The sequence below is a fragment of the Apteryx mantelli genome, chromosome 5 (assembly GCF_036417845.1).
Source record: "Apteryx mantelli isolate bAptMan1 chromosome 5, bAptMan1.hap1, whole genome shotgun sequence".
Classification (NCBI taxonomy): Eukaryota; Metazoa; Chordata; class Aves; order Apterygiformes; family Apterygidae; genus Apteryx; species Apteryx mantelli.
In genome coordinates, this window is record NC_089982.1 from 25,797,080 (window position 1) to 26,373,795 (window position 576,716).

The 576,716-nt window shown below is 40.2% G+C and overlaps 7 protein-coding genes across 9 annotated transcripts; 4 read left to right on the forward strand and 3 right to left on the reverse strand.

Moving 5' to 3' along the window:
* Nucleotides 1-50,430: 50,430 nt before the first annotated feature.
* On the reverse strand, nt 50,431-56,301 carry IL21 (interleukin 21). Its single transcript, XM_013951615.1, has 5 exons — nt 56,167-56,301; nt 56,002-56,037; nt 52,006-52,143; nt 50,586-50,673; nt 50,431-50,471 (listed from the first exon to the last, which is right to left on the reverse strand). Exons 1-5 carry the CDS (start codon nt 56,299-56,301, stop codon nt 50,431-50,433), a joined length of 438 nt encoding a protein of 145 aa, XP_013807069.1.
* A 49,364-nt stretch (nt 56,302-105,665) lies between these two features.
* On the reverse strand, nt 105,666-112,534 carry LOC106492135 (uncharacterized). Its single transcript, XM_067297689.1, has 5 exons — nt 111,836-112,534; nt 109,827-109,982; nt 107,971-108,099; nt 107,734-107,871; nt 105,666-107,495 (listed from the first exon to the last, which is right to left on the reverse strand). The coding sequence occupies exons 1-5, from the start codon at nt 112,514-112,516 to the stop codon at nt 107,406-107,408; spliced, it is 1,194 nt and encodes a 397-aa protein (XP_067153790.1). The 5' UTR covers nt 112,517-112,534; the 3' UTR covers nt 105,666-107,405.
* A 30-nt stretch (nt 112,535-112,564) lies between these two features.
* On the forward strand, nt 112,565-118,279 carry BBS12 (Bardet-Biedl syndrome 12). Its single transcript, XM_013951902.2, has 2 exons — nt 112,565-112,651; nt 115,486-118,279. The coding sequence occupies exon 2, from the start codon at nt 115,502-115,504 to the stop codon at nt 117,644-117,646; it is 2,145 nt and encodes a 714-aa protein (XP_013807356.2). The 5' UTR covers nt 112,565-112,651; nt 115,486-115,501; the 3' UTR covers nt 117,647-118,279.
* A 31,307-nt stretch (nt 118,280-149,586) lies between these two features.
* Nucleotides 149,587-182,504, forward strand: FGF2 (fibroblast growth factor 2). The gene is made up of 3 exons (XM_067297690.1): nt 149,587-149,780; nt 174,977-175,080; nt 182,205-182,504. Exons 1-3 carry the CDS (start codon nt 149,594-149,596, stop codon nt 182,388-182,390), a joined length of 477 nt encoding a protein of 158 aa, XP_067153791.1. The 5' UTR covers nt 149,587-149,593; the 3' UTR covers nt 182,391-182,504.
* Nucleotides 182,505-182,629: 125 nt separating this feature from the next.
* On the reverse strand, nt 182,630-198,986 carry NUDT6 (nudix hydrolase 6; the record flags this gene model as incomplete). Its single annotated transcript, XM_067297024.1, has 5 exons — nt 182,630-183,275; nt 186,962-187,016; nt 192,833-192,888; nt 198,065-198,268; nt 198,854-198,986. Coding segments are annotated over 5 exons (840 nt in total), but the record flags the coding sequence as incomplete, so codon positions are not given.
* Nucleotides 198,987-199,150: 164 nt separating this feature from the next.
* On the forward strand, nt 199,151-404,932 carry AFG2A (AFG2 AAA ATPase homolog A). Its single transcript, XM_067297025.1, has 16 exons — nt 199,151-199,274; nt 200,239-200,363; nt 201,022-201,179; nt 204,409-204,467; nt 205,578-206,213; nt 208,459-208,588; nt 209,272-209,328; nt 210,188-210,311; nt 211,886-212,141; nt 228,330-228,484; nt 235,898-236,107; nt 247,834-247,887; nt 248,298-248,377; nt 262,066-262,192; nt 365,009-365,173; nt 404,581-404,932. The coding sequence occupies exons 1-16, from the start codon at nt 199,151-199,153 to the stop codon at nt 404,755-404,757; spliced, it is 2,637 nt and encodes an 878-aa protein (XP_067153126.1). The 3' UTR covers nt 404,758-404,932.
* Nucleotides 404,933-428,280: 23,348 nt separating this feature from the next.
* Nucleotides 428,281-435,195, forward strand: SPRY1 (sprouty RTK signaling antagonist 1). 3 transcript variants are annotated; one of them, XM_067297101.1, is made up of 3 exons: nt 428,281-428,321; nt 429,062-429,771; nt 432,655-435,195. In XM_067297101.1, the coding sequence occupies exon 3, from the start codon at nt 432,710-432,712 to the stop codon at nt 433,670-433,672; it is 963 nt and encodes a 320-aa protein (XP_067153202.1). In that variant the 5' UTR covers nt 428,281-428,321; nt 429,062-429,771; nt 432,655-432,709; the 3' UTR covers nt 433,673-435,195. The 3 variants fall into 3 exon arrangements, with proteins under 3 accessions (XP_067153202.1, XP_067153201.1, XP_013807375.1); XM_067297100.1 differs by lacking the exon at nt 428,281-428,321 and having other exon boundaries at nt 428,532-429,771; XM_013951921.2 differs by lacking the exons at nt 428,281-428,321; nt 429,062-429,771 and adding an exon at nt 430,882-431,079.
* Nucleotides 435,196-576,716: the final 141,521 nt, after the last annotated feature.

Genomic DNA, 576,716 nt, shown 5'->3' on the forward strand with positions numbered 1-576,716 from the left:
CTGCTGTAACAGAAGCCCACACTCACTTTGGGCTGTGTCTCTTTGTGCTTTCTGCATGAAACACTTTTTCCCTCATGCACTCTCCCACTCCCCCATAGAATATGTCGTATTACTGGCACACAAAATGTTGATTTAAAGATGTATAATTTAACCATTTTGTTTATCTATATATATTTGTCCTTCCACAAATCCTGTGGTATCGTTTATGTGAAGAAGAAAGAACCACTCTCATTTTAGTAATTGTTGATTAAACAACAGGAAGAAAGTTGGCTTCCTGTCTGAAGGTGGTTTTACCTGTCATCTTTTGCAAAGATGGGTAATGTATGTTTAGCTGCATAGGTCAATCTTTACACGATCAACTTTAAAATTATTATGAAAAAACTCCAGCAGAATTCTTGGTTTTGGGGATGTTAAACCAGGTTTTCTATTAGTATACACATATATATATATATATATATATATATATATACACACACACACACATACACACACACATACACACATGCTGTTTTTTTCCCTTGTGTGCGTCTTTCCCTTCTCTCCAGATTATAATGAAAATGCACTGCTTTTTAAAAATACTTGCAGATTTTCTTACTGATACCCAACCGATTGCATTTTGTGATGCATATCATTGCACTGAGGTTGAGAGCCAGTAGTCATTTGAAATTCGACTCTCATGTAAGTTTGCTAAATCGTTGTTTTTCTCTGTTGGTTGCTACCTTGGGAATACTACTTGCTGTGTTTAAAACTCATTATTTTCTTCACTTCAAAAGTAGTTCTGAGCCAAATGCTCCCCCTGCTGCCCAGAAGTCTTATATACTACATGAAATAGATGGTTGTCTTGCTCAGTGGAATTTAGCCCCTGCAAAATAATCTAGCCATGCAGAATAAATTCTGGTTTTGTATGCTGCTGTGAGTTAGAGTTTTGTAGCATTCAGGAGGAGCAGAACTGGACAGGTGACCACTTCATCCTCTGCTGCATATAAAACTACATAGAAACCTACGTTACAGGTCCTGACTATATAATCTATGGGTTTTTTTGTTGTTGTGCAAAATCAGAGTTAGAATATGCTTTTCCTTGTATTAGTGCCCATTACTATATATATATATCTATAAATAGATATAAACTTTGTCTATTGGCGCCTGTGTAACTGTTCTTCCACTAACAATTAAACTGGTGTTAATCGGCAGCGTGATTCCAGCTCCTAGAGAGCTGAGTCTTCACTTTGTGGTTTTGAAATAAGTACAAATATTTAATGTGTACAGTCATGCAGAAGTCTTAGTGGCTCTGTAGCTTGCAATATGTAGTAGTGGTGGCACTTTGCAACCTTTTCTGGCACTGTCTTTTGTTTCTAATATTGATTCTTGATAATGATTGATTTCAAATAGGAGTGAAAACTGCAGAGATGAGCTTCTGAGCACTAGATTGCCAGCTTTTTTCCAAAGTTCTTATAAATTTAGGTCATTTGAGCTTTTTAGTTGTTTGGTTTAATTTAATTTGTTTTGACTATACGAAGTGTTAAGAATTAACACAATAGCACAAAACAAATTTTTGTTCTAATTGAAACGGGAATTATTGCTCACTGTCTTCAACACTATTCAGTATTGTCTATGTCAGTTCTATAAAATTATAGCTTTTTCTCTCTTTATATCAGTCTTTATAAAGTATTCCATGGGAAAAAAAAAACTGGGAAATACTGAATTTGAGAGTCTGAATCTGAGGCCTTTCTGGAATAGTTTTTAGTTTGGATTAGAGGTTGCCTCATGCAGTTCCTTTGTGCTGGAATATTTGTTTGTGTGTCAGCAGCAGGTTTAGAGCCAGATCTGCCAAGGAACTAGCACAATTTGGTAACTAACTCCTATTCATCTTTTGCCAGAGGTCTTTTAAGAAAATTTTACACTTTATTTCTGTATGGGCTGTAGTGTACAAAACTATGATTTCAGTTTTAGTCTGTATGAAGTTGGTTTTGGATCTCTATCTGTTATATTTTTTAATGTTTTCAAAGAATAAAATAAGTTTGCATTTTGAGGAAAAAAAACAGAAGAATTATATATAAATATAATTGCCAGTAATAGTGTTTAATAAATCATGCACAGGGGGTGTTATTTATTTAATTATTTATTTTGAGTGATACAGTTTTTCCTTAACATTTTACTGCAGGCTTTGTGCAGACTTTTCCAACAGGGGAAAGCAACAGATCTTGTTTTGACCATTCTTATTGAGTGTACTATGTGAGAGGGAATAGGTAGGAATACACTGATAAACTCCAAAACCAGCATAAACCCAATTAACATTAACACACAACATGATGTTTGCATTATACCTTTACGTTTTGGGAGTGTCCTGCTTACAAGTTTGTTTGTTGATCTTCAGTGTGTTAACTAACCAAAGTAGTTAGATTGCTCTTGCAGCCTGTTCTGACTTCAGTGTGCAGATGTAAGAGAGCCCAACCTGATCATGGGTAGCAGGGACAAAATTAGGATGTTTATGTTTCTTAGGGTAGCAAGGCGTAGTAAGCGGCCTTCTGCATCACTGGCATGCTGACAGGATGGTTTAAAGCCCCCAGCAGTTCCTGGTGGCACTGTTGCTTTTGAATAGCTGTGTCTAGAACTTCCTAAGGGTGTGTGTGTGTGGGGGGGGGGGGGTTGTTTTTTTTGTTTTTTGTTTTTTGTTTTTTACTTGCGTATTTTTCATTTAAGTGCTGTCTTTCAGATCATAAAAAATCTGTAGTTTAATGTGTGTTTTGGGGCTTGTATACTGTCAGAAATGAATAGCTTTTTCAGATGAGAATATGCTTGTCTACTGAAACTTTTAAATACAGTAATATTCTTCTCCATAAGCATTGAAGTATAGGGTGTTGGACTTTGTGCACTGGTCCAGTTCCAGTATTTATGCTTAATCTGAACTTCTTGTATATTTTACTGGGCAAGGAATTATTTGGGATTTTCTTCAGAGGTATATTGAATTAGATTGCTCTCCCCACTTCACTACAGGGTTGGTGGCATTTTAACAGGAAATGAAATTAATCCTTTAAAATACTTTGGAATCTGACAGGATATAATAGCATTGCCAATGGTGGACCCCCAAAATCCTACCTTAAAGTTAGGAGCAGATACTAGTGACCATGTCATATCCTGGTGCTTTGGGTTTTTTTGTTTTTTTTTTTTTCCCCTCACAATTATGAAAAGTTAGTTGCTACTATATTATTTTCTTTTTATATAAAATATTCTTACATTAGAACTAAACTTTAATAGCTGTCATTTATAAAAACATGGTAAAATGCTGCATACAGGAGAAGCTTCAAGGAACATTTTAAAATGGATTAGCAGTAATGCAAGTATGTTAAAAGAGAGCAGTATTTGTGGATCCAGGGTGCTGGGAAGGGAGAAGAATGTGTCCAACTTGCTGTTGTTTTAGGAGATTGTTTATACCTTTTGTAATACTTGTGCCTAACAGAAAGAACAAGGGCTGTTGTTCTCTTTTTAGCAATTCAAGTAAATGAAATAAAGATCTCACTAACTAGACTCCAGATCTGCACAACTTCAAAGTCTGGAAAAGTTTTTACATAGGATCTGACCCTTTCAATTTAAGCTCTTACTTATTTTTCTTTTATGTGTCTTTCTGAACTGAAAGCTTGCATCTTTTTTTTTTTCCCTACAAACCTGATGACTGGTGAATTTTGGAGAGAAGTTTTGGTTTCATTGAGGTATTAGGCATCTTGTTCATCAAGGTGCTTGCCTCCTTTCTCCATCACCAGTACAAAGTGGTGTTCAGCTAGAGTCACTGTGACTGTCTTGTTTGGTATATTTTATTCATGTGCAGGAGTTTTTCAGACTCCTACTACAGTAACACATTTTTACAAGATTACTGTCAGTAGAGTCATAGGAACCACAGCGGAGTTTGTATGTCTAATGAACATGATAACCATCAATTTGTGATTGCAGTCTGTTGATTTAACTCATTCTCTAGATGTGTTCTACATTCTTCTTAAAGCGTTTTTAATAATAAAGGTCATACTCTGTTTGCAGAGATCATAGTACTAAGCAATAACTTCCAAAAGTATACCTCTAGTAGGGAGTAATATGTGGAAGAAGTAAAGATTTGAATAAAAGGTAGAGTGGCAGTTGTCTTTAGATTGATTTTAAGCCATCAAAAAGAGATCTCCACCTCAGAAGTTTATCCTTCCTGCATATAAGAAATATAGCATTAATCCTCTCGAAGGAGTTGGATCAATAGTAAAAGAACAAAAGTTCAAAAAAATTAGCACTAAAGTGTGCAAGTGTAATATACCCTGTAAAATGGAGCACTTGCTTCCAAGGTCCCCGTAGTCATAAAACCCAATCTCTAAACTATTAAATAGATGGCTGCTCTATTCCCTGTTGATCAAGAACAGCCATGGTAATACTAAAGTCAGTAACTTGTATCTCTGTGTTAGAGCGCATTTTTAGTAGATGTTGTGTGTCTAACAGTTTTCAAATAGAGGCAGTGAACTGCATAATTTAGTATTTAAATATGAGTGGATTGATGGATGTGTTTATAAAGAAAGATATGTAAAAGCAGAAGAATGCCTTAATTGATTTTTTTTTTCTTTTTGTCACATCCCTCTGATAAGATTAGAGGATGAATTTTGCTGATTCACTGATGCGTGTGGTGTTTTCTTCACTAAGATACAATGGCTGGATGAAAGTATCCTTTAGATGGCTTATATAACCGTTTGGGACAAATGCACCAAGGGGTAAAATAGGGGGGAGTTTCCATATTGGTTTAGAACAGTGATTTTATCTAACTGAATATTATCTCTGATTAGGGCAAGTGCTCCCTGTTTCAGGAGAAAGTTTAAAAAAAAAAAAAAAAGCCAACACCCAATGTGAGTAATTCTCAGCATGAAAGGGGAAATTATTTTTCCTGCAAAGATATCAGTTTTAACAAAACCTTTTGGTTTTAGTAGGTTAATTAAAGGACCTGAAAATTCTTGACATTTGGGAATCCTCACAAAACCTGTTTTTTGAAAAGTCATTTTCCACTGAAAGGAGGAACGTTAAGGTGCAACACTTTTACTAATGTAGTTACTATTCTAGTAGTTACAGACTAGGCTGTTCCCTGGGGAGAATAACCTTTTATTAGATTATACAATTACAGACAAGACTTTTAGGACATTAAAAACTCATGTGTCTGTTTCTAACAGCTTGATTTGCAGAAGAAACAAGGGTGATTGCTTTGAAAAGGATAATTACATTCTGTATTGTATATATCAGCAAGAATTAGCAAAACTGTTTTTGTTTGCTTCACCAGGTATGGATTTAGTTCAGACACGGGGTAAAGGACTGAAGAGAGCCTTAGTGCTCCCCTTTCACCATTGTTAGCATTGGCTGGTTGAACAAATGCTTCCTAATAGCGTAGTGAGGTCTCATAGCATAGGTCTCTCCCCATGCTCATGTAGGCAGTCATGAATCTGCCATGCACCTGGCTGCGACGGCCTAATTTTCATTTCAGAGAAGAGAAGTGGTATCTTACAATGCATTTCTGCTCAATTCTTACCTGACCATTTTTTCAGCACCACTCATTGCACTATATGCCTCTTAAATCCCTGTGGTGCTGATTTTTCCTGGGGAGATTAAAAATGGAAATTGAATTTGAATTCACTAATTGAATTTTTCTGAAACAACAGTTTCATCCAATGTATATCATTTGACATACTTGCCATTACCAGATTCATTGTTGACAGCTGTGTGTCCTGATTATTCATTTCTAATGGTATGTGAAATGCATGCAGCCAGAGGTTTAGGTGATTGTAGGAGGTCTCCAGTGACTAGTAAAAAGCAACAACAGGAACCAAAAAAAAAGGATGAGAAGGATTTGAAAAACTAGCAGCTGCTCAGCCTTGCCTCAGTCCCTAGGGAAATTACAGAGCAAGTCCTCAGGGACATGAAGGACAAGAAGGTGACTGCATGTGGATCAGTACAGATTTACCAAAGGGCACATCTTGCTCTACCAACCTGATTGCCTTCTGTGATGAAGTGGTTGGTTCTGTGGATGAAGGGAGAACAGTGGATATTGCTTACTTCAACTTCAGCAAGCACAGTTGCTCATAGTAACCTTGAGGGATATCGGTGATATGGACTGGATAGCTGGGCTATGCAGAGTGGGTGAAAAACTAGCTGGACTGTCGGGTTCAAAGAGTAGTGGTTGATGGTTTGCAGCCTAACTGGCAGCCAGTTACAAGTGGCATTCCATGGGGCTTGACCTTGGAGCTGATGCTCTTTAACGTCTGTGTCAGTGACCTCCACAAGGGTTGGAGTGCACCCTCATCACATTTGCAGGTGACATCAAATTGGGGGGGAGTGGTCATTGCGACGGAGGGTAGGGCTGCCATATAGAGGGACCATAGTAACATGCTGCAGAAGTAGGCTGGCAGGAAATTCACGTAATTAAACAGAAATGAAGAGTCTTACACCTGGAACAGAACAACTGCATGCATCAGGACAGGCTGGCTAGAGAGTAGTTTTGCCAGAAGCAAGCTGGGAGTTCTTGGGAACAAGCTGAACAAGAGTCAGCACTGGTCTGTGGTGGTGAAGGCTGACAGCTCACTGGGTTGCATTAAAAAGAGATTTGCAAGCAGGTCAAGGAAAGTGACTATCCCCTGCTCTATGCAGAGCTCCTGAGGCCATGTCTGGAGTAGTGTGTCTAGGTCTGGGCTCCCCAGTGCAGCAGAGAGACCAGCAACCCAGGCAGAGTCCAGTGGCTCTGAGATGCCGCTAAGATGGTTGGGGGGCTGGACCGCATGATGTATGGGGAGAGATTGGGGCAACTGAGGATCCTCAGCTTGTTCAAGAGCAGGTCAAGGGGTGATCTGCAGCCTCCTGCTAGCTAAAAGAAGATTATAGAGAAGAAGGAGGGAGGCTTCAGGGACGCACAGCAAAAGGGCAAGAGGAAACAGTCACAAGTCACAGCCAGAGAAATTGTGATTGGATACATAATGGGGGGGGGGAACAAATGAGAGTGTATAAGTACTGGAATAGGTTACCCAGAGAAGTTGCGAAATCTCCCATTCCTGCAGACTTTCAGAAATGAACTGGACAAGGCAAGGAACATAGCACTGTTAACCATATTGTGAGTAGCAGCTTGGTCTAGAAGACCTCAAGGGTCCCCTCCAACCTAACCTTTTCTATGATTCTGGGATAAATCTTGACCCGGTCAGGTTCTGCTTAATGATTTTATGTGTTTAATAAGATGAGGAAATTCAGAAATTCTTTTGTTTCCGACATGCCTTGGAAGCAACTCCTGCATTTAACTTTGTGTCGCTAGTGGAATTAGGCAGGTAGATTCTCCTGGGATTTTATCTTCAAGCATACTCTGTTGACTTTTCTTGTATCTAAGTCTTTATAGTTGCTTTTTGTTCATTTAACTTATACAAAAATTTCAGGGGTTAGGAAGAGTCCTTTTATAGAACTGCATGAAAGAGTATATTACTGTGCCACAAATTCCTAACCTTCTGAGAGGTACCCTGACATGTGGTAACATCTGTCAGGCCTGCGGAGGTCTTGGGGGGTTTGTTGTAGACCTCTGTGTTGCGGTGTAGGTATTGCAGAGGTAAATAGGCTGTTTGCTTTGCCTTTTTACATTAGCAGTTAATGGTACTCACTAATGATCCTGCTAATTGGTTTTATGTGTGTATAGAATGGTTAACAGATCTTTATGGACCTATTATAAATTAGTATTTTGCGGTCACATAAGCATGGTGACATTCAGGCTGATATGTGCAAAAACATGTATATGGCAGAGATGGATCATTTGATGTTTATCTCAATTCTATTTGAATGGTAGAATAGTAGTCTTTAAGAAGTTACTTTTTAAAGAGTCATAGTATGTTGGTGTAGGAGTTACTACAGAATTTTATTAGAATAAGAATGTAGAATGACTAAAAAGTCAGATAACAGTATGTGGTAAATGTTGCCCATTCCTAACTTTTTTCATACAGTGTGAAGAAGATAGAGAAGAAAAAATTTTCTTCTTTTCAGAAAAGAGACTTAGTAAGGATATGAACTTCAAAGTCAATGTTCCATTTTTATGGTACAACTCAGAGTGATTACAAGTCCAACTGAGAAAAAGAATAACTGTGATAGTTACAGCTTGATGTAAAGTAGGGTGGGTTAATAAAGAGCAAAGACTGGATGTAACACAAATTAAGATGTGCTGTGTTTACAGAGTAAATACTGTTTAATTTTTGCTGAATTTCTGGATGAACTTGAATAGTTTCTTTTTATGTAGGTAGAATCCATCTTCATTAGGTCCAACATGCATTTGCAAGGATTATTAATACTGTTTCTTATTTGTTTTTTTTTCCTTTTGGATCCACATGTATTCCTAAGTGCTGTCTCCAAGTATTGCCAATACTTGAACTCTTTTCAGTTGCCATTTTCATCTTGGTTGAATGTACACTGAACCTGCTGAAAGTGTTTCTGATACACCCACAAAATAATCTAAGTGTTAACCTCTACTGGTTTTGTTTCACACTTCTTTTTAGGTGAAGAAGCGTAGAAACTGGTACAAGCTCGCTACTGATAAGACGGTTCTGTGAGTTTGGCCCACTGATTTTGTTGGCGTGTGTAAGTATTTTTCCTCCAGTGTCCTGGAAATACAGTTAAATGACTGAGGACTTCACACCTTTCCCAACTAAGACCAGTCTTTGACACATTACTTTGTGTGAAAGGAAGTCCTGCACACAGTTAAAATCTTGTCAGCAGTTTAAGATTTTGGTACTGTGGTAAATAGATTTAGGTCCCAAATGCTTTTTTAGAGTTTACCTGAGCTGCAAACTGTCTTTGCAGAGATTGCTATTTTGCTGGATTGGTGATGACCTTGGAGCATGGCAGGTGGAAGGATGGACTTGAGCCTGGTTTTGTAGCAATAGCGGAAGGCAGATTGGATATTAGCAAGATGGATGAGGACTGAAATGTGAAGCTTCAACTCTTTTAAACTCCCAAATCCCAAACACCAATGAAATATGATTGCCTGATACTGTTGCTATTGCTAGTACTGCTCTCTCTTTGGCTTCTCGGCCTTTCTATTTGCATAAATTAAAACCTGGTGAGTTCTCAGAAATTCATCTAGGAGTATGTGTGTGTGGGGGGGGGGGGTTGGTTTGTTTTTTGTTTGGTTTGGGGGGTTTTTTGTTTGTTTTTAAGGCTTGTGTTTTTCACTGCATCTATTAACTGGTGGTATGGTCCCTCTAGAAGGTCTAGATGGTATTTCTAGGCCCTCCTGTGTGCATGTCTCTGGCAGACTGGGTGCCTGCCCTGTTGTGATGCAGTGTCATTTAATGAGTAGCGCTAGGCAGCAAAACCAAGTAGCTACTCATAAGGAGGCATCAATTATGTTTCAACCTCCTGGCACTAATGATGGATTATTTGTTGTACTCCTGTAGTTGGCATCTATACTGAAGGGGATATGCAGACTGAATTCTTGTTCTCAGTTCTTTGTCATGAGGTATAGTTACTTGAGTGTATTTATTTATGGTATAAACACTAACCAACACCCCCCTTCCCCCCCCCCTTTTACTCAACACACTTTGTATTGAATAAATGATGTAGGCTTTTAAGGTAGTGCCGTCTTGTCTCATAGCACAATCTTGTTAACTTCAGAGTGCATGTTTATGTACCAAAGAACTCAAAAATCTTGCATGTTCTCCCCCCCCCGCCCAAGTCTTATGCTGTGTTATAATATGAAGTTTTCCATGTCAGTTCTTTGTCAATTTGAAAATCAGTCACAGTGGGTATCCTCTCTGCATTTCTGTTGCTCAAGTTTTGTAATCAAACTTTAACATGAGCAGGTTACATGTTTCAGTTCTGCAGTTCTCCATTCAGGAAGACTGATGTTATCAGGTATTCATTTCTTTCTCATTCTGGCTAGTAGAGAAACACTGAAGGCAGAAGGTTTGTTTTTCAATATTATTGCTTTATACTGGGAAAGAAGCTAGTATATACTGGTAAAACACAAAACTCTTCCAAGTGGATGCCTAATTGGGTTGTAGCCAAACTGTTCTCAGTTTCTTGATTTAAAAAATTTATAGTAAAATGAAAGCTAAAATTTCTCTACTGGGTCAAAAGGCCAGTGTCAGAGTATAACAGAGCAGGATGTTAACAAACCACAAACCAATAACATTATTTTACCTTACTGAATGCTGTGACAATGCACATGCTGAGCAGGTGGCCTAGATTCATCTCTAGATATGGACAGAAGCTACTGAGGTACAACTTCACGGCTGAATGGCAGTTGTGGAGTCTCAAAACTGTGTATACATATTTTTATGACAACTTAATTATCTGTTCTCCTTAAGTTCAATTTTTTGATTGTTTTCTTTTTGCCCACTTTTCCCATTTGGTTCAGATTGACTGCGTGGGTAGGGAGGGGCAGGGGCAGAGGCTTTCCCACACTTCTTTTGTCTGTCTGCTACCATATCCACCATCAGTATTGTATCCCTCTACTTCCCATTGATCCTGCATTCTGGTTGAGCGATACAAGTATTAATGCAGTATGAATGCTTGATCTGATCCTCCTGTTTCATCCGTATCAGCCAACCCTTCTGTCTGTATAGACCCTGTTGAACTTAAGGGGGGGTCTATTGAACGCACAAGGGATTTGATTTGAAATAGTCTAAATGGTAATTTTGGGAGAAGAATAAGTGTTATTAGATTCTGTTTTGTAAAGGACAGCATGGTCCATCAGATCAAGAGTCCATTTAATTTGGCATTCTTTCTCCAGGGGTGGCCACAAGCAGAAACTTAAGGTCATACATGATACTCCTGAGTACTTTCTCAAGTGTTGGCTGTTTTCAGCTCAGAGGAATTCTTGAGCCAGAAGTGGTTAATTTTTATTTATTAACTATCAATGCATTTCTCTTTGGTGTACTTATCCGGGCCCTGCCTTGAACCATGCAAACTCCTAGCACTCCCAACATACATAGTTATTAAGTTCCACCCATCTACCCACTGAGGCTTTCTCTTTGTTGTTGTTACCTTTTTGTGTTGTTTTTTTTGTTTGTTTGTTTTGTGTTGGTTTTCCTGCTATCTTTATTTGATGCCATTTCCCTTCAGTTCTTGTACTGGAATAAGCAGAGCATCTCCTTGTCTACCTGCTTCAAGACGCTCATAACTTTGTACACCTTTTTCTACAAAAATTGCTTCTTTTCTGGGCTGTCTCTCCTGTCCTACTTGTTTGTTTCACAGAATAACTTAAATTTGATCATTCTTTGAGCCCTTTGAGGGCCCTTCTTTGAGCCCTCTTAAGTTCTGCTATACCCTTTTGGGGATGAGGGGACTGGACCTGCACTTTTTTAAGATGTGGTTGAATCACAGATTTATACAGTGATGTGATAATATTTCCTGTTTTGTTCTGTATTCTGTTCCGTAATTATTATTATTGTTTATAGTTCCTGAAATCAGATTTGCTTTTCTGACATCAGCTGCATGCTGAACTGACATTTGCGTGGTGCTGTCTATCATAAGGCCAAGATCTTGTTTCTAATTGGGAATTGTCAGATTGGAGGTCATTTTTACCTTTTCTTTTTTTTTTGGGGGGGGGGGGTGGCAGGAGGGGGAGGGTTGTTGGTTTGTTTCTTTCTCTCCCTTCCCTGCGCTCCCCTGCCCCCTGAACCCCCAATCTTGCTTTGTTTGGTGAAACTTCACCTCTTAACAGCACGCTGGTATTCTTAAAGAAAAGGATTTTAACAATTGGAAATGATCTATATCACTTCAAAATCCAACTATAAGCTGTCACTGTCCAATAGGTGGCTTATACTAAATGTTTATTGCTCACATCTTTGATTTTTCAAGAAAAACAAATATTCTTTAAGTTTCTGTAATGTTAAGGTTTGTTTTCAATATAATGCTAATATCAACTTGAGTGTTGCCCTTACTTTAGCTCTAATCAACATATTCCTGAAAAAATAGTGTGGGCATATGGTAGTGCTTTCTTCTTTCAGTCATCTTGGAATATAAGCCAAAGCCTGAAAACAGTTTCATTTTAGAATGAAGGCTTTATCTAGGTGCACATGAAAGACACATCCATGTCTTCACTTGTCAGTAGTTTTTCCAAGTCTCTTGTTCCCCTTATTTGGTGCTGCCAGATTCCCTTCCTTTTTAAGTAATAAATGATGCTTGTTATAGCCACTGTCCATGCGATTTACAGTGCAAGTAAGCTGAGGCCGATAGCATTTCTTAACGTGTATGCTGTATTTGTCAAAGTTACTTGCCATTGCTTGCCATTCTGCTCCATGAAGAGTTAGGTGGCCTCTAGAATTAGTTGGGTATTTTCTGAGCAAAAATACGTGACAACTGCTATTTAGAGAGAATAATAGTGTAGCTTTCATTTATCATCTAACTTATCTGCCATTCTATGTAAGCAAGTGTGACAGTGGATCTGGTTTCTTAATGTCTAATTTTAGGAATTTCGGTAATGAGATAACAACTGAAAAAGTGATGTCATCTGAATTTTTTCCAAGTTCAGAGGTAAAAGGAATTCCATTTTTACTGCTTTTGTTAGATGATGTATGTAATATTCATAAAGAGGTTTGTTTGTTTGTTTATTTTCCTTTAAATGTGTGAACCTGTTATTTGTGGTCTCTGAGGACTCAATATTTTCTTGGTGGCTGGAAGACATGTTTTTGTTCATTTTTCTGGTCTCTACAAGACAACTAAATACATGTTTGTGACACTGTAAATACCGTTAGGCATAGTTTGAACTGTGCACAAATGAGATTGTTGTCAAGATACCTGATTTGGCATTAAGGTGCCTTTCCTTTGGAGCTTCTGATAGCATTAATAGTAACATCAGGGTTATCTATGTGAATGTGGGGAGCAATAGTCTCTTTGCCTGTGGTAATGAATAGGTTGACCTTACTCCCTGCTTAGTTTCAAGGAAAAGAAGCAGATGCTAGTTAAATTTACCTTTAGTGGATAGATGATGGTAGGAAAGAAAGCTTTCATCCTTAAAATGAAGGTGTTTAGTGAGAGGCAAGTGGTGTATGAGCCTGGTCTTTTGAAGTACTAAGAATTGGGTATGCACAACTGCATGCAGGAGGTGTTTGGAAACTCAAAACCGGTTAGCTACTTGTTTCTACAGTGCTTTCAAAATGTAAAATGCAGAAAGCTATGCAACTCTAGAGCATTCCATGCATGCCACTATTTTTCTTTTTAGGTTTATTCTTGAATGAAACACAGTAGTGACTGAATATGGTATTTGGAGAAAAAATGTATCTCTACATCCTTGTTATGCAGTGTCTCAAAGAAATGCTGGATGGTGTTGTCTTTTTCTGCCTCTGCATTAAAAATTAATTCCTAGAGGAATAAAGTGATGAAAGTAGTAAATACCAAATGCATCTTGACCTTCTAGCAGAGTTTGAGGCTTCTAAGAAAAGAAACATATCTTTATTTCAAGTGTCATCAAGATGATGATGAATCCATGCACTAACTCTACCAGGATAATCCCAGGCTGAAAATAATGTTTCTTCCATGCTTTACTCATTTGCCTTGCCTGTTAACGTGTTCAACAAATTACTTCTCTTACAAGTTCTAGAGTGGAAGAAAGGGATCTACTGACTATCATCTTTGCACCTGAGGTACTGTATGATGTGGGAGGAAGGGGCAGGTGACTAGATAGGAGCTGGCTATTGGAGTGGGATTTCTTTTCATGGAACAGTTGAAATTGGAAGTGACTTCTGAAGATGGTCTAGTCCAACCCTTTTGCTGAGAGCAGGGTCAGATAGAGCAGATTGTTCAGGGCTGTGTCGGATGGGTTTTGAATATATGCAAGGATGGAGACTCCACAATCTCTGTGGGCAACCTGTTCCAGTGTTTGGCTGCCCTCACCATTTAAAAAAACAAACAAACAAACCTGTGTTTAAATGGAATTTTTTGTATTTCAGTTTGTGCCCTTTGCCTCTTGTCATCTTACTGGATACCACTAAGAGTCTGGCTCCATCTTCTTTACTCCCCCCATCAGATATTTATACATCTTGGTAAGATCCCCCTTAGGCTTCTCTTCCCTAGGCTTAAACAGTGCCAGCTCTCTCAGCCACTCCTTGTGTGTTGGATGCTCCAGGCCCTTAATCATCTTTGTGGCCCTTCACTGGTCTCGCTCCAGTTTGTCCATGTCTTTCTTTTACTGGGGAGTCCAGAAGTGGACCCAGCACTTCAGGTGTGGCTTCACGAGGACTGAGTCGAGGGGAAGGATCACCTGCTGGCAATGCTCTGCCTAATGCAGCCCTGGTGGCTGTTGGCCTTCTTTGCTACAAGGACATATGGTGCCTCATGTTCACCCTGTTGTCCACCAGGACCCCCAGGTCCTTCTCTGCAGAGTTGCTTTCCAGCCGGTCTTCCCCCAGCCTGTACTGGTGCCGGGGGATATTCCTCCCCAGGTGCAGGACTTGGCATTTCTCTTTGCTGGACTTCATGAGGTCCCTGTTGGCCCATTTCTCCAGCCTGTTGAGGTCTCTCTGAACAACAGTACTTACACCTGTCTGATGTATCCACCACTCCTCCCAGTTTTGTGCTGTCCACAAACTTGGTGCTGTTATGAAGATGTTAAACACTGCTGGCTGCAGTGTTGACCCCTTTGAGGATTAATGGTGCCATCGTTGATGAAGGAACTTTGGTGAGCCTTTCACCTACACCCTGTAGATCGAAGCAGGCTACCATCAGCCCAGTGCATCATAGCTAAGCTGATTATGTGAATTTACAGGATAGTTCAGATGTCAAGTGGGGATGTCAAATTACATTAAGCATGAGCTAAAGTCTTAAATCCCCTATTAAGAGCAACTTTGTTTGAATTAGATATTAGAGTGCAAAAAAAAAGACATGCTAAAAATGCAGGTATTTGATAAGAGATGAAAAGTATGTTTTTGGTTGAAGTTTGTTGCCTTCCTCCTAATAAACATTTAGTTGACAATCTAGACCTACCATATTCAACAGATGAATTAATTTTATGTTTGTGAGAAGTGAGGTGTATTATGCAAAAAATGCCTAGCAGTGGCTGGGGAACAAGGAGAGAGAGGCTGATGTGCCATCTTATACCTCTTTTCTCCCAATGTACCAATGTGCCATGAGTACCTTTGCTTATCTTACACTGCCATTAAAGGAAAAAGCCCGTTATTTATCTCTGAAAACATACACAGGAGGCTCAAAGCCAGTGGAGCTGTAGAAGAGCATCATACTATTGAACAACTAGTTAATAAAATAGGAGATGAAGTTGAATATAGATGAATGTAAAATAATGAACTCTAGAAAAGATGTCCTAATTTTGCATGGGTACTACATAGCCAGCGCCACTGAGGAAAGAGATCTTGGCATTAGAGTAATTTGGTTCAGATTTCACCCCAATGCTGAGTATTAATCAAAAAGCAAATCGAATGCTAGTCTGTTGGAAAAGGAGAACAAAACTTGTGATTATGCTGCTGTGTAAATCTGTGGTGCACCCACATCCTGAATAGTGTGTGTAGTTCTGGTCCCACATCTTAAAAAGGATATGGTGGAAGAGGTACAGATACAGGCAAAGCAGATGACCAATGGAATGGAAATGTAAGAAACAGTTCAGTAGATTCTTACTCTTCAAGCTAGAAGAAATATGAATGAGGAGAGATTTACAGAAGCCTATAAATTTGACAAGCTTATAGAGGGTAAACAGGGATTGTTAGTTCACTGTCTTTTGAAGAATATATGGTGAAACAAGCTGAGAGGTCAGATGCCAAATGAAACAAAGGTTTAGCTCTTCCAATACAGTGTAGTTAAGCTGAGGAACTCTTCACTACAGGATTTTTAGCGGCCGGAAGCGTATATGACTTCAAAAAGCCATTAGACAAACTTATAACCCCAGGATTGCTTTTATTCTGTTAAAAACAAAGATACTACCTCTTATTCAGGAAGCCACAAATCATAAGTGACTGAGAGACTACCAGAGAAACATTGCTGTATTTTTTTTTTCTTTTTTTTCTTTCCTTTTTCCATGGCATTCCAACATTTCCATTTCCATGGCATTCCTCTGTCAGAGGAAGCATGAGACTTAGCAGACCTTTTTGAAACTGGATTGGAATGGATTATTTACAGCTGTTTTTTATAACAGAATTCTTTCTTAAGATGGTTATATCTTCACTGCTCTTAATGATGCAGGTCAGGGAAACAAGGAGGCTGATCTAATAAGGAGACTGTGGTTTCTTTCTCTCTTAGGACAAATGGTTCTTGAGACTCTGCCTCTGCCTTTTATATCCATTTTGTCCCAAAGACAACATGCAAGCTTTCTGATGGTGCCTTGGTCTACTCACAATAGATTAATTTATAGTTTATCAACTTAAAACAACAAGTAAAACTTGCATTTTCTTTCAGAGAGGGAATTTTAAGGGATGCACTGCAAAAATAATGATTACAAAGGCAAACTTCCATGCTAGTGACCTGGCATGATTTGAATTTGAACATCTTAATACTGAAATCTTTATGATTTTTAAGATGCTAAAAATATGATTGAATTGGTAGGCTGGGATACTTTCAGATGACACTGTGAGGAAGCAAAGATACTTTTGACATGCAGAGGGCAACTTCCATACCATCAAAAATTAAGGCCACATGAATACCTGAACCCTTTCTTATTATCTGATCGCTCACATACACTGTATCTTTTGCAAATGTGGCAAGAAGATGTACCTAATCTGTTTGTTTCTGGGCAGATAGACCTCAGTTTTATAATCTGTTGTTTACTGAGTCTGATCTTGCTCTGTGGTCACTTCTTGCTGTAGACGTGCTTCTACACCTATGACCATTTCTTTTGATCCTTCTTCCCTTGATGTCTTTTTGACCTAATTTAGGGGTAAAAGCTTTACTATATCATAAGACCATTGAAACATCTTCTAAAGTCCTTTACCATTACCACATATGCTCTAGCTTTCTTAATATGATTTCCTACTTCCCCTTTAGGATAGGAGTAGTCATTATGCTCTGTAAAGCCCCTGGGATAACAGGAACTTGGGCTTATAGGTACTGCCTAAAATAGGCCTGTATGATGGGTTTGATTTTTTTAAATATCTGAGCAATTGTTTCTGAAGAATGCAGCTGTTAGGAGGTAAGGCTATTTGCTGCTGGTTCATTAGAGATAGAAATTGTTTGATTCGCACAGATAATTTCCACAGGCATATTAGGCTCATTCCATCCTCTTCTCTGCAATGAAATACAGAGTGTGTTTTCCTTTGATTTTTGTGGGTGTTGACAGTTTTCCTCTTCTGCAGCTACTCTGAGATCCAGTTCACCCTGTTTCCTTTGTTGAGGAAGCCTTTTAGTAGCCACAGGGGTAGTAAGAGGAATCTGTGTCACTATTATCTGAGTACTAGTATGGTGTAAAGAGCAGCAGTGGAACATGCATTTGTGAGATTGAAATTAAGCTTACGTCTAATGTCTAGAGCAGAGACTGATGAGAAGTAGCTAAGTTAGCTGCTAACTACACTTTTTTTTAAATGCATGTATAATCTCTGTGCAAGCAAAGGGAAGAGCTTTGGGGCTGAGCTGGAGCAGAAGGTTGGGAGATGCACCCATAATTATGAAAGGTTAAAAGAAAGCTTCTACCAGATTATTCAGCTACTCAGGTTAACAGTATCTAGGATATGCTGTGCACCTAATTCTGGGGAAAGATAGAAAATATGTGAAAAATTTACTGTGGAATAGGTACCCCAACAGAAAATAGGGATTATATATCATAGTCTGTGGTAATTTTAAAAGTGTGCATGCCCCTAGGTCTGCTTGTGTGCCTCAGCTGCGTCATGACCCCATACCAAGGCAAGAGCCATATGTGCGTCACCTTCCCTCCCGTACCTTGGTTTTCTTAGAAAGGAAATGCAGTTGTGTGGGCTGGAAGGGAGATGCTGTGCGCTCTAGCTAGGTAGTGATCTGGACGATTAGTATAGCAGCCACATCAGCTCACTCCCATCACTCAATCTAAATGCAGAAACCCAAAACTATGCTATAATTTTTAATGCCTAAAGAGCATTATAAAATGCCCTGAAAAATTGGTGGATCTTGATAGAAGCACATTTTTCCAAGATTTGTGTTGGGATTGGGGGGGGGGGGGGAGTTTCTATGGTATTATGCAAGTTTGGGGACTGGGAGCATTAAATACCAAACCAATGGAGAGCATTCTGTCTGGCAAAATGGCAGAGGTATATGAAATGTTTCTGACCCAGAACATACTTTCTGTTTAAATGCATGCACTGTTATTTTGTTATTCAGGTTATGGTAGTGCTCGGGCACAACAAGTGAAATCCAGATTCATTGTGTTAACTTCATAAACACCTAATGAGAGAAAATACTGTTTTAATCATATTAACCATACTCCTAAATAATTATGGTTAGAACTTCTTAGACATCTTGTGTTTTAACATGAACATACGTTGTCTTGCACCTCTGAGTTTCCTGGAGTTTGTGAAAGATGATTTTATATTTCTGCAGCTCTGGAAGCAATTTGCAGAGAGGCAGGACTATGGCAAGCATATGGCAAGAAAAATTGCACTCTTCTGAAGTGAAAGATACTATCTGAGGAAAGCTGGCTGCCTTGTCCAAATACCCTAAAATCACTTGGTCCGTAACTTCATTATATCTGTGTATTACCATTTACTTTCACTCATCAGTAATAAGTTCAGGAAATTGAAACTTGTGATCATATAGTTAGAGGTTTCTGAAAGGACCACAGTGATCTGATTAGAGCTTATTTTCTTGATTTATTTTTGCTATCTTGATAGAATGTAAGAAGTCTATTAAACCACAAAGTCAGAGTTTAAATTGCATGCAAGTTCTGCACAAAGTGTATACTTATTTTGGGTAATTTCCCTCCTCAGTAGCTAGAGGTGAAGGTCAATAGACTGTACTGTGGAAAGTGAAGCTGAAATTTTAAGTGCTGAGTTCTTACCTGCTGTCTGGAGTTTCTTATTGACAAATTTGGCAGTGGAAGCAAAAGTGATGGAGAAATTTGCTTGTGTATTGGTCTTCCCACCATTATTCAAATTACTGTACTTTTTACTTTCCATATGTTACTGAAGGAAAGATTGACAGTGATTTATTGGTGGCAAATGCATCACAGCAACTGAAGTCATATATTCCATAACTGAATGCGTGAGAGAGCAAGCGTTTTGTCCCCCCCATTCAGATCCAAGCTTAAAAGTTTTAGTAATACAAAGGTTTTGATACAAGTGAATAGGAGCACAGAAGCCCTTAAACGTGTCATTTCTTGCCTATTGGAATTTAAAGCTTTTAAGGAAAAAAACATCTTTTAGATTCTCTCCTTAGTGGCAGTACATCAGCAGCACCACTCCTGTGAGAGCCTGGCTTCCGTGAGGTAAAGTGGGGAACAATGAATGCGTGATCAGTGAAAAGTTCCCGTTTTAACCACAGAGAATGCCATTCACTGCAACAAGTATAAAAATGACTCAAGCTTACTAGACTGTAATCACTTAATCATGATTTTGTCTATGGGATGAGCTGTCAGTGGAATGGCCCTGACATTTACATCCAAATGTTAAGGTGTTACAACACTGCAGCAGAAGTGAAACCTTGGGAAAAAAAGAACAAAAAGTACTGTGTATACAGATAACAAGGCACCTTGTACCTCTGGAAGAAGGGAAAGCAAAGACGTTTAATCTGGTATGGAATATGGCCCGTTAATACTGCAAACATAAATAGGACATAAATTTGTTGGGACACTTAACTTCAGGATTTTGAACAGGGATAGTTACACTTCAGATGCTCAATGCTTGAAACTGCTACCACACGTTATCACAACAATGATGAAGGAGTTAATCTCTCCGGTGTATTTATTTCAGAATGAGGCTAGAGAGAGAGAAGCAAACGTAATATGGTCATTACTGTATTCTGACTCTTGGAAACTGCTATTATTTTTATGTTGAATTTATATAATCTCTTTATTACATCATCGTTCTTTGGTGATTTTTTTTTTTCCAGTCTTTAATGAACATAAGGCAAGGCATTTATTCCTAAATTGAGGTGTAAAAATTTGAGCCAGAGATTAAAATAAAGTAGCAGACTTTTGCTACTGGCTTATAATCTAATCTCTACTTTGCCGAAGCCTTTTCTACTAATAAGCTTTCTGTGGAAAATGGAAGGCTTTGATCAGTTTTTGAGTTCCCAGGGAAAACTCATGATATTTCCAAAAAGAAATTACATCTGTGAAACATCAAAAGATTTTGTGACTGTGTGTGGTGTAGTATGACTTTTTTTTTTTCTTTTTTTGAAAATGCATATTTTGGTATGAAATTAGCATCAAATTTTGATTCCTGTTGTTTTAAAAAGATGTAATGTTGATGGTTCTTCTTGATCCCATCATGATACTGTAATTGGTTATGGAGTGTAAGACTTCTGTGTTTTTCATATGAGCCTCTGAAAATTGAAGCTTTTAAAATTCTGCTTACTTGTTCTGTAGATATTTGTAGATGTTTTGAGTTTTGGAGTTTCAAATCAGCTGTAAAGACTTCCCTGGATGGCAGGGGGAACTCATTCTAACCCTTAAAAAGGCAGTTGATATCACGTGATAATATTAGATAGATCAAAAACTCTTAAAAAAAAATATATATAAATGATATATAAGGAAAATATGAAACTGATGAATGGGGCTGACCAACTAACTTCTGAGGCAAAGGAGTAGAGTCAAGAAGCATAAGCAGTGGGGTGCATAAGGGAGTTCTTGGCAGGGTGTAGTTTGTTAGGCTACAACAGCTAGAGGAAGTTGAGAGGATTTTCTGCCTTTTGTAAGAGTCCAATTCTTTGGTTATAGGAGGTACAAAAATGGGCTAATGAATTTTATGATTTGTCCTAATCCTCCACCTCTTCCATTTGTGTAGGAATTGTGGCAAAATTTCACTGCAGTCACTGCCAAGAGCATCAAGAGTGACCAACATGTTAAAATAATTGTGATTCTGCTTCATGAGGAAGACTGCTTAACAAAAGTGATCCAGATGCTGTAGAAAACACTGAGTAGTAAGATATTTGATCTTCAGTATGCTTTTTTTTTTAAACACTTGCTATGTGACAGCCATGGAAGTTACAAAAGCTCATAGTAGAATTTTTTTGCATACATGCCCAAATAAAAATTGTTTGCTCCTCTGAAAATAAGTTTAGGCGTCAAAATTTAAGAAGAGCTTCAGATTTTAAGAAAAGTTAAGAAGTCTCTCTGCTTTTTAAATATGTCACCAGCCAGTCAGCTATGTCACCAGATTCATCGAGGAACCCTGTTGAGAAATTCAAGTTGATATCATGCAGGATAATAGAAATGCAGAACTTTGGTATGTAGTTGAAATTTGGATCAAATTTCAGGTGGAGATTCTCAACTGGAATCTTTCTGTGCTTAAAACAGTACATTTGTCCATGAAATAAAACGTTGTTGCCTATCTCATGCTGTTAATAATTGTAATTTCAGTAAGCCCATTTAGAAAGCAGATATGCATATAGGTAGTGTGGGGATGGAGTGCAACACAAAGGTGAGATGTTTTAACAAGATAATGGAGACAAATTCTTTCATCTCATAGGCTACATTTTCCAAAGATAAAATCACCCATCTTGAATCATAGCCTGTACCATGGCAGGTAGAGGCTAGCCTGACAGTGTGTGTGATGAACAGGATTGCAGATTTCCTCTCCAGCTGTATTTGTGAACATTCTTAAAATAGTGGTATGTAGGAACCCCAGTCAAGGCCCCGTGTCCCAAGACCTTCACAGAGAGTGGCAGTTCCTGTGACTTCATAACCAAATGTGAGACAAGAGGTGAATGAGAGGAGGATCAGGGACTTCTGATTCAGGTAATGTAGGTAGTTCTAGTACAATGAAAGTTTTATTGTTTTTTCCCTATGTATTTTAAGTCACACATCTTTCCTTGACTTAAGCATCAAGGAAGCAGTTGAAGATTTTGGTTAGTTTGGAAGACTTTGATCTTTGCGTATTAAGACTTACCTGCAGGTATCTCCCAAACCTAACGTACGGTGTCTCTGAGTTTGAGACAGATTTCTTGTAGAGTGCAAGAAGCAATAACCATTTTGACCCCATTTCTTACCTTTTTAATAAAAATGTTTGTCAGAATGAACACAGAATACCCTTTGTGGTTTTGGTTATAATTTCATTATTAACAAATATGATTCATGTGTAGAATGTAGGGGTTTTCCCCCTATGGTGTATAGTATATCCCTGCTTGTGGTAATTCAGGGTTTTTCCTCTCATGCCTGTGTAATTGGGCATATAGTCTAATTCTTCCTGTTCTCCTAGATGACTTTAGATTAATTTCTTCCTTTCTGTCCAATCCTGACAGATTTCTGTAGGATTACCTTGCGGGGGGAGGTGTGATCTGCAGCAGAGATGTGGTTTAGAGACTATGATGTTGTCATTCTTGTTATGACATTGCCTCCCCCCATTACCTGAGCAAGTTGCTGACTTCTCCTTTAATCTTCCTCATGAGTAAATGAGAATGAAATTTCACCACTATATTTTGCAGGAACTTTGTGCCTACTTCTGAATAATCCAGTCCTAATCCTGATCTCACTGAAACCAAGAGGTGCTTTGCATTGATGATTTGTTTCATTTTGATGTTCAGCTTTGGAAAGCTTATCTTACTGGTATCTCCTAATCTTGGCTCTAGTTTTTTCCCCGGGATTCAGTGGTAAAATCCACTTTGACTTTAATGACAGTAGTAAGGGTGACACATACTTCTGAAAAAATATACTCTTCATCTCTGAAGAAAATCTGCCTTCATTCCCCGTGTAATTTTATTACTTTATTACATTTAATTCCTGGATTGCCACAGTAAAAATGTATTTTAGACACCAGCATCTAAGATCATCCTGCTTGCACCTTACTGTTCTAGCAACCAGGCAGTAATCTGATTCCATGGCAATGTGTAGAAGTTTGCATAATCCTGTAAATGGTTCTTTAAAGTAGAAATCTCTGGAGGGTGTGTGAAGATCCAAGGCTAAAATTCTGTTGATAGCTCAAGAGGAGGAGAGAGTATGTGATATTTCAATGAAGGCTGTTGCGGTGTGTAAGGGTTGAAAAAGTGAGCGTTGTGTAGAACAGTCTTTAAAGTGTCATTTCTCGTGTTTGAAATTACTTCACTGCTTTTAGCTTAAAGATTGGAGGTTTGGGGGTCTGTTTTTCTCTTGGTCTCTGTCTCTCTCGCCATGACTTTCCTTTATACTCAGTATGGTTCTGTTTTGAAAGCTGCTGGTATGATGTCTGCAATTTTTCAAAGAAATGCCATGAGATTGTGGTGAAGGTGGAAGAAGGTGGGTTTTCTAGCCTAGCCACTGAATCTCTTTGCAGCATTTTCTTGAGAGTGAGAAAACTTTTGACCACTAGGAGTACTTATGCAATTTTACATCTATGTGGAACAACTCTGTGCTGTGTGCCACAAGTTTCTCTTATGTGGTGAGACCACTCATACTGTACCTGTTCAGCTAATTGTATATATCCATCTTCAGACTATCAGTGGGCTCTTTTAAAGTGAGAACTTAATACCTCATTCAGGGGCTGTTGGCTAGAGATGGCACAACTGTTGCCTTCCCAATCTAGGTCTTGTGCTGATGACATTGCTTTCAGACAATATTGTATTATATGGCTGAACGATTTTTCCTGAACGTTTTTCATTATCCATGTGAAATCTTATGAGTAGTTACTGTGTTGCCGATGTGATAATAAATAGTTTGCCAGTGGGTACTAACTTCCTACTCAGTTTTTCATTGACTGTTATGTGGGGGAATCTCTGTAGTCATGATGTAAAAAGAAAAAAGATGCCAAAAGTTGGATCATGGTCCTTGCAACCAGTCCTGTGAGCCTTCCTTGCAAGGTACTAAGTTTCTACAAATCTTGTTGTTTCAATAAGACTTGACATTATACAGCACAGGGACTGTGTCCTTAGTTGCATTTGTCTATTGTATGTGTGGTTACTGCTTAGGAAAAGAAAGAAGAAGTCTCTTTGTTAAATGTTTCTGCAAGACTTAATTCTCCAGTTACTGCCTGAAGCATAATAAAGCCTTGTGTCTATGAAAATCTATGTATTCAGATCCTCTTTGCAGAGAAGCTGGAATAATATATTTTATAAGACGTTGTGTATTTATGACATATCTCAGAGAGCAGTTTTATTACTGTGCCTTCAAAAATCTTAACTATACATGTCTAAACAAAAATGTCAAAAGGTTCCATTTAAATGCCTAAGAAAAAGACCAAGATTGAAACTGAGATCTGGGGGAGACAAATTTCCGATGTTAAACAGGAAGTATTTATATTCAGCACAAATGTTAGTGAAAGCATCATTAATAACTCTATAGATGTGCACATGTCAAGTTTATCCCCCTTTTTTTTCCTCCTAGGATTGTTCATTTATTTATGGGGAGCCTAAGGATGATAATGACAGCTATCTAATTTAATATTAAAACTTGAAACTACAGAGGTGAAAATAAATGATTTTTCTGTATGGTTACCAAATGGATAATGATGGGGCAAAAATTACTCACTGGCCAGTGCTACAGCTATTTAGTTTAGTCAGTTTAGCCACTGCTAAGAAAGAGAGGTCTGTTTCTTCTTGGCCTAGTTCAACACTAATAATATCTGATGTTTGCATTGTACGAATAGCTTCTCGTAGCATCTTTTTCTTCTTACTCTATTCTGTGTAATAATGCAATGGTACCCAATTCTTGAATAACAGTTTTGACTGGTAAATCTCAAAGCATTTTACAAAGGAGATTTGTAGCAGTTTTCTTCTTTTCCATACGTAGAAATTTGAGAGGTGAAATGACTTTCTGAAGTACCAGCAGCAAAATCAGGAATATGGCAGCAGTCTCTGAGGTAGAGTATGTTACTATACCTATGATGTGCTATTGTGTCACTTACACAGAAGCAGATGAGTTTGTACAGATTGTAGAAATGTAAGCTGTTGGTAAATTCTTATACTTGAGAATATTCACTCTTAAGCTGACGACTTCTATGGAGGGGAATGTCAATGAATTTTAATCATGAATGAGATTGGAACAGCGTGGCAGTAGACGCACGGGAATTTGGAATAGGAAGATGTAATACAGTTAAAACAGAAAGGTCGGGGCATCAGGATTTGTTGCCCATTTTGCCACTGAATTGCTGTTTAACCCAGTGAGACTAACCTAAAGTGCCTCTGTCTTAATTGAATTGTACATGAAATGGAGATGGTAATTCTTTTCACTGTGTAGGTAAGGTGAGGCAAATTTAAAGTAATTCAAGTTAACAATGTTTCTACTTACTGGAGCTGAAGTTACCCATTATTTCTGTTATAAGCCCCTGGTCTTGTTAGTTTATAACTTTGCTACCTGTAAATTGCTTGGCCTGGAAAACTAAACAAAGTTCATCTATTATAAAAACTTAATTGCCACATGAAGAGACATTGTGTGATTCCTTGGTCCTACTGGCTGAATGAGCAATATGGTTTGGGAAATCTGTGCAAAATTTGAAAGGGCAAGCAAGAATAGGACTGCCATTTCCAAAAATAAGGCCAGGACCTTATTGCATTTTCTCATGATTATGCGAATAGATGAGCTTTTACTTTATAAAGCCATGGCTATAAGCCATAAGGCAGAAATTTGGGGGGAAGAGGGGGAAGCCAGCTGACATTCATTGCTGTGAGATTTTTTAACAAAGTTTCAGTTTTTGAATACTTTATTTTTTAATTTGCTTTTTTAAGTAGAGAATAAACAAAAACTTTTTCTAGGTCTCTCTAATCTTTGCAGTTCCTAAATTCTTTTTTATTTCCCTATTTCTTTTAAGCTTTCTTTCCAGTCCTGCTCTCTCCAAAAATGGTTTAGCACCAACAAGAAGTTGTTTTCAACTTTTTTTGAGACCAATGAATTGAAAAATAAGCTATTGTTATATGCTACTTGTGGTGTCCCCTGAGCTCGACTGAGATGCAGAAGGGCATGAGAGCTGGCCCTGCTGGCAGAGGAGAACAGACTGGGACAGGTAATGGGGTGTGGTGGTGAAGGGCTCAGAGAGAGCAAGTGCGACTGGAAGAGGAAATGGTGCTAGAGCAGAAGGTGGAAAACAAGGTGGAGGGCTGCCGTGAGGGCACTGGGGGACAGAATGAGGCAGGAGGCAGCTGGCTCCAGGGAAGGTAAAGGGTTGTGGCTGGGGCCACCTTAGCGGGGCAGGGGGCGATGGGCCTAGAGCTGGGCAGGAAGACGACACGGGGACTGGGAAGGGCTCTGTGCCCTGCAATGAGGGGACTGGGTGCGAACACTTATACAGTGATTGGCTCTGAACACCTTTAGGAGATGGAGAGGAGGTGAAGCGGATTGTTACTATTTAGTGAATATGGCCATTTCTTAGGAAATTCAGAATTAAAGCTGTTACAGCAGGCCTGCACAAGAAAGGAGCTCAGGCAATCAGTAATATTTGAGTTCTCTCTTTTTTAAAAAAAAAAATCATTTTAATACTCCTTTAATATTCCTTTTTCTATGCACTTCATTATTTGTAAAATACCATGGAATCCCACAAAATATTGAGGAAGTGGAAAGTATTAATATTTAGTACTTTAAAATATATTAAAATATACTTCAGATAACTGTCATTGTATCTCTTGTTTGGAACTCACAGACCAGTCCCTTTGCATGCACAAGCAGTGACTGACAGTAAAAATAGTTTGCTTTTTTCTTGCCAGTGCATACACACAGAGAACCAAACATGCATTTTAAACTTGCGTGTGCCTGGATGTTCTCTGTAAATCAGCAGAAGTAGAGAGAAAAACAAACGCGGCAAGATCAAGCTCACTGGATTTGGGAGACCTCCAGATGTACCATACAGTACATGGAGAAGCATTTCTCCTGCAGCTATAGATGGTGAGATGTGTGGGGCCTCTCACACTGCAGTGCGTGTGGGAATCCCAAATTCTAAGTAGAAGTGAAAGGGCTCGCTTTTACTTGTGTAAGAAACTAATCTCATGTTTTTTTCCATCCAGAAAATGATTGAAAGTTTGTAAAGAGAAAACAACAAAAAAGAAAAAATCGGAGTAAGAAAATGAGTAGGACTTGACTCAATGTTTTATAATATTTAAAAAGTACAGGTACATTAGTCATATTCTCTGAAGGATTTCTTGTAAAGCAGCTTTACTGTTTGTAAGCTTTTCCTGTAATTAATTTTTTTAATAAAAATACTTTCTCAAATTAAGCGATTTGGTGCTTTGGAAATTGATAACCGTGGAAACTAAAATGATCTGCTTCTGACTTTCAAGGACACTAACCGGTAAGAGCACCTTGCAGAGAGCGGTGCAGAGGAAGCCATTTTTGCTGGGGTAGAGCCAGCATGGTGCCCAGCAAACTCTGGAGATGATACAGCACCTGTTCTGGGGCACCATCTGCTGGTGCCTCGTTGTGTGGCTGCTGCATGTGGGTATACAACATGCACAAAATACAGTCTATATGTTATCTGTATGGCATGGAGCACCTACAATTCTAGTTAGGGTCAGATCCCTCTACTTTCAGGGAAGGTGGTTGATGTCACCTCAGCAAGTGGTCTTGTGTAATCCTGTCCCATATCAGCTACTTGGCAAAGAGATAATGGCCAATATGTCTGTATTTCAATTGTCTAATATATTGTGCCAATAATGTTTAATTTTTGTAAGTGAATTGACTTAAGGAAGTCAATTAAGAAAGGAACAGAAGAATTGACTCCAGTATTCACAGATTTTTATGAGAGGAAAAATTTGATGTCAGAGGCAGAAGACTTCTTCATGCTACTGTGTATAGCAGGTTTTGATGTACTGGCACCTCCACCAGGCAAGGGGAGGTATGCAGAAGACTGCAGCGTGCTACAAGACAGTAGTAGTATGTATGCTGTAGTGCACCTACTAACTCATGAATCTGCTGCTCTTTTGAGCTAAAGAGCTGGAGGCTGTGGGAGGCTGGAAGGACAGAAACAGTAGTCTGGAAATAGTTTTGAGAGCTACACAGGAGAGGTAAGGAAATTGCCTGCTGCTGAGAAGCAAAGATGTAAATAGATACAGGGAGCAACCATGAGGCATGTGTGAGCAAGGTGGTTTAAAGGAGCAGTATAAAGAGTTTTTGCTGGACTGCTTTAGCTGAATTGGAAAGTTAGCAATGAGACCCTCCAAAGCCAAGTGTGCAGCATGCTTGTAGCACTTCAGTCTGAGATCTTAGGATACGGCACATTTCAGTAATCACTGGGCAAGGTTGAACTACCTATGTGCTTGCCATGACACACACAGACACACACACCCCTGTGGAGGGGCTACTTGCTAAGCTTTGTCCCACAGGGTCACTTTTCCTTAGCAGCTCATTGCCAGGTAAGACTTTTAACCATAGTGATACAGATACAGACAGAAGGAAAAAGATGTTGCTGCTTGAGGACAGAATTATAATGAGCTCATAGTACCAGGCAGTGGAGTTTGAAATTGTGGACTTGGAATCCCAGTCATAAAACTGTTGTATTTTTGCTTCATGTCAGCTTACAGGAGTCGAGAAACATACACTGCATTTATGTCAGGACACCAGTCTATCAAGCCCATTTACTGAAATCTAAGAAAACCCTGAACCTGAGAACTTGCACATTCTTAACACTGCAACCATGGCTGTAGACAGAAACAAGCTACCTCAGGCATTAAGACGTTTTACCTTCTTTCACTGAAAGGTAAGCTACCTCAGTCTTCGGGATAGAGGCATGTGTAGGAGCAGTTACCATCAAGTAGCCCTCCCTTTACCTAGCTGTGGGGTTACAAAGGTGCAGTTGGGTAGAATAATTTGTTCTGTTGCCTGCGGTGAATGAGAGGTCTTTGGATATGTGCCTCTCCTGGTAAAAGCATCCAAGACCCATGTCTTGGATACTCCCAAGATAATGTATTTGGTTATTTTGGAATATCCTTCCAGAGGTATTAGTTAACAATACTAGGTGAAGCAGTCTTACCAGCACACAACTAGCAATTTACAGAAATGACTAAATCATATTGCTAATTTTTGAGAATCTCTGACTTGAGCTTGCTATGGCAATGGCGTATGGCATATGTGAAAAAGGGAGATGCATGACAAGACAGCAGTCCCTCTCCCTTTGCCACCTCCAAAGGAATGAAATGTCACATCAGTTGCTCACAATGCCCTGTTCCCTGAACAGGGGATACACAACGAGCACAGCTCATGCTGCTCAGCCTCCCCTTGCAGGTCTGTCTTTGCTGAGACCAAAGCGGTATGTGTATGTATATGTGTATTTCTATTGAGGCTGTCCCTACAGGAATGCAATTATGGCAGCAGCAAGGGCAATCCCGCTGGTTTATTTGCTAAGCCTTCTCATTGAGTCCCTGACACACTGGTGGTAAGGAGGTGACAAGAGCAATGTCCCCATCCGGTGCCTCCTTTGGCATGCCTGGTGCCGCCTCCTGTGTTCATTTAATATCTAGGGCAGAAAGGAATGTCGTTGTAGTAGGTAAGCCTGAGTGGTCTTTGCTGGCCAGGTAAGATTAGCCCGGTTTGCTCTACTTCTAACACTGGTTGCTATGACAAGTTTCTTGCTTTTCTGAGAGGTGCTGGCATGGTGCGTCTGGTTTTCCATTGAAGACTGATTCCTGTCTCCCTTTAAATCTTGCATGGTGTAAGGTAGAAATTAAAAGCCTTATGGTGCAAAGGAAGGGATAAGTGTAGAGTAGTTATTAGGAAAGTTTGTATAGGATAGATGATAACATTAAATTTTCCTGCCTGGTAGTATTCGCGCAATAGCGAAATTGATTGAAAGGTGGTTTAAAATATCCTTCACTGAAGGTACAAGGAGACAATTGCAAATGTGATCTAAACAGACTTAGCAAACTATCACACTGTAAGCTTAAAAGAGATATGATGTGTATGTAGTGATAAAAAGTGAATTGGATATTCTGTCCAACTCTCAACACTCAGCATTCTGAAAAAAACTGCTGACAGATAGGGTACCCTCACTGAGATGCCAAGGTATAGAGGGGATGCTGGATCCACAAAACATCCACTGTTTCTCTGTGTCCTAGCTGTTGTGCCAAGACTATCTACATCTGTATCTTATCCCGTCTCAGTCTCCCTTGCTCTTCTGTATTTAGTCTAGATGGGAGGAAATCTGTGCTGATGAGAATGCGAGTATAGCACAGGGCTGTGATAAATGGCTAAAAGCATAAAACTTCCTCCCTCACACTAAACTGCTGTTATGCAGAGACCTGTGCTTTTGATAAAGGAAAAATAAAATTACTGAAAATCACTTAAAACTTTTCTGGAAATAATGTATACGTTTTTCATCAGCTGACAAGCTTCTCTGCTACATGTGAATGTTCCTTTATCTGCTTGACCTGTCATGATAGCAGCAATGTAATCTTTTAATATACATATTGCTAGATGACGCAAAGGAGTAAGACAACTTTGGTCTCCCAGTGGATTCCTGCTGCTTTTCAATTTTGTTCTTTCAGGAGGTATGTTAGAAAGCATGCTAATTTAGCCTTCTTGTCTGCATTGCCTCCTTAGCGTCTTCGTGCAGCTACAGTGATGTGCACTTTATTATTTTTGTGTTGTGGTGACTTGGGCAGTCTCTTTGGAGAAATATCAGTATTGCAAAACTATTTGATACTGTTTAGGGTTTTTGTGAATTAAGAAACACTTAAGTGAATTTCATTTGGTAATTATCTTTGTATGCCATCTCTGAATTCTGCTTTTTAATTATTTGGATTACACTTGGATAGCTGAGATTAGACCTCTGGGATGGGGCTAGAAGTGGTATTCAATGTTAGGTATTAGTTAAAATGAGTAGCTATATGAATTAACATCAAACTTGGATTTACACTCAAGGTAATTTAATGCATAGACTTGCAAAACTGTCTTCCAATCTACAATTGCAAGCATAGTAGCGAAACCAGTATTCCATGTTTGCTAAGTATCAAAGCAGTTAAAATTGGTAAAATCTCTAAGTAATTTTAAAAAAAGGTGAGGGGGGTATGTTTGGTGTGTTTTCAGATATTAGAGATCTGAGATCTAATCAGTATCAGTCTGCTTTTATGTGTCATGGGCAAGAGCCCGTCAACATCGCTGATATTCAGCTACTTTTTGTTTGTGTCCATTAACTTAGATGTGAAAGGGGAATTTGGAACAAGCTCTGCAAAAACAATTTACTCAATAGTGTTAAAGGAATTCAAAACATGAAGTTTGTAAGTAGTGCTGAATTGTTGTTTCTGCAACTATTGTTGCAATAGGATTCAAGAGAGAGAGTAGGATTTAAGCTGGGTCAACATTGTACTGTTTTAAAGTGAATACTGTTACAGGGGAATTATCATCCCTGTGAAAGCTCACATCCCCAGGCAGTGAGCTTAGAGAGAGAAATCATGAAAGCATCTGTCTGAAGTAATTATAAAAATATGAAAGTAATTTTTTTGCACTAAGTTTTAAACTAAAAGAGCAGGTTACTATATAACACTGTTTGCAGACTATGTGTGGGCCTGATGACAGTGTTTAAAGGAAAAATGCTGGTTTTGAAATGACTGTGGGTACATGATGGGTAAAATACTGTCAAATTCAGTAATTTAGTGTTAAACATACAGTTTATTTTTCACCACATAATGCTGACTTTTTTGTTTCAATTTATTTAGCATTGTAATCTTGTCACTTTGAGACTCTCTTGCAGTGCTGAAATCCAGCACTTCAATTTTGGCACTAATCTACTGTTGCCTATTGGATAGGTAATGAAAGAGTGTTCACCTCACTAGTGAAAGATGGCATGTTTTCTGAAATTATTTACTCATCCTGCTCTAGGGCTGATGGGATTGTGGTAGGTATGTGTTGCCTGAGCATGAACAGCTTAAGTGTGTGGGGAGGGAGGGGGGGTGTTGGACCAGCTGATCTTCAGACGTCCCTTCCAACCCCAAATATTCTCTGATTCTGTAACTGTGAGATATTAACTGGTCACACATCTCTAGATAATTTTCGATACATGGGCAACATTCAGATTGAAAGAACCATATAATTATCATTAAAAATGTAAAATACTTTGTTGAATATGTATGGAATTAAAGATTTGTCTGAAACGTATGTTACTTGAAATATGCATATTTAAAGCATAAATCATTGTTCATTTGACTTGAAAACTGAGCATGAATTATCCAAAGTCACGTGACTGCTGATATCTGGCTGTTGGTGTAGAGTAATCTCACTGAAGTGAATTAATTGTGTTGGTGCTTCATCTTGGTGGAAAGTAAGGAGATCTGTGGAGGCTGGGAAAACACCTTGGGGGCTTTTGATTGTGCAATGGGTTATTGATGGATCAATACTCATACAGAAACTTTCATAGAGGGAGAAGGTTTAAATGAGATTATTATCCATTTTTGTTCTCCCATTGACTTTTCAACCTACAGTTTCTTTTATTCCATAAAGGTATTTACTGTTTGCTGTATACCTCTGCTGCTCTCTGCCTGACATTCGTCACTGCACCACCCACTGAATTTTGTTTAAAGGGTAAATAAGGTTCAAGCATCAGACTGGGAAATTTGCCAAAGAATTGTCTCAAGCACTGAGATAGAAATTATGAGAACTAGGGAGAGCTAGCCAGAAATTATTTTCCCATCTCACAGAAATGTCCACTTTTCAGTTTTTGATCCTTTTTTTTTTTCCCTGTGCCACAATCAAATGGAACTGGACACTTTCAACTCTTTTCATGAGAAGCAATCAAGAAAGAGACAGACTGATCCATGGCCATCGGTAGCCTGCTGAGCAGGAGGCTCCTCTGGGATGTTGGGAGGCATGTCCAAGCGCAAAAGCCAAACCAAGCAGAGCAGGGATGGAACTGCAATCCTAGCAGGCACTTCCCTGGTGAGTGCCCGCACCAGTAACCTGTTGGCTGCTCTGCGCTCACTCTCATGCTCTTGCTTTTAACAGAAATTCCATCCTGGACCTGAGAAACCACTTTTGTTGAAAGTTTTGTCAAACAGTTTCAGTGAAAGTTGCAAAGAAAAGTTTCGGTTTCAATAAATTGTTATTTTCCAGTGGAAAAACATTTCACTGAAAAATTCCCAGCCCAGTCTACTTCTGAGCTTGCCCTGTATGACATCTGTTTTTAGGAAGATCTTATTAAGATGCAGAACATGCATGCTTGAGAAAGACAAGTATTAATGCCAGCTATTGGTTAAACATTAGTAAATCCAGGTGAGGTACTTGTCTGTGTCTGTGCTGAGTGCTGTGGCCTGCAGCCTGACCTGGCGTAGGTGCCGTGGGCACCAAGCTGTGGCAGCAGTCTCACAGTTGGTGATAGCACTGCTCGAGCTGGCTGGGCTCATCTTACTTTCCCATGACGCTGTGTGCTTGTTCCCATCCTTTTGCTGCTTCTGCTGTTGTGCTGGTCCACGTGGTCATGCAGTGAGTTCAGGTCAGAGAGCTGACCCAGCTCAGATATAACTCACCTCCTTCCCTCCCCCCCCCCCCCCCCCGGCAAATGCAGCTGGGGTGAGGGGGCACAACTGAGGTGAGGGGGCACAACTGGGAACAGTTTAAGCTGGCTGTGCCCCTAGTGAAACGCAGGTGAAACAGGAGCTCGAGACAACAGGTACCCAGCACGTGCTTTTTCAGTGCCATAAAAAGTTCTTGCTGCCAGACCTGGTTGTTACTTACTCAACCATTTGTAGGGCTGTGATTTAAACCAGATATTTGAAAGAATCAGTCAAAATGACAAACAAAAAACCCCCCTTCTTTGCAAGATGGCACCATGGTTGTGTTTAACCTGAATTATTTCAGAGATGTAGTTTGAAGAGCGGTTCCTCAGTTATAGTTGCCCAGCTAAGACAACAATGAAGGTGTAGGACTGAGTGAATAGAAAGGATGGAGGAGGATGGGGAAAGGAACAAGAATTTCTGAAGCTAGTTTCACCAGGCAAAACTTTATCATGTATGTTTGTCTAAAAATATTCCTGTAAAGGTAGGGGCTGAAAAATAATACTAGGGGTTCCCGTTAGGGGGTGGAGTGCAGCAGCTATCTAACAGGACATAGGACACCTGAAGAGACCGGAAATTCAAGCAAAAACGATATATCTGTCAAGAGGGAGGCAGTAAGCTGGTAAGGAATAACAGGAAGTAATTTTTATCCGCAGGTGATAGGTTAGTATTTCAGAAAGGGGCCAAATGCTCCAGGGCCAGGAGAGCAGCATGAGGTGCCGTGTGAAGGGGGGCCCCTGCAGCCCCGAGCACCTCGGGGGGCAGGTTCAGTGCTGCCTGGAGGGAGGAGCGCCAGCTACTGAGCTCTCCCACATCTTCCTGCCCCACACGCTCTCTGTGTGACTCTTCTGGCTACGGTGTGGGTTGTGGGCCAGCTCCGCTTCCTTGCAAAGCGTCGCCCTGGATTTGTTCTGCCGCTCGTAACTGCTGTGGGAGAGAAACTCTATTAGAAACTGTTGGAAGGGAAGTGCAGTTCTTCCAGAGACAGCAAAGAGCCTCTAAAGCTTTCTGCTTGTTACTCTGTGATTTTTATGCATATTTGTTTCAAGTGAAACTTCTCCTAATCATACAGTGTGGCATTGATGTTCTTGAACTTTCACCAGTAGATTTCAAAATATACGTGACTTTTGCCTTTTTATGATTGCTGGGCTGTATTTAGCTGAGAATCTAGCAATTGTACTGATTTTCTTCTAACTGTTCAGTATCCCAAGACCAAACGTTTTTATGTACTGGTGAAGTGTCATTTTCAATTTATAAAAAGCAGAGTGTAGTGGTGATTCCAGGAATAATTCTAGTGCTTTTCTGAATATTAAAGGGCCTGTGACATGAAGTAGGGCACTATTCAGCAGTGCTTTGTCCTGTCTAGTGTTACTGCAAGAGTTGTGCATGTCATGCACCGTTAGTTTGTCTGGTCTTATTTAAAGGAGAGAAGGAGGGTAGAAGAGAGAGAGGGTGAAAGAACGAATGAGGAGAGGGTAGCTTAGGGTTGGGGAAGAGATGGATGTAGGAAGAGGAAAAAAAAAATTACCAGATGGGTGGTATTTGAACTGGAGAACTATGTCTGTAAAGTGAAAATGACATGAGACTAACAGCAAACTCTCTTAAAACTTTGCAGTGGTATTTCTAAGTAGGTTTATGTCCAGATATTTGTGTTTAAAAAAAAAATATATATATATATATATCCACTAAATGGACTCTTGAAAAAAAATCACTCTACAAAAATGTTCAGTCCCATCACAGAATATGTTTGAGTGGCCTCATCATTACCAAGTGCATGTTACTTGAACAGGGTGTCTCATTCCTTTGCTAAAAAACATTAGTAAGATATTAGGTGAGCTATTAGGAGGCATGTAAATGCTTTGTGTCATGCCAAAGGCTTCATACATGTCTGGCAAATGTATTGGACTGGATTTGAGATGCCTCTGATACAGAGTTCATATACAGCTTTGGGAAAGCTGTTTAATTACTTTGTACTTGGCTTATTTACCTGTTTGCAAAATAGGGGATTATAATACTGATAAGATAAATTACTTATGAGACCCTCAAACATGTTAATAGTAGGATTTATAAATATCTGTTACACAAAATAGTGTTTTCTGTTCTTTTCTAATATTCTTCCTTGTCCCCATTTTTAATGTATCCCAGTTAGTATTCTCTGTGCACACATTATCCTCTTAATCAAAGAGAATTATCTTCAGGACTGATCAGATGCGTTTCACTACTTTTGGGCCATTGTCAGCTAAATGTTGGACTTCCCTCCTAAGAAAGAGGTTGCTGAACCCTAAAGTATCTTTCTTTTCAATTGAAAAAGTCAAAATATAATCAGCAACTTTAACTTTTGATTGTTAATTCTTTCTCAGAAATGGGAGTATTGTAGCCCTTTTCAGTAAAGTCACCTTTTAGAGCATTATTTCCTTGCAGTTTGAGTTTGGTGAGTTTAAATTTTTTTTTTTTTCTTTCCCCTCTTTAAAGCCTTGGAGGGGTGGAGTGAGTATTTTCCTTTCTCAGTTGCCTGTTGCCCTCTTGTGCTGCAATCTGGTCTTTACATCGGTGTGTTAACTTGCCATCTGTAAAAGCAGTCTAAGAGTTGCTTCTCAATTTGTTGTGCCAACCTGACACACTTTTCCATATTTGCCTGCTGTGCAGACACAGTTCTGTTTGCCCCTCTCTTAATGTAATCCAGCTCTGTCCTTCCCCACTTTTTCATTAATTGTCTCTGCGTTCGTCTCAGGGTTTGGGGAAGGCTGAAGAGGGCTGCTCCCTCACAACACAGTGTTTATGGTGTTTGCCTGATTTGTTGTGGTAAGCTTGATATCAAATACCCTGTGTCTTGTGCTACATCTGGTTGGCAAGTGGTCCTCTCGCTTCTGTAGCTTAAAAATTAAAACGCTTCTGACTTTATAAGGAGGTTCTCCTGGGTATGATCCCATGCCATTCAGCCTAGACAGAGACTGCCTTAAATTCATGGCCATACTTTTTCTTGTGCAGTTTTGTACCAGTTGATAAGCAGCAATTGAGATGAATGAGGAATTTAATGTTAACCTCTACTGACCCTTTTAAAGTTATATTCAACTGTTTCTCTGTTATAATGAAATTGTACAACTGATGTTTGTGTACCATATACATGTTTGAAAATCCTTGAAAAGGAAAAGGAAAGTGGACAACAAATGTGGGAAACATGAAGAATGAGAAGCAAAAAAGTGGAGAATCAGGGACAGGAATAGAGAAAGGGCAGGAAGCAATATAGAGAGAGGTTTAAGAGTAAGTTTATCTTAAAAAGGTAGAATAATATAAAAATGAGAAAGCTCATTATAAAGAAGCTAAAAGAGGCAGAAAAAATCCTGGCAGGTTGTTGGACAATTAGTGCAGAAGGACACCATACTGAGAACATAGCACCAATACATACTGCCTCTTACAAGGCTTGGGAAAGGAGAATTGGCAGCTAATGTGGCTAACTGACATGGTAAAGGAGGTTATTGACACTCTTCAGAAAACTGATGATGTAGTCAAATGAAAACAACAGAAAGGATGAAAACCTGACAGACAATGTAAAATAACAGATGGGACAAAAAAATGTTTGCAATAACAGCTAGTAAAAATTAATACTAAATCTTTCTTTAAATGTGTCAGGAGCAAGAAATGTACCAGAGTGTAAGATCAACTCATGATCAAATATAAAAGGATTGCTAGCAGAAGATAAGACCATCGAAGACAAGCTGATTTAAGTATTTGTGTAGAAGAAACCAAAAAGTTCACTCTGGAACAAAGTGAGACTGCTGGCAACTTTCTCTGTGAGGTATTCATCAGCTAATCTGTCTGAGATTGAAGTGACTAAAAAAAAAAAATTCATGGAACAATGTGATAAAATGAACAGTAACAGACCACCATGATCAGGCAGTGTCTGCCCAAGAGTTCCAAAAGAGCCAAAATATGAAATAGCTGAAACTACAGGCCAGTCAGCCTTACCTCCATCCCTTGTAAGGTGATGGAGCAGCTCATCCTGGAGGCCATGTGGAGGAAATGAAGGTGATCAAGAGTAGCCAGCATGGATTCACCAAGGGGAAATCATGCTTAACCAATCTGATAGCATTCTATGATGGAATGACTGGCTGGGTAGATGAGGGGAGAGCAGTGGATGTTGTCTACCTAGACTTCAGCAAGGCTTTTGACACTGTCTCCCATAACATCCTCATAGGGAAGCTCAGGAAGTGTGGTTTAGATGAGTGGACAGTGAGGTGGATTGAGAACTGGCTGAATGGCAGAGCTCAGAGTTGTGATCAGCGGTGCAGAGTCTAGCTGGAGGCCTGGAGCTAGCGGTGTCCCCCAGGGGTCAGTACTGGGTCCAGTCTTGTTCAACTTCTTCATCAGTGACCTGGATGAAGGGACAGAGTGCACCCTCAGCAAGTTTGCTGACGATACAAAACTGGGAGGAGTGGCTGATACACCAGAGGGCTGTGCTGCCATTCAGAGAGACTTGGACAGGCTGGAGAGGTGGGCAGAGAGGAACCTCATGAAGTTCAACAAAGGCAAGTGCAGGGGCCTGCACCTGGGGAGGAATAACCCCATGCACCAGTACAGGTTGGGGGTTGACCTGCTGGAAAGCAGCTCTGCGGAGAAGGACCTGGGAGTGCTGGTGGACACCAAGTTAAGCATGAGGCAGCAATGTGCCCTTGTGGCCAAGAAGGCCAATGGTATCCTGGGCTGCATCAGGAAGAGTGTTGCCAGCAGGTCGAGGGAGGTGATTCTCCCCCTCTACTCAGCCCTGGTGAGGCCGCATCTGGAGTACTGCGTCCAGTTCTGGGCTTCCCAGTACAAGAGGGATGTGGCACTACTGGAGCAAGTCCAGCGAAGGGCTACAAAGATGATTAGGGGACTGGAGCATCTCTCTTATGAGGAAAGGCTGAGAGAGCTGGGCCTGTTTAGCCTGGAGAAGAGAAGGCTGAGAGGAGATCTTATCAATGTGTACAAGTATCTGAAGGGAGGGTGTCGAGAGGATGGGACCAGACTCTTTTCAGTGGTGCCCAGCAACAGAACGCAAGTCAACGGGCACAAACTGAAACACAGGAAGGTCCATCTGAACATGAGGAAAAACTTCTTCACTGTGAGGGTGACAGAGCACTGGACCAGGTTGCCCAGAGAGGTTGTGGAGTCTCCTTCTCTGGAGATATTCAAAACCCACCTGGACACGATCCTGTGCAACGTGCTCTAGGTGACCCTGCTTGAGCAGAGGGGTTGGACTAGATGATCTCCAGAGGTCCCTTCCAACCTCAACCATTCTGTGATTCTGTGAATTGCTACCAGAGGTATGTAACACCTCACTCTAAACTGTCTTGATATCTGGGAACTGAACAGAGACAATTGTGATACCAGTGTTCTAGAGAGGTTCCATGGGACATCTGGAAAACTATGGACCTCCTAGCCCAGTGTCTGTACTGGGAAAATTGGTAGACATTATGAGGAAAAAAATAGGATTAGTGGTACCTGAGTAAATATAAGCTGCTTAGGAAGAGTCAGCCTGGCTTTTGAAAAGAAAAGCTCTGTCTTGCAAAATATGTTGAAAAACTTGGAAGGGACTAACAATCAAATGGATAAAGGTGATCTGGCTGGCAGAGTCGCTTGGATTTCTAAAACTAACAAAGCCCATCTCTGAAGCCTAATAACTCTAAGCATCTGTAGGCTTAAAAGGAAGGTCGTTGCATGGATAACTAAATGTTTAAAAAACAGACAAAAGTAAATGTACTGCAGTTCTAGTAATAGAAGCTACCTTGGGAATCTGACAGGGTGAGCACTGGGCTGTTTAGCCTGTTGGTCAAGAAGATAGATAACAGCTTGAGGTCAGAGTTGAGAAAGTTTGCTGATGGTAGGGTAGTGAGGACAAGGGAAGGTCATAAGAAATTCTGGAAAGACCTTGCAAGACTGGGCAAAAGAACGATGAAATTCAATATAGATAGGTGTGAAGTCGTGCATATCTGTGGGGGGAAATCCTAACCGTATGTGTAAAATGATGAACTCTAAGCTGGACATTACCACACATGAATGAAACTTTGGGATAACTTGTTACTTCAAAGTGTCAGCTCAGGGCTTGGTAGCAGTCAGAAAAGCAAGTCAAATGTTTAAGAAAAGAATAGAGAACAAACTGGAAAATATCACTCTTCTACTGTATTTATCTGTGATTTGCCCAGGCCTTAATATAAAAGGGGTATATGATGATAGAAGATCAACAATTATGATCAAAATTATAGAATAGCTTTCATAAAAAGAGCAGTCAAGTAAGCTGGGACTTTCAGCCTGAGAAGAGACGCCTTAGGGGAGTATCACAGAGGCCTACAAAATCATGAATGGATAGTAGTTGCCGATGCATTGTTCTTCCAGTATGAGAAATGGGAGAGTCTGAAATAAGGCTAGCAGCAGCCAGTTTGAAAGCAAAGACTCATGTGTGCCGTGGGTCGTAGGCCTGTGGAACTTGCTGCCAAGCTGTACTGTGAATTCAGTAAATTTTATATGCTTCAAAGGAAGCCTGGTAAAATAAGGGAAATCTATTGAACATTACTAAATAGAAAGAAACAGTATCTGGATCAAGAAGTCCCCTGAGCTGAAAATAGAGCCTGCATAAGCACTGTGGAGCATCATATATGTTAGTTCTGTTTTCTGTTTCCCTTAGCTTTAGTTTGCAGCCTCTGTTGTGCTTTTTTTTAAAAAAAAAAAAAAAGTGCCTTCCCAGGAGGAGGTGTAAGAAAATAGACCTGTTCAAAACCAAGTGATCACAGACAACAAATAGAAAGAGTGAAGGGGATGGGAATATAACTCAAAAGTACAGAAATGCAAAATGTAAAAAAGTAAGAAATATAAAAATAAGGAGGGTGGCAGTGGGCACGGAGCAGACCACCCTGATAATGCTGACCTCTCTTCAAAAGTATCTAAGACATCTCTCAAATCTACTCAAATGTGAACTGTTGGTGATATGGCTGATAGGGGAATAGAAATAGTTTCCTCAGTCATCAGGATGCTCCTGGTGCCATGATGGCCAGCTTGGCCAAGGCCAGGAGGAGACCCTGCAACTTGGTGTGACCTTGGCTGGGGGACCATAAATAAAAAGCTGAGGGGAAAGTGTGTTCAGTACTCAGTGTCTGGAGGAGCTAGAAGGAGGTTGCAACCTGGGGTGCTCAATGTACATGTGCGTAAAAGTTGCCCTTGGTCCCCTGGCAAATTAAAGGAACCTTGTGCACCTGCATGTGGAAGGGTGGTTGGTATAGCAGAGCCTTGACTAGCAAAGCTACCCCAGCAGCCACTAAGGATCTGCTCACTCCGTCAGAAAGCACTTTCACGTGCGGAGGGGTTGTGTGAAAAGACCAGTAAATCAGAGAGACCTCAAGGAGTATCTTCTGGATCAATGATAAAGAACTGCCACTCAGAGACGATCCTTCTGAGGCAGTAGAAATGAACTGCTGTCAGCACACAGAACATGCAGAACGGTGTGTGCTGTGTAGAAGTCTCTGTAGGGCTTGGAACTGGAAGGGAGAGACCTGGCTTTTGGTGTAGATTGTGCCCGGCATGCCTCCTCTCCAGGGGGAAGTTTGAGATCTTGGCAGAGTCCCAGCGCAGTCCTGGCCAAAAGAAGTCCAGAAACTTTTTTCTGGAAGCTGGCCAGGGTTGTGAGGTGCCAAAGCAGTGCCAGAGCACAGACCAGACTACTTGATTAATGATCCATGTCCTCCCTCCAAAGGGAAATGTAATACCAAAGTCCTGCCCACCTCCACAGCTACTCAGCAACCCTGGCATCCAGTTCATCAGGTCTAGCAGCTGGAGAGGGGTCAGTAACATGATTGCAGGGCTGTCCAGTGCTGGAAGGTGGGGGGGCCAGGAAGAGAGGTCCCCTATCCCCCCTCCATCTCCAGCTGCCAGGCCACAGCTCTCAGCTTTGTTGGCTTGAATAGAGGTGTTGCTGAGCAGGTGACTTGAGAGACTGCCACAGACAGCAGATGTCCGGAGTCCTGTGTCAGGAGAAGCATGGTCAGTTTGTTGCAAGAGCATTGCTCACAAGTCCTGCACTCAGTACGAGCTCCTTCATCTCCCAGCAGAGGAGGCAGAGGAAGGACTTGATAGTGATTGAAGAGAGGTGGCCAGATGAGGCAGCCCTGATGCCTTTCTCTACTGAAGCTCATGTGTTAAGTGGAGAGGAAGGGCCCCTGACTGGATGCAAGCTGTCAGAGATGCTCCAGCCCAGGACCATGTAGGTTTAGATTGGGAAGATCGTGTATCATAACATGGACCCAAGTCACAGCAAGGTGAGTTTTCTACAGTCTTGTAACTTAGGCTGGGGACACATAAGTGTTAAAATAAGTGCAAATTTTATTTTTTCATTGTTCATAATGTAAAATCTCCATGTTATTTCTCTTCTGATTTGAAATCCATACTTGCAATTGATGTCTTCAGGTGTTCTGTCCTTCACTGGTGTGGATATTGTGTGATCAGAGTACAGCTTTTGGTGTCTAGGAATAATGCGATGCAACTGAAGATACCTTGAGTAGTGGTTTACCACAAGTTTCCCATTGTCTGCCAGAGTACTCAATTGAGGGAGCTGATAGCAGAGCAGAAGAGGTTGTTGTCAATATCTGGAAGCTGTCTGCCCTACACTGCTATGGGCCTTGTGGTTAACCTGTTTGTGTTGGCAAGTTACCTGTTGTACTGGAAATAGTGGAGGTTTGCAATGTGACACTTCAGCTGCATCCTGTAGGGGGTGAGCATGGGTGATATGATTGAGGTGATCACTGTCTTTCAGGAAATGGTATTCCCAAACCGGCTGTTGGTGAAACAAGTGTTCATAGGTTGTGCCAATGACTTCTCTCTGATGCTGCTATGATTGAAGAATTACAGGGAAGGTTTCTGGACACAAACATGGCAAAGTACCTAAAGGCAGGGTATGAAAAATATCTGGCATTTACGTTCCTGTAGAAGCAGGAATCTTATTTCCTTCTAATGACAGTGATAAGAACAGTGAAGGTATTCACTGTTCATCTTAAGCCCCTAATTCAGGAGAATAGCCATCTTAAGTTCAATATACTGACAGTGTAGAGAGACAGATGTTCTGGATGATCTCAGTTGACTATGTAGGGACAAATTATTATCTGTTGGCATGGTGGTACCAGCAGTGAGTTCTGAGGATCCCATGTGTATTCTCTAGCCACAGCATATAGATCTTTAGCATGATCACAGTTGCTCCGAAAAGCTTTGGAGGTTTTTGTTAAAGATTGTTGTCTCAGGTGTTCTCTCTCACCTGGGAATGTTCCTGTCCAAGGAACATGCTGCAGGTAACGGCTGTCCTTGTCAGCTTCAGTTCTAACTTCTTTACTTCTTGGGGTACAAGCCAAGGTCAGGATAAACTCCATGTGACATAACCTGTGAGGTAGCTTTAATCTAATTTTGTTTCAAAGAAGGAATCCTCTGGAAAAATAAAGCTAGCTAATGATGTGAAATCAGTGTATGTAAGCTAAAGGGTATTAAACCCAGTGAAGATGTGCTTGTCCAAAAGAAAAGAGAGAAGTCTTAATTTAGCTTCAGACCATCTATATGTAGATAATATGCTTTGATCTGAGCATGTTGTTCATGCTTTCAGGTGATTTGTCTTAAACTGAACTTTAAACATTTGGACTGACTCCATTTTGCCACACTTCCAGTTTTCACTCTCATTCCTTCAGAAGTTTTAGCTACCATGTAAACCCTTCATCCTATACAAGTTATCCCTGTACTTTCACTTTGATATTGGCAGAATAGGTAAGGAAGAAAGATGCTGAAGTGATGGAATGTTGTTATACATAGATAGGTAGAAATGTGAGGTAGAGTATCATTTCAGATCAGAGGAAGAAAGATTCTATGAGAAATAAACAAATTCTCCTGTAGGAGTCATGGCCCTGTCTTTTGGGTTTTCGGCATCTCTGAAGCATAGAAAATAGGAACTTTTTTCCGGTAATTTTTCAGTTGCTCTTGCTCTGAGTGTTTTAAACGTGTACATTATGATCTTAGAACAGTAACACAGTTGGACAAGAAAAGGATATTGGGAATGTCTACAGCAGTGTAACTAGAAAAAGTGGAAACTAAATGGGAAGTAAAGGATTTGGTTATTAACTTTACAGTGTGTCTCAAAGAATCCTGTCATGAAAATGATTCTTTCAGCTCATTTGTTTTTCTTTTGTTTCTTTTTTTTTTCTTAATCTAGAACCGTTTTGAATTTCTATATAATTATCAATAGGTGGCAGTACAGCAATTCGGATCATCAGCTTGGGCAAGGAAGATGTTTGAGTAGGAAATGCTGGCTTTCAACTTTCCTCCTTTTACAGCCCGAATTCATCTGCACTAGTGAAAAGCAGGAACGCAGTAGGACAGTCTTTTCTGCTGCAGGTGTTGGGACAATGTGCAGGGAGTGTAAAACAACCCTTACAGGGAGAAGGAGCATAGCATACCTATACAATACAAAGCAATGTATTTTAGATGTCCCAACTCTAAAACAGAGTTCTAGTATATCTGTACAGCAGTGTCAGTGCACAGATATCTAGGTCAATTTGGGCATAAGCATGCTGAGACTTCTCAGCAGGGCTAAATAGTTGAGTTATTCTGGTGTTAGCACAGTTGTCTTTGGTTTGGGAAGCTCTGTATTGTGCTCTATTGCACCCACAGATATCCATGCAATGCGTAACATAATATATCTTCTATGCTCCAGCAAATGCATCTGAATGTACCAGAAGCCTAAAGCCTCATGTTGAAGGTTCTGAGAGATCTGTTTCAGCTTTTATGAGATCTGTAGCATTATTATTGGAGTTATGAGAGTGTGTCTGCACAATGCTTCATATATATATATATATATATATAAAAGAAGAAAAGTAGCCTGACCACAGCACTTCTAGGTCTGTTGCTTTGCTTCCTGCAGTGTGGTATCAAGGTACTTATTCACGCACTATTAGTTGCACACAGCAGAGAAACTATAGCATCATCCACTGGTAATATTTCTAAAATCGTAAATATTCTGTATTTATTTTTCGGTTTCCTTAGACTTTAACAGCACAGAACTGTCAGCTCCAAATATTTTATTATATTTTCTAATGCGACTGTAACTGTAGGTGGAAATGCTGGTGAGAGATGAAAATATGACATAAAAGCAATGTATATGTTCAGAATAAATGTTGGCTAGTTAGATTGAGATTCATTTTACATAATTATAGACATTAAATATTTATTTTTCTGAGTGTGAACTATTCCCTAGGCTTTTTTCCCACTCATCTATATTACAAACTTAGTTGGGGTGGGATGGCTCTCTTCCTGCGTATGTTTGCTTCTCTTCACTGACTGGACAGATGGCTCAGACTTGGCTAGTAGTTAATTTTGCGTGGACCCCAGGATACCCACCTCCCGCTGGTTTCTTATGTGCAAAGATAGGCGAGAGGAGCAAAAGGATGGAGTCTAATCCAAGCATTAGCTGAGGCAATCATAAGCCTTCATTTTATGCGCTTATCCATGTGGGTGGGAGAGAAGGGAAAATCATCATCAAATGCTACTAAAATGAGAGTTTAAATTCCCCATGAGGGCCATGGAGGGAGGCAGGAGCCTCTGAGGACCTTTGCAGGATGATCTGGGCCCCAGAATTTGGTGTCTGCCACCAATAAATGATTTGGGACCCAACAGGAGGCAACCGGCACGTCCACCTCAGTCTGCCTGGCCCTTCTGAGGGAGGGAGGGAGATAGCCAGTGGGCAGAGCAGGGCTGCCTGTCTTCTAGGCAAAAGATCATAGCCGTAATGTCCTGCATGCTACCTCTACCCTAGATGTAGGATCAGCTTATACATGAAGTCTCAAGGGCTTATGATGTTTTCCTTTTTTTTAATTTATTTTTGAAGAGTTATTTTTTTCATACACTTTTTAAGAAAATCAGACCCCAACAAATGCAGGAGACATTTGATGACAGGAAAAATATCGGAAGCAGATACTGTTTGAGTCAGTATTATCTAAACAGGTGAAAGAAAGGAATAGCTGTTTGACTGTTTAGTCTTTTGTTGGTTTTGTTTGGGTCTTTTTGCTTGTTTGTTGGATCAAAATCCATTTCTATTATATTTTAGGGAAAAGATGTTTTTATAAAGGATAAGACACAGCTATCCTTATTAGGTATAATAAGTAAAATATGCATTTTCTGAGGACTTCAATGTATCCTATAAAATCAGGATGGGGAAAAAAGGAGTGACATTGATATTTCAAAGCTAGAGAAAAGTAAGAGGAGGAAAAAGGCTGCAAGACCAGTGAAAAACAGAATTAGATAACTGTTACATCCAAGATTGTATTTTAAGATGCTTGATTTCGATTGTTTGGCTTTTTATTCAGGCAAATGAGTTATTTTAACTCTGTGTGGACTCAGAACATGAAGTGATCAGATTTCTGCTCATGTCAGTCTAAAGAAATCTCAATGAAATGACTGAAACAGCTAAAAGCATGCTGGGACCTTCAACTGCTGTGAGTTTGCAAAAAAAAAAAAAAAAAAAAAGTAATATATTAAGCCAGGAAAGGCAATTTTTTAAAAAAGATTCTCAAATGAGATGGGTGCAATAAAAATTGTCTTAACTTTTTTAAGAACAGTTAAACATTAGTTTTAAGTCAGTAAAATAATGCTTACTTGATGTACTGAAAGCATGGCTGCTTTGACAGTGATAAACACGCCATCTAAACTGGTGGTAGTCAATAAATTTGAGCTCTATGGCCTTATATAAACCCACTGTGTGTTGAACAGCATGCTCCCCTGGAAGATACCCTGTAGCAGCAGAGACTTCATTCTGTGTGTAATACACAATAAGAATATATTTTGTCTTTCTCTTCAAGTACCATGTACTCATTACTTGCAGAGGGAAGATATGCTTTGTATACCATGCCCTGATCTAATCTGATATGGCAAAAATCTATGACGGGGTAGGTTACTGAAGAATAATGTTCACTGAGAGTTTCTATGGGCCATTGTCAGAGAATATCAATGGTCAGAAGGTTTTTTGTTTGTTTGTTTTAAAGAACAAGAAAAAAAGTATTATCTGTAAAGTATTTAATATCACAAGCTTATAAATAAATTATACCATGTAGTCCTTTGTATGAACATTCCCTTCACAGAAATGCAATAAATAATTAAATTAAAACAGATAATTGATATAAAAATAAAGAATCTTCTCAGGAAATGTAAATATTTTACAGAATTATATATATCATGCTAAAACACATATTGAAGTGCCTGCAAAGGACACTTATGACCAAAATCATAAATATATTGTTAAACCTCCCTGGGAGGTAATGAGCTTTTATGGCTTACTCTATGTACGCATCAGATAGCTAAAGAAACATACATTTGTTTCTGCAGAGAGCGCAGTCAGTACAAAGTTGATTTTACAAGAAAAGATACATCAAGATTGTGTGCACATTTGGAAACATGGTAATTGGTCCTTCCTAGGTCATAGCTTCCTCCTGGGATATCTTCATTTTTCTCCAGAGAACAGACAGTGTTGAAGAACAAGATGATGTCTTCTTGAAGACTGATCCGTTCTTCACTGATTTTCTGTTCCTCATTTGGGATTCAAATAATACACTGTCGAAAACGCACTCAGTCTTTCATTACTCTGATGATAAGTTTGCACATAATAAAAACTCATTCTGCACCTTCATTGACCCTGTCTGTCACCAGAAATCTCAGCTTTGATATTTGAGGAGCTGATCTATTGTATGTTCAGCAGCTTTTGAGCTGAGAGTTTTCCAATTAAAAGTAAGCACTGATGAATAAACCACAGCAAAATAAATAAAATATGCTAAAAGAAATGAGTAAAGCTACATAATCTGACAAAAACTTAAATTCATAAATTAAATTTGCAATTAGCCCTTAAAAGGAATCTAGTAGGCCAGTAGCCTGAAAGAAGAAATTTGAGAACAACAATTCACCCTGTGAAAAAAGGTAACATGAGGCCTCAGGGTCATGTTAACTGAACGTGTATTTTAGGGGGATTACAAAGTTGTCTACAGTGAGTGTGCTGACGCAGCCCAGAAGTGCACTGTCAACTAAAATCAACTGTGATAATTTAGTAATTAATTTTTCCCTTACACTTCTGTGCTAGATTATCCAATAAATGTATTTTTCTCCAAGATCTCAGAACAGTTAAACTTCTAAGTTATATTTGTTGTAGTTTCCCCAATAGTTTTTTGAATTGTAACTATAGATTGTATGAATTAAGTTGTTCTCCAGGTATTAGAAATTAGTTAGTATAACAACCTCAATTTACAAATGAGTAATATTAAGTTAAAAAAGCCCCAACCCTTTAGCATTATGCTTGGGATAAGACCCTTAGTTTAATAACAGTGGAGCAAATCACTCTAAGCAGAGCTACATTGCTTATTGCATTACATGATGTCTCATGTAACAAAAACAAATTGTTTCAGCGTACACAGGAGTTGCTAGTTAGCTTATGACATTCCAGTAGGAAACTGCTTTTCTGTCATAAAATTTCCATCCTAGGCACAAAACTTGCTTCTCAATTGTTTATAATGATTACTTATAAATACTGAATGTACCAATGTTCTCTTTGACAGGGCATGCTAATCACATTTCACCTGGGAAAAAGAATTGTATCAGGCTTTTTTTAGAATATTGATTTGAATGAACAGAGTGAATTACTGGAAAAGACACTTACAAATTAAGATACTGTATGCTTTGTTCAAAAATAGAGCTGTTTTCCCCCAAACTCTGCACAAGCAAAGGTTCCATGGAAGTGAATGAAAACTGCTATTTTATTTGTTGGTCTTCTAGGACTCTGCAAAAGCAGCACTTCATGATAAATATATTTAATATATTCTTGCATTCTGTTAAATTCTGTCATAAAAATTGTCTAAAACCCTGGAAACATCAGCAGGTACTTTAATATTTTCCCTCCCCTCCCCTTTTTTTAAATCCAAATCTGAAATTAAATTTTGTCCTGACTTTCTCTATTTCCTGAACTTTAAAATCCATAGCAGTAGCAGCTGCAGCTTTGCATATTGGTTACCAATAGATCATTTAAGGACTTCATGCATAATAAAATCAGAGAAACAGGTAAAAGGTTGCAGAAGACCATTTAAACTTACTAGCCTAATTACTTACATATGAATGGCAGTTCATTTTTAGAACGTTAATTCTCATGCAGTAACATGGAAACACTGAGATACAGGATAGAACAATACTCAGAGGAACAAGAGTTTCAAAGAAAACAACAAAACAAAAAAACCCAAAATCTAAATCAAGATTGTCATCCGCCAGAAACAGGGATAATACAAGGGAAAAAGAGAATTCACTGTGGAAAATTTGTTCCATGTTGCCCTGAGGATCTTCCTTCCTGCTCTGACGTATATGATTGAGGAGATTCACATTGCAGGACAGTGAAAATGTTCGGGCAAAACATCTTTTTTTATTAGTTTTCCTTTAGGCTAATGCTGTTACGAATGGAAATATTTTTAATGGCTCCCTCTTTCTTTATGGAGGTAACTAAACTTATTGCCATTTTCCATCATAATACTAGATGTAGTTTTCCTGTTTTCTCTCTCTACCACATTTCTACTAAGTAAAGAGATGGTTATATGGAAGATTAATTTTTACTGGAAGGCTTTATACTCTTTTCCGAGCTTGAGCTCCATCATGCTACTGGTGAAGTTACAAAACTTCATATATCTCAATTTGCTCACATGGGGCTAATAGCTGTTGCGCAGAGTTTTGGAAGTTAAACTAACAGCTACTCCTCAGCTGGAAGAGTCTGGAGAGGTACACTATCATTGCAAGCAGAATATGGTGATACATAATTAAGCTGCTAAAAACTAGTTTTAAATGCTATGATACAGGTTTTTATTTAAAAAAAAAAAGTCTCAATGCTATCTCTGGCCAAAGTTCCACAGAAATTTTCAAGATTCAGAAGCTGTACAGTGAAGTTTCCACATAACAAAAATTTGACAGTTTTTTTTAAAGGAAATACTGCAATTAAAACTTAGACCATAAAAATTACTCAAGAGTAAGAAGAATAAATAGTGTTATGGTATATGAATATAAAATACTGTCTTCTGACAAACAGCACTATGGTTTTGAGCTGCTTCGCTCTGCATAATCAACTACTGTGTTTGTTGGACCTTTTGCAGTGGCCAGTCATACCAAGTGCCTCTGCTGCATTTATGATGTTAAATTGGAGGAATCTAAATGAAATTCCATCTCCTGAAGTACTTTTCTTCCCTAAAGAAGAATTTTAGATGTCCACTTATAGCATTTGGGTTATAATCTCCTCCCTATTGAAACCCATGGCGAGACCTGTTAACTTCAACATGGAAACAGATCAGACCCATACCATACAATATAATTTGTAAATGTTTTTCCAGTAGTTTTGTTTTTAGAAGGAAGATAATACGGTCTTTATACAATATAAATATTTGAAGTTGCACTTCTAAGAAAGTTAAATGCAGGATATTTTTCCATAGACGACTAAGATACAGTCTAAGAGATTATAAATAAAAAAGTGTGTGTGGTAATATTGTAGATAAAGAAATTGATACAAACAGATAGTTTTTCAGGCTTCAAAACCTCTGATAATTTATATTTTTGTGGGTTTTTTTTAATTTCAAATGTCTGTTTCTCAGTTTCATCTGAGATCAGAGCAGAAATACTACTACAACAGTAGCCATTCTCATGTACTTCTAATCAGCAGAACATGATAGCTAAGTCTCATAAGAGAATCTATTTTTGTGAAATTGCATTTTAATTTTCATTCTAAGGTGAAGCTCAGATCTTTTTTGAAACATCATCTGTCTTATAAATAGCTATCCATATGAGTCTCCTTAACATTTTGGGGAGAAGCTTTCATTTACCACACACACAGCACAGCACAGTTGTGTGAAAATGTGAGTATTTTCAATTGCTTTCTTAAATAACATAGTGTCTGCTTTAAATAGTGGATTTTCCATAGCCTTCAGCTCCAGCGTGTCCTAAATTAATCCTTGAATAACTGTGAAAACAACACAGTGTTAGAAATAATGGAAAACAAGGATATCTGTAATTTTTTGCAAAATGTCAAAAAAACAGCCATGAGGAATCAACTCTAATTACCTTTTTCATCAGTTTTGCAAAGCCCTTCAAAAAGTCTTTGGGAGCTTTTTTCTCGTAAGATTCACATGAAGACTCACACTGCTGAAAGACAAAGAAAGTTGCGTCACTTCTAAAAAGCACATCATAATCATATATAAAACTTTGAGATTTCCTACTGAAAAATAAGAGGGCTTCAGTCAAAGCCTTTTACAAATGGAAAACATGAGGCTCAGAAAGGCTGTTCAGTCAGAAAAGGAAAGAAAATAGTAACTACACCTTTGATTCACATTTTTTCACAGAATCACACGATGGGTGAGGTTGAAAGGGACTGCTGCAGTTCATTTACTCCAACCCCCCTGCTCAAGCAGGGTCGCCTAGAGCACGTTGCACTGGACCCTATCCAGACAGCTTTTGAATATCTCCAAGGATGGAGACTCCACAAACCCTGTGGGCAACCTGTGCCAGTGCTCTGTCACCCTCACAGAAAAGAATTTTTTCCTCATATTCAGATGGACCTTCCTGTGTTTCAGTTTGTGCCTGTTGCCTCTCCTTCTGGCATGGGACACCACTGAGAAGAGTCTGGCTCCATCCTCTTGACACCCTCCCTTTAGATACTTGTACACGTTGATAAGATCCCCCCTGTCTTCTCTTCTCCAGGCTGAACAGGCCCAGCTCTCTCAGCCTTTCCTCATGTAACAGATGCTCCAGTCTCCTAATCATTTCAGTGACCCTTTGCTGGTCTCACTCTGGTAGCTCCATATCACTCTTGTACTGGGGAGCCCAGAACTGGACGCAGTACTCCAGATGTGGCCTCACCAGGGCTGAGGAGAGGGGGAGAATCACCTCCCTCGACCTGCTGGCAACACTCTTCCTGATGCAGCCCAGGATACCATTGGCCTTCTTGGCCACAAGGGCACATTGCTGCCTCATGCTTAACTTGGTGTCTACCAGCACTCCCAGGTCCTTCTCGGCAGAGCTGCTTTCCAGCAGGTCAACCCCCAACCTGTACTGGTGCATGGGGTTATTCCTCCCTAGGTGCAGGCCCCTGCACTTGCCTTTGTTGAACTTCAGGGGGTTCCTCTCCACCCACCTCTCCAGCCTGCCCAGGTCCCTCTGAATGGCAGCGCAGCCCTCTGGTGTATCGGCCACTCCTCCCAGTTTTGTATCATTAGCATTTTTGCAGTAATCCTTAGCCTCTTGCCTTGCACATCAAATGTTTGCTGTTATTAAAATACATTCATACGGTTGACTAATAGGGTCAGATTGAATGTCTTATTCCAAAGTGCAGAAAAATGGTTATTTTTACTTCCCTAAGGTAAAAAACTCTGTTTTTGTTAGAAATTTGGGTTTTAGGACTCTACCATTGTAGGTGATGTTTGTTACAGAAAATAAAGAATAATGCTCAAGATTGTAAGCATTGTCAGCAAGTCCTACCTTGCCAGAGTCTCTCAGGATGGTTCTTCTCAAGATCTTAACTGTTTTGATAAATGTAGAATTTACTTGGCTGTTCTTTGGCTGTAATTTCAAAGTTCCATTCTGGAAGCAGGTCACAGCTGTGAACAGGCATCCATCCTAGGGCAGGAACAGAAGGAAGTCACTAAGCTATGGCTAAGCAGTTTTAAAATTAATATTGCAGCACTTTTTTGTATGCGTTTTGGGTAACGATCCATGCACAAAATTCAATATCCAAGGTATTCATTGAGAAGAACTAACTCTATTTTTAGTTAAAGTTAGTTTTGGATATGAAAGAGGTTTTTAACCTTTACTCGGATTTCTCTTTGATAATTGCTTAAGTATTTCCTCACAAAATAAATGCCTAAAATTTCCCTTTAGATATTAATCATTACAGCGATTAGAAGAAAACGTTGTTTAAGAATAGGTCATGTTACATTTAGTAGGTTTTGACAAGCACAGGCGTGAGTATTTTCTTTTTTAAAAAATGAGGAACATCTTTCTGGACTTTTCCTCAATGCTGCATGTGGGAATATACCTTTTTTTTAAATTCTTTGTGCTATTTCTAGTGTCACCTACTTAATAATTATACTTGGAATTCACACAGAACTGCATGTTTACAAATGCTATTTAAACATCCTTATTCAATAGGAGGGAAACGGAGGTGGTGAAGTTAGTAGGTTGCCATACTAAAGGGAGAAGAGGGAGTTGGGGTGAGAGGTAAGATAAGAAGCCAGGCTTCTAGCTTAAATTTTCCTATTATGTTGCTTTAAATTCAGATGCACCTTAAACCTGAGTCAAGGCCAGCAAGCACCATCTATATCTAAGTTGAAAAAGAAGCTATCTCATGTTATGCTGTATTCTAATGATACAAATTTTCTGTTTCTGTTGCTGCTGCTTATCTGGAATAAAAGCAGCCTGCTTTTTTTCCCCTTCATGCTGCAGTTGCATATTAATTTTACTGATGCTAACAGAAAATCTACAAGCAGTCCAGAATCTCTTTTCCTGTGCAGTGGCCATTTTCCTTGCTGGGCATACAACTGCGGAAAATACCACCAAAACTAGCCTATAGTCAACAGAGAAAGAAGAGCACTGTTTACTGAAGCCAATTTCTAACCTGTTTTCCGTTTTCCAAAGAAACGTTTAGAAATGCTGATTATGCACATTAGAGAGGCTCTAAAGCCATCATCTTTGTTTTGCATACCAACTGCTACCAAAGCTGAATCTCTTCCGGTTTATTAGATGTCACTGCAGTTTGCTGCTTTTGCAAGGAGAAGGCAAAATGCTTTATGTTGCTTATAGCAAATTTTAATAGCAACCTTTTTTATTGGTCAGATATAACATTTTATTTTCCTTGAAAACCACACATTTATGTTTATTTCAAGCTTCTTACCGTAACCAGTCTTGCTTACTGGAAAAAAAACCATTCTTTTTTAAAGAGATCAATTTTCCAGCTGAAACTGAAAACATTTTCTGCCTCATTCGTGTTGAGCTGAGAAACCAGCATTTCTCATATATGCTGCCTTTTTTTTTTTTTTTTTTTTGACTGAGTTAACTGTTAGCCTGAGGGCAGGCCAACAGTCAGAGGACCACAAGGACTGTGCTTTTTTGCTAAGCCTTGACAGACTAAGCACTCTGATGAACAGACATTAAAAAACATGGACCACTAGTGATGTCTGAGGGTGACCAGGCAAGCATCTAAAATTGCCGTGTCAAAAATACTCTGCCTCTGATTTGAACTAACTTTGCAGATTACCCTGAAAAGCCTTCACTTCCTGAACCAGCAAACACCAGGGCTAGATGCTGATCTGACGTAAATCAGCATTGTGCCATTGGCTTCCACTGCGATGCCTATTGTCAGCTGCAATGGATCGAACTTAGTCTCGTTTCAGTCTTGAACCAGTTTCAGCATCAGCATGTTTTCTCTGAGTTGATGTGCTCTAATCTCTTAAACTTCTTCTCACTGCCTTCTTTTTTTTTAATATTTCACAGTTGAGTGCACAAAGAAATTGTGTAGGATTGAATGGGGGCTAACACTCAGTCCACTCACAGGGAGCTCCAAGGAAGTCAAAACCAATAGTGATAAACCACTGAATTTTGGACCTTATAAAAGGCAGTCTTCCTCCTGAATATTCAAGGCCAAATTCAAATCTGGCACAAGCAGATTATCATGTAAATAATATTCTGATGTTTAAAAACAGATACAAGAAAGACTTCTTATTAAATCCAGTTTTGTATATTATAGTGTAGCTGCACTTAATCATGATGCATGCAACTTTGCCACATTATAATTCATATGGAAATATTTGGACAATTCAGTAAATATAAGGATGAAATGCTTGTTATGCTATAGCCAGGTAATGTAATTGCTGATGACAATTACTGGTAGCACACTGTAATTTTAAAAAAAATTTTCAAAGGCTGAACCTGTATCAAACTTAGAACCTTCCAATATATGAATTCCTTAACTCCTGTAGTTGTCGAGGGAGGTGTTCAGCACCTCCCAGAATCAGACTCTAGAGCCCTAAGCTGCAAGCGAACTGCTGTCTTCCTTCCTGAGGTGACCATGTTTTTTTTTTTTAAAGGCTCTGATTAAGCGATTACTCACTAGTTGTATTTGCTTCGTTTCAGAGGTAGTGGCAGACTTTGCAGTAAAATGACAGCTAATCATCTGATTCTTTTCACTTTGACATAAGAAGTTAGAAAAAGTGTTAATGACAAAAACCCAGCAATTAGCTAGGGTGCATTAGGTTCTTGCATTGCACGTTTCTAGCAATGAGGTGGAATAGATCTCTTTTGGTCATGCTTATATGTTTTCGGCAAGTGAAAAAATACACCTAACCGTAAAGCCTAGGAAGGGGCTAATGAAAGCTGTGCCAAACATGGTGAGTTTTTTCCTTTCTTTTTGTTGTTGTTTTGCATGATAGTTTACGGTTCTGAGTAGATAGCTTTACGCTTTGTGTATTTGTCAAAAAGCTATGCATAATGATCGTTTTTATATGTAAGTCAAAACTGTGGTTTCTGAAATAGTTGTCAGGACTCAAAACTCGTTATTACATTTAATGTAAGACAGCTGATAACAGGAAAAGTATCACATTATATGAGCCATGGCTAGCTCTAGATCATTGTTCTGTATTGGGGAATATCGAAAGAAAGCAGAAAATGTTCATTATCTAAGCTTTTAAGACATGTTTTTTTGTTATTAGCACTTAGTTTCACTGTAAGTCCTGCATCTGGCTTCCTTCTAGCATGCACAAGCTTTCTGTGACTCTAACATAATTTATTACATACAATAAGTTCTAGACTTCGGATAACACAAAATATCACCATCAAATAATATTTAAAATAAATATCTATATAAAAAGGGATTTACAAAGGTTGTGTTATTTTAGCTAGCTATAATGCAAAGAGAAATACAACCTGCTTGCAGAATGCAGTTTTATCTTCCTAGTTTACCTAATAGTGCAGCGCTTGCACACGAGCAGTCTTACAGAAACCACTGTGACTACGAATGAGAGGAAGCACTATATAATATGGCCTTGCTGTCCTGCTCCTGGCATTTAGGCGCAGGGGGAGGAAAGGGGATCCCTTCAGGCTATTGCAGGAATACTCCTGGTCCTGTTCCCAAAACTACAATCCCTGAAAGCTTTGCTACTCTTTCAGATATCATGTGAAACTCCATTATTAGCACTATTTCTCAAATAAAGGGAATACATAAAAATGCTGGATCTGTGTGTGTGTTAGGCTACACACACCACAGTAAAGTAGTAGTTAAGATAATGTAATATAAACACTATTCTGACGTTGAAAATCCAGAAAAAAGAAGGAACTTCTATTAAAGTATTTTCTTTTTCAGTCTAGCTTGCATTGAGAGTACTAGGTCACAGATAGGAAAAAGAAGACATCTGTTTGTCAGTGGAATAAACCAATATAAAATAAGTTTGATATGATTAGAAGGAAATGTTAAAGCAGTCTCACCACAGGGTTTTCTGGTGTATGCAGCAGTTCAGCATCCTACAATGAAACAAATGTAAGTTAGAATGTTTAGCATTTGAAGATGATGATGTCCCTCACAAGATTTATTCTAAGCAATATATAATGCTTGAAAATAATTTTAAATATTATGACAAATACTTTGCTTACCTCATCTTTCACTACGGTTTCTAAGTGTTCAATTGTCTTTACAAGCTGTTTGTATTTTACTGCTTTTTGTGGAGCTGCAGTCAGCACCATACTGGAACAGAAGAAGAGCATACAGAAAATGATCATCCTCTCCATACTGATGAGTTCTGTTTTAAAATGTGTCAGGAGCAAAGTTATGCTATCCAAGATGAACACTTCAGTTTGAACTGTTCTCAGGTATGCTACGTACCTACCTATTTATTGCTCCTTGCTGGAGATGTAAAACCCACCCATTTCAGTTTGGAAAGCTTTGTAGAATGGATTAATGAGTAACCCTTTTTTCTTTTCCACTGGCTAGGTGTATGTATGTGAGTTTGTGCGTAGGGGGCAGGGATTGATGGAGTGAATGAAAATATGCCCCATCTGCACATTGGACAGGAAAAAAAGAGAAAAGGGTGAATTCCCATTTTCACTTTGAGTCAAGAAATGAACGTAGTAAAAAGTAGGTACTTAGAAACTACAGACCTAGGTAAACAAAGATTCTGCTTTTTTTTTTTCCTGTTTCTTACAGCATCTTATTTCTCCAATCCACTTGAAGCCCTTTTATATCAGTGCTGGAGAAATATGACAGGACTTCTTTTCAGAATTTAAAAATGTATTATTCTACTTACTTTATAGCTTCAAAGGACCGTAGCTAGTTCCCCGATGTCTGTGGACTGCCACTTTTACATTCATGGCTTGGTTTCTGTGACAGTTGTGAGTCAAAACTCATTTTAGCACTTAAGCCAGATGAAGTTTGTTTTATAAACTTCAAACTGACGCCAGGTATTTTAACAGCATCTTAGAGAATATGTCCACTGGGTGGTGAAAGTGCAGTTGCAGGGATCTGAGCTCAGGGAGGTGCAATGCGGTGGGAGAGGTGGATCCCCCTGCCCTGCCCCTGCACACGCAACATCTGCTCCCCTGGCCACTGAGGGGGGGCAACGCTGGAGGATCAGGGACTAATCCCTGTGAGTCCCAAGGGATGTTATCACTTGGGTCCAGAGTTTATGACAGCTGAACACGGTTACATACTGCAGCAGTTAGGCTTGCGATTTGCAACTTGTCGCAACCCATTGGATGGAGATGTTTGGTTGGTATAATAACGATACATTGTTTGGTGTAAAATAGATTAAAAAACACTTACTTTAAAAAATTTAAAGCCAGAATAAGAACAGCGGAATGATCTGGAGTAAGAAATAAAGCAGACTCTCCTAATTTCCTTAATATCTGTTGTAATTAAGCATATATGCTACTTTTGAGAAAATACATTTAAGATTATTATTTGGGAGAAGGGCACTACTGAAAGGAATTTTCTCCAACAGATGCTGGTAAGGAATGATATCTTACAAGGTCTTCCATTATTGCCTTCTTTCTAAATTACTACCACTAAATTTAAAGGTATTTAAAGGTATCCTTCTCAAACATACTCCTTTTTTAGATTAGTTGCATCCAGCCCAAGCCCAGTTTCTGTCACTTGCAATGAGATGCACCATTCTCAGCAGGGCTCTGTGGAGGCTCTTGATACTTAGTGGTCTGCCTCTGATGAGGATCAGTTGACTTCAAGATCACTGTTCCTAAAATTTTGTCACAAGAAGGAAAAAAAGGACTTTGATCTTGTCTAGGCTTTATCATGAAATTACTCTTATGTATTATCATCAATGAACAGTTATCAACACTGTGGTAACATCATTAAATGCTTGCTGTAAAGAGCAATTAAGGTCACTTGGATACCTTCACTGTGCCAAATAAAAAGGTGCTCAAGTGCCTTTCAAATTAAATCCTTGCCTCTGGAGGTCTAAAGATTTCAGGTCTAAAGATTTCATACTGTGTAGATTTTGTAAAAATGGACTTCAGTTTGGTGTCATCTTTATCTAGAACAATAGTCCATGTAATAAGCTAATGTATAAAATGTACCTGCATATGTGTGGTGAGTGAATCTGGGCAGATGTGCTTTCAGTTGTTCTGGGTGGTTCATTTCAAAATAAGCATCTAAGCTGGTGTGACAGCTCTATCTGGCATCCTTAAGTGTGTTTCTTTTCTGTATATGATTACTCAGTGTACACTGTTTCTGTGCCTAAGCCATTTTTAACCTTTTTGAAACTGTATAGCTTAAAAAAAGAAATTTTATGTATGTATGTATGTCTACACAAACACACTCACAGTCCTATATGCGCACACACAATATTTCTCCTAGTAAAAGGGATAGCCAATCACACCTGGTAGAACAGAAATCCTGAAAAATGAGAACTGAAGTAAGAGAGACAGAAGAATATTTTCTTCTACCATACAGTCTTAAACTTAATTTCTTGAAGAAAAGACAGCATGGTCATTTTTTTCTTTTCTTTTGATGGACGTGTTTTGAAATTATTTTAGATAAGCACTACACTGGGGAGTAGCGAGGAGGCTGCTAGAGGAGGTTTTGGGGTTCAATCTCAGTAGGTTTTATTCAGAATTGATGTTAATTTATAGCTAAGATTCATTAATGGATATTAGCAGTGGTAGAGAATATTTTGTTTCAGAAACTGTGTGGTGACCAAGGCCTATTTTTGTCTCCTTTCCCCACCCATTCCTTTCATGTGAAGATTTGCAGAAGTTGGTTTGTCATCTGTTGTTCAACACCTCTGTGAGGCTGCTGGGGGATGGAGAGATTATTTATGATAGTAGTATTCTTTACATGAAGATGATACTTAGCTCTGCTTCTCTTTATTGTAACCGGACCTTTGTTTTCTCAGCAGTTTGTTGAGTAGTAGTTTGGTTTAACATGCATTGGCTTCTCAATCCAGTTTTTGATTACACCATTGGAAGCGGCAATGGTTCAAGTGCAGGCTGCTGCTAACATCTGCTTCTGCCTTGTATTGTCATTATTTCAACTTTGAGCTCCTTTTGTGGAGCTCCTTCGTGCTCAGCTTCTGTGGGTGATCGTACTAGTCCTGGCAGCTTTTATTTGATGCATCTTTATCTGGTTAATAGGTTAGAAGCTTTTCCGCTTGGATGTGCAGTATACCTCTGTTAGCTGTGTCCTAGTTAGGTGGTTGGCAATTATTCTTGCAAAGATATCACTGCAAATAGATTACTACACCGTAATCGTTTAACAGTTGCTCATGTGTTTGCCTCCGTTGCTGGTCCAGAATGTCTGTGTGTGTAGCCATTAGGAACATTCTTGTTTCCGGCCTAAATGCATTCACAGCTAGTTTATCCCTTTTGTTCTTGTGGTGATGTTGTCCTTCAGCTTAGGTCATTTTTTCCCTCAACCTGATGCTTTCTTATTTGATGAGCTTATAGACAGCAGTCATACCCTCTTTGGCACTGAACTGAACAAACAAGGTCTTTTAGTATATCTGTCCCCCTAACCATCCGATCAGTTCTGCTCTGCACAGTTCCAGCTTTTCTTTCTTGGTTAGAGTAGTGCATAATATTCTGGATGAGGTCCCGATAGCTCCTTGTGCAGTGACATTAATATTTTATTACATCAGCTAGAAACACCTTGCCTATTACAGCCTAAGATTGCCTTTGTCTTTGTCCTTAGTGCTTTGCTGGACAAGAGTATACACATCTGCATTCTGGATATTGATGTGTCTCGGGCATTTCCAGATATTGGTCCTGGCCTGTACAACCACACATAAGGCTATCCTAAAGCACCATAGCAGAATCATACCTGCGAAGCTAACAACCATGGCAATTTTCATTTTGCGTTTTTTCATAAGTTTTTAATAGTTACAGGTCTAATTTGGGTCCTAAAACTGTGCTATCTCTGGAGGTACAATCCAAATAATAAAACAGAGAGATAATCGCAGGCTCAGCGTGTTACTAACCTGGGGGATCCTGAGATCCTGTTACTTTAGGAAAGAAAGAAATTATCATGGCAAACAAAGGCAACATTAAATTCACTGAACCAAGCTCAAGCCTGATGTGCACAGTTTAAAACAAGCTCTTTATTTGAAGAGCTTGAGTCCTTGCAAGCTTCGTATTTAAGCGAAGCTGTTACATTAGGCTGTGCTTATCCCTTCACATTTAGGTTTACTTAATGATTTTGTAAACCAAGTTCAAGTCGGAAAACACTGGTGATGGCTAACAGGTTGTGTGTACTGTTTGTAGTCCTAACAAACTTTTTTGTACGGCACTGCACTACAAGATGCAGTTTAGGATACAAGAAAAAGATAAAAGATTGTTTACATGAAAGGTTAATTGCAGTGAAAACCACGGCATACTTTTGTGGCGAAACCCATTATGTGAAAGAATGGCTGTACTACAAACCCAGGGACAGTTTGGACAATAAGTAGTAAGCAAAGCATTTCCCCTTTCTACCCAGAAGCATCACAGAAATATGGCAGACTTTATTCATTTACTGGTTCAATTCAATTCAATTTCTTTATTCATTTATGGGATACTGCACAGTTTTGGTGGATATATGCTGGAAAGACGTGTCAGTCTGAGATATTTCTAAATTAGATCTATGATATCTTAAATTAGTTATGATGTTGGCTGAGTAATTAGAATGGGAAACTAAACAAGTAGTAAGCAATGTGGTAGCTGGTGGTTGCATATCATTTCTCTAAAATAGTATATAATCTTCTGTTTTGTATTATAGGCTATATGGGCACAATAATTGAAGAAATGCACACTGACAGAGAAAGTGAAAAATAAGGACAAAGAAGAACTTCCTTTATGTCTAGGCAGTGGAGAAAACTCCTTGATATCCCTCTCATCAGATAAGCGTGAGCAACATACTTTTTATATACGTCACTTCTCTTTTGTGGCTTAGGAACATGCTGAGTCAAATAATGACACTCTCTCTCGCACCATCTCCCGCCTGGCCGTGGGGGGATGGCTGCAGAATGGAAATCTGAAAAACCTCCCATCCCTGGCCCGTGAGGCCAAGTCTTCCTCTTTCCTCCTTGCAGTAGTGCCACTCAACACCCAAATGCTGAATGACTTTGACCCCGAAAGCCCAGTTCCCCCACCCACATTTTCCTTTACAGTATAGCTGAATGGAGGCTTTTCCCATAGCTTAGTCATTGCTATGGCTCAGCCAAAAAAGCCTGTAATGTACAGGGCTGCTTTCAAAGAATTTTTGTAACCTTATGTATATGGAGTTTCATGCATATACTATGACTCAGGGAGGTTGTAGGAAAAGCAAGGGGAGAAAAATATGCTGCAAAATGGGAGATTGGGAAGGGGGCACCTGTGTAACAGAAATTTAGGAAAACTAGTCTTTAAAATATTTTTGACAGCTGTGTAAGTTCATTCCACCCTGTCTAAATCTTGTTTTTCTTGCTGTAAGCTTTTACATAATTTTTGTTTTCTAACTTTGCTTAGAAAAGAGAAAATCAAACCATCAAAAACAGAGAAAAAGCTATTCCTAATTTGAAACTGTTTACTCTCGAAATCAGAATAAATATATCCATGAATGTAATAATATAGATACTGAAAAATTAACAGACTGCATACAGTACTGTAAAATTATCCAGAGTCTCCATAGTGTTCTTCCAGAGTTATGTCATAGGCAGTTTCTAATCCATATTAAAGTGTATTTAACATTTACTAATAAAAAAGGTCCCCCACAGTAGATGAAGGAATTGGAGGAATAAATGGAACATCTCTTACAGGAGACTGTGCATTTTTGTCCTGAAAATATTAAAGATCAGAGGGATGCAAAGCAAGGGCTTATATTATAGAAGATTCTTCTTATATCATGTAAGGACAGTTGCATTGAGCAGAGGCATTAAGACAATTTTCAGTTGCTGGAAATGAAGGAAAAGAGTCTAGCAAGTACTCACCTGCCTGGGTTATAGAGTAAAATCTTACGAGTCTGTTCACTATTGGCAAGTCAAATTAAAATACCTCCGTATTGTAGCCTGTCTCTTCCTTGCTTCTGGAGAAGAACAGAACAGAGGAGGAACTCATCCTCCTGTTCAAAAGAATAGGTCAGGCAATCCCACGATGAAGAGAAATACAAGGTGACTTCCATTACCATATTTGCCCCACCAGACTAAGCTCATAAGTGAAAAATTCCCCAAATGTCTAGAAAAATGTCTTCCATATGTGAGACATAAATACATGACACTGCTTGCCCAGTAAATGGCTTTAAATTAATACAGAAAGACAGAAAATTGGAACAGAACTATCTCACAGTCCTGAAGCTGAAAAAAGATCAAATTTGTGTCTACTCATTTTTGAAAGCTGAAGGGCATGGAAAAGAACAAAATAAGACCTGGTACCTGGTACAGAGAAATCACTGAACAGGTTTCTCCTGGCTTCAAAGAACTTCTGTAAGTGCCAAAAGAAACCCCTACCAGGAGTTTATAATATGGGCTGGACTGGTACCTAGATACTGTGGGCATGCCTGCATTTGGGCTCTACTACCAGATTTAAAAATCATCATCTTGTGCTTCTATTAGTGAACATCGCTGGTGTTAACATCTGTGGTTCTCAATTGCAATTAAGGGTGAGATGCAATGCCATGTAACAGAAAAAAAAGGAAGGTTAGAAGACAGAGGCTCGATGGATGGAAAATAGAATCTGCTTTCCAGAACAGACAAAATCTTTCTGAATCTAATACAACTCTACTCATTTATTTTATCTGAACTTTGGAAACTACTTCAGCTAGTGGAGATGCCTGAGGAATGTAAAGCCATTTGCAAATGTTCCTGTATTGCCTCATTTACTTTGTACTAAACATTATATTATCTTAATTCTCCCCTGTTTGGCAGAAGTGCACAATTGACTATGATTATAAACCAGAACAATTTAACATTAATAGCAAATGTACGTACATTAAATACTAGGTGCGTCCTGCTCCCAGGTCTTATTTAGTCCCAAAGATGTTTGTACATACTTAGTTTGATTGCTGTATTTGGATCCTTATCAACTAATAATAATAAAATGTATTGACATTTTGTGTCTTTTCAAAGCCCAGTGTCTGAGACAAGTCTGGGCCTGCTATGCAAAGATGCAGATATTCAGAAGAATAGTCCTCTTCTGGCCTCCTCCTTTCACATCTTTCCTTTAATGCTGGAGCTACCTCCCACCTCCTGGGTCACACCTTTCTGTGCACATAGGGTGGAAGAAGCCTTGCTGGGTCACTGAGTCTAGTCTCCTGCCATTGCAGGCATCCACGTCATATAGTCCTTTTCACATCTCAGCTAAAAACCCCTGCACTGGGCCTTATCTTCTCAATCTCTGTAACGATAACAGCTTTGAGCTTTTTCTGTGCCTGAGCTGCGTTCCAGCTTTTATAGGGGAACTTCATTCTTATTTATAGTACTACTAATAATCTTTCCCAGCTACTAAAGGACAGCCACCTTCCGAAGGCAAGACAGCAGTTGACAGGAAGTCAAGATACCACAGGTCTCTTTAACAACTCAAGGGCAGAAAGTAATTGTTCAGCTGAAAGATGCGGGTAGAGAGAGGTGGGGTCAGTAAAAAAGAAAAGACAGTGCTCCCCTCCTGTACTGCAGTGATGACTTCTCCCCCAGCCCTAGTGCTTGATAGCATTGCACTGGGGATCTTCAGGTCTTATGATGCGTGTGAAAGCAGTATGCCATCTTTCTACCGCCTAAGCGTTCTCAAAAAGCGGTGCACGTTTCCTGATGATGCCACTAAGAGACGGTATGGCCTGTGGTATAAAAGACAGTGATGTGGTAGTATTGGAAACCAACAGTAATTGTCACGTCCATTCAAAACATTCAAAAAGAAAAGTCAAGAGAGACATACGCAGATGTTGGTTAGTGAATGGAGGGAGCAGGATGGCACAGAATACAAAATGCTGCCTTTGTGTCACTCACTAGCATTAACGAGCAGAAGTAACAAAAGTTAGAAGAGAATTTCTTCTATGTTTCAATGTCAACAGTGTGAAACAAATAAAAAACAAGCCATTACAGGCTCCAGATGGACAAGTCTAGTGCAAAGCCTACTGCAGTCTATGGAAGTGCTTTCGCTGACTCTAGTGGTTTCTGTAGTAAGACCAGCACTACATACATAACTATTCCACCAACTAGTGGGCCTCCCTGTATCCTGCCCTGCACTGCGTGGTGATCAGCATGGCATCACAGCCTGCATTTCAGTTCTTGGGTACTACAGACAAAATTCAAGGTTTGATATTATGGATTCTTTTGGAAGTCACTTGCAGAGTTTGGTGCAGCTGCTGTGGGAGTGTGGGATCTCCGCAGCAGTACAGCTGTTGCACCATCACATAGTCTACAGCAATGTATGGAGTAAAGCTAATGAGTGGCTACAGCCCCCTTTCCCTCCTCTCCAGCAAACCTGCCCTGATTTTACCTTCCTTACAGATGTACTCTACATTAAATTATCTTTAAAATCAAATACACTTTTTCACTTTTTATTATTCCTTACCTTTTTGCATGTCTTGGTAGAAGCAGGTGACTGAATATCGCTTTTATTCCTGACTAGTTTCACTTTCTGGTTCTCATGTATTACCAAAGTATTGCAGACTTTAGATTGTACCACTCCTCATATATATGTATATGTTTGTGTGCATATACCATTTCTTTGGAATTATTTTTGCAATGACAGCATATGTATTGGTTTCAAGTTCTGTAAACTCTCCCCAGTCACATTTTCCTTCTGCCAAATTTTTTGTCCCCCAGGCCCAGGAACAGTGTCACTGGGGTGCTTCTGTGGCACAGCAAGAAGCAGTGGGGACAGAGGAGCAGCATGAGATTGCAGTGGGGTAGTTGGTTGGCCTCCCCTTGGGACTACCGCAAGTCCCCAGTTGCAGAGCAGTGCCCAGGTTCTGCCATGAGCCACTGCTGTGTCTGCTGCGAACTGCTGGATCAACCATCAGACGCTGCTTGTTCTTGGAGCTCCTGCGACAGAGAAGATGCTCTGGTGTCAGGCTGCATAACCAAAGGGAAGACTGAGGCAGGAGCCACCTCTGCGAACCTCGGGAGACAGTAACGCAAGTGCTTTCTTCTGCAGCAAAGCCATTTAAGAAGTTTCTACTCCAGGTCGCAGCCACTCTGTTGTGTCTCTGCATCACAGTTTATAATTATTCCATGTTAAAAAATTCCTCCTGCAGAGAGTGTGGGGGTTTTGTTTGCTTGTTTTGCTTTTTTTTAATTGGAATCATTTCAATATAGACTCTACTTTCTTCTAGCACAACTGACAGATCTGTAAATAGAAATGAGTTGCTAGAAGTCAGAACCATTTGTGCTGGCTTTACTATTGATCAAAATTGCGCGTTGCCTACACAACAAGTCCTTCCCTAGTGCACAAAGCAGAGGGGGCTGGTGGGTATCACTCAGCAGCATCGTTCGAGGAACAGGAATTTGGTGCAAGTGCAAACATGATTAGGCCCTTTAGCTATGGCCAAAGCACAGCTCCTTACAGAATCATTTTAAGGAAGTCCTCTGTAAGACTTCAGGGAAGTCCTACTCTGCTGCCTGGTCTACAGTTTAAAGATCTTGCAGGTATAATTGTATCACTTAGGCAGGGTTTGTTAAGGTTTTTCAGGCAATTATATCAATAAAATTTCTGGTGTGGATGTAACTATGCCAGTCTTAAGAAGGAATACTAATTATTCTGTTTCCCATATATGAATTGCTCTGCAAGCATAAAGCACTTTGTTATGACTTCATACTTAAACAAATCTTCTATTTCATTGTTTGCAGCAGGTTAGGAAATATTATGAGGTGACTATCTCATGCTTTCCTTAAAAAGGTAAAACTTAAATGTGGCATCTATGAAAAACAAGCTTTTTTCACTAAATTTTTTTCGCATTTCTCTTTCTCTGTCTTTTTCTATAGCCATATATATATAATAGACATGAATATATGCATGCATGCCTACAGACATATCTATTATATGTGCACATGCATAGATTTAAAAAGGTATACGGCACAGTTGCTTTGCATAATGAGTTTCATTTCTTTTCACAGGTCAGCATGTTAAGCGAACCTTGGAAAAACTATTGTGTGATCAGACACCGCACTGAAGCAGCAGCACCCATTCGGTAAAGGTACTCTTAGATAAAAAGCTGAATGCTGTGGTTTCTATGACTTATCGTTGAAACCTTGTGGTTGCTGTGTAGGAGGTTGTACAAGCTGGACACGTTTGACATCCTTGTTTCTGAGCTGTGAAATCTGTACATCTAATTTATGAAAATTATCTCTGGTTTAATTTTATTCTTTTTTTTAATGAAGTCAACATGATATTTCCCTTGCATTCAGTGGAAACAATAATGGAAATGTTTTAAGATGTTCTGTGAACCTGTTTTGACCTCAAAAGGGAAAAGAATCAAGATATTCTTGATTATGATTAAGGTTTAAGAAGGAAATTAAAATTAAATACAGGGACTTATAGATGGAGGGGAGAAGATGGAGTGGAGAAGAAAGCGTCTCTCCAGTGTGGAGAAAATTGAGAAATTAACTGTGGGAAGTGACATAGACATCATAAAATCAGAATCTTGCAAGTGAGCATTTGATATAAAAAACCCTATCTACTTAAGTAAGGAAATTTAGAGTGAACGATGGTACTGGTGCCATTTAGGAGACCCTGCAATATCTATAGTCTTTCGCATGATCTAAGTAAACTGGTAGGACTACACATGGGGTAAATACAAGACCAATGGAACTACTTTAAAGGTTGAGCAAAGAGGGAGCTGCAGCAGAAGCAATTCAATCCCAAAGAATCATTATTGAGCACCAGGTCAGTAATGTGCCTTTTCTTTTCCTCGTTTAGTTTTATGATAGTTCAGTGAATTGATTCAGTCCCGCAAGGGGGTAAAGTGTGCTAATGTTGCTGCAAACAACATAGCAGGCATGCACAGCTGGGGTTGGAAGGAGAGGAAAGCAAATTTCTTGTCTTCTCTGCTGTGTAGTTGTAGCGGAGACACATTCATGTCTGCGTCGCTGGACTGGACCTGTGAGGGCCATGGACCCACCCGCCTTACCCTGCTTTCTCTCACCTTGCTCTTCCTCTCCCTTCTGCTCTGATGAGCGCTTCCCATCCAAGAAGTCCCCAGAGAGCTAAGCTGCTGGCAGCACAGGAGACCTGATCTTCTGGTATTGGTAGATCGTATTCCCTTTGCTGGCATGAGCAGCAGAACCACACTGACTGCCCAAACACAGGGGTTTTCAGCCACAGCAAGTTTTGCCTCTGGAAGGTAAGTTCCCAGAAGCATGTACACCATTCCCTGTGGTCAAACTTCATAAATGAATGTATGAAAATGTATTAGAAATGAGCAGAGACTTCTGAATACCAAACAAAGGAAAAGAAAAAGAATATTCAAGGTTCACAACAGACCTGCAAAGTTTCTTGCTAAAATATAAGTGAAGTTAGTACTCATGTGAAAAATAACTACTCAATGCATCTGTGGGAGTAGAAAAATCCATCTGAAAGCATTAGCCAAAGACTGTGTAATACTTCTGTGTGAGTCAAGATTGAAAATGTGATCACCCACTATCAATTCATTTCAGAGGAATGACTGCAAGATTCATGTTAATAATTTTCAATAATTTCTATGTCAAAATATTGACATAAGACCATGGATTTTTTTTTTCTTGCTACTAACTGTCTCATTGTTCCTGATCAGGAAGTTGTTTCTTTTGAAGAAAAAAATGTGTTACTCTAATGTTGTGCCTTTGACTGGAAAATGAAGATATCTTGTACTGCTTGTGTTTCCTTTCCAGAAACCTGAGCCAATAAACATCGTAACTGCAGCTGTAGGTGAATATGCTAGGCAAACAGTAAAATTGCTGCGTTAGGGTACTCTTCTGGACAATGATATTTTTCTTGCCTGTTAATCATGTGCTTGTTGCAGACTTAACACTTGACACCCCATTCCTTGAGCAATGTTTTTTGATCTCTGAGATAACTTGTGGGAAACTGTGAGAGAAAAATAAGGATGCACAGAAGATGCCAGTCCAAATCAATGGAGACTTTTGAAAATCATATTTTTCCTATAATCATTGCAAACATGTGGGAAATGTGGATAACCAAGGAACAATTTGTATTTTTGGGGATCCAAAATTTAGCTAGAATCAATATCATAAGGTTAACATTCCTCTCCATATAGTTGAATTTCCATCCCAGATCCTCCTTCTCTGATATCACTAGGATTACACAACTATTTCTGTATTGAGCATGAGAGAAACTGGTATCTATGCCTCTGTTTTCTCTTTCTGTGTAACTCAGCCTACAGTTCTTCAGATCCCTGGCTGGCGATGTGTCTAGGTGGTTCTCGTGGCCATGACATTTATGTTTTCTTATTTTTATTTTTTTAAGCAAAAGCATAAGCCATTTAAATGTAAGCCAGCAGGCACAAGAAGGAGAGGGTGGATATGAGAGCCTCTTACCCAGCCTTCATCTTCAAACCTGCTACTGCTGCCAACTGTGCCACAGCTGGCAACCACATATGTGCTCGTAGACCAACCACAATCAAAGTAAAATGGTAAGAGCGTAAATCGCTAAGAAGATTGCATTTTATGTGCCCTTTGGACTGGTCGAAAGGTGCACATTTATCAGTACTTCTGGCCACACGACTTTCATCTTCTGCACTGCAGTTGTATTGTCCATATCATGCACCATACATAAGGAGTTGCTGATTGGACTCCAGAGGTTTTAAAATAATTATATGTGATGTTGCTGTACGAAGGATGAGTGCATGAAGGGAAGTGGAAACACTAAAGCTCAAGAGCAGGAAAACTCTTTGCTTGTGTTCAAACGAGAATATCAGAAACAGCCTGAAGGAAAAAAAGGAGACGAAGAAGTAATTTCCAAAACATAACCAGAGATCAAAGGAGGCTAATGTGTTCTTTCAGCTTGCTGTGTGTAGCGGATCTGCAGAAGGTTAAAAAAGAACATTGTTCTATTTTGAAAAGTGCCATGAAAAATACTGCGTATTGCAGAGAAGCAATAGATCCTGTAGCTTACCTCCTTCCTCTCTTCTTGCCATCACTCTCTGCATTTCTCTGCTAGCCGTGCTCAGTTTTTTCTGAAATTCCACCATTTACTTCTCTTAAAATTGTCTTTAAATTGAGCAGAGATTAAACAATTTTAGCCTCTGATATAATCACGTGCCATGATTGCTCTCCTTGTTCATCCTCTGACCTGTCTTGTTTTCTCCTCTATTGCTAGATCTAGTTCAGTGTTTTTAAGGACTGAACTGCACATATTTTCCCTTTTAACTCTATTTTTCGTCAGTCCGTATTGGATTTTAAGTTATATTTTTGTGTAAGTCTCTTATTCCTCTAACCCCATTCCTCAGACATGTTGGTTCTCCTTTGTACTCTTTTTCAGCTTCCCTTTGCATCCATATTTCTGTCATTTGACTCTCATGCAAAGATTTAAAATGTCCCTTGACTGTGCTTTTTCTCCCTTTGTGGTCTTACTTTGCTGCTATGCCCCTCATATTCATCTCTGGTGTCAGCATTTGTTGGGTTCACTCTGGCTTCGGACCCCTCTGTTCCTGAGAAACCTCCTGTATCAACACCATGATGTTTCAAGTCCAACATCATTGCTGCTTTAGTTCAGGTTTTCTATAGACTTTTATCTGTTTCCATTTTCTCTACATCGAAAAGATCTGAGGAGACATTTATCCTACCTATAAGAGAAGTGATAAAGAAAGCTTAACTGAAAGCATTGCAATTAGAGTGGGGGGCTTTAGCTGAAAGCTTTTTTTCTTTAAAAATTTCTGACTAGAACTACGGCATTTATAAAATTAGCATTGCTTTTATCCAATTTTTGTCAAAACTAATAAATAACTAGAAATATCAAAATCTTTTGTGCCGACATTTTCACATTTCAATTTTGAGTTTATAACATTTCATTCTGAAATTTTGTTTTATTTAAAATAGTTTTTAAGAGCTGGGAAAAAAAACTTTTATAGTTCAATGCAGAACATTCAACCCCAAGTGAGCTTTTTTTGCCTGACCATCTCAAAAATTGCAATGTATTTTGGGCCACTTCAGCTACCTTCCGGAGAATGGAAAAATCAGTTGTTCGCTCTGCTTGAGGAGAACAGATTAACATTGAACACTCGTTCTCTGCATATTCTTTGATCTTTGTGATTCAATACACGTCCTGATAACCCTGAAACACTTCTATATTTGCTCTCTTTTTTTACAGGTGGGAAACAACACCACAGTGGTATAGAATGAGTAATCAGTATTCCAGAAAATGAAGGCCAATGAAGTATCTATTAAAACACACATGAAAAAAACTGGCCTTCAGCACATATAAACTCTGAGATGAATCCTTGTCCTCTCTCCTTTAGGCACGAGGGTTAAATGGGTCAATATAAAAGCAAGGGAGGTCAGCAAGCCTATGTGCCCATAACAGAATTACACAAGCTCTTTAAGGCAGCCTGTAAGGGCCTGGGGTAACGCAGGCTGAAGAAAATGCTGGGGCTTGAAGGACCCCGGGAAGCGGGGCCCTTTCCCCCGCCAGCACGCTCCCAGGCGCTCGCCACGGCTGAGCCTGGCACCACTCCCGGGCCCCTGCCCCGCTTCCCCGGCGCTGTCCTCCCGCGCATTGCCCCCGCCGTTAGTCCTCGCTGCAACGGGCTGACTGATGGACTTGTGTGATCCGCCCCAAGGAGCTGCAGGAACTCTGTAAGAGGCTTCCCTGTTAGCTCCGGGGAGAGCTGACGAATGCCGATCTGCTTAGCTGTGGGGACCTGGAGAAAAGGTGATGGCCTGCTACTGTGATAATGCTCGTCTGCTTCCAGCAGGGCCAAAGCAATTTCTTTGCCTTAGCAAACCAGACTAGATAATTTAGATTTAGCGGATATTATGACAGGTAGTAGTTTCCTTTACTGTTTTCCCTGACAGGAAGGTAAATCATGAGGCTTTTGGAGTTTAAACTCTGTCTTTATATTTAATCTGACCCTTGAAGTTTAAAAAAAGACAAACTTAATCTTTTTATTTTCAAACATTAAGATAAGAGCATGGTCAGGAGGAGCCAGTATTTAATGCAATAAAAAGTTGTCTTCTCATTTACATAAAATATTCTTGAGTGTTACTTAACATCTTCCATAACTTTATGTCCTGATATGGGTTGATGTGGACTGCTTTGTCTTACTAGTTCTTTAGACCTACACAGCACTTCTTTGCCCAGAGCAGAAATGGGGTAAAAGAGCCTTATGTAGCCATTTTTCAATTCCCATTTTAACCACTGATTGGAAAGACCAGGTTAGGCACGGGAAGCACAGTGAGCCCTATGGCTACATCTCGCTCTAGACATCTTCTGAAAACTCTCTACTGCTTGGTTTCCTGAAGGAGTGAAAGTGCGGACACGATATAGGGTACTCAGGGCTTGTTTAAGGAAAAGCCTCGAATTCAGCTTTGCATTTCTTGAGTTTAAATGCAGTCCAGTATTCCAAACTAAAATATGAATCAAGATTTCTGTGAGAATAATGTTGGGCATTGATATGAACAGGGACAGATCAGTGCAAAAAGGGATATAGTATATTGCTATGAATCAGAGTGCACTGAACCCGCCCCTCCATCATTTCTCAGTCCGGTACTGAGAAAGCTTTTCAGGCCTGATTAGTCATTTGAGATAAGTGTAATAAATGTCAGAGAAACTAATACAAAAATAAACCACAGTAAATATGAGGCATAGCTGCTCTCTAGTGGACTTGTGAATAGTGTCAACAATGTAAGTAAAATTAACATTCCCCAGAGGGTAATCGTGTAGATGCTTTGCTGAGAGAAAAAGATGAAGATTTCCTACATATTTGAGCTCAGCTGCTGCTTTGTTTTCTTGCTCTCTCTCACCTCTTTACGTAGCTGTCTTATACTGGGATTACAGAGAAGTGGCAGAATGCAACAATGACTCCTGCCCGATGCTGTGGTGAGCAGTGCTTCATTACGCTTGTGTCATAGTTTTATTTGCAGGGGCAAGTGTTTCTATTTAGCAACATGCGAGAAAAGCAATGTGTCTCAGAGATAAGGAAAACTCTGTTTTATCAAAAAGGCTAAAGGTTGTTCAAAGTACAAGTACTTATTTCCTTATGTTAATGCTGTACAGAAAGGAAGCAGAGAAACAAACTCCTACTGTATGTAGGACCTTCACTGTGCGTATGGGAGGGTAAGATCCCCTAAGGCTTACTCAGGAGAAAAACTACTGTTTTCAGTGGGATCAAGGCTGAATGAAGTCAGCGTACCCAGGCATAAGCGCATGCACACAGAGGACCTGGGGCAACCCGGCTGCCTGGCAGGGTCCAGGTCTGGGTACGGTACAGAGCAGTGTTCAGCTTACGGACATGCCCAGGGACGGGGAATGAAAAGTGGCATTTCTGCTCCTGCCCTCTCCATCAGCTTTACTGGCTCAGTGCTTAGCTAATTTTCTAGTATGTGTCAAGGAATGCTTCCACATCCACCCAAATGCCCCCCAAAATTAATGTATTGCCTGTATTAATTTTGTGGTGCCTGATCCCTAGAAGAGTTTCAGAACAAATCTATCAGTTATATTCCTTTACTACAGTAACTTAAGCAAAATTCACTGTTAGATTTCCTAAGCAGCCCTGCATTGTCTTAGGGACCAAATAACTTAGGATTCAAATGGCTAATGGTTTATGTGAGTGACTGAAAAAGTTAATCTTTAATTTTATGAAAAAAATATGTGCAACAAAATAAACTGTACTTAACCCAGAGTAATTTTTATATATTTTCAAGAAGGTTTGCTTAAGTTGTGGTGTGTATTTCAAAAGTAGCTTTAGAAATAATCTGGACATCCCATTTCTTAGATTTCTAGTTAAATTATTGAGAAAAGTATAAAGAACTCTGGCAAAATATTGAAGAAATGAAAAGAGTACCCTTTATTATAAAGTCTTACATAACCTTAATCATTAATATGACTGCCAGCTTTACATATAATAACAGGCTATTGTGGAGCAGTGGTAAAGATACTGTATTTGGAATATTTTTTTCTCCAATTACCCAGAAAAATAAGTGATAAAGAACAGAGCTGGCAAATGGCTCCTTTTGGTGACTGCCTGGTCCCCTCCAAGGAGGATGTTTCATGCTGCCTGGATCAAGTCCCTTAGGAAAATCCTTGCTCTGAGCTGATTTCTAGAATACGTCATAGTAGTTGTAGTGGTATGTACCTGCTATAAATGGAAAATGAATGTTACAGTAAATATATAGGCTGTATTGTAATCGCAAAGAAAACTACCAGAACCCAAGCAAGGAAGACAGAAGGAAGGGTTGAGGCTGCTCTGCACAGATTTATTACCAGGGTTTTGTTACTCAGGAGAGGAAAGAGAAATCACTGTTAGTAGACACAGCACCCTGTGCTGATGCAATTACATCAACAAAAAATGTCCCTCATCAATGTAGCTCATTCTAGCTATGAAAGGGGTTTAATACTTGCTGGTGAACGAATTTGACTACAGATCATCAGTCTGCTGTTGGAACAACATAGCTATACCAGCAAATCCTTTAAGTATAAACGTGCCCACATTCTTCTACTGTTACCCAAGAATGAGCTGCCTGAATTACAACTGGGGAGACTAGATGAAATTTCACTATGACCAGTGCTATCAAAATCTCCGTCTAGTTTTTTTATTACTGGCCTTAACAGAAAACACAAGGGAAAAATGCCAGTATGCTCCTTTCTTACACCTGCAGTGCAGAAGCACATAAAGCATGGTTATGCGGGGTCACTGAACACCCAGAATATATGCATGACTAACTCCAATGTTTTTGAAAGCACCAAGCTCTTTCCCACAATGATTATTGATTTTTCTGATCATATAAACCATATTATTCCCCTTCTGACAGGGAGAGAGTCTGGAATTTCTGATTGCTAATCCATTGTTCACTAAGAATTAGTTGCATCTCTCACTGGAAAAGAATTTACCAAGTCCTTGTCCCATCATGTACCTAGAAAAAGGTTAGTATTTAGCTCTGTACCTGAATAGAGAAACTAAGTTACGAATCTGGAAGGATTTTCACCACTGCATCTGAGTAGAGGAATTAAGTACCCTCCTTTTAATCAGACTGAGAAGAGATCTCCTTGCCATATTAGAAGTACAAAATTCGGATGTAACAGTCTGTATCCCCAAATATGTATTATTCATTTCACTTAATTGTAACACTCTTTTATGCCCAGTTGCCAGAATTTTTATTGCATCTGTTCTGTGCCCAGATTATTAGTCTATTGCAACTACCCCTTGAGGTTGTGAAAACTTGGGATTTGTTTTTCTGCTCATACAGTGGCCATTGACTCTTCCATTACGGGCATGTTTGAAGATGAGATGTGTGTTTGAGGCATGAAGGACAGGTCTTCAGTGCCACACAAACACCTCTTTCATAATGTTACAGTATATGTCCCGTTTCCAGCAGCTACACAGTCTTCCCTCTTGTCTAGTGGACAAGTTGTCATCTCTGCGACACGGGGAGTGTTGCAGCTCCCTGTACCAGCAGGGCAACGCGCACAATTGCCCGCTCTGCCTGAGCTGCTGGCTTTCCCTGAGGGCTGATGCCCTGAGGAGCCACTGAGGATTTTCCTTCTGCCAGCCTTCAAGCTGCGGCTGTCCCTCGTCGCAGAGACTGTGCCAGCTGAGGCATGCCAACAGCCTGCTAATTAGGAAACTACCAGGCAAAAGCTGCCATTAGAGATCAAAGGTGACAGCATCCCAAATCTTAAAGGCACAAAAGAAAGGAGTTAGGATTAAAGACCTCTGCCTTCCCATTCACCTCGCTGTCACCAGTAGCATATTCCAGTCCTCCTGTGCTGACACCACACTCTCCCCACTGATAACAAAAGGCAGTTCATGTTCCGTTGATTTCAGCCTTGTAAGCTGATGCAATGCCTTTGCAATCATCTCAGCAATGTTAAAGCAAGTAACTTCCCACATGCCTGCGAAAAAATGACATGCTGAATAGGAAAACATAAGAGACTATTGCAAAACTAAAGAAAGATGCTTGGAAAAACGTATGCTCGTGTTAGTATGGCCTGAATGATTTTGGATAGCTTATTATGGAAGAACGGAAAGTAAGTCTGACTTTTGTTACCACCAGATTAACCACCAGATTTGTCTATTAGTTAGCAGGATTGAGGTAACAAAAAGTGGTTTATATGAAAAGGGCTCATACTTGAAAAATAAAAATAAGAAATGTTATTTGTGTCCTTAGTGAACATAATAGCCTCTTCTTCTGAAGAAAAACCTTGGTCTGTGAAAATATGTCAGTCTGAACTGTGCAGAGGTCAAAATATATATTTGAAAAATAATATTTTCTATTTCCTTTTTATTCAACTTCCTGTATGCTGAGCCCAGGTTGTTTATTCTTCTGAATGATGCAATGGGTTAACGGATAGTATGTGGGTTATCGGTAAGGAAATCTGAAGGTACAAGGACCATAACAGTACCTTATGTTTCACTTTGATTAAACTGGTGGAATTCCGTGTAAATGGAAAATTATGAAGGCGTATAGCCTTCATTTAATCGAAAGGATACAGTGGGAAGTAACTTAAAACATAAAGCACCCTGTTCTTTCTTACTTTGAAATAATCAAATGCCTTGAAGTCTTTCAATTCAAAATCTGTGCAGTCTTTGTACAAAAAATAAAATATATGTTTAGTCCTTCCTGGCAAAGGCTGAAATTGGTGAGATGTAAGGGCTCAGGGGAAGGATTTGATGGATTTATTTAGGAATTGAGAAAAAACACCAGGAGGTGACCATTCTCTAGTTTAGCGGTTGTGGCTGAGTTTCCTTCTGGAGACAACTTTCTACAACAAGCAAGCATTTGCATGAGAAGGCACTTTACTTGCTTTAGAAATCCAAGTAAATTAAGGATGTTTTAAATCAAATAGTTTTTTTGAAGTAGCTCTTTTTTTTTTTTTTTTCTCCATTACAGAAAGTATGCAGCAATGCAGGGCAAGCTCAGTTGCTCTTCAGAAGTAAAAGAGTTGGTGCTCAGGGAAGCTGCCCTCTACCCCCTGAGCCCGGCAGCTTCAACGCATGTGCTACCTGCACACAAGACCCTCCAGGTGAGCTGCAACCTGCCCTGAGAGCAGCTTGCCTACCCGTCCTAAGGACAGGCAGGCAGGCGTACCTGCAATAGGCTCACTCCGCTAGTTACATTCACCATCCTACAACTTCATGATTCTGAATTATGTACTGATATTAGGAACACACCCTTCATATCTTACGCAAAAATAGTTATTACTGCATATGGACAGCAAGTAGGACATTTTCTCTGAGGTGGGTCTGATATTCGTTGTGGTTTGTTTAACTGCTGTTGCTTGAGTAAAGATCAATAGTAAAATTTCTAAAAAAAGGCAGGGAGGGTATGTACTTGGTTTACCCTACCTTAGTACTGTGTGTTGGTGTTTTGAAACTAGGGTGGGGCAGTTTATATTTTGATAGACCATTATCTAGGAGGGAAGCAAATAACCTGAAACTTCTACCTTTCAAGTGCCAGTGATCTGCACAGTGTTTTGTTTGTCACCAACGATATTGTTGCTTATATGCTGCACCATTGTGTGTGAGGGCAGCTGGGAGCCAAGGAGGGTCATTTACGCTGCAGACTTCTGATGGTCATTTGGTGTGACTCAGGATGGAGTCACCAGGTATGGAGCAGCACCAAGTGTCATCCTTCGTCTGAGTTATTTTCTCCATATACTCTGTATCCCTGAGCAGGTCAGTAAGCAATCCTAATAAATCCCACACAGAGCAGTAAATGAGCAGCAGGAGATTTAAAAAATAGGTAGCAGGTAAATCTTGCACAGGCTGCTTATAATCATTGCTGCTTTATGCCCTAGGACTTCATAAGGCCCCTCAGTTATGTAGAGCAAGCCTTTTTTGTCAATCCTCTGTGCTGCCGGAGAGGGAGATGACCTCTCTTCCTCTGTGAAGAGCTTTGAGTGAAAAATTTTACAAAAGAGCCCCAGTTTTACTATTCACGTAGGCAGTCTTTTACAAGACTGCAAAGCAGACCTAAATGAACTGCACTTAGTCTAGGACGTAGAAACAGAGAAGGGTAGCCCTCAGCCTCCTTTCCAGAAGCTCTGGCTCTGGTACTGACACAGGGCTTAGCCTAGCTTTTGGTGTACTGTACAGCAGAATAAGCAGGGCTCTGAATTACATTAGCTACAGCAATCCTCTAGGCAGTACTGTAGTGCAAAGGAAGAGTGGAGCCAAGCCTGCTCTGACTCCCCTTTTCAAGTAGCTCACACACTTCACTGTGCTGATTGCACATAGTCCACAAATTTGTCTCCAAGCTCTTTGAATGGCCAGAATTAAATCAGTCTTGGACCAGGCTTCCAACAGTTGGCGTGGAGTAGTGTAGGTACCACATTAGTGCAAGAAAAGCAGCCCAGATGCTCCACTGGTTAAATAATCTTCAGCTATCTGACTGGAGATCTGAACATCCACTGTATGAATTTTCACTAAATGCAATACACATTAACTATTTACTGGACATTTTTGTCAGAAGTTTGTAGACTGAGAGGTTTGAAGAAGAGCACAAACAGCTCTGAGTGACACTGAAGCCACTCTCCAAACTCCTTCTATTGTTAATTTGGCTGCTCACATGTGGGGTAAAAATGGAAACATTAAATCCCCCACACTTTCTTTTGATACTGCTGTGCCTGTTTAGGATAAAGATACATCACTGGAAGTATTTGGGCTGTAGGATAGGGCTGGAGAGGATCTTGAGAGGTGACTTCCTCTTCCCCAGATCCATATTTGGTATACCTTTCCTCTGTTTATTTTTAATAAATGGCAAGAACAGACAATCTAAAGTGAGAAGCAGGGCTCACAGCTATCTGGGAGATGGAGGAACATACTATATGCTAACTCCTCAGTGCTAACAGAGGAAACAAGGACTGCCCTATGCCTTTCCCCTGCACCCTGCTCCCAAAGCCTGCAAGGTGCACTGGTATGAAGGTGATCACATTATAAATGGCTGAAGGGAAAGAAAGGGGCTATAGGTTAAGATGTAAGGGGACTTTTCTGACAGGAAGAAGAAATATCTTGATCCCTTTTTGTCTTGATCTCTTTTTGGAGAGTGCCTCTTCTCTTCTCTCTCCACAGTTTTCTTACCCCCTCCCCCATCTTTCCTCCATCTCTTTCTGCTCTCCCTTGTGTGAAGAGGACATTTTTCTTTCTTGCTTTTGCTTTCTTGTTCTTGCATGGGCAGCACCCTGGGCACCTTCCCCCTGCAAACCAAGCAGGTGAATGTCCTTCTTTGTTATGTGAGGGGGCAGTTCCTTGCTGGGGAGCCCTGTGGCTGAGATGGCATCTTCCATGATCACAAACATGATCTTCTCCGTGCTGGATCTCACCAGCCAAGATAAGAACAACAGCTGAGGGTCTGAGGTTGATAAAGCACATCTGATGTGCTTTATCACCTCAACGTGTGGTTGAGGGGGGTGAAGATGTGGTTATGATGGGTGTCTTAGAGAAGACAAGGGGACACCAGAGAGGCAAAGCAGTGTCCCACATCCTTTGTGCCTGGAAAGCAGCATTGTGACTTGGGAGACGATTGCCAATGGGAGCTGATGACTGGGCTTGATGACCAAAGAGGTTCTTCAAAATTTGGGCTCCTCAGTAAGATTTGCAAGCCAGCAGGTGAAGACTGGCCCAGAGCTCGGGCAACCATAGAGCAGGGGACAGGGACTGAGGGCCCAGCAGCCGTGGGGCTTAACTGCCGTGTCTAGCCGGCCCCTGCCCTCCCCACAGGCAGCTCCTGGCTGGCATCACCTGCTTGTCCCCAGCTGGGCACGCTGGCTGCCTGTGTCCAGCCAAATCCCTGCCCACCCATCTTGCCCTGTCCAGGAGGCATCATCCCTTGCTCCCTCTGTCCATCCCTCCCCTCTGCACCCCCGCAAGGAAGTGTGGGCAGGGATGCCAGTACCCAGCACCTTCAGGAACGGCCACTGCACTGGAGGTGCCAACCTCCCCTCTTCTCCTTCACATCCTTCCTGGCAAACTTAATTCTCCTGGGATGACTTCACCAAATAAGTCAGTTTACCCAAGGTTTACCCAAGGCTCTGAGAAATAAACATACAGGCAGTATTTTTCTCCTGAATTCATAGATGGGAGGCATGTAAGTAAGTGACTTCAGTGCCTAGCGCGTACCTCCTGTTGCAAGAAGCAGGACCCGCAGGTACTCGGCACTGGCAGAAATCTCTGTGGCATTAGTCACAGCTAGTGAGTGCCCACACTGACTGCTCCAGCTGTCTGAGCAAGAAAATTTGTGGTTTTATTTCAATTTCCTTGCTAAGAATCTCAAAGCCAAGCTTCCCCATTTGGGGCAAGGCGTATGCTCCCAAACCTAACTTATTCCTTTTATTAGCTGTTATTTGAGCACCTTTGTTTCAGCCTTGGCTTTGTGTTTATGTGCCCATTGGCCTTGGCCCGATGACAGTGTCAGCCCTGGGCGCTCCCACAGCGTTACGCACTGCCTCCACGGCCTCGCCGCATCCTCATCCGCCGCTTCCTCCCCTCTCGCCCCAGCTGCTGCCGCCTGGTACGTCTGTCACGTCACCAGCCGGCTGCTGCAGCAGAAGCAGCGTGCCCGTCCCGCAAGCCCTGCGCGGCTCTGCCGGCTCCCCCCGGCTACCAAGCGACTGCCAAGTGCCTCGCTCTTCCTTAAAGCCCATGTCTTCCAGTTTCTCCTTTTCAACTAACGCCGACCACTTCCCTCTCTGCCTTCAAAATCTTTGCTTCTGTTTTAAAAGGTTGGGTTTTCTTTATCTTGAGAAAGGCTTTTTCATACAACTGTGCCTCGCTGGTTCTGCACCTCTTCCTAAATCTCAGATGGGAAATGTTTCTTCCTTTCCCCAGTCTTGTTTTTTTCTTCTGCTGGGACTGATTTAACTTGTTATTATTCTGCACTTCCAACATTGCTCAAAAGATGTTACAGAAAACAAAGTTGTATTGTATTGAAACAGAAAACAATTTCGGCATAGGATGAATCACCCTTTCTTCAACCCCCAGCTAAAAATAAAAAAAAGATGATTCACTGTAGAAAGTCTATACGGGGTTTCTCAAATTCATATCCTGGTTTATTATCTGTGAGGCAATTCTGTGGTTGTCATTCTGGCAATGTGGTATCATTTTACTTTAAAATGGCCTAGCAGTTTTATTGATTCATTCTGGGAGATGGCTTTATTTCGTTGATAAATTTGAAGGCTATTTTGGCTTATTTCATCAAGAAGTCAGAGCATATCTTAGATTTCAGACTACAGAGTATATTAGAAAATGTAAGTAAATATGTAATAAAATATAACAAATAACACAATAAAAATACAGCAATTTGAAAACCAGTGAAAGAAAATCCTTCTTTACAAAATACACAATCAGCCTGTGGAAGATTTGCCTCAGTATCACCAAGGGCAAGACCCTTGTGAGGTTCAAAATATTTAGGCACATTGATAAGGTCACCTATGGTTAAATTAGATAAACTAGATGAAAAGAAACCATTCAAACCTGGGGGGCAGTGATGGGGCTGCTCATGCTCCCTCTGCTGGGCTCTGGGCTGATTTTCAGTTCCATCAGTCCAGATCCAAGCTTGCATTTCCTTTGGCCTGGGCAAATGCTATGTATATGTATGTATGTATGTACGTACGTATATTTTATTTTAAAATATTTTATATCACAGTAACAGGGTTTGTCACACAGCTATCTGGTGGACCAGGAATAAGGCATATCAACAGGGCAATAAGCTCACAACAAAATGTGCCTAATTTAAATAAAAGCTGTAAGTACAGTATTTAAATACTCTTTATCTTGCATTTCTCTACCAGCTTTTTTTTCAAAATTATTCCCAAAAGACTGCAAAGTGACTAAGTATTGCTACAACGCGTGAGCAAAGGAACTGCAAAGTGGCATATGCCTCCTCCCTAGCCCTGCGGCAGCCGGCAGCCACGGCGGCGCGTTTCCTGCAAAGCGAGGACTGCAGTGAAGACCTATCACTTACGCGGTGCGATAGGTACATGCATGCCATGGATTGCAGGAAAGAGGGCCCATGAGGTCAAATGGCCTATCTCGTCGATGGGCTCTGTCAGGTAGAAATTCAACTGCTTTGTGGTGAAGCCTTTTTATGAATGACTTTTGATTAATACTTGTGAAGTTGGTGGGAGGGGGAAATAGGAGGAGGCAGTGCTGAGTGTGGCCAGGAGCACTGCTGCTGCAAGGCTGCTGCTTGCTTCCCTCTTGGCAGAGGCACAACAGCAGCAACGGCGTACAAAGAGATCTGCAAGTGCACATGAAACGTATGCGTTGGCGGTTTCCCCAGATAGTCTTTGTTAGGACTGTCAGGCAATAAAACTGCCTTTTAACCTAATTTTCACAATCTGTACACTTTATTTGAGTTACTTGTGATGTACCTATCAACCAAATTCCAGGTATAGACTTTTCAAAGACATTCTTCTTAGTGTACTATGAGTAGCCTTATTTGTATGGAAAAAAACAGAATCCTTCAACTGTGGCTGAATTTCAAGCTGAATATATCACAGAGAGAAAACCAGCTATGCATTTTTTAATGTCTTTGGAGTTTTCTAATTCTGTGAGATCTCACACCAGTGAACTACTAACTCTTACGGGGAGAAAGAGGAGCCTCAATCCCATTTTAGAACGTGATGCTAAATCAGAAGTTTTTGCCAGGCTTATGCATAAGAAAGTGAATATTAATTGTGAGCATAGTTTAGACTATGGTCAGCTTGAGAAGGATGTCAGCTACTTCCAGAGCAAGTGGGGACTGTTGGGAAATGAAACACTGAATGTTGCTTGGTATTTCATGGATGTCCTACTTTTGCCATGAAGAGATACAGCACGGTCAAACGAGTGTTTGCCATTACAGCCCTTCACTGAGCTATAGTAACCTGGTGTGTGAATGCTCCTGATTTGTTTCGATGCAAAATGCATCAGATAACTTCAGCTGCACACCCAGGTGCTGGGTCTCAGCTGATGAGTGCTTGCTGTGATTGTCATCTTCCTCTCTGCTATTTGACCACTATTAAAGATAGGGAACTGGATTTTTGGTTAGACTTGCTGTGACCATTCTTATATATAGGTTATGCTGAAGGTTATGCTCAAGTGAGGCACGGTAATGTGCTAAACATCTCGAATTATACCGCATGTGCTCCTCCAGTGCCACCTTGATGCGCGATGATGATATCTCATGGTGATGGCTGAGGGTTGGTGAGTCGGGTGGGAAGTCTGTTCTGCCGAGAAAGGCTGTGTCAGAACTGAGATTTCTGTCCTGGAACTGGCACCCGAGGCTTCCCATAAAGGCACCATTTCTGTTTAGATAGCTACTGATACTGCATCTTGTCATCAACTACAATTATTTGCCAGATACTGCAGCCAAATTTTCAAACTTTAATTTCCCAAGTAATTTTGTGTATATCTGTCTGTTGCACTCTGATTTAGTGTGTAAACTAAATGCATTTGTGCTACTCCTGAAATGAGTATTTCAAAGTACTCTTAAGAGGTGGCATGCATATTCAGTGGAGGGCAACAGAGCCTAGGAAAAAACATGGTAAAATGGCCCTAGACGGCAAGCTCCAGATCTATTTACCATACTGCAAGACAGAAAAAGTGGTAGATCTGATTTGTTACACAGAAGAGTGAACTAGTATGTTTTGTTCTGGGGCATTTGCTGTCAGATTGGAGATGGATATGCTGCAGAGAGTTCAAAACCAGCAATAACAGCAATAATTATTCATCCTGGAAAGAAATAGGGTGATGTCTCATAGAGGCTTCTGCCCAGCTTCAGTCAGACTGACAAGGTACAGCTTCACTTAACAAACCGTGATTCACTTGCATCCATAGGTCGTCCCAGCTACTGCAACAGAGAACTGCAATTTCTGCCTGGGTGACAGCAGTTTTTCACATGCACATCTGTGCCCCCTTCTAAGTGACGGGAGACATGGGAGTATTCAGAAGCTGATAGTAAACGCCTCTCTATTTACAAGTATCAAAACCTGCATCTTCAGAAACCTCGCTGGGGTTTGTGGTCACACATGCTGGCGCCTGGGCACATGCTGGCATCAATTTGTTCACTGTCAGTGTTTTCAAAACGCAAAGGTCAGTTAGCGAACTTGTGCCGCTTTGTGGAAGCGGGAGCGTGGAAATGTTCACACATCATTTTTATAGGTGCCCAGGCAGTATCTTTTGCTTAGAGATTTACCCCTTTAGCAACAAATGATGGATATGCTATGACTAAGCCTGAACACAATACCTACCATCAAGAATATTAAGCATGAGAACAGCAATGAAGCAGTGATTTAAAAAGAACATTTATGACCAAGGCAATATAATGAGGAATTTAATTTTAAATTAAAATTTTAATGAAATGAAAAATAAAAACCTAAGCTGTTTGGCCTCACATTTTGCAATCCCATATGCAAATAGCAGCATCTTTTTATTCTAACTCCAATTTGCTCACAGATTTGAATTTCTGAGGATAAAATTTGCTTACCAATATGTAGTTGGGCATTTTGCAAATTTAGCCTTAACTATGGGCAAAGATAAACTTGCCCACCAAAGCAGCGTTCAGCCACCAGAGAGTTTTCCAGAAGCAGGTAAATCCCATATACCAAAGAAATCAAAAGACACCAAAGATTCTCGTTAAGGATTGCCTTAAAAATTATATTATCTACTGCAAGTGTTTTCTTCCAGAAAACCTTGTTGACAATGATTGCTTGGTTATTATTTCCACAACTGGAAATGGAATAAGAGAGATTTTTACTTGGTTAGTATAGTAGAAGGTCAAGTTTCACTAAGCAGACTAAGATTCAGAGACAATTGGATAGATTTGTAAATATCGCAGAAAAGCGTTGAAGAAAAATATCTTTATCCGCATATTGTGGAGTAACATTAAAACATGGCCAATCTTACCAAGTTTCACAATGAATAGTAAGTGGGAACTGAAAAAAACAAACTGTTGCCCAAACATCGTTACCGTAAATGTAAAGGAAAAGAAACACTGTAGGTGGGGATAGTAGTTCTGAGCCATTCCTTTGGTGTCTCATATGTAACTGTCCCAAAAAACCCCAATAGGACTTCACCGTCAGAAATCTCCCGTTCTGCAAGACTGCCTGTCTGCTCTTGCCTCGTTGGCCACAACCCCTAAGCACCTCTGATGACAAAATAAGAATATCATTTGACGTATTTCACATTTCCATTTCTGTTTAGTGATCTTTTTTCCTCCTGTCTGCGGTTGCTTAACCTTGATCCAGTCATTCAGGTGAGATCAGAGAAAAGCGGAAACAAGTCTATGTTTTTCCCCGCTGCGTGTTGAGACACAACAAGGCCTACTGTCTTAGCCTGGTCAAAGATGGACTCAGAGGCCTTGAAGCTAAAATGTTAAAAAACAAAATGATATTCTGAATTTGTCTCAGTGATAATGAAGCCTTCAGCCAAAGGCAGTTTGTTTACTGACTGGCCACTGAGAATAGTGACTGTTGGGTTTTCCTCTAGATATGGCTTTTGAGCAATGGAGGAAATCATAGGGAAGCACCATGTTGATGCCAAAGTCCAGAAGCTGCGATGCAATCGATGCTCAGCCTTACGTTTTACACGATCTTCCTTTGCATGTTGTACGTCGGACACATCTAGGCCTTTTTATTTGCAAGCTGTTCAGCTGCAGCAAAAGGTCAGTCCTAGCAGCGCAGGGAGCAAAGAGGGCTGCTTTAGTCTAAAAGCCCAGCTGATGTTTCCAGCCCGCGGGCTGGCTTTGTAGCACTGACAGCTACGAATTAGGTGACTCAGTCCTGTGTGGTTACAGTTAGTCAGAAAACAGAAATGATGGTGGGATACAAGGTGGTGCAGCCTCCCCCGTCCTATTCAGCAAGTCAGTGCTTAAACTGACCGCTGTACTTTTCCTTTCACTGTCCTGACACCCAGACCAGCCTGATTTAGCTTTTGAATGTCCGAGTGTAATGATGATCTCTGGGGCAGTGCTTTCAAAAGTGAGTCTTGGAAAATGCACGTGAAAATCGTCTGCTTCCTTTAGACACCCAGATAAAGTGCCTATCTTGAGAAACACTGCTCTGAAAACCCGGGACTTCAGTGACTTTTTGCTAAGACCTGTGGTTTATGTGGTTCTATAGGTGACCTACAGTAAGAAGAGCTGAATTCTTATTTTTAAAAATGGGAAAAATTTGCCCTTTAGGGAGTATGCCACCACGCAGAAATATTCAGGCACATATGGGGAGGCCGTTTGTCTTTGCTTTGACAGCCATTTCCTCAGAGCTGCCCAGTGGCAATGGCCAGGCTGCAAAAGCAGCTGGAGATGGTCCAGGTGTTTTTACACGTGGTGTTACTGGCCTGAGGCGAGCAGCTTGGGGAGGCTAAATAGGCTGTGCAGCCCAGGTCTGCAGCAGGGCAGTAACACCCGAGTGCACCCAGCACCGCAAGTGACTGCTGCAGGCTGCGGCTGGGGAGCGCAAATTCAAATTGTTCACAGATTTTTGTATTGTTTCTTTTAGTGTCTGTTCAGCCAAAGAATCAGCTCTCTGGTTTTATTTTAGCTTTACTTCATGAGAGCCAAAGCAGATTTCCCTGTGTCAGCAGATTTCCCCAGCAGTGTGCAGAGGCTTGGGACAGGGGTCACGCTTAACGTCTGGGAGGGACATGACAGGTCCCGGGCGCTTAGCACGGTCAGGGGACTGGTGTGGGCGGCTAAGGACGTCAGATGGGTTTTGGCTGCACATTTCTACTGTTTCATGTTGCGCAGAGTCTGTCTGCATATTTAGATTGGTCAGAAATGTGATTCATTGAGCATGAAAATACCATATAACTATTTATGATTATCATTGTTTTTATAAATACACTGCTCCAAAGATTCTAATTCTGTGTGCTAGTTTATAAGAAAAACGGACCCTGTCTAGGATTTCACTCTGAGTTAGTCAACTCCAATTAAGAATACTTCTTTTTTCACAGATAAGGCAGCGCCTGAGTGCTGAAGCTATAGCTCTTACTAGAAGGGATAGTATCTTTGAAATTACTGGTTATGGAGGGTTGCTATAGGATTAAGTCTTTGTATTGATGGTTGGTCAAAGTTGATGAATGAAGGGATTCTTAATTCAGATTTGTGTCTGTAAGTGTGACCTTGTAGTTTCCCAAGTATAGCCCTTTTTTAACTGAATAATGAAGGGGAAAATGCTTTGTTTATGAGGCATGTGGGAGGCAGGGGTCTAGCACTGTGTAATATTAAACCTGGGACAAAGTTATATTATGAAAAGAAAGATATAGGAGACTATGAACTATTTTTCTTATCAGAAATATGCAGAAAGAATTTCCATACTGGGAAAAATCTGCCTGTAAAGCCTAGAAATTAAATATTTGGAAAAAGTGACTATCATCAGCACAACGTCTTCTTCCTCTCTTTTGGCAACCTGCACAAGAAGAACAAAAATGGATAAGCTATATGGGGACTCAGCACTCTTAATCCAGAATATGCATGTCTGTGCATGGAGTTATTCACAAAGATCTGCTCTTCAATGGATTCAGATTCTACCCTTAGAAATACGTAGAAGGAACATCCACTTAAACACGGGCTAGAGCCTTCCCAAAACTAAACAGACACTATTCTGTAGTCTTACCTTTTTAGTGTGCACTCTCCCTCCAAATTACTCGTCCATGAAAATGCAAATGTCAGTGCAGAAATGAACGCTTTGCAAAGGAAAAAAGTAATGATTAAACCGTTCACCTGTATCAATGATTTGAAGAGAAAAGCCCATGTCTGCAGTGCTGCATTTCTTTGGTATAGGAAGCACATGGGTCTGCAAAGAGGCTTCTTAAAATAAAATATTTTCAGCCTACCCACTGGTTCCGCCTGTATATTAATACATCTGTTGGCTTGTGGGGGCTTCTCTTACTCAGAATTGAACTGAGACTGACATTAACATTTGTTTACTACGTATCTGATCAACTATATGTAACCTTTGCCAGAGTAGCTAAATGATTAGGAAAAAAAAGAGCAATGCATTCATCGGGTAAGAACATGATTTTTAAGGATGATATAAGGTGAAAAACGTACACAGGTCATGAACATGCATGCTTACTGCAATGAAGTTCTTTAGGAATCAGAAAATGCTTACTTTTTCAACACAAAAGTTGATAAAAGTAATACATTATATGGCACCAAAAAAAAAAAAAAACAATATAAAAAGAAAATAAAGAGTATCGGTACAACAAGATATGAACTCAGAAGTCTCCAGCTACGGACCAGACACTTTGCTTAAACAGACTGTGCTTGATTCCTTTAAGTTCAAATTTGCAATGTTGGTCTTCAAAATTCCTGAAATTCTCATAAAATGGAAGAGGTACTGCAGAGGGCTCACAACATATCATCTCAAATGAAGAGGAGTTAATCATTAAAGACCTACTGAGAAAACCTAGCATCACCCTCAAGGAATGTTTTTCTTGAAAGCCCTATGCCTGTTCCAGAGTGATTTTTAAACAAAAAAGTAGGGCTTTTGCCATTGCTTTCTGTGGGGGAGGCGCCTTGGTCTGAAGTGGGGAGTGCAGCCAGTGCCGGCTGAAATGCCCATGGTCACTTCTGCCCAGCGCTTTCTGTTTGCGCCTCTCACAGGCAGAAGGCTTTCATGCCAGGCAGCAGAGTGATTATCGCTATTATTAAACGTCAGTTACAATAATTGACCCATTTCTGAGAAGAAGAATATATGTATACTTCTGATCCTTACAGCTCTTTCACGGAGAGCCTCCAACGCTTCCAGCCGCTGCAGCAAGGTTGTCGTGTTTGCCTGAGGGAGAGGGAAGGAGGCACCTGTGCTTGTGTCACGCAAACGTCCTCAAGCGTGGCCGGGTTGCAACTGAGAGAGCGCCGCCTTCCCCGGGGGAGCCGGCTGGGCCTTCAGGGTTGAAACCAAGACTCTCTCCTAATATCCCCTTGATAATCTTTCCCTTGATATCCTTAGCAGAGAAAGTGGCAGTGTTAGCGGAGGAGAGGTCCTGAGAGAGAGAGGGCCGGAGGGCAGAGACTTCGCGTTGGACAAGGGGGGAGCTGGACGGTAAAGGGAGCTGGCAGGGCTCTGGGTGGTGGGACCAGAAAGGGAGAGAAATGAGCCAAAATACAGGCGGTGGTGGAAAAGAGAAGGGAGCAGAGGAGGGCAGGAGGCACCGTGCCCCAGAGGGTGGTGGCAGGGCAAGGCAGAGCAGGGCGTCTGCCCCTCCAAGCGGCAGGTCCACGCGGAGGGCGTGCGCCTTCGGTGCTCCCAGTTTACATGCTGGCTTGAAGCCAGCGGTCAACATGGGAGCAGTCCGTGTCCCACTTGTCCTGATCACACTGAGGGGAGTCCACATCGTTTCTGGGGTGAGGGTGAAGGCGTCCCTTTTTGTTTCAAATGTAGGAAAATAAATCAACAAATCAACTTCTTCTGCCTTACCCTGAAATAAATCCTGGTAAAAGCTTGTTCAGAGTTCAAGGTCCTGAAAGTTCAGAAATGCTCTGGCAGCATTACAGCGCCTTTCTGTGAGACGCTGGGCTGTTTGCATCCATCTCCCACCCTGTCGCCCGCCTCAGGACGAGGCGGTGGCTATGGCTTGTACTGTGAGCAAGGCCTTTACAAGTCCCCAGAAGCTTGCAAATCCTGAGTCAGACTCCCTCAAAAGAGTGGATGCTTGGGGAGGGGGATTGTATTTTCTTTTTTGGCTGTGTAACCCTCACTTGCGAGCTTATGTTCATTTGCATGCGTGCGTGTGTAAGACACTGCAGTGTTAACTTGTTGTCCTGCCGGCCAGGAGTGTGGGGCTTTCAGATTCTCCCTAGATGACCAAATCCGAAGTCAGCCTGTGTTCTCTCACCCCTTCCACCTGTTCCTCATCCCACAATTAATTCTGCCCCTAATTTGCTTATCTGCCCTCACCCATCTCTGTCTGCCCACCCCCCAGGTGCTCCATGGGTCCTTCATTCTCTACTTCTTCCCCTGGTGGGTCCTTACTCACCTGCTCTGTCAGGACACTTACAACAGCCCTTTTGCCTGCACAGGCCCCTGCCTCCAGCTCATGGGCTGTATGTGATGCTTAGCAAGCCATAAGGACCAAGATTTATTGGCTGGCAGTTGGATGTAGTGTGTCTTCTGGATGTTCAACTTAGAAGGCCTGGGACCTTGATGAAGAGGTGAGTGCTAGCAATGGCAGAAAGCTGTGTCCTGTGCCAAGTATTGGTAAAAAATACTTGATACTCAGAAAGAGCATATAAAATTCACCAATACTTTTGATTATCTTGCCTGTATTCTCTCTGTGCTTCATGTCATGAGTGAAATAGGGAAACAATGCGGTACCGCTTTCTGGCTGCTTGAAGGTAAACATGTGAATGTTTGTGGGGAGCAAGGAGTTTTGAGTGCTCCATTTTAAAAAAAAAAAAAAAAAAAAAAAAGGAGGACTTCTTTTTCGAGAACATGTGCAGGATTTACATGGTACAACAAATAATCAAAAGAATGAGGAAAGGTCAATAAATTGAGCATTTTTTTTCTGTCAGTAACAGAAATCCCATGGAAAAATGTATAAGGTCATGTAACTAAAAATTAATAACTGAACTCAGCAAGGGACTGAATTAAGACAGGCAAAAATATTTTTTGCTTTTCTTAACTATGAAAACTTGACTTTGCAAGCTTACTCTTCCTTCCTGGCAATGCTCTTGTGGCTCCAGAGAGCTGTTGACTCCATTGAAGTCAGGAGATTAGTTATCCATCCTGTTCTCAAATTTGGGTTTTGGGTTTTTTTTTTTTTTTGAGATGCCCATTTTATTCTAAAAATAAAATTTTACTCTCTTACATAAAACCTATGTTAAGCTGTAGCATGATGACATCTGTCAAAATCTGAAGTATATTATTAAAATCCTATATTCTTTCACTCATGATCTTTATAAGGCCTGTTTCAAAATCATAAAAATGGGGGAGAGCTGGGAGAAATTAATTATACTGTTCAACTTCTGCAATTCCTGTCAAAGAGTTTTCAGTTTTCATTAACAGCTCCTTTGAACTGACTAAAGTGAGACTCAAAGCATCATGCTGACCTCTGAGTCCTCCTGGGTCTGGGAGCTCTGAAACAAAAGTTGTCCTGTTCAAAGGCAGAAAAAAATCTTGCATTCATGGCTTCCATTCATTGCAAAAACAAAACATCCAGATGCATTGCTACAGAAAGGCCTTTTTAATGAACCAAACAGATTCTGCTCATATTGAAGCTGTTCTGTTGCGTATCTGGATTTTGTTTCACAGGCTGTCTAATGTGGAAAGACTAATCTCACTGATGGCAAAGCCATAGGCAGACTTGTGATGTACACATGCACAGTCCTTTTCTCTACAAATTCTATTCCTTTGGATTAGTCTTTCACTATTAGCCTCTGTTTTCCTCCCATCTTCTCTTGTTTTATACCTGAGCAAATGTTGGTTTTAAGATAGGGATGAACAGGAGGTCCTGAAACAATTTCTGAGGGCTTCTTTGTACAAAAGCGTTTCTGAGCCGCATATATAATCTGTTGGTTGAAGCAGATTTGATCTCTGCTGAAATAATCCCTCAGATGTACTTCTACAGCCACAATTTCTGACTAAAATAAGTAGCCAACTGTGACTGAGCTGTGCCAGCTCCAGGATAGTACCTACAAGATCATATTTCTCCTCATTCTATTGCATTTGCCATTATGCCACAGAAGTTGCATTTGCCCCCAAGTGCTATGGTATGATATATTTATCAGGCATTCATAAACAGTTGAACAAACCATTGTATTTCAGCCAATAAATAGCAAATTTTCATTGAAAAAGCATTGTGAACAATACAAACATCAATAAAGGAAGAACATACAGTCATAAGCTGACATGGTATGCCTCATCTTAGCTCCATGATTTACATATTGTAATTAATTAACGTACCTCCTCTGGTCTGCTGATGAAGAAATTATCAAGGGCTTCCATCTTTTGCTTATTAATAAAGAGACTTAAATTAAAAAGGAAGTAAAGAGCATTAATGGAAAATTTACACCAAAACCCACATTGTCCTGTATGCCTGCGAACATCACTAGATATCCAATGAGATTCTGAGTCACTAATGCAATAGATGTCAGCTGTCAGGCTGAAAAAGGACTGAGGCTGCATGTCTGTGTTTAAAAGGTCAAATGGAAAGCTTAACAACTGAAATGAATTTACCGCACAAGTGTGTGTTGCTGGCCTGAGCCAATAGATCAGATGATTGTGCATAGTAGCTTTGTGCTTAGTCGTTAAAAATGCTTTGAGCAAAAACCCACTCCCTGTCCCTTTCCTTTAATACACTGAGCTGAACTTCTTGTTGCACTTGAGAGGAGATAGCTGCCAGTTTGTTGTAGATGAATAAAGCAGAAAGAGTGCATGCCACTGAAGATGCTCAAGAAATAATGAGTTGAATAGTACCAAAAAGTTGCCCCACTTGCTGACAGATCAAAAGCTGGTCCCTGAAGCCATATTACTACTGTTAGTTTCAGGAAAACACACTATTTGCTTCTTATTTTGCTTGTGCATCTCTGAGTTTTAACATAAACTACAATATTCCTGAGAAGCCATGGAGGGTGCATTATTTGTTAGTTCCTATTTGGTGTTTCATTCTGATTTGAAAACTTGTCCCTCAGCTGAGGGGTAAGTCATGCTAGCATGGCGCATAGCTGATCAATACTACTTATGGTGAACACAGAAGAGCAGCTGGTTTAAGTAAACCATTCATAAACAAATCCTGGGCAAGCTTTCTTTGGAGGGAAAAAGAAAAGAAGTAATAATGAATATATCTGCCAAAACCAGTCTTGTTTTGTGAATGATTCAATGCAGATGCCTGGGTTAAGGTGAGCAGATGATGTATTTGCTGTTAGTAATTCAGCAGATCAGATAGATCAGCTCTCTGATCTTACCCTGAAGATATCCTAAATGAGTTATACCCAAGTGAGCCGGGCTGAGCCTGTTTTCACCAGACTCATACAGTGGGAGAGCTCAACATCTTGCCTTGCTAGCAAGAAAGCAGCTTTCCTCCTTCGGGCTGGCAGGGCTGAAGGAAGCCTCTGCTGGGGAGCACTCGGCTCCCAAACAGGGGATAAGCCCTTTGCGGGTTTGTAAAATCTTTCGGGAGAAGCAGAGAGGAGCTGGGGCCAACTAGAAGAATGGGAAAGTGATGTAAAATCTCATGTAAAGCCACAACCAGGAGCTTGATCCCCGTGCTTCCCCTGAGAGAGAGGGTTGGGAGCTTGCCCCGGGGCAGACACGCAGGGCTGGGGAGGCCTTGCTGGAGAAGCCTGCCTCAGAGGGTTGCACAAAGCAGGGGAGATGCACCTGAACTTGCAGACAGTATTTCTGTTGTTTGAAGATGGTTTATACCTTCATGTTTTAGTTGTGGATGTTGGTAGGGATTAGGATTCAGGATGTGCCCAAGCGACCATGGCAGTTCCCCTCCTCTCTTCTCCAGCACTTCCCCTATATTCCAGTTTTCACTCTGAACCTTGCAGCCTTCCCCCATCGCTCTCTTGTGTGTTTCTCTTGTGATTTGAAATGATCCTCTGTAGTGTTATTCTTCAGCTAAAGGTAAAAATTCATTCAAGTCTCTGTTACAAGACTATTAGACTTCAGTTTTTAACCTTTGAAAAGGAAATTCTCAAAAGTGTCCTGCTGACTCTCGGTATGACTTCTGATGGTAAATCTCTTTGACTAGTGCTTCTGAATCTTGTAAACACTTTTTAAATACTCCTCCTTCCCCAGTGACTGTGACTTTGTGCCTTTTGGGGGAAACAGCCTTGAATGCAGGGGCTATGTGGAAGTACATCTTGGGGTAAATATTGAGTTGTAAGAGTGTGGACTCTGAAGAACAAACATATCCACTTTTATTAAAAACAGCTGGTGGAAAAGGGGGAGTATGGGCAGAAACTGGTAATCAGGAGCCTGGTGTGCTTGTAGTGATAAAAAGTGATATCCTACTGCTACACAGATGTACAGGGGACCTGGTGCTTTAAGTCCTGCATCTGACAACTGATGACTGTTTTGATCGTAGTTCAAGCAAATGTAAAGATGAAGGTTAGAATCTTGTTACAGAGTAAATGCATATAAAAAGGGGAAAACTCAAATACAGCTGATCTTGGTATAAATTCAGATTAACACCACTGCCTGCATTAGACCATAGTCCCCCAGGATCAAGCAAACATCCTTGTGTCACGTGAAATCACTGCACCACTATGGATTCTGCCCTTGCTTGGCTCAGGGCCGTCTTGGACAGCCTGCCTTTGCTTGGCTGCCCAGCCCATCAGAGGAAGGGCTTCAGTTCAGCCACCTCTTGCCTAAGGCTGGGTGTTACATGAGGCTGCTTTACATGTGTCTATGCAGAGTGTCTTCCTGAGTGCTTATTTAGCTATGCATCACACACGACTGCCGAATCCTTTGCCTTAATAATCTGGTCGGTGGGACACACGTGCAGGTTGCTCTGATCACACCGGAACCAAATTAAACCAGGTACTTGCACTGCAGCACCCTGAGGGGTCCATGTTATGGTTCAGTTGTCATTATGTCTGGTCAGCTTGCCCCTATAAAGGACATGGGTGGAAGCCTCCAGTGTTACTCTGAGAGTTTGTATTACCTTAAGCTCACCTGCTTGGAATAACATGATTCTTAAAATTGGTGCAAATCTGTGTGTAGCAGAGATGTGGAGCAGCGTACAGTGTAGGAGGAGGTGCAGAATGAGGTGGGGGAAGAGCTGGCCTCACTGAGCTGCAGCTGGTGAGCTGAGCACAGAGGTGCAAGCAGGCAGAGGAGCTGCTGGCTGTAGGGCTGGGATTTGGCCAGGAGGACCAGCAGAGTGAGAGGGAGCCCTGAGTGTGCAGGATGCTCTGTGAGGCCTCTGAAATGCAGTGCTGTTGGGAGCAGGAATGATTTTTAAACATCATTATGGCAATGTCAGTGAGAAAGGTGCATGGCAGTGGGCTAACTGAGAAGCGATAATAGGCTGTTTTGGGGGAGAAGACTTACAAAGCAACAGCAAAGGTGACTCTATGTTAACGTGGCCTCATCTGAGGATACTCATGCACAGTTGCTATTTAGCAGTCGGGTGAGCAAAGGGACTGTGACTAAGCAAGCAGGAGGAATTGGCAACCCTGCCTTATACCCCCTCTGCCTTGCCAAGAACACAGTAACTCCCTGATGTGATACTTCTCTGCAGTTTGCTGATAAGTTCTTCTCTAGGCACACTAATACACAGCATATGAATTGCTGTAGCTGCTGTCTGCACCTCTTTCCAGCTCCCAGCTGGCTGCAGCACAGCCTTCCCAAGGCAGAGAGGAAAAGCAGTGCCCTTCCTGTCCTGCCTGCTGGGTTGTCATTCTTAGAAAAGGATCTTAAAGTTCTCATGAGTGCAGTGTGCTGGGTCAAGTTAGTTACAGTGCTGTGGTTACCGACAGCTCCCCACCACTAACCCCAGGAAGGTGCGGGAAGTGTGGTGGAGTACATGACCCGGCATGAAACAATAAGAGGGCACTTGCATTGTGGCCATACCAAACACTTACTAGGTCAGTGCTCATCATGTAAGCCTCAAAAAACAGGCTTAATGTTTGTCTGTGACTCTTTTAGTCCAAGGATGATTAATACGGTATCTTGTAAGCTCAGGCTCAGCACAACTAACACATCTTAGTATTTACCCCTAGTCTTTTTGCACTGCAGTTCACAGGTAAGGAAGGGAGTGAGAGACTTATGCTATGACAAAGCTAAATAGCAGAGGGTGCACCAGAGTGCAGAACGCCTGGGCTGTTCTGCAGAGAGGTGGAGCAAGCCTGGCTCAGCTTCACCCTGTCTGTTGGGTTGGCTCCACAGCAGCCACCTGGGTGCTTCTGTACCATTGCTCCAGTTCCCATCAAGGCTTTACACCACCAGGCCCATGCTGGCTCCTCATGGTTGCAAAACCTTTGCTCACTTTTCGGAGTGCTCCTGGAACCCAAAACTCTGAGCAGCCCCAGGCAAAAACACTCAGGTGGCTTCACATGGCAACAACTAACCTGCAAGAGCCAATTTAGGAGCAGCTCTGCCCCAAAACATAGGATCTGAGTTTGGAGCTCTGCAGGCCTGGAGAGCCCTACAGCTTTGCTTGCATGGCCCATGCCTGAACGTGCGGGCTCTGCACAGGGACTTCTCCAGTATCTCCACATCTGTGGCATGGCTAATCTGCAACCTGGATTAGACACCCACAGACATCTGAGAGTTGACTGTACTTGCCCTTTGATTTATTTTTTTTTTTTTATTTTTTTTTTTAATGAAAACAATACCCCCTGCCCCAAACCCCAGCATCTTGCTTCTTGCTCTGCTTGCAACTCAGGTGTCATCTTTGACTGGGACTGTTGTCTATATACATAATGTTTAAATCTGGATATGTTTTTCAGTAACACAAATATCTTATTCATAGAGTTAAACTTTCTTCTTCCATCACTGTTATTGCAGAATTCTTCTCCTTGACTTTCACATAGTCATCCAGCTTTCTGCTGCAAAGCTAATTTTCCAAGCCTACCTCTCTGCTTAAATTGCTTCTGTGGTATCTCTCTGCTTTGCTGCATCAAATACAAGTAAAATGTGTGTCCATTCAAGGCCAGCTGTTAGGTGCTCTCAGCCTAACTATCACGTCTCACTCAGTGTCAGTATGTTTCCTTCTGTCTCCTACTGACCAGCGCCCTGAGACTATACTACCTTCCTGTTAGGTATTTAAGAGTGCACATTTTTTCTGGTCTTTCCAAATCTACGGCTCATGCACCTTGATTTCATTCTTCGTATCCCCGTGGAAAACATTCCTTTTCTAAGAAGTAACTGTCAGGATGTTGTTAATGTTACTTAGATTTCTGGCTACTGCTACCGTATGTATTCCTCTATCTATTGTACTATCCATTACGGCTTCTCTTACACTTAGGTTGTAAGCTTTCTAGGGCTATTATTGTTCTACTTGGATAGTCCCTAAAATCCCATATGCAAATAACAAACAATGGTAATTGCTAGGAACTTGTAAGCTTTATCAAGTAAAATCTACTGAGGTGTTGAGACAGTGCCTTGAAGAAGCCAATTTCTCAGTGGAAACTGCTGAAATAAGTGTCAAACAATTTCATTCTTGTCAAAGACTTATGCCACCTTTCTGAACAACAGAAGTTTCGGGCTGGCAACAATGCCACAAAAAATACTGTCCCAGACTTTATTTTCCATTAAACACACAGATTCAGTTTCAATCAGTGCTTCACTCTTCTCAAAAACAGATTAATTCATAGGTTAAAGGGAATTCATCTGCCATTTGTATTTTCAGGTGGTATTCGAAAACCATCTTAAACTTTTGAACTCCAGGAAAATGAGCCAGCAACTCACATCCTATTCATTTATATAAGTTTATTCTAATGTCAATCTGTAAAAGGAAATTCATGCCAAGAATGCAGCTATATAGCCACCATCTGGGATGCTTCTGAATATCTAAAGTAAAACTACTCAGTCATCACTGTAGAATAATTTGCCTAATAGGGAGTATGACACCTTTGGCAAATCCAAGGAAAGGGGAACCTGTGGTGTGACCAGGTCTTCCCTGAGTGGTGACTTTCTCCTTAGACAGGCTGATGGCCGATCCAACCCCTATGACACCTCCTCAGAAGAAAATGTCAGTGTTGAATGACAATGTTAAAGCATCCAAGTGGTGACCCCAGCCATGGTAAAGTACTTCTTGGGCCTTGTTTCTCCCACGTTGGCATAAATTACAAAGGCAGGCTATCTTGTCTGCCCAGCAGGCTAGGTGAAAGGCACTTGGTCTATTAAATAAATGCATGCTGAGACTGGACTAGGAAAGGTTGGCTTGGTTTTTTCCCCTTGAGATGTAGCTATTTTCCCATGTCTGTATTTTCCTGTTTTGTGCAGTATGAACATGGAGCAAATGTGACAGGGAATGGATGGCAGGAAAGATTGTCTCTCCTTTAGATACAGCATGGTGCTCACTTCTTATCCTTCCTAGGAAAAGGGCAAATGGTTAAACAGAGCAAGAAGATGTTGCTGGAGGCACAGGGGCAGCAGCTTTGCCAATAAGGTGTGAGGAGAGGAGAGGAAACCTCCAAGAAAGCATGGTGGTAGCTAAGGAGGCTGTATTGCAGGGTTGGCTGGGGAGCTGATGCCAGTTCAGAGCTAATTGGCTTTATAAACTACTGGAGACTTTGAGGGAAGGCTCATAGTATGGAGAACCAACAAAGGGCATTTGATTGCTCACTTTCCTAAGGCAATCTGTCCTGGTGCCAGCTCCAGCTTCCACCTTCTTGTGTGAGCCAGCATTCAGGGGTGATAGCTCTCCTCTTGTCAACTTAACAAGAGCAGCTTCTCAAAGGAGCTCTTGTCTGCAGCAATTTCCCAGACACTTGGGCCAACCTGTGTCTGTCCTGCCCTGTCTGTCTTCTTTCCGAAGAGCAATCCATGTCACTAGACATGAGAGTCGGGCTCTGACTGCTTCACCCAGGATGCTTGCAATCTCCTCAGAGTAATGACAGCTTCAACAGGAGGTTGGGAAGCACCATAGGGAACTTATGGAGAGCATTTCCCCATGAGCGGGGAAGCAGGGCTGCACTAGCACTGCCATCAGTCTGGTCTTGGGACGCTACCCTGGCTGGCTCCGAGCACCCTGATGCTGCCTGCACTGCAATCTCCTCTTTGGCAATGCATCCAGAGGCTGTAGCTGTTTTCTACACCCACTGGGAGGATGTGGGATTTTCCTGGCTGCGAGCAGAGGAAGGCTGAAAAATGCACCAGTGAGAAGCTCTGCCAGCTGGGCCAGTGACTCAGCTGCTGGCGATGGTGATGTGACATTACAAGTGAGCTCTGCCCTCCTTGTATGTGCAGAGCCCAAGCCCTGGCGCCTGTGGAAATCTGAATCCTTTTGTCTTCCATCGTGTTTGTAATTTTGCCACAGAGAGGTGAATAAATAGATCTCGCCAGCAGGAGATACTCTTGTTGGTTTGGAGAAACAAACATGATTTTTATTTTAAAAATCTTTCATTCCTTTCATCATAGTCATTTCTGCAGAAACACAGTCAGAAGCTGCTGTGTAGGAGTATGGATTTCTGGTAACAAGGCCACCTACACAAATCCACTGCAGGAAATAGGAAGCTCATACCTAAAGCCTTCATCGTCTAGCGCCCAGTTTTGCAGAAGTGCTAAGCACCAGTTAGTCCTGCTGAAGGCAACGGGAATAGATGATACTGAGCCCTTAGCAGGAGGTGGTCAGGATTGAACCATCCTAGATCTTGACTTAATGAGTCAGTGTTGCATGGCATTTTACAGATGAGAATTCTGAATATTTGCACAAAAATCCCCATGTAATAAATAATATCCTGTTTAATACATCTATTACATTGTTTTTGTACTAGAAGGAATAAGGTATACTTCTTCCCACCCACCCCCCTTCTAAAAGTTGATTCATTTCTGGGAAAAGTGCCTTTAATTTTGATACAAAATGTTTTCAACTCATTTGCTCTTAAATTTATACTTCATATACATAATTACTTCATTTACACTCCATATTCATAATACTGTAAGAAAATTGCTTTCTGCACAAGGATCCTAAGAGCGTACTTGACCCATGTGGCAACCTAGTTTATCAGGCGAAGGATTTCACAAAGAATATGTATTTATGTCTCAGCATTAACAGAGCGATAACATTCAGACCTGTCAGCCATTTTGTTAAATGCTCTATTGGGTCCTAATTAGGAGGCGGAAGCTGAAAAGTTACAATGTAAGGGATACGTTCATCAAATACCATTTCCCAACTACAGTAATTTTGTGCTTAGAGAAAATAATTATAGTTTTTGCACTTGTTTTGGATAATGTTGTTTACAAATGTGTATGTCTGCTTTAGATAGAGGAACCAGTTCACTCATGTGGATTTTTTCATCTAGAAAAATATTGTTTTGTTTCTGCAAAAATGCAGCTATAGTTGTCACAAGCAGCAGATTAGACTACTAGAACTGAAAAAGTTATTGAAAAATCTTTGTTTACTTTCTTCATTTGGAAGAGTTTTATGCAGAGCTGGTTTCTGTTTCCTTATGTAACTAATGAGCCATTGAGAACTGACTAATTGAAAGAGTGCTTTGGAAATAAGAGCAACAAGGAGAAACACTTCAAAAATTACAGATTTTAACGTTTAATTTAAACACTGCTACCAATCCTCCTCAGAGTTGCAGCAGGAGGCTTATGAGAAATCTGAAGGAGTCAGAGAAATCCAGATGTCCAGTTTGGGTGGACACCTCTTTAAGAGGAGTATGGTAGTTCAGACTGACCCATTTTTGAACCTATCCATACATGTGTTTTGTAGTAATTTTTAGTTGATAGAAAAAGAGACCTGGTTAAATACATGCAGCTCCCTCTCCAAAATGAGCTATTTTGCAGCAATCTTATTTCACCTCATATAATTGAGTGCATCATATGAACTGATTTAAACAAAATATTCAAAAGGTGAACAGAAGTTATATTTCTCTGGATTTCTTTGGCTGATCATGGTATAAGCTATCTAAAGAGTAAACATCTGGACCTGTCCCTTTAGCTTTTGTTTTTACACGGGAAACAGATTTTTAAAAGCTGAAATTGAAATGATCTGATACCAAGTTTTTAGAAGTCAGTATAAATGTGGCTTGTTTGTATTGAAGTCCCTTCTTGTGGTGTTTATATATCAGATTTGCCATGTTTGTACTCAGTTTTTCCTCGATGTTTAGATCTTTCATGGTATTTCATCTGTTGATCTGAAAGAATTTACGAGAAAGCATTTGTCTGTTTTCTCTTTATGTTGAGGGAATTTGAGCAGAGGCAGGTGAAGATGAGACCATGCTAGGAAAGAGCTTCATACAACAGCACAGATGTGGAAATTTTGCTAGTTTTGTTTGAGCTAAGCTATGATTTTTGGCAGAGAGTGCTTTAAAATAGCTTTGGAGATTGGCCAGGTTAGCCATTGCGTTTGTTTGCTAAGGTAACCTACTCAGTTTGTTTACTGATGAAGAGGTGGCGCTTTTTATAGTGCGGCTTATGTCACCAGCTAGAATTGGTCAGAAATTTTCAAGGGGAAATAAAGCAGAGCTGAGAACAAGAGCCAGCTCACCGGGGCTGAACCCGTGTGACACAACTGTGCTGCTCTGGCCGACCCCGACCCCCCCAGGGAGAGTTTCCCAGGTGGATTCCCGCGGCCCTCGCAGGCCTTGGGTGCCCGGGCAGCCCACACGCCTGTGGCACTCACGTGGCGATTTCTGTTCCTGCTGGGAGCCCTGTGGGCTGATGTTCTCGCCCTCTGTGGCAGGCTTCAAGTTTGAACTCCATGCTGCAGCAACTAGACTGGCACTGCCGCCAAACCTAGCGATTCGAAAGCTTGATTGAGTATGTCTTAGCACTGAAGCTGCAGTATCCATCACGCCCTTTCCTTGCCCGTGGACTTCACCCGCTGGGATTTTCACTTCAGGGAAATAACGGCTAAATTTCTGCTCCACAACAGTTCCATGGTGCCCAGACGCTATCCTATTTGGGACTAAAATGTTACAGCAAATCCCCTCTCCTCCCAGCTGAAGTTTCTAAATATATGCTCCCCTTTGTACTTTTTGCATGTCAGAAGTACATAAAACTCAAATAGTGACAAGACTGCTAGATTTGCATGTGCATATACACTGTGTGTGCATGTGCACACATCAAACGTGGTGGGTGAGAGGTGATAAATACATGCAAAACTGTTGCAGTTGTGCCCAGAATTTCACACATTTGCAGTTCAAGTTTGACAATTTTGCTTTATAATGTTATCTCTCAAGTAGCAGTTGTGCTTTGTTCTTATTCAGGATGTCGAATCTCATTCAGAACAACAAGAAATGACTTAAGCAATTTCAAGTTTAGTAATTGATGGTGACCAAACCTCCAAAGCAGTTGAGATCTATATTTTTAGGTCCCTAACTTCACTCCAATGGACCTCTGAAATCATCAAAGAGCAAGGGTCAAAAAAAGACTGAGGTGCCTAAAGGTAGATGTCGTGGTACCTGCCATTTGGGATGGAGCCTGAACCACTCGCACGTGGTCTCCTGGCGCACTGCATGGGAGCGTGTTTCCTGTTAGCCCACTCCGCTGGGCTCCCAACTCAGCAGCGATAAGTCTTGGACACCCCTTCTCTCTGTCCTGCCTAAGGAATTGCACGTGTGTAAGTTAGCTTTTGAACTGTCAAGCTTGTCAGGTCCTCTGTCTTGCACCAGACCTAACACCATGTCTTTTCCTCATGGGTCCCCTGTATTTTTCCAGCAGTAGATATGTAAAAGCTGTCAAGCCCCTGATATTCTGGAGCTGCCTTTAGGTCAAGGCAGGTGTCCATCTATCTTGCTTGTGAGTTTAGGCCAGCCAGTTTCCTGAAAACATATTTCTTGAGTCACTCTCCATCCCAGAAGGCCGTTACAACAAGACACATTCATCCCCTCATAGACAGTCTCCTAAAGGTTGGCATACTCACCTTGGAAACAAGAGCCCAGTTCTCAAATCCCCGTTCCTCTTGATTCGAAGCAAGGCCATGATTCCAGCTTTCCCACATCCCAAGAGAGGGCCATAAGCATCCTGCAGTGGCTTTGGCTCAGTCTCTCTGCATGAAGTGGTTGCATTTGATAGAAATATTCCCAGAAAGAGAGAAAAGTCTCTCAACCAGTGGTCAGAGCACTCAGTGGGACTCTACAAAAGGCAAGCTCAGTTCTCTGCTCCCCTGAGAGCATGTCTGTCGCTACTGATACAGAGTGGGAGTTTCAGAAAGTGTGGTTTGGGGGTTTAGCTTTAAACAGCCAGCTAATAATTACAGCATTTTGCACTGGTGTTGTGTGAAAAAGTTTTTTGTTTTTAATTTCTGTATCCAACCACATATTTCAAGCCCCAGTTCAATGGTGTTTGTTAGCCTATTTTTGATCATCATTAAAAGCCACAGAGGAGGGAAATAAGCATGATGGATCTTGCACATTAGTAACTGGATGCCCTCTAGCGAAACTGTGTCATGCTCTCAGCTCTATTCATTCTTTATTCCTTCATGAGAGAGAGAAATGAAAGGAGTTGTACATCTTTCTTAATGGGAAAAATTTAGGAGTGTATCCTGTAGTTAAGCAGAGTGTGAAACACCCACTGAAATAAGAATTTTATGCCTACTCAGCTGACTTTCACAATAACTTTGGGTTGTAGAGAAGAGGCAGTCATGGCCTTCTGTTCACTGGAGCAATTCAGGTAAGCATATGCCCAATCTATCTGGCATTCAGCATAACAGTATTTTTGTTTGTTTTTAACTGTCCATTCACAGCTACACTATATGCATATAACAAAGAAAATTATCATTGCAGAATTACCCTCATAGGATTTACTTCCTCAAATGCCAGGGATGATCCCAGCGTGGTGCCCAAGCAGTTTGTTTGGTTGCCCACACCAGGAGGTGTGAAGGTTGTGCCTGCCTCTGCACTCGGGTTGAGGGATCTCGGTGGAGCAGCCATAGCTGTTTGACTACTGACTCATGCCCGAGTCTGGTAAAATGAGACAAGCAGCTGCGGCCAGTTTCTATTTGCACGTGTAACTAGGTTCTGAAACAAACTTCACATCTTGAAGCATCTCAGGATCAGCATTTTTCTCGTATTCATTTGTGTTTATCTTTGTAGGGAAACAAAAATAATTTTCAAGCAAACTGTAGCAGGGAGACTATTAAGTTATGAGTGAGCAGAAGGGCCGATGGCAGTGATACCTGGATACAATCTCAACAGTCCTGGTATGGCTTTGACATTGATATTTCAGGAAGAGAATGAATGTCTGTGGAAAATGCACTATCTCAAGGCACCATAACATGCCAATATGCTTACAGAGCTTGCCAAAAGCACCAGCCAGTGCATGAAATGAATGCCAGTAGTATGTCACCGCCCAATTTTTTATTGGGGTCACAGAAGGATTGAAGCCATGACAGAAAATGTATTCTGCCAGTGTTTCCATGTGTCAAATATGGCAATAGAGAATTCTGGCCCAGAACACTTTCTGCTGCCTCTTTCTCAAAATCTGCTTAACCTACTCGGAGGTGTTTAAATGCAAATTTACTGTGGCAGTGTTTGGTTTATATGAACACAGTAAGGAGGGTGCTAGGGAATGAGTTCTTAGCATTTCAAATGTGATGCAACTTCACCAGACAGTTTGCAGGACAGAAGTTATTCTACAAAACTCTAAGTGATTTTAATCTCAAATGTCTCCTCAATTTATTCAAATGTTAACACTCCCACTGTAATTATCACTAGGACTCTTGGCATGTGAAAGTGCCTAAAAGGTGTGTGGGGGGGTTGTTTTCTTTTTTCTCCTTCCTTGTCCCCTCCATCATACCTTAAATACCAGTCCAGACTAGACTTGACTAAAAAGAAGCTATTATTTTTTCTGCAGTGTTAGAAACTCACCTGATGCTTATTGCTCTGAAATCTCACTCATCTCATGAAATGAGAGCATAGCACTCATTACCAGGTAACTAAAGGAGTGCCTCGGGTAATGCGAAACTGTGCTCCTGTCTTCTGCAATCATATGTGCTTGGCCAGCATACTCTTTTTCACATATTTGGCACAGGTATAACCACAAAAAGCGAGTGGCTTTCAAGAATGCTGCCTTTATCCACTTTCCACTGTGATGTGGTGAGAAAGCACAACAGTCCAGCATCTCTGGTTGCCAGCTCGAGTGAATTAACAACATCTAGGCAAACTAGACAGTAACCTTTTGTTTGTTATTCCAAAGCCAACCGAAGATTTGCTTTACTGTGGGACTGGCAGATCAAAAAGGCTGTGAGAAATTAAAAAAATAAAGAATTTTAAGTTGTACAGTGGAGATAACAGCAAAGGTTAACTTAAAATTGCTATGCAATTGACATGTTTTGGAATGTAACTTAAGTAAAAAAAAAAAATTCTCTCAAATTATGTACTAGTCTAGTGCATTTTCATTTTAAAACATTTTTCATTGGAAGTCATTTGCAACATTATCTCCCAAACAGCTATTGTCCCTTAGTAAGACTTTGATATTTAGGTCAAATATAAATTACGGTTCCACTTTCCTTTTTGTACAGTAGCTGACCGGCATGAACACTCAAACCGAAAGCCTGGCTTCACTGACATCATGGGAGGAAGGGTCCAACTGGATGTACGTACGTATTGTGATGTATTTTAGCCATCTGAGCGGAATTTGCGATTGCCGAGTAAGCAGCCGGCCTCCGCAATGACATGGATGGGAAAGGGGTGCAAGAAATGGGGCTGAGAGCTGCCCCCCTGCCCCAAGGCAGGCCCGGGCAGTCCATGGGGAGCCCAGTGACAGGGTCAGGGCCTCAGTCCTGCCCTCGGCATCCAGGGCCTGTCCCTAGGCTGGGGGGAGGCACTCACAGTGATGGCTTCTCTTGGCTTTAGGTGCCTAAGAGATGAGTCCCTTCCTGCAAGGCAAAAGCAGCAGAAGCAGGCACCTGGAAGCAAAACATCCCCAATTACTGCTTTGCCTCCTTTTCAGTGCTTTAGTGCAAAGGAGATGAATCCAAGTCTCCTAGAAGTGCCCTAGCTCTTATATTACAGCATATTTTTGAGAATAGCGTGAATGGAAAGGGTGGGAGAGGGGTGCAAGTAATCTGCCTCCTCCGGTGAAACTGCTCCATTTAGGGTAAACTACTTGAGTAGTCACTAGAGCAGAGCCCAGAAAAAAAGTCTGCTGGGTAAATTCCCAATTCACTGAGCTGAGTCACTGTTTCTAGCCCAGTAAAATGGTGATGTTTCCAAATGGGCAGTTCAGCACCTGCTCCCCATGCAAATGTAACTCTGAAGCCATTGGCTTCAGTCAGGCTACAATATTTCTCCACCATGTATGGAAATGGTAAAATTCTTGAAGGAGCAGGAAGGATTCACAAAGATGCTGAAAATATTTTGCGTAGACCCACAGCACTTCTTTTTTAGGCTGCTGTTGCTGCTGATGCATTTGTTAGTCACCACGCTCAGTGCCTGTGGTTGAAGAGGGGGCAAAATATCCCTCCAGCTATAATGTGAACTAAAGCAGCACGCAGTACTTGTTCTGTTACACTAACATTTGCAAGCTCTGCTAATTCAGCCACTGCCTGAAATTCCAGACTTAAAGGCATTAATGGGCAAGCCAGAAATAAAATTTCATCACCAGTAGATATGACTGTTTATCTTTTTCCTACTTTCAAATGTTAAGTAATGGGATTAAAACAAGAAGAGAGAAGTGACATGCATCATAGATAAACAACAGTCACTAAGCTCTTCCTGTGGCAGCATTAAAAAAAGTACAGTCACTCTAATAGGCTCTGGGATTCCCCATAACCTACTATAACTTCAAATTTCCCTTTCTGAATACAAGTGGTTAGTACTAGAAATTTTTAATCAGCATAGTGGAAGAGGGAGAGGAATTATGTGATAGACTACTGCACCTAGGAACTTCTCTCTTAGAAAGAAAAGATGAATGAAAGATAAAAGGTATTTGGTGAACCATTAACAGTTTTAAATGATCCTTTGAAAATAGGGTGAGTTTTCATAGTGAATAGTGAGTCATAAACTTGCAAAACAGTTTTATTTCACACTATACAAAGTTAGTACACATTTTAAAAACCTTAGTTTTGTGGGTTATGTCTACTGCCGCTGAAGATGTTAATAATGGGCTTCAGAGATCTCTGAGTTTCCCAGGACACTATGTGACCCCTGTTCTCCCACAAGTTTGAGCTACTTCTGTGCTGGTTAGAGAGGGTCTATTCGGAGAGAGCAGTTCAGGGTGCAAAACTAGGAGGACTCTGGCAGAATGTTCCAGCTCCACACCTGCACACTGAGAAGAATGTAAAGGAGGATGTCTCCTTTCCGCTGAGACTAATTTCTCCCCCTGCTGGGCCCTTCCAGCTCGTAAGGCACTGACGCAGCTGTAACAAGGAGCTAACCCAGGAGCTGGCCTCTGCCTTTCTTCTACACGGTTTTGCAGAGACAAACCTCATTTTAGGGGCTTGGAAGCAGCAGAAGCTGTTTGAAGATGGATCTTGGTGAAATACTGTTCTTTCCCTCCCCATCCCACTGAACCCTCTCCTGACATTTTGCTCCCTAGTTGCCATTTCAATGTCAGCAGTAATAAACTTACTAAAGAGACACAGTTTAGGATTGTACAGTTTCCCTGCAGTTTGAAGCTGACTGTCTAATTGTGAACCAGGGGTCCATAATATGAAAGGAAATGTGGCTATCCAGTAAGTCCATGATTGACAGTATGTGCAAGAAGTACTCAAGAAAATGAAAATACTCTCCCCAAAATTAAACAGCTGTGATGCCTGAAATGAATTTGGATTGGATGGACCTATATACATTCAATGTTTCACAGCTGTCCAAAATAGCAAATTATTTTTCCATTTCAGATGCAAGTTGTCCCTGCAATTTGACTGTAAATAGCCAAAGACAGAATTTACTCTAGAGAGTCATAGCACTGAGTTTTCCTTATGTACTTAAAATAATAACATGTAACAACTCTTTAATATCTTGGGAATAAGTACAATGGCACAAGACATTGCCTGCTTATACAGTAAACTGATAAATCCAGCAGACTAGAGTCAAATAAACCAGGTTTCAGACAATCATGGAATTGTTAAACAAATAAACATATAAAGGTGGCTAGCAGCTCTCAATGAAGGACCGTATCTGGTTATCTGCATTTGTTTCCCATCAGGTCCAAAAAAACTTGCCATGAGAATACAGTGTTTCATATAGAAATAAATATAGAAATGCAACTGATTTTTTTTTTAAAGAGTCATTCATGGAAATAAACAGAGGAGACATAGCAAAAGATGACCTAAAAGACTTGAAAGGAATAAAAATACTGTGCTTGTACCTTAATTTCTTAAGATTATATGGAAGATGTTATAAAGAGATCAGCTTATTACATAGGTTTAGGAAAGTCAAAATCAGCCTTTCCCAGAAGCAGTGGGAATCATTGGGTCTCAAGTGAATGGACTTTTAGTTAAAACACAGTATTCTTTGGTGTTTTGGATAATCACCAAAATTGTCCTTAAAACAAAAAGACAGACCCTATCTTGCAGGTTCATCCTTACCCTTCATTCCTGCAATATCTCATTTCAACAGTTCTTCTGGGTACTGAAGCCCCCCTTCCCCAATTAATGTTTCTGAAAAAGAAGAATGAACCAAAAATCTGTCCTTTCAGGCTTTCTTTTAATGTCATAAAATATGTAAGAGACACTAGTCCTGTTTTTAAGTCTTTTCCAGGTCATCTTTTGGAGCAACTGTAAAGCAAGGCAACAAACACTAATATAAGCTAGTTTTCTTCATGATTCTCAAAAATTCTTGCTCATTTACTTCTCCATCTCCATCTCGATCAGCTTCATCAATCATTTCCTACAAGAAGTATTGTACATTTGATCAGGCACTGAACTTGACTCAAAACACAAGACCTTCCATTTGTTAAAAAAACAACAAATCAGAAACACTTCATATGAAAATATAATTATGTATTCTATTGCTCTTCACACTTCTAACCTCTTAGCCCTTTTTGTGTAGGCATAGATTTTCACTGAAACTATAGCAGCTACAGGATTGATCCATGCCCATTAGGAAATCTCTAGCAAGTATTTACCTGAAGTTCTTCATCTGTCAAATTTTCTCCCAGCTCCTTGGCAACCCGCTTCAAGTTTTTGAATGAAATCTTCCCTGTGCCATCGTCATCAAATAATCTGAAAGCTTTCAATATTTCTTCTTTTGAATCCTTCTCACTCTAAAACAAGAATTAAAAAAAAAATTAATTATAAAACACCTGCTACTGAGATTCTTTTTCAGTATTTTTTGTGCTATCACATGATTTTTTAATTGCTACCATTTTTTGCGTCATCATTGCCAAGAAGTCTTCAAAGTCAATGGTGCCACTTCCTTCTTTGTCAATATCTGCTATCATTTTCTTAACTTCTTCCTTCTTTGGCTCAAAGCCTAAAGCACGCATTGCAACCTGCACCAAAAAGCAATTTTGTTAGGATGCCATCAGAATTCTAGTGATACCAGTTGTACTAAAGCTTAATTAATTTCCTTTTCCAAAACTGTAGTAATAACTTATGGCAAGGAAAATAGCCTGAAGTCTCTTACTTGCTTATTTCATCTTTCCCATCAGTAATAGTATAGGTTTGGTGTTCTTAAGACTCAGCCATGTTTTCTCTTTGGATCCATTCGAAACATCGAGTTTTTCTTTTTGAAACTAAGAGAAACTTTTTGCGTCTGAGTCAGGTAAAGGTTCTAATCTACATTTCTGGACTATAGATATAGGAACGTGGTTCCTAAAGGGACTGGATTACTAAAGTGGGACTTCAAGGGAGGTTGGAGACCAGGGACGTGATCTCACTCCTTTTGAAATTTAGGGCAGAATGTCTATTAATTTTGATGGGTGCAGAATTATATGCAGTTAACTTATACAATCTGGTACACAGAAACAGATAAAATCCATATCCCTAACTCTTGGCACTCCTGGGTAATAAACACGTTGGGGGGGAGAGGGGAGGAGTGCCAATACTCAAAAAAATCATCAGACTGATTGCTGTGCTAGTCAAAGAAAAGAAAAGCAAATCTCAATCTTACAGAACACAAGTGAAGTACTACGCTCTAGTGGAAAGCAATAGTTAATACTGGGCAGAAATTTTCTTCACAAAACATTTTTCTACTGGAAAATGCCAATTCACCAAAAACTTAATATTTAGCTTAAGTGTGTTGTCTGGCCAATGCCTTGTGACAGGATGACTGAAAATGTTCCATTTCATTATTCAAAGGGGAACACTTCCTGTTGTAAAATATCCACATTTTGAAAAGAATTAAAAAAAAGAAAGTAGCATTAAATGGTTGATGCTACAACATTTCATTCCATTTCAAAGAACTATATTTTCACACGTATAACCTGCATTCTGATGACAAACACTCCTTAACCAAGTGTAAGTAGTTCCAATAAATCCTTAGATAAGCCCCAACCTTAGGTAACCCATACTTTTAGGTAACGTGCACAGAAGTAAATGCAGAGAGTGTGTATGTGAGAAATCAAAGGCACAGAGATAATTAAGGTAAAAGGTCCAGGCTATGAAAAACAAACAAACAAAAAAATCAGAGACAGGTAAATCATACGGAGAGAACTGAGAATAACCTCCCTTTGTACTACTGCACGGACACACATGCACATGTTACCCAAACTGCAACTCAGATCTTTGTTTTGTTCTTGTTTTGTACTTGTTTTGTAAAATAACAAGTAATTTGTGGATTATATATATGAAAATTTGGTTGTATCTTGCCTGAATGTGTGCAAAATCAGTGTGTTTAGTTTCTGGAATGAGAATTTTGATACTGTGAAATTCATCCCAGAAGAACAAAAATCCAGTTCCCAGAAATAATGACCTTTGCCAGTCATGAAGATACTTAAGAAATGTGTACTGTTTCTTTAGGAACTGTTTAGTTCTCTAATGTTCAGATATTACAATCTATCTGACCTACCATCAGTGTATTAAAGAAGCCTGCTCTAAAGTAATGCATCCAGACCTTTCTCAGGTTAACCATGTAGTAAACCCCAAATCCAGTCAAAACTGCAAGCGATTACTGTTGTTCATACACCAAAAACATTTTAAGTAGAGCAAGGTAGGGCTGGACAAACAGAAAGTTAACAGCTACATCTCTGAAATCCAAGAAAAAAAAACACTTAAAAACCTTCAGTTCTTTTACGTCAATGCTTCCAGATCCATCAGCATCAAACAAATCAAAAGCTTCTCTGATCTCCTGCTTTTGCTCTTCTGTAAGTTCAGGTTTCAAACCGCTTTTCTTCCGCTGGGCTGTACTTAAGCCAGGTTTTCTATAGTTGGATGCCTTCAGTAAGAGAAGGAGAGAAAAGATAAGAAATAGCTTGCTCTGGGGAAAAACGAAAACAAAATATAACCAGCAACTATAGTAACAATAACAACACTAAAGCTTTAGTAGAAGTGAGAGATGTTCTCTGCTGCAACTGGTAGACACTGGGTCACTATGCATGCTTTTTTAGATTATCCTAGAAGGGAAAGAAACTGTAGACTTTGGTACTGGGGAATAAGCATCCGAGCTTCATGTTTTCTGTTTTAAACGGAAGGATCATCAGTTAAACAAGTAATGCCAGGAAGATGGGCAGGCAGTCTGAAAATGAATGCTCCACTGAGGTGACTAAGGCCATTTGCACCTCCTGCTGGTTGCTTTGGTTTGTCAGCACTGGTTTCACCTGGAAAATGAGAAAAGCACCCTCGCAGCTAGGGGTGCCAGCTGGCTGTGCTACTGTACTAGTGACATGCTGTGGTAGCAGTGAGATCAACACAACATCGGTCCTGCAAGGAGAATTAATCTGCTTGTGCTGAGCTTGTGTATTATTATCCAGGCTCTTCCGAGGCCTTTCCTGCTTCTGGTGTTAGCTAGTGCAGGAGAGTGTCTGCCCCCACACATTAAGCAGAAAAGATGTTTTCCCTGAATATAGGTTTTCTTCTATTTTCTTCTCCTGGGGTTCAGTTACCACAATGAAGAACCCTCTCCCCTTCACCCTTGCATACACACTAGGCTATTTTTAATGGCAACCTAGAATTTAGAAAGTTTTTTGCAGCAAGAGATGGCAAATCCCACAGCATTTCATATCACCTTGGTGCTCCAAGAGGTGGTAGACAATTTCAGTCCTTGAATCTGCACAAATTCATGGAAGGAAGGAATGTCCCTCCCACCCCCAACTTTAACTGATAGGCTTTGAAAAAGTAAACAAAACAAGTACCAGAAAAGAAGTTTGTTTCCTGGCCATTGCTAAGCAGTTTCTTACCTCTGGTGAATACTTCCACGTTTTAGGCTGGGATTTCGCTTCGAGACACCCAATATGTGTAACACAAGATTCTATTTTGTTGTATTAGGAAACAGAATTTTTTTTACTGTGATTTGACCCTGCTGGGATGGATTGCAAACCCATTTGTCCGGCAGACCTCTGGCTTTTTCTGCCATTAATAGAAACATCAGATTTTCACTGTTTGCATTCCACTCTGGGAGAAACCCATGAGACCCTTTCTGGGTTATGAAGAATACTGTCCTACATGCTAGCTGGCCCTGTTTTCTTACATATCACATGTACACCTATAAAGTTTCGAAGATCCTGAAGAGTAGCCATGAATCCTGTCTGCATCATCTCTTGTTCCATTTATTTCAAAACTAAGTCCTGCAGGATTTCTTCTGAGCAAATCCATTTTACGCATTTCCTATTCCTGCCTCCACAATACCATTTGCTACCGGGGAGGGAATGACATGAAGGGGGTCAGCAAGCGCTGCTAACACTAACCAGGCATGTTTCCTCCGTGTTACCCCGCGCCCTGAAGATGGATGACATATTTTGCAGTTCTTGATGTTTTATCTCTGCAAGGTTGGGGCGGGGCGGGGGGGGGGGGAGCTTAGGTTTCATACTGACAGGCTTTGGAAGGGTGTTCCCCTCCCCTCCCTCCCCTGCTGGCTGGAGCGTTTACTCCCGTGTGCTGCGAGGAAATCCAACAGCAGACGAGGAAGGGAGCGCGGCGACGTCCGGGCCGGCCCAGCTCCCCGCAGCCGCTCGAGCCCGCCGCCCCGGGCCCCGAGGCGGCGATGGCGCACTTGCGGCTCAGAGAGCGCCGGCGGGGCAGAGCCGCGGGCTGGCGCAGCAGCCGGGGGACGGGGGAGGGCAGGACGCTCACCATGTGGCCGCGGCAGCAGGGGCGCCGCTCCGGGACGGCCCGCCAGGCCCCGCCGCTCAACCGCTCCCAACGGCCGCAACGGCCCGCCGCGGCCCGCCTCATGGGGGCGGCCCGCCGCTCCCCCGCCCCCTCCCCGCCGCGCGCCGTGAGCACGTCCCGTCCAATCAGCGAGCGGGACGTTCCGGAGGCTCCGCCCGCCTCCCGGGCCCGGGCCAATCGGGCCGAGCGGGCTTGTGATGTCGGAGGGGATGCGTGGCCGCCTCGTCGGCTGGCGATGCAAACAAACGGCGGCGGCGGCGGCGGCGGCGGCGGCGTCGTCGTCGTCGTCGTCGTCGTCGTCCTGGCAACGGGGCGGCGCGCGCGCGGCCGTTGCTGTGCTGGCGTCCGGCCAGCGGCGGAGCCGGAGCCGGGTGCGGGGGGAGAGCGCGGCTCAGGCGGCGAGGAGCCGGCAGCTGCCTGCGGGGCTGGCCGGGAAGCAGCGCTCCTTGGCCCGGTTGGGGTCCGGCCTGGCCCGCGAAGGGCCCCGCCGGGCGGGAGCGGCTGGTTGCGGCCTGGCCGTTTGCTTCCCGTTGGAGGGCGGGCGGGCCGGCCGGGGCGGAGCCCCTGAGCGGGGCAGCCCCGGACGCCTGCTGAGTAGCCGGCGACCGCTAACGCGGCTGCTCTCCTGCTCCCCACTTGCATCTTCCCTGCTTTCTACTTCCAGGCTCCGAGTAGTGCAGAGGTTGTGCACCACCGACTCTTGTCTTTGGCTACACTAATCCGGGAAGCTCTTCCTCTTCCCGTAATAACGCTAGTGTTGACTTTCAGGTAGAGGAGGTAAGTCGTGACTGCTACCTGTAGACTTCGTGTTGTAGTCATAAGCAGAGCGTTTTGTACCCGTTTCCCATTCACTGTGCGCCGGTGCTGGCGCTAGGATTACAGCACGCACGTGCTTGCATTCAGAGCAGTTGTTTTATGCCAACACTTTATGGAAATACATTCATCTGGACAACGGATCGATCCAAAATTTTGTTGTGGCAATTTAACCTTTGTGGTTAAGGTGCTGTAAAGCCAAGCAAAGTAATAAGTGTTTGGCGTACCTCTTGTACGCCAGAGCACGCTCCCAAAATCTGCGTAGGTAAGTATAACAAAATGTATCTAAGGGCGAGTTTTAGTTTGGTCATTGGCTTGCAGGGATGGGTGATGAAGCAGGGTGCAGTAGGTCAGGGTGCATGTTAGCTCAGTAGAAGCCTTCTGTAGTCAGTGTCTCCTCCATGCCTGTTCTTCACTACCAGTTTTGCCTGTTCATTTACTCTCCAAGATCCTCCTTCTCTTTGCTGACCTCTTTTCTGTCACTTGATTCTGAAATATAACTCCACCTGACTTTTACCTTTTCCAACTTAGACTGGATGGAAAAAGAGGTAAGGGACCAATGGGAAAGCAAAGTTAAATTTTGGGTCCAGTGTATATTGATTCCTACAGCATGTTAGTTTGATTATTCTTGCCAAAGTAATATGCGTAAAAGAAAAGGGGGAAAAATATCACAAGATCATAGATCACACATCTTGCCAACGGTTGTGCAAGCAACAGAATAAAAACACTTTTTCCTGTAAGGCCAGACCCTGCCTTCATCTGTTTCTGCAGCCAAGCCTTGGGTCCATTTGGTCTAGTTTTGCATAGCTGCAGTTGTACAGGCTGATGTCCAAAATAAAGCTACAGTTTTAAAGTGTCACTGCAAGCTGAAGGTGAGGACCACACTTTCCAGCTGAAGTTTCAGAGAAAACTTCAGTTAAGCATCTTGTAGTTGTTTGTGTTGAGGTTTGATGCAAATGTGTTGACTTGAAAAAAGGTCCTGCACTAACCCTAATTAATCCATCTCACAAACAGCCCTGACTTTCCATTTGTTGAAGTAAAGATGCACTTCTAGTCTACGAATAGCTTATACTGCTGGTCTGAACCCTTCCTCAGGAGCGTTGGGGGAGCAAGAAATTCACTGTACTGGAAAATGGAAACCCCTCTCCCAAAATCCTTAACTACATGCTAAGGACCTAGACAGAGAGCATTATTTGCTCTGTTTAGCCTAGTTAATTTAGCTCTTCCCTAAATTCTAATGAGAGAATCACAAATGGATTATTTGTGCTCTCTACAAAAACAAGAGCAGGTTGAGAAATGACTGTTACCATTTGAGAGCTGCCTGAATTCATAAACAAAGACGTCAAAAAACATTCTCTCAGTAAATGCATAAGAGAAATCAGATGGAATGAGTTTTTGGGGGAGTGGGGGAAACATGTTTGATATCAGATTCCATGATCCAGTCTCAGTAAAGTAATATTATTCCTTAGTCACTTCATTTTTTTTTGTTTGTATGTTTCAAAACAAACAGCTTGCTCTGATATTAAGCTAAGGATTCCAATAATGAAAAAAAAGAGGATTTTTTTCATTACTGGAGGCACTGCTATGGATACATACTGTGACTAGATCATTATCACAAGAGACTGCTAAGAAAAATTTCCAGAAATGCTTAGCTGGGTTGGATGGACGTTTTCAGTTGCACCCTCCCAGTGCAGTTTCAATGCCAAAAGTACCTGCTTATCTAAAAGTCTTGTTTCTCAAATTGCTGATTACAGATAACTGTAGATTAAATAATTTCTTAGGTAAAGATCCTTTTGGTGCTTCAAGATGTATCTGGTAACTGAAGAGAAATTCTGTTTGTCAGTTCAGGCTGGACTAGAACTTTGGGGTTGTCAGCATATAAAGGTTATTTCTGACGGGCTCCTCTACTTTTCAGATTCCCACTTTGTCCTCATTTGAGTTAATTTTCCGACAGACTTTTATCAAGAGGGGAGGAAAAAAAAAGGATTTTTGGTTTTGGAACATCCCTGTGCAAAGGGATATTTAGGGAAGTGAAATAAATGATTTAAATCTGAGCATAGAAGGTATATAAGCTCAAACGTCTTCATTTTTTGTATATACACTTTTATTATTGAAAAAAAGAAAGTAAGCCATAGTTTAATCCATGGGGTCTGCCACAGGACTGTGGTGTGGAGGAGATTTCAAGGGAAAGAAGACTCTTATTTCTGGCATGTTAAAACTGAGTAGTAGACCAAAACCTTAAAATCTTGGCAGTTTGCTTTGTGTGAGACATGAAGAAGTGTCATTCCTTTTGATATATGTTAAATGGAATATTGGTGTATGTTAAGTGGAATAGAGTTGGAGTAAAATAAGGTTGATTATCTTTTTCCAGATTTGAAGGCCAAAGTTAGTGGCATAATTCTTGGTACCAAGATGTATCTCTAGTGAGTGCTTTGGTTGCATGTAAAATTGTCCTTTCTGCCCTAAGGAACCCGTGCTCTAAGACGACTAAAATTCCAGCTAGGAGGTCAGGAGAGGAATGGCAGTGCTGTAAAATCTGTACTGTTTCATGTTTAGGAAACCACTGGAATTAAGAGCATTTTGCTATATGCCAAGAGAAAAATTTTCCATGGTATTCTAGCAATGCATCATTTCATTAACTACATACATCCATGTCTCATAATAAATGTGCTGGATAAAGGGCTGTTTCATACAGAGTGCGTCACAAAAGGGCTGTGTTCAGTGTTAGACTGTTAATTTTTTGTATGTATTCTCTGGAGTACTGTGAGGATGGGGCAATAAGTTTGTTTTGTTCACAGATGCTGCGTGCTGGCCATGGCTTTCAGGGAAGTGAATGCAAGAAGGCATGTTGGACTTCAGCAGCTTTCAGCCTTAGCGTTAGCTGGAAGAACACTGTTGGGGCCAATGAAGTCATACAAATTTGTTGTGGACGAAAGCACCAACCAGAGCGTGTTGACTTGTTCCGCGGTCAGACTGATCGAAAGTTTGGATTTAAGTAGTGCTGCTGGACAGCTTCTTAATGAAACCATTCAGGCACAAAACAAGGAATTTAAAACTGGGATGAGTACCCTGTTGTTTCTTGTTGGCGCATGGAGCAATGCTGTGCTAGAATGCCTCCAGCAGAATGTTCCTGTTTCAGTAATAGTGTCTGTGATGTCTGAGGGCTTGAACTCTTGCTGTGAGAAAGTTCAGTGTCTTCAACTATCAATACCTGATGTAAATAAGGGGCTATGTTCTAGCAGTGTTAGGACAAACATTTTTGAAAACAAAACTTCCCAAATTAGATCTAACAGTTTTCTAAATCCTCAAGTGTGTTTTCAGAAAGGTATTTCTACATCAGAAGAAGCTGCTGTTCCAAGAAATACTCATTCCTATCCAGAAGATAGTTGTAATTTTAGTAACAGCTGTCTGTTTTCAACTTTGACAGGCTTTGGTTCAATAGCTTCCCTCGTCAAACCAGTGGATGGCAAAAGTAAATCTGTGATTTCTGGAAGTGGTGTTATGACATCCAGCTGTAACAAAAAAAAATTAAGCCACAGTAGATACTTCAACACTCTAGCAAAAAGCAATTTTTCAAGTCAGTTAGGCAATTCTGAGGGTTGTCTCTCAGGACAATCAGCATATCCATGTGAATGTAATGATTTTGGACACCTGGCAATGGCTCTGAGCCATGGAAATCAGACTAGCACGAAACTGCTACAGAATATTGTTGCATATCAACAGCAGCGAGCTGAATGCAGTGGTTCTTCCCAGTTTAACATCACAGAAATTGTGACATGCTGTTTACTGGGCCTGCCTGAAAGTTATTCTTGTGTTTGCTCGGGCTTTATCACATTAGTATCGCCGGAACAAGCCACAGTGATCAAATACCTTCAAGACAAACCCCTTTGGATTCTGCTGATGGATGGCGACCTAACTGAACACTATCGCCACTTAGGTTTTAATAGGTCACGTAATGTAAGGACCATATTGGAGCATCCAAGCCTACAAGAAGGCAGATCAGGAGACTTGTGGCTAAGCAGCGTGTTAGACATTTTAAAATATTTTGAGGTAAACTTGATTTTGGTCAAAGGAAACGTGTGTGAAAAATTGATGGAAAGATGCATCACCAACAACATATTGGTAATAGGTTCTGTGAGTCACAATGTGTTACGTGCGTTTGGGGAGGGCTGCGGTGCCCAGCCAGTGTCATACCTCACTCAGCTGGATGCCCGTTATCTAGGGAGTGGGGGCCAGGTGGAGTTGTGGAGGGCCTGCGATGGGCGTGCGATGGAGCTGGGTGAGCTTGTGCCAGTCAGGATAAAAGTGCAAGGAATTCCCCTTCTCACAGCCATGCTCACTACTACTGTAGCTTCAAAGATGCAGCTCATTGAAGACCAGTTCTGGACTTTTGTATATCGACTGCATCATGCTTTAAATGAAGGGAAGGTTTTTCTTGGTGGTGGTGCAGTTGAGCTCTTATGTCTTAGTCACATTCAGATGCTTGCAGAACAGTCTTTAAAGCCAGCAAGTACAAATGCTGAGAAAGAGTTTCACAGTCCTTCTTGGCTGGCAGCAGCTTCGACTGAGTATAAATCGGTTGTGCTCCAAGCATTAGCAAGTGGCTGGAACCGGTATCTTTCAGTGGTTTTGTGTAACACTGCAAAAGTAGCTTCAGGGTTTGAAGCATATACCTTAATTAAATGTCACCTCAAAAAAGCAGCTGACTGTGGCTCTCCCTCAGCATATATACTGAAAGAGTTTAGAAGAGGTGGTATGGTCCAGGGTAGTTCTGATCCCTTCACTGACCCTGGGGAGGGTTTAAATGTTTATGATAATGTTACAGCCAAGATGGAGGCATGGCGGAGAGCTCTAGACTTGGTGCTGCTAGTGCTTCAAACAGATGCTGAAATTATCACAGGTCCCAGAAGGAATCAGCTATTAAACTCATATGTATCAAGTGAATTTATGTTTTTATAGGACCTGAAGTTTGCAGGCTTTATTTATAAGTCTGTGAGTCAATGGATAGAAAAATTCAGGTAAAATCAATGTTTCTGCATAGTTCATAAAGCAAGCACTTAGACGTGGTTATGACTTTAGAGTTTAACAGCAGAAATCAGCATATGAAACAGTCACAAGCTAGGTCTAATTCTCCATTTCTAGAAACAGGAATTAAATAACAAACAAAAATCACTTGTGGGCTGGCCCCCACCCCCAGCTGTGCATTTCTGAATAATGACATATGGATAGATAAATCCAGTCAAACTGATTTCTCTCACCTTATTTAGCAGAGCAGATGTGCAGTTCTTTTTTCATTATCACCTACACACTGGGCAGCTGGGTACCTGTCCAGTCTGGTTGGAGAAAAGTTTGATACCTTGGATACGCTTACATGCTGAACATGTGCTGCTTGTATAATGTATTTGAACTTGTGTACTGTGAGTAAATCATTCATATTTAATGCCTTTTATTACTAAAGGAAGGCAGGGAGTTCTTAGATAATATTGGCATACTTGTCTATGTTAAATGAGAGTGTTTATGAAGATGTAATTCATAATTGTTTATTAATATCTTGCTCTCTTAGGTTCTGTACATTACAAGTGTAAGAGTTAACTTCTGAGTGTTATATCTTATAAATGATTGTATTATTAGGTCCTATTTTTGCATGCTTATATGGACTGTATTTATTTTGATATATGTACCTTTTGGAATTTCTCAACTCTTGATACAAATTCAGGCTGAATCACCTCTTTTGATATTAAAGAGTGGATGTATTCTACACAAAGTTTTATTTTACTTAGCAAGTTGGATTTTTAGGTTGTTTCCTTTGGGTTCGTTTGGTTATCCTTGTAGAGAGGAAGAATGTAGTTGTATTGCCAGAACTAAGTAGTATGTTGGCTAAAAACTGAATATGAATCTATCTATCTGGGTTAATGAGGCAAGAAGTGTGTTGGCTAAAAACTGAATATGAATCTATCTATCGTTTGGGTTATTGAGGCAAGAACATTTTACCATGTTTTAGCACTTAAATTTGCAAGCATAGCCAAGAATAACTTGCTTTTTGTTGCAGGAAAGAAGTGGAGATTGTGTGGAGATGTTTTTCTGAAACTGGTATTTTGAATCATGCTTACAGTGAATATCTCACAAGTCGGGTGAAGGCAGAATGGAAAAAGAATGTAAATGGTGGTGCGAAAGCTGATTCCCGCTTTCAGGAATTTTTCTATCAAGATGCTAATCACTGGCAGTATTTGGTTTAAGCACTTCTTTATTGTGAGTGCTGATGCTGGTTGCAGAGTCCACAGAAAATTCTGTGATAGTGAAAACTAAGACTTGGGGTGGGTAAAGAGTATCTTTTTCTGGGTCCTAATTCAATGAAAAGGCAGTCAGTGGTTATTTTATCATTAGGGCCTTTCATACTTCTTATTTAGTCTTTTAAATGGATGTTTTTTCTTCGGGACTCATCTTCCTTGCAGTATCTCCCCACTCCAGAAGACATTTCAGAGAAGTGCCGTCAGCTGCCTGAAATCCCCACAGCCACTGACAGTCTCCCAGATGGCTTCTATGGAGCCTTAACACACTTCTCTCTACTTTGGTTCCCTGCTGGAGCCTCTCTGTTTCCTGGGAAGGCCCTTCCCCTCTGCCTGTGCAGGTTGGCTAATTCCAGAGGGCTTGAGTTAGTGAGAAGGAAAGACAGTTCCTAAATTGTCTTCCCCGTGGATACCAACACACTTTGGCATTATTTCCCATTCTAACCGTTGATAGATATTTGACAGTATCTGATCTTTTCTGCCTCCCCCATGTTCTCCAGATTTTCTGGCTTCCCTTGATGTATTTCCATTCCTTATCTCTATAACATGCAACTCCATAACCTACACCATGCTCTGCTAAAAATAGTCCTTTTCAAGCTTTCCTGACAGCTTATGTGTCTCCATAGCTGGGAGCTCTCAGGAGAGGTGGGATAGACTGTTGCAGTTCTAAATTATCCTTAAGCATGAGGTGAAATTGGGATCCACAGAAACATCATCTGAGTCTTGAACTGACTAGAAGTCCTGTCTTCATTTTTATTAAGATGAGAATCCATCTAAATGCATTTTATCTTGGAGCTCTCTTCTGTCCTACTATATATTGTAGCAAATCATATATACTCAGATCTTTCATAGAGCTATTTACCCAAGTGATTCACACTAGGTGAATAACTGATGTGTTCAGTATATAATGAAAAGAAAGATGCGGTAAATGAAATTGTGTTTTTTAGATGTGTGTGTGTATATGCTTATGTATTGTGCTTACAAAAGCAATGTTGTAAGGTATATTTCCAAAGGTTACACTGAGAGTTCTCATTGCTGTATTGCATGTGTCTTTATACATTCTACTCGCATATAAGTGGAAGTCTCTTAATAATGAGGAGGTTAAAGGAGCGTATTAATTACAGTTGTCTTTCAGAAAACTTGGGTAAAAACTTTTCTGTCTTGAAAGCTATTCTCATAGTATTTGGCCATCCCTGACCTGAAAATGTAAATGTTCCATTTTCTAATAAACTCCAGAATTCAGTGGGTTTTGGCAAAATGTCATCAATAGTTTAGGGGTTTATAATTTTAACTTGAAACAATAGTCCCTAGCAGCATAGAGATCTAGTTAAATTGAAGTTTTAATCATCCTGCAATTATATTTTCATTATTAGTCCATTGACAGTTGGTGTTCAGGTGCTTGGCTATACTCTAGATATTCCAGGACATGAGAGAGAAAGAGTTTGATAGATCAAAAGAGACAGAAGGAGCTAATGGGTGCTAGGTGAGAAAAATGGAAACACAGCACGTAAGTATAAACAAACACTGCTGCTCTGCAAATGTTTGTAACTCAAGCTTGGCTTTATACTGTTTTTCTGGAGCCTACTGTACTGAGCACTGCATAATCCCTGTTCCCAGGAAAAGATCCAATTGCACTTTATTTGAATAATAGAGTTGAGTGGATTATGGAAAAACTGCATACAAGAATTGTATTGAAGTGGTCCAAATGTCTATTTATAGGGCTCTTAGACATTGAGAGCTGACGCACCAAATGTTGAGAAAATCCAAAATGATGTAATTTTTCCAATCAGGCTTTTAAAAAGCACATAATGGTACATTTAAATATTGCAGTGCAGAGGCTTTCTAAAAAATTCTGAGCCATTATATTTTGATTATTTAATACTTGCTTTTCTACAGGCCAACCAAATAGAAAATTTTATAAATTAACTAGGTATTGTATTCCAGATTACTTATATGAATATCAAAGAAATCATAAGATTAACATGCAAACTCTCCTCTGGGTGTCCTTCTGTGATGTGAAATATGATATGATTCCTCATCTCTAAATTAAAATCTCTCTGTAACATAGAATCAGGTCCTGTGCCTATGTCTGTCCTAGCTCTCAAATACTGTTTCAGCTTCTGCCTGGGCAGAGCCTTTTCCTAGGGTACAGAAGTGTTGTTTGTGTGAAGTATGATGTGATGGAAGAGCTAAGGTTTTACATTTGATGCGACTGGGATACTGGAAAATGGAAGAGATTTTCGGGAAGGGGAGGGACAGTGCCAAGGAGTGGGCAGCATCTCACTCCCTGCTGAAACCCTGTCCTAGTCAGGTGCCTTGTTCCTCTAGTAGTTACCCTGGCATCCTAGTATCATCATCCCCTGCTCACTCCCTTCTTCCATTTAGGGGTGATGCCATTTTATTTAATGTTTACCTTTGCAAGGCCCAATGTTTTATGCCTCTCTGCTCCTCCATGGTTTCCTGAAATGTAGTCTTAATCAGAGCACCAAGACCCTTGTCCCAGGCTGGCCTGGCCTAGCTTAGAGGGCATGGCCTTCTTGCAAACTCTGGTCCTATAGGGACTGATAGCCTGATGATCAGTGACTTCCAAGAGGTATTGAACAGTTTGCCTGCTGCCAGGCGTGTTGGGAAACTGAGCTAGGAAATGCAGGAGGCAGTGGTCCACAGGTCAGCTGGGAAATGACTGTGGGAGGGTGCAGTCTGGTGGGGTTAAGGTAGTTACAGAGCTTCAAGGGCTAAAGGAGAAAACTGGAACTCACAGGAGAGCTGGGAGAGTTGAGACAGCTTAGTTGTACTGACTTTCTTTTGATGTCCCTGGCCAGGACTTCTTCAGAGGCTGTGAGGAGGCTTTTCCTTTTTGGGGAAAAAAATCTAACCTCAGAGAAAAGTTAATGATAAGAGATTTTCAACTCTGCCCACAAGGAAGAGGTGCCTGCTAGAGCTGACTTAGGCCACCAGCTGAAGGAGGACTGAGCCAGAAGGCGCCTCTCTGCCCTGAGGGGTAAGTTGTCCTGTCCAGAGAGGCAGGAGTGGCGGAGGGAAGAAGCTTCCAGTAAGTTGAAGCTTCCCACTTAGTTCTTACACTACTTTGAATAGAGAAAATCAAGCATAGGCCTAGATGAGGAGCTGTTAAGATGCTTCCATTAGCATTATACTTGCACTGAGATGTTTTGAGAAGCGTCAGCTGTAGTGTAGTAGTGTTTTTCCCCCTCATTCAGGGGAAAAACATAGTTTGTTCTTTTACTTAGAAACATCACCTGTCTGGCGCGTTCCCTTTTCACATGTTGGGGTCTGTAGTTCATGAGACTAGAAAATTACCTTTTGCTATGTTAATTGAGGAAACTGATGCAGACAGACTTGCACAAAAATATTTTTGTACAGTCTAAAATCACACTATCAGCTATAATTTATATCTTCTGTATTCTCTAAGCACCCCTAGGCCCCCACAAAATGTCTCTGGTTGGAGGTATGAGTAGCATCATCTAATTTAATAGGAAACAAGTTTACTCTCGTGTCTGTGTGTGGAAGCTGCCTACCCTCCTTTTTTTCCTTTTGAACTTTTTGATTTATTCTTGCCAGTGTTTAATTCAGAACAAATGTTCCCAGTGTGCATCTTGCCCTGTGACATGATGAAGATTCTTTGTCTAAGGTTTTCTGTGGTGGATCAAAGTAACCAGGGGTCTTGCAGCAGGCTGGCAGCAAGAACAGGCCTTCTGCTATGAAAAGCTGGCCAGCTTCCCATAACCCACTGAGGCAGTACATTTAGAGGAATTCACCTTTGAGTTATACCAACTCTGCAAGGTAAAGAATGAATGAAATGTCTCGTTACCTAGTTTTAAAAAAAATCTTTTTTGCATTACAAATACTTGCAATACTTGCAGATGCAGAAGGGGATAGGTAGGAGCGTAATCAGAGGTAGCAGTGTCTGAGGCACAACTGCACTTCTGTTCCCCTGCAAGCACTCCCTTTCCAGGCATGTAGAGCACATTTCAAGATGTAGCAGAGCAATGAGAACAAAGCTCATAGTCATGTGTCTACAGTGTGGAGTACTTTGACTTCTGAAAAGTCAGGTTTTCTTAGAAGGGAGTTTCTAGCTTTTGCTGTTTAAAGACATTCTCAGTGTAAACTGTAATCACCCAGAAGCTTCGTGCAGACCGATTAATGCATGATCTCTGTGGGCCAAAAGTTGACCACAGTGTTCACCATCTTCCTTGTGTTAATGCCTTTGAGTTCAAAGCACTGAATCCCCACAGAGGACATGATGAGGACCATCCTGAGCAGTGGAGAGGGACATTACATAATAGCTTGGTGGTTTGGCAGGGACCACGTAGAAGGGTAATTAGTGAATTTGTTAGGGCATAGATTTGTAGACTGAAACCCTGCAGAGCTGCTAGAGTAGTTCACAGAGCAGTCACTGAAGTGGGGAGCAACACAGAAAGCCTACACAGGCTTCAGGGCAGCTGCAGGAGTTGGGAGTGGGAGGGAGTGAACTGCCTTCCTTGTCACATGGCAGTTGACAATGGCAGTTCAGGGAGGAGGCACTCCCCAGGGGGGACAGAAAAAGTAGTTCCCTACTTTTCCCTCCACATCAGGCCACTGATGGCCCCTGAGGAGTAGCTTTGTGTCACATTGAAGCCTCCCCAATGTTCACCATCCCCATCCCCAGCAGCCACATGTTCCCATGTCCCTCTCCCGTGAGACCTGGGGGTCACACTGCCATGGCTGAGTCGAGCCTGCTTGCTCTGCTGGAGACATGGGAAGCCCATGGCTGGTTTCTTGCAAGGCGGACTGATGGCCAAACTCCCTGCTGACAGCGTGACTGCCAGCTCCTGCAGTGGGAGGGCAGTTGGGGTGATGTTTTCAGTGGTGGCATGTAGCTAGAACCAAGTAAGCATAATCTGAGGTTGCGCCACTGACATTTGTGCCACTGACGTTTAAGGCTGCTGCTCTTGCAACTTCATATTAAGTGAGGATGCTTCTTTTAAGTGTGTAGTCATAAGGTGATTGGATTGCTGGCTCCCTGATGACTCTGCTTAATAAGCACATACTTCCATCAGGAGAGGGGAATCTACCACTATTGACAGATAAATAGGCAACTGGATTTTTTCAAATGTGTGCTACTAGATTTCATAGTAGATATATTCTGCTAATTAAATATGACACTCTAAAAAGAGGGCCTCTGAGTAAGCCCCCCCTCCAGGATTAGACAGGAAAGACAGTTGCTTCATAGGGTTCAGGTGAGAGGAGTCGCATCGGAGCTGTTTCGGGGCGACAAGAAGGAGACAAGAAGTGTTTAGGAGGGATTTTTGTGTGCTTTACAGACAGGTGAAAAGAAAGGCTAGGCAGTGATCATACACAGATGGTGAAAGAGCACCTGAGGAGGGGGAAACAGAATGGGGGAAGACTGTATTTGGTTTCCCTGCTTGGCAGGGATTCAAAACAAAAGTAAAACTGTATTTAGATGGAAAGGAATTCTCTTCTCAGGGATCCAGTGCTACCCCCCAAAATATAATTTTTTTTTTAACTGTTAAAGAGTAAAATTTTTAGAGTGTTAAAGACAGCATGTGCTCTTTATTTGAATTAATGGGAAGATGGTCCCTAGCTGTTCTTTACTTCAGCTTCAATCAATTGTTTGGGGTTTAGTGCTTTTCACAACTTCTGTCTGCTGTGTTGTGAGATGAAATGTTTAAAGCAGTGTTGCAGATTTGGAGAGGTGACTAAAAATAGCACAGTTGGTGAACTGATTTATTTCCCAGGCATAATCTGAGTCACTGTTTTCATTGACTAAAATAAAACAAAACAAAAACTATTTGTTAGTACTGGAGAGCCAAAATAACTCCAGAGGAATTATATAACATAATATTTATAATATATTATATATATATATGTGTGTGTGTGTGTATAAAAGGGTGTCTTTCTGATCATTTCTTAGTGGAAAGAAGTGTAGAATTAGGGGCTGTAAATATATATATTTATTATATATTTGTGTGTAGGTATACATATGTATATACATATATTTATATAGGCAGAACTTAGATGTAGTTCCTCAGTTATCAATGCTAACCTTCAGTCGCACAATCCTGAACTAGAACAGTTAATCTATTTGTTTCCTAGTTATGTCAAAGAAAACAATTTAAATATCTCCTTTCTTAGAGTGACTATCTGCTATCAGAAAATCCTAATTTTGTCCAAGAACAGCATCTTACAATAAGAGTCCCCCCCAATTAATTGAAAAGAACTATGTCTTGTCTTGGGTATTAATTCCTGTACTTTATTTGCTGCTCACTGCCTGTACAATTCCTTCTGTGGATTGCAGCTCAAGTGATGCACGTACCATGCATGTACTATTTTAAGGGAAGTGGCCAAGAACAAAATTGCATGTGTATAGTTCCATATCAGTATAATGTCATGGATTCCCTTCAGTGATGTAAATTAGACTAGTACTCCTGCAGTAATATAAATATGTTTAACTAGATCAGTTTCATTAATTGGCAAAATCTTCCTAGTGTAAAATTATTCCAGTTCCTCAAGCATGCCTTCCTCAAGGTACGGGGCAGTCAGTTTTAAGTATAGCACTTCTCACAGCCTTCATCTCTTGCCTTAGTTTATGTAAGCACTGTTTTAAATAACCATCCCAAGCTTAACATTCAAATTCTTCTTGTTCTGGGATACTTATTTTCTGGAGCCATTTAGCTGTGACAGTAAGCTGATGGCTGCCAGAAGCCAGGAAACTCGGATGTAATTGGTAGTAAGAGAGCTTTACTGGAAAAGGATCCCAAATCTTGCTTTGTTTATCTGAAGTTCCAGGCAATTAATTAAAAAAGAAGAAGAAAAAAAAAAAAGGTTTTACATATGACTCTGGCTTTGCAATTACTCTAGTCTATAGTTTTGAAGTATTAGACATCTCAAAGCAGTGGTGTAAATAAGGTTGACAGAGTTGCCAAACATCAGATCCGTAATTAGTATACTAATATGGGAATGGCTTGCAAATCTCTGCTCCAGTGATTGATGCTTAGGACTGTGGCCAAGCAGAGCTCTAGAAGGACTTTTAGCCTTCCAGCTTATTCGCAGCCATTCATAAGGCCAGTGGAAGAAGAGATGAGCTTCAGTACCAGGAGAAATACTACTGGTAGCTTACTCTTGAGTCCCTTGTGTGGTGTCCAGAGTCAGCAGGTAAGGACAAATTTTATTGCTGGAGCGCAGTGAATTAATTCACTTGTAATCCAAATAGGACATAATGCATATTGATATGTCATCCTTACTTTCATGGGAGAGAAGTAAATCACTGAAGAAATAATTAGCTGTGCAAAAGCTGGAGAAATGACTTCATGTTGGTCATTCGTTGTCCTCTCTTATTTGTTTATGTTTGATTATTAGACTCATGCTGAAGAAAGATCTGCCAAAATACAGGAGCTAATTTAAAAGTATGTGGCTTCTATTTGTGCCAAGTGGTGCTGCTTTAATTAACTGCGTTAACTTACATGTAAAATAGAACTTTAGACTGCCCTAGGGCATGACACTTGTAATTTAACATGTGGCCATAATGTGAAGAGGCATTATACAAATAACGTTAATGTTCCCTGCCCTCCCTCAAATGTTCATGTCTATCTTCCTCAGCTCACAAGTTAAAATAGGACTTGTTATGAATTGGGTTTTCTTTTAAAAGGCCAGTCAAGCTGTTTTCTTTTTGTTTCATGTGTTGCTATGAGCCACTACCACAAATGCAGATTCTTGGATGAGAATTTGCAGATGCTTTTGCTGATGCGTGTGTGTGACAAGATGTTCTTTCACTGATACACCGTTCTCCACTACAGACCAGGAGACTGGAGGGGAGGGAGAAGTCGTGCTTTGCTGGTAAATTAATACAGGAACAATCTCTTTTTCATTAAAAACTTCAGTAAGGTTTCCATTACTTTTGGGAGCAAGAGGCTCAGTACCCAAGAAACAGATTATTTGAAAAACATGATATTCTCTCACAGCTCTTCTGAGTGCTGGAAGAGGGTGTCTTTCTGATGATTTCTTAGTGGAAAGAAGTGTAAAATTAGGAACTGTAAATGCTGATGAGGAATGCAACCTTCATTAAATGCAACTCTTTCTCTGATGAGCCTGTAATAAGCCCCAATAGCAGTTATCTGTTTCAAGAGGAATTAAGTACTTAATGATGACCTGGAAAAAATTTGCTTCAGAGATGCAGTAGATTGAGCCATCCTTTCCACTGGAGTACTTGATGTGGAATAAGAATCCAGCATCCCTAGTAGTTAAAGGATGTCTCCTGCAGGGAATGTCACTTAGAGAGAGTGGTCAGTTTTGGGGACAGTCATATCTGGCTGTATTAATCTATTCTTATCTAAAACTGTAAATCTGTGGGGAAGAAAGTCTTTTGTTCTGTTTGTATAGTGCGTAACAAAATGAGACCTTGGATAATGAATAGAAGTCAGAATTACTGTAGTAATGTTTTGGGGTCATTTAAGATTTGGCTCCTTCACCATGAAAGGCACTTCCTTGATTTAGAAACCTGACAGAGCTGATGGAATTTGCCTAACAGCCTCCTGCATTGTTTGGCCATACAGAATTCCCACGAATTTGGACTCCATAAGGGTTATGGCTAGAACAGAGTAATTCTTGGAGGGTAGCAACAAACCTTGACAATGAACACAGTAGCTCTTTTTTGGAATACAGAGTAAAGATTAAACCACTGTAGTTACAGTGTGCCAAGTAGAGCTACCAGTAGTCATACAACATACTGTGCAAACTTAGTATTTGAGCAGAACAGTTCCTCTACATACAAACCGGCAGCATGGAACGAATGTCTTCTTTTTAAATAATCTGGAAATGAAATGAGACTGCAGTGTATGCGTGACTCTATTGCTGCAGGCTTGAGAAAAATCCTTACCTCTTCTGTTTTTTTTTTTTTTGTTTTTTTTTTTTGTGGAAAATTAAATTGCTTTTTTAGAATTATGCTTTCATCTGATTTTTGTGTCTGGCTCTTCTGCTCTGTTTGCTTGCGAGTCCCCAAAATTAGTAAGAGTAACATTTTAGTTTGTAGTGCAGTAGGAAAGAATAACTTGACTTTTTAAAATGTAATAACCAGTGCAAGACCTGGAACAAGTACAAAACCATCAGACAAGGTGAAAGCCCCCAGAAGAATACCACTATTCAAAATGTCTGTGGATGTCTGCAAATGTTGCCAGGAGCTTAGGTCTTCTCCTTTTCCTTTCCAAACATGTGTATTAGTTTTTTTCTTTAAAAATACATACTATATCCTTGAACTCTCCCATGCTCCTAGTCAAAGAAGGTAGTATTTCCTTTAGGCTGGTTGATTCATAGGTAAAATAAAACTGTGAGACATTATTTTGGTCTTGGTTATTTTCTTTTGTAATATTGGATGGAAAATGGTCTTTTTCAAAAATTTAAGCTTTGAAAAACAGCAAAGGTTTCTAGCTCTTGATGTTTTTTACCTTGGGCTGTAAAAATAAACTGCTCTTAGTTATGCTTCCTTTAGAATGTATTCATACCATATTTTGCTTCCCTTGTTTACAAACTCATTGCTTTCATTCAGGATTTCTGCTAAGTACAACAGATAGCTTTTGACCTAAAACGTCTGTCTGGAAAAAAAAAAAAAATCCTGGGGAGAAAATACCCTTGAAATTATCTGGCTTGACATTGCAGGAATTTCACTGTGTTTAAATCTGTTTCTAACTGAACTGATTTTTTTTTTTTTTTTTTTTTTTTTTTTTTAATTTCACCTGTCGTCCAAGATCTGTATGCACTATACAGCAAGTTGTCTCCGAATATGGTCAGTGTTGCTCAGAGTTTCTCCTGTGCTTGGGTTATCATGCCCGGCAGTCTGCTAGGATGGTTCAGTTCCCCAGAGTAGCTTTGGGGGATCTGGCCCTCATTCAGCAAATATTCTGTACCATGCCATTAATAATCATGAAAATAGTCTGATCGATTATCGTACTCTCTGTCTATGTCTGAATTGTAGGACCCACAGTAAAATGGGACTACCCTCCTGCATGAATGCACCCATTGTACGTTTACTTTTAAGCCCATGTGCATTGCTGTGCTGATGCCTCTTCTTAAGGACAGAAGCTCAGTAAATCTACTGAGTTAGCTTTATCTTTAGCCTTTTTCTGTTCTTTCATGGCAGTCTTATCTCTCTCTTTTTTTTTTTTAATTAATTGAACTTGAATTTAATTGAATCTTTCCTGCTCTTGTTGCTTGTGCAACAAAATATCCGCTTTAGAGACGGAGTGAAAATGTTTTAATTTTGTGGGGGATGCTCATCTACAGACTTATCTTTCCATACGGCCTGCAGGTTAAATGAAGATAGATAAAACCCTCATATGACACAATCTGGTCTGTATGCATGTCTCTAAATGTATATGGAATGACTTGCATAAATATGCATAGCAGATAATATTAACTTCTTCCTTAAAAATGAATTTTTGCCATTCTTTTGAGGTCAAAAATGAGAGAGTGGGAGACTCTGTTTAATGTGCCAACTGTCGTCTTGGGTGACCAAGTACCCTTATGTATAAATGTCACAAGCAGAGGCTAATTTTGTAGCTGTGCTGCTGTCGGCAGCTTAAAAAGGATTCTTTGTGGCTCTGGGATATTTATTTACTCTTTTTTATTTGTCCTGATATCACTGTTGATTACAGCCTGGCTTTTGCTTCACAAACTTACTGGGAAGGAGCCACAAGTGGTATAAGATTTATTTTTAGATTGCATTATTGTAGCAGGGGTCACCATCTTTTAGCTGATAATTTCACATTCATTAATGACCAGACAGTCAAACAACACATATTTTCTACAATGGAAGTTGTCTCTACTTGAGTAGTTCTTCATAGTAAAAATGTAGGAGAGAGAATCCTTCCTGGGCCTGCAAAGTGTGTGTGGAAGCAAGGGATTAATAGAAAGATCATGGACCTGTGATCTAGTCTCTTAAATCCTTTTGGACATACCAGCTCCATAAATTATCCTACCTTATTTTCTTACAATCCTTTCTATATTCTGTATATTAAGAAGTTCCATGAGAATGGTTGCAACAGATCAAAAAATGAACTCAGTTTCAGATCACACTTAAAATTGGCTGGAGAGTGGGGGACTTAAAGCCAAAACTCACAACATTCTCAGATATAAAATATTTGGGATCAAGATCCCAGTGTTTGCCACTGAGAAGAACTTGGGCTGTTTGCAGTTTGCTGCAATCGGTCAGGACTTTCCAGTCCTGTAGAAGAAATTTCACTGAAAATGGAGTTACTGTAAGATGAAGCCACTGTGCAGCCATATGGGGAAGGCAATACCAGAAGTGGATGGGACCATCTCCCTGACGTTATGTGAGATAATATTGTAATATTGTAAGTCAGGCTATAGAATGTCATGAGTCAGTTTGTTGTTGTTTTCATATGTAAGTTGATTACCAGAGGTTGGTTATTGATGATATTTGGGCCATCTGTAGGGACCATATGACCCTTTCAAACTGCAGCGTAGTCTGTAGGGACTCCAATATACCCTTTAGGGAACTGCCTACAGATTTTTTTTCGGCTTGGTAAATAGCAGTTTCAGAAAGAACTGCAGCAGGGAAGGATGTATTGTGCTTCTTTACTATCAGGAAGAAACCCCCATTCTTGTTTTTCTAGTCTTTGGACCCTTTTTGTCTTTTGTTAACCAAGTAAGTCCACACCCCACTCCTCGAGGTATGTCTTTAAAGGTTATTACTTCAGCTGATGAGCCTGCCCATTGCATTAGAGCAATGTCTGAGGCAGCAAAGCTCCATAGCACTACAGCAGTCTTGGTAATAAACGGCAATCCCTTATGTGAGTTTTTGTGGTCATTGCAATTAGAACGGATAATCTCTTGCCATTTCATAAGACACAGTTCTGAAGGAATTACATATTGTTAATACCTGAAACTGTGCTCAAATATTGATATGATATATATATATATAGCAGCTTTGCATTAATCTGAAGCAACTCAGTTCCACAATAAATTCTTTTGGAGGCAAGTAGCCACTTGAAGCCTAAGATTGTTCCACTGTTGTTATTGCTCATTTATTTCATTTTTAAATCTAACAATTGGTTCCCCCCCAATCTCCCCTTTCCCCCCCCCCAAAAAAAAAGAAAAAGAAAAAGGCAAATGCAGACCATTTGTGAAACAAGAAAAAATTGTTAAAAGCTGCAACCATGCTGAGCTCTGGGCACAGAGCCATAACACAACTAAGAGTTCAGCCAGCATGGTACAATTATAAATAAAACATCTCTAAATAAAACAAAATCTGAGTTTAAAGCAAAATAAAAATCTATCAGACCTCTATTTAATTCTTCATAGTATAGAAAAACATTAACCTCAGTTTTAAAAATGACCAGCTATCCCCCTGTGTCCTCCAAGTCTTGTGGTTTCTGCATGCTCTCTACAAGCATCACTTCTTGGAGAGGGCACCTCATCAGGCATCGGCTCAAATCCATGTATCAGTCAAGAGAGACTCCCGCTGAATTCAGGGAGATTTAGAGCAAGTCTGGAGCCCATACTTTTTTTAGAGGCACTAAGCACTGGTACTCGATATTCTACATTCATGACATATACGTGTGCTTCCTGTTCTGGAAGACACTGTATCCAGTTCACATCCACTGGATTTCTTTAAATAAGGTGTCATGACGATGATATCTTAAGACATAATCATTTTACACCTAAACTAGAACACAATCTCTAATATTTTCTCATTTCCTGTAGTTTTTATTAACATATCATCTATGTTTTATCTAAAGGTAGATTTTTTTGTCTAATGTTACTTAGAAGCTTGAAACCAAACTGGATCTGATGGTTCTTGGTACATGCTTGCCTACTGCCCTGAGGTAACTACTCTTTCTGCAAAGCCATCTAAGTATTTCTAATAACAAATTATGTTATCATTCACTGCTGTATTTCCAAGAAGAGAAACAGTAACAAAAGGAACCAACCATCTGCTACTGGAAGAGAAAAGATGGGAGGAAATCTTAAATGTCATAAATCGATTAAATAGCTGCTGACACAATATTTAAGGTTACTGCTGAACATTTTCTTTCATGTGAACCTGATTTATTTTTTTTTACACATGCTCTGATCTTTCACAGAATAATGCTACTCTCTGTTTTGGAGCTTAGATCTGTGGTAAAGTAGATCTGTCTTCTCTATCAAAAACATTAGAATTCATTAGAATTGAAGATGACTCTCTAATAAAACAAAATTCCCCAAAGATTAAATAAAGTTTCTTCATGTAGCTCAGATCAAGTATGAAGCTGTATAAACTAAGTAGTTTATCATGAAGATTTTAAACAGCTTCAAAAAAATGGTTTACTTGACCAGTCAGATACAAAGTACACCAAACTACACAATTTTTGGAACCTTAGTCTTTTTAAAAAAAGAAAACCCCAAACCTAGTAATATATTAAAAAAGGCAAAAATTAAAACTTTATTCCTGTCCCTCCTATAGATACTCCTAAATTTATAATCAGTTACTAGGAAGTTTTGAGTAGGAAAAACGGATTCTTGCATCTCAGAAAGAAGTGTAAACCAATGGCTTTTAAGGGAAGGCTAATCAGGTGGGTTTTCTGTGGAGACTCCAAATTAGTAAAGATGACTATGGTGGACACAAGTACTGTAAAAACAAACATAATAAGCAAATTAATAATTCAGATTTTTGTAGTTGCTGATTAGATTCTTTTGTTTTCCCCTTGTGGTATCATTATAGAAATAGGGGCGAGCTATTTCTCGTCCTTGATTTTGGATCTTTAATCCTAAATTTTTCTATTTGCAAAAGCTATGAATGGATACGATTTAATTTCAGAATTGCTTCATGTGCATTGTAAGCTTTGCTTTGATCATTACAGCTTTTGTTTCTAAATGATTATATACCACTTGAAATTTTCTGTTTTGTGATGAGTAGAGAATCTCTTTCGGCTTTCCTTCCTATTTTTAAAAAGTCATAGCATTCATAAAATAGCTTATCAGTGCTCACTTTCCTAGAAAGAACAGGAAACTGGAGCTCTGAATCTAAAATAATGTAAAAATAATAATAACAAAATAAGGTAACATTGTAGTGTAGAGACAAAAATCACATTGGGAGTCCTGCCCTATATGTAATCCTGAAGCGGTGAACAGATGAGATTCTTGGTCCCGTTTCAAGGCAATATAGGTATACTGCCAATGTATTTCTTTACTAGAAAGGCTGGCTGGAGGTTCTTCTCCATACTCTCTTGTCCCTCCTCAGCTCTTCCTTGATTTCCCAGGTGTGTTAAGTCAGCAAGTCTTAGTGCTGCAGTCATCCAGTCTGTACTTTCTGGCTCTCTACCATCTAAAAAATTATTCTCTGGACAAATTGGATTCTGAAGTTTTCTGTGCTCCTCATGGGACAACATGAACAGCAGCAGCCTAGGGCTGTTGTGCTTAGTCAACTTAAAATGACAGCTGCTGTTAATAGCAATGAGAGCATGTTAATACCAATTGCATTGGTGATTCTTATGAAATGACTGCTTGTTCACTGGTTACTTAAAGTAACATAGACTGTCAAGCAGCCAGCAACTGCACCAACTGGAGAAAAACTTTGAATCTGACTAACCTTCCCCACTTACAATTCTCTGGAGACAACTTGCTGAGATTTTCTACCCTTCAGTGAATAAGAAATGCTGAGTAAAAGGATATTACATAAACTGGCTGACATTTGTGGTGGACTAGCTAATTGTCATTGCCTTGTGTGTGGTGGTTGTGTGTGTATGTGCACGTGTACCTGATATTGTCAATGAGCTCCCAACCTGCTCCCAACAAGCTGTTGTGAGACTGAGTTTTGTGGATTACATAAGAGACAGTACAGGAAAACTATTTGGAATTTACTCTGAGCACTAACCTCTTTCCTCCAATGTGTCATATACTTCAAAAAATATTCTGTTGTTTTTGTTTTTTGGAGTGCCAGGTTATGTGTCTCATCTTAAAAATGATGTCTGTCTGTCTTGGGGAGGGAAATGGGTGTGCCAGCAGACTTTTGTTTGCTTCTGCTTTCCATGTGCTGTGGCCATAGTCCTTGGACTCAAGGGAATGCAGGAACTCTTCTTTCCCTAATCCTTTGGAATTGGAGATTAATAGGGTAATAGGGCATCAAAGGGGCATAACAGGAAAGTTGTTACGACTGTATCTTTACCCTAACCCACCGAATGGTACAACTGCCATGCGAGAGGCAGCTGTATCTCCAGAAAGGGTTAGCAACAGATATACAATGTCAAAGAAGAATACAGTCACTCTTTTCTTCCTTGTGACAAATTATTTGCCTTAAGAAGTAATGTTGTGAGATTACAGCTGGTTTTGACCTATGAAGTTTTTATGACCAGTGAACATGCAGTCACTTCTGGTGAGAATAGATAGATTTCAAAATGATAAAACATTTTCCACTGAAAGAAACAATGTTCCATGCATTTCAATATGAACATCATTCGTTATATGCAACTCTCCTCTGAGCTGTGCTTATTCTTAATACTGCTTTATATCGCTGCACATTTGTAAAGACCTTTTCTCAGCATATTTTGGTCTGTTTTTCTTAAAATGCCACAGTACACTATCTTAGAGTTTTCTTATACTGGTCTGGAACGGTACAGTGTTACTTTAATACATGTGATTTTCTGTTGTGACCTAGAACCTTAATCCTGATTTCACTGAGATTTTAAAGCAAAGGCCTGATTTTTTTTTTTTTTTTGGGGGGGGGGTGAGGAGAGGGTCAGCATTTGGGATTAGAGCCCTGTGCTTTGCATTTACTTTGTAGTGTCTTGAAGACCATGCCTTTAAAAGTGGTCTTCACTAACCATTTGGAGCTTGATCTTCTGCAGGTTGAATTAAGTGACAGTGTTATTAACTACCACAGAGCATGAATTACAGCTAAATTACTCCCAGTGCCACTGCTTTTCATATGCTAAGACCAATGGATCAAATTCAGACATGAGGTAAGCAAATGCAACTCCTTTGTTTATACTCATTTGTGCCACATCTGAATTCTAGCCAGTTCCATGTAGTCAACTAAGCTAATTGCATACAGTTTGTTCCAGTCTTTCATCTCATCGCTCGCAGCATTATTTGCCTTCCTTGCATGTAACCATACTGGAAACAAGCCACAAGTTTGAGAGGCAATGGAACTGTGCTTTCAATTATCCCACATGGTAGTAACTCAAACACCATAATGTGTGTGTATATATATATGTGTGTGTGTATAGTGTGTGTATAGTTTGTGTGTGTGTATATGTTTATATATAATATATGTAAAAAAGACAGTGCAGAAAGTTGACATAAAGAAAGAATTAAAAAAGTTAGACTATTCACTGCTGATCTATTTTGTATGCGAATGGAAGAACAAGGGTAGCATGCTTTACTAATTTTAATGATCAAAACTATTCAACTCTATCATCTCCTAACGTGATTTAGAAACATGCATCCTACAGCTCTTTTCTTAGACCACTACAAAAATGTTATGCCTTGGGCATATGACAGCCAAAGAGCATTTGTTCACCCCCTTCATAAAATTTCAGGGGCCTCCCTTCACTTCCTCTTCTCAGAAAAATTACTTCCATCTGCTAAGCACAATTGCTTAAAAAAATGAATAAAAATATTAATTATGCTGACTACGATTCTTTTAGCCAAATCAATTCATCAGTATTTCTGGCAGACATTTACTGAATTGTGCTTACTGCAAGTCTGAGAACCAAGCTCCTTCACATCTGTGAAGTCTAGGGCCAGGACTTACAAAAGTGAGAAGTGACTGGAAACTCCAGGGTCTTAAAACCAAAGGCCACTATGATCGATGGAAAGAATCCAGTAATTCTTTAAGAGAGTTGGCCTGAAGTTCGAGACCTGAATTGACTCCATTTTTAAGGTGCTCAACTGAGATGGTTTAATGAAGCCTCAGTTGAAGAGCATGAAGGATGGTGTTGTCTGGGAATCAGTCTTTTAAAATTGTTAGTCAAAATGGAGATACCCCAAAATATTAATTTCTCTAGGAAGTTATGCTCAAGATATTGAAGGTAAAAGTGTAAGGAAGAATGTCAGAAAAAGTTTGATTTAGAGTCTTGTCATCAAGCTAATAACTCCAATAAAGTGAATTTAATTATGGTCATCTCCTAAGCTTGAAAAAAAGATTAAATAATGCTCACAAATAGGTCTAATTGACTAATCTAACACTTACTAATTTTGTATGTGTCTACATGTCATGTGACACTTGCTGGGCGGTATTAACCATGCAGTCAAGTTAGTTCAAAATAATAGTTGAATTAACTATTTAATAAAATCATAGATTTTAGTAGATGATTAATTTAACTTTCTGATCTAAATGATTAATCTAAGTCTATATCAATTATAGACTCTGGAGAAAACATGCATTGGCAGTAACTCATTTCTTATATCCCATTTTCCACTTCTTCCCATGTATTTTTTTCCTTCTCCCCTACCCTTAGCTCCTGAGCGCTTTTATATTATACTTAGAGCTGTCTCCTCTATTTGTCCTTATGCAGCAGGGAGACTTCTAGAAACCTGACAACCAGAGCATACGCTAGTAGATGCAGCAAAATATGAAAGGGGTTGGCTCTAGTGCTTAGAGAAAAAGTACAAGGAAAGGCCCTTTTATGATCTTGCCTTTCCTGGCTTTTGTAACAAAATGCTTTGGGCTGCATTCAATGGCTTCACCTTTTTTTTACAGGGCTCTGATGACTGTCTAATATAATAGAAGCTTTGGTCTTCCTCTTCTGGTGACTGATAGGATGAGAAGACAGCGTTCCTCCTCCCTTAGAATTTCAGAGTCTTTTCTTTGCTAGAGATCAATTCTCTGATCCTCCATTTTGTTCTCCATTTCATAGCCACAGCTGGAAAAAGTGTTTAAACTCATCTGTCTTCTCTCTGAGTTTACAAGGCTTGTGGAGACAGTACCTGTACCTCTCACCTGAGGTGAGAGGTCTGTGACTATTCATTTACCAGACACATTGCAGAAGAATGTTTCAACACCTTTCCAAGTGCTCATGCTATTCAATTTTAGTGTATTAAAAAAAAAAAAATTAAGCAGATCTGATAGAACAAGTGATTCATGCATTAGCTTAATTTTCCTTGGGGTCTGGATGAGCATTTGAGTTTGCTCACAAAAAAATAAATTGATTGATTGTTGAAAAATGTAGGAGGAATTCTAGGTGACTTGTGGACAGCTCACCAAAAACTTTGTGGGGGACTCTGATTGCTGTTCACTGAAAAGCAGCAGAGGTGTGAGAAAATGTGGGATTTTGGAGAAGCCCGGTCTAAAGAGCCTAAGTAGTAACCTGACAAAGATCAGGAATGTTAAGCTTTAACCATCTGGGGTTTTGCGGTTTTGTTTTTGCTGGTTTTATTTAGGGTGTGAGGCAGTGCTGGAATTCTACTGGGATTCCTGATGGATGATTGGTTGGTTGGTACATAGTTTTCCTAAAAGAAATGGTACATTCGAACTGCACTTGAACAAGCAGGACAATGAGACAGACCCAAGGGTAAAGATTGGCAGTTATCTTGACATTAGCCACTACTAAAAAAAATTGTTACAGAAAAATAACAATGATCAATAATAAATTTGTGTATGAGATTGTGTTCTTAATCTGAAAATAAGTATCAGAATTCTTTACATAAAAAAAAAAGTCCAAAAAGTGGCTAGCAGTATACAAGCAAGAAATGAGGACCATTGTTCAATGAATGAAGATGCCTTCTTAGGCTATCAGATTAGGCTCCTGGTACCATTGAGGAAAAAAGAGGTTGGAATAAGTAATTGTTCTTGAAGGTGGTCTCTACAGATATTCTTTATAAAAATGAAGCAGTTGGCATGCCATTGGTGTCATGATGGGGGTTGTTACAGGGCACTCTACCTATTTAATGAAAGCAGGTATAACAGGAATTCTGTTCAGCCCAAACTGAAGTAATTTGGTGTAGGGGAGTGAGGGCACATGCATACTCTTGTTGGGATCATACAAGTGCCGTAGATAAAAATATTGATATACATATAGTTAAATTAGTCATCTACTAAAATCTATGATTTTATTAAATAGTTAATTCAACTATTATTTTGAACTAACTTGACTGCATGTTTAGTACTGCCCAGCAAGTGTCGCATGACTGGTAGACCCACAGACAATTAGTGAGTGTTAGATTAGTCAATTAGACCTATTTGCGAGCTCTGTTTATTCATATATTCATATTCATATAATTTTCATCTGTATGTGCTAAAAGCCTAGCGATGACTGCTAAAGAAGTCAGTGGGACTTGAAGTGCATAGGTAAAAAGTAATGTTGTTATAAATTCCATCGTAATAGGTGAGGTAGCCTGGGGATATACCCTGTGGAAGTCCTGTTCTTTCTTCCGCACCCTGCTATGCAGGGGGACTTTTATAAACTTGTTAACTGTGCATTTAGCCTTTTCCTTTGCCTGGTAGACCCTCACCTTCCCCACTTTGTGAAATAGCATTCTGGTAGCTTCGAGAAGCAAGGAAGGCAATCGTTTTATTCCTGTGGGAAGTAAAAACCTAAAAGGAATGATTTCATCACTTTCTCCTTTCTTGTATTCCAATCATCCCAGAGCAAATTCTCTTACATCAGTAAATATGAGAAAGGAAGTTGGCCCTGAAAATCTAAAACACTACTTAATACCAGTGCAGTTTGGCTAGCAAACTAGTCTGTGAAACTGACTGCCACCACCCTCAAATTTCTTTCGTGGACAAACAATAAGTTTTCTCTGGCTGCATTATGAAGAGCTGACCCCCAACAACTGACACCCACAAGCATACGCTCTGGCAGACTGCAGCTCCTCAAGGGATCCATTTAATCTGTGCAGCTGAATACAGATTGTTGCTGTTTTGTATAAAGTTTACCATATGACAGATTACATCTTGCTTTCTACAGGCCCACACAGATGGTGTGAGTGACTAACTGATCCCTCGATTTTGCACAGCCTACACACTGATGTCATTAGAAGAGACTAAGACCTCTGAGGTGAGTGTCCTTGTTTGTTTGTATTCCAATAAAAACAGTAAGAAATGCAACAATGGAAGAGAAATTAAAAAAGTCTCCTTCATAGTAGGAGAAACTTACATAAAAATGTGATGTGGAACATAAATAAAGGAATCATCAATATTAACTTGGTCTTTTTTAAATAAATGAATCATCAGATGACAAGGCTCCTACATTGATTCATAAGCTGCTATGTTATTTTAATATGAAAACTCTAAAATTATTCTGTCTGAGAAACTGCAATTCAATTATAAATGGAAATAACAGCTGAAATCCATCATTCATCTTGGCTAAAATGCCTAGTAAATTTTACAAAAAAGACTTCTGAATTCTTTGCTGTACTCATCCTTGCATGTACAATATATGCATGCAAACATATGCACTAAAAATGCTGGCTGGTCACCTTGCTTTTATTTAGATATTAATTACAATGAATTTGACACACTGATCTTTGAGGGAAAGGATTTTACCATTATTTGCTTACTGAGTTACTTGTTGTTTTTACAAGTTACTTATTGGTTGACTTCAGTGAAACGACTCAGGGTCCATAAGTGATTAGTCAGAAATTAAAGCCCTTAATATTTATGGCAATAAAGTTGGCCAAATATATTTCCTGTTATTTTTTCCTGCAGTGAAACACTCCTAATTATGTATTTCAAAATAATATCAAAAACTAATTTGACAGAGTAGTGAAAAAAGAAGGATTTTTAAAAATACAGGATCTCACTAGATTGGGATTGGTAGCAGTTGCTGAGGTATGTTATGCAATAGTATCTTGACTTCTTAAAACAAGGAATGAAGAATTTTGTAATAATAGAGCTGTATGTATTTTAAAAATCCATTTTTTTTCTATCTATCTTTTTTGTCAGAAAAGAATTCATGCAAGCTTGAAACTGATTGATCAGTTAAATTTCCTCTAGTTCCACAAAATTTTAGAGAAAACTGTGGCTGATTTGTTATAACCACTAAATTTGGCCAAGGACTTCAGAATAACTGTGATTAGAACTTCTCTACGAAAGGGTTGGGAAATAGTTGAATGGGAGGTATCACAAGGGGGCAAAACAGCCTCCCCTTTTCTCTGTCTCCTCCTTCGTATTCTGGGGACAGCAGGACCTGAAGTGACATGACTGTGTGGAGCAGTGTCTGGTCCCCTGTGCTGGTTTATGCCATGAGCAGGGGCTGAAGTGTGGATGGAGGAGCAAGGCTCCCTGCAGAACTGGCTAGAAGTTCTCCAGCATATCTGTTGTAAACAGGCAGGTGTGTCAGCACCAATGAGATGGATGGTGAAGGGCAACCTGACATGCAAGGAGAGTGAAATGGGGAGCTGGGAACTACTGTGAGTAGGAAAAGTGCTAGGGGAAAAGGAAAAGAAAAAGAAAAAGTCCATATTAAAAAAAAAAAAAAAAAAAAGCTTGCAGGGTAACGAGGATCAGCTGGGGAAGGAGAAGGACAGGTGTCAAACCTCCTGAATGCAGGAGGCAGGGATTAGGAAGGAGTGGGGAAAGGAAACCTAACTATTGAGCACATGGCTAGGAGCCATAGTGAGATAAACAAGAAAAGTAACCCAGAGGAGAGAGATTGGCATGAGGAGCTAAGGAAAGATTTAGAAACAGGCCAAAAACCTGCAACTGAAAGGGAACAGGGTGGGGGCAAAGGACAAGGAGATGAGACAAGCTGGGGGAGAGAAAGGAAGACAAGTCCATGCCTATTTCAGTATGCTCCTGGTTTTCCTTCCTGGGTCTGGGGAGGATTACAGAGCCTTTCCATCCCTCTGCTGTCAGCAGACTGTCAAAGCCACTAACAACATGCATACATTGTTCACTACTCCTGCTGCTCAGTATAGAGGGGGATGACCTTCTACTGTTACTGTCACAGAGTAATGTGGCCTGTGGCAAAGTTAGCGGTCCAGCTTCCTTTCTGTTATCAGCTCATAACTCATGTAGGTGTCAATAGAGAATCTATGCGTTTTGGAATAAGGCAATTAAACAACATTAGCAGAACACTAAGGCTTCAAATCAAGCATTCAGATATGTAAGGGCACACATAGTTCTTGCTTTTCCCTCTTAAGTCTGTGTTGGTTGGAGCTTGCACCTTCAGTGTTCTTTTTAAGGTACAGATAGTTTTTCCTGCATGTACTTGCAGTGTCATAGGGGTAGTATAACAAAGTACCATCTGAAGTATGAAATGACTGGAATTTATAGTTGGCAATTGGACAAGTCAGAGGTCAACAGCTGACCACATTATATATCAGAGAAAACTTCCTTTTTCATCATTCACTGATACAGCTTCAGTGGAGAACATGATGCAACCTGTAAAGCATTAGCAGATCTCTCCTGGCTTTCCACATTATCTGCTGTCATGTCTTTCAATGGTGAGATCTTTATATGGGTATTCAATAAAAGGTGAAGAAGGAAAAGCCATTTGCATTGCAATTTGCTATCACTGGGATACGGACAATGTAGCAACATAAAAAGCCTTTTCACCCTTCAGGTTGCTTTCACGGGTAGCCGCAGTCTCACCAGATTTCAGTCTGGCGCTTGATGGAAGATCGCATTTGATGAAACTAATGTGTGTAATGAAGAGGCTAATGCAGGCATTCATTCTCTAGTTGTTCCTAAAGGGGAAAAAAAAAGTAAACTAAGTAGTGATTTTTATGTAATGGTATCGCCTTTGCATAGAAGAAAACCTATCATTGAGCAATTTAACCTCCCAAATGCTTGGAAGTTAATCATTGCAGGTCAGGTTTGAGATAATTGCCTGGACAGTATTGGGAAAGTCATTTTTGGCAGATAGCAAATTCTGTTTTGGCATGTGCACAGAAGATTACAGTTTTTTTAAACTATCACGAAGAAATACGCTGAGCTTCTCTCCAGAAAAACAAACAAGATTTCACAAGAGCCAATTGGCCTGAAATTGCAGTTACAGTACTTATAACTTCAAATAATGTAGGAGGTGTAGGTTTGTGTGCAGTAACATTAAACTTGAAGACATATGGGAATGATGTTATAGCTGGGAAAGGAGAGAATTCCAGAAGGCATTTCACCTAAACTAGCCATTGCATGGATGGATGAACTGAGTGTAGTGGAGCAAGGGGTGTTATAGCCACCCAGCACTAAATGCTTTCTCAAGCTCATTTGGGATGGTTCTTCCTCCCTAGAATTGAAAGCTAATACAGCACAAGAGACTGCATAATTCATTTACACTTCTAATAATGTTCTGGGATCTGCCTCTCTTTGTCCTATTACTTGTATGCTGGTATCTTGAACAGTAAACTGTATTTGCAATAGGTTTAATGTGTTCACTGTGCTATTGAAATTCTGTTTGTGTTCTGTACATGATGCTTGGTCTGTGACCTGCCAGTACATGGTGTTATGCTCTGGGGAGCCCTTCAGTGGGGCCTAGGTCTGGGGATCCATGGAAACAGTCCTGAAACAAAGAGAAAACAGACTGGAGAGTTATTGTGACATTCCTTCTGGAATACTATCAGCTAGTACAGATTGTTACCAAGAGAAAGGGGTTTTTGTTTTTGTTCTTGTTTTTTTTTTCATTCTCACTATTTTCTACCTGCCAGCTAATACAAAAACAGAAATAATGCAGAGCAAGACTTCAGTTGAGCAACTGGCAGAAACTAAATCCATGACATAGTAAAATAACATTTTTTTTTTCTTCATAACTTATCTCACTGATCTCATCTCTCCTTGCTCCTAAATGCAAAGAGAATGATGAAAGCTGTATGATATAGTAACTCTTGTTCTTTGGGAATAGTCTGTCTTTGCTATATTCCTCCAGGAAGTTAAGTTTGGCCTAATAGTATAATATACTAGTGAGGGGAAAGAATATTTTCCCACCTCCACCTATATTTTTACTTCCAAGTGCAGTCCCATGCATAACTTGGCATTTTCTAGAATTAGCCCATATGGAAGTTATGAATCTTGTGAACCTTGTAAGACATGAACCTCATTTAAAAGAGGAAAAAGAAGAGTCTGCACCTGATCCTCCACTATTTTCTGATTATTTGCTAGGCAGTATAACACTGAGGTAGACAATTTTTCCCAGAGTAATTTATATTTGATATGGAAGTGCTTATAGTGAAAATCTTCAGAATCGTTGCAGGATCCACTTCCTAAGTACACATATGTACTGTGTTCAAATGGGTTTCTTAATTGCTAAAAAACCAAAACAAAACAGTGGCTACATTTCTGTATCTGCCTCATAGGCACTGGTTTTCAGAAAAGCATGTATCTATAGCCCCTACTATAGGGGAAAAAAATCTCCCAGTAACCTTTTGTGTGTGTCCAAGCATTTCTGTATAAGAGCAACTAGTCTGCCTTGTAGTGATATAATGAAACTGAAACATGTCTGAGTTATAAGCAGGGATAAGTTACTTTGGGACAATTCACGGCACTACTACTTTAATATGAAGGGCTTTAAACTGCCTTGATTTGGAGCCTGTGCTGGGGCAGCTCAGCCACCGCTGTCCTGGAGATGAGGACAGCTGGAGCAGTGACCTTTTTCACCACCACCCATCCAGCAGCAGGGGATCAGGGGTGATAAATACCAAAATCATGATCTTACAGTTATGATGCAATACTGTAGGAAAAATACATATTTTTATGATTGTTCCTACTATGGAATTTCATACCTTGATAAATTTGGATATCTTTTAAAATCCAATATTAACTTCCAAATTCTTTGTGTTCAGAGTGTTTGATTTCAGAGTAATTATATATTTCATATACTTTTCCTGAGGATTCTCAATCTTGGCTTTATAGTAACTTGCTTATTTTCCTGATCTGGAGTAATTTTGCTAACTTACATGTATTACTACATATGATGTGGAGAGGGAGGCAGGCAGGCAGAGGGAGAAAATGCATGTTGATGTACATATTAGAGAGTGGAAAAGTAGTGATTTTGCTAATTCTGAACTCTAACCTCCATCATATTTCTGCTTAGAACTCTATTTCTTGTTTCTCATAAGTTGAGGTCACTACTGTACTTCATATATCTGCAACAGCTGCCACTGCTTCTAGACAGTTTTGCTCTTTTTCCAAGTGCAATCATTTTGGACCATAACAAACTTGATTTACTTCCAATTTAAGCCTCATCAGTTTGTTAGTTCTCTTATCTTCAGCCATTCTGGGTTGTTATGTTTCCAACATCAACCATTTGTAAAGACAACCTAAAACAAAGTTTTGTCCATCTGGGGTCACGTTCGGATTAAGCACTTATTCAGAAAATTTTGCTTTAGAAAGACATAGAAAGTGTTTACCAGTGCTTTACAGGAATCAAATATTTTCTGAATAGGAATGAAGAATATAAGAGGTTTATAACAGAGGGTTTTTTTCCTATTGCAGATATGAATTCTTTCTACTACTTGTACTAGAAAAAATGTGAAGAGGGAAGGAATAAGCCTTTGTTTTAAAAAAGAAATATTGATGAACAGTGTGACAAAAGCATCAGAAAGGTAAATGAAAAGCTGAATTTCTGTTACATGTGGCAGAAAAAGAAATGACGGTGCATGAGGACTTTCTCAGGCAATTACTAATATGCATTAATACTTAAAACTGAAAAAGGTTTATTTATAAATTGCATTTACAAAAGTGAGCAAAAAATGAGACTGCTTTCTATTATCATTTATGCTTACAAGAAAAAATCAGGTTGCTCTAAAGAGATTTGACTGTATAGCTTCCATTGTATATAGGAGATGAAGCATGCATGCAGTTAAACTCCTGAATGACAATGTGAATATTCATCCAACATAAATCCCAGCTGCTGATGGTGAAAGAATTAAGAATTCTGGGGAATAAATGCAACTGAATTCTTAAACTCTTGCTCAGACTTTGAGGGAAAAATATATTTAGAGTCAGGCAGTAATTTCTTTCCAGAAGTGTGTAATCATCTTAAAAATAAATAATTCACTAAAAGATTAAGACATTTACTATAACTCATTTATCCAGATGTCTGGACAGTCTGAACAAAAGCCATTCTCTCACATTAAGCATATCTTGCGCTGCTGCCTTACTGAGCAAGATTTTTTCCTGTCCTCTAACACTGTCAAAGTAGAAGACAAATGTGGGTTTATTGAAGGGCCATCCATTTCTTGCATATTTTGTGATTAATTTTTTCTAAACTGGGGGAGATATCTGGAACAGAGAATTGTAACATTCAAAAAGTTTGAAGAAATATGCTTTATTTAAAAAAAAAAAAAAAAGGAGGAAGAGAATGTTCTTTCCTCTTTCTGATCTTAGTACAACTCCCCACTTTTCTTCACAAAACACGAGAACTACAAATTGCCTTCCTCTCTCTTTGTAAGTCTGTCTTTCCTCGGGGCTATTTGGAGGAAGAAACAGCCTGCCTTAATGCTGAGGATTAACCAGGTGAGACTGAACTTGAAGGAGAACTGCAACCAACTGGCAGAGTGTTGATTGCTTATTGCAGCATTCTGCAGATTCAAGACAAGGGTGTGTTGTCTAACACCGATACACACTGCTCATTTGGAGAGCATAATGCTTACCCTAGCTAAGGTGCTGCAGGAGGCCAGATGACATGTAGGCTATTCCCTGCTCAAAGGAGACCTGACGCTCCCCGGTGGGTGTTACTGGGCGTCTGGCGGCTGCTCCATTCCTATAAACCCAGGGCCAAATAGTGTGTTTGTGTAATGCTGAAGTCGATGAAACTTCAGAGGATCTGGCCCCGGGTGCCGACCTCTCCACGGAAGGATGTCGCCTTTTACAAGTGAATGTCTGAGAACTGGTGGGAGGCATTCGGCAGCGACGTGCGTGGATGAAGTGAGAGGGACGTTTTTTCCGGTACTGACTGAGCACTAACTCAACAGAGGAAGAGTTTCAAAGGAGAGACAGCTTATCCATCTCTTTTTGGCTAATCGTTACTTGGATAAGCACCAAAGAGAGAGGCCACGAAGCCAAGAGACCCAGAGGATCAAGAATCACTGTGATGGACTAAAGGCCTGGAGCTGATGTTTCCTGTTGTCTTATTGGTACAAACCACCTGCTGATATGACTTAATGGTGTGAAGACAGATGAACTGAGGTGTGTGTGTGTGTGTGCGCTTTTGCTTTCCAGTAATTTAATTTACTTTCCAGAAGAGTTTTTTTGTTATTGTTGTTTTAGTTTTATGGTAAATCAGCTCTTCTGCCAATTAACTTAGCGTGCCTTGCAAATACTGCCAAAAGCCCTCTGGGATCTGTGTGTCCAACACACTGTGGAGATACAGTCCGAGATGGCTGTCAAGGATGTAAGTTTGAAATCCCTTCCCTGAAAGGGGATTGAAATTCTCTGGGTTGTAGTATGGCAGGATTAGTATTAGAACTGCTGGAAAGTCTGGGAAAGTTGTAGACTGGATTCTTGTGCTTTGGATTAAAAAAATAAAAACTAAAGAAATAAAGGTAATGGAGTTTGTTACTCCTACACTGAAATATCTCAAAAACTACTTGTGCATTTTAGAGGTTTTTCTGTAATCAGGCTAACAATATTATTTGCATTTTTTTTAGGTGTTGTGAGCACAATGCTACTGAGGTTCTCTAGAAATATAAGCATTATATATATTGAATAAATGCAATATTTGAACATGCAGATGGTCCACAGTTATCTACCACCTGAATGGGGTGCCTGCCTTATTTACAAAGTGCTTCGTGTTCAGTATGACCTGTACATATGAGAGCAGCACTGGATAAAACAGGTTTTCCTCTCTAAGAGGTAAGCTATTAAAAATCTGGCTGATCACAAAAGTGCAAGGCAAACACAAAAAGGTAGTTTATTTCAATAAATGGAACAGGTTAGAGAATAGGTCATTAAGTTTTAATTTTGAAGTATAAGGAAGGTAGAGTTTGAGTCATTTTAACATTCAGAAGTTTAAGCAGAGCAAGAGAAAGAGAATGGAGGAGATTGGAAATGTGGATAATTAATGGCTTGGGTGGAGGGGAAGTAGCTGTATAGGTTTAATTGTACACAAGATCTGAGTTGAGGAAGGGTGGTGTTAAGGATAATGTGGTCAGGGCCCCAAGAAAGGAAAATGCTACTGCCAAAATTGTGTTAGTAAACATTAAGAGGAATATTAATGACAATATTAAGAGGTTGGAGTCCAGAAGAAGGTAGCATGGAAAAATATGTGTGTGTTCTGTATTCTGTTCTCTATAAAATGAAAGGAATATATATATATATATATATATATGGATTTAAAGAAGGAAGCTGCAGATCTTAACTGAAGTGCAAGAAGTAGAGCTTATTAAAAGGAGAGATTGTGACACTGTTTTCTGCAACAGAAAATGAGGGCAGTGCAAATAGCTTAGGGAATACAACCATCAGTTTTAGCTCTGTTGTCTTTTATTTCTAGGTCCCATGACATAAGCCCTAACAACAGGCTTCTGAAGAGCTCTCAAGCCCCATGGTTTTGCTGATAGCCGCTTACAAACTTGTGCAGCTCTCCCCTGAAAAGTTTGGTTTGATCGGGAATTTGATCCAATTACTTTATTCACTTTGTCACCACTGGCAGGGCCCCATCATGGGGGCCAGTGGTCAGAAGAACCTGAGGCTCTTGGGGCCCATTAGTGAAACACGGCCTCTGGGCTGCAGCAGCGTGGAGCACAGGGCTCCCAGCTGGCACCAGCTGTGCTCCTGTGAGGCGCCCCACGGTGCAGGGCCAGCCCTGCAGGGCCTGCTCCTGCTCTGCCGGTCATGTCCCCTGTCCCAGGACGTCAAGCAATGACCTACCAGGTGCTGAAACGTGATTTCCCGTGGCAGCACTCAGGGTTGAGAACTGTGAATAGCCCACTGCGCGCGTAGGGGAAGACTCATTTCTAGATATGGTTAAATGAATCCACAAAAGCTCTGTCTTTAAAAGAGTAGCAGGGTTTTTATTTTAGCTTCTTACAGGTTTGAGAATGAGATTTTCCCCCCTTTCCTTCACCTGAGTACCTGAGTAACTTCCCCCTCCAAGAAAGAGGCAAGCACTTTGGATGAGTCTACAGTGCAAGGACACAAAGTGCCCTAAAGGTAACTTCAGCTGCAAAAAAGAAGCAATAGAAAATGGGAGGGCCTTTGCTGTTGACTGTGACCGTGTGAAGCTCTCAGGTACTGAGACAGCAGTGGGGTTTCCAGTGTGTGGATGGGCTGTGGGAAGCGAGAGCCGGAGGAAGCAAGGAGAAGGGATGCTTTTGAGAAACGGGGGCTTAAATCCCCGCGTGCGGAGGACAATGGTGCGGTGTGCCTGCCAGCGCTGTGACGGGGCGGCTGGCTGACATGGTGGTGAACCTGCACTTGCCCTGGGCTGGGACGCACCGTGCCTTGTGCGCTCAGTTCATCATGATTAAACCTCTGGAGTGAGGGTGTGGGAAGCAGTGTAATTGTCACTGTTTCTTGTAAAGAACTAGAATTTATGGCTTGTGAGGGCTCAGACTTGGGAGGTTAACCAGGAACAAAATCACTTTAAATATGTGCTGGTGAGAATGTTGCAAATTGTATATGCCGGACCGTGTGTCTTGCTTTGGTGTTAGGTTTCTCGGCATGGGTTGCTGTATTTTGGCTCTGTGTAACAAAAAGGCGTGCGTAGCTGTGCCGGTTGGGATTAGCCAGGGCAGCTTGCGCTGCATTTGGAGTAGGAAAGCTTCCTGGGGCACAAGTGTCAATGCCCCTGTGCCAGGCGTGAGGTTTAGGGCACACAGCACAGATTTGGGAACAAACTTCATCCTGTCATTGTGTGGTTTTGTTGTCAGCCTCAGGCACGAAACATGTTTGATGGGCTTATGTTTTTATAAACGTATGTGCAGTTTACTTTAGCAGTACTAGCGGTGCTGTTAGAAGGTCGGAGCCAGAATTCCCTCGTGTTGCCTTTCGTGGACACCAGCTGCTCGGTTTTGTGCTGATGAACAGGAACGGTTTCTCTCTGATAAATGCACGAAAGCGAAATGGTAGTTACCACGTGGATTTCACTGTATCAATATACGTTCTGTCACATTGTGATTTCAGTGTTATTATTTTTTTTCTTCGGATTTAAAAGAGTTCTCCGTTAAAAAACGAGGCGAGGAGATCTGGCCTCGAGCATGGCATTTCTGTTGCATCATTTTTCCAGCAGCGCCGGAACGCGCTGCATGCGCCGGGAAGCAGCACCGCGCTCCGGCCTCGCGCAGCCGGGCAGGGCGGCGGCCGGGGCCGCGCTCCGCGGCGGGCAGCCCCCCCCCCCCCCCCTCGGCGCCGCGCCGCGCCGCCTCCCCGCCCCGCGCGGGGCCCCGCCGCGGCGGCGGCGGAGGGCGGCCCGGCCCGGCCCGGCCGCCGCCGTCCCCCGGGGCGCGGGGGCGGGCGGAGGCGGGGCGGCCGGGCGCCGCGGGGAGCCCTCAGCGCGGTGCCCGCCCGCCCCGGCAGCGCCGTTGCGCAGCTCCCGCGGACCGAGCGCGGCCGGGGCCGGCGCCGGGGCCGGCGCCGGGCTAGCGGGGCCGGGCGAGCGGGGCCGGGGCCGGGGCCGGGCGCGGCGCGGCGGCCAGGCTGGACGGCCGCGGCAGCAGGGGGCGAGGCCGCCCGGCGCTGGCGGCGGGGGGCGGCGGGGGCCCGGCGCGGCGCGGCGCCGCCGGGGCCCGGCGCATGGCGGCGGCGGCGGCGGGGAGCATCACCACGCTGCCGGCGCTGCCCGACGACGGCGGCAGCGGCGCCTTCCCGCCCGGGCACTTCAAGGACCCCAAGCGGCTCTACTGCAAGAACGGCGGCTTCTTCCTGCGCATCAACCCCGACGGCCGGGTGGACGGCGTCCGCGAGAAGAGCGACCCCCACAGTGAGTGCCCGCGCGCGCCCCTGCGCGGCGTGCTTGCCGCGGCCCCTGCGCGCGGGAGCCTTCGGAGCAGGCGCTGCGGGGCCGCCTCCCTGCGGCGCCTGAGCCCCGCGCTGGAGATCAGGTGTGTCCCACGCTTGCCGGCGAGCCCGCACCTGGCCCGGCCCGGCCGGGTTTCCCCGCCGTGGGAGCGCTGGCTGCCCGGCGTGCCTTGCAACTTTGGAGTTGGGTCATGGCTTTGCTGTGGCTTAATGCGGCACCTCCTGAGTATGGTCCCCAGCGTATGGGACCGTGCTGCTGGTTGCCCGATGGCATGGTCCCGTATGTTCCTGGACCTGCTGACAGCTTCAGACCGTGACAGGCTTCCCGAAGCTAAATAATCTTCATATGGCACTGTGTGGGTTTGCTGACAGGCACTGGCGTGATATTCCACCCCAGCATACTCGGTGCAAACTCGTTAGCATCTTGTCCTTCAGCCTGAGCGCTCCAGACCTGTTCAAACACACACAGATTTACTTATGTGCTTAAAGGTGCGCAAGCTTGTTTGCTCTCTGTCTTAAACAGGTGTAATGGCACTTTACTGCTTTATACTGCTGTAGTAAATACGCTATTAAATGTAAAAGTAGAAAGATTTTTTTTTCCCAGGGTAGATAAACTCTCCCTATGAATAAAGAGTGCAGAAGTATTCCTAGACAGGAACAGAGATGTAAATCTGTTCAGGGTGGCAGAGCTTATAACAAAGCACTGTAAGAATGCCTTTTTGGCTTAAAACAAAATAGTTATAGTTTTCTTCATTGCATTTTTTTTAAACTTAATGTAAGGATATATAAAACACCAATATAGCAAAACATATGGACTCCCAGCAGAAGCAACTTGTCCTCTAATATCTAATCTTTTGAGGAAGGAAGAGGATTGCAAGGCGGGAACAGGCTTTCTGCCCCTGGGCTGCGTGGTTCGTGTGCCTGCAGGTGCACGAGCTGTGCCGGCCGGTGCACGAGCTGTGCCGGCCGGGACCCTCGATAGCCTCTGCCTCGTGCGGCGCCAGGTGTCCGGTGTGACGGGGAGGCTCGTGGGACGCCTGCAGTGGGTTGCTGGTACGAAGGCAGTCTGTTCGTTGTCCCAGGAGCAAAATGCCTTTTTGCAGACTTCAGAATATTTTGACAGTATTCTGTATGGAGTTCTTGCTGATACAGCGTAGGGTTTTTTAAATGCCCGTGAGGTATTTTCTTCAGAACAGCTTCAGGGAGTTGCCATGTAGCTGTCTGTCCTTTATGATCATCTCTCTGGTGTGAGAAAATTTGTTAGTGTTCAGCGTGTTTGCACACCTTGAGCAGGCGGTAGTCTAGCTGCAGGCTCTTGACATGAAGAGCAGGAGAAATGCCTTACAGCGATTCTCTTTCCATCCTGGCCCCCAAGTGACAGACGAGAGGGGGAGTGCTAGACGAGGGGAGACTAAGATCAGGGAGATGAAGCAAGTGAGGAGAGACAGGCAAAAAGGTGGCAAAAATTATGAACCCTTTAATACTGCTTTCCAGTTTGGGCATTTATTTTTGCCAAAATCATTTTCTTAAAATTCAAAAGAAAGATTGCAACAGACTGTTCCCAAATTCTAGTATTGCCAGGTTAGGACTCAGTCTGAGACTGTTTTAACTTTGTGACTCTCTGGTAGAAATGTTACGTGTATGATGGGCTGTAGATACAAGTCAGAAAAGATACGTAGGTAAAGTTAGCATTCTTTATTAGGCTGGCTAATATTCCTAGAAAAGGGTAGCAAGCTTTCAGACCTGGTCCTACATTCTTGCATTTCTGTGTTTCTCTGGTACTGGTTTAAAGGGAAATGTAGTTGATGTGTGATTAGTAACAAAATAATATATTTATTGCCAAAACAACATTTAAATAACAATTATTGCACATGAACTCTTCAGATGTTGACGCCCAAAACAAGGCATTTATTTACCATATAGATAAGCAGTCTGTTTTTTAAACCTACCGGTCAGTGACTGTACAGGATCCAGTTTGTGCTGGAAACTGGACAGTAATGCATTCAGCTTGCTTTTGGCTTCTGTGCTTGGGAAATGAGGGAATTCTTACAGAAAATAAGTCTCATTAATTCATAACATGTGTCATCTCACCTCTAGAGGTAGCTACGAGAATATTTTGGGAATGCGACACAGAGATAATGTTGACTCGGGGGGTAATATTAAGATTGAGGCTATGTCTCCAGATGTTGTCACTGCTATCAGGTTCTTTTCTCATTCAGTACTTGGCTTTTGTGGTGAAAAATGCCAATAGCAGTGTGTGGTGTTCTGTGTTCGCCCTTAAAATATGAACCACAGATGATCTTAACATTCACCCAGCCAGGCTACAGCTGCCCTAAATATTAACCTTGGTCTTGCCCTGAAAGTTCTTGTTCTTCTTGGTCTTAGGGCTCCCCAGTTCTCCCCCCAACCCCCACTTTTTTTTAGCTCATTCTGCCAGGGAAACTAGTAATATCCATTCTGCCAGGGAAATGTTAGTTTTATGTTCTTGAGTCTTTCTAATGTGGGTTTTCTTTTCCTGTTAGGCCTTATCTGTACTAGAAATTTCAGCTGTCTTTTCAAGCTGCTTCCTTGGTAGTGAATTATGTTTGAAAATCTTACTAGTGTCGGTACTGCCTTGCTCTTTCCCTTCCATTCTCTTTTAAGTTTCTCTGCTCTTTATAGCTTTTTTGTTGTCATTTCTTCCTGGCCCTCCACTTTGTCTCTCTACTTTTTTTCCCTCTTCTCTGCCTCTTCAGTGTCACTGATCACTAATATTCTTCTCCCTGCCCCTTTTCTACTAGTCTTTCTCTCTGAAACCCCTTCTTTTTCCGACTCTTTTGCTGTTGAGTGAATGGTGGGAACAGGTAGAGGAAATTCTGAGTTGCGGAAAAGTACCTCTACTGCAGAAAGTCAAATGCCAGGGAACGGCTCAGGTCCCCCTGAACTTTGCCCCTTCTGTTCATCCTGCAGAAAATCCCTTTGCTTAAAAAGAGTGGTTGATAAGCATGGTACAGGGGACAGGGGCTCTCCTGCTATGGTGCCTGCAGACTCACGCGAGTGTCCGCGTGCTCAGCAGGAGCACCCTGATGAGCTTCTCTGTTGTCCTCTGGCCTCAGGTTCAGCGGGGGCAGTTGCAAGGTTCAGTGTCAGGCCCCCTCCCTCCTTTTTTCTTCGCTATCAGGCTGCTCTTTTCTTTCTCCCCTCTCCCCCACCCCAGAAGAACTCAGTTCTGAGAAGGGCAGAAATCAGTGCTTGAAGCGTCAGCAAGGCACGTAGCTCTGGCATTGCATGGTTCACATCCTCAGCATCTTTGTGTAAACACGTCACTCGGTACAAATCTGCGCGGTGCTGAACTGTGACCTGGTGATTGCTGCTCTGTGGATCTCTGTGAAATCCTGTGGTATGCCTGGCAGGTCATGTTGGCTTGACAAATGGCCAGGAAAGGCCAGATCTCGGACAATAGGAAAAAAAATTCTCCGAAAAAAAATTTCAGTGAAGAAAATATACACCTCAGTTAACTCCTAATGCCTTTCTTTGACTAAATAAGAGAGATTTTGTAAGATGGTTTTGAGAAAAATATAATGGCTGCAGAGAATTTGGGTTAGAAGTCTAATTAAGGGACAGGAGAGATTCTTGTGGAAACTGGTATTCTTATGATTTAATTGTACAAAATAGCATTTGATTAGCACATCCTCATTTTTACTTTTAAAAGAAGTTCTTATTTTAGAAGGTGAATGGCTCTTTATGTTTCAGAGCAAAATCTAATACTGTAAACAAATGTTTTCGTTAGCCCTGTCCTTTTTTGCCCCCTTCTGCCTCTAACACTAAGGATGGGTTGTCCAAAATACATACTCCGTTTCATGGGATGGCATGGATTTTGACTGTTTTACACTCACCCAGTTCACTTTGGTTTACTCATAATTCGGTTGTCAGTGAAATGCAAGTTGTGTCCTGTACGCTGGATGATTGGAATCATATGATTCACTTAGCTAAAAAGTAGGACAATACACGTTACATGGTTGATATTGCCACATCTGATTTGTGTTGTACAATGACTTCAGTGAAGTCCCCCTTTGGACACATCCTAGGGGTTTGCTGAGGATTTTTTTTTTCTTGAAGAGGTACTTTTCAGGCAGACAAGAAACAAAAGGCGCTTTTTAAGGCTTATGTTATTTAAAACATAACAAAAAAGTAAACTTTTTGGCGGGGAGGGGAAAAGGTGGTCAACAACTTTTGATTCATCTTGTGGAAAAAGTACAAAGGATCCAGTCTTTCTGTAAAGACTTTCAGAAACTCTCCGGAGGTGTCTGCCTCAAAGAGATTACAATGCCAGTGAAGGGGAAAAACAAAGGGAATGGAATGGGAACACTTATCCATACATTTTAGAAAATGTCTAATAGCACAGCTGGTTTCCTTCATGGTTCCTCTTACTGAGGAATGGTCTGCATGTGTATATTTATAATTTCCCAAGCTGCTTTATTTCATGCCAACCATAAAACAGGGCATCCGAGGAATCCCAAGCCATTCTTGTCTGCTCATTAATGAGGTGACAAGACTCCAGTTTGTCACTCAGAAAGGATTCAGCAGAATGAGCCTTACCAACCCTACATGTGTCTGAAATACCTTCTTTCTGCTTGGTAATTGACTGCTATTCCACAAACAGTCTCGAGAAGACATAAAATAGGGTAATACTGATCCAGGAAATTTTTTCTTGAGAAAGTTCCTTGCATAAGTAGTCATTAATGTTACAATTTTTACCGATATCATATATAACAATTAAATGTCTAAGTTGTAAGTGATTTGAAAAGAGTATATTGAAGTGTATGCAGCCTTTTACAGCTACTAGCTTAATCAAGGAGAGGATAAAATCTGATCGCTGTACATGCAAATAGAATAAAACTAACCAATCCTCAGAAATGAAAATTTGAGCAAATGTCAGTAAGTGTTTTAGTATGACGGTTCAGTATCCAGTGGTTAGTGTTAAGAAGGTGCAGAACTTATGTAGAACTCAGAAGATCTTTCCCATTTCAATGTCCCATAGATGTGGCTGGGACCGTTAGTAGAGCATCCTATTTCAAATGGGTATATACCACTGGAGTACTAGGTGAGAGCTGACTTGTTTTGAAAATCTTGCCCTAAATGTTCAAATACAACACTTGGATACAAGTCCTTCTGAAAACTGATTCATTCTACTTTACTTTTGGTGCAGAGACCCTAACTATTTTGCCAAATACTAATGCTGTGCTACATAGACAACACAGAAATTACTCCTGGATCGCAGGTGTAGCTGGTTTTAAAGAGGGAGGTAGCAGAGATCCCCCAGGGAGGAAAGATGAGAGTATATTTCCTTTGCACCTTTGGCTTATTCTGTTATGGAAATACTGTCATAATATTTGCTGTATGGCCCTGAAGGTAAGTTAGATGAGGGACAGACTACCTGTGTTGGCTAGGCAGTACTGAAGCAAGTTCAGGGCAGGGTGTTTTCTCATCTACACTCGTGTTTGCTAATCCTCTTACCTAGATTATAGTGAGTTGTGCTGATGGCAAGGTGTGTGCTTGACTAGCAGGTGTGCTCTGGAGATGGAGTGAGGCAAATTCGAGATATCACAGAATGGTTGAGGTTGGAAGGGGCTTCTGGAGATCATCTAGTCCAACCCCCCTGCTCAAGCAGTGTCACCTAGAGCACCTTGCACAGCATTGCATCCAGGCGCGTTTTGAATATCTCCAGAGAAGGAGACTCCACAGCCTCCCTGGGCAACCTGTTCCAGTGCTCTGTCACCCTCACAGTGAAGAAGTTTTTCCTCATGTTCAGATGGAAGCATCTGTGTTTCAGTTTGTGCCCGTTGCCTCGCGTCCTGTCGCTGGGCACCACTGAAAAGAGTCTGGTCCCATCCTCTTGACACCGTCCCTTCAGATACTTGTACACGTTGATAAGATCTCCTCTCAGCCTTCTCTTCTCCAGGCTGAACAGGCCCAGCTCTCTCAGCCTTTCCTCATAAGAGAGATGCTCCAGTCCCCTAATCATCTTTGTAGCCCTTCGCTGGACTTGCTCCAGTAGTGCCACATCCCTCTTGTACTGGGGAGCCCAGAACTGGACCCAGCACTCCAGATGTGGCCTCACCAGGGCTGAGCAGAGGGGGAGGAGTTGCTGGCAGGCAGTGATTTGTCGCCTCTCTCCTGCCAGCGTGATGCATGGTTTGCTGCTCTATGAAGAGCGTGGAAGGTTCCCAAGGTACTCCGAGCCGCAGGTACACTAGAGGGCAGAATTTAGCCCTTAAATATGTGTATAGGCTTTAGAAATCAGGACTGTTTTATTGGTACTTGCATATTTTTCTTTACAGAAAAAATACTCCAGCTTAGCTGTTAAACAATGATAGGTGAACGAGTAAGACAAATATAGCTACTATGTAGTTGTTTGACAGCATACCCTCAAATTATGGAGACAGTCACCAAAATAAAATTCTTGCAAAAGCGGTCTTTTTGACCCTGTACCAGAAAAAAATTGTGCAGCTACACAAGTATGAGATTTAGTAAAGTCCAAATGAAGACTCTAGCCATTTGTCATCTTGATAAAATGGGGCTGCATATTCCTGAATTGCTCATCAACAAAATGCGATCAGGTAGCTGCTAATGCTTTATACTTGACTAATAAATGCTCAGAATTTGTGCATATAGATCTAAGAAAAAGTTTATCCTGTGGTGGAAATATGTTCAAAAACCAATTTATGGAAGGTGGACAGTAATAGTCTTTTTTTTAATGTATGCTTTCTTTTGACACACTAGTTAAAGAGCATAAATTGAAGTTAAAACCTGTGGGTTTGTATTTTCTTTCTCTCTCTCTCTCTCTCTCCCCTCCCTGTCTTCATCTCTCCCCCTCCTTTTTTTTTTTTTTTTTTTTTTAATGCATGTTTGGTGTAGGTTACCAAAGATTTTTAAAAGGTCTGCAGGTTCATCTTCCATTCTGTGATAAAAGAAAGAGACATGCTGAGTGCACAGGCAGATGAACGGGGAAGAGCAGATGTAGCACTGGTTTGTGCAGTAGAATTATCAGTCACAAGGTACAAAAGCTGCTGAAGTTAAAGCCCAGAAAAATGCCGCCTTCTCATGTTCAGTTTCCAGTTTCCACAGAATTCATACACTCATCAGGTTTTCTAAAAGCCAGGACCTGTACATGTTCCACTGCAGTTTTTGGTCAGAGTTCTGTTTATTTACCCTTTAATTAATCAGCCTCTCGATCTGAATTTTAAATCATAATCCTTTCACTTAGGTTTTGTTTCTGTAAGCCACTCCCAGCTCTCCCTGTGGGAGTTGTTAATATCTTGAGGAATAACACGCTTAAATCTGTGCATGGTAATTTTACTTTTGTTTTAATTATTATTGTGTTACATTTCCTCATTCATAATAACATAGCAAGCACATTTGAAAAGTAATTGTCCACTGATTTCTCTGTACATGAAGTCATTGCCGTGCTGAAGAGAAGCATGTGACAGAACAGGTTCCTTGAAAATTCTCCTCTGAGCTTAATGTTTTTTCTTCTTTTTCTTCCCTTCTTATTCCCCAGAAAAAATAATTTCCCGTATTTCCTCATTTGCTCAAGCAGTTTGTCACTTGTGTCCAGATGCTCTTCTCCAAGAAGAAGAAAAATTTAGCTAAGCTGATATAGTGAATATAGAAATGCTTGGATTTAAGGCCAGGGATTAGTGTCAATTCTCAGCAAGAAACTGCCTGCCTACAGGTGATGCAGGTCATAATTAAGATTAAAAAAAAAATGTTTTGGATTCACATTTTGGATGCTTTTGGCTGACAGTGATGCCTCTAAATAATTTTCTCAAATTTACAGTATTATTATATTGAACTGCTAAGTTTTAAATGATTGCTTACTGATACTTGCTGGCTAAATATTATCAAGGATTTTATTTTTCTGTGATAAAATACATCATTACTTGTCCATGAAGAATAATGAAATTTGTATTTTGATTATTACGGTTTTCAGCATTTTTCTTGGGAGTGTTATTCTCAGATCACTGGCTGTCTATTGTTTCAAAATACTTGAGAGATGTTTGGTTGTACTAATAAACTGATTTATAACTTTAGATGCAATGGAGCTTTTGATTTTCAGTGGCATCATGCTTAGTCTAATTATCTAGTAGAAAGCAGAATGGACTGTATAATATAACCTTTATATAATCCATTTTTGAAGTAAAGGTTGAACTGAGAATGCTCAAGCTATTGTTTGTTGAGGTGAATTTCATGAATTGAATATCTAGAGCAAGTGATATTTGAAATGTTAATGGCATGACTTTTGAAACCTGAGATTCTGTAATGAGATTGCATTTCAGTTCTGACTGAGACTGAGTAGCCTTTACTTTTATTGGTATCTGTTTAAGACTATGCATTTCAAAAAAAAAAAAAAAAGCACCTCTGTTATTGTTTGTCATTTTCAGTTGTGTGTTTTGTGACAATATGTGGGTATGTTAGAGTTCCTGGCTGCCTCTCCTGCCTCCTCCTGATTTCTCCATAAAAACATTCAAAGTGTGACTGTCCGAAGCGCTGATGGCATTTCAGAGTTAGTATCTAATTTATGGGTTTTTTTGTTTGTTCAGGATAGATTCAGATTTTGACTAAAGCCTGATATGCTCGTCCGAGAATATAAATGAGATGATGTCTACAAAGTTGGGTGGAGGTCCTCTTACACAAGATGTCATGGTACGCTTTTGGTTGAGCAATCCTGTATGAAATTGCCACTCCTGTTTGACTTTTAGAGCTTGAAACCACCTTTCTTGAGTGGTTTAAAGGAGAAAGATATTAAGGATTTTAGGAAGGGGAAAGCAGGAACTAGGCTCCACAGTCATTCGCAGTAACAATATGATGAAATAATGTCCTTGTACTGTGGAGTTTGTTAATTTGCTTCTTATCTTGTGATGAGACTTCAGCAGATCTTATAAAATGGTAGTCACTAGGATTTTAGTTGGAATGTGAAAGTCTCAAAATCCTGCCACTTGTGGCTATGAAATGCTGCATGGTGCTGTGTCTTGGAGGAGCAAGGGTATCAGCTGCCACACAGCTTGAAACGTTTGCATTCTGCTTCTTGGACCTTCCCTTTCTGCTCTTAAGCTCAGCCGGCTGGGTGCTCATGGTGCCCACGATGCCCGATGCCTGGTGCCCGTCTGGAAATGTTTTCGTGCCAGTGTGTTTATTAGCAGTTCTGTTGCCATTCTGCATGTAGCGTGGCTCTGGGGTTATTTTTGCTGATGAAAGGTGTCCTTATTATACCCACGTGTATTGGCAAAATACGTGAGACTCTGGAAATAGGCATCATGGCATCTCTGTCATCTCGCTTGCTACACCTCATTCTGGGAAATTTCTGTAGCACCTCTTGGGACTGCTGCAGACTGCCTTCTGGACACTTGGGAAAATACTCAAGTCTCTTGGTTCTGTCCAAATTTCCCTTTTTTGCTCATGTTTTTTCCTCCTCAATGCTGTATTTTAGCATCACCTGTTATGCTGTCAAGGCTGACTGACCAGGGGTTCAGACCTTTGAAATACTTTAGCTGATCTAACAAGTCTGTGCTGCTAGAAAGGATGCTCTCCACCCACCATCAGCCGTGCTGTACCTGCACCACCTCTAGCACTGAGTTCACAGAAGGCCAGATAGTTTGGTTTGCTGAACTGGCAGGAAAATACTTGCTCTCTCCTCCTTCCTCTGTGTTAGTTTCTGATTGATTTAATGGGTTGAATCAGCTCACCAAGATGCTAAGAGAAGTGCCAGAGGTGGTGCGAGGGAGGTGGTAGGAGTGTGCAGCTGGGAGTGTGGGGTGACAGGAGGGGAACTGCCCCTTTCCAGTGGCCGCTAGGGCTTCAGTTGTCTTGTGGTACTGTGTCCAAACCATATCATCCATTAAAACGCAGGACAAGATGCACTCTCTTGCTTGATGGGTGACTTGAAGAGGAGGAAGAGATAGACTCTGTGTGGTTGTCTCCCGTGTTACGTTTCAGGGTAGAAGGGTAATTTTGGGGCCATTTGCAATGAGAACTAATATAGTCCTGCAGCTCTCAGAAGACCACTAATGACTCTGGAATTTTTGGAAGTAGACAGCCACATCCGTAGAGTAGTTTTTGTGCAATACTCCCCTAGATGCTGTTGATACCTTTGACAGCAGGGATGGTTACAAAAATGAAAACATTTTTTACTGTGGAGAAGCAGCCAGTGAGGGCAGCATGGAGGATGCTTTGGGAGAGACTCAGCCGTGTCTGCAAGTCAGTTAGGGCAGCCTGCTGCATGGACTTGTCTGGCTGAGCAGTTTCTGGGAAATAGCAGATGGATTCAGGTCATTGGGTTTCTCTGACTGTAATGGAGCAACTGGGATGCGTAGCTAAACACACATCTGGCCTTGTTTCTGAATATGTAAATATGAAGGATTCATTTCATGGTCTTATGGTTACAGAATCACTGTGGATGAGTTACTGACAGTAATGTAGTTCATTCAGGAAAAAAGCCCATGATGCGTGTGTCCTTGGAAATGCAGGAATTCCTAAAAAGCTGAAGACATCTACAAAACATGATGCCAGTTTTAATTTGTTGTGGTCCCAACCATCCCTTTCCTTTTCTGCTTCAAGAAACAATGTCTTCCAGAGCATTTAAATACTTAATTTTTGCTTTGATTCAAGTAATTGTGAGGTGTTACTTCATGATATTGAAGAATGGAGCAGGGTTGATCAAGAAGAGGCTGAATTTCAGTGATTAAGCTGTGGTAACATGGATCAATATCATATGTGTGATATATTAAGTGCCAAGCCAAAGAGAAAATGCTATTGTTAGGAGGGAGAGATGAGCTGTCTAGCTTGCCTGCTGGTTTGAAATGGCATAAGGCAACTCTGGGAGCACGCTCTTGCAGTGAAGTCTGGAGCAATGTAGAGATAACTTCAACTAGATGTAAAACACCATAGCAAGTACTAGTAATAGTCTGGCTGGAGCAGCAGAGAGCTAAGCAGGTCTGTTCTTAGAAATTGCAGATTGTAAAGTCTCTTTTTGGTTGGCAGGAAGGTGCTCATGTCCCTTCTCAGTACAGCATGAAGGTATTCAGAATAAGGACGGTGCAGTGGGTTTTTATTTGGAGGAGGTGGAAGGCAGGGAAGTGGTTACGGCTTGTTCAGTTTGTCTCTGCAGTTTTATAGAGCCGGATTCTTGGCTCCCCTCACAAGCTGGGTCTCACGGTATATTTTGCCTGCCTCAAAGTGGTCATAAGGGACCATAAATGTGTGGGGAGTGTTATCTGAATATATAAAAGAAAATCTGAATGTGCACTGTGTGATTTATTTTTCGGTGTTAGGGAATTTCTTTTCTTACAAATATGCTCTCTTACACTCAAGCAAGGCTGTGTTCAAAAGCAAAGTAGAGGCTTTTTCGAAGGCTCTGGTTCACTCTCCTTCCAGGTCAGCAGTGATTGACAGCAGTTATCCTTCCTTCGCCTGATCATGTGCAGCTTGCGCTATTCCCCTGCGATGCATTATTTACATGTCAGCATAGGGTGGATACACAGCTTGGTGGAAGGGAAGAAATAGATGGAGGATGAAGTAAGTCTCTAGGCTTAATATTATCTTTGCAGTGTCCTTGCAGTGAACTAAGTGAGCAGGCACTGGGGAAATTTGTGTTCATGTGTATGCATTTTGTTTGATTGTTTTTTTGTAATTGACTTTCTCTAAATATCCATTAAAGACTCAGTGATTCACTCTGATAAGCCATCTTTTCTTTAGTGTTGAAGATTGGGGAAATGCAAAGCTGAGATAATCACTGTCTCTTAATCTTTTGACCACACTCAAAGCCACCAACTCGAAGCAGCAACCTAATTCACAGGAACTCCTCCTTAGCAGCTTGTTATTTCTCCTGCCCCGTCAGCGATGCCATCTTCCTGGCACTCTGGATGCCTCAGGCAGCTCCTGCTTACCACCACTCTGTTTCAGAGTCTCTTGAGATCCCGTTTGCTGATTCTTCTTGGTATTTCTAAAATCCACCTTTTCCTTTCCATTTGTAACACTAGGGCTTACGTCTGTGGGTTGGCAACCTTTTACCACTGCTGCGGCAGCCTTTTCCTTTCATCTTGTCCAAGTCTGTTATCCACTGCTCTGACACCAGTTCTGGTCCTAAAATACTCTGTACAACTGAATAGTTGTTGCGTGAGGCTATGTATGTGCAGGAGGAGCGCTTCAAAAAATCTTTTAAAGATGGTATGTTCTTACTTTCTCTGTCTTCTGAAGTGACATCCTATAGCTTGTCTCAGGTTGTCCTTGTTTTTGTTATGTTTATTTTGCTGTAAGTGAAAACCAGTCTGTAGTTACAAAGAGTTGAGTGAACGCACACCGAACATAAAGGGCTTAGAAAATTCTGCAAGTTCCATATGCACCTTCTGGTGTCAGTGACCCTGTTGTGTTGGCTAAACAGTTACCGCAGCTTTGTTTCAAAGCCAAACAACTGAAAGTGGTTTTAGATTATACATTCAGGAGGGTGAGACCTCACATGTAGTATTTGACTTTACAGGATAAATGTCTGATAGCAAATAACTTCCTGTATGAAGTTTCAGCATATTCTGAAATGAGAATTTTAGTAGCAGACTTCATTTAAATAAATACCAATTCCTTCTCCATAACATCTCAGGTCTGGCCTATCCATACTGTATTTCTTCATATGTCTGTAGCTTCCCATTCTGTATTGCATCAAACAAGCTGCTGAATTTCATTTTGGAGAGCTTCACAGCTGATGCCCAAACCAGTTTATTTTTCTATTTCAGTACCAGTTGTTTGACTTCTGGCAAATCTGTGGTTCTTGTTTCCATTGCCATAGGGTTACATTTTCAAATAAATAGTGTTTTGTTTTCTCCTGTGATTTGGGAGGAGGTATCTGTGAATACTCATAATTCTCCGTGTTCGTCTTTCACGTTTCTCCTGAAGCTCCCCTTTGCAATGATGCTGACAAGAAACTCAAGAGCGGTTAATTCCCTGATGTGCTCGCACTAATCGCCGTCATAACGGCCGGTACCATCTTGTTCCTTGTGTTCCCCAGTCTGTGTCGTGTTTTGTATTTAGTTTATGGAAAAAAAGAAGTACTTTTTCAGGTAACACAATTAAGTGGTGGAACATTTGTAATCATGTGTGGTCTTGTTCACTTGCTGGGTTTTTTGTCTTTTTTTTTTATATGGCTGTATATAAAGATTGTAGTCTTTGTGCCAAATGCACAGGCATATATTCTATACACAGAGCTTGAGTTTTATGGTAAGAATGTGCATGTGTTAAGGTTGTATAGGAAAAATTATTTTAAAAATATGGAGTAAGGAGAATGCCCTAAAGAGACAGTAAGGCTTCATTTCTTGATATTAAAGACTGTCTTTAAGTTTGAACTTGTTTCAGCTTTTTATTAGCATTATGTTACATTTTAGTAGATCTTCAGGGAAAATATTTTAATAATTATGAATGTGTCTGCCCCTGCCTTCCAAGTTATTCTGCAATTTACTTTTGTAAGTACTATATGAAGTGAAAGCAGTTTAAAGAAACATGGTGGATTACTTATTCATCTTTTCTTAAGATAAGTGCTCCAGGAAAAGTCCTGAAAAGCGTGTATGTACATGCATTCATTGTTTTGATAATGAAACCTTCAAACATTGTTCTAAATCAAGTATTTGGGGGAAATCTATCAGAGACTAGACTTTATTACTGGTACCCAGTAATGAGTAAAGAAGTTCTTCAGTAAAATTAGCAAATTTTTCTGCTTGGTTTTGCCCTCTTGACTTTAAATGATGCAGTCAGTCCATTTGCAATGACAAGAAGTCTGTTACTCATTTGCATTGTAATAATACCGGAGACTGCAAACAGTGTAGCGGTTAGGCATTTAGAAGTATTTTTTATTAAATATTGTACTTGCAGTGTCTGGCACTCGAAATCCTTATGTAATGTCAAGCAATCACTGTTTGCTTGACTTAAGAGTATGAAGTACCCATATTATGTTTTGTAAGCAGAATACGAAACAGCTAAACTTCTCTAGTGCTTTTAAGTTTTAAAGCACTTGATGAGGTTTGATCAACCACTTTATGCAAGCTGTGTGAAATAGAGAAATGTAGTTGTGCCTGTTATACATGTGGGGGAATGAGGGCACATAGGTAAGGGGCACTGAGCCAAGACTGTTGTCAGAAAAGTTGCATGTTATGTTATTCTCTAACTGTTCTTCTGCAAGACAACTTTCTTATCCTTCATATGAAATTTATAGGGAGTATTTGAGGATGCTGTGTATTTGGTAGTCAGTGTTTCCTGAGGAGGATTCCCAGTGTGATAGGCTTATATTAGGCAGAGTTGGATATTTGTAGGAGTTGGAGATAAGCGTGAGAACGAATGAGAATAGATGAAAAATCTGAATGGGGAAATAGATTTCCTTGTATTCAGTATTTGTAGTACTTTGATTAAAACTCTTAAAAAAAAATCTGTGAATGTCATATATATACTAGTTCAGGAGATTGATTCTTAAACAGTTGGACAAGCTCTTCTGTTTAAAGCCTTGGATTTACTCTTAAGTGTAACTGGAACTTTTCAAAGTGTTTATATTTCAGAAGTGTATATTTTTGTTGTAGTTGTTTACATTTCAAAGACTTTAGGTCTGTCTGCAAGTGGTTTTGTGCCTCTGGTGGCAAAAAGGAAAAAGATACTCTTAGAATGTTGTCATGCAAAAGTAGAGAAATGCACCTTTGTACTGGAGCGGGACTCACTGGTTCTCGTGTGGCACTTCATTTGCTTGTTGGTTATTTTTGTTGTTGTTGTTGCTACACTTGTGTAGTTTTTGCTTAATGCAAAGCCCACTTCTTCTGCTGAGGCTTATTTGCTGTTTTTCTTGTGTGTTTCTCCTTTCCCCCCCCCCACAGATGTGCTCCAGGTCTTGGGGCAGCATGTGCTTTAGCAGCTCTGGCTGATGGCACAGGTCATTTATGATGAGCCTGTGAAAGAGGGCAAGGAACAGTTTTCTTCGTGTTTGCAGTCTCAAGGCTGGAGGTGCCTCATATGTGGATGCAATTTTATCAGTTAGTGGAAGGCATTAATATGCTTAGTCAGTGAGAAAGAAACATCCAAATGTGTTGCAGCCTAGATGTACAAGGAATAGAGCCACAGATACCTCTAGGTTCAAGAGAGAAGGTACAGCTTGAGGCCTGGGGTTTGGACCTGACCCATGGGGCAGTGTTGCCTGGCCCTGGAAATGTTAGTTAGCTATCCGGACAGCCAAAATGGTGGTATTAATGTGTGTGTGTGTATGCATATGTATCTTTGCTGAAGCAGTCCTGGGCCTGGGAGGCTTTATTGGGTTAGGTGTGGAGCAGCACGCCTGGCTGTGCAACTCCTGCATCTGGTCACCTGGCTGGGAGCAGAAGTTGCCCCCACGCACAAGGGCCAGGTGTTGTGCCGGAGCAGGAATTCAGTTGCTGAATGTTGGCTTTTTCCCTTTTTTTGTCAACTTCCTTGCATTTTTGATACTCGGTGGCAGGACAGCTGCTGTGTTGTTCTTGCCTGCGGGCAGGGACAGGGCAGGAGAGGATGCCTGACGGGGCGCAGGCGCAGCAGCTTTGCCGCAGTGCGTGTCGCCTGGGGGCCTCGCGGAAGGGTTTTCCTTACAGGGCCTCTGCAAGTATGTTGGAGATGGGCCCTGAACCTTTGGCGCGGATTTAGCTTTTCCACAGCAGAGCCTGTAGTAATGCGAGTCATTGATCCAGAGACGTGCAGCCTGGGTTTTTTCAGGGGGTACATAAACTCTCCTTTCGCGTGAACTGAGCGAGAGGTGTTTTGCTAATGACCTCGTTAGTTTAAATAAAGTGGCTGTACTGAAATGGTGAGGACTTCCTCCTCTCTTTCCCATGCCCCCAGGCTTGCTCTCTTCGTAGCTGTGTCTCGGTAATGTCTGTGTTTTCTGCTGAGAAGTTCCCAAACTCCGAGTGCTGCATAGGAGCATTAGCTAATCGATGCTTTTGGGCTGAGATTCTCCTTGGTAAAGCGAGGTGGTATTTCACATCACATTCTTGCAGGGAGTTACTAGTGAGGATGCAGTCATGAAAAGGGCTTCTCTCTGCTATCGGCTTGAGAAGAAGCATTTACCTGAGCGAAGCAGCGATGAAGACCTGTTCCTGCAGACTGTGCGCAGTGCAGTGATGCTGAAGCCTAGCCTGTGGCTTGGTGTTCAGGATGGTGTGTGGGACACTGCAGGCAAGAGTGGCAATATTGAAAATGGACATCCAGGCTACATGATCCACCCTGGGAACAGCATTTAGGTGTGGTGGAGAAACTCTGCTGAGCATGAAACCAGCCTCTGGATGTGCGTGTGCGTGGTGCACTGTGGCTGTGTCCTACAGCAGTAAGAGATGTGACCATAGGGAGTGTCAGTGAACCCTTATGAGCTTTGGTTTAGCTTGTGGGTATGATGGTAGTGAAAATGTGATGGCAGGGTTTTCACTGTGAAGTGATGGAGACCCTTGAGCAGGAGGTTGGACTAGATGAGATCCCTTCCAACCTGAATTTTTATATGATTCTCTGAGACCGTGGATATATATTTGTGGTTTTAGCCTGCACTGAAGTCTCCTTGTAGTGATACTGCAGTTAGGTAGATTATACTGAAAGTATAGCTTAGATTTTAAGCATACCTTCATTTACTGTGTAAGCGTATCCAAAGCCAGAAACTCATGGCTTATTTTAGTTTTTTTCTGATCCAGTAGATACCTCCCATTTCCTTCTGAAGGAGTAAGAAAACAGAGATTTTATAAATCCACTTAGCTAATCACATATACGCCTCAAATTCCACCTACTTAAGGTGCAGAGACTTGCCTTACGCTCCAGTACAGCACTCTCACATACTGCATGCTTGTCCTGCCCCTTCATTTGCTGTTTGTTCTTTAGGTCTGTGCCTTTTATTTTTTTCCTAATGTGTTTCTGTCTTCTTTTTCTGCTATGACTTTGCTTTCCCTCTTCCTCTGTGATACTGTGGTATACTCCTGCCCCAGCACCTCTTAGCCAGCACAGCTGCTACGAGTAAAATAATAGCAGGACTTTGCGCACAGTAATCTCCCCAGGCAAAGTGCTTCAGATGCAGGAGGCTGGCGTCACCGCTCTTCCTCTTCGCTCTTTGGCAGTGGCTGCCAGCGGGCGCCTGACCGGGATGGTGTCAGAAAGGTAGTACTAGCTCAGCACTGAGTAACTTCCAAAATGTGCAGCTCTCTTTTTCAAAAGTATTAAGTTGCTAGACTTTGCCAAGATCTTCTCAATAAACCAGCTTTGAAGGAGCTTTTTGGCTGAAACCTTTATGATGCAGAGCAATGAAATCATTTGGGATCATTTAAGTTAGTGCAGTATTATTTGGTCTCTGCCGTTACAAAACCTTTGTTGGGTTGGAAGAACTGTAAAAGGCTTCTGACCTTTAGAGTTTTCATTGTACATGTAATTTTTCAGTTCTAGTGCTCAGAGCAATAAAAGAGTTTTTAGAAAATGTACGTTTTCTGTATTCTCCAAGCTTCTAAATATCTTTTCCCTCTGGGTTGTGCCACTTGTCCATAAAATTATTTTTTCCACTGGGTATGCAAAACTTTGGATTGGAAGTCCTTTTTTTGAGCACTTTAAGAAAGCATAGGGAAGATCCACTTTATAACAGAAATCTGACTGAAACCTTGCCAGCCATAATGCTACTGAATACCACTTTTCAACTTGCATTTTCATAGAAAGCTGTGAAATAAATGTGCATCTATAACTCTCTCTCAAATATGCTGGCTAGTTTAACCCACAGCTTGCAGATCTCTCCTCGCCATTTATCCAGTGAAAGAGGGGCAGCCACGTATGTGTAGTTATAACCTTGTGGCCACTGCCAGTAAGGACATGAAGGCCCATGCAGGAGTTTGTGCCTGCAGGGAGCTCTGCTGGTTGCAGGGGAGTAACATGTTGTTGCAGTTTTTCGTCCGCGTTTAACATGTCACAGGATCAGGACCTATGCCAAAAAAAATGGACCGCTTGAACCTATTTAACATGTACACCAGGGAGTGGTCTTGAAGAGCTTTGATCTTCTGTAAATTGTTTTGCAACAAAAAGGAAAAAGGCGGTTCAGTCATTCTGCCTTTCAAAGGCTGGTAAGAATCCCTGCACCTGAGCGTCACTGTTGGAAAGAGATGCATCAGAAAATTTCCTGTGTTAATACAAGTAAGCTGGCAAAAAAAAAGCATATTTTTATTGTATGATCTTGTGTGTGTGTGTGTATATGCGTATGTATATGCATGCATATGTGTGTATATATACATACAAACATATATACATAGGAGTGTATATGTGTGTGTGTGCATATATACATATGCATATATGCATATATATATATGAGCTCCAGAAGAGCTGTGTTTGTATGGGAGAGGCTGTGTGTGGTAAGAGGCAGGAAAAACTCTCTCACCGGCATTTGGGCACATGTTGCAGTTTGGTTCAACTTCTGTTAGTGTGACAACTTGTACTGGTTTCTGTGGAAGTTCAGGTTTGGCTGTACCTCCTACAGTTCTTCAGCTGAAATATATCAGTAAATATATACACTCAGCACAGCCTCTATGTATTTTGGAGAAAAATGGTCATCTCTATGCTCTTATAAATTATACTTCTGGAATCTATTGTAGTTTCACTCAAACTGCATTCGAAGTGATGTGGTTTTACAGTTAATGGTTGTACCCTTAGGTAAATTTGACTGATTAGATAATCTGCTATATACAGATGTAGAAGGTATTATGAGCAAGAAGACGCGTGACTTTATAACAAGATTTGTACTGGAAGTCCCGAGTATGATGTTACTCTTACAGCTCTGGGGGGCTGTGTATATAGCAGCCTTAATGATAGCTCTGGTGTCAATGTTAGGCAACCTGGTGCTGACCTAGGGCTCCTTTTTCACACACTCCCAGTCACACCCCCTGGAAAACTGTCCCGTCAGAAAAGGAACACAGACAAAATTATCACAGGATCTAATCGTCCTTTATTTTGACTCTGCTGTGGTTCACCTACCTGTTGGCATAGTACTGTGAAAAAGCGTTAAAAAATAATTTCTTTGACAATTTTAAGTTCTCTGTTTTGACCATTGTGTTTAAAAGCAGAGGTTGCCATGGATCCTTGCAGACGAGCTCAAGCTCAGCGAGCTCTCTCAGCTTGGCTGCTATAATAAGATGCAGCAGAACTACTATGCTCTGGAAATGCGATGCACCACCCTCAGTGCAGCTGGAGAGAGGGTTTGGATGTGATCCCCTTGTGGAAAGCATTTTACAGTTCAAGAAGATGACAAACAGATTGTGATTTTTTGTATGGGAACCCTTTTATAAAACTTGAAAGAAACTCATGATAACTGAACGACTAAAAAAAAATCTCTGGACTCATAAATCAGAAATCACTAATTTGTACATTTGCATGTTTTTCCTGTGCTGCACACTTAAGCTTTATACATAACCTGGAGGACGGCAGTGAAACACCCTGAACACATTAACCTCATCTGTGCAGAAGAAAGACCTGCAGCTGTAAGGAGGCTGTGATGATTGCAGCCCTGCTAAACGAAAGGCACGCAGGAAGACCACACAGCAGTGTTCAGGTGGCTTTTGAGGAGTGAACGCGCCACAACAGCCTGCTCACAGCCATTTGTTTCTGGGATGCAAACAAGTCGTCTTTTCTGACGATCTCCGAAAATCTTATGTGCTGGCAGGCAGATGTCTGAAGTGCAGGAAATGCTCCGCGTGTTGGAATCCCTCCAGCCTGTTCTGTATTGATGCAGACCTTCAGGTCCATGTGCTCTGTGTACGTGGTGCGCACCCGTGAGTGCATGGGATTGATGCAAGAAGAGCTGAGGAGAAAGATTGCTCTTTAACTGTGAGGGCAAGCTGGCAGTAAAAATTATGCAGCATACTTCAGACTGAGATGGGCAGGCACAGAGTGGGTTTACTGTTATTATCATTATTTTTTTAGTGTGATCCAAACTCACCCTGTCTTTTCTGCTGTTGTTTTTTGTTTTTTCCTTTCCTCTGGTCCTTTTCATGCCTCCTTTCTATTCTCTCTCTGTTTCGCTGTTTTGCTGTACCCCTCCAGTGGGCTGGACTCCCAGTCGTGCCCCTGCATCAGCAGCTCCGCGATCCTTTTTCTTGCAGTCAGTGGGGCCGCTGCTTTCTGCAGAAGCAAACTGCAGAGTTGCTCCTTGTGGAGGAGCTTGCGGCACAGCCAGGGCTGCTTTACTCCTGTGTTTCTTATGGCACAGGAGAACTGGAAAATGTGGGTCCAAGGAACACAGACAATGTGAAGGGGTCTCGATGTCACGGCACGGGTGAGCAAGGAGAGATTTGTTCGTCATGTCCTTTCATATATTACTTTTTTTCCCCCCCTGTAATTGGAACGTTTACTTGGCATCAGAAAATCAGAAAATTATTAATGTGTCCTCTTCTAAGGCTATAAATATTAATTGATTGATTTAACTTTGGTTGGAGAATTTGGTCTCTGTGTGGCTTGCTCCCTGTCCCCCTTATGATGGCAAGTCCTTTTTTGCGCTTTATCTGTGCAGCTTGTCAGAGGGCTGTACTGTGGCTTCTTCTGGGCTTAGTGTGTTTTCTCCAGGCAAAATCTTCATTGCAGAATTGTGGACTGAGTTGTTGCATGCATAAATTGTATTTTGATAAATGATTCATTTATTCAGCTACCAGTTTTGTGGTTGTATTGAACACACGAACAAGGAAAATGCTTAAGAGGTAGTTTCATTTAGGATGTTTTTATAATCCCGTTTTATAGTATCAGAAGTTTATGGCAGTGGAAGGCTTTGAATCCCTCTCCTGAATGAGAAGCCCATCTCCTCTGGACGCCTTGCAGAGGACTGCCAGAATAACTGGGAAAACCTGCCTTTTTTACCCCCAGTCCGTTAACTTGCTGTTCTACAGCAGTCTGTGCTACTTTTTTGGTTTACAAATTTCTTAATTGATTTACTTAAATTTTGTCAAGAGGGGAAGGTCTCTCCTGCAGTGGCAGCAGATAAATGCAACTTTAGGGTGTGGGGCAATTGCTGTCATGTCCCAAATTTATCTGGTGTCTTTTCTACAAAGTTGTATCCCGCAAGCATCTCTGGCAGAAGTGGCCCCATGAAATGGCAGTTCCCCATACGGGATGGAAACTGTTCCACGAGAGTTAACAGCTAATATATATATTTTTTCCTAATAGTAAAGATAACCAATAATGGCCTAAGCAGAATGTGGGGTACGTGACAAGAATTAGATTATTATGTATTTAATCACAGAATTTACTTTCTTTGGCTTTGACAGTTGTGATTAGCTTGAAAATTTTATAGAGCTGCTAAAGGTGATGCAACGTGCTGCATATAGGCATTACTCTGTAAATCTGTCATCTTTAGATTTTCAGGGCTCTGACAAGGTTGCGTGGGTGCTGAGCAGGGTTTTCATGGACCTGGTTTTGTGGTTAAAGTCTGCTGAAGACAAATGTTATGAATAGATTTAAATGATGGCCGGTGCCTGGACTAATGCGGACTAATGTCTGGACTAATGCAGCCTAAAGGCTGCAGGAGATACAGAGCGGCAGCGTCAGGTGCTAGGTTTCTCTTATGACCCGTTGTACTAAGTTGTATTGAGCTAAACCTAAAATGGTTGCTTCTGGTGGTGATTATGTGGTCAAAATTTATTTGATTAGCAAGGTTGTACTGTGTCTTGGCCTCTCCAGATCAACCTGACACTGTGGAGAACAGTTACCTTGCATTAATGAATCCATAAAATAACGCTGAAACCTGAAAAAGTTAAGATACTATTTTGGCTCTTTTTGTTCATGTATTTTACAAGTTGGAGAGGAAAATCCAGTGAAGCTGATTTTGCTTTGGGGACTTTCAGTACTGCAGTTTTTTGTTTTTTTTTCCCAAACTCTGCAGGAAAAGAATATGTATATTTTTAAAAGTAACACTTTTCACTAGCTTCTCTAGACTATGCAAATATTTTTAGAGGCCTTACAAACTTTTTATAAAAGTTTGTTTTTACAGAATCTGAACTTTTGGCCCAATATGAAGTTTTAGGAGTCAGCATGCTTTTCTGTCAAGAGAAAGTCATGAAGCGTAATATGTCCATGCTGTAGTAACTAATACTGCTTTTCAGATATTTCATGCAGCTGTATTTTGTTAAGTGAGCAGTGAGAGCTCTACGCTTGGGCACATCTCAACCGTCCTGCCCATGGCACTTCTCCACCTCCTTGCTTTCCCAGAAGGCAAGGAGTTGTACCAGAGGTTTCTGAAGCTGCTCACAAGTCTGATTTTGGCCTAATAACTAGTTTCAGGGAGACCTGTAATTTGGATACTTGATTCTGGGATGAAATTAAACATTTCACCGATGTGTTTATGATTAAAGAGGTTTCTGTAATCTGGAAGTTGTGGGTTGTTTGTGAATTACGAGAATTGATTTTTTTGTTGTGCAAAATGGCAATAGGCGCATAATTCAGAAGAATTCATTTTGTTTTCTTTAGAGTGCAGCGTGTGCATTAATGCAGCATCATTTTTATGTATAAATTAGTGGATTTAATAAAAACTCCTGTTGATGTCTGTACCTACAGCAAAAATCAGATGAAATAATTTTAATGCTTAAAAAGGGCTTTGCAGCAATTATCCTAAAGATTTCATGTTCTCAGTATTCTCTCTATTGGGGTTTCTTCAGTCCCATCTTTAAAAAAAGCAGAAATAAACCAAGAAGGTATTCATTTGAATTGCAAAAAACTCTTTTCCCCCCAAACAAATAAAAAGCCAAATAAGCAGTAACCTCCCTCTGAATTTCAAGGGACCCTTCCACTAAAAATATATGGTCACTTAAAACTTTAATTTTGGTAAGTTAAAAGGTCATGCTTTTTTTTTTTTAATAATTCATCTTTAAATAGGAAAAACTGATATGCTTCATTGAGGCAAGTAGGTGACTAAAGCTCATATCTGAGATGATGGATACCAGTGTTGCCCATTAGACTTTCCTCTCTAAGCTTTGGTACCAATGTAACTATACAGAACTGGATATGTGCAGATACATGGGTGAAGTAGTGATTACTGTTTCTCATGAACCCTTCAAAGAAAGAAATCAAAAAATACAAAGTCGTGCAGGTCCATGGTTTAATACTTGGAGTGAACAGAGTACATCTGTCAGTTCCTCTAGTTGGGCGTTCAGCATGGTGAGATTTCTGCATAGTGTCACAGGGATTTTCAAATATAAAATGTTCTTTACTAATACTAATTCCCAGAATAATTTCTGGGATGTAAACAGGAGGATGAATAAATTCCAGGCCAGTTCGTTTTTGGAAACACTGATAGTCTCAACACCAGATGAGTCACATCCTTCATTCTGACACCTGATGAACACATAACTGGTACCAGCTTGCGACATCCTGGTTGTTCCTTCTTTAGCTGCTGTAACTCTTTGGCAAAAGCGTGGTCTTTACACCCTGAGAAGGTGAGAAGCAAAACACTGTTTCTCATTTTGGATGCCTGCATTGAAGGGATGATCTTGCTTCCTGTTATGGAAGCATAGTTGCTCTTAAAATCCCTGTTTAGTGGAACTGTGGATGAAAGCACAGTATTGCACAGAAAAACAGTACTTTTCCGGGCTTGCTTCTCATTTTTATTCTTTAAGTAAAAGAGATTGGAAATGCAGGTTTCTCTGGAAGTAACGGCCATCCAGAGCAGAATGGAAAGCTAGAAGTTCAGGGAAATTGAACCTCTTGTGTTCTGCTGTTACCGAAATGGTTGGGCTTGTTTTTTAGCAGAAATCGGATTGAATTGTATTGACCATGCCAGCTAGGCCAATGGGATGGACCTGCAGGAAATTGGTATATTCTTTCCATGAATGATGGGAGGAAGAATCACTTGTCAAGCTGCAAGCAGTCTGAAGTGTCCATTTCACCTGATGTATAGGACTTCAGGATGTTTTTAAATAGTTAAATTTTCAGAGGGAGATGGTCTAAAAATGGTTGAAACAAACTAAGATGTTTTGTGAGGTTTAAGACAGTATGTGCATTGCTTCTCTTTCTTCTTGTTCTCCAGAAAAATGAAGTTCCAATACGGTGTTTAGATCTTATTTGAGCCTCAAATATCTAAGTCATGTAGAAGATACTTGCTTGGTGGACTTTTCTGTGGTATTTGGTATTGTTTCTTGTATTGCAGTATTCCGAGTCCTACATAGCTAGTGGTTGAAAAATCTAAACTTTGAGGTACATTGTCATAGATATTCACATTAAAGCCACGCTGAAATGTAGTGTATATGCGACTTCCTGGTTCAGGTGTTTTAACCACTTAAAGCCTTAACTTAATGCAAACAATCAGGGAAAAAAAAAAGGAAAAAAGCAACCAACTCTTTCGGGTTTAGGTGGAGGCCAGTTTTGGCTTATCCTTATAGCTTGAAACAGGCAGAAATGAAAACTTCTCTGTTTTGATCTAAGCTAGTGGATTTGATTTGTAATTAGAAAAATCAATTCAGACTTTGTGTTGAGATGAGGAATTTCCATGTACTAAATTCACCAACCTACAAGCTGTGGTGTGACCCTGAAGATTTGCAATAAATATGGCAGTTCAGTTTTTAAAACAATTGCTTCAAATACACCCCACTTTCAAGGTCCTAATCTATGTAAACCATGTTGCACTCTTCGGTTGGGAACCGCTAGAACACTAAGGAGATCCCATAATGACACGATCCTAAGCGGTCCTAAGGATCATAGTACAGATTCGTATCTGTAAGTGCTGACAGTTTAACTATATAGAATTGCAAGCATTCAATCCCTGATGCTGCTTCTTAAACATGGAAAAATACTCACTTAAGGAAACTAACTTGAAGAATTCCCACATGCTCTAAACAGTTGACTGTGCTGTGAGTACTCCTGTAAGGAATTTCTTGTTTTTTGTATTGCTTATATGTAAAAGGTACATGCAAAAGTAACTTATGCTTAGTGTTGCCAGTTATACATCTACTGAATTTGTAGTAAGCATTTTCTTTGCTGAGCTATGGGGTCAGAAGACTAGAGGTGGAAAGCTTGCTATCTTTGCTGCGAGCTAAAGCGCAGGCTTTCTCTGGTTTTAGGTTTGAAGCAGTAGGCTTCACTCTGTCAAGTGCTGAAATACTGCAGTGTTTTTGAACATTTACTTTGTCTTTTTGTTCCCAGTCAAACTGCAGCTTCAAGCAGAAGAAAGAGGAGTGGTGTCAATCAAAGGTGTAAGTGCAAATCGCTTTCTTGCTATGAAGGAAGATGGCAGATTGCTGGCATTGGTAAGCAGCATTTTTAATGTGTCTCTATATCTCTGTTGATTAGGTCCTCTGATTCCCCTGTATTTAGTCACCTCTCCTGCTGCAGGAGTTTTTTGACTACTGTATGCTTGTGATTTATCAGGGAAAAAAGAGCTCTGCAACGTTTTTGTCAATGAATTAAACTATGAACTAGGAAAAGATGGAGACGTCTGCCCTCACCTAGAAGCAGCAGAGCAAGCTGCAGAAACTAACGGGAATGGCCCTGTTTGAAAGAGAAAAATCACAGTGATTGTGTATGGAGGGAAATGATAAGAACAAGGGGAGAAAAAAGTTTTTTTTTTTTTTTTCCAGAGTAGCTTTTTCCTCTTCCACTAATTTTCACATAAAACAGTTGTAAAGACCTGTCTTAAAATAGAAGGTAAAGCCAATTTTTTTGAATTTTATTTGATTTTTATGCTTTAATAGTCTGTATATAGTCCTCTTTGTAGGGAATCAGTTTTTTTGGTCATGTATACCTGCAAACTGGAAAACTGGTAAGAAAAACATTTTGAAAATGTGTTTATAGAACTAAAAAAAATGCAAGTTGAAACTAGTCTAATGAGACTAGTTTTAGTCTAAACTCTGCCTTTTTATTGGTGTCAGCTTCATTTTTAACTGTGTTTTAAAGCTAATATGCTTGGCAGAAGTTAAAGTCTTCTAAGCTAGATTTAAAATTTTTTTAGAGCTGCGCTTGTATTTGTCTTACTTATAAGGTGCAGGCACTGGAAATATCTTGTCCATATTCTCAACTTTCAATGCAGACAAGCTTTTAACATTTGTCACCAGTGAAATACCACTGTAGCGCATCCTTCTAGAATTTTAATTCTAAAGTAACCCTGATGCGTCGGTAACTCGAACATTGCCACATTCAGATTCTGTGAAGGTCTTAGCTGACAGCCCTCACAAGGTGGTCATAGTAAAGAAATCAAGTCCTTATTCCAGCTGAGTTGCAGTTAATGAAATTACTCACGTGAAGGGCCACAGAAATTAATTCTGATCCTCCTCATGTCAGTCCCTGCCTGGTCCTAAAGCGACCAAAACACTTGAAAGACTTTGTGAGCAGGGATGCCCGTGTGCTCCTCGGCCATTCAGCACCTTCTCTTGCTCCAGGGGAGCCAGTTCGGTTTGCGCCTGTGAATATCATTACAGAACCTGTATCAAGTTACGGTGTTATTTACTTGGATATTGTGTGACAGCTCAGTTGAAGAAAATGTGACAAGTAGCCCACTGTGCTATTCTTGAATTAAGCGTAGTTGGGAATTTCCTGTGGTTTTGGTGGGCTGACGTTCTGCTTCCTATTCAAATTGCCCTCCTTGCCTTCAGCGGCAGTGTCCCCGAATGGTCAGAACAGGACACTCAGGCATCTCCACCCTCATGCCGTATAGTGGTTTTTGGTTGTGTCCGTTGTGTAGAATATGTTTCTATTGCAGTGATAGGCAGCTCTTTTATCGTTTAGTTCTCGTATGGTGATGTGCTTGGGACAGTATTTGCCGTTAATCTGGAGTTACTCTCTCAACATTTGTTTAAGTTGGGTCATTTTGTGCTTTCTATTGAGCTTATAAAACAAGTTTTTGTTTCTGAAGATGGGTATTACTTCAGTCATGTTTACTGCAAACACCGCTTCCTACAGCTCTTCATTTTTGCTGTTAATAGGTGCTTGTGAAAACTGCCTGGTCTAAGAAGATTTTGTTCTTTAACACAGCCTGTATTTCACGTCTAATGAATACTTTTGCAATTTCATGATTGCCTTCTGAAGCATAAGTGATTTTTTTCCATGAGGATTTCTGTAATACGGCTTCCAGCAGCTTGTGGCCAATTCTGTCTCTACTGTTTTCTGCCTATAAATGCGTTCCTGAAACTGTTCACAATTGCCAGCATTTCTCTTTCATTTTGAGCAGTGTTGTGTTTCAGTGAGAGCTTTGTAAGAGCGTATTTGTGAAATTTTCACAATGAAATGATCTCCTCAGTGCACATGAATTTGTATTTGCTGAAACCTTTGCTTATTTCTATTAAAACATTATGAAACTTTAATTTCTAAACACTTCTTTAGTCCTCAAACCCACTAGTCATTCAAGTACTGTTCTGTGCTTTTCCATCAGTAATTTTGAGTAGCACACTTTTCAATTAAGAGAACATTTTAAAGGCAAATATGTTCCTGGAATGAACTATTTTAAAAATTATGAAGCCTTCGTAAATTTCTGTGGTGAAACCACTGGCTATGATCACTTCTCTCCCCCCCCCCCCCCCCCAAATCTGGTCACATTCCTGGTCTCCAGTATATCAGCCCAAGCTGATGTTTTTCCTTGGTCAGTTTTACATTTCTGTGCCTTGGCACATTGCAGATTTATCACATAATCACCAGCACGCTGAACTTGAAGTTCTGTTGTTTTGGGATAATGAGATTCTTAATAATAATCTCTTTGGTATTGCACAGCTGCACACTAGCTTAACCATCAATTTACACAGCTTATTCTTTGTCCCAGATATATTTGGCACTTTCAGTATTTCATACTCTGTTATCCGTACTTGCATGTTGCTTCATCATGTGAGCCAGGTTTCTGCTCACAGTGTGAAACAGCCTTTCCATTTTAATACCTAGCAATCAGTTATGTATGTGTAGGCTTGCTGTTGTTACTTAAACACTAACATCTGTTTTGTTTTCTTTTTGATTACTTTTGAGTCATGTGTCAGTTTGCTTTGAACTCTTGTTTTATAAACATATTAACATCTTCAAAAATGCCATTACAAGTAATTATCAAGCCTTCTTTTTCTTCTAGTTAAATGTTTCTGTAATTGCTTTGTTGAGATATTTCTTTGTGGCTTGTTCAGAGTTAGCTTTTGCAAAACCATGTATTGCATAGCCAGTGTACTGCTTCTTACGCTGGTGATCTGCATTGTGCTGCAGTGGATTGCTTTCTCCTCTGGGAAGCTGGATATGGATTTTAATTAAGCAGTTTTGTGTTTTGTGTTTGCTAACAGATTCATTTTTTGTGGGGGAGAGGGAATTTTCACCTGTTCAGTCACTGGAGGAAATGGCAGGTTATCAGTGCAGCCAATCAGAACTTTCTGTTGGAAAATGCTGTTCTGACTAAAAATAGTTTTGCAGAAATGCATCTATTCCATCAGATTTTTAATGGAAAAACTGAAACATTTCATTTTTGATATGGCTACCATATTTCATTTTGACTTTTCAGTTTCATTTAGATAATAATAAAATGGTTTCACCTTATTGGATTAAACATTTTAGACTATTTCATTTTATAAAGAAATTTCTCAGCATTTCCCATGGGAGGAAGAATTGTATTTTTGACCAATCCTTACAATTCACAACAACTAATTTCTCATTAGCTATGATTGGAGAGGTTTCGTCAGACTGAAGGACTTTAAGGGAAATTTCTTTCTTTTGATATTATGGGTTAAAACTGTGATACAAGAATATTTGTGATACTAATCTTCATTTCCTGGCCCTGCCATAGTTATAAAAGGGTAAAAATGATCATATTTCTGAGGTCGTTATCCATCTGCTCTGGTAGGTACTGTTGCAGGTTAACGTTCCAGTTTTGGTTTTTAGTGTGAGCAAATATTACAGAGAACTTCGGTTGCTTTAGAAATTTTAATTCCTAATCTGAGTCAAAAATATCGAAACTTGTTAATTGACATAGTATGTGATATTAAGGCAGATGCAGTTTGCACTGCGGATGAATCAGTGGGTGGCTTTTGGCTGTGCAAATAAGGGAGGAAGAATTTTGTCTCAGGAAGTTGCTGCCTCTTTCAGTCAATTACTGTGTAGTGGGTGAATCACGACCGTGCATTCGGCAGCAGTTACGGGTTTGGCTACTGTAAGCGGTGGCACACAGCAGGCTGCTGTACGAGCTCAGCTGCGACCGGCATTGCTAATGTGCAAAACTCCTGCTTTCAGTGTTTGTTTTCACTTAGTTGCTCAGACTTCTCTTGGATGGAGCTCTTGCTTGGCAGTAGACAAAATATTTACTCGCAAAAGGCCAAGCTCTGCAGGCCGCGTTGGAGCCGCCTGGCAGTGCCCCTGGGAGGGAGCGCTGCTGAGCACGGGGCTGCAGCTGCAGCCCGAGCGCTGGCCGCTTGCTCGGCCTCTTCTGGGGAGCCCGATCGTTCGGGTGCTTCACGACGTGCTGTGCGATCTGTCGCTGCTGGATCACCGCTTCGAATGCAGCCGAGCCCAAGCGTGTTAAAAAGCACTGGCACGCAGCCGATGTGCGAACTTGCCTTTCATCTGTGCTTGGAGTCCTGCAGTGCCCCCCCGCTGTCACCGCTGCTGCACGGGGAGCTGCTTCCTTCCCCGGGGAAGCTGGAGTTGGGCCTAACAACCTGTTTATAAAGACTCTGTTTTCACCAGTTGTAGGTCTGATCTAATTTCCCTGCTGCATGATCAGACCGTGCTTTAATGGGCAGGGTGCATAGAGAAACCAGGTGGCTGCAGGATTCAGTTAGTGCTCTACCAGGTATCGCATCTGTGCCTGGTGCGAGTGTGGCGCGGGTAGTCTTGGGGCTCCTGGAAGTGCCGCCGTTTTGGGTGAGAGGAGAGAGCAAGGTGTTAGTCAGCTGTGATGATTTAAGAATTTGCTTTGCCAGAATTTCCAGTTTGGGCAATTGTACTGAACTTGCCTAAACTCTGAATTAACGTTAATTTTTGTTTTTAAATGCATCTTATACTGTTTCTGTGCCCTCTTAAGGCTGCTATAATCCATTTCAGACTTGGATCATTGTGGCCTGAGATGATGAATGCATCTGTTTTCACATTGCAAGAGTGAAAGGCATTAAAATATGATTTATCTTGAGAAAGACCATTTAAAATATGAATTATGAAAATTGTTAGTTTGATTTCTGCTATGTAAAATGTAAAAACATTAGTGATTTATAGAAATCAGAAATAGGTCACAGATTTTTTGTTAAAAGTTTTCTTAAGAAACCAGAATTCATATCTGAAAAGGGTGGAAATGAAGGAGCTGTGTTTTTATTGCCAAAACTTACATTTGAAGACTTAGGTTTGGAGGCAGATCACTATTCCAGACTGCATTTGACTGGCTTAATTGCTTGTAGCAACAGAAACTTGGCATATATAAGAAGTTATTTTTTTCTTGTATATTTTCACATATATTCCACATTTTAGTTCTAGCTGGATACTATACATACTTATGGATATTAACAGAAAATTGTGACAGAGCAGTCTACTTGTTTAGGCATTTCTTCACATTTCCCGTCTCCTCTCCAAGATTTTACATGCTTTTAATGACTAGCTTTTCTCCTCCTCTGGCCTTTGCGTAATTTTTTTTTAGGGTAAATGAGAATGACTGATTTGATGGATTGACAAATGCAGTATGTGAAAAGCAATCCCCCTCTGCCCCCCCCTAAATTACAGCTGGGATAAATTTCAGTTATCTTTTAGAAAACACTTTCTCTTCCTTAAAGTGTAGGTTCTGCAGTCAGGTTTGCAATTGTTGTCATTGTTAGAAAAATGTTAACGATTGCCAGGGGTTTGCTGTTCTGAATATGATGTGGGATAAATGCAGTTAAACATGGATAGGGATCCTCCTCCAGTAGCATGAGATCTTATTTGAAGTTGTTCATATGTCCTCTAATATTTATTGATATGGAGGAACCATGTGAATTTCTTGGTGATGAATTTCAGACAGTGAATAAACTTACCTGTTTTCTCTTGACTGAGAACAGCTATTAATACTGGTTAAATTGAACAGGTTTTAAGCCCCCAGGCAATAACAGCAATCCAACAGAATTTGTTGGTTAGATTCTGTTTTTAATTGCAGTAGATAATATCTTTCTTAAATGATCTCACTTATATGAATGGGATCATTTGAAAAGTAAGACTGTTTCTCTTCAGTGTGGTCACCCTGAGGGAGCAGAGTTTTCTTCTCTGTGCAGAGATAAGCAGAAGAAGGGATATCACACTGCCTGCCTTACTAGCAGCCTTCCCGTTTCAGGGGTTTGTATGCAGTCCAGTATCTTCCATCTGATGGTAACTTTACGCAGAGTGTAAGTGAAGACATCTACAGTAATTCCTTGTAATGCTCTCCCAGCCTGCAACCAGTTACAGCTTTGGGGCCTTCTCAGACAGGCTTCTACATATTTATTAAACCTCAGAGAATTTCTTTTCCATGAACTTGCCCAGAACTCACTTGAATCTATTTAAGCTGTGGGAAACTAACTTCCTATGGTGAGGACTTGCTCAGCTCAATTTTTACCTGTTGTGCGAAGAACCACCTTTTTTATTTGTAGGTGTGAAGACATGTTAACTCAGCCTAGGTGAAATAGTTTGAAGACTTACTTCCAGAAGTGGAATAATTCCACAGATGTACTAAACTGTAAAGCAGACTGGCTTCAAAACAGAAGCAGTGCCGTTCTGAGGAAGATTATTTACCATAGATGGGTGGAGTATATTTGCTTTCTGTGTGGAATATACCTGTTTGCTAGGTCCGATCTTTCCTTAAAATGGTTTAAAAAAATATTAAGTTGCGGGGGGGGGGGGGGGTGGAAACTTGAACAGAAACAGACTTGCTACTGTTTGTTTTAGAACAGTATAAATAAAGACTTGAATTGGCTTCAGGAAATTTAAACCTTACAATTAGAAAAGAATAGGCAAAGGCTGAAACTATGCCATACTATTTATCTAATTGATGAAATGGTTGGTTTGAAGGTGGCAAGGAAAGCACTCCCTTTTTTATATATCCTGCCTTTTTTTGATTAAATTGTAACTTAGGATAAGATGATAAAACTGGTGAGTATGGAAATCAGGATCTAGCATACTGGGTTCTTCATTTAATTGTTTGACTGCATTTCAGATAGGAACAAAGAATTATGTAGTGAAAACAAACTAGGATCTGCTTGGTCTGTGTTAAAGACAATAAATGAATCATAGCTAAAAACTTTTCTTCTTGTAGGTGCTTTTAACTATTTTAAAAATAACTATCTGTCTTTAAACACAAAATATTTTATGTGACTTTCTTAATACCGAATGTATTGCTAATTTTTGTTTGTGATAAGTTACTTCTGTGACTTTGAGGAATTGATTTGTTGTGATGGAATACCAATAATCCTTTTCTTTTTCCCTTTAGAAATGTGCAACAGAAGAATGTTTCTTTTTTGAGCGTTTGGAATCCAATAACTATAACACTTACCGGTCACGGAAATACTCTGATTGGTATGTGGCACTGAAAAGAACTGGACAGTACAAACCCGGACCAAAAACAGGACCTGGACAGAAAGCTATCCTTTTTCTTCCAATGTCTGCTAAAAGCTGATTTCCATGGTGGATTCTGAAAACATATGCCATACTACATTAACGAGGTAGTTCCCTACTCCTTTCCAAAGTAGCAAAAATACAAGCAATTATTTGCTGATATAACTACTTTTGCAGTTGTCAGATCAAAACATGAATGTTTCATACTGTTTTTATATTGCTCTTTAAACCTATTGTGCCAGTGCGTGTGGAGGTAAACTTACTTGGAAAATATATTGGATATTCAGGCTCAATAACACACCTGTTTTCTACTAGATATCTAGATAGAGCTGTTTTATTTACCTTACATTTGCTTTACAGAGTAAAGGAAAACTAATCTGATGCACACTTAGAGGAATATTTACCATTTAAAATAATTTATCTATTGCTTATTAAAAAATAGAGTGAATATTGACTTTCATCCTAAAAGTAGTCCATGAAAAAATTCAACATGGTCCAAATAACTTGACAGTAAACATTCTAAATTATTATTTAATCAAATGTGAAATTTGTTCCTATCCTGTAATATTTCTATAGGACTCAGGCAGCTCCCTGTGGTATAGTTTGTAGAACAGGCCTGCGTAAACAGCTGGAAACTCTTTCATGGTTATATCAATCTTATCAAACCCTTCTCGGTATCCATAACGTAACAGCTTAGCTACATTGCTGGTGATGGGAGTAGCGTGTTTTGTCCTGGCAAGCTCATCAAGGTCCATCCATTCGCACCTCAGGCATTCCTGCTGGCAGAAGCTGATGGTGAAGGAGGAAGGCTCCAGGCGACAGATGATGTACATATCTGACTTCCCAAAGGCTCCAGGGTGTCTGTGTTGCTGTCTAACGCTTAGGATGGACTTGAACTCAGACTTGATGCCAGTCTCTTCGAAAACCTCTCGAACTGCTGTGTCTCCTACGTGAAGAAAACAATTTTTACAAAACATCCAAGAATAGCCTAACACTTCTTAAACCTTTTGATCATGGAAAATTTCTGACGCAAAGCACTCTCTCTAATAAGCTTAATAAGCTGTTCAGAATGTAAAGCCTGTATGCTTCAACATAAGGATAAGCTCACTTTTTAGTCCCTGAACAAAACTAATTGCTGGGGGCTACTGTGCCTTTCTGGTATATATCCTACACAATGAGAAAAGTAGGAAACCTTCCATAATATGGATGGTTGGATGGTTGCTGGCTTCACTGACCTGTTAATGCAAGATAGCATAGCATTGCATCGGATTTTCAGTCCTTTGAATTTAGCTCCCTGCCACTCTCTTTGCCTCCATCTAGTTTTGGGTTCAGACCCTTTGCAGCTGAACACCTGCATGTATATCAGATCACTTGATCAAATCACTTAGTTTCGTGGCATTTTGCCATGATATGTGAAAACATGGGGGAAAATATTGTTTGCAGATAACGAAAGTTGGCCCCAAGGCTTTTTCAAAATGTACCTGAAATGTCTAGTGATAGTTCAAATGCCATAATACTAGTACAGCGTGGAGCCTGTTGTTGCAGAAGACATGCTCCATCCATATTGCACATGTACATTTTGTGTACAACAACTGATGTGTTACCTTTCTCATTACAAAAGTGGATACAAGCTCAAAGCTCTTGAGGGTCTGCGGACTGCAGTTAAAGCCAGAGAATTCCCATCTATCCAGTACTCTTCAAAACAGAAGATGTGCTTTTGAGTAATAGCTGAAGTTGAAGAGCCCAAACAAGATTTTTTGATATCCCACTTATTTCCCAAAATTCTGCAGTTGCTGTTAAATCATGACAAATTCTACTCACCTGGGGCAGTTACTAATAGGTAAAATATTAGGGTTTTTTTTTTTTTAAATCTTGGTAAGCTAATAGCTGTGTCTTGTCTGAGTGGTAAATGCATATAGCTGTTTTACAAAGTTTTCTGCTTCAATTAGTTCATTTTCTGTAGGGAATGAGAGTGTTGGCTTACTTCCAAAGGCAAAATATCTTTTACCAGACCCTGTAGAGATTCTCCTTCCTATACGAACCCACCATCTTAATGTCAGAGGTGAAAAAAAAAAAGACATTTTACATGTATTTTCAAATTGCTGAAAATAGTTTCAGGATATACAGTGGCTAGCAATATATAAACAGTGATCTATCCAGCAGAGATCAAACAACTGTATATTAATGGCCCTGATCCTGCACATACTTCTGCCTCAGCTCAGCTTTCATCTTGCAGTAGAACAATCTGTTTAAAGTTAACATTAGGCACATACAGAGGTGTTTGCAGGATTGGAGACCGTTGATATATGGTGCCTGCAGAACATTTATTACAGTTTTAATTAATGAAAAGGCTACTGCATGTGAGGGAGAAAATAACATAGGGGAATATACTCATTTACCATTCCTGATCCTTGGGGAAGACTGTGTCCTGTGTTGTCCAGAGAGAGGCCCCCGCAGTCCTCTTTCATGTAAGATAGTGGTTATGAAGCAAACTCCCCGAAGCAAGTGGTTTTATTATGAGGCAAGTGATTTTATTATTAGGCAAATGGCTGTATTACACAAAAGTGGTCAGAGAAGGTAAATGACTGAGATTATGAGGAATGCTGAGGCATGCCATGGTAAGAAAAATGAAACCGGGATTTTAATTAAGCTTTGAGCTTTGCTTTGAGATCAAGTGCCTTTTTCTGTTTCTCTTTTATTTAAATGTATATGTATATATATTTAAAAGATAATGACCAGTTAAACTAGAAGAAACAGTAAGGCTTGAGTTTAAAAAATATTCAAGCACAAAAATGTGTGTGCAATTTGATGCTTAAATCTGCATTTTGAAACTCTTGAAATTACTTGTGCAAATCGATTTGTTTTCATTAAAGTAGGCAGTCATGTATTTGGTCATTTTATATAATCACAGGCTCTTCAAGCAGTTTAATTGCACTCTGATATTTTTGAAATTTAGGCTCTTGAATGATTGTGAATTTATAACGCTTGATGTAAGTGATGAAAAAGTAAAATTAAGCTCTATTATATTTTATGCTTTACTAATTTATCTCTTCCTGTAATATTAAGATGTGATAGAGAAAATTGTAACTTTTATTATTACATTGTTTAGTAGTGGCATGAGGGGAGCTAAAGAGACTTATTTCTCCCCAGTTCATTCTTTCTTGATAGCTACATTCATGCTCTACTGAGCAACACCCATAATCTCACCTGTTATTTGAGGGATAGCCACTGGTTTACTCAGTAACAGCATTCCCCTAGTGAAGCTGTTGCCAGTGCTTGTCATTCTCCTCCCTCAGTATCAAAATTCCTCTGGTATCTCCTGCCCTAGATCCTCTCTCGCTCTCACTAATAATGAAAGGGAGCCTGGCTAGACAACAAACATAGCGTTCAGGATTCTTTAGCAAACGTGAATCCATCTCACTACATTGCATGTATTTGCATCGTCAGCCAAATAATTTGGACTTCTATCACTGTCTTTGAGCGAACAGAGCTAATTAAAATGTGATGAGTCATAACATGAGTCAGGAAAACTAAATCTCAACCATATCATGTAAACCAGAGAGCAGTTTCTCCATGTATTGAAATTATGAACTGGAATACAAGCCCTTCACACATTGTTGTAGGAAGATTGTTAGGGTAGTGTAGAGAAATTTCTAAGATATGAAACAGATTCGGGAAACCTGGGCTCGATACCAGCTTGCCAGAGCTTCCACATGGCTCTGGGCAATATTTTTTGAGCCCTACTTTACTTATCAGAAGAATGAACAATATCTCAATACTGATGTGGGGCTAAATTAATACAAGCAAATGTAACTTTTGAAACCAAGACTTACCTAATAACTGCAGCATATTTTAAGAATCACAAGCTGTGGATTGTAATTTTAGGGGGCTGAGATAGAAGGAGAAAAAGCACAATTTTCTATCTCTTCATACACACTTTTGTTCACCTTTGAAAATCATTGCAGCAATTGTATTCATCATCACCTGTGCTACGCTAGGTAGAAATAAAGGGTTTCCTCAAATCAACTTTGCTTTTTAATATAGAAGTGCCTTATGTCGCTAGTTGAAAGGAGGTGCCCACAAGACTCAGGCACTGTACTCATGCAGGTCCTGTGCCAAAGAACTCTTATTCTAAATAGATCAAATGGACAAAGGTGGAAAGAAGCAAGTGTATTTATTCCTGTTTTGCCCATAAAAATGCAGAGTTGGAAATTTTTGCTCAATACATCATTGAACTCAGCACCCTGGATTCCAGTGTGAGCTGAGAACTCTTTTATTTCCGTTTTTATTTTGATTATATACTGATTACCTTCGTCCTATGCACTTTTAGCTCATATTACAGCATATCCAACAAGCCTTGAAAAAAAAGGAAATTGGCTTTAAACCCTGCTTTAAGGAAAAATGTGGAAAAGTGTTAATGTTATAAATATAAAGCCTTTCTGCCCTGAATATGATGTTGCCCCATTAATCTTAAAGACATAGGATCATGTCACTTCATCTATTAACCGTTAATTCAAGGAAGTGATTAGTCATAGGAGTCATCTTACAGAAGCATGTTGGGTCATAATTATTTCAGTATTGTTAATGTCTTTATAATTCTATTGATGTCTGACCTATTATTCTAGGACTTACCAATGTCTTCGCCTGGATTAGAAAGGCCTCCTGGAAATTTCCATGCATTTACAGTCTGTGTTGGAGAAAAAAAATATTAATGAAGTATGCAATCTATGTTGTACTCTGTAATATGAAGGAGACAAGTGACACATGACCTTTCTGTTGAAGTTGCAGTATTATAATTACTCTTACAAATATCAGTAAGGCTTTAAATAGGAATTTCTTTGTTCTTACTAATGTGATGATCAAAGATATCTACAATCTGTATGAAATATTGGAACAAAACATCTACTGATTGAAAATACAAACTGTCTAACAATCACTAGACAAAGTTGCTGCTAGATAACTAGATAGAGTAGCTGGATATTAAAAAAAGCTGCTATAGTCTATATAGTCTTATATTTAATCACTGATGTATTCCACTTTCATGTTTTTGGCTTTTTATAAGTATAAATGTTTATATATTTAATCTTGCAAACAGATATTATGATTGTAGTATTGTTCTATACTGCACTGGCTTTAAGATGATTTTGTGTGTCTGTAATAACCATTTATTGTAACTTGTCATTTGTTTTTATGGAATACAAAAACTGAGGCCTTGTGTGTGATTTATATATAGAAACATTTATTGAATTGCAATAAAGTTCAGTAATTAAAACAGAATGTGAACTGCAGACTTGGTGTTGTAATTGATATTGGTAAAGGAGAGTCAGTTCCTGACCTCCTGTAAATACATGAAGGTTCGCAGATTTTACCTTTATGTCTATGCACTATGTACTGTTTATTTTTCCTTCCTTTCCATATTAAAAGTATATGTAGGAAGAAGTTAACCTTCAACTAGAGACTAATGCAGAAAAAACTTATGCTCTGGCAAAAAAAAAGGTAGCTTTTCTTGTACATGTAGCATAGAGAGAGCAGTTGTGCACTTTCCAGTGATTTGAAACCCCACTGATTACATTGGAAAATGGCTTTTCTGGGCACTCTTAAAGGTCTTGGATAGGAATTTAGAGTAATAGATTAAAAATACTGCAAATGGAAAATACATATATTTGTCTCTTGGCTTTCAGATTTGTTTTCAGTTCCTGGAAATCTTTCTTTGAGTGCTATGAAATTGTCCTTTTTCATGATACAACCCCAACAGCTCTAAAAATTCCACTAGCTCACATTAAGCTGCATAAAAACCTGATTTTTCAAGCTTTCAAAACATCATTTGTTTCTATAAGAGAGTCACTATTTCAGGGAAACTGTGTATTTGGGGGGGGTGAGGGAGGAAAAGTGGTGGAACAGACATTGGGAAACAGTTACCTGAGTCAATTTGCTTGCACTATTTTATTTGCTCGCTGCACAAGAAATGTATGGATATTCATACACTTCAGTTTTTATACTTAGTATTATGCAGTCAATAAATAAACGCTCTAGGGATGAGAGTTGAATATAATCAAAAAATTTTTTTTCCTCTCTCCTTTTCCTTCATTCATTATGCTAAGTATCAGTTTTGTTCTGGAAAGGTTAAGCTGAAATAGTTGACCTGGAATATAACCAGCTCACTTTTCAGAATAAACTGAGGGGAAGAGTGGTGCTGTGCTTAGTCCTCTATGTTTTAGGGCCTGAGGCTAAGCAAGTAGTGTCTGGTGAGTATGGAACTGGACCTAGAGCCTTAATAGATCATCTGGTGTCTCAATGTGAAACTGGATCAAGGTATGTGTACTTAGCATGGCTGTGGGTGAGCTTTAACATAAACACAAGGTAGGAAGTTAAACCTTAAAGCCTACATTACCTCATGGGCTTAGGAAACTACAGTAAGTCCTTCTAAATATACAGAATGTGCAATTTCTCTTTTTATTTTTTTGAGAACTGAGTATTTAAGATATATTTACTAAAAGGTAAGCATGCCATTCTTCACTTTTACACACACACGAATTATAAGGAAAAAAATGCAGTATTTCTAAAGTTTACTATTGCCTGTAAGATCTCTTCTGTTCGTAGAGACTCTCCTCTACAGTTTGAACCATTTTTGGAGCCTATATGTTGCATGCTATATTTATGCATTAATTGGTAATTACTGAACGCAAGTCTGAAAACCCTGCTATAAAGAAGTCCTTGAAGTTTTTTGCTCTACACTAAGTAAAACTATGAAGTCAGTACTTTAAGGGAGCAAGAAAGGGGTGCCTCTCTTTCTCTGAATTCTTGCATTACAAATTCAACATGTGGTATGATTGAACCTGTCTATGAAAGCAGTCTTTCATTGAAGTTCTTTAACTGTGCTATAGTTACTAGTGAGCTGAAGTAGTAGTTTGGTTTCTAAGAATAAGTCTGTTAGTATTTATTTCAGGAAAGGCAGAAAAATATGGCTAGTGAGATTCTGGTTTAAATGTAACTATATGAACTGGAAATGATGCATCCAATTATACTTAGTTAGCATGTATAAATTTTGATTGTTTCCAGGTTATAATTGCAAGTGTCCTCATCGTACTGGAGAGACTTCTATTTCATTTCCAGAAGTTTATTCATTTACTCAAAGCATATGGAGGATGTGTACTTTAATTGAAGTCATTTACTGTCTTGAACTCAAAAGAGATAATGGAATGGTGCATGCAACTGCTAATGAGCAAGTGCTAGTGAGCTTTCTGCACTTGCTGTATTGAAACCTTGGTTAGCTTGATAGAGCCTGGAAGACGCTCCCAGTGATGGATGTTTGGTTACCTCAAACCACATCACACAACCCACCATCACCACACTAATTCTCCAGTTTGGCATCCTCTGTAGTGAGGTCAAGCACTTCAGTCTGTGAGCGTTTAATGATCTCTACACCTGCTTTACAAAGGTGGTCTCTCCAGGTCATGGTCAACCACATCATTGCTTATTTAAAGCCACAGATATGCCTGGAATTTCCAAAACCAAACAAAACCAGAATCCTTCTCCCAAAATCTGGTTACAGCCATGGGGGTTTTCCAGAGGTCTGCATGGATCCAAACACAAAATCAGTGAATCTTTCAGGTCAGTTACAGGAGAAAAGAGAAAACTTGAAGCAGAAGGGATACTTGGTGATGAAGCCAATGTAAGAAACATATTGTGTATTTTGGGATCTGTTCTAACATATTTCATGTGAGAGAGGAGGAACAGAGTGGAGCTCTCCTTGTTGGAAGAATAAACTGGGGAATGTACAAAGGTGGTGAGTGCTTTAAAGGATCTTCATAATTTTCAGGGGAATGGCAACCAAACACTCATCATCATCATCAATGAAATTATTTTGAGGAATTAGGTATCCTTTTATACAGGTGTTCTAGTGTTAAGAATACTGCAACTGTTTTTTTCCTCCAGGACAATGTTGCATAACGTTCTTCCCCACTTTGTTGCTCTTTGGGGATTTCTGTTTGAAACAGTTTTCATCACACTCAAATTTGCATAGACTTTTGTTTCCTTTGAGATAGCAGAAGTTTTCTGTGAATAAAGTTGTACCTGGAAACTCTGTGGCAAGAGATGCTGCAATTACCAGATGCAATTTAGAAGCAGTATAGTGCTTCCTTAAGATGTGATTTACTCTTTAACCAGAATGAAAACAGTTTGACTCAGCACTTTTTCAGTGATTGAACTTTTTTGTTTTCTGAATGAACTGTGTTCTCTCTCCTTTATAGAAGATTATTTGCTGTCATTGTCTAGTAGCTTGGAAGGCAGGCAACTCTATATGAGGCAACTGTGTTATTCTCAGACCTGCTTCTGGATGTAAACTTGTTTGTGTTGAAGCTGTGCTTGCACAGTCCAGTTAACTGTCTGAAATCCACTTGGAAAGTTGAATAAAGTGATTTTTTTTTTTTTTGAGAAACACGCTATTATTTAAAAACAGGTAAATAGAGGAAGAGATCTGTCCTGAACCTGAAAAAATACACTGGAGTAATTTCATAGTGTTCATGTGCTTTAAAAAAACACAGAATTACTTAAGTGGCTCTTTTAAAATGCTATCATGGTGCTTGTTTGTTATAATCCTATTCTAAAATAGTACAGATTATAAGCAGGGTTACATACTTTCAGTCTGCTAGTACTGTTTATTGATATTACTGTTTAAAATACTTAACAGTCTGCTAGTACTGTTTATTGATATTACTGTTTAAAATACTTAAATATTTGGCTGCTTTTTTAAACTCCTAGGTTGCTTTCTTAAATAGTCAAGTCTAGGCTGCACTTCTCCTAAAGGGATAGAACATCTCTTGCCTTTAACTAGTGATGCCAGTGATCTCTCGGGGCTGCTACCCTGCAGGCGGCGGGTGTGCAGGCCTGCCCCAGTGGAGCGGAACTGCCGCTCCCACCCAGCTCCGGCTGTGGCCGGAGACCCAGCTGAGCCGTCCCCTAGTGCCCATCCTCCAGCTCCCAGCATGAGCACATCCAGGCGTTTGCTCAGCAGGCACTGAACCGGGAACACTGATGCTGGGTTCCCTCACCATGAGGAGGGCCTTCTACAGTGTGGTTGGAGGAAAAGCTGGCAGTGAAATGATTATTTCTGCTTTTTTATCTAGTGTCTATATAACGTGAAATGCATAAATGGTGAGGGAAGCAAGAACTGGGAAGTTTTCCTCTGTTCAGCTGAGTTTCTGACCTAAGGCATCAGAATCTCTCATCTTCTGCCCTCTCAGATTTTGGATTACTTTTTGAATAGTGGCCAAGTTTCACTAGGAAGGAACACAGGCTCTGTGGACTGCAGGCATCTAACCAACTTTCGCATTTTGCTCAGACCAGGTCTGAGAAGCTATGCATTGTAGCACCTTACCTGCTATAAATCCTTCTGCAGGATTTAACCTTAGGAGCTTTTTAGGCCTTAAGGGCAGTCCACCTTTAAGGCCTCTGGTTCACAGCCCAAGGAATTTGTTTTACAGTACTATCCAGCCATACTGCATGACACACTGATTTTGAAGGAAGTTAAATTACAGGTGCTTTAACTGGAGCTCTGCTATTTTAAATCATGTCTGTTTGTCAAATGTGCTTAGCAGGATGTTTAAGTGTTGCCAACTGTATGTCTTTAAAGACTCCTTTTTCAAATTCTACAGCAATTTGTATCAATTCTCTAAGTATCTCATGCACTGGATATATCAGTATGCAATATTTCATTCAGACAGGACATGTATATTCTACACAAAAAGAGCAAGGAATGGAGCAGTGGAAGAGATACTTTAATTTTACTAAGCTTTCTTTACATAAAGCAGAATACCTCTGGTGGATAATCAGTTTCCTTCAGTTTCTTATTAAAACATTACATAATGTTGCATAAGAACATCTGTATTTTACACCTATTTAGAATTTGTCAATGTATGTAATTCAGGATTTGTAAATCAGACTTTTTGTTTGTTTGGGCAGCTAAATGCAACCATTGAGAGTAACTACTACATTACATAAGCTTGTCTTTGTTCTCTCCTGCTTTTTTATCTATTGCAATTTTAATTATCATTAAAAAAATTAAAACTAAAATCTGACAAGGAAAAATGCAATACAAACGTTATCATGTTTGTGGGCCTTAGCTGAAATTAAGGCCCAGCTGAGATGGATGAAAGATGAAATCTGTGTAAAATATCAAGGCTTTTACCATTTTTTATCCTTTTAATTTGATATAATGCCCTCTTGTAAGCAGTCATGAAGCAATATGTCATTCCACTCTGCTGATTCAGTCAGTCACTGATTGTAATTAACAACAAAGCCATCTATTTTCAAAGTCTATCATTTATTTTTTTCTTCAAATGCAGATACGACAATCTGTTGACAGACATGTTCCAAAATACTACTGAAAGGAAGTAACTTTTAACTATGGACTGAAATGAAAGTGAGAAGATCTTTGTTTTATACTACAGAGTAAGATCAGCTAAATGAACTTCTCTGTATTTTAGAATTTTAAAGCAGACTTACCCTATTTCTGTCTTGTACGACCAACACCTTTCCAGTGCTTTCATCTAAAACAGCACCTATTAGAGAGATAATATTGAAAAAGATTAAAGTGTTTCGGACAATTATCTTCAAACTCATAATTTAGTATGTTTCAATAAAGCGAGATAAACTCTAATGTTACTCAGTTTACAGTTAGCAAGATTTGTCTGCATGTATCATAAAGTGGTTTGTCAGTGAAAAACTGATATGCAGTACAATACAAAAAAAAATCCTGTATAAAAATCCAAACTTAGCAGCACTAAGATAAATGCTTCACAAATTTAAATTCCAGATTAGACAAGAAATGAGATGAATATTTTGCATGTGTTAGTATTATCAAAACTAGAGAATGCAAGCTCAAGATCTCTTCCAAACAATCTAGCAAAGCTTTTTTCTTCAGTGGAGACCTGCCTGTAAGCTTGCTCAAAACCCAGAAATTTTTCCAAAGATGTTGGCTGAGTAACCATGATGGGTGAGAACTTTTCTCCACTGAAATTCATGACGAAACCCCCCACTGTTGCAGTGAAGTGTTGAGTGCTTTCTGGTTAATAACACACAAGGTTTAGCACTTGCGATGGGCTGATGGTACTGATCATGAAAACATTCCATCAGTTGACTTATCTATGAATTCGTACTGTGCTATTCAGCTAACAATTTCTGATAACAAATGCATAGTATTTTGAGTCAACTTGCTGATCAAAAAGTATTGCTCCCACGTGGAGAAGTGACACTTTCACTTGATTCAAGAAAAAAATATCAGGATGCATGACTGAGAAATTCAGTCTTTCATTGTGTCACAGAGCTCACAGCCTATTAATTTCTCCCACAGACTGCAGGTTTTCTTATTTTTAAAACCCAAGCACTCTCACATCTATTCATCATGTCACACTCAGTAGTCATACTTTAAAAATATTTTCCCTTTAAAACAGGCATTTTGTCAGATTTTAAATTTATGTGCTATGGTGAGCAGAATGAGAACATCATTGGTACAATTTACCAGGCTCTTTTCCACATCAGTCTTGCATGGGTTTCAAATTAGTAGGTAACTATAAAGAAATGCTGCTATCACTTTCTAGCAGGAGGAAGAGTCTGTGGATAGATCTGTGATGATAAACACATTAAAAGTACTATGGAGAAATATTTCCACAGAAGGGAAATATTAAGGAATGAGTGTCCAGCTTAAAAACATCCGTTTCTTTTTAATAACGCATGGTAGACTTATGTGTAGGAGGAATATTTAAAAGAAGAAATACCAATCTTCATTCAAGATATGTCAAAGGACATGTTTTAAGTAGGTAGTCACATATCTGCCTCCTCGTGGCTTGTGACTTTTATGACCTCATTCTTCCTGTAAATATTTAGCAGGGTTCTGGTTCAAGTACTGTACTGATTGAGAAAAAAGAAAGCAGAAGGAACTTTGATGCATGCTGTGATTACAGGGATTATTTTCTAGAAAAGCCATTTTTCAGTCAAATGGTCTTCTGAGACCAGAGAGGGTTGCTGAAGAAAGGAAACTGCTGTCTGAATCAAGTAGAATTCTCTCCTTTGTTCCCAAGAAATTGATGCCTGTGAATGTAATTTTTGGCAGTGAATTTTTATGTGAGGTGTCCAGAAACTGTGATAGATGATACTTAAATCAAAAGCAAGAAGAAAGGAAAAATACTAACGAGATTTGTCGTCTAGTCTCCTTTTCCCTGGTGTAACTCAGGAACCACTCTGCTAAGGCTTGCTGGGCCACACCTGTTTAGCATCACTGAGATCACAGTTTGGCTGTGCACTCTGAACTGTGGTTTTAAAGACGCTCACTCTTGGTACAAATGTGATAACTACAGCTTTAAATCATCCCACCCCAGGATGACTTTCTGGAAAGGTTTACACTTGTAGCCTAACCAAGCAATCACAACGCTGCTTTGTTCAAATGTTCTCTTTTTGGAAATGGATTTTAAAAAATTTTTTTTAAAGTCCCTTAGATAACCAATAATGGAGAAGAAAAATATCTACTCTCTACTTATTCCATTTATAATTGATCTAAACATGTATGAAAAATATGTTCAGAGTTGAAGAGCACTCATAATGCATGTGTACATGGGTGCAACCATGACTGCTTACATTGTAAACATCACCAGGCAGGAATAGGCATTGCTTTGTAAAAAACTTTTGATTTCTTGGACAGTCACAACCTGTCTAACTTCTTGTTCTTGTGCAGACTAGTTTGACATTTGTACAGCTGCTGTTTTTTACACATCTTCATAAGAAACAGGACTTGCCAAGGCTGATGCTCATGTGTGTGCATGGACCCTTGTCTCACTTCAAGGGCTTTCTTTCAACAATCAGATTAAGGTAGGAAACAATGAAAATAATACCTATGTTGTAAGGCAAATACTGCACAGGAGGGAGAGGAGAATGGCTTTTAACTTTTTTCCTCTCAGGTACACTGTTACGTGGCATATTTACAAACGTGTCACTTTCTGGATGGCAGACCACTGCCTCCTAAGAGGTGGAGAACGTTGAAACTGCTTTTCAAAAATATCTCAGTCATTTCATACATCAGAAACTTTCCTGTGCCTTTACATATATGGAAAATCCTGCTGCCTACAAAAGGATGCAGTAAGTTAGTTGGAAGATACATCACACATTCCACTATTTTTAAACAATAATGGCCAAGCCCTACGAGTAACATTTGCTACTTGCTCTGCTTGGCGACTCTGATCTAGTCTGGCAAAACATGACCTGGCCTTGCTTATTCACACCTTTGTCATCACTTGGCTGCACAACGGTAATGCAGCAACCCTGGAGGTGCAACCTTCACTGCATGGGAAACACCAGACAGTACAAAAAAACAGCATCTGGTCTACTTAGCAATGCAGGCTAGCTACCTGTTGTCTGCTCTCTGTGTCGGCTTCCTACAGACTATCAAACCACTCTTGGGGTCTCAGTTTTCTATTTTCAGGATGCTCAAGGGATGAAGTCCTGTATGTAACTGACTGCCCACAGCTTTGAGATGAAGGCTCTCATCAGCAAATTTGCTCCTCTATTGCAGAAACTCTCTAAAATGCAAAAAAAAATTTTTTTTGTGCAGGAAATACAAATGTCTGGGGGTTTGGCAATACACATTTATTACATTTAAATAATTATATTAAATTATTTAATATCTACCTAAATTTAGTTAAACCCTCCCACTACTTAGTCTCTGCTCTTGAGCTAGAAAGATAATGGAATAAACCTATGTCAGATGGTGTCTACACTGCTTAGTGTATTGTTCGAACATGTTCCATATCCACTGGTGGTATGTGAAACGCAGTAAAATAATATTGCAGTCATTATTTCACATGCAGAAATCTGTTTGTTTACATGACTAAATGCCTTCCTGATCTCTTCATCTCTGTTAAAAAAAATTCCCACTGATAAATAAAACAAAAACATATTAGCTTGAAAAGTGGTAGCAGAGAGTACCTACATTATGCATTGTATAATTTTTAAATCTGTGCAATGAATTATGAAATCAATATATCCCCATTTATGAAACTGCTTCTTTCCTTAAAAGCTTGTTTCTATTTGCATAGGGTGTTTATCTGAAAAGTGTTTATCTCAAAAGTACAATAGCAAATGATGTTTTGAAAGTAAATCTTTCATATTTGTATTTATATGAAAGTTTTCAAAGTTACAATTTTCCTACATTCTCTGAAGTCCTTTGTTACAGTCATTACAACACTTCTATTAAATCATTTTCTTTTAAAACACACTTTCAGCTATGCAAAACCTGCTTAAGAAAAATCCCCTTTCAGTCAGTTCTGTTTTCTCAAATATTCAAGTTATAACCATAAGGAGTAATGCTGTGCTTTTGCTAGGGGAGTGCATTGTCTTACTCGAGTTTAATGCCACATATTTTAATGGTGAGGTTTTCATACCTCAGGAAAACATGCTCAAACATGTTCACTGAAAAAACCCAAGCCTGTCTTGAGCTTCTATGCTGCCCTCTGCTGGTTTTCTAACTGAAAACTCCTACTAACAACAATATTAATTAAAGGCTTTGGTTTTCGAAAACGTATTTTCACCAGACTCATTGCTACAACGAATAATCCTGCTCTTGTGAGTCCTTTCTAACTAGAATTTGCAAAGAGTTCCTTAAAACCACACGGTGATGAATTAACAGCCCTTCCAGCCAAGGACAAACAACTCAAGCTTGTCATGAGAGGGATTTGCTGTCACTGTCATAACTGTTGAATGTTACAGCTTTTATCAGAATGGAAAGAGTCCAAATCAACCGCCAGATTACAGGCAGTTACTGAGTGATGGGACAGGCAGTGGCAATTCTGATGGAAGACTCCTGAGAGAGAATGCAAAAATACTTAAATCTGGTGGAGCTGAGATCCAGATGATTGTATTTTTGGCTCACTGTTGGTTCCTCATACTCTGCTGTATAAAACAATGGGAAACTGTCTTCTCTAGTTCCTTGGGAACTGCCTTAGCTTTTAGAGCAACTCCTTTCCAGCTTTGGTTGTGGAAGGTCTTGATGGATAAGAGCATGGGTGTCCAGCGGTACATTTGTAAAATATACTTGTTTGGGACGTGGACTTTAAATGCAGAAGAGCTTTTTAAATTTAGAGGAGCTTTTGAACTGTTGTAATTTATGCTAATAGTTGAGTGAGCTCCTGAACAATTTCCATTGGTTAAAGTTTGCCCCATTTGCAGACCCTAACCTGAGCACTGTTTAGGCAGATGCCTATATTAAACATCTACAGTCAAGGACTGATAACATTTGAATGGAGATGCAATTTTTTTTAAACAAATTCATAGTTGCTTTTCTGTTTCTAAAAATACACTGCTGTAACCCTGAAATTCCACCTCTCTAACCTGCAAAGTGAAAGGCAGGATATGTCTCTCAAAATGATAAATAAAAACAACAGTCCTGAGGGAAGGTGAATTTTTAAAGCTTCAGGACATTTTCTTCTCCCAGAGGTGTTTACAAGTTTCTCAAACTGGAATACTGATGTCTCTCTTTATTGGCTTGTTTTTAGCAAAACACACAGTTTGTCCTACCAGCTCATTCATGAATGGCACACTACGCTTTAGAAAGTTGTCCAAGCCAACTTTGACGTGTTTGTTGTGTAAAAGCCTGGCTGATTTCCTGTTGAACCTGGTCCTAAACAATCACAAGTCTTTTCATACACACTGTATAATTCATTTTGGAACTAAAATAATTTTGGAACTAACCTGCAACTCCTATTTGATGCGTGGCATACCCTGGTAACCTGCTGGGCCCTTCTCCTAGCCACAGTGTCAGCGTGGAGGAGTCTGATTCGGCATGGTGAAAAGTAAAGCCTTGCGCAGCAGCTGTAGCTATAAGTCTGCTTTGGAGGATGGGAACATGCAGCCAGACAGCTATCCTGCCCTCCTCTCGCCACTGCTTAACCGAATCTGAAAGAAAGAGCGATAGGGAGCTGCTCACGCTATCTCAAAGGCAACTCAAGATGAAGGTAAAAGCTGTTGTCACTTGATGACCTCCTTTCCCCTTGCTCCTGCTTTTTTTGGGCCTTGAAGGGCATAATAGCAGATGAACGTGTGTTAATTGTGGCTGTCAGAAGACTGACCCTTATGATCTTTCCTAAAGCCAGGCACATGAAAGTCTGCACTTGGACCTCTTTGGCTGCAGGGTTGAACAATCATACGTGGAAAAAAAGTGTGTCAATATCAATAGGAGGGAAGGCAGTGCTGCCAGCTCAACGTTTGAGTTTTCCTTAGTATAATCAGGCTATGACAGGTAAAAAGATGCACTTTTCCTCTGTCATTGCTGCTCACAGGGAGCATGGGGAAACCAATCTACGCGCTGCCCACCGCGCTACCTTTACTGAAAGGCTCTGATTATCGCCTGAGGGCTTTGTGCCACGAGTGACAGAGCGCCGCGCTCCTCTTCCAGCGGCCCCCTCGGGCCGTAGCGGCCCGCGGCCCCCCGAGGGCAGCCCGGGCCCCGCCGCCGCTGCCGCCGCCGCCGCCGCCACTTGCCCTGCAGCCACCGCCCGAAGGCGGCCGGGCCCGGCCCGCGGCGGCCGCGCAGCTCCGCCAGGTCCACGCTCACCCCGCCGAACCGGTCCGCCCGCGCCCGCGGCCCCGCCAAGGCCCCGCGCAGCGCCCGCCAAGGCCCCGGCCCCGGCCCCGGCCCCGGCCGCGGCGGCACCGGCCGCGGCAGCAGCGCCCGCAGCCGCGGCGCCCGCCCCAGCCCCGCCATGGCGCGGCGGGAAGCGGCGGGGGCGGCGCCGGCCTTTGCACCAGGAAGCGCTGGGCGGCCGCCGCCGGGGCAGCATGGCGGCCGCCGCCAGGAGGAAGAGCAAGGGCCGCCCGGCCGCGGGCGGCAGCGGCAGCGCCTCGCCGAGCGCCGCCCCGGGAGGGCCGCTGGCGCTGGCCGCGGCGGACGCCGTGGACGCGGGTACGGGGAGGCCGCGCCGGGAGCGCGCCGTAGCGGCCGGTGGCGGGGCGGGAAGCGCGTGCGGTAACGGCCGGTGGCGGCGCGGGAGGCGCGTGCGGTAACGGCCGGTGGCGGCGGGAAGCGCGTGCGGTAACGGCCGGTGGCGGGGCGGCGCTGCCCGAGGGACCTGCGACCGCCGCGAAACCCGCCTTTCGCGGCCGCTTCCCGCAGAAGGCGTGCGCCGTCCCTGAAGGGCGCCCGAGTAGTTAAGACTGAGTAAAGTAACCAGCCGGGCGCAGCGTTTAATCACGTACGTTTTCAGGCGCATCGCTGCTGGGCGCGCGGGTGACAGTGGCTTTCTTTCTCCACTCGTGCTCCAGCATCTCTTCAGCTGAATAGCTTGTTAGACTTCATTGCCTCTTCGAAAATGTTACGGAATTGTTTTCCCCAAAGATGGCCCCGCGCTGCAGCTGAGGGGCTTCCTAGAGGCCCCCGGCTGCCGGGCTGGAGGGCGGCGTTGGGGCGCGCAGCCCTTCTCCCCGCTGGCACGAGCTCAGGCCGAGTTGTCACCTGCGGGCTGGTCTGGGCCCGGAGAGGCCAGGCTGCCGGGCGCAGAGCAGCCTAAGCGGGTCTAGTGGCTGCAAAACGTAATCTTCAAAAACAACCCTTTGCTGCAGAAGCGTTTTCTGAAAAAGTAAGTTCTGTTTAAAAAAAATAAATGGTGAGGGAAATAAGGGTAGCAGTCGCTCCCTCTGACTGACTGACACTAGTGTCACAACCCATCATTTAGCAGTAGAAGTTGTAATGCTGATGGGCATGCATATTTCTGCCATGAAGTGAGGTTTGCACTGTCCCTTGTGCTACTACTATCTTGTGTGTGTTTGGAAGGGTTTTGTTAGTTGTGCTGATTGTCTGGCACATGTGAGAAATACTGACTTCATTTGCTATGTGGAAAAAATGACATACTTTCTCCTGAAAATTTTAGAAGATGACAAAGTTCCAAAAATGCTCCGGAGAATCCTCGTACAGCTGTCGCTGAACAGTATGAAATCTGCAAATATGTGCATAGGTCGTCCGGTCTTGCTTACCAGTGTAGATGGAAGACAAGAGGTGAGAGTCCTTCTTGTTTATCTGATCGCTTTTCTTTATGGTTAATTAATACATTTCAGTTGTATTCAATAACAGACCAAAATGGAGCATGCATTTAGAAATATAGTGAATGTTATTTTCTGTGTTTTACACTGTAGTTGCATGTTTCTTCTCAGTACTGGAAAAGTCCATGTCAGTAATTTTTTCAAGAAATCTGGAAGTTGTTTGTGCATGCGTGTGTGCTTTACATACATACATATATATAGCTATGTATGTACACACATACATATTTCATTTGTAAAGAAGAATGAACATAGCCCTTTACTCTTCTTTGTACCTGTAGTTTTGTCCATTCATTTGTAGCTTTTCCTAGTCAGGACAGTGTGTACTTTGTGTTTTCTGCAGCATATATGTAAAATCCTGGTGGAATTTTTCTCTCCTTTGTATGCAAAATATAACCCTTTTCTTTTTAAAAAGTATTTTAGTGAGTATCTTAAGAACTCAGTGCTACTTATATCTTAGCTGTCCTTGGAATCAGATTTTAACCTAATCTTTCTTTTCTCTTAGCCCATGTTTTTATTAAAAAACCCTTAACTTTCTTTCTCACCTCTTACTTGGAGGACTAAGAAAAAAAATCTCTTAAACAAGTGACAGTTGTTTTCTTTGAAACTCTTCCTAGGTCTGTACTGCTTGGCCCACTGCAGGCTTTCCGGGAGGGAAGGTTGGACTGAGTGAAACCACGCAGAAGAACCTGAAAGTAAATCCTGGTGATGCAGTCACTGTGCAGCCTGTGACTGGTGCAGTCATCCAGGCAGAAGAAGTAGATGTAAAGCTGAGGTATGGAACTTGTCAAAACCTACTGATGTCCCGTGAGGCATCTGATTTGCACAGCAGACTCTTACCTCTTAGAAGATGCCATTTTTCTCTCTGTTGTGATGGAACTAGTATGCAGCAAAGTCACACATGCACAGATGTTTGTAGTGTTAAGGCTAAAATTTAATAACTGGTGGCTAACTGCTGCCAAAAGAAGTGTTCCTCCTTTCTTCCCCTGTGTAGTGACACCCTTCTTTCTTGTACCAGGTCTAGTACTGATCCGCTCTTGTGCCAGACTGGTCCATCTCTCTGAACTGGCAGCAAACTAAGTAAACAAAATGTGGATAATTTCATGCTAGTCTAGCAAGCTGGATTAGTTGTGGTTAGGTGATTGCCAGGGATGCCACAAGAGAAGTGGAAGAAGGAAAGAAAATGAAGCAGGGCCTCCTCTGTGGGCAGCAACATGTTGCTAGAGTGGCTCAGCTATCTTACAAAATCTTGGCTGAGAGATAGTGATGTTTTGGAGGATATGACGCCACCAAATCCATTAGTCGTAAGAGGTTTGTCATTTTATGTTAAATTAACAAATAGTAATCCTGGCCCACTACCTCCTGAAGCAGAAATCAGGTTGCCTGTGTTACATTTGCTTTAGGCAAGTGTGTTTAAGTGCATGATCAAGGCAGATTTTTTTAAACTTCTGAGTTGCTTGTAAAGGTTTCATGCTTTGCTTTTATTTATAGGAATGTTTTTTAAGATTAGAAACTCTCACAGTGGTTTTTTTAATTTGAAATTCACAAAAGAAGGGGAGCAGAAGGTGCAAATCAAAACTGCCTTGAAATTACAAAGGCTTTAAAAATTACCAGTTTATTCACCTGCTCAATCATTTGGGGGGGGGGGGGCGTCATTCTCATAACATTCCACTGAGTCAGCATTTGGGTTGACAGGGAATCTGGTTGTAGTTATTTCTTAAATAAAGTTATTTTGGAAGAGCCCCAAAATACTAATTTCTGTACGTTATCTTCTGCTACCTTGTCAAACCTCAGTTTTTGAGTGGGACCTTGTCTTTGTCCATTTTAAGGGAGAGATGCTGTTTTTCAGCACATTGACTCTCAGAAATGCTGGTGAGGTGATCTTGATTTTGTCAGTAGTATAACCAGCCTAGTTTTAATTATAGTTTTACTGGTTAACTTGACTGTGTATTCTATACTGATTCCCTCTAGTCAGCTTGCTTCATGCCTCTCTTCTCACCAGAAAATGAAAAAATGATGTAATTTCAGCTTTCTGCTATGTCTGATTTAAGCCTGTAGGAAGTCTGATTATTATTACATGCTGTTTGCTTATAGAAATGGTTGAAAACACTCGTTTCATTAAAAATTAAAAATATATATATATACTTGTTAAATAATTAAATCTAATCTGTATTTATATTGAAATATTAATATGCAATGCTTTCTTTTTTTAAAGCTGTGACTTTTATTGAAAGACATTACTAAAAATAAAGTCAGAGGAATTATATACAATTTGTAAAATATTTATGATTACAGTAAACTTTTGGAGAGTATTCCAGAAACAGAGTTTTCCTTCTCAGCCAGGATTTTGTTTCAAGAGTCAGGCTCCTAGAATGATTATTTTACATAGTGTACCACCAGACTGTACACTATAAATGCCTTCTTTCCTAGAATTACTCTAGGAGCAAAACCAAGAAAACAGGAACTGGCCATGTTTTTTAAGTCTGTTAATATACTACAAACCTTAGCACCACCCTACCATGTAAGAATATCTAATTATTAAAAGAATAAATAGCAATCCCATCATCCTGATTTTTAGACACTTTACAGATACGTTGTTCATTCTCTGCAGATTAATAGCTTTGGGGAGCTGTTTGCGTGTATGAATTATTGTTATTTTTTTTTAGTTAAAAATCAACTTCCTAACCCCAGACTTCAATAACCTAATTAAATACATGTTTACTTGTCATGAGGGCTCTGGTATTTTGAGACCTCTCCTCAAAACTAGAATAATATCCCTCTTTCCCTCAAATTGATTCCTTGATCAGTAAAATTATTGAGAATTGCATTTTTATTTGTGAGTTTAGAGCTCCCTCTGTTGATCATAATTTTATTTGCAGCTGCTGTGTCTGCTTTAAATGCCTTTAGTGATAATGCTGTTTAGCTCTGTGTAAAGCATTTCATCATACATGTCAAAGTGCTTACAAAGTCGTGGATGTTGCAGTGTGGACATAGTGAAACCTTTATAGTGAAAACGTAAGGGCTATTGTGTGAGGATCATACAGATATTTTGAGGGGGATAAATGCTGATGAACTAGAGAAGTTACATTATGGGTTTTAATGAAAGGTAAAATTGTGAATGAAACAGGAAAAAGATTGTGTGGATAAACTATGTATCACGGAAAGATATCTTGATCTCTTCAAGCACAGGCACATGACTGAATCACAAGAGTCTTATAAGCTGCACGGTGTCCGAGGAGCAGGGTGAATTAATGATGTCTGTGCTCTTAGTGGGTCTTAACTATGATGTAAAATATATTAATATAAACATCAGTGAAAGGAATTCGTGTAAGACACATTTTACCTTCCATTTGCTTTGGCCTAAGAGCAGATGTGTTCAGTCACGCGTGTGGTCCCCTACTAAACTCCTGTGATGAGACTGTGTGTTTGAGAAAGTGCCGTAGGCCTGGCCAGAGCTGGATATGGAAGTGACCTAAGACTGACTTCCTGAGTCCCTTAAAGCTAGATTAAATAAAGGATTAGAAAATGCATCATGGGGAAGTCTTTTCACTGTTTTGATAGTGTGTATTCAGTGCTTAAAGACATGCACAATTTTGCAAAGTGCTCGAGATGCCTGTCAAAGACTATGTGCATTTATATGTGTATTTCTAGGGGTGGAAGAGATCTTTCTTTTGTGTAATTATTTCAATTCAGTAAATGTAGCAATGACCGTTCTATGTGATCAGTTGAAAGGAGCATGTATTCCATATTTGTAATCTTAAGAAATGATAAATGTAACTTACCATATTGTTTAATTTAGTGTTTTGTATAAAAAACTGAAACAAAAACATTTACATTTTTGTTGTTAGCTATGTGACTATCTTCAGAGTTAAAATGAAATGATCCAGAGATTGTAACATGATAAATCCTTTTTTTTCTTTGAGGGGTTAAATTATACAGTGTAAAATAGTTGACATTCATTAAGTAATTACTGATTGGAAAAATACTTTTTCTCCCTACCACAGGGACAAGGATGCTTCTATTAATGCTGAGGAAATGTCTGTCTGTCTACTGAGAAACCTAGGTATGAGTTTTGTTGCTTTTCTTCGGACTTTTTTATTTTTGTAGTGGAAGATCAGGTTTTGGATAGAAAAGCAAACAGTTTCCTCTTATGATCTTGATCAAGGGCTTGAGACAAAGCAAATACAACATTGTTCTGTTCGCACTTCTTTTAGGGGTATATCTGCTTTGGGCTAAATTATTCTGCTATGCTATAAATATTTAACCTGTCTTAATCTTGATTTTCAGTCTATTGTATCTATATCTAAGCTACAGTTGTTTAGCAACCATTGGTGGTCTTCTGGCTGGTACTGTGATGCACTTCAGAGTTTACTTTGCATTGTGAAGAGAAAGAATTCAATACTATGCATTGAAAACAAGATAAGGGATCACTATTAACATTAAATCTTGTATCCTGAAACTTTTTTTTTTTTACATTGGTGGTAAATGAGCAAAATTGATATACGTTGGGTGGTAGATATGCATAAGTAAGTCAGAAGAAAACCCAAATTTCCTGCACAGATAAGGTGGTAGTATTCAAAGTTTAATTGTTCTACTCGGGGAGAATCTTCCGATTTAGGAATTGCCAGACTTGTTAAATTGCCAAAAATTGCCAAACTTGCCAAGCTGCTTTGGCAAACTAAGAAGCAGAAAACATGAACTGGTTTCCAAGTTCATGAGTTTGGCTAGAAATAATAAATCTTGTTTACATTTTTGCCTTTGTTTTTTTGTGACTTTTAGGGTGCATTCAGATCACATTTCCAAATTTTTCTCTGTGAATGTGAAGGCTAAAACCTTATCTTTTTTAGGCCAAGATTCTCAAAGAGGGTGGGCTAAACATGAAAGATTGAGAGCCTATGATGCCCATCGCAAATACAGAATTTTTATTTTTTGCAATACTGTTTCCATAATCTCACTCTGTATGCTGTATGAAAGGTAGAAAGCAAAGAAGGCAAAATGATTACAACATTTTTTAAAATTATGTAACCTTTAATTATGTTAATATATAGCACTCTTTAGGCTTATGGGTAAAGAATTATTCTGATACAACAGTGTCTGAAAGTTGTTTTTGCCAAACTAAATTGAAATTTCTTCTCCTTTGTTTTCTTCTTTTCCTTTTTGAACCTTATCATAGATGGGAAAGTAGTTTTGCCAGGAAACCTCTTGGCTTTCACTTTCTATGGCAAACTTTGTAACATCGTGGTGATGAAAGTGAAAGGAACTGATGGTGCAGAGCTGACCGCCCCGGGCAGTGCCATTTCCAGTGAAATGCATGAGCCAGACCTTGAAAAATCTGAGTTGGAGACAAGTACACTAGATTTGTCCTTACAGCTCAGCAAGATGGACGTTGACGATACTCTGGAGGTTGCATCTCCAAGCACACCGAGCAAACCAATGGCTCCAGGGTCACCAGTTACACCCAGTTCTGCTCTGTTAGCCAGTTGTCAAGACTCTGGTCAGATGGATAAACCTTATAGCAAGGAAAATGTCACGGACCTCACTGATGATTTGGAGTTGGCTGGGAAAGGAGGCAGTGAGAGACTCCCGCTGACTGGCAAACCCGGAAAATTAAGCAGTGCAGATGTTTTTTATTTCATTTCTTCAAGAACTAGAATCAATTTTATTGAAACTAGGACCAGTGAGGCAGAAGATGGTGACTGTGAATCTCAAGTTACCTATGATATGATAGGAGGTTTAAGCAGCCAGCTCAAAACTATTAGAGAAACAATTGAACTGCCGATGAAGCAACCTGAACTGTTCAAGAGTTACGGTATGATGTCTAAGAGTTGGCTTTCTTCATTTGATACTATTTTTTTCTTTAACGTGACTTTTTTTTTAACCAAGTTATTCAACCAGAAATATACACTGACTTTTTTATGTAATACTGGTTCAGTATACTTGGGTGTGCAAACAGTGTCAAACTCTTTTATAATCATACTGTATGGATATTATGAAGATGTAATGTTTAGCTTGTGTGAAAAATAATTAAGTAGGAAAGGAATATGTATATCTAGGAAAGTTCTGGTGTCCATAAACAGAATTTATGGCAAACAGTGAAGACTTCTATACTCAGACATTTGAAAGGTGCAGAAGTTTCTTGTGACTTCATAAATTACTTTTTTGTAAAGTGAACTAAACATATATTTTCTAAATTAAGAAGAATTCAGTCAGATTAATTCTTCTGTTATTTTTAATCCTGTCTGCTACAGAGTTCCTGTAAAATTTTAAGGCAGTATTTGAGGCCTTTTGCACGAACCTCTTAGAATATTCAGTAAGGAATTATAGGGTTGAAAAGCTAATATGATTAATATTGTCATATATTAAATTATATCTAACATGTATATGAACTTAGAGGATTTCTGTGCCAAAGTAAAAAAACTGTACTGTGTATTTATCACAAATGGTTATGTACATAAAGCAGGCATGTCTGCTCATTATACTTGTCTAGGTGTGCATAACTGGAGAAAGTGCTTTTACCTATAAATTTTTCTTTCATTTCTTTCATTTCAACCTTTTCTTTCATTTCTGAGGTGATTTCACTGATCACTGGGGCAATTTCCATAGAACGCAGATGTTTTTCTCAGTGTGCGTTGCATAGGCATAATCTGTGGGGGTCAGTGGGATTGGGTGAGGAATTTTAATCCACTGTCCAGCCCAGTTCATTGACCCCCAACCTCAGCATTCACTACATGTTCTTGTGCTGGCAGAAGTGTTGCTTCGGTATCAACATTTTTCATACTTAGTCCCAGAAGTGCTTGATCAAAGGCTCTGCTGGCAATTACATGAGGGAGGATGATATTTCCTCCCCCCTCCCAGGTACTTGCTGAATAACCCTCCAAATGTTGGGGGTCCTTATCCGCTCTTGGCTAGTGAGGAAGTTGCTTTAGGTGAGACCTTTGGTCTGGCTCTGTTTCTTGCCAGTACAGTAAAAGCCACAGGAGGGAGCAGCACATGCTTTAATGGGCTAAGTAACCGGTTCATAAGGCACTTCATTTCTGTCCTCTGTCAATTAGCAGATAACTTTTGTCCTTTCAAGTATATTAATTCCTAAAATGTGGTCTTTCTGTTCACACCGGATATATTATTCACAGAAATTTCTTAGTAAGTTTTCCTCTATCACCTTACCTGTTTGTTCTTTGGTCGTGTTTCAGTAATGCTTTTTGTGCCGGAGTCTTCCCATTGTTAAAAGCTTAAGTCACCTCTTTTTGCCTTTTAGCTTTTCACTTACTGTTTTTGGCTTCATGCCCATTTAATTTGGCCCTATAGTCTGAAATGTTTTTATGCACTTTACCTGGGATCATAATCTTAGTTTACTCCAGTTATCTGAAACTTCTGTCCAGTTTTAACTGTACACAGGAGTACCTTGTTCTTCCATTGTCCCTTATAGTCTGTGCCTGAATGTTTCTCTCTGTTTCAACTCTTAACATTTGCTATTAAAGAGCAAATTCATCCTTTTTTTCGTATGGATGAGTATTTTTTTTTCATGTTTTTATAAGAATTCTTTAAGATGCAGTTAATTCTAGATACTTGAATCAAGCCTCACAGCGTATTTGAACTTTTTTGGACTGCTGAAGGGAAATTGTTTTCTGATGTTGGAAATTTGCAACGATGACGCTGTAACAGTCTTGAATAATAAAGTACATTCATGAACATTGGGTACTCAGTCCAATAATTTTTTGAACAAAACATATGGGAAATGATAATGTTAAGCTACTGAAAAGTACAGTAATTTAGATGGTTGCTTTTTGGACAGAATCAGTTGGACTATAGAAGACAATAATGTAGATGTGTGCCCCATGTAACAGTGTTGCAAATGTTTCCTGCAGAGAGCTCTTCCCTTTGAAAGCATACCATTTTATCAAAGTGACATGTTGGTTAAAGAAGTTAACGCTGAGGTCAAGTTATAATAAAAAATAACTGTGGGGCAGTGAAATGTGCAAGTGCAGCTTGTTCAGTCAGGCATTTAGCACGAATAACTCTTTCTTCTCTGTTTGTGTGCATGTGCTTGTCTAAAGGAATCCCTCCTCCTAGAGGAGTGCTATTATACGGCCCTCCAGGTACTGGGAAGACTATGATTGCCAAAGCCATTGCAAATGAGGTTGGCGCTCATGTTACCGTTATTAATGGTCCTGAAATAATAAGCAAGTAAGTCCACCCAATTTATTTTCATTAATACTATAAATATATTTGCCCGAAACCTGTACTGGCATCTACCCATTGGAGTGTTCTGGCATCTACTCATTGGAGATCCAGCCTTCCTCTGTGCAGAACTGGGTACGGGCTATCTGTACAAGAGTCAAAAATAGATGGGAAAGGGTTCCCTCAGTAGGGCTTATGTTTCTTGTTGTAATAAAAGTGGTTCATTTGGTTTGGCTTAGAAATTTGTGCAAGGCATGGACTAAATAAAAAAGAGGACTTAAACTGCATCTGTAACTGCATGTTAGTTATTTCTGCCACAAGAGGAGTGACTTGTTTGTTAAAACATATTGAAATGAAAAGATGAGACTCTGTGGGTTAATTTCTCCAGGGAACTCATTTGTCTTTGTTATATAAAAATATAGAATGTTTCTAACACAGAAGAGGTAAGCTTTTCTCTGTAATTTTTTGCTGGCTGCAAAATGGTTATTTCTTTGCTTGTGCCCCATTTTACCTTAATTTCTTGTTCTTGTGGAAATAAAGATTATTTTAGATTTGCCTGTACTTCATAAATTCAGTGGAGACTTTGAAAGGGAGGACTACAGCGTTTTGGAACACAAGAGCAGTAGTTTTCCAAATTGCCTGGAAAATACAAAAACATGTTTCTTATTAAAATATTTTAATTATTACAGGTTTTATGGAGAATCTGAATCAAGATTACGTCAGATATTTGCTGAAGCTTCTTTGCGGTATATTCTTTTAGATAATTACATTTATGCTTGCTTATTTGCAGTATTGGTTCCAGTGTTAATATTTTTAAAAGAAAAAACGTTGCAAGAATCTTTCAATTGTAATATTCTCCTGCAGAGGTTTTTAAAAGGAAGTACACTTATTTATATACAGCTTAGCTAAAAGGAAAGCAGTGCAATTCTAGTATGCCTATTAAATGCTTCTGGACATTATCCTGTATAAGGAACTGTTACAGATGGTGCCAAATCACTAGGTTTGTATTGTTAGTGTATTGTACACTTAGTTCAACAGATGGAAGCAATAGCCAGAGTTTCACCTGGATCTGAATTTTTCTGTCTAGTTTTATCTTTGGAGAGCAATGTAGTACTGTGCTGAGATTTGGAAGCTAGCTCTAAATAAGCAAGTGTTGGCACTGGGTGTAGCATGCCTGAAATATGGTGGCACTCTACCCTTTTTTATTAGACTGGTCAGGGCAAAACTTAGATTTCCAGGTGGTTGATGTTTGTAATACATTGACAAAAGACTAGTTCCTGTGTCAGCAGAGATGGCAAATAAAACACTGTCCTTTTAGCCATGAAATCTGTGTATTTAGTGTCTAGTCTTTGAGAGAGTCATAGGAAAATAGCTCTGGAGGTCATCTTAAAGGCATTAGTTGTCTAAGTAAAATATTAGTAATTCTCATCTCTTTGAGTAGCATCGTATTCAAGGTTGAAACTTTAAGTTGCCTAACGGAGTGGGATGCCTGTTAATTTTAACAGGAACTGGGTATTTTCCTTAAACAGCTTTGCAAATCTTTGCCTTAATGTTTAAAATCCTCCTCAGCACCTTAACGCTTATCTTCCTCTTTTTTTTTATCAGTCGCCCTTCTATTATATTTATAGATGAGTTGGATGCACTCTGTTCAAAGAGAGAAGGGGCTCAGAATGAAGTTGAAAAGAGAGTTGTAGCTTCGTTGCTGACATTAATGGATGGCATTGGCTCCGTAAGTAGACCGTATTGAGACAACGTGTATAGGGACTAGATGAGCACAATAAATTTGCTTCTATAGTGCAACCAATTTTAGGTGTGTCACTTGGGAAAGAACTGGCCTTAGGTGAAACTTTATATAGTGATCTAATGCTTTATTAGATACTAGGAAAAAGAAATAAGAGAGAAATGTCTGTCAATAACTGTGAGATTAAGGCTAAGATGTTTGGAAGAGCTTCGGACTACAAAAGAAAGTAAGTTTGCTTCCATTTGCTGTCTGTCTTTTGCCTTCTCCCACTTTTGTAGTTTTATAGATAAAACTGAGATTTTAGTGATACCCTGTCATTGAACTAAACTGGGTATTAGTATTGCTCTGAAATTGAGTCAAAATACTTACGATGGTAGTTAGCCTACATTATTAAAGAAAACAACAGCTATTTCAAGATTCCTGTACTAAAATTTAGGACTTAAATTTTCTGTTTTTTCAGAAGGCTTTTTTTAATCACTTCAGCACATTATGAATTAAGCCTATAAAGTTTACTAATCTCCGATCTGTTTTTTCTGATTATTAACAGGACAGTAGATGAAAAAATGCTGTCCACAATATGAAAATCAGTGTCTTTTGTTTATTTAATTTGCAAGTTTCTCCTTTTTTTCCTATATAATAGTTTGAGTTGACCAATCTGGAATTGGTCACATGCAGAGCATATTTTCTGTTGGCAAAGACTGATGGACATTCTTCCTGGGGAAAGTTCTTCATTCTCAAAAAGAGAATGGCACTGCAGGAGACCTCCCAGCTGATTTTATACCACTTTAAAAGTGAAAAAGCAGAGCTTGAGGACATTGGTTAGGATTTTTGACCTTGCTCTTCCTTTTGAACAGCTCTTCTGTTACCTCCTGCCTCTGCTGGTTTGATACATTAAATGATTTGTTTCCCAACTTTGTTTGTTCAAGGTCTGTTGCTATCTTTTGTTCTTATGCCAACATTGTCTTTTAGCTTACACACTTAATTTTCTTTCCTCGGTGTGCCCTTACCTTCCTGGTACATGGAAGTTTCAGTTACTGAGGCTAGTCATAGCTCCTCTCACGCTCTGTTTTGCCAGACCAAAGCCTTAATTTCTTGGGCAGTCTCTTGCAAGAGAGGCCGTCTCTTTTCCTGGCCGTTCCTGTTGGTTTTAGTTAGAATTCTTCTCTTCTGTTTGTGAAGAGCTGTGTACTGATATCCTCAGATAATCTGCACAAAAGTGAAGGCAGAGGCTCGTACCTGAAAGGTACTGAAAGGAAGGAAAGCAGGTTCTTGGGGATTATAGCAGGAGACAGTGGGATGAGGAGGATCTTGGAGTAAAGTTTCTCTTGTATTATCCATATGTACATGTAGCCTATTGTACTGCTGAATTGCACGGATGATTAGCTTGGCTGGGATCACCTGTGGGGTATACTATTGTGAAAAGTTTTCTGAGCTCCTTTAGAGCTAGCATCAGGATTTAGTGTATGTAGTAACTGTGAAAAGTGAGCAGGAAGTATATTTATAAACTGTGTGAGTTTAATCCTCTTTTTAAGTTAGTATTTTCCTTTTTTTGATCTGTTTAGGAGGGCAGTGAAGGACAGCTCTTGGTACTTGGGGCCACTAATCGTCCTCATGCGCTGGATGCAGCCCTGCGCAGACCTGGGCGTTTTGATAAAGAAATAGAAATCGGAATTCCTAATGCACAAGACCGGCTGGACATACTCCAAAAGCTTCTTAGGAAAGTTCCTCATTCACTCACAGCAGCAGAGTTGGTGCAACTGGCTGATAGCGCACATGGATACGTGGGTGCAGACTTAGCAGCCTTGTGCAAGGAAGCAGGTAAGGGTCTGTGTATCTTATTTAGGATTATTCAGGAAAAAGTTAAAAAAAAAAAAAAAAGTCCACAGTCTATAGTAGTGGCTTTTGGATGGATGAATTGTGTCAAAGAAAGCATAACCGGATGTGGAAGATGAGGAATACTGATCTGTCTGCTCCTTTGTAAACTAGAAAAGCTCTTTCATGGGTATTAATGTATTAACATTGAGATTAATAACACTGGGGAATCCCCTGTACCATCTGTAGCATACTAGATAGTTAACTGTCTCTCAGTTTACCAATAGTTTAGTGAGTTAACTGATATATCGCTTGGAGTTTTCCTGCTCTAGGCTCTAGAGCCTACCCCTTCTCCGCGAAGTCTTGAGTCGCTAGGGCTAGACGGCTCATCCTACAGATCCTGATTCCCAAGATGTTCAGACTGTGGGCCTGACTAGCGTTTATTGTGTCTCTCTTTCCCTTTTTGTGCCTGCATTTCGTTTGCCTGCAGACCAGGAGCTTGTGACAGGGGATTGCACACACCCAGGTCTGGTTCTGCAGTGGAGCTGGGATGCAGCTGGAGCTCATGCCCTGAGCTGAGGCTGGAAAGCATCTGTTAGCCTCTGCACAGACATAGCCCAGAAGAATTATCCACAGCTCATGCAGGGAGGGTTCAGTATGTTCCAGGGAATACTTAAACACAAGTTCACTTCTGTTTTTGTTGGATGAAATATTAAAAATAAGCTCTATCAATTTTTACATTTTGCTACAATGGGTCTATGCAGTTTCAGTGTTGGACCTTAAATCTACCCATGAGCAGCCTTTTTAAACAGTCTAGTCAAAATATGACTCTTCAGTTCTGCTTACGCATATTTTCTCCCTTGTAGTTGGCAAATATATTTGCTGTATGTGTTGCTTACTTTTATTTCCTTTGGCATTGGGACAGCTTCCTCTGGCAATGGCACAGTGCACAGTTAATTCTTGCATCAGAATTAACTGTTAAGATGACAGAAGTTTTGTTAGGGGTGATGGCACCTGGAACAGGAAGGCTTTTACTTTCCAGTTTCCAGAATTTTTAAGGGATAATTCTAACATATTAATTTGTGGACTTTTGTATGGATCAAGAGGAGAAAAATATGTGTGGGTATTCTTTTTATAGTGCTCTTTGGGCTACAGTAATATTTTAAGTTCTGTTTTAAGTTAGTTAAACTTAAGTTAGTTTCTTCTTGAAAGAAATATATACAAAGAACATCAAAAATCAGACTCCCTTTTTATTTTTCTTCCTCTGTTTTTTTGGAAGTCTGTCAGCCCTCCTGTGTCACAGTCTTTGCATAGTAAATACTTAATTCTTGTAATCAAAATTTTTCATTTCAGTGAAAAATCTTATGATTTGAATTCCGCATTGATTCTGTAACTTTGGTCACTTCATTATTCAGCTGTAAATAGCTGATACATTTACTCACTTTACGAGGATCTTCTAGAAAATAAATTCTGAATGTTGTATAAATTGAACATTATGCCTTTACTCAGAGTTATGCAAATCCAAAACTTCTACCAGTATCCACCTGCAGGACACATTGTTGTCTGGGAGCTTTGCATCCTAACGCAGTGCTCCTTACAGTGAGAGAACCAAGAGGTCTCCTTTCTATTAATCTTCTCTCCTAAGGTTTGAATTCATGCTGTTAAATTTCCTTGTCATTTATTAACTTGGAGTGACCTCTGCTGGGGAAAATACAATTCTACTCCTTTAACTCTTTGCAGCCTAGATGTATTTTCCCTTTTCAAAAAATTGTGAAAGCATGATTTGGTTGGGGTATTACATAAACCAAATTTAAATTGCTCATGTTCAAGGAGCATTTGTCAGTAACGTTCTTTTTTACGATCAAGTTCTTGAAATCTGTTTTTCAAATTAAATTTTCAACAGCGTGTAAAATATTCCCACTTTAATTGGGGTTAAAATTAGAAAAAATTAGCTTTTGTGAGGTAATATTTCTCCCCAGCAGAGCAAGGTTATTCCATATGGCAAATTTTCCAGTGTTTTTTCTAGTCTGGTTTGATGTTCCAAGCAATGGGTTTCTATTGCTTCCCTGAAGAAATAGTTCCACGGGCCAAGATGGCTTGCTGTCCAGGAACTCTCTCTGATACTCAGCCTAAATTTTCCTTGTTTAGTTTTATGCTACTACTTCTATTTACATGCTCGTGTAACACATTCACTCTCCCTCCTTACTGTTTACACCCTTCAGATATCTGTAGGCTGTTCTCATGTCCCCTACCTCCTCATTCATTACTTAGCCAAGCTATAAATATTTAGCTCTTCTAATCTTTCCTTATAAATAAGTCCTTCCTGCCTTCTGAGAACTTCTGGAGATTTTCTCTGAACTCCCTCCAGTTTGTCAATAACCTTTTGGTAATGCAGTGCTCAGAACTGAACATATGTATATTTCATATACGTTATATACATACACATTACAACATAAAACACAATACAGACATGCAGTTAGGACTGCCGGTGCCCATTCGTAAATAACTGAAATGCTTGGTATTTAGAAAATTCTGAGTTAAAAGTTCTTTCACAAATTTTAAGGTTAACTGCCAGTTTCACACAAGAGGAAATCAGGTGATGTGTGTTTAAGTACAGGTAAAACATGGAAATTAATTTAAAATGCAAATTATTTAGCCCAGAAATATGTGCTCAGTTTTTAGCACAAGATTATTGTTGCTTGTCAGTTGTGTTGCAGCAAGGGGAGGCTCTTAAGTCCTGGTTGCCTTGTATGTACCTTTAGGTACTTCATTTGTGACTGGAAAGCATGAAAGAGTTTACAGGCTAAATATGTTTGTATGCTTAATAACAGGTTTAGGTCATTTCTAAAGGAGTCTTCCTTCATTATAGTTATATTTCCACTCCATTTTTCATATGCATGTATAATATTGTATATATACTGCTTATATAAACCAAGAAAGAATGTGGCTGTATATAATTACTGTAACACAGTATATGATATGATAATTGTAGGGCTGTGATAGGCAAACTTTCACGTTGTCATCTGTAGTTAGTTTTCCTGAGATACTAGATTCTAAAAACTTTTATGCTTGTCTTCTGTATAATTCTGAAGAACATGAGTTAATGAAAACTACATAGCTATTGTAGAGTTAACATTTTCAACTGTTTTCTTGGCAGAACTGTAACTTGTTTGAGCAAGCACTGCTTAGTGATACTTCTGGGGTCAGGCAGGCATGTTTTCTATTCTGTTCAGCAACTCAGTGCGTTTTCATGGAAATCATTCAAAGGTTTTAGGAGCCTTTAATGTTCAATCAGCACTAAATGTTTTTAGGCTCCCCTCTATGTATATAGGCTCTGTATATGACATATACAGAACTGCAGTGCTGTGTGTACTAGAATGGGCAAGGAGAAGGTATGGTGGATGAGAAACTGGAAGAATCTGTGGAGTGCATGCTGGGCTTTTCCGAGGAGGGTGTTACAACCACAGCACCTGGGTAGTCATATATAGATGGATATAATCATAAGTTAGGGGTGCTTTTATTTGACCTTCTGTGTTTTTAAAATGCTAGTGGATTTTTCTTTCAATCCCTTCTTTTCCTCTACTAATGATAGTCTTAGCTTTTTAAAAAATTGAAACCACAAAATAATGTGACTGTGTTTATAGGAAAAATGCCAGGTATCATGAAGCTTACAGTATTGGCATAAGAGCTGACAGCAGGGTGACTGGCAACGGCTTTGTATGTATTTCTCAGCCTTAATTGTTGGGCAAAGTACTTGTATCCCTGTCTCACATGTCAGGCAAGATATCGTTTGTCTGTTTTATAAATAACTAAGAGACTGATTGTGATCAGTCTGGCAGAATTAAAAGTAAAACTGATATTTCTAACATGGCAAGTCTCACTGGCATAGGTGCACTGCTTTTCAGAATTAATATACCTAATCTCTGTTTACAGTTACATTATCTATAATGATTGTACTGGAAAAATTGGGATTTGCTGATTTGCTGTGTTTCTCTACTGCTTAGCAATATATGCTTGTAATTTCCACAATTTCTGCATGTTGCATCCTCTTATAATCTTTCATAGAGGTTAACAGCATAATATGGAAAACCTGCAGACAGTTTGGACACTGGACCATATCCTGTGAATACCAGCTTACAGTGAGCTTCTTGTGGACTTTAGTGCCCCTCCAGGGGTTCATATGCACAAAATTCTTGACAAGAAAAGGTCTTAATTATGTGTGCAGCTAAGAAAATCATATTATTAAGACTGGAAGAGGGTTACCATGTCCTAAATAGTTGAGTAGACTACCTTTTAGCATGAACAGCTGAATTCTGAATTGCTTTATCTCAAACAGACATGCTGTTTAGAAGATAGACTGTGCCATATCCGTTCATATAATGGCAGTATTTCTCTTCCCCTGGGATCTCGTTGCTTCTGATCTAATTAACTGGCCACACAGTCTTTTATTAATTCCCTAAAAAATTATAGTGGTTTTAATTTAACAACAAAGATAAGCGCTGCACTTTTTTGGAAAAACATATGAAATGTTAATTATGTAGCAGGGACATGAATGGTATAAACTGTACTGAATGTTAGAAGATGCTTAGCAACAAAGGTTTCCAAATATAGCAATTTATTATAAACTTATCCTTCTATGGCTGCCTGTAGCTTTTCAAGAGGGTGAATATAAATATAGCTTGATTTCTTCAAGAAGTGGGTTCAGTCATATTGTTTACAAAGAAAGGAAGTATTCGCTTTGTAACTCTTAGAATTTATCTTGAACATCCTTGTTCATTACACATAATTTCAGTGTGCTGATATAAAACACTTGGACTGTGATAAGATAGCATCATGAGGAAAGGAAAAACAAATGTCTTTGTTTAAATAGTGGTCTCTCTTGCAATAACATCTAATTGGTTCCAGTAAGGATGCTGCATTGCAACCATTGTAACTTTGAGACTTCTGTGAAAGAAGCACTAATCCTTTTGTTTTGCACTGAAGTTCCATAAATTCCCTGATTGTAATACAGTTAGAGGTACCTCCTTGCTTAGCCTTGAGGATTGTATTGGTTCACTGACTTGAGCTGGCTGTTACCTAAAATGTTACGGAAATAAGAAATTGAGCTATGTCTTTGACTAGTATAAATCAGCATTACTCTGTTGAATCAGTGAAGCTGTGCTCCTTGCACTGACATATGATATGTGCTTTTATCTTCATAATTTTAAGAGTCCTCTGTTTAAAAATCTTGTTGGCTATGATATTCATTTGGCCCTTTTATTGTCCCTACACTTTGATAGGCGATACAACTAGGATGAAGAATCTTTATGCTGTTTAATCTATAGTACTGAGTATTGATTATATGTAGGTATTAGATCTGTAAGTGTAGAAGTTATTTAGTAGGATACTTTATTTATTTTTTAATGAAGCTGGGAAGCTTTTTGCAGTATCTTTTATAACCCAAAAAAGAATTTCTGCATCCCGCACTGAAAACCAGGGATATTTTTCTTATACCTAAGCCCTCCTTCATTAGAAGAAAAAAAAAAAAAACCCAACTATGCACTTTAAGGGTTCCTAGGTTTTTTGTTTTCCCAGTAATTGATGGGGAAATAAATACCCCTGAAATCCAGGAATGTCTTTTTCTTAGATCTACGGATTTTTTACATGGCTTCTGCAGTTTTGGTAAAGTGGCCATCAGTGGGAAATGTGAGCCATTTGGGCTAATGTGGTTAATGAGTCGCTGTGCATCCTCAGGACCAGCCTCTTACTGGTCTTTCAGTTGCATAGGCATTGCATTCAACATGCAGCTTCTCAGCCTAGTATTTCATATCCAAGCTCTTAATTTCAGCTTGTTGATGGTCTTGATGAAGCAGCCTAATATTAGGGCATCAAGAATATCCTTTCTTTAATCCATGAATTTCAGAAAAAAGTTTGAACCTTTCCCAAGACTATTTGGACCAGAGTTCTGCTTGGAGGTGTACTGTAATTGTAAATATTTTCCTTGGAGTATATTCTTAAATGTAGGAATGTGCATTGAGACACAGCTGAATGTGTAGATTTTGATAAAGGCGGTTGATGGCCAAGGCAGTGGGATTGCTTGTTTTGCAGGGTATTTTTTTTAGCTTGTTTTCAAATTAGCTGATTGGAATGACAGATATTAAAGGGGAAGCCTTGCCTGACATGCTATAGTTATTTTATTTCCTTATGGGAAGTAGCTGAAAATACCATGTCTACTTTATATATTTATTTTGTAGCATGAAAAAAGATTGAAATAATGCTGTTGCAAATGACCTATTACTGCATTCTATAGCTGAATACTGATTCCCATGGGCCTCTTGCCTTTTTGTAAATAAGTCATATAGAAAACACATGTTTTGTGGGGAATATTAATAATGTGTAGAATCAGGTGGTCAATATCAAAAAATGTATCCTTATGAAACCGAGAGACAGACTTTTGCAGAAATGGTAGAACACTGGACTTTGAAACACACTGATAGCTCCAGACATGGTATGGAAGTAAAACTGCAAATTAATTTTTTTGTTTGTGTTCCAGAATTTTTCTCACTAAGTTGTGTCTGCCTGCATATTTCTGACTCTTATGTGTAGGTCTCTTTAGGGTAAATTGTCAATGATACTCTGTTTAAAAGCAGTTCTTGCAATCTTTTGTTACACAGTGTTCCATACACATTAATTTACTGTGTAACAATACCAAGAAAATCCAATTTCTATCTTCAGGGTTTGCTAATTTTAAGTTACTGCTGTGTTCTGTATTTTTTAAGGTTGGGTCCTTAATGCAGAAGTTGTTTTTAAACTGAAGCAATTGACCTACTTTGCCATCTTAACAGGTTATGAACAAATGTGTCCTTGCTTGCACGCACACACGCAAAGCAATATGGCTTTTTTGGACTCAGACTGTAACATATGTTTTTGGATTGTTTCTTAAAGCACTAATTCAGAATGATGGCTTTTATGCAGAAGTGGTTACATCTGGATACTGCTGTGTGGCTTGAGGGAACATGTCTAAGACTGGATGGAATGTGTCGACCTTATTCTTGTCTGTAGGATCACTTGCACTCTTTCTTATTTTTTTTTTCCCCCCTCTTAACATCTTGTGGGGCAAAGAGAAAGTTGAAATTAGTTTTAGAATTACTATCTCACTAGTTGAAACCATTTTAAATGTTTTCTCAAGATTCCACAAAGAAGCTTATTATTTTAGCTGCATAGGGTCAGATTCTCACCCCTTTACTTTGGTTCAGTGTTGTTCTGATGAGATTGTAAAATTTCTGAATAGGGCATCTTTTATTTTTTCTTTCCTGTGTCTTTGCATATGCCTAGTGCACAGATGTTTCCTTGGTGTGGCTGCCTTTGTACCCAAAGATGAGAAATCTGCTGTACTTTCTGTGCCTTTCTGAAGAGACGCTGGCGCTGGTTATATTTGTCTGTGGTTATTTTTTCTCATATAAAATCTTAGGCTTTTTTTTTTTTTTGTAATGGTACTTGATATTTGTTTTTGCTTGAAGAACATTGCACTTAACTGCAATCAGGGCATGTGAACTTTTGTTTTCATCATAATTGATTTTAAGTGTGTTTTTATCTGAAACTGACTTTCTTTTTTTCTAAGTGTCTTTTTCTTTGAAACCAGCATGATGATATTGCCAACGTCGTAACCCACAACTGTGTAAGTACTGAATAATCTGTCTAAAGCATGTCCCATTCTATATGCTGATAATCATATAAGCAGAAAATAAAGAATGTATTCAGAAGAGCTGGTCAGTAACTATAGCTAGTATTTTAAATTAAGCATAGGAGACTCCCCTGGAGTAGGCAAACATAATTTACATCATTTTACATATAGGGAAACACACATACAGGATAATTTTTATGGTCTCTCTAATTTCATAGAGTAGGCATTGCCAGTGTTAGGGAAGGACGGGTCAAGGGAGAACTACTGCTTCATCCTAGGTGGGCCCAGAACACCAGCAGGACTGTTAGCTCGTGCTCATCCCCCAGTGACTGGACTTGGTAAGGGCCTTTAGGTTCACTGGCTTCAGTGAATTTTGAATCTGATTGCCATAGGTATAAGTGAGGTAGTAAACCCACAGTTTAGGACAGTGGAAAGTTTTTTTTGTGTGTTTTATCCTGTGGCTGTTTTCCATTATGTCCTTCTGGTTTTGAGGCATTAATGCAATAGTTAGTCAATGTGTTGTCCTTCCCAAGCAGACTGACTGGCTGGAGGGGACAGCAGCTGATGTGCTTTGGTATGTGTCCAGCTTTGCCCCTTGTACTGCATGCAGCTTCTCACTCCAGGAAATCTCTTCCTCTTCCACCTTCTCCTCCTCCTCCTCCTCCTCCTCCTCCTCCTCCAAATTCAGGGCTAAGGCAAGCAGGAAACAGAAAACTGTTGTGGCACATAGGCATTGTATTCATGCTTATGCAGTTTGGGTGATACAGAAGAAATGCTGTTATCCATACGTGGCAATGCATCTAGAGACTTCTGTGTTTGAATGGGGTGGAGGGCAGCCCCAAAACAAGGCAGCTGCTTTGAGGGACAAGGGATACAGTGGACCAGAGTAGCCAGCATTGGTGCAGCTCTACCTGTGCAGACTGGTGGGCTGTGATACGGCAGTCAGACGTCACTCCTCAGCTTGCAAATCCTGAACATTTAGCAATATGTCATTTTCCTTAAGAACAGAATAAATTTAGGGAAAATATTGTCTTAGGCTGGGTTGCTGGCAGAAGCAAAGACAGTTTTACATTTTCCCTATTTATTTTCCAAATCTGGGAATCAAGCCGATATCAGTAACAGCTCTCAGCTGTGTTGACAGGAGTTTGACTGTTTTGCTTATCAGGTTTTGCTTCACTCTTGGGCTTCAGATTCTCTGCGTGCAGAGTTGAACAAGAGCTGTGTGCCAGACAAAGTTATTTCTGTAGAAAAAGAAGAAATCCTCAGCTGTTTGTACATAGCAGCTTTGAATGGACAAAAAAGGTTTAACCAAACCTATACTAACTTTTGAAGACACTCTGTAGTCCACTATCTTTTAAATCATCCTATTTATTTCCTACAATAATCTAAGCTCCTTGCCCCATGTTGACTTGAGAGGTTTCTGCACACATAAGAACCGCAGACTTCTTCCTGGCACTTAATTTCTGTTAGGAAGGGTTTAGCAAATCTGTGGATTTTCTTCTCAATGATACAACATACTTTACACTGAGTCACTTAGCTGGCATTTGGCTAACTGAAAAGTATTCTGCAGACTTGCACACTTCCTCTCCCATCATGTTTTTGCAAAGGTTTCCACCTCCTGCCAGCTGATATAGGATAACCATACTCACTGTTAGTGCTGACCAGCACACGAGCGGTGTTTTCATCCAAGTGACAGAATCCACATTCACTGTAGCCTTCCAGTCACCTGGCATTCAGTTATCACAGGTGATTCAGACTTGGTTCCTCATGATGAAAAATGTTATTCTATTTCCTGGTTATTCTATTTCCTGGTTCCTGAGCAGGCTCCAGCTGTGAATTGGAATTAAGTATTTGGAGTAAAACTATTTTTTTTCCTCCAAGATATAAACATACTTTTTGGGAAATAGCTCGTTTGAAATGCATGTTGCAGTTTCAGAAGCCTTTAGTAATTCTTTTTCTTTTTTTTTGGAAAGGTAATCATATTCATGTTATTCTCTGTTCTCTTTTTTCATGATCTGTCTAGTATTTATGGTATTTTGTCTTTTTCAAGTGGCATTTCATTTGACACAATCACCTGTGTTTCTAGATTCAAGTATCTTTTGAATTTTGGCTAGCATTTCTCTGCTTAGTTCTGTTCAAATTTTGTCCAGTCAGTTGGTTTTCTCTTGAATTCTTTAAGTGACTCTGATATGGGAACATCCAGCGCTCAAATACAAATGCCTGTGAAGTAATTAGGATGCATTTTTTTCCTTTCAGCTCTTTCAGTCTGGTTTCAAATGTAACTCGAACAGCAACAGTAATAGATTTTTTTTTTTTTCTCATAGATTTGACGTGTAATCTTCGGCATACAAAAAACAGTGGGAGGTTTTTCATTGACTTGAAGACATCAGATTTTATTCATGGAGTAAGATTAATTCTAACTTCAGTTACCTGAAAATTAGACATTTCCTCAAAGCTAATCCTCTGGGTTCTCCTCGTGGTACATGGGGAGAGATAGACTCCTTTACAGAGTGATTCATCTCACTCCCACTTGCTGCACTGGCTATAGAAGGAGCCCTGTTGATCAGTTTAGACTAGATGCTCATTTTCAGGTTGCACAATTGCAAGTTCTCGTTTCAGTATCTCAGAAAAGAACAATGTTTTTTATGGCTGATGCTATTCTACTCAGAAGAAGAAACATCTTGAGTTTAAAGCACAGCTATACTATTGAGAAGATATTCATGTAAAAATGGTCCTGCAGGAGAAAAGTTCTATGTTTTCTGACTCTCAGGCTCCAGATAAAAATGTTTTCTGGGAATATATAATGGCAAAATTAGGATCTGAAAGCAGTCTTGATTTTTTACTCGATAAAGATGATAAAAGATTCTGTAGTAAAGTGTAACTTAATTTTTTTATTTTATTTGTATGTTCATGTATTGCAGGAGTAAAATCAGTTAACAGTAGGTATATGTATGTAGAATGAATTGGTGCACAGTTGGGATGCAGAATTTCTGCATTTTTAGGCAAAGTTTTCATACATTTCCTATCTTTAACTTCTAGCTATATTCTGACTGGACAGTGATACAATTAGGCTAGTATTTAGCCACTAGCTGTGGCTAAATTGTTTTTTGCCCTTGCTATATTGGTAGCCTGGCAGTCCTTGTTTTTCTTCTTATACATGTATGACCAACCTTAGCTGAGACGCCTTTACATATGTGAGTGAACTAGAAATACTGGCGGTCTGATGTTCTTTATTTCCCTTCGTTGTCACTGTCTTAGGATAAATGATGTGTGTATAGTCTGATCTGTGAATAAACTGTTTCCTGTATGAAAGAAATTTTGAAAATGTAGTTCCGCCTTCCTTCCTTTCCCTCCCCTGTTGTACCTCTCAGCAACTCTTAGTCAGTTCCATAGACATGTTCCAGCAAATGCTGGAGCTCTTCACAAAGGACTATAAATCGCGCACATAATCCCTACGGTAGACTAGTGCTCAGGTTAGCTGAGTGAATCTGCAATGTTATGGTTACAAGGGATTTAAGGGCATTATCTTTCCTGTGCAAATGGTATATAAAAGTTCTTCAGGGATTTTCCCATATAGCTCTGGCAGCTAAAAGACAGATTGTAGAATATGGTTTTAAAAGAAGAAGTAAGGGTTTATGCTTTTTGATACATTTTCTCAATGGGCAGGCATGTTATATAGAGAAAAACTAAAGAGAAGTATATTTTAAAAATATATTTATAGCAGTCTTGTCCAAGGATATTTTTTCACTCCTTGGTAAATTTGTTGGTGTGTCTGTTCCCATACTCACACTGAAAAAGTTGCCAAATTGTAGCAACTTCTTAGGATGCAAATGGAAGGAAACCTCTGAATTTGTCAGCTATGGCAGCTGTCGTTCTTCCTGATCTGAGGAAAGCTTGCTAATGGTCTACAGGCATCAAGTGCTTCCTCAGGGTTCTGTTCCCTTCTTTTACCTGGGAAGTAAAGAACCTTTACCTAAACACATCCCTGATCTCCCTCGGTGCTAATGGTGGTTGCCCTTTATACTGCCTGGTGCTCTCTTGTTGTGATGGGTAGGAGACTTGGTTCGTTGGATCTGCCTGGGGTGAAAGATTGTCTGAACAGGCGGGGGTGTGTGTGTGGGACAATCTTTCTGCAGAATAGTGGTCCTCACTAGCTGATGGCGAGGTTTCCATCTGCTAAGTAAATGAACTTCGTCTGGGTAACTGTGCATTCAGGCACAACTGCAAAAAAGTATGTCTGCGCTAATTTTTTTTTCTTGGATTTGAGCATCCAGTATCTTGATGTAATAGTACATCATGTATGTAGGACATCTGTAATGTAATGTAGAGCATTTATAAGGCCATGATATATGAAGTTGTATAAAACATTTCCTGGCATAAGTTTGGGATTTTTGTAATTAATGAAGATGGGAAGCCATGCTGATAAAAATTGTCATGTGTAAAGCAGAAGAGCTCCTTGTCTTAGAAATGTTAAACACTGGAACAACTTTTGTACCCATTGCCTGTGAAGTCAGGTATGCCTCTCTTGTGGTTTTTAAAGATAGTAAATTGATTTTAAGATATGTGAAATGTTTTTTCTATGCATAAAACTGTTAAATTTTGAAGTATGATATCTGAAGACCTAGAAGTAGAAGAAGATGCCCCATCTAATGGCTTTAGAAAGCTGAAAGACTGTCTGCCCATACGCTGTAATCATTCCATTGCCAGCCAAGCAGGAGAGCTTCACGTTGGATCTGAGAGCTGTCACAGAGGGAAATGGTCTTTGTCTTCTGGGTTTGGCCACAGTAATTTGGGAAGGAAATGCCAGATTAGCAGAGAAAGAAAAAATGTTTCCTTTTGTAAACTGTTTTAAAAGGAATGACAATTTTTTGAAGCCATTTATGGATTTATAGATTCTGGTAGAGTAAAGCTGATGGGCAATGAAATAAGCATGATTAACTGTTTTGTTTTGTTCAGTTCATTTCCTTTTGTGTTGAGTATATTCTGTTTATGAAGCCTAAAGTATATATATGTTCATTGGTTTGAGTGGATGCTTTCTATTATTTACAGTAGTGTATAATTATACACAGACTTAGACAGCAGTGTAGTAGAGTCTATTTTTAGGCTCAGACATTTGTGATTATGATCTAATGTGCCAACACTTAGCCAAGCTATGAGCAAGAAAATCTTGTGGGGAAACAATGCTACCTACCTCATGCTTAGCATGGTATGAGAGAAGGATCATCTGTACCAGGACAAAGCGTTCTGCTGTTTGGCTTCCTCTGTCCGCTTAGCTTCCTCTGTTCTAGACAGACAGGATGAGTTAGTGAGGTAGAGCACACAGTTGCCGGACTGGAACAAATTGTTTATTTTCCATTGTTTGTAATCATGCATAAATTATTATGTTTGTTTCTTTTCATTTTCTTTTTCAGTGGGATTTTCCATTTATACTCCACTGAGAAGCAGTTCACTGTTGCAAGCACTGCCCTCAGAGTGAAGTTTGTGCCGTATATAGGATAGTGCTAGGGACCAGTCATGTATCCCTTTGCTCGAAATCGACAGTCCATACCTGTACAAGTAGCCTCTTTGACCATATGGCAAGCTAACTATGTCTGTGTTCCTCCCCTCCCACAGGACTCTCACTGCAATAAAATACAGTGAAATGCACTCACACAAGAAAACATGCCTGCTGCTGGGCCTCGTCAGTCACTGCCAACTGGCTATTGATACTCATTACTCCTTTGGAAGTTTGTAGCATCTGAAAAGGAGCAAGCAAAGCTCAAACAAATGCTGTGCTCAGAGTCAGTTTACTATAAGAACATATATTCAAAACAAAACATTCCCGCGCTAAAGGTACTCAACTGCTAAGTTGAGATGCTTAATGTTTTCTGAGGTACTATGTCTGAATCTTCAGTTTATCTCCATTATAACTTATGTAGTGATAAAGTTAACGTTTGCCGTAAGGTTTACCTCCCTTGCCTCTGCATTGCTTCTAGCAGCATGTTTTGTACCCTACCCTGCATTTTTTTGTATTAAGTATATCTTTCACTGTCTCAAGGCAAGGATGTGATTTTTCTCCCCCTCAGGCAAACCACTGTCTATATTCTTCCCCTGTTAATAGGACTTTTCCCCCTCTCTATGGTTAGAGGTCAATTTGAAGTGCAGGAAAGAATGATTATGATAACAGGAGGAAACAGGAAGAATCATGCCTTCTTTTTCAATCTGTTTTTTATTATTGTTTTAATGTAAAACATTGTTTCAATTAAATGCTGACCTGTGCAATGGTGTGTGCGTGCACATGCTGAAATGAATTCAGGCTTTGTTTGGAAAGTTGTGACCTCTTTATTCCTGTTTTGGATCAAGGCTGCTGCATTTCAAACCCACTACTGGTGACTGAAATTTCACTCATATACTCCTAGTAGCACTGGCAGTAACAATCTTTAAGAATGGTGTTCCCTCTGGCATTTTTATGTGGTGTTCTCTCTCAACTTTTTAAAATAAACTTGTTCCTTTTAAGGAAATGTAATGAAAAAAAAGATAGCCGTGACACAATTAGAATATATCAAATAGACTTTGTGCTAAACTAGTACCTGATGGGACAGATATATATATAAATGAGGAACAGAGATCTCTATCAGCTACTTGCTTTCTGTGTGACCTAACTTAAAGCCATGTTATTTATTCTTTCCTTGTGAATTGACTTCACCAAAAAGAAAATGTAGGACTCAACCTCCGATTCCCCGCCCCTGAAAAGTGTTTACTGACACGATGCTAGAAAAACATACCCAGTTTGTTATTTGCTTGGATGTAAATGTTAAATCTGTGGGGATGAATCAGTGTCTTCTTGCTTAAGCTTTTTGTTTTGTTTAAAATGAACTGTTTTAGAGGAAGGAAAAAGAGGGAGGGGGGAGGAAGAATGATGAAAATTGTCTGGGATGTTAAAATGAGTCAGTTATATTTTATATTTGTCCTCTGGTGACTAGGTTTTCATTTTTCTCCTTGGCCTCATGGAATGTTTTTATTTATATATCTTATTAGTTCTGGATGTTCTGCACAGGGGGAAACATGAATTACAAACCTTTTTTTCATTATTGTATTAAGAGCCTGAGTATTGAATGCAGGTGCTCAGACTCTGTCGTAATAGGCAGTTTATGGAGAGACACCAGCTGTACCGGTTCACTGGGGAGATATTGTATCTCTTCACACATTGTATATATTGTAGGAAATGCAGAATTCCTGTCATTGTCAGAAACTTTGTATGTTTGCATCTACAAGTGCCTCTATAGAAAAAGACAGTAAACCACTGGAAGTTAACACCATGTCTGTTTTCATTGTGCTTTCATGTAGCAGTAATTGATGTTTTGTTTGGTTAAATATAGAAAGCTTTTAATGAATATTTGTCCTTTAATGGTCATGCATGACAAACTGGTATCATAGTAACTGCCTCATTTTTTGTAAAACATGACAGATTATATTACATATCTGCATGTGTGCATGGTATCTGAGCATGTGTGTGTTCAGGATATAGGATATATATAGTATATAGGATTATACTCACAGTGTATTAATATCCAAAATCACATATTTAAGTTTCAGTTCATAGAACAAGGTTGGAAATAGAATTATATCCAAATTATATTAGGCCTTAAAAGGAATAATGTTACAGTGGGAAAACCATGATGCTTCTGGGCATCTTAGATGGCTGGGACTATAGTTCCTTTTTTTGTGGAAGGCATGGGAACTTACAGATGGCAGTTTAGTCCTGCCAGAACAGTACTGATATATTAATGTGCGAATGGGTGGGACTTCTGAAGCTTTTGAAGGATTGAATTATAGGGGGAAGCTAGGAATTAGTATTAAAATTTATAGGTATTGTATGTGAGTGATTTTGCCAAACAAAAGAGAAGGCAGAATGTCTGCCTGTATATGTTTGAAAAGTGTGATCGCTGAAAGGAAAGAAGAGCTGTTCACAGTGTTAAAAAGCAATATAAAAAGCAGGGAATGTTTGTTGCATATCAACAAGAATGTTGGTATCTGGCATCTTATTAGATAGCAAAGTAGTGTCCCAGTGAAAGTAACAGAAATCTCATCAGTTGCATCTTTATAAGAGCAAATTGGAAAACACAGTCCTAATCATAGAGGAATGGGCAAGGTTGCAAATGTCTTACATGAATTGATTTAACACCTGCTTCAGATATTTGCTATCCCTCTTCCCTCCGTGTGGTTTAAAAATATGATTAGATCACTTTATAGACATTTGCTGTATTTCTCCTATTAGCCTCATTTCAGGGAATACAGGGATAAGGCTGTTTCTTTCTGTATTTTGGAGCTGATTCAGTTTATATTCTGTCTGTGGTCATGAAATCCCCTTTTTCTTGCTCTCTCCTCAGAAATATCCTGTATGTTCTTTGACGTAATTAGGGCCTGGCACTGAAAGATTCTTTTGAATATAATTTCCTTTCCAGTGCTGCAGTGTGCTTTTATGTTGTACTCCTGGTGTTTTTGGGAAACAGGATGAAGTCTACATGTTCTTATGTTTTTTGTTTTAATAGGTTTGTACGCACTGCGGAGAGCACTGGGAAAAAGAGCTAACCTACTAGATAACGAGGTGGCAGGGTCAGTGATGATTGCTTTCAATGACTTCCTGCAGGGGATGAATGATGTCAGGCCCAGCGCCATGAGGGAGGTGGCAGTTGATGTGCCAAAAGTAAGTTGTTTTCTGCAGTACACTAGCAACATTGTTAGAGCCACATTAAGAGTTGTGGTTGGTCATTGAAGCACCCCACCAAAAAAGATTCCCTTTCTAAAGTGAAAGTCTCAAGTTGCTAAGAAGTGTTGTGCATCATCTTTTTTTGTTTACATACTTCTTTATTTATAATTCTGAAGACCCAGTTACAAAAACTTAAATTCTTAATGCTTTAAAAAGAGTTGGTAGTGCAGGAGCATATCTCCTGGTCTGTAGTTGTAGGTGTTGAGTGGGTTAATGGAGTAAAAAGCTTAAAATGGCTGCTCAGGACAGAAGCTGAGTAGCTGTTTAAGTTGGAGCCTTTTGCAAAGCAGACACAAATTCAAGCAGAAACCAAATGTTAGCGTTTTTAATGAAAGTGTATTGAAAGAAAGCTGTGAAGAGACTGATTGGTGTGATTTTATGTAAAGCATGCAGTTCATTCTGTTGTGACCTGGATGTCTTCAGTGAGATTACACAGTTTTAACTGAGGGCAGGATTAGATACTGCAGGCAGGTTATCATTGCTGAGCAGTGATCACGTCAGGAACTGTCATTACGTGAACAATTCTTTTGAAAGTGCCAGCTTCAGTCATGTTTACCTCACTTACCTGTTCCACTGGTAAGTACCACTTACCCCCCCAGTTATGTATTGCAGTAGTTCATGGAGGCATAACATAAACTGGACTGGGGAACTGATCTGGTTTAAGAAAAGTTGGAAAAAGAAATGTTGCATTTAATCTTAGTAAATCTTCACTCTGCAAGCAGTTGTGCCAGCTCCCCAACCTCCCTAACCCCTAGAAGAAAGCATTCACATCTCATTGCACAAAGACGAGTCATCAGGGAATTAGCTTGCACAATTATAAACCCTATTCCCAAGCTATAGCAATGAGAAATAAAACCTGTGAACAGGATCCTGTGTACAGTCAGCTCGGATGTCACACTTGGCTTGTTAAAAGTTTGCACTGAGCGGTTAAGTGCTGGGTGGAAATACCTGGGTTGGCCCCCAGACAGCTTTTCCTGGAAATGGTATAGTGGCATCAATATCCACCAAGGCTAATTAGTTGTGCTGAGAATCAGAATTACTAATTCTCTTGTTGTTTATTGTGCTACTGGTTCTTGGACTCATGTCATTATCACTGTGCTGGGCCTTTTAGATGTACCAGCCCGTTTGGAGTTAGGTGGAGTGCTGCTGAACAGTGTAATATAGACATGTATAACTGACTTGCTCAAGATCCTGCAGGAAATCTGTGATAGGGAATTGAATCCAGGTCTACCTACTATTCAGGCTAGTGTTGTCCACTAAACCTTCCTGCCAGTGGCATCCTCGTATGTCACTTGTTTTTATTTTTTTAAACATCAGCTATGTCACTGGAATACTACTGAAATTCATTCCTTTATTGATGGGAAGGTAGCAAGAACATAGCACAGATTCCTTTTATGCTAGCAGGACCTGTGTTTTTACAAAATGATGCATATTCCGTGAAGATATCATGAATTTCAGGCCAACTGCTTGTTGCCTGTGGTGAGTTTGAAGTGGAAGGTAAGCACGGTATACAACAGATTTATTCAAAAAGTGTGCCCTCCCATATCACCTACCAAGGAGGGTACCGAAGCTCAATTTAACCGTTATTTTGGGCTGCAGAACTGCCTGCCTCCAAAAACTAAGCCACTTATGAATGTTCAGAAGCAGCCTGAATATCTGGTAATACCCGTCACAGCTGTCCATGAAAGTCAGAGCAGTGTAAGGACTCCAGTGTTGTAACCCACCAAAGCTAATTACTCCATTGCCATTTATATTTGAGATGGGGAGGTGCCATAAGTCAGCCCAAGTCCATGGGATCATGGTAAGTGCTTGGTATTGCTGAGGCTGCAGCTGGATAGCCGGGATGGGGGTGCTGAGGAAGCAAGCAAAAGGAACCCGGACCACAGCCCCCTGCTTAGGGCTGCGTGCTGGAGGCTTGGGATGTGATACAGGAACACTTGTGAACATCTGAAACTCTTTCATGTACTTTCTCATGGTTTAGCCATTTAAAAAAAAATTGGCTACTGTGTGGTATATAGACATGTACAAGCAAAAAGGACTGAAAAAATCCATTTATGATTGCTGCTATTAAACCTCAGTTAGTGTAGTTCAGTGTTTGTTAGCAAATAAATATGTCTTATTTTCATGTTTGTTGTTGTCCGAGTGCCAGTCCTTGGCATTTAATGTGCTGTTATCCAGAGAATTTACATGGTTGATTTGTTGTTTGGAACATGGATTGTAGCAGAAAATGTAATGCAGTTTCTAATTCCCTGGATACTTTTTTTTAAGAAGGGTACGCAACATTTTATGTTGCGTGATTCTAATACTAATTTTTAGCTATGTCTTAATCTAATTTTACAGATTCAGTTTTGCTTCTCTGGTTAAAGTTGCATGTTTAACTGCTGTGGTTAAAGCTGCATGCTTTATTGATTGCGCTAACATTTGAGGTTAACTGGATGCTGAAGTACTGGGTTTGACTACAAACCCGATGTCTGAGAAGCCAAATGAATGCAATCGCTGGGCAAGTAATTTGTCCCATCATCTTGTGTCACTGAGACTGTCTCCTAGAACACTTTGATGATGTTACGCCTCAATGTCTACTCCCCCAACATCTGTTGGGAAACCTTTAAAATTACTTGCTTGTCACAGAACTGGTACTAATATTAATTGCAATTTCTATAATAAGTTCTTCCTCTTTACTACTTTTCCCCTCTTTCAATGGCGCTTATAGTTCATGGACTTGGGCCACTTTTCCATTCAATACTTTATTAGTTGGCTGTTGGCCATGGTGTATTGCGATATGTTACTTATGTGCTCTGCAGTAACTTACACCAACAAAAACTGCCTTACTTACACCATTTATTGCATTCTTATTAAAATATAAAAGTTATGGTTGAGGAAAAAAAAGAAAAAGATAGCATGAACCAGACAGGTTGCCTGAGGAAAGCTGGATTCCTGAAACTTTTTTTTGATTTTTTTTTTTTCTTTTCTGGCTAATGTATCTGCATGCCCATTAGTTTGTGTAATTGTCTTGTATTGATTAATCTCCAGATACTTTCTGTCTGTAAGCATAGGCTTTTCCCTGCCTGCTCCCCCTGCCCCAGGAGCTATCCAACTGGACAGGTAATTTTGTGGGTATACTGACTGTAACACTGTTGGTCATCTAAAACACCCTTGCTAAAAATAAGCATGAGATAGATAATCAGCTATAGGAATTTTTCCAAATAGAAGACGAAAGTCTGAAATACATTAATAATACCATCTTTTTGCTGTTTATTGCAGATACATTATTCAATTGGCAGCTCACTTAGTGTGGATGCAACTTCTGGGCCATGAAACTGATCATAAATGTACAGGCTGAATTAAGCTGAGACTTATGTGATTTTTAACTTTGTATTTTTCAGATGGTGGGTTTTTTCATACTTCACTGTTTTGAAGTTGCCATGTGTAAATTGAATGAAAAGAGTGTAAACAAAGTAACTTATAAATAAAGCCACAAGTAAAAGAATTTTCTTGAAGTACTCCTTCCCTTCTTATCTTGACACCTTTGTCATTTATGTTTTTTTGAGGCTGGTATTGCCTCTTATCGCTGAAGGAAAATAATTATCTGTTGTATCATGAACTCCAAATTGTTTAGTCAATACGGAGATTGCTCTCTGAATTCTGCAGAACTGTGAGTAGGAAAACTTAGTACAGAAAACTTAGTGTTCAAATCTTTCTTCAGTTTTTAGATCTTGGATTTTAGAACTAACTGCTTCTCAGTTTAGGAGGCTAGTGAGCTAAATTGCTCTGTTTTGTTCTGTTGTCTTTTTTTAATTTAAAACCTGGAAAAAGTTACTCTGTTGTGCATATACTTGGGGTAGTAGCTAAAGCACAAGAAGAAGCTTTATGAGAAGTGAGTTGGTTGGGTGGTCTTGTACAAGTCACTTTATTTCATGGTGTCTCAGGATATTTGATAACCTTTATAGAATACTTTGCAGTCTGCTTCTGAAAAGTACTCTATGACAAGCTAGTTATTATTTTTTTATTAACGCAGTCTTTAGCTGATTCACAACATGTGTTGTGTTGCCTTGTGCTTGTAAGACCCATGGCAATCACCCACATTATATGGATAATGAAAAAAATGTCTTCGACATGTCTTGAGCTCTTTTCATATTCCAAGCACATTCAAAATTATTGATGAGGAAAGGAGCCAAAATTAAGTGAGTTTGGGAAGGTGGGCAGAAAGTGAGGCTGATGCAGGGGGAGAGAAGCTGTTGTAGGTGGAGGTGCCATGGCACGCTTTTTGTGTTCTGCATTTCTGCATTCCTTTGGGCAGCCACTTGCGCCTTGTGCGTGGGTTGTGAGCAAGGCAAATGCAAAATGCATGTATCCTAGGTGCGCTGTAGTATCTTGTACTCCATTTTTACAGAACCTGTCTTGAACTTTGCTATGTGTTACAACCTTTCTAACAGGCTGCTTTTTTGCTACAGGGATTTAGGAGATGCACATTGTAAATCAGGAAGCTAATACTGCAGTTGTTTGGAGAGTTGCACTATAGTTGCTGTTCCTCCCTCTCCTATGGGTCTTTCTGAAATTTTTGTAGACTGCTTACCCGCTTCACTCCCTTTGCTGTAATTGAACACTCAGATCTGTGTCTTTGCAGCCAAAAGGTTCTGGACGAGACATCCTTTGCACGTCTGCTTTATTTCTTTATTGCTGCTGCTTAACAGCCTCTGGAGAGTTACTGTTCTGCATCATACTCTGAGCTCTGTTAACCTGGGGAGAGCTAAAGATTATGGCCGTAATGAAATCTTGGTGTCTTACATACTGAAGCAGAGCACTGTCTTTGTATCTGTAAGCTCAGCCCTAAGGCTAGTCTTTTAAACCATTTCCACAGTGACAGAATATCACACTTCATTGCATATGTTGCAAGGCCTTTCCTTTCTGTTCATATGCAGGTAAAGATGTGCAGCTTTTTCTAATATGTGGACTCTCATTTGTGTTAATCACAGGCAGGAAGTTACTGCGGGATGCAAGAACAATCCGCTGAGTTCTTCCAAACACATACTGGCTTGTATAAATCTGAACAAATTCTTACTTTTGAGTGTTTTACTGTTAGTGGGCTGACTTTCCCACTTATCTATATACTTTTAAAAGGAGAAAAATATTTTGTTTAGAACTTGACCAGCAAGTGAATGTAGTGTTTTATTTGCTATTTTTACTTTTAATACCATTGTTGCTTGGATTCTGTTCGAGTCATGGTAATTAAAATTCTGCAAACGTGTTTCAGTATTCTGAAAAATAAAGCAGAACAGAAGGATACTTTCTAACTTTAGGCACTTAACTGAGATGCCTAACTTAGACATCTCATCGCCTCTAAAGGAAAGAGGGAGAAACTGGTTGAGAAACCATATGCCCAACTTCCGAAAGAGTGTTCAGATCGTGGTTGAATTGCCCTATGGTGGTGTCTCTCTGTCTCTTTTGAGTGTGTTGTGAGCCGAAGATACCCAGCTTGGTTAGATGATAAGAATTTGTCCTCCTGTTTCCCTCTTCCCTTCCAGCGTGTTGTGAAGTTTCTCACTGAGCTGTTTTTGCTGAATTCAAATGAACAGTTTCATTTCAAAACAAGAGACATGCTCTCAGCCCTTTTCATCTGTGTGCTACCATTCCTTTAATCTGATTGGTTTGGATTTGTGCTTGAATTATGGAACAGAAATTTTTTTTTTTTTTTGATACTACTTTGAAACAGTGCTTCAGAAAGGTGTATTCGCAGGCTTCAGAAGCTGGCTTACAAGTTACCAGAACTGGTATGTTGCTTGGTAATGCCACTGCTAAAACCTTTCCTCCTTCTGCTGTTGGGTTCCTCTGCTTTGTGTGATTCAGGCCTCTCTTTGCTCTGACCTTTACTGAATTTGTGGTGTTTTTTTTTTTTTTTTTCCCCCTCCTGTAAAAGAATTCTGCCTTTGGCAGATCCCTCTGCCCTCAGAGCTTTCTTAGCAGGCAATGGCTATCAGCCCTACGTATTTTGTACTTCCTCAGCCTTATAAAGTAATTATTTATTTAAGAACCAGAAGTGGTTGGTCACTAAGAAAAATAGAAAGATTTTTTTCTGGAGTTCCTGTGACATATTCCTAATGTGAGAGACAACATGTACTGCTGGCAGCGGATCAGCAACTCCTCACCTTCCAATTAGCCTTTAAACTCTAACTCTTAGGAGTGGTTGACCAATGAGGGTTCATCTTTTGTGTTTACTCTCCGTTATCTTTTCTTCTATGTCAAAGACTGACAATTGATGAGAAGTTTTATTTGGTTTACAATTTGCTTGTACCGAGCACCACGTACAAATTTTCTTCCTCTTCAATAATAGTCTGAATTGCCTCATTCAGCAGCTCTCTCCTTTTAGTTTCCAGTCAGTGTTCTGATACCAGGGAAATAGAAATGGAGAAGTGCCAGGAGGGACAATAATTTTCAAAGTCAGGAGTAAGGCTGATATGTTAGGTCTTGGTGATGTTCTGCTTGTGTTTCAAATCTATCTGACTTTTCTGAGTTGAAGTGTGATTTATATCTAAAAAATTTTTGGAAGAGTGTCTTAAGGCAGAAGGTCAATTGATGCAGGTGCCTTTTGATGTGTTTAATATTTAACGTGGATTGGAAAGGATGCTGACAGAACAAAGAACAGGCTGGGGAGATGTGGGGAAAATTCTTAGGCTTGTTTAAAATTGTGCAAGAAAAAGTATAGCAGGTTTTAGATCTGTCTGCTATTTTGAATAGGATGTATCAGTTCGAGCCTGTCTCATGTCTTTAACAGAACAAACTTAACTGCGATTGGTTTTGAATGTTAATTTTTTTCCTGTAGATATTTGTCTCTTTGGTGGTTTGTTTATTTTTAAGCTTCTTGTCAAATCTGCAGTGCCCAAGTCTTGAACAGGAGTGGTAGTATTGGAAAGTGATAGAGCCCCTAAAAAATCCTCATATTTAGTCCTATTCAGCTTAAGAGGATTATACAACTAGGGTCAGGGCCTTACTGTGTTGGTTCTAAATAAAACCTTCCTGAACTCATATGGTTCTTTTCTTCAAGGAAGACATCAAAGTAATTTACAAATTCTACATCAGCAGCATGTAGAAGAGAAGTTAAGATTACACTAATGATCACAGAAAGTGTTGTTGCCTATATGATATTTTGTTGTTTTATTGTTTTTTTCTGTATTTTGTTATTGATCTTTGAAGTAGATACAAAGTATTTTATTTACCCCAGCATAAAATGAGTCTTCTTGTTTAAAAGCCTTTTTGAAGAAATGACTCATTAAAAAAGAAAAACTTCATGAAAGAACCGAGACACATTCTACATTGCTCTGTTGTCTGAATTTAGCAAAATGGTCTGCTTTGCAGGTATCTTGGTCAGACATAGGAGGACTAGAAGATGTCAAGCTGAAATTGAAACAGGCAGTTGAATGGCCACTCAAACATCCCGACTCCTTCATCCGAATGGGGATTCAGCCACCAAAAGGTGTGCTGCTCTATGGACCTCCTGGATGCTCTAAAACAATGATAGCAAAAGCTTTGGCTCATGAAAGTGGTCTCAACTTCTTGGCAGTGAAGGTAGGCCATTTATTCTTGCATTTTCTTATTTCCAGGGTAACAACTGGCTGAGGACAGTTTGCCAATTGCCAGTGCTAGAATCCAGTGGCTCTTAGTGTTTCTGATCATTATTTGTACTACAGTAAACATCTTGTAAATCTGAAGCAAGGTTTGTGTTTTATAATGAAAAGGACCAGTGTTTTCTTCCTCTGTGTGTGTGTATGTATCTTTTTTTTTTTTTTTTTTAAATCAGAGCACAGAAATAACATGTTGAATGGATGGGTAAGCTATTTAGTAGCATCTAAATGCTTTCTTTTAGTGAAAAATCTGAATGTTCAGAATTATTTGAAATGTTTCTTAAAATGAAAACAGCAAAATTCTTAAAGCATTAGAAATGAAATCAACTGAGATTGGATAGTGGGTACCTGTTCTTACTGTAAGAACTGATTGCATGGGAATGTTATTGTCTCCTCTCTTATATTCCTTTTCATTCCTCAGGAAAGTCACTTTCTTTATCTTAATATTGATATTTCATTACAGGATTTTCTTGCTGTGGTAGCCTGTTTTCAGGGGAAATCATTCTATTTCATCAGTTTCTAGAAAGGTTGCAAAATAACATACCTGGAGTACTCTTGGATAAGTGGGATGTTCTCTCAACATTAAGAAACACTTTAAATAAAGAAATATTTTGGAATTCTCTTCCTATGAATCATTGTAATTGATTACTGCGGGGCATATGGAAAATGCATGAATAGAAGTTTAATAATATTGAGCTTCAACACATAGGAACAAAAAAAGAAGATAGTAGAGTGATTCCGTATGAGGTAGGCTTGCAGCTGTGTTAATGTGTTAATGAAGTGCAAGAAAAAACATTTTTTTAAGTGTTTTTGTTTTAAAAGTGCCTCCTCCTTGACAGTGAGGTCACGTACACTTTTCTATTGACCATCTCTTTACTCGCAGAGCTCTCCGTGGTAGTGCTTTCTATGCAGCTTCCTTCTCTGCCTGTCCTTTCAGTGACACTGTTGGTGTAGCTCTGGACTCTGTCCTCTCAGGAAGCTGAGGCACTTGCGCTGACCCTGAAGCCAGCAGCCCTTCATTGCCTTTGCTTCCTGGTATTAAAGCCATGCCTCTGGGTCGCAATCATGTCAACAAGAGGAGCCTTGGAAACCTCTGCCCTTAAGAAACACTAGCCTTACTGCCTCTTCCTTACAAACAAAGTAGTTCTTTGTACTCCAGAGTTACTGGTAAACAAGGTAACCTTTTCCTCCTGCACTGCTCAGGAAAACATTCCTTCTTTGTTTTGCCCAAAGCATTGATGCCTGAAAGGACAGGAACAAAAGCAGTAGTATAAAAAAAAAAAAAGAAAGAAAGAAAGAAAAAAAAGAAAAGAAAAAAAAGGAAAAAGAAAGAAAAAAGTTAATAATGATTGTGTTTGCTATCATGTATTCATTAATCTAACTGCATCAGTAAAAATGGCTAACATGCACTTCATTAACATTAACACAAACCACCTTTTCCATTTGGGGTCATGTTGGGTGTGAGTTATCCAGGAAATACACCAGTATGAAAGTACTTTTATATAGTAATGCAGCATTTCTTCACTATGGATTTTCTAATGGTGCAAAAAACATTGTTATTGACAACTGCAACAGAAATGGCTGGCTTGGGGAAACTGCCTTTTATTCTCTGTCAGTTTAAGTACCTTGGCCTGGAACTGCCCAAATATTCAATGTACAGATGTTCCAAGAGGTGCTTCTCTGGAGTATATCCAGCCATGGATATGTTGACTCCAGGAAGGGAACAGAGCCCACTTTCCCTAACTTTGCATTTGCTTCCTGGACAGAAAAGGCAACATCCATCATGTATTAAATGTGTTAAACATCATTGCTTGTAGTGCTTTTTAAAGCACAACAGGCTTGAATTCATCTCTACTCCATGTACTCCTGCAATAAATCCAAAGTAGATGAATATGATGAATTTTTCAAAAAGAGAGGGATCTTTTTCTGCAGCTTGTAGTCCTGTTAATTTTCCCTTTCTGTTCATTATGTCTCAAAAGGCTGTTCCTGTAAGTGATACCAGGCTTCTTGAAACAGAAGTGCGTTTCTCGATAATTTACTTTACGGACTTGCTTCTTCCAGTCTCTCTTGCCCCAAATAAATGATCTTGATGAAAAGTGTCTGCCATACATGCTGTAGAATATGTATACTCTTTCAGTATAATTAAGGTGGCTCAGGGTTGTGGGGTCCTTCTCAGGAGTGGACTACAGACAGAAGGAATTGCTCTGGCTGTGGGCGCCTGCTGCTGGATTCCGGCTGTCTCCTGTGTGTCTGAAACCTGAGAAGAAACTGAGTACATTATCTGCAGCACTTATTTGGTCCAGTGATTTTTTTGGAAGATGGGCTTACTGTGGGTGCACAGTACATTTAATATGCATGGACACAGTAAGTCCCACTCTATTTGATAAGTGATGAATGTATTCTACATGTGTAAATCAGCTGCACTGCTCAGGTGCAATCAGTACCTCCCTGCCCCAGCCTGGAACCAGAAAAGCTTGGCACTGCTTTTCCAGATGGGTCTGTGCAATGTCTCTTCAGTTTGCCCAGCTCACTGTTAAATAAGGTATTTCTGCTAGTCTATAAGGAATCTGTTCAAATGTGTCATTTCCATATATCTTTGGAAAGGCTGGCTGTCATAGTGCTGTAGGAGGCCTGGCCAAATGGTGCAGCCTTAAACATATGTCTGACATGTCTATAGTATGGTGTGGAAGATAGGCAAAGTCTAGATGCAGTTTCTGGGCAGAAGAGCTGAAGGAATAATGTGATAACAGATGTTTGACGTTGCATGTTGTTCTCTCTTGAAATCTATTGTGAAGTTTGAAGGGTTATTGTTATGATGTTTGACCCATCTGTGTACATACTGTTTGATATTTGGCCAAAACTTTTTATAGTTGTATTTTTACCAAGACTGGTGACCTTTTGCTTTTCCAGAGAAAAGATTTTTTTGTTTGTTTGTTTGTTTCTAACAAAGCAATTTTACGTATAATTCCTGAAGGAATTGTTCGTTTCTGTTTCTTCACTTGACTGTTTGTCTCCTTCATACAATGTATCTGCTAAATTTATTGGGGAGGAGGTTGTCAGCTACTTTCCAGGGGATAGCCCTTCCTGTTCCCTCCCACTGCCCCTTTCTAAATCTCTTGTAGCTCTTGATGCTCCTCAGGGTTTTAGTGGACATCTTGATTCTTTTTTTCCACCAAAAAACCTCTGTTACAAAAAGATAAATTAGTAGTTCTTATCTTCTTGGAGAGTTTTCAGTGTTTTGCAGTTGTGGACATGAGCAAGTATAAGACTATGTGAACAAATGAATTAGGATTTTTCTTTTTCTTTCTTCGGTGTTTGAACATCAGTCTTGCTTTATCAGCGCTTTTTGATCTGGTTGAGTTCTTATTTCTCTCAACTTTGTATGCACTTTTGTACTTCTCCATGCTCTTCTTGCGCAGGACCAAAAGCTTTTCCTCAGAAATGTATTTTATGCATTTCTGTTACCAATGGAAAAAGAAAATTTATATACAGATATTGGGCTTATAAATATTAATAGGATACAGGATATAATTTTCAACTTCTGCCACGCTGATGACAGCTCTGTTATGTACAGCTGTCTCTGCGACATTTTTGCTTTTGATGCCATCTAGTTTTTCTGAAATTGAACACAAAGAAAATGAAAGCCCTGTTTCTGTGGGGTGTGTTCCCTCTTTTGACAGTTTGCTTGGTGGCTACCTTTCTGTCCTGTTCTGACAGTTCCTGCACTTAGGGTCAGGATGGGCAGGTCAGGACTTTGGATGCTTTTTTGAGACGTATGTTGATTAGACTGCTAAGATTTTGTAGTGATATAATAAGAATATTTTTGGAGGAAATGTCTTGTATCTTGCTATATTGCATAGGTTGGTAACAAAAATAATACTTATACCTGCATTTGTCTTGCATCTTAATTTGTTCAGATTTATTACTACTCTTTTGGATTTTTTTTTTTTTTTTTAGGAAATCCTGTATCATTGATTTGTGTTAAAAATCTAATGAATATTACTTTTCTTCATGGATTTTCTGTTGGATTTCTGTGAAGCAACTTGCAGAGAATCTGTGTGGATTTTTTCTCTCATTATTATGGTATCTAGGTAATTAACCTTACTAGCAATTAAGAAAACCATTGGCTTTTTTGTTTTTAACCTTTTTCAGAATGAACATGGGAATCTTTTCTTATGCTGTAAACCTGGTAGGTACCATGGAATTTCCTCTGGATAAGTTTCATCACTCTGTGCTAAGGGGCCCTGTAGCTGACAGTGCCATAAGGGTCATGGGGGCTGAATAATCCTTTTGCCCTTTGAGTTGCTCATATGCCTGGGATGAGGCAGACTGGAGGGGCTGTGTGTTGCTGGTGGTATCCTCATACTTATTCCAAACCTGCTAAAATTAGAGGGTGAGTTTCTACTACCTTAAGGAGTCTTTTGCTCAGGGCTACATGAACAGTGGACTTTGAGTTCCATTTTCTGTCCTACAAGCAGATTACCTGAATTTACAAAATAAGTAACAAGAAAAACTATGCAACTTCTATATACTTGTAAAGGGTTTTAGAAGATTTGGTTCTTCTCTAGCTGCTCATTGCTTTCTTATTAGAAAGCAGTATTTGTCTAGTTGTCTGTTTAAAATCAAAACAAAGCGAAAACTAACTCAGTGACAGTGACAAAACACAGCTTAATTTTTCGGAAAACTTAGATCTTGAAAAGATAAACCCTTTGGAATTCAGCTCTCTAAGTGAGACACACAGAGTATTGTAAACATGATGAAGCATGAAAGCAGTATTTAAAAAAACGGTGGCAAGAAGTGTTGAAGTACATTAACACTGAACAAACCAACAGTACTAATGATGTATACTATACTGCTCTAAAATATTTGAATATTTTATATGGATTAGGAGCTCAAACTATGGAGAAGAATTTTGTTAGAAAATATTCCTGACATTTTATTTTCTGTTACTTAAGAGCTTGGGCTGAAAGAATCTTTCTTTTCTTTTTCAATTAGCAGTAATTACAAAAATACACACTGTTCTCAGAGCTCTGATTTCACTTTGGCTTGATTTAACTTCCTATATCACCCTGCAGATGCTTTTGTACCACTCCCCGTGCCTGACATGTGCTTAAGTTTAGTTTGTCATCTGGGTCAATTACGTCAAAATATTTTCCAATTGAAGTTTCCTCTGCTTTTCCCTTCAGTTCTTGGCTGCGGCAGTTAAAACAGATTAACGAGGCTTGGAAAGGCCGTCTGCTTTGCTTTGTGAAGAGCTGTCACTGAATTTTTGGAAGATATTTTAGCCTTCTGACAGGGATTTCAGCAAGCTCTTCTTAAGCTATGTTTGTGAGCAGAAGCATGAAATCAGAAAGTTTTGAGGCGGTGACTAACTGAGTAAAAATTGTTTTTAAGGTTAAAAATGAAGAAGCATTGTGGTTTTATGAGAAACTCTGGCAAACATTTGATAAAACCAACAAAAAAGAAGATTTACAGTAACACATTATTTAATTAGCAGATAATGAAACTAACATGCCCTGTGTTTTGAAAAATGCCTGATGTTTAAATAACGTTTTCCACAAGAGATAGCAACTTGAGATAATTTAATGAACTCTCTTAATGCAAAGGCTTAAATATGTTTCACTCAACTAAAAATAAAGAAAGACATTTATGCAGTCTTACCATAAATTTCCCCCCAAATGAATATGCACCCAGAAAGTAATCCCCTTTGTTTCTTTATCCCTTTTCAGTTACTTTTCAAGACTGGTTCTTATTAGCACCTAGTTTCTCTCTCTGTTAAAGTTGCCCAGGGTTTGTCAGCAATGAGGACATGGCAAAAGCAGCAATCATGGAATCGGGTGTTGCTGGAGTGGTGAAACGTTGGCAGCTGAATATGGTTTGTGGCATGGGTGGTAATTTTGTGTCATCTTGATGGATCATTTTTTGATCCCACTTGCATCCTGCCCTGATTGTATCAAGCCTGGTTCGAGGTGGAGTAGTGGATGGCAGCCTTTCAGCTTGAAAGCTGGCACCATGGCTAAATGTGGTCATGAATAAGAACGGGTGCTGAAAATCCATGACAAATAGGAATGATTTGTGAAGGGCTTTCTTTGTGGATAAGGAGAGTGAGTGGGATGGGTTATCTGCTAGATCTGCTTCAGCTCTGTTTGTTATGATAGAATTTCACCTCTGACTTACTAGTGCCGTGCCTGTGCTTGCGCAGCACTTCTTAAGCACGCAAAATCCTGATAAATGTGAGTGGTGGTTATGCCTGAGTGCTGAGCAGGGCCCTCTCTGGATGCACTGGTGCATGCAGTCAATTTAATTCAATGTTTATGGTGAGTTCACTCAGCACTACAAATATTGGCTTCTGTATTACATAAAGAAGCCTTGAAAGATTGTCACTGAAGTTTATTAGTCACAGCAAAAGGGAAGCAAGTCAATTCTGAGTCATGTTGATAAAGAAAAATGGAGATTGTATTTGCTTTGAGCAATTTAATTACACTGCTTTTATAAACTTAGTTGCATGGACTGCAGTTTCCAATTTTTGCCAACCTACTCCCCTGGATACTTTGGAACCTACAAGCACCTGTTTAAATTTAAGTTTTTAAAACACCAGACAGGTGTCAACAGGTTTATTTTAAGGTCCTTTAGAAAGCAGGTCAGAGGGAGAGGAAGCGATTAAAATGGTGAAACTGTACTGAGCCTGAGGTTTAAATGCTGCTTAGAATCTGTGAATGATGCAGATTAAATCATTCAGCAACATTAAAAATGAAGAACCAGGCTTTATTCTTAACAAGCAAATATAGTGCATTTTATGAGCAAATGTTTTTTTCTATGTAGCTTAACCAATTACAAAATAATTCATGCACAACCTCTGCGTTAGAAATAGCCTTACTGTTAAAAGAAAGGAAGTCTTATTATTTCTCTTGCTACCTCTCTTTCCTGTAGCCCTCCTGAGTGATATGTTATTTTGGTTTGATTGTGGTATGGATGGGGTAGTTGAGATTTGCTGTTGAGATTAGAGGAAGAACCCCCCCCCCACACACACACACACATCTAATTAATTTCTGAGTTCTGTACAAATCAGCTAGCATTGTGACAGTAAATTAGCTCACTTGACTGGCACTGTTGTGGGACTGAGAAAAGAAATGAGCTGAAATAGAGGTTTTAACTCCATGAAAGCTGTCGTGGTAAGGGGTGGGGTCCAGCTTCACTCGTCTGAGCTGGTTGTCTACACTCATGCAGTCTGATGAGAAATTAGCACATCAGAGTGAGGTGGATTGCATCTGCAAGCTAGATGTCTGTCTGTCCAAATCAGTTAGTGTGAATGTCTAACTCAGATGCAGATGTCTGAATGTGGGCAAATGAACCTTGCTGTAGGTACTCATTTTGAAAAGTTGAAAACTTATTTTGGCATCCAGACATCTTTTTTTTCTTTTCCCCCTTTTTTTGAGGTTTGTGGTAAGGATCTCAGTTTCTAGATACTTCATTTGAAATTAAATATTAGTTATATGACTGATATTTTAATGTCTGTTTGATCATTTCTTCTTTGAGCATGACAAAGAAGGAATTGTGTATTGTGTATTGCAGAGTAATCTGTAGGATATGATATAAATTCTCTGATTCTGTGGGTTTTTAAAAAATATGAATCATACTCCATAGTTAACATAGTTCAGTGTGTTAGAGCCCAGAACTTTCACGTCCGTTTATGGCTGTATTTTAGAACCCAATAGACAGAGCTGCGTGTTGGTGAAATTTGGAGCAGTGTCCATCTGGCTCAACAAGTATACATAGATGACTTCACTGATTGTCAAACAGTAAAAAAATTATGTATAGAGGGAAGTCACTGACTAAGTTTCATATCAGTTGGAAGTCGGTTCCCCAGTATTTTAGGTGGAAGAAATCCCCAAGTGGACCTAAGCATTGATTAGAAAAATTTCAGGGGTACCAGATTTTGCTCTTGCAATTTAAAAGCTCTTTGAGAACTTATGTCATAACGATGTGTACATAAGCTTATCTCATGTTGAAGGCTGTGCACAGAGTTTTTATCTTTTGTGCAGTTACTCTTTCAAGAGCTTATTCTGATCATATTTTGAATGTAAGGAATTTTCTATTTTTTCTCCTTTTTTAAAAGAAATCAATATAGGAGAAAAACCCACAAACAACCCAGACTATAAGTAAGTGGAAGGTTTCATGATAGAAGGGGAATGTCTCTTGTAAACGAGGATGGGATATTCTTTAAACAGAGCATACATGGAAGTTATCTCTACTTTGAGGCTGAGTAAACAAAACTCTGGATATTTCAGCAGTGTAGAGTGTGCCTGAATTGGCAGATTTTATACTATTAGTCTGGATTGTAACTCACAAATGGTGTGTGCTTATATGCATGGCTAAGCTACAACTACTCCTGCCAACTTCCTCCTCCAAATCTTTTGCTGCTTTTGGAGTCATTGTGCAAATGGCCAGAAGGAACAGGTTTTGTTTCTTCACATCCCTTCATATGGAAGATTGCTTGTTGCAGAACAGAATTGAGCTATGCCTCATTAAACCCTACCATTTGTTGCTAGGACATCTTGGTCAGCATATCAACAGCTGTAGGCAAATTTTAAATGAATCATTATGATTACCTCCAGGCCAAAAATGGTGTTTTAACAATTGTCACTTTGCTGACCAAGTGCAGTTCATGTCCTTTGTTTTTAAAGCATTGGAAAAGCGTAGAAATACAAAAGAACTCCCAGTATTTCTTGAGTGGCCACCAAGCTCTAAGCAAACTTTGTAAAAAGAGAAGATAAGCTTTGTGAAAATTGGGAATGATGCTCAGCTATCAGCAGGTGGCTGTGTGACAAATGGCCTGTAGACTGCTTGTGATAGAGAAGATGTGTCTTTAAAAGAGCTACGACCAATCTCAAAGACATACCCATTTTCAGACAGAGTAAGGCAGAGCTTCAGCTTGTGTTGGACCAGAGCTTACCCAGTTCAGTTTCTCTACCAAGCATCTTTGAACATTTCTAGCTTTTGTGTTGTGGTTTTATGTGTTTGCATTAGACAAAATGTTTACCAATTCTTCTTCTTCTGTGAGTTCTTTCTCTTCTTTTGGAATCTTTTCCTTTATTGCCAGGTATAATAGGAGTCCAGGCCACTTGTAATAAAGACCTTGGTTCTGAATGGCTGTTTTGGTATTGTTTATGAGAGGTGAACTATGAGAGCTGCTTAAAATCAGCTTTCATGAAAATTCTCCATGAAGAGGCACAGATCATTAATAATGCTGCTCTTTCACATGGTGTTCCTGCTTAATGAAGAGCAAAATGGGAAAAAACTTCATGTCAAAGCTTACAGCAAAGCCTTGCATTCAAAATAGTTCCCTTTGGAAGCATTTTAAACAGTATTTGTTGCTTTGATGTTGCCTTGATCGTATTTTAATGCTTAATTAAAAATAAAACTTCAAGCATCTGAAATTATATTGTACCTGAAAGCTCTAAGAGAGTAGTTTTGGTTTTAAGTATTTTTTGCTCAGACAAATGAAGAGAAAATGTTGGACTATTTGATGTTGTCTGTCATACTAGAAGAGTGCAGTACTGGCACTGATGTGTATAATGTTGGCTTCAATGAGAATACTGATGTGAATGAAGATTACTTGTGAGAATAAGGGCGTGAAAGAGAAGGTCTGCAGGTTCCAAGAAAAAGTTAGTAAAAGAAATCTGTAATTGTGGGCAGAGTCTGCAGAGGTTTCTCAGTGTATCGGCTTGGTTTAACGAAAAGCAAGACAGAAAGGGAAAACTGCTCTCTAGTTGCTTATGGATTTGTTAGACCCATGCTGTCAGATTCCTCATCTGCAATGAACATGATGAACAGCAAGGGCCCAGAGCAGCTGGATGCCGTCTCTTTGAACTACAAGCCTATTCTGCACAAACTGCTGCACGCTTCTCGTGTTTGGTGTCCACAACGAATAGGGAAAGGCCTCCTTGTTCTCTCTCACGTGCTCTTTTTTTTTCTCCCCCTCTTTTTCTTTCCTGAGTTCTTCATCAACAGCCTCAAATTTTTAAACTTTGAAAGCCTGCAGGTGACACTTTAGCAACTGCACCAGTTGTTTTAGGGGTGGATGTTGATGAAGGGAAGCAGTGCTAATTGTATCATTTCTCTTTCCTATGGGCAAGGCACATGTTACTCTTCTTTTGTCCCTTACCCAATTGGTCTTACCTGTGTGGTAGAGTGGGTCTGGCTACTGTTGTATCTCACCTGTTCCTTTGGGTAATGCATGGTGCCATAACATATATAGTGCTATAACGTGGATGCTTTGCTGATATCAGATAACTTATGCTTTTCATTTTAGGGTATACACTGTTTCCTAAACAATGCACACGTGCTTTCCAATGGTGCCAATGTCAAGATAAAGTCAGTACACTGTTACTGCAAGGCTGAAAATGAGTATGAAAGGGGAGTCTGGAAAAACAGTGTCCTGCATTTTTAGAGTGATGAATCTACATTTTACTGATCTAGGTCATAATTCCAGATGGTCCCCTTCAAAGAGAGGTTGTATCAGCACCTCTTTCAGTGCCAACGTATAAATGTATGTCTTCCAATACAAGTTAATTCTAGCATAACCGTTGATTACAGCTTCCTTACTATTCTGCTCAGAGCTTTATCTGAAGGTACTCAAAGCACTGAAGCGTAGGAAGGTTGTTCAATTTATAGACTGTGAAGTAGGATGTCATTTCTGCCGGTGAAATTGTGAGGACATCTGTTCCCTGGAAAATAGGCTGAAGCCGCTGGCTCATTTCATTCAGGGCAGCAGGTAATCATCATTGGTAGTGGCCGTAGGTCAAGGCTGATGTAAACCAGGCTGAACTCAATGCGTCGTTACCAATCCCATGAGACTCTTGGTCCCATTAAGAAGCATTTTTTTAGCAGCCTATCCTGCAGGATTTAGCAGAACAGAAAATGCTCTGAGAATTCTCCATTGTTTCAATTTTTGTAATTGTAAATACTTGTTTTAAAACTTGAATACTGACCCTGTGGTCTCAGGTTTGTTCCTAGTGGACAGGGCTGTGAGTATAAGCAGGCACTGCAGTAGCTGGCACTATAATTGTGCTTGGCCCTCTCGGTAGAGAGGGGAATGAATGTGAATGAGCTGAGACATGAGACAGCTTTCTTGATGGTGATATGGCACGTTATGGATGTGTTTCAGGTGTGCTGTTACGGCAGCTTCTTCCTTCTGAACCTGAAATCTGTCAAATTCAAAGAAGTGCTTTTAACTGTGGGTTTAGGTTGTTGTTTTGGTGCCTGGATGGATAGGATGCCTGTTGAGTGCACAAATTAATGCTTATCTGTAATTCATCTTTTTGGCTGAATTACAGCCCCCCTTGTTGCTGTTGTTGAGCCAGCAACTTCCAGTAACCCCAAAGTGTTTCTTTTGTTTGTTTTTTGTTAATTCTGTTTCTCAAAAACTATTAGGTAGGTATTATGATAAAAGGACTACAAGCGTAGTCACTTGTATGCAAAGTTGTATGTCAAATGGTAGAAAAGAGGATAGGTAGAAGGTAAGCTGAAAAATGCACAAATAAGACTTTTGCAAGTGAGAAATTATCAAAAATCCTCCTAACAGAGTATCAGTAAGGTAGCATTGGTAAATTGTCTCAGCCATTTAGTATATAAATGTAATAAACTTTTTTTTTTTTTTTTTTTTTGCAGGGACCTGAGCTAATGAACAAATATGTTGGTGAGTCCGAACGAGCAGTGAGAGAGGTGAGAAGGTGCTAACTGTACACAGTGTTATACGTTAAGCTTTTTTGGTATTCAAATTCTTTTGTGCTTATAAGGATACCTTTAAACTTTCCAAGAAAACCGCCTGCAGTTTGAGTTTTTAAGAAAAAAGAAAGGGACATTCTGTGCTGTTTATCCTCCTCCCACCCTGGCCTAGTGATGCATGTCAAATTCAGGATCCAGTACAACTTTCCCTATAAGCCTGTGTCATGCAGTGTCATAGATAACTACTGAAAGGTCTGGTTTTTAAAAATGACTGCAAGGCTTATGTCTGTTCTGTGATGTTCTTTAGCTTTTGGAGTGTGCAGAGAGTGATAGCGTTCTGTTTTAAAAAAAAAAAAAAAAAAAAATTCCATCCCTTAAAACTGAACGTTTCATTGTTGTTGTTCTAGATATTTAGGAAAGCCAGAGCAGTGTCTCCTTCAGTTCTTTTCTTTGATGAAATAGATGCCCTGGCAGTTGAAAGGGGAAGGTGAGTAATACTATTACAAAAATGATAGTCATTTATTTGTTTTCTGATAAATTACTCTAAAATAGCATTGTGCAATCGCAAGTATATCATGCTTCTAGAATTCTTTTATTAAAAAATTCATTCTACAGGCAGAAGGGTAGTATTTGTGACTTCTACTCAAGCCTATTTAATTTGGCATAAACAGGTAAGCTGGTGGAGTTCCTCCTTTCTCATGTCATTAGCAGGAAGGATTCTACTGGTTCTCATGCCCTTTAGCTCTTTTCTGTGGTTTTAACTTGCATTTATTTCCTGACTCCTAACTAACTCCTTTCTTTTCCCATGGTTGTTGCATTGGCCTAATAAAGTGCCTCCATCAAGCAAAGAATATGATCATATGGTATATACTGATGGAGTTTCCAATGAGACTACTCATATACTTAAATTTAAGCCTATATTTAAACATTTTGCTGGACAGGGACAAAAGCTGTGAAAAAATCTGGGAATATATATGCCCTTTCAAGTGCAACATTAAAAAGGGATTCTTGTGGAAGCAGCTAACAATCTTTTTATAACTTCCTGCTTTGCCTTGATTATGGCAGCGTCTGCAAGTTTAACTTTTGTCCGAAGAAGTATTACAGCAGGTTTTACTTGCTACTATAGCATTTTAGATTTGAAAGGCTCTGTAAGTAGGCTTTCTTGGGCGATGCCTTTCTATGAAATATTTTCCTGTTGTGAACTAGTGCAAGCTTTTTTCTGTCTTGTTGGATTTGCATGAAAAACTGTCAAATATATGCATGTAGGAAGTATTTGTCCAGTTTAAAGGCACATTAGCATTCCATCATTTTTTTCTAGAACAGAAGCAACCTCAGCATCCATACAGATTCCTTTATATTGCAAAAGGGCCATTTGTATCTGCAGAAAAGGATAAAAGGTGTCATTCTGACCTTTCAGCAACTCATTGTTTACTTACACAAGGAAGCATCTTCTGCTAGATGGAGCTGCCCTGTAAAACTGCTAACAAATGAACACATTCTTTGTTGAAATTGGTACAAGAGCTGGTACAAGACATCTTCAAGAGCATCCTCCTTATGTGAAATATATGCCACTGCAAAATTTGTAAACTTCCTAGAAATGCTACCCACCCTGTAGTACAATGTTAGAACACCTGCCTATGTGCCTATTATCACAGCAGAAGTTGCAAAAATGTGTTCTGGAATCAAGCCAACAGAAAAAATCAACCCATGCTGCAATTGTTAAAGTGTTTAGCTTTCAGAAATACTGCTTCGTCAAGATAAAACCTTTTGGAGGAATAAAACACAGTACATTTTAATCAGCCTTTTCACACAGTGCCTTAAAGGCACTGAATTTGTTTGTTTGTTTCATTCTTCTAGGGGGTAAATAACCCAATTTTACATTACCTGGAATTGTCTGCGGGGGGTAGTAGGCCTGGCACAGCTTGCTGAAGAATGTGGTATGACCTGCTGCAGTCATTTTGTGCTGGAGACATCTGGTTTGGGAGCTTTAAAAAGAACAGGGTGGGACACAGAAATATTTCATTGTCAAATCTGAACCAGATGGGAGGTAAAATATGTAGCAGAGTTCTCATAAAATTCATCTGAAATTAAATGGTGTAGGAAACCAGACAAGGCACTTATTAGAAATGGCCTTTTTTTACAGGCTGATTTTGCACAGTAGGAATTTGCAAATGCATTAGAGATGCTAATGATTTGTGGCCTCTGGAGATCCATTTCCTGTACTATTACTAACCATACTGAAGTTTTCAAGGAAACACCTGTTTATGTTGTCTCCCTGTTCCCTCTGTTGGCTGAATTGTTTTTTTTCTGTCTTGGCAGTGAAAAACACTCTGTGATACAACTTTGTAAAAGTTTTTCCTCTCAGTTTAAATCCTTGTTAGGATTCTGTGGGTTGTGGGTTTTGTGCAGAATGTGCTGCATCCCAAAACTCTCGGGTAGGTAACGTCTCCTGATCCTAACTGTGTCCAGAGATACTGAGAAGCCTAAACTGTTAAGTTGTGAGGGTAGTTTTCTGCACAGTTCAGATCTGATTAACAGATGTGAAATAGCACTGACTAATTGCTTAATGCTTTTGCTCTTCAGAACATTTTGCCAATTATTCATTAACCCATTATTACTTGCTTATATTTGACTAAAGCTTGTGGGTTTAAAATGCGTAAATGTTTTGCTCCAAACCCTCTGTAGAGATCACTAATCAATCTCATCTCATCAGCAGGCACGTATAAATTAATAGACATGGTAATTTATTATAACCAGTGACAGGTAGATCAAGAGAGCTAAGAAATCTCCTTGGTTGCACCATTCAGTGTGATGTCATCTTTGCATCATGTGGCAGAGTCTGTGTCACTGCAGAAGCCATTAGTCCATGTCAAACACTGTGGCTACATTCAGGTCTGTCACAGTGTTTTATTTATTTATGCATTCCCAAGCCATAACACCATAATTTTAATACAACATCTAACACTCTCCCTAGTGGAATTCTCATTATTAGTTTAATAGCAGGAGATTCAAGAGAAATCTCCTTACAAAGTTGCCTTTACTAAGTATATTAAAGAATGAACACTTTCCACAGTACGCTGAAGTATGGCCACAAATAAATGAACCTAAGTTCCAGTAGTGCTTTAGGAACTCATTTGGTAGCTTATTTGCTTTGGTAACTGGGCAAATACTTATGCTAAGGTAAACAGCATTGAAGGTATTTCTGTAGTGAGTGGAAGAAAGAAGGAAAATGCTGAAAATACTGCAGAAACTGACCTGTTTTCTTACGTGAAAGCGGAACGTCTTTCACATCTCCAGTGTATGCATGTCAAGCAAATAAACAGTTTTGTGATACAAAATGGATTTGTATATGTTTATTAATTATAAGAAATAATACTTTGAAATCAGCAAAAAGTACATTAACAGATGACATTTTTCAGTGTCAAAATATATTATTTCTGAAAAGATTATTTCTGATTCAGTGTGCTTAGAAATCCATATCTAGATGAACTAAGCTCCTACTTTTTCTCATTTTGTATGTAGAAAATGAAATAATGCATATTAATCAAGAGATTAAAAATGAGGGCTGGATACATACCAAAGTGGGACTGAATTTACAAAAATGTAATCCTGCATATCTGAAGAAAAATTGTTCAGTGTAAGGAGCAGCTGCTAGATGGAGAAATCTGGAGATCCTTGATGCAAGAAGATGAGAGGGTGATTCTGAATAAAGGACCTGAGTTTCCAATGTGATAGTGAAGATGGACAAAGATAGTTTGAGTCGTATTCTTTTTAGCATTTTGTTCTGTTACACTATGATTAGGGGTTGAATGGACTAGGAAAAAGGGAAGCATTCACCATGAATAATTATAAAGAGTAGGAGATAAACATACAGATGAAAAGATGAGGAGAAGGTAGAGAAGGCATAGCAATACATTTGGAGCAGGAAAATGATTAAATTTAGATAGAAAAAACTTCTGAAAATCAGAGAGACTTTTAATGGTGAATTCTCTTGCACTGAGAGTTAGTCATGTGGGGAGAAGCTCGGGCAACTTACTGTTTGACGCATTTCCAACAAAATGAAAATTTCTCAGGTTAACGTACAGTGAGGAACAGTCTTGCATGGGGTGAGGTGAGCTATGTGATGCAGGAAATCGTTTCCATCGTTCTGTGGCTCTAGTTAACATGAGGTTCCGTTAGCTAGTGATTTTTTCCCTACTTTTGAAAGTTGATGACTCTTTGTAGGAGAGCCTGTGCTAAAGTGAGACCCACAGGACTGGTCCAGATAGAGCAGCACATGAGGAGGAATGTTTGCCTCCAAGTAATCCCTTCCCTGTTCAAAGCTTAAGACTCTTAACAAATTGCACAGCTGCAAAGAATTATGGGTATTTGTTATTCCTGGGTATCCTGACCATGTTAAACCTAATTCTTCTGGCCATTAGAGGTTGCCAAGAGGGAAATGGCTTGGTAATTAGACTTGAAAGTGATGAATGAACGTAACTCTGTGTAAATGCAGCACAGACGGTCTGTTTGCTGAACTTAAGAAATCTATGTGCTTTGGAAATGGGTCGTTGTTTATATAAGTAGGATTTTTAGGATTTTTGAGCAGTAGACATATTTGTTCCTTTTCTTGTTTTTCAGAAGCAAAGCATTTTTCCTCTTAACTGCAAATCCCTGTAATCTGAGATGTGAAATGTTGTAAGCTGGAGTGAGAGACACTGCTAAATTCCATTTTCAGAGATAAAAAAAAAAAAAAAGAGGAGAGAGGGACAAAGATCAATACCTTGCATTTGACTTCCGAAGGCCAAAAAAAGTTGCTAGGCTGATAATAGTGACCTTTTTGGGGTGAGGCTTGAAGTGATGAAGTGAAGGGACTTTGGTACCGACCCACTGAAAGTACAGTATGATGGTGCTTTTCAGGTGATGTACATTATCCTGTGTGTTGGGGGGATACATTACACTACAATAATTAGTTGTGGAGAGAAGATCATTCTGTACATTCCTAAGCTATATTCAAAATGACTGTGATAGCAGTTTGTGTTGCTCAGAATCTCTGGAAGATGAATGGTTTTCATTTTAGGTATTAAAATATTTTCAGTCTTAACTTTTGAGGCACTCAGAGTTCTAAATGAGGTTAGAAGAACATCAATTTCTCTTCTGTAGTGTGACACCCCTTATTTTAACGGGGCTGTGATAAATCTTCTGGTTTTAAACCAAGCTGTCTGTCTTTCTGGAATGTATGCTTCAGCACGTATTTATAGTGTACGCTTTAGCATATGGTCAAACTTTTGTATTCATGCAAATCCTAGGTGTAGTCACTAGTCTCTGTCATGAAAGAGGTCAGCCTAGGACATTCTAACCCATGATGAAACCCATAGACTGGATCCTGCAGGCCCAAAGCAAAGTGGTAATAGGTGGGATGGAGGTTCTCAGCAGAAAAGTACCTTGCACATGGTAACTCAACACTAGTAGAGCCAGAGGAGGTATTGTCACCCTAATATTACTCATGAAATGGGAAAAGAAGAATGTAAAGGAGTTGTGATCTAAAAATACATGGAAGTTATGGAGTTTTCCGATGCTGTACTTGGGTTGTGATGCACCTCGTTCTAACAGCAGGCTAAGCTAGACAAAGAGCTTTGCTTTCCTGAGTTATGTTGGCTCTGGTTGCCCGTGAATCGGGGAACATCAGCTAATTCTCTGCAACATCTGAGCTGTGTCTGGATGTGGTGGAAGCTGAGGCATTCAAAATTTTCCTGACTGCCTTCTGAATTCTTTAATGTTTTGGAATTTGGTGTCCCATTAGAAATAGTGTTTGGGGAAAAAAAGCTGCTCGTCAGTGCCAGCTTTCTATTTTAGGCCTAATGAGGAATGGTGAAGAAGTAAAGTTTTAAAACAATTTAATCAGACAGTAAGTGTTGGAGTTTGTTTGGAACAGCAATTTTAACAAATAGCTTTACCCATATTTTGCATATATCTGATAAATGTCTGCAACCCCATTCTTTTTAAAATAAACTCACCAAGCTTCTTGTCTAGCAAGAATCCTTTATCACATTGTGTTTTAAATCTGTGCATCTCCCTGGGTATAAAAAATGTATTTGTAATTTTACCAGCTTGTATTATAATTATGAAATTTGAAACTTTGTGCCCATTTGAAGTCAGTAAAGACTTTCCATTGGCATCAGTGGAAGCAGGACTTGATCTATAAACCTTCATCTTGCAATCACTCTGGTATATGGACAGATTTACAAGATTTAGAGGGACTTTCAAGTCCATAATGTAGGTAAGCCTGTTCTGTGGTGCTTAGGAATACTGTGCCAGAGTTGATCTCCAGCAAGATGCCTCAACCAAAGACATGAATTTGAGCTGCTGTTTGGATTCCTGCCAGAGGCCATGCTGTGGATGGATACTAAGATTGGAAGGATCAGAAGTGAGCATAAATGGTTCCCACCTTACTTCCTGCTATGGCATTGGCTATGGAAAAAGGTGTGCTTATCTTTGTGAAATGGGCACAAGCAGGCTATGACTGACTGACATTAGTGCTATAATCATTGCATGTATTTTTTTGGAAAGAAAAGCGGAACATAATTGTCATTAAAACTTATAATAGAAACTTATTCCAGATGAAAGTGAACCTTTCCTATTTAAATATTGTTATAATGAAGAGTAATCTAGTCTAGTTATTCACTTCTAGTCTGTAGCACTTCCAAATTAAACTGTACTTGCTTCCCTGGTAGATATGATTGATTGCAGTTTTCAGCTTGATTAACTTCCAGGAATGCACAAAGGAGAAATGCTCAGGAAAAGAGAAAGAAAGGAAATGGGAAGTAAACTGTACATCAGGTAGTTTTGGGGGGTTTTTTGTTTTGTTTTAAGACAACGGCAGCATTAACAGAATGGCAAATCTCTAGATATTAGCATCTTCCTGTTTCAGCTGGACAGTGCCAGTGCCAGATGGCAGCAAGGCTTAAAGTCTGTCTTTCGTAGGTGTGCATTTGGACTTAGTCAAAGACAGATGGAAATGGACTGTGGATCACCATCTAAGTAGTTAAGGATTTGGAGTTGTGCTTGGGGAAGGTCCTCTGGAGCAAAGCCTTTTGATTCCAATCCCATCTCCAACTGGCTCCTTTTCTCCTCTTCTCTCCTTTCCTTGTGTTTCGTTTTTCGGGGCCTACTTCACTTACTGCTTGAAGCTGCAATAAGAAATTTGGGCAAATGGAGGAGGCTGGTAGTACACATGCAAAGGATAATTAGGATGTTCCTCAAGCTATATCTTCAGCTTGGACGCTGAATTTTTGTAACTTCTCCAGATTTCCTCTGGAGATTTCCAGATGCACTTCTGTGGCACTTGCATTTTGGTCTAGAAAGCCTGGGAAGATGACGAACAATATAGTAGGGTAATAGCTGATACAGGTGCATATAGATCATGACAGCATCTAATCGTAGGGTGCTGGTGGAGGGAAGGGTTTAGGATTATCTTCTTTCAGTGTATTTCTGATGATACAGTCAGGAAAAGTCCCTGTTATGGGGAATATTTCTTATTTTAGCAATTATGAGTTTGTTTTGTGAATAGCCAAAATATTTAGTTGATAATGTACAGGACCTGAATGCTACATACTTCTCCTAGACTTTTTAATAACATCCAAGTCTGTGGTATCTATGCAACAGTGGTCTGAATTAATAATATTCATTGAAGTTTTACTTTACATGTGCCAGATGTGAATTTGGCCCAGTGTTTTAATACTTATCACTTAGACATATGTTTGTTGTGTGTGCATGTGCATGGAGGAATCAATTAGTAATTCTGGATGACAGTTTTGCAGCCCAAAACAGGAGTCATGTTTTTAAACTGGAATAAGTATGTGATTTAAAATGTGTTCTGTTTTTTTGGTGGGGGGGAGAGTCTGATATAAGAAAAAAAAAATAGCCATATTATGCTACTCTCTATAAACCTAGAATATTTATTGAAGTTTAGTGTTCTTGAAAACCCAGTAGTATTCAAGGGAAACAGAGCTCAAAGCTTAAGTAAGGTTCTACTCTGCTATCTTTATAGAGAAGAATATTCCAGCTGAATTACTATTTCAGTAAAAGATGTATATTTGTGTAGAAGAGCCTTCTTTTTCCAGCTGGCATGACAGTATCCATTCCACTGTGCAAAATGCTCCACTAAAAATTTTTCTGAGTGAAAATTGGTATCTGGGAAGATAACACCATTATTATTTTTTATTTTTCTGGTAATGCTATTGGAGTAGGGTTTTTTTTTTTTTTCCTCCTAATGCTGTGGAAAACCTTGAACTGCCAAAGCTATATTTCACCAGAGTTTGTGAGGGAAGGAAATAAAACAGTGTGACAGTTAATTACAATCATGGCAGTTGGACTGAGAAGACTGACTTGGCAGGTGCTCCTTGCTGACAGTTTACCCCTGCAAAGCCCTGACAGAAATGTCAGACTCAATAAAATCCTTCAGACTGTGTGAGCGAAGTGACTCTTGTGTGGGAGTGTGCTGGCAGGGGGTTTTGGTATTTCAGGAACCTTTTACCTCAGTAGTTTGTGGAGACATTAAGAATCCTGCCAGAAAGGTCTATTTCAACCTGTATTAATTTTTTGATACCAACCATTTTGTCATGTCAATGAGTTCATTTGTTTTGATATAAAATTATTTCCAGAGATTCCAGTAAAAGAATTATTTGAGATATCATCTCCAGGAGTATTTATAAAACCCGTAAATTTGGATTGTTATTGCAATTCTTTTGGGGAGGGGGGAAATAAAGACAGCTTTTATCTGTATGTAAATCTTACCTGATACTGCATGTTGGAAAAAAAGATGGGCCATACTCTCTTCTCAGAAAAGCTTTGTTACTGATTTCAGCTGTGTAGATTAATCCCACTGCAGTAATTTATCCAGGGTATATCTCATGAGGTCTGTGCTGCAACCTGATGGATCTGCCTGAGGTAAGGTCGTCTGTGCAGAAATGGGGCTCTTAATGAGGATGGCGCTCCCCGACTTCCTTCTGGTTTTGTAGCTTTTACAGTTGCTGTGTATGTAAGAATGCTCAAAATGTTATTGTGTGAATATTTTGTGTGGTTTTGTTTCGACAATTTAACAACTTGATGGAATTAAGGTCCTGATTCCGCAGCTATGGTGTTCAGATGGGCTTCAGTGCCCTTAAAGTCAGTGGTGTTATGGAGGGTTGCAGGTTCTCCTGTACAAGTTTCAAATGAAGATAGGGATTTAAATAAATTTCCTGGTCAAAATGACGTGATGTTCTGAAAAAACATTGTGTTGGCTCTAGGAGCGTTCTAGTATGTTACACTTGCATCTAGTGCAATACCTCTGTTGGGAGTTTGCCAAATTTCATCATGAGGTTAATTATGAGCACACTGCGTTCTCCGACTTTTTTATTTTCAAATACTAAAAAATCCATTAGATAACGGGAAAAAAAGAAGTAAAGGAAGTTTAACAAGTGGAAAGGTACAAAAGAAGTCTGGTGCTGTTAAGCCGCCTATGACAAGAAAGGTAACATTTAAATTTGGTGACTAAATACATTTGAACACAAAATCTCCTTGGTTTTAAGAGTTATATATGCCAATGAATTGTAGTTATTCCTTGAAGTGGTGATAGAATTGAGTTGAAGTTACTCATATATTCACAGGAAGAATTATGAGAGTGGCTTGTTAAAGATGTGCATGTGGAAAGGTCAGTGCCCATGGAAATCTGAATCTGGGTGGTTAGAATGGGCATTGGATGAGGCCCAAGGAGATAAGAAAGAGGAAGGGTGTATGAATGGCCTTCACCTACTATACTGAATTTTGAGCTGGTGCTCTGGGTCTCTCAGTTCCATCAGATGAAGCCAGAATTAATTCAAATTAAGGTACACTGTTTTCTCATGTCAAAATGCACATTGGACGTGCCTTTAGCTGGAATAAAATATTAGGCACAAATTCTGTTCTCCATTTTCCCACTGAATAGTCTGCTTTAATCTGTGGATAGTCTTACCTGACAGGCTTTGCAATTCAGGAAGTTTCTCTGTTGGTCAAGTGAAGTGGGTGTGCAGGAGCACACGCACGCTGTGTCTGAGACCTGTGGGGCACCTGCAGGATTAGCTGGAATTTCATGTCAGGGAAGATGGCTGGCTCTAACTAATATAATAAACTAGTAAGCAAATACATTTTTTTGCCTTTAAAACTACTTCATTGAGGATTTTAAAGAAAGCGGAGTTGGCAAAAAGATTAAAACAACACATAGCCTGCAGATTGATGTATTTCATTACAGCAGCATAAGAGATTACTTGAAATTCTCAGGCCTTTATGAAGCAGCCAGATTCCTCTTTCCTCACACATTTTTTATTTTGAAGTTCAAGGTATTTCTGGTTAGGGCACAGCTCCTACATGCACACACCCATGCACACATGGCCCTGCTTCGATTGTGTAAGATTCTTAATTCTGACTGCCTTGATTTGCAGTCCATGTGTTGACAGGATATTAGTTTGTACCAGTACGTGCCTTGTGAGAACTATTTCTATGCAGTTGTGATGATGACATCAATGTGTGGAGGTCAGGTAGAGCGGGGGGAAAGACAGCCGCTTGGCTCGAAGTTGGTTTTGGCAGCGTGTACGTGGGACTGGAGGGTTAATCATAATTTGTTTCTCTGACTGCTGTTTGCGTCAAAAGTCCAGGCAGCCTTAATGAACATTGCTTGTGTTAATTTGAAACCCTTGCTGGGAAATCATGGGAAAATGGAAAAATGCATACTTGCATGTCACCCTTCAGATTAACAGCTTATGCAGTACTAGAGCTCTCAGAGCACACGGTGCAGCTCTGATGCACTTTGGAGCAGCTGGTAAAGAAATCTCTCTCTATAAATGTGTGCCTGCCTGTAATTTTATAGGGTACCCTGTTAAACCAAAAGCTAATTTGTTGTAGCCTCTGTGCTAAATATGGTGCATCATATGACAGCTTAGTGAGCTGTGTACATAAAAGCACTAAAATTGAAAGTTCTTCATTTGCAGATATTTTTATTATTAATATTTTTTGCTTGTATGTTTTAAAAATCTTTTTACTCCACTTTTAACAGATAATAGTAGAGCCCCTAATTCTGCATTGGTATCTCCCTCATTGTATGAAAGTTGTCTCATTATTGCCTAATTGAGAAGTTTGAATGTCTTTGCAGTGCAAGTTCCCCAGTAACAGTGGGATTTTGTTTAGGATAAACTTTTTTTCTTCTGTCTGAAGCTTGTAAGAGAAATGTTTATATTGGGAAAGTTTTAGTATCCTTTCTAGCCACCTCTTTTAAAAACAATATTTCTTCTCTGTTTACTTTAAAAAATATATATATTTATCGTCTTCCCCAGACTTTTGTAGTTTCAGATCATCTTACGTGAGTTTAACATTTTGGTTCCAATTTTACAACTATTTTTTCTTTGCTTAACTTCTTCCTGTGTGCAGTCCATGGGGTATAAAGTTGAATAAATGTGAAAGTTATGCAAGATGGGAGGCCTGAATCCCTACTGAGACTAGCTTATGTCACAAAGTTGATTTTAATTTCCTTTAAGTTCCATGTTCTTCGAAAAGCATTTACTATACTTGTGCAACACCTCAAGTGTTTTATCATGTTCAGCCCTCTACAAGTCAGTGGGGCTGTGACCCAGGGGTATGTTAGAAAAGTTCTAATATCTCTTGGGAATTTCTAACACGGCTGCAGCAAACCAAAAAGCTGACAACTAGCTAACCCAAGTCCCTTCTCTAATATTTCTTAGCAACCTAAATATTCTGTTAGCCAGCATTTATTATAGCTCCTCAAGGATGTTTTCCACACTAGGTCTGATGAGTTAACTGTTTTGTTCTGGAAAATTATAGAAACAGTTGTAGCATAGGAAAGCAAGAGAATTTATTTAGAGCAAATATATACAGCAGCAATGGTGTCATTACAGTTGCTTTGTCTCTGAGACATGTCATCAGAGGCATGTTGAAGGTGAATGGCAGTGCTGCAGTGATATACATGCATAATAACTATGCAACTATATGTGTATATTCTCTGTGTTACATCTATTGGAAATAGAGTGTTTATGTTTTAAAATCAAAAATTTCTTTTTGGAGAGTAATGTTTGGCTGTATAATTGTGTTTTGTTTGTGCATGTTAGGTGCACGTATATCTGTATAAACACTTAAAAAATAAAAGTACTTCCCAAAAAAGTACTTTCAAAACTTTCATTTTGAGATGAAAATTATCTTAATTCTACGTAGATGGGGTAGCAATAGAATAAATGTATGTTGAAGGAAGAAATCCAACTTCATTATAAATATCAAACTTCTTTTTGTTTCTTAGCATGATGCTCTAGGGAGCTTGAAGAATCAGAGATAGGTTTGTTTTTTAAATTCTATTGAAAAGTGTCTCTTTAAAGATACAGAAATGAAGTGGTCCAGTGTGCAGGGAGAGGGGAGTAGCCCTTGAAGATCAGTCCCTTCAAAGAAGGAAGATGTATACTATACCTTTTATTGGGTCTTTTCCAAGGGAAGACTGTGTAGAAAACAGTGAGAGTGTCAAGAGCAGGCCTCATGTTTTTTGATTAAGTTGAATAAAAATTGCATTTTCCAGGTTATTTGGCAATCCACCAACTGCTTTCACCTACCTGCTTCAACTTCTCAGCTTTAGTTGCAGCCCTTGTTCAGCAGAGGGAGCTTTTAGAATAAGCTGCTCGCTCTCCCGCCTTCCCCAGACTGAGCCTTGCATCGTAGCACCAGCTCAGAAATCCAGCACTGGTCATCCGGTCCTAAACTCTTGTATTTTTAGGTGTGATCTTGTGGCAGATTCTGATGTTGTGGGTTTAAAAGTAAAATTTTAGTGACAGGGCATCTTTTCTCATTTTGTTTCAGGTGTTAAGCATTTCCCATATTTTTTTCCCCTTCCGATTAGGGGAGAAGTGACATTTATTTCAATTATCTCTACAGCTAATAAAGGAAATCACATGGTTGTAATATAGTACTTCCTTACAGTTTCATGTATATATACTTAGATATGGAGCTGGGTGTTATTAGGAGTATATCTACATAATCTATATAGTGTATCTGTGAATATGTGAGTGTATACATTATCTGTGTACAGTCCTAATATCTCCTGGATCTAGAATCTTTTCAAAAGTAAAAAAAACTATATGGAGAATAGTCACTTATTTGTTACGATGCTTCTGAAATAAAGCCTATTTCATGCAAAATTAGAAGGATGTTATAGTTTAAAGAACAAAACTGTTCAGTCAGATTTATTATTTATTGCAAAATATATGTTTGATCTCTTGGTTTATGCAGTGTCCTGCACTTCTGCATTTGTTGTATGCATGTATATGGACATGTACACATATACATATATGCACACATATTTATACATAATTGTCTAGGAAGAAGGTGGTACATCACTTGGTTATTCTTTTTAAAATATTAAAAGCTTTAATGAAAATAATAGAGTTTATTTCCATAATGCTTTTTGTTACATATATTTAAGCGATTTTCTCATAAATTTCAAGGTTATCAGAGTTAATTCCAAACTAAAAAAGTAAACTCTTAAAATAGTTTACGCCTTGTCTGCTTTCTTTTTTCACATATTGGCAGTTTCAAAACTGAAGATTTCTCTCTCTGTCTTGTTTTTTTCCTGATATCTGGAAAATCAGCTGAGTTATAGGACTGACAATGCTATTATGGGGGAGTTGATGAACACTCAATTCATTCCCATTTGATGAGGAGAACATAAAAATGTAGAGTAACTCTGCAAAATACATAGCCTTATTTTTTATACTGCATGAGTTGGAGTAAGCACTCACTTGGATGGTGATAAAAACTGAAGTTTGTCTGACTAGTAAAGAAGCTGCATGAATTCAGTTTTTACCATCTTAAAAATGTCTATTCCAGACAACCATATTGTGTTACAATCTTCAAAGCCTACATAGCAGGGCAGTAAGTAACAAGCTCAGTTGCTTTTCCTAATACCAAGAGATCCTTTGAAGGACTTACTCTCCAACACATATTTACTCGCTTTGTATGAGTGATATTAATTTACCTTCAGGTATTGAGGTAAAAGGAAAAATCAGAAAGAATTAAAATAAAAAAAAAAAAGTAGAACACTATAAAATTGAAAAGAACAGCCTATTATTTCCATTCTCCAGTTTCCTAGAAAGGGAAGGCTAATGCTGTGACTTTTTTTTGAATCAGCTCTTCAGGTGCTGGAAACGTAGCAGACCGTGTCTTGGCTCAATTGTTAACAGAAATGGATGGGATAGAACAGCTAAAGGACGTGACAATTTTGGCAGCTACAAACAGGCCAGACATGATAGACAAGGTAAGAATAGATGCACTGTGGTATATACTGTTTTCTTGTGAAGACCAGCTTCTGGAATAATTCAGTTCTCTTTTTGTTTATCTTCCAAACTGTTGTCTAATCAATTTAATGATTAAGGGAAAAAGTTTGAAAATGAAGACAAGGCGAAGGAAAAGATTATGTCTCTCGCTTTTTTTTCCTGCGTAATTTTTAACAAAAACAAATGTTTTGTAATAGCCACAAGTATCAGTTTCCTAAAAGAAATTTTCCTTAAATCAAGCTCATTGAATTTGTGGAACAACAGTTCTGACAAACTGCTTTTGTATGTTTTGCTTCTGTTGTGTTTGTTTACGCAAGAGTTTGCTGGACTGTTGGTTTCATTAGTTACTTCCTTTCAAAAGATTAAATATCTCCTCTGTGCTGTTAGCTGGTTGCCAGCAATATGGGTTCCAACTGTAAACAGCGCTGTTCCTCCGTAGATCTTGAGGCAACTCTGTTGAAATGACAAGAGCAGCTCAAGTTTGTAAAAACAAGAGGGTTGTAACACTTACTGCAGAAAACCTCCAAACACAAAACCAACCCAGCAGTCCTCTAAAAAATACACTTTAGAACAGCCTACTACTGGTGTGTCTTCTCACAGCTAAGCATGGTGGACGGACCAGTCTGAAGTGATTTCCTTTAGGATACATTTAGTAGTGTTAGTAAGTTTCTTTATTCCTCAATTTTTCGCCTTCACAGCTTTCATGTATTTGTTGCAAACTAATCAAATTTGTTCTGTCACGATCTTTTCTTGGGTTCCTTAGAAGTTTTATAAATATTTTTAACATAACGAATTCTTCCATTGTAAGATATTTGTGGACTACTTCTTTCTGTTTGTCTTGGAACATTCAGGCATAAAATACTTATGAAGCACACACTTTTAAAGTAAGGTTCCTATACATATGAAAGAAGTTCTAAGAATAAAACTCAGATTTTGGCTCCAGAATACAGCTCTCTTCCCTTTGAGCTGAAGGAGGCCACTGTGCTGGCTGGTGTTCTGATGAAGGCTTACTTAAACACTGTGTGTGTGCCAGACATGGCAAAGTAGAGCTAACAGAGAATTTTCAATAAAAGATGATAAAGCACATCAGTGAAAAATACATTTCTGCAAAACTGAAAATTTCCACAGAAGATTTCAGTTTTGTCACATTGCTTTCAGTTTTCTTTGGTAAGTATTCTCTTTGGGGTCAGACTGAGCTGAATTTGAAAAATAGCACGTTGTTAAACAGAAAGGGATTTTCATTCTGGGCCAATTCAACATTTTTCTGTGCTAGCATCATCACCACCTGGAAATTCAGTTGCCTCTCTTTCTCCCTTTTGCTAGATTTCCCTTGGGCCCACTGGCTCCCCAGTGGATACTGTTTTCCTATATTTTAGTTTTTATTTGAACTATTTGCATTTCCCTGGGACAGTACGACTATATGGTAGGGGTACAATCCTGCAGTACTGAGAATTTTTATATAGGACTTCAGTTACTAGGAATACGTTAACTGTGTCTGCATCGCTGATGCAAATCCAGGCCTCTTTCCCTAGGACTGAAAATTTTAATTTTAATATGGGGGTAAAAATTGACATCTTTCATGCATATGAACTTCACGGGGGCAGTGAGGGGAGGTATTTGTTTCTGAAAAGATCTGTTTGTATATGCACTTTTCTAGAAATAGTTTGTTTTAGCTAAAAGGTGCCTCAGAGCCAGGAGAGGGAGAGAATAATATATCACTGATATGTGACCCAATCAGAAAAGTGATGGGTTTACACAGAAATTAGCTAAATGCTGCAACTTCGCTGAACCGAGACAAGGTGGTACTTGCAGTCAGTAAGGCTGAACGGGTAGCAGCTTATGGAAACCCCTTTATCATCCCTGGCTTCCTTCTCTTTTTGCATTTGTCAGTAAAGTCTGAAAACTGTGTGGATCTAGTAAGCTGTGGTAACCACCACAGGCAAGATTTTTGGACACTCTAGTGGCTGGAAGGAAGAATATTATACATATGTGTCCCTATGGAGCTTTAAGCAACCTGAATGGCAGAGGATTGAAAGAAGGGAAGCCTAAAACTAATAGCAGGCTTGTGTTTAAATGGCAACATTAGGCTTACATATTCTTTCCCCAAGTAAAGCTGATAGTCCTGACCTTAAATTTAAAGAAAAGAAATAAGATGCATGAGATCAGCCCCCTCAGAGAAGCATACTATATGATTACAGGAATTTTATTAGCAAGAAACCATGAATGGATATTTTGAATTTTTTTTTAAACTGTTTTTACTGAGATATAAAGAAATAAAAGTTCTGATAACTTTCTAGAAAAAGTTCTTTTACAGAATAGCAGAGCAAAATTTCACCAGTCTGGAGGAAGGGGGAGTTTAAAGTGCAATTCAAAGGGCTTGGTAAATCGGATTGTAGCTGGTATGGCTCACATCATGCTTTATCCAGGCTTGACAGGCTGTACCAGGCCACTGGCCTCTCCTGGGTCTATACAATATTTATAATGCACCTGTGGCACTTTTTCTTTCCTGGAAGAAAGACTACTGACACCAGAAGGCATTACTATTGTGAGCTTGACTCAATGGGAGATCTTTCAATATGGGCTTTTAGTTTACTTTGTGATCAGTCGTGCCTTCTGATAATGTAAAATGTTATTAAATCAATTTAGTATTTTATACGAAAATATTGGTTCAGTTACGTATTCCAATAATAAATATCTGGTTCATGTGGATGTATGATGACCATGCAGTCATTTTTAATGCACATACCTTACATATTGTATAAAGGCACAAGACGATCTGTGTTTTTTACTTCCAGGTACCAGGGACTAGGAATATATCTGGTATATTTTTTGATGACTCTATTTTAGTCTTTCAAAGTAAGAAATGTTTGAGGAATGCTTGCTTTGTAAGTTTTAAATACTGGTAATAATCCATTCATCATCTTCATTTACATGCCTGCTTCTTAATTGACAAATAGTGATAATTAGTCTTCTATAATTTGAAAAAAGCACATGGGAATATCAAATGCAAAGGTAGAATATTTCCGCTGAGACTAGTGCAAATTCATCATCACCGCAAACACAACAGTGTGTTGTTTTTGTCTGGTGTATAGATTTTGAGCCAGCCTTTAGAAAGTTATGTTTAATGGTAAACTTGTTTTGACTTGTTACAAGCATCTATAAATAAGGCAGTTTCTCGTAAGACATCATCATGGTATTGAAATACTATTCTAGCCTTAAGATGTGTCCCATGTTTGTATGGGGCACTTTGCTGACTTTGCTTCTTTCATGTGATGTTGGAAATACTTTGGGATAGTTTCTGTTTTTCTTAAGAAAACAAAAACAGCATGTACTGTTTTCATCCCACGTATGATATAGAAAGTGATTTCTATTAGAAGGGAAATATTCTGGAACAAGATGTTCTGAACATTCTTTGAAAGTGATAAAGAAACAAAACACGTTCAGTAATATTAAAGAATCCTCCCTTTTATGCAATAGATGGGCTTGATTCTTTGCTCTAGAAGTAGAATTGATGAGCAATAATAGGAAAAATTCTTTTAGTTTTTGCTGATTTGTACACTCAGGAGTGATTTTTTCGTATCTAAAATATTTTGCAGTCATTTTGTGGAGCTGCTTATGATTCAAAGTTGGTCTGTGTTTTCCCATGTATCAGTTGGCCTAACAAGAGCTATCACTCTTTCCTACAACTTTGCATAAAATATTTTAAACACCATGTATATTTTGATTAGCCTGAAATTAAATGTTCTATTCAGACATATATGTGGACAAGCTTCCCAGTGTAGTCTACTAGATTTCTGTGGGAGAAAACCTAGATCAACTCATCAGTTTTTTGTGCGTGTGTTCTTTGGTTTGTTTTGTTGTTTTTTCTCTGTGATAATCTCTGTTTTCCTAGGCATTTAGTACTGGGCCTAATTCTTGGGTGAGAAGGATGATGAATTGCTGTCATTACCTGCCCATGCAGATTATCTTTTTCCTCTTAAGCAGTGTTTCAGTCTCCATTAGCAAGGGTACACTGAAGGAAGAGAGACTGTCAGATCCTCTGGGAACTTGGTGAATGTTTCAGCACAGGAAGGAAGATGCATGTAGCTGCAGAATCAGATTTTACCTCCTGCTGGGTCAAATTTGAATGTCAAACACATTAGCTGCGATGTAAAACACGAGGTGCTGAGTGAAGTGACGGTTTGTGGTATGGGATGACATCTTGGTGCTCCTGACAGCTTCACTTCTGCTTATCATGGGGTGCAGAAAAGATGTATCCTCAAATATGCTATTTGCATAAGAATGACAGGATGTGGTAGGACAAATGAAGATTAATGAGATGCTGTGCTGTCAGTGTTGCCCATTGTCTCTAAATTGATGATGGTCTGGATTTCATCGGTGTTCATGGGCTCCAGTGTAGCTTACACCAGAAGTTGCATTGGTACGTTGAATGCTGAAGAACTGAATCTTATAAATGCAATGTTAGTACAGGAGAGCTTCCAGTCTTGAAGAGGTTCCAATCTTGAAGTATCTTGTGTGCTAGTATAAGTACATATACTCTGTGTATTGTGTCAGTGCAGAGGAATTTTCTTCCCTCCTTTGGCAAATTTATTTTGCTTTTAAAAAGTTCCCACTCCCCAGCCCTCCTCCTCACTTTCTCCTTCTTTCACCTTGTCTTACTCCGCCCCCAAGTCTTGGGTCCATATTATTCCTTAGAGAAGCTCTTTTGGCTTCAGTGTATTAACCACTAGGGTTGAATTCAGCTTATTTAGTTTCAAAACCACGTGCATACTACTGAGTTGCCTGTTCTGCTTATGTGAACAAAATAAAACTGCAGCCTATGTTTTCCCCAGCAACTGCCAAGCATGAAGAAAGGGAATAAAACTCCCTTCCCCTGTGGTTCATTTTGATTTTTGGAGGAGTTCTTTTGGTCAGAGGAGTGAAACAGAGGTTCACCAAGTTGGTCTGACCTTCAAAATGTTGATTACCATGTAGTTATGGGACAACCTTATTTTCAAGTGGCTTGTTTTGATGAAAATAAAAAATGCATGATAGAACCATTTGGCAGAATCAGTAAAGAAATTATAATTTCTTGCCTGCAGCAAAAGTAAATAATCTTTCTTCTTTAAAAACATCAAAGTTCTGTCTTTCTGAAGGCTTATGGAAGAAATTCAAATATTTAGGTTTGCAGTTTTACAAGTTAATAGGAAAGAATCTTGCATATTTATTCATTATTGTTTGGAAATGTATATATGCTGTTACAAAGCAGGTGATACTGCGTTCATATTTAGCAGTCAGATGTGGTGACATAAACTTAATTCACTACAACGTTGTATGTTCTTCTATTTATATATTTGTGATTTACATTTTGGTCAGACATATCTTATTAAAAGGTCTTCCTATGTTACAGCTTTGACTTGGTAGGATTTCAGTTGTCCCAAGTATAGTGAAAGGATATTGGTTTACAAGCCCCATAATCCAACAGAGTTGTGTGCTCTGTTTTCCTCCACCGCCAACCCCTAGTTTGACAGAAGATCATGGAGTAACTTATGTTGGAAGGGGCCCTGGGCATCATCTTGTCCAATCTGCTGCTCAAGCAGGGCCATCTTCAGCATTAGGTCAGATTGCTCAGGGCCTGTCCAGGTGAGTTTTGAGTATCTCCAAGGAGGAAGATTTCACAGCCTCTCTGAGTAGTCTCATCTGGTGTTTGATCACCCTTGCTGCGAGGAATTTTTTCCTAATATCTAACAGCCTTGCTTGTTCTAAGTTGTGCCTCTTGTCCTTCTGCTGTGCACCTCTGAGAAATGTCTGGCTCCATCTTCTCTGCAGACCATCCTGCCAATCACCACTGCTTTAGGTAGTGGAAGACCAGTAGAATGGAGTATAGAATCATGGAGGAGAACTTTGACTTTTCTGGCCCTAATTCTCAGGTTGGAAACACCCTCATAGAAATGTTTACTGCTCAAGCTGAAAGAAGGTCACAGGTGAGCTGAACAGATGTACAGATTTTTTCCAGATTTGGAAGACAAGTGGCACAAGAGTGGGTGCCTTTTAGAAGGAGACAGTGTTGGGACATTTAATGTTTGGCAGAGTATTTCATGATAGTTGAATACATTAGTACAAAGTAAACACTAGTTAGAGTGAAATTTTCTTATATACTTTTTCTGGCACTGCTAAGTTACTGGAGATGAACAAGTGCAGCCTGAGAACTGTTAGGGATAACTAACAAGTAATTTGCTATACTGATTACTCCGCTTGATATCCTATTATTGAAATCAGTCTTCATTTGTAGATGGGCTTTGTAGTCATCACTAGACTAGAACAGGTGGGAATGTATTTCAGAACAGAATGCAATAGCCATGCCCCTCCACACTGCTGAACCATTAATTCTTTTTCTTTAAATGCTGAAATGCCTCTCTGCTTGTTGAAGGGCACTCCCCATACTCTTCTAAAGCCTTGCGATTAAAAATATAGAGAGAGATTTTGTGGGTCTCCTTTTTAGTCAGCCAGCACCTAGAGTGCTTACATCATTTTGCCCAGGTGCAAGTACAGTTCTTTGAAATAACAGAAGTGTGATTTCTTTTGAAGACAAGATTGTTCTGGAGCATATAATAAATTTTCAGAAAATGAAGCTTTAGGGAAAATTGATATCAAACTACATGCCATTGAAAAGAGGATCTGATATTCTAAAATTGTTTCACAGTCTTGACATTCTTACATTTTCTTTTCCCATCAATTGGTTTTCTCTGGCATGTGTTTGGATTTTACTCTTAATCTTGTTAAACTTGCAACTCTGACTAGGAGGGCAAAGAGATGTTCTTAAAAGTAGTTGTTTCTCACAGACCTAATTTTGCCATTATTAATATTGGATGTTTACATTATAAGGTGATTAAGAACTTAAAAAGTTTGTTTTAAAAAAATTTCAAGCGAAAGAATGAATGATTTTAAAGTTGTCACAAATTCTTTTCACCTGCCAAACTCAAATGACTGAATAGACACAGTTGACGAGCACTGCTGTTTACTGGCTAAGACCTCTAAGTTGATGATGTGAAGCTGGATTGCATAGTGAACCCATAATCCCTAAAGAGCCTTACCACCCTGTACAAATGCAGTGGTGGTTTGTGTGTTCATGTATGAAGTTTCTCTTTAAGTCAAGAACTGGGTTTTCAGATTCACCTGAGTCTGTCTCTCTCTCTTTCCCTCTCTGTGCTCTTTTATTTTTTCCTTCCTGATGAAAACCTTGTTTTCTCATGAGTACAGCAAATAAAATATTTCCAGGTGTGCAAAAGTGATTTTTGTTTCCAACTATTCGATTGTCAGAGTGTGGAGGGCTGAGTAGTAAATCAGCCTTAAGGCTGCTACGGTTTTAAAAAAAACAAAATCTTAGTGGTGACAGCTGAAGAGCACAGTGACTTTTTCACTCAAGATTTATTACTTGCCTGAAAAGAAGGGTTGGAGGGAAAACTTGCCAGGCTGCATATTTTCTTCTTTAACAGATATACTATAGAACCAGGATAAATTGGTTTTATTTTGTCTGTGAAAACATACATCCAAACAGTGTAGGTAAAATATAATAGTTTTACTTCAAATAGAAAAGTAAATATGCATGCTCTTATTCTTTATAATGGAAAGCATTCCTTACATTGGCTCAGTCATATATTTTAGCATCACTAATACTTTCATAAACTTCTGCGTAACACATGCCAGAAAACTTATTTGAAGGTATCAAAGTATGTTTATTTAATCTGTAAAAATACAAAGATGGGAAAGTAATGGCCAAGGGCCAAAGTTTGTTCTTTTTCATACCTCTTAGCCTCACAAAGTCCAGATGAGGAGCACAGTGTGAGAGACAGTCTGCTAATTATTATCAAAGTGGGAAATTTGGAAGACTGTTGGATTCATTTCTGTGGTGTAAATAACAACCCTCAGTTCAATGAGCCTGTAATTGTGATATCAGGGTTTTTTTCCCAGCAATAACATGAAAATGACACTGTATTTCTGAGGGCGCATACATTTGGGGATTAGAATGAATCATGCCTCTGGAAATGAGGTGTGTTTGAGAAGTACATGTAGACTGGGTATAAAATCATAAATGTTGGGCTAGGTCAACTCTATTTTTCATGTGGATTTAGTGGCAAGCAAACAAGTTGATCTGGAGAAACTATACTCATTTTATGAACAAGTTTCATGTACCTGTATGCCAAGTGTTAACCACTACAGCTTGTATGTGTTTATAAAGGTACAGATGCTAACTTTCTACTGGACTTACTTGAAAACAAACTATGTGATGATAACCTCTTCCTTCAAAATCCTTTCACTTCACTCCTCCCACTTTATCTCAGAGTTTGGGTCATTTAGGGGAGGGGGGCAGCTGACTAGTTCTCCAGAGACATGTGGCATGGCTCAGTTACTGTGGGAGCATTCCCAGGAGCTGTCAGTGCCTTGGTGACATATAACTGAGGATACTGAGCTTCAGGGCAGATAAGGCAAATCTCAGCAAGGCATATTCCACTGTTGGTGCATTGGATGGCATGGGCCTTTTTATATTTGATAAGCTTAATTAGGTTAGTGATAACAGGAGGAAGAGACATTCCAAAAAGACTTGATTTTTAAGTATTTATGAGAATGGCATTGAAAAGGATGTTAGTTTAGTACAGCGAGCTACAGAACCTGGAGGAACGGCCGCAATTATGGTACTTGGGCTGTAGCCACGGACACGTTTAGGGCTTGTTTTGCAGTTGGTCTCCTGCCCAGCCTTCCTCTTTGTGGATGCAAAATGCACAGCGTGTTTTTTGTGTATAGTATATTAAAATAGTATTACAGAGAATTTTGTGCACATCAAGCACTCATGAGTTAAGAACTGCCATAGGTAAGATTGCATGTACAGTCTTAAGTCATTCTTCTTAGTGCTTAAGCATCATAATGCAGTCTTTAATTACCTTAATTAAAGTGGTATTCATTGTGCATGCTTAATTAAATTGCATTAATTTAAAAATTTATTTTTACAAGTCATTATGATCACCTCTAATTTAATTACATTAATACTCACATTTCCTTACTTTTGAGAGCTTTGATTTACAGTATTAAAAATCAGTTGAACAGTTACTAGATTCGGGGGGGGGGAGGGAGGTGTCATTTCCTATCACTTTTGAAATACAGATTCCATCATGTAGTGTCATATTGATGTCTTCATGGTTGTCAGCAGGATGGAAACCTTTGGATTTGCCATAGAAAACTTAGTTGCTTGAGATAACTGGTAAATTGACAACAATATGAAACTCCCTTGCTGTTCTCTGTCACATGTGCTGTGCAAGACTGGGACTTTTTCCCATTATCAATATTTTCTGAAAATGTAGGAATGGCTAGATAAATAACTCTTTCAATAGTAACGTTCCCACTTTCCATTAGCATAACTCCTTCCTTATATTCTTGTTATGTCTCCCTATTCAATTCTCCTGCTCTCTCTTTATCCAGTATTCCACTGATACATATTTCATACATCCCCTGACTACATCACCCTGAGCAAATTTTTCATCTAATATCAGTATAACCCTAACTCCTAGTCTTTTTGCCCAGCTGATGCTAATTTTTTTCCCCTGCACTTATGCATTTTGTTCTTCACAAACACTTTCTCCTAAACTTCATAGTTCCTGTTCTCAGTTGTCCAAATCTTCTCCCCAAGTTTTTTCTCAAGTTTTAGGCTGTCTGCCCACCCAGGGTTCCCCATTACCCCCTTTTCTTCCCAGGCTCCCCCACCCAGAGTCTTTTCTTAATGAATCTCAGGTTGACCCCAGCGCCCAAACTCTTGATTTCAGTGTATTCATTCCTTATATCTGGCTTTTGTTACTTGTGGAGTCAATTCTAGCATCCTCTTCCTCCTGTTCCTCCTGTTTGACTAAGCTTGGATGACTACATTGAGAGGGAGAGATCATTTTCATGCTGTTGTTTTGGTAGCCTGGATCCAGCATGGCCTGCAGACTCCTTGAGCCTTGGTTAGATCAGTCTTTGAATAAAAATTTGGAAGATATATCTGCTAACTGCCAAGAAACCTTGCTAGGCTTTTTCAAATTGAGCTGTTTAATATCCTTCTAACATGGCCAGATCTCAAGTCCTTTCTCCAAAGGCTAGGGTGAAGGCATTTTATTTTATTTTTATTATCTTTTTAAAAATTGTAAACAAAGCAACATATTTTTCCTAGTCTCCGCCTCATGCAACAGCTGAAATGTTTTGACTGGAACGTTACAAAACAATTCAGTCCAAGGCAGCCGGCCAGCTTGGAAAGGACAAAAAGGTCCAAGCTTGGAATAGCATAAGTTACTAAATGCATGATCTTACAATGTAAAATGTTGAGTGACACATATAATAAGTGCTGCTACTTATCTCACTCCTAACAGAGTAGAAGCTGTTTTTAGTAAAAATGGAAGTCATGGTGAAATAAGAAGCATTGTACATACCCCAGATTTAGTATTGATCATAACAGACTGCAGATTGGGAGTGTTGTCTGAGAGGGGAGGATGAGGAGGCTAGTTACAGTGTTTGGTAGTACACTTCAAGGAGGTGACCTTTGAAGTTTTAGATTTAGGTTTCGAAAACCTCTGAACCTCAGAGCTTATAGTGAGCAAGGTGGAATATGGTCAAGCTTTCTGCATTAATAAAGGACTTTAAAGAGCTGTTGAATTTAGGGATTAGCTGATATGCACTTGTTCCTCAATAAGGATATCAGTCATTTTTTGCTTAAGTTTCTCCATGGGTGTTAGATGCTATTAATCCACTGAATGGACTAATGATAACATCCTTCTTGTTTGTAAAATCTTTGAGAGAAGAAAAAATAGGACTTCATAGGCTGAGTTTTCACTAGTTGGTTTTTCACATTGAGGGAGCTCCAACTTTACTTTTTATTTGCTCCCTTGCTGATGAAAGCTGAATGCCTCACACACAATGTACCAGCTGCTTAGGGATAAGTAGAAATACCATTCATGTGCGGTTCATTTGCGTCTCTCTAATACATAACAATGAAAGTGAATGGATTTGTTCAGGAAAAGCAGGTTCTTTCTTTGAGACCTTAATTATTGACAAAAATCCTTGACATCAAACTAAATGAAGGCAGTACCATAATACTGTATCATAAGAGAAAAAAGAAACAATCTAAGGGTCATTGATTCATAAAATATCATTTTCATAAAGTACATGGAAGGATTGTTATGCATACGTGCAGGACCACAAAGCTATGGCTCTGTTCATGTCTGGATGAGACATTAACATCTCTTATGAACAGTGCAAACATGGTTGATGATTATTTAGGTCACTAGAGTACCTCAGGGCTGCATATGCCAATGTAGTTTATTAACAAAAGCTTCTTTGAAACTCTGATTTGATGTATATACAACTATAAGAGTTGGCTGAAAATCACAATTACTTCCTAAATTTTTGGAATAGTCTAGACAAACCCATAGACTAAGAGGTCTTTGAAGCTGATTGAGAGAAAAGTGTCTGAAAGTCAAATGAGTATTTTGATTCAGTGGTGTGAGACAACAGTTGATAGGCCTCCAGTCAGCAGTTCTTTTGAGGATCCAAAGCGACTGCTCCTTTTGTGGGTTATCTGTGGCATTTTTATTTAGTTGGGGAATCTGACTAAACTGGATGTAGTTACTTTTTCCTTTGTTTTAAATGTAAGTGTATTCCTCCATGGTGAATTAAGATTTGTATTATAGAGAAGCATGTCTATACCAGCTGTATAGAAAAAGATTAAAAAAAAGAAGGTCCTCTCTTAATTGTATTTTGTACTGACTTTATAACAATATTCTGACTGCTTTTCAGAGCATCTTCTTGAATTGCTATTATTGCCTGTGTTTCTGTGGCCAGAATCTTCTGTCTTCCCTGTCATGTGCTGAAAATGGTTGGTTTGAGAACTGTTTCTTTGTTTTGGTGATATCATGGTGCTGATAATTCTTGCTTTGCATTCATTACTCATACTTTTAAACCTAAAATGAACTTACTTAGCTTTTACTAGCCATTACTTTGATGGGTTGTGTGTTTCATTTTTCCGTTAGTAGCCTCACTCCAAGTTATGATTCTGACAAAATTAAAATCGTTTATGGAATTAATTGTATACATTAAAGTTACACTGCTACTGCTGGTATCTTTTCCCTGTAGTCCCAAATCAATATCTGTAACTGTATAGCAACACCTTTTCATCCTTATACTCCTCCTTTTTCTTTCTCCCCACCTCCACTTTATTATTTCCTATACAGGGAATTTTTGCATTGGAAACTGTGTTTGGGATTTGGGTTGGTAGGATGATAGAAAAGGATGACAAAACTTGTGTCAATGCCACCTGACTTTTTCTCAGATGAGGAAACAGAGGTAGAGAACTAGTGCAGTATGAAAGTAAATAAATAGAGGAGCTACCGATTGAAACATTGGGCTAGTTCTTCAGAGGGCTGCAGCCATTGCCGGCTTATGCATTATGGCTTGTGTACAAGTGCAGCTCTCTACCTGCGTCACCTGCAGCAGTACCTTCCAAAACACTGCCAAGAGAAAGGAAGGCAAGTTAGGTAGCCATCACTGCACAGATGGAAAAAGATAAAGGGAAGTATCACTGTAGCTCTCTCATATTTCATGGATAAGTCAAAAAAAATATTTGTGGTTATTTTAGAACTTGGGGGCTATTTCTTCTGAACACAGCTGATCATCATTTTTCACATTCTCTCAGGAAATAAGCAAGAATGATGCTTTTCATCCCAACTCATGCCTGCGTTTTCCCATTCCTTACTTGTCCATGCTGTGTTTCTATGGCAAAGCACCTGGTTCTTAAAACAACTGATGTGCAAATCTGAAACTTTACCTTTCCTCCGTGCACACCGCTATACCTTGCTATGAAGCTTTATAATCTTTTCTTTTAGGAAAAGAAATCCACCTCTGAATAACTGGAGTAGTTGAACAGGGTGGTCCTATGCAAAATGATAGGAGGGAGGAATCAAGGTGAGAAGGATGAAATGTGTCCCATATGTCCCTAGGAAAAGATGATGATGATTGTGTGTTTTTCTGCAAATGCCTCTATCTCCTTTGACAGATGTTAGGAGGCAATTGATTTTTGACTGATGTTCTGATGCAGAACTATCCTCTGCTGTCTTCAGAGAGAAATGTCTGTCTAAGAAGCCACTGTTATAAACAGAGCTTAAAGCTTTCATATTCTTACTGCAGGGGCTGACTGGCATTCTGTTGCTTCTAACTGATGATAGGAAAAATTTTCTGTATGCAATTGTGTAGCTTTTTCACACTGATTCTAACATTAATATACACTGAATTGGAGGATGTTAGTGAAACTGAAAAAGGAAAGCTTGGATTTGTTTTGGTTGGAGAGGAAAAGGCAAGAGATGCATTTAAGAGCATTTAACTTGTGGATATTTCCTTAAATTGTAACTAGATATTTTTAGGGAGCGATATAAATGTGCTGTGCTTGTATTTTCACTTCCTGGTTTATGGAACAGATTTATTTATTTATTTATTTATTTATTTATTTATTTAACCTGGCTAGCTGACTTCAAAGCTTAAAATTGGCTTGATGGTCAGCTCTATAAAGTAATGCTCTGTCATGCTAAAGAAAAATGGCAGGTACTGCAGAGTTTATCCGAATTCTGCTAACGAGTGCAGCCAGACTGCTTTGCTATTGATTGTTGGTTTTGAGCGGTAGGATCACTGTCTGTACTATGTACCTTATTATATCAGAACAGATACCTGAGCGTAGATGAAAAGTCCATCTAGTCCAGGATCCTGTTCTTAGACAGTGAGCATAAGCAAACATGCAGGGAAGAGTAAGAACAGAGTGAGCATATATGATACTTCTCCCTAATACTCATCCAGTCTCTTACTGTTTTCAGCTATGGGGATTTCCTGAAATCATTGCTGTTTGTCCATTGAAGAACTTATAAAGGTTCTTTCTTCCAAGTTCTTGTCCAGCCTTCCTTTGAACTAAAATAATAAATAAAATAAATAAAGTATAATGTTTGCATATACAGTGTTCTTTGGCAAGGAGCCCCGCTACCACCTTTTGTGTGAAGAGTCGCCTCCTTTTGTTTTGAAGCTGGCTCCCACTAGCTCTCTTTGACTCTTGGTTCATGCACTGGAAGAGATGATGAACAGTTGACCCTTACCCAGCCTTCCCCATGCCACTTGTCGTTTGGTACACATCGCTCGTATCTCCCTGTCTCCTTCTCCTTACTCTGTTTCTTTTCCAAGTTGAGGGTCCCAGCCTGCTCAGCTGTTTCTTAAACAGAAGCTGTTTTAAACCTTTGATGGTCCTTGCTGCTCTTCTCTGAACCTTTTCCGGGTCTATTATATTTTTCGTAGAAAGGGACCAGAACTTCATGCAGCATCCAAGCCGTGGGTAAAACATGGATTTGTATGGGTGCATAACGATGTTTTCTGCTTTGTTCCCTACTTTTATATTAGCAGTTCCTGATTTTTAACATTTGATTTGCTTTTTTGACTGCTGCCAAGCACTGAACTGATGTTTTCATGACTGTTAAAACTAGAAGGTCTCTCTCTTAAGCAGTTCATCTCAGAGCCCCTCCTTTTATATAAGAAGGAAAGATTGCATTTCCCATGTTCATCACTTTGCATTTATTTACACTGAATTTGCACCTACGGATTTATTGCGTAATTGCTAAGTCTTCTGAGATCCTTGTGCAGTTCTTTACAGTCGGCTCTTGACCTTGCTGCTTTGCATAACTATATCATCAGAAATCATGGCTCATATATTACATCATTCCTTTGGTATTAGAGTGTATAAATTCTGTACGGGAAAAATAAATGAGATGGAGGGGGTCTGTATTGTGTTGCAACAGAGAGGCAACATGGGTGATATCTATAACTTGCAGGATACATGGTATAATCTAAAGACGGATCCTGACAAGCGCAGTTGGACTCGTAAAGAAAGTAGAGGAACAAGAGATAAAGCATTACACAATATAAAGAACTTTCAGAGTCTGAATTCCTTTGCACTGTTGCACATTGATGCTGAAAAGGAAAGGGAGAAGAACAGTGAACATGGCAGTGTTTTTATTGTGTCTCATTGTCAGAAATGGCAATGCTAGGTGAACTGCAGGTCCTGGTGATCGGTATCTTTGTGGAATTAAGTCCTGTGGCTGGAAACTTCACAGACTGACTTCCAGCAGGCTGAGAAATCTATTGTTTTGTGCAAAGCATGCCTTTCTGTCAGGCCTATTATACACTGGTAAGCATGTATTCAAAATAAATGTGCTATTTCAAAGAGAAGCAAAAAAAAAAAAAGTTTTTTAAAGGGAAAAGACATTCTGAAAGAAGGCCATCTCCCTACCACGGGGTAACTTGTCATTGTGTTGAGGACATGAGTGTGCCCATCTTTATAAAGATGAAAACAGTGAAACAGGCAGTTGTTGAGAGTAACTAGCTGGTATGGAAAAAGGACCAAGTAGGCAGCAATGCATGTAGAAAAATGCTAAATGCCAACCCAGTCTGAAAGAACATGCATGCCTGACAGTGGTACAGAAAATGGAGGTTATCACAGAGTTGGTTCTTGCAGAAGGAGAGTGCGTATAAGATTGCCAATAGCTTCACTCTGTTTCAGAAGTTGTTTTTCTTAGCAGTGAATGTTTTCTGCAGAAGTCACCAAGCAAGAAGAGGCAGCTTTAGCCAGTTTGCAAGGAAAGGTTATTTCCATTACTTAACAAGGAGGCACGTGAGATATGTAAGCAAGAACACGCGCCAGGGTGTGTGTGTTCATCAGTCAGCATATGAGGTGTGTGTAATTGGCAAACACACACCTTGGAACATGTTACTGCACTTATAAAATGGCCATTTATTTTAGTTTTATTAAGGAATGCCAGTACTCTGTGCTAGCTTACACATTTTTTTTTTAAACTGGAACACTGTTCTTTCACACATTTAATTTTAAAGTGTGTTAAAGTCTTTAAATACCTGTTCTAGTGTTTAAGATTTCATCTGATATCTGAGCTTCTGTGTTGTCTTCATACACTAATGATGCCCTTTGTGTGGGTGTGAGGAAATGTAACTGTTTGGTTTCATCCTAGTTTTCTCCATTGCTTCCCATTTTTTGCCGTTCTCTGAGCTTCTTTGTACTTACAGGCAATGCAATCTCCAGGGGAGCCAGAGTGTGAACCTGAGTTCACCGACAAACCTCAGCTTCACAGGGTTTTACTCTTAAATAATGACTTGGTTCCATGCAACAGAAATTAAGATAAACAGCTGATTTCATAAATGACAGGTTGTCTTAGTTGGATTCAGCAGTAATGGAGTATGCTAAAAACTACATTTCTTTGTTGTTGAGAAATAACTATTTTTTTCTTGCTTCTTGTTGCATATTACTCTCTGAATATGAACTTCAATAGTGAGGTATTTATGATATTGCTTCAACTGTCTGCCTGCTCTCCTAGGAAAAGTGTTATCAAGGGATGGAACAGTGCAAAGAGTAGGTGTGAACTAGAAGAGCTTGTGCTCCTCACTGCCATTATCGCCAGAGTAGTGGCTATATAAAAATGGCACCTTCTCACTGAAGACCTCGGTATTCTCTGTGCAGCCTAAACAAGAGTGATTATAGTAGTGGTGAAAATAAATTAAAATGGCTGTAATTGCTGTAGACTCTATAATTGAGTCATTAGGTGCTATTCCTTCACTGCTTCTCAAGAAAACTGCTGATAAACATTCACAGAGGGCAGAATTCTTCCCTCTGCTATGACTGTGCAATCATACTGTGTCTGAAGAGATTTCAGAATTGTGACTGAGGGTGGAACCTTGTATTTCCAGGCCTGCTCTGTTTGGGTTACTTTTATTTCTAGTGGTTAGTGCATGAAAAGGGAAGAAATCCAGTGTAACCTGAAGGTTCTAGAAAGCTTGCCAGTTTTGCACTAGATCATTTACAGGTTTTGTAGAGACTAGGAATCTGTTCTGTCTTTGTGTTGAATGTGAAAACAGTATGTTTCACATAAGATGCCACATCACAAATAAAGAAATTCTTTAATCAGACACACTTCCATAACAAAGCTGTATTTTAACAAGATCCACCAGTGATGCTATGACAGAATGAGAACACAAATAATGTAAGTTCTTGGAAAAGTAAAGAAACAAATTGGAACCATTAACCTTCTGAGACACTGAAAATATTTTAAATTAAATTATTTTAATTATTACTGTTCTAAGAGAATAGAAGTTGCGGTTTCATTCAGAATCACCAGAATTTGTGTACCTGTCGTGCCACCTGAAGTTCTGAGCTTGTAGAAAAATCTAAACTCATTATTCAAATGTCAGCCTGGTTTTTTTAGTGGTCAGATTTCCATGAGTTTACTTTTTATTCAGGAGGATCTTATTCTCATAAAAATACTGATACAAAAGATCTTAACCTGGAACTTGGGTAGGCTTGTTGGAACTCCTTCAGTCCATGCTCAAGCCTTCATAACAGTTTTCTTTTCCCATAAGCCAAAGATTGTGTTTGTTTCCAACCCTGCAATCATGTATGCATATGCTTTACTTTAAAGCTAAGCATGTGTTTGAATGTTTGCAGAATTAGAATTGTAGGAACTGGAAAAAAATGACTCAAGTTAGTATCTGATGCACCAAAATGCACCATTAATACAAATCTGGGCTGAAATAAGGATTGTTTGGCAATTCTGAATCCTTCAGGTTTTAACATGGACTACTGGGATAATCACTTCATTTTTCCGCTTTTCCCATGTAATAAAGGAAGGAAAGAACAACAGCTTTGCTGAAGGAACAAAATGAAAAGTGGGAGCTAATAGCTGACCTACCTCAACAAAGGCAAGGAAGAAAGTGAAAATAAAACAGATATTTTCCAAGCCAGCTGGTCCTGATGCCCTGAGATGATAACTTTCTGCACCTGACAGGTTATTTAGTCACCTGCTGCAGACACTTACACAAGCTCAAGCTGTTTTTACCAGTGCAGCTATTTCTATATGGAACAGGAGAATATATCTTTTACTAATACAGTTTCAACTTTGAGCTGTAGTGATACCAGTGTAAATGGTGGGTTGTACTGGTAAAAACATTTTTGGTTAGAAAAAATTATTTTAAGTCCTGTCCTCATCCACAGTGGTGGAAACTTATTCAGTAATGGTGTAAAGGCCAGACTAAAGCATTGGCCACTTCCAAAGAGGCAGCTGGTACGTTTGATCACATTCATGTCTCAGTTCCATCACTTTAGGTTCAGCGACCCATTCAGCCCTTCAAAGTACATGCTATCTTGAAGGAAAACAAATAGCAAAATGTGATGGCCCTGAAAGAGAATGTTTTTCATTTGAATGCAATGGAACAAAGACTCTACGTAATGCCAGATATTTTTGTGGCAAAATGGATTGTTGTGATGCTCTTCCTTGCAAAGGAATGTAAAGGTTGTCTATTATAATTTTATATTTTCTTGCTTTCTTAGTAACTGCTTAGGTTATGTTTCTCTTTTCTTTAGGGAGTAGCTGTTGTACATATTTCTGTATTTGTCCCTATTACAGATGGTTCTGTGTGTCACATACTTTTGTTTCAATAGTCATATTATTCATGCTCACAAAATTAGAAAGTTTCTTGTGTTTGTTGTTTATCTGAAAATTATCAAAACGTTGATAGATGTCAGTTCATTTGGTCTAATTCTTTTTTTTTTTTTTTTTTTTTACATAAATACCTATTAACTCTAATTCTCTAATTTATTTGTTACCAAGAATGGAAAGAAGGAGCATTAACATTTTGAAAACTTTGTGTGCACGTATTAGAATGACTCTTCTGGTTCCCAGAACATGGGATCAGCAGATGGCAGTCAAACCAAAGTTCAATCTGTGAGCTTGCCTGAAGATTTCAAATTACTGTGCATGCAAGAGATTGTAGAGAAAAAGACTGTGACTGAGTTGAGCCAGAAGTGATGCTCTTACACATTTGTAAGTAGATATAGGTTTGTCAGACTTCAGAAAAGAGCTTTGATTTTTGCCCATCTGGGATTTTCATGTGTTTTTTGTTTCAGGTATTTGTACTTAAGAAGCTCTTGAATTTTATTTGGCTGCAGCTGTGGATGTTTTGAAAAGAAAAAAAACTGGTGATTGGGTTATCTTGCTTGTATTTTAGAAATCTACCTATTTAAGAATATTTGCTTATTCAGTATGTGTGAGGAAAGAGCTTTACTTTTATGCCTGGAATGTGTCTCTCACTATGGGATAATGTGCATTAATCTTTTTTTTTTTTTTTAAATAAAAACCATACGTTTCTCTAATTCACAGTGGTTAATGTTTATAAAAAGATATTTTTATTTGTTTTTAACTTCTGTTTTAATCATGCTCTTTTGTAGAATACCAACTAAGTGCTTGAAGAGTATTCAGTATGGTATGGTATTTTTATTTGCATCCTGTTCTAAATAGTTGTGACCCTTCTTGCTTTGTACACCAATACAGCTGCAATAGCTGATGGAGTGTTTCCTGAAGATGCGCCTTCCATATGGCATAGCTGTTAGAAGGCTTAACTAGTGAAAGCATGAAAACTGAAAGGAGCTGCAGAGTGCAGAGTATCATCAAGCATTTGTTTTACTATTATTTTATTATATATTCAGGTTTTTTTTCTTTTTTCCCCCCCTCTCTTCACAACATGTCATCAAACTTCAGCCCTCACCTTTCTTTCATTTAGAAGATTAGTCTTCATTCCTGTATTGCAAATTCTGGCCTCCGCTGCATTCCCTTATTAAGAAGGGAGGAAAAAACAAAACAAACCAATGAGACAAAAAACTTTGTAGGAAATGCTCAAAGGTTTTATCATGAGTCAGTACTTTCAGTTTACATTTCATGTCTCCCTTTCCCCTAAAGGGGTTAGCACTACTTATTAATTGAAGAGCACAGTTTATACTAAGCATTATTTAACATCTACTGCTGGTATTACTGTACTTCCTGTTTTGTGTTCCCAGTAACAGGCTTCTGAAGAGTTGCCTTTGTATAAATACCTCACTGACATTCTAGGCAAGCGTGGGCTTGCCTTGGAAGTAAGCGCGAAGGGGTAATGTGTTGGGACACCGCTAAAGAAGGAAATCTCTTTGTCTTTCATAAATGATACCCCTAAAGCCCTTTAAGAATATATATTTTTAAATGACAGCTGTGCATTTGTTTTGTTTCTTTACTTTTTATTATTCTGGCTTGATTTGGTTCTAAAAGCCGTAAAGGGAAAATCATGGTCTCAGCAAGGAATCTTCTCTGCAATCGTAGTGCTTTGCCAGTAAGCCTGAAATATTTTCATATAGAAAAGCAAATCTGCAGAATTAATCTGTGTTAAAAGAAATTGAAAGTTTCCGAATAAATTTCTGGTATTAATGCAAGTACTAATTTCTTTTAGACCAAGTTAAAGTCACTTGCAGAAAAATAAAGGTGGGGAGGAAGGGCAGCAGCAGGGGAGACAGAGTGAGGGTTTTCACCAAACTTTGCGTCCAAGTTTTGTCTGGAGTGGCTGTGGAACTACAAAGCGCTTATGATGGCCAAAGCTGATAATACACAATGGAGATCAAGTCAGAACTAATTCGGTTTTGTTATCAAAAGCCACTTTCTAATGCTTACTGACCATCTGGTTATTTCTGAAATTTATTTTGAGCCTCTAGAGAAGAAGAGGGCGATTACAGATAAAGGCAGTAGGGACTTGTTTGTATATTAACCTTGAAATTAAAAATATTTAGCCTCAATTAGGGGGTTAAAAGTCCTCTGATAATATCTCTGCTTAATATTTATTATTTATATATTTATTAGAATTTACAAAATTTACATCTTTGCTGAAGTTTCTAAAAGAATAATTTTGCAAATGGCTTTCTAAGCCATAAATGCCCCCTGGGAATTATTCACGTATACAGTTTGCACCATCTGAACTTACATGGGCATTAGTGGTGTACAGCTGCTGCGGTGTGAAGCAAACTAGATTTAGGGAGCCTTCCCTGCTTCAGAATATTTCAGGAGACCTGAGCCAGGCTACACCCCTGCCAAGAGTAAACATGGGGCCTGGTTGCCATCTGCTTCTCACCTTGCCCAAACTGAGGGCAAATGGGTGTAAAATATTGCTAACAACGTGGCAGCGTTTAACGTTTCCTTTGTTAAGTGACTTTTGGTCTGTGACTGAAGTGCCTGGGAATGGCAAGTTGGGCCTGTCACCCAGAGATGAGGCTTTAGTCCCGCTGCGGTTGGTTAGCAGCTGCGGGCCCCGCTGTCCCCTCCCGCGTGGTGCCTCGCGCTCCCAACCCCTGCCCCAGCCGTAGCACCCTGATGGCAGCAGGTGAGAACATGCACCCGAAGGAGCCCACTGAAGGACCTGACACGTGCAGGCTACAGCCTAAACAAGGTTTCCTCTGATCCTCTGCATAGCCTGAGTCTCTTTTAGCAAAATATTTGAGGATCTGTAGAGATTGGTGAGACTTTCAGTCTTCTGTGATAGTAGGTAAAGAGAGTTTGGCCTGCCTGCAGCATTGCCCAGTCTATGGAAAGGGTAAAGACAGAAAGATTTTTGCTCAAGATGTGTTGTAGTTGAATTCTGCCAGCCTGAATAGCTAGAGAAATGCTGTGCAGCTTTTGTGCCAGAAATGACAGGGAGATGGAGTTCTTGGGGATCTTTACTGGCCTGCTCTGGTTTTTGACAGTAAGACTGAGATTGTGGGCGCTCAGGACATAGTCCCTGCATGTTCCCTTTCTTGAAGAAGGGCGAACAAAATACATGCAAGGCTGCTGTAAAACCAAGCTCGTACTGGCCACTTGCACTTCTGTTGGATTGGACTGGTGTCTGTCTTTTCCTGAGCACTAACTTCTGAACAAACTTATGTAACATAGAGGGGCCCCATGCCTCATTTTAAATCACCTAACAATTTTTGAAAATGCTGCTTGCCATGATAGCAGCTGATACCCTCCTTCCCTTTCCCTTCCCGCTCTGTCAGCCTTTTGTTGAGGGGGCGATTAGGGGTTTTTGCTAGTGTGTGGTGGCTGCCCGTTACTTTTCACGAAATCATGTGGCAGCAACCAGAAACCTATCTAAAAAGATATGCTATTTAAACAGATACTCTGAATATAAGTCACTGTCGTGTAACAGTGGCAAAAGATGCAAGAAATTGAGAAGGCAAGTCAAAGAAAAGAAGATCTATTTGGAAAAAATATAACTTATTTTCTTTTGGGGGGGGGAGGAGCGTGTTGCCATTATGGCTGTGTTTTGAAATAGTCATTCATATCGGCAGAAAAGTTGCACTATTCAGACTAGGCAGTGAGATGGTTGGAGTTATCCAAATGTTGGTGACAGGGGAAAGCAAAGAAAGAGAAGTGTGGGGTATGAAAGACAGAATAAGTTGTATAAGGATTAATAGAACAATAATATTGCTATTGTCTGACATGACACCGTTTAACTGCAGAGATTGTGCCGTATCACTGGTTACATTTTCTTTACTTTTAATTAGTTTTTACCATGTGATACAGGCATATGACTACTCTCTAGAACACGTGAAGTGGTTACTCGCATTCCCAAATGCACAGAAGAAGTGAACCAATAGCCAGGAGTGTAGTTTTTTCTCCCTCAAATTTAAGGCTGTAGCCTTGTATGTTGCTGATTAGATTTTTCTTTTTGTCATGCATCCTTTAATTGTGTAAATCACCTGTAAAAGCTCTGATAAATGTATACTGTGAAGGACAATCTCTTGTCTTTGTGCTCTCAGTTTCACTTCAGTTTTCATCTGTTCTGTAAATGACACTCCAAAGATACAGTGTATTTAATCCTGAAATCATCTTCATCCTCTTTTATAGTCTGAGACCAAAAAAAAAAAAAAAGTGGGGAATTTCCTTTTAAGATACCCTTGTTTCCTGCTTTTGCTTTAATCTCTGTACAAGATAATGTTTCCTAAAATATTGTCAGCTGGCAGTAGCAATGTTGTATATGCAGGCCCTAAACTGAACCGAAATTCAAACTAACTAAATTTTGCACTTCTATGCAAGTTAACACAAATTACACACAAACTTGAGTTAACAGTAATCTAAATAATTTAGAAATAAATGCCTCCTGTGCACAAATTTTGATTCGTCTGTCTGAAATCCAGTTTGTGTCTTATCTGCTCCCAAGGTTTGTACTGTTGTAACTGTGCCGGTGCAGCTGAACCAGTACAATGCCTCTCATGTGGATGCAGTTCAAGTTGTCCTGGAGAGCTCTGCTCCTCCAGCTGTGCCGGCAGAGCGCCCTGGTGGAGCAGCAACATATGCTGACGGGAGGAGATTTTCTGCTGGCATAGCTATACCTCTTCCCTGAACCACATGAGCCAAGCCAAAAAAAAGCACTTGTGTGTGAGTGTGTGTATGTGTGTAAAACAAACAAGAAACCCTTAAAAGCCCCAATTCTTCTTTTTCTTTGACTGCTGTGGTACCAAAATTTTTAGATACCTCTAAGGTAACCATGTCAGATGTTAACCACACTAGTTGAAATAATCTTTGCTTGCTCTTTGTTTTGGGCTGACCTGTTTCTTTAAGTTTTCATGACAATGCTGTAGCCAATTCTGAGAACTGGAAAAAAAAAAAGGTAATAATTTGTCAAGATTAAATCAAATCTTTGAAAAACTCCAGGCTCTTCATCTCTGAAGCATTGGTGATGATCCAAAGAGAAGATTTGCTTTCCCTGGGAGGATTCACCTAGATTTGGCCACAGAAAATGTATTTGCTCAGCAAATTTAATCAGCTTATCACAAAATTCTCCAAACAACATCTCTGTATTTTGGGTACTCTGGATAACGTATTGCTTTCTGTGTACTAACTGCAGAGTCTCATTTTCCATGATGTCTTTTGTCTGTGAAGCACAAAGCTAAACTTTGGGCTTGGGCAGAGTAAAGAAGCAAGAAGTTAGAAGCACCCCCACCATCCTTTGGGGTAAAGAAAAAGGCTGTTATGCAAAGTATCAGAAAAAAGCATGCAATGTAGTTTCCTGAATGAATGTTAATTCCCTGCACTTTGTGGTCATTATGGAACAATATCTCAGACAGAAGACAAGTGAGGAGCGCTCACCCAATTTGCAAATAATATGATTGAGATGTTGCTCATGGTCATATTAGATACTTGTGGAGAAGCAGGGGTCTAATTGTAACTGTACCAGAGCTCTTAAATAGCATCCATTTAGTCACCAAGATTTTCAGAGAAGTCTGTGTTTGGTTGTGATGCTGGTAACCACTGGACCACATTCCTCCTTAGGGGCCAGAAAAAGAAGCCAAGTCCTAAAAGAAATCATTTCTCTGCTGCCTAGCAAATACTAGTGTATCTGTGGTAGGGCTTTCTAGTGGCTGGTCCACATATGGAATAACATCCTCCTGCTACCACAAATTGTTCATTTTGTCCAGATGGAAAATGTCTGGTCTGTGGATTGGCTATTCATCTTAGTATATGGAGTGGGGCTACTGGGAGCCCTAGTCATAGATCAGGACCTTACTGTGTCAGGTACAACACAAAACAGAAGAAAAAATCTGTCCCTACCTGCTCTAAGCGATGAGGACCCTCAGTTCCTGTTCTGTCAGCAGTGTGCCACATAATAGAATTTATTCTTTTCCTTGCAGATTATTTTTCTTCTAAGCTTCAAAAACTACATAGAAAGAATCTCTGGTTAAAAAAAAAAATAAGGTTGTAAAGTCAGGTGCTGGGAGTTTACCAGAATTTCATGTTCAGCTTCAACTTCATTTTGTTTTCCTTTGTGTGTATGTTACAAGGTCCTGTCTGAGATTTCATGAGCACAAAGTATTTGTTTGAGGGATCACTTATGGATGGCTCAGTGCCAGTGGAAATATCTGCTCTGAGTGTAGCAACAATCAAAAAACAAACACAGCATTAAGATATATCCTGAGCAGTATAGAGATGATATAAAAATAGTTCAGCGTAATGCTGTCAGATGGAACAATGTGGTCAGTTCTGATACGGTATCATGGAGGAGGTTTAGAGATCTGCAGTTTGAATCGTTTGGAGAGTAGAACAACTTTCAGATAAAGAAATCTGTCTTTTATGATTATGATTTTAGTTTTGCCTGAATGTGAATAAAAAGAAGGCAAGAGCAGTCCCAGCAGTGAATGGCAAAGAAGACAGAATGAAAATATCCATTCATGGTTCTTCATAAGTCCTTATAATACAGGATGTTAGTCAAACTCCACTTCCTGGAGCCTGTAGGATCCTCATGAAGTGATGTACAAACAAGTTGGTCAGCTGCATTGTGGTAGCTGTTCGCTCGCATGGCACATCCTGCTTGGTGTGCTATGGTAAACGTGCAGTAACTCACCCATCTTGATTTGAGTCATAAACTGCCTTAAATTTTGGTTGCATTTGTGTTATAGTGGAAAGGTCATCATTGCAGGGAAGCTGAAGGCAAAAAGTTGTTGCCACATATTAAATGTAACTTCTTATCATCAGATAAGTCATGGTGGTTAAAAGTCTGTAAATACATGCTCAGCTTGAAGGGTGAAAAATGCACAGATAATGTTTCTTAGTTGATGATGATCCCTCTGTCAGATATGAGTGAAATTAGATGCTAAAATAGAAGACTGGGACTGTTTCTCTGTAATAAGGGCTACAGATTTTCTGTTTGGAGCAGATTCTTTCTTTGTACAACACTGTATGAGAGAATATGTTGTTGTGGTTTTTTTTTTCCTTTTATTTTTATTGATTCTTTTATTATGTTGGCTACAGCAGTATTGCCAAGTCCTTCATGGGGAGGTGTAGCAAACACGTGTGATTAACCAATATGCTAAATAATATATATTATTTCACTTTTAAAGTGTAAGAATTCTACATGTGCATGCCAATTAATTGTGCTCAAAAAATTTTTATTTTGCACTGCTTTTTCTCATAGAAGTATAAAGAAATCTATAGCTGCCTTTTTTTATATTTATATTCTGCCTTTTTTTCTTTTCTTAGTAAACTACTTCCTCTTGTTTTGTTTTGTTTCCCCCTCCTCCTCTCTTTTCTCTTCCCTCTTGCTTTGAAATATTGCAGGTTTATGGATGATCTTCTCTCCGTTGCTGCCTTAGTTGCTTTGGGACCCCTTTCCTGCATCACCACACTGGGGATTAACAGGGGCAAACCTGAAAATTTTCTCTATATGGTATGAATAAGCAAGCAGAATAAGAATCCAAAACTACTTCCTTCTTCATCCTCTGTACAGCAAGTGACTGTTAAGACACATTAGTTTTAGATGTAAATACCTATATACAGAATAGGCATGTACAACGTAGGTTTATACAAGCCCAAATCTGTTTGATGGCTTTTGAAGATATTGGACATAGTGCAGTAAGGAACAGTACTTATGACTTGCGAGATTGTAGCCATGATGGTTTACAATCCCTGTGCAACACTGACAGTTTCACAGGCAATAGAAACTAGTGTGCAAAAGAACTAATGTCATAAATGATGTGCAGCAGACTAATTAAAACTGTCCACCCCTGTTTAGCTTTATAAATGGACTGTAATCAAGTCATACAGCATCTGCAGAATTTTTCTAAGAATTAGAGGAAAGTATTTTCTTCTAAGCAATATTTTCAATGAAGTGGATTGATGGACATGTGCAGTTACACATCTAGAAAGCCTGGTAATTTGCTGAGGTGCATGATGGTTTCACAGGCATAAATTTGACATGGCCACATTACTCATAAACTCTGTGGCTGTAAGGAGGTTTCTCTAAATGCATGTCAGTAGAGTATTTAAACCATGCCACATACAAAACAGGCCACATCATAGTGCCAATTTTTTGTGTCTGTACAATATAATTTATTGAAATAAATTTGTTGAAGGAAAATGTATTAGTTGTCATTACAATACTTTTTGATTATTCATGAAGTATACTACCTCCCATGCTTGGAAGAAGGGACAATATTTAGCTAAGATATGTCAAGAACTAAATCTAAAAGATCTTTTCTGTTTATTGAGTGGCTGGACTAAGGTCTAATACTTTGCAACCTTACCAGCATAGAAAAAAAAAAAAGAAACCCAGGCTTCTCAGTGAAATGTCACTAAAGGCTGGTCATGGTGGTTTGCAAGCTGTTGGTCTTTCAGTTTAAATCACTGGCCCAGAATTTAACATTACAATTTCTGAAGTTCTGGCCCCTATAATGAAGAGGGAAAGGGTTTTTGTGTAGGGGGGAGGAAAGTGGGGTTTTTGCTCTTTCTGTTGTTTCAATGGTAGCTGTCTGGAACGGCAGATGCAATTCTTGAGGAGGGTGACTGTCAGATGGTGTGCAGGCAAAGCAGTGGATGGTGCAAGAGAAACGTGACCCATCCCATCCTCCTGAAGTGGGCTGCTTAGTGCTTCTGAAATGTTTGCTTGCAAGTGACAGTAGTAGCCAAATGGAGATAGTGACTAAGTTCTAGTTAACCAAATTTGAATAAAGTAATTCTTCATATTTTTGTAATTACCTGTTAATTTTTACCTCAGTTCTAACACTGTCTTGTTTCCCCTTTATCTCAGCTGTTTCACTTTAGCATGTCAAGGGAGAGGAAGAAAAGAGACTGCAAATGTGTAAGGACAGTCTTGTGCCTGCAGAGCAGATTACCTCCGGGATATACAGCTGAGATGTTTGAAACGCCTTTGAGTTTGGCAGCTTCCCGTTTGCTTTCCCTTTTCCTTCCTTTTTTAGTCCTCCAGTAATAGCTCCCTTGTTCTGAAGAACAAAACCAGCACTTAGTGGTCATTCAGAAAGATTCATTAAAAACAGGAATGGAGTAATTGTAAACAGGCACCCCCCTCCTATCATCCCCCCATGCCATTCTAGCCCAGGGCACAGCAGTCTTATGTTGTCTGGCTCCAGACAATTTTGGGGAGAAAAAAGGAACAATAGCCTTTGGAAGTTAAAATAACCTTTCCTTATTCAGCTGTTACAGTACTTTCTTAGAAAACTGAGAAAACTCCAATTTTAATATAAATTTTTTAAATGCACACTTTAACCGGTAACTGTTCTTTGTAGTAAAATCATAGCATTACACTGTTAAATTAAAAAAAAAAAAAGTAATCATGCTAAAATTTTATTATAAATGGCAGGAAAGGTTGGAAACAGTAATGGAAAGGCTAATTATGGCAGTTTTATTATAGACTAGGGTAATAGGTGATTAATAAAGCTATGATTCACTCAACAGTTGGTCATTTTTACAAGAGATAGTCAATAAGTATTGCAGGTTTGTTAGCCTTTCTGCATACCAAGAATTATTGGCAGTGATATATATTGTGAGAAGTAGCAGTAATTTGCTCGATGGGTGACTTTCACTGAAATTGTTTTATCACTAAGACAGAGATTTCTTATTACAGAATTATGGAAAGGAGTTGAAGACATGCTTCCCCCCACCCCCTTCCCTCCCATTTGACTCTGTAGTGGAGGAGATCTTGGAGCGAGCTTTCTGGCTTCCTGACAGTTATCAATGCTGTCTAGGACTGAACTGAAGTTAGGGCTGCTAAAACACCAGAGTGTTAGATTTGCCACCTTATGCCAAGACTGAATACCATCCCCTGTTTCTTTTATTTATCCTTTTTTTACAGAATGTCTCTTTCTCATGGTCTATCATATTATCCTGTCAGTAGCTAAACCTGAGTTTAGGCTCAGCTCTGCCTAATAATTAAGTGTTTCTTTCCCTCCTGTAGACACATAAGGCTACAAGGGATAAATAGGTGCAGAGGTATTTTAACCCTTGGAACTGATCTGCTATAGAGCTTAGCTTTTTATTGGGAGCAATCAGTGTGCACTGAATAATGAGTAGATACTTATTTTCATTAAATAATTACAGCATTTTTGAGAGACAGATGGGTTGGCAATACTTCTTGTATAAACTAAGTAGTTTATTATCTGTACCAGTTTGAGCAGTGCCTTTCAATTGGAGAACTGGATGATTTAAAAGCAGTGTAATGAATATGTTTGTCTGAGCTGACATTGGGCTGCACAAAGATAAACTAAATCTGAATGAGCTAGACCAGGTATCAGGGAACAGTATAATTGCAACAATAGTGTTACTCTACACATGACATTGCTGAGAACCATTTTTTTTTTAATTTTGTCGGAGGCTTGCATTAATTGAACTATACTGTTGGTACTTAAATTAGTTTGTTTTGAGTTGTCCTGGGTGTCTTTTCATGATCCAGTATTTTGCCATGTGGCTAAAGCTGGAGTTGCTATGAAAGGATTTTACTAAAAGGTTCAGGTGCAAAAGCTATTAAGTCCCAATTACTATTCTTGCCAGACATGACTGGGTAGTGCAAACACTTGTGGCAGACAAAATAAATGGCATTAGAAGCAACCTAAATCCATCTAATTTATTCAGTGCTGCTATTCAAGTGATTGAGAGGAATTGAAATGGTTAGCATACTGGCTGTGATGAGATTTCTCCTTTAGTTAGCATCGAGTCTGTCTGTTCAACAGCTTCTCAGAGTGCCTTTTTTTTTTACTAAAGCAGAAGAAGCTAGAGCAGGAGTGCGTGGGGAGGGACAACGCGTAAACAGTCTCTTCATATAACAAATGCAAAGAGACAGTTTTTTTGTGCACGTTGCTGGGTTGATCGAATGTGGCATGGCTTCTTTCACCTCCAGCCTAACCTCGTGGCAGAAGACAATATAAGTGGTCCCATAAGTGATAGGTATATAACGGGAAGTCGTGTGTATTTCTCTAGTCAAAGCTCCCCACCTGCTCTGTGTCATAACAACTTCCTTTGGAATGGGGGGAGCAGGGGAGGGGAAGCTAAGTGCCCTACTTTCTTGCAGGATTGCCAGAGGCGTAATGTCTTTGAATCAGTAAAAGCTTGTGAGTTAAACACTGGCATAAAAGAAATCAGCTTGTAGTTTTATAGCTTATTCTTTATGTGCTTGAGAAATGGCTTCATAACTGCTGTTTTATTACAGAAGTGGCATTTTTTATGTTTTATTATGTGCTCCTGTTTGAAGTGCCTTGACTTTTTGTGAAAATTACTGTTAATGAAAAATATATTCTGTAAATTGAGGTTTTATTGGTTTTTTTTAAGTATGACTTTAAGGTGGTTAACTAGAGCCTGCAGCCTTTCTCCTGGGTGGACAATCAGAACGGTTTTCTGTTCTGTTAGCAAAGATTTGACACAACTATTTTTGTCTTGTCCTCATGAGCTTCCTGTTAACTATGTGAATGTCTGTAGAAATCATTACTATGAAGGCTTCTGAAATCATATTTTGATGAAGGAGAATAATTACTTTTTACCCAACTTTTTATTTCTGTTTTCTTTTGCCTTCCTTCATCTTCACCATGTAAGCAGAGAGTTCTCAGGAGAAAGTTATTTTTATAATGTGGGTTAACTTATTGTTGTTAGGTCACTGGACTACTGTGCTTCGGGGGATGGATGTCTTGGCTGATAAATTAACCAAGAATATGCCAATTCCACACTTGACTTTCAGTGATGTTATCCCTTTCCGCCTACTTTTAGTCCCGGGCTTAACCTGATTTGCCTGTCTCGGGACAGTGTTTTCAATCAGAGACTGAAAGAGCACCACAACTCTATAACACCCTACATTTTACTGTAGTTTTTGATTTTCAAGTTCCTATTTAAGCAGATGGTTGCACTGCAATTAATGGTTAGGGAAGATGGAATTTCTCACTGAGTCTGTTCAAAACACATGAGAAATGAGCAGGAAAAGTGTATTGTCATAATCTTAATAACAACCTTAGTTTGGGTTAGTGTCATACACAATAAAGCTATCCTGCTTTGGTAATTAGTTGTAAAAACAAGTGCAGCCAGGGCATGTTATACTTCACCTTTTGAAGGGTATGTGCTGATGTGGTAGACTGTGAGAGTGGTACTCAGGGACTTTGTTTTATAATAATGCATGTATTAAGTTTCTTTTCATCCATCTGAGCTTAAAGTTCAGATCAAATTGGTACTATGTATAGTATCTGTCTATCTCATACTCATCCATCTCAGCTTTTACCTAGATCAGTTTTTAATTGCTTTACATTGTTGGTGGTGAAAAAGGCACCTGATAAGAGTGACTAAGCTGGGGATTCACTGATCAGTACTATTTTGGGTCTGCAGATATCCATTTATACATGCAAACTAGGCTGTTCCTGTCTGATTCCATACCAAGCTGCTAATTGCTGACAGCAGGCCTATTTTTATGACTGTGCTACCATTTATAGTCCTTGCAGTGATAAACTGTCAAAACATTAGGTCTTCTGGGCCCTGGTTCTTCACTACATCAGAATTATATCTTGAACTGATGGAACGTTGCAGGGAACATTTGTAGATGTTTGGACTTAGTTAAGGCACATGGGGAATAAGGAGTATGAGTTTCTTTAGGAAACAGAGTTGTTGGTCCCCGAAAATCTAAAGCAAAAACTTTTACAACCTGACCTCTCTTCCGTTTGGGGACATAAGAAATTCGAGAAATTTAACCTGGTTAGGGTCTATAACTGAGAAAATAAAATGTGTGTTTAAAAAAAATTGTTATACACTATTGCTAAGACTTTGTGGTAATCCAGTAATTTAGAGCACGTGATTTAATTGTCATAGAAAATCCCTGCCTTTTCAAATATGACATATTTCAGCTTTCTTTATTTGGGAACCATGTTTTTAGTTTTGACTTCCACTGTTGACATTTTGCACAATAGCATCTGTGATGTGTAAATACATACACAGTCCAGTAAGAAGATGAGGGTAGGTCATGGTCTCACGTAGAGAAGAAAATACTGGCTTTAAAAGAAGAAGAAGAAAAAAAAAAAAACACACAAGAGATGTAAATTATACCGACATAGTTACTTTTGAAGTGGTAGGTGCTGTAGTATTACCAGAGTTGCTCTTCCTTGCCTTTGTTCTGTCATTACCTATGAAAAGATTGTTGTTTTATAAACAGCGTGCAGCACTGGATGCCAGATGAAAGCACAGCCAGGAGATTAGATTACATTATCAAGGGAGAGAGGGAGGAAGATGCGTTGAGAACGGGTCTGTTAGGAGTCACCAGGTAATTATCAAGCTCCATAATTATAAAGGGGTAGCCTCTCCTTTCTAATGTCTGTTTTAAATGTTAGTTGTGATTAAAAGCAGATATTGGTGGTGGGGGGAGTGGTGAAGGAGGAGAGTGCTTTGGTTTTTCTCCAGATCGTTGCTGAAACAAAGAAAAGCTGCAAAAGTGCAAAAAGTCCTCTGGTGGTGTGTGTATGCATGCATGTTTGGGGAACAAAGGCAAAGAAGATCATGAGAGCTCTGAAATTCTGGTTTCTTGGCAAAGTGGGTGTAAAAGTCATTCTGAAATTACAGCACTGGGCATGGTATGAAGAAAATTACTTTTTCCTCTGGTAATGAACTCAGAGGTCTGGTTTGGCTAATGTGAGAGGAGAGATCAACTGAAACCATTTTTCAGAAATTAGTGTCTGGCTTGCTTTTTTAGAGCGAAGCAGCAGCAATCCTGAGGGTCTGTTAGTCTTGTGCTCCCATGAATGTAATGGTCTATAGTGGTACATCAGAGCATCTCTGTCTCCATCATCAACATAGGTCTTTACAGGTTTTCGTTTTTGAAAAGTACTTGACAAAGTAAGGAGTAACCAGTATGTTACAAGAGAAATGTCAAGGGAAACCTGCAGAGCTGTGAGACTGTTGGTATAACTGTGTAAACATTCACTCACAGGGAAGTGTGTCTTTATTTTAGATGCAGAATATTCAGAATTGGGGGTGGTAGTTTGGGTGGGTTGTTTTTTTTTTTAGGAATTACTTGCTTTCATGTTGCCCATAAAAATTTAACAAGGAAAAGAAATAAAGAAGACTTCAATCTCTTTGTCAGTGGTAATTTTTCCATTGGAGCTGCTCGTGTTCTCTGTTGAGGTTACTCAGTTTTATTCATTTCATCCTTACCCTTCGAATATGCACCTGACTGCTCGTCTAATGCTGCACACCGGAAGGAAATCATTCCTGACACTGTATAGATTGTTCTGCGGTTTGAAACATGAGATTACAGTACTGCTGTTCTACCACGTGTACAAAACTGTAAGTACTCAAAGAAAAGGGCAGCTCTTGCCCTGTTTAGTTGAGTTGCCCTATATAGTTCAATGAAAGTCATTTTTCAGGCCTGTATGCTGGTCTGTTCTCATGTTTGCTCTCAAGAATACTATACAACCAAAACAGGTTTTCATCTATGTAAAATTGTCTAGAATCCCACAAGTAATGCTGCAGAGATGCCTGTGTAATTACCACTCTTCTGAAAGTGCTATATAATCTTAGATTTTGGCGTGTAATTTACTTTTTAAAGAACTAAGATTTTAGTCTTTATGCTTAGGATGTGAGGGTTTTTAACTGTTTACTCTTGATAAATTGTAAATGTGAAGTCTAAAGCCTAACAATAGATATCAGACGTTGAGATTAATTGCTCACTTGTTTCAATTTTGTTAAGAAACATTAAGCCGAAGCACTGTGTTCATGTTTATTGGACAAAACATCTGAAAACAGTAACTTCTGTTTTTAAAGGAGTGTTTTTGTTGTAAGAATAAGTAGATGAATGTGAATGCCTACATTTGAATTAGTTTCCATTACTGTTCAAAAATGAAGAAAGAGTACATCAAGTCCTTTTCAGGTCTCAGACTTTCACTGTGATGATTTTGGGAAGAAAAACAATTTCAAAATTATTTCCCAATTCCCCTCTCAAAATTTCTGCTTTTTAGCATTACAGTTTAGAAAACTCCCTCTTATGTGTTCAGTATTTTTAACACTGACATGCTGTGAAGATTGCCAGATTGGTGGGAATGTGATGGCCTTTGTTTTTCAATTGTAATTACAAACCTTTTCCCCCGTTTCTGCCTGCCCATCTGTGATGCTGAATCTCTAGTCTCTGTGGCAGCAATCTCTCCAGAGCGGCTAGGCACGCTTGCTGCACAGCGCTTGTCACTGTGGAAGGGCTTAGAAACAGCTTTTCCGCAGGTCCTGGAGACTCGAGAAAAGGCAAGATTATGGCCAGAAGCATGCTTTAAAGGGAGGAACATCAAGGTACTACAGCAGGAAAAAAAACAAGAAATGAAAAGCAAACTAACTAAGTAGCATTCAGAAATGTAAGAGGCCTTTCCAAGTGGTCTTAGGTTTGTAATAAGTCTTAAATCTCAGGCTACTAGCTCAGTTTTGCTCAGTTCTGTTGCAACAGAGAGCAGGCACATGCCATTGGAAACCTATGAGAAATATTGATTACTAAACTTTTTTAGATAGTTCTTCCATTCTGACAAACAATATTGTTAAAAGAGGACAATGAGGCTTGAAGAGGTTTTTTTTGAAAAGGTTCTAAATCGTGACTAGACTGGTTTTACTTAAAAACATGAAACTTTACTTTGACAAGTGTCTGTGAGTAGTACTGAAACTGTAATTGTGGCTAGTGCTATTGTGAGATCAAAATATCGGAAGATCCTGTCTTGTCTATGAGATTTCACATGCTGCTTTTCTGCGCCTGTTGGCTCATGTGTGAAAAGCCCTGCTACAGTCTGAAGAGCAAGGAGCAAATTGACTTGCCAGTGCCAGTGACTCTAATCTTTGGGTAGGTTATGAATTGCTGTGAACTCACCAGCACTGGTGTTTATTGCAATATCTGATGTATTTAGCCTGGTGCTCTGAAGGAGTTTTGAAATACTCCAATTCAGAGTCCTGCATAAAACCAGATTCTCTTTGAATTGATTTAAATTACAATACAGTATGTTTTTTGAAATTCACTGCCTATGCCATTCTGCAGACTTTTCTGTGTGAAGCAGCCTGCTCTGATTAAGTAGAACTTAGCAAGGTCCCAGTTTTACTGTAAAGCTTCCCTCCATCCCCACACTTTTTTTCTTTTTTGTCTTCTCTTTTTTTAAAGTAGGTTTTGTGGAATTGAAGTATTACTACCGTATTTCTGAGCAAATTGTTCTGCTCTTAAAAAAAAAAAAAAAAAAAAAAAAGGAGGAGGAGGGGATAGAGAGAGGGAGCTAGAGAAAAGCTCCACATGACAGAGCATTGTCTCTGGAAATCAAGCACGCCCACTAGGTATTTTTCCATCGAGAACTATTGAATTAGTCCTCTGCATCCTGATCAGAGAGGGAGATTGTAAAAGTAGGACGCTTACAGTGAATAGGCTGTTTTTTGTCAATAGCTTTGAAATGGCCTGCCAGAGCTCACACGCTTTGGTGCAGTAATTTGTTTATCATTACTTCCTTCCTATGAAAACATAATCAAAGGACTGACAAGCAAAATGGACATATGGATAGGATTTAACATTTTGAAGACTGAATTGTTTTATAAGAATAATTTGATGGTGTGCATTAGTTCCCTCATGCAGTGCGGATCTGGAGGGGAACAGCTGCTAGGGTGTGCTCTTCAAGAGGTGAAAAAGCAGTGGGATGCTCCGTCTCTGCAGGGGACACATTCATGATTAAAATGAGAGAAGAACAGGGCTATGTTGAACTAGGTTCCTGAAATACTTGCTCGTATCTGATATAGAAAAAAGGTGTTTGGCAGTACATATTAGCTGCATCTCATAACTATAGCAACATGATACTGTAGGTAGTAAAAGTATGGATTGGCAGTCAGAAGCCATGGGGTTAGCATGTCTTATGACTTTCCTACCCCTGAGCTAGAAGTTGCTGCTGAGAGGAAGTAACTGAATATGCCTGGGTTTTTCTCTTTGGCCAAAGCAAGCATCATAACTTAAACCGTGAAGTTGGTTTAACTGTGAGCTCATTTTGCTTGGCATCAGTTGCAGTGGGTAATGACTGACAAGGTCAGTCACTATGTTTCAGAGGAAGGGCAGTAACTTCCCTAAGGCCCAGTATCTCAATTGCTTTTGGTTGTTTGTCCACACTTTAATCAGGTAATTAGACCTAGATCTGCTGCTGGCACCAGAAGTTTTAGTCTTGCAGTCTCTGTGAGAAGTATTTCTGGGGTCTGCACAGGAATGTGCCATTGTCCCTTTTTGGGGGGGAAAAAAAAATCTTTAAACCAATTTCACTTAAATTCTGAAAAAGGCAAAATAGCAATCGTGAAAAACTAAGCCTCTGTCTTCCTCACACAACCCTCCCAGTGTGTCTTAAAGTGGGCTTGAGGAGACTGTTTCCTATATCTGAGGTATATTTTAGGTCTCAAGTGTAAGGGAAGGTTTGTCTTTATAACCACCTGTATTTAGACTCTCATTCTGGCATAAGATTGCTATTTTAATTGAATTTATGTTTTCGACCTGTCTCAGACAGCTTCCCCAGTGATATAAGTTAAACTGAAAAATACAAATTTTCAACTGGACTATGTCTGTGTGCACAATGTTAAATTTAGGATTCAGGTCTAGACTCTGAGTGACTGTTTGTCAGGGGAAGTGAAGATTTTAACTGGGATGAGAATTAGGCCCTGAAATGTGAATTTATGTAGACAAGGATGTTTTCAGGTGGACAACACTTTGGTCTCTCTCTTCTTTGGTCCTTATGTCTAAGTGAGGAATCTTACAGTTGGTTGATGCTGGGAGTGGTTTGAATACTAGTTCATGCTAGCTAGTGAACTGAGCACCAACACATTTAACCAAACAGCTATGAGATGACAGTTATAACTTTAGATTTCCATTGACCATAGGCAAGTTGAAGCCAGTTACCCTCAACATTAAGCATTCCCTATCTGATTACCGATCTCTTGAATTGCCTTGTCTGTGGAGGGATAGGCGTGTTCATATATTTTTTTTTTAACATTCAACAGGAAAAACATCATTTCACTCTTTAACAAAATAACTAATTTTACATGCAAGTGCGGCACAGACTTGGTTAATAAAGTATTTTAACCTTGAAAAGTCCTATTGGTATTCTATAAGTATTTGTTAGCTATTAATTTCTATTCAGATAGAGCGTACTGCCTGTTTTTTTCATGCAGACTTCTCATAGTCAATAAAAAGGCTTTACTGAATAATTAAGTCATAATAAAAGACAAGATCCTTCTCTTGGAGTCAAGTTTGTTCATCACTGTGTGTCTCAGGGGAAGGTAGGAGAGGACGGACATGGTTGCGACGTGAATATGTGTTTAGGGGGTGGCACCAGAGTCAGTGGTACACTTAAGGGTGATGAGACCTTCCCAACCTCGCAGCTCTCAGCACCAGCAATGTAAAGAGATGCTGGAAAGTGCGATGTGTTTCCCATAGCGAGTCATGGGTGATTAGCAGTTGGCAATGAGCTGATATGAAATGATAATGCAAGAGTGGCTGTGGTAATTGTTGTGTTGTCTGTGTCTCAGGAAGAGGTGTGTCTGTCTCTTGCCTGCAGTAAAATTGATGACATGGTCTGATAGACAAGTGCTACATAAAGACTGAGAGGAATTTATAGGCACCTGAAGGCAATACAAGCCGATGATGAAAGGCGTTCTCAACGTTAGACACTAATTCATAGTGAAGTGAAAACCTCACAAGGGCTTTGTACAAGCTTCTGTACAGCTTGCCAGGATGAAAGCCCACCTAAATGGCAGCAGGTTGTAATTCAAACATGATTTGGTGCCATGGTGAAGTTCACAAGAAAAAAAGAAGTAGTATTAATTAGACCTTAGCTACAAGCTTCTTATCGCAGCTCTTTCATAAACATCTCCTTCACTACTGGTAGCCCTGTGCCTCCTACCCTCACTTTTACCAGGTATCTAGCTTTTTTCTTTTAGTTTTCTTAAAGCTAAGGAATTACATCAGGAATTACTTCTGAAGTAGTATAAAATATGTATCTGAACTAATTAGGTTAGAATTTTATAATTACCTTTTTTGCAGGTAAATAAACATTTTGTTCTGTGGACTAATACCTGTTTTCTCATGCTTTTCCTTCTCCTCTGAAGTCTGATTTCTTTATCTAGTTAGTCAGGTTTCTGTGAAATGGAAATAAGGTGAAACAGTCAAAAATTGATTGCTTAACCTAGGCTGCATATGGGATAGAACTATGTTCAGAATGTGTTAGAGTACTTAGAGACAGTTCCTTAAGGATATTTTCTGCAACAGTTTTTGTCATATTTGACAAAAGATTAAGTACTGTTTCAGAGCAATTTCACTTCTTAAGATGTTTCTCATGATGTAGTGTCTGCTATAAACTAGTCCTTGTTATTAATTTTTTTTTTTTTTTTTACAAAATAGTTGTTTCCAGCAAAAAGCTAACAAATTGTTTTAAACCCAGATGCAGAATAGAAGGCTGGGGCAGTTTATGGGAGCTGATTAATAACTAATATGTCCTGTGTTGTAATCACTTTGTGGATGGACGTTGTGGTCTGGGGCTAACACAAAGACAAGCCTTGTAGAGAAATATATGAAAGAAATTAAGAGCTTTCAGGCACACATTCCTTTGACCTGAAGAATGGTATGTATGCCAGGAGCCTCATCTTTTTTTCTTCCTGTGTCAGCTGATTCATAAAAGATAGTGTTTTTCCTGCATCCTGTTGAGGGGAGAGTTGCAGACTGCATTTTGATTCAGAATGGTTGTGTCAGTCCTAGCACTAGGTAGTGAAGGTTCATCTGGGTATTGTATTGGCCTTTCAAAAACATCCTATCAGACTTTCAGTTTATTGGTGAAAGGATACTTTCTTTTTTTTCTCAGCCAGTGGCTGATGAGTTTCCAAGAGCACTCTATATCTGAGACTACATTTTTATATATGTATAAATTTAACAACATTGTGTAATTGTCATTGTCATCCCTTTTTTCCCTCACATAACTAAATTCTGTTTGTTTTCCTCATCATGGTCTGTATCAGTAAGTTTGCTTTCAGGAAGAAAAAGCAGCAGAGAGTCAGAATTTTTTCAGAAACATCAAGTGCCAACATTTATGGTGATGAAACAAAGTTCGTAAGTGTTTTTTCAATTTGAAAGCTTATTTCTTTCCCGTTTTTCTTTACTTTTCTTCTTCCTTAAGTTACACAAATATTGGACAAAGTCATTGTATTGTGTAAAAGGAGGTCAAGTTGTACTTTAATATCTAAAATTATCTGAGATTCTTCTCAAATACGCCATACGAGTTCTCCATTTCCAAGGTCAAAATCAACTAATTCCACTGTCTCTGGAAACCTTTTCTTTTTATTAGTCACCTTGCTGTACTTTGGATGGAATTGCCTGTTCACTCTTTTAGTTCATTCACTTGAGTTACTCTTACCAGACTGTGGGGTTTTTTTCTTTCTTTCTTTTTTTTTTTTTTTCCAAATCTTTCTCAGTTGTTTCTCTCCAAACCACAACTTGCCCTTTTCGACCACTAATGATGCTTTTCCTTCTTCTGACTTGCTCCTTTTGTGAACACTGGTCTATTCAACGGCTGGAATTCTCTGTTGCTCTCAGCTTGACCTTTCTGCATTCTGTTGACTTCATGGTTTCAAGTTTTAGACTACTCTTTCTCCCTCTCTTTTTGTACTTCTTCTCTTGTCTTTTCCCTGGCACTGTATTTCTCCATCTTAGTGTGTCCCACTCTTCCTGTCCATGTTAGCTACCTCTCATCCACTTTAAATATAACACCTTAGGGAGGAAGTTTCCAGTCATTGAGTATTTTATTTTTTCGATAGTGTTATTATAGATTGGTTTCAACATTTTGCTTTGTATCTGGCTTGATTTTGCCCCTTCTTCTGTAACCATTTGGTATCTGAGGTTTTGCCAATTAATACAGAAATGAGAGAGATACTGAGTCAAAGTAGTTATCATTTCTCAAAAAGTGAAAACAAATGATAAATTCAAAAAAATCTTCTTGAAATTAATTCATGGCAACAGAAGCAGCTTCCACACTTGACTTCCCTCTGTCCCGGAGCTAAAACAAATGATTCCACAAGCTGCAGGAACTATTGAAGCTACTAATGCATTTGTTTGTCGCTAGGTTGGCTGACTTTTTCCACTGAAATCCAGGAGGGCTGCAACTGAACTTACCATTTATTAAGCAGCGCAGACCCCACTGCAGGGTTCACTGGTGTGGGTGAGAAGCATTACGCCCCAGGAGCGGGGAAGGAACCTTACCTGGAGGTTGTGCCCTTTTAGACACTCAGTCATTAACGTGGTAGAGAAATGGTGACTTTGGGGCAGATTCAGGAGTATCTAGCTAGAGGGAGGGCTCTGATCACATTTTTGCTGTTAGTATGGAAAATCCCCTCTGCAGCAGGAGTTTCCCCATGCCTGATGAAGGGCGATTTCCCTTGTGGCCGTGCGGATGGAGTCGCTGCCTCCGTCCACTCTCCCGTTCCTGCCACGAGTGGAAGTGCGGTAGCTCTGCTCTTCAGTGTGTCTGGGCAGTGTGGGCTGGTGGGGGAGGCGATACCCGGTCAGTTGTCCTTGGACATGGTGTGATCACATAAACCTGATTTCCTTGTGAAACCTGACTGAATACATCAATGGTCTCAGGACAAGTGATTTTGTAAAATATGATTCAGGAAGCTGAAGACTGATGTCTATTTTTTAAAGTGGCTTATTCTGAATTTCAAGGCTTCAGGTATTTCCTAAGTTACATTTTCCTCTGATTACCTCTGATCCCACTCCAGATATTTTCTTCAGTTGCCTTTCTTTTCTGCTCACTGTTGTCCCTTCCCCCTCCGCACTTCCTTCCCAGGTTTCCCTTTCCTGGCATTTCTTGTTTTCAGCTGATGGTTGCTGTGTTATATATCAAATCTTTCTGTTTTTTTCTGAAACTCTTTCAGTGTGATTTTTTTCTTGTCCTCTAACTCTTTGAGACTTCCTTTCTTCTGCCTACTGCCTGTTAGAACAAAGTCATTGTTTTTTAAATACACATTATCACTGTCTTTTGACTGTTCACATCCTTTTCTGAAATGGGTGAGTGGTTTCTTTGGTAACAAAAGCAAAGATGCCACCCTACTTCTCCTTCCCCCTCCCTGCAATACACAGTGAATTAAAGTTGCAACAAAGAGGAAAACGGAAAAGGACTTGTGATAGTAGAAGTGGGCAGTGGTATTAGTTTGGTTGCTATAGAAACTAAGTTGCCCATTTTGGCATGGAACATGTAAGTATCAAGAGATTTAAGTAATGACATCTGTTAAAATACACTGTGGGTTTCCTGCAAGTTGGCAATAGACTCACAGTGTTATTCTTAGATACGTTTTTTTTGTCTACTCTCTTAACCTTCCTGATTGACCTGTTTGCAAAAAACATTTTGTATCCAGTCGCTGCTTTGCAATCAGTCTCAACCCTGAGGGTAAAGTTCCCTGTTTCATTCCACCAGCGCTTATGGACAATGAATGTTATAAGAAGACTGTTGTACTTGCTCTGCAAATGTTAATAGAGCTAGTGTACTTATCAAGGGGAAAAATGCAGCCACCCCCTGTGTAGAAAGCAAGCACAGTGACTTAAACTGGATTGAAAAAAAGATCATAAGAAAAAGTACCTATTAGGAAAAGTGTATTGTTTGTTAAATTAATTCCCTCCTGATCTGTAGGGTATATATACTTGCTGAAGAATAAAATGGCAATTTTAATTTTGTAGTATCACTTCTAAATGACAACTAAATGCTTGTGACAAAAATAAATCACAACATGGCAATCACTTCGTTTTTATGATGTTTTACAAAACATCCCATTTGTTATTTACTTGGTATTTATACTGGTAAACCTAAAAGCTTGCTGTGTTGTCTTGTCATAAGGAGAGAAGGCTACCGTAGCATATGCAGAATTTCTCATGCTTGAGATATTGAGCTTTTTAAGAAACTGGCAGGAATACGTTAGAAATGTATTTCATAGTCTAAGATGATTGGCAAATTTGTAGAGGTGATGATGCTTAATTTGTTGGGACAACTTCTGAATCACTTCTTTCTGTTTATTAGGACATTTGAACCTGGTTGTAACATCTTTTCTTTTCAGAGTGTGATTTTCTTTTCTTCACAACCAGTACAACTCATATGGATATTTAATTATATTTCATTTATTTGCACTTTTGAATCTCATTATTTTTGCCAAGAGGGAGAACCTTAGTAAGCAATTTTGGATAAGATCATAACATAATAGTATTAAAATGAGCATTGATTTTTATGGTCTAATCTACTCAGTACATGATGTGAATAGAAGCAGCATTTTCACCTTGTAAATATTTGTTTCTATTTCTGTGCTTACGAGTTAGAGTATTAACTGCAACAATATTTTTATTTAAAGCCCTGTTTTTTCTACTTTAATGTATAGCATTAGCTATACTTAATTAAAAAAAAAGAAGATTGATTCCCACTGGTCCACCACTGTTGCTTTTGGCTACCAGAAATAAAAAAGTTAAAACTTGGGCTGAGTGGTTGAACAAAGTATGAGATTAGCCACAGCACGTTACTCATTCTTTAGCGTCGCCCTGCACCAGCGAACATTAGGGAACATGGACATAAGAGTTTTCATGTAAATCTACTACCAAAGCTACGTAAATAAGGCTCTCTACTGCTTTTAGATTACAGGCATCTTCAAACCATGAGAACACTTCCCATGGAAATAACTAATGTAGAGGAATTTCTAAATCCCATTGGCAACCGAGGAAGTAACCCATCATGTGTTTATGTCATGGAAGATTTTTCTCCTTTACTTTGTATTCATTGCACCAAATAAAGCTTCCTTCTTAAATATCATTTTCCACAGTTGCTAAAGAGAAGCTTTTACGCCTCACATTTATTGTAGCGATTGGTGAGGGGGCGGGGAGGACACACTAAACATGTTTTGAGTCTAATTGCAAGTGATTGGTTTTTCATTTTTCCTTGCATGTCATTGTTTAAATTCTGCTCTTTTGACATGTTTTGTCCTAGGGCACTGCCTGTTTACAATTCAATACTTCTATTAGCTTAAGGCTCAGCTAAGCAAATCCTGTTCTGCATTAGTAAATGTCTTACTTCTTGACAGATGTTGCAGGAAGAATCTGATAGATATGACATCTACAGCATTAAAGCTGCAATGATGAGAAAGAATCCAAATCTTGTCAGCTTTTGGTAGAATCACATTACTCTTTTAGTGGAACGAAACAGAAGCTATTTCCTTCTACAATTAACAGATTTTTTTTGTTGTTTTGTTAATAAAACCCAATCACTTCCACAATCTGAATTTGTAAAATAAATTCTAGGGTTTTTTTTAAATTTATTTTGAGTGTTAAGTTTAACTAAGTAGGAAGGAGATAAACATTAGTATTTCTAAGACTCAGAAGGCTAATTTCTAGTCTTTATTTTATCCACCCAGATGTTTTAGATTTACTGAGTGTACAATGAAAACTGTAGGTGAATTTGGCCCAGAAGCTATGTGAATTCATCATAAAAAGCTGTGTTTTCTTATGGGAAAGAAAATTTATTTTTTCATAATAGATGTGATAGTCCCTGAGCTGTTCAAAGGTTCCCAAGCAGTGGGCAGGAGAACTGCTGTTTTTGTGGTATTAGCTTTCCTTTTTGTTTTGAGCTAACAGGAAAGGAACAAATGAGTAGTGGAGATAAAGACTTTATCCTCCAAGGAAGTTCTTTGATGTAATTGTCCTGTAGTAGCTATCCCCGTGTAACTCCTCATGAGGACACTTGTATTTCAGGATGAAGATTGTCTTTTTTTTTTTTCTTTTTTGTTTATATACAAAATACAAGCAGAAGAAGGTAAGGAGCATTAATCCCGGAATATGAGTGTCCCAACAGGATTAGCATAGCCATTAATGTCTTTGTAGGCAAGCTTGAGAAGAGACAGTTAAAGCAGTCTGTGCTCTCTTAATTTCCTTTTAAAAGAAGTTCAAAACATTTATTACCATGCCAGAAACAAAACTGAAAGTTGAGGATACTTTACAGTGGTCACTTTTCTATATAGACCCTTGTCCCAATGGGATGTTGCAGGATCATGAAGAGGTTCATGAGTATCAAGGGAGGTGAGGTGCTTTCTCCTAAAATACGCCCTTTGCTGTGAAGTGGCGTGAGAACCTGCACTGAGCTCTGACACACCGTTATGGGAGAGAGTCAGACTGCCTGTGGCTAGGCAAAAGGGCTCTCGGGGCCTCTGTCCGATACTTATCACAACCCAAATTTGCAGTGAGCCTTTCACCTGTTATGGTTGCAGGCCTTGGCCACAGGGAGAGTTTGCTGTGGGGTGAAGTAAGATAAGATGCATTCTGTCTCCCTTCCATGGCTTGGGAGTACTTAGTCCATACAATCATTCTTGACTTAATTTTTCATTTCTCTCATCTGTGAAGACATATTCTTAAGGAAAGGAATTACAGTGGCCTGAATTAAAAGGAAGCTGTTGACAGCTTTACTGTTCTTTTTAATTGCTATTATTCTCTGCTAACTGCAGGACTGTTTTGTAATGCTGCTTTTCCGCAAGTATTTCTGTAAGCTCTATGGGCAGAGGGGGTCTGAAAGTCCCGCCCAGAGTGTTTTAAATGTGCTGCATTTTCTTGGTAGATATTTCTTATTTCTTTTACTTCAAAAAGTACGCTAATGTTGAATTTTTGTTTGCTTTCTTGAGCATGTACTACCCTGAAATAGCACCCACCCTACTTTATAGTTGACATTTTGATTTGTGCGCCATTACTATTTCTGTTAGGCTATTGGATCCTCAGCAGTAAGAGCTCCCGTTTGAAACTATTTTTCCAAAGTAATGTATAAGCCAAACAATATTCTTGCTTTCTAAAGAAATAGCAAAAGAAATCATGGTTGTCCATCATGGGAGCATTCTTAAAACTTGTGTGACAAATTCAGTTATACTGAGGGCACGAATTTTTTCAAGGTTTTCATGTTCTAAATAAAAAAAGTCTTCTGAAGCTGATTATATTTGCAATATATACCATGTGTGGAGGGTTGTCCTTTCTTCTTAATTATACTCTGCAGGTTGCTGATTACATGTACCTTTTGTGTGTATCCTTTGGCATCCACAGCCATAAACAAAGCTGCAGACACTGTCTTTTTCTCTACCAGCAACCTGATGTGTTTTTGAATTAAATGAGTAGCCTAGGGTTCTACATGGGTTTCCCCATCATTGGAAAGGGAGCTTATTCCTTTAAATAATACCAAAGATTAAGAATTGAATCAAAGAGAAAATTTGCCTCCACATAAGGACCTGTTAATAAATAAATAAGTAAAATTACCAGTCCTTTCAACTGGAAGTTTTGAAGAAACAATTTTAATAGTTTATGAGCTGATTGCTTTCTTTCAACAGTGCTGAATTGTTGGGAGTGAATGTTTTCCTATTATGATAAGCTCTAAAGAATACAGTGTCCTTGGTTTTTAGTAGCTGAGAAACAAGTGAACTAAAACAGAAGGCAGCTTCTGGATTGGGGGTATGTGATTTGGGAAACATCCTATGAAGATCCTCTGATTTAAAGAAGATCAAGCTATGAGGAGGGAGAAACAACTGATTTTTGTAGAGAGCTGGGTGTAAAAAGATTCAAAGTTGGAGAGATATTTTGCAGTCTTATTCTGTTGCTGAATTAACATCTTTAGCTAGCAGAGTTAGACGTGTAGCCACATAAGAGCTTAAACAGCAAAACTAAGCCCAGCTCCCAGATGCATCCAAGATGGTGTTGGTTAATGGACCTTATTTCTGTCCCCCTCTCATGCCCACTGCGCTTATCCTTTGCCACCTTGCGTTTTTTTCATACCCTGAGGGGAATTTTATCTCGCTACCGTGGGCTTCCTGTTGCACGAGTGCTTACCCCTCCCTGCCCCTCGGGAGCTGCATGCCTTTTCCCCTTTCCTCTTCCCCGCACTGCTCTGCTTAGGAGAGGAACGGTTTGGAGACAGCTGCTCTTATCAGCTGCTCACGTGGTACCTGGCAGTGCAGGGGAAAAGCATTTGACGTTGTGCATAGGAAGGAGAAGGGATCTTCGTGTGACTTTGGTCTGCATCTGACAGGCATGGCTGCAGGCTCTGAAGGCATGGATGAACAGGGGGATGGACTCCCTTTTAGCCCCAGGCATGTGGGCAAGAGGCTGCTACAGAGGGGCAGGGAGAGGAAGAAGAGGAGACTCCTAAGGTGCCTAGGACCAGCGGGGCACGCTTGTTGTTCTCATGGATTTTGCTCCTTTTGACCCCCTTTGGAGGTGCAGCAGGGAGTCCGCCGTGGTCCAGGTCTCCTTTGTAGTTGCAGAGGAAGTCACTGGCTGAAGATAAGGTTTCTGAAGATCCGGAGCAGATCAGACTGTGTGTCTGGCCCTCAGCTCTAACTACAGGAGGAGGTCTTTCGGCATCAGAGTGAAATGAAATGCAGGTCAGAGACTAGTGGGTCAGAAGACAAAAGTTGCAAAGTTAGCTTGAAATTCCAGGTCAAGAGTTTTTCCTCCTTTCATTAAACAGAGCAAAAGGCGTTTCTGGTTATCAGTGACACTGACATTGCAGTAGCGTCCAGATATCAGGATCCTTTTGTACTTGGCCTTGCACTGACTGCCTGTGCTGTGAAGAACTTTCTTGGAATTCAGACTGAGGCAGGAAAATGTCTGTATTTCTACTATGTTTTTGTGCAAGTAACTTGGGAGTTATCGTTTAAAAAAAAAAAAAAACACTGAAAACCTTAACCATAACTAAATGATCTGACTCACTTTTTAATTATTCCATTACACATAATATAAATCATGATGATATGCAGTGAGTGCCCCTTGAGAGCATCCTCCCCCTCTTTCCTTACTTCAGTCTTGCAGCTTGTCTCTTTGTCGATGGCTCCTCTGCTTCTTTGTCTCATGCTCCTGCCCCTTCATTGCCCAGGAGCACCAGAGTGTGGGGACGTGAGCATTTGCCCTCATTGGAGTTTTAGTCCTCTTCAACCTTCTTTCTCTGCCCCCCTCTAAAATGGACTTGCCGTTTGTCTGTAAAACACACATGAGATTTGCTCATCTTTTGACTGGTTAAATTTGCTCACTTCAAAGGTCTGAATAATTTTGCTTTCTAAATCATTTAGCAGACAGATTCTCTTTAGTTTTCTTGTTAGTAATCTAAACTATAAATAAGAGTAGTATATTGCATTTGCAATCAAAATACAGCATATTAACTTCTTGGAGTCTTTTCCCCCCTAACTTTCTCTCTCGTTGCAGAGAACGGGATATTTTTCCCAGGATTATGAATGTAAATGTTTCGGTTCAATCTGAATTAAAACCTTAGGACTGTTTTTCTTTCTCAGATACTTATGTCTAGTGAGACAGATAGAGACTTTCTTTATGCTGTGTAGCCATGTATGTTGGTTCCTCAGTTCAAATTTACTATTTGTTACCTGTCCATGTCTGTCTGTGAAGTCACATACTTGATGAGACTGCAATTTAGTGGCAGTTTGCCATATAGTCTTAGTTTTTCTTGGAACATTTAGTTTAGGAAGTGGACTAATTAGTGCGTAAACATTGTTTAGCAGAAGAACTCCAATTAGCACTGTTTGGCCTAGCTTCAGTGATAAACAAAGTTAGATGCACGTCAGTGTTTGTCCTAACAGTTTATAAAGTCTATTTTGTCGTCCTAGGGGACAGCACACGCCAGATACATTGAATAGTCATTGCAGTCAAGGCCATGAGAAAAAGCTTACTGTGTCAAGCTTAATAGGCTGTGCATGATACATTAGAAGGCTAGTTTGGAAGCCTTCCATTAATCTTAATTATTCTAAAATACTAACTAAATCTTTCCAAAGTGTGTCTTTTTCTTACTGTTGTTTATCTGGTAGCATATGAAAAAATGACAGAACATACTCTTCAATTACTGTAAAATTATGGAGTTTAGGTTTTCAATATTTTAATATCATTATTTTTTCCTCATTTTGCTGGAGCATAAAACTAAGCTAGATTTTTCACAGTACAAGTATAGGCAAGTTTCTTGCCCCGAGAAAATCACTATCCTCATTTTGGCATGACAAAATTAATACCGATAAACAGGTGGGATAAGGTTGGGCTAAGCTTATGGTAGTATTGCAAGTAGCTGAGTATGGTAACATATGCATCCTTTGATAGTTCTTAAAGGAGGGGGGTTGTTTAGTTATGGGGGACTTATCTATGGGAAATTGAAAATTAAAAGATGATCAAACTGTAAAAATAACCATTCCCCTTTCCCCACTCCGAATGTTTTAATCTCATTTCTGTGCCTTCTAATTGTCTTGTAACTTCTAGTCCTACAGCCTGTAACAGAGCAGGGGAGTTTGAGAGAGTGGTACATTTATGTGGCAGTCCTTTGTCTTGTGACTTTTAATTTATGAGAGAGGCAAACTAGAGCTGTGGTGAAATCCTGTAGTTGTATTTTTTAGATTTTATTCAATATTAAATAACCAAAGTAAATCTAAAATCTTTTTTGTCCACTAAAAATACTTAAACTGGTTGAATTAATTCTAAATCTGCCCGAGAGGAGGAAGCATGGAAGAAGCTCTTAACATTTCACTGGGACAACTGTATTTGCACTTCAGAAATTGATATAACTAGGGGAACCCAACAGGACGGGTCTATTCTTAGTTGTGTGATGGTTTGAAAAACTCCTTTCTTCCTTGTAGCAATACACAGACCACAGAAGAAGCCCAGATCAACAGAGCTATTTGCCCTGTTCAATCTCAGAAGAAGGAATTTTCTACTGGAAATCTTCCCAGCCATTTGAAAGCCATTTCTAACAAATCCAGTTTTGATTTTATCAATTTGTAAACAGAAGAACAACAGCAACAAATAAAGCAAAGCTGTTTCTACTGTTTTCCTCCTTTAAACAATGAGCCTGTTCCAAAGATTACCAGCAGCCATGCAAGGGTGTCTATTCGTTATGCTAAAACTCCAGATTGTATCTATTACTTGTCATTAAACAGTGTAAGATGTAGAGCCCCCATTTTACTCAGCCCCATGTGGTTAACTAAGAGAGTAAATTTGTGCCACTCACCAGGAGAGATGGGAAGCTAATCTAATGATTAACTCTTTATTGCACTTTATTGTCACTGTCTCCCTTTTTCCCTTTCTCTTCCTCCCATTACTCCCACCAGCTACTAATAATTAATGTGTGATAACAAGCCAGATTCTAGTTTAACAGAGTTTTTTGTCTGATAGTTCCTCGAGTATCTGAATAAATTATCAAGGGAATGGTGTCCAGCCAATATGGAAAGTATTGCTTCTCAGAAGTTTTGTGTCTCCTAAAAAAAAAAAGATACAATGGATTAGATGATAATTTTGTTAATTAGAAAATAATAGTCTCTTCCCACCTGCAGTCATGTGAGAATACTTCAAAGCAGTAGCTGTGTATTCTTTAAAATTCTTTATTTGACTGACAGTAGGGAAGGAGTCCTCAATGAGTTTAGTGACAGCACATCTAAAAAGAAGTCTTTCAATATATGCCATGTGAAAAGATGCACAGAAATTAACTCCATTTTAGATGTCCAAATCTCCTAAATATTCACATCTAGGAATTCAGTTCTCACTTACAGAGAACTGATAAATGGTGCCTCATTAATTTCCAGTCTGGTCTATTTTTTTATATATATATATAAAAGGGGAACATCCATGGGAAATATTGCACACACTAGGTGAAAAATATATGGTGATAACAAAGTTCCCAAATAAGTTAGTTGGGAACTGATTGACAGCAAGGTAACGTGATAAAAATTAGTTCCACGGTAGAAAGTAAATTACTAACTGCTTGACCTTTCTAAAGGTCTGCTTGCTTCCTCTCATGCCTTAGAGACTTCGTTGGAGTTCTAAAACAAAATACACCCTAACTTCATGCCAGCGCTTGCCACCGTATAGTGCTGTGTACTTCTGCAGGCTTTAAAGAGATTGCAGGTGTCTTTGTTATGCAGAAGCTCTTGCAATCTTAGCTGTGAAGAAGCTGCTGTGTGAAATACACCTTCACAAAAATGAATCTGAGTAGCAGATGAGATACAAACCACTAGTGGGAAGTATATAAGTGGGTGGTACCTAGAGATGGTACCTAGTGGTGGTACCTAGAAATGCACATGGCACTCTCCACCAAAACATCTGAGGAGATCACAGTCATTAATGGATTTTATCCATTTAGGAAACAGGTGAACTAATGTAGTAATGTGTAATGTAGTAATGTGTAAAACTGTAGTAGGGTAGGTTAAATGCATATGCTCAGAACCATATGGGAAGACAGAGGTGAGTGAGGAATAGATTCAAGTTTCTTTAAGTCCAGTAACCCATTTTGCTTGACTATTCTTTTGTGCTATTTTTTCCTCTCACTGATTTTTTTTTTCTTTTAGTGAGCTGTAGAACAGGACTCTAGTGAATTGAGCAGCAACTCATTTCCTTTGCTATCGCCAGGAAATACACTGAGCAATTAAGGATGGTGGGATGGGAAAAGGTCTTTCATTTCACTGAGATACAAAGGTTCCCAGGCCTTCCTGGCTTTTCAGCAGCCTACCAGGTGGTCTGACTTGGAGCTAAGTTCCCCATGTTCCTAGCTCCATCGTAGCAGCAAATTTAAGGAAATGGGACCGGGGGCTTTTCTTTTTTTTAAATCTGTTTCATCACTTAACATTTCTTTTGCAAATCTCAGTTTCTGTTTTTTGTCCACTTCTGTATTATCTAGATCAAGGACAGAATAAAAGAACCTCTGCTGATAGTGTATAGACTCATGCAGAATAGTGCCTTGTTAAGAACGAACATCCCTTAGTAATCCTTGAACTCTAAATACATGTAAAGATTATAAGTGCAATGTACATTTAAGGGAGGCAAAAGGAGAGCGTGACCATCCATTGTTCCTCTGTTGCACTGAGATACTTTATAGCTGTTCTTTCTTTCAAATCTAGACCTAAAAATGTAGCATTTCCCCAGCAGTGCAAGCTACATTTGACAGCAAGTTGCAGCTTGTTGAAATGCGGTATGCCCACTAGTGTAAAATGAGAATATTAATATTTCATGTGGAAACATGACTTTGGCTTGAAAATGATACAAGAGATTTACAAGATAAAAACAACTGAGAACTCCAACATGTCCTAACAAAATACTCTTTTTAAATAATGGAAACTAAGTAAATATTATTGTTTACTGAAAACTCTTTCACTATTAGAGTCTGTTTTTTCACCACTTACTTCTGTGATATTGGAATAAGAATGTTCATACTATTTGCTAGGAGAAAAAAACCTCAGTTTTCTGTTTCCCAAAGAATTAGCATTTATTTCTTCATTGCTGATATATCCAAACTGAAAGAAACTGGACTACACGCATTCACGTTTAATAAGTAATTTGGCTTGAACTTCTGGTTGCTTTCCTCCATTCTTCAGAACTCACTATCTTTTTTTAGGAGCATCCTCACATTCTTCCAAAGGTCGTAACAGCTGCTGAGTTTATTGAGCTTGTTTGTTTATTTGTTGATAGTGCTATGGGTTTATTTATGGTTGGATTTTTGTGCTTGTGGATTAGCGTGATTCTGTTTCTCCTTTCCTTCTTGTTTCTCTCCTTTTGAAGTTCACCTTGTGGCTGTGTTTTCTGCCATGGGTTTGAACTCTGTCCCAAGTTCATAATAGTAGTTGGTACTATGAACTAGTTAGTACGTAATACTATACTAAATTTTAAAACCTATCGGAATACTAGGATAGTTTCTGTGTCCTTCAACTTCATGGCTCTAAGTGCACTGTGATCTCTAAGAATGATCACAGGATTAAAGAACAAGAAGTGCTAATCTAGGTTTTGCCCTTTCCTGGCTCTATAATTTAGGCTAATCGCTACATCTTTCTGCAAGTAAAAGGAGGAAGCTGACTGTGCTTCTCACCAAAGTGCTGTGAGGATTGATTAACTGCATGCATAAATTGTTATACGCATGCTAAGAATGTTCCGGCAAGATTGTCAGGATGGTATAAATTGGTGCAGTTCAGCTGAATGAAAGCAGCTCCAACATAAGTGGAAGATATTCCAATATGTTTTATGTTAAAATTCTTCACCGTTGGTTTTGAAGCATTTGGTGCTCCATCGTCAAAACTTGTATTTTATTACAATAAATATATAATTGTCTGAGGGAAATGTATTTAAATTATTTTAGTTCTGTAAAATGCACAGGAACAATTTCTAGAGCAATTAGCTGGACAAAATATACCAGGTTTCAAAGTTTGCATATGCCTGTTTTGGCATTCAACTTGGATTTTCTTTCTAAAAGGGAGAAGTACAGCGTGTTACCTGGAATTTTAAAAATCTTGTATTCATTCAAAAAGATGTAACTCAAAGAATGCTGTCTTACTTTTTTCATCAGGAAAATGCTCTATGGACCTTCACAAATGACAGCAAGGAATTTTGAGTACAATTCCCAAGGGTCCTCCACTTCCTGGGGCATCAAAATGCTTTGCTAGAAAAGCTCTGATGCAGTCTTCTAGAGATCTTTGCCTAGAAAAATGTTTGCCTATTTTAATTCACCACATCTATTTACAGTACGTACCCTAGTTTACAGTAATATTACTCTTCAGTTGAAGTCAGGAGCAGGAAAATATTTAAGCCTCTATAGCTATTGTGGAGGTTTGGTGGCATTAGACACTGATAAAGCTGTCCTCCCAAGGCTGTGTTAATGTCATTGGAACACCTGATTTTCGTATAATCTTGCATCTTCGAGAGCAAAAGAGACAGAGGGTTCTATATACATGTGCACATAATAAATGTCAGTCTGGTTTGTTCTTTTAGGATTAATGTATGTAGAACTGGAACTTCTGTAAAAAGCATTAGCCTGGATGAATATTCTTGCCAGTGCAACATTTGCATGATTGATGAATGATGACTTGGTAATGGAAGCCCTGGAGGAACAGAATACAAACAGCAGAGTCTTTTTTTTAATACTTACTCTTTCAGAGATTTTACAGGTAAATTGTTGAATTAAGTGGAATTTTAAAAATGTTGTCTTTTGACCACAGTGGTAAAGGGTGCTACGTTTCCTTCTCATGAGTTCCTGTTTGGGACGGACAAAGCAGATGTTTGGCTTGGAAGTAGGCTTTATTTGGCATGGTGGCAGGAAGTACTGAGAGATTTGCTATTGACATTTAATCCCTGATGTTTCTGTAGACTGTAAGACCAATTTTTTTGTTTTATTTCTCTCCTTTTTTTTTGTTGCTTGCTTGAACCTATGTAAAATGAACTGAAGTCAGAATATGTATTTGGCAAGGGAGCTGGAAATACTGTATTCTGTTTCTTATACTCCTGACAGTCTTACTCATAAATCCCAGTCCCCTGATTCCTCCAATCGAAGTGCTTTTTTCTGTGCAGGTGTTTAAAACCTGAAATTAGTTGTTTCCCCCAAAGCTGTATGTCTGATCTCCATCACTGCAGCAATTGAACTAAAGGACCTGTCCTCCCAATTATTCTGGCTTAAGGAAGTCTCCTTCTGCCTCTGGTCCATGCTTTGTAATGCAAATTGGTAAAAGAAAAGTGGAGCTGAGAAGATAACCAGGCTGAGAGGATAACCAAGCTGATCTGCCCTAGAATATTGCAATGAATTACTGTTCTAATCAGCTCTGCCGGTCTATCTGCGAAACCGCCACAGTGGGAGTTTTCATGCTCAAAGTTATTCTGTTGCAGAAATCTGAAGTATTCAAAACAGAACTTGTTAGAAACACAACATGATCTGTTTCTCTGTAAGGTTCTTGGGGAAAAAAAGACATGAAAAAGTTCAGCTCATGAATTTCATTTTGCGTTGATACTTGAAGTATTTGTTTTTCAGTAGACTGGATTCAGATGGTTTGAATGCTGTAAAGTACTTTGTTTAAAAAAATCTGATGCTCTACAGGCAGGAGGGAGCCAGACTTAACCTTGCTTTTTGCTTCATTACTTTTGTTGAATGTGTTGGACTGAGATGCAAAAGGGAATGTGACGCAAAGGAAAGGAAGAGAGAAAGGTAGAGCTGAGCCTCACCTACATGATAAATGTAAGTGCTGACCTCGAGGTGAATACCCTTCCCTGAAGGAACAGTGGCTATGTTAGTTCATCAAATGCAAGACTTTCTGAGGACACTGCTTACTGAGAGATAACCCAGTTAATTCTGGGGCAGAATATGGACTTAGAATTGGTAAACCTTGGGTTTTCTTGCGTATGGAAATATGTGAGGGTTGTTTGTATTGTAATATGAATACTTTGGAACCAGAGTATAGCTCCTGCTGTTAGGCAGTCAACAGAAATTTAAAATGGTTTTTGTTCTTAGGGGTAGTTTTATAAAATCTTAACAACCAGTGGTTTCCCGTTTAGTTTGAATATAGCTTAATTTACCAGCTCTTCTTTCAAGATGGTCCTGTATTTACCACCTGAGCCACAACTTCCTTAATGTTATGCCAGAACAGTTTTAAGGGTAGGATATATTCAAATAATGTTGAAATTGTGTCCAAGAGAATACGTGTGTGATAGCTCTCAGATTACAGTGTGCAACAGAGTCTAGGAGTGACGTATATTGGCCATCAGCACTCTGCAGAACTGAGTCCTGCAAAAGTAGTTATTGATAAGAAATAGGAGTAAAAAAAAATGCTAATTACTTTTTTTCTCATTACCTATATTTTCTCACCCCTTCCTGCCCATTCTTACAATGTGGATACCCTAGTTTTAAAAAGAGCTTATCTGTATAATATACAATTCTATTATTACGTACAGAGTGTATGGTTACAACCAGTCACTAGAAATAGTTCTTCCATATAAATTGTAGGTGTCCTTGGGTGGCACTGGAAAAGGAAGTGTTTTTTTAAAAGTCATTGGAACCAGAAAATAGTGAACCGCCTAGCATAAAGGTGGGGAGTACTGGGAGTGTGAAAAGCTCTTCTTTAAAGCTGAAAGCTGCAAGAGGTCACTATGAAATGTAAGTAATTAAAATATTATAAAAGCCTCAACTGAAACACAATATTTCTCTTCCCCTCCCACAATTGGAATATTTTTAACTTTGTATTTTAGTCCCAGGTCTTGTTTTTGTTTAGGTAATCTTTATATCAGGTTTCAGGGTATGTCTTTCCTACTACTGACAGCCAGAAATGCTTTCCAATTCATTTTTTTTTTAAATTTTCTAGGATATCCAAGAATGAAATGCAAATGCCCCAGGTCCAATAAATTTATGCATTAATGGCTTCAGAATTAGTTTTTGGAGCATTATGAATTTCAGTTATTCCCAGTGCTGTAGACTGTAGTGTGTGAGCAAGTCTTTCTGCGCAGTCAAAAAATCAGAATAAGGAAGAATTTTACGACTCGAGTTGTAGTCACATTTTTCCTAGGCACACTGCAGAAGCTAAGCTGTTGATGCTAGACATGGCAACCCTGTGTTACGGTCTTCCAATGGAGACTGAGAATTGGCAGGGTAGGGGGCTGCAGCTCCTCTTTTGCATAAGACTTTGCCTTTTTTCTTTTTCAAAACTGCATTTCAGGCTGACTTATTTCATAAAGTTGAAAAATAAGTCTCATGCCTTCAGTCTGTGTGAGGAACTGGAGTGCATTAAGAGCTCGCTAACCACATGCAGCGTTTGCCTGGCTTCCCCAGACTCTTAGCTCTGTCATCTACCAGCTTTGCCATAGCTGGAAGTCAGCAAGGTTGCCGCTTTCCCAAGAGTTGTCTCTTTTCACCTGGCTTCTGAAATACCTCTGCTCTCTGAGAAAAAGCTGTTTAAGGCAGAAATCGCTCTTGGTCCTGTGCTCAACCAAAACATGACTCTGCCAGCAAGGATAACTGTCCTGTTCTTACGAAATGAGGTTATCCATCTTTTCTTCTGCAGCTGGTCTGCAGTGCCAGGCCTGCCCACAGGCCCTGGCTGTTTGCACGTAACTAGTGTGATGGGAGGGGATCTCAGCGACTATAACAGCTCTGTTCCCTCAGCAGAGAATGCATATTTCTTGGCACAGACATATGTCTGTTGATGACCAGGCAACTGAGATTAGCCTGGTAGTCTCTGGGAGTGGGTAGCGTATGCGGGAGGCAGTGATGTCTAGTGGACAAGCCACTGGCCTGTGGAATGGAACTAAAAATACTAACTTTGTGGTAAAAACTGTGGAGACCTGCGGATGAAAGATATCACATACAGCTAAGTTAAAATTATTGTTAAGCTCTGCTATGGGTCTTGAGGCCCCTCACTGGCTGCTCATATCAGTTTGTGTTAACTTCAGACTGTGGAAGTGGTGCCCTGCCCCATTGGCGGGGGGGTTAGTTTTGGCAAGTGGTGCAGGTGTACACTAGTAACAAGTGCTTCAGCCAAGTCCGTGACCACGGCAGCAGAGGTGCCAAGCTGCGCCACAGGGATGCGCATACCTGTTGTAAAGCACTGGATGAGCAGTTTCATAAATGACACAGAGGTGCCTGAGGCCCTCAGGTGTCCAAAGCCTGATGCCTAGCCAACACACTAGCTAAGCATAAGTGAGCTTAGCAAGGAAAGGCATGACCATCTCTTGAGAGAGGAAAAGCTCAGCCTGCTGTAGTGTCATACGGCATGCTGTCTGTGGCCCTAAGCTTGCTGGTAACCACAAGTAGGTCATAAGTGGCAGAATCATTTTAGATAGGGCCTCACTGCTGACATCTAATTCAGTCTGGGAGATTTCCTTATAGGAGGGAGCTGAGAGACCTGATGAGAAGGGGTAAAAATTTATGGTTTTCTCCTGCTGCAATTACTTTTGATAGGAAGGCTTTGCTACAGAAGGCCCCCGAGACTTGTATCTGGGAGCTGAAGGATGGCAAGGAAATAGGAGTAAATTTAAATTCTTTTAATGTGATTTTTATTTTATTTCCCTTTTTTTCCTGGTGAAGCCAGCTAGCTGCTCTCTGATGTTTTTGTCAGCAGCGTTAGCACGAACAGTGATCGTTGCCAATCTGCAACTATTATTTTGTGATCTTTTTGGAGCCTGCTGTACTGCAGCATTCTCTTCCTGTTGCTTTGGCACCTGGGAATTCAGGCTCCAATGATATTTTCCAGCAGATGTGACTATCGGGGCTTGTTTATTTTTAGCTGGGGATTGTGCACCTTGATCTCGGTGGGAAGCTTCCTGTCCTCATTGTCTTTTACAGCCGGTTGTAAAGGCAAGTGGCTTATAATGACCTACCCTTATTTCCCCTTGCTGGTTCCAAAAGACACAGGAATGTCATCATCAAATGTTATAATTTACTCAGGGACTTTCCGATGAGGACCTCACAGGTTTAACCTTTCCAAAAGCGGTGTTTATTCAAGAGGGTAATAGTGTTGGTAGCTTGGATGCTGAGGCTAGAAAGTCACCAGATCATATCTGGTAACTTCATTGATTTTATCCACTCAACAGTTTTTATTTTTGTGCAAGCCAATCTGTGTTTTTCAGTGAGATGCATATTTTAATCACATAATTCCATTATAACAAAACTTTCTGAGGAAAACTATTTTTAATGTTTCATACTAGTTCTAAGTTTTCTTAAATTAATTTTAATTACCTGTGGAGTGAAAAACATTCAGAAATGTTTTTTTAAAAAAAGTGGGCCAAATATAAATGCAGACTGAGCTCTGCATTGTTGATCAAAGTGACACACTTTCAATTTTTGTTAAAAAAGCATTGGGCAAGAAAAAGCTCTGTTGTCTAGATCCGTACTTTCTTCTGCTGCTGTGAATGTTAGTGTTGCAATGCTATTTTGTCTGTTTCCTGTTCTATGAAAAACAGCTTAAGAAGCAGATTTCCATCTATTATGCTCTTTAGAAAACATACACAGTGATCCAACTGATGGTCGGGTTTAATATATAGGGGTTTTGGAATACAGCCCAAACTTGTGAATCATTTCATCTTGCTCACATAACTTGTTTTGTCATTAGAGGGAAAAGAATGTTTGTTTCCTAAATACTCCGTGTGGTAGATAGCGGAAGCTACATGCACACTACCTTTCCCCGAGGAAATTTGTTTTCACTAATGATATACAGATTATATTTTTGGCAACTATTTTGAATTTTGGAAGAGGGACGTGAGGCAAGGATACCCTTTTTAGTATTCTTTTGTTAATATGGAAACAGAGTACACATCTTTGTCCTTGCAAAGCAAGCAATTAACATGTGGGTGATACTGCTGTTGATGCTTGCTGTGTGTTATTTGTTATTGAGTGACATTGTGAGAAGATGTTGGTACAAGACACGGCCCATCCGGTTCTTCAGAATTTTTGTGGAATGTTTTTTCTGAAGAATGTGCAACACTAAGGCTCTGCGATGGAGCAGCTACTGCAGATTATATTGGAGGAACCTTTTCAGAAAAGGGTGAAAACTTGCTTACTCTTTGCTTTGCAGGCAACAGATAGGATGAGAAGATTGTTTTGGTACTTGTTTTGTTGTTGTATTGAGTTGTGTGCTGATACTCTTGTTGCATTTTTGGGAATGGGCTCAGAGACGTTATTGTAAAAGAAAACAAAATCTACTGTTTCAAATGCCCGTCCAAATAGTGCCTTCAGTGGGTAATTGTATGATTCTCAGTATACATATGATGTCTCAGAATATCCTGCAAAATACTGATATTTTACTAAATACACTTTCACAAAAAGGCATCAAAGTAGAAAGAAACAAAGTGATCTACCCAAAACATCTGGTAAGTTTTGTTAGAGCAGAAGATTATACAGAAGTCTCTCTTGACCCAGAATAACGCTCGATTAGGCCATCCTTTCCATCCCTGACTACTTCTTAACTGGCTGGAGGTCTATATGATGGAGACATCATACCAAACCTGCATTCTGTTGTCAGTATGGATTTTGTGGAGCTTGTGATTATGTAAAGTAAGTTGATCTCTTATACCATGGAAAAATTATTCACATAACCCCAAAAGTAATCTTTTTTAATGTTTTAGTCAATTTTAAGGACATAAATGATGATTTTGATTATATATCCACACCTCTTTAATTCAGTTTGGCCTATCCACACTTCAGAGAGAGAATTCTGTAATGCCAATATATATAAATATATAAATGATTATATTTTGCTGATTATTTACTTTCAACTGTGAGAAGATACATGAACTACATGCTTAGGAAAAAAATATTCTTAAACTACCGTTTTCAAGGTAGCATCCTAAACACATAATAGCACTGTCTCATTTATGTTTCCCTACTGCTGTTTTAGCTGGACTTTGTAAGGACTCGCTTCTTCTGTGCAGTGGAAGGCTGGTTACGGAGCAGGGCAAGCACTCTTACTCCCTTTTATGCAAAGGGAAGCTGAGGCAGAGGCTGATGGGAGACTTGCCCCAGCTCTCACTTCAGGATCTTGGGAGAAAAAGGCATTTTTTGTGAATGCTGTCAATGTCTCAGAATCCAGAAAACTCCATATGACTGTCATATTTTTCTTCTTATCAGCACAGGGCTTGGTTGAAGGGGCATAATGGATAGGCTATGTATTTTTCCCCTAACTTTTACAGCATTAATTTTGGTTGACTAAAAATTCAGCTAAACAAAATTTCAACTAAAATTTCTCTGTGGTTTATGTTCTTCTGTATAGAATAGTATTGCCAGTGAATGAATATATAGAAATTTTTCTTATAGGATCTCTCATAGTTAACATTTGTCAAAACAAAGATAAAAAGCAAACATGAGAAAGAAAATCTGTGTTTAAAAGCAATAAAATGGTCTTTGAGGAGCTGGTAGGCTGATATTGAGAACTCTGTTTTGTTCTGAAGCCATTTGTGTGCACTCCTGGTACAGATACTGAAAAAATGTCCAGCATGTACCTGCAAAGCTCCCTTGAATGGCACATCCTGACATGTGAAAGGAGAAATGGTGAGGCCGAGCTACCTGAAAGAATGGCTTGGCATTCCTGTGGCTGAGAGGAACTGCTTTTGAGGAAAGAAAGGAGGATGGGGAGGAGCTGGGACGGTGATGGTTGGTGTTGGGTGGGGGTTCAGACGGCTAGGCTGGAGCTAAGGAGACCACATCCGTGTTTTTCCAGGTGTCCCTTTTGTAATCTTTCATTTTTTAGAAGAAAAGAGGCAGCAAATCCAGTCATTCAGAAAAATAAGTGACAACAAAAGAGAGAAACCAGACTTGTGCTGGGCTTTCATTAACTGTTTTACTGCAGCTATTGCAACTGGTACCTCATTTTATAATGCTTTCTCAATTACAGTGCGTCTCCCACACACTCATTCTCCCTCATTTATTCCCCATTACTTTATTGCTTTATTTAATCCTTTATAATGTGTCTAACCCACTGTTAAGGTTGCTTGCAAAGTTCAGGCTGCTGTTGAGAGATTTTTAGTTGAAATAAATTAACTGGTTCCAAATTGTCTGCATTTAGTGTGACAAAAAAAAAAAAAAAAAATCTTTTAAAGCTGCAGATTGTGCCAGAAGTGAATGACTTCTTCCCTGCTCAAACAGGGCTTCCAGGATCAGTGCCTGCATTCTCCCCCAACTGAGTCGGGAGGCCCCTTCCATGCTTGAAACATACATAAATGATGAAAACAATTAAATGTGTACATATTTTACAAGATTTAACTTGACAAGCCTGAATAAACTAGCTTCTGCCCTGCACCTTTGTTCTTGCCCTAGGTCTTTCAGTGTGTTTGTGATAGACTTTCAACTCAGTCAAAAAAATTCTTCATAACCAAAAGACTTGGCATCGGAATTAAAACGCAACTGTTTGTTTAAAGAATTGCTCGTACCTTTCCCATTACTTTGGCAATGTGACTATTACAGGTAGGAAAATTAAGCCACAAAATCCTTCAGAGCCCCTTTTGTTACAGTGGTTCAGTGCACATATTTTCACAAAAGGATGTCCTGCAAAACAGCTTGCTGAAGAGAAAAAAGTTGTATGTGTTAGAAATCTGTCTTTTTCAGGCTGAATTTATGTCTTTACCTTACATTGTTTCAAGGTTTTTTTCTAGTTGTAAATAGTAAATCTGTCTGGAAGTCTGCACTGGTGTATCTTGAAGGCTAGGTGTAGTTGTTGGCTAGAACTATCGTTTTCTTATCTTGACAAATTTATTTTTGTTATGATTTTATATGTTACCTGATTAAACAAAATATATTTTTATGTAGATGTTCAAGTTCAAAATATTGCAATCAGTGATGATTTCAGGAGGGCAAGTACGGTGCTGAGAATGTTGATTCAAACTTTCTTTGTGGAAGCCAGTGGGAATATTTTTACAGTGCTTGGCCTTGGGGAAGTGGGTTTTTTGTTTTTCTTGGAGAGACGAAGTCTAGTTCTATGTTGCTGACCTTTGGGTTTGGGTGTTTCAGTGTGTAGTTCCAATAGCTCTGTTACTGTATTGCTTATGAACTTGTTCCAGATGCCCTGATACTTAATGCAGATTTATGCATTGATACAACTTCATGAACCAGTGAAAAGGAATAGCTTAGTGATTTTCAATGATATACAATTTGTTTACATTGAAGTTTAGAGGTATTTCAGCTTTCTGATAGCAGCTATCCTGCTAGACTGTCAAGGTGAGAATCACCCCCAAAATGTCTTATGTTTTATAGCACTAACTTTATATAGAAAAAGAGATTTGGAAGGGTACCTTTAGGACCAAACCTTTCTTTCCCAACTGAAAGAATGTCCTTCATTAGCTTAGCATGGTGGGTTAAGGATATCCTTACTCACTCAGGTGTGCGTGGCTGCATGTGCTTGGCGTGAGGCTCAGAGGTGCTATTCCACTGCAGCCCAACTGATTTGCATTGCTGGATGGGCAGCATCAGTCCAGCAAAAACACAGGACCACACTGGCTTTTCCTTTTTTTTTCCAACTTTTTCTGTTAAATATAGTGACCTGAGTGGTCAGAAAGCATAATTTCCATATATCTGTAACTTTCTAAGTATAAAACTGTATATGTGTGTGTATATATACATATACGCATGCAGATAAATATCCAATAATATAAAGGTGAGGAAAAAGCCTGATGGCATTTGTTTTTATTTCTAAGTCATGCTCTAGACTTCCTCAAGTGTTACAGTTGCCTTTCTGGTTGTAATGGTTTAATTGGAATAATGGCTTATTGGAAGATAAAGGGACCCAACTGCCAGAACAGAAGTACATCTAGTAGGAAGGATGTTACAATTTAGTAGAAAATGACAAATTGCTGTAACTTCTTTATAATTCAGTAGAGCAAACTGAAGTTTAGAAATACTATCTGTTGATAGGAAATAGTGCCAAGAAATGCTTCATGCTCGGATATATTTATTCAGAATTTAAAATCAGCTAATGCAAAATTTTGTCTGGTTGTTTTCATAAAATACAGAATGGCAGAGGAATTAACACTCTCCAAGGAAAAACATTCATTTGAATCCCTGGTAGGGTGATAATTACATTTGGGGAAACAGAATTCCTCCCTGCCCCTTCCGCCCCCATCTTCCTTTCTTTCAACTCAGATGTTTTGTAGGAATAAGGGGTTTTTTTAAAAAAAAACTTTTTTAGGGATCACCATTCAGAAATTGTCATGTGCCTCTTTATCTCAGTAACCTATAACATATGATCTGTGCTGCAAAACTGACATAACCATCTTGGAAAAAGTATATTAAAGGATTCCCATTTCTGATTTTTCACACATGTCTTGTTGTTCTTTATTATTTGATGACAGACTAGAAGATATCCAAGAATGATTTAAAGGACATAGCAATTTGGAGGAAAACTTGTCTTAAAGAAAAAAGATGTTGTTATGATTGTAAAGAAACCTGAGACGTGAAATTACGTAGCTTGCAAATAGCACTGAGCTCAATGTACTGTATATCTGTGTGTGATGCTTCTACCTCTCATATGAATGTAAATTAGTATTACCTGTCAACAGGTTATTATTCTGTCTATTTTGCCTGTAACTATTATAGAGAAAAAAAGAAAAAACAAAAGCTAGCTTTGGTCCTGACCCAAAATCTGATGAAGATGGTGGAAAGGTTTTTATTGACTCTATTGCACTTGAGGTCAGATCCTTAGAGGTTTGAAAAATCCATGAAAGGTCAACAAAATCAGAGGTGTGAAAAAGAAGAACTTTACATAATTTATTTGATTACTGTGTCAAATCATAGCTTAATTCAGAGCAAGCACTTCAACCCTGAGTATAGAAAAATAATTGTTTGACATTTTTCGTAAAGGAAAGCTGTACTGAGTAATTGTAATATGAAAGTTTCAGTATCTTTGAAGACTTAAAATCGAGTCTTACAGTGATGGAAAGGTAAGTGAATAGGCACTCATTGAAAAGGAACTGAACATGCATTAATACTTGAGGTTATGGTTAGACGTTTGACAGTGGGTTGCTGCTGCCCCCTGCTCCATATGACCATGTGTGTTTACATGCCTTCATGGTGAAACGTAGTGTGGAACTTAGCTAAAAAAGGAACCCAGCAAAAAATAACCTTTTAATTTCCATTTCCCCAGTCTGGTGGACACACGTGCTTGTGACTGCACAGCACTCAGGGGGTGCGATGGTGGGAATGTGCGGTCAGGAGAGGGGTAGCAGCAGCAGCTGCTTGTGCTGGCACTGCTGCTGGTCTGGTACCACCAAACTCGGTGGTGTGGGAAACTGTTCTGCCAATTTACCTGATTATTTTCAAATCTCAGGAGCATGAGCCTAGCCAGACTAAAGATTCACCTAATCTAATGTCCTATCTCTAGCAGTAGAGAAAGAGTAGGTGCCTGAGAAAGAATATAGGCATTGCCCAAATTCCCGAATTGCTCCTTGGAGATACAGAACACTAGCATGTTTGTCGTGAATATCATCTACAGCATTTTTTCTCTGCTGTGTATTAAAGTAATTGCCACAATATGCACAACCAAACAGTATATTTACCAAGAGAACTGCAAACATAAAAAACTCCTGGTTCTGAACCTTTTCACTAAGACTGTTAAAAATGTCATTATACTGCACTAATACAATGTTAGCCTGTGCCTATAAAATATAGTCACAACTTTTAAATTTTGTTTTAAAATTATTTCTGGTTTTCCTGTATGCATTATAAGCATTGTCTTTTGCAGTGGCGTTTTCGAATATTGGCAGACCAGCTTTATTAATAAAGGAGCCTTCAGGATATTTGCAGCTAGCTAGATGGTGTTCTGGGTACCATTCCAGCACTAAATAAGAAACTATTTGTTATTTTTTTGTATGCAGCAGTAACAAGTTTTAACATTAAAGCATTATGGTATCTGATTGCCTACAGGAAAGGGATATAATATTCACTTAGCAGCCAATGAATGAATGATTAAAATCTTAAAAGCATTTAATAAGATTGAAACACAGAGCAGGGCTGTTCTCTGGTGTAAAGTTACAGAAGAGGTTCACTGGGTCAGAGAAAGAGTACTGGAGACTGATTTTTTTGGGGGGGGTGGAACAGTGTTATTTCTACTGTCAAGTCAAGACAGCTCTGAAGGCAAAACCACAGAAGAGTGGTGGTTTGCTAAAAACAGCACAAAACAAAAAAATTGATTCCACACCTGTAATATGTCCAAAAAAACCCCCTCTTCATTATACAAAGATATGGTACATACACTTTCTATCCTGGTCATTAGTTTAAAAAGAGCCTCCTATCTACCTCACCCCCCCACACCCCTAATTACCCAAACACTCAGAAGACTTTATAATTAAAAAGAAAGATCAGTGGGTCAGAAGCTGGTGTCCTGAGTGTTTTGCAAGGCAGGCTACACGGCAGTAGGGCAAGGTTGTTCCCGCCAGGCTCGTGGCTTACTCTGTATGTTCCTGGTGTGCGACTGGAGTTATTTCTTCCTCATTAATGACACCGTACCTGTAGTTGCAGGAAGGCTGTGCTCTGGCCATAACTATTAAGGTAACATAAACAGAATCTGAATTTAAGGTAAATACTCAGCTGAAACTGTAATTCAATGAGATGCTTAAGCACATGTCCAGCTTTACTGCCTCTGGCAAGTCCTGTAGAATAATGTGACAGCCGCATCTTGCTTGCTTTCTTGTTCTCTGTTAAATACACTGCATTTCTTAAATGTTGCTGCAGTTAGTACAAAAAAACTCGTGAAAGGGTGAAGTAGCCTGCATTTTCATGCCTCTTTCCTCTAGACTTAACACCAGACTTAAGAAGGTGACACCTATTCAGATGAGCAAAGAGATTTAGTTTAATAGCTTTTGGATGCAGAGTTTTTGGCAATGTTTGAGTTTTGTAAATAATTGTTGAAGCATAGGTTCTTACAAATAGCTGATGAAAGAAAACAGGCTGTGCAATAATAAAAGTAAAAGATACAGCTAAAGAATACTGTTCTACATTATGTAGAATAAAACGTAAAGCAACACCCATTCAGCGTTTCACAGGACTCGTTCTCCGACATGTACACATACTCGCTTGAATGAATTTGAAAATGACAGGCTGTTTATTAATGACTTCTGAACAGTTCAGTAGATCAATATATTGAAAAATGTTTTGTTTTGTGCTTTTGAGTTTGGCAACGTTGAGTTCCATCTCTCTTGAAGACCAGAGGTTATAATCTGGTTCTGTAAGGAGAGTGCGTGCTTTTGTAGCCTTTTTTTTTTTTTTTTCAGTTTGCCAAAGATTACCACTAAAGAATTTGTTGTGAGCAAGGAGAAATCTCCATTGACCTGATGTGCCCAGACTGCCAAGCTGCAGTCTGTGCCTGCTGCTCTCTTGCATCCCCAGAATGAGACATATTAAGAATGAAGCGGAGGGAAGACAGGGCTTTGAAAAGGTGAAATGATCTTTATTTAATCCTCCACAGTTTGAAGGAACTTTGTGTCTGCTGAGTAAACCAGACTGGAAGTCCTGCTCTTGCTTGAAGTGTAGGAAGATGTATCTCTGAATGCGAGAGCTGCAGTTAGTTCCCTGGGATTGGTCCTCCCCACTGCCAAGCTTGTGCTTGGAGGGAGAGGGGTCGGGCTGTGCAGCGTGAAGTGACAACTTCCCAGGGGCCTTGGAAAGACATTGCATGCCGTAGTCTTCACCTGAGAGTGCTCTTAGAGTAAACCACGGGGTAGGCTGGTTTGTTTTTTGAGGGTGCCGAACTGTTTCATTTTTCCTCCATTACAATCCTTCTGTCATATTAAACCTGCGTTTTGAGTAGAGAAATTGGATTTGGGTGGAAGAATAGGATCTCTGCTTTGTTTGCTTATTTTTCTAAATCATATAATCAAAATTTCGAGTTGTGGGAATGGAAGGTTGCCTGCCTCACCAGCCAGGTGAGAGCGTGCAAACTCCTTAGCCCAGGCAGGAATATCAGCCTCAAGTCAGTAATCTGTGTCCAGTGCAGTCTAACTAACTACTACAAGTTTTTCAGTATATTTCTCCTCTCCAGATTCCATAACTAATGTTGATTTTCAACTTTAAGAAAGTAGCTTACCAAGATAAGAATCTTAATCCTGTCGATAAAATAACAACAGCAAAAAAGGCCAGGCTAACAGGTTTCTCTAACCCAGAAGTCTGAGGTATTAGAAATATGTTTTTCCTTCTCTTTTTCTGTCTCTCCGACCCTCGCTCACCGTCAGTAGAGCATCGTTGCTCTCCCTTTGCCTGTCAGCATTAGTGGCGGCAGCCAGTCTGACCTGGAAAGAAGCTGACACTCTGGAGATCTCTTTTCAAACCCGGAAATGTCAGTAATCCCCTCTTTTGTCCGCCCTGTTTATTTAGGGCTTGAGTGCCTGTGTCACCTGGTGACATTGCCAGAAGGCAGCCGGAGGTTTTGCCTAGCTGTGCCGGGGGTTGGGTTTGGGTACGCGCTGGGTGCCCTACGTGCTTGTGTCAGGGAGGGGAGAGCTTCGGGGCGTCCCTGGCCGCTGCAGCCCAGCGGGTCTCTGTGTGCAAGCGCAGCGGGGTGGAAGGTGCCCGGCTGCGGCGGCAGCGTGGCCCGGGAGGGCTCCCGCCCCTCGGCTGGGGACGCTGCCTCTCCCCCGAAAGACGCCGTGTTGTTATTAGCATTGTACAAAGTGTGCTACAGGGGGCTGCATGTGTCATATGTGAACCGAACCACGGAGGTTTGGTTTCCACAGGCTGGCAATGATGACCCAGGCCCTAGGTCGGTCTCACATTGAGAGCTTGAGCTCTTCTTGTCCCTGCAACCCCTTTTTCCCAAGCTGTAGTGTGATTTCTTGCCAGCTTTGAGGGGCAGCTCCATCGTGAAAGTTGTCTGTGCTCGGCGACGTGAGCCCCAGGCAGCTCCCCTAGAACGATGCCTGGGAAGGTGACTTGTTTCACCAGAAGGTGTTAATTTTTATTTCCTGTGCTAAGCAATTGTATCTGCTTAGGCTATTTCCAGCTTAGAGATGGCTGTGATTTAGCACGGATGCAGTGGTATAGTACTTTGTGCTTTAGGAGTCCTCAGTATGAAACGAGGCACCATTTGTTCAGCCCTATTACAAGGCTGCCTAACTGTACAGTTGTTTCTACAAAGTCCTGCTGCCTGCTGTGAAGCAGTACCTGCTTCTTGTTAGCTGGAAAAGCACAAGCACTGCTTGTCAATGCTTTACTCCTAGTTAAAACTTAGCACTTACAAACAAAAGTTTTAAATTTTGTTGTCACTAATTTAATTGAGAATATTCTCAGTAATCTGGATTTTTCTCTCAATAACTCTATCTTAGAATAAAATTAGTTTACCATTTGTTTTACCAGTATTAATTGACAAACCATAAAAGAAACATCAGAAGCAGGAGATCAAGATATTTCTTGTTCATCTGATTGCTCAGTCTAAGTGAAGAAAAGAGACTTTTTAGACTGTTGCTCTTCAAATGCCTTGTTCACAAAACACTCTGTACCTTCTCACATCACAGAAATGTTTTTTACTTTTCCATTGCTGTTTTAGCCTGTCTGTCTTAGTTGCTGGGTAAAACCTATCTGCGTAGATCACCAAGCAAGGATACATCAGATGGGGTTACATTTCAAGGTCTTCTGCAAAACCTGTATGATTTTGCTGGTAGAAACCAATTGTTTTTTCTAGCTTCCCTTTCTCTGTCTATAAAGTGGAAGTTCTGACATTTTTATAAGTACTTTTTTCTATGTGAAAATGTTGCTACTTATGGTTAGAAAATCAAAGTTGTTAGTTTTTAATTAGTTGAAGCAGTAACTATGTGGCATACTTGTTTTGTTTTTATATTTTTGCCAGTAAGAAAAACAAGCATAATACAAATATTAAAGGGCTGCAAAATCTCAGAAATATGGATTCTGGTTAGGCTTTTGATAGTGTCCCGGAGACATCTACATGTTATTTCATTTTGAAATATTATAAGTGGGCAGAAACTCTAATTTTTTATTATTTATCAAGTGGTAATGCCTTTGGACCCTGTCTGGGGACTCAAGCCCATTGCTCAGAGGCAGAACGCCAATAAGGTTTCTGACCAGAAGAGCTGATGATCTCAGTACAAGACTTGAGACAACAAATGGCTACAGGCAGAAAGGTGAAAACAGCAGAGCAACAAAAATCATGTACTGCCCTCAGCATGTTAATAGACTAAGTTTTGTGAGAGTTGTGGGTTTTGACATGGCCATGTGTGTTTCATAGCTGTGAGGAGTCTGAAGAAGTATTTGGAGGACATGAAGGGTGAAGATTGTTGGTATAAAGTACTCCAAACTTTGCTGGATGAGATGCAACGTGTATTTTAGATTTTGTTCTGTGTTTCTGTGTGTGTATGTGTTTGCTTTGGCCTCTAATGTTTTGTTTTTTGTTTGCCAGGCCTCTAATGAGTGAGTGATAGAGGACAGCAAATACAGACTCACCTGAGGCAGGAGTCAGTATTTTGATAATGAGTGAATCTATTTTAGAAATGTTTTGTAGAAAGAACCTGCAAAGTTTAGATCACATCAAAGTGTGAAGAACTCAGGAAATGGTGCGAGTCAGAGGGGATCAGGTTATAATCTTGACTGACAGGGTAGTATTCTGGTTCATAGTGAATGGGAAAAGCGATGGGCATAAATCAGCTGCTGTATCCATGTTGTTCCTGAGCTGCCGGTGGCTCTCAGTGCAGATTTTTTCTGAGAGGCTGGTCAAGATTTTGGTTTGAAGAGAAAGTGGCAAGACTGCAACAGAGAAAATTTGTGAGGAGTCATTATGAAAGTGGTAGTTGTGTTTATGTTTGTGACTAAGCATGCCCAAAGCCAATCTGCAAGGGGAGGAAAGAACCAAAGGGAGTGAGCAGCTGGACCCCTACAGAAGGTCAGAATATAGGAAATTGGTGGAAGGAATCACTGCGGCCAAGTTTTGAGAGGACAGATGTACATAGCTATATTGATGTCAGCTAACATCAGAGGAAGATGGGGAAAAAACATCTGAATATTGGTGAGGAAGATGATATCAGACTGTGTGTGTGAAAGAGGTTTTGGTGGAAAATGTCAATTAGAGAGAGTCTGGGATTAGAACTGGAGGAATGGGACTCCACACAAAGATGAGAGGAGGTTTGGGATTGGGGCAGATGGGGCAAAGAGAGCGATCTTTAGGGTGGTAGAAACTAGGTGCTTGTTTTTAGAATGAGAGAGTCGAAGAGCCCAAGAGGTTGAGGACAGGATGAATGTGAATTTGAAGGACCCAAGCAGACGACTTGAGTGGGTCCAGAGTGGTAAGTGAAGGAGTGACTGGAGAAGGAGTGAGAAGAGGGAAGCTGCAGCCTGGACAGAAATGCAGATGTGAAGATAGTGGAAAGTGGGAAGGTGAAGGTGTTATATTTTGATATCTTCTCCAGGAAGAAATTGTCTGGATAGTGTGTGGAAAGGAAGTGGAGGCAGGGAGGAACACTGAATGAAAGTTGGTAAAAGAGGCTTAGGATTTTAGAAATTGGTTTCACTGAAGTTGGAGAAGTAGAGCTATGAAGGTGCAGAGGAGGAAATCAGCCAGACCTTGAGATTTCCAGCAAAGGTGCTCCACAGCACGAGGACAGGAGCAGAGGAAATGGATGTTGGTACATCTGGGAACACTGAAGCTGCACGCCAGAAGTTTGGTTATCAGCTTGTGAGTGAATATAGATAGTGTGCCTTGATTCACTGTTTAAAAAATTGTTGCTCTGAAAAAATCCTCAAGCATGTTGTCCTTTTACAAAAAAAATTATTCCTGTCCTAACACGCGGTAAGTTGGCAGGCAAAAGTGCGACTGTTCCTGCACTGTCTGGAATTTGGACAGTTTCTGTCTGTAACCTCTCAAATAAAGGTAACAATAACAAGAAGTCCTTGCTTTAATTTTTAACTATAAATTAAAGACTTTGGTTTGTAGTGTCAAGAATTTAGGGCTGGAAGCTAGTTTCTGCCACCTTGTTCCGTTTATACTTTTAATCTCATTTGATGAGTAATAGAAAGAATGGGCACTCAAAGTGAAACGGAGTCAAGTATCGTGAGAGGTATTTTTAGAATTCACAGTAAAACTAGTAAGGCGAGAAGAAACACAGATAAAGATACATTCAAGAAGTTGTTCTCAGAACAGCTCACATAAACCAAGAAACCCAGGAAATTTAGATCTAGGAATGATATGCTGTCTTTAGCTAGCTGATTGCAGGGTGGTGGGAGTAATAATAGTGGTGACTTCCATCTCATACTTCTAGACTTCTAGAATTTTAGAATTGTATCTACTCATAAGCAGTGATCAATGGGTAGATTAAAAACACTACTTAATCATCATTGCAGATGTTCTGAGCTTCAGTTGATTAGTAGCCAAATTTTAACGTTAAGTCAAAATACTCTTTGTGATGCACTGATTCTTTTTTTTTTTTTTAAACACTTCAAAGAAATAAAATGTTACTGGGTGGTACAAATCCGTGAAAGATATTTGTGTATATATGTGTTTGGGTACAGATATATTATTTATTGACTCTCAGTAACTGTTTTCAATCTACTGGATACTTTGATATTTTTTAAGTGACAGAAAAAATAAGTATTACCAGGGGACAGTGTAAACATCCCTTAAATTTATAAAAGTCTTTTGGACCATGATCAAACCTAGACTACCCACACAGGTTGCCTCTGTGTCTTGGAGAGCTTCCTTTTCCATATGGACACTGGACTTCTGAGACCTGTGCTCAGACATACTAGGTGACATATTTGCACTGCTTGTCAGGTTTCAAATAGCTGTGCTTGAGCGTCCAAGTGTTGCTGCGGTGTCCTTTTTCTGCCCACCATGTCCTTGAGGAGATCACAAAGTGCGTAATGGCCATTTCCTCCTATTTCTCTTCTGTCAGTACCTCGGTGAAGAAAATTGATTCTCCATGGCTAGTTCAGGAAAGGGACCAACATTTACTTTCACTGTAGAGACTACAGCCAGGCAGGAACTGCACTTGAGCTTAAGCGCAAGTTTGCCGGGACATGTTGCCCAAGCCACTTGTTGTGCTTGGGCTTTCAGCAGAGCTGGTGTTGCCCTCTCTCGCTGCCGGGGTCTCCTTGGTCCAGCCTGGCGGCACAGTGCTCGCCCGCCTCTCTGAACTGGGGGAGCTGGAGTCTGGGAGTACAGGTGCAGCTGAGGTCCCCTTCAGGGACAGCTGTTTTTCCTGTGCTGCGGGTCGAAGGCATAGGCCTGGGGTTTCTTCGCCGAGACAGCTCAAAGCAGACCTGTGGTATTGTATTATTCCCCAAACTGCTCGCCAGCAGCTCGTCACTAAGCCAGCCTGCTGCACCTTGCTTTTCCACTTAGGGCTTTACTGTAGAGCTGAGGTTGCTTCTGCTTGCTCCATGGCAGTGATTTAGAAGTTTATAAGAACTTAGAAATTGCTTGAGGCGTAGGAGAATTAAAAGACTACACAAGCCTAAGATTAGAAGCAAAAAACTGGGTGCTAATTTGACCACCGACTTCCTAGGAGGCTTCTGACAAACCACTAGAAGACTCTGCTCCCCACTTTTGCACACTTGTAAAACTGTCATGTGCCTTGTTTTGCGGAGGTTTTTATGGAGATAAATATTACAGTATTTTGAAGATGTAGAGTTATAAATTATTAGCCTGACTGCTTGATTCTGTTTCACACCATCCCTCTGTAAGTGTTTTTATGCATAATGTTAGTGTCTGTAGCTAAGTACAAAAGGATTATTACAAATGCCATGGAAGAGGAAAGGATTTATTTTATTTTATTGTTTCACAGTCCCGACTGCAACTGTCACACCTTCTAATCTTGTTCACTTGCAGAGTAGCTTGCCTGGCAGAAAATCCACTGCAAAATTGCAGTTTGAGACTAGGCTCCAACAGCAAGTCCTTGTCAGTGCTAGGACTTTAAAGCAATGATCCGTTTAGCTGCTGGGTTTGGGGAAAAGCATGAGAAAGTAGAGTACTGACAGGTCATCACATAGTTTCTGGAGATGCGAATATTTGGTGGTTTTGCCTCTTTTTGCCTTCTTCCCCCTCCCCCCAAAAGTGCTCTACTAAAGGAAACATTTTCTGCTAATTATCTTTCCCAGTAATACTACATGTCTGTATGTTTTGTGTGAACTTACAAATGAAAGTGAATTTTTTAGTGTCAGTGCTCTAGCTTTAACACTCACTCCCTCGGTTTACTGATTCAGAGTAGAGGCCTGCTTTCTGCCCGCTCTGCATCCTATTCATTTTTGTTGCTCCAATATAACCTTTTAATACCAAGGACCTGAGTGACCTTGGCATAGCACCATGAATCGTATATGGGAAATGTAAAGTTAAGAAGAAGAAATGAATTGAAGTGTATTTATGGTCAGAAAAGTAATTGTAAAAAATCTCATCTTACTCAGCAGATATGCTTCCTGTGTATGTTTGGAGTTGTATCTGCTGACTTTTCTGACAAAAATAAACCCACAGGGAACTTAACTGGCTCTCAGAAACCCAAGATGATTTTGCAGGCTGATGATTAGTGTGTTTCTGTGAACATATTTATATACATGTTGAAAATAAACGGTATCCAATTTAGATACTATTGAGAGACACAAGACAGGGACATCCCACAGCGTGATTTCATTTATATTTATTTATATAGATTTATAAAACTCATTAAGTGTGCATTCTGGGCTCTGGGCTCCTGGCACATAAATCTACATGTGAATCACTAATTTATTATTATTTTATATAAAGGCCTGCTCAGCACATCTTAAATCAGAGCTGTGCACAAACTAACACTAAAACCAACAGCAATCTGCAGCCACATAAATCTCTCCAGCCTCCATCCATCTCCTCTTTGGAGCTCAACTGCACTTTACATCCAAGATCGTGTGTGGCGTATTGCTGGGTTGGAGGCATTCAGGAACCAGTTACTCATCAGTTACCCCCGGATGAGTTTTAAAAATTGCTCTTCCCCAAAGCAATCTTCTTTTTCTCTCTCCACCTTGCCCCTCAACCAATAAAACTTGTACTGTGCTGAAGGTGTCCCAGAAAATTGTCTGGGCTGTCATCCTTTCTCTAGGTTGTAAAGATGTTTTTTATTATACTATTAATTCAGCATGGTGTGACCTCAGCCATGTTGCAGAAGCTAGAATTTTCAAAAATACCCTTCTCAAGCTATTTCAGGACTGAGGGCCCATCATCTCACTAAAAGTCAGTGAGAATCAGGCATTTGGGACTCCCATTCTTAAAATGCTTGGAAAAATTTTGAAATGTGATCCCTAGTTTAGGTGTACCTTCCCTATCTGACTTACCTACTCATATTTAATCCAATTAAACAAACTGTGGCCATGATTCAAAAGATATGTGACTTCTGTACCCATAGCTGCTCCCTGCTGGCTTTTTGGTGGACTGCTCCAGAAAGAAACCAGTATTTTCTACTATTTTATATCCATTAGTTGTCACATTTCTCCCCTGCCTTTGCCTCCCTGTGGATGAGAATTTCATTTTCTTTGACAAATGCTATGTAGAACATTTCCCGTGTGTGATACCCAATAGTCAGTTGAATTTAAATTAACAACATGTAGTTATTTTAATATATAAACAGAATCAAAAGAAAGCAGAAAGTAAATAGAGGCACTAACATCTATAGTGTCCTGAAAAAGATCTTAGAAGGCTAGTTGATTTGCTAAATGCAGGGTCATGGGCCCAAATTCATTCATTCATGGGAAAGTGGATGCAATACCATTTCATACACAGTTACTGATAGAAGTCTCTAAATTGAACCACTAGAAGGTAGAGAAGAAACTGACTTCTTAAGTCATCTAAGCCACCTCCCTGCTAGTGCAGAGTTGTTCTCTGTAGTTAAAGCAAACTGGAGGATAGTCATGTCTGTGCTTAATGCAGAAATCTGCCTAGCTTCTGACAGCATGCTGGAGTTTTAGCCTGGTTGGGGCTGGCATCTCTTCAGAGAAATGACATGCAACAGGTACACATAATTGTTCTAAGTCACACCTTGCTCGAAGCAAATTTCAGTTAACATGTACATAACAGCTTCATGTTAGTGTCCTTTTATTTGGGAATGAAATGCCTTTTAGACCTGAAATTTCTAGAGAAATACAGACACTTGTATAAAACCTGTGAATTGTGAATACAGGCAAAACACCAAATTAATGGGCTATGAATAAATCACACTGTATACAAGAACAAAGTTACCATTATCATGTGCCCAGTGTTCTATTTTCCAGACTTTCCCTATACTTTTTAGCCTTGCCAAAACTCAAACAATTATTTTTGTATTTTTCATATGCTTTGCCAAAGTATTATTTAAAAAGTGGGGAAGGGTGTGTACAAAAATAGAAGGTGCATATGGAAAGAAAGCTTTCTTGTAAAGTTTTTGTTTTGGGAAAAGAGGTTATATCTTGTCTAAGAAATATTTTCAGACTCCAAATATATTTTTTCCTAGTGGTTTCTTTCTTCCAATTAGACAGCTTGGGATGAAAGACCTACTTTTCTTCTCTGTCCTCACATAGTGTGGATTAATTTTGCCTGTGAGTGATATAACACACACAAGCAAGAATACCAGCCTTCTGTACAAACATTAATTAGGACGATCTTGTCTACACAGAGGGAGTCACACAGCAAAGCAAAATGAGAGTGTTAGCATTGCAGAATATTCTTTCTTCTCGAATACTTAACTCTCAAGACTGGAGTTTCCCTGAGCAAACTGCTTTTACTTTTGCTTCTTTTTCCAATATGATACATGTAAGTACATAGAAGGGTTTTGAAGGAATTGCAGTTGATTTTGACTGGAGAGCATTTTTTCAAACAACTGATTAATATGCTCAAGCTATCAAAAATTATGTGTTATTTTGATTAGAAGGGATACAGACCCATTACTTATAATGGGTGAAACAAGTGCCTACATCACTGGTTCAGGTGCATTTGAAAGCCTTTTGTTTTTTGCATAGCCTGTTGCAGTCTTACCTTCTCTGACTTTTTTTTCCATTTGTTTCATTCTGTGACACCGAGATATAAACGAAGCAGATAGATAGAAAGATGGGGTTTATGACTCCCTAAACTTGTATGTTGAATTGCACACCCAATTCTTCCATTTCTATTACCCAGTATAAAATTAGATGTCAATATTCTAGTCACTAGGAAATTATTTTGAAACATTTAAGCAGTTCTTGCATGTAGGTCCCACTCCATATTAAAGGTATATTCATAAACAGATTATGCAGGCTTACTGAATGGGTAGTAGGTGTTCTGGACTTCACGTGCACCAAGAACTGCTAGGTTCCTTGTAAGACTGGATTATAACCACAAAAGTAAAGACTGCGCATGACCATACCACGCTTACAACATCTGCTAATCATTTATTCCTAAGGGGGACTCCTGCTTGTTCACACTGCTTTCAGCAGCTCTACATTGACAAAGATAATTGGTAGATTTTACTACTTGTCCAGCTTTGCCGCTGCGCTATTGCATGTGCTCCTTACAGACAGCTAGGGGTAGCTTTCTGGATGGCAGCCTCCTGTGCTCATATGCAGTGCCTTCTACGCTTAATTAAGTTTTGAGTTTTTTGTTGAAGCACCCCCATATCGTTCTGAGTCATGTATTCTCAAATACGTGACTCGGTAAGATTTTAGAGTGCTATTCGATTTGCTGTTAAGGCTAAAAAAAAGAAAGAAGAAAAAGATTCTCATAGTGCCAATCTTAAATCCTTACTTAGGCCTCGGTTAAGCACCAAAGTGCTTAAGCAGTAGTCTTTTATTTCTAATAAGGCCATTCACTGGCTTTTAAATACAACATGGCTTCCCTGGATTACAGCTTGAATTCCTTGGTCCTGAGCAACCATTGGCTTCCCTGAGCCCTGACTGATGTTCCAGGGTGGTGCTGTATATTGGAGACCGAGCTGGTTGTGGGGGAACCCTGTTGGAAGTGTGCATCTTGCCCACTACTGGGAGTGCAAGGATTTTGTGGAAAAGCGTGGATTTTGTCTCTAGCAAGAAAAAGGAGGACACTGTTGTGCAGCTCAGTGATTAAATTGTTAAAATGAAAAACCTGAGTGCAAAGGTAAAGATGTAACAGTTGTTAATTGTATTTACAAAGTAGAACTTGTTCTCTGTCCTCTCTAATCTGCATAATATTTAAAACAGAGCCAAATGGTTTGCCAAACTTTTGTGGCTTCCAGGCACCTTAGGATGTTCCCTTATACACAGAGAAAGGTGATTACTGAGGTTCATCATGGGGTACAAAAAAAGAGAAATGGCTGCCGTGGTGTGTGTGATGACGTGGGGGGACATCACTGATTGTTGGACAGAATTACTTTAGCTCAGTCATTGTGTGTGCCACAACTACTGTTTCCAAAGTCTGAGTGGATGTGGTCAGCCAGTAAATACACAGCGTCTACTGAATATCATTTACTCTGCCATACACCATTTCATGAAAGGCTAGCTATCGTTGTGCTGTGGTAATGACTAGGGGCGCCCATACGCAAATAAATGATAGAAACCTATTCCGAAAATCTTGCAACTTAAACAGACAGCAAAAGGAAATATCACACAATAGTAATAAAAGTATTGTCAGTTACTCTGTAGAAAACTGTTTCTTTTCTTGATAATTCTAGATACTTGAGGATATTCAGAAAATAGCTATATCTCATTAGAGTTCCCTGATTGTTCTCCTAGTTGTGTCCTTTTGACAACCCTATGTTTTTTAGTTTAAGGAGAAAGAGAAAATCTTGCAGAAATTTTTCTGTGCACATTTATTCTGCATATATTTACATCTGCTTCTGTGTAAGTATCTGTATTGCTTTAATTGTTTATTTTTCCATTTTATTTATGCACAGTTCTATAGCCAGAAACCATTATTAAAGATGTTTTCTTAAGAATATAATTTCAAAATGTTTGATGCATGTGAGATTCCCATGTTATGTTACGTAAAATGTGTTGTTTGGATTTCTACCTGTTCCTTGGAATAATTTTGACAAAACAGTTATGCTTCTTCTCCTCTGTGTGATATGCTGTCTCTCTAGTTATCTCAGGGGAAATGACATTAAAAGGGTCCTGCTGCTACATCCCTACTGCACTCCGTGCTCCTCCTCGAGGTGACGGGGCTTGGAGTCACTGCGGGCAGATGGGAGCGAGCTGTAAGTTAGCATGGGGTACACTAAGAAGCTGGTTCTCATTTCGTTGTTATCATTTGCTTGCATGATTGATGGAGATAATTCTCACTTTACTCTCTGCTGAATCAGGCCCAGAGTTTTAGATACCCCAGAAGTCTGTAGGTTCAAGTACTTTTTGTCTGATTTTTACCCTAACTCCTTCAAGAGAATTTTATGTTCTATGACCGCCTATGGAGAAGAAAAATTCTTAGTAATATATTACACTGCATTCATATCTACTTAGTCTCCTCTGGAAATCAGTATGTTTTCATCTTTAATCAGTCCTCATTATCTAGGCATTGCTGCAGGAGGAACCTCCTATTTTTGAGGAATATTCCAAGCCAATTGGCAACTAAGGCATCCCAATGTAGTTAACAGAGAAGGATCTGGCCTCACTTAGCCAACAGTGTGTGAGCGTACGTGTAACTGGAAACATTTGTTTTCCCTCTGTTTGTGAAGTTGGGGAAGGCATGTTGCCAAGAGAGGAGCATCAAGCAATGTTGTAATGTCTTTTGATGTTTCTTGCTTGGTCTTAAATCATGCTCTGATGTTAATTGGTTTTGTGGGGTGCTTTTTTTTATCATTTAATGATTCAAGTATATAAAATAATTTTCTTTGCCTACACCAAAATATTGCAGACTTGGCAAGATGCTACTGGAGGTTAGAGAGGCTACATGAAAGCTGGTGTCTTATTCAAAAATCAGTCTGTAAAAAAGAGAACAAGTGTTGCTACAAATTCTTTAACAACTTCAGGGTCTGTAGTGGCAAATGTTGAGACCTTGTCAGGGACTGAAAAGTGCTTTGAGTAGCTCCTAGAGGACTAGAGGCAACACAAAGCAAAACGTTATGAGGTGGCACAAGGTTTGTAAAACCCTAGCAGCTAATATATGTGCTTAATAACTTCTTTCTTTCTGAATCTTTCCAGTATTTCTTTCCTGACCCAAATAGTCTTGCATCCTCAGAACACCCTTCGTGTTTGCGTGGTCTTTCATAACCTGTTATAGCGTATTTGTGTTCAGTAAAATTTTCTTAATTAAGCCACCATAGGGAATGTCCTTTAAACTGAGTAGGGCAGTCATTTAAGAGAACTGGTGAGTAAAAACCAAAATTAAATGAGAAAAAACCCTGTGAGAGCTGAATTGTATGCATTGATTTAGTGACTGCACAAAGCAAAATAATTATATAGGGTTTGTTCTTAGTTTGCCTATGTTATGCTATTTATTGCATATTATGATTCACTGTCCTGGGGCTAAAATTATTCTTTAGCATAAGTATTAAGGGGTGCGCAAATAAGATGACAATTTTATTAGTGCAAGTGCATGTACTGCTAAATGGTTTTGTTTTTTTCTTACATATTTCCCTGGGGTTTGTAATAACGATGGTGAAAGTAAAAAATGTATTCTCCTTATATTCTGGCATTTCTTATCGTCATAAAGTGGTGGAATTAATCTTTTCTTTATGGATAGTAAGTTTTTTGTTATTTAACTCCAACATTGAGGGGCAGAAAGGGATTCCTCCAAGATAATCAGCCTGATTCCCTTTATAGTCTAGTGCATTTTTATAGTCAGTTAGAGATTTTAGGACATTAATCACTTTCCGTATTTAGATATCTAATTTAGGAAAAAATGAATTATACCTGGGAATCCCCTGACTATGAGTCACACAGAGGGTGATTAGCTAGAAGTTAGGTATCTACATTTAGCCAGATGAACTCAATTTCAAATATATAAACTGACATTTTTGTTTTTTATGGACATGACACAACATTCTGACTTATTTGCCCCTTAAATAGTAAGAAAAATATCACTGAATTAATTAAAAATTTTTAGGCCCTGTACTCACATGCATATACCATTGCTTCTCTCTCACCAGAAAGATGAAGCCCCAAAATCTTTTCAACAAAATTTTCATCAAAATAGGCACTTTCTGAGAAATATTTTGGAATTAGCAATATTACCAATTTTATTTACAACACTGTTTGTCAAGAACTGTTACTATTGTCAGTCATTTTAATATTATAAGATCCTGTGTATAGATGCTACAGATGGTTTTGCTAGTGTATATAGCTAGTGTTTGTAGATGATTTTGCCCACATAATATCTTCCCTGCACAGAGATTACGAATTTTAAGCATTTCCCTTCTTAAAATCATCAAAAGCTTTGGCCTGTGTAACTGTGTTCTGAGAGATGGGAAGAGAAGTGCTTTAAGTATAGCTAATTATTTACTTACCTCATCAAAGGAAATACTTTTGCTTGAGGTGGGTATGTGACTCACTATACTTATCTGTGCCTTTCCCTCCGCTTACTATAACTTTTAAAATATTTGAAGTAGAGATAGTGGAATGTGAAGACACTTCCAGAGCTATCAGCTGGAATATCAGTGTGCTGGAAAATAAACCCAACACCCAAACGACTGTGGACACACAACTATCAGGGGACTTGCACGTAGCTTCTAGCAGTAAACAGAAATGGGCATTTTTTTATTATATTGTTAACGTGCATAAACTTAAGAGCCTGTGGCATCTCCAACGGCTGCATTTTTTATGAATGGATGGTAATGAAGAAGGTGCATTTTGGAGAACGGTGAGTCCCTCAGACCCTCTGGACTTCTGACCGCTGCTGTGGCAGCAAGCGTTTGTGCAGCAGTGGGCAAGACTCGGGAGAGGGACCTACGGCAGTGCGTCCTACCAGGCTGCTTAGGTTCAATGAACAAATGTATTTCCAGCTTGCCTGCCATTTTCTACTCAAGGAGATCCTTAAATCTTTTTTTTTTAATTTAAAAATTTAAAGGCATTATGTATGTGAATTTCAAAAGATTATAGATAAAATCAATCAGATGGATTTAACAATATTAATGTATATGTGGAATTAGCATTTGGGTTCATTGTGTATTCTTTCAAAACCATGTGTTAAAGCACATGAAGGTAACACCTCTTAGCTGTCCTATGTTACAGTTTAGTGAAGTCCATAGAGTTTCTTTCGATCAGCTAATTCTGAAAATGCTATGTCTTCACTGGCAAGGTAGCATAACACATACCTGCCTCCTTTCTTAGTGAAACTGTAGGTCTAGATGCAGTTTAGAATAATTACAAGTCATCTGGATAGTGCTGCCTATATTTCAGATTGTTCAACACTTTACCAAATGATTCAGTTTTAGGACCCTTTATACATTATGATAATTTGCAGTTGTCTGCATGAAACTTTCTTAATGTCAGCATAAATACCACTTTTCTATTTTTCAGGACAAAACTGATGGGGAAATGATCTCTTCTCCAAAGTGCTTGGTTTTGTCCATACAATTATTATTTTCTTCATTATACTGTGGTTTGGCTGAGAAGCTCCGTCACCCCTTGTACATGGGAGGAGAAATTTCAAACTTCTGTCACGTGTGTCCTTTTTGTTATCCTTGTGAAAAATCTGTCCAGATTTGGCCAGGTTGAGACTTTCAGTAAACCTTTGTTTCTGCATGTACACTAGAGGCTCGATGGAGTTTGGCAGCTGAATTACCTGAATGCAGCTGTTGTTGGATGTGGTCTATTCTGGCCTCGCTGACGTTTTGCTTTTCCTTCCCATATCACTCACAGGACTGAACGGTGAGTGTGGGGCACCCAGAAATGTAGAAGAAATGGGGAGAGCAAGGGCATCCATGCAGCTGGGTATCGAGAGGCTAAACAAACTGGAGAGAACTGATGCAGACGTCAGGATGGGGAAAATCAAGCAGATGGCTTTTGTAACCAGTACCTTAAATGTCACATAGAATCTGGGTTTCTCTGCATGCTTATGAAATCAAAACAGAGCTGTGAAACCCAGAGGCACAATATATACTTCATTTACCTCTGGTGAGTGGCTCACATAATAGACTGCTACTGCTTTATTAGCTTCAGTGGTAGACGTCTGTACTGATATTTCACATAAAAATTCATATTATTCCACTTGATGGAGGGTTTTTCTACTGTGTTTCCTTTTCAAATGAGAAAAATTCACATAAATTTTGTATTGTTTTCCCCAAAACAACACTAAAAATAGGAGTGCTTTCCTTCCTTTTAAGTATAAAGCAAGTTGGGCAATTTTGGAAAATGTTGACCTAATTCTTTTATGTACCAAAGAAAAAAGAAAAAGCATAGAAATGAACAATACGGTTAATTCCATATGGATCTCTTTTTGCATTTTTATATATAAAATGGCATTACGGGCAATAGTAAATAGAATTTTAATGTGCTAGGGATTTAGCCTCAAGTATTTGGCTAGCTTCCCAAGTCCTGCTCCTAATGCTGTGTCAAACTATACAAGGATAACCCGTCATTGTGTGTTATGTGGAGACGATACTAGAGACTTCAGGGAAACATGTTTAGACAATAGGAGAGGTTGGGCATATTCCCTGGAGGAATCCTAGTATGTGCTTATCAAAGGAATTTAAAGAACAGGAATTGTTACACCATTCATCTTTCAGATTAAGTTTCCTTTATGTTTATATAGATCACGTCTTGTATATCAGACTGCTATGCTTTATGAACTTCTGTGTTAAAAGAGAAACCATGTTAATGTGGAATAATTTGAAACAAGTTTTTCTTCCAGTAAAATATAAGCAAATAGCTTCCATAGCCAAATAAATATCAAGAATAATTTCAAAAATGGTCAGACCTTGGCTGGCCTGGATACAGAAGGCTAGGATTTTTGACCATTTCTATTTCTAGAAAGCTGTCAGCTTGACTTTATGTTAATCGTTCCCTTTAACTGGGAAAGGACCTGATACAGTTTCTTTGTTTCCCCTGCAAACTGTTGAAAAACAGTCCAAATGTCCAGAGCAATCTGACTGAAGAAAAACAGGCCTTGTTTTCCTCATATGGCACATAATTTGTTGAAGATGCTGCTGTGATAAAAGAATAAGACTTTACTCAGCTTTTAATATTAATAATCAACATTTCTGACTGAGTTCTTTTAATAGAAAATGAGGGTTTTTTGACTAACCAAATTGTTTTTTTACAAGAAATACCTAGTTCGCTGGAAAAGTATTTCTGTTTGAAAATGCTGTTGCTGTGCTTGCAAGGCTCCGTAGCTCAGCTGCTTCACCCCTCCCTGCTTTGTCAGGACCTTGGCCTGGGCTTGAGGGCGCGCTGCCGCCAGTTCTCCCCATGGCGCCGCATGGCCGCACAGTGGCCAGGGCCACCGCAGGCATCCTGGGGGACGCAGCTTGGCCAGGACTCCTAGGCCGCGCTGGAGAGCACCACTGCACCATGGTTTATGCTATCCAAACAGGAGCTCCTAGGAGGCACCACAGAACCATTTGTGAGTCTTTTGTTTGCTTTTCTTAGCCTAAAATCTTTTCCAGAAAATGAAGGCAGGCAAAAATCTGGCCAGCTCTAGCCGTTTGCGTTCATTTTCATTCACTGTCACATTGCAGTGCTCATTATGGGAGATACTTTCAAGAACCGTTCGTGTGCGTGAATCTTATTGACAACGTTGGCTCTTTTAATGGATCTTCATGGAAAATATTCTCTTTTTATCTTCTTTTTGTTTTTTTCTGTTCTCTTTGTGCTCTTCTGTTTTCCCATTTTTCTCTTGTTCCCTTCTTCATGCTCTGGCTCCAACTCTGGGCTCTTTTCTTCTGTGGTAGAAACAGTTAGTGCTGGTATTCATTTTTGCTGTGATTCCTCAATAAGGAAGCTCATTTAACCTAGGGTTTAATTCCCTTGGGCAGAATAGAGCTGTCTATAACCCTTGTAGGTCAATCAAGCATTAGAGAAAATTCCCGAATTCTGGAATTCTCTGATGGCCAGAAAGACTCAGTGATGGGATACAACAACATTCAACTACCCACACTTTAGACCTTTGAGGTTGTATAAAACTTTGCTGATTCCTATCACAGAGAAGCCACTTGCCGCTGTTTATTTTCTGGAGCTAGCTGCTCTGCTGCTTTAATGTTAGCAGAGTGCCAAAAAAAGACAAGGGATCCACACTGGTTTGCAGTGGCAGACTCTGGCCCTTACATCTCACCAAGTGTAAGTGTACTTAGTTACAGTGACTCCCTTCAGTAGACTCATCAGTGTGGAATTTGGAAAGGTAATGGAAGGGTACTACAAATAACAGTACAAATAACAATACAAAAAACAAGCCCTGAAAAAAATCTTCTCTATAGGCTAATTTATAGAGCTGAGCAATCAGCACTCCAATTGAGGTCAATGCATACAAATATGGTATTACACATATGAGTAATATATAAAGTCACATTTTAAAATGATGGCTACTGTAGAAAAAAGAGGTTTTGTCTTCACAAAAACACATGCATGAGCCAATTTCCTACTGGAATAGTGAAAATCATAGAGATTAACAGCTACTTTTCTACTTTCTACATTTACAAATGCTGCCTAAGTGATATTCTCTCATCAGTTATAAATGGAATTTGAAGAGCTGTTATTCTGAATTTATTCTCAGATTTTTAAAGAGTACTATTAAATCAAACCATTGTTTGGAGAGGTTTTAAGAAGTAAAGTGGGTATTTTAAGAGTGCTAGAAAACTGGATTTGAAAATTTGGTCAAGTCTTCAATTGCATGGTTTTCTCTCGAAGTTTTAGAGCTGTTTGTAGTCTCTTGTAACTGATTTTCATTAGTTTTATTGCCTCAGTGCATTCCTGCCAAGTTTGATGCTGATGTAGATTTTGGTGTATGTGGGCTAGAGGTGGCGCATGGGATGAGTCTATGGGAGAGCTGTGTCACATGCTCTGCGTCCATCCAGCTCTTTCCTATTTTTCCTAAGAGAACTGCTCATTAAACTGTATTAAAAGCACTGTGGAATAAACTGCGTCTACATTACCTTGCAAATAATGTATTGTAATTAATGTAAAGTGACTCACCTAGAATAATTTTCTTTGATAATCATATCATTATTTAACAATAATTCCTGTGGGTTTACTTTTAAGTAACTTCATGTGAGGACTGTATGTGCCCACAGGTACTGTTTAAAAGCTAGTTGGGTAACTAAACGTTTTTGCTGTAATTGTTACCTCTTAAAGCTGCTTCGCTGAAGTTCACAAGAATGAGAACCTGAAAAAAAAAAAAGTAGAAAATATGTAATTGAAAAAAAAATCTTTTGGGATGTTCCAATCATCTGTCTTAATTTAAAAAGATACAAATAGGAAGTTATTGGAAATTTGGAATTATTTCTGATATAACTTACAATGCATCAAGTTTTATTTCAGCAATATAAATAATAACATCAGCTGTATTAGGATAATTTGCGACCTCCATTTAACTGCATACAGCAGTTAACAGAAATTTAAAAGGCTATTTTAATTTCATTCCAATTTATCAAGTTGTAATTTGGAAACAAGTGAGAAATAGTACTTCATTTCAATAAGCTCAATAAATTTTTGTAGTTATTATTGTAAAGAAAGTGACAAGTTGTTTCTTACAGTTTTATTTTGAGTAAGGTAGATTTTGGTACTGGACCAGAATCATTTATGCGCACTTTGTGTATATTTCTGCCTGGATGATTCTCTAAGCAGTAGTGTTAATACTACATTATACCAGTAACTGTAACAAATTCAAATCCAGTTCTTAGAAAATGGCTTTTTTTGTGCATTTACAGTCTGAGCTCAGGAAAGGTGAATAAGTGAGAGAAGGAACAGCCTCCTCTTAGATTTCCAGGAGAGATGTGTAGACATAGTCTTTGGTCAAATTAAAATATTTTCATTTTGAAATTGATGGCAAAATCTGTTCTTCTGGGTGTGTATTATCTGCATCCAATATGTATTTTAACTGAACCTGATCCTTTCTTTGTGTAGGAAGTGCCAGATGTGGTACCGAAATCTCAACTAAACCAATAATGAGAGTAACTTTTGGGGCCTGGTCATTAGCCATTTTGTTCCTGTGTTCGGTAAATGCTTTCCAATCCCATAGTCATACCTAGTTTTGGAGGACACACTAAGTGCCTAGCTGCAGCTAGCACTACCTCTCCCCTCCCTGTAGCCAGCCCCCATCCCTTTGTTAAGAAAGGCATTTCCCGTCTAAAGTAAACCCGTGCAGGCAAAATACTGCGGTGACATCTCCGGCTCCCGGGGCAGGCTGCGCGAGTGCTGCGCGCTGTGCGGAGGCACGGTGCCTCTTGCTGCTCCCCCCGAACTAGGCTTTCGCGTTAGCTCGTCTTGGTCTCGCCCCTCGTGGAGGCCTGGGAGCGCACGGCCAGTAAACGAGCTGCCATTTCTCCTCCCTCTCCTCCAGTCACTTTTTTGTCGCGTTCGCACAGGCGGGAAAGGGAGGAATGCAGATCGTTTCCATCCAGCCCGGCTGAGCAGACTTATGGATATGAAGCTGGGAGGAGATTCTCGTAGGCAAAAGGAGGGAAATGGCATTTCACAGCTGCAGATGAAGGGAGCTGTGCGATGAGGGGAGCGTGTGGAAGGACAGCGCTGTGCGTAACTGTGTATTGTACACCCGCTCTGGGTGTCTCGCCCGGCACTGGTGCTCTGGCAAGCGAGCGGTTTCCAGCTGAGCCTTTAAATGGATGCTTAATGATGAAATCTGAGCAATTTAAAAACAGGTGAAGCCTGGTGCTCTAGAGGACACTTCAGAGCTTCCTGAACTTCTGCAGAGAAATGTTTTCTTCTCTTTGGTTAACATGAGTCTCAGGCAGTGGGCCAGGCCCAGACTTAGTCACCACACATCACCCTGTAATTACGCACAGCTGGAGCCAAGCAGCCTGTTGTCAGTCTTCGGACTGCACTGATAAAATAAAATATGAAGTACTGTGCAACAGGAGCAGGCTCTGTATTATGTGCAAGGACTTGGAGGATTTTTCTGGAAACATTTCCTATGTGCAGGGTGGAAGAAAAACAGCATTAACTTTGAGATTCGTTTTCCCCACGTTTTTGTCTTGGGAACGTTTGCGCCCTCAGAGAGGCGAGTGGCTGTCAAGTTGGCTAATAAATCTTCCAGGAATTCTGAAACCTTATGAGTTATGAAACACTCATGTTGCTTTGTATGCAGGTGTACTAGAAATGAGAATAAAAATTTGCGGAGGTTTTGAGTATTGCAGTGGCTGGAGACTGTTTCTGTCGCTGAGGGAATTTGCCAGCGCAGACTCGAACACCCGTCTGTGTAGATTATTAAAGTGAGGCATTTTTCGATTTGCTTACTTTTGAATACTGGCAGTTTTATATTTATGTTTTGAGAATTGAAGGTTTCTGAGTTTTGAAACTGTGTTCTATTTGTTACACAAGTATTGTTTTTAAAATATCAACCTTCAAAATGGAGATGTTAAGCCAAGTGCGTTTGCAAAGGAAGATTTCAATCATGCATCAACAACTGAATTATAACTCATCTTGAGTAGATGCAAAGTTGTAGTTGTATCACAGCCTGTCTGTCATTCACAATCCACAACTCTGTCTGGGGAAAAAAACTTACTTGAACTCTTATTTTAATTATCATCTTCTTTTTGATGTTAAAAAATAATTTTTGATTCATAGTCAGCAACCTTTGTGACAGAAATTACAGCAAAGAAATCTCTTTAGTAATTCCTGTTGAAAAGCAAAGTGTTTCCTGTTTTTTGCATTGAAAAAAATTGTAGAAGTGCAGATAACAATTAAAAGAGTAACTGCTGGGAAATGTCATCATGTGCTGTGCATATATATAGGAATGTTCTCCACAGAAATCTTTTTAGCATGTTGTTTAGTTTTAAATTTTCAAGAAGTGGAGTTTCTGCCGTTTGGTTTAGAAATGTGTTCCATAGCCAAGTACATTTTTTGCTGCCTGGAAGTCTACAGTAAAATGCTGTCGTAACTAGCCCAAGTTCCAGCAGTAGCAAGCTTTTCAAAATTTGGAAGCATGGTCCAGTCCTTTAAAAAGAAGAAAAAATAAGCCCTTTCCTTCATTTGAGTCCAATATCTCACAAATAGATTTCACTAGTTTCAGCTTAGCTTGATATACCTTCATGTTAAGTATATTTCAAGATGAGAGGTGTCTCAGAGTAGTAGTAAAGTGTTTTCCAGTTGTAACCCTGTTTCCCTCTGGGCATCTCACTTCTGTTAGTCTGACAATTTCAGGTATAGTGGCCGTGGTCTTAGTTTTGGAAACAGCGTTAAAGTTTCTTTTTCTACTTCTAACTACCTTCTTTCCTTGGATTTCCCCATATCCTCGATGTGCCCTTGGGATACTAAATGTTTTGTCCCCATCCTGACTGCAGGACGCCAGGGCCCCTGTCCTCATTAAATGGAATTCTTCGTGGGTGAGTGGCGTCTCATGACTATGACATGGTCTGGTGTCAGAAACTAGATTTAGACTGACATGATTCCCTCCTGATGGTATCTGGTGTGTGATAAATTCAAAATGGAGTCTCTTTGGTAAGCGATAGCAGCCCAAGGAAGCCAAAGGACTTCCATTTTCTTAGTGTTTCAGTCCACTGCTGTTCCTCTAAGTCCATGGATGAAACTTCTCTCGAGGGTGAATGCACTTGCGTCTTGTGTTTACCCAGAGTACCTGTACACAGGCTGAGCCTGTGACTATGGCAATTCTTTCCTGGGACTTGGTATGTGCCAGATCTTATTCAGATGGATTTTGTGGAAATGTGCAAGCCTTCAGGGAACAACCAGGCAATACGCCCAGCTTCTGTCATTGTTTTGATTCTGGTGCTCATCGTGAAAGGAGCTGAGTTTCTTGACATAGACTTCTCATAGACAGACTTCTGCATGCGTGTGCCATTGGTACAGAGGAAACTGTCTTTGCATCCCCAGAAAGAATCTGAAACTCTGATTTTTCCATCAGAGCAGCCTGGCTAAAATGAAATTCTCTGATCCTACATATTCTGGCCTTCAGCCAAAGCATGGCTTCATGAATTCAGTAACTTGAAGAATGATTATGAGAATGATTTTGAAAGCTAAAGAATATGTGGGAGGAAATTTCAGCGTTCTGAAGCTTTCAATGTTAGAAATGCAGCTATGAATGTGAAGTAGGATTTCTTTTTTTTTCTTAGGTTCCTCTGGTAAATCCTAACCTCAGGACTCAAGAGTTGTCCATATTCAGAAGGCAGCCATTCAAGTTTTCTCTTTGTTAGAGAACAGCTTCAAGTATTAAGGTCATTGTGAAGTAAGATAGAATAATATGGATTTAGAATGTCTTGATACAGTTCCTGCAGTCTGCAAACAGTTTGGGAACTCTAAATCAACAGAAAATACAGATAGGTGTCTCCTTAGAAGCCACATTGCCCTTGGGCAACATCAGGCTCTGGGCACATTATTCCTAAACTGTATCCTGAACTGTGCTATTGTCTGTCTTAAATGATATATTGCATGCCTACATGACATTTTCAGAGTATTACTGCAAAAAGACAGATGGAGTAATCAAATGGTTATGTTAAATTGACTACAGTTCAAATCTATATCCAAATAGTAATTAGAACCCAAGATAAATTTGGTAGTTCAAAGTGACTCTCAAGCAAGTCACTTAAGCTTTCAGGGTCATACGCTGCTAAATTCTGGGAAGCTAAGACTTTTGCTGTGAATACTGGAGATATTTCCTGTTTCCACTTTGCAAGTGAGCAATAACTCCCCAGTGAAGTTTGGTAGGAAAAACACGGGGCTTCTTTTAAATGATGGTGCAATCAAGTATCTTCTCTGCTTGAGTATTGCATTGAGTTCTTCAGTACTGAAGGACAGGATTTTGGGACACTAGCAACAGGATAAGACAGAAATAGTTTCCCATTATTAGCTGAAACAATGTACAGCTAAGGTATAGCAATAATTTGTATATTTAGGAAGTTACTGAAAGTTTTCAAAATTTGCATTTTGTAAGGAGAGTGGGCTTGTATATATAAAGAGCCACACCTCTTTGGACACCTGTAAACTGAAAAAGAGTAGAACTTCCACAACACTTAGCAGCAAAACCTGAAGCAAAATCTGAAGAACAAATTTACCTCCGAAACTGTAGGTGGCTTCTTTTGGTCTTTTCTGCCTGATAGTATCATAGCTGGCACAATAAGTGGGGCTGCTTTCCAGACATTTAAGCATTAAGGAATCACAGTAGATGAATATATGTAAAAGTTTTGAAATGTGTGAAAATGAACTGTTCAGGCATACCCTTTCAGAACAAAACTGAATGAAACAAAGTTTAAAAAAAAAAAAAGTGTGCCACAAAGGATTCTCAAGTAAATGTACTGTAAGAAGAGAAAGAGATATATTGATGACTTTGTCAAAGAAGCATAAACAGGCATTAAAATGTGATAGGAAAACACTTTAACATATTTTATACCTATTGAAAGACCTACTAATTAAAGAAAAACAAACCTAATAACAAAAAGGGAAGAAAATAAGCAATGATTATACTAAATGGCTGAGCAGTGCAACAATTTATCAATCTTAGCAAATAAATAAATAAATAAATAAGTGACTAGATATAAAACTCACACCATAAAGGGAAAGACTTGATGCAAAGGGTAAACACACGGAAAGCTACAGATTACCCAATCCCTAGAAGATGTTAAAAGGAGCCATTGATAAAAGTTATGGAAATTTTTAAGTATGAGTCAATAGAAAAAGTTTAACTGTAATTACTAAAAAAAAAAAAAATTAAAGTTGACCTAAGTTACTGCAATAACCAGTGTGATACTGTGCTTTCTGCACTGATAGAAAAGTCTTCTCCTGTGCTATTTCAGGCAGAATAAAGGGATCAGCTAAAATACAGGAGAACAGAAGATCATGTGCTGACCGGATTTAATCCCCACCATAACTAAAGAAAACATTCACTTGAAACAAAATAAACCCCACTTACTATAACCTATATTATGCATATAGATTTTAAGCTAACATTTGACTGTGTCTATCAGGATTGAGTCTGTAACATCTTGAAATGACAGGGTAGGTTAGGAGCAGTAATAGCCTCATCAAGGCTTTAAATAAAGGTGCAGCTTACTTGGTTAAAGTATGCACTGATAAGATGAATATTCCTTCATGCAGACAATAGTGTCAAATAGAGGTGCAGTCTTTCCCCTCTGCTGTTTGGAGCAACTGCTCATGTAATGGGGGGGGGGGGGGAAACGTGGATGAGAAAAGGTTGACTCATGTAGAACATGCATGATGTTACTTAGCAGAAATGACAGCTAAGTTGTTTTCCAGATAACCTAGTTCCTAAGTGGCAGTTCAGCCATCCACAAGCAAAGGTCCAAAAGCAGCCCAACACACACTGACACACAAAGGAAAAATAACGGTAAGTTAAAACACAAATACACATGATGAGAACCACAGCAATTTTCAACTCAAATACTATGATGCAAAAAGAAGTCATATGCAAAACAGGCATCTTCCTGTTGCATGTCTGTAAAATGTGAGCTAGCATGATGTCTAGAAAGACATAATGTTACACACCAACAAGACAGCAGCTGCATTTACCAGCATAAAGAAGATTTGGGTGTTGATAATCTGTAGCTTAAAACTGATACGAGTCTTCCACTGAAATTTTCTTTCCACCTTAACAGATAGATAGGAAAGCTGGAAATCCACCAAAGGTACAGACAGACATCTAAAAGCTTTTGAAAGCAAATGCCTCAGGGAAATAGTAGGTATTAAATGGAATGAATTTATAACAAATACTGAGATTCATCAGGGAGTTGAACAACACTTAATCTCCTAAATTATCCAGAAATGAAGATGGAAATATCTAGGATATGTGGTAAGAATGAAGCCTGATCTGATGCCAGACTGTCTGCCATGGCAGGAATGCCTTGAGGCTGACTGCAGAACATGTAAAAGGGAATGACCAAAATAATTCCTACATCAAGAAGTGCTTAGAGAGGGAAATCTTATGAGTGGCTTAATAAAGCAGGGGACAGTCAAGCAGAAGGCCAGATGGACAATGATTGGCAGAGTCTTGCACATGTTTGAAGCAACTGCTGGCAGTGTGGGGGAAAAAATGTGAGTAGGGTGGCTATAAATACTTGGCAGACCTGTAAAATGATTTCAGGACTTCTGTCAGTACTGCTCCAGGCCTTAATGGCTAGAAAGTACATATTTTAATCCCAGAGTCCAAGCACTATCTGTCACTTGCAGCTGGCAACTACAGCAAGCACTATAATTTATGTAAACTCACCACCACCCACAAATTTCGAAGACCAGCACACAAAGTGGTTTCTGCCTGTATAAGAGAGAAAACCACCAGGTTGCCTTCCTGCATCCGGGTGGAGGAAGTCAGCGATTGTCTGCTTGCAATAATAAGAGAAGGCATGTCTGCCGGGGCCTTTTCTTGTAGCAGAATATCTTGGCTTCTGACCCAGCCAGTGCACCGCTGTTCTTAATTAGACTGTGTCTTGACTGTATTAATATCCTGGCATGAAGCTATCTGGGATTTTGTAGTTGCGCTTGCAGTTCTTTTGTACTAACCACACTTTCTCAACCTCTGGAACCGTGTCACCTGCGCTGTTACGCCAGTGACTTCCTCATCAACCACATCTGGCTGTTCCTCAACAGCCCCTTCCGGAGTGCAGCAAGCAGATGTGCTCATCTGGCTCCGGCAAGGCTCCTTACCTGATATCTGCTGCTAGATGTCCCACAGCAAGCGGTGCTCCCCTGCGTGCCCACTGCTCTGTGGGGGCTGTTTAGGAGCTTCTTTCCTACTGTATATACTCATCTGTTTCTTTTTTCTCCTCAAGAAAGAGTGCCCTTTTAAAAGGGGGAGAGGGCTTCATTTGTGTTTATGCATCTGGACTGTCAGGTCACAAGTTAAAAACCTGTAATGTATCTTCTGGTTGTGCCTATACCGAAAGCAAGGGTGGGATTTGGTGGCCTGAACATAGGCATCCGGTGCCATTTCTTCTACTCAGCGGGCTCCTGCCTAGATGCAAGCTACACCCTCAGCAGGGAGAAAACCTCCTCTGTAGGACCTGCCAGCCCCAAGGAGGTATCTCGGATGCCTTAGGTGGTCTCAAATGGCACCAAGTACCTGTGTTCAGGCAACTGGATTGGACCCAGTGACAGGAGCAGGAAGTCTGTACCTTCTAAAGAAAGGGGTTTAAAACATGATTTGTTTGTTTCACTCCCTATCTTGCTGGAAGACAAGCCTCAGGATGAGTTTTGAAAAGAGATCACCTTGGTTTTCTAGTTTGAGCCTAAGTGGGTGATATATCCTGTATTGTGCCTTTATTCTCTCCGTGTGTAGAATGTCTTTTCCCTTAGCCTGCAGCTACTGTGACCACTATCTAGTCCATTGGTTCAAATGGTCTTCCAGAGTCTTGAGAGCGAAATGAGATCTTTCAAATAATGAAAACCAGAAACTAAATTTCTCTGCCACAGCACTGGCTATAATGACTGAAAGTCATGGATTTGCTTTTGGAACTGCTTCTGAATCTTGTTTCATTGATGTTGCCTACCTCTCTTCCTTCCTTAGAAAGAGCTTTTTCCCCATACCTATCTTGTTCCATGACCATTTCTTTTACACTTTATTTATCTCTAGTTTGTTAAACAGGTAAATCTGTAAAGTTTGGTCACAGGCCAGGTAAACTCATCAGGATTTTTGTGGTAGGATAGTCGCTGAAGTAACCAGGTATAAGCCACACAGAAACTGATATGACAAAAGGTGGTATAGAATGGATCATGCAGCTTTTCAAACATATCTTCTTGTGTGCAAAGTGTTTTTGCTGCTGTTTGTCACACACTAAAGTATTTGATCTCGAGAAGAGTTTAGAGCGTGTTCTATTAATGAATCCTGTGAAAACAGAACGTAGAAAGGTGTTAACTAGAAAGGTCCTGATGAAGCTGACCTGCTGTGTATTTTTGTCACTTGAGGATAAGTTACCTCTCTGAGAAGAATCTCCTCCAGTGCTGGTAATTTAATCAGTCAGAGCAGTGGTAATCTAAAGGCATAGGTTATATATGAAAAATATTGTATTGTGTGGTAGATCATTGTTACAGCTTTCAAAAGCTTCTGAAAAGAATTGTAATATTTTGGCAGGAGTTCAAAATTCTCTTTCCTACAAGGAACAGGTTTTGCATTTTTTTCTCTAACATGTCGTTTTGAGGTTATATGGTAACATCTGTCAGAGCTATGCTAACCTCTGTCATCCAGCTGTTATAATTGTGGTATTTTCCTTCCTTTTCCGTCTCTTTCCTCTCCTTCTCTCCCTTTCTCCTCCCTCAAAAAAAAAAAAGTCTTCTTTTATACTGAAACTTTAGGTGGAATGAAGTGGTTATAAAAGCATCTGTCAACACAGGAATAGTTTGCCAAGCCAAGTATTTGGGTTGGAAGTCATGCCTTCCCAACTGCTTGAAAACAGGAAGTATCTCTGTTAAGTGATGGATAGCTCTACTTTGCTGAGAGAAAGAAAAGGCTTTTTTTTTTTTTTGCCTCTGGGCTAATAAATGAGTTCTGCAGTTGTTCCCTGTATGTAAAGAAAGAATCCTACATTAATGTGTATATGGGTGCATACGTCTCTGTGTGTGTGTATGTGCGTGCATGTGTGTGTCTGTATGAATATACAAACTAAAAAAAAAAAACCAAAACCAACAACCACTTTGTACATGATCGGTCCCTGTCAGAAGCCAGCCCAGGCACATCTTATCCTAGTGATTCCTGTAAAGCTCTCAAAATCTGTCAGAAACAGCCTGCAGGATTGCAACGGCTCCTGGGTGATTAATTGCCAAAAGAGTCTGGTTCCAGGTTCCATTACATATAATTGTTGCCTTTTCTAAAGGGGTTCTTTTATTAAACCCCCACCCCAAAAAAAGGGTAAAGAAAAAAGAACTGACATTCCTGAGGTTTTTCACCTCTTAGACAGCAGCGTGGAGGACTCTCTTATGTAAACATACACCAAAGAAGGTGGGTTATGTTGTTTATTAGCTGATGATAGATTTTTTTTTTCTTCAGTTAATTTTAACTTTACTGAGAATCATTTTATTAGAAATAGGGGAGGAAGAGCTGCCTAGCTGTACAGGACAGGGAGTTCCAATTTCTTCTCCACAGCAAAACCTCTCTGTGCAACCCAGCAAGTTGCAGAGTACTAGGTTGCTCCTATTCCTTATTAACATTGCAGGAAAACAGCCAAAGGTCAGGGCATCTTCTCTCCTCACACTAGTGCAGTAAGACTGATCAGATTTAACATGAGGTGAGAACAGGATCTTGTGTCTGACATTGCCTTTGTAAAGCAAGGCAGAGCAATAGGGCTGAGCTGAGATTCTGCCTCTGCATAGGCACATGGAGAGAATGGTAAGTGCATCCTGAATGAGAAGAGGAAGAAGGGTTGGGCCTTTTTTTCTTCTTTTTGCAAAGAGTTTGTGGCTTGAAAATGTGTATTTGATTGTCCTGAAAGTATGTGCAGATTGTGGAGAATTTGCTGAATTGTTTCAGACCATGAAATTTTTTCTGAGATCAGACTGGAAAGCAGGGGGGAGGAGAGCTGGGTTCCACTGACAGCGCCTCCGTGTCTTTCAGTATGTTTAGCAGGCTAGATTTTGAGTTGAATTTCTATAGTGCCAATCTAGAGTATCTGGAGTCATATCAGTAGTGTTGCTAGGATTTGTATTGCTCTTACTGAATTGAAAATGTGCTGTGTTACTGACAGTTTTAGACTTTTATAGACTGAGGCCAGGGCAAAGCTTGGCTCCCAGTGAGCACTGTACTACTTTGTGCCAACTGGCTGATTTAATTGTTTGAAGTATCAGAAATAAAGGATGGAGATACTGGTTCTGCAGCTGCAGAGTATCTGCCTGCAGATGTTTCTGCCAAGAGAAGTGACTGAAAGTCTATTTCTTGAGATATTTTAATCCTATCTGAACAAAACCACTTAAAAACGTGCTTTGGTATTGTCTGTGTGGGCCAAGGAGCACATTGTTCCTTACAGTTGTGTTTACATGGTCTCACTGCTGCAATGAAACAAGTCTCCTCAAGTTGTCTTTCTCCGTGATTCCGCTTGAATTAGCTATATTAATCAAATTTGGTCTGTGGCAACACTGCGATGTACAGCTGTTGGGACAGTGATGTTACTCTGATTAAAAAGATCAGAGTATGTCAGCGCTTCCAGCTTTGGACTGGCTAGGAAATACAAGCCTGGCGCTTCTTGCACAGTTTTTCTGCTTCTGTATCCACAGCAGTTTACTTAGAGGGTAGAGAAGCATTAATCCTACCGTCCGTCCCTCTGTCCTGCACCCGTTCTCTGTGCACGGCCACCACTTCTGCCTGGCGCAGGTATGTTGCCCGTGCTGCAGGAGGGACTGTGGAAAATGAGCTTAGGAGGAGGTAGGAGAAACATGCAGACACAAGGTATGTTGTTCATACAAGTGACGCCAACAGTTTCTGTTGATTCAGGACAGCTCTTGGGGTTTTGTTTTATAAGAAAAGATGAGTGTGTTATTTTTCTGCTAACTGGAACGATAGGTTAAATTTGGCTTTGCTGTAATAAATTAAGGGACTGATCTGTAATGGTAGTTGAAAGTGTTCCTGTTGGTGATCAGCAAGAAAGTAATTTCAGAAGATGCAATGAATTATATGGAAAAGTTTCCCTTTGTTGGTGAAACAAACTGGAAATGGGTAAAAATCAGTGGTTGAGGTACAAAAGGATTAAATAATGATCTTACACCTGGAGGGTAAGAAAAATCAGTAGGTGAATCCTACTCTAGTATGGGCACTTGACTGCTTAACTGTAAAGGGCAGGTTACATTCTTATTTTTCAGATGGTTAACTCTCTGTGTCATTTCATCTTGGTTTTGACTCCAAGAATATAAACAGTTTCCCTGTTCAAGCTTGTTTATTACTTGTTGGCGTATCAAACTATATGTTTGTTCTCTGCCTTTAATTATTACTTATGGTTAATGCCTAAGTAAAATGTCAATGCTGCGCTCATGGTTCCTCGCCGAGTACTGCCACTTGATAGTGCACATTCTTCCTGACCACCTGCTGTCAAACCTATCATGTCTTTTCTTGTCAACTTGCACAATGCTCCAGGTCTTGAGCAAGACTGACATGACAAAAGGGTTGCACAGCCTGATTTTTAGAAATCTATGTGGAAGGTGAAATCTTTGTATAGGGACTGATAATATAGGAATGCAACATTTTGTGGGAGCTCATTTCCAATAATATCTAATAAAATTCTGTTTGTGAATGCAACTTTTAAGGTAGTAGGTATTATGTAGGTTGAAGAAGCAAACTGCTCCACCCTGAGAGCAACTGTAGATGTTGTGTAATGAGAACAGAGAATAATCTGCACAAATCTTGGGAGAAGTATGAGGGTGGTGACCAACAACAAGTCATCAAAGAGGGGAACTGGTTAGAGATGTTGGCATGTGCCGAAGGTGGTGACAGATGTTGGCACAGAGAGGAAGAAGGTGGGGAGGAGGAAGAGTGTAGGGAAAGGGGCTCCTGGCAAGAGAAAAAACAGTATCGCTTGACTCAAGAGCCTGTATTTACAAGACTCCAACCTTGTGACAGAAGTAAGTGTGTCGCTTGACACAGAGGAGCTCGAGGTTGCCTCCTGGGACAGCTCATGCCAGATGGACGGGGGAATAAAAAGCTTGTAGAACAGTAACATTTAACTATCCGTTGGACTGCAATTTTCAACTGCTTAATAGTGACGCTTTTAACGTCTTCCCTCCCTGCCTTCCCCCCTCAGCACCTTCAAATCGTCCTAATAATCCATGGTTGCAAAACGCCTCTAGTTGCATGTCTAATGAACAGGATAGATGGGCTTCCTGTACCTGAAGCTTTCAAAGATGCTAAAATGCCAAGGGCTCCCTGGTCTGTTGCATGGGGCTTGGGACCTGCTCTCTCGCAGAATAAGGAGGAACAGATGAGGTGCTGGGGTGAGCCTCGCAGTGTAGAGAAGCACCTTCAGGGGAGTGAGAGTTTGCTACTGCAAGGGAAAAACGTGGTGGCAGCAGAAGGCCCTTTCACAGTTGTTAACAAATTCACTTCCTCAGCCAGATCTTTTACCCTAATACTTTCCTCACTTTCAATACCTCTGTCCTGACATGTGGGAAGAGAAGATCTCATGAACAGTTATTCCTTATACAGACTACAGGAAGAATATGACTTACTTTTAAATGCTTTGTGTATGGTCAAATATTGTAATGATAATCAAAAAGATTTGCATTACCAAATTAGATTAGAATATATAAAGTACCTCTTATTTTCAGGAGTTCGTGTGAGTAGGGACCACAACTGGGTTAATAAATAGCTATTGTTAATTTAAATTAGAAGGATTTAGTTACAAAGGAAACAGATTGTTCTGTTATTTCCAGTTCTCTCATTTTCATCTGTGGTCTAATCCCAATGGACTCCAAAGGCAGGACTAAACTCTTTTTAGTTGCATTTTTTAGGTTCTATATAAAAAAAGTATTTACTTGAAAGGAAATGTCTTAAATTTAGTATAAAAATCTGTTTCTACTTGTGGAGATTCATTGCAGCAGAGAACGCTCAGCAACGCTGGTTCTCCAGATTAACTTCTGTTACCTGCTGAACCTCCTTGCTCTCTCTTACACACCTGAATATGCAGTTTGCTGTGCATCTTATGTTTTGCTGTGCAGGTTACATTTTGCTAATGAAAATTTTGTCAAAGGTTACCATATTTCTGGAATTATGTATGTTTTTTCTAATGCCTGGCTACCTTCTTGCACTGTGTATTTATGTAGGTTTTGTTTTAAGATTCTATCAATAAAATATTGATGAGTGTAGACGTGGTTGTAGAGGCCAGTCAGAAAGAAAGTTATTTTTCCAGTCCCTTAGAAAACTCATCAGCCGTGTATGCTTCCAGCAGTGTTGTTACAATTCTTCATTGTTTGACAATGTAGTTCTTGAATGGCTAAGCATCCTTTGAAAAAGCTAACTAAAGATGGATGATTTGAGAAGAAGAAAAGAAGAAGAAGAAAATTAGCAAAGCCCTAAGGTTAATTCTAGTCCATTCTTAACAGGAACCACAAATATTTTTCTGGCTTTACATATTTAAGATTTCTTTCCTGAAATAATTATCCTTATAATTGCACAAAAAATACACATTTTTTGTATCAGTTATCTTTTCCAATGATATATTTTGAAGTAATACTCTATTTTAATTACTAAAGAATTTAAGCATTTCTTTTTGAAAGGGAAAGAGTTTCTTCTTAATTAAAATGTGTTGTTACTATTGATGATATTATGTATTACTTGATGATTATCTCACTTTCCTGAACCCTGCTGCTCCCCTGAAGAACACAGTTTATGCTTACCACTAGTAACCTTTAAGTGTATGTGCACTCAGACCCCTTTCATAACTGTTGTGGTAACAACAAAAAAATTACATAAACTTGCAGAAGAATTGCTTAATGGTATGAAGTATTCTGGTTTCTACCAAAACCCCAATTACTTAATTTTGTGCCGTTCCTGGCCCACATAAATTATGCAACCCTCACATCTCAACATCAATGAATTATGTAGCTCTGCGCACACATCAATTAATTTTGGCCCCATCAACTTCCCACCTTCTGTGTGCTCCTAGCCTCAAATCAGTTTTGCATCTCCCAGCCGCAAGCAGTTAATTCTGTGCTCCCAACAGCTCATATCTGCCTGAACCTGCAGCCCCACTTAAACTCTTCACCCTCCCCCACCTGCCTCTTCTCTTGCACAGCCCAGCCTTGCTCCTCCCGCTGCTCTGGGCTTATCTTCCTGAATTTCTCCTCTTCCAGCTCAGCAGTGAGGATCAACTCCAGGCGGCTTTGCCTCCCGCCTACTTCAGCATGTGCAGGATCCCAAAGGCAGCCAGGCCCGCTGCGACCTGGGGGGAGAGGGTCTAGTCCAGAAGAAACCTCGGTATGCTTATCACTCTCTGCCTGATTTCCGAAAAGCAAACTGCAAGACTGAAGCTCCATCTTCTGGAATGGCCTGTGAAAGTCATAGCACACTTGGAGCAACCATCTCAAAAACCCTGCCGGTGGGGAAGCTTGCATCACACGTCACCCCACTGAGAAGACAAATAGCTCCTGGATCTGTAGATAAGTAGCATGGAGGAAGAACCTGGTGCCAACATCCATCAAACTCAACACTCCTTCCAGCAACAGAAATAACTGTGATCCAGGCCTTGGTGTTAAAGCTGACACCAGTGCTGCAGGTATCCACATCCATGCCACAATAGACTTCCCTAAGCAGTGCAGAAAGAGCTCATTTTCCTCCAGAAGAAACATCAATAACCAGAGTGCAAGTATGTCGAGAAGAGATATCTTGTTCCCTTATCAGTAACTTGACAGCCTCTACATGCGGGACAGTTCTGACTCCTGTATTATTCTGGCCAAAAAATAAAAGTTGAGTACATGAGGAGCATGCAGAGACTGAAAGCCTCGCCATGTAACCTGAGAGGGTGACATGCTGTGCCGCAATGAGAGTGGCCTCGACTCTCCATTGCTCTCCGGTTGCCTTCAGACAACTGGACAACACAGCGGCTCTGAGACCCATCCATGGGCCTGTCACTGGGTCTAACTCTCCGGTAGGATAGGGCTGGTCAAGACAGGCCCCTTCCTCACCATCTCCGCCACTCTTAATGCCTCAGGAATACAGCGGGGAGGGGGATTGGCAGTTTCCTGAGGGAAGAGGGCTATGACAGCGGCGTGAGGTGCGTACAAGCCATGCACAGGGTCTGTCAGAGACACCAGAGCTCCTTGCCTGGGTCAGTGGTCACAAGGGCTAGTAGGGACCAACTCTCAGAGCTGGAGAATGCCCTCAGTTAAATCTTCTTCTTTCTCTGGAGACAGGAAGGAATTTGATTCCTCTCCCAAATGAGGTTACTGAATATTTTCTCTCCTCTCCTTTTTGTCTGTGTCTGTTTAAGCAGCTAGTGTTACAGAGACTGACTTGTGCTTTTCTTGTACGGTTCCCAGCACATCTGGCTGTCTTGGATAGGGTCCCTAGGCCTGACTGTAGCAAAAAGTAATGATAGTGTGTTTTAAACTCGGGCCTCCAGCTAAGACTATATATAAAACACAAAGCATTTGGAACAAACTGGAGGAAATACAATTTTAAGTAATTGTTTGAGGAAAAAAGAATATATTCACTTTTTTACATCTGTAATTCTATTTGGTATGAGTGGGTGCTACATAGTGCTAAATGACTGCATCTTAGCTTTCAAAGACCTATTTAATATAGTGAAGCACTTGATCCCAGCTGATTGGAATCTCCTTTTAATCAAACGCTTTTCCTGTCCCACTTACTTACACAACAGCCATGGTCATTCATTAGTATTAAGCTAAACTGTCTCTAGAAAATGTTCTAATTATCTAGGCTTCCTGATTAAACCTGCCTCAATTTAAAAGAGGCACACCACTGTGTGTCATGTGAACATTTCATGTTTCTTCTAAATAATAGAATTAGCTATGGGCATTTCCTTAAGAGCATGTAGAATGCAATTGCAGTATAATTCCTCTTCCTCCAAGCCTAGTCTTGAAACATGCAAATTTCTCTTTCAAGTGTTTTGGCAAAAAAATGGCAACATCCTGATATACACATGATTTAGACGCTGAATTACAAACTGGTTGAGTTATCATCAGTGGACTGAGTTCTTAGGTGAATATACCAAGAGTGCTGTGGAAAGTAGCACAGTCTTCTGAGGAAATACTAGTGTATGGCTTGCTTCTTACACTCGTTCGTAGGCATCCAGCATTGGCCACTGCCAGAGGCAGGATGCTGGGCTAGCTATGGACCTTTAGCCTTCCACAACCTTGTAATATTCGTATGCGGCCCCATGGAGCACACTGTAGTGCCGTACACGCTTTGTAGCTGAGCGTTTTCATGTTCTGTTTTAAAAATAACAAGACATCTCTTAATATTCAGGATACATTTTTCCACTCTGAAGCACCACAACAGTCTTTTTAAAGAAACCCTAGGAAGGGTGTTAACTTGATCAATGCTGTGCAGGAAGGAAAGCTCTTTCCTACTATTTTTTCAGCATGACTTTCACTGACATGATCAGGCTGGGAAAAGACTTATTGGCTGACAGCCCAGGACAGCCATGCAATATCTCTAGTCATCTGGAACTCAAACTACTCTGCCCAAGGGAGAACCCTAACATAAAAACAATTTAGGTTACATGCTGAATCTTATAAACATTGTTCAGTTTTTAAAAAATAGTTTAAACACTATTTATATGCATTTGCTGTACACATTTTTTCTCAAATGTCAAGTAGGGAAGGCTTAGGAGGATTTTTAGGTTTTTTTAATGTAGAAGGTTTTCAAAACTTGTGGGGATTTTTAGAAAAATAGGGAAATGAGCTTCCTCCCATCTCATAAATTTACAAGATCAGCTTCTCCTATGTATGATATATAAATATTTTATATATAGATAATGTTTACTCTTTGACCCAGTCCAGAAACCATAGAATTATAGAAATGGTGGTTGGAAGGGACTTTCAGGGGCCTGTAGTTCACCCTCCCACTCAGCGTGGGACCGCAGCCAACACTGGATTGGGGAGGGCTTGGCTGTGTCTAGCCAAGTCTCAAAAACCTCAGTGCCGGAGACTCCACAGCCTCCCTGGTGACCTGCCCCAGGGCCACCCTTCTCTTCCAGAAAAGCAATTTTTCCTCATGTCCAGTCTGAACCTTCCAGCTGCGATTTGTGGCCGTTGCCCCTTGTTATGTTGCCTGTCACCGCTGCTGAGAGTTGGCTCTGTCATGCCTGCAACCTCCCCTTCAAACTAGTTGTAGACTCCTATTAGGTCTCCCCGTGGCCTCTTTTTCACCAGACTAAACAAGCCCAGGTGCCTCAGTTTCTCCTCACGGGCCACATGCTCCAAACCCCAGACCATCGTGGTGATAAATCCTTGCTGAGATAAAATTCCAAGGTCTTTCTGTGCAAGTGTTGGATGAATGGCTCAAGTTCGGCCCATAATTCGACTTGGACATTTGGCAAACTTAAGGGGTCTTACTAATAGTTCCATCTTAGAAAAAATAAGTAGAATGCTTGCCTTTAAGGGAATTTTGACTGTTATTATCTTTACATTATAAATGGAACCATTTATTTTTGCTCACTGAAGTTATTTTTAATTAGTTTAACACATTTAGTTCTCTTGCTCTGCTTTTGAGTCCTGTAAAAGTGTATATAATCTGAGTAACCCTGTGAAACCAAAGTGCGAGGGCCAATATGCATGTATGAAACTTTGCAAAATTGAGGCCTTCACTTGTAACTGTATTCTTTGTTGAATTTTCAATTGTTTTGTGACACAGGATAAGGAAAAAACAGGGGTTTTCCAACAGTTCAAAGCTGATGCTAAAATGTATTAAGCTACAATGCTTTTGCAAGTATATTTTTTTCCTAACTTTTTCAAATTGAGCACTACTTGCCTCTGTCTATCCTTCCCTTATTGTGCCTAAAAAACTGTCAGAGTAATCTTTTTTCCTGTAAGTTTATACAGCTCTAATAATTTGGAGTAAAGCAAAGGAATATGGAACACAAGCTTCACTCAAAAAAACCTTCTTATTGTCTTGATTGAAGATCTGAACTTGGGATATGTCCATTGCCATCTGTCCTTTTGCCAGGTTTTAACATTCCAGCACACCTTGTAACAAGCCTAAAATTATTATTTTAGGAAAATGATTATAGTTTCTTTATGATGTCTTTTTTTCCATAAACTGATATTTCATAAGCTGAATAGTGTTATTGTCTCTTCAGTGACTGATCCATTTGAACACAGGAGAATAACCCCTCTTAACAAATAGATGAATTGTTCTTGTGCAGTTTCTTGTTTTTGCTGAAATTGTTGGTTATTTGGGTTTTGATGTGATGTTTCATTTGTTATAACCTTTTCTGTGACATTTTCATTGTAGGCCTTACTGAGACCAGGGAGAATAGACAGAATTATCTATGTGCCTTTGCCTGATGCAGCCACTCGTGGGGAGATCTTCAAACTTCATTTTCAGTCCATGCCAGTCAGTGATGAAATCTGCTTAGCGGAGCTTGTTCAACGCACGCAGAAGTATTCAGGAGCAGAGGTAAAACTTTCTATAATGGTACTGGCCATGAAGTCAATGCATCAAATTGTGTCTTGAAAATTGGTTTTGAGTTTCATCCCTTCAGTCTTCCCCAAATGAGGGGTGGGGAAATTCTAAAAGGAAATGTTTGAGAAAATACACTGTGACTTCTGTGTTTCTGCTCAGAAAACAATACAATCTAGGGCTTTTTTATTTCCATGGAGATCTGCATTAGAGTGTTGTTACCAGGGAAAAGGCCTCTTCCAGGGCAATCCTGAGTAAGATCGCAGGTGGCTTCCTTAAGGATGTGCTGCCCTGGAGGAGCAGAGAAAGGCGGGGGACAAGCCAGGGGAAGGCGCAGGCTGTCCAGACAGTTCACTGTGGCCTCCCCATGGCTCCAGGGACCTTTTGCATTTGGGACTGTGGCTCAGAGCCTCAGCTGGAGGGAGGAGAGAAGCAATTATGAAACAGTCTAAGGGAATCTGTAAGGGAGTCAACTGGTCGCTTCGAGGGCTCCTCTTTTTTCTACTCCATATAACCAAGAGCTCACAGCAGCTGTTACTATTGCAGCTCACCATTATTAGTAAGTCAGCTTCTGACTATGCGCATCAGACAATTATTTCCTTCCCTGTGTATAGGGAGAAGTTTTTCAGGTGATGCTGCCTGGCAGTTATAATAAACATTAATACGCTAGCGGTCACCGCTCTGCACCCTGAATATTTACTCATGTTGGTGTCTCTGCAAAATATTTCATTCTTTCCTCATTTTGATTAATTGAAGGTAATTATGTTACTTCAAATATTCAAAGAATGGTATTAAGGTTGCCACTTAGAGCTTTTAAAAGTATGAAATACCAGAATTAAAGTGTCCACCTTTCTGTAGCTAATCCTAGTGTATGTATTACCGTACCATCTTTAATACATAGTCACCCTTTAATCACATAGTCTCCTTTTCCATAGCAGAGTGAGTGTGCTCACCTCAGCTCCTCCATCTTTCTGTGTGCTGTTCACTGGGGCAGGGAAATAAGCTAAGCTTTTGTCCTGGTCCAAAAGACAGGGTGACTCTGGAGTATTTGTGCGTCTGGTGTAGCACTGAATGGCCCTTCTCAACTGGCCGGTCATCAGACATGCTGTGTGACTTCCAGGCAGGAATTTTGTTCATTTAACTAGCTATTATATAAATGCTGGTGTGTTCTAAAAATGGTGCATTACCTACTAGTAGCCTCTGGCTGGTGCAGACACTGCTGTGAGTACTGCAGAGGCCATTCTCTGGGCCCCAGGAATGGGATCAGCCTTTGCCATATGCAGCAGCAGTCTCTGCAGTAGCCCTCAGGGCTGTTCGAGGAAAATAGTAAAGGCTAGATCTGAGACCTAAGAAAAATCCACAACAGCTTTCCTCCTCCACAGCATGAGCCAAACTGTGCTCTGGGAATGGGTGAAAGAGGGTTGTGTAGTGAGCAAAGCTGTCATGTATAGGACATTTATTTGCCACAGAACATGGGATCTCATAATGAAAAAAAAGACAATAATTAACTTCTCACTGCAGACTTAAATATTGGGCTGGGAAACTATTGCAGCTCTACTGCTTCCATTGCTTTGGAGGAGTGAGTCGAAATAATACTGCGTTTTCACCTGGATGTCAGTGATATGACTTTTGCTGTCCTAGGAAAATGTATCTGCTTCTGGCCAAGTTATAAGCCTTCAAAAACATAAATATAAACCAATCCTCTCTTCTATATGGAAACTATCTCCTTACCAGGCAACAACTGTAATGCTTGTATTTTAGAAATTCCAAGCATATGGGAGTTTTCTTTGGATCTGGGTCAGCTGAGGCTCCAGTGGTGAATTCCTGCGCTTAGTTGATGATGAGTAGCAAATGTCTTTGTGCTGGCTTTGTACAGACCAAAAATAAGTTAATGGGTCATTGTATGCAGCTACGGACTAGGTGCAGGGGAAAAAACCTGTCTGTTTCTAATATGGCATTTAGCAGATTTTCTGTTAGTACCTTACCTTTCTTTTGAATCATTTGAAGAATTGTAATAATTGGGATGTAAAGAGTAAATACAGAAGGAATCTCAGTCAGTGTTCATTGGAAGGATATATAAAGAGTCTTGACAGCTGGCACACACAGTGGCCAGTTTCATTAAGCCTTTTCTTCCTAGTGTCTCCAGTTTCCCAGCTTTACAAATAGTTTCCGCTGATGAATGGCAAGTTCCCATTCCACTGTTATACCCTTTGTTTAGAAGAAGAAATGGAAAATACTTGGTTTTGTGACTACAAGATGCTGTACAAATAGTGAGTTTCATGTAGAGAGATGCTGAATCATCCTAAAATGAAATGAATAAACAGTAAGTAAAGTGGATAGTTTAGTATGCATCTGGCTTCCAACCTGGCATTTTTTCAGATCAGATATTCGTATATTTTTGCCTGTCATCACTTATGACCAGTTATCTCTGTTCGTCTGCTATACGTATGTTTCACGTAATGAATACCTTAAAGATATATCAAGATAGCAAAATAGGGTGTTTACTTCCCACTGTTTCATGTGAGAGAAGGTAGGAGATAATTTGTGAGAGTGAAATAGAATTGTCCTCTCTCATTTATTTAATGTTAAAAAAAAAGAAAATTCAGAAGGGGAGCAATGTCTGTACACTTGTTTTATATTATACAAATAGTGTAAGTCAAACAAAGCCTCAGCTCTCTAGAAATATTTGGATTTGAGTCTGATCTTCATTTCCAGGCCCTTCCCAACTGCCTGCTGATATCTTGGTACCTCTGCTCTGCTCTGCAGAAATGCTTGAAGCTCTTCATAGATACTTGAATAGCTTGAAATCAGAAAAGCAGGAGATCATTTTTGGAGGTTTCTGAATGGCAAGGTTGGCCTCGGAGCCAGGAAGCACGCCTGTGCCGATATCAACACCAAAGAGCGTTTCCTCCTCCCTCTAAGGTAGCGTCTTTGGCTCCATCCCTCCTCTGAGGGCGTTTGCTGTCTCCCAGGACTGCCTCGACCTCTTTTAGATGCAGCTGGTGGGACTGAGCCGTTCCCAGGTAGGTCCCTGTGCCCTGTTTGCCCTCGCTCCTGGGCCAGCCCATTTCAAGGGAGTGCTGGAGACGGCGTCAGCACCCGTCTCTGCTTTGCCCCCACATATTTTTCTAAGGAATTTCTCCCGAAGACCTCGAAGGGGCAGCTGCCTCCTGGGGCTGTGTGGGGCAGGAGGCGGCAGAGTGCTGCGGCCTCGCTGTCCCCGCTGACACTGTGGGGTTGGCAGGGAGAACTGGCGGGGACCGGGGGGAACTCTCTAAATGGTTAAACAGCAAAGATGTTGCCACATTGAACCTTTTACCGGGTTAATTCTAGTATTCCCATGTTTATTTTGGGCAAAATTACAGGAGATCTGACCTTTATAACACTGGTAGTTATTTTTAATGCTGTTATACAAATGGGATGTCTTCACTCAGGGACTGATCAATCTGAACATACCTTTTCCTTGTCCTTCCTTTTCCAGGGATTTTCCCTGTTATAGTTCATGTCGAGAAGTTTTAATTTATCTGCACCATTCTTTCTAGAAAGTTTTATTAATTTAAAACCAAAGCATAGAAGTATTTAAAAACAATGTTAGAAAGTAATGTGAGTTCTTTGGGTCTCCTTGGTTTTCTTTCATGATGCCACTATAACCAGCTAGCATTAGGAAAGGTGGACCTTCCAAGCTCAGGTGCTCTATCTTTCTTATTTAGGGTTCAGATCAGGTTTTTCATAATTACTGGCTGCTCTCTGTTGTAATGGAAAATGCCAATAGCCCCAATGCACTTTCTGGTGTGAGTAAAAACAAAATCATGTGGACAGTATCTGATAAGAAATTGCTTGTTCAGTAATTTTTAAATTATACATTGTCTCAAGCAGAAAAGAAGAAAGGTTGTAGCTGAAGCATGTCTTGGCCTAGAGGAAGAAGGACACCTACCTTTATAAATGCAAAGGCTGATGTCCTTATTAGACTTGTGTGGCAAAAAAAAAGATTGTAGTATTTTCCTTTACAGATTAGATAGAAGGAAATTACTTCAAATTGCTTCAAATCCTTGGAGTTTGCTCTGAGAAAAGGGACGAGCAAGGGACAAAGACAGTATTTCCCCACTGTAGAAATACTTTGTTCCAGAAAGGAACTAAAAGGTAGTGCAAGGGATCATCTTTTATGGTCTGAGTCAGATTATGTTTTTGTTTCAGCTGAGAAGGCAGTACAGGTAGAAACTGAAATCAAGTGTTGAGTTGTTTTAAGTTTAGAGTTGATTAGAAGTAAGAAAAAATTAAATATTCTGGATATTACAGTAATATTCTTGCCAGGTGTGCTTATAAAAGTAACTAATGGAAAAGACTATTTTTATATTGGTGGAAGGTGGGTCATGGTAAAGCAAAGGCTGGCATTGTTTCTATAGTATTATCAGTTTCCATGCTTACAGGAAACAATAGTAAAGCAGGAACCCAGGAACCTGTAAATCTTTCATTGGTTCTTAGTTGAAGTAGAAGGGTTAATGTAAAAATATCTTTCTCACTTTGCAATAACTCTCCATGGGAACACAGAGAATGCGGGAAAAAAAGCCAATGAAGTTTTGTTCTGGCTCAAATAAGAGCATACTTGATGCTAAAAAAGTATCTTTGCAGCAGCACACTCTAATCAACAAAAGCCTTTGACTCTTAAAATATTTATTCCAAAATTGCATGTTCTTGTTTACCAGATACTGACATATTTAAACTATAAACTTTTTTTTAAAAAACAACTTTTTCTCATAGAGGAAGCCACCAACTTCAAAAGAAGTGAGGAAACGTTCCATCACAGATATACAGGATGGTAAATAGTGTTTTAAGTGACTGGAAAAAATGAGTCTCTCTTCATGAAGGACCATCTACAGTAAATGTGAGAGGGCTGGGATATAGAAAAGCAGGATATCAGACAAATTAGGATGTGTTACCTTTTCTGTATCTAGTTTTCCATGAAGGAAAAGATCTTCCAGATTTAAGGACAAGGGTGTTTGGGTAACAAGGCAAAGGTTCCAATCCTGTAAAAAGACCTAAAAAGACCCAAACTTTGGGGAGTTAAGGTGACCACAAACCAAGAGTAACAGGGGGAAAGTATGGGGGAAAAAACAGCAGACTGTGCAAATTATGTCCTGGCTAGATCTTGGGCTTTTCATTTTTAAAAACCAAAACGTTTGTCCTCTCATCCTTAGTTATGCTAGAAGCAGACTGTGTTCATTTCCCATTGAAAGCAACAGCTGTTGAAGGCGCTCAACACATCATGTCTTAGGACTGGGCCCTCAACTTTTGAACTTGTAAGATACCACAAAAAATGTTTATGTCTGATCAGAAATGTGTGATTTGAAAATATGCTTTGTAGAAAATCTTTAGCATATCTGTGGCTGAAATGACTCTGGCCCAACTCTGCTGGACAGCCCTGCTACTTGAAGAAATTCTTCTTAGCTCCACATCAGGCTATGGCATCATAGTGAAATACTGTTTTCAAAATGAGGAACTCCATCAAATCGAAACACAGCAGGATTAAGGCACCAGTCCCCTCAGATGAACCTCTGAAGTTTCTCTTGGAATGATGCATAGGATCTGTTAATTTATATCGCTCATTGAAAAGTGAACATTTTTGTGTGGGTGGGTGAAGAAAAGAGACTCAGCCTTCATCCAGCATGGCTAATATGGGATTACCACCTTCCTAGACACGTTTATCAGCACTGAGGATGTGTGTTTGGCACAGGTGGCTGGAAGGTGAGGAAATACCTGGCATTCAGAATGTTTTCCGAATGTCAGTGTTAGGGATAAAGGAGATGAATCACTTGAAAGGAAATAACTAGCTACACAGGACTTCCCATGGGATTTTTGCTTACTGCTGGTCTCGCAAGAGCCTTGTACGTGCAGAATGTGCTTGGACAGACTGGAAACGAGGGCTGTGCAAGTGCCCGAGTAGTCGCTCATCAGCAGGGCTGTGCTGAACCACAGGAGTGTCATGGTGTTAAGCTGCTTCCCCCCTTTTTCCTTTGTAGAAACTTCGGTAAGATCTGGTTCCGTCCCAGCATTTTTCAGAGGGAAGTTTGGGGGTTAGTTGCCCCAGGCGAACTGATTTTCATCATGTCTTGTCTCAGCCAAGACCCAGTAAAGAACTGTATGCTTTAATCCTCTGTGTGTGATTATGTAAAACATGGTTGACAATTAGCACATTTATGTAAAACATAAGGTTTGGTAGACAGAAGAGTATTTGCACGGAAATTTATGCATGGCTTCCTCATCTGGGAAAGAACATTTTATCCCTCAATAAGATAATGATTTGCTAATAGTTTAATCAAGCGGAGGAGACTTAATGCATCTGGCTGAAGTGACATTAGTGTTTCCAAAAAGGTCAGGACCATTAACAGCTCAGGAGGATGCAGTCAAAGCAGCTTCCCAAATAACTCGAAGAATAGTGATCCTTAGAGGAACTTGGGGTGAACGCCAGAGGGAATTTGAATGAACCCCCAAGCAAACTCCAAGCAGTGATTAGGTATGACATTTAGTCTGCGTTGCAAACGGGAGAATTTCTTCCTCTGTGCAGCCCAAAGACCTGCAGACCTTGATTCTTTACATGCATAAGAACCTGTCTGCTAAATCATTTAGGGGGAAGGAACCTTTCGAGCTGATTTCAGTATGTTTTCTCTTCCTTTCTGTCACCTGTGTCCTCACCAAATATTTTAATGATGTTGTCTACTTGAATACTTGTATTTGCTTTTATCCTTTATATGCCTTTGAAGGGTTATTTCGAGTAGCATGCCTGTCTGAAGAAAACCTAAGCTACGTGCATCAGCCGTGTAAGGGGTAGGCACTCCTTGGTTGACAGAGCCGCTCAGTTCTAATGAACTTCTATAAAACAACTGTTAAACGCTGTAGTTTCACCAAAATGGCCAAGGCTACAGGAGAGGCGCTCATTTACTGGCACTGCTGCGCAAGGCCCGCAGACTGCGCTGTTTGCCTCCTTCCCCTTCCTTTTCCTTCACTTCTCCACGCTACCTTTCACGCAGTAAAATTACCAGGAGCACCTCCTTGCTGAGCATGGCAGATGGAAGTGTGTTGCCAGCAAGTGGGGGACTGTTCAGCTGTTACTGAAACAGGTGCTTATAAAAGAGGGACCCAGGCTGATACTGTCAGCCGGCTTCACTTGCCCTCTGCTCTTGCCTGTGGCTTTGCTGCTTTATTGTCCTGGTTTTGGCTGTAATTCCCCGTCATGGGAAAACATGTTGCTCTTTAAAAGCAGATGGGAATTCACTCCTGAAGGAAAAAATATGTCTCTTTGGGCTAGTGCTATTGTTTTCTTCTAGTTTTATTTTTTGCCTGTGAGTTATTTCTAGCAACTTTTAATGTAATTCATTCTTCTTTTTTTTTTTAATCAGACAGCAGGGATTATTCTTCAGTGTCTTATATCGCTCACTTTCAGTACACAATGATCACAAATGTGGATATTCAGAGCAAAACCCAACTTTGCAATGATCAGGAAGGAGAATAGACAGCAAGGAGCTGAAAATGTTGATTAATTTCTGCCTTTTGAAGTATTTTTATTTATGTAATGTAAATGCTTGTGTCAGTGCAGAGTGGTAGCATTTGCTTTTATGTTAAAGAAAAAAAGAAAGGGAAAAAAAATTAAACATTTTTTATTGCACTAGTCTGTTTTTCTGATTTAAACCTGTAGGGTCGGCACTTGATCTTGTAAATTAGTATGTGTCATAGAGTACGCAGTTAGAAGTGAGCTTGCAGTTTTGAGTTTGACTCAATTCTAGAGAAAGAAATTTTGATCTTTGACAGCAACTTCAGGGCCAGATCCTCAATGTATACAAATTGTTGTAAATACTAATATGTCTCAGTACATTAGCAAAGGATTTGTGCAAAGCTTTTTGTTTCGTTTTTCCAGGAGACCACTGATTTTTATTCGTTTTGCACAAACGGGGAAAAAAGTAAATATTCTTATATATCCATTGCCGTTTCTCATGTCCCTGAGATTAGAGCATGTCTGACAGGCTTAATTTCCTGTTATGATTTCTTTTAATAGTATACAGTCTCTGACTATCAGACCTCAGTGTTCAACTTAGCTTTCTTGATGTGTATATATACTTTCCACTTGCATATACTGAGGATTTCAGCTGGGTTTCCCATGGATGTAGCACGAGGCATATCTGCATCAGCTCAGCCACGAGAGCTGCAGAGGGCTCCCTGCTTCTGTAATAAAACTTCCTTTCTATCCTTAACAGAATCAGTCCTCCAAAAATAAGGGTAGTACTTGGACAATAATATCCAAAATAGTTCTGATTATTATCTTAGTTGGCAGTAGGTATGTTTAAATGTAGTACCTGAAGGCTAACTCGGATAGGATGTTTATACCAGATGAAACCATACAGAAGAACACCTTGTGCTGACCTACTTGTATTTCTGGTATCATGCCAGTTAAATTGCTGTCAAGGTGGAAGAAATGTTAATGAATAGCAGAGGAATAATAGAGTCCAGGAATAAAAGCTTATTAATCTACCTAAGCATTGTTGCTGTGAATGAAGAATGTGTATTTTAATAACATCACTAGCTGTTGACACTGCATTGAACTGCGAAGATTGGAGAGGGGTGTGTGTATGAATTAAAATACTGAATCTATATTAGTATCTTTGTGTACATATAAAATAGGATGTTTGCCATTTGCAGTCATCAGTGCAAGAATTGTTTCTGATCAGAAAATTCTGAAACTTCTAATAAAATCGACGTCTGCCATCAGACTGTGCATATTGTGAATAAAAGATGTTAAACTGAATTTCAGACTTAGAAGCTGTCATTATTAAAGCTACATATGTATAAAACATGCACCAAAAATTCTGCTTCCACGGCTTTCTCCTATAAAAGAAACTAATCTTTCCAGTATTCGCAGCATACCAACATTGTCAAACAGGGAGTGTTTCATTTTTGTCATGTAACTTCTGTTTTTGCAGAGTCCCTGAGGTTTTCGTGGGAATAAGAGTTGCACTCTTATTAAAGAAGGCATTTAAGGGGAGCTATCTGTATCTGACTCTGTTTCATATTTGGATCCTAACAACAATTTTCTATTTGCACAAAACTTTGATCTTAACATTCAAACCATTGCCTAGAGTAGAAGCTGCCAAATAATGTTTCTTAGCACTATGAAAAGGCTGGTGGCTATATGCGCTACTGTAACTTAGATTTTTGTCAAAAATTGGAAGTTCTTATTTCCGAGTTATCTTTTACTGTTTCCCTAAAATACATATGGAAATACATTAAACTTTAGATTGCCTCTGGCAAAAGGATTAAATGGTTATTGGCAGATGGAAACAGTACAGTAATAACTCCACAGCAAATTATTAGTTATGTTAAAAGCAATTCTGTGGACCATTCTGCTTTTTAATTATTCTGTTTCAAACTATCACTTAGTTCTCAGCCTAAACTTTTTGTCTCTGCCTTTGAATAATGAAATGGTAAAGGACTCGAAGGTAGAAAAAACCTTTCAGGTCTTCTGTAGTTTGTTAAGACACTACATGTATAGAAGAGAGCCATTAGATCTGGGTTGACCACTTGTAATGGAAGAAAACAGAGCAAAACCCAGGACGACTGCAGTAGTTACTTGGTCTTGACATCCCCAGTTTCAGGTGACAAGAACTAAGAGCATTTTGCTCAGTTCAAAAGAGCTGCTTTGGATTTTGTTTGATATTTAATTTTCTTGTTTAGGGAAGGGGGATTTAGTTATGATTTCGGTGTAGTTGTCTTCTTATAGAGATTGGCTTTGTGGTATTTATTACTTCATTTCCTAGCAAAGTAAATTGGTGATAAAATTAAAATATTCACTATTTTACTTACATTGCACAGTACAATGAAGCATTTGAGGGATAGTGGGGGAGAGCAGCAATCTTTGTCTTCTGTTTTTTTCTTGTATACTTTAGTCTTATTTTGCTTTGTATTAGGATAAGTCAACTTTGCCTTTTCCCAGAAATGTTCCCAGGGAGCTCCCATTTGATGAGAAACTGATGGAGATGAAAAACAAACAAACAAACAAACAAACAAAAAACCATCCCCAGCTCGTAGGTTAGACTCTGGGGGTTTCTGTGGCTGGATGCTTCCAAGTATTTCTCAGTCTGTGGCAAGAAAACTCTCCCCACCCCATCTTTCTTCTGCAGCAACTTCCACTTGCAAGGAATGGGTTTCTTCACGCAGCCATGAACTCAGAGCAAAGGGAAGAGGCTGGCAATGCAGGTTGTTGGGGGGCTTCTTGTTACGGCGCTATTGCGCTAATCTTCTGTGCCAGCTCGCAGAGCGTTATCCCCAACAGCTGAAGCGGCGGGTTGCGTTTTGCAGAACTAAAATGCCAGCAACATGTTGAAGCAGAGAGGCGTTTGGAGACCTCTCGCACCCAACCTTGGGCGTATGGGAGTGAGCCAGCCCCTGTGCAGCTTTGGGGTTGTGCGCTGTATGTTCAGCATTGCCCCAAACAGGTTAAAAATTATAAATAAATAAATAAATAAATAAAAGGTATGCCACTTGAATCTCTGGTTGCCTCTCGAGTCTCCCTTCTGGAGAGAGGAGTTTGGGGGAGGTCCCTGGTCAGGGAGGCCACAGAAACGTTGGCCTGTGGGACGACTGCAGGGACGTGGGCTCTTCACGGATTCGTTTAATCATAGGTGTTACTGCTTTATGGGTTCTTGCCATTTCTGTGGTCATTTCCCCTTAGTTACATGTTATATAAACTGGGGGGGAGAGAACCAAACCACAGTCCTTTATTAGAGGAACAAAATTTGCAGGCAAGAAAATGTGTTCAGTAATTTAGTGTAAACAAGAGAGAACAAAACTTTTCCTGATTTTGACTTTTCTAGTTTAAGGCCTGAGGACTTTCAAAGAAGAGTTGGCAGCCTTGTTTTAATGTTCAGATAGTAAGCTCTCACCATAATAAGACATCAGTTCTCTTCAAAAAAAGCGCTACAGTGCTTATGTTCCCAAACGGAATGTAATCAAAGTGTTTAAAACAGAAATCTTATTCTCCATTTGTAACATTTGGTGATACTAAATTTCCAAAAGTATTTGGGAGTTGAGTGAAATAACTCAAAGAAGAAAAAGTGAGATTTTCTAGATTTTAAGAGAGGTTTTTTTGCATGTAGTGTGATATATATATTATAGATGGCCTTCCTTTTCTTGTTTCTGATTTCCTTCAAGCATATATAGAAAATAAGTTCTATAAACTTATCTGTCCAGAAAGTCGTCTTTTCTTTTTTGTGTGCTCTTTTTGCACTCCCATGAACTTAAAAATATATATATATATTTTGAAACGGATTGGTTTCTTTATTTTGGAAATATCTATTGTCTTCATTAAAAATTTTGTCTTCGTTAATCCTTGTTTATTAATAACAATGCTTATGGACGATGAGAAAAATGGGGGGGAAAAAAGGATGAAATTGATTTGTTTTCTGTCAGCATTTGGAAGTTGAGGGAAGAAAGTGAACTTGAGAATTTAGACACTGTCTTACCCTAGACTAATTGTTTACCATTAAAAGGGAACTTGCATGCAGGAGGGAGTGTTATGTTTTGGACGTACTCCCTTGTAACTCATAAATCTTGGCTGTATAAATGTTCAGTCATTAATTAAGGGTTTCAAATTAATCCTTTTCCTGACTGGACTTGGCTGGTTTTGCATAGTGCAATGGTGTTGCCCAACTTAGTAGTTTAGGAGTGCTTGCAAATGTGTGATATGGAAGTACTGTGTTTATTGTGGAGAGTTAATGAACAGCATGTAGGGGGTAGGAGAGGCATTTTTTTACTAACATGTACAGGAAATAGGATTGTGGTATCAAAATGGTTATGCATACTTTAATTACTTCTTTTACTTCAAACAATGGCAAAAAAAATCTATTTTATATTGATAAATGTCAGCCCTGATCAAAAGTATTTTGCTTTCTTTTTGTTATTCTAGTATAATGTTCTGTTTTTGCAATTCACACCTGTTTACTTAGGATAATATATAATAACAGCCAAAAAGTTTCTTTTATGTATGCAAGAAGATTTCAACTTTTGTTAGGGATTTTTTAAAATCTATTGATAGTACCATCACTAAGGTAGAGTTATCACTGGATTCCTTTGAGTTGCTCAATATAATAATGTTGTGTTTTGTGTCCTACATGTGCTACCCTTTACAAATGTGTATATATATTTGTGTCTCCCTTTTAACTTATGAAAGCATAGTAAAAGCTTTTACCATATGTTTAATTATTTCTCTAAGATTTAGGATTTTCAGCTGTCCGTATTAGGGTGACAGTATATCAATATATATTGTAATGTTAATGTCCTTGTTATCTTTAGCATTTATACAGAGGTCTGTCTTTGCAGTGCTGAAAATCAGTCTACTAGCTCTTCCTTTTAAGTGAACGTCCCCTAGCTCCTGCAATGAATTTGCTGTTAAAGGTGAAGGGGCAAATGAGTCATCCAGTCAGAGTTGTTATTTTAAAACATAGCACAATTAGTATTGTAGATGTACTACATTTTGTAGCTATTTCAAACCAAAAATGTTTTTATGCATTCCAGATGACTAGATGTGTACTGCAGCAATCAGCTTGCTTTGATTCTGCACATGTAATAGATTTCACAGATAACTTTTAAGGTTTCTGTTTCAAGCTTATTTGTGCATGAAACCTAGAAAAATAGGAATTAATCATGAACATGAACAAAAAAGTTCTCTGGTTAGGTATTTAAAGACTTAGTGTTCCATTTGTGAAAATATGTTACTGCTTATGTTTTATTTGTCCTTATTTATATTGCAGTGCAGAGAGATACCATAGACCCAGTCAATGCACCTTCCTTTCAAGGAGCTAAAATATACAGTACAGTGTACGCTTGCATATCCGAAATGACTTCAGAGTTCTAGAGTTTTGAAATCTGTCATGAACATACTTAATATTCATGTCATAAATGTGCTGTACCAGGAAAGATAATTGCATCTTAATTATCAATTGCTGATTAGAAATGGGTCTGACCAAGTTTCAAAGTTTGAGAGAGTTTGAAATCTGAATTTAACTCTTCAGCTCAATTTCATCATCCTTATCACTTCATCCAAAGCCCAGAATATTAATACCTCCTTATTTCTGGCCTAGTCAAAGTTTAGATTGTTACCCTACAGCGTTTCAGAGATTTTCATGTGCATAAAAAATTCCTTGTAGCCAATGGAATTATTTAATACACTTAAAATCAAATGCATGTTTCAGCTTGCTAAATCCAAGGGTTATTTGTTTAATTCCTAAAGATGAAAATGTCTTCTCATTTAATGTACATTATTACCTAGACAGCAAAAATAAGAGGAAGCAAGTATCAAGCTTATTTTTAATTTTGAAGGTGAGATGTATTTTTGCCACCATATTCTATTGCTGTCACTGTGTGCCTGTCATTACCTCTCAGTTCATTTCTGTCAAACCAACTGATGTGTGAAGTAACCAGCACTGTTTTGCATGGCTAGATTTTGATGGTGCAAAATGATTTTTCCATGACCAAGAAAACCCCTTACATTTTATCTGGATCAAAGAGGAGGCATATTCTCTGTTTCAGTCAGTCAGTCCCAAGCTAAGTCTTTCTCAATGTAGAATAAGTTTCCAACCACTCTCCTACTGCTTTTTGCAGATTTCTTATGAGAGACATGGCCATGTGTGTTTTGAAATTGAGTACAACTCATTTTAGTGTCAATGCTACCGTAAACTACAACATGCTGACTTTTACAGTGTCTTTATGTTGCCTACACGAGGCTACTGCCATCCAGTATGTTCTTTGTGAAACAGCTTTATATGGAGATCAAGTACGGCCACGCAGCTCCAAAGATGCGCCGGCAGCGAGTTGCCCGCCACGGCAGCGAGGCGATGGCGGTTCAGATGCGCTGCCAGGCTGCGAGCCGGGGCCGGGCAGCCGCCGACCACGGCACGGCGGCGCAGGGCTCGCGCTTGCTCTCGGTCATGGTGTTGGGTCATTTTGGTTACGCCTTCGGTGTAGGTGTGCCCTGCTGAATGCCCACGTTTATAGCAAACACGGGAGCTTGCAGACCATCTCAAATCGTTTTTTATAAACTGTTAAAAGAAGTAAGCAGTAGCGTTCAGCACTGTATATCTTGATGACGAGCACATTATACTTTTTAAATTACTTTTAACTACTTGTTAAACATCTAGCTTTTAACTTGTTAAAAGTACCATATGGAGCACTATAGGAAGCTTGCTAAATTGTTAGAGAGAGAATTAAGAAACCGTGGCAATAAATCTCTCTTCTGCCAATGCTGTATTTCACTGTAACAGTCCTGGACTTGCTGGGAGATGGATGGGGTTGTCTAATAGGTTTCTCATTTCTTGTGAGTTTCGTGAATCATTCGACACATCGTGTTAGGTAACAAATAAACTGTTGGAAAGCCTGAAAGGATGCTTGCCTGACTTGCCTGTGGAAATTGAAATTTGGAATCTGTTGTTACATAAGACTCTTTGAAGGCAGTCAGTGATATATTTGGTGGTATCTACGTGCCACCTAACTAACAGAAGGAACAACATTTGTTCCTGTTTAGTTACTATGACATGGACCAGTTAGCTACATGGTTCAATCACTAGCAGGCAATGGTGATGGCAGGAAAAGAGCAGTGACTGGCATGTGTTGAGGATGGAAGAGGAAGAGGAAGGTCTTAGGTGTATGAGGCTTTGGTCCCCCGTGTTCCCCGTGTGTGGTATAGCTATAACGTGTGTGTCATGTGGCAGGGAGACTGTACAAAGCCAAATGAGGTTAAATGCTTGGGCTGGTCTTCCACATTGAGGCGCTTTTCAAGAGATTGCACACTGGTGTTCAGTCAAGAGGGAAGCCTAAGTAAAGGACAGCAATGACAAAGCTGATGGTACAGTCCTCCTCCTACACCTGGGGTATTTTAGTTCACAGTTACGATTTTGAGCCCTCTGCGTTATGAGGTACAATCAGTTGTAAGAATTCAGGATATTTTATAGTCCATTTGTCTTATTTATTACCATATACAAGTATGACTGTTTTTGCAATGTGCAGATTCAATATCAGAGCCTGTATTTGAAATACCTACAGAACGTTATTGTAAATTGTGTCTTTCACAGGACGCACATTTATTTGAGTACCTGGCTCTGGTGCGATGAAGCCAATATGAAATGGCTGGTATTAGCTTTACTGCCATTCTGACACCATATCACTGAAAGAGAGAGTCAGAAAAACAAAGCAAGAAAGCTTAGAAAGTTGCTAAATTAAAAGAAAAAGAAAAAGGTGGAGAGGAGGAATTAACATGCTCTAAACAGGGAGGCTATTTTAACAAAACAGCTGGCTACTGAAGAAATCTATATTCATAAAAACAAAACAAAAAGGGAAGCAGGAAATAAAAAAAGTAATATGGTTAATGGGAAAAGTCAAGGGATTGTTAAAACCAAACATGTATCTTCCAGGAAATTGTAATCAGTATAAAGAAACAGTTGTGGCAAGTAAAATGTCAGCTGGAGATTCTGAGAGACCGTGATTAAATGCATCAATAAAAGAAGAAATAGAGGAGTGTAGCAGAAGTAGTTCAGCCTATAAAAAAGTGCTTAAAACTGCTGGCTTTACAAGAGTAATTAAAGAGGGTAAGTTAGTATAGGTGGTGGGAGCCATGGCCAGGGCCGGTATGCTGGACCACAGGAGCTGCTCTACTAATCCCGCTGTCCCGGGGCTCCTCAGGCTTTTCCTGAAAAGCCAGGCAGGGACCCTGGCAGTATCCTCCTGGGACCATTGTTCCTGCTGCGGTTTCTCAAGGTGAACAAAACAACATTACTGGCGCTAAAATGATAAACCTAGTCCTTTCCTAGCCCAGTCAGAATCCGTACAGAACAGGTTGTTCCTTACGCTTCAGAACAGCACTGATAACATTTGGCAGGAATAGCAAATGCACATTAATATTTGCATTATGATAACAGAGAGATTCTGTTTTGAGGTTTACATTTGATACTAATAATTCATCCTTGTTTTTGAGGTGATTCCTGAAAGAAAGGCTCTCCCCCCTGCAGTATGTGTTCTATCAAGAAAGTCTCTCATTTTTAAAACACAAAGCTTTTAGTCACTTACTTTTTACCATTCAAAAACCAGCAGTTTATTGTACTAATATTTAGCCTGCCAGTACTTTTTAGCACCAGATTTTTTTCATTTCAAAATAGTGTGGTTTTTTGTTGTTTGTTTCTTTTTAATTCATATACAGCATTTAAGGAAAGTTTAATTAAGCCCAGCATGCAGGGAGAGGGAGAGGAAACAGTTTTCAGCAATTGAGAATACAATTAGCTACATATATACAGAAGTGATTGTATTACTTTTTTTTTTTTTTTTTTTTTTGGATGAGTAGGGGGATTAGGAAGGGAGGGCAGGTACAGACTCTTAAAAAAAGTGGAGAGAGTAAAAATACTTCTGCGGATCTAGAAAACAGAAATATAATGAGCTATCTCTAAAATAATCTGCAGAGCTGAAACACTGTTCTTACTCTTGTAACTCTTTGATAGAGGCTGAGTTTAAATTTAGGCTTGGGAAGTTTGCAAAGCTTTGCAAAGCCATGCAAGTTGAAGCCTATTCTCAAGGTGTAAACATAAGAGAGGACTGATCCTGAATATCAAGGCTGGTCTTTTCACTGTTTTTTATTAAAACATTTTGTTACTTCTGCTGCAAATTAACATCGGTTTGAACATTTTCACTTATAAATATTGTTCAGTCTTCCTCATTAAAAAAAATGTTTCCTCGATAAAAATAGATTCCATATGCAGATGTACAATATATGTAAAATCATACATATTAATGTAAGTAATCATACATGAAAATGAGGGACTTTTTGCTTTTGACCATGTAATGGCTCTTCTCACTTCAAGCCTTCTGCCCCCCAAACAAGTAGAACAACAAGAAAATCTGCTGAAAGGAAATTTGTCATTGTAAATAATTTTCCAGATACTCCATTGCCTAAGTTCAGATAGACCTGGCAAGCGAGCAGGCCAGCAGGCAGAGATTGATCACTTACTAGTCCAAGAACAGCTTGACTTTTTGTGCCGGGTGGTCAGCATCGGGCGTCTGTGCGTGCCTGACAACTAGGGAACTTAAAGGCCTCAGTTCAGCAAGGCTGTTAACCATGTGCTTCGTGTAACAAATGAGGCCAAGGCCCTCCTTGCTCTCAATCCTCTATGCTGAATAGGAGTAAATTTGCTCACGCGCTTACAGCTGAGCATTTGCTTGAGTGCTTTGCTGAACTACAAAGTTGTGGTGAGAAAGAAAGACTTTATAGTATATCGTGAAACCCTCGCACACCATCTCAGAACCATATGGGGAAATCATTTCTTAAGAAAACCAAAACCCCTTTCCTTTTCAGAGGTTTACAACAGTAGTCCACCATTTGCCTGAAGAAATAATACCCAACCTCCACTTCATAAAAAAAAGAGCTATAAAAAGCCAAGTTAACTTATGAAATCTCTGTATTTTTTCATCTCTTGGGTATGATGGTAACAGAAGGAAGATTTCCATGTATTTGGGTTAAGTCTCATAATATTATGCAATTGGTCCATTTGGCCGATGAGGCGCTCTGCAAGAAGGCGCCGCCAAGCCGGTGGGACGGCCCGCTCCTGCTGCCCGCGGGCAGTGGCAGTGGCAGCGGGCGCACCCGCGGCAAGGGCCCGGAGCGTTCCTCACTCTCGGCTGCTGCAGGCAAATGTGCAGTCACTCTTAAAAGATTATTGGGAAGATCTCCCAAAACAGAAGGGGTGCATCGGATTTTTCTTCAACCCAAAGATTCTTAAATGACAAAAAAAAAAAAATCCACAGTAAACTGAGGTAGTACAAAACAGAGCTGTCTGACTGTTGCAGAGAAAAAATGCAATTATAAATTTTGCTTAAGACTTTCTTCTGGTGAAAAATGAAGATTTAGAAACACTGAACTGATTAATAAATTTAGGTTTGTGTCATCAAATGAATTTTGTGTTAGAAAAAGAATTCAGAATGTTTCAGCTTGGAAATATTTTAAGTCTTTCAATTCAAAATGACTTTGTTCAAGATTTCCTTTCAATCTTGCTGCTAAGTGTAATGGGTGAGGTTGAATTTAAACCCTTGTTTATTTGTTTTTTGTTTAAATGAGATATTACATTTGGGCAATATTCTGTTATCTGTTCAAAAGGAAATGTTTAAAATTCTGCTTATGGAAAATTAGAGGGAATTTTTTTTGTGTGTTTTCTGGAATGGGCAGAGAAAACTGCCAAAAATTGTTTTTTTGCACTTATTGATAAATGTCACTTATGCCTCACTATCAACATCGATTTTCAGTTCTTTTCTTACAGCAATTCTTTATTATTCTTTCATTAAGAAAATTGAGCTGACCAGGTAGCATTAATAGTCTGTAAGCTGCACTTTCACATGGAACCATATATTTATATTCCAGCACAGTAGTTTTGAGGGAGGACTCCACACCTGAAAGATAGCACTTTCTTTCTCAGGTGGAAATGATAGTATTGTAGGAAATAGGTGTTAGACAGTCTATAGAGGAATATTTAGTTGATCTGTATCTTAAAAAGTATTCTGTTTTGAAAATTTATTTAAATGATTGTATGATTATACATAGTTGTGGGTGACTAATTTAGTCTATTGCTGCAGGTCATGGGAATAGTCATAAAAAGTATTTATTCTGAACATGAACCCGGATGCGTTCTTTCCCTACATTTCCTATATGTTCTGCAAGCAAACATTAAATCGGATAGAGAAGCATTGAGGAAAGAAAAGAAGCGGGTAAATGGGGATTCTGCAGCACTAAAACTGCAGCCCTGTGTGATTTAAAGTTGTGAGTTGTTTTCTCTCAGAGGAAAAGAAAAGAAAGAATTAATCTGAGTGGAACAGACACGCTCTATAGACCTAAGAACCCACTGAGGTACAGGCACCAACAAAAGAAAATAAACTAAATCTCTATCAAAAACACGTTGATGGGGAAGTGCAGAGAAAACTAGTAATCTCCAGAAATCATGTGCCATTTGCTAATTTGCGTTTAGTGCTGCAGGAGAGGCTGACTCTACTCTTTGCAGAATTCAGCCTGCATAGCCTTTTCCTAAAACCAAAGGGTTTTGGGAATTACTGGTTCCATTTTGACAAGCCACCCTTTTCTGTCGTTACCCGCCTGCCTTACCCGTTCGTACCTCATGGATGCATGTGCAGAATATGCCCCTCTGACAGCTAGTTCAGTGCTTGGTCCTCGTTACCTGTGTCAGGACATTTACTTAACCTCTTTGCTGGATTATTCTGGAGAGATAGGAACATTGCAGATAAACAGCTCTGTGGGATATGGTTAGAAATCTGATCAGTGCAGACTGCAAAAATGCATTTTCTAATACAGTTAAAGAGCCCGCAAGAACTCCTGAGGTTTGAACTTGGTGCACTGAGAGTATGAGTGGGAGGGTAGGAGTTGTGTTTGGCAGAAGAAACCTTACTTTAACGTTTTCAGTTCAATATGCATGAAAAGCTTCAATCTCTAGTGATTTTTTGCTCCATGTTTATCTGTTTTACCTTACCTTTAATTCCAGCTGGGGAATCAGTCCCAAGGCTCCGCAATATAGTTTCTCAGTACTTGTAGCCTAAATATTTTTTCTTTTAACCATCATGGTAGTTTCTCAGTCACTGAAAGAAGCCATTTCGTAGCTCCAGTATCTTAGGCTGGGCAATTTGCTCTTGGATGCAGCTCACGCAGGCTCTCCATGCCCTGCAAGCTCTCTGTTTCTCCTAGTGTCCTTGCCTTCTTTCATGGGCTCGAGAAAGTACACACTTTCTGTGGGAAATGATTGGGAGATTAGAGAGAAAAAGTTGGTTTCATTCCAAAGGGTGGTGATATATATTAGCACCGTTTATAAGATAAAGCCAAATCTCTATTCTCTGTTACCTCGTGAGACTTCAGCCTAGGGCTAAATGCAGCCACAGACGAATGCTCTTTCTTGTACTTCTAAGGGCATGTCAATGTAAGGAAGTTATCCTGGAATGAGATAGGGTGTGAATTTAAATGCAGTAGCTGTTCCAGAATAACATCCTGTGTCGACAAAGTCTTGGTGAAATGACTAAAAGCAAAGGAATGACTTCAGTGGGAGCTGAGGACACCAAACCCCCCAACTCCTGGCACTAGCAGCCAGCCAAACTCCTCGTAGGTAGAGGACTATTTGAACACCACATCTTCACTGATTTTTTTATGGGGATTTGATGTCTAACCATCTTTACACCAACTGCCTCTCCGCTCAGTGTCACTTTTGGAAAACACGATTTACTGCTTATTTTATAAATTGTCAATAAGAGGTGGAAGGCGATAACCAACAGCGTTACTTCAGGTAACTTGTAAATGCAAATCATAGTTTAATGCCCAGTGTGTGAATGAGGGGGGATATTTTAGCTCCAACATTACTTACTTTATTTTGTGATTCCTGCAAATTATAGTGTAGGCATTGACCATCTCTGCAGGTATTTAAGGTCTGTTGCTCTTGAAGTGGTACAAAAGGAAAACTCTGCTGCAAGGAGAAAACGTGTACTTATGCTTCTCTTCTAGAAAAGATGAAAGTATTAAGGTACTGTTTCTGTTGGCATAGCGTTAGACGTATATGTGTGCTCACACTCTTACAACGTTGTGGGAGTTACAAAATCACCTTTTTATGCTTGTGAGGTTGCCACAACAGTTTTTAGGCCTACACTGTGTGATTTAGTTGTTACCTATTCTTTATGGTCCACTGACAGTTAGCGTTTGTTTTTCAAGTGCCTTTTTTCCAGATTAAGTAGAGTGTTAATTAGTCAGTGTGAGGAACAGGGTGCATTTTTCTACCGGAGCTTTCCGTCATGTCAAAAACTCATTACCAGATGTGGAGATCATAAACAAACACACATGGCTGCTGCATGTAAATCATCTGCAGGATAAATTACTGCTGATCTCTTCTGATTAGATCACTTTGTCTTCCAGCTCATTAATATACTTTTAACCACGGAGAATATTTAGATACTAGTAACTAACAAAGCAGTGTACAGGACAGCATTAACTTTCCACATTTGTTAAACATATTTCAATCTGAATCTTCTGTCCATATTCTCAGCTACCCTTTTTTTATCTTGAAAGAGCAGTTGTGTAGTCAGAATCTTTCTCCAGAATTGATATTTGCTCCTGCAAGGTCTATTGCAGGATATACAAATAGTCTTCCCAAAGCCATACAAAGATTATACTGCAGAAATGAATTTGAAAATATTAGGCCAAACTTCTTGCTGGCACGATCCCCAGTGGAGTTACGCCAGAAGATAAATTGGCCTGAGGATGAATAAGCCTAATGAAAGCCATAAATTGCTAATTTAGGATCCAATCCTCTCTGTTACCAAGGAATTAAATCCCAGTAGAGTAATTCCCACTGCAGTTACTGGAGCCGGTGCTGAATTACGAAGTGCCCCAGAGGTTTGTGTGACATTGGCGGTTACCTGTGCGTTGAAGAGCAGCGCGGGTGACGCAGGCGCGGGGCCCAGCACTGCACAGGGGCTGCCGCGGAGCTGCCGGAGACTCGGACAAGCCGGGCTGCGCGCGCTGGTTCAGCATCCCTGCCATGCGTGAGCACGCTGCCGTGGCAGAAGTGTGTGAATCCTGCAGCAAAGCATATTCTCCGTTGCTGGGAGATCTCTACAGCGGCGAGTCACGCAGAGGATCGTTTTCAGAAAAACATGCATGCAACAAAATACATTGTAGGCTATAGACACACTCGCACCAAATTATATTCCTAATGAGAACTGCCCTCCTTTGTGCCTGTGTCAAAAATGCAGTAACACTTGTTCAGCATTTTGTTGGCATTCCTTTGCTCATCAGCCTGCACCTCGTTATGAGGAGAAAGGACATCAGGCACCATATCCTGCACTTAAATAATAAACGGTTATGGCAGATGGTAACAGCCTCAAAGTCTCTGCAGATTATTGTGTGCCTTGCTGCTTCCAGTAGGCAGATGATATCTTTCAAATAAGAATCAGTACCTGTATAAAAACTACATGCATGCCCTCACATTATTGTACAGGATCTAAGGAACTGGAGCCTGATCCAGGGAGCTAATAGTTGCCTGTGCGGTTCGGGACCTAGCGGAGAGTCTGGAGCTCAGGAATGCCAGCAGTTCCAGGTGTCAGGAGAGCTTGCTACGTGGTGAAAAATGACCTCTGTGGCGGAGCCAAGACTTACAACCCTATGCTCAGCCCGCTAGAAAAGGGATAGTCAAATGGCTGATTCCTGTTTGGGCCTGGAACAGAAGAAACTTTTGGCTAATCTCGCCACGGTCCCGATGGGAAGCATCTCCTGCATTCCAGCAGAAGATCCCATATTTCTTGCCATTTTCCCAACTGCTCGGAGAGCCGCAGCCGCAGGCTGCCTGAGTTCCCAACCACGGCTTCCTGCGCAGCAGACTTGGGCAGCGCTAGCCAGCAGGCCTCAGCAGAAATGAGTAGCCTTGCAATAGACCTTCACATTTCTTCATATTTTCCTTTCACTGGAGATGTCAGCATTTAAAAATAGGTGGAAGGTCTTAGTGGCTAAATTGTTTTAATGAATGGAGGAGTGTGCAGTGAGATAACAAGTTTTTTTGCCTGCTCTCTGCTTGCATTGCAGAACTTCATGGGAGCCCCAGACCTCCTGTGTCAGGCATTTAATTAGCACGTTTAGATGCAAAATGCAAATGGTTTACACCTTAGGAGAGGAACAGACGATTCGGGCAATTGTGAAAATGAAGGCAGGCAGTTCATAGGAGATCTTTATGTTAAATACATGCCACATCAGAGTCTGGGAACCCAGGATACAACGATTACTAATATGTGCTTTGCACATAATATCTTAGCTGTAATTCGTTTAACTATTTCATGTTAATGCCATGTTTAAGATATAAAGTACTACAGAAATGTGACACATTGGTATTAACCATGACCTCTTTCTGCTACCAGTGCAACCATTTTAGCCCCTTCATAAATTATTTAAGTTTGTTGGATCCTACATTGGAAACTGTCTCTAGTTCTAATGGGTATTACTGAGTCTAAAGTTTTGCAGATCTGGTAAGTACCATCACCTTGAAGTCTAAGCAGGTCTTGTTTATTGACTGAAAATGTTCTCTTTATTGATTTATATCCTTCTATTTAGTTTCCAATTAAAAAAAAACATAAACATTTTGGAATGTGTTTAGGCATATGCTTTACTTCAGCTGTATTTACTGACATCAGTGGCACTTGAAGCATATGCTTGTGTGTTTTCAGGGATGCTTTCTTGAAACAAGGAGAAAGGAAAAGAGAGAGAAGTGTCTCTTTCCCTTTTTAGCACTCCTCTTCTCATGTGTGAGTAACATATTGTGTGTCTGTTTGTGTTTAAATTCAAGGATGGCAAACATTTTCACATTCCGTGAAAACTTCCTACTTCTTCCCTTCCTTCTTTATGTTTTTTTTTCTTCTTGTTACTGATATTTGGTAACCTGCAGAGACAAAGTGATGGAAAACTTGGAGGTCTTTACAGAGGAGTTTATTCTGGTAGTGTTTGTATAAAGCCCTGTGGTCCCACTAAGCCCTTGTTCCTGTGCTTGGTCTGCGCTTTTAAACACAGCCTTAGCTGCAAATGCCTCATTAGCACAGGGTCTGCAGGGAGAAAGGGAGCCTGGAAGAGGATAGAAGAATCTGCCAGCACATGACAGCGGATAGAATTGCTTCTTTTTTACTAAAATAATGTTCCTGAAGCCTGTTCTAATCTTTTGATAGCTGTCATAAAACGGATGGATACCTGTTGGTAAATCTGAAATCTGTGAACCTGGTAAACCTGTTGATTCCTCTCAGTCAAGTGTGCTTAATATTAAGATGAGCTTGTTTCCTGAGATTTAAAGGACAGTAGCACTCATTATGTACTTTACATTTAAAATAACACTGCAAAATAGAGTGTATATATAGACTCTAATTTTTAAAAGGGAGAAAAAAGTGATAGTGTTTTTGTTTGGGGACTTACCTTTTTTTTTTTTTTAACTGTGAGGCATTTCCTGGCATGTTTCTAACAGCTAAGCAGGATGTTTGTTGAACTGATACGTATATGTAACTGTTAAGGTGGCTGTCCCCACTTTGCCAGCTACTCAATTAGTGTTGTGACAAACCAAACAACTGCTAAATGTTGCTTTCTTGATAAAATGTAAAGATTAGGTTCTTCTGCTGTGTTTTGTTTCTCTGGTTATTGTTTCTTAAAGTCTAAGCATTGAATCTAAAATACTCTGTAGCCTTTAAAGATGAGGATAGGAAGATTTTGTAAATGGACAAGAGTGTACATAATTGCAGCATCGATATCCAAACGTCAAGTCTTTTCTCTCCATCAAAGTTTGTGTTGTATGTAAATAGGGTTATGCTGAGCCTCCTTATAAAGTCCAGTGCTGGTCTCAGATTCCCAAACCCCTCGTCTGTGTGCAAAAATGTCAGCATAAACTCTTGCTGAAACCATGTAAACATGATCAAGATCTTCTTTTAATAGAGAAATCATATTGTGAAATACATTTGTTCCCAATAGTTTTACGAAATGTCTTGTGGCAATTATAGCAATTGGTTGCTTAGAAAATAATACCAGGAAAATATCTCACACATTTTTACTTTTTTTCCCCCCTTCTAGATATATATTGCATTAAAGAGAAGGACAAGCACCACATCAATAGTCGCATAAATTGAGAATTCCCTCAGTGGCTGATTTACTAATCTGAGTACTGCAGTATTAGCTAAAGAAGCATTGCAAAGTCCTGTGTGCATTGATTGCATAGCTGACTCGCTGTAACGTTGTCAGGCAGTACTTTTTTGTAAATCTTGCACGCTGAAAAAATGGTAAGATTACCATGACATGACAAATGCCAGCCATAAATAGATTTTGCACTTCCTGCTCATCTCTTCTTTCTCCTGCCCTTCATACTCTGCTCCAGTATAACAAAAAGCAAGGGCTGCATAACTTCCCAAGGTGAAGGTCAACTCGTGATATATTTTTGATCACTATGTAAAGTTCTCCTGTTAGTATGTGGTCCCAGTTTTAACCTCTTTGCAGATTCCCTCGATTATCCCAAATCACTTTCACATGGAGCTGAGGTTAAGCTTTATTTCTCTTGGCTTGTCCCTTCTGTAGCAGATACTTCCTCTTCACTTTGAAAGGACAAAGCGATGTTCAGCTGCCTGGGCCTGAGCCCAACATTTGATTTATACATTATTTAATTTCCTTTAGAAAATTGGAAGCAGAACTTTTAGGAGTGGAAGTCAGTCCTTTCCATTTGTTTAAGGATCTTTTAGGGCTAATATAATCATCGATAGTAGATGTCAGCATGATTAGGGTAACTTAAGGTAAAGCAAAGAAAATTGAATACTAGGGGAAATTCTTTCATAATGGAGAGGGTGCCAAGATTTATAGCCATATACCACATCTGTGGGCTATGAATTGTGGCATTAAAAATGAAAATGGAAAATCATCAGATTTTTGAGTGATATCTTTAGGACACCTGTCTCCCTTTACTGCACAGCAAACTGGGGCAAGGAAGGTTTGCACCCTTTATGTTTCATTTGCAATCATTTTTTGGATTGCAGTGCTTTCTGGAACTCAATTTAACCAGCTAACTAATTTTGCAGGAATTCTTCAGTTAGTCTGGAGGTTTTCATTTGGGCTGACTCTGCATTCACTTCTGCAATTAGGTCCGCACATGCCGTGAAGTGACTGCCAAGACAATTTGAAAATTTCTCATGCAGTATAGTCAGGAAATTAAAAATTAACTCTGGAAAGGACATCATATAATATTTGGCAGTGTGGTTTGAATACTGTGTCCACTGAGGGGGTGGAAGGTCCTTCTCTCACCAAAAAAAAAGTACGAATGGTGAAATACTTCTTCCGTGGGATTTTGAATGATCCACAGCTGAGTAAAATATCAGAAGGGGAGAGGCCTGTGGCATGCAAGTGCTTATGGATATAATATGACTTACTTGTGGGCTTTAATTTAGTGAGATAGCATTTAATGACATAGAATGAGAGTCCCACATTGTTTCAGGGCTCTGTGGTGCTACAGCTGCAGTCTGTGCATGGCTCTGTGGGGAAAAAAAGCGACTTCAGTGTTGGAAGTAGCGTTGCTTTGACTTCACATTCAGTACTGGGGCTTTCAAAGTTACCATATTTTTTTTGTAAGTCATTACTGCAACACATTACTTGGTGCGTTGGAGATGCACTTATAGCATGAGCAAGACTTTCTGAATGATGACTGCACTGTACGTCTTGCACGCTTTGATGCAGCTTGTGAACGTGCTCATTAGACACTTTGTATGTACACTTTCTGCTAAAACAGGCAGGAGTGCCCATCTTGACAAATTTGGACTAGCGAGGTAAGTAATAGCTATGTGGTGTTACACAAGCAAAAGGAAGCAATGAAATCCAGCTTTCTTGTGACATTTCATGCTTTTAAGACTCTCTCACACCATACAAAGCAAAGCATTGATAACACAAAGTCTTCAAGATATCATGAAAAGTTTTAAAGTCTGATATCAAATAGGAAATTTTAAGAGCATTTCCTGATCTTTACAATATTGAATAATTATAAAACAGAGAGAAAATAGCATTTATTTTTGGTTCAAAATGCAAACCCGTTCCTCTGTGCTAGCATCCTATATGTGCTGTCTTGATTCTTTGGATCATCTTTTACAGTGTTTGGACAGGGGCTAAAACACTCACTGTCCCCAGTCCTAGTGTCTGTGCGCCTAATATAAGATGAATAAATATAATACACTGGAAAGTGGAAGGCTGACCCTTCCTCATGTGCATAGGCAATTCCTGGCAAGTCTTATGAACTCGTCTCTTGACTGGGTGTCAGGGACAATACTAGTAGAAATCCGTACTAGGAAGACAGAGCAGCACGAAGTAAAGATGGTGCCAGCATTGCCCTCTAAGCAAGACGTCCTTTATTTTCTGCTGCTTCAGCTGAGGGTCAGTTGGCAGGGGCTGCGGGATACTGTAGTCGCTACCAGCCTCCTCTGCGCTCCTGCACTGTGCGCGGTGCACTGCTGGGCGATTCCCCAGTGTGCTGGAGAGGCTGCAAGGCCCTGAGGGGAGTGGTTATGCTTTATGGAGTCATTATATAACTTGGCTGCACAACGCAACGTAGTAAAATATTTATGGAAATTCATGAGAAGGCATACGTGTACGGCAGGCCCTGTGAAGGGGAGTGCTTCCATAACACCACAGGCGTGAGGAGCAGATAAGCCTTTCCAGCGTATCTGCCCCGCTTCCCCCAAAGCAGAATACTAGGTATTTTGAAGATCTAGACTTGCGTATTTCTAGTGAAGAGGCTGGCGCTGTGGGCTAAGGCTGCCTGGTGCTCTTACTCTCCAGGCTATAAATTGGAGGGCTGGCTGGGATCTGTGTAACCTACAGTCCTGGGTGTTTTTTCATTTTCTCCTTCCTATTCTTCTTCCCTTTCTGCCAAAAGCCCTCCCTCTCCAAGGGTTGTGTCTGTCTCCTGTTGCTCTCTGTAATAGTTGTTTCCCTCATCTTTCTTTCCTCCTTTCGCTTAGTGGTTGTGAGCACAAAGAGGGCTGATGAACTCCTTTCTCTGGGGGTGGGAAGCTGGGGGAGCAGAATCTTTTCCTGGCGGAGTTTACTCTGATTTTAGGTAAATCAGTGAAATAGCAAGAAACACTCGTACAGGAAACTTTACAGGAACCGCAGATTTGTAACTGTCCCTCCAACATGGGACCTGTCAGCTCTAGAGCATGGAAATTGCACAGACCAGCCATGTCGCTGATTGTAATAACATTTCTTAATGACTTTTGAAGGTTTTTTGCTTTAATCCTTAGTTCTTGACCTCGACTGCTCTCAGCTCGCTCTGTCACATCCTTGGCTGTGTTACAGTTGCAGCAGCTCCTTCGGGCATCACTTGCTCTTCCCCTGGCCCCAGGCCCTGCCATGGTGTCAGATGCTGTCCTGACAGAGCTTCTTTCTGTGGCCAGGTGGACGATGCCTGACATTACCTCAGTGGAAGTGAAATAGTAATACTGTATGCGACAGTGTCCACCCACAGCCCTTCTCAAACTTCAAGCACCTCTGTGAAGAGCATAACCGCTCTTATCTCCCTCTGTCACTGCTGGAGGAAGGCATGCACCCCTGCTCCCAGCATGGCCTGATGTGCCTCCTGGGGGGCGCGTGGGTTTGCACCGGGTGCGGAGAGAGCCCAGAGCTGCTCGGCCTCCGTGTGAGCACCAGAGACAAGTGCTTGAAGTTGGGAATGTTGAACATGGAGCACAGCAGGTGTCACAGAGCTCTAGGGGGGCCTCATGGCAGAAAACTATTAAGCATAAATTTCTGGCCTTAAATTGTTTGTGTATCATGATAGTCTACAACTTCTTAGAAGTTCGAATGTTGTTAACATTGAAAAGCAAGCTGCATACAGCCTTGAAGAAAGGGAGACTTCTCTGCTTCCTCCTATTTACTTTTGCAAAAATGCTGAGAATAAATTTTGAACTTAAAACATCTTTGTTAAGTGAATAGAAATGCAGATGATCCATTTTCTAAGTCTTCATAACATTGAAAATTGGCATTAGATTTTCTTGCCTGGACAAAGAAGGGGATGGGAAACCCAAGAGACCAAGGAGGTTTTTACAGTAACATGGCACAAACGGAGAAGGAGTTTGTAAGTATGAAAAAGAAGAAATGGAGGAATTTCCTAACTTAGATCTGTTATCCAAGGAGTAACAGATCCAGTTATCCAGAATACTGAAGTGACCTTCAAACATGATGTGGATTCAGTTTTTTCCACTGCAGCAGGGCACTCAGATGACAAGTTTTAATGCTAGCAAAGCAAAAGCATGTACCCTGTTAATCTGTTCACTCTTCACTTTTCGCTGAAGATAGGCGGCAGCTCTGACTACAGATTCTTACAAATCAACATTTTACCTTAGGCTGCCTCATACTGTGCTTTTGTTTGTTCCCAGTTTGTTAGGCGCCAGTTATATTAGTTACAAGTTTCTTCCACTCGTGATGGAGCTGGGTTCTTCGGAACAGTATTACGAATCCCTCACCCTAAGCACTCAGTGATTCACTAGGTCAGGGGAATTTTAGACCCAGAAGCAGTGGGTCACACTTATCTATGGACCAGCTTCAGTAGACACAGCAGGGATTCACCCAAGGTACATTGTTCAGAGCTTCTGTTGAAACTAAAATTGGTTAGCAGATACACTGCTACTGACAGTAGAATTTTATTGAGTGTTCTGTGAATGAATAACTCAAAGTACTGTTTTCTGATGCATGCAAAGCTTAAGACCCAGTAGATCCAGGGATGTCAAGTCAAAAACCACTATCCTTAAGGGAAATGTGGGGGCTGCCCACCTGAAAGGGCCCTTCACAAGGCTGCCTACACCAGCCAAGGCCTCTCTGTATATGCCAGGTATATACTTTTCTTAATCAGATGCAGCTTGCATTGGCTTTTGAATAGGCAGATGAGTGAAAGAAGTTGCACAAGTGAAAACATTTGTATGTAGGCTCACTTTGTCTCTAGGCTCCAGTGTGGTGTAAGCCCTTTTGCTGCCGCATTTGTGTCCCCTCCCTTGCTATTGGAACCTGCCTTCCTGCCTGCCAGCCGTGGCACTCATTTGCACCCTGCATGAGCCTGTTCAAGGGTGCTAAACCAGCAGAAACTACTCTTCTGTCTTGCTGGCTTAGGTTTCTGCTGGTTAGCATTTGAACAAGGTCATCAAGGAGCCAGGTAAAAAAGAGGTGGTGGGACCAATGCGTCACTGACTTAGATTGACTGACTGTCATGGAAGCGCAGGTTGCACTGTCACACCTGCCTTACTGCTATTTTACTGACTTTCTGTTCCGTTAAAATATACCCCTTACATAAATCCTTAACTCAAAGTAATTGTTGGCAGATCTCTATTCTTATTTCATTTATTAATATCATTCATTGCTTTTTCTTGCTAATTACTTCTCAACTTTTCTTGCACAGGGGAAACTTGCATTAAAACTTCCTTTGAGTTCTTTAGCAGCCTTTCCGCTTCTTCCTCAAGGAGTAATAACCATACACTAAGTCATCTAGCTTTGGCTACCAGCATTGCTTCCTCAGCCTGCCTGTACTCCCAGCCATATTCTGCCTCCGTAGAGTATAGGCAAGCACTAGCCCTCCTTCCAGATTTTCTTGGCAAATGTGAGACAAGTAAGTAGCACTGGAAGCTCCAAGAGATAAGCTTAGAAACAGTCTGCAATTCCTCTAGCGAGCTGTTGGCCGCCAGGGAAATAGACACCTGATTGCTGTCCATGGGAAACCTCTCTCCACTGCCAGGAACTGAGACCCAATAAATAAAAAACAGGAGAGCTTCTGGTAAGGGCAGTATTCATCTTGCAGTCTAAAGGCCCTGTACAGCCTCCAAAGCATCTTGCTTCTCTCGCTCCCTGCCTCAACTCCATATGCGCACACATGTGTAAATAGCCATACAGAAAACTGGAAAGTTTACATCTCTCTTATTTGCATTTCTGTATGATTTGTATGCTTTCTATCTAAATTGTTAGAAACAGTAAGACTCCAAAAGATTTCCTAAACTTTCTGGCCATTACTTTTAACTGTGCTTGTTTGCATTTACTGTATTGTATTATGGTATCTCATACATAGGTAACTACCAGTACAATTGCTTTTGATCTGCTACACAAGATCCAAGTCAGAGACAATATTCTGCATACTGGAAACTCTGAAGATAAGGTGAAAGGGAGAGTTTAAACACCCACAGTATTTTTACTTTCCTTTTTGCTGGACGGATTCAGAAGTTTAGGGCTCTGGTGATATAATGTTGTGGAAATGCTGCTCGAGCAGAAATGAGTTGCAGTGCTAGACTGCCTGTGTGTTACTGAGGGAAAAGGAAACAATATTAGTGAAGAGAGGGCACTTTTCCCAATTCCTTTTGCAGAATTGCTTTTATGTGATTTGTTTTGACAGGAGCCTAAGGCCTCTGTTACTTCCCCAGGTTGAATTTGAGAAAGGAATTATTGGTCTGAGAGAAGCAAAGGCATGAATTATTTTTCAATGTGTGAAATACAGAATATGCTCAATGTATCACCCAGCTGCATATCTGTCTAACTCAAAATCTGAAAAGAGAGCAAGCCAAAGCAACTACTTAATACCTACACTGTGATAGGTTTCATAAGGTAGAAACTGCCAAATCTGTTCTGTTGTTTTGTTTTGTTTTGTTTTGTTTTGTTTTGTTTTTCTAGAGAGAAACTTATGATAGGTATAGCTGAGGATGTCCTCCAAGTCTTTTAGTTTTAGATTTTTAGTTGCATAATTCGATCTGTCTTGCTGGAGGCATTCAGCAAAATAGCATTGGCTCTGTGTACAAGTCCTTGGTAGTAACAGCATACTGTGAGTGAGAACACAGTATTCTGTTAATTACTTTTAATTAAAATGAGTGCATTCACACACACACACACACACACACACACACACACATTTGTGTATGTATAGAAAGACTGTTTTTCTAGTGGCTTGGCTTCCTTTTCCTCATTGAAGGGAAGAAGTTAAATTTTCTCATTAAATGTTTATATAAAAATGAAATAATTCTGAGGTTAACCAGAAATGCAGCTTAATCTTGTATAGAAACGTGTGTGATTTTTTTTTTTTAGTTGCACAAATATAGCTGAAACTTGAAGTTGGCAGAGAGTGCTGTTTAAAAATATTTTGTCCCAGCATGTAAAAACTCGTTTTGTTACGGAATTCTTTTGTGAAAGGTGTAGCTATGCCATGTCTCTGCCAAAGTGATGGGATCCATATCGACATAGTGCATTTTGGAAAATAGCTGCATTTTGGGCTTGTAGTTACAAAAGTTAAATTGGAATTTACATGTTTTATATATTGCTTGGAAGGATACCACATCTAGTAATATTTTTAAGAGAGTGGAAAGAAGAAAAAAGAACGCTTACAAATGGGTTCAAAATTTCTCTCTGTTAGAACATGTCAGGAGGAGCAGAAGTATGTGCGATGACACTTAGCGTGTACCACTGAAGGTTCGGGTTTATTCTCTTTAGCTGTCATCATGTGCTATGGTTATGATACATACGCTTAATTTTGGCTGCATACCTCATCTTTTCCTTCTCTTCTCTGGGTGTGTTTAAGCTTTATAGAATAATAAGAGCTACCGGTACGTATGATACTGTCTGCTGCCCAGGCACAGCCCGTGCTCTGTTTTTGGTACTGTAAGGGCAATTCCACGCAGCATTGTATGGTCGCCGCTGCCTCGCTCCCCTGCGGGGGAATTGCTGCCATGCCGCCTCTGGCCAGTTGCGCGGCGAATCCAACATCCAGCCTTTCTGGCTGAGCCCGGAGCAGGGGGCAGAAGAAGGACGCGGCCTCTGCCGTGGCCCCCTGGGGCAGCTGTGGCCACCACGGAAAGGCACCAGCAGGAGCCGTGGCTCTGGTCAGGTAGATGCATGCAGGCGGCATGGCACGTTATGTCCCTGTGCAGCGCCGAAGGGAAGCTCTGGACATGCACACACACTCTGACACGCGTGCATTGCTCTGTAATATTACACAGATAAACAAATCATAGATTAAATACTAAAAGAAGCATTGAGCCTGGCTGTTCTGAACTGACATCACCTACGGGTATTGTTAAAGGAGCTGGTTTTGTTCAAAGACATTTCCTCATTGACCTCTCATAAAAGAAACTAGGGATAGCAGAGATTGTTTGCTCAGTTGGATCAGAGACAGAAGATACACATAAATTATAATACCTGTCCTCTCTCCTAATGGGAAGAAGTCCTTTTTACTTAAGAACTGCAAAGGTGCCTCTTCATCACTACAAATCTGTTTTAAAATAACTATCCAATGTCAACTCATATTGAATGTCTCTTTAATTAATAAGAAAGAAGGAAGTCTATTTTCTATAAAAAAATATTTAATTACAGTATATCATTGCAGAGGATGCTTTCAAAATGAAGAGAAACTCATCTGTTCCAGGTGTTCATGAATGTAGAACTGTAATAGACGTAAGTACTTTGACTTGAGAAAATTGATAACATTTCAAAACATAGCTGCTTAAAGATCAAAGAGGTATCTGTCTCACCGAGGCACTTAGGTGGCCTGTGAGTTCCTCATACACTTGTTTTTTCTGACATGGCTGTTGTGAGTTAGGAAGATTCTATAAAACGGCAATCATCTATTAAGGAAATTCACTTAAAAGCTACAGTGATAGGTACGGTACATGAATCTGAGGAATGAATGGATCCTGTGCCAAAAGCATTATGCCAATGTATTTTACCATTTTGTGTTTAGAATATATTATTTTCCGTTTGCAGATGACCGAACACAGAATCCATCTGATTATGGGTCCTGGAATTGAGTGGAATGAAGAGGTACCCACATGGGAGAGATTGTGCATCTTTCAAAGATTAGGTCAAAATTTATCACAGGATAATCAGTTATTTCATAGTGTTGGAAGCTTTTTCTCCTAAAAGAAACAAGATTTGTAGCAGTCCGTAAGAATTTCTCTTCTAAGAGGAAAGGAAAAAGTCATGTTATCACATATCTTCTTGTTTTATAGATAAAACAGGAAAGTTTGAAAGAAAAGAGAAATTCTTAATTTAAGCCTTTTTGAAATTTATCAGAAAAGAAAACCTCTCACTGCTTAAAAGCATCTCAGTTTAGCCTGTTTTAAAGAAAAATTTGTAATTGGGACATCTTGAAATAGTATTTTTATCTCGAAAAGTAACATCTTGTATGAAAGCCTTATCAGGGGCATGTCTGCTCAGTGAGCATCGTGCTGCGATACCTGCGCTGCTTCAAGCAGACAGCCCTGTGTGTCAGAGGCAGCGCGGTGGTGCCAAAACAGGGTAAGCAAGGATCAAATCTCAGGAGGCGATCTAGCAGCTTACCGTGACCGGAGTAAGAGGGGTCCCGCTCCCCGGGGTGCTGCTTGCCGGGCTCGCCACCCCTCCCTGTGTCGAACCTGCTGCCTGCCGAGTCCCTCTGCGAGCCGGTCTCAATAACCCAGCAGCATGCTAACACTTTTTTCAGGATTAGTTTTCTGATGGTCTAGTGAATGGAGGCAGCTAATGAAAGGGGCTGCGCAGTGCCAGAGCCAGCACAAGGGCCGGGGTGGGAGCCGCGGCCAGCAGCGCGCTGTGTCTGCGCAAAGCAGAAGGGGGAAGAGCAGAGACGGGGAGGCAGCGGGGACGCGACGCCCCACGCTTGCGGCAGGAGCGACCAGCTGGCTCTGGCAAAAGCCTCATGGAAGGGCACCTAGAGGTACCTGCTATCGCTGCCCAGCACTGCGCTGAGCCTTGGGCAGATCCCTCACAGAAACTCGGGTGCTGCTGGAGGTTCACTGAGTTGAGATCCTGGCATCAATTTTTGGCTCTCTCGCTATTACTTCCTTTTAGTCTCTCTGCCTACAGTGTTCCTGCTCCTGATTTGTTTTCTGTTCTCACTTTTGAAAGGCTTCCATGCCCGTCTCTTTCCTAAAGCAGGTGAAGGCCCTGGGTCCTAAGAGCTTTCTAGCTTCCCCAGTTTGGTATGAGGCAACTCTGTTGCCCTCAGTAGAGCTGCTTCTGATTCAAGGATAAGAGAGAGCATCTGACATTGGTAGGAATTTGCCTGAGTGAGAAACAGATGTCCTGACCTGGGAGTTATTCATGGCTTTTTAAAATGCCATGTATGAACCTTTTATCTGTCCTTAACAGAGCTGGAAAGCTAACTCCCTAACCCTATACATAATCTTCCTTTTACACTGCCTAGCAGGCATGCACCACATGAGCGCAGAGTCTCGCAGGTAGTTCTCATCCAGGAAGCCCCACAATTTGCACTATTCACAAACCGCAGGGTACTATTCTGTTTCCAGGCTCCTAATCCCCCTTACACACAATCCCTTACAGCTTTAACTGGCGGGGTGGAGGAGCAAGTTAAAAAGGAAGGAAAAAGGAAAATGAAACACAATGTACAGCCAGCCAGTGTCTGCCAGTTACTGCACACACAATCGACACCAGCTGCAGCCCAATTAAACTCGACATTCACAGGTGTTCCCAACAGACTCCGCACTAACAAAACCACTTTCTTTAAAATACCTAAGGCTTTAACACAGAAGCCCTTTAAAAAAAAATAATAAAAAGATTCTTTAAAGCTATTTAGAGCACTTTAAATACAAAGAGGCTGAAAAGGACTTTCAGTCCTCTGGAAAGAGCTGGTGCTTAATGCCAGAATGGGGGGGAATCAGCCAAGTTGAATCAGCCCGTGTAACCATTGGTTTCGGAAGAAAGATGGGTTATGCTGAATGCTCTTTATTCAGGGAATGGTGACTGGCTCTGGACATTTTATTGTTGCTGGGGGTAGAATGGGGAGGAGGGAATGACTAGGTGTAAATCTGTTTCTTTTTGATACTCATCGTTATTTATACTGTAGCTGTGCACTTGCGTGTGGCTTTGCTAGTTACCGGTCAGTGTGTGTGTGTGTGTGTGTGTGGTTCAGATAGCAAATCTGACTCTCTGTTCCTCTTAGGATAGCTTGATACAGTTGTTTTTTTGACTTGTGATGTAAAATTCTAAATTAGTTTAGTTTCTGATCTTAGAAACACTCACCCAGATGGTAGAGCACTCCTTCTGTTCAACTCTTTTGGTAACAAAAAACGTGATAATCTATTTTTAACATATGAATTGAAAATTATTTCCATGCTAAGAAGGGATTCCAGACATCAGACTAATACCTAGGTCAGTAATTTATTCTCATTCTGTTGAAAATATGAATCATTTATATTACACTTTAATTTATATTAGTATTAATCATCAAAATGAGGCATATTCTTAGATTTAACGGTATCCAACAAGACCTGGCTGGCTACTCATCTCTGCAAAAATATCCCACACCTCAGTAGTTATTGCTTAATTACCTGCTGCCTGGTCTGCTGCTGTTTAATCATTGGTGTTTCTGACATTCGCTTAATGTCTTCATTACTACTTTAACAGTCAGTGCTGAAAGCCTCTGTATATTAAGATGCAATCAAGAATATCTATTTTGTCCTTCAGGACTTTGCACCACAATTTTGCCTTTGGAACAGGAACAGGACATTGTTCCTATTCTTTACAACACACAGAGATCCAAAAGACTGCACTTTTTTGTACTGAAAAGGTAAAAATGGTGATCCCTTGGATTTGTATTTGAAAATAATGAAGATGCATCTTAAAACTGGCAAATTGGTCATGATGGTTAACAGCATTCATTTATGGAGGCAGGTAGATGATATTCCTGCTGATAAATGGAAGGCAAGGCACATGGGGGAAAAAAATTCACCCAGACTTCATATTCACAAGTATAAGATCTAAATTAGGTATCATCACTCAGGAAAAGATGCTGGAAGCACTGTGGATAATTCCCTGAAAATTTGTCTCAGTGCTAAACTGCAGTCAAAAAGGCAAATATGATGCTAGAAGAGGAGTTGCAAGCTACCCAGAAACCTCACGATGCCATGGTACAGCTCCCTCCATCCTAATGCCCTGTACAGCTTCTCCCACTCAATGACAAAAGGATGCAGCCGAACTAGAAATGGCGAATGGCGTGAAGTACGGACAGGTTCGGCAGGGGCAGAGGCTGAATCACTGCAGACTCTTCAGCTTGCAAAGACTTGACTGAGAGGGGATGAGATAAAAGTCTGTAAAATCATCGATGATGTGGAGAAGGTGAACAGGGAGCAACAGCTGGATCACTGTTCTTATAACCCGGGAACCAGGAGGCACTTGTTGAAGTTACTAGGTTGAAGACAAACACAAGTGCTTTTTCATACAGTGCATGATTAGACCACAGCACTCACTGCAGGAAGTTGCGGAGGCCAAAACCAGAAATGATTGAAGAAAGTAATTGGACAAATTCACTGAGGATAAGTCTATGGCAAGCTATTAAAACTGATGATCTAGATGCAGTTTCTGGTTTTGGAGTGCCTCTACGCCTGGCAGGGATGGATATCTTGCTGCAAAACCAGTGTTTTTCTTCCTTTCTTGTCAGATAGCCCCTTCTGTTTCCTTTCCTCTTTTGCCTCACTTGGCCCAATTTATATATTCTTTTAATCTAGGCAGAAATGACATTTAAAAATCCTTCAATTGCTCAGTCTAGGATGAATTGTCCTCATATGACTATGACGAGAAATACCTGTTAAACAAACAATAGACCTCAGGCCAATAATACAGCAGATTTCACCAGACGAATTCAGTCTCATTTCATGTTGGCTGTCTTACTTGCGTTTACTTTCCACAAGTGATTTAACTTTACTAGCTAAGGAGAATGCTTGTAAAGACTTTTTTTAAGTTTGCATACTTGAATATAGAATAATAAACACACTTGCTTTGTTGAATCTTTTTCCTCCAAAACCTGATTTCCTGGCTTAGTAAAGAAATGGAAACAATATCATGTGACTTCCGTGACCAGACACAAGGGCCCAAATTTTTAACTCTGCTGTAATGCCTGCTGTTTATTACTGAATAGCGTATGAAAGATTTAGTCTACACAAATTCTGAGTGCAGCCAGGAAAAGAGAGAACAATAATTCTTGTCTTAAATTTATTTCTTCTTCCCTTAAAAGCAGCTCAAATACCCCTGAAAAACAAATGAAAAATACCGATTTTCTGGTACTTGCTCATGTCTATTAACTTTCATTTATCACAGAACTTATGTTGCAGTCTTTAAGAATAAAAATAAAAAATCCTTTGGAGGTTATTTATGGTCACTGTTACTGATACTCTTGGCAGGATCATAGAGAAAACGTTAAAAAAATCATCAGTATTGGCTTATGGGCAAATTCCTCCTAAGTGTATCATTGTACAAGTGAAACAGGAAGAGATAAGACTGGTAGTGTTGCTTCTTCTTTTTTGAATCTGCCAATATGACTGTCTTTTTCTCAGCTTCTCCAGTAAAAATAGACATGCTCCTAGCAATTGAACTTTCTAGTGCTGTAGTAATGCCCTGCTTCATAATTTTGATGCTGTAGGTACGTAATGGTCTCTGTGAGCAGAACAGAACAATTGTGTTTTGGTCTTCTTAATAGTGGGTATGAAAACTCAGAAAAGGTCTCTTCTTCTTAATATTGTGGAAAACTTGCCCTTACTGCAGTATTTATTAAGGGAAAATGGTCCCTTGCTTCAACGACTGACACAGTTGTGGAGTTGAGGATGTTTGGCATCTGTTTTTCCATCAGGAGTCTTCTCCCCTTTGAAAGATTTCTGGGTTTGGGTTTTGGCGGAGGTGAGGGGAAGGTTATTTAAGTAGCTTTATACTTGTGTTAGAGTTAGGAGAATAGTCATACCATCTACTTACTGAAAAATCTAAATGGAATGACACAGATATCTGCATTATTTTCTAAAATGATATATTGCTTATCTCTCTAAGAAGCTGATGCACTAAATCTCACTACGATTCTGCAATTAACTGTCTCTGAAGTCCTGAAGAGCATTAAAATGCATAACAGCAGTGTTTAGCTTCACTGCTCATTAGAGCAGCACAGAACTAATAGTAATATTGTTGTAACTTAACAAAGCCATTTAAATCCTTGCATGTTTTCTTGTGAAAGCTTCCTAAACGTGCTGCTAAATCCTCTAAAAAGCTACTAAACGGCTTTGGCAACCATTAGCACAGCATAAGCAGTGGAACCCTTTTCAGTAAGTGAACAAACAGAGAAAATATGCTGAATAGCTGGACAAATGTGTTTCAGCTGGCTCTTTCATTTACAGATATAAGGGAGCAGTCAATATCAATCACTGTTTTCCCTGTTGCACTGGAAATCACAGTATCTCTTTTCATTCCACAAGCTCTTTTCACCACAGTAATGTGTCTTTAGAATGACACTGGCATCAGTCTGTTTCCGCTGTCTAAAGTCCAGAGAGCTTAAAAACACATTTCAGGGTATGAGACCTTAACCCTCCTCCCCTTCCACACACCCCTCTCCTTCTAGCCTTCCTTTCTGAATTAATTGTTTTTACTTTTTTCCCAGCGTAAAGTTTAAAAAGAAAAGTGCCAGCAGAGCCTGGGAATATCTGCTCCTGTGCTTTGGGGACAAGCAAATATATCGCTGGTCATTGGGTTTTTAATTTATCAGGTACTGCAGGGTGTTTAACACAAGGTAATATATGATTATCAAATTAAAAGTAATTTGCAACATACTGTTATGTGAAATGTAGTTTTACTGTGGTTTGGGTTTTGAGCTATATCCTGTTTCTCGGAAGTGCTAATCACCCACAACCCCAGTTATTAAGAATGTCGGGGAAACTCTGTTCTTGTGAATATCTGGCATTTGCAATATGTTGATGTTCTTGTGCTTGCTTTCTTAGTTTCAAATAATAGATTTTATAGTAATGGTACTATCTATATGATTTTTTTTGTTGTTTATTTACAGATAACAGCAGTCTGTAGAGAAGCAGCCCTTCTAGCTCTTCAGGAAGACATCCATGCCAAATGTGTAATGGGACGCCATTTTCAGTATGCATTGACTGTTGTGACCCCAAGAATTCCTGATTCGTTAATCCAGTTTTATGCAGATTATCAGCAGCAAAGTGGACTACATGCACTTTGAAAGGCAAATAAATACATATGCTCATTCAGAGTATGAATAGCAAATTTCCTTTGTGAAGTCTTAAAAAGCTAAAGAATTTTGTATTGTAAATGGAGTGTTTGAAGTTAACTCAAGTGCAGAATCTTCATAATAAACACCCATGTGGAATTACTGAGTGCAATGGAAGTTGTCAAAGCTTTGTCTTTTACAGTTTAAATGATATAAGCTGCTGATTTAAGTCAGTTTATCTGAGTGTACAGCTCTATATGAAAAAATAATTACCAAATTCTGAATTTTGTGGTGGATTCGCCCTAAATAGATTAGCCCCAGGTGTCATTACTGTCTTCATCTGTTTGTGCCCGAACGTTGGTTTCATCCCAGGGACCATCCCAGCCAGGCACAGACCCGGGGAGTGGCCTCGCTACAAAAATGCTGAAAATTATTCTGAATCTTTTGATTTATGATCTCCAGAAAAGCTGCCAAACAGGCTTGCTGAACTTAGAGCTTTCTGAGTAAAAGCTAAGGTGTCCTGACTGATTACAGACAAGTGTTTATCTTTGCTCTTAAATAGCTCCATTTTACACATACCGTAGAGTAGGCATATTAAAAATTGTGCATCACTAGGCTTCCTGTGTAATTCAGAAGAGCGAACTACATCTAAACCTTGGCTAACCTGAAACCACTTCCAGGATTCAGTGAAAGATTTTTATTGTTTTTTTTTTTTCTTCAAAATAAGTGTGAATTTTGACTGGTGATTTAAAACTGGCCGCTGAAAATCCTAATGAATCCTAACTTATGAATAAGAAAACCTCTTTACAAAAACCATTACAAAGGACCCCAGAATACTTTATGGAGAGATCAGATCTTTTGAATTGATTTCTTCGTCATTTCATCTGATGAAACAATGGCAAATCATTATAGGCTCTTTACTCTTGCGTTCAATAAGAAAACTCATTAAGCAAAATTATTTTCAACATTTTTCCCCACAGTGGAAAGACTGAGCTTTTTATTCTAGATATGAAAATGGAGGGAAAATAAAGCAAAACCAATGTGAACTTTAAAAAAAAATTTAAAAGGTGACAAAACCTGAATTTCAGTGGCTAATTCTGTGTTTTCCAGATGTTTTCCAGCTAAGCAGAAAAATTTACAGGTCAAAATTTAGGCAAAATCATGCCGTTACCTATTGAAGTCAACAAGAAAGATCATTTCAGGTTTTAACATATTTAAGGTTATTTTTTGGATTTATTTTTTGATAGTTCTGAAGACCTTTTTTTCTTGCCAGAATTATGTATCTATGTATGAGAGATTTAAAACTATTTAGAAATTTAGATTTTTTATGAGAAATTTTTGTATATCTGTCTATGAGAGATTTCTACCGTATTTATTTATATAATGAATTGAAATTTAAGAAGTAATCTGCTGGCCTTGATTATGTTTTTTCTTTCTTTACTTAGTTTCTCTCTTTATTTAGTTCTTAGTTTGTAGCTTTTAAAAAGAAAACCACTATTTTAAAATTATATCTTTTTTATTACTTCTACTTTTAACCTTTTGTTGTTAAAATTAAATTAGCATTTAATTTTACTATCACTGAAAAGCATTAGAAGATGAGGAAAAGCAGATAGTTTACTTATTCTGATGCTGTTTATTGTATGGGCAGTTTTGCTCTTTTTCACTATTTGACTCTTTTATAGTACAACAGAAGGAGGGAAATAAAGAGTGGACTCCTATTGACATCAAAGAGAATTTTGAACATTGCGTTTTAGGACATTTGGAGAGGATGCTGGTCCCTGACTGCTGTTGGTGTCTTGAAAAAAACCTATCCCTGCAAACATTTATCTTCTCATTTCCCATGTGGTACCAAATCTCTTGATACAAAACTACATGTCTGAAGTGATTTGAAATGTAGGAAACTTCCCCTTTTATGGCTGGGTTTGTGGAATGGAACTGAACTCGATAAAAAAAAAAAAAGTCTTAAAAAAGTTAAGTTATAGCAAATTTGTGAAATCCCTAGAAGGTTTGTATTGCTCCCAAATATTCTGTTTGGAAGAGTTGGCTAATGTAATGCCACTCCAAGCCTTATTCCATTCCAAGCCACAGACAATTTGAGATTTGAAGAAAGGTATGATGATTTCCCTTCTGGTTCCTGATGGCAGATCACTGTTACCATGGACTAGCAACTTGAAACCTTCATATCAGAATGCTGGAAAAATAACCAAAAATTCATACTGGAATACAATTTTGATCAAAGCTCATCAGCAACATAGTCCTTTCATAATCATTTTGAAACCTCCTTGGAAGGTACTTCTGCAAAACAGCTACTGCATATGGCTTGAATTTAAATGCCAGGAAATCTGAGTCCAGTGAGTGCTTTGCACCCTCAAACTCACATTGGAATTTACTGATGAGGGCACTGTAGGACAGAGCACTTCAAAAGCATCTTACATTAAACTATCATTTAAATGAGTGTTTTTTAATTCAGAGCTGAACTTTTCACAGCATGTTTTGCTGAACACATTGTGCCTTGGCACTCAACCAAATTGTTTGCAGTATGAGGCCGTATAAGCCTGAATACCTCTACACTTCAGAGTAAATCAAAAATAGAGGTGTTCTTTCTTCTGCTGGGTTAATCACCTTTATTGTTGTTTGGGTGTTTTTGTGAGATTTAATTTGAGTAAAAAGATAGAGGCTTGGTGAAGAAAAAAGAGCACGTCTGAGAAGAACACATCTCTCCTTCCATCCTCTCCTTACTTCCTGAAGTGGTTTCTATACTTACTTTTTTACATTCCTTAGAAATACAATCTTTTTCCTGCCTGCCATTATCTTTTGGAGCTATTTTTTGAACCAAATACTGCTTGAGTTGCAGAATTGTTAACATTAAATCAGCTTTTCAATGTTTCAGGCACATTTTTAAATACAAAGTTTAACTTTTTCCTCCAATAACAACATCTTGCAATAATGGCATAAAATGTCTTCTGACAGGTTTGCCAAAATTAACCAGGAGAATATTTATGATCAAAATGCAAAAATGTCTTCACTTAACCTGAAAAAAGTCTAGTCCTGTGTTTTCCCTAATGCATAAAACAGATTTTCACTACAAGAACAATATACAATTTCTTAATCCTGGAAAAAGAATGAAGTTTATTGTGGATAATTTTCCTGCAGTCTCCAAATGAGAATAGAGCATAAGGTTTACTTAGTCCAGGTGTGAGGGAGAACTTAGGGACAGTGTGAGGGATGTTAGGGACAGACTAAAGATTATTTTCAAAGACTTATTCCAAATCATTGAATTTAGGCTTGCCTACCCTTTTGAATTTTATATCTGTAAAGTTGATTTTTCTGGTTTGTGTATTCTGGCTCTTAGCTTTTAGTTTCTTTACTCATTTAAAATGTCAAAGTGTGGTTCTTCTCCTTGAGAAAACAAACATGTGCCAAACCTAATGCTACCATAACTAAGCATCAGTTGATCAGCGCTGTGGGAAGGCTGTGTGGGAATGAGGTTTTTGGGTGAAGCATGCTTCATATGCTGTGCTGACAGGGTATGGACAAAGGTAAAGAGAAAGCAGAGCGGTGCTTTGCTGTGTACAGTCCAGTACGATGACATTAAGTGATGAACACTTGCAAGGTCCCGGGCAGGAAATTGTCCCTCCTTACTGCTTTGGGCAGTAACAGACCTCTGAGGGCCAGCTTTAAATTACCAGTCAATATTCATATTGTAATCATTTTTACCCACTATGAACCTCAAAATCTTTCATTTCTGCTGATGTGCTTTTTCCTACCTTTAATATGAAAGAAAATACTGTAAATGACCCAATGTATGCAATTAAATAGGGAACTTTTTTCTAGGGGATGAGTACAAGAGGCACGCAGAAATGCAGTTGTATTTTGGGCATGCTTTTGATAGGCAGGTTAACACCTGGAAGAAAAATATCTCAACTAAAACTTACTCCTAGTCTTGGATTTTGTGTCTGCTCTTTCTGCAAATTCTACTTGCTCATTTATTAAGCTTTTCTGTATGAAACTAAGCCATGCGTTTTCTCCAGGGCTTTATATGTTCTGTGTTACATATTTTAAATTGTGTCATCTTTCTCTGTAGATTTTAATCCAATGACTCCAGGGCTCTGATAGGAGAAGGAGATGTGTGTTTTCTCTGTTAACTAGTCCGCCAAGGATCTTACCAGTGAGGGGGAAAGAGCCCTGGTCCGTGTCTGCGTGGCAGACCTCCAGCAAGAACGCAGGTGTTGCAAGAGGAGGCAATGGCAACCAGATGACATTCTTTCCCCTTGAACTAGTGTGGAGCCATTGCTCAAACAAATTAAGGGTCTTTCCAATGAAATGTGAGGCTAGAGTGTTGACTGCTTGTGCCTGTGTAAAAACTGTGACAATGAAGCTTGGACTCATTTCACCCAACTGTAAGATTAAAGGAGTGGAATCACTCTCTGTTCCCTCAGCAGTCATTGGAGAGACACCAGAAGATGGTCCAGATGGTAATGATTTATCCCAGCTAAGATCTGGACTACTCTTTTGGAGGTGCCTGTCTCTTTCCAGTGACTAAAGGGGGACCAATGTCAAGACAGGCCCCTAAGCCAGTTATCTAGACAAGTGCCTAGAGGTGGATAGGAGGAATTGAGAGCAGTAACTTCAATATTTTACCAACTTGTGCAAATATATCCTGTTTGGTTAAACAGTTCTGGAAATGCTTTTGTGCTTTTCTGTTCTCAGTACCTGTGTCTGTGTGGTATGGCTGTGTGCTCTTAACCACTACCCCCCTGATTTTTTTATCTCCTTTACTAACACAGAGAAGTTTTCACATCCCTGTTTGGTAAAGTGAATGCCTCCGCATAAGCAGAGTGTGGAAGGGGCTTTGATAACCTTCAAGGTGAAACGCTGTCAGCTCTCACTTTATCCGGGAGTGGATTATCTGGGCTGTGGAGTAATGAGGTCACGTCTTTTCGCCGCACTGCTGGCAACAGCTTCAAATTTCACACAGGGGTAGCTTCTTACATCAAGCCTACTCTGCTTAATGCTGTTTAAAGCTATCCGTCCTCTCTGTCAGCAAGTTTTCCCAAAACGGAGGATGTGAAATGTGTTCATATAGCCTCATTTGCATTATGTGTGAGGCATTTTCATGGTGTTTGGATTGCCATGTTGGTTGTATTTGATGCAGAAGTGCAAGATGCCAGTAATAGATGTAGTGTTCACAGCACTTGCATGTCCTAGTGCAGCTCTGTAAAGGCAGGCACATCATTGGTTATGAGGAATTGGGAACAGGATTTGGCAGGTGAATAAACCAAAGCTGTATAGCTGTCTTCAGGTGAGTGTCCCAGTGCTCAGCTTGCTGCACTGCTGCAAGTCTAAATCCGGGTACTGCAGCTTTAATGGAGAGCTATTGCATTGATAGTGGCCATGGAAATGAAAGATCCCTAAAACACCCAAGCTGTGGGCATTAAGGCCTATGGGTGGTTAAGTAGATTAGCAAACAAACAAATCCTTTAATGTTCTGGAATGCTTCCCCACCATGTAAATAGGGATTATTCCACCAAACTAGCAAATTCTACCCTTCTACCTAGTAAATTCTACCCTTCAGATAACTATGCTCTTTAATAAGCAGTATTTTAGAAAAAATGAAAATAAAAAAGCTTCTTGAAAAACTGGGTGTGTTTCAAGAAAAGCACAAAAATGTTAAAGAGACACTGTGAATGCTGACGTTACGGCAGTGCTGGCAGTTGCATCCATAGGGTGCTACAACAGAAAGGATTCTACAACAGAAAAAGTTATCCTTAAAATTTGCTTTACAGAGCTCACTACCATTTGATGTACAAACATGTAACATAACATATCTACCACTTTATTCTTCACATTGTGGAAAGCTTGCTTAAACTCTCTGCTTTCTATTGGAAACGTGTAGAAACAACAGATTACTTTGGTCTGATTCCACTTCCAGGCTTTCATCATCTGTAATTTTGGTAAAAAGCTACTTTTGTTAATATCTAATGCATCATAGTAACTGGTTACACTTTTACTACAAAAGGGTGTTTTATTTTCCTGAGGGATGAATAGTAATCAAGGATCAGCTGGTAGTGCCAAGTGCCTTGATAACACAATTGGCTGCATACAGCTTTGTTAAGCCCCTTCTTGCACTTTCTAGAGAGACTTAAAAGATGATGGTAGGAGATCTGTTCTTTTCATACTTAACTGTTGTGGATCTGAATTTTCAAATCATTTTGTCTGCTGGGTGGGAAGGTAGGCATCTGAATCAGAGCATGTGAGGCCCTTACTGATTAAAAATGATGGGGGGGGCAGGGCGGGGGAGGAGGTCGAGAAAATGGTTGAAAATAAACATGTGAGTTAGGAAGATTACCCTGATATTAAACACTGACTGATTTTACTGTGGAAAGGTGGGGGTTGAAAGGGTTGGATGGAGATAGGAAGAAGAAATACAGATTAGAATCAGAGCATGGGCTGATTTGTGTTATTTTGATGCTGATTTCAGTGTGACTGTAAACCGAAGGAGGGCAATAGTCACCCTGGCCCTGTGTTAGGAAGTGTCTCACTGTGAAACACAAAGTGGAATCTGGCTTTGATCTCATTAACTCGATCAGTGCTGGATTAGCAGATGTGTTTCTGGAGCTTGACTCTTTCAGCTACTTAAGGCTTATATAAAGTGGCAGACATTATGATTCCCGTTTTCTTCTTTTGTTGTTTTGTCTTTTTGTTTTTTAATCAGAGACTAAATTCTCACAGGCCAGCCCTGACTTCTGCATTGGGCTTGCTTAGCTGTTCCCCCTATAGCAGAAAAAACACTCCTGCAGTTGCTGTCTTCCGGTAAAAAGAATTGCCTGTCTGCCTGTTTGCTGTGGATGATAGTGCCCTCTCTGAAGTCTTTGGAGGCCAACACCTCCAAAGGTGCAGCAAGCCCCACCAGGGCAGAGAAGTGGCTGCAGATGGCCTGCAGGTGTATTCATGTACCTTTACTATTGGAGCTGACACCAGTCCCCAGACTGCTGATGTCATCCTTAACCTGGAATAATTAAAGAATGAAATAAAACCCCTTTTCAACCAATCTGTACACTATTAGGGCATGCATCATCTGTATCTGTTATGGCTAGAGTGGAAAGAAATTATGGGTTTTCCAGCATTTTTTTCTTCATGGAAATATTTCATTGTCATAAAATTGGCAGGGGTCAGCCCAATTCCAGAAACTTTAAAACAAAAAAGTTAAAGCATAGCTTGTCTTCTGAATTTTTCAGAAATTTTGTACAAAGTAGTGGAAAGAAGAGAGGAATTCCCCCTTTTTCTCAATGAGAAGAGGGGGAAAGGGTGGGAGAGTAAAAAAAATGTAAGCAAAAGTGAGGAGGAAGAGAAATGAGTGGAAGGTGTATGGGGGGGAATTTCCTCCTGTCTTCCAAGTTTGCTCACTGTTTATTTCTAAACTCTATGAGAAAAACAGTGAGATACAGAAGAAGGAAAAAAAACAGTAACATTAACAAGCTCAAAGAGGTTTTATTTTTCTAGAAGTGTTCATAGCCATGAAAAGGATCTTCCACCTTTAACAGACAATTAAGTTTCTTCCTACTGCTTTTCTCGCAAGTCTAGTTAGTCGTCTCCTGAGAGAACCTGATAGAAGATGCCTGGCTTGTGAGAAAGGAAATAATAAGAAGCTGATGACAGTTGTGTGGAGAAAGCTGTACAAGACAGGAGGAGCAGTGGGGGAGAGGTGATGCAAGACAGAAAGGACAGAAGAGAGTTCTTGGGAGGTTGTTATGTATGAGAATAGTTGAAGAGAATTAGTGAACCCTGCAGAGCAGCGGTCCCTTTGCAAAGGAGAGGAACTGGCTCAGGGCAAAGACGGGTTTACTTGTGGAAGGAGGTTTTTATGAAAAGAAGGTCAGTAGCAGTTTTCTCTCAAAGCATCAAGGTGAGAGAAGCACAGAAAATTGCCAACACAGTGGATAGTTAAAAATTTGGGCCCTGTGAATCAAAGGAATATAATTTGCTTCTCAAAAGCATAACTGGAAGAGTGGGGTCCCTGAACAGGAGAGGGATGGCATCTGTGGGCTGGGCTGATCCCTGCTGTAGAAAGGCCAAGTGACTTCAAGAGAAACCAAAGCAGTATCCAGGGCTATTTCTGTGGACATTAATATGGGCAAGCTCTGTTACCATGCCCAAACAAGCTTTTGACCAGTTGCAACTATAATATCTTTTTTTCCCCTCCCATCTTTCAATGTAGCATCCTCCCTGGGCATGGATATATTGACTATTTCAAATGAATTCAAGGTTATTTTGTGCAAGTTCATCCAGGGAAAATCTTGCACAGCACAATGACAAAATAAGCCTCATGCTAAGCATCAGTTGGAGGAGAAGACTGTCAATAACCTTTAGGCACTTCATCTTCAAGTATTATACCAACTACAAAATAAAAAGGCCTCAACCCTTTAAAATAAATGACTGTAGTTTAAATTAAAAAAGAAAAGTGTGTTACTGCAGGTACCTATTTTCAAAGTATAAGGTATCTATCTGAAGGGAAAGTGTATGAATGTCAAGAACATTCAACAAAAAACAATTGGTTTTTGCCTTGTGGATCCTTCAGAGCAGAGTGTGCTTGACTAATTGCTTGGGGTGTGTTTTCAAGTGTGTTCATTTAGAAGAGCATCTTGGAGAAGGCTTTGCACAAAGATGTGCTTTACACCTTGAAGCCTATTCTGTCAGGATTGGGCTCACTGTGATCTTTTGAGAATAGTCAGTGATTTTCAATAATATTAGTGCCTTGTAATTTTAAGCTCAATTTATCCTATTGCCTTGTCTTGGGGAACCACAGAAGATGCAACCGTTGAAATGAACTAAAGCTGTCCAGAGCAGGACTATCAAGGTTTTGAGCTCTGCTCTGAAGTGAACAAGGAGCCTATGGAGGCTGAAAGTATGAGCAAAATGTGTTCAAGCTGACTTCTGTAGTGAGGCAAGTTGCGGCACACCGGAGCAGTTCCGGTTATTTTTGTAGTTGTTACATTCAGTCGTCTCTGGATGATAGATTGATCTATCCTCTTTGGACAGGAGGAAGCCTCATAGGCCAAAACCAGAAAAAATTGTTTTATGAACACTGTGAGAGATACAGTTATCTGAGAGCAGCAGGGACTCCACTGCAGTGAAAAGCAGTCACAGCACTAGAAAAACATGAGATCGGAGGTTTTGATCATTGCTCCTTGACAAATACCTCAAAGTGTTTTCTATTTTGCGCAAGCCTCATGTTTGCTCTCCCCATGTTGATCTTCAGCTGTCTGTTTTTCAACTTCCTGGGTAGTTCCTTCCTCAGGTCTTGGTTGGCATGAGTTAAAATATATCCATATGCATGGATACATCTAAAATTAGATTCCCACTGATACCTTGGGCTCCTGAAAGTTGTACTATATTTCCCAGTCATACATGGCATTAAAATTCTTCTTTACTGGATAAAATAAAATGGCCATGTATTACATCTTTCCTTTCTCTGAGACTGTTTTTAAAGTTATTTTATTTTATTCAGGCTACTTTCCCCACATATCTCAAGGCTGCAGTTCTGTAGGAAGGTCTGCAGGCTGGGAGTCAAGAAACTTGAATTACTAGTCTAGTCTGCTATTCTTGTGATGCCTTCGGAAGTTATTTTTCCCCTATGAGACTTTCTCCCTTTTTTTGTAAAGCACTTTGAGATCTCTGATTAGAAAACAGAATATAGTAGTAAAGAAGTTTTATACTGGTTCTAAAGTTCTGTTGTTATATCAATTAAAGGAAAGATTTCCCCTGCCCCCCTCCCCCAGGACTTTGATAGTAGTATATGTGGAAAAAAGTAATGGCTGTTATGACTTGCAAAGACCCTCCAGTTGTAACACATTTGTCCTGTGTTATGTAAGGGCTGGAAACAAAATGTGTATAATAACCTCAGGTTTTTAATCTCTGCAAGACATAATTAACTATTTGAAAGGGTGGTTGGAGGGTTAATCTAGGAAGAATAAACTAGTAGTATAATAACATCTATATTAAAAAACAACAACACAGATTTAACATGTTATATAATCTCTGTTAAACTCACTCTGGGAAATTCTCCAAAAGCTAGTGTCAGTCTGAATTTTGTACAAGTCTGTACATAACCTTTATAGGAATTTGTATGAAGCTGGGTGGGGAAACAGTAAGAGAAAGAGTTAGAACAGAATGTAGTTTGACTGAAGTCTTGCTATGATGAAGCATTAAAAGTAGCAATGGAGGTTTATTCCTTCACAGGTCTTTAAGCAAAATAACCCCCTTTGTGCAAGTGATTTCTAGTACCTCATCCCAGGCAGTGGACTTCTCAATGCAGTCTCACTTTGCTTTTGGCATCAAGTGGCAGTTCAAAAAGCTTCTAGGTGCATTCATCTCATAAGTAATCTCTGCTCTTGAGATAATATGTTAAAAAAATATGCACACTTCTCTCAACTGGTTGCTTCAATGTCATGGGAACAGTCTAGTGTGTTTATGGCCCTGTCAGTCATATATATGGTACCAATCAGTTTGTGTTTGCTCTGCTGCATTCAGGTACAGCCGTTAATTTAATGACTGCTAGTAACACAGAACATAGACCATACCACAGAGCTATTTCTTTTCCAGGAGTTTAGTCACTGCCCCTTATATACACAGAGGGTATTCACTTATCTCTCCTCGGAGAATAACTTGGAGCAAAGTGAAGTATGGTGTTTAGATACGTGGTGGAAAGGTGCTGAAAATACAGGAATTACTCATACCTATTTTGTGAAATGTGAAAGAAGCACTTAGAACGTTATTGCCAAAGGACAAATCCAGTTTTATTGATCCATTCCTTCTGCTGAGCTTCCATCATCTTTTCTTCTGTCCTTTCCACCTTTCTCTTTTTGTGTCATGATGCTTTTTCTTTCCTGTTCACTCCCAGGAAGGATTGTCTTCCTTCGCACAACTCAGCAGAACTCAGCAGCAACAGAACATAGTGCTGAAAATATTTGTGATGTGGAAGAGATTTGAAAGATGGCATGTTTCTTCAAACAAATTTGTAACACAGTAAAATCCTGAAGCTTTTACTGAGGCAAAATTTCCAGTAGAGTCAGTGGGTCATCTGTGTGATAGCGAACTGGATGAGGATTTCAGGATTTGGCTTTTCTGCTTTTATTTGCTTGTAATCCAGGCCACTCTTCTGATAAATGATGAAGTTCTCTTCAGGGAAAGTAAATTATGAAAAAATTTATTGCAAAAAGGCATATTATTTTACACTTAGACTTGCAAAATCAGGCATGATCCAACTTCCACTGAAAACAATGAGTGGGTATTGAATATTGTAGGAATTTACTCATACTGTAAAACACTTCATGAAGGCTTCTCTTTTGTTTTCTTCAAAGTTTCATTTTTTGGTAATGATCTTTGTCAGGAAATCACTTGGGAGCCAAATAAAACAATGAACTGATCATGTAAGCACTGAATGTTAATGAAGTTTCCTGAACTGTGGGTCTTGCTTCATATTATGGGCCTGTTTCAAGATCCAGTACACTAGCTTTGAATTTCCAGCAGTGCCAGTAGCATTTAAATAGGGTCCTAAATTGATATCCATGAATTTTACTCTTTAGTGAGGCTACACAACTATTTTTTACCAAGATTAGAAATGTATTTTGAAGTCTACAGCACTGGGAACTCTACTATCTTTTTTCCTAGAGCTTGAAAGAGCAGTACGAAATATGGACTCTCTTTTGGAAGCATTGCATATGCAATCTTGTCAAGGATGAGGAAAAAAAAACATACAGTCCAAATGTTGACCGGAGTTTGCTGCTTGAAGGCCTTGCTCTGGATCCTGTTCTTCAACCTACCTTTAAAATACAATTTTCTTGATAGTTTTAAACTGACATTTGTATGCCCCTCCTTCATAACACTTTGGTTTCACTTGAAATCAAGTGATCTCTCATGACACACAGTAAGACAGTCTTGAAGTTTTTTTCTTTTAGTTCAAAGGCTAAGTATATAACAGAGCCAGTGGACCAACAGTGTTATGTCTAACTACCTGTAATATCAACAGTTTAGCTTTTCCACAAAGAACAAAGTTGAAATAAATAGAAAGACAGTGTCTTTCACATTTACTTTGTATCTTTGTAGGTACCAACTAGTATACATACTGGTATCCAAGTAACGAACACTACTGGTAAAGTTGCATGTATTTTAGAAAAAAATGTACCCTTAAAAGCCCTCAGCATCAGTTTATGGTGAACCTACAAATGCACTTGAGATTAAATAAGCTTTTTTTGATATATCTTTGTTTCCAAGTCTGGTGTCTAGTCTGCCTTCCCAATCCTACTCAAAACTGAAAAAACAGCTTTCATGTGTTCTTTTTTGGGTTTTCATGCTCTAGTTTGAGTGTTGTTCCTTTGATAGGACGGGAGCATCATATCCAGTGTTCAGTATAACAGGTTGTTCTTTTTCCCCATGAGTGAATTTTTTTTTGCATGCTTTTTATATACTTGAAGATTTCTCCAGCATTTGTTATGAGTACCAATTTTTAACCGGATTTGTACCAAAGACTATTGCCAATGTATTAAGAGCTGGTAGAATAACCTACTCAGACATTGTTATCAGCTCTTTGGAAGTAAATTGTAATTTGTTTTTAAAAACTCACTGTCATTTAACTTCCACCTCCACTTCAGAGATTTCTGTGCTTCTTGGCTCTGTCATGTTCTCAATGTCTCCTCACTGATATATCTGACTGATCTTTCTGTTTTACTTGTCGCTCGTGGATGTGCAGTCTCCTACATGCCTTCTGTGTGCAGGTTTGCTAGCTACGTAACAAGTAACCTGACTGGCTCTCCTGACGTGGTTCTTCCTTTCTAGCTCTTTTTTCTTTGCCCCCACCCCCCGGGGGTGGGGGTGGAAGAGATTTTCTGGCAAGATTGAAAGTCTTCATGATAACTAATTTGTTTCTTTTATACACCGAAAGGATCGGCACTTTCTACTAGTTTCCAATTACTGTGGGTATGAGATGGCTTAAGATTCAATTTTGTTAACCGTTTCAGTGTCTAGTTAAAACTCTAAGATTATTTTTAATATTGAATATTTGCTATGTTTTAATAGGAAACTCATAAGAGTTCTATTTTTCCCCTTTTTTTGGAAAAGCTTCCACTTTTTGCATCTATCTTTCACTAGAGTTTTCTTTTGTATTAAGTATTGCTGTAACTGGTAAATGGAAAGTGTTATCACTAATTTAATGTGATCGGAATTGGTAATTGCCATAGAATTCATTTAACATCTAGATACTGTTTAGTGCTCGGGTGGTATGTTTCAGTAATACTGCTAAGAATAAAAGAAAATGTTCTCAAGATCTGCACGGGGGGGGAGGGGGGTAGATGATAGGAATTCTCCCTTCCTGCCTTAGAAAGAACTTTTTGAGCAATTGATTCTTTCTTTTTTTTTTTTTTTTAATTTGTTTGTTTGTTTCCTAAGAAGTGCTGAGCACTTTTCATTTAAAGCAACTGACAACCTGGAAAATCAAGTCTACAGGAACTAATGAGTCTACAAGAGTGTTTGCAATTGACTCAAGGTTTTTTCATGTGGCGAGTTTAAAAAGGGACAGTAAATAGCTTTAAAAAGGAATTGCTGACAGCATTCCAGCTCCAAAATCATTGTTTTCTGTTTACTTTCCATGTTTCACACCATTTGCATAATAAAATGAGTAGCACAGACTTTTGAGAGTCCTTATGAACAACCAGTACAATACCTGCCTCAAAAACTCAGCATATGCTAGCACTATACTGAAAACCATATTTTACCTGCATAAGAATATCATAGGCTTCTGTTTAAATTTTCTAGAGAAGAGGCACTGGGAGAAGAGTTAGAAAAGTAGTATTAGTTAGATATAAGAGCAGAGTAGAGTTCAAGTTCAAATAGATCAATGTTTAAAGTTTTGATAATTACCCTCTACAAAGTTGAAATCCAGTCTTGGTGACAAAAGAGCTACTTCACTATTTTAAGAGGTATGGACATAAATAAAAATTGAGCAGTTGATCTGAATATCTGCTCGAGCTGAAGAAGAACTTTATAACTACTCTTAGGTCTCTGTCTAGTCTTCTGTGTATAGAAGATAAGACCCCACTAGGGAACTGCTGCCTTCCTCTAAGGCAGCAGATGTTAGGTTCAACTCCACTCTCTCTTTCTGGTTTAGCTTTGCATTTAAATGTGTTTGCTGAAAAGCAGTAGAAACACAAACAGTAAGAATGCTCAATAAGGCACTGCATTTTATATTTTTCATTCTTTACATTGGATGAGGCTCTGAATCATTTGACTAGGCACACATTAGATTTGTCTACTTATACAGATGCTTCTTTTAGGCCAGATTACACCACTGTAAATCTATGCAAACAGCACAGTGCAGTATCATCCTCAAAAATACTACAGTATTATGGTAATGGTCCAAAAAACACCCCACCTTAAAGTAGTGTTAGCACAGTGTTTTAGCATGTTAGTTAGGGTACTACTTAAGGGGGAAAATCAATTATCTGCATACCTTTTATAATTACTTAGCTTCAGTTTCCTGAACTGGGGAAGCAGTATACACAAGATCCTAATTAGGCTTTGAGATAATTTAAACAGAGTACGTTTCAAAGGTAGATATGACCTTATGCATTGAAGTTCCTTGGCTTCTCAGTAATAGCGTGTTTAATGGATCAGAGAAAAAAACAAGTATCACTCTAGTGGTTTCAAAATACAGAGTTACTGAGGTAGTCTAAAAGAAGGAAGCTTCCCCCCCCACACTTTTTGGTGTCATAACATACACGTGTTAGTGTGTGTTTGTACATGTTCATCTGGGTGACAGCCAGGAGGAGAGGCAGTGCGAGCTTCTGCATCAGCTTGTGTTGAATTAGAGCAGTGCAGTTCCTGCTTTACCTACAGCCTGTCTCTGACCCTGATGGAAACAAGGGATTTTTTTTCATCAATAACTTGACAGTATCTGCATTGTCATGTGGGTTTTATGTTCTTTATTATCAAGGATTTTCACAATCATTTTAGGTGAGAGAAGTCTGACCTTTTCAAACCAAAAGCTTTTGAGTGATAATATCTTTTATATATATAATATAAATAATATATCTTTTACGTGTGTGTGTGTGTGTGTGTGTGTGTGTATATTATACAGAAACAGATATATAGTTAGAGCAAATACACACCCTATCCTCAAAGTCCAGGAGTCCCCTGACTTCAGTAATCTCAGATGAAAGCAAGGTTTTGATTTCTCTAGGAACAGAATTCAGCCCTTCATACTGAATATTCTTTGTCAGATAGTTGTTGTCATAAAACAAACCTTCAAGATGTGACTAGCAAGCTCTCATAGTGTTACTGAAAGCACAGTACACCAAACCACATCAAACACGAAAGCGATATCTTGGCACTTAATACTTGAATTGTCAAGTGCAAAATATGATGTTTCAGAGAATTAAGACCTTGAAGATGAAAGAAGAAAAAAATACAGATTAATAGCAAAATGACCTTGTGTCATTCTCTTATTGGGATGCAGCAAACTGCCAGTGACTTGTAGTCTTTTTAGAGTTTTGGTGAGAGATCTTTTTCATGTCTTTTTCATCCATAAAAAGTAAAAAGAAAGGTTGTTTTGCCATGAGAAATCAATATTCCTGAATAATTATTTATTGAAGAGGAAGAATTTGCAGCTAGAAATGCCTGCATCTCTGCCCTTATGGACATCCTATGGAGTGTCCATTTTCCTGTGGCCGTATTCTGGCCCCATGTCAATGACAAAGTCTTATCTATCTGAGAGTCGGGTCTCTATATACGCATTTCCCTATGCATCATTTGGTATCATACATCTGTAGTAAAATGAAGAGGAAGAAGTTTCGGATTAAAAAAAAAATGCATCTCTCAGTGCAAACTTCTTTTAAAGGGATCAAGGTCATGGAAAAACTTTCTCTCTGCTTGCAGTCCAGGGAATCAAGGCTGTCTGTTAAAATCTCAGTGAAACGCCTTTCAGTTGGTAAATGAGAAGCAAAAAGTGGCATGGGCGGAAGTTACAGCTTCTCTACAGTAGCTGTTACAGCTGTGGAGGGAATCTAAACTTAGTTGTTGACACACCGTTCTCCAGAACAACGAAAGAGACTGTGTCCATTAGGCCAACCCCATCAATTCTTGCTAACAGCAGTCTCAGGTTTCCATGTATATTTTCAAATCAAATTAGAAACGCTGCTCCTGAGACCTCCTTCAACTGACAGTGACAGATTGCACAACCTGAGAAATAGTAGGCATTCCTACAGATGTACTAATACCTGAGTCTCTACTAGTGGTTAGATAATAAAAACATACACAGAACAATGTATTTAAATTAGCACAGAGCTTTCCCTCTTCCTCTGATAATGCAGCCCACACCCGGGGAGTGGCCACTTCTCAAACAGAAATGGGAAAGGTTTGTTCCTCGGTTGTTTTTGAAGTGCCATGCTATTATTCAGTCATGGTGGATTTCCTCTGGCTAGTTTTTTATCAGCTATAATTAAAACAGCCACCTCCTTTCACGCAGCTCTCAGCACATACTTACACAGCTAATTCTACAGTACTTAATCCCACTATGAGAATCTTTGTAGCTCTACTTGTTTGTTACCTAACTCAGCTGTAGAAGAAAGCAAGAGAAAATGAAAAACAGGCTTACTGGCCTTAAAAAATGAGAACTGGCTTAAACTCATACAATTGCAGAAAGTAAATTACCCAGCTCTGCTTCACGCACTGAATCAGTATAACATTCACATTAATATCGTGATTTTCCTAGTTCAACTGCATGCTAAAAATGCAGCAGAATAAATCAGGGGAGAGTGGGATTTGATGCCATGATCCAGGGGTCCAGCACCTTTGAAAAATACAATTCATATTTGATAAAGGATCTGCATGTAAGGAGAGAAAAGAGAACTGCTCCACTGTGTGTGATCTTGTTTTGTGTCTCTGACATATTAATGGGCTTTCCTGTCTAAGGGCTCAAATATATTGCTTCCTTCTTGGGAGCTGGGGCTTGCTTAGCCATCTGATCTCATGTGTGGACTAGCCAGCTGGTAAAAACATATTACAAAATGTTGAACATTCAGTCAAATATCAGGTCTTCAGATAAGAGGCAGGTCGAAGAAGACATCCAATTACTCTCCCAATTGTCTGATAATTTTATAATGTGGCTTTGCAGTGATGTGGTCTTTTTGTTATCATCTCTGGCACTGTCTCATTAATAATAGTTATATTTAGCATCACACAATGCTTTTAATGTCTCTGCATTCTTCTCCAAAGGTCTTTACTACTCACAGGTATACCCTAAAATAGGAAAGAAACACCTTTTTCTCCTTACACCCTGTCACAACTGTATATAGAAAATCAAGACCGAATTGTTGGAGGGACAGTCTGTTTTTAAAATTGTACATAAATAAATAAAAATCTTGCTCTACCATTGCTAATTCTTTATACTATTTGAGACAAATACTCAGTTTGAGTTTATGTTAGTTCTTTAATGAAGTTGTCTTAGATGATAAAGTATGTCTGCCCTATGCACAGAAATGTGCACAGGTACTATTATGCTGAGAATCTTACAAAATAGTAAGTAAGAAAGAACAGCTTTTACTCTTAGCCCTATTCTTAGCTCCATAGTGCCTGTTTCCTTCTCCTTAGTGACTTTAAAACTATGATCACGTATTTGTAACAATGTAGTTCAACACAGGAGTATCCTCATATAGGTGAAAATTAAAATGGACCAGAGGCTGGTCTACTTTTTGTGCAAGGAACCATGTCTTCATAGATTGCTTAGTGCTAAGACAGGAAAAAGAAAAGTTGCAGATAATTTAGTTCACAATAGATGCGAATAAATGATTGTTTGTATTAAGCAATAAGTTTTCATTTTCACAATGTTTTTATACGGGTAGATGAAGCAATATTTATTAGCTAGTTTGCTAACAGTTAAAAATGAATACAAAGTAAGGAAGACATCATCAGTAGCTTAGCAGAGCAGCTAAATGTGAAATCTTAAGAGACAATTCAATGAGGAAGAAATAAACTTTATCAGAACGCAAATAACTGTGGATATCTGAAGGGAAAAAGTGAATGTATCAGTTGCCTAACAATGACCAGACACGCTGTGGCCTGCACTTAGAAGAGCGAACAGTTCTGCTTCTTGTAGGTGTCTTTGCTGATAGGTTGTCTTTCCTACAGAATGAGGTGTGATACAGAAATACAGCTTTTCTTCAAAGCAATTTATATTCATTTAGATTTTGACAACAACAGTTTGTTGCTATTCTTCATAGCAAAAGCAAGATACCATTAAAAACTTGGGAAGGCCAAAAAACCATAGAGATTCTACCTAAGTTACAGCCTACCTCAGTGTTTCTTGCTAATTCCTATGTAGAAAATTTAATTTTCAGTGATTTAGAAATAGCTGACATGAACACAGAATGCTGTATCTCCGACATGCTTAAGAGGACTATCCAAGGAAAACGCTGGTTTCTGAGGTTTGGTGCAAAAGACGGGGAAGGGAAACGTTCCCAAACTTTGAACTTATTGTACAAACCTTTGAATTTCATTTCTTCTTAATTTGTGTTAAATTTGGGCATGGACCAAAACCCTAGCTCTGTAACACTTCCCCCTGTACTTTGATTTAACGTTCAAATGTTCATGGAGCAGGTTCACATCAAGGTTTGTCTCTTTGTTCTCGGAGGTTTGCTTGGCTGCTTCCTTTTACTCTCTCTTGTGCCTCTAAGAAAAACTGATCTTATCTTCTAAAGAGAAAGTCAAGATTGCATTTGCAACGGAGAATTTCCTGTGTGCCTATCCCTGGCCTGTGCACTGACAACAAGAGGTAGCTGTACATGGCTGCGTTTCTTCACAGAGTTTCAAGAATACTCTTTGCACAGAAGCTGAAGAAATCCCCAGCTACTGTAGGTCCCTTTGATCTCAGATAAAGGTCAACCTGTCTACCAGAGAGTGTGACTGGAAACATTACCTCACATCATCCTTCATTCTCTCTTACTTGCCCCAAAATGATTCAGTGTATCTTACAGGGTATGCCTTCCCCACAGTGTATATGTATGTGGTATACAACCATATATACACTGTGGGGAAGGCATATCCAGCTCTTTCGAATAGCTTTATTTCATCTCATGCCTCAACAGCTTAAACCAAAACTGCCAAGATTTTTAATGAGTTGATAAGAAAGTCCACAATACTTATAATTAGAGCAATGTTTAAGAGCTATACACACAGACACACACAAACATATATATATATATGTAAAAAAAAACCCCTACCGGTGTTAAAAATGCACAATAATACTGGTCTTATCCCAACAAACACATATTACTCCCAGCATTTCATTTCTGAGGCTCTCTGAGCAAGTGTGGGTCCTGAGCCTCCAAACACTAAAACCTGCGAAGTCCCACCTTGCACGAAGTCAAAATTTCTCACATGCACACATCTGAGGAGCTGCAGATTCCATCTGATTCCCGCAACAGCCACCTTCATAAGTTTATCACTGCATAGCGTAGGACAAATACACGACCTACCCTTTCTGCAGGTAAGAAGACTGGCATGGAAATTCTGTTTATACTTGTATCTATTTATAAGTGCTAATGTGCTTTCTCTTAGTGCTTTGAAATCCTTGTATAGCTTAAAAGTGTTGTTACAGCTGTGAAGATTGGTTGTTAACTGACAAATAACTTGCGCAAAGGTAAACACTTTCTCTGCTGAGTTTCCTCAGAGCCATGTTGGCTCAAGATAGTTATCACCAGGAAAGATGAGTGATGGGAACAGTAAATATCAAATTTTTCAAGTATAGGCTATTTGTCACCTGTTTTGTCTGAAATGATACTGTGTGTTGATAGATAGGATAGTTTCCACTTTTCACAGGCTAAGGCATCTTGCACTGCTTAGCAAATGAGTGCCAGTGTCTGCAACTGAGTAGGTGCCCCTGTAGTGGGTTGTATGCTGTGCCTTGGCATAGGAGACACCGCTTAGTGGAAAATACGGTGGTGTTCCCAGGGGGAGTGCCACATGGAAGCACTGTTACCCATTGCTGTTAGAGGCAGGATCACCATGTATTCAATGCATCTTCACAGAAGTGCAGTTTGCTACCTACACAGGCCACTCAAGTGACCTGGAGATGAAAGTTGCTTCTGGAGGTAAGGGTGCAAATTAGAAAAAACCCATAGACTGCTGTAATTCTGTACAACGTGTGTTTTGGCACTCTTAAGCTTGCACAAGGGAGAAGTAGCATAAGACTGCAGAAGGTGCAGATTATCTCCAGTATACAATCCCCAAAGTAAAAGGGGGAAGGGGGACTGTGAACTGCGAACTGAACTGTGACTATCAGCCATCATTCAGTCTCTTGAACCTAGCTCTGGGAGGTTCTTCACAAAGGTTTAACTTTGGGGATAGAAGGCTGGTCTCTCTTGACTTCCTTCATCATCAGTGGGATCCAGAGTTTCACCTCTTCTTTTTATAACAGAAGCTTCTCATTGCTATCATTTCCAAGAAAATCTAATATGATGACTTGCATGAGGTGCAGGCGTGCTTGCCTGAGTCTGTGGAGAGCCTTCTGATATAGCTGTAGGGTTTTGCCTTACTTATTTCAGTGAAGCGTTAATTCTGGTGCCAAGTGATAATAAACTGCTGCCAGTATTCTTGATTATTTTACTGACCCATTTAAGCCTGTCTTTGTGTATATAAAATCAAGCTGTTATGCTTGGCATATTTTTAAGGTAGTACCTGCTTCAGAGATGAAAAGAAAAGGTGTTAAGCAATGTCCTTACAGAACTATCATAGGCAAAATAGATACTGACTTCTGTGAGAAGACAGTCAGTTGCTAAATGTGAATATACTCAGCAATACAGCAGGGCCCCACTAGCCTGAATGGCTTTCTTACCTAAAATTTACCTGCTACTGGCTCTGACACTTCTGTTCTTAATGTTGCTGCAAGAATTATTGTATGTAGCACACCTACTTAAATGTTGCTTCTTTCGTTTTGTGTTCCTTCAAACTAGAGTTTTTTTTCTGAAAGAACTCTAAAATGTAGCTGGAGAAGATAGAGTTGCACTGGTAAGCACTGCTCTTCAGCATTAGGAATTTTTGTTAATCTGAGTGGTGAAAGTTTCCAAAATATTTAGAAAGGCTTCACTGAAAATGTTTTTGTGCCTTCTGCTTGCAGTGTTTCTGAGAATACTTTTCGTAAGCAACATTTTCTAATTCCCTTAGCAATATTAATGATGAATTGGGATATTTTTATGACCATGCCAAAGATTTTTATGCTGATGTTTGTCACTTGAGCCTCTGTAATTGGAAGACGGTATTTATGGTTTGTCTATATCAGCAGTCTGTTAATTAAAACTTAGAAATGTTAGTGATATCCATGATATAACAGTTAATGCATAATGATTTTATTTCATGGAGAAATGTATGGCTGAGATCAATTTTTTTGTAATGACAGAAATAAAAAAAAAGTTTGTTTATTTTCTTACCAATCCTGCTAAGGATTAATGAAAAAAAATACATCAGTGAGTGTGATCTGGGTGGACAGAATATGTTACAGAAAAATACTTTTGTACTGGTATTTTGTTTGTACAAGTTATTTGTTTTTGGACGAATGTTCCTGCTATGCAATTTCAGGTATTCTTAATATATATATTTTTGGGGGGAGGGAAGATGTAAGAATATTATTTTCCTAAAAAAGACTTGAAAAAGCCAGTTAGAATGTTTCAGATAAACTTGGGACTTCAGGGATGTTTAGCCAACTACTAGAAATCTTAAGTGTTCCAGTTCATTACATGTTGTTATGACATAATTCTCAAAATGTTGATTTCTTTTTTATATAATTTTCCATGTTCTTTTAGTTGCCTTTTAAAATGCTTTAGTCACTCAAAAAAAAAAAAAAAAAAAAGAGTAGAGATAATATTTAGCCACAAAAATAATGGCTTTGAAAACATTACTATGCTTTCTTCAGCATCATTACAGAAATGCACTGATGAAATTGTGATGGAACCTTGTGGATCCCCATCTGGTAAGGCAGTATGAAAAGATAACAGGGTAAGTTGTAATCATCTCTCTGTGCTTCAATACTCATCTATAACATAGTAGGAAGAGCACTTTCCTATCTAATGGCAGGATTATGAGGATAAATGCTTTGTGAAGTCCTCAGCTATTCCTTTCATAGGTTGAAAGAAGCAAAAAAATTTATGAATATAAACTAATAGCTATTACATCTGACTATACCCTGCCTGAAAGACGATGAAGTTAAAACACACACAAATACCTCCCTGTAACATTACCAGAGGAGCACGGTAGGACTTTAGCCCCACCAATACAATCTTCTGACAACTAGTATCTAGAAATAAATGCATTCTTTCTACATTTGCCTGTGCAATGTCGTATTCTGTCATTCATGCAGATGGGGCCTACTGTCCTTAAGAAAGGGATGCGTGTGTGTGTGTGCGTGCGTGCGTGCGCATGGACGTGTGCAGGGATCTCTCTAAAGTGGTTAAGTTGCATTAGAGGAAAACATCGTTTCTGAAACTGTAAAATCTTTATAAAAGATGTTGCTGTATGTTTCAGTCAAAAACGAAATGTCTCATTGAATCCCTTTCCATGGGGTCTGTATTTACAACTTCTAATCTTGTCCCTGCACAGCATTTGAAGGTTGATCGAAAGAAATAATCTCTCTTTACTGGGCCTGCAGTTTTTCAGACCGACATTTAGCGTGTCCCCCAAATTGCTCCAGAGCACTGGGGAAGACCGCTTGTCCCCAGGTCCGGGCCACGCTCTCGGGCAAGACGTGTGGAGACCCGCTCTTCTGCGCTCCCCCTGCTGGCCGGGAGCGGCGGGGCGCTGGCGGCTGCGGGGCTGCAGGTGGGGCGCCCCGGCGGCGCGGGGCAGGTGGAGGGCCGAGCTGTGACAGGCCGCCGGCGGGGGGCACCGGCACGTGAAAAACGGCAGCGGCGACCAGGCAGAAGTTCACCTTATCCGTGAGAAAGGTAGGAGGCATTTCAAAGACACGTCATAAACTTTTCCTGCAGCCGCGCTCCCGGGCTAGGGACACGAGTCCCATTTTGAGCACGTGCCTCCGGAGGCGGGTGCCGGTGCCCGCCGTGCCCGGTCGCTGCCGGGCTGCGCCCCCGGCCGGGAGCCCCCCGGCCTGCCCGGGGGCTGCGGCGGGCGGCGGGCGGCGGGCCGGGCAGCCGGGCCCCGGCGGGAGCGCGCTGGCGGAGCCGCGGGCGGCGGGGCCGGGCGCGGGGCGGCCCCGGCGGGAGCGCCGCCAGCGGGGCTGGCGCGGCGGGGCGCGGCGCGGCGGGGCGGGGAGCGGCTCCCGGGAGGGCGCGGAAGTCCACTCCGGGATTTCGGGGGCGCTGCGCAGTGACACATTGACATCACGGGGGCGCGGCCGCGCGGCGGGCGGGGGCTGCGCGCTGAAAGGCGGCGGAGCGCGGCCGGAGTCACTCCGGAACGGCGGCGGGACAGCGCGGAGCGGCGGCGCGGCCACGGCGGCGGCTGCCTACACTGCCTGGGGAGGAGCTAGCTCCGGGGGCTGCAAATGTGCCTTGGGAAGCGGACTTTTACCTTTGCCTTAGGTAAGCCCGGGCGGTGCTCCTCGCGCCCCTGCACGCGTGCGGAGCCGCATCAGGTGCCGAGGGGCTGCGCCGGGAGCGAGGGGTTTCCTGGAGCTCGCGTTGCGGTCTGAAGGCTTAGGGGTCGCGCTGGCAGATGCGGACGGGAGTGATGCGAGCTGGAGTGCTGTTTTGCTGTTACTACGTTACAGGACGTGTAAGCGAAATGCGCTGTGCATTCGCTTCTCCTCGCAAGCTGGGTGTGTGATTTAATCTGCGGCCAGTCTGACTGACTAGCTGGCCGTGCATGCCCTGTGCTGAATTGCAGGCAGAAGAGCATTCTCTTGCGTTCCCTAGTAAACAACGTTAAGCCAGTCACAATTTGTTGGTAATTATAAAACTTCTAGTTAGGTAATTGTGCCAACGCTTGAATTGTCCGTCTTGTCTAGTGCAGAGATCTCGCTTGCGTGCTGGAACCTCGTTTGATCCCCTCGAAATACCAAGGAGTCTCTAAAACCTTTCGTGCAAGGATTTTCTGTCCAGAGTTGCCTTGTATTGTAGTTTTTCTCACTGACGTGCTGACTGTGCTCCAAGCCTGTCAATCAGCCTCCAACAGCAACAGCAAGCACATGGCAATCTGCAGCGAGCTCTCAGAGCCATTACACTCTGCCCCTAGCTTCGTTTGCAACTTGCTACAGTTGCTGAGGTGTGCCTTGCAAACAAGTATCTCTTCATGATTTCTTTCAAAAAATCTTTTGCATTAGGCATTATGGTTGCACTTTGTCTGCCCTGAGGTCAGAAGGGACTTGCAGCAAGGACCATGCGGTGAAGCGGAGAGCTGGACCCGGGGACGTTGTTGTGCACGCACACATCCAGCGTGGAAGGATCGCGTGTGACTGCTCCAGTCAGAAAAGGGAAATAAAAACCCCAGTCGGCGGAAGAAAAGCAGGAATCTCGCATTCCTGGCTCTGCAGTGTCTTCTTGGAGACCTTCGCAAGTGCCTCTCGCTAGCTGATCCTGCTCCCCGGTGCCTGCAGCAGCCTGCATCTGGCGCTTTCCTCCCTTACGCTAGCCTGAGATAAGCCATTTGCAGAAAGGGCTTGATTTTCGTCACCTCTAGGACGAGAGACTTGCGGCCGAAGAAGGTGCCTTCCATCTGAACTCCGCTAGCACGGAGCGGTCCGCCTTTGCAGAGAGCTGCGCCCGCTCGGCGGACAAGCGAGATAGGGAAAGGCGACCACTGCAGCCTGGCTCCCGAGAGAGGAGGGGAGAGGGAGGGAGAAGCGGATTCTCCCCTGCTCGCCGAGTAGGACGCGGCGATCCCCGCGGGCTCCGCGGGCGGGCGGCGGCGCCGGGGTGCTGGCTCCGCCGGAGCGGGCGCCCCGGAGCTCAGCACTCACCCCGCCCCGCCGCCTGCCCTAGCGCCGTCCTGTGCTCAGTGGATTTGCCGTTGTTAGTGACTCCTTGGAAATAAGTAAGTTTGGGACTTTTTTATTATTTATTTATTTTTAATCGGAGCTGACTTAGAAACGGGGGCTGTGCAGCCGGCGTGTTGGCACGTGTGCGCTTGGAGCGGCGAGCAGGTGCCTGTGGGCACACTCGCACACACCACCACCTCCCCCCGCCCGCCTCGCCGAGGAAGGCGGCGGGAGGCCGGGCCGCACCGCACGCGTGCCGCCGCCGCGGGCCGGCCGGGGCCGCCCCCCTCCCTCCCGCCTCCACCCCCCAAAGTGCCGCCCGGGACTGCGCGCCCATCGCGGGGCTCCGCACTTACTGCGGCCGGGGAGCGGCGCGGAGGGCGCGATCAAAGCCTCGGGGCGCCCTGGCAGAGCCCCTGCGGCGGCCGTTACCCCGTCGCGCGCGGCGGCCGTTGCCCCGCCACACCCCGGGGGCGCCGCGCCGCGGGGGGAGGGGTGGGTCTGCGGTGCGACCGTTACGCGCGTGTGGGGGGGGGGGGGAGGAAGCTCCGAACCGCCCCGCTGCAAACGAGCATAACGTAGAGAAGCGAAGCGCCGGCGGGGGCCGGGGCCGGGGCCGGAGTGGCGGCCCCGCGGCGGCGGCGGAGGGGCCGGCGCTGCCCGAGCCGGCGGCGGGGAATCCCCGGCGCGCTGGCCGCCGGCGCTGCCGCTTTAAATGCCGGGAAGTCCGCCCTCCTGAGGTAGCGGCGACCTCGGTCCTGCCCTCCCCCTGCGCCGGGAGGGGGGGAAAGCCCTTGTTTTCATTCATAACTTTTTTTTCCCTTCCCTTTCTTTCTTTCTTTCCCCTCCTCTTCCTTCCTCTCCGTCAGCCGCCCGTGCCGCGCCTCGCCCCGCTCCGCTCGCGTCGCAGAGGGCGCCGCGCCGCGCCGCGGGCCGGGCCGGGCCGGGCCGAGCCGAGCCGGCCGCCTGCGCGGCGGAGTGCGGAGGAAGCGCTGCCCCGCGGCCGTGGCGCCGCCGGCTCTGCGAAGCCCTGCCCTGGGTGCAGAAACGGAGGTCTCGCGCTGGGCTTGCTTTATTTTATATTGAGCGGGGAGAAAAAAAAAACTTTTTTTTTTTTTTTTTTCATGGCGGTGGAGGTTGCCGTTCTCACAGAGCCTTCAGCCCGTTCAGCTCTGCCGCCCTCTGCCTGGCTTGCAGCTGGGCTTGTCAGTCCGCCGGCCGCGTTGATTTTGCACTTTCCCCCAAAGATGGCACTGGATGTCTTTTACATTTTCTTAGGATATTATTTTTCGTTCCCTCGGGAGCCCCCGCTTCTGGCTGGTGCAGCTGTAAATCTATTCCCTGTTCACGTTCATTCAGCCTTGGTGCGCTGTGGGTTTGTGTTCAGTGCTTGTGAAGGAAGACAGCTTGTCGTGTGGGGGGAATTAGAAGTGAATGCGATTTTTTTTTTTTTTTTTTTAATCTCGTGACCCTAAGTCCCACACAGGCGACATTAAATGCAAAAAGGAAATCTTTGACTCCTGGATCACCACAAAGACTTCTGTGTCGTGGTAGAAACTGGTAGTAAGCATTTATTAGCGTTCGGAGTGATAAAGATTCACAACTACGTGTCTGAAGAAATCTTTCTTGCTCTTGTCCTTCCCTGTACTATTGTGCCTCTTTCTCTTGAATTGAGAACAGCTCCATGCCAGATATGGTCTGGACAGCCAAGACGGACTTTTTCTCACGATTGCTGGATGAGTTGTTTGGGAATGCTTGATTGCCTAGCACTCATCTTTCTCCTCTTTCAGACAAATATATATTACTTTTGGGAGGGAAGGTGAAAGGGGACTTTTCCCCTAGCTTTCAGTAAAGGAAAGCAGTTTCTTTTCTTGATTTTCTATATGGAATGTGCAGTTTAGATAATCTTATCTACATTTTTATATAGGTACAGAGCTGTCACTGCTGAGTTTTCCAAATCAGCATTGCAATCTTTATGTCAATAGATAAGCAGAATGAAAGGAATGAAAATATGTATCATTTATTTAGAAAATAGAATAAAAGATGTAACATTTGAGGAGCTTTTAATCAACAGTTTATCTTGTGAAAAAGGATTTTTTTTTTGTTTTGAGGGTTTTTTTTTGTCACCTGTTATACAGAAAGTACCGGAGCATTCATAAAAACAGTTATCTGATACCTACTTTATCTTATTCTTTCCTTCCTTCACACCCTGCCCTGTGGTCAGAAAATACTTGAAAACCTGCTTCTATTTACATCTTTGCTTTATTTTTATAAGGAGCATATTAGACTTGGATGCTGTGCAGCTTTCTTATAGAAAAGGTCTTGTCTTCTTAACAGTACTTACTTTGAGATTCTGTAATGCACATATCTCACTTTAAAAAGGAAACTTTATCAAGATCTACTAGGAAGCAAATCTTTGTAGCATTCTGATGTTGCAAATACAGACAGAGGAATAATAATTGTGTATGTCCTTTTTTTCTGCCATACAGAGTATGAACCTGATAGGGTTCTTTCCTGATTCTGATTTAGTTTTGGGGGCATTCAGAATTGCTATTGCTGATTAGATGTTGAGTTCAGTAGCAAGTGAAAAAACATGTAACTTCCCATGGCTTGCCAAGTAAGCACACAGAATAATACTGATTTTTATTTGAATTTTTTTTTAATAGCATGGGGTCTCCTTTTGCATTTCTCATATATGATGCCATACTGAGACTCCCCCCATTACTGGACTTTGGCCAGATCCTCAGTGTCATTGTAATCCCCTGCTGAAAGAGATCGGTACCAGGTGGCTAGGGCAATTTGTGGTTTGCCATATCATTCTTATTTTCAGAAAACATCCTGTTCTTTATTCCTCTTTTGTCCTTGATCTTGTGTACGTATGTATATATACATGCAGACAGACAGTGTTTATTTATATTTTCTTTTTATTACTATTTTAGGATTTCAGATGCATGCCAGGTTCCCATTGAGTGCCAGAAGTAGAGATCACTACAGATGGAGCCCCAAAGTCAGCATGGCAGTGGTGGTTCATTAGTTGTGATTCAACAGCCCTCTTTGGACAGCCGGCAAAGGTTGGACTATGAAAGAGAGAGCCAGCCAACAACTATTTTGTCACTGGACCAGATCAAGGCGATCAGGGGCAGCAATGAATACACCGAAGGCCCATCTGTGGTGAAAAAATCGGGGCCGCGGACAGCACCGAGGCAAGAGAAGCATGAAAGAACTCATGAAATTATACCAATTAATGTGAATAATAATTATGAACACAGACCCAGTCATGTGGGGCATGTGGCACATCAGCATAATGCCAGGGCTCCTGTCTTGAGCAGATCAACTAGCACGGGGAGTGCAGCTAGCTCTGGAAGCAATAGCAGTGCTTCCTCAGAGCAAGGACTGCTGGGACGGTCACCTCCATCCAGGCTGGGTTCAGGCCACAGATCCGATCGGACAGTCCGGACACAGCCCAAGCAGTCATCTCTGATTGTAGATGATCTGAAGAGTCCCTTGAAAGAGGACTTGACACAGCACAAGTTTATCTGCGAACAGTGTGGGAAGTGCAAATGTGGTGAGTGCACAGCCCCAAGGGCCCTCCCATCTTGTTTGGCCTGCAACCGGCAGTGCTTGTGCTCTGCTGAGAGCATGGTGGAGTACGGCACCTGCATGTGTTTGGTCAAGGGGATCTTCTACCACTGTTCCAATGACGATGAAGGGGACTCTTACGCGGATAATCCCTGTTCTTGTTCCCAGTCACATTGCTGTTCTAGGTACCTGTGCATGGGAGCAATGTCCTTGTTTTTGCCTTGCTTGCTCTGCTACCCTCCTGCAAAAGGATGCCTGAAACTGTGTCGAGGGTGCTATGACCGTGTCAATCGTCCAGGCTGCCGATGTAAGAACTCCAACACTGTCTATTGTAAACTGGAGAGCTGCCCCTCTCGGGGTCAGGGCAAGCCCTCATGATTTTTGGAGGGAGGTTTACTTTCTCCAACTCTTATTTTCAGGTTGTAGCTGATTTTTTTTTTTTTTCCTGTTTTGGGTTTTTTTTTTCTTTTGCTTTCCTTTCTTTCTCCCCCACTTCAAATACTTAAGTTCTTCCCTTTGCATCTTTGCTCTCCTTCTATTGCTCTCTTTCTGTTGACTCAGCTGAGTGTGGAGCGTTTTACGTAGTCATTGCTGCTCTTTGGTAAGTGTGGACTCCATATCTGCATCTGCCTACTCACTTTGGCAGGGCTTTTTGAGTTTGCAACTAAGCCACTCCTGAAAGAGAGGCAGTGAGGGCTCACTGGGCTCTTTTGCAGCCTCTTGCCCTGTGAATATCTTCCCAAAGATGTTTTTCGTTCTCAGCAATTATTTTTCTTGTTTAGTTGGTTGGGGTTTTTTGGTTTGTTTTTGTTTCTTTTAACCCCCTGGGTTCCAAGGAGTAACTGTTTCATGAGTGAGCTGGATTGTGAAGCAACATTTTGTGTGTGTCCTTTCTGGACAGGGATGTAAAAGAAAGGCTTTACCTAAAGAAAGGCCTAACTCTTCTGCAAGCAACCTCCTTTTCTTTTTTCCTCCTGTTTTGTCTTAGCTTTTGGAATAGTCTCAGTCCTGAGATTTAGCTGGTTGTTCCTCCTCTGCCTCTCCTTTTTTACTTTTAATGTAACTTCAGTTTTTGCTTTACTATGTAGATCTTCACATTGGAGACATTATGGCTGCAATGTACTCATTTATTGCTGTCAAATCTTTGAAGGATACGGCTCACTTCACTCTCCTACTCCTGTTTCTATAGTCCATCAGTATCATGTTGATATTAAAGTTGGTGGTGTTCATATATCCAAACAGTCTTCAGGTGTCATTAAGTTGCCTAAATGTTTCTTGTGGTCCTTTTGGTTTAGTGAATTTGGCTCTGCTCTGTATTTTATAATTTTATTCTGTTCTCTGTTTTATTGCCTTAGCCACAAATTGTGGTCCTTTTTTGTATATTTTATGTATAAAACACAAAGTTGAATTCTGACTATTTTTAAGACAAAAGTCTGTTAAAACTTTTTTTATTGTAAAGAATATTTATTATGTGAATCTCTATTATTTTATGATATTTATTGCAAAAGACTTTGAAAATGTACTCATGTCTGAATATAACAAAATATCAATACTTAACGAAATAAGGATGACACGAAGAAAGTACATATGTTAACTATAATGCAGAAAATATATTAATTAATGAAAATGGCTCTCGAGTTCTTTATTATAATGACAGGTTGTGAGCTGCATGTCCATATTGCTAAGTTGTTGGGTTGTTTTTTTTCTCTTGTCGTCTATCAGGTAGCAAATAACTTCATATCAGTACTTTGAAACCACTAGTCTAGTATTTAATACAATTGAATGTATGCATTGTGGCTGACAGTGCCAAGAGATGTAGGCCCTATTTATTTACCAAAGTATTTGCAAATACAGCTGTGGAGGAGGAAACACTAACTTCAAGCTTTTGTTTCCTAAAGAATACCAAATTAACATGTAAATTTGTTTTCAGTTTTCTATTTAGAACGTCTTGGCTGGTTAAATTGTACGTCAACTGAAATAATGAACCTATTAAGCTCAAATCTAAATAAAAAGCAAGAGGTAGGATAAAAAATAATGGCTGTGTCGCTGTAGTTTGCTAGCTTTGGAGGTTGGAGTTTGTGAGTGTGTGTGTTTGTGCATCTTTGTGTGGCTCATTTGTTTTTTTTTCCCATATGTTTTCCCAGTGACAACTGAGGCTACTTTCTGTCTTTTAAATTAAAGGCTCTCAAAGGTGACCCAAGTGTCAGAGCTACTTGTGGCTATTTAAGGCATATTCAGCAAAAAAGCTTTTCATTAGAATGAATGGGGAAATCTCATTCCTCTGTGTATGTGGGTCAAGGCTAACATCACAGTCCTTTTAAAGTAAAGAGTTTATTAAATGGATGTAATTTTACATGGTATTCAGAGTAAGTGGTAGTAGAGAAACACCGCTCTAAGAACATAGTAATAATTTGGCAAATGTATCATACCTTGCATTTTGATGTCTTGCTGCTTTGAGTTGCCATATTCAAGCTGTACTAACCCTTGGTGTATTGATGATTTGAATAGGCTGGGCTTTTGTAGTTAACTCCATCAAAGCTGATTCAGTGGCATATAGTGAGCTGACTAAAAAGTTGCATCCTTTATTAAACAGTACATAGAGTTTCAGTGAAGCATACAGTGAAATCGTGATATGCCTACATCTAAGAAAACACTTGCTTTACAGTTTACAGTTGGCAGTATTGCTCTCCCAGTCTACTGCCGTGCTTAAATGTCACGGATTTACAGGCTAGGAAGTTTGTCAGGTGGCGGTGTATATATAATACACTTTCCAAGATTTACTCTTCATGTGATGAAGCGAAGCCAAGAGAAGATTGTTTCAGACAAGTAGCTGACTTTTGCTTTGTGCCGCTTCCTAATCACTGATACTTCTAACAGTGACAGCTGCAAACTGCCCTAGGAGACAATGAAATCCTTGTTAAACAGTCTCCGTTGGTCAGATATGACCATTTTTAAGACTGTGTACTGGCACTCAAAAACAGTGAGCCAGCTGCATTTTCATAACTGGTTACAATCCAGCTGTATGTTGAGTAAGTTTGTTCCAAGGGTTGTTAGCTATTCTTCTTCAAGAAATCCTATTTATATTGTTGATCTCTCTCTCTGTCTCTCTCTTTTCAGACAGGTGATGTGTGGGGTTTTTGTTTTGCTTTGTTTTTTAGCAGAATAGGGAAAAGCCCAAAGGACCCACATGTATTCTGTCATTCAGTGATCATCTTCCACTATTATCTGCGTCACGCTAGCCTGTGGCCACGGTTTCAGATTTCTTAAAAAACAACAAAAAAAGCCTGTTCCAGTGAGTCAGACTAACCAATGCTCTTTTTACTAACTAAACTTAAGGAATAAGATTTCAATTTCTCATGAGTCAAATTTGCCCTTAATGATCTATTCTTTCACACAGAAACTAGAAGCTAATAGTTCACTGTATGTATAAAGTGCTATTCTGATTGTCATATGTTACCCTAGAGAAGGCAGTGGTAAAGGAGTGAGAGTGGTAGCTTTTTGTTGTTCTCACTTTGGATGCTGTCTTTTGTACTCAATATACATCTATCTTGCAGATCTTTTCTGGGTCCTTCAAAACATCAGATGTCTGCTTTTGCTTATAGAAATGATTGTGGCTTCTTTTAGGCTGACAGATTTTGTGGTGTGGAACCAAGCAGGATTGCATGAAGGCAAAGAAATGCTTTTCTAGTGGAAAAAAATCTGAGCAAGCTGACAGGTGTATGAAAAAAGCCTCCACAATTTGAACAGACAGAAGTTATTCTCCTCCAGTCTTCTATGTTAAATATGCACTCAGTAGCTGTTATAATCCCTTCTGTTACTTCCTATATTATGTGGTACTTTGCTACACTGAAAACACATAGTGTCTGGAATGATCACCCAGATGTATTGTATTTTGTTCTAAGGGGCTGAATAGTTTTGCTAAATGCTAATGGGATTTTTAATGATTAGAAGACTGAAGTGTAGATTTCAGTTCTTGAACCCAAACTTTGTCAATGGGCTGTTCAGGATGCTTTCTGCATATCTGTGCAGTGCCAAACTGTAAAGGGTCCAGTTGCTATTAGAATATAGATGCTAAAAAATACTTAGTTAACTAATTTTAGGTAGCTTGGAGATTTCACTTTGAAAAATAAAGAATACCCAGCATAAAATGGTTGCATAAGAAGGCAGGGAAGTTCAGCTGACCTACTAACCTAATTGTATCAGTTTCTGATGGATTTGAACAAGTCTGCCATCTGGTTATGCACAGTAGACTTCTGAAATGTCTCGCATAAGGCCTGGGATGAAGGAAAAGGGGGAAGCTTCTGCAAGCTAGAATTCAAATCTTGGTTTACTGAGTGTCTTGAAACTTGTAGTAAGAGATGAGTTTTGGAAACAGATGGTAAATGAGTTTCCAAGTTCCCCGCTGGAGGAATACATTGCTAGGATGAGAATTTGAGACAGTTATGGTGTTTCTAAAGACAGCTTCATTACGCTAATTCTAGTGTTGATGATAGCGTTATCCAAAGTGGGATAATGCTTAACAAATGAAAAGTACTTGCTCTTGTTTATGGTTCCATATCATAAAGACAGGTGGGAGAGGATTAGCTCCTCTGTCTGTGATAAAGCAAATCCGTTAAGAGGGATTAAAAAGGCTATATGAAGTGTTTTAATGGACTTATATGAAGTAATAGATTTTTGTCCTGGAGGAATGTTCAGGACTCACTGATACTTCTGTATTTCTTGTTCTACAAAAATTGCCTCCAAATTCTGAGGAATCATGATTAATTGTTGGCTTTCTTCCAACTGGAGCATTTGTGTCAGTCATGGTGGTGCTTCAAAAAACCTGGAATAAAATTTTGTTTTACTATCCCACAACCGGATTTACCAGGCCATACAAAATGCATGCACAGGTGTTGTTCTGATTGGCCTTCAGCACTGGGGATGTCTCTTTCAAAGCAGCTCTTAAATGTCCGTCCTTTCTAGATGGAATTACTTCTCACCTTATTTTCTTTCATGGATGAGAGTGGCCAAGGGCTTCTACCCTTGAGGGTGGTTACATGGCCACATGGGGCCTGTGTTAACAAGAAGTTTTAAACTTACTAGAAGGACCCACCAAAACCCCTCCAAACTTAACAGAAAGTTACCTGCAGCACGTTCTGTTTCTCCTGCTAGAGCAGGGACGTGGTGGTACTGTAACGGGGACACCGGACTGAAGTGCCACTGTCCTGCGGGGAAGTAAGGATGGTCTGTGAGTTGGGCACAGGCCACAGATGAGCCTCCTGGCACCATCTCACCATTGGAAAATCCCAGCCCAGAATTACCCAGACTCTTCCGTATACCCTCGTGCTGTGAATGCTCTCTGTGCTGAACTTGGCACAAGGTGAGAGCTCTTTCAGTGCACATCCCCGCCACCAAACACAGCAAGAAAGCCCGAGCCCTCACGAAACACTTGCCCAAGGCATAGATTCCTTCACCTATAACTTGTGATGACCATTAAACCCATCGTGTGTGTGTGTGTGTGTGTGTGTGTGTGTGTGTGTGTGTGTGTGTGTGTGTTTGCATGCGTGCTTTGAATGGGCTTTGTTTTTTAGATATATAGGTAGCAGCGTATGGGTACTGATTTGCTCTTGCTTCAATTTGAGATTGGGAATAGCTTGTATGTGTCTGTACAGGTGTTTTCTGTTAGATACTGTATTTTTGGCTGTGGTGTTAAAAGGTAAATCCAAATTCTCATCGTTTGTAAAGGCTAAAAGAGTAATAGGTACGCACTGGCCACCATATCAGAAGCCAACACAGCTGGAATGAAGCTTTATTCTCGTTGTGTTATTTAATACTTAATTTATATTTGTGACAAAGAGATGCAATGCTGTTATTTTTTCCAGGGTAATGTTTGGAGCTGCCACTCCCACTTCTCTAGGTGAAAGTGTCTTTAGATGAGATACTTCCTCATTTACTAGTAAGTAAATACAAATACAGGGCATATTCCCTGTGGGCCACACCTGATCTTATTTCTTGGATTTAAATATACAAGGGTGAAAACCTAGTCTTATTTACTTTTGCCTTTTACTTCAAAAGCACCATAAATTCACCCAGATCTTTCAATATTTATATGCATGAATTTGGAATAAAACCTAAAATGGTATTTTAAAAGGAAGAGAAACCATGTACTTCCAAGTGGATGACATTGCCAAGTGTATTACAAAATTAGCTGTCTTGAGCCTGACAGTGTAATTATTGTGAACTACTTTTTTGAAGAAGAGAAACATGTCAAAAGGCACAAACCCTGTTTGACAGAGGCTCTCCCCGCAAAGGCTAACCTGCATCGTGTTTGTGCACTGAGCAGCACCATGGGGCTTGCATCCCATCCGACCTGCCGGGGCCGCAGCTGTAGCACGGCTGGCTTCATAGCGCAGAATATTTAATCTGAGTAACGCTGGTGGAGTTACGCCAGTGACTGAGGTGGCCAAGCAGTGGTGTACTGACACTGGTGTCTGATCCGACTGCAAGCGGTTCTGAAAGTACTCAATACTAGCGGTAGGGTTTTTTGCTTGTTTTTTTGTTGTTGCTGTTTTTCTTAATTGGGTTGGTTAGTGCACTGTCTAGGATTTATTCACAGGTGCTAAAATGTTCTTAGTTTATACAACAGGGAAAAAAAAAGAAAATAGAGTGCAAAACCAAGCTACTGTATAGCTGGAATACCCTAAACATATGCTAAAATTATATAACATCACTTCATAACTGATTAACTACTTAATATTTTAAATCAAATTACCTGTCTTCTGGAGAATCCTTTAATCTCCAACCCATACAACAGTTCTTCCACTGCTGTCAGGATGCCTCTTTCACGCTTCAAGCATGAGGAAAAGTTGAAGTTACTTGGCCTGGGAAAGATCCTCTTCAAAGGGCCATGGCTTACTTGAGTGGAGTTTAACTTGATGCTTTTAGATCTGTGAGCTTTATGCATAGGACACTTTAAAATAAAAGCAATTAAACAGTTGCTTGGGAGGAAGGAGGAAATGTGGTGGCTTTTCTCCAACATGGATATTGGAAGACTGTGTGGTACCTTATTTTTAATATCAAAGTTTCCTAGCTGCCCCTGGCCAAAACCCATGTCTTACCATTTCCTTAGCAAGTATTGTTTATCTGACCTCCTCTTTTTAGAGAATAATTGTACATTTGTTGTTCATTATTTTAGACAGCATGCAAAGTTCTTCTGGATGAAAAATGCTATGACTGTGTGTGAGCCATCTGTGCTACTGTACTACTGATGCATCTGCTGATTTAATACATTTCTATGTGTTTTATATCTCCTCTGAATCAGTGAAGATGATCCTGGGTAGTCAGAGTGGAAAATATGGTATAGCTGGATCCTGGGGTTTTGTTTTGGTCCAAAGTTCAGATCTAGATACACTTTGCCAAAGTTCAACAGTACCTGGCATCTCGTCTTGAGAATCTGCACAGTTATGTAAGGAAATACTATTGTAGTTGGAAACGCATAAATTCTGCTGCGTTAAATAGTCAAGGGATCTTTCTAGGAGCAAGTGGTAGACATATAAGAAGTCATTTTGGATTTGCTGTATATATTTTTGTATGGGTTTTCAAGTCCTGAGTTTGTGGGTTTGTTCCCCCCTTTTTGCCTTGTGCCCTATACTGGTGTAAGAGCACTTGCTGTGGTAGTACCACAGCCATCCATCACTGCTGCCATGGTGCAGATAACGTCCCCTGTCAATGTTAAGCTACTTTGTTGTTCCTGCTGACAGCTCTAGCATACGTGGTTTGGGATAACTTTATCTGCTCAGGTGGCAAAAGTTGCAGCATCTCCTTAACCATGAGCTCAAAGCAGTTTGCACTTGCGTACTTAAATTATTTTAAATCAAATACGCCTGATGAAACAGCTCTGAGGAAGTTATTTTCCCTTTGCTGCTGGGAAAACTGTGGCTAGAGGATCCAAGCAGCTTGCGTGGAGTCCCACTGGGAGACACTGGCACGAGCACAGTCTTGCCTGGCGGTGCAGCACATTACTGTTCAGTCATTCTGCACTGAGAGGTGAATGAATGGGAAAACCCACTAAAGTCTAAGACTGCAGCACTTCCTGTAGAGTATTTTTTATAGAGAAATTGTATGTAGTAACATGCCATAGACTGTTTGTGTGTGGGCATGCATTTGACTGTTATGGTTCAGAAGTAATGTTAATACTCTTGGGAGAATATATAAACCTAACAGAGGGACAAATTTAAAATGCTTTTGGTGCAGCACACTGTACAGTATGATCCAGCTAGACCATCTGTAATGAACAGTTCTGCATTTATTAGGTTTTTTTAAGTAATATTTGAAAATGGTGGTCATCCTGCTCTCTGGCTTTTGGATTTCTGGGGAAACTAGGTAGAAGTATAAATAATACGTTACTCACAGGGCCAGAAACTAGAGCCAGATCCTATGGCCTTCTAATTAAAAACCTTTATTTCGCCAGATTTATTCTGTGGGCCTTACTAAATAGATAAGCCTTGGGTTTCTAATGGGGAATATTTGGGGAGGAATGTGGCCTTTGTTGCTGTGAATGGTCGGGAGCAGATTAGGGGGCTGCCAATTTCCTGCTGCCTTTCAGAGCTGCAACCTGAGCCCGGCTGGCTGCTGGCGCTTGCACAATTGCAAACAATGGGTGGCTTCTTTCAGGTCTCACTTCAGAGCTCGGGGAAACTGGGCAAGTGGCTAAAGCCCTACTTTACAGGTAATTAACAATAGATAATGTTTGCTCGGCGTGTTTTTTTTTTGTTTTGTTTTGTTTTGTTTTGTTTTTTTTAGGAGCTGCTAAAGGTGGAAGTCCACCCTGGACTCCCAATATAGATCCTGCACAGTAGTCCGGGGAATGCAGCCCCAGACATCTCCCGAGCAAGATGGTGCTGGGTCAAACATGCCCCCAAGCGAATAAATGAAAGCGGAGCAGAAGAGCTGCTTGGTTGCTACAAATGCTGGAGGATAAAGCAGCAAAGCCTGGACAAGCTGCCTGCTTCGAGCAGCCCAGCGTGTGAGTAGTTGGTGCTGCAATCCTGCCCACAATATAGGGTCCCTTTTTATTGTATCCTCTATCTACTTTATTAGGTGCAAACTTCTCATGCCTTGTTGACATTTATGTAGGGTAGTTAAATGTTTTCTTATGTATATTAAATTCTAGGAAACCACCTGACCTTCAAAGGTTTATCTCGAATACAGAAGCTTGTATTTGCCACATAAAGATATACATGTCTAATGTTTAACATTATCTGGTTAACAGAGAGCTGTGGACACCTAGGAAGTAGCTGTGAAAAGGATGCTCTTGCATCATTATTAGCATTTGTTTAAAAATACACTGCACATGGTTGGGGCAGAGAGGAAATGGCTAAATTTGGATGCTTGGGCTCCATACAGGTAGCACAGGGAAGAGATTAACATGAGAATAAGGGTCACCTTCCATCAGCCACAGAAGTGAATCTGCGTTTGCCCGACAGCCTGTGAGGTAATGTGCTGGCAAGTTTTGAAAAAATGGAAAAAATAAGAATGGACCTTTGAACATGCTGGTGCAGAAATGTCTCCGCTGGCGTGCAGAGCTAACTGTTTATTTGACCTTGCTGCATGTGTGGAAACTTCCTGAGTAAACAGGATGCTGGCGCGCACACATCGCGCACTTGCCCAGCGTGTACATGTCCACTTGCTTTCTGTATCTGCAAGACTTGCGCATGCAAAAGCCGGAGGAGAGATGGGAAAGGTTGCTCTGGTAAAACCTGCTCCAGTAAGTCCTGGCTAATACGAGTTTGTCTGACTCAACTTTTAGCACCAGGCGAAACTGCTAGCAAACCATATGTGAACTCTGCATCCCTCCTTCATTGCCCCCAAGGCAGCTCTTGCTTCTGCTCCTCTCTCTCCCATCACAGGTTGCAGTTTGGTAGTGGCATTGCTGGTGTGAGAAGTTCCTGCCTCCCTCTGTCGTGCCGAGCCAACGGCTTATAAAACACAATGTACCTGGACCAAAAGAGGGAAGGGACTTCCTAAGCCTGGCTGTGGTGCCAGGGGAGATGTCACGTGTGTCCCTGCATGCACCATACCTGCAGCCCTAGCTTGCAGCACCGGCTCTTTTTTGGGCTGCCCCTGCACCCTGACCGTGCTGGTAGGTGCTAACCATGCTGGCAGGCTTGGTGGCCGGCAGCCACTCTCTCTCCTTACATCCCTGCCTGAAGATATGGCTTTGTAGGTCATTACTGAGACTGCAGATGCGGATATAGGGCAATGAGCCATAAAGGGAAGTACCTGGCAGAACCTGACGAACCGCTGTACGAGTCCTCCCGACGCATACATTTGGGCATGTAGGCAAGGTATATATCAAACAAACAAAAAAAAACAGAAATGAAAACAAGCAATTTTGCAGTTTTTGTGATTCTAAGTTTCCCATGAGGCTTGTAGTGTTTCGTTAGCTTTTACTGTGAACTGACTTCTGCTTCTTGTTCTCACCATCCAAAAGGCTATCGGAAAAACTGTCTGACTCGATAACCTACTTCTGTTTCTCCTCCTTCCTGTTGTAGCTGTCCCTTGTACTTCTATGGCCTGACTGACTTATTCTAGACTCTAAATTTTGCAACAGAAATGATCCCAAAACGAGAAAAGGGTGGCAGAGCTGAAGCACTCTGGATGCATGTCTTCTTCAGAGCTGGAAAATCTGCTGTGTTTGAGCTGAGGGAGCAGTGGATGGGCCCTCCTTGCTGGCCTTCACCACGAGCTCTGAGAAAGAGGCAGGAGGGATTTTAAGCAGAGGCTTAGAGCCAGGCTATAAAATTGCCTCACTGGTAGCTTTGTTGTGTGATTGTGATTATTTCCTCCTTTCCTCAGTTCCTTGCCGATAATTTAGGAAGTGTGTGATATACTTGAGCTCCTTTCTTTTGGAAAACCACTATGTATTTTAGTAGGGGTTCATTAATTTTGGCTTTTATCGCTACTGCTCCTGAATCTCATACCCTTGAGTTAGGGAAAGGTAAACTGCTGTAGCATTACATATATTTGTACATATAACTTACATTTACAGTGTAGTTCTATTTGAAAATGAAAACCGCTGTAGAATGCTACAGTTAACGTAAAACCCGGACTACCATTCTCTATTTAATTCTCTAGTGGTGTAAGCAACGTAGGCCTGCACTAGTTTTCAGGTTTATTAGATTTTGGAGAAGCTGTGGAGTTCAGGTTGCCGTAACTCTGTGGTCCCTGCTCCATTAGAGCCCTTCCCAGTAAGGCAGCCCCGACCTTCCCCACCTGGGAGCCTGCAATAACGCTGCCGCTGGCACATTGAGAGCCAAATCCCTCCCCCAGATTTCCCAATGTGTGCTGGGTTGCAGGGCTCTTTCTCTGCAAGATAACTAAACACCCCTTGCTAAAACTTATAGAAATCCTAATATACCTGATCTCTCCTGCTGTGAGCTGAGACCTTTTCCTGAGAGGTTTGAATCTAAAATTTGTAAATCCTAACTCCTAGCACAGCTCAGTAAACTTGGCAAAGATTGCCTGAATGCAATAAACTTGGTGAAGGATTGTCCAAGTCCTATTTATTTTCTTCCTCTTTCCAATGGAATTTAATCCAAAGAATCCAGGAGTCCCTGATTTACGCTCTCTAGTCTCAAGAGTGTATGTATGTGCATGTTACATAAACCAACTTCTGTTTGTGCACCCCAGAGAACAAAAGAAATGCATTTTGTCTGCATATTCAACAGTTCCATGCAGAATGGAGGAACAAGTGCATTGCCTTTAGCTGCAAAATGGGAGCCTGAAATGAAGCTCATGAATCCATGTAAAGCTACCTAAAATATGGCCCTGTTTTCTGGATGAGGCAGTCTCAGAATTTCTGACAATCAAGTAAATTAACTGGATTCCTACATATCAGAAACTAACTATAGGCTACTGGCTTTAAAATCTGGACCTTCTAAGTCAGTTTTGCCTTTAAAATAGAACTTGGAATGATCAAGATAAAGCCAAGCATTGACTTTGATGTATAAGGGCCACACCAGTGAGAGAAGAGCTGGGAAAGGGACAATTGCAGCGGTGCGAATGTCCTCGTCAGAGGGGACAAGACTTCTGAACGTCACCCATCCAGGAGGAATAGCACTTGCATGCATTCGTTAACCTATGTACGGCTTAGCATTTGAGGTTTTGTAAATCATAATACTCTTAATATTCTCTTTTGAAGTTTGATTGGAGCTAATTAAACAATGAGAAGAAAAGCAATTTTATGTTGTATGTGTGTTCAAGGAAGACCATTATTTTGAATCAAGAAAGCTTTTTTTTTTTTTTCCCCCAGTTCTTGTCCAGCTGGAACTTGACACCCAAAGGCATTCACTGTGTTCTTACTTCTGCTATAGGTGTGTGGGGTTGGGTGTTTTTTTTTTTCCTTTATAAATATACGTATTCATCGTCTTTCAAACTTCTCCCTTTTTTTGACAGAAGACACTACTGCTGACTAGTACTTCTCAGATCAGTATCTGACTTAAAATTGCCAAGATAAGGTCAGCTTGGTGTTTCTCAACTGGACCAGCTCTTGCTTTTTTGCTAACAAGCTTAATAAGGGTATGGTAGGGCAAAAGGACAGCATCACACCCTAATCAAAGGGGAAGCTGAGCCAACATAAGCTTTAAAAAAGCTAACCATGTTTTAAAGAGGTCACCAAAACGCAGCATGGCTGCTGGGAGGGCACGAGGCGGGTGAGTGGCAGGCACTGGCCAGGCTGCTCTCTGAAGGGTCGCAAAGGGGGCCAGCATCAGCCCTCGGCCCCGGGGAGAGGGTCGCGGCTGTGAGCTGGCTGCCCCACCGCGCTGTGGACGGGCACGGGTACACCTGGCCCCAGCTCCGCGGGGTCCAAAGTCCTTCCGACTTTGATTGAGGCGTGTCGAAAAAGTGGCTTTCTGTCTCTTCTGGGGGTGTTTAGGTAAAATGCAACTTACGATAAAAATATATCCCATGACACAAGATACATAGCTGCATGATAGCTAACACTTTCCTCTTGCTGCTTTTGCATTCTGTGGGTACGGAGAGGATACGTGGGGATATTTGCATATCCACTCAGCATAAAACAAAGCTTTTCTCTCTCATATCTAAAACTTCCCCTGTGATTTTGGGCACTGCTGTCAGCCTTGCTCGTACATGATGTTCTGCTTCAGAAAATGATGCCGCCATCACGTTTTTCAAAAGGGATGTCGATTTGCCAAAACAAATGAAGGGCAGAGGAATGCCTGACTACTTTGTTTTGATTTTATGTAACCTTTACAATATCCTCTTACAATGTCTCCCAGATAAGTAGGTGGCATGCCAAAAAAATAGAATAGTTAAAACTTCTAATGATCTCATCTGATCTCTCTGCTTTAAACAAGGTGCTTTTTGATGGTTTACTAGACATGACATCAGAGTTTCCTGTTTCATTTCTTCAGCGTGCAGGGGAGAGCCAGCTGCCATGGGCCGGGCAGCTCCGGTGGTGAGCACCCCACCGAGGGGAACAGAGTCACCGCGTGATCGGCATTAAAGGCACAAGAAGTGCAAATGACACCAAAGAAACAATGGATGAGTTGGACAAGGATGTGCGCTGACACATCGGAGTCAGAAGGGCAAGCAGTTTTTAAATTTCCCCCAGCTTGCTTGAGCCTTGGCTCAGCTGCAAGTGCACAGGGAGGCCAACAGGCCCTGAGACTCCGGGTCTTCCTGCCACACAAACAATTTTCTCTCCTTGGTCTGAGGATAAGCAGTGGTGGAACCAGTTTCGTATCCTTACTCCTTTTGTTGGAAAAAAAAATTGCTTTCCTTGCAAAGCATGATTGTATACTCTATGCACGTGGGAAGCAGTGTGAACTAAAGGACCACTGGCTCAGAGGAGGCCTAAGAGCATGGGAGCCTGGGGACAGAGCAGCAGCGAAAGCCAAGCTGCGTGGCGCTGCCAGGGGCTGCTCTGGACTTGCTCTTTCTGTGTCCTGTCCTGGGCATGGCAATGGCAGTCTGTCCTTGGGGAGCAGTGAGGTTAGGGGTTGCTGCTTGCCAGAGCGCAGGTGAGGTGCTGCCTGGCAAAGGGAAACAGGTGAAAGCATTCAGTCATCTGCAATCATTTCCGTAACAAAAAGACTAGATATTGTCAGCTGGTGCATAGCCTTGGGGTCATCTTCTTATCTAGACCTAGGCAGGAAACTATAAGATTTACAACTGGATGTAAGAAATAGCAATTGCCCACCTAATCTGCAGGCTAGATTACTGCAATATATTTTCCTTGGGGTGTAACCCTAAGGGATCCAAAGTCAGCAAGGCAGAGCAGCACATGCATGGGCTGTTGGCTGAGCAAGTTAGGATACTGAGAACATGGTACACTAATGCTCTGGCGTTGATAAATGCAGGATAAAATAGAAAATTTCTGCCCTGAAAGCTCTGAGCAACCAGTGGCCCTTTTGGCAGACTCGTTTCCACAGAGAAGAGCTGTGTTACTCTGCAAATCAGCAGGTGCAAACTCACCTCAGCTGAGGGGCTACACCTGGCGAAAGAGCTTTTCCTCATATATAAGAGCAATAAGGGGAGTTCTTCTTGCTGCAGGTTGTAGACTGCATTGATCTTCTTTAGGGCTTGCTACAAGACTTGCAGCTTTAAGCATAAGGGTTTTATTTAGGATGTGTACCATGTTCCTGCATGGACTGTGGATCCTTCTCTCGTGCTAGAGCTGCATGGCGTGCATTTGGTGAGTCCAGTAGGGTGTTAGATGCTGTAGTGTTGTGTGCTTTAGCAAGTATATTGATGATAAAAATGCCCTGTGAAGTGTGGTTAAGCTCTAGGTGTTTGCTGTGAGAATTACAATATTTTCTTTCTTTAAAGCACTTGTTTGTACCTGCCAGTGAGGCCAAATCAAGGTATTTACAAAATGAAGGTATGCTTATTCTTTGTTTGGTGCCTACCCAAGTCCAGGACTGGGGCTTTGAGGAGCTTTTATGATACAAATGGCGCATGCTTAAAACCTTGCTGTTTGTTCATGCTGAGATGAGCTTCCTATCTTTCAGAGCCTTTTGGCTGCTGGGCTACACTTAATAGGATGAGTTTTTTTGTTTTTTTTCTCTTTTCTCCCCCTTGAATTGCCAAGCTATCCAAGAAAGAGACTTATAACTAATGCTAGATGGAGTGGAAAGTGGGATGACTGCTTAGGTGTAGGGCTAGTGTGGCATGTTTTGGCCTTAAAGAGCACTGGTGTAACTCCAAAAGCATCACTGGTGAATCTCTGGGCTTCTAATTGCTCTGCGTGGGAGTAGGAGCTGCCCTCCCACATCAGCATAGCGAGGCTGTCTGCCTTGCTTGTGCCTGGAATATGAGTATAGCGCTGCTGGGCTCTGGGAGCGTCCCTCTGGCTGGATTTTCTTAGGACACTTGAGGAAAGGCCAGGTTAGGTTCTCTTTAAAAGCTCTCTGGAGGTCCCTGCTGCGGGTTGTGCCCGAGGTGTTCAAGGGCTGGGATCTTCCTGAGGATAACCTCATCTTCCAGCCTTGGCTGGTCAGTGAACAGACTGCACTGGGGGCATGCCTTGGGTATCTTCTCCTTGCAAAGAACTTTAGTTTTCCAATAAATGCCTTTGCTTTCTTCAGTCTTGAAAGTTGCTGTTAGAGCAGCAACAGTCTTCAGTTAAGGTTCACCTGCTTTAAATTTGTGTAACTTGTTTTTTCCGCCTTCAGATTGTTTTCCCACAGGGTTTGCACAGTGTAGTGGAATGCAGTTTCCATTTATGCTACATGGGTTATATATGCCACTGATCAGCAGTACAGTGCTAGTTGTTTAACTCTTGAAGAAATATGCAGTGTAGAGGGGGAGTCCTTTGCCTGTGCTTTTCCAACATCCTCTGAAATCCTTTAGAGAATAATTTATTTGCCTGACTAGAAACTGTTAGTTGTGTATACACTGAGAGCAGAGCAGTAGTGAGTGGCGAGGGGGGGAGGAAGGGACATCCTGCTTTTTTTTTTTTCCCTCCTCTCTCCTTTGTAGTGATCCCTATTAACTGCAGGTTTTTTCTTTGGCCTTGTGTGTCCAAATTATGTCTCATGTGTATTCATATCTGTTTCATATTTAGTGTTTCAGGGAGATCACAGTAGAAACACTGGTATCTTTGCACCCCTGCCTTAACTTTGCAGAGCTGCAGAGGATAAATTAGTACTACAGCTGTCACAGTCCCTGGCTTGACCATTTGGTCAAAATGCTGCTGGTAGTGCTCTGTACTGCCCTGCAGCATGTAGGGTATGGCAGAGGACCTCTTTGGTCTCATTTCCTAGTTTTAACTCTTGCTTTGTTTCTGCTTTTAAACAGAAACCCTCCAGTGTAAAGCAGTGTCAGATATATTCAGAATTCTTGGATTTTTCTTCTCTTTTGGAGATGGGCTTCCAGAAAAATCAGTGTAAGGGACATTTTTCTCATCTAATATCTTCATGGATCTCTCTAAAACATATGTCAGTGTTTCCCAGCTGCCTTGGTTTCTCATGCATATGAACCCTGCCAAACAGTTTCCTAATGCACCCTGTTAGGACAAAGGCTCAGTTGCTGTTTTCTGTTGATAAACTGGACGTTTAACTGCTTCGTTTCCCCCCTACTACAGCAGGATTAGCTGGTGGCTGTTTGCTCAGGCCCCAATGCTCGGGCTTGCCGGGACAATTGCTCGAGAGGTTCGGCTTTAGAAAGTAATCGATGTCAAGCTGAGCCTGAGCTGCGCTTTCTTTGAGATGAGCCGAGTGACCTGCAGCGCAGTGCAGAGGAGTGCGACGACCCCCCTCTCCCCTTTCCTCCCCCAAAGGAAAATGCTTCCCAAAGCACTGGGAACACTCCTGACTTCCTGTGCTGTGAATTCGGGATTAGTGTGATTTGCATGCTTAAAGTTAATTCACTAGTGAACTGAGGATGTGTCTGGGAGCTTGAATAGCTGTGCCGATCTAGCTCCTGCAATCGCTGCTGAGTGCCAGGGGCCTCCGGCGTGACCCACGTAGCAGGGGAAAGTGAGGACATGTGCCTGACCGGCTGTGGGGCTGAGGGAGGAGGAACCTGACCATTTGTACCTGGGTGTTGGCAATTCTGCCCTCCCACCAGCTGTGGCAACTGGACTGAGCGTAATCTGGCCCTTTTATTTTCTTGCTTTCATTCAAATGAGGCCATATAACAAGTGAAGGGTGAGAGGAAGGTGGTGGGGGGTATGAAGTATACATAATAAAGGTGACATCACTAAAAATCCCATTTGCTACTGTAAGGAAAAACCAAAGCTGGGTCCTTGGGAAGTGTGTTGGGTGGGCTCTGAATCCAAGTATGCTGGGTCTTTGGGAGGTTTTCTTCTGAAGCTGTCTTTAAAAACAAAACAAACAAAAAAGCCCCATCTGGTTATCCACAGGGCCTTGCTCACTGATAAGAGCCATCTATCAGGACCAAATTAAAATGAGGGCTCTGTCTTGCAGTCAGCATTTGATAAGCCCATTGGGAAAGTTCCCCTTTCCAATTTCTTGGTGCCTGGGAAAGCCGCTTTTAAATTACAAAAAAAAAAGTTTGAATCATTGCACAGAGTCACTGGCCCCGCTGAGGGGGCTTTTTCTCTCTTCTTAAGAACAGACCACTCACAAAGCCAGATGGTTCCCGTCTGCTGGCTTTATTCAATGCACTTCCTCCCACAGACAGGAGCCCTTTTGCCCTCCTTCCACCCCCCTCTTTCAAGCAGCCACCACTGGGCCTTTCTGTTCTGTGCCTGGAAATAATCTTTTATTGCCCAGTTGTTCGGAAGTGACCTTTTGCCCTTGATTAGATAGCACCAGGCTCTATCACTGGATTGCTTTTGAGCTGGCAGTTGCTTTTTTGTGTTCGCTGATCCGGTGTCAGGGAGAACAATGCGAGGCTTTGCAAAATCCGAGTCCAGCTATGGCCTCGTGCGGGATGGCTGGGGGCAGGGAGGCCTGGCCTGGTATAAAGCAGTCTTGTGGACCATGATTAATTATATGAAAACATTTCCTTTAATAAACTGCAAAACAAATTGTGTGGTTTTTTTTTTAAATACATATCCATCTTGCATGCTGTTGTGAGTTGCTGTGTGCTCCTCTCCAAGCTGTTAGTGGCTCATCAATGGAGATGAGCCAAGACTATTCCCTCTTTTCCTTCTCCAGGATCTCTGTGTGTGTGGGTGTGCAGGCAGGTAAGCCAAAACCTGCCAAGGAACTGAGAGCCCCAAACCTGCCTGCTGCTTTGAACCACCGGTGTCTCGCTGTCAGGGTAGCTGAAAAAGCCACTTCTGCAGCGAGGTGCCTGGGCTCTGGAGGTGATGCCTCCCCTTTCCAAAAAATGGGTTTGGATGCAGAAAGAGGAGGCTTTCCAGTTGCCTATAGATAGAAAAGAGTCTATGCTGAAGGAAATCCTGTAAAATGTTGTAGTAAGAAGAAAAATAGGGGTTTCTATAGAAATTTTTAAAGATCCTCTAGAATTGATTGTGCATTGTACTTCACTTAGCATACCAATTATATGCTCTTATGTTATTTTTCTGTGAACCATAAAATATATGACATCTACTTAGAGGGGCAAAAAACCCTCTTCCATAAAGAAATAGATAAACTAGCTTCAAGTTTAAGCTTTAAAAACCACTACCACAAACAAAAACCATCTTCCTTCCTTTCCCACCCTCCCCCCCCCAGCTCTCTCTGAACTGACCTAGAGATAGCAGGAGAAAAGCTGTTATCCTGTAGATCATTCAGTGATCCAAAAGCTATAAGCAAGCCAATTTTTTTTGAATTAGATTTTCAGCATGTGTTCAAGATGGCCTAGTCCCAAGCAGTCTAGCAAAATAAAAAAAACTACATCTGGCTTCCAGTCCTGTAGAAGTTAAGGTACAAAATAGTGATTTTTTTTTTTTTTTCTTTAATCTGGATGGAATTTTCCTATTGGATTTTGTCACCCAATACTCAATTTTGTAGGAATTTTCTACAGGGGATAACTTGCTGATTTCCACAACCCCTTTGTTACTGGTGTGCACTGTACTGTGCCCTTAAAAAATGATCTTTTTATACATATATTGGCTCTCATGGACTCACTGATTCATCATCTGCTTTTTAGCTCTGACTGTCAAGACCCCCCCCCCTTTGGCTGGGTGAGGGCACCTGTATTAGCAGAGCAAACTGGGCCTGTTCTGTGGCTTGATGGCTGTCTGTGGGCTCTGCTCTTGGGTGGCAGTTCTGGGAGCCTGGACCTGGTGGGGATGGTGCTGCCTGAGGCTCCCCATCACGGAGCTGGGGAATGGGCTCTGCTCCTGGCTCCTGCCACTTAAACACGGTCCACCTACATAGACAGCAAACAGCACTTAATGGTGTTGATTATTGTGTTAGACTATTGCATTAGCTGTTTGAGATGTAATGGTTCTCAACCTGCTTGGTACTGCATGTGAAGTTATATACATAAAATTTTTCCTTTTTAAGATGATAACGTGCACAAAACAGTAAAAACAACATTATTAAGGCTTTAGGGTCAGCCCTCAAGCCAGGAACAGCCAGAGCTAAGTTTCCTGTGTGCAGCTTGTGGGCAGGCAAGCATGGTCACTAGTTTTCTCATGTGGTTGTGTCCCTCAAGGGCCAGCAGCCTCCCCTGGCACCCCCAGCAGCTCTGCCCCAGTCCCTCATGGGGCAGCTGGCTGAGGGGCCGCTGCTGCCCTGGGAAGGGCTCTGAGAGGCAGGCAGGCATGGGAAAGACCGGTGCTGCCTTTCTACCAGGCTGCCTGTTGGCAAACACAGTTGCAACCTACTTCTGCCAGAGTTTTGCTACTCAAAAGCCAACTACCTGTATGCTTTATCCTCAAAACAAGCATGTTAATCTCTCTTGTGGGTTGTTAAGGCAAACTGGTGAAGGTGAAGTGAGTGGATACCGGGGGGAACGGCATCACAGGAAAAATTGTGAAGTAAATAATCATTCTGCCTTCAGAATAGGGTTTGGGTTGTGTAATAAGGCCTCAACATGTGGACTATGAAAAATCTGAAGAACTTCCCATTAAATGTATATAATATGGGGCTGAAATACTGTAGGAAAAATGTATACCTGATCACATAACCCGAGATTTACAGTGTGTGCTGTGTGATGAATATGGATAGGTTCAATAAAGTTTGTATGATGCTAGTGTTGCTGCTTCTGAACTTAGGGGTATTTTTCTGTGTGTGTACTTCCATTTCATACTACTTTCCTCTTTGAGTAACTATTAAGTAATACAAGTCAGTCTAAATATGAAAGTATTCAGTCCTACATCCCTCTGCATAGAAGAACCATCTTATGCATTTTCATAGTCTTTCAAAAAAAAAAAAAACATGAAAGAGGTGATTTTACCTTTTTTTGTGCAGGTAATTGTACTCTTAGGGTATGGAATCTTTTGCTTATAAGTATAAATCACTTAGAAATTAATAAAACATTGTTCTTAAAATGAAGCAACTTTGAAGTGCTCTCAGTTAAGGTGCCAGTATAACCAGGTGACTTTGGAAGGTTGTGGCTCAGACCTAACATTGTCATGCCTTCCCTGGGTGGGGAGAAGTGTAGCATTAGGGCTGTGGGCATGAAAACACAAGACAGTCTGTGTTGATTTGTGTGTGGGGGGTGGGGAAGTAATTTTATAAAGCTGTTCAGTCAATGTGTGGAATAGTTCTTGCTTGCAGAATTTTTTTACACTCAGCTGTTCCCCAAGTGCAGCAGTGAATTGTATGTTATTGGAGTTCCCTTTTCATTCATTGCTTGTCTGATGCATCTAAAATATTCTATATGATAACTTATTAGAGAGCCTTGGCTTTTGCTTGTGGCTGGTTGACTTGGCAACATTGGCAATAGCTAATCTTGCATGTACTGGGTAAAAGTGCATGGACAATGAATTTACTGCAGATACGGGGTCAGATTGCTGTGTCATCGTGGGCAGGAGATGGAGATGGGTTAAAGGCTGGATCTTCTGAGTCTCTGTATGAGATCTGAGCTACTTTTGTGTGTTGGCTCTGTACCTGGTATGGGCTTCTCCACATGTAGTTTTTTGGGGGTTCCTCTTCAGATACTGAGTTAGTCACTCAAGTCACTGGGATTTTTTATTTTATTTTTTTTCTTTAAAGAACAGGAGATCTTTAGACTGAGCCATTACAGGCCAGTGGTAAGATCAGATTAGTTTTAGCTTGTGTATGCCCAGCATAGATGCTTAGCAACTTCTCATCACATATGTGAAAGCTGGTAGGTAACGGAGGACTTTGTGCGCACAGAAGCATTAAGTGTATTTTTTGTCGCTGTTGTGGTGTTGCAGGGAGCACTGGGTGAGCCATGCTCAGCAGCTGAAGGGGAGGGCTGTGCACGGCACCTCCTGTCGTACCACAGATGGGGTGAGTGCTGGCTCCTGGAGGAGCTGCCTGCTCAAAGAGCAAAGGCTTTTGGGCTCTGGGTTATGAAGGTAAGTCTGGCCAGACTTGTCTTTAATTGGTTAGGAGAAACAACATGGCTCTTGTACAGATCTTGGGCTATTCTGAGATGGGTGGGGAAAATGGTTGCTATATTTAATGGCTGAGAGAGGAGTTCCTCTCTGTGTAGCAGTCCAAGGGTGGAAGAACAAGATGTCAGGATGTGTTTGAAAGAGGTCTCCTGTTGGGATCAAGATAATTGGGGCTGCTGCCTGTAGCAATGTTAAGATCTTTACACAAAATTACTTGAAAGCAGGAAGAAAAACATGTTAGGGAGCAATGGAATGAAACAAATCACTGGCGAGTAAAGTAGGGACATCTGGTAAACAGTAAGGAGAAAGCTATGAACATGAGCCTGCACTGAGTGCTAATGGGCCTTTTGTAGTAGCCTTTTGGACAGCATGATCTGATATAAGCTTGTGTGTTTAAGTGCAAGCATATTGTAGGCAGATACATCCTTCTACAAAAGGATATATTAATATGAGGAGCTAACACTTATTTATCCTTGTAAGGACTTTACTCCAATCCTGTTGAAAACAACAGTAATCTTTGGAGTTGTTTCCTAAATGAAGGACTACATTATGTGGTTGTATGTCCACATTAGTGACTTGGGTTTCCAATGTGACCCTTTTTCAGCAGTTAAGTCTCAATGGTGGAGTAACTGGTGTTTGGCATGTGATGCTGGGATAAAAATTCTGTAGTATTTCAGTTAAATTTCTTGAAACAAACTCTAAAAAGCCATGACTGAAAAACTTGGAAGTTCTCTCAGAGCAACCTGCTGTTTAAGGCTGTTGGTTTCACCCTTTCTAGAAGTCATAGGACTTCTCCCAGAGGAGAATTTTGCTTATAATTCTTAATCTTTCAGGCACTTCCCTCACACACCTGTCCTGTCGATTAAAAAGTTATCTTTGAACAGTAACAAATATTGAAATATTTGTATATGTTCAGTTGTACTGCTTAGAAGATTTGTCAGGCGGTAACTTGAGTACAGGTGAGAGGCAGATGTATTAGCTGTAGCTTTTGAGGCTAGAAGAAACCATTAAATTAACACAGGCCATAGAACTTCAGTTGTTACTGCCTGCACCATACCCATATCTTTGGGTTATAGACAGAGTAATGATTGCTTCTTTGGCTTTTTCTCCCCCATGCCTAAGTTATTGCTCTTAAAAGGAATTTAAATCTTAAAATATTTTAGGTTGGAAAGAACCTCAAAGTAGTAGTTCTGGTCTAAATTGCTTTTCTGTAGTATTTAATTTCTGCAAGTCCCGGATACTTTTGTGATGAGAATCTGATGAACAGTTATAGGAAAATTCATGCTAGCAAATTTATTTTAATTGTTTCCACTTGTTATCTTTTGTGTGGGTTCAGTGATAGTAGTATGGTAGTTAATAATCAGCCAGGTTTGAAAAGTTGATAATAGTAGAAGAAATTTCAAAGTGATGACTTTTTATCAAATGGAAAAAGTATACCCCAGTATCAGGCAGTGTAGTATATCTAGTTCTCATCGTCCTATATAGGAACCCACGTATGTGTAATGAAGGGCTATTTCCACTTACTAATGTCTCTGCCACAATTAGCAGCCAATAAGATGCCTGTGACTGTTTGTGATGTTGTTTTTAGCTATCTGTGCACGTTTTCAGATTTTTTCCACAGATAGTGACAAGTCTGTACCCACTGAATTCATCTTGTGGGCTGCTAGGCTGGGCTGCAGCCTCCTGCTCTAATGGTATGTCCTTGCAAAAAGGGTCTTGAATATGCATCAGCACTCCTGGCTGCAGTGTAGTTGAGAAATGTGAGCTAGCCAAAGTTTCAGCAGGCTAATTGCAGCAGCGCGGGCTCTGATGTGGGCTATCTTGCCTCGCTTCTCCCTATAGCTGCTGTGGTAATGTGCTCGCAGAGAAAGTCATCTTCTAACCCACAGCAATAGATGGTCACTCCATGCCCTGCATCAAGGCTTAGATCCTTCCTAAGACAACTTGCCTCTTCCCAGAAGCTGGTGCTTGCTTGCACAGTCGCAGTTCCAGCCTCGCTACTTCCCGATGGTGCATGCACTCACCCACTCTTGGTTCTGGGTCACGCTCAACATATGCTTCCTCTTAGGCCTCCAACACAGCAGCCTTGCCACAAGCTTTACTGGGCCAAGCCTGCTGACGAACTTCTGTTACCCTGTGCTACTTGGCTCTACCATTTCTCCAGCGAGCCTCAAACTGTGTTTCTTAGTCCAAAACTTGATATTTCCCATCTGCTCTTGGGGATGGGCTGCTGGTCATGGTTGTGGGTTACTCCTCCTCCTTGGCTAAAAAGGGCACTTAGAAATTTGCTTGTGCTTGGGTGGAAATGATTTCAGCTGGGCTGCTAGTTCCTCCTTTGACATTTGGCTCTGCTACTTATCCCCTGCTTGTCCCTGCTACATCCAAGCCCATTTTCATCTCAGATATGTTATAATTTGGGCCCAACCCTGATGCCATTGGGTTGACAACAATTGGGGCTGCCATACTGCTTGGATTAGTCCTGCCAGCAATAGCCCAGGGCAACCCTAACTGTAGTGATACACCCTGTGGTTATCCAGCATACAGGAAATGGCTGTGAATCTAACTGGGAAGCTTAAGGGAAGTGTGGGATTAATTTATTTCAACTATGCAGCCTTCAAATACTGCTTTCCTTGATGGTTGGTTTGTTTGGTTCATTTTTCTCTTACAATACTTTAGGGAGGCTGAATATTGAGACAGAGTTCTTTGCTTGTTTGAAATGTTTTGTCTTCAAGAATCTTTCTAACTTTTTGCTATGTTAGAATCTGAATAAATTGCCTGAAAGAATTAGCAAAATATTAAGACCCTCAAAACCTGTGTTGCATAGAGAAGAAGAAGTTTTAAATAAAGATGATACCTGAAATCATTTCACAAGCTTCAGGACATGCATGCATATGGTGGGAGACAGGAAATGAGTTAATTCTCTATATTTCTAACTTGTTCCTTTCTTCTGTAGCACTGCTTGCCTGGGAAGACAATGATTCTCTTTCAGTCTTGTTTCTTCCCTTTCAAAGAACTGGGATTTAGTCAATGGGACTATTTACATGCACAACGTGAAGCATATGCAGAAGTGCTTTCAGGATTGTGGCCTTTTATTACTGCTGAAGCATCACTGTTTTCCGGTTTCAGATGAACTTGTCATTTTAGAACTTGTAATAAAATAAAGTCACTGCAGACACATAATTTGCCTTAAAAATAAGCAAGCTTTAAGGAGTTTTATAGGTGTTGGGTTTTTTATTATTTTTTTCTAAACTGGGAAAAATATGAAGTGTTGTCCTTTAAAATAATGTTAACGCACAAACCTATTGAAATACAATGGGTGATGTTAACAAACTTCGGGTAAAATCAGCCCTTAGCTGTAATCAAAGTAAAACTTAAAATAAGACTTCTGAGGGTGATGGGTTTTCTCTATTTAGTTTATTTGGCTTCGGCTTATTTTCATGTCTATGTATGGAGGCTATTACAAATACTGCAGTGCACTTTTAATTGTTTGCTATATGGTTTAGTCTGCTATGAAAAACAAAAACAAAAAGCAAAAAGATGATAACCAGAGTATCACTCCCCTTCTCTGCTGTTCAGCCTAATACCTTTGATGTTCTTGTTTAGGCAGGTTAACCAAGGCACTTACATTCTGTCTGTTTTGGTGGCTACAAAAGACAATAGCTGTGACAGGAAACTTGCTTATCAAGATATATGGTAGAAACAGCTGTAACTGCAAGCTGATGTTGCAATGTCTGGGAGCAGCTAGACATCACTTAGTGCTCTTCATCTCTTAAAGCTCCTAGAGATGAGGAAAGCTTTGTTTTACCAAAACTATTTTCCATTTAACCTTTAGGTTACAAGTATCATACTTTAACTGCACTGGTATCTACTTCCAAAGACTCGTGCTTTCCTTGGGCATTCAGATGGGATTTCTCAGTGGGTAAAAATTCAAGCCTAAGGTAGGCTTAAAAATTACTGGCTTCATAGATGTCACACAAAGTTTCCTCTTCTAGGATCTCCCTCTGCCTACAGCACCCCCCCCACCTCCCACTGCAAAACACAAAAACATTCAAAATAAAGCCAAGAAATCCCTCTGTCCTGGCTCTATGCTCCTTCCCACAAGCAAGGGCTCTATGGTCTGCTCCTTGTGCAGCACTGAATGCTTTTTGAAGGCTAAACAAATAACACCCCTATCAAAATAAACCAATACAAATGGTAGCAAATAAAAGAGGAACACAATATTATTGTGCTCCTTTGCCTGACTGTTTCTATGAAGTCAGTCCTTAATGTTATTGCCTTTATGAGATTTACATAAATTAGTCATCACATTTTATCATTTTCGTTTTACATATGTATGCCTATTAGATGTGTGTGAAAAAATGTCATGAGTATCAGAGGTCTATTTGTGTTAGAATTTCCAGTGGAAATGTCAAGTATGACCTTTCCCTTGTCCGGGTGGCTAATCCCATTTGAAATTCCTGCCATGCTCCTACAGAGGGTCAGCAAGCTTGTGAACTGAGCTGCTGCACCTGCTGCAGCCCTCTGCTCCTCCTCTTCCTCCCTGAGCTTGGCTGGCTGGATCTGGCAGCCTGTGGACCCAGGCTGATGCTCTGCCTGGCTGCCCTGCCCTGCCTGGCCTCGGCTTGCTGTGGTCTGCACCCCTGAGTTTTGGACAAAAATGCTTTGTGCTTTTGTTTTAATTGTCATGTTGGTTTTGGAGGATTTAAAGCGAAAGCACAGCATACAGATGAACGGTGACTGCTTATTCTCAAAATAGAGGAACAGTGATTAGGAACTGAAGTTCTCAGACAGAAAATGGATGCTTTTCTCACCTTGAAAGAAAAAAGCAGGAATAAGGAAGCCTGCAGGCTCACAATGCCTCCTAGTTTATTGGATAAGAGATGCCTTTTATAACGAGTGACTTTGGGTTTTCTGTTGTGAGAAATCAATCTGGATACTGTAAACGGGTGCAAACAAGCAGCATAACCAAATGTGCACTGGTCCTCAAAGACAACGCTAAAATAAACCAACCCTGTTGTTATTGCGTGATTGTGTTGACGACTTCCCATTGCAGGAAACGCTTGGGTATTAACAGGAAAACTGGTCTTAGATTATAATGTTGCCATACCTATCACAGTGACTTTTAATCCCATCATATGATGAGGGGATTTAGAAATAAAATTTCTTGCAATTTATGAGAGAATACATTTTATAACCTTGCTTATCTCTAATTACATTTTATTTTTTAGATGTTAGTTTATTTAAATATTTACATTGGGAAATAATCATCAGAGATTAAGTTCTTGTTTTCTGTAGTAATGAGGATATTATCAGTTTATGGCTCCTTTCTGAACCAGCCCTCAGTTCAGTAATTTTCTGTCAGACTGGAGCTGTACTGGCAAGAACAAGAACCACTGGTGCCTTTGTAATCAGTTCCTGACATTAGAGATAGTATGGCCAATTCCTGGGCCTCCTTGGTCTTATATAAAGTTTGATTAAAGCACAAGGCCAAGAGAGTGGAAATGCCATACTTGTCCCTAATTCTGCTGCTAGAGATTGTTCCATGAGCTCTAGCAAATAACCCATTTTTAATCCTTAAACTTTGTACCCACCTATGAAATGAGAATAATACCCCATAATACATGGAGGAGGCTTGATACATGAAGATTCTTGGACAAAAAACAACTAGGAAATATTCAGTAGTAGCTTGTATACTACTGGGTAGCTTTAACCAGTCTGGTATGGCCTCTGTTCACTATGAAGATGCACTGTAGGAGCTCCCTGTCCTAAGAGCATGACTTGTCAGCCTCCCTGGTCCTCCAAGCAGGGGGCCAAAATCTTTGCATCCCACTCATGTTTTGCGGTGAAGGGAGGTGCTCGAGTGGTTCAGGGAGGGGGATGACCTTGGTTTCGTGCGGTGGGCACGGGCAGTGTGGTGAGACTGGATGCGGCCTCAGCAGCAGCCTGCTCCTGCTCCCCTTCAGCCCTCCCAGCCTGGACGGGGCAGTAATGCCTGCAGGGTGTTACAAATGGTGCTGGCCCCCCAGGGGCCTTGCATCTTTCCATGGCACAGAGCAGCTGGATGCTGCAGCTCTTCAACAGCTTTCAATACACAGTTTAAATTGTACTGTAGTGCGCAAAGCCAGCAGGCTTAAATCATTGCATGATGGCAGAATGTTAGTTCTGTATGACAAAAATTGGCCACTAAGTCAACTGAATTAGTCTTTCCTTTTCAGTATGAGAGGACCCCCTCCCCTCAGAATTTCATTGAAATGTGTCTCAATGCCTTTTACCATTCCCAGGGATATGGTATAAGTATTTGTCTTATAGTAAGTGCTTTGGAGGATGATTAGCATTCTGTTTTGAGCATAACCTTCAGCTCTTCCTGAGGAAGTGAGCTGTACTGACAAATGAAACATGTTTATCTGTTGATTTAAAACAAAACAAAAACAAAAAAAAGGCTACATAATAAGAAATAAGAAATGTGTTTAACTGGAAGGTGACTCAGTATGTGACAGGTGGGATGCTGGTTACATATTTTCCTTAAGAATTGGTAAAAGATGATGGGAACAAATCTGTCATGTCCTGCTAGGGTGTGTATGTGGGTAATGTGAATCAATATATCACAAACATGGGGATTATGGGGGGGTGGCTTTTAATTCAGTGCTTATAAACCACTGGGGTTTATATAAGCTGAGGTCTTTAGGCACCCACCTGCCCTAATGCCCTTTGCTAAAATAGTCCCATTGGGTTTCAGTGAAGTTACTTTTGGCTGATGTGCAAGTGAGCCTGATCAAGATTAAGTCTGCTGAGTGCAATGCTGAATATTCCTTGGGAAAAAAAAGTCATTTTTCATCAGGCAGCCTGTTCTGTGTGCTTTTTTGAAAACAAAACATATTCTTGAAATGACTAGTTATTGTCTCCTAACATTAGTTTTACAGTAAAGAGTACTGCCTGCCTCTCTGGGGAGCAGTAAAGCCTGCTGCCAACAGAGCACCTGTAGGAAAGTCTGAGAAGACTGGATACATCAATTCCCTTTCCTCCTTTTTTTTCCCCCTTAAGTCTAGATGTGTTATAATTTGCAATCTGTATTGTCAGCTACACAGGCCATAGGGTGAGAACAGTCACCTTAACTGTGTGTGCTGGGAGGCCACAGCTGCATTAAAACTTCAGGAAATACTGGCAACTTTTCTTAATATATATATATTAAAAAAAGGCCCACCAACTTTGTTTATCACTCTGTTAATTTTCCAGCCCTTCCTATGGCTTTCTGATACCAAGACAAAAAAGAGGAAATGATTCTTAAAGGCATGTAAGAGGAGTTTACCCTATGTATCCAGCAGTGGCAGTACCTACTGTCCCAGTTACTCTTTCTCAGACTCCCTATAACCACCTCTGGGCTATTCTGCACTAAACCACTTTCCTTTTCAGGGAGGAATTTGACACTGATTACAGCAATTATCTTTGTCCTTTGCTTGCTTGAGCCCCGTGGTGGGCTCATCGTTCTGCTACCTAGTGATTCTTATGAGCTATTAAGAGTTTTCCTTGTGTTGGATAGATAGTTCCAGCCAGCATTTCCAGCTGGGTTCATGCAGAGTGCTCTCCTTTGGCCTTAAACCTTCTGCAGGAGCCTTCCTGCAATTCTAACTTTCCTTTAACTGAGCACACTTCCTTACATAGGAAGTGCAACCTCTCCTGTGAAGACTTAGATGCTTCTCTATGCTGTATGTTGTACTTTTTCCAGGCCCTGTGCTAACACAAAGTGACTGAATTTTTAACTCTGCTACCTCCTAAGGTTGTGCTGATTTCCCCCCCCCCCCAACCAGATCCTCTGTAATAAAATCTTTCTGTGTATTAATGGCTTCCTGTAGCTTTCCCAGGTTATGATGCAAGCTGAAAACAGACTTTTTCCAAGATAACCATTTGCAATGGCATGAGCTACTCAGGTTAAAATTTAAATTAGATCAGAAATGCTCTTTAAGGTTGCATTACTAATAAAAGCTTAGCAATATGCCAATTAAGTGGTGGGGGCATGACACAAAGTGATTGTATTTAAGGAAAACAGAGGATAAACTAGGTCCATAAACAATCTTTTTAGTATTGGGACTGAGGAGAAAGAACTTAATATTCTAAGGCATACTATTATATTTGAGCCGCATTTCTGCCCTTCCCTCCTCTCCCCTGCCTTTTGCTTAGGCTGCTCTGCCATATTCTAGTGGTGTAAAGCAGAAGTCATCTGAAATAGCCAGGTGCAATTCTCCAGGCTGGGGAATTTTCTCTTGGTACCCTGATGGCATAACCTCCCTCATGAGTTTTTTGATAGCCATTTTCTGAGGAAATAGGGGGGCTAGCTGGTTTGCTCTTGTGCTCTGGCTGTTATCAGAACTTGTTTAGGCTTTCTCAAACATCTGAAAACAGACTTGCCTCTGTGCTAGCTCCTAACACTTGCTGAGGTGCTGAGCAACAGATGTCATAAATGGCTTTGGCAATCTATGTCTGATCTATAGGAAAAGTCTGCATTTAGTAGACTGGAGGTGTAGTCCATTGCCTTCATGGCTCATTTTGATAAACATGGGCTAATTTTCCTGCTGGCATGTGAGATCACTGTGAGACTCCCTGCATCTGAGGAAAAACCCAACAGTTTTGACCTCAAAAGGGTTAAGGCCTAATCTGTTAATTCCATTTTCCAGATGGAGAGACTGAAATGGTCCTTGAAGTCACAGCAGACAGCTGGTGGCAAATACTTGTTTAGTAGTGCAGGTTCTGTCTCCATTTGTTTCTCAAACTAGCAGGCAATAACAGTCTGTCCTGGCATAGTGTCATGCTCCAACTCTGTACAGGCAAGCAAGCCTTTGGACTGCACAGGGGTTGCTTGTGTATTAAGTTTCTTCTGGATTAGCGCCTTTTGGGTCAGTACCTTGTTGAAGGTCTGCAAAATACTTATTTGGGTTAGCGAGCACCCTCATACTTCCAGAATTTAGGTCCGAAGTTGCCCCCGACACAAAATACTTGACAAATGGTGCTAAGTGCTAGATAAAATAAATATGAGATTGCTTGACAAGTAGCTTTTTCTAAAGTTTCTGTATTTTATATTACTGTGATTTCAAACATATGTGGTTATAAGCTTATCAGATTTCCAAAAATGAACTTTCTATAAAAATCACACTGGGCCCCTCAGCTGTGTTTTCCTCTATTATTTATAGACAAATTGAAAACAAATGTTCTTCTCTTTTTCAAAAACAAAAAGCACAATGAAATGGAAACAGCTGTCAGAATGTGCTTTTCCTCCAAAAGTCATCTGCAATACAAAGTAAATAGGAGATTATTTCCTTTAATCTGAAATACATTCTCATTTAATGGTGGTTTCAGTGACAATTCAAGTGGAAGCTGAAGGGAAAAGTGTCAAGATTGTTGCAATGGGGTGTAAAGGGTGGTCTGTTTAAAAATGAGTCCCAATTAAATGCCTTCCCCAAAATGAACAGAAGTTCTTTTTATTTTTTGGTCTGCAGCTGGGTTTTGTTTCTGGGTAGATATAACTATTGTTTTGGATTTTGGGTCAAAATATGCAGCTCAAGGAAGTGTGAGGCAAAAAGGTTGCCCAAACCTATCAGTAGGGCCTTGTTCAAAGTGGCTTAATTCTTCCCTCTTTCTCCTTTCTCTCTCCATCCCCCTCAGCAGAGAAGGATATCAAAACTTACTGACAGTGCCCTTGCTTCTTTCCCTCCTGTTTCATCCTATGACACATCCTGACTAAGCTAATGAGCCTGTTCTCATGAATAAGGCCTGTTACAAGATCCGGCATACTGTTAGTGCTTCTTGTGTGTTGCCTCACTGAAGCAGAACGCTGCTCTTCCTATTTTGCTGTATTTTCTCTGAATCTATGGCAAAGCTCTTAGCAAAAAAAGCTCAAAGGCCCTTTCTTGCACACCACAGCTGGCAGTATTATCCTCTTACAAGATGTGTGAAGACGATGCCTTGGTTATTAGAAGAATAGATATACAAAACTAAGGGATTGATATATCTTGGTCCAGATTCATGCCTACACAAGTTAGCTGGAGTGAGGTGGCATTTCTTCTCCCCCCCTTCCATTTTTAATGAGCACTGTGACTAATAAGTAGGGACTAATGCCTGTGGAAAAATACTAAACCTGTTCTCTAGGTATGGTGCCTCTATATATGAAGGTCTTCTACCTCTCTGGGTGTGACTATAGTGAGTCAGTTCAGGAGGTCTCCCACAAGGTGGGAAAGACCCTCTTGCCTCCCACATGCATGCACAGGGATATCTTGTATTTATTCTCCATTGCCATTTATGTTCCTCATGCTGGAGCCATTAGGTTCAGAGAAGATGGTGCTGGCAGCAGTCAAACAGGCTTTCCCGAGGCACAGTGAGGGGTCCTGCCATGGCAGGGAGGAGGCAATTCACTGGCATTTGCACGTATTCATTTTCCAGGGCTGTGACCAAAGCAGAAGTCCAGCAGCATTACTCAGTTGCTGGATTCAGGCACACATTTAGGTCATGCCCTGGCCTTGTACTGAGGTGGCACCCAGGCACCTAACTCCTTTTTTCCATGTTCCCCTGCCTTCCTTCACCAGTCCTTTGGTTCCTGTAGGTAGGAAACTTGAGTGAGCAGGGCAGAAGGGGAGCCATAGGGTGGACAATGCAGGATGTGGTGTGGGGATAAGGACTCGAGAGCACGCTGCAGCATGCACCTATTCTTCTGCTTGGGCATAACCTATCTGGAGTGAGCCTTGGCCTCCCTTTAGTGCCTGTGAGAAGGATGTAAAATTGAGAGAACGGTAATAGCAAAGGGGGAGGGCTGTCCTGCAGAGTAACAAGCATGGTTTAAGAAGTTGATCCCATTCAAACAAAAATGTGCCTTACAGTGACTGAATGCAGACTTATGCATACAGGAAAAAAGTATACACGGGAATGGGAGCTGAATGGGAGCTGTATCCCACAAAATGTTTGGGAAAAGGATCTGGGTCTCGGAAGGGACCAAAGTATTAATGTAGTCCTTGAAGTACAAACAGCACAGCAGTGAGGTGGGATAAACAGCACTGGTGAGGCTGGCACTGGAACACAGCACACTCTCTCCTTGCCTGTGGTTTTAAGAGGATGTTAAAAGACTGAGGAGTGCAACAAAGCCTGAAAGCTAGCTTGAATGCTTGAGTCTTTTATATTTGTGTGTGTGTATATGTGTGTGTGTGTGTGTATATATATATATACCTCAAAGGTGTGTGTGGGTGTATATATATATAGAGAGAGAGAGAGAGAGAAATCAAGAATTCAATCTATTTAGTTTATCAAGAAAAAGGCTGAGGAGTGACTTGATTACAATGCTTAAGCACTTTTTGTGGAGAGGAAATATGTACTAAAGGGCTCTAATTTAGCAGGGGAAGGCACAAGGCTGAATTTGAAACCAGAAAACTCAAAAAGGTTAGGTATGTATCTTTAGGAGTGAGGTTTAATAACTATTAACTATTAGCTATAATAAAATACTGGGCAAAGTGGTAATTTCCCCAGCTCTTGATATATTCAGATCAGGACTGCATGCCTTTTTGAAACAGATGCCTAAATTAGACACAAGCTACTGCGATGAGCAGAGGTAACTGCATGAGATTAAATGGCCTGTTGTATGGACCATGAGATCTTAGGTGATGTAATGGTCCTGTTTTGCTTTGAACTCCATGATTCTGCAAAATAAAGTGACTTTTATGCTGGGGGTCGTTGGTTCCTGCAGTAGATAGCAGCTTGATGTGAGATCACCTCACATCAGAACAGGTCCATAGAGCAAGCTGAAGTCATCTTTAGACAATGCTAAAAGGGAAAGGCAATTGTTATATAACTTCTTGCTTTATCACAAGACTAAGTGTAATTCTTCCGGGTTTAGGTCCTGTTGGAAGAGATCCAGTTTGAACTTTTATTTCTTCTGGCTCCAAAGTTGTACATTCAAACTTTTATTAGCAAACAAATTCATCTTGCATATGCATGCACATGTAGTAAAGGAAGCTGCTTATTTTTACTACAGTTACCTCTTATAAGGGTACAGCCTTTTATAAAATAAGCATACATGTAAGATCTATGATAGCAGATGAAATACCTTGCTCAAGTTACTCCTGTGCCTATCTGCCTCCAAACAATCTTCTGTGAGCCTGCTGAGACCAGCAACTGTACATAAGGTAGTAAAAGGTAGCAAGACCAGCATTTACAATGGGAGGGGCTAGAAATCAAGATGAATGAATGCTTTGATACTGTAGAATGTAGTTAAATTTCTGAAAGCTGAAACAACAGCAACAGGAAAAAAAAATCAACCGTATAACCTTTGATTTAAACTAATGGGTGTGTTGCTTGCAAGATGTCTCAGTCTGAGTTACAGAGGCTTCAGGAAGAGCTGGCTTAAATCATCCTGCTGGTTAGATTGTGTTTTGTATGCTTTATAGCCTGCCCCAGCTACCATGCATCTGCTTCTCAGGTGGCCTGCCCTTCATCCCATATCCCAAGCAGTACTGTGCACCCACTGCACTGAATTGACAGAAATTCAATAGCAATGTGCAGGTGGGTGGCAGTAAGAACTCTGACATTCTCTTATGTTGTTGTTAATGGCGCTTTTCTTTAAGTGGCTGTAACGCTGACTGCTTCATGTAGGAATTGCTTCACTTTTGAGGCATCCTCATGTTGTTTTGCAGCAGCAGAGAACTTGCAGCTCTTTGTCAACCTAGTATCCAGGCTCTTCCAAAGTGGGGCATTCCCCAATGAAATCAATTCAGCTGCATTTTCCCAATGCCTTTGAAATGCATTGACAAGATATCCTGGATCTTCCTTTTCATACAGTGCTGGACAGGACTGTGGTCTGAAATCATGATCGCTGGCTACCAAGGTGACCGAAATAATATGCAATAGTCATATATGATAATATATGACTTAATATTTTAGAGAAGAAGGAACTTGACTCAGGATGATGAAGGGTCTTCTCCAAGCTAACTAATGCTCTGGAATTAGTACATGTCATAGGTACAAGGAACTGCAAAATCTTTTTTAACTTGATAAATATTTGCCATATTCTAAAACTGTCCTGGGTTACTGTTGGAGACAAGATTGTGGACAAAAATGAACACTTGTTCTGATGCAGTATGGCAAATCCCATTTTCCTCAGAAGAATCAGAACTGGAATTCAAGACTTTCAAATCCTTGAGCATGCATGTGCCTGTATATGCTTTTATGAGTGCATTTACATATTTATATCAGGGAACACACGTATGCATCTATGTTCTTATATTTACATAAATGTTCACTTCTGCACACTTATTTCACTTTTTATTACTTGATAAAATGATCAAGTGATTGAGAGATGTGCAATCCTTGTGTGGGGCCAAAATCTCCACAGTTCTCTAGAAGAAGAAAGATTGCATCTTTAATTGAATTAAGTAAATCCTTGTACTGCATTTTCTGCTTTCTCTGTTCTTTAATGTCATTATTATTTTGTAGGCATCTTCATGTACCATATTTTACAAACCTTAAAATATTGTGCAAGAAACGAGTATCTCTTAACTAGAGAAGGTGCTTTACCACCTTTTCCGTTTTGTTTTTGAATCTCACCAGCAGAAAAAACACAGTTAATGGTGATTTGAAGTAAAATATCCATTGGAGCAGTGCTACTGTGTGGTATATGGTCTGTAGCCATTACTTTCAGAAATCACTTAGTTTAGGGCACTTCCTTGTGACTTCTCTCAAACACACCCTATTAACAATGCACTTTGTCTCAGACTGTATTGCAGCTGATGATAAACAGATGGATCTTGGTTACAGAATGAATATGAGAAAGCTGTTGGAGCATGGTATGGTTCATATTCCCATCCAGCTGCCTCGGGCTCCTGTCCTCTTGAAACCCTGCTGAACAGCAAAGGCTTCTAATTAGGTTAGAGGGTGAGGGTCCCTTTCTGGCCATATATCACTTTCCTAGCCAAGACTTGCACCAAATGTTCAAGAAGGAAAATGCACTACACCAACAAAACATCATCTTCAGAATGACCTGAAAAAATGTTGTGTGAAATTTAGTCCTGGGGGAAGGAGGGAGAAGGAATAAAGGGAAAGAGGGAGTAATGATAGTGGTAATAAAAATCCCCCAGCATCTCTCAAAAAACCTTGCCTGGCATGCTGATCATTCCTTTCCAGGTTTGGGACTGAAATGATACTGTAAATAACTGGGGACAGAAATTCCACTCAGAAAGGATTGTAGCACACCAGAGACAGTGGCTTTCAGCTCTGTATCAGATGTGTAATGTTAATTGTATGCTGTTAAGTGATGATCTCTGTTTGAATTGCCTTTTTTAAAGGGTAATCTGCTTTCATGTTAAAACTTTCTTGTGGAGAAAAGGTCTAATGCTATAAATAGAGCCATTGTGGGCATAAGATTAGGTGTGTGAAATTATGTGCCTTGATGTGAACAAAAATCCTTTGAAATCAGTAGGAAAAACATTTCCATTTGGCCTAACATTTTGGATTGCTGGAGTGAAGTCTTAGAATCACCAAATTAGTGACAAAGCACCTGTCAGCTTCTTTGGAGAAGTATTTTGTCCTTGCTTCTTAATATCTTAACTATCCTTGTTGTTAATTTTTTGTAGGTATTGAGATCATGCAAAACTGAGTCAGCTGGCTGCATTTTGGTGATCCTTTGAGCACTTTACTTGTAATCTGGTTTCCAAGAAAGGCATAACAATTATCTGTATTCTATCAGTCTCTTCCTTATCAGACATGAGTTGTAACATGCATCTCTGGTATAACCCAGACTCTTGACTTATTGTCAAATTTGTTTTAATATGGGCACGTTGAAACTGAACAAAGATGTGTAAATTTTGCACCTAAATAGTAACTTTTTTTGCAGACCAATTCTGCTGGCCTTTTAGTTGCAGCTGGAAGTTTTTGCAGGCCTAAGCAAGGCAAGTCTCCCAAGGCTTAATTCCTTATATGGAGCTTGGAAGAAGCGGTGTGAAATTTGGCAGAATAGGTTTGTAAACCTACCCCAGGAAGGAAGGAATTCTGCATTCATATCCCTGCATTAATATGATATGTCAGAAACCTACATTCCACTTGTTTAACTATTTTTCAAAATGCAATGCAAAACTTTGCATTTCATGGCACTGCCAATAACTTGCTTGATAATGAATTGATTTTTTTTTTTCTTTGCAAAATTGCTGTCATGAGCAGCAAACTACTGAAATACCATGTAGAAAAGGCAATTGTTTTTTTCTGTGGCGCTCCTGTTTGGACTCTCCTAAAGCTGAATGCCGTACAAACATGGAGTAAAAGTCATTTTTCCAGACCTGTACCTTAAGCTTGTTTTAGAAAACATGAATCCTGAGGAAGAAGGTATACCCTTACTGCTATGTTCATATCCCCCAGCATGCTGTCCCTCAGAGTGAGGCAAGAAAGCTACCCCAAGCCGTGGTCGCCGCCTGTGGGCATGCAGGCATTGGCACCTGTGGGGTGAGCACCCCACGGCTGCCACAGTCGCCCAGTGGGAGGCAGCTCGTTGCAAGTCTTGACTAGGAGCATGGTATGTGGCCAGAAAAAGGCCCTCGTCCCCCAACCTTACTCCAGGATACCCATGAAGGGGGGGCGGGGGCTTTGCTGTGAACATCGCAAAAGGTAAAACCACCGTGGGGCAGGCTTGAATTTTGAAGACTGGCCTGTGCCTGGGAAGACCCCAAAGTTGCATGTAAAAGGCCACTTCCGAAAACCTTTATGTCCCCTCAGAGAGGGCTCTGAAGGGGGTGGGATGGGGAGGAGGAGCCGCTTCTCTTTCCTCCGCCGCCTGCAGGGGCGCCGGGCCGGGCGGCGGCGCCGGCTGAGGCTGAGGCTGGCGGCGGCGCCCCGCGGCGCGTTAGAGCCGTTGGCGGCCGAGGGCCGTTGGGCGGGGGGGGAGGGGCAGGGCAGGGCAACTGTTACGGGAGCTGGCGGCCGCGGCGCCATTTGCATGTCAATGAGCCCTGCGCGTTGACTCGGTGCCCCCTCCCGCGGCCAAGCCGCCGCCGGCGGGGGATGTAGGGGAAGGGGAAAAGGTGAGGCGGCAGCAGCCCGCGGGGAGCCCCCCTGGGTGCGAACGTGGCGGAGAGGGGTGCATGGCGCAGGGCCCTTGCTCTGAGTGATGGAGAGGGGCCTTTTTGGTAGAGGTACGGCAGCCCCCTCTTCCGAGCTCCTCTCCATGGCCTCCTGCCTGGGGCTCAGGAGCTGACTCACCTCTGCGATGAGTCTCAAAGTCCTCGTTTGATAGCTGCTTTGTTTTGTGAGCCACGAACGCGGTGGTGTCCCTTGGGCTAACGCCAGGGCTGGCAGCTGTCTCCATCCCCTGGCGACGTCCTTCCCACAGGCCGGGGCTATGTGTATGTGGCCCTTCACGGGGAGACATGGAGGCTGTGAGGTGTGGAAAGGGCTCCCCTCGCTGATCTGACTCTGTGGGAAGGATGGCATCCTGCACCCATTCCCAGCTGGCAGGGTATCGCTGGGGATTTGCTTTGCATCACATTGTGGAATTAAAACTGTTCTGCATGTGCCTCAGGATATCCTTGTCACAGGAAGGAGCAGGGAGAGACTGGCTGGGGCTGCTGGAGCCTGTTTTGTGTTTGCAAATTTGCTAAACTGAACATTTGGGTCATTTCCACTCCCTGGAGATGTGCTGGGAGCCATGCTGATAACCCTCACCTCCCCACCAGCAAATAAGCCCTCTGATTCCCCAAATGTTGGGACACATCCTCCAGTTCAGCCTGAAATGGGGTCAGTCAACTGTCGGCAAGTGGCCCATTTTCCCAGCTGTTGCTGAGTGCACTTAGCTGTGAGAAAGCCTGGATTTGAGCTGTGTCCCTCCCCTCCTACCCCCCAAAAGCATTAATACATGAAAGGAAAACAGGCGTTATAATGAAACTGTGTTTAGCTGGGGAATCATGTACCTTGTTCAATAATATTTCAAACCAAAAAGTGTTTGAGCTGAATACTAAAAAGTCACCATAAAATCACAGAAACTAGTTCTGGAAGTGCTGTGCTTTGCCAGTATTTTTGTTCCCTGTAGGCAGATTCACAGGTTAGATAAATCTAGGTTTAGATGACCATTTAAAAATATCCGACTGTTAATGTATTTCACAATGGTTAAGGACTGATTTTGGGGGAGGGATGGGATGAGCAGCTATTATGAAATCCTGACTTTAAATTTCCTTGAAAATCAGATATTTGTTTCAATTTAGTCTTTTCTTATCTGGATAGTATATCTGCTAGAGACTTGGATATATTTTTCCACTAAGGACTTTTATCCTAACAAGGCAAATCAATGTTGTACACAGGAATGAGGCATGCTTCCTAACTGGTTATCTAAAGGACCTGCTGCATCCATATAGCTTATTTTTTCCTTTCTTTTCTATATCCTGTTAGTCTCTTAAATCCCAAACTCGATTTTGTGATGTTTTCACTAATATGCCTTCTGAGCTGTTTTTGAAAAGCCACATTAAAACCTTACAAAAATATTTCTTCCTCACCTTGAGGGTGATATCTTACTAATATCTGGGTTAGGATTGAGTATTTTCAAACATGGACTGATCATGTATTTTTACTGAACTATTAGACAAAATCCCTCTTGCAGTGTCAGTGTTTTTTTTTTTTTCTATGCTGGTTTAATAACTTGGATTACCTTAAAATTTTAAAAAGGGGTTACTGAAATAGAAAAATAGGATGCTGTTTTTTTTAAGATAGGAGAAATATCAATTATTACTTTGTATATCCCCTTATTGATGGAATGTATTCATATACAGAAATATAGATACTTTTTTTTTAACTTCATACTTGTTTCCCAATATGTTGTCTTTCTTATACAACAGTGCTCTTACATTATGCTGTTGTGTGATACAGAGATTTCAGTGGCTGGCTTTTACCTCGGGAGTGCAAAAGTCACATATACAGCTGTCCCAGCTCTCAGAATAGTAACAGCTTTATGCTCCAGTGCTATTTGTCTCTAAGCATTGACACCAAACCCCTGGGATGGCACTGCACAAAGGGTTTACAAGTGGGATGTTCTGGTAGCAGTTAATCATAGCCAACATGGAGCCCAGGAAGAAGAAAAAATGATTTTATGACTGAAGTGAAATGAAGAATGAACCAGGACTGGGGAGAGGAGTTGTCATGTGCAGGAGCCTAGGACTTTTGGTGTGGTTGCAGGAAATAGGCTGCATGCGTCATGAGGGGCACCCGTAAACACACTCAGGGCTTTCAGAAATGTATTTAGGTCACTGACACTTTGAAAGCGTTACACATTTTGACCCTAAAGGCTATAACAAAGGCATGTAAACTCAAAGTGAAGGCTAGCATCCATCCGTGGCTGCTCTTATTGTATCCACAGGAATTTCAGATCACTGAAGGATGTTAGCAATTATGTGCTGAAATAACTACGTACAATGGGATGAGGTAAGGAAAGCATTTCAGCCTTGAATTTGAATTTCTTTTGGTTTTTGTCAGTTTTGTGCCAACACCTCTTGCAATACTTAGTGCGTCTCTGGGGCCATCCTATATTGTTTGGTACAGGAAATCGAAGGGACAAAAGTTCAACAACAAGTGCCTGAATTGCATGTATGGATGTGACCTTTTCTTTGGCACAAGCCACTCAATGTATGGGGCAGTTTCACTGCTGGACTTGTGAAGGCATTTCACGGATGTGATACTAGTTTTCCTCTTTTGGTACACTGGCCTTTTTGGATTTCTGAGGCTGAGAAGAATTAGCCTCTGCATTGCTTGACTTTCTGCAAAACGCCGAGCCCAAGTGTTCTGTGAAGAGATTCCTGCATGTAGCCTCGTATGTTCCCCTTGTTCCACATTGTTTTTTCCCCTTGCAATCCCCAAAGGGCTGAACCCAGAGCTGGATGACCCTCGTATCCAGGCCACTGAGCAGGCTGGAACAAGGAGGAGGAATTCCTTTGAAGCTGTGGAACAACTGTGGAGATGCTCTCCAGAAGCTGACTGGAGCCCCGTGGCGGATGAAGCTCTGCAGGGCCCTTGTGCTGCCCCCCCCCCCCCCATGAGGAGTCTGATTCCCACTTCACCCTGCAGCAGCGTTGCATCAGTTCTACTGCAGCGCAGCCTTCTCCTGCGGCAGAGCAGTGGGCTGAGCCTGATGCTAAATTGTCTCTGAATGACAGACACTTGCAGAAAACCTCATTACAAACTTCCTTTCTTAAAAGCCAAAACACATGCTATGAGAGCCTGGAGTCACTGAGTTCTAGTCAGAACAGTTAATCAAAACGTTTGCCATGTATTGTGTGAGCTTCTTCACAGTTTATGCATTTATCTTTCAAACATCTGCAAAACAGCATGGCTTGGATAGGTTTCTGTTACTACTCTGAGTCTTCATTGGCTCTTGAGAATGAGTGAAGAGGAGCCAGACAACATAAAGGGCAGGCAATCAAAGCTTTTGACTCTCAGATCCTTGCAGATGGGCCTTCTGATGAGATGACTAACAACTGTTGCCAGATCAGCAAGTAGCAACCACAAGACACCTGTATTTATTTAACTTTCATTTTGTCAGATAACTTGTCTTTATGCTCTTGCACTTTTAGCTGTGGAATATAAGTCACAAGGCTTCCTTCTGATCTCCCTAACACAAGTGTAAAATGAGTCACTTGAGAGTGGTTGTTGATATAGTTTTACTAGTGTAAAAGCAGTGGAAGCAAAGGCAGGATCAGGCCTAGATGTATATGAAGAACCTCTTGTCCCGTTTGTCTCAAACACCTTTATTGTCAGATTCAGCATGAAGTCTTCTGGGGGCATGTATTGTAGCTAGAGGGAGGAAAGATTTTTAGAAGCAGCCCATGGTTATCATAAAGAAAAAAAATTGGTGACTATTTTCCACTTTTACAGTTAAATTCACAAGACGCATAGCCATTTGAAAGTGAGAATATGTGCGGTCAGGGTCCCCCAACCACTTCAGTGTGCCCTTGGTGAGACTCTGGGTAGCCGCCTTCCCTGACCTTGCAAGCTGCCTGCCTGCTGTTGTGGCGTTGCCAGATGCCTCATGCTGTGAATTGCATACCTCAGAGCCCAGCTTCCACAAATGCTCGCAGGTAGCGGTTGCCAGCTGCACCAGGGAAGCTTCATTGCTCCTTCGTTTGGGAAGGAAGCAAGCTGAATATGTAGCTGTGTCCCAGGTTGACCTAGTGACGTTGGCTTACGTAGCTCCTGCTGTCTTGCTCCCTTTCATGGGCGCAGAGTCTGATTGCCCAGTAGCCCCTGTGCCAACCTAGCCTGCTGCCAGAAGCCTCATGTAGGCCTGGCACGTGAAGTACGCTTTAACTGCTCATGGGCCATACGTGGTCAGCCTTACTCTAGCTTGTTCCCTTGCTTTCCTTGAAGGCAAATATCCAACTTGTGCTATGCTGAATATTGGCTTCTATCAGAAGGAATTATAATGTGCTTTGTGAGTCTGGCTGCTTCTGCTTTTGGGTGCTGTAAAGGGGCCCTATTTCTGGAAGATGGGTACTTGACTATTCCTGAAAAGCAGTCAGCTCCTCTGTGTCTGGAGATAGGTGTCTGAATAATGGAAAAAGCCAAATTTGTAGCTATTTCTGTATGTGTTACTCTCCGATGTTATAGCTAATGTTTTACCTGCATGCTTTTGGTGACCAGAGTGACTTTTTTCACCAAATAACATCCCCCTCATGTACATGATATGGCTTGTTGACATAGGATAAAATCACAAAGTAAACTTGCTCAAGTATTAGAAGCAACATCACTGTGTTACTGTGGGGCTTGGCCTATATGTTTTAGCAATCTGTGTAGCTGTACTTGCAGTTTAATGATTTAGATATATGTATAAATTTATATATGATATTATATATGCGTATGTGAACAAATGTATTCTCTTTCTGATAATGGATAACTGGTTAGCACAGGGTTCTGCTAAACTTGTTCTTCCTTCTTTTCTCTGTGTGTCTATGACAACTGGATGGCTTAAAAAGGCTTGAACATAGCTTGCTGAGGATGCTTTTCTTTGGTCATTTCTATCCAGCTCTCTTCAGTCTCCAAGTACAATGAAGAGGAGACCTAGCTGATTTAGATATCTCAAGCTTATGAGATTAGACTGGACTGATTAAGGGCATGCGTGGTAAGCATAGCACTTGAAAGTTAGCTAGCTGTTTCCTCCTGAGGAATGGTCTTACAGAGGGACTTGCAATTCAAATTGACTCCAAGTTTTCAGTGTTGGGATTACTTAACTATTTAACTCCACAGTATTGCTAACCTAGGCTATAGGGTATCATCTATCTTCAAGCTAAATAAAACTTTCTTTTGCAAGGACTACTACCAAAAGAAGCAAAATCCAGGGGAGCCAGAGGAGGCTGTGGCCTATGGTGTTGTCGCCAAAAGCAAGAATGGTCTTGTCTTTCCCCAGTTTCTAAGTGGGTTGGTTCACTGTGGCTTCTTTTCACAGAGTCATCTCCTGCAGGGAGAGATCTAAGATCTGAATTTAGACAAATAGAAGAGCACTGAACAGTGTGTTACATTTCCATGCTTGTGATCATAAAATGAAAATGCTGGTTTTGCTCAGAGGCTAGAACTAAGGTTAACTGTGAATTTGCTGCCTGTTGTAGATTAAAAAAAAAAAAATCAAATTTACCTTTGCATTAAGATCACATTTAAAAATTGAATTTCCTGGTTGGTTTTTGAGATAAGGAGAAAATCAGGAACAGGATTTTCTTTCACCAAGAAAAAATGGTGAGGCCAATTTTGATTAGATTTTACTAAAACAAGTGAACAAACAAACTGGCCCCGCTCATTGGTGGATTGTAGATCAATGCACAATTTCACTCAGGATTTTTTTTCCTTACAAAACAAAAAGTCTGATCTTTGCTTCTGTGCAGAGACTTTGGCAATATTAACATTGTCACGCAGTGTTTCCTAGAAATTAACTGCTGGCAGTGGAGAGTTGCATAAAGGTGTACCAACCTGGCCAATAACTCCAGACTTTCATTCCCAGGAAATATTAGGAAAACAACCTTAGCACAGGACCTGCTGGCTGAAAATGAGAACATTATGTAGGTAGATGGTTTCATTTTTAATAGATACAGTCTATCTAAGTTCAGCTCTTCAGGAAATAAATATCCTTTATGTTATGAGGTAAGATTGAAAGAAACATCTTTCACTGTCCTGTTGTTTTTTCATGATGCTTTAATCAGTTATATTGATCAAAAGTAATGAGCAAATATACAAATCAAAGCCTTTGGATGATTCTGCCCATTCTTTTGAACATGTGAGCAAAGAACAAGAGAAGGCTTGGGATTGGGAGCATAAGGCTGGTTTAGTAAATGCTTTTTAGTTGTGGCCTATATGAAATTTGCTAATGTTCTGCAAAGAGCTGACTTGTCCATGTTTACAGAAAAAACATATTTGCTTGTCACAAAAATGCATGAAGGTGGTTGACAAAGTGTTTTTTTTTTTTTCTCTGTGCACTTTCTTTAGTTCTCAAAAGAATCCTATGAGAAAGAGAACAAGGAGGATAGATGGTCTCCTTCACTGTGCATGAAAGGAGATGGATTTTTAAGACTAGTTTGAGGCAATTGTTGTGTTCCTTACTGTAAAGGAAGAAATGTGAAATCCTATCTTGTGCGTTTGAGTGTGGCCATCATTCTGATGTTCTTCCTCATTATAAACTACAATAACCCTGATCAGGATCAGAGCACATGTTACACCACTTACAATAAAGGTGTTGAAACTCCTTCTGCAACAGTTTCTCCAAGCTGGTAACTAGGGGTGTTTTGACTGACTCAGCAGCATTACAGGTTAACTGACAGCACTGCACACCACTTGCACGTACTGTGCTTAAAAAATTATGGCAGAGCCCTTAGCTTACAGCTTGGTGGACAGACAGAAGACAGAGAAGTATAAACCACATAAACTGGAATCCTCTGTCGTTTATACTTATCTTTAGTGTTGCTGAAATGCTGTGCTGCTGCTTGATGGTTTGCACAGAGTAATGTGAACTTTGTTGCCCTGCTCTTATTGCTGATTACATGACGGTGTTTTCTTTACTTTGCCATTAACTAATGCTACCTCAGACAGCCTGTTAACAAAATAATTTGCCACACCTGCTTCCACTTTCCATGTTGTGGACAGTTGCTGGTTTTACAAAATGTTTTCTGTTTGTCAAGCTGCTCTGCCTGGAAATGTTTTGCCTGCTCAAATTTTTTAGGCTCATACCTCAAGGACTTGTTACTAGGTAACAGAGTTCCATTTGCCAATTGCCCACTATTTCCTTCTCACCGTATTACAGGCCTGATTATTAACATTTAGTTTGGAGAAATTGCTGTCATTATGTGAAGTAACTTCCTTTAGAGGTTACTCATTAACCTTAGGTATTTTACTGTGCGATTATAATTGCCAAATGCCATAGGCATGGAAAACCTTTGAACTCCTCAAGGTATTAATGTATGGGAGAAAGGGTATCAGCTGTGATTTCCCCCCCCCCCCCATTTATTTTTCCTTTTGACAGTGTTCTTGTTCCATTCCTCTTAGTGTGCTTCGTAGTGTAGAGAACCCACTGACCTGCCTGAGAAAGTCCCCTTCCGAAAGGGAGTCAGTCTGCTGTTACCCTTTATAGAGCTGGTCTAGCCCTAGCAAGCTCAGTGGAGTTACAGTACTCGTTATCTGCTTACTAGGGCAAGTAAGAACAGAATTTGATCTCTTGACCTTGCATGAAAAGTGACATAATTGGGAAGCTAGCAGTCTTGTATGGCATGTCCATGCTATTATGTACAGTATTTCAGCATTTAGGATGGCTCTTCCATATTTGTTTGTTTTTGGGGAGATTCTCAGTCGACTCTAGTGATGTATATTGGGTTCAAGGAGTGGAAATCTGCATGAAAAAAACACCATTCCCCTTGCTGTTTTCATTCTCTACACAAATGGAATCAGCCGCATATTTCAGTGTTTTTCTCAGGGCAGCATGTGTTCTGTGGAAAAATCTTACAAAATATATTTGCTCTTCTCTCCTAACCCACTCCTCCTTTTGAAGTGCATTGACATTCCTGGTAACTTGATTCCTCTGACAGGATAGAGCAAGCTGCTGTAGCTGTAGTGTAAGCCTGTGTTGCCAGGTGACTTCAATGAGGAAATATATATCATATTCAGGAAATTAGGGGACAAGTGAGATATATATATTGTGCTTAAACAGAATTAAAAAAAACCCAACACATAGTCCTTAGGCACATTTGATGTGGAGTCAGACCTAGTTTTGACGGTAGGAAATGAAAAGTTGTGGTGGGCAAGGAAACTTTAATCTTGTAAATCTTCTGAAATACAACAGTAGAATAATTGGTGCCCTGTATTAAAAAGGGGGAAAAAGCAGAGGACTCATTTGTTAATGCCACCATCAAGTTGGGGTGGGGAATACAAGAAGATCACAACCGAGCAACTCTTATCAAACCCTTGATATAAAACTGGTTACCTGCTCCCCTCTGTCCTTTCAATCTCAGCATGATTTTTTTTTAAAGCGGAAACTGAGAAAACAAATAAAACAAGTTATGTACGTACATGCTGCATAGTACAGTTGCCATGGCTAAAGTGCAAGTCATTACCTTAATAATAGCTGTAATAGTGAAAAAACCCTAAAATAATAGCTACAGTTCCTGGTAGTGGTCTAACACTCCCCCCCCCCATGCTTATTTGTTTCTTTTTTCATCCTCCAGAACAAAACTTGATCCAGATTTCAGTGGATTTTCTCATTTGATGATGTGTCCGCTGTGACTTCTCAACTACTATGAGTTGCAATGAGCCAGCCAGTGGAATTTTGTGTTGACATCCAATATTACTCGCTGGGATAAATTCAGTGATCCATGAAGTCCAAGTAGAGCAAAAGGTGGGTAACACTTGAAAACTATTTTCAATAAAAATGTGCTTCACTGAATACTTGTTTATCCCTTCTACTTAACCTGTTCACCTGCAGCTTCAGGTCTGATCCATGAGATACGTAATTTAGCACTGTGAGAATAACTCAGTTTTCAGTTTTTGCTTTGTAGGTTTAGTGTCAATAAACAAACCTGTGTCATTAAGTACAAACTAATGTAGTTTAAAAAACAAACAAACCCCAAACTAGCGTTAACTACTTAAAGCTCTTGAATACATCACCATGTAGAAATTATTTGTTTGTAATGTGAAAGTTATTAGCAAAACTTCCTACATATGATATAGCCCTCAGTGAAATTAAAAGCTTATCAGATATTACCATATACCATATCAAAGATTTTAGATTTTACACAAGGACAAAAGCACACTCCAAACTGCAGTTGCTCGTTGTACTTGAAGAAAATGTATGCAGAAGAATCAGGGAAGCAAGGAGCTAACATGTTTAACACCTGAGATATGCGGCATGTTACTGCCAGCTGTGGCATGTTTCGTGCATTCAAGACAGTCAGTAAATGCCTCAAACCATTTATTTATTTATACTTTTGAAATGTCTAAACTTTTCTGTTCTGTACTATACAGGCATTACAAAATATTTAGTCTTATTTTGATATGTGACATTGTTTTGTTTGAGATGATGTATCATGGAATAACAGCTAGTATCATAGACCAGGGTTCTAATGTTTTCTACAGAAACATCTGTAGTAGTTCAGATGTTACACTTTTTCCACATGTTGAGTTTGCAAGTGCAGAGGAAGCAGTGATTTATTTTTAGACCAAAATTAGACTGCATGTTAATGCACAGTAAATTGCCGTCCTATTGATGTTGTGGCAAATTTCAGTTAAATAATGACTATTAGGTTTGCATGGAAGACAGTGGAATGGGGAAGAACCTCTCTTACAGCAACTTCTGTTATAACCCCACTGAAAGAGAGGCTCAGAGCAAAGCCTAAATGGTGCTGTCCTTATGACATACAGTAGCAGGCTGAAATTGTTATAAACACCTTTTTATTTTCACAAGGTAAGGATCTGTGCCTTTGCAAGTCTCACTGGGAATATGATTTATTGATCTGGAATCTCTACAGAAACATCTGTCAGGTTTAGTGGATTGTATCCTGATATAAGTTTGTTTCTGAAAATGAAATACATACCAATTTTACAAAAAGACAAGCAAAGCTGTATGAGCCGGCCACCAGGAAGGTTATATTTAAACTTATTGGAAAAACAGAAAACATTTTTTTGATACTTGCTAAGATATTTATTTTTTTGCCTTTTTTCTTTAAATCTTTTTGTTGATCCTGATGTGGCCTCTGCAGTAAGGAAAAATGGAACCTGTGTTCAGCAGTTGTAGACCTGACTAATGGTATATTGCTTACTAGGCTGTTAGGAAGAGTGGTTATAGCCAACTTCAGGATGATCTTGGGGGAGGAGTAAATTTAGATATACTTAGAGCAGAAGTTGCTGTCTATTAGGGAGCAGAAAGACCAAGATCGACAGGTGAACAGAGAAACTAGGTACCTCATAAAAAAGTACTTGCTTTATGCTGGTATATTTCTTCTTATGGTCCTTTTCCTGCCTTTTTTTGAGTCTACAAAAGCAGCGCAGTTCTTTTGTTTGTGTTTTTTTTCCCCCCCACAGAGGTTGGGAAGACAAAGGAGGAAATTGGGGTCTCCTTTAAAAAAAAAAAAGGGGGGGGGGAATGATTGTTACACTTCCTGATTTACGTAGGGTCAAGAAACATGGTGGGGCATGAGTGTTAACATCCAATTTGCTGCATTGTGACCACAGTACTTGATTTCTGTGCTGTTTCTTCCCTTCAAATGCAAAGTGGGATCTGTTGTTTATGATTAAATGTATGATGAGCTGTGTGCCCTTAGAAAATCGCAAAATATTCTCTCAGCACACCTCTGTTCGCCTTACTTTCTGTTGCCCAATGTAGAAGCTGTGAATCTGTGGGGATTTGCCACTTCCTTCTAGGATCACCTGTGCTGTGGCTTAAATAAAAGTTTGTTTCTTCAGCTGTCTAACTTTGGAGTTTATCTGACTCAGGTTGACCCCTTGGTTTTATAATGAGTTAGTTTATTTGCTTGTGCAAATTGGGTTTTCTTAGACAGAAGTATAACAGACTGTAAAGAGGCCAATCTTTTGATCATTTCACCTCCGGAAGGGGGAAACTACAATGCCTTGCTGCACTCACCGGACACTCTCTGGGTTGTTAATAACATTAAGTTACTGTTCCTGAACACTTTGGATTTTTTTAATACCGTGTTGTAAAGTCTGAAAAGTGTTGTTACTTCTGTCTGTAGTAGAAATATTGACAGAGTTTACAGGCTAATTACTTTTCTATTCACAGGAAATCCAGAGTCTTTGCTTAGCAACCAGCCTGACTGTTTCTAATTCTTCTTTAAATGTATCTTTGCACCTATAGTCATGCATACAGAGAACCACAAGGCAGAATCCTGGAAGAAAAAAGGAGTAAACAGTTTGTGAAAATGGTGCCAGTTTTTCCTCGATGGGACTCGAACCTCTGACATAGCCCAACAAAGCTGGGCATGATGTGCCAAAATATCTTTTTAATAAACAACACAGGCAGTAGGAAATAATACTGGTCAGGGCTTGTTTTTCTGGCTCAGGGCCTCATTCCAACCTGTTGCAACCAGCTATCGAACATCTATGGGGACACCCCCATACAAGAGGCCCCATGGAGGAAAGGAACTTTTACATTTCTGTTTGACTGGGATCCTTGCCAGTGGCTAAGTTCAAAGTGCAGTTTCCAGTAATTTGCTGTTACTGCTCTGTGTGTTTGATAGGCCAGGAGAGAAGCATGCAACCTAAAGTAATATTTCCTGATTTCTGTCATTTCTTAAGATATGAGGAGGTTGCTGAGGCACTAAAACTCAAAAGGGTTTTCCTAACTCCAACACCTTTGATGCTTTCCTTTTCTCCTTTTGTGTAGCCCCCTTCCTTCCCCTCCATCTCCTCCCTTAGATCATATCCCCTGCTGTTGTCAGTTCCGTATTTGGATGAAATTCATATTGATTGTTTCCCTATGCAAACACTGTGTGGCTGTTCTTATGTAACCAGAAAAATCCTATTGATTTACTGAGTGTGAGGGTTATGTAGATTGATACACCTCTGTAGTAGTAATAACACTTCCGTCTCCCCTTACAATTATACTTAACCTTTCTGGTTTTGGGAGAGGGGTACCAATAAATTTCTTCAGCCCTGTAAACTTTGGTAAGAGGGAAGCGCAGGAAGAGGCTGGGGAATAGCTACTGTTGTCTCTAATATATGCAGTTGTAGACCATGTGTATGCCATTGTGGTTATGGAGGAAGCAGCATCTATGATTAAGATTATATAAGCATTCCTATTGTAATCCTTTGTTTTTGGCTTTCCAAAACTTGCCTCTTTTGGGCTGGTATTTTCCTGGCTTGTTCTTGGCCATTTGACAATTTTGTTTTTTTTCAGGGAGGAATACAAATGTTTCGGAAGGCTGAGGAAATGGACCACTCTTGCCCGTTTCAGAAATTTCAAGAGCTTTTTTCAAAAATAGATCCAAAGTCAAAATGGTCTTTAGGTAGAAAGTTGCCTGGATATAACTGTCAAAGAGGGAAAAGGCTTTTGGTGAACACTTCTTATTAATGAATAATCTGAACAAAAAATAATGCAAATGTGCTGCATAAGAGGCAGAGCTGAGGTTATGAGGGGAGCCTAAATGCTTAAGATCCTGATTCTCTTTTTTAAGGCTTAAGTATGCAGACTTCTGATATGCATGGGTGTGGGGGTGTTAGTTCAGCTACCTACAAAAGCAGAGTAGTAACAAATTTAAAGGTGCAGTACTTAAAGTTCAAACTACTTCCCCTACAGAAAGGTAAATGCCCTCATGAAAAAAAATTAAGTAGTGAACTTTTGTGCTGCTTTTATACTAGAGTTTCACTTTTCCACTCAAACTGTCATCTTACCTCTGTTTCAAAACCAAATAAAATTCCTTTGACTCTACTATATACCTAGAGTTTTCAAATAAATAAGCAAGCAAATACCTTTTTTCCCCCCAGAGTGCACTGACAGGTGTTCACACAATTTCTAGCACTCATGAGGTTTTAATCATTAAACTAAACAGTTCCTTGAAAGCCTAGGAATTTGGAGTTAATTTTGATCTTTATACTTGCACTGATCACTTCATAGTCAAAACAATATGTCCACTGTGGTGACATATGTGGGCCTGTCTAAATAGCAAGCTGAAGGAAGCAGTGTGAACATATTTTTGAGCTGCATGTTTCAAATACTGTAATTGGAACTGTGTTATTCATGATTAATACCTTTTTTCCAATGTTTAATCAAAAATTCCTTGGAGGGGGGGGGAGGCAGGACAGTAGGAGAAAAGCATTGAGTAGCAAATAAACACAAGGTGATCTACAGTAGCAATTAATTTGCCTGTGAGCATAGTGCATCACTGGTATCAGGGTGCTTTTCATGTGGCAGACAGCTGTGTTCAGCCCTCCCCTTTAACCAGTTGTAGTGCATTGGCCTCCTTCTGTTTTGATTTTTGGCCAGAAGGATATGAGTGGAGTGGAAGGGAGAAAACCCACAACCTGGTCCATGAATTTTTTTTATTGTATGAGAGAATAATTCAACAAAGGCTGGCTGCACAAATTTGCTAAAACCACAGTTTCCTGTGGTACCAAAACCTCTGGCTACATTACAAGCACTGTGAAGTGATTGAAGAATGTTGTGTTGTATTACGAGACCAAACAGCAGGTAAACAAAAGAACATTCAAATGAAATAACTCCTCATAAGCCCAAAGGATTCTAGCAAACTTTCTGCAGCTGCATTGCTAAGTAGCTTCCTGGCCAAGAGAAGCACCAAAGATGTTACGCTGAATATTTGTAATGGGAGACTGGCACTGAAGTTGCAACCTAACTATTGAAAAGGACGCAGGGCTTACGAGATCTTTTCCATAGGAAGTTTTGAAATAGTCCTTTGTGTCTTCCTTGTTGATGTGTGAAACCAGAATAATATTCAGGAGACTTCCTTTGGTCTGCCCAAGTTTTGTCTGAATATAAATTGTACAGAGGGGGTTGGTTTTGCACTTTGAGGTTGCCTGCAGAAAACAAGAAATCATGAAAGAAGGAATGCGTCCTGTCGTTCACTGTAATGATAAACGTTAAAAATCATTCAATGATCTGTAAAGTTCAGTGCGAGTTCTACTCAAATAATGAAATTTAGAAGAACAGAGCAATTGTCACAGTAGATCAGATCAAAGGTTATTGTAACTAAATATCCTGTCTCCAGCAGGGGCCAGTGAGAGAGGGATTGGGAAAGAGCATAAGAAAAGGGGTATATATTTGAAATGATCTTTCCCTGGTATATCCTTTCACCTTCTGACAAAGAGTTGTATAGCAGCTTCCTAGTCTGAAGTTTGCATTCAGACTGTTGTGCTTAATAGCTGCTGCTGGATATAACCTTCATTCATTTCTCTAATCTCCATTTGAACCTATGCGGTCTTTTGCCTCCACCAGCCCCCATGGCACCGAGTTCCACGTTGTAGTTGTTATATGACAAAGCACTTCCCTCTGTCTCTGTTTTCAAATTGCTGCCTGTTTAAAACCAGGTTCCTCTGGCTTCCTTTATTAGATATAGAAAGTAAGTCCCCCTTTTTTGCTATTTTCATTCTATTCTTAATTTTCTAGACTTTGAATCTGTCCTCTCTTAGCCAGCTGGTGTGTCCTAATTTATTTAGTTTCTTCTTGTCCAGAAGCTCCCTGTTACTTTCCACGCTTTTTCTTCTCCCTTCTATAGTTGTACTCTATCCTTTGTGAGATGCACCATGTGGAGATGAATGCGGCACTGCAGCCAAAGGGCTCTGATGTGTAACCCATGGTGTGTAACCACATCAGGCTGCTTGTATGAGCAAGTGCTTACGGACTAAAGCAAAGGTTGTACTGAGTAGTTGGAGGACACCAGGACTGGTATGGTCAGGCTTTGTATGTGTGGCATCAGAACAAGATAAAGCTGTACAAATGATGTTTGTTTCATGCTTTAAGTTTATCATCTCTGTTCTGAGGTTACAGCTGTGATGCCAAAGCTTTGGGTAAACTATGCTAAAAATCCTTGTACCTAAAACAGTGGGGACTAGGAGAAAGAGATACCACCAGCAATCGTAGGATGATGAAAGACTCTGACATGATAGGGGAAAAAACAATCATGGCTTCTCACTGGTTCAACAAAAAGTGATTTTACTCCCCTGCACAATACAATCCATAAGTCAGGCAGTCTTAAATGTGGAGCAAATTCAGAATTCTTCATGATCTAAAATGTGCTCGTCCTTTATGGTTATTTGCATGTGGAGACTTCTGCCTGCAAATGCTGATAGCTTTTAAAAAGCAATTTTGCAGTGGAAGATGGGGATGTATGCTTGACTTCTCTCAAAGCACTGACTTTGCTGAGCATGGAAGACCCCTAGCACTTCACTAACAGCCGTTTGCACAAACCTTGTAATGCAGCAAAAATTCAAGTGGTTCCATTTGTGGCAATGTTACAAATCAATAATTTGGGCTCAGATTGTGCTTGTTATAATTAGCCCAGCAGTGAAGAAATGGGAATATGCCCCCCCCCCTTGCTGTCCTGCCCATAGGGAGCTGAGGAGGTGAAAGGAAGGGAGTGTTGTCCTTTGGGGAGCTGTTAAGGCATTCACTCCCCCCAGGAATGAGGAGGGAGGAATTCCGACAGTTCCTTGCCGAGCTATTCTAAGGGCAGAGCACTTACACCCTACCAGCTAATTGGGGCTGTTCCTGAAGGCTTTATTTTAGCATCTGGACTTCAGTAACTTTTTTGAGCCTAGTTTTGTACTGAGTATTATTGTGAATTTAGCTCCAAACCATCTCTTGAGCTGCATATCCAAAGTAAGCACTCTTAGCAAAAACCAAGTGCCTTATGCATTTTAGTTGGTGCTAAGAGCAGTTTGACTGTTCAGCTAATTTTTCATGTGCTGAAAGAAAAAGAGCTGTAGTGTTTCAAGCTAATTCTGGAGTTTTGAGGTATCTCCTATGATGACCATGGTTATGCTAATGGTGATCAGTTTGATAGCAATGGGACTCGGGTGCAGAAAGATGGAGGACTGAGTCCTTATAAGACGACAAAAGTGTGCTTTGCCATATTTGTTTAACATTATAATATTTGTTGTTTGAAATGCCTTTGTGTATAATATCTGCCCGTACTACCTTTTAGAATTTTTCCCAGGTCTGCTAAATAAATCAGAGCAAAGCAAGAATTTATTTAGTCTCCTCCTAAAGTGCGTAAACCTAATTCTTTTGCTGCCTAAGTCATTCTAGCAGTTGGGGTGTTAAAGGGTGTAAACAAAATTCTTCTATATATCCTAGTAGTTACATTGGAGGAAGGTGTGGGGAAGGGAGGAGCAAGGTAAGAAAGGAGAGGGGTGGCTGTTTGAATCAAGGGAAGGAGGACAGCATTTCTTTCTCCTTTCTGATTGTGTCAGTCCAGCCTGAGGACCTACATGAAGAAGCTTTGATTCTTTCACTTTGCAGTAATCCAAAAACACAGTTTGGTAGAACCAAGCAGGACTGAACTAGTCTGGAAGCTAAATTGCTTTGTGAGCCTCAACACAGTTTCCCTCTAGCTCGGGTTGAGCATTCTAGCATTATGCAGCAGATAGATACATGAACAGGAAAAAAAGTTTTCTTTTTTTTTTTTTTTTTTCCTCCTAGCGTTGCTTTTGTCCTTTATGCTCTAGATTTTACGAGGAAAGTGATTTTTCTTTGTTTTTTTTTTTTTGGTGTGTATTGTAGTTGGACCAAAGGATTCCTAAGTGAAGGAGATAGATTATTTGTTCCATAATGTGCATGTCAGAGAAAAGTGAAGAGCAATGGGTGTAACCTGTTTAATAGCTATTTAGTACATGGGTGTAGTGAAAGCTTCAACTAGCACGGGTGGCTTTTTGGCAGTTGTGCAGATACAAAAAGAAATGGAACAACTGTACCAGTGTGTAGGAAGACAAGACCCAATTAAGTAGTGTTACTCACCAATAGGGTGAACGATTAATGACCAGGTGCAGAATCTAAGTATTAAAACAGCACTGACCTCAAGAGGGAGATTACCTTGAAGTGACTTTTACAGTAGGATGGTTAATGGAATATGCAGTTTCATGGAAGACAATTTAATGTTGGCTGGCTGCAATCCCTTTGTCACAACCGCCTGTGTTGTCTGACACACAAGTGTGTGGATATCACACTGTAAGTATGAAAGGATTCTGAGCAGTCTGTCATTTGTCGCCCCATCTAGGGAGAAAACAGTGTTGATGACCATATAAATCTGTGGAGGAGTGAGACAATAATTTGGTAAGGTGTATATGTGATATATTGTTATTACTTGAAAGGTAGGAGAATGGCTATTAGGAAATGATTCCTAAAGCTTTTAATTGTAAATTGAGATTTTGGGTGATTAAATTCTGTGGGGACTTGATTTGATTTGCTATCTCTCTGTTCAGCACTCTGGGATAATGATTAATCCACCATCTCAAGCTGTCTCTAATAATTGAGTGAATCTGTTAGTTGGATGTTTCTGCTAAAATTATTTGCAATAAAAGAATTGATTAGAGTGACACTTGCATGGTAATGCGCAGGCTTCAGCTGTTAAGGCCATGGTAGGATGAACAGATCAGCTCTCATGTGGTAGGGTTGCCTATGGATTCAGGAACACTGGGTAGTGTTGGCTTATGGTACCATCGCCTATAGACTGTTGGGAGTGTAGGTTGCCCTTGGATTGTTCTTTTGGAGTTGTGCTGCTTTGCATAAGTAATTGAGCATTTGGAAAGCTGATGAGAGGTGACTCTCTAGTCTGCTGTCTAGCACACTTAGCTGTCTGGAGGGGGACTCCATTGCTCCAATGAACATTTGCAATATAAATGTTTCACCTTGTCTCTCTTATCCTTTCCCACTATTTATACTTTTCTTCCCTCATCCGTCTTTTGGGAGGAAGAGTGCCTTGTTCTCCTTCCCTGATCCTGAACAGACAAGGCAAAGACTCTCTCATATCCCAGGGAAACGCCCTAGCTGTGAGCTGTTGGCTATGCCGGGGATGCTTGCTTACCTTACCTGCTGTCAAGAAATCTTTTTCTTGAAAGTTTTCTAGGGCTAGATCTTCTCTAGTGATCACAACCAACCTGTTTACTGGAGCAAGACTCTCAAATACAGTAGACAGAAGAAAAGTTAGTCTGAGAATCCCATCAGAAGAAAAAGGAGCTGAGAAAGTTCTTGCCTTGGGATTTGAATCGTGAATTTATTTGTTGGTGGAGACCTGGATGCCTACAGGTTTAGGATTAGGTAGGGCAGGGCTTCAAGGTAGTCAGTGCTACCTGAACATTAGAGAGAGAGGGAGAGGTGCCCAAATCCCCCTTTTGGATTTAGCCTTGTGTATCAACTCCTAGAAAGATGTAGTTTCCTAACCACACAGTTAAGCTCACAGCATCTCTTTCCTATTTCCCTTGGCAGCCAGTTTGTTTAACTGTAGATCATGCCAGGAAGGGGGGGCGGGAGGGAACAAATCAAAGCTCCTCCTCGTTTTCTAGTCCGCCTTTATCGCCTGCTGCATTGTGATGCATCACCCTGGGGAGCCTCAGCTCTGCCGCTTGCTGGGGGCTGGGATGCAGCACAGCCTGCCTTGCCCAGGCTGTGTCAGCTACAGGAAGTCTGAAAATGTGGTTTCCTGAAAAACAAGTGAAAGGAGGGGAAGTACGTAGTTTTTGTTTTGAAGATGGCATTTTTGGAAACTCCATGAGCACTTATGTCAAAATATGTACGAAGCAGCTATTTAGTCATAGGAACAGTTGCCATTTGTTTACAAGGCATCTGTGTGTGAATTAGGAAAGGTCCTTTATCATGTGTCACACCTCACAGAGATGAGTAATTCTGTGGAAATCAAGTGTGTGCGTCTGACATGAGGGGTCACTTGTTGTTCTGTACTCTGTGCTTTGTCTTTTGGTAAGATTTGAGTATATATGCTGAAAATAATTCAGTATAAACCAGGCAGTGGCTGTTATAATTCACTTGCCTCTTGCATTTCAGTAGAAGATGTGAGATTTCCTGATTGAGAAAGCATTTCCTTGACAAAATCAAATTGCGAGGTAATTTGCTAGTTGGTGTTAATTAGTAAGTACTGTTTTGCTTCAGGTGAGGACCTGATCTCTTCACTTTTAGGTTAATTATAGCTGTCTTAAAAATGCACTTCCTAAAATGCATAAGCACTTGTTAGTGAAACCACCCTCTGCTGTGCAGGGAGTAGTTGTGATTGTTACAGTAACCTTATATGGATTTCTTAATTCTGTATGTAGAATATGAAGCTCTTAATTTTAGGACCCTTGCTGTAAGGTCAGTCATTGGCCAGTGAAGTAGTGGGATCTGTAGTTCATGGCTGATGTGTGAGGAGACATAAGAACTGGATTGAAACTTAACAGCTCTATTCAGGCTCCTTGCGTTAACTTTAAGTACTTCTCTAAATGATTCCCTTGAAAGGTGTTACGATTTTTCCCAGTGCTTGAAAAATGTTTCATGTTTTTCCCAGTTCTTTAATACTGAATCTCATGTTTCCTGGACAAGCCCATGAGCAACCTGATCTAACTGGACCTGCTTTGAGCAGGGAGTTGGACTAGATAGGGCTCCTTTCCAATGTAAATTATTCTGTGACTGAATGAAAAGTAAAAGGTGCTTTTGGGGCTGTTATGTGAAGGGATACCAGGGAATGTTGTGGAGCTGGGGGAAACCACAAACACTCAATTTCACCTGAACACATGAAGCACTGTTAATTTCCTGTATTTGTTGTTTCCACCTTCTTACAGTAATTTTCATTATTGTTGCGCAGGACTTTGTCATAAGGGCCTTGTAGGAAGCTATCTAAAGAGGATTGAAGATTGAATTTTTGGTTGGCAATTTGTGCTAATTCAACTTTTAAAATATCGTCTTTAAATTTAAACTTTTGTATCTGAGTGCTCATAGGTGTATCTGAGTGCTCATAAAATATCGTCTTTAAATTTTGTATCTGAGTGCGCATAGGTTTAAATTTACAGGTTAAAACTAAATGGATGGCATGCAAAATGGTGTGTATCTGCAGAGAGTTTTAATATTAAAGTGATGCAATTTCTGTGAGCAAATAAACATTTAGAAAAGCTAACAAGTGGAAAGCAGAGTATAGATTTCTGCAAGCAGGCAGAAGGGTCAGGGAAGATAAAATCTGTAAGATACCTTGCCCCCAGCAAAGATGTTGACAAACTGAGAGATCACAAGTGACTTGGATACCCCATATGTTTCTGCAGGGGTTTCAGTGCAGCCAGGGCAGCAGTCATCCTGCATGATATGAGAGAGAGAGAATTCAGGGAGTGCAGTCCTCTTTGCAGTGAGCTAATTTGATTTGTTCCTTATCTGTCAGAGCGGTTGCAGCCTTCAGAATAGTTGTTGGGCAGTTCTGTGTCCAGTTTTTCTGTGGATTTGCACTGTTGAGAAGTGGTCAGCCAATTGCCTGAAATAAACCATTTCTGCTGGGCCCCTGTTAAATCCCTTTGCTTTGAGCTCCTTACTAAAACAGGTGACTTGTGATGGGCATAACATTTTTGTCATGCAAAAAAGGCTATATTGTGCACCTTGAGCATGTGTAGGTGGGCATTAAATGCAGCACAAAGTAACACCAGTTCTGTAACAGCTCAGCTGGAAGTTTTGCATCATAGGCCAGAATTTCCTGGCCCTTCCGTGGTGTGCTTATGTATACATTATGCATAGGGATGACTGCAGTGCTCTCTGAAATCAGTGTTGCATTTGCAGAATCAGATACCTAAAATAGTGCGTTTTTTAAAGAATGTGCAGGGTTAATTTATTCTAATTTGTCACCCAATGGTTGTTGACATAATATAAGCACTGTCTCATATGTTCATGAGTTCTCCTTCATACTTGTGGCTAGAAATACATTTCTAAATGCCTAAAGAATAGATAGGGTAAGGGTAAGAAGTACAGATATACAAGGATAGCTGCTTAGTTCCCTAAGCTAGGGTGTATATTATCAGTCTTCTGATACAGATGTCTAGTGTCTGTTACACAGATCACGTATAGCATAAATACTAAGATCTGTACTTTGCCATTCCCCCAAAATGTCTGAATCCTACATCATGCTTTGTGCAAAGCCTTGTGTAAGTACAGCACTTAAGAAAGTTTTACCTGCAGAAAAGCTTCCTGTTCAGACTTTGTCAACAGATGCATGTAGTACAAGAATTACTGTTGACAGTGAACACTTTATTATAGGGCAAAAGATCCTCTCAGGAATGTAAGGTCAGCAGACTGAGTGAAGAATTTCTGATGTGCATCAACACACAAATGTTTGATGCCTAATCCTTTAATATGATTTTTATGGATTGATTTCAACAGGACTTCAAGGACAAATCTTCAGTAGATGATCAGCCTTCTAGCAATAAGCTGGCTTTTTTGGGAATTATGCTCAAAAATGGTCTTACTCGGTTCTTTTTTCAATTTGTTATTGAAGGGTCCAATCCTGTAGCTTGTCTTCAGGTTTTTACTACTCCTTACTGAAGCAAACTTCTGTTGACCTTGTTGAATATTTTGCTAAACTAAATATTTATAGAGGAGCTTTTGACTTTCAACATTCTAATGCAAATATCTTTAACACTTTATTTATGGCATTGTACTTTGATACCTGCAAATGATTGGAAACTTGCAGAAAGCTTTGTGAGAAAAGATAGCCCTGCTTCTCCAAACACTGCCTTGCTGTAGAATTGACATCTCTCAGGTAAGAAGTGGAGATATCTGATCGTCAGTGGTTACTGAATGTTCCAGAGCATTTCCTCCAATAGCAGCAGGTGTAAAGCTTCGCTCCCTTGGGCCAACCAAGGCAGCTAAGCTTGGCTCCCTCATTTAAGCTTGTGTGTATATGTGCTCATAAGTGCGTAAATGTCCACACAGCTATATACTGCAGTGACTTAGAATGGTCTGGGACGGGAAGCCAATTTGCTGTTATTTTGTGTTAACTTTATTGGTAAATCCATGGAGAATTTCCAGCAGACATTTCCTAATACAAAGGTATTTTCTTATCCATGTGTTTTTAGTGGTGGAAACTAAGCTAAGGAACTAAGTAAGCTAAGTCTTCGAAGTACAACATGATAGTTTACTTTCTTCAGAAGTTAAGTGAATTCAGTAATGTCTAGGAATGCATAACAAAAATTACCATCTATTTTGTAAAGTGGAACCAAAGAGATTACAAGTGTGTAAATTTTGAAAAAACTCTGTAGATCCACACAGCCTTTCACTATGCTTCAGTTTCAGTGATGCATGTTTTCAGTAAGACACAGCTGTAAATCTCTCCTTGTTTCAATATCCTAATAACATCCCTTTTGGTGATGTCATTCAGGAACTACTCAGTTGGGTCTACTGCTTTCAGTCCTGATGCTCTGAGATTTCAGTATCACTTAACATGAGAGCCCTATAATATAATTGTTTTAAGAGTTTTACATTAGTTCTTTATTTAACTAAAATGTACCTTTAAAATTGCAATTATTGATTGATATTAATAGAATGAACAATTACAAATATTTATGATCAAGCTATTAGGCAAGGTAGCTAGCAATACCTGCCTAATGTCTGCGGTATTCTGTGTTATGCATGCAGCTGGATTTTCCCTGTGACATCAACTGCGCTGTTGTGAGATGGTAGTAACACCAAAGGTTTTGGTTGTGTGACACCCTAGGACTCTGGTATCTTAGGGCACTCAACAACATGCGAACAACACCTGTCGTATGTTTGTCTGGGGTGACAACCTGGTATTGCCACAGGGTTTGTCATTCTTGTAACACTGTCACTGACTTGTAATGTTGTTTCCACTGTGTGTGTGCTCAACATCCTTCCCACTTTCCACTGGCCCAGGTGACCTCTTTTGCATGGCAAATTGTAATTGCTTTGAGAGTAAATTCAGTCTTCCAGTAATTTCTCTTTTTCCTAAATGTCAGTGGAGTTTTTCCTTGTTATCTTGAGACTTGATTTGTTCTCCTTCCCTTCCAAAAATAACCTTGTCCTTTTAGCCATAAATCAGCCCAAAGTTTTCTAAGCTGTCACTACTTTTCTATTCTGTTTTACAAGATCTTTCTCCTGTATTTTATTTTCACATGGAATGTAGCCCTTCTCTAAACTGTCATGTAATTTTTGTAGTAAGCTCAGGAAGAATATGCTGTTGCTCTTGTCAAAGAATTTTAATTTGGAGGGAAGGGAGGGCTTCTTCACTGTACCATTCCTCCACCCAAGGTGCTGCCTTAGTTCACTGCACTCCAGATATTCACTAATCACTCCAAGCAGAGGAACTTGGACGCAGATTTATTTTGCTTAGTGCACGAGTTCTGCCTGCTCAGCCTTGTTTAGTGTGGTCTGCCTGCTCAAGGATAATGAACCTCTTAGACTACACCTGTATTACTGGACCCAGGAAGTCCTCCCAGTTCCTTGGACTAGATGCATGTGCTGGATGCACCCTCAATCTATACTGGGGTGAAACTCTGGGCACATGCTGACTTCCCCTTTCCTCTCCTTTCTATTTAAAGGCAATCCAGGTGAATAGGCTGAATGAGAGCCTTGACGCACTCCACCATGTCCCAGGTCTGGATGGTTTGAGGGCAAAGAAGGAATGTCAGAATCGGAAAACATGCCAGGATATCACCAGTAGGGATCTGGGCAAGACCTTAGAAGACCTGTTACCTACAATGCGTCTTAAGAGATTTGATCTGTTTAATTTCTCAGGTTTCTTGAGTTTGTTTTATTGCAAAGCTTCTAGTCATTTTACATAACATTGCAAAGATTATGCCAGTGATGGAGATGGAGCTTTTCTCCATGTTATTCCTGAAAGATGTGGGCAATGCCTCAGTGAGGAGAGAGGTGTGTTTTTTTTTTTTTTTTTTTTTTTTTAGGTACTTTCACTAGCTCAAGATGAGTTGGGCTTTCTTTATTGGTCATATTCACCACTCTAAATTCTCAGTGTTACATATCTGGTAATGCCTGGGGCTTTACTATCATTGCTAATACTGTATTTCTGGCACTGTATTGGCTTGAACATGTGTGCTGAAAATTAAATTAATAAATGTTCTGTTTGTAGATTTTTAAAGAAAATGTTTCTCATCAATATAATTCAGGATGTTTGAAAATCTGAACTTTATGCAATCATTATTCTAGTTTTTCTGTTTCCCTACTTTAGGTAAGAATAATTAAGAATACAGGGAAAACGTACAAAATAAGTGTGTGGTTTTTTATTTTATTTATTTTATTATTTTTTTTACTTGAATTTTTTAATGAGTAGGGAACCTGGCAGAATAGAGAATTGAGAAGCACAGATAAGTACATGCAGTGGCTATGAAGCAGATAGCTCGAAAGGTCTGTTTTATTCTCAGTTTCCCTTGGATCTATTTGTGACCTATCAGGCCTGTGTTGAAACTATTTTTATTCTATAATCTAGAGGCAGAAAACTGCACTGGCAAAGCTTCCACGTAGTCTACTTTGGTAGCAACTGCAGTAGTCAAAGGCATTCGGTGCTGTGGAGCCCTGCAAGGAAAGGGTTATCTCTCCGCTCAAATGTGAGAGCACACCCTGCTCTAGCCTGCAGGCATAGAGATAATAATAGCATGGAAGGATGGCAGCCTGCGCTCTGGAACGGTTTATGAGGAGGAAGTCTGCAATTACATATTTCTGGGCAAACATTAACCAAGACTGAAGCCTAGCTTCGAAGAAAAACAACAGACTTGGAACCTCCAGTAATATAGCTGTTATGTGGACTGAAAACAGCAGTCAAACATTTATGTGGCGTTACAAGCAAAGGAAGAATAGCCTGGGAACAAAGCAAAAGGCTTGATAATATTAACATATCCTGGTGTGGGCTTGCAGAAAGCGTGTCTTTCCTGACCCTGCTCTCCAGTGATATTGGAAAGAGCAAGGAGATTTTTTTTTTTTTAAAGTACTGTTTAGCTTTGTGAAAACAGACCTAAGCCAAAGTAATGGAGCTATTGTTTGCTGTGCTCACGGCCTAATCCCTTTATATCTGTGGTTTCAGAGCTTACCACCAAGCACTGAAGTTTCTCCTTTAAAAAACAAGTTACTTTGGGCATCTCTTAATCACTGTGGTTACCATGCTAGAAACAATTGCTATTCTGTGCTGTGGTTTTTGTAAAGTAACAGTCTTATTTAGAGATTTCTGTGCTAAACTTGGATATGCCCATTCTATTATAGACTCTGGGTACCTAAAAATGGAATTGTTGCACTAAAATTAAGTAGACAGCTAAATGATACACGTTTCCTTTCCTTTGTTTTTTCTGACAGACCACAATTACTGTAAAGAAGCTGTCCACTCATTACTGCAAGCTCTGGGGAAAAGGAGGAGTGACAGAATATAGACCAGTATAGGAGAGGCAGGAGAGGCGTGCTAGTCTAGAGACACTTGCTGCAGCAAGCATAGTATGTAAATTCCAAAGTTAAGCACTTTGGAAAATGTCCAAAAGATGAAGATATGTACATTACTCCTTCCAGGGGGAAGGAAGGGAATCTTAAATGTCTCCATAGAGAACGTCTATTTGGCCTTTTTTTTTTTCTTTCCTCCTCCTTTTCTTTTTTTAAAGGGCAAATATTTCTCAGGGAAAATCATGGCAAGACAGCTGTGACTGAGAAACCTTAAACTTGGAATAGATTATTGGGATCATATCTGATGGTAAAAGCTATATTTAGTCTGTTTTTATCTGTGGTAAAATGGACAGGAGATAAGCTTAGTGTCTTCCTACCTTTCACTGCTAGGGCACAGACATACACCTACCTGCTACTGATGGTGATTTGAAATCAGTAGCATCCGTTAGGCCTTGGGAAAGCTGAATAAAGTGAAGTTACTGGCTCAGTTGACTTCGCAATGGCCAAGTGTACCTATCCAGTACTCACCTTCACAATTAATAGTGATTAGCTGTCAAGCTGCCACCAATTCTTTGTAGAGAGATTGGAATGGAAAATGCTGTCTTGGAGACTGTGTTGAGAGGTACTTCTTTGAATGAAATGTATTGAAAACACAGTTACCTCTGCTTAACCTGCTCTGGTGACAGAGAACTGTGTTTGTGTCTTCTTCTCTTTTATTCCCCTGTGTGCAATACTGGGAATCTTGTTAATGCTAAAACAACTTTTAAAAAGCCAAGGGAAAAAAAAAAAAAGTATTTTAGCAGATTAATCCCATGGAAGTATTTTACAAAACACAAAGTAAATGATAATTTCTGCTATGGAATGATCTTTGCTGTATTTATGCTTGCATTTTGAAAATCCAGCGTATTACTGGATTAGTACCAACAGACTATTTTAGGTACACTAAAGAGATCTGTTTCTGGGCTTTTGGAATGGACCAAGCCCAGAGGGATAAAAAGAGCTGACCTGTTGTGATCAATATAGCTGTATTTTATTGTAATAAAAGAGTAAAGAATACTTACTCCTAGATAAGGTATTCCTCTTAATATTTTAATATAGCTAGAATAAAACCGTGTTTGTGCGAAACGGGAGAGGATAATGGGAGAATGGGAGAGGACCTAAGTTTGATGAAACACCTCTTCCCCCCGCCCACCCCAGAACAGACAAATTATGGCTAGCTTATGTGTAAGAGTTGCACACATTTTTCAGATCTTTCTTTTATTGTTTATTGTCACTTTCAAATGATGTTCTTGAAGGCTTGGATTTAGGTTAATCTTCTAGCAATATGTCTAGTAAAGCTTCTACAGGTGCATATTGTTATCTCCTGAATGGCAGCGAATTTGGTCCCTGCTGAAGTATATCGTCTTCCACTGATATGTTCTTCTGCTTTCAGGAACTTTAGCATCATCTCAGTGAACCAGCAAAGGGTGAGAAGCCTTACTAGTATATTCAGATCATATTTTTTTGCCTGTTTAAAAAGTTACTCATCACATTGTCATTAATAATCATCTTCCTGTGTGACAGAATGGGCTAGTCAGATCCCAGAGAGATAAAGTTGAATTTGTCAGCTCCCAGAGGGCCAAAGTAAGCATCCTTCTGACTAACAGTCTTTGAGCACTGAGCTGGGAGTGGTGTGAATTTGGAGTTACGTGTTGCTGAGTGGCACTGAAAATATGGTTGTGTAAGTGTGGTCATTGGTTAATGGTCTCTCTGTTCTCATTCCCTCTCTGCCTTCTGCACTCCTTGCTCTGCGCATGAAAGCAGGAAAGGAGGATTTGGATGCAGCAATGCATCCCTGCCCCCTTCATCCTTTCCCGACTGAATCAACACGGTTGTCTCTTTTTAGAAGTCTCCTTTGGTCTTCTGTAAAGGACCCCTCAAGACTTGGGAGAAGTCTTCTGACATTGCCGACTAGAAGGTGAGACTTCAACAGTCTTCTCACTGGGAGCTCTGCCTGATGGCACTTCTCCTGTGCTGTATCTGGTTACATCAAAACATGACGTTGAGGCATTTGCCTGTATAAGCAGTCTCCTCAAAAGAGGAACTTCCCATAAAGAACCAATTTACAACCTGAGGGTCTCCGTGCTCAGCTGGCCTCACAAGCCAAAAGGAAATGCACAGACTTGGGGGAGAGAGAAGGAGCCCTGAACACAACATCAGAAGCGGAAGAGGGCTTTCGTCATCTTTATGCTGGCAGTCAGGATTAACAATAAAGGTGAATTAAGCGGATCTCCAAGAAGTGCAGTGGTTACCTTGCAAATGAAACAAAATGGCTAAGAATAGCATGAAATCTAACAAATGCTAGTGAGCATGTCTTGAAATACATTGTGTTGTCTGAGTCTCATTTTGACTCCTTAATGCATTGCTTTAGTGCATGAGCCTCTGCAACAGTGGGTGTGAGAGCACCTTGTGTAGGCAGCGTAGTGCTGACAAGTGCCTTGTACCATCTGCCTCCTTCCTTCACAAATCCATCAGCATCCATGCAGCAGCTTGTACTTGGTAAGAACACTGAAAGGAGATGTGATTTGGATTTAATCATTAGCAAATGTCCCTTGACTGTTTCTCAGTTGCCCATCTGAATTTAATTCCAAGAGAAGGAAACCCTGATGTATTTCTGCCTTCAGGTATAATTACTTCAAGACAGATTGACCATTTAAGCACACACGACACTGCTTAGCTTTAATTAGAGTAAATTGGCAGAATTTATATGACTGGTAGTTTTGGGGACTGTCAGCTGCATGAAAGTATATTTTGCATATCATTTCCTGCAGAGGCTAAGACCAAGGTACTAGCTGAAAGGCTTGTAATTAGGATAAAAACACTTTGTAAATTTAAATCTATCTCCATTAGGAATGGAAAGTAACTGGCTGGGGGAAAGGGTGGTGCTCTGGGAAGAGAAAAACAGTTAGAACACAAAGCAAGAACTTGTTGGAGATGGTGCTGTATCACAGAAACATGCCATTCCCAAATTAAAATCTTTGTAGTGAGAGTCACAGGTGATTTATAATGAGTGTCTAGGATCTATAAAGCTAAGGTTAATTTTTTTGGAAGGATGTTCTGGTACATCACAACGCCAGTATTGATTATAACTGAAATTAAAAAGAAAAGGAGGTTTAGCTAGATGTCCTGTCGCAACAGGTTCTAATGCACTAATTCAGTGTCCTGAAACCGTAAAGTTAGCCTTTGCTGTATCCATTCCTAACTCGACCCTCAGCCATAATTAGTCTGTCAACTAACAGCAGTGCAAGCAGTGAGTACTCAGTATACCCCCCCCCCCAAAAAAAAAAAAATCCAAAATCATTGACAGAAGTGTAAGTGAAGATCAGAAGTGCTATTGAGCCCCTTCTGTACTGCACAGAGAGACAGTGGTCAGAGTAATCTGAAGGGAAGACTCCTCTGTGCTGTGCTCTAGATCTGGCTAGAGAAGCACCTTCCTAACCCAGGAGGGGTGAGCTGTGCTGCGCAGGGAGCCTGCTGACACTGTTGGTTGTTGTCAGTGGTGTTTGGATGAAGCTTGCAGTCTGTGTCTGCTGCCTGGCTGCCAGTGAGGCTCTGTTTAGGAGTTGTGGTAGACGAACAGTCCTCAGTTCTTTCAAAGAAAGGGGATAGCTGACCAGAGGTTCAAATTTGCTGATTACTGTTGTAAGAGAACTAGGTGACACTGAGTTTGCTAACTGATCTCTCTGCCAGCTTGATGTTAGGAGTTTTGCTGACAGTATTCCCTGAGATAGTCCTGGATTTACACCAGTTGCAAGGAGTAGATTGATTTTTCTGGAATAGTTCAAAATTTATTATTTCCTATTGTATTGCTTGATATATGAGAGGTCACAATATTACCCTACCAATGTAAAATCAGGTGCAAAGGTCTAGAGAAAGTGGCCTCAGTTCTCTTCTGGAATGGGGTCAAGATGGCATTTGGGTCGGTTTGCTTGAGGTTGCTGCAAAAATGGTTGGTCCAGGATGGTTAAATATGTTACCTTTCCATTTGTGCTTTAGTTATTAGTTGTCCTGAATGGGAGATCTGAAGAAAGCAGAGGAGCTGCTTTAAGACTTGGGGTCCTGATGCTTAAATTGCTGAAAAGCTTGGTATTTTCCTGAGAGGGGTGTGACTTCCATGCCAGCCACATAGGCTTGGACACAGCCTTTCCTTTGTGGTGCTCCAAGTGTGTCAGTATCCAAATGTGATACATCGGGGACTGATAGTCATGTTTTTTCCTCTAGTCAAGGTGATGGAGTCCACATGTGGATAGAGGTAGATATCTCATGCTAATCATGAGAGAGGCTAGTCTGACTGTTCTTGTCTCTTACTGCTTTCATGGCATTTTTGGCTCTGCTCCAGTTTAAATACAGTTTACAAGATCTTCATCTGTTGAGGAGTTAAGAGCTTGCTATCAGCACCCATTCCTTCAGTGCAGTATCAGTACTTCTGATTTCAGTCATCCTAATCTCCTTCCTTTCAGAAATTGAATCCTGACTCCCTGAAAACCTGTCATAATAGAAGTTCTTTTGATTTTATAAAAACTGGATTGTCTTAATACAACAATGACTCTAATATACATGGAGAGAACCTAATATTTTTTCCCTGAGGTTGTGCATTAATGACATGGTGGTAGGACTACGGTAAGAAAGTTGGAGGAAAATCCCTTGAAATTTCTTGCTGTTCGTTGTTTTCCTCCTTTTAACAGAAATGTTGCAATTTGTGATAAGAAACAGTTTTTTTTTTTTCCTGATTTCATGTGTTCTAGGCCAAGCTGAGGGGCAAAAATAATGGTTCAAGATGAGCAAAGGCTACTCGATGCAGTAGAAGAGTGGGGGTGTTTTTGGAGGTTCTCCAGTGCATTTGTTTCTAAGCCTTGCACAGATATTTCTTCTGTTGCTTTTATTTTTAGTGGGATGCTGGGGAGGCAAAACAAATGTGAAATGCTCAGGATGTCAGTTTGCACTGTGACTAATCTGTCTAATCTGTCTTCTGCACAGTTAATATTCCTCCCAAATACTTTTACAAGGGAAGTCATAGACTTGTATTTTTCACTGTGTGGCACATCACAAACTAGAAACTTGGTTGATGGCTGCTAATAATTCCCCAAGTTCTCCTCTTAAGGGAGCCTTTCCTCAGGAGAGCCATTATGGTTAATCTGCTTAAATTTGGATGTTTCCCCTTTTCTTATATTGTTTGTTCTGCTTTGAGGTAGTTACTGTTCATTTATGTGTAGTCAAGGAACAAGTGGTGTTTGCCACCGTCAGCTGCAATGGCTCATGGGCATCCATTTACATAGGCCTTGCTGCGAAGGCAGACCACATCCTGGCAAGGACAAAGTGCTGTCTGATACACTGCCTGCATACACCAGTGCCTCCCTGGAGGGGAGCCAGGATGTGGGCAGGCTTTGTAAGAAGTTACTGTTTTAGTCTGTGTGGAAGTCAAGGGAAGGGATAAACCAACTAAATTAATCTTTCTTTCCATTCTCTGGCAGAACTTCCACCAGTCAAAATATGCATATGATTCACTACAGTATAAAATTTTCCTGTGCTTTTTGTTTGCTGTCATCTTGGAGAAAAGCACTTTGTCGTTCACTCTGCTACATCTCCCTTGGACAAGTAAATATTTAGGGAAGACTGGAAACCCCTACTTAGGTAACTTCTTGTGAAGATATCCTTACTCTGCCTCTAAGAGGTGTCTTTGCAACAGTGATAACTGTACAATGTTCCTCATCTTCCATCTAACAAATTTAAAAAGACATAGGCATTAGGATTTAAGCTCCAAGCTGTTCCTGAAATGGGTAGGTAAGCATACATGCTTATCAGCCATGTCTGTCTCTTATTAGTATATAAAAAACATGAGCTTGCAGGGAAGAGGGGGAAGGTGCTATTGTAGTACAAATACAAATCATTATTATCTGCAAATTAAGGACAGCAAGATGAATCTGCAAAGTGTTAAGTAATTTGTCCAAAGTTACACTTGGTGACAGAGTTGAAGATAGAAGCCCAAATCTCCTGATTTTGCAAAACATCATAGAAACAAATTTTATTCTCACTTTTCACTTGAACAGCACCATGAAACATGAACTGGGTGGAATATTGAATACAGCTCAGAATAATTTTTAAAAGTAGCAGGATTATATAGATTTCTAAGCCTTGCATTGCACTTCTTAGTTCGTAGAATTATCATGTGGCTGCAGAATTTTAATAAACCTTTTTGCAGCTAAAATAAAACATTGATGTTTCATGGGAAAGTAGATGTTGAAGTGGAACATTGGTTGCATCAGTAAATCTGCCTTATTCTCTGTTGGCAGCGGTGAGTGTGAGTCAGTATGTTTGTTTCAGCCTCTAAAAATACCATATGTCTTTATAATTCCAAACAAGTCCTTACAATGGACAGAAGCAGTGCTCTTTATTGCTTAAATATGGCACAATGTCTGCTGCATATTGAATATCTCTGAAAACAAACTAGCCCATATCCTGATTGACCGCTGTTTTGCTGCTGTGTACCTCATCAAAAAGAATGAATTTACAAAGGTATAAAACTTCAGTTAGCTGTGGGGAAGCAGATCTTCTGCCTTATATTTGCAGATGCTAGAGACCAAAGTTAATCCTGGCATAAGCAGGTGAATTTTCCGTTCAGGCTAATGGGAGTTGTCCCCATCTGTGCCAAGAATGAACTCTTTAAAAATGTAGTTGTGGGTGAAATCCTCACAGATTTTGTTTATCCGGTTTTGGGTAAATGCATGTTCCTAAAACTTACTGCATGAGTCTGGCATGGCCATATGATTTGGTATCAAAACTATGTGAAATTAGCCATTTTCCTTTGGATCTCATGGTTTTGACCTGAGAGTTATTCTGAGGTTTTTAGTTTATTTGAATCTCACAGTTGAGCAAAGCAGTGTTCAGCAACTTTGTTTAAACCAGCAAAAATGCTTGGGGAAAAGAAAAAACAGTCTCCTAAAACAATTGCTTTGATCCTAGTTGCCTTAAGACACTTAAAAGTAGGGCAAATACAATGTATAGGACTGTATCTATCTTAACTGACCTTATTAAAAGCTGTTATCCAAACTCTGAAAGGGGATAAGTTTTTTGTATTTTATTGGGAAGAATATAGCCATTCACTGATGGAATTCAAATCCAGTTGCCTTGGAGTCTGAGTCTGTTTGCTGATATGTATTCTGGTTGATTCCTAATCTCCCAAGGAACAGAATGTCCATCTTTTCCTTTAGGAAACCACCATGCAGTCTAACGTTCTTGAGATCATATACATATTTGTTTGCTTGACTGATCTATGGGCGTTCCAAAATTGTGAAACATCCTTTACAGTGAGAATTCTTTTTTGGGGTCTTAGAAGGCCAAAAAAAACCCCAAACCCACAAAACGGGCAACTTTTATCTAGAACTAAATTATTTTCTTCTTGGTTCTGAAGCTATTAGGAAGGAATGCTACAAACCAGCAAGGCATTTTTACAGTGTCTCTTTGTCCAAAATCTGTGATGAACTTCAGATTTCTGCAGTCTAGCTGCAGTTTTTAAATAGCTTGTTCTTTGTTTTCTTTGACTATGAAGGAGTAATTAGATGAATTTGATAGACCTGTTAAATTGAACAGAGGAACTGTCAGAAATGTCACAGAGAAGATTCCTTATCCAACTGCAGTGTCATGAAATACTGCACCAATTCTTGTCAGTATTGCTGTACTTGAATATACAATGTTCATTCAAGCAAGTGCTGAACTTTAAGGGACCAAACTAAAGATAAGGGCTGTTTACGTGAATAGAGATTGTGAAAATAAGTTGCTAGAATTTAGAGTTCATTTACAATCCTTATCCGTGCCAAATTAATTTCTTAAGTTGGTGAATCTTTTCTCTCCCAGAGTCCCCAAATGAGGCTAGTCATACTTGCTTTTAGAGGCGTGTGATGTGCGTAGTCAGGTATGTAAAATTTGACTTTACTTTTACAATGTAAGCTTCCAGTACCATCTCAGAGAGGTTTGATAATGGGTTTACTTTTGTCCTAACCACAAATCTTATTGTGGGTTTTCTGTTCATCTTAAATGGTGAGTGTGGGAACATTTGGAAGAAACAGTGCTAATTTTTTTTTTTTTTTTTTGTATATTACAGCCTGATTATATTCTGCTGTTTTTGAGGGCAATTGTAGCACTGCTTGGTTTTGATGGTGTAACACCAGTAAAAACAGATGCAATGAAGATGACTGTTGCGTTCTGTGCCAGCTCTTCATTATTCTCTAATTGCACAGAATTTTTTTCTTGTGCAACATGTAGCATACTGTTGCCTTTTTTGGTGTTATCTTTGAAAACTGTCATGTGGTATCAGATACTTGTGAAGCACATGAGAGGGTTAAAACTGAAAAACCAGCTTCCTCTACCCTGCCCTGTCTTATAGCTTTGCCTTTTTAGCATGGATTTAATTTTTTTTTTAAATTAGAAACATGGCTATAGGAAGTACTAAATGTTTATAGAGTTGCATGTGAAGGAGCGAACTATTGTTACTTTTTGTGGGAAGAATCTGTTCAGTAAGTCAATGTATGGGTTCCCATATCAGCTAGATACTACTATTCGTTAGTAGGCCTGCCTTTCCTCCTGTTCTTGCCGCTTGAAAAGCTCTAAAGCCATCTCTCTCTGCTTTGTTTTTAGAGAAAGTGGGAAGAACTGTTTCAAATCTTCAGGAAACAAGATTAGAAAGGGATATGATTTGCTGGGTCAGACCAATGGTTTATCTCATCTCCTAGCCCCTCTCTGCCTTTGGCCTTTATCAGTGCTTCAGACAACAATGATATCTTTTCTAGGTATCTATCCAAATAAGAGGCTACAATGAGAGGAACAGTGTTTCTTTCCTCTGATGGAAAAAAGACAGTTGCTTTATACCTTGAAGTATGATTAATTATTCTTGTAGTGCTGGCTTTGTGCAATGACAAATCTGGCTTGCACTTAAAGCTTTATACTGTTTGCCTTGATGTGCTGGCTGCAAAACAGCAAACATACAAGAGGAGGCCTAAAGATGTGACTTGGATGAACAGAATTATCCTCCATACAGAGGATGCCTGAAGGGTAAAAATGGCTAATGGCACAAGGTCGACAGAGCGAGAAGCTATGACATATATTCAGGGAGCTTTGTGAGCTCTTGCATGCAGTCAGTTCTGAATGCTGGACATATGGGATTTCATTTTGCATCTTTTCTAGCTAGATCTTTCTCTTTGGTTTGATTTGGAAAAAGAGAGAGAAAATGACACTAGGCATTTCTGTTACTTCTCTGTCCGTCAGAAAAGAGAAGATAGCGGAGTTGAAAACAAAAGACACAACATCTGAAACCCAAACTGAAAATCTTCAGTAGCAGAAAACTGAAGTGAAAAGTATAGCTTGAAAAACAGTGTTTTTTGGTTTAATGGTTCTTATTACAGTTTCAAATACATGCATTTTGTCCTGTTTTTTGCTGTAATTTTACTTTTAAACTGTTCATGGGGCTACTTAAAACAATATGATCATGTGCTTATTCCGTAAATCCTTATAGTCCCAAACAGTCCTAGAAAAACACTGTAGATTTGGTTGTATAACTGTTCAAGGCTACAATGTGTATAAAACATCTTGCATTATGGGAGAGTTGTATGATGTGCTGTGTACAGTGCTTAGCACAACAGCTCTCTATCCTTGAATGGCAACTTTGAGCAGAGCTGTAATCAGGAAAGTGAAGGTTCATATGCAAAACTGGATTATTATCTGAGTGAATGTGACCTGTGTTAACAGTGTACAGGTTCTTGGAGAGAAATGAAGAGTTTAATGTGTATTTGAGACATTCTTGGTGTACTTGTGAGAAGCAAAATAATATTTGCTACTGACTGAATACTTACTGAGGAAAAACAAAACAAGATGAGAAATTACTTCCTCTTTCTCTGGATTTTCCCCTTATCTTCTGTGCCTAGTTTAGAGGGGATTCATATTGGTGTGCCTTGTAAGTGGCAAGTTTGCCAAAACTTCCAGTGACAAACTAATATGTGTCACTCAGATGTGCTTGCAGGCATAAGGATTTCTATTTATAGAGAGCATGATTTCCTAAGTGATGGGTCTGCATGCAGAAGGCTAGTCTGTGGCTCTTGGGGGCATGGTTAGGGATGAAAATTACTGAATTACATGCTGTAGGAATCCTGAAAGTGTTGCGGCTGGCTTGGCCAGGATTCCTTCCAGGGGTCTCTGGAGAATATAAATCAGAGAGACTGCGCTAACATCCCGACCAAGAATGAAATGTGTGTGCTGGTGCAGAGCAAGGGTGAGATCATGACCTTTTCCTCTCTGTCCTTTGGCAGGCAGTGAAAGCGCTCTCAGCCTGCACTTTCAAGGCAGGATCTGACGATGCTAGGTGATTTGCCTAGGTTTTATTCTGTGTGTATGTGTGTGTGCACGCACACATGTGCCTGCATGCATTAAGAGGATCTCATTAGCATCTAGGACTTAGTTTTGCTCTAGTAACCCTCTGCCATTCAAGCAGGTCATCCAGTTCATTGCTTTTTGGGGCGTAGATCGTCCATTTCTGTCTTACAGCCTAAGTTGCTCAATTCATAGTGAATAAAATAGAGGTCTTAAATTTCTTTGTCTTTCTGTGGTCAGAAGACTGGGCTTCAGTCCAGAGATCTTCCCAGTTTTTGCCAAAGAGGCTTTTCATGCCTTCCAGTTCCACCTTCTTGTCCGCTTCATTTTGAATCCATAAAATGGGGATAATAATTCTTTGTGATAGGACTAGCTTAGGTGACAATATATAGTTAAGTTTCACCACAAAACAGCCTCCAGAAGGAAAGGTATCTTGTTCATTTGCTGTGCACAGTAACAGAAGAGGATCCATTGAACAGATGCTGTGCTGACTGGCTTCCATCTTGAGAACAAATGGTAGAAATCCTTTCTGTGCAAAGGATCTGCATGGTGGTTCTGCTTCCCTTCAATCCCACTTAAAGGCTATTTTGAATGTTTAAGTAGGACTTAAGTACTGCAGTAAGGAGGGTTATGGGTAAATCTTTCAGAAGTGTCAGGAGGCAATAACTTTAGCTTTGATGCTTGTGATGGATTTATTTCTACTTTCATGTGATCTTTTTTTCCAGCAGTGAAAAACAGTGGAATTCTGGCTGCAAAATCATGGTAGTGTCTGAAGTGTTTCTATGTAACCTCATTTCTTTCTCTGTCTTCATTTGAAGTGTGTTACAGGAACCAGATTTTTATGGAGGACTAGTTGAGAATCATTATCTAGTGGCATTGGTTACTAGTTGTCCCTTCACAAATTCAGAACCTGTCTCTGTATTGTCTTCTGCTTCCTCCAGAGTTGCCTTTATAGCACTAACTTTAAAGATGCACCTGCAAGATTCTACTTCCATTAAGATGCTCAGAGGCTGAGTGTAGTCATCTGGTTTTAAAACTTGAATCCTGAGTTTGTTTTCAGGTTCCTAACTGCCATGTCCCCATGAACTTGGTAGCATTTAGTTGTGCAGTTTTAGCCTATCTTATGGAAATCTCCTGATGCTTGTTGATTCCACCATGTAGCCTGCGTGGGGGGGGCATGACATCATGAGCTGTTCAGCATGCAGCCTTGCAAAAGCTCTTGCTTGGCTTCCTCCCTTCAATAGCAGTAAAATGCTGCTGACTTGCATACCATGGATACCTGTCTATCCACTTAAAGGAACCAGATAGTGTGCTTTATGGGTACAAGGGTCAACTGGACAGGTTCATGAAAGAGAAATTAATTGAGGGTGACTAAATAGATGGAAAGAACTCTGGCACCGGAAATCTCTGATCCTCAAATGGTCGGCTGCTGGGGGAGACCACCAGGGAGGTCTTGCGTGTGCTCACGCAGTTCCCTTGCTTTCTTAGACATCTGCTCTTAGCTACTATCGGGGACAGGCAGTTAGGATAGATGTTTGTTCTGAGACAGCATGCCGGCTCGTATGTTCTCGTACATAATCTCCTTCTCAAAAATAGAAAACATTAGCATATGGGCACTTGCTTTAAAAAGCTGAGGCCTTATTACTGTTGATGAGTCAAGAAGCAAACCTGAAGGACCTGATTGTGACATGTGTTTTGTTTCAAAGTTTACTCTCTCTTAAATGCAAAAATATCAAAGGTTTCACCTGCTCATGGGGCTCCTATGCAATCTGATACAGTCTGAAAGGTGAAATGATAAAATTTGTTCAGTCATGTAGCTGGGAAATGACTAATTTGAGAAAACAAAGTATTTATCCTGGCAACGTAAATGGGGATTGAGGACTTGCATTAGCCTAGTTGTATTCCAGACCTAACTCCTAGCTGGGTACCTCCTGTAGTAAGTTGCTTGTGTCACTTTCCACAGAATGCGTTATCCACACACATTGAAGCCATGGTCCTGTCCATTGAGGAGGTGCAACCTAAAACCAGGGAACTTGCACAGGTTTCCACAGATGTAAATAACACAAATGTTGCCCCAGTGTCTTGGTTAAATGTTAATAGTTCATTTCTTACAGTGGTATACCCAGAGTAGCCTGCCGTTACTAGTGACTGTGCACATTCAGCATACCCTAACTGGCAATATTAGCCTGGCCTGGCATTCTTTCAGATGTGTGTTTAACACCCTTACAGTTTGCTTCAGTACCAGTAGATGTGCCCTGTATTTGTGTTGTCTTACATAGATTGGAGGTAATTTTGTAGGGTTAAATCTTTCACTGTGAATACGTCTTTGTGTTTAGAAAGGGGGGGGGGGGAAATGGAAGCAGATACATTGTTTGCTATTGCCCTTAAAATTCAAACAGCTTTGCAGTCCAGACTTGCAGCAAATGAACTCTCGCCCTTATGTGTGGCTTACAGTTTTTGAGGCAGTTATACCTGGTTTAATTTTTCCTATGCTGTCTGCTGTGACTGGGAAGTGGGAAATGCCCGGTGAGTTCACACTACCTTTTGAAATCCTGACATGTTAACTTACTGCCTAGTTATTTAGGTACTTAATTAACTTAGTAACTAAGTAACTGGTCTGTAAGTTGTGTCTGAGTGGCACCATATCTGGAACCTCAGAGGGCACTGTTAGTAGCACAGAAAATGAAGAGGTGCTGCTTGAATAGCAGCGAGTGAAATGTTTCTGATAGGGGGCTTTCTGTCTGAGTTAATGAAGCCTGCAGCAAAGTCAGCAAATATGGCTGCTTGGCTGGCAGCTTCCAAATAGTGAGCACAGGTAGGAGCAGGAGCTGTTAAACACGTAAAATATTACCCAGTGTGCCTCCATACCTGCTAGCTGTGCAGCTGAGTCAGCATGCAGTGAACGTACGCACTGTGCTGCTGCAGTGTGCCGTGCTGGGGCTGGGCTCTTGAGTTCCTCGGGCTCTGCGCCGGGTTCCTGTGCTGCTGTTGCTCAGTGTGAGCGCCTGTGTCCCATGCTAGGTTGGGGAATATCCTGCTGACTTGGGCAGCAGAGCTAATGGAGTTGAGCTTTTACCTGGCAGTTGTCCTCACGATCTTTTAGGTACCTTAACATGGAGGCATGTTATCAGAGCTAACCTCAGGACTGGGAGCCACAAAGCATTGCGCTGGTGCCCTGGTGGCCTGTTCCCAGTGCCCCACTGCGCAGAGTTTGTGCATAAGAGAGGTTTTGAACCTGTTGGTTCAATACGTGTGTGTAACTTTACTGAAGGTGGTGGAAGCATTTGTTTCTAACTAAACTGGACACTACATAACAGCCTCGTGCAGGTATTTAAAGATTGAGGTCAATGTGTCAGAATTAAATCATCTTGAAGGAAATTTATCCAGCTGCAGTGCCTACACACCCCTCAAATCCCGTTTAAACCCTTAAATACTTATGCAGTGCTTTGGCCTTGTGCTCGCCTTCAGCATAGGGGAGCATTTCACCCACTGTGAACAGGTCTAGAGGAATGTGAATGATCCTGTGAAGCAGGTAACACTTAGGGGTGAGTTAATCCCTTGCTGAAATACAGCCACAGTAAACACCTTTTCAATTCCAAAAGGAAATGAAGAGGAATATCCACCTGAAGACCGAAAGCATACTTTAAACAAGCAAACTATAATGACCAGAAATGGAACTTCAGCCAAGATACCTGGGTTTGAAAACCTAATGCTTCTTTCAAAACTGCTGTAGGATTTTTACTGTCACAAATAGCCAGGAAATTGAATGTTGTCTGAAAGTCTGTGCCTCAGATTTTGCTGTTATATTGATACTAAGCTGCTTAATTACAAGGAAGTTACTCTAATTAGTTACTATGTTTCTTTCTGTAAAAGGAATGACTCCTGCCTGAAACACTACCTTCTCTATAGTCTTGTGAAACCACTGGAAAAAAACAAAGTAACATTATTTTGCAGGAGTCTGTATATACTGTATTTAAAATATAGCCTATGGCAAATATATCAAAAAGGCAAAGATGTAGAAGAGCTGAGATTGCCAGAGAAGGTTTTCTTTTTTTTCTCCCACACAAAAAAAGAAGTTAATTCTTGTTGGTTAGCTGCGAAAGTTTTAATTCACCCTTTGCATGGCTTAATGAGTAATGTGACCTCATAGGATTAATTTGTGATTAGAGACTCCTTATCTCTATGAGACTTGGATTTTCTTTTACTTAGTGTCCATTAGTAATACGATTTTTAGCAATTTGTTACATACTAAAGCGTGAGCCTCTAAATCATGAAGGCTGGTGACGGAAATCTGTTCATTAAAAAAGAAAAAAAAAATAGCAGAAAATTACCAAATCAATTCTAAAACAAAACCAAACTGTGCTGTTACAGGCTCTTTAAAATTGCTTGACTTGAGTAAATGCCTGGCTGGGCAGGCTATTGATTTCAAAATTTCTTAGGGCCAAGTGTCTTGGGAAGGTGGAATTCTTCTTACCTGTAACGTTGTTACTCTGCCTTTGAGGTGTCATGTCAAACAAGAGCTGCTGTGTAGCCTGCATATGTTATAACACCCCTTTTCATTCTTCTTATGTGAAATAGTTATTTTGTGTTAGGGGAGAGGCCAAACGAAATAAATACAGTGGTTTGCACCTGCAAGCTGCTGTGCAGGGAAGCACAGTGTTTGTTCTGTTTGCATGAGGATGCAAAGGTTTTCTTTGAAACCACAGGAGAGACTTTGTTATACTTTTAAAATGGACAGTTTGAGAGGTGCATTTGTGGCACTAGCCTGTGCTTTTTTCTTTCTTTCCTGTGAGATATGCCCATGGTAGAGGTGCTGTTGAGGGGCAGAGGGTGGTCGGGGCTGTTGGATTGCTTTCTTCTTCCTACTACTCTGAAGTAATGAGGTACTATGGGCAGATCGCCTGCTCTCCCTGGCCCCTGGTTTGCCCTTCTGTACTAGATGTGGTATTTGTGTGTACCACAAATGTGGCGTTTGCCTCTTGCATGTGGAGTGGAAGGATCGCTTCAAGACTGTATAGGTGCTCGGCAGGAGAGTTAAGTACCATTATGTTTCCTGTTCAAATGTGGTTCCTCCCCTGTTACTGAGAGACAAGCAGAAGGGAAGGAGCTTTTCGTAAAGGGTGCGAATGAGCCTTAGCAGGCAGCTGCTTTCCAGATTTAAGAGAAAATGACTACTTTTTTTTCCTCTCTCAGAAACATACGTGTTGGCTTACTACCACTGCTGTTTGGCACTAATTTTAAAATATATGTCATACCTGAATGTGCCAAACGTTCCTGAGAGGCAAATGAAGAAAGCAACTTGTTGGTGTGGGAACTGCCTCAGCTGGAGCTGACGCAACACGCAAGGGTTAAGAAGTGGCTGGGGAAAGCTGAGTGTGACAAGAATAAGCTCATGTGGTTTTGGCACAAGGAACCTTCCAGCCCTTATGGTCAGGCTGAAACAAAAAACATTCTTGTCACTCTTCTTTCTTGCTCCCTGTGGGAGCACGGTAGTCGTGGAAGAGCTGAATAACGTGGGAGAGGTGACCCTGTTTTTAAGTATTCCGGCCCACTGGGTTGTACCTTTAGCATAGTGGTATATCATCAAGGGCTTTTGGGGAGGGGGTTTGTTTTCTGGTTATTTGTAAAAGCCATGTCTTAAACCGCTGTCTACTGGACAATTTTGTACTAAGGACAGCAAGGTTGGAAGCAAAAGAGGAGTCTTTTGAAATGAAATGTCAAAATCCTGCAACCTATGCAAGTGGAGGGAAGAAAGTGATGCCTTGTGGACCTTTTTTCTTTTTTTTTCTTTTTTTTTTTTTTTAATTAAGGCTGTAATACTTGCTGAGGTGGGTTTTTCTGTGTTTTTTTTTTTTTTTTTTAAACAGGCAGAACAAAAAGAAATGAAAAGCATTAACAGCCTTACAAGGTCACTGGGACCTGAGCAGAATTATTAACTGGTTCTCTCTCTGTCAGGCACTCTGTATTCACTGTATCACAAGCTTGAAGCCAGACCTTATTTTACTAAGCAAAAATGGTCCTTTTGTTGCTGTTTTTTCCCCAGTGTCATCTCTCATGGTTGCCAGGGAAACCAGCGTGTATCCTTTCAGCATAGGTTGTTGGGCCTCAGGAAGGAAGTGCTCCAGTGCTGGCCTGCTATTTTTATAGAACCGTTACATAATACAATCTATTAAAGCTTCCTCTTGGTGTTTTATTGCACAAAGGGGAAATTAAGTTGGATGACTCCTGAATGTTTGATGGAGGATGTCAGGTGACTTCCAGATTGTTTTGTGCTTGCCGCGTAGCAACAATATTTCTGTATGCAATTCAAGAAGAACAAATATACATTAGTGCCATTGGCAATATTTGTCTGCATGCAGATCACCAGAGGAAATTGAATTCTAAGCAGAGCAAGTACAAACACTGTAAAAGTGCAGAGCCCTATCAGTTGGGAAGGATAAGATGGCAGAGTAGTTGATGTTTTGACAGTACAGGGAAAACAGATTTGAAGGGGATTGTTATTTTTTCTTTGCCTTGTTCTATGGAGTGCACAGAAATTGAGAGGCACCATACACTTGCGGTCATAAGTCATATGCAGTCATAAACATCTGTAACGTGTATTGTAGTAGCTCTTTCTGTACTGACTTTGTGATTTCTCAGAATTTAATGTTGTGAGAGAACTTGGATCCTGCCTCTGGAGTTACAAGCCTTGATTATTTAAAATAAGAGAAGACAGTATAGAGTTAGTGCTGGCTGTATGACACACTTGAATAACTCTATTCCCATCCTAGGTAAACTACTGTTTCACATATATGCTGATTGGAGATATATTTCAAGATGAGTAACTGTATTTGAAATACCTGAGCAGGAAGAAATCTCTGCTCTGGGACTGAGGGTTCACATTTCCTTTGGCTGCTTCCTGTCAAAGTCAGATCGACACTCTTTTGACTGATCAAAAGCTATGAGGCTTAGCAAGCAAATGAATTGCTGTGGAATAACACATTACTGCACATCACTTGCTCCAGGGGAACTGTCCATGTAGTTGCATTTGGTCTACATCAAATATGAGATAATTCAAGCCAGTTTAGCCCTCAATGTCTTTTTGTGTATTGCCACGTAGAAATAAATGATCTTCATGACTTCCTAGTGCCAGTATGACAACTGTGTCACATTTCAGTCTGAATTTAAGATGGATCCACAGTTTGTAGTGAGGATGACATGTAAGTGCAGATAGCTTTGTGCTGAATCCTCGGTGTCTTCCTTTGAATGAAGGAAATAATGGGACTGTGAATGGCAAGGTTGCACGCTTTTATAAGAGCAAGAAAACACCTTCCTAAGAAATCAAAAAGTGGTGTGGGGGGGCTGAGCTGCCTTCTGATCTTTAGCTCTGATGAAAGAAAAGTGTCATTTCTGTTTGATATTGAAAGCTGCCAAGAGAAAACGATGTACTTCCTATTCAGGCAGAAATTCTGACAAAGCTGGGAATTTTAGTTCAAATATTTAAAATTTCAGAAGTAGTTTCAGTAATAGTGTACTGTATGGAAGGGAGAGTCATCAGTATTTTCAGCTGACTGGTTATTTAGAAGATGGCACTGCTCTTCTGAAACAGCGGGGAGCAAGTGAAGAATTTTCAATTGCTTGTAACCCTTTGCAAGTCACAGAAAACCTCCTATGCTTGTAAACCTTTGCTGCTCTGTTTAAAGAGGACATCTGAGATGAACCATGCAGGGAGAATAGCTTAGTTAGAACTAGGTGAATACAAAGGGAAAAGTTATGAAGACTCCTGCCTGGGATGCTTTGCTCCTGACAACTAAAAGGAGTTTGATTTACGCACAGGAAAAGAAATGCATTTTTTGACCAGAAGGTTATATAGGACCCAGAGGATAAAAGAATTTACATGCCCTAAAGGAGGGGTGGAGGAGGAACCAGAGCTCAGTACAGTTTTACTAGGCTCCAGTCAGCATGTGTGGAGCAAAGTGCTATAAATTTGTGGCTATGAGTTAACATGAAGATTAGAGCTGGTCAGGAATTTTCCAACAGAACAATTTTTCATCAAAACTTAATGGAAACTTGTCACTATGGATGAAACTTTTGCAAGAAAAGAATTTCTCTGATCTGGCACTGAGTTCCTGTACAAAGCTAGAGAAGAGCACTCAGAATAGCCAGTATCCCAGAGGGCAAAGCTTTTCCTGGGAAGGCAGGAGATATCCCTGCCAAACATGAGGTCTTGATTTGCAGGTTCCTGTTCCTTAACTCTTAGGAGCTATGACTACTGGGCTTTGGCTGTGCTGCATGGATGCCTCTTTTCCGGGGAGGGGAAAGGGAAGTCTCACTCTGTCTCCTCTTTTTTGTCCTGTTGTTGTAATCCTAAAAACGTTAGCAAGACAGGAAACAAACTTCCCACCCTGTACTAATGATGCATTTCAATGTGTTGCTGCTGTATGCAGTCTGTCTTGTACTGCAGCGTATTTATAGGCTGTGGGCAGGTGGGATCTGATCTGCCCAGTGCTGGTCACTCAGACTGGTGGCTGGGGTGCGAAAAGGCTGGTTCCCATCCTGCCTCCCTGCTTGGGTTTCCTCTGCGTTGGAGCCAGGCTGTGCTGGGAGGCTGGGGAAGGAAGCTGGTATGGAGTGTGCCTGGGTCTCTGATGTGGGGCTGGGACGTGCACTGCGGCTCGGCCACAGTGACTCAGAAAGGATTAACACTGACCCTAAAGGGCTAGCTACTGCTTTCCCTGCAGTAAACTCCTGTCAGAGGGTGTGTCCAGCTGTAGAAATGAGAAATTCTTATTTTGTGGGTTATTTGGCTATTGAGAATGTAGGAGGGGTATAGCAGCCACGTGACTGTTCCAGCTTCTGCTAGTGTTAGACTGACCCAGGCTTGCAGAGGAGTTTGGAAGGATGGTTGTCTCCCTCTCTTCTGGGCTGGGAAAACTTTATTGGCAAATGGTTTATTTATTCATCAGAAAAAACCCCCCACAGTTTTGATTGACCTGGAAATATCCATGTATTTAGATTAAATTTCTGAAATAAGTTTACTTGAATGAAGAATTAAGGGGGGAAACCCCCCCCCCCCCAAGGACCCTGAGAACTTCAAAACTATACATTTTGACAATCCACCCACCACCTACTAGTTTGTTTTTTTTTCATCTTTTAATTAAGGTGGAAGTGAGTTAAGTGTCTTTCACATGAGGAAAGAAATGCTGGACCATTTCTTAGCTAGCTTCAATTCAGAGCAGGCACTTTAAATGAAGGTCTTAAGGTATTCACTGCATTCATGTGAGTGCCCTGATGTCAGCCTCAAAAATCTTGTATTTTGTCCCTTCTGTTGTAGATGGTAAGGGATAACTCTTCATAGGAGCGGACTTCAGAAACCCTAGATGACTAGTTTAGCTTCACCAGATGATAGTCTGTCTTGGTCCTCAATAATATTTAATTTAAATAAAGTGGAACAACCTCAGCAGGATGTGCTGAGGCATCTACACAGTATACCTTTCTAGCCTAGCAGATATGACCACTTTCTTTGGGCAGGTAGGAGACTAGTTTGAATAATCACTGAGTTGGTCAGAGCAGAGAGAACAAACTTCATGAATCTTCTGTAATGGCTCTTCCCCTTCTTTCCCTTTGCTTCCCCCCAAAGGCACATCTTGGATTCAAGACAATTTGTTAAAACCATGACTGATTTGAAAAGCTTTTGGTATTGATGAAACAGTAATTTCTGAAGGAAACTGAATTCATGTATGTTTTGTAATTCCTCTGGGTTTGTGCTGTCCAGTGTGAAAATGCTTAGTGAAGAGATAGTGAAGCAACAGGCCGAATCGGGAAAGGTTACGTGTAGGAGACTGGGGAAGATGCTTCCTGTGTTTGCTTTGAAAGCCTTTATGTATAAAAATCCTTGTTTGTTTTTAGAAGGAGCCTCTGGAGGAAAACAACTGTGGGCAAGAACGTGCAAAACATAGAACTGGAATTATCTGGCTTTGTCCTGTCAAATGTTAAGCCAAACAGGAAGGTTTATTTTTCTCCCTTCTTTTTTCTTTTGGCAAGTACTTCCCCAAGCTTCCTATGAGGTGGAAATGGGCAATAAATAGCAGGGTATCTAATGGCATCATTCCAGGCCTCCCAGCTACTGGTGTTGGCAAGGAAATGGCTCTCCTTTTGCTTCCTTCTTATTTTTAGAGCGCTGAGTTTTCGGGGGGTGGAGGGAGGGTCGGCTATTATCAGTGAGAGAGTCAAACCACAGTGGCTGACTTCCGCAGGACTCCTACCACTCTGCCAAACTGGAGGAAGTTGGAGCCATATAATTCACACCACTAGTGGTTTTGCCTTGTAAGCAAGACTTCCTTTAAATTTAAAATACATGCACATGAAACTGAACTGTCTCATTCCTATAGAATCCCTGTTTTAAATATATTCACATTTTTGTCTTCTGGACTCTGCTTTTCTTCCCTCTTCTTCCATTTAAAAAAAGCTCAATGGAGAGATGAATTGCAAACAGAACCAGTGTTGCTCTTGGAAAAGATGCTTAAAGTACAAGTCCTGGAGGACAACAGGATGAAAAAAAATCTCTCTGATTTGATGACTTCCATATAAAGAGTGATCTTGTCCAAAATTCTGCTTTGAGCTTGGCATATTTGAAAATTTCTACATGCAGACTGTAGAAAATACAATTGGGTTGAGGCAAAATAAGAGATATACTTGTCATGAGGTAGTAAAAAACAAACCAAGAAAAATTCCCAAGTTAGTTTTTTCTTTTTAAGTTTCAGAAGTAAAGGTTTTTCTGTGAAGCTTTAAACAAACTATCCTTGGCTTTTTGCACAGGGATGCTTGATTTTCATTGTAAACCTATAAGCCAGCTCAGTTCAGAATTAATTCACACATTTATGTTTATTTTTGTTTATTTGACTGTGGAGCAGAGCTTTAAACTGGAGAAGCTTAGCTTGGTTTGGATTTTGACATGAACATTTCAAACAGTCCTATTTCAGTAAACTTAATGCAAGAACATTTTTCTCTGTTCCTTGTTGCATGTCCTAGACCTAGAGAAAGTATGTCTGGAAGCCTCGATCTCCAGCAAGTACCCCGGGTTGCTCCTTTCCCCCCAAAGCAGTTTCAGTTTATAACAAATAGAGTGGTTTCTGACTAATGTTTGTCTGCCCTGTTCTGAAAAGCCTCCATTGATGGAGATTCCACATCCTCCTCGGGTAATGTCTTCCAGTTGTTAACCACCATTAGCATTCCTCTGACAAATAAATTCAAGCCAATAGTCAGCGGTTTGAAGAAGGGGAGGGAAAAAAGAGTTTTTCTTCTGAGGCTATTTTCCAGCTCTATATCCCAGCTATGACTTTCGCTACATCTTGTAGTAAGGAACACTGTGGAGATACGCCGCGCTGGCAGGCCTGCTGTGTCACATATATTGGATACTGTCACAGCACCTCTCAGGAGAGTGTAGGGAACCTCCGAAGTACTTGCATGTAAAGATTAAGTTCAGTCAAAGTCAATATCCATGGTAGGTGTTACAGGTGAGCATGGTAACACCTAGGCTTTTCTCATGTAATATTGTGCACAGCTTTTCATAACTTTGCCAGACTTTCATGCTTTGGGGTGAAATGTTGAATTGTTGGATGCCTGTCTTAGACGTTACATTTTTTTGGAAGATTTGAGCCAAAATGGTTTGGCCTGCTCCCTCAAAAAGGCCAGGGGAGATTTATTTTTAAGGAAAGCTGGTGGTAATATACTGATGCCAGGATTTTTGTGCTTTGGGGTGGGACTTTCACTCACCACAGAAGATAGCCTCCATGTCAGAGGTTTAGAGATCTCCCTGATATGGACTGTATTCTGTCAGGTTGTAGGCAAATGTATGTTCTGAAATGGTTCCTAGTGAAGAAAAAGCTGGTTCTTAGGCTAGACTGCAGTTTTACTTGGAGGCTTGAGGCTGAAGGGAAGACGAGACATTTGTTATCAGAGAAACAGCTAAGGAAAGAAAAAGAGCAGAAATACCTGCTTATACAAGCCCAAATTCTGTTGGTCCGGATTGCACCATGGAGTTTAATCATGGTGCAGATGATCAGTTGTTCATCTTTCACTGATCATTTAAATGCGACTTCAGTGGTTTCTGAAGAATGACTTTGTACTCATGAAGATGTCTCCAGGTGGCTTACTAGGTCTATACTACTTCGTCTAACTTGTTGACTAGGTGTCAGCTTGGGATTTGACAAAACCTTTACCAAAGCACGCTTTTGTTTCAGCCATACTATTGTGCTGGAATGGTTCTATAATGGCTTGTTTCATGTAGTTTCTGATACAAAGGCTAAGCAGGACCCTGAGACTGATCCAGCCTTAAAATGTTTTGATGCTGAATTGAAAGTTTGTTTTCAATTGTGCTTTGTGTCAACACATGGGAATGTAGACTCTAGGCTATGGGGTTTACATCACCTGCACTTGGGCTCCCAGGTGTTCATTCTGAACAAGAATATGGAGACATTTATGCTTTCATGTGATTTTACTTCTGTACAGGCCTGTGCATTCTACCCAGTTAGAGTATTAAAAAAAAAACCAAAAACACCCAAACCCAGAAAACTACCTCAGCTGTGAAATGAATAGGAATATTGCTGCAAGATTATTATGCTTAATTTGATGACAAAACTGAAAAACTCTCAACATAGACTGAAAAATTTGGTTAGCATATTTATCCAGAGACCACTGAATGTATGCCCAGAAAAATCTCTGTTGTCGAAGTACCAACTTGGTTTCTGGGAGAATGTGTTCTAAGCACTCTGTTATTACACTAAAATACTCTTATTCTTGTTGGCTTTTGGCTCCTTTGGCTTCCAAATGCACCTTCTCTCCTAGCAGAGTTTGCTACTATGAGTAGCTAAGCACAGTAAGTCCATTATAAACTTGCTTTACATTTAACTTGAAATGTCCTCCTCTTTAGGCTGTATTAAAGACAGGGTTTAATAGTCTTCTGTACTTAATTATCATCCTTATCCTCTATGTAATAGTCTTTTGGAGTGTGTAAATTGCCTGTTATTACAGAGTTTGCACAGTATGTAGTGAAATATTTCTTTTAAAGGCTCATTTATGACTGCAAGTTGCTTATTATAACAAGATTTGTCTCATGTATCTTTAAAGGTTTAAGTGTGTGCTCCTCCTCCCCCCCCCCCCCTTTTGTTTCTGAGAGACCAGTTTTACTGGGCTCTAAGACATGACATTTCCTGAGTGGTAGCATTAAATGTGTTATCCAGTTGGTGTGCTTGAATAGGGTGTATGATAGAGCAATCCTTCTTTAAGTGGCTAATAAATCTCTCATCATTCTGAGCATGGGTGCTGAGACAAGGAGACTTGGACTAAACCACAATTAAGAATAATGTATATCTTAGACAACCAAGGGCACTAGGATACGGGACCCTTCTGAAATATGGTGCAATCTGTTAAGTGATTACCTGGCTTGTTTTATGCCGAACATGCACATTTATATCTTTTTCAAAATGAATTAGTAAGGTGTGATCTCGTATGGGAATGTGTAGCTTTCTGTCTAATGCCATAAATACAAGGGTAAAGCACAGCACATGTGGCCTGACCGTGGCTTCTGAAATAGGCAATCTGTATTTAAAGATCACTTGGATGGTCCTCAGGCTGAAAAACTTTACTGTTTAGAGGAAAGAGAGGCGGGGAAAAAACCAACCAACCAAACAAGCAAAAACCTTTATTCTGTTGTCCCCCCCTCCCTCCTCCTTTGGGGCAACCAGACAGTATTTCATAAAAAATTATTTTACAAAATATATAACTTGGCATGTGAGTGCTTAATATCTTTAACATATTTCTTTATTGTCCTCTATAATAACTGAACAAACTGTTTTATGTGCATCCATCGCAGTCAATAATTAAGTTATTTTCTACTCATATCATTTGGTCTTCTAATAGGCATGGTGAGTTTTAGTTTTGTTTTAGACTTTGAGGAGCATGGTAGAAGATGACTCATTTTCACTCCATTTAACATCACAACCCTTCTTGTCCTTCCACAGAAACGGAGTCTGAATATCCACTGAGTGGAAATGTTCTGCTAAAAGGTAACTCTTAAAAGCACCTTAAACCATCAAAATATCTCCTGTATGTCCAAAATATCTCCTGTATGTCCAAAATATCTGGAAAACAGATTCAGCAGGGACAAACAAAGTACTGCAAGGCAGAGTATTACTACTTATGCTAGAGTCTGCAAGGTGGCCTGTAAAAGGTAGACAGAAAAATCTCTGGAAGGGACCTTTGCACGGGCTTGCGAGGAGCTGGCGGGTGCAGGCATGGCCGCAGCAGGGTGGTGCATGGGATGTATAGTGGGTGATCGCATGTTGCCCATATGACCTTGCTGATAAAGTGGCTGAGAGCAAGTTAGACTGTGGCCCCTGTGCTGCCAACTTGGTTGTCTTGCAGCTGGACCTGTGTAGAGAGCCTGTCACTATGAGTGCGGTTATGATTCCTAGGCAGGTTATTTTTTAGTATGTAGGCTGGAGCTATTGTTGCCACTGTAGTCATTTTCTTGGTCTTGTTTGTTTGCTTTAAATAAATCTGTCCAAAAGAAGCCGAGGTGAGTCAGCAGCCTTGGGAAGGGAGAGATGGAAACCTGTTATGCTAGGCCAAATAATCAATGGTGTAGCTCCATTAAAGTCTGTGGCGTTTGACCAGCAAGTAATTTGGCAAGTCCCTGCCCATCAAGTGTATGATCTAAAGATCCCATCCTGTTACGATTATAAAGTTGCTGGACCAATGCATTTGGCTGCCTCTAATGCTCTTGACTCCAGTTTGGGGTGGCTTAGACACTAGTTTATGAAGAGAGAGTGGGAGTTGTGAAAATGAGCTGGAATGTTAGGGGAAAGGGACAGCATCTATCTGCACAATTTCTTGCTCTGTTTTTTATTTCTTTTCTTTCATTCCGTTTTTAAGTTTGATGCAAATTTTGATGGTTTGTAGGTCAGGGGATGCTAGCAAAGTGGGGATCAAAGTTAAGCTGGGGAGATCAGATGGCTTACATTTTAAAATATTAAAACGCGTAGGTTCTAAATAAGTGTAGTCTTTCGTAGTTATGTTTGAAAACAAGTGGATGCTAAAGGACGTTTCTGTCTGCTGAAGAAAAGTAGATGTGATAGTATCTTTTGATAGAAAGTCTGACTGGCAATTAGTTTATTCACGTGCTATACTTGTATTCCTATTACAATATGAATAAATATTCAATCAAAAAGTAAACAGCATGGTAAACTTTTTTTTTCAGAATCTGAGGTTATGTTCAAATTTGGGATGAAAATTTAGGTTAGTTCAGCTCCTGCACAGCATGACTACTTTTTAATTTCCAGTTATCTTTTCTCTTCTGTTTTCATATTTAGGATTTAACTTACTGTTCCTTTTATAAAAGTGGAACTATTCAAAGGTTTGAAAACTCGTGCATGCAGGCATCTTTGCAAAAATTCTTTTTTCTTTCCCTTAAAAATAAGAAAGACAGAAAATGCTTAGCCCTTAGGTGTGTCCAGATATCTCAGTGACCTGAAAATAGTACAGATTTATGCTGCTGTAGTGTATTTGAAGCCTTGTCATCTGCCTTTAGTTTTGCTGTGAGATGATAAACTTATTAGATTTTGTTCCCTGAGTGTTAGTGCTTATAAAAAGCTGTCTGAAATGTTGATACCCATGTTTTTGATACATTCATTATAAATGTCATCAAACTGTATTTGCACTAGCTTTGAGTAAGTTTTCCAAATTGATTTCAAATTTTGCAAGTAATAGTAGAAAAAAGCCTAGGACAAACATTCAGATTTTTGATTTTGGATGGGAGCAGTACAGTGTGAATTGGACATGCAATAATTAAGAAGGTGGAAGTCCTGTATGTTGAAAAGGACTCTTCTCCTAAAAAGTTTGCTGTTTAATTTTGTTAAAAGTCTGTGGAATGGGAGGAAATAAACTTTCTGATAAAATTAAACTTAAATGAAAACCTTTCCCATGGGTGTTGAACTTTTGTGTGTCTTCAAAAGCACTGAAACTTACTGAACTGAGAAAAGAGCTTGGTTGCCCTCCCCCCCCCCCCAAAAAAAAAACAACACACACACACACTCTATGTGTAAACTGGAAACTCTAATTAAATTGAAGATTGTTCATTTTCCTAAACCGCTTTTGTGTGGGTTGGGAAGTGGGGGGTATAATTTCCTGACCAGCTCTAATACAGGCTTCCAGCTCTGCTTCTATTTATACTTGCATGCAACCGGAACTGGTGACTAAGGTTTCTCTAATATTGCGCATTCTGTGCGCTGGTTGTTTGTGAGCATGTGATTGACCTTCGCTGGCAAAGTGACGTAAAGATAAGAAAGGGGAAAGGATAGATTTCAATTCACCCATTTTCTCCATCTCAGAGGAATACACACCAATGCTGCCTCTTGTTTTATAAAATGTTTTAAGTGCGGTTTGCTGCAGTAATCGTTTCAGCAGCACATAAGGCAATTGTGCATGTAACAGTGACTGCTTGATTGCATGGCTAGGAACCTGAATGAAATTGTTCAGTGAGTGTCTTTGGTTATGGGAGGACTACCTATCCTCAGTGATCTGGGGGTAAATGGTAGGATATCCTATAGACAAGCAGTGTCCTTAGTCCCTTATCATCCATGGATCCATAGGATGCTTTTTCTGAGAGGTATCTAGGAGATGGGAGAAAGTAAGATATGCAGTTTCTCACTTCCTACCATATCAAGAAATAGTTTTTTTCAGAAGTATAAAGTATCAATGTATGCATGGAAGATTGGGGAAAAAAAATTCATAACACTTTTTTCACTCAAATTAGGAATGTGTCCGCATTCAGTTTAGATTCAGAACCTAAATTTGGGGGTCAAATTAGATGATGATGTCAAGTTTAATAGCCTATTTTGGGAGTGGGAGCAGGGAACCTATTTGAATGTTGCTCCTCACTGACAATTTCCACATAATTCCTGGCTTTAAAATGCCCTATGATTTGATGTAGCTGAATGATACAGAACTTGGTGTAAGGCTGCCAAACATGGTAGTTGCAATGGTGCTGTGAACAGTGCTGACTTCCAAATCTTCCTGACTTCCAGCCAGGTAGATGTCACTGGGACTGAGAGAAGTGCTGATGTTTACAAAGGGGAGGAGAAGTAAAGTTTAGCCAGGGGAGGGGAGCAGAACTTCTGCTGTAGCCATTTGTTATTTTAGACGCTCCACATCCTTCTTGGTTTTGGAGTAGCAAAAGATCCAGTGCAGCCTTCCCGCAGATCTCTCTTCAGCTGCATCCACAGGGCACTGTGTTTAAAGACTCTAGTGGCTCTAAGTGATTGAAGAAAGAGTGTGTGTGTGTGTACGCACACATGCGTATGTGCTTGTTATTGCCACGTGGCAGAGTTTGTATTGTTTTATGTCCCTCGCTGCTATGGCTATTTTATGCTCGGTTTTGTTGGTTTAGATTTTTTTGGCAATATGTTGAGACCGAAGGCAGTGGGTCTAAGAAATGTGTGTTGTACAACAGCAGGTGATTTTTTCCTTTCATAGCAGAAAAGATTGAAAGATCTCTTTGTGTCCGTCTCTCTCCCTTGGGGTGAGAAGAGGGAAGGATAATTCTGAGGTGCTGAATGTGCTTTACCTGTATTGAAGTCAACAGCAGAGGTGTCTTCCTCGAACTCGTAGGACTGTGCCCTAAACACATTTTCATTTCAACATTGTAAAGGTAGGCGCTCAGAACAGGCTGTTTTTCTCATTGTGTTTATTCAGCCATCTCTGGTTTCTGAAGACCGGGTTCAGGAGCAAGGTACCGTGCAGTCAGCTTCTCAACTTGCTGATGTTTGCACTTGCCTTCCCCCTGTGACTCATTTCAAACGCATCTAGTTCATTCAGGAGAGTAATTTTCTATTTCCACTTTGGTGCACTTCTCCTCCTCCTCCTCCTTCGCCCCCTCCTTCCAGATCTAAAATGTCCTGTCAGCTGCTGTTTATCTGATGGTTCAAATGTCCATGCTTGGTTTCTTTTTCTCTGTCGCTACAGTTTCTCCTTCCGTTCCAGAGGCTGTTTTAGTTGTCATTTCTATTCCCCTGTCAGCAGCACTCTTCATCTCTGGCTTGGGCAGTATGTCTACAAGGTTTTATTTAGAGGTGTTTTTGTGCTAAATGAGTGCTTCCTAGGAAGCCCAATGTAGCATAACATAATTAAGTGACAATATATGAGGTGTCAGTCCTTTACCAGGCAGTTAATGACTAGCTGGAAGATTTACAGGCATGAGGTAGAGTCAGGGAAATTTAGTGTACCAGCTTGCCATTAAATGATAGCTATAGGGCATTTTAACACTGCTATATGCCAAATATGATGTTATTTTAAACTTAAACAGTGGTAAGCTTGCTTATTTCTCTATTAAATAGAATGAATGTTAAACTTATTGAGGTTGGAAGATGCTACAGGAGGCCACTTCCCTTCTCTGGGTTGTCCAGGTGAGGTGGAGGGTTGGCAGCAGGCTTCGTTCTCATTCACTGTTTTCTAGTATTTGCATGCCTGTTTTCATGAAGATTTTACTTAGGGTTGTAACCGTTTCCCCTCCTCATTACTCTGTGTAGTGTACTGTACACTTGTGATCTCCCCAAAAGATCCAGTGGCCTTTGATATTATTTATCCCTTTTGCTTACAAGCTTTGCCTGAGCCGTGTCTCTGGAGATTGTGCCTTGTGCTTCAGGATCCAGATACTAATGACCTCAGTAGGGCAAAGGAAAGTGTTTCCCAGCCCTGTGAGCAATTTGTATGTGCCTGTCTTTTTCAGGTTCCACCTTTTTCTAGATAGAAATCAGTTGTTTAGCTCTCTGTCGGTCCTTCATAGCTTGCAGGAGTGAAGCACAGGGATGTCAAAAAGAACTTAATACTTTGTTAAATTTTAGGTATCTAGATAGACTATAAGTGGATAAGTGTATCCCCTTCCCCATTTGGCCCTTCCACAGCCCATATGCTAAGGAATATGAAGATTGTTTACCTTGGTTTGAGGCTTACTCTACATATTTGAAATGATTTCAATGGGCTCTTTTCTTTTAAGCATATTAAATGTGAATTTTTGTGGCCTGGGGGAATTATGCTAGCAGGACTTGTGAAAAGTGTGTGCATGTGGTGCACAGAACATCAGTTGAACTGTATCTGTTCACATTCATCTTTTAAAAAGATAAAGGAGAGGAAGAAAGTCTCTTCAAAACACTACTTTCAGGGTTATTCCAGGTAGGGTACCTGATCCTTCTACTCTTGCCTTAATTCTGTTTTTTTTTTTTTTTTTTTCCTAGCTCACTAGTGTTTCCATTCATGAATTGTTTTTTCTTCTTGTTCCTTTTTTTTGGTAGCAGATTGCTATGGCCACTAAGAGGTACTGTTGATACAGCTCTAGTTACTGCAGTTTAGTTACTGAAACCGATAGATTTTTGTGTCCTCTTTGCATACTTGCACTGCTCTTTCATTGCATCCTTTTATTTGTTTTTTTTTTTTAAACAAGTAGGCTGTTTGCGCTAGCTAACTATTCACTTAGTTTTATGGCACACTGCTTCGTGTGCTTGTACCACCCTCGTGAGTGTAGTGCACAGTCGTACAGGCTAGCATTAGCAGCATGGCGGCATACCTGGCTTCCAGCACCCCGCTACCCTCACAGCCGCTGTGCTGTGGAGGTGCCGGCTTCTTGTCTTGTTTGTCACCCTGTGCAGATAACCCATCCCCTGTGGTGACTTTTACTATGCCTGAGGGTGATGTGCAGACACTTTGCACCTGTTTGCAAACATATGCCTGATGGGCTGATCACCCTCTGCTCCAAATAACTGGTCAAGCAGCAGTTCCTTCCCCTGAGCCTTCAGCAAAGTGATGCTTTCCCTAGAATTTGTGATGGGACTTTTCTTGGTGTGGAGTGTGGTGTTTTTTTTGGGGGGGAGGGGGGCTTGTTTATTGACCTAAGTTTGTTTGAGCTGGGCTGAGGAAGGACTACTGCGCATCCCCGAAGGAAAAGTGCAGGGTCCTCCTGGGCCGCTTGTTTCAGGGCTGGGTGTTTGTAGTATTCAGGACTGGTATATCTAGAGGGCTCCCAATCTTCTAGACTTGATTCAGAGCCACTTCAACCACTTCTTTTTGCTAGTTGTGACCTGCCCTGCAGTTATGTGATGGGGACCTTGCTGACCTGGTAGGCAGAGTGGTGTCATCTGGTTTCTGGGCAGGCAGGTATTAGGCAACGGTGCTGTATTCCTATTTTTTCTTGACTAGACTGTCTCCTCCTCCTTTGCTGTGGTTCCTGTCAGACAGAAGAATCTGGATTTTCTTTTTTTTGTAAGTCTGTATACTAATTTCTGACTCTTGAGATGAGCTCAGCTAGACCAGTGTCTTTGAATAGATAAATCTGGGGAGTTCTTATTATTTTTAATTCCTTTCTTTCATGTAGCTTCTTCTGTGACTTTCTTTTGTTCCCTGCTTTTATTCTGGTTGCACTGCGTAAATTTTCTGCCTGACTGATTCTGGATGATCAGGTTGGAAGTAGAGCTAGGTACCATGTCAATACCACAGCAGCTTTGCCTTTCTAGAGACAGATCATACAAAATACCACCTCTCTTTGGTGCTGGTGCTACCAGTTGCTGTCCTTGAAACTACTCCTGTGTTGTGCTCTGTGTTGGCTTGCCTAGCCTGGCCCTGCCCTATATCAGTCCTTGCTTCCTACCTGACCGCACTTGCTCTCTGGGCAGCCTCGGTATGAGCTTCTGCTGTGTGACTGACTGTTCAAGTGGCTTCTGTTGTTCAGCTATTGCCCTGCTTTGGCAGGAGGACTGTTGCCCCTGTGCTTGCCTGTGCTGTGCTCCTTCCGTGGGGACTAGGAAAGTGTTCCAGTGTGTCTCCTCTGCTGCTCCTGTTTTGAGTCCTTTTTGGAGAGCTTTTCAGCCGTACAGGATGGCTTCGTGTCAAGACCTGCACCTGTTCTAGCAATGAGACGAATGCTCCTGCATGGTGGGTTTTCTTGCCTCCCCAGTTTCAAAGCTTCATCCTTAAGACTTTGTGTGGGATGTGCTGAGCTTCTCAGAGTGCTCATGAGGGTTCCTCTATAAGCTGGCTGAATACAACATTTGCTATTAAATGGATTTGTCTACAGATGACCCTTAATTACCCTAAGATGTATATTAAACATATCTTGGAGGTGCTGGTAATGAGACATCAAGGATGCATAGATAGCATTTTCTTGGGTTTAGCTTATCTTTCCTCCTGTGTGTGAAGTTGTCCATTTTAAATCATGCTTTTTAAAATGTGTTCTTTGTATTAAGAAGTTTTTTTTGTCTTGCCCTTTTCTCTCTGGACCCCATATCCAAAAGATTTTAAAAATTAATTTTGACCAAAGCATAATCAAAATTAACTTCTTTGGGAAATACTTCAGCTATGGAAAAAATGGAATATTTTCCTCAAACGTGGGTAAAAATATTCCTGAAAGTTTAGTAAACAAGGCTTTAGGAGCAAGTCTAGGTTTTCCAAGTGATAAGTTTCACTAACTTGTTTTCATGCTGGAGTTTTAATGCCTGTTGAATCCAATGACTAAAGGTCTTGCAGATTTCAGCTTTGGATACTTTAGGAACCTTCTTCCATTTCCCTGCTCCTGTCTTATGTTTGGTGCCTATTCTTAAAGTAGGCAATCAAAAATTGAATTGTTAGCTATTAAAGAAGTGACTAGTTGATGTGGATCTCTGCTTTCTCCAACACAAAATCTGTTCCTCTCACCTGCGTATCCTGCACCTTTTGCAATTACTTTTCATATCAAGCATTTGATCCCTCTGATCTACCATCAAACTACCTGCTTTTTTTTTGAGTTGTCATCTTGAAGTCTCTACACACCATAGTGAGATCTTCCTTGATTTAATTACGTGGTTAGTAGCAGCATCTGAACCTCCAGGAAAGTCACGTGCTCGAAGTGTTTGTCCAAATGTATGTGTTTTTATTTGTGCTGTGCGTGTGTGTATCGCTGCCTTCTCCTGCATCAACTAGGAACTGCTCCAAGATGTACCTCGGGCCATTTTACTGAGAACCTAATAGCTGGGTTGTCCTTCTGCTGAAGGAAAACAGGTTAACAGGTTGCCCAGAGACGTTGTGGAGTTTCCTTTTCTGGAGATATTCAAAACCCACCTGGACATGATCCTGTGCAACGTGCTCTAGGTGACCCTGCTTGAGCAGGGGGGTTGGACGAGATGATCTCCAGAGGTCCCTGCCAACCTCAACCATTCTGTGATTCTGTGAAAAAGGACTTCTGGTTTTGGCCTGAGAAATGATCTCTCTGCTGGTTCTGTTAAGTTCAGAGTGTCTGTGGTAAGCAGCAATAGGATAATCCTCTGCATCTTCAAAAAGAAAGGGAGAAGGGAGGAGGAAGACTTACTGGTTTTGTCTTAAAGGACATTGAGCATAGGTATTCGGTTGGCATGGATTTATTAATAAAAGTAATAGAAATGAAATGATGCTTCTTTACCGCTTTTCTTAGAAGTGTTAGATAGTCATATTTCATGACATTGAAAGGACTATTTAGCTGTTTGATGCAAATGGCCCAAATCAAATGATCTAAATTACGGAGCTGGGATCTGAATCCAAGTGTCCCCATGGTCTGAACTATTTGGCTGTAGGATTTTGGAATGAAACTTTAGAGAGGTTATGACCAGATCTGAAATTCAGAATAGTTCAGTGCATATTTTCACAAAATTAAGAGTCTTCTGAATTGAGCACATTTCAAACTGAAACTGAAAAGGGCACTTGTAAATCCTAGTTCTTTGTTACTTTATGAAAGAATTGCAATCTGTTGCCATATATCTGTGGGATGCCATTGACACCAACTGAATCATGGTGTCTGTCTGTAAATGTTAGAAGGCATACCAACTAGCAATAGAAAATTAGGAGTAATTACAGAAGTAGTACAAATTCTATTCAGTTCCAAAACTATGAATACATCAGCTGTGTGAGAGCCACAGGGCAGGGAGTTGCGGGAGAGAGCCAAGTGGGGGACCGGATGGCTCAGGGGATTGATAATGTGATCTGAAGTCATTTGCCTGTAGGTTATGAATTCAAGTGCAGCTCAGGTTTATACTGGCTGAAGGTTATTGTTATCTGCTGTGGTAGTGAACTGGACTCCTTTTACAATATAAAATTGAGCAAAACCCCCTAATGAATGAAAAAGCAAATACCAGTGTTGCAACTGATGTGAAGGACTAGACTTCCAAAAAGAGCTCAGCCCATTCAGTACAGCTGCTTTTGGGGCATGAGGCTGGTGACCCCCCCACCCCGTCAAAGCTCCTTTCAAGACTTGAAAGGTTTAAGCTGAGTCAATCTCAATGTGGAAAGCTTTCTTTTTTTTTCTTCTTCCAGGTTAGATTTGGATGTAGGTAATGGATATAAACAGGTTCCTAAAATTCAGACAAGCAGTTGGTCTGCTTATTCTGTGGAAAATTAAACTTTTTCTTTCTGGAGTCAAGACAGTGGTGCATGTGATATCTTTTCCATTTGGAATAGATAGATACTGCTAAAGGGGACTTGAAGCCAGAAGAAAGTTGTAGGTTGGTAATTGAAGTTTGATTGTAGGGGCTGTTAACCCAAAGCTTGTATTCACAGAACAAGGAGAGCGGTAATAGTAACACAGATGGATTGAAATCGGAAATGCAATTTTGAATGGTTTATATGCTGGGCATGGGTTTACTGGGATGGAGAAGGGCATAATGACACCATTTTTCTGCTTCTCAACTGGGCTGTTCGCAGTTTCCAATTTGACTGCTGAGCAATGCTAAGGTGTGCTGCGGCTGTGTGTGCCCCTTTCAAGGATGCTGTGCAGGGCTAGAGGCAGCCTCTAGGGCAAAATGAGAAGGCAGAATGTCTCTTGGCTCATGGAGATTTGGAGATTCAATCTCCATGTTCACCTCTGGGCTTTGCCTGCATGTGTAAAATGTGCGAGGAGGCCTTGGCTATTGCCTGTGGTCTCTGGGATGAAAATGAAGGAGGTAGAGGGAGCTACGAGGAGCTTGGGGCAGTGAGGACATGTTTGGAGCAGGCTCAGTTCAGTGAGAGGTTGCCTTGTGCTGTCCAAGCCTGACAGACAAGAGGGAGAAGGGTGACAAGAAATGTAGTGAAATGAACAACCTGCCCTGTGCATTTGTAACTAGAAAAACATTCTTGCAAACATCTGCTACCAAATTTGCATCTACTCTGACAGCCAGATGTTGAGATTTGTAATCACAGTGAGATAAGGCTGCACATCCTGTGTCCTAACTACTTTTCTAGCTGAGCCTGACTTATATGTTCATCAATTAGTCATCTACTTTTTATTCTTTATTTTGTGCTTTGGGCTTGTTTTCCACATTCCTGAGCTCAGTCTGGCTAAAAGCAGTCATTTATCCACCTGCTAAAACTGTGCAGCTACAGTTTTGTGGCAGTGTTTGAGTACAAGTTTAAGGAAAAAAAGCAGAGATTCTTTTGACACTTAGTAAACTAGCATTTTTTCCAACTCAGAGAGACTTTTCAGTTTTCATTGTAAGATGAACTTGAAATGTTATTAGCTTTGCCCCACAGATTAATCCAGGAATTCCAATGGTGCTTTAATACATTATTGTTAATGTGGTCAGCTAATGAAAGTGAAATAACTTAGATGAGCAAGTTTTGATCTCTGGAAAGGTAGGTCAAGGTGATTAAGCATGGCTGACTTGTAACTGAGTAAGAATTGAATAAGATGGCAATAAATCAGATAACCTCTGTGTTCTGTGTCACAACATTTTGTGAAACTTTAGTAATTGAGGTAAAGCAAAGGCACTGTAGTTCTCAGTTACATTGGTCTACTGTTCAGTTTCAGTTCTTTGGCTTTTTTTTTTTTTTTTTTTTTTTTTTTTTTTTTTACAAATGATATAGAAAAAATGACTTGTTCCCCTGTTCTCTGATTCATCTGGCTGTGGTTGTGGTACAGAAAACCTTGGAAACTGATGGTTTCTGTGAGGGATGGATTCAGAGAATCTAGGTATGAAAAGCAAATTATCAGATGGGATGTGAGGGAAGGAGGAGGGAAGTGTTCAGTAAGCGGTGAGCAGAAATTAACAACTTTTCATGCCAGCTGACACGAGTCTCTGTGCTGATCAGAAACCATACGGCAGCAAACCACACTTTTCTTATTTGAGAGTAAAAGCCAGATTTCTGCTTTTCATGTTGCTGCCCATTTCATGCCTTTTACATGTGTCTGTGTATTGCATTGGTGAATATTTCCATATATTCTGTTCTCTTTTACTGTTTCCACAGTATTTGGAGTCTTTGGGTTTGGGTCCATAGGAGCTAAAAATTATTTCTGTATTCGATATGGGCTTGTACAACCAAATGTAATTCCAATATTTCCTATCTAGGAGAAAAGTAGCAATTTCCTTTCAGTAATGAAGTTTAATTCTCTGAAACATCAGTGAGCCCTGTCAAAAATGTCTGACTTCAAATAAGCAGTTTTTTAACAGAACTGAACACATCACCTCAAGTTCTGAACGTAGAAATAGCAAATAGAGGTATTATCTCTCTTATTAAGTCTGGACTTTTGGAAAAAAAACATGCCAGAAATATTGCCATTCTTTGTTTTTGGCGAGGCTAATAAATTGTGCTAGTCATCTGCATCTACTTTTGGAATGTTACAGTAAATCATGGACCTGGACATAAGCCAACATTTCCTTCCTTAATGCAAATCTCAGTGCATGGAACAAGACTCTGTGATGGGCTATTCTCAGACAGGACTTTGGAGTGGACTATGTTCACAAGAGAATAACTGAGCCACGAGAGGGCAATGGCTCTTTTATGCAAGCTGGATGGCCCTCCCCCTTCCCCCCCCCCCAAAAAAAAAAGAAGAAAAAAATTTGAGCAGTCTTTCAGACAATGTTAGAAGTTAATTTAAAGCAAAATAGTCAGATGAAAGCAGAGCAGTATGATCCTCAAGAGTTCAGTTCAGGTTTGCAGACTGGCTAACAAATAGAGCTGTGTGTTTGTTATTTGCTTAGTGGTTTTAAAAAAGTTGTATGTGCTTACAGTCCACTTCCTAATGGAAGATGTCGTGGTTCCTGTATGTAGCTCTTACACTGTTGTGCTAGATTTATTATCAAGCTCAGTATACAATTGGCACTTGGAGTGTATCTGGATGTACTCAGATCCAGATGGGAGCTACTTATCCAGCCTCAATTTCTTTGGTTTAGCCACCGCCTCCTTCCCCCCCTTCCCTTCCCCCTTCTTTAAGACATAAGCAATGTGTTTTGAAAAGGTTTGAAAGAAAGATTCTGAAGTTTGACTTCTGATTACCCAGAAAAATTCTTAAGGTACTAAAGAAGGGTACAGACATCTTATATTTCAAGACTCTCTACTCATAAGATACCCTATTGATCTGTAGATATTCACTGTATTAGATACCAGTACTTAAATGGGGGCTTATACCAGTCTCTTTTGAGCTCAGTGGTCCCTTTTGAAGTAGGCAATAGTGCATATGCCTTGCTACACTGGAATAAGATCAGCCCAATAGGGGTCTCAAGTTCGTTCTCACTTCCTTTCCCAAATCTATCAATTTTTCTCTTTAGAGCAGGTAGTTGAAGGGAAACAAATTTTCCAAAACAGTCACTGAAGAGAAACGGAGAAATCCTGTTTCATCTGAGTGATTTATTTTGCCAGTGAAGAAGTGGTTCTAGCCTGTCCTACCCCATGAGGGCTGCTGAGGCAATGCACCAAGCAGAGCTCTTGCGAGCAGGTTTCCTTGACCAAGGAGAAAGGAGCAGGCACCAGAGCCTGTGTTCTGGTGTTCAAGAGGGACCAGTCTGGCTACATATGTGCTGTGTAAATATCATGAAATATTCCTACTCCAAAGACTGCTGGCAGTCATGAACTGTACTGTTTTTTAATTAAGTTCTTTCACATAAGTGTATGCACTTTGTATATTTTCAGTTTATACACAATATATGTAAAATATCTAACTTGTTTCTCAAGTGCAAGAGGAAGCTGTTTTGAAGATCTTTCATTATCAACTGATTAGAGAACCCAGGTCTGCCTACACAGTCTTCTGAATTTAATTCTGCATGTTGTATTTCTCTCATTTTTATTGAAGGACAGACAACCAAAAGGAAGATGTTGGGTGATGGAGAAGGTAGCTTCAAAGGCTTAGTATTTGTAGCTGGCCTAAAACAGAAGATACAAAAATAGAAAGTTCTTTAGTATTTTGAAAAAAAAAAAAAAGGGGGGGGGAATTTTCTACCTTTGCGATTCATATCCCATGATTTGTCAAATAAATAATTACATTTTTAATAGCAAAAAAAAAAAGTATTTATGGTCAAAAAAATCAGTGAGATGTATTAAATTTAGATTTTGGAATGAAAATCCTTGTTTTGATCTTTTTTTAAAAGATGAAAATTAATACCAGTTTACAGAATGTTTTTACAATTTGGAGTTCAGAAACAAATAAATACGCTGTTAGGCAGCAGTGAAACTTAGATTCTGACTAAATCATATGAATTTTCTTTGCCTGCAAAGGCTGAATGACTTATTTTTGCTGGAAATAGACAGTTATGTGCATTATAAACAGTGGTTGAAGTGTGGTCATTCACAATTATCAGTGTGAATGTTTAAAGTGTGGTGGGAAGCTGGTCAGGGGACAGTCTTGATGGACCCTGCTCAGTCATGTTCCCCCTCTGTAGTGAGTGCTAGTGTGGCACAGTGACTTATTTTGACATCTGCACATCTGGGTAACATATTAAAAAGAACACAGCTTCCCCCCTCCTTCCCCACCTCAATTCTTTCAGCAGGTTCCAGAAGTGGCAGTATGGTGACACATTTGTGGTATTGCTGACATGGCTGTAATTGAGCAGCGCTATCATGGAAGCCCAGTCTTCAAAGAATCTTTATCATGTTTCAAGCATCGTGACAGCTGCTAATTTTAGAAGACTTTCAGGGAAGCACTTACCAGCTCAGCTGAATGAAACGCCTGAACTTTGGTTTCGTCCATTAGTAATTAATTCCAGAAGTTAGCCTGAGTAAGAATAAAACCAAACTCGCTCCTGAACAGGACAATGGCGGTGTGAAAAGGGACTCCCTCTTCTGTTTCAGAGCTCCAGGAGGGTACCTGAACATGCCTGGCATCCCTATAAAAAAAAAAAGTCACTTGCTTGAGGTCCAGAGGCAATGCTCAGCATCTTTGGAGATAGGACTCCAAGGTCACTAGCAGAAGAGGTTGTCAGCTGGGCTGTGCTAGGGCTACAGTCACTTCTGGGAGCCAAGCTTTAGGTAAACAGGCTGTCCCACTTCATCCCTTCGCTTGTCTTAATGACCCAGTCTCCTGCTTCACCGCTAGTTTTATATCTGCTAATAATTATTTTCTGCTTGTCTAACTTCTCAGAGAACAATTTCTGTATCTTTCCTTATTTCTAAAGCATTCCCTCCACTGGAAAGCCTATAACGTCCCTGGCAGCGTGATGGTGTTTTCTGTTCTTATTTCTGTCATGTACACTTATTCAAGAAATCTTGTGAACTAACTACTTGAAGTGGTTAGGAGATTGAGGAGGTAAAAATAAGCAAACAGGTAAAACCCCCGGCGTACTCCCCCCGGCTTTGCTGGCTTGGTGGAAGCAACGTCATGTTGCATGGCATGTGTCGGTATCCTGACACTAGCTCATTATCATGGTGGAGCCACTTGGCATATGGGTGAACACAGATCTTGATCTGCTGTCTGGTGCTGTTGCAAAGTGATTGTGCTAGAAATGGCAAGTGAGCTCAAGAGCTGAATGTCCATTTAGATAAAACTACATGATGTGCAATCTGGTCAGGTGGGTCTTAAGTTTGCTGTGTTCACTGATGTGCAGAAAATGATTAAAAGAGGTGGAAAGATGCACAAGAGTGTCTCGGTTATTGTGGTAAAAAAAAAATCTTTCTCTAGCTTTCAATGACTTGGAGAGTTTTGCCTCACTCTAAAATTAAAAAAAAAAAAAAGTAAGAAGGAAGTGAGCTTCCTTGTGTTTCAGGTTCTCTTTTAAATGAGTCAGCACAGTCTAATCTATGCTATGATCAAGTGCCTCTAGACAGGAGATTTAAAGAAGAAACAAATATAGTTTCATTGGTCCCCTTCCTCCATCCTCCTGCTTTACTGTTTCTGCCGACTTGATAGACTTGCATCTGTATGCAGAGGGGCACACACACGCATATACACATTCTCACACGCACATCCGTCCTGCTCTGCTTTAATATGATATGGTGATGCAGAGTCTGCCTGGCCTTGTCAGAACTTGATAGTTCTCTAAATATTGTATTCCTTGTTGTCATGACACCAGGAAAAATAGTATGGGATACTGCATTATAAATATAGCTGAAGCCTCGGGGAATGGGAGAATTTCTAAATGACTTGAAGCTATGTCAAAGCATAATTTTTATAAATAAATGTGAATGTAATTGCTGAACGCTAACTGGATTTTCACCTGCTGTAGTGCTCAACTGTGCTGGACAATTAGTTTCTCCATTTTTCTTATTTTACTATTTGCATAAGGCAAGTGACCTGAAAAGCACCTTAGTCACCGGTCCTTTCACTGGGTTAGTGCTAGCTTTGTCTAGAAGGTTTTTATGTTGTGCCCTCAGTTTGCAACTGGAGGAAAGCTAAGGGTAAGAAGAGGACTTGACAGGTTTGCTTTAGAAAGCTACCTTAGCTGAGGACATAAAATAAGAAAACAAGTAGATTAGCGTCATATTAAACTGAGTTACAAATGTAGTATAAATGAGACTGTGGGATCAAAACCACATTCTTTGGCTATGGAGTGGTGACAGATTGAAATATACTACTCTGAAGCAACTTTTTTATTTCTGACTTTGAATTTATTTCTGTAGAAATAAATTCAATAAAAAGTATCATTAAAAAAAAAGTACATCTTGCTTGCTAAAGCCAGGAGTTTAAAGGGACTGTCATTCTACATGTGACAAAAAAATCATGGTTTGGTTTCTGTCCATCTCTGCCAATTTTCTTTATCTAGTTACCTACTATTGTGCCTTCATACCTAAGAACCTAAGTAACCTGGTACAATTTTTCACAGATGGTAAGTACACTGCAGCCTTCTAAAGCTTTCCTGAGCGGGCAGTGCTATGCATTACTGCAAACTATACATCTAGCTGTAGGTTGAACAGCTGAGCTCTAAGTATTCAACTGTGAAAATGTCAACCCTAGTTGTCTGTCTTGTAATGTGACTGTAATTTGACAATTGTGTTTTAACAGTTTAAATTGCAAAATGTTTGGAAGCAAACTTAATAAACAAAACAAAAGCAACCTGCAGCTTTTTGTTTTCTAGCTTTGGTGTGTGCTTAGAGAGGTATTCAAGTAATAAGGCTCACAGTATGGTTTTGATTCTTTATGGTGAAATCCTGATAATTTCAATGCTGAATTAAAATATAAATGTGGGTTTTATTTTTGTTTTGTTTTGTTCACAAGGGCATCAAGCCTCGCTAACAAAGTGCAATAAAACAGAGAAACAATTCCTGATCCAAGTTAATGCACTGTGTCAAGGTGTCTGGCTTTGAATATGTGGCAGACTTTGAAGGCCTGAAATCTTACGGTTGTGCTGTTCTGAAGGAGACTGTTTATGGAAAACATTGGGAAGTCATCCAGCTTAGAATGAAATAATTTGATATGTATTTTCTTTATTTCCTCTCATTTTGGATTTTCATCAAGAACATCTGGATAAAAGTAGAATCTTTACTTCCTCATCTGGTTCTACTGAAGCTTCCTCACCTGAAGTCAGTCTCCTGTTAGTCATTTCCTAACAGATTGCTAGCAATGTTGTAAACAGACTATCAAGACCTTGGATGAAAAATTAGAAGCAAGCAAGATGTCTTAGAAATTTTGCTGACCCCAAGCTTTGAATGGTCCTGTGCAAAGATGTGTAAAGTCTTAGGCACAAAGGTTAAGCATCAGAATGGCTAGCCATGGATGGATGGAGAAGGCTTGTTGTTTAGATTTCAATAATTGACCAGAAATATCAGGGCAGAGTCTTTCTAAATTCAGAAAAACTCCATCTCTGTTTCAAAAAGTAGGCAGACAGATTAGACTTGGAGGAGTGTATGTGCACTGAAAAGAATGCAATTCCAAATCTGATACTTGGAAAACACCATTTATTAAATGTAAGCCACCACTCTGCAAGACTTGGTGTACATTGCAAGCCAATGACTTCTGGTGAGATAAAGGCGGTCCCTTCTGGTCACCTTTTTCAGTGAAGATACTGTCCAGAGCAGTTGTATGCATAACATATTGACTCTTAAATAGCTCCAGCCTTGCAGATTTACAGTGGTGTATACACAGCATGAAAAATGCCATCTAGCAAAATATTTATGTCAGTGAATAGCATCAAAAGGTGGTGAGTACCTAGCAAGATTGGTTTTGCATCCTGAAGTAATTTCCGTCAGTGTTAAAGTACCTGAACTTCTCAGTCAAACTCGGTCTACCTCAGCTATTTTTTTATTTCATCTCCTGTCATCTCTATTTAGCTTTTATCTAGTCATTTGAAAAATTAAAATGAACTACTGGAAAGAGGTATTGGTGCCAGTAGGATTTGAAATAAGCCTATTTATTTAATGTACTTATTGACCTCTAGGAAAGGTACAGGGTAGCCAGTTCAAGCAGACTTTTATATCAGTCTCACCCTGCAGTGGACACGTGGCAGCTCTGAGTTGTGCATCGTAGCCCATCGGTGCTGGTCAGTAGGATGTAGGCAGCGTCTCTGTGGCAGGGGCACGTTGGCTCGTGGCATGTGTGGGCCTATGTGCGTGAGTCAATCTAGTGGGGGCAACAGCAGCAGTGAGACGCAGTGGAATTGCCTTTCTCTTCAGCCTGGCTGCCTGAGCAAGCCACACAGCTTTTACAGTCTGCGCCAAACCTTACGTTACCAAGTCTCTGCTGCTTTAGCTTGGGTATGTGTGTACTTCAGTGAGGAGTCAGAGAGGAAAAAATAATGGATTTTGTCATCTTTTACCTGATGTTCTGCAGCAGTCCCACAAAAGCTATAAATGAAATCTAGCTCCCTTTTTATTTTCTTGAAGGAAAGACCATTATCCTTCTATCCTAGCCTCTCCTGCCTCAGCTTGCAAATGTAACAGCTCCAAATAATATCAAGCGTGCCTACTGAGTAATGATGTAGTGATTCAAAATGAAATGCTACTTTGTTTTGTTTAGTGTCTTTCACATGACCTGTATTTCCACATGCTTTGCAAGAGTTACTTAACTGCTGCATGGCCTAAATTCCAAAATCCAGCAGTGAAAAAATGAGATTGCATGTAGTGGAAAAAAAAATTGAAAACACCCAAGACCAATAATAGATGACAAAAGAACTTGAAAGGGGGAGGCAAGGGAAGAAGTGATAGAGCTGAAAAATAAATGGAAAATTGCTAAGGCAGAGGGAATTATAGAGAAGATAATTTTGTCTCTGTCAATTGGGCAGAAAAGAGTTTGATACCAAAAGAGCAAAGAAATGAGAAAAGCGGTATAGTCCAAGGGGAGAAAAAGAAAGAAGAGAACAGAAAAGATACATGTGCATGAATGTTTTTAATCAGAGAGGCAAAAGAATTGATGAGGAATGAGGTGAGCTGTAGGGCGATTCATTTTTGTGTGTCTTGGAGTGTGCACATGTGTAGAGATCTATGTTTCAGCCCATTGTGGGAAATGTAAATAGCACATGCAGACAGGGGAAGAAAGACAGTGACAAAGATGACTTGTACAGCTATCTCATCATGTTACCTGGTCAAATCCAATGTTGATGACCTCCTAAACTTCTATTGAAAGTTTCAGTTGGACTTTGATGCAATACACTGGTGACACTTGTAGGATCAGGGCTGTTGCCAATATGTGTAACAGTTATGTGTAGATTCATAATCAGAGAATCATTCAGGCTGGGAGAGACCCAGGAGGACATCTAGCCCAGCTTCTTGCTAGTTGGGTCTTGAAAACCTCCAAGGAAAAAGATTCCACAGCCTTTTTGGGCAACATGCTCCAGTGCCTGATTAGCTTCATGGTGAGAATTTTTTCTGATGTCCGGTTGGAACCTCTCCTGTTTCAATTTATGAGCATTGTCTTTTGTTCTCCTGCCATGCACTGCTGTAAAGAGCCTGGCTCTGTCTTCTCAGTAACCTCCTGGCAAGTATTGGAAGGCTGCTGTTAATTTCCCCCCCCCCCCCCCCAACCCTTCTCTTCTTCAGGCTAAACAAGCCCAGTTCCCTCAGTCTCTCCTCGTATGCATATCATGCTGTCCACCCCCCAGCCATGTTGAGGACCTAATGCTGAATTCAGTCAAGTTTATCAGCATCTGTTTTGTACCTGGATGCTCAAAACTGGATGCAAAAAAGTACAGTCTAATGAGAGCCAAGGAAAGGGGAACCTCTTGAAACCTTTTGAGTGATGTTTTGTTGAGGCTAATGGAGTATTGATTTTATGATGCCAATGTGGTTAACCGGGACTTTTTATTTAGGTTGTACCTGGCTACCACCCTAGCAACATTTCTTCAGACAGTATTGCTTCCCTGAAAATAAGTTAGGTATTTGGAGCCTTTGGAGGTTGTATGCGTGCTATCTTGTATGAATGAAAATGGATTACAGGCTTGCTCTTGGGTTTTTTTTTTCCTCCCTTCTCAATAAGCGCAAAACTATAGAACTGTGAAGAAGCACAACAGAAAGTCAGCAAGGACTGGCAACCTTGCTTCCCCCACAAATACTGTAAGGGCAGTTCTGGAGGGGGAGCAACAATGTCTTCCCACCAAATTTTGTCAGAAAGAAATCTTTCTCCAAACTCCTGACTTGGTTTCTGGAAATGCTAAGAGTGGTCTTCCTCAGAGCAGCCTTCGTAGTTGCACATGAAAACCTGGTGAATGATATGACAGGAAGGTGGGGCCAAAGTGTATGCTGATCTAAACTTTTAAGTCTAGTAAGGCTGCATCAATTTACGCTTTTGGAATCTACCTTTAATGCTGTTTAACTGCAGAGTAGTAACAGAACACAATGTCTAAGTGTTTTATTTTTCAAATCCAAGTGTACCATGAGAAGAGAATAAGAAATGATACAGAATTTTACAGGAATGGCTGTGAATTGTAGAATTTGGGGTGGTTCCAGCCAGAGACTGGGATATGGCAACTGCAGCAGACTGTTGTTGATAGGAGCATCCTACTCCATGCCTTAATTAGGCAAGCAGTTCCATCACCTCGCAGTTTATCTGCTGTCCTCAATCTCATCTGCAAATGACATGTTTCTTGTTAAGGGAGACTCAGCTGAGAGGAGCTGAGAAGTTTTTTTTTTTTTTTTTTTTTTTTAACTTCAATATGCAGCTTTGAAAGGAGAGGATTTTTTTCGTATGCTGACCCCAGCACTGTGTAGTGAGGAGGCTTTTTGGTCTTGATCAGAAGCACAACTGTGAAAACAAGGGCATTTTGTTAATCAGTAATTCTTACTGAAAGTAATGGTATCTCTTCAATCCCTCACATTTCTAAATGGAGTTGAACCTGAAGGTGGTTGAAGGGTTTGAAAACAGGGAAATTTGTGAAGTCCAGAAAGCTGAGCTTCATTAGTAGGCTCAGTCCTGACCATGAAGTGTGTCGGTGGAGATGTGCAGGAACAAAGCAACTGAGCAAAAGCTGTGTACTTAATGCTATTTTTGCTGCAAGATAGGCTCTCATGGTGCTTTATGGTTTTTAAGCCTGTCTAGAAAAGGGGTTATATTGGTGTCACTTCCTACTCTGAGAGCTTTGATAAGAAGAAACTAAGATGATAAGGTTTCTAGTGCTCTAGCATAAATTCCTAGTCCAGGGCCACTTGGCTGCTGTTGAGCATGGGTCTGTGCTAGCTGGTGTGAGGAGATATTCCAGCCTGCAAAATGATGGGAAAGCAGGGAACTGAATCTCTCTGCAATGAAGATGGCAAGAAGCTATGGGCTCGCAATGCACAGGACTCGGTGGTGAGTTTTGGAAGCTAACAAAGCCATGTTTGAAAGAATTTGATGATCTTTCCTGCCTCATGATTTATGAAGTAAATCAAAGCCTGTTAGTTCTTGAAAGCATGCGATTATGTTGGTTTTATTGCCTGTTGTGCTCTGTGGCCTTTGTCATTGGAAAGAAGGGTTGGGATTTTGGTAGCTGATGTGCCCCGTGAAAGGTGGCATTGTGCTGTACAGCCCTGACCTTTTCAATATTCTGTCATCCAAATGCCAGTTGCCTCTTCAATAGCTCCTGGAAAGTGTGAAGCTACAGGGAAACATAGACTGCTGGAGAGAGAGAGTAGCGTGATTTATTGTCCTACGCCGCAAAATAGAAAGGGTTTCGTTCTGATGGAGCTCTAATGAATGAGTGCAGTGAGAATGGGTGAGGCAAGTTGGAGGGAAGCAACTTGGTGCTCGGGGGCTTTCAGAGGCTTTCCGTGCAGAATGATGTGGTTAGATAAAATAAGTGGGAAAGTAGCATTTGCATGCAGGGGTGACACATCGCTCATCTTCAACAGAAAAGGTAAAATTGTGGTCCTCATGCGCTGTGTGCTGCCAACAGGATGAATGATGCTCTGTACCTCCCCCTGTCTGTGGCCTGTCTGGTCTACTTGGATTGTAAGGTCTTCAGGGAAGAATACTGTCTGCTGTTTTGTTTGGAGTGTGCCCGGTACAATAGACCTTCCTTGTTCTTTGACTGTTATTGTAATAAAGAAAGGTGATAATATTTGCACATTTGGAAAGTAAAAAACAAAAACATCTTTTCATGACTTTGCATCTAAGTCCCAGTTAGTCATCTTTGATGAAATCTTGGAAATGCTGTGGAACTGAGCTCACCTGAATGCTGAGGACTCATGCCTCTCCAGTTCTTATTCTGCCTCCTCTTCTAATGTCTGATTATTATTAAACTTGTCAGCATTTCCTTTGCCAATCCTTGAGATCCTTTTGACCTGCTAACCGTATTTATCCATAGAGTACATTAGTTATATCCCCTTAACTTGGGGAGAGATTTCAGGAGCATATGGAACAGGATGGCTTAGCCTAGTGCAAACATGTAGCCAGCTATTTATTTAATGCACTAGGATGTTTGACTGGTCTTAGAGCAGATGGCCTTTTCAAGTCCTGTTTATCAACAATTGCGGTCGTTGTGGTCTGATGCCCATAGCGGCACTGCAGTATCGCCATAGGACTATACATACAGTATTTTTGCAACGGCATCCTGTAGTACAGTGCCACTAACCCTGGTAGAAATATTGACTGTTGTAGTTGTTAAAGGCCAAGCTTGAAATGTTTAGCTGGACATCTGTCATCTCAGTGAGCATCATATTCTATGGCTGGAGTAAGTGACTGTGGAAAAAAATGGAACTTTGACGTATGTGATAAATAGCAAAGCGGTAAGCCTTGTGCCAGGGGAGCTGGGTGTGTTCTTTCTCAGGCCATAGGCAACTCACTTCACCTCTGTGTATCAATTTTTCAAACTGTAAAGTGGGGTTAATAATGTATATCAAACTGCACTTGTTTGTCTTGATATATACAAATAGAAGGATTCACATTATAGTTACATAGTTAGAATTATGTTGAAAATGCAAAAAGAGAGGGAATAAAGTGTCAGCATGCTATCTCCTTCTGATGCTTGTTCTCAGACTGCGTTTAAAGAACATTTGATCCTTTACTTTGCAACAAGTTACTAAATGCCGATATTGTTAGCTCATACATTTTTGCTAGAAATTCCTAAATTCCTACATCATAGAGGACATCAGAAGTTAGTGAATTCTATATTCCAATTTCTGTTTTTTTGTCTAAAACATGGCCTATGACTCATTTACTGTGTATTTTTCGAACCCTGCTTTGAATACTAACTTGCTAATTTTCTCCTTGTTTTTTCCATGGCACTTAGTGCTACAGGAGCCATGCTGTGAACCAGTATTTGAGTTTTGTGGTAGTTTGGAAACTTGAAAAATGTTTCTGTTCCAAATCAGTGGTTTCTATAGAATGAAATTCTGAAATTGTATTTTAGAAGAACAAATGGATATATATGTGTGTGTATATATATGTACATATATATATGCACTCATGTGCATGTGTGTAAATATAAAAGATTAAAAAATTAAAATAAAACATTAAAAATGTTTAGCTTTGTTTCTGATTTTAATTTACATTATGAAGCTGAAATATTTTTACTCTTGCAAAAGTCAAGCTACTGTAATGATCTAAACATTTAGACTTATTGCATTAAAATTGATAATTTGACTTGGTAATTAGCATCTTTGATATTTTAAAAAAAGATGAGCAGATTTACATATATTATGCTGTAATATTAAAACACTGACCTTACCCAGTGTTGTTTGGGAGCCTACCTAGTAGCTCGTAGGGGAGGTAACTCAGCTTGTTTGTGTTCTGTCAAAAAGCACAGTGGAGTTAATGGTATTGCAGTATGTGTCCATTTCACTGAAGCATAATTTTCTAAAGCAAACTTTTTGAATAGCTTAAAAAATACAATAAACATATAAGTTATGATCCCTCCTGCTACAGTAAAGTATCATCGGTCTAAGATGTTGGAGAGAACTGTTTCAGAATACTTTTGCGTTAACAGGTTGGTGTGTGGCATCCTTCTGTACATGCCATCCCTGGGGTAGGATCATGGAGTAGGACATGTTTGCCCCATGCCTGTTCTGCACTGCTGAATATGGTACAAGTGAGGTACTGCTTAAACAATGCAAATTCAGCTAGGTGCTTAGTCTTTGCTCCAGTGGCTTTGCCCTGTGTAGTGCAAAGTAGCTGGGAGGCTGCCTTAATGAGAGAAAGGAAGATTTATCCCTGACTTCCAGGGAGCTTGTGATGTCTGTCATTGCACGAGTGGAAGGAAGGAGGCTGGGAGCAGGAGGAACACTGTGGCTGTTATGCCAGAGACTCTGTTTACCTCTTTCTTGGCCCAGACTTAGATAGCAGTAGAGAAGATGATACAGAATGACTTAAAAACTCTGTTTCTCTCTCTGCCTCCAGTGCAGAGGGTTCAATCCTTTGGCAACTTGTGTTAATCTTGCTGTTTCATCTTGAAGCTTGCATGTGCGTGCATGTCTTTTTAAATGTAAGTATGTCTATAAGAAAGTCTCTTGGGACATGAATGGCTTCAATTGCTGGAAATCCCTATGTACTTTATTTTGCCTTTTCATCAATCTTTATTTTTTCTTTTGGCTTAATATTAAGGCTTCTAACTACCTTTTACCCTTAAACTTATTCCTGTCTAATTTTTACTGGGAATAAAAAGGGAGCGGGAATATTTGTACTTGAAGCTACACAGGGTTTTTCCTGTCTTCCTCTTTTCAGCTGACATTGCCTGCTCCCCCTTCAACAAATCAGCAAATGTTGTTCTTTCTTGAATCTAAAAGATTCTTCTAAAAGAAATCCTTACTTAAACCCCCCCCGCCCCCCACAATATTTTGGAATATTGTCCTTAGGCTGTGTCTCTGCTCATGAGTGGAACTTAATGTTGTAAAATTTGCTCTCAGTCTAAAATAGGAGCAAGTGCAATTAGAAGAAGTCTTGAAGTTTCAGAAGTCTAAAAATTTTTTAGAGATTCTGTGACATGCTTGATTCATTTTGGGGAAACATTCAAATAGATACTGGTTCTAATTGTAGGGAAGGACGAGCAATCTTTTTGAAAGAGAATCATAACGAAGAGCTCATATTGCCTGATACATCATGTGCTGCTCAGGTGCAGAGGCAAAAATTCAATACTTTACAAGCATGTCTGCCCAAACTGGAGCAGAGGCTGCTATTTTGCATCCCGCCAAAGTGTGTTTGATCTTGGAAGTTACAGAATATTTGTTTTATGACTATGAGTGTGCTAAGAAATTCTTTGAAGCAAAATCTGTAACCTCCGAGGCTGAAATGGAATAGGATGAAACAGGAAAGTTACTGGAAGATGACACTGGTGGCTTTTTTTGTTTTTGTGTTTTTTTTTTGTTTTTTTTAAAGCCCAACACCCAAACACAACAATCTTCCACTCCAATTCATTTTAAGCCTGCCTTGTATATTGCCTGTCATAAGTCTAATTCTTTAAATTAATTATGGTGAGCCTTTCTCAATGTATATGTGGTATGATGGATTGTGATTAATTGAAACATAGAGGTCTGAAGTCTGATAGCCTATGAGGTACTGTACGCATTATAGTGTGAGCTTCCATTTTTATATTAAATTGTGTCTTTCTGAATGTCATTATTGAGGATTAGTCCCAGAGAAAGGTGATACAGGTTACAGATCATTAAATGAATTTCACAGTTTTTTGTACTTGGATAATAAAGCATTTGCTGTATTGTTCCTTTGTGGACTTGCCAGGATAGCACAGTATGCAGTTGCAGGTGAAACTGGTAAAGATGAGCACCTAAGTCAGTCCTTGCAAGGTGGTTATTTTGTACCTTGCTTTTGCTTGCTGAGTTTATCCCACTGCAGTCAGGCAGAAAATAGTACCTTCACTGTTGCCTAACACCCTGCTGGAAAGGCTCAGTGAGGAGTTAGCGCCTTTCATGGAGGGAGCTGTCTGGTTATGCCATTGCAATTAAATGTTGTAGAGGCTATAGATCTCTTCTATTTATGAAAATCTAATGGCATCAAATTATGATGCTTTCATGAAGCGTTCGGAAGAGGCAGTACTCATATTACAGAAACAAGCTTAATAAAATGTCTTTGCTATCTTGTATTCCTTTTCTGTACCTCTGCAGGTAGCTGGTCAGGTTTAATTTGAACAGTGGACATGACTGCAGTTCTTTTTAAAGATTAGGGTTGGTATTTCTCTGAAGGAAGCTTGACAGGGAGAGCTGTAACTCTGAGACTCAAGGAAAAGGCAGCTGCTGTGTTAAGCAAGGAACCATGTTAAATAGGAGCAATACTGTAGAGCACAGGTACACAATGGAGACGGCTTCCGTCAAATGCTTTGAATGATTACTGAACAAATACATAGCAGCAGAAATGCAAGAACAAATATAATATTCTTGAATTGAACACTTAGTTCATCTACCTCTGGTATAGCTCTTGGTTAACATAGATGGGAAATGAAGAGTTTATAATGTTTCAGTCTGTATCTTCAAACAATGGTCAAAAGAAAAAAGGAAGATCAGTTTCTGACAATAGGCAGTTTTGCAGCACTTGAGGTTTTGAGCAGTTTTCAGTTAACTTTAGGTAAAGGAGCCTAACCAAAACACTGTCAGAGCATTTTGAAGAGTAATGACAGCACAAGAAGTAAGGCTGTCATAAGCTGATAAATGATTTAAGGCCAAAAAGCCAATATTGCAGTTTTGGGAGGTTTACTGAGTTCTGATAAAAGGCAAGACTGTATTTTGGAACAACTTTCCTAGAGTTGCTAAGGAACACTCAAAGTTTTAACTCTAGAGAAAGCAATTGAAATGTGCCAGGACTTGACAGAAAATCCATGATACTAAAAGTAATGATCCCTGAGAAAGGCATGTAAAATTCAGTTATAATGTACAGAACAGCCCCTGGAACTGTGTCAGCTTTGATAATCTATGCAAGATTGTTTGGAGAAAAGATATGAGAACAGAGATGGATCACATCATGTTGCAAGAATTTGTAGTGTGTATGACCTGTAGAAGAGGGATGACAATTACACTGTTGGCCCTGAGGAATTCTTCGCAGAAGCAACACTGTAGCAGAAGATGGATAATGCCTCGCCCAGATAGCAAAAGGGCAAATTAATTTTAAGTTGAGGGTGCAGGCGCTTGAGACAGTATGAAATAATGAGATTAGCACTGGAAGAAAAGCCATTGCCACCTGGAACATAAAGGGGTAGCAATTTTATCCCCAGTAAAAGCTTGAATATGTGAAGTAATGGAGGATAGAAGCCTACCTTTAAACATCCAAAAGATATTCAGTCATCTATTGGAGGAAATTTCCCCTCTGACTGTACAAGAAATGTAGGCTCCTAGGTTGAGGTACAGTGTAGGTGGTGTGATTACCCTGTAAATGCATGATTGGACATCATTGCCTATTTTTAGGGAAAAAGTATCTATGATAGGCTAACATATGTAATCCTCAAGCACTTTGAGTAGGAGGACACCAAGACAGATTTGGAAGAGGAGCTCTAAATCCTCTTGTGAACAAAGAAGTTTCTGTTAAACAAAATAGATGAGATATCATGCAAATATACCAAGTTCATGATTCTGGGAAAGATTTGTAAAGGTAGCAATTATAAGTAGTGATATTTTGTTGATCTGAAAGCAAGTAGAAAAGTTTGTGTACTAGTCAGTTTTGGAACTGATTTCTACAAAATGCTTGTTGATCTCAGTAAACAAACAAAAACTGGGACTGTTTTGTGAACAGACACTCAAATAATTAATTTGAGGGAAATTCCACCAGCTACCATGAGAAAAGTGGGTGTTGTAAATACCTTTTCTATAACATTGACAAGATTCTAGCAGCTGGCTTAAATACATGATCGTATGGGGCATGTTGGGGGTTAATTGAACATCTGCTAGTTTTAGTAAATAAAGAAAAGTATGTCAGGTTGCAGGTACTAATGTATTAGTCTGAGAAAAGAGCATATGGGGGAAACATAAGAGGCATGAGTATGCGAACCAAGTGGATTGTGAAATCTCTCTGGCGACACCGTCTAGAACTGGCGCTTCTAACCCAGGCACTGACTGAAGCAGAGCCACAGCAGCCATCTTGGCAAATAATGGGCTCAGTATTTCTTGCATCTGGGCTGTAACTTGAATGCCTCTGCAGGCCCTTGCAGATCTTCCCAATTCGCCATGCAAAAGAGGAGTCTCTTATTTAATCCTATCCCTATTTAGATTTTTAGAAAGAATCATTAGCAGGGCTTGCTGTAAGGTGTTTGTCTCATTAGTGTATTGCTTGAAAGGACTTTAAGAGCTGCAGTTTTACTCTATGTTAAGCTACGTTATGCAAATTCCCCATCTCACTCAGGGATTCAGAGTAAAACACAGATGCTGTTTTATTACTCTCAGCTCCCTTTGACTTTTGTTTTACTAGGCTTTTGGGCTGAACAGGCCCAAATGTAATTAAATACTTCCTTTGTGCTATTTGGAAAATCCTTCATTAGGAGTGCTAGCCTCCTTCAAAATTAATGCTGTGCATGCCAAATTAACCTGCACAGGGAGAAGAATATAAAAATCACCATGTAAAATGGTAAAGGAGTGAGAATTTTTCTGTTTCATAGCACTGTCTTGAGCCTAACACTTGTATAGCCGTGTACTTCTCTCAAACTCATCTGCTGGAAAACCAATGAGCTGGCTATTAGAAATCTAGAGTTCAAGGTTAGCCTGAGGTCTTCACTGATTTTAAAAGGAAAGTTAGAAAAATGTTCTAAGCAATCAACAGGCAACTAAAGGATTTGGAAAAGGTGAGGAAAATGTGTGTGCAAATGTTTTCATAACGCTAGCTACGAACAAGACAATATATGGTGACTTTAGCTGGCTGGCTTTGAGGCTCTCTTGACCCCAAAATGGGGAGTGTAGCTCAGGGATATGAACTTCTACAAATTAAAATTAGGTGTACCTGAATCTTCTCTATGACATAAACCCATTGTAATAAATTCTATTGGCTTATCAGTTAGTAGGATGCCTTTGAGTTGGGGTATTTGATTGCCACCTTACATTATTTTTAAGTTAACATGACCAGTACAGTACTCATGATAAGGTTCAACAGAACAGCTGTTACAGCCAAGTCATCTGGGCTTCTTGAGTAATCAAAATCCTTCATTTGTGACCTCCCCCCATATAATAGATTTGGAGCTGTTCTCATAACTGTTTTGTGATAACTGGTAACGCAGTAGGCTCCTGGTGACTTGGTTATTGCCCCTCCTTCCTGCCTGTGTCTATGTGGGCTCTAGCCAATAGGTGGCTGGATATTTGCATAGAGTAGCTGGCAAAGGAAAGCTAGTTCAAGACAAGGCCTGTTTCGAAATTCTTTGAAAAACCTGTAGAGATGCTTGACTTTTAAAATGTTGCTTACTCTTGTCTTTATAACAGATCCTTAAATACAGATTAACAAAGAACTATAGCTGATGTATTTAAGACATTCTCTGTCAAGACAGTAGGACTCTTCTTTAAGGGAAGATGATGTGTTGAGACTTGCTGTGCATGCCTGAAGAACCGTCTGTTCTGCCTCGTGTTTAGCGATGGTAAACTTTTAGGGCAAGTGAATTTACACAGACCGCGTAAGACCAAATTTCTTGTCTTGAATTAAAGAATGCTTTGGTTTTCAAAAGGCTGCCTGCTTACTGCACAGCATTGGTCAGAAGATCTTTAAGAGGTTGGTAGTTAGTTTACCTGTTTGGTAGGGGAGCTTAATAGACCAAAATACTTGGGTTACTCTATCTAAAGCTAGGAGAAATGCAGAATTCTGCTTGGCAATCATACTGATATGCCAGAAAGTGGTTGGGAGCAACCAGAGATACAAGTGTGACATCATCTTGCTAAAAGCTGTGAGTGTCTTTGAAAATCTTTGGAATGTAGTCGCATCTGATATTCTTTGGGAATTCTGCAAAGTTTTAAAACACCAAGATGACTTCTCTCTTTTATTTCCAGACAGGTCACTTCCAAATCCAGTGCAGGGACTTAGTATTATCTTCCTGCATTATTCTCATATGTAAATGTGAAAAGTTGATCATGTCAGTACGGAAATGTGCTATCACTGACAAATGTAGTCTGCAGAATTTCTGAAATCATTCTGGGGAGTTCTATTGTGGGCTTTGAGCTCGAATGTTTTGCCAACTCATATAGAAATGAAGGACATTCACCAATGATTCTGTGGGTGGCTTGGCTTATAGCATGTAAGTATGATGAAGCTATACAAGCAAAGGTAGCAAGAATGTTTCAGTTGAGATCTGCTATAGATGCCCAACTCACCTTAAAACTAGATTTACAACTATTTGGATAAGTTTAACTGAAATACAGGAAACTTGACTTGAGTAGATTTTCTTTCATGTACCAATGGAAATGCAAAGAGATAATTTTCCAGTGCAATTCAGCCTGAATTCAACCTGCTTTACAGCAATTGCAGGCTCTGGCAGCCGAACATAGCATGAGAACTTCATAAAAAATTGGATGAGTGGTTGTGTTCAACCTTCTTAAATAGGAAACACATGAAATGATTTGTATAAAGTAAAAGCCAGAGTGGAGATGTCAAAAAAGCTAGCAAATAAACCCCTCACACAAAGCCCTCCTATGAGCTTTTGCCCATAGTGTGCCATTCACATCTGATTGTGATGACAGGTTCTTCAGAACAATGGGAAGATATTCTGCAAAAAAGATTTCCAAATATTTTGGAAAATGTAAAAGAAGACACCCCCCAAAACCCCATAAAATTTCTGTTGGATAGCCTCCATCTTTAGGTTCATAAATTAAAAGATTTCAATATAAAATAAAAACTAATAAGCCTTGGTAAGATCAATATGAATTTTTCTTTTTGGATGAGTTTATGGTCAAATAGCAGGCGTTATAATATTGCTATGACAACACAGCACACTGAACTAATAGTTGTAAGAGTCTATTAAATGAAGAGCACTGAAAAGCTATTTGGGTGCTTGAGTGTTTGATCTGTTGTACAGACATTGCAAGACTGGTTACACAAGATTATTTATTAGGGTGTTCAGGAATTTCTAACAAAACTAGTGACAGGACAACACTGATAAATTAAATTTTCTGTTAGAAGTATAAGGCTGCTCATACTAGAAAGCAGTAATTTTGAATTATTTATTATTCAGCTTTAAATGAACTGGAGTAACCCAAGACTTAGGTATTACAGCCAACTCGGTGAAAACATCTGTCTGATGTATAACAGAAATCATAATAGAAAAGAAAAAGGTTAGAATGGGTAAAAGCAAAGGATAAAAGATATATTATTATGCCATTTAAAACACAGGTAAAATTCTTACCATTTAAGTTCTAATTTTTTTCTCAGATATGGAGAATGTTGATGCAGAATGCTAATTCTGGAGTCCAACTCCAAGTTCAGTCTGAGCCCTTGGCTAGCACAGCTGCCCCAGCTGCCTCACGTAGAGCTGGCGTGTAAATGTCTCCAGCAGCTGCAATCACATCTTTGGAGTCCAGTCTGTGGAGGGTGTATAGATATTAACAGAGTGGAATTTGACTGGTTTTGGAAACTTTAAGATGCAAACTCTAATAGTACGCGTTTTTAAAATACTGCCAGCTAATGGTTATGAATCATACTTCCCTTGAGGCAGAAATCATTATTTGACTTCAGTGCATCAAACAAAGGCGGCTGTGTTTTAATCCTTTTGAACTGTCCTTGGTTTGATCCTTGATTGGGTTAAAATGCTGTATGAGAAAACAAGGAGGATAATTTAGTGTTGTCATCCATCTAAGTAATAATGATGCACTTTAATTTCTTGGCATCTAAATTCAAAGGCTTGTGAATGTCTGAAGAGAAATAAATAACTGAAATCAAACTTATGACAGAAACAAAAGGCATATTATATCCTATTGGTCTATGAGTTAACATAAGAGTACACAAAACCCTAATTTTTTTCATTTTGGGCAGGAGATTAAGGGAAATCTTCCTCTTGTGTTGTTTAGTGTTGGGCACATAGTCTAAGGAGATGATTAGATGTTTACCTGTTTTTCCTTCTGCAGTGACCACTTGCATGCTAGTCAAAGCTCTTGTCTCTATTTGTCTTAAGCAGAAGTTCTTCAGTTTGTGGTGTTTTGTATTGGGATGCCTGTAGATAATTCTACAAAAGTGGTATGGCCATCAGAGGCTGTGCAACCTTGCGCTGTGTTAGCAGACCTAGTAAGTAACTTGGCCTCCTTGGCTTCGTAGCTTTGAAACAGAGGAACGCAGTATTTCGAGTGTTCATAAGACTGTAAGTAATTCCAAACTTGGAAAAGCTATAATTTTCTCAGAGCAGTGGAGGGTTGTCCACCTTTCTAAGCCTACAAGGTGGATGACAAGATCATGGTGCGTGGTTTTGGCCTCCCCCCCCTCTACCCTCCATAGTATTCAGAGAGCTCAAGGAGTAGGTCCCAGGCAGGAGATGAAGTTATTTTGCTGGGCGCTCTCAGCTCCGTGGTGAGCAGGGGTGAGGCTGAGCGTGTAGTTAGGAACGAAGGCAACTTGACAATGTCTGGCTCCGCATCCCTACTGTGCGGGCTGGTGTGGGAGTCAGCTCTCTGAGTTACCCAGCAGGCCTGCTGGAGCCCATGCCCGGCCTAGCCCAGGAGCTGCTGGCTGGTCACTGCTCCTGCAAGACCAGCTGCCAGTTTGATTTCCAAATAGCATCTCTCTCGGGTTGTGCTGCAGCTCAGGGTCTGCACAAGCCAGGCGTGGAGGGGAGAGCTGTGCAGAGAAAAATCCACAGAGAACCAGTGAAAGTGACTGTCAGGGAGCAGAGTGGTGCCAAAAAGCTTACAAGGTTAAAACACCAGATAAATGTTTTGCTAACACTTTGATCAGTTTTTACTAGATGCTTCAGCCCCATAAAAGCCCATTTGCAAGACATAGAATCTTGGGGGGAAGAAATTGCAAAGTTTAATGGTGAGATTTGATGATTTTGTTCAACTCTGTTGGAATATTTTCTTTTGCATTATTTAAAATATTTACAATATGGGAAACAATTTGAAGCTCCTTCCCTAGGTGTGTGTGTTTGTTGTTGTTTTTTATTTCTTTTAAGTATTTGCACTACTCTAGAGGTGTCATTCTGCATCTTCTGAGATTAAACATGTGAAAGCATGAAGGGCTGGCACTGTGCTGCTCTTCAACACTAACTAGTTTCTTTTTCTTTTTTCTTACTTTGTTTTGATTTACTGTCAAATTCTAAAAATGTTAGTGAATGGTGCCCACACCTTTAAATAATAAAACCTGTAGATTTGTTTGCAGCTTCCCTAATCTGTTGTTAATAAACTTGAAAGAATACAGTCTTCTCTAATAAATACATCAAACTAATGGGTACCAAAGCAGTTCAGAAGAGTGTTTGTTGTTTGGTGTTTAGATTCCAGTCAAAATTAATCAACAATGGATGGGGCCTGCTGTATTTATTAGCAACACAAATCCCTGTGATTCAATGCCAGGTCCCTTTGACTCATTCCAGTGTATGCTGGCAGAGGTACAGGACTGATAAATACTTACATCCTTGTGACTGTGAAAGAAAGGGGGGGAAAAATACAGCCGAGAAAACAGACCTCACGGTTGGCATGAATTCCTTGAGAGCCATTTTGAATGTCTTTCTATACAGCTAGCTTATAAATGGGAAGTCATTGATTCAGGAACAGTAGAGGCTTTTTTCTTTGTGAAACCTTCAGCTTTGCAGATGGCTGGCTGCATAAGCTTGCATGTTTTTGTTCTCGCTTCCCCTCTAGCATGCTCTTTTTTCCCAACTTTAATTTTCATTCTCTTTTGCTTTTTATCAATTTTTTTTAAAAGAGCTTCAGTTCATCGAGAAACGTTGTTGTGGAAATGCCTCTTCCTGGAGCATCTGTAATGTTCTAAAACATCCCTTGTCAGAGAAATTAAAGGGAAGGTGTTTGAAACCTTGGTGTTTTAATTATTAAGTTGCAGTTGTGAATTAAAGGCAAATTATGGCTAATTTTGAGGAGAGTAGAACTGAGTTACTAGCATCAGAAATGTTTCTGTCAAATTATATGAAAAACTCTGCTGATTCTCTCTGAGCCACCTCCTAGAGAAACTGGAGAGACAGAAGTTCTGCGCAGGGTAGTTCTGTCTTGCAAAAATGGGCAAGGCTATTTTCACCACAGGCACCCAAACACTCTGATTTTGCTTCTGGAACCCTAAATTCTGAGTCTAGATGATGAGAAAGCCCCAATTCTAAACAGAAGTCCATTGAATTGCTTATGAGGATTACTTAGTGATAAACTGTGCCAGAAAACAAGTTGCAGCATGTTGTTCATGTATTGCAGGAATTTCAGTAATGTTATCTGAGAGTAGCAGTTGCACTTGATACGGGTAAATAAACCAGCCGCTTAAGTCACAGTATCTGCTTCAAATTCTTGTTTTTAACATGACACTTGCTGTTTTACAGCGCTGAGCCCAATTTTATTTTCCTAATGGACAAATGATACATGAAAGTTCAGGACATTTCCTGAGGAAGAAAGGACATGCAATAGAGGGGACTTCTGAAAAATTACTTGGACACAAAAAATTCAGTTATTAACTATGGAAGATACACTGATGCAAATAAAATTATGTGGCAGTATCTTAGTTCATATATGTCAACCTGATCACACTGACTTTGCTGCTATCCGCTGTTGCCAACTTCAAAGTTTGCAGTGGCTTGAGAATGTGGCCAAACTGCAAATTGTCTGATAGTTAAATTAAACAAAATGCCCCTTCATAAGGGACTTGGATGAACAGAATCTTGCAGTCATGGTGTGAGCATAAGAGATTTGCTTGAATAAGGACAGTCGGCTGAGGAGGCATGGTAGCATGTAGCTTCCAAAAGGAGAAAGCTGCAAGAAGAAGGATCAGTGTGCAGTTTGTTTCTATTACTGCTGCAACTTAACTTTTTGTGGTTTTTTTTAGTCTTTCAAGTGAAAGGATAATTCTTATTCCTGAAATCCAAAGCTATATTTAGCTTTTTAAAGTCAATCCAAGTGCTGATGTCCTTGGAACAAATGCTTGGAGGTTTCAGGGGAACAGGAGTCACAAAAGAAGTGTTCTGTGTACAGAGGGAAATGGAGGGCACTGTTTTAGGGAAGAACAAAGATTGCAGGTAGAGGAAACAGATTCGCTTTTTCCAGAAGGCATTCTTGGAGTGAAAGAAGAACAAGTTTTTATTTCACAAGTTATGCTGCTGCTGTCAATTCAGAGTGGGTATGAAAAACTATGAAGACTATTTTAACAGAAAAGATAACACTACCTCCTTTTAGGTCTAGTCCCTACTGTCATCATTGTCATATGTAAAGAAAAGCAGTGGTGGTTCTTTCTTGTGGATAGAAACAGTCTTTGGACACCAGTTGCAGAAATATTAGCCAACTTCTCCGATGGACTTTGTGTGTGACTTTCTCTCGGGCTAGTTCTCTGCCAATAACTGCTCCACATCAGAGGTTGCTCTTTTATTGAGGATTCGCTCTTCTTGTGAGAGAAGGCCTATACAGATAAGACCATAAGTTAGCTCTTGTTAATTAACAGCTTCATCTGGCCATGACGGTACTTTTTTTACTGTTTTACTGAGAATGATGCTGAACGCAATTTCTGTATACTTCACTGAGACTAAGACAAGTCTCAAGATTGGCCAGTTAATGTCCTCTAATGGTACCCATCTCTGTATCACTTAAGACCATTGAAAAGATGTAGAAATATAAAGAAAGCGAGTTAGCATCTCCTCATGGAAATCATTGAGGGAAGAGAAGGGTAGATCTCACAGAGCTTGGGTCTCCTGTAGGAATTGGCAGCATGACTCCTACTGACTTCAGAGCAAGCATGATCCTATGGCCACTAAGTGAGGTGCAGACAGACTTTCATAATGCATTACCCAAACTGCAGCAACAGACCTGTTAGCAGACTAACTGCTTGAATTTTTGCAAATTTTATCAGTGATTATCAGCATAGGGCTGCTGCCTTTTCTCCAGTCAAATAACAGCCTTAAGTGTATAGGAACTGAGTTAGAATGTACAGGAGTGCACTCTGCAAAACAAGAGCTGATGGAATAGGAATGAAATGGTTACGCAGATGTGACTGTGACAGAGTTTCCTGGAAAAATATAGTTTTTGGTTTCAGTATGAGCATAAGCCACTTAGGGACAAGGTCTATAATGTAGTCATGAATGTTATAGCTGGAACACCATGTTAACTTGAGTGTATGACAAACTGACCAGTGTAACAAAACTTGAAAGTCTCTCCCTGTATTTTGGATCCTCTTGCTGTTTTTCTATTTGGGGTCTCTCCAAGATCTATTGATGAACAGATGTATCTATACAGTAGCACCTTTTCTTGCGTCTAAGTGAATCCATTCAGGCTGACTGAGCCTCATAAGAGCTGTGTCTTCAACTTAAGAGGCTTTGTAAGAAGTATGATATGTCTTCAACTTAAGAGGCTTTGTAAGAAGCGTGATCTGTAGAGTCCTTCTTCCTGGAAAGATTAGATCAGTGACTCCAGGACTAGATTTCAAAGAGTGCTAGGGATTATCCGAACAATTGTCCTGTTAACATACAGGCCCACACAAAGGTGAGATCCTTGAAACTAACACAAACCTGGTATAAATGAAACAAATCTTTCCACAGTAGCATGTTCTTGCAGAAACCTTGCTTTGGTGCTCGTATGTCCTTTACTCATCCTACTCTGTGTAAAAACCTATGTCATATTTCCAAAGCAGTTATAAATAGGACCATAAAATAGGAAAGAGTTGCAATGCTGAATTACAGCAAAGTGTGTGTGTGTGTGTCTCTGAAAATTTATTCCCACCTTCATCTCCTTAGTATTGGAAGAGAGAGAAGTGTTTGTCTAAATCTGTGCTGCAGACTATTTACACCTTGTATTTGAAGGCTTTTGAATACAAGAAGTGCTGAATTTGTCTGTATTTGACCTGAGGAAAATGTTTAATGAAAACAGCAGATGAAAGTTTGGTTCTAGTAAATCTTTTATGTTCCTGTGGGAGAAACTGGCATGCACAAATACCAAACTTGCAGTGAAGAACTATCCTAAAGTAGTCTCTTATTCTGTGTTCTGCCTTTAAATTATTAGTTATGTTAAAAACAAAACAAAACAAAAAATAATCCACATTTTTTCATTTGTTTTGCTGGTAACCTTCAAGGTGGAGATAAGGCAGAGAAAATAGCAATTACTTTGGTATATAAAATGTAAAAATAAAGTGGCTAATCTGAAATTATACCCAATACCCCTGTGATTAAAAATAATGCCACTTTTTTATTGCATTTTTATGGAAAAAAAACAGACTTTCTACACAAATATTGAGTCTGCCTGTGAAGGTATTCAGTGGGTGGGATTACTCACAAAGGTAGTTCAGCACCTTGCATAATTGCTTGGGTATCATGTGGCATTTTCTAGTTTGAGAATATTTGTTTTACTGTTTCTCTCCATCTGTTACTGTTGTTTTAATTGGTGTTCTTTCAAGTATGGAATTAAAGCAATGTTTGGTGAATAAATAGGTCAGGATTGGAAGATTATTATTCAGAATGCAAGCTCTCTGAGTTACAATTCTCTTAATGTATTTCTTTTTCAAAACTGTTAAGCAAGTGCTCTAGGAGAATCGTTTTCATGTTATGTATTGTTCAGGAAATCTCCAGGGTGTTCTCAGGCTGAAATATCATCCGATCTTCATTTATAAGTTCCAAACTTTCAGTGGAATCAAGGTTACGGCTCCGCATCCTGTGATGTCACTGTCTCTTGATGTATCTTGGTGTACCTCTGTGCACAGAGGCAAAACACTCAAGGCAAATGTTTTAATTCAGTTTTGGCTAATATTTAGTAATAACTTTATAAAAGCTGTCTTTCCCACCACCATGCCTATGAGTAAAACTTGTTTGCTAAAATGATTGTGGAAAATGATTGTGCAAAGATCACTTTGTCTTTATTCTAAGAAGTTGCTCTCTTCCCCCTGTTCTCCCTTGCCCACTGGTGCTTCTATTTAGCTAACCTCTACAAAATAACCACATAGTTTCATTACTTACACAGCAGCTATAAGGCTTACGCTCCCAGACTGGGCAGTAGCAAGGCTGCCAGAATATTGAGCCAACAACTTTTTCCTCAGTACTTCCTACCATTAACAAGATTGGTTTGTGACTTACAAATACAGTTCAGATGTTCTTTACTTGTTTTCCATTTTAGGATCATTTAGGCAACTTTTGTTAGCAAATGCTTTGCCACTGCACCGAGCCGAGGGCATAGTTTTAAATCTAATCAGGTTTCTAGATCATTTAAGAGAGAGTGACAGTTTCTGCATCCTATTATTAACTGCTCTAGAATTTTCTACAATTTATTTACCCTTAAGACAAGCTTCTCCATGGGACTCCCCTGGGTTAGGTCTCAGCGGTCTCTAAAATTAGTGCTTTCTGGGCCTGAGAAGCTTTTTACTGTCAATGAGAGGTTACTCTGTAATTACAGCTGCACTTCAGAAGCTCTTCATTGATATTAGCTATTTCTTATTTAAAAAAGTGTGTGTGTGGGGGAATCCCAAACGCCTTGATGTTTTGATCGAGATATTTCACAGGGGTGAGGATTTCATTCCAGATTTTCAAAAGGAAGGGGCTATGATCAAGATATCAGTACTGGAGAGAGTTAGCCCAGCTGGTAGTTGGGTTGAGTTCTCCTCTCTAAAACCCTGACAGATGTGGTGGTAGGAGTAAGCTTACTTACTGAATAATTAAGCTAAGTAACGTAGCAACTATTTTAACTGGATAGATCATTGAGAAAGCTGAGTACCTGCTGATGAAGAATTTGGAATAATACAGTATGCTACAGTTCTCTCAGAAAATTCCCTTTCATTGAAATGGAAATAGGTTGTGAAATTGTTTCCATTGATATGTTCTGAAGAAAAGAGGAAGGCTAATGTGCCTTTTTGATATGAGGAGACAAAATGTTGATATCCCTTCAGAATACTTTTGAAATATGGAACCTGTACTTTGTGGTGTTTAGGCAGTAGGAAAAAAAAAGACACTTTGGATATTTTGGGGAGAACTTTTTTGCCCCTAGAATTTCTTTTTACGGATGTTTCGTTCCTAATGAGAATGAAACTAAACTTTACGATCTTGTATGAAATGGAAATTTGTTACCTGGCAACTGTTTTTCTGAGTGCTTACTGTACTTTACTGAAGTGTAGGTGTAGATTAAAATTTAGAGATGTTCTGAGGGAATACAGTTGACCTTAGTACAAGGATTCAGAACATGGGGATTTAATGTTTTTAGCTGTCACATAGACAGAGTTCTGTATGGATCAGATGGCTTAATATTTTTCGCCCTCCTTTATTTGAGATGATAAATCCTCGTGCCACCAGTTTTCTTCCCTTCCCTCCTCCTTTGCAATTTGGCTGCATCTCCCCATACAAGAGTTGCTTTGGGCACTTGAAAGTGAAACAAAGTAAGAGTGGTGTCATGTGATTGCGAAGTGCCTTGGATCATTCACCTGAACTGTGGGAGATCCAGGTCTAACTTCTCCTGTCAGACTGGCACAGACTGTTACCCCATTTCTCCAGGCGCATGCACTCATTACCAGACTGCTCTTAATCTCTGGTGGTCTTTGACATTGCTTCAGTGGGAGACCATCAGTTGAAACAAAGCCTAGGACAGCTGATATATCATCCCTACATGATAATTCAAAATGAGAGCTAGAAAGCTTCTTGCCTCATTTTTGCTGTGTCTCGCCTTTATGAAGTGTAACAGTGTCAGCAAGATGGGCTGAAAATATCTATAGCCAGAAGTTTAGGATGCTCACCTTGTGATGAATAATTTGGTTTCCCTCAGGCAGTGAATGGAATGTAAATTTTGGAAACCCAAGTTTAAGTGAACAAAAGGAAAGGAAGGAATGACAACTGTTAAGTTAATCTAATCTTTTCTTTCCCCAAACAACTGAAAATAGTGGAATTCAAAAACAAGTTGGTCAGAAGGCTTTTTGACAGCATGTGTTATTTTTGCCATTCTGGTGAAAATGTGTATCCTCTGGGAGGAGGAGAAAAAAAAAAAAAACAAAAAAACCCTGAATAACTCCCCAACTTTATTCATGATTACCAAGCATGTTGGTTGCCTTCCCTATTGCTCTGCCCATTTTGGATTATTCTTTTTCTCCTGACTTCTTAATCTAATTCCAAGGAATATCTATATCTATCCTGGAAGGAACCCTAGGAACCTAGGAATTTAAAGGTGTGGAGAAACCATTATCTGAGCCAGATCCCTCAAGGACTTTGCATCAGTAGAACTGTACTTGCTTTTGCCAGTGGCAAGCTTCCCCTACTCCTTTTACCTTTGGAAATTGCAAACAACCTTAAATGTATTCTTGTCCTAATTTTATACATCATGTATTAAAGCAGGAATTTGCCAAGGTGAGCCAACATTAGCTATATTTACACAGGCATTTCACAGTGAAGAACTTCACATGTCACTAAGACTAGATGTTGAATTGTCTTTTCTAAATGTTTTTTATCTGAAGTATTTGCAGGGTGTGCATTAGCTACAGCCTTAGAAGCAAATAATTCAAGAAGCAGGGTGAATTCCTAAAATAGACTGTTAGGCTTTCATTGACATGGTGAGATGGTATAGTTTGAGCTAGAAGCATGTTAATTCTACTCCCCACGGATGCCACTGTAACCTTAGTAAGATTTGAGAAGCGTATAGTCTGGGCATCTGTGAGATGGGAGTAGAATTTCTACCAATTTCTTTTTCATACTCCATGTGCAAGATGCTGAGGAATGTCCTCTCCAAATAAAAATTAAGGTCATACAACACTTTTAAGGATAAAACTTTTATGCGAGTGTTATGTCTACACATGATTCAGAAGCTGACACACAGCAATATAACATCAAGCCTATGAACGGCAGAGGTCATTTTAATAGCTTTGAGCTATAAACTATTTAAAACAAAACAAAACAAAAAAATCCCACCACCAAACTCCGCACAGCACAGAGCTCTATTCCCTCTGTGTCTTGTCACAAACGTCTAACCCAAAGTCAAAGAGCAATGTTCTCTACATTCCTGATGCTTTTTCGGGCATTGTAGCAGCTGGAAGGCAGAAAATAGAATCCAGAATATAGGCTTGGGCAGGTAGATCAGAGTGTTTTAAAATCCATGTTGGAAGTTTGTTTGCTTAAAAATGCAAATATTAATGCTATTTTATATGTTCTGGGCATCCATGAATTCCTTACAGATCTCAAAGTCAATATCCCCAGGTCAGCTTAAGTTAAAGGAATACAATGTACCTAGCCTACCACTAGAAAAATCAGGCAATTTATAAGCTCAAAAAGGAGCAAATAACTATTATGTCAATAATGCTGGTCTAAGGTGTAGAAGTGCTATTTGGTGGCTAGATCAACAGAGGAGAAATACACCATCCTTAGTGCAAAAGTGTTTTGCGTTTCCCTTTGTTGGTTACTAACCACAAATGAACTAACAATACCTAATTTGGCTATCAAAATTAACTGTTTCTTTTTGGAGAGATAGTAGAATATTCCAAGATAAGGAAAGGCAGTGTCACTGCAAGTCAGAACTTCTGGAATCTTTTCCAATTTTTGCCAAGGACAATATAAGAACTTTTGCAATATCAGTTCAGAAAACAATTGAAGAAATTAATGGAGGAAAAAACGCTTTAAAGATACTGTTTCTGGGTTGAAGACCCTCATCTGCCACTCACTGGAGGCTGCAAAAGGATACCAGGGAAGTATATTTTTCCAGTTCTCATATTGTGCTATCAATATCTGTTCATTATCACTGTCATAGATGTGATGATATGCAAGATGGACCTTTGATCAGAACTGATATAACCTTTTTCAGTAGTTGTCTTCTTTGTTCGATATTTGCATTCCTAAGGAGATACCATTTAGGTCTCAAATCCGTGTTCATTTGCCACATAATAGCAGAAGTGCTTGAGTACTTCTGGTAAGTCTGTTTTTGCCGGTTTGTACTTGCACAGCCACCCAAATCTTGAGGGCCCTGAACTATTAGGTCTCTACTAGAATGATTCTCAAAGTAGGTATTTTCCCTTTCCCCTCATCTCACCTAACCTGAAGTGTGCCAACTGAAATTAGCCCAAAAGAACTCTCCATAGGGCAAAGAGAAAGTAAGTTCAAGTATAATGACACTCAGAAATACAGGGACTTGAAGCTGTCAGAGCCTGTGTCAACATTTGTAGAGATGGTGATGTGATGTTCTGGCTCCTCTTTGTGATATATGGCTCCTCGGTGTTGCCAAGGGGAGCTAAGCCTGTTCTTTGCTTTACCTCTGGTCATTTCTTTGGCTAGTGCTCAAGCATTGTAAAATGACAATTGTAAAACTGGTCATAGTGCTTAACTGGTTAGAGACAGAAGCAGAAAGAAGTCACTTTCAAATAAACTGTTGTTAGTATTGTGCCCTGCTGTGAATCTTCTGAAGCAGGGGCTGGAGAGATTGAATACCAAGCAATGCTCCAGGCCACAGATCCTGACTGTCTTGTGTGTCCTGCTAGGAGCATGTGTAGACTGAAATAATGCTTAGGGCTGGACATTTACACTATATGCCTTGTAGGAGAATTCATTTTGGACTAGGTTAAGTCTGGATTGAATGTCCGTTATCAGCTGGGTTGTGTTAGGTGTGTTCCTGGAATTCATCTTCCAGTTTAGTTTCATCTTACTTGAATCAACTTCATGCACTTTAGACTAACTCTAGTCAGGTCTCATGAGCTAAATGTTTTTTTAGCAACTGAAGTATATTAGGTGCATACTTGGGGCACATCTGTCGTCTTAGCTTGAACTGAATGGAGCCAGGCTGCATGCTGTGAGATGGCCTTGCTCTAAACCAAAGAGCAGTAAGTGGGGAAGACAGAGATTCACTTCAAAAGCCCACTTCTGATTCTGAAACACTAAAATGCTCTTTCCTGGTTTAGCTGAAGACGACTGAACACGTTCAACTTTTCATTCCAGTGCAGTAGCTGGAAAATAGTAGCTTGCAGGCCCCTTCCTTGCAAAAGGGAGAAACTTGCAGTAGCTGTCACAGTCATGCCCCTCAGGAAATGTGAATAATAAGAATGTGAAAGAGAAGGAAAAAGGAGTAAGGGAAAGCAAGAGAGAAATCATATCAGAAGCTAGCTGGAGGTATGATGTCTATGCTTCTGTGTGATGTCCTAAATTTAGCCACTGAACAGATGCAGCATGTGTAGCAGTTCAGCCATGCGGCCTTGTCAGCTTTCCAAGAAGGACTGCAGATAATAGGAGTCCAGTGCTGAAGGCAAGTCAGTCCTTAATGTTTCTAGTAAAATGGCTGATGAGTTTGCCATTAGTACTGGCCAAAGTGTGATGATTTTAACATAGCTATGTGTTCACAGGTGACTAAAGTGAATCACTAGATTATTTTCATGCCAGCTATCAAAGAGCCAACAGATGACCATAACTTCTGATCTCTGTTAAGTTAGCTGTTACCAGGAGCAAGAAGGTGAGAAAAAACTCGAGTAGAATTGTCATTTTTTCCCATCATTTCCCTTTTTCTACCCCTCAGGCTCTGTGTGTCATTTTTTTTCAATGTTTATTTGGTCACTGTATGCAACTCTTTCCTTACTTACATTCTCTAAAGTACTTCCTTTGGAAAAAAATGAAGCAAAGAAGCCCCAGCATGGAAGTCCCCAGTAGCACCTATTTGCAAATGCCTCTTGGCCAAAAGCCAAACTTTAGCAGCTTGTTTTAAGTGCAGAACGCTGTTCCCCCCACCACCTCAATTGCACTGGAAATAAACATGAAGAGGAAAAAGGTGATTTGACTGGTAACATCTTCTGAATGGGCCAACCCTGTGATACATTGGAGTTAGAGTGGGAGGGGACTCTGATGTTAGTTTAGTGATTAAATTGCAGGAAGGAAGATCATGCAGTAGCTAAGTGAAGAGAGAAGGAAAATATCTTCAGGGAGGTCACCCACATCTCACCCAGGTCTTAGCTACATTTCAAATGCCATTTGGAGAGGTGCCCTTTGTTACATACAGTTGGTACAAAACTTCCTCATTAAATAATTTAGAAAATGTGGTAAGGTATTCTTCTTTTTTTATTGTGGTGTTTTAATTTTCTTTTAAGCAAACATAAAAGCTTCCTTTATTTATTTATTTATTTATTTTGTTCAGTATTTGTGAAAGGAAGTCTTGGGTTCCAACTATATATGAGTTTGTGGAAATAGCCCTTTTTGTGTTTTTAGGTCTGTAGTTAACAAAAACACCAGTTGCAACCACTAATTTCACTTATTTTCTCCCTAGAGCTAGGTTACAGATCATTCTTTCTCTATTTAGAAAGGAGGGGAAAAAAAGGGGGGGGGGTAAATAAAGCAACAGCACGAACAGACATAGGCATTTGACCAGCTCAGTTTTTGGATGTCCTGCTACCCAGTGGAATGCACAGGTCCAAGTTAGGTATCCAGGCTTCTCATCTCCCCAAGGATGGGATCTGGGTGGATCCAGCCACCATGAAAAATGTCTTGGTGACTAAACAAGATAGTAAGAGATGCCTAGGACAAAGATACAGGGTTATGCCAGAGGGAGAGAGCAAGGGAAAGTACCATCACCATCTTTTAGTTAAGGTATTCGTGTGGTATTAGGGGGATCCATTGACTATTGGGGTATTTATTCAAAGTAGAGTAATAATAGAAAAAGAGATGGATCTTAGAACTAGGGACCTGGGTTCAAGTCCTGGCTTGGAATTGAACAGAATGAAGATGTAGAATCAAGCTTTTGTCACTGCTGTGGATAACCAGCCCACTTGCCTTGTATTTAACTCGCAACTTGGGCAATGCAATATACTCTTCATCTTTTTCTAGACTGTCATATGTTAGCAGAGGTAAAGCATACATGCATTTGGTCCTGCAACTGCTGGACTTCCCCTGAGACATTGGATTGATTGGGAAAGAGGAGGATTCAAAAAGCTTCTTTTTGAAAGAAAAAAGCCCCTGGTTGTGCCAGGGAATCTAGTAGTAGGAGAAACATGCTATCAAGTCTTCCAGTGAAGAAGATAACCCATCTACAAAAACCAAGCTTGATGGGAGAACATTATTGTGTAGGAGGGAAGAGCCATATCTATAGCAAGGGACCGATGCAAAATATGTTGGGTAAGTGTTGGACTGAGCTACTCTGGCAAAGTGAATCTTTGCAATTAGTTATGTTTGTGTGCACCTTCAGACTGTTCATCTGGAAAGAGTCATGAAAGAGAGGTATGAGTCAAGGGTGGAACTAACTAATGCATATTTCCATACACAAATGGAGAAGATTTTTTTTTCTTAACAGTGGGAGGAAAGGAATACAAGCCTGGAGGTAAAAATGTATCTGACTCATGATGAAGAAGTCATACATCAGTTTGATAGATTCTGTCACATTCCCTTTGTGAGTATTCAGTGCTTTCAGTACAAATCATGTATGACCTACCCACAGCTTCTTTCATGTCCAAAAACGCTTCTGTATGACACATATTGGAACAACAGAAGGACTTCAAAATTAAAATAAGGCTGCTGTGGTACCTTTTGGTCATAAAGATAGAGCTGTTTCCAGAATATTTTGAATGGCAAAATAAAAGTCAAGCTTTTGCTACTGCTGTAAATGTTCTAACACTTAAGTATATATTTTTCTCTTTTGAATCACATGAATTTCAAAACATGCATGCATCTAAACCACTTCAAGGTTACATAAATCATGATTTTCAGTGGCAGTACTTATGGCTTTCCGAGGATGATGACTTGAAAATAAATCCTTATTTTACCAAACATCGAAGCTTGAAATATGTGCATCTTTCCATGGTAATATCAAATATTTTAGTTCCCTGATTCATTTTCCCCCCATATGATCCTTGCCTTTTGGCTTTTTACATGTTAGAATCAGTGGAAATAGACAAGTCAGATTTTCTTTTCCATATGTCATGTATTGCTAGAAGTTGTGTTTGGATTTCTAATTGTGTAGTAACATGTAACTATATAATAACAGATCCTAGCTGAATATTTTAATTTCTTAATCCTGATACAAGTTTTTCCATTGGCATTCTGCTTGGCTATAAGTTCCTACCTCTGCTCCAGACAAAAGAAAATGAATGCCCCCTATGCCAGATCATTTAGATGATGAAAGATACAGAGTTCTAGAGTATTATTAGTTTACTGATCTTGTATTTTGAACTGAGAGAGGTATAGCAACTCAAAGCCTATAACAGCACCCATACACTCTACTGAGACCTGCTGGCTCTGATTGAATGAGTTATTCCATTTATTAGGACTATGTCAGTTTGTGTTGCAAGATCAGGAGATTATAGTCTTTTTTTTTTCTTTTTTTTTTTTCTTTTTGAGGAGGGAGAGGAGGCCTTTTGTTATGAGGGTGCTAAGCAGTAAGGGAATTGCGGGCTTCGGCAACAGCTGGAGCATGAGATGTGGCAGTCAACTCTACAAGCCTGCTGAGGAGGGAATATAACTAAACAAAAACTGCTAGATTTAACTGAATAAGGAAATGTTTAACTTCCAGATATTTAAACCCTGATCCCTCTGATGAAAAGTCTTATGCTTCTGTGTTTGGAATGGATGGGCAAGCAATATGCTGTGTCTGCCTGGCTGCTTGCATGCCTCTCCGACATTCCCAAGATACATCCCTCTGCTACTGCATGTGAGTGTGGGAGAAGCAGTAGTTACGCTTCTGCTTCTTTCTGAAGGGTGTACTAACAGTGATTTCCTATGAATGACTGGGTGCATAGTGGATGCCAGGGCTATGTTTTTCATTTTTTAAGTTGAATAGTATCAGTGTTAGGTATTGCTGAGGTAAAATCAAAAATATCTGTGATGAATCCACAAGTCCTGGGGCCTGCTTCGTAATTAAAGTGTCTCTGTAAGCCAGTTAAGCTCTCTAGAGCAGCAACCAGCCAGGCAGCAATCTGTCCTCTGTCCAGGGAGGAATTCCCCCATCATGGAAAATCCCTGCACGTGGTGAAAGGCTGCCTCTGCCAGATTTAAGAGATCTGTGCAAAAACTGTCGGCATGGGAAACATTACGGAGTGGTTAGGCTAAGAGACGTTCTCTCTCATAACATGAGCTGGTGATGGCATAGCAGGACTGTTTCTATAATAACTCTAAACCAGAACTTCAGAAAGACCTGATAGCAGAGGTGCTTTTGCCACACCTGGCTTTCTTGATGCACACATGAACTCCCTTCTAAATGCCTCCTTGTGAGGACCTCTCTTCCTTGCACCAGCCTCCACCTCCCTTTGATCCTGGCCATGGTCTCCTGTCTCAGAGGAAGGGAGACTTTGTGTCTCTCTGATGCTACACTCTAGTTCTTTTAACTGTTTTCTTGGATCTCCAGCTAAGGCTTGCGCACTTTCCAACTACAGACTGTCTTTTGGTTATCTGGTGACAGTCAATTGTCATTGCTTTCTTTATGTGGTTATCGAAAGGTTGTATCCACATTATCCATTCTTCAGAACAACTTGAGGTGCTTTGCTCCTTTGGAGCAGAGTCATTCCCTGTACTGTCTCTGCACTGGTTGTTCCCGTGTCGAGTAGAGCACGTTGCCCTGTGGTGGAATGGTTGTACCGTCTACCATCCATCTGGATTTTGTCCAGCTTCTCAGAGGCTGTGATGGAATGGCCCAAAAAAGCCAGGTGGGATTTCCTCCTGCTCCCTCATCGGTGGCCCCACCTCTTTAAAGTCATCTCTGTGACTTTAGGTATCCTCACAGCTGCATAAGATTTAGCTCTAATTTTAGCCTGATGTACTGTTCTGCTAGAATGCTGCATAAGGCCTGTGGTGACTGTTTGTTTTCTCCCCTCTTATTTTGAGGGAATTCTGGCACTATATTGCTGTACTTGCAATATATATGCAATAAGCATACATGATCTGCACTATTACTTTACCAATAATGGGCAGTGCTGCCATATATCATTGTTCTGCTCTGTGGGATTTTGAAAGATCCAATCGCAAAATACATCACGCTCCTCAGCAAACACCTAGTGCAGAGACTTTCTATGCGTCTTGAGTTTGTTAGCAGTGATGAAAAAGGTGAAAGTCTTCTAGGCTTGGTACATTCAATTCTACACTATTTAAAGGCTCACATTTCATAGCATCTCAGAATTCTTTTTCTTTCTCTCCAAGAAAAGCAAGTATCAAAGGAAGATGGCTGTCCTATGGACATCCAGGCAGTAGGAGGGCTTTGAGAGTTTGGGGAGCTGGATTTCCTCTGGAGGACATACAGACTATTATATTTGCAAGTAAATTTGCCTATCCCCAATCTGAGTGAATGTATTGTTTGAGTCATTTCTTATTAAAATCAAACTCGCTAAGGGTTGGGGAAATTACTGAAAAGAAAGGAGGTTCTAGTTGTTCCTTGACTGCATGCTGGAAAGCTATCTGCTTATCTAGCTAAATCTGAAAGATATTGAAAAGATCCCAATACGATACAAATTATCATCTCACAATAGTAGCAGCAGTAAAGATGAGATTTTTTTTGGATTACAACTTTGTGGAATGCCACTTGTGCTCCAAAACACGTTTTTGTGCTCCAGAACTTGTGCTCCAGGATGTCTTAGATTATTTTGGAAATTTCATTCACGTGATCTTCTTTCTTTTTTTTTCTTTTTTTTTTTTTTTTAAAATCTGCTATAGTTTCCTTATACTAAAAACACATCAGGTCTTGAGAAAACATTTGCTCAGTATGTGCATGCAGTTATTTCTTATTACCACTGTTTCACATTTTATTTTGGTATGAAGCTGGCAGTATCAGCTGCTGTAATTGTACAACAACAAGAACAACAACAAAAGGTTTTATAGTGAGATGATGCAGTTTGAAGGCTCAAGGACTCTCTCTTCAACAGAAAGTTGAAGTCCCCAAAGTTAGGCAGCTTGATCTGAGGAAAGGGTTGACTATGTGAATTTGTCTTGGATGATTTTATAATGCACCTTTGTGAGCAAAGCAGTGACATTGCAGATGTCTTCTTGGCAGGACATTGTCCCCAAAACTGTGCAGCCATCCACGAGATTGGTGCCACATTAAATCATTTCTTCATTTTGCTTAACAAATATAAAGCCTCAGCAATCCTTGCCTGTTGTGAATTAACCTTCTTGATTAGCATGTAAGAGAGCCATGTGAATTGAAGTCCAGCTTTGTGTCAGATTGAGGAATTCAGCATGCCATAAACCCCCAGAACTGTGATCCTTGTGGGACTGGACTCCAGCCAGTCAAACATCCTATCAATCAGGAGGACCCCTGCACACCATGGCATTAACCTTTACAATTCAGACTAGTGTGGGACTCTGCTGTACTCAATCCATCAGTCAAGTCTGTCCGCACAGTTCCTCCACAGGGGATACATCAACCTTTATAATGCTGGTCATTGACAAGCTGAATTGTGATCAATCAATCAGTCTCCTATCAGGCTGCACAGGGGCTGCAAGATAACACAAGCCAGACTGTCCCACCAAAAAAATAAAAAGGAAGTAAAATAATGTACAAAAAAATCCTCTTTACATATCACCCCCAATGATGTCCTCCCCCTCTTTTCTATCAATTATTTTACTCTGCTTTTTTTCCTAAACCCAAATCTGATGAATGTTTTTAATTATGCTTTTTTTCATTAAGGGGTGTATGTTTGTGTGTGTGTGATTACAATTACCTAATCGTTTGGCACAAAGACCTGTCTCTGATCAGGCCCAGGCTTAGAATAACAAAAGTATGGCAGGTCAGGATGGAAGAAGGTGGACTGGCAGATCAAATATGTTTACATCATCCCTGGCTCTATCTTGGTTCATCAGTAGGTTTGGCCCTATTTACTGTTTCTTTATAGCTAATGGTGAAGTATATTGTATAAAACAAGAATGATTTACAGGCTAATGATTGGTAGGAAGAGCTAGTAGTGAATGAAACTAAATTAAAAAGAGGGAGATAATGTGTGGTGTGCCCCATACGTGGGCAGAGGACATGGAAATAGTTGGGCATTTATATAGCTTTTAATTTCTACTAAAAAAATAGGGTTTTTTTTAAAATTTTTTCTGTGGAGTCTTGCTTCTTTTATATGTATGCTTTCAGGGTGGGTTTTTGAGGAGAGGGAAACTTTTGCAACAGGGAAAATACTGTAATTATACAGTGAAGCGATCTGTTTTTCACAGTTCTAAAGTATTTTTGTAAAATTCTAAGAAAAGCCATCTCCTGACTCCTCTAGGAGTAATAGTCTGTTCCATAGTGTGCAATAATAACTTCTCCTTTCTATCAAGGGGACCACAAGTTTGCTGCTGCCCTGGGCAGGTATGTTTTGAATTGGCTGTAGAAAAATTAATAAAATTCAACACAATTGAGACACTTGTATGCTTTCAATACATGAACCTGCTTCTCTGCAGTTTAACAAGTGTTGGGAACTTGTGGTAGCATGAGTTCTGACTTAGTTGTGCTGTTGTAACATTCAAATTATGGGATTTGTGCAGAGAAGAGCAGTTGGAGTAGCTCAGGTTCTTGATTCAAATGTGCTGTTTTCTAGGGCATGGCTAAGGTACCATTAGTAGCTGTGTTTTCATAACCTTTTAGAAGCAATGCTCCTTTAGCAGTACCCTGTGGAGCCCAAATGCTGTTAGCTGACTGCAATTAGGAAAAGTAAGTGCCTACAGATTTGGGGAAACAGAGGGATTTGGAACAGCACCAAAACTTGCTGCTTATCCCTCACCCCATATTAACATGAATGAGACAGCTATTTGGAAGAGGAGGTGCTTTGGGGTACTGCTCCCCTTGTTGTCCCGATCAGGTCTGGAGCGGGCTGAGACACATTCCCAGCCTTGACCGAAAGTTTTCCTTCCTGCAGAAACTGCCGCATAGGACAAGTGCCTAAATTTCATCTTTATGTGAGATTGAGATGTGTTTGGGGTGTGCCCTGAAGCTGGGAAGTCAGAGTTAGCTGAGATGTGGCCACGATAGTGGTAGGAATGAGCTCCGGGCAGCGGAGGGGAGCTCTGCTCTGTCTCTGCCTTTAGAGCCCTGGTGACCTTGGCCAAACGGCACCCTTTTTCCCTGCTACCATTTCTTCTTGGAGATTATGGGATCTCTTTTATACCTGACTTTGAGGTCTGCTAGCAAAAGGTAACAGAAAAGAATCAGGTAAATTTTTTTGCAAAAGCTTAGAGAAGCAATTTTTGTAGTAAGTTTGTGTAAGGCTACTATTGCTTCCTTATTTTTATAGGAGGAGATTCAGTATCCTACTTTGCTGGAGGAAATGCACTGGAATTTTTCACCTTTTGGGAAGAGATGAGAGTAGGGAATGGCTTGTGAGCCCAGTCCTACAAATACTTAAATACAGAAGAGAAAATCTGCAGATTTATATATGTGCATCTGACTTGGCGGGGGCAGAAATCTCTGAAATCTCTGTGCCAGGGAAGCAGGTAGTGCTAATAAAAAAAAGGCAGGCAGTTTTGTGTGAGGCCTGGGGCATTCTGAGTAAAGGACTCAGTGGATTTCCAGATCTCATCATGATAAGGAAGAGGAGTCATTGCTCAGGCCACAGGGAGGAAACTAAACTAGAGAAGAAGAAGAATTAAACCTTAACTTACCCACCAAAAACTTCTTATATAAAACACATACCTCTGAATCAGTGTGGAACAATTTCCAGAAAAAATGGAGTTGTACTGGATTCGCTAGCTCTTTTTTCCCCATCTGTATTCTGCCAAAAATGCTATTTTGCTTTAATTTTATTTTTCTGTGTTGTTTTTTGTGATCTTAAAGCATTGCTTGAGCACAGATGTAAAACATCAGTATAGTACTGCAAGGCGTGGACCACACAGACATGCAGTTCCTTTCAAAATGCAAACCAGAGGAAACAGTCTGCTTTTAAAATTAAACTTCCTCATTAATTTCATTAAAAATGTGTGCAGCTTCTACAGAATGGCAAAGGGTGACTTAAAACATGGCATTATCCCTTGAAAACTCGCAGGAGGTGAATGTGGTCTGAAAAAAAGAAATCTGAAAGAAAGGTTGGGAAAGGGAAGCGGATCTCCTGCAGTGGTTGCCATTTTTCTACTTCTGTCTGCTTTGCTGTGCTCTGTAGACACACAATAATAACCCCAGTGGGCCTGGGGATCAAATGACGTGTTGCTGAAGGATTAAGAGCAATTCTATCCTCTTGGCATGGGCTTTGGAATTTTCATTAAAATGACCTTGGGTGTGGTGAGAAAGGAATTTGGGCTGAATTGATCAAGAGCTAAACATCCTACCTGGGAAACGACAAAAGGGCCTCTGCAAAACTCGCCTGCCTCCCTGGGCCCCAAGCAGAGCTGTCATGCTTTTTCCCCTCCAAGCAGTTGTTCGTGGATTAGCTTGGAGAGATGTAGAGGTCAGAATTAAAGGCATCTTTCCGGGGGATGGAGGGGGAGGAACAGGCAAGAAAGCTTGGTTCCTGGAATTGCTTAAAAACAAATACTTAGAAACAAATGCGTATTTGCTAGAGAGCAGAACTGAGTTTAATTAACAAGGGAGCATTGTGCATAAGTGCCACAGCAGTAGAAAATGAAAAATTATGGTTAGATTGTGCAACCCTGTCATCTTCATTCACATAAATGGCCCTTACTCAGTCTGCTGAGTTTCTTGTGTATGCGCTTGCTCAAGTGAAGGTTTTTAGTCCTGGTCTAGGAGACCTAGTGAATGTCTCCTCATAGTTGGACCATATGTACTCAGGCAGGCAACATTTTACTCTTGCGCCTTACAGTAGCACTTTTCAGTTCACAGTGGCTTAAACCCTAGTTGCTTTCTAGGAAGCAATTCAGTCAAAACAAGAATGCAGCTACCAATGAAGTATGCAATAACATCTTCAATTGGTAACAACACTCCAGAAAAAAATGGGCTTATCAGAATGAAAAGGAAGCTTGGTGTTGCCAGCACCAGAGCAAGAACATTAGTGAGCAGAATGCAAATGCCTGTGCTTGAATTTATAGGACATTTGGTTGAAAGGTCCCATGCTTGTATATATAGTCTTGACAAATTTCATCATCTTTTGGTGAAAAGTCCCTTTGTACCTTGCATGTAGGGCAAATTAAAAGAAATGGTGGGAGCAGGTGTCATTCATTCAGGGCCAGTCCATTGCCTCTGTCCTCATTCCACTTCTGTGTCACTGTCTCACTTGAGCATCCTGTAGGCTGTGCATCTCAAGCTGTTAGGAAACTCTCTAGGCAGGATCTTTAATGCACAAATGTAGCTACTCCATCTAAGAAAACTAATTAAAATGATTCCTGTCAACCCTCCTGCCCCCATGGGATTGTATTAGACAGCCAGGGAAGACATATCATGTGATAACTGTGAATAATCACAATCACACTGTTGAAATAACCCTCTGTTCTTCTTTGTTTCTCCATCTCCTCCAAGTGCATCGCTATAAAATCTCAGCCTCCAAAGTTTGCTTATTCGTGCTGCAAAAACATGAAGGTACCCTGTCAGAATTGGAGATGGCCATGGAAAGGCATTGTCTCTGCTCTAAAAGCTTACAAACTGCCACGGATGAAGGTGGGTCCTATAAAAATAGCTGAGACTTTGCATGGGTTAACAATGGATACAATATGACTGCTCTGAATTATTTGAAAAGTATTTATTTCTTAGAGCTAGTAAACATTAGCTATCTGCACTGGGTACTTCTGGTCAGGACTTTGGTGAATCAGGTAGCTGTGTGTCAGCTGCTGAAGGATTGCCTGATGCAGATAACTGTCTGGGGACTAGAGGCCATGTAAGGAGGTGGTAACCCCGATGGCAAGTTTAGTGGAATTTGCCTTCAGAGAATCTGGAGAGAAGCATGCAAGTGGATGAAGTCGGGACAGCAGGGATCAGGAATGCCTACAAAACACCAGGCAAAGAAATGAATGGATGCTGTATGCTTACAGGGTCTGGCAGCCCAATAGCAGTAATGAAATTGAGAATTAGAGATTGGGAGTGGGGGGGAAGAATTAGCAAAAAAGGCTGCTGTGACAAGTGCTGGCTCAGTTTCAGAGTCAGTAATGTTGGCCTGGAGTGTCAAGTGTGAAAATAGGCCCAGATGTTGACCTGGAGGCTTTTCTCATGATACGGATCGAAGCGATGAAAGGAAGAAAGTGGTGAAACCCACTGACTGAGTAAAGGGCTGTTGAGTCTCCTCCCTGAACAGAGTAGCCAGGTAGTGAGGGCTTAACACTGTAGCAGATTATCTCGGTGAAAACAGTTGTTCTGGAATACTTTGACATAACAAAGGATGTCAAGAAGAAAGAACTGAAATATATATATCTGTAATTCACTTTTGTTGCCTGGTTTCATCTGGTTGTCTTGAATTCTGGTTTAAGAGGTTTGTTTTGGGCTGGAGGTAATTTTGGAGATTCTGACTTGTTCTGATAGACTTCAAGGATTTCTTGATGTTCAAAGATGTTAATCAGGAGCTGATAGACAGGAGAGCCTGAGCTGTCATGGGTGTATGTGTGCCCAGCCTGTGCCCTGACAATCCTGACTGGACTTCTCAGACTGACCCCAGACCTGACCCATCCCCTTATCTTGTTGGATGGGCACTGGGCCATGGGTGGATCCTGTCACTGTCACCACCATGGCCCTGCTTGGTTCCCAGCTTGTCTAGCCCAGATCCCACTGCTCCCAGACAGCTGGCCTGGACAGGGAGCAGGCTCCCAGGCACTTGGCTTAAATGCAGCTCCTGGTACCATGGGCAGAGAGGGTGTATGGCTGGGAGTCCTAGGTGAGGTAGGTCAGGGCAAATTAGGCCTTTCAGTGCCCTCAGAGCCCTGACAGCTTCAATGCTGTACAGGAGAACAGGGTCCTGCAGATCCTCTGACTTCTTTAGAAGAGTGGAGCAGGGGGTGAGGCAATTAGATGAGCAGCTGGCTTGTTGTGAGATATTGCACAGGATAGCTTCTCTTTTGGGAAAATTGATATCTCCTCTTTTGGTGATGCCATCTGGCGAAGAGTCATTAAGTTGGCTTGTGGTGTCCTAAGCTTTGGGCCATAGTTACTTGCAGTTTGCCAAGGCAGGAGGAGACTATTGCTTTGTGCTGTGAGTGCAGACTTGTCAGCCCTGGTGGACTGTTAAGGGCCTACTAGTCCTCCTGGCTTTGATAGCCTCCCTTTAGAAATGGTCAGTGTAGGCCTGGCCAAATGCTGTTCCCCAAGAGAAACCACAGCCCAGGGATGGACTTCCCCTGACCAGAGGAAAGGCTGAGCCTCTTGAAGCAGGCGCTGTGTGGCAGACCACCCAGATTTTGCAAACCAGAAGCTGATTGAGTGCAAAGCTCTGTCATGTCCCTAGAGGGTGCCCTGAGCGGGGAATGCCATGATAGCAACAAAAGATTATCTGTTCTGGGTCTCTCCTTCCTCAGCCTGTAGAAACACAATCCATTATTTCAGACTGAAAGAGTTTATTTCAGCCTGATTACATTACAAGAAGATCCTGGAGTGAGTTCATGCAAGAGCAGCAGAAACCTGTCACATTTAAGAAACAGTTTGTTAGTATGACTAGCCTGTTCCCCTCAGCTCGGTACCTGGAGGCAGAAGGTACAAGGCGTAATGGGGGAGGCCTGGAAAATATTAATCAAAGATGTAATCTCCTGCAAAGACGTGTAGGCCCTGCTGCTGAAGATTGTTATTCTAGACACCTCATTCTGATCTCTTGCCTCTGTCTTACATGGCTCTGAAAGTAAGAGAGGAATGTAAGTGGGATCAGCTCAATGAGTGGCTTTCATGAAAGTAAGTTAAGAGTGATTTTCCTCTCTTGAAAGACCCATGTAAACTGCATGGCTTTCCCTTGAATTTGTGGAGGTCACTCTGCAGTAGCTTGATGGAGCACAGGTTATTGGAGCTGAGAATGGTAGGACCTCTTCTGAACCATCCTGTACCCACAGGTAGTTTGGTACAAGTTAATGAATGAAGTTTTGCTGTTTGTCTTTCTGCATGGCTGATCTCTGCCTCTCTCCCCTCCCATTTTAGGAATCTCAGATACTGAGCATTGTCAAGATCCTTGAAAGTATTTTTAGTAATTTTTTTTAGAGGACCCCTCCTGTTCACCTATTATAGGAGGAGTCAATGGAGCTAGACAGCTGAATCTTTCCTTCCAGAAATGGATCTAAGGTGTCCAAAAGCAAAGGGAACAGCTTTGTTCGTGCTTGGGCTGCATGCCTGCTGTGCTTTATGAGAGTGAAAGACAATCAGAAACTCTGAAATATCTGTCATTTGCATTGAGTGAAGAAAGCTGTGTGATGCTTTATAAAGCCAATCTGTCAACATTCACACTTGATTAGTTTTTGTCTGAGGCATGCAAGTCAGTATTCTTATTTTCATTTTCAGGAAATGGGGATTTGAAGCAGAGAGGTTAATCTCTTATATTAGCCAAGTCATATTACCACTGGCCAAAGTGTTCAATAGATTTTGTTTGCACACTGTCACTATGCATAGCTAAAAGCATTGGTATGCACTGCTTCTGCCTGCCTACTATGGGTTATCTTGGGTGACCCATTGATAAGGTCCAGTGGTGACGCTGTTGTGACAATGAAATTGCCAGGGCAGGGGTCTGTAGCTTAGCTGCGAGTCTTAAGCCTCTATTAACGTGCCAAGGCCTAGGTTTCCTTAGCTGACAAAGATGTTCATCGTGGCCAGGGACTATAGCAGTGCAGGCTAGCTGCACAGTTTGGCAACCCTTCATTGTCAGGGAGACC

Excerpts from the sequence above, each read along its gene's own strand:
- IL21 (XM_013951615.1), bottom strand. The coding sequence starts at position 56,301 with ATGGAGAGGATGATCATTTTCTGTATGCTCTTCTTCTGTTCCAGTATG. Across the intron at positions 52,144-56,001 it reads ATACACCAGAAAACCCTGTG|GATGGATGCCTGTTCACAGC; the intron begins GTGAGACTGCTT and ends TTCCTGCCCTAG. Across the intron at positions 50,472-50,585 it reads ACTGATGAAAAAGGTAATTA|GACACGCTGGAGCTGAAGGC; the intron begins GAGTTGATTCCT and ends GGATTAATTTAG.
- LOC106492135 (XM_067297689.1), bottom strand. The coding sequence starts at position 112,516 with ATGCAAGTGGGGAGCAGGAGAGCAGCCGCGTTAGCGGTCGCCGGCTAC. Across the intron at positions 109,983-111,835 it reads CCTGCTGCCGCGGCCACATG|GCATCCAACTATAGAAAACC; the intron begins GTGAGCGTCCTG and ends CTCTTACTGAAG. Across the intron at positions 107,496-107,733 it reads TGACAGATGAAGAACTTCAG|GAAATGATTGATGAAGCTGA; the intron begins GTAAATACTTGC and ends TACTTCTTGTAG.
- BBS12 (XM_013951902.2), top strand. The coding sequence starts at position 115,502 with ATGGCTTTCAGGGAAGTGAATGCAAGAAGGCATGTTGGACTTCAGCAG.
- FGF2 (XM_067297690.1), top strand. The coding sequence starts at position 149,594 with ATGGCGGCGGCGGCGGCGGGGAGCATCACCACGCTGCCGGCGCTGCCC. Across the intron at positions 149,781-174,976 it reads CGAGAAGAGCGACCCCCACA|TCAAACTGCAGCTTCAAGCA; the intron begins GTGAGTGCCCGC and ends TTTTGTTCCCAG. Across the intron at positions 175,081-182,204 it reads ATGGCAGATTGCTGGCATTG|AAATGTGCAACAGAAGAATG; the intron begins GTAAGCAGCATT and ends TTTTCCCTTTAG.
- AFG2A (XM_067297025.1), top strand. The coding sequence starts at position 199,151 with ATGGCGGCCGCCGCCAGGAGGAAGAGCAAGGGCCGCCCGGCCGCGGGC. Across the intron at positions 209,329-210,187 it reads TTTGCTGAAGCTTCTTTGCG|TCGCCCTTCTATTATATTTA; the intron begins GTATATTCTTTT and ends TTTTTTTATCAG. Across the intron at positions 262,193-365,008 it reads GGCCAGACATGATAGACAAG|GCCTTACTGAGACCAGGGAG; the intron begins GTAAGAATAGAT and ends TTTTCATTGTAG.
- SPRY1 (XM_067297101.1), top strand. The coding sequence starts at position 432,710 with ATGGAGCCCCAAAGTCAGCATGGCAGTGGTGGTTCATTAGTTGTGATT.